The sequence below is a fragment of the Chelonia mydas genome, chromosome 5, assembly GCF_015237465.2.
Source record: "Chelonia mydas isolate rCheMyd1 chromosome 5, rCheMyd1.pri.v2, whole genome shotgun sequence".
NCBI lineage: Eukaryota > Metazoa > Chordata > Testudines > Cheloniidae > Chelonia > Chelonia mydas.
In genome coordinates, this window is record NC_051245.2 from 89,682,131 (window position 1) to 90,135,962 (window position 453,832).

Here is a 453,832-nt window from a genome sequence, read left to right on the forward strand (position 1 = left end):
TGTGCTGTTCTGATTTGCACCTTTCCTGGATGGTAAACATTTTAGCTGAATTTTGGCACTAATAAGTAAATTGCTGAATTACAGCTTATGCACAGTGCTGGGAAAAGCTCTAGAAAACCTCTTTGCTCACAACATCTGCTCAATGTCAGTGGGAATAAAAAACCTAACAGTGTTAGGAACCATTAGGAAAGGGTGGATAATAAAACAATTATTATAAAGGCATGGTACACCTACACCTTGAATACTGCATGCAGTTCTGGTTGTCCTATCTCAAAGATACATTAAAATTGGAAAAGGTATAGAAAGAAGCAACAAAAATGATGAGGGGTATGCAACAGCTTCCATATGAGGAGAGAGTAAAAAGACTGGGACTGTTCCATTTTAGAAGATAGACAACTACGGGGTTTTCTTCCCATACCTTAATCTGAATCTTTGGGAATCTTCAACTTGAATCTTTTACTCAATCTGTGGAAAAGGCATCTCTTCAGGTGCAATTCAGAGGGAGTTAGTGAATATATAACAAATTGCCTATATAACCACCCCACATTGTCAGTTACTCTTAGCCAAGATTTTCACGTGACTAGTGATTCTGGACTTTCGTTCCTTGATTTCAGTGGTCTTAAAAAAAAAAAAAAAAAAATAGGTACGTTCAGAGGACTTGAATGGAGAATCAAGAGCTGTTAAAATATCTCTAGTCTATTGACAGTTAAAATTATTAAAGAGTAAGCGAGAGGAAAGTGAACTCTATTCCAAATTCACTGAAAGAAGTCTAAAGCGTTACGTTCAAATTGTATGAGCTCTCCTTGGAGATAACTTAAAACCTATATATTTATGTGACGGCTCAAATATCAAACTTGGCCTAGCTTTCAAGGTACAGTCCTAGCAGTCTCTTGCTCATGAACAGTGCTGCAACACTTGACCATTTAGTACATGTGTTGGAAGGAACCTGGTTTTGTAAGAAAACATGTCAACTTCAAAGGTGCTAGAGCAGGCACAGTGAATAATGGCAAAAGCCTCAGTCATGGGGGACTTAACCTGTCCCATGCCATTAGTAAACTGAACCTATTGCTTCAAAGTTGCTAGTTCAAATTCAATCCAGGTCAGTAGTATCTTCAAGTTGTTATTGGCTGGCTGCTGACTTTGTATGTAAAGTGATCTGGCGAGCTCAGTCCAGTTTCTGGTGAACAGGTGCCCACACAATAAAACTACCCCCACACTTGGCTTTTTTGGAGAAGCCAAGCACTGAACATCATGGAGACTGGCCTGATTCCTTGCCCCTTGGAGATGCTCCCTGCAAGTCAAGGCTGCTTTATAATGGGGCAGTTGCGAAGCTTGCACTTTCAACTGCTACCTGTTCTGCAGACCAACTCGTTAAGCCCAGATCCACAAAAGTATTTAGCCTCCTTAATTCCCAGGGATGTCAGATCCATATTTTGCTTAATAAAATGTTTACAAAGGAGATACTGTCTCTCATGTAACTCAGTACTTCTACCATTGTACAAACTAATCCTGGCGCAGTCTATTGAGGTGTATGCCTTTCTGTTACAGATGGGGAAACTGAGGTATAAACGTTCAGTCACAGAAAGTTAATGCCAGAGCAGGCATGAGAATCAGTAACTCCAGTTTCTCTCCATTAAGTGGGGCCAGGCTGAATGTCCAAAACTTCTTAATAAAGCTTAAAGGCAGACTGTCAGGTGCTGTAAATACTTCACAGGGAAGTCTGTTTGAATGCAAATATTCTCCTGACTTTAAAAAAAAACAAACTTTTTTGTTGTGATTTAGAATTTTCAATATATACTGCCGTTTTCACCCATACAAAATGACCTTATGTCAAAGCTCCCTGACAATGTTATTAAATGAGCCTAATCTAACTTGCGACAGGAAATCTACACTATAACTAGGCTTGGTAGAATTTTTTAATAATTTTGATGGATAATAGCAAAGTTTATTTTTAACTTTTTAATTTTGATTTAAATTTTAACAGTTGAGACACATAATGGGGTGGGTGTTTCAAGACAATTTAATGAGTAGTCATTGAGATATGAAAAGTTTAAAGCTTTAGAATCAATGTGATAAAATATACAAAGTAAACATCCTTCAATTAAATGCATAAATTCTCAAGCAGCATTTTTCTGTAAATGTCAATGGAAATATTTTTCCTTTGGTTTGCACGCGTGTATAGAATTAAATCAATGTTTATCAGCATTTTTGGATAAAAACCAAATCCTTCCAATCCTACATAATGTGGGTTCATTTTAAAAACAAAATCAACAACTCTGAGTGAAAACAAATCAAGGATTGAATTTGTGCAGCCGAATCACAGAGATAGACCTATATTTAAATATCCTGGCTAATTCAGGCCCTAATCCAACAAGCAAATACATGTGTAGTCCTATAAACTCAATAGAAGTAGTTGTGTAAGTAATGCAAGTGTTCCAGGAGTAGGGCTAAGGTCTGACTTCTAAACTGAGGGAAGTATAAAGAGTAACTAAACGTTAATAGATGAAAGTAAATTCTTACATCTTTCAGTTCTAACAGCGTAAGGTGGTGTCTTATATTGGTAACTTGGTTTCAAATAAAAATCTTTTAATCTGACAGCATTCCTTTAATAGAGGCAAGGGTGCTTTTGTGTAATGTATATATTACTTAGCATGGGTTTTCTCAAATTATACATCCAGGCTGCAGTGATGGGCCTGAGATTCTTACCTTCTTTTAAAATGAAAAATTTCTTGTCAGATTCCCTCATGCATTCCTCTAATCTTGGTGGGATCTCACATATGCTGGAGCGCTGCGGGGACTCCTTATAGCCGCTGTGATCTAGTCTGTAGCAGGGTGCAACTGGGATCTGAGCTCCTTCGCTTGTATAAGGGGGCATGATAGTAAAAAGTTTCAGAAACACTTAGAACATCAACATCATGCTTAGTCCTTAAGGCTGGGTCTGTCTTGGGGAAATCATGTTTTGAAAGGAATGTTTTCTGTTTGTATTATTTATAAACACAGATATGGATGAGTTGCTAATGAAAAAGTCCATTATGTGCTGCTATTCCATAGAGAGTCAAGGCTAGCTGTAGTCACCCATCAAATTTTCCAGACAAGGATAGTTGATGGTGAGTAAGGGGACCGGTCTTTGTGTGGTTCAAAAGAGGTAACCTAGCAGGGAACCCATGAACTAACTGCACCCTTTTTGCTTCTGCAGATATAAACCCCATTCCCTGCTCAGGTAACTGCCTCCATTATTAGCAGGGGCAGTAGCACCTGAAAACTAGCTTCTCTGGCTTCAGATGATAACAGCCTGAAGATGATGGTGGGAGACTCTGTTTTTCCCAGGAATCTTGTAGAGGAAAAAGAGTGGACCCGATCTCCTGAAATAAATGGAAAGCTGGTGGGTAGGAGGAATTTAGGGGGAAAGCACTCAAAGGAAGATGCCTTGGCACTGAGCTCCCTCCCATTCTTCCTTTAGAGTGTGACAGCTTGCTGCGTGTCTCACAATTCCTGCTTGTTGCTGCTCATTGCTATACTGGTGGGAGAGTAGCCTGCTGTCTGCTCTCCAGACCTGTTGCTCACCTTGTCTGTGGCAATGGGACAGACTCCTCCCTGCCCCTCCTGTTATGACAGACAGATGCTGCTGGCTCCCATTCCTGCTGCTGATGCTCCAAACGACCTAAGCATGTTTTTAAAGATCTGACCAAGACTGGTCCTTTACTGCGAACCTCACTTCTCTGAACAGTGAGGCTGGTGGACACAGCAACCCTACTGGTAATGTAGGTAATGTAAATTGTTTGAGGTCTGGGGTACAAACTAGATGTACTGGGAATTGCTGGCCATTGTGGAGGTTGGTATAATTAAGCCACTGAGGTATTTTGTTGTTCTTTAAGTATGTAGCTGGGAATATACATGACCTTCAGCTTGGAACAAATAGGACAAAACGGACCAAAGTACAGAGAGAGCTACAGTAGCAGAATCTGCACTTGTCAGTTACAATGGTTATTGCAGAATTACTTACATAGCTGGGTTTGATGTTTTTCCTCTTGATAGCTGTTTGAACTGGAAACAGAAGTCTTGTTTGCTTTAATCTGAAGTAATGTGACAGATAAATCAGTGTGGGAGGGGTTAGCCTTACTCCCCTCAGGCAAGTGAGAAACCTGTTAGAATCTAGTTTCCATAAATAGGAACTAAACTATAAACAATCAAAGAAAGCTAATTTTAAACGGGGGTGTGTGTTACCCATGCAGTCTAGGGCACCCACCTTTACCCAGTTCCTAGGGCTCAAAGCGTAACCTGGTTGATTTAGGCATCCCCACCCTTTTCCAGTTCCTAGGGCTCTGGGGGAAAGGCACCTACCCGTACCCAGTTCCTAGGGCTCAGGGCATAATCTTCTGCAGGTTTGCTGGGTCTTTTATTAGTGAAAGAGCCTGACGCTGTAAGATCCTTAACCTCTATTTATTAACAGTCACCAAAACAGAATGCACGCGCTAAGCATACAATGCTCACCACTCTTAATAAGGCAGATGAATTTTCCTGATGGCCAGTCAGGATCAGGTCATCGGGGGACTCCAGCTTCTGCAAGGTGTGATTGGCAGGGTGTTGAGGTCTGGCAGCTCTGATCTTGGGGCTGTGTCCTGGAGTTGGTTCCAAGTAACTTCCTTTTGGACCCCAGTTTATATACTGAAACTTGAGTCCTGCTTAGCTTACTAAATGATTTTCTAATATATTGTAAAACAATTCTTTACCCAAACATACCCCACCACCTTAGTTGATTTAAATCTTACAAAATTAGTTATGCAACAGACAGAAACAATCAAAGAACCAGACAGAGACCATTCAGATAAACAACAGAGAGGTAGGGACCATAAAGGCAAAACAATAAAGAAGCAGAGATTTCACACCCTAACTGTTGATCAGTGATTCCTTGCCAGACAGCATGCCATCAAACAAAGTTTTCTTTAACCATTTTAAGAGATTCCCAGCTTATTTTGTGATGGTGGATACTATTAGGAGGCACCCCTTCATAACAGCCCAATATTACGTTGTTTTGATGTAATTTAGATGGAATATGAGGATGTGACTTTCTGCTTCTTGGCTAATGGCTGCTGCTCTCCTAATATAGCTGCAGAAAAAAGGCCTCAGACCTCGGGGGTTGAGCTGGACTGTAATTAAAAAGAACATTTTGTTGGAATAATGACAGCTGTTCAGACTTTCAAATGCGGGTGCCTAAATATAGGGTTAAACAAAAGAGGACTGATTTTCAAAGGTGCTGAGAATCCAAGACTTCAGTAGAATCTGTGGGTGCTCAGCACTTCTGGAAATCAGGCCACTTATATCTAGGTGCCTATGTAGATGCTTAGGAATCTAACTTTAGGTATTCATTTAAAAATCTTAGCCAATATAGTTTTTGGGTGGGAAGGGCTGAGGGTTAATTTTCACTTTTGATCATATACTATGTGATGTGATGTAACTGGTTTCCAAGTAGTATGTCAGATACATGTCCTGAATTGTGTGATTGGGGTGGGTTTTTTGGTTTTGTTTTTTTGGCCCACACTTGATAAAACCCAAGCACAACTTCAACACTGTGCAGTAGTAGGGTAGAGTAAGCCTTCTGCCTGTAGAACTGCACTGGGTACATGTATTGGGAGAACTGTGACTTTATTAAATGTAGATCTGACCTAGTGGAATCACCACAAGAGGGTGCCATTTACCTGAATTTAATGTTGGCATGAACCAGACTCTAGGTCTCAACAATACCTGAGTATGTGTTGGGAATGTTGCATTTGGCCATTTCAATGTGATGCACTGAACCATAATCTTATAATTGGGGCCCACTTCTAATTTGTTTCTCTTATAACAAACAAGAAGGATGTGCAAAAAGTAATCTGAAATGAATTGGCTATTAGTCCAGGACACACTCACACTGAAGCAAACAGTTTGAATACAGATGTTGGATTAAATAGGTTTAAGGGCATTTTATACAAGACAGTAGTACAGAAAGAAATGGATCAGTCTGTTGCAGTCTGATTTTTGGCTGTGTCACTTATAGGGAAAATACCCACCAGATAATTATCAGTTTTTGATTTGTCTGGTAAAGAGGAGTTCTCTCTCACTGCTGTCCCCTAAGCTCATTCATAGCATTGTGCCAAGGAGGCAGTGTTGGTATTTCTTTGGTGTACCGCAAGAGCAAATCTAACTTCTATTAGAAAAAGCTATAAACACATTTTTAACTGGTAACCCAGCTAATGATTGGATTAATTTCCCCAAAGATGTCTTTGAACACCACCATCCTTGCCTGAAAAGGAGTGAGCTAGTCGCGTTAATCAAGGTCCTAAGTTGGGATGAGAGTACTAATGGGGGTAATATATACACAGCAATATATCAGAAAGGTTCTTCACAATATTACTTCTCTTGAAGAGCATCTCTCATAGAAAATGTATCCTATGATGACTTACAAGGTTAAAACAAAGAGGCAGATACCAGGGTGGAAGGCTGGTTTCATGTAGTATGGGAAGTCCAGACCAGTATTCACTGAGCTATGGTTAAAGGGTATTTTAAACATATATATAAATTAAACACACTTGCATATTCTTTAAATTCTGTGCATTATGTAAGTGACTTTTTATGCAAAACTTTCCAAGTATATGTAAATTTTTTTATCTTATTGTTCTAATGAAGGTTTTTGTTGTTGTTTAATAGTTTTGTTTAATAGACTTGCCATGAATATACTGGATTGAGAGTAATGATTGTATGTAGCTGTCCTAGGCCTTTATCCTGCAAACACATATGTATGAGTATATCTTTACACAGGAGGAGTCCATTGTCTCCACTAAGACTACTCAAGGCCGTAGTTGTATAGTCTTAACTTTAATAAGGACTTTAACACCTACAAAGCATTACAAATTGAAGAGAAAGTAAACAAGTTTTTAAGAACAGTTACATCTGAATCTAAGTACTCTAATAGGGAGCGCAGCCTTTGGTGTGTACATTTTTAAATGACTAACAAAGAACCTTAATTCACTGGCTCTGTTGCAGAGGGACACTGAAAATAATATGATTAATTGCTTGTGTGTATCTATGAAATCCAAAGACTGTCTGTGGGGAGCAATGTGCAAGCCATCTACTTGAAGTGGGATTCTCCCTTTTTAGGGGAGTTTCGCCATGGCTCTTCCTCACACCAGCTCTGAATTTTTATTACAGCGAAAGTCAGGCTTTGTGATACAGCTTGAGCATTAGAGGCTAGAGTGAGGCTATTACGGTAGCAGGTGGAGGGTGCCAGAAAAAGTCATGTTGAACAGCTGCCTGCCAGTCAAGCTGAAGGGAGGGAACATCCATCAGTTCTGAACTGATGAACCCAGTGGTACATAAATCTTACCTCACTGGCTGAGTCATTCTCTCTCCTGTTTCATTGTGTGTATATTTGGCATATGAAAGACTAAATCACAGTCAATACAGTGCTACTTAGTTTATTGTTAAAGATTTAGGTAGAATAATACTTTGCAGTTACATAGCCCTTTCTTTCCCACAGTAGTTCATAGTGTTTAAGTCAGAATCAATGAAGTCGCACAATACCCCTGTGAGGCCGGCAATTATTTTCACAGATGAGGACACAGCCAGAGAGGTTGTGACTTGTTCCAGATCAGGCATGGAGCTAATGGTGGAGTCAGGACCTGAACTCTGCTGTCCCAGCTCCTGCCCCTCTGCACTATTAGAGAACTCTGCCTCCTTTTAAAAGGATGTTCACCTTTCAAGTGTCTATTCAACACTTAAATATCAGTAGTGATGACTGTGGCCAATTTCTGTGTTTTGGCAGGAAAAAAATGAAAGCTAAATTTGTTGAGATTTTCATGTTCTGTCTAAATCCCTAGGGTGGGTTTGTCAGAAGCACTCGGTGTTGAGCTGCTCCTGTTTCTATCAAAGTCAATGGGAGTTTCGCCTGTGATTTAAATGAACAAAGAGTTAGGCAAAGACCATTCACTTCTGAAAATTGTATCTCCAGATTTGAACAGGTCTTAATGAAAACATCAGTAATAGTAGCGTTCCAGTCCCTTTAAAGTATGTCAAGCCAATGAAGTTAATACTGCAAACCGTGCTGGTTAACTTGAGAAAGCAAGCAAAATGCTGTTCCACAAATATGACATGGTTAAAAGTATTAATATGCATCTAATTCAGAGACTGGTCTGGAAAAGCATTTCTTTAAGTGAAGAGATTTCTCAATTTCAGACACTATTTCAGAAACAGACTTTTCCAGACTCACAGTGATAAAGTTTTCTGGTGCTGACAGAGGCTCTAGTGTATCAAACTGAGACTGTAGTAGTTCGGGTGCCATAAAGTGTCCTCTCCTCTTCTCCAGGCGGCTGGCGATGAGTTCCATAGATCCATCCAAATGGATAAAAAGGACCTTCCCTGTGGCAGAGTCTCCTTGTTCCTCTAGCTGATCACCCTTAGAATACACAACATCCCGTCCACTTACTAATATGCGTCTGTACATTTTCTTCAGAGCCGAACAGGCCAGAATCACACTTTGTCCAGCTGACTCTTCTCTATCAAGAGAAGAAAATTTCAATAGCAATAACTTAATAATATCATGCCCATATTTGGTGTATTAAACACTGACTGACTGTTCTCAATAGATGGTAAAGTGGGCAACCAAACACGGCCTCACAAAGAAGAGGTGTAAGGATTTTGTCCTCATTTTAACAGGACTCTGAAGTCAAATCTCTAACACAGGTAAGGACGCTTGCTTTTTAAAAATGTGATTTCACCCAGTGTTCCTTTAACATCTCCATCATCTGGAGCCTTCATAATGGCCATCATCTTCCCAAATGTGGAAGCGTAAGAGAGAGCCATCAGCGCTGCTCCTTAATTGCTGAGAAGTATGATTGTTGGACAGCATGAGGCACTCTCCTGCCCCACCTACAAGCTGACTATAAGGGTCTGTCTAGATTACAGTTCTATCCTGAACAATACGTACTTTTCTTAACCAGTTCCATTTTCAGTTTTTGAAGATTTTGAACTAAATTGTTTGGATTAGCCATTCTACTACTATTAACAATAATGGGAACTCTATACATATCCTGGCTCTTTTAATAGTTACTCCGGAGGGTTGGATTTAGTGAAATTAACATAAATAAACTTGCATAATTCTTTCATTTTACTCTGGCAAGGGTCCTTTAAAGCTTCAGGTAATCAGACAACATTGGCGCTTGTTACACTGGAAATCTCAAATCCTGCCTTCTAGTTAGTTTTGGCATTAAACACCATAAATGAACATACAGGTTTGATGACTGAGATGTGCAAAAGAAAAAAATAAACTCATATTCTGCAGTCAAATTTGTGAACACATTATACGTAGTAGTAAACGAATGTTACTGCCCTCTATTATACACAGGCAATTCTGTGACTTAAATTCCAAAGGCAAATAGCCAGTTTGGACCCTGTTATTTGCAGGGTGCAGTAAGAGGCATTGACTCTTGGTTAAGGCAGGGCTAGCCCTTTCAAGGTTATCCCATTATTTCTGAATTCCATGTCTTCCCTGACCCTTCTTAAAAGAAACTATATCCCTCACTTAATCCAGGGAGCTCAGCAGCCTCCTGCCCCTCTGAGAAGCAGCACATGTGTGGAATGTGAAAGCTCCTTTTTCCTGTCTCTATCTCATCGAGATACTTAAATGAATCATCAGGATGGAGAATATACTGAGTATGCAACTGAGAAGCAGAGAAGGGTAATTGCTGTAAAACCCAAATCCAGATTTTGGTTCAGACCCATCTTTACTGATGAGGATCATCAACTTGTTACTGTAATGTATATAATTGTCTGTGGGAGAAGAGGAGGGTGATTGCCATTGTGAATAAATCCATGCAAATTTAAAATGTAGAAATTTAAAGTTCCAGGTTTGATTCTTCTCTCCCCCAAGCCTCATGAAATCACTTGTGCATTATTTGTTCCATTTTTTTTTAACATCTAAATATTTGAGCTAGGATCACTATTTAGGAAGGGTACATCCTGCAAAGTTCAATGGCAAGTGAGTCACCAGGGGTAAGAGACTAAGGATAAAATTTTCTAAAACACGTAAGTAACTTAGGAGCCTAATCATATGTTCAGAAGTGACTTAGGTACTTAAGAGCCTAAATCTCATTGAAAGTCAATGGAACTTATGCTTCAGTCACTTGGGCAAAATTTCTAAAATGCCTTAAGTTTATACAGTGTGCTCTCTAGTGTTAAACTTATTACGGAACTGGATCCTTGAAATGTAAAAATCTTTGTATAGACAATGAGGAAAGAACTCTCATCCCCAAACAGTTCCATCAAGTAGTAGTATTTAGGTGTTTCCTTACTGTTATTGTAAGTATTAAAGTATTTCACAGACTAATGAATACAGAATGGTTTTACTGACTGCAGAATATTTTTACAATACTACATATTTATCCCCACTAATGCAACTGAAAAAAACCTCTTGCTTTAGTCTTTAGCCAATAATCATTACAGATGCAATCACTCTGCAAGTCAGAGGTTCTCTTACCTCATTAATATGTCATGTAATTTGCAAAGCCATGGAATCCTGTCCTAGAAACAAAACAAGTTAGCTGAAAGTATGTATTTAAATTGTCTAACATCTACATAGCAAAAAGAAAAGGAGTACTTGTGGCACCTTAGTGACTAACCAATTTATTTGAGCATAAGCTTTTGTGAGCTACAGCTCTAAGGTGCCACAAGTACTCCTTTTCTTTTTGCGAATACAGACTAACACGGCTGTTACTCTGAAATCTACATAGCAGTTAACTTGCAATACAAAACTGGGTGAATCTTTTTCAATCCTTCTTTGGTGTGGGGAGGCAAATAGACCAACTTTTTTTTTCCCCTGCAGTCACATTAGCAAACTGATCCAGTATCTGTTTCTACATTCAAGGCTAACCTATAAAACTTTTCATTTAAATTTACAAAACAAAAGCATATCTAAATTGTGTAAACCCATTACTTACAAAAATAAAGTACTGGAGCAGAACAGAATAAAACACCAACGCAGCAAATGAATATGAATTATTAACATTTGTTTCCATTAACTGAAAACTGAATAAATTAAAAATTTCAGTCTATACTATTCTGCCATAGATCCATGATTTTATGCCTGTCAGTATGTATATATACTATATTTTACATATAAACAAAAAACCCTATTTGTTTAGGTTGCAAAGTCCAGCAACTGAAAGTTAAGAAACACCAGATAGGTTGCTTGTGCAATCTTAATTCTTACCCTTGTGTCTATGCATTATGATCCCATCTCTAATGATATGATCACATAAGCTTTCTTCTAGAAGACCCCTACTTCCTTCAGTATGTAGTTTATAAATAATGTAACATTGCACCAAGCAAACAGATTTTCAACTTCTCCCCTTTTCCTTTCTAATCCAGAACTGCTACCACTTCATGGAGGATGGAGAGGGGAGATTTTTTATCTACACTGAAAATTTTAAGTGCTTTGAATTTTTATATACAGAATGGAAAAGGAAAATCAGTGGAAGTTGTATGTAGTAGTAATGTATGTTTTAGGTTTGATATGGCATATTGTGAACCTTTTGAAGAACCAAATTAGCTCTTGTTTTATTTGACAATTTAAACAGCAAATCTATTCTCACACAGCTGTTTTCACTTCTAAAATAGCTGGAACTGTGATCCCCCCCATTTCTCCTAACAGCTTAGTACATGTGTGTAATGCTTTGGATCAGATACATGTACTCATAAGGCTCTCAGGAACTATCCCATAGAGTCAAAAACAGACCTAAATTCAGTTATCAGAGATAAGTTAATTACATCATATTTACATCTATGGCAATCACAAACAAACTCATAACCACATTTATGCAACAGCTTTGCTCACTGAAGGAATGCCCTCTGACTACACTTGGCTCAAATGAGCTTGGCAAATACAATAAAAATGACTGATCAGCTTTCTTAATATAATCCAATTTAAACTTTAAGATTCCTGCTGCTTCTATCATAACTGCTCAGTATTAAATGGATGTCCATCCAATTCATGTGGGACAAGTAAGTTTAATAAATGGGAGCATGGGAACAATGAAGGAGCTAGTTCATCCATTGCAAAACACTTTCCTTCCTGTGTGCCTTCAAGCAGGCTTCTCTACAATTTCACATCACTGGTATAGTGCAGGAAAGCTACACGCCACCTGCATGGCATTAGATGTCAATGCAGTATGTTGTAGTTTGATCTGTCTAGTGAATTTATAGGCCCCTGTATAGGCCTTTCATCTGAAAAACTCTAGATACAAACCCCTGTGAATTTTATAGCATTAACTCAAGTTTTTAAAAAAGGGTCTAGAAACATTTTTCAGCCCCCATGCTTCCTTTCAAGAGTATCACAATTCTGCCTTGTGCAAAAATAATCGTAACAATTTCTGGCTGTTCTATGCAAATAACCATGAAGAAGTCTGCCTGCAGCAGTGTCAGAAGGGGTTATGAATCTCCTTCTTAAAGAGCTGAGTTGTAATTTCCTAAATTCCCATCTTTTCTGTTTCATAGGCACTAACTATCATACCTAAGGCCCTACCAAATTCGCGGCCGTGAAAAACGCATCACGGACTGTGAAATCTAGTCTTTTGTATACTTTTACCCTATACTATACAGATTTAACATGGGAGACCAGAGTTTCTCAAACTGGGGGTCCCAACCCAAAAATGGGCTGTAAGGGGGAGACGGGTGTCGGCGGTTTTGCCACCCTTCCTTCTGTACTGCCTTCAGAGCTGGGCAGTTGGAGAGCAGCGGCTGCTGGCCAAGGGCCCAGCTCTGAAGGCAGAAGGAAGGGTGACAATACTGTGACACCCCTACAATAATCTTGCAAACCCCCACCACCACCACTACCCCCTTTTGAGTCAGGACCCCCACAGTTACAACACCATGAAATTTCAGATTTAAATAGCTGAAATCATGAAATTTGCAATTTTTAAAATCCTATGACCGTGAAATTGACCAAAATGGTAGGGCCCTAATCATATCAAAGATCTTTTTCTGTTTCAATTTGATTTTTCCTGCAGCTGAAATGTTTTGTGTTTTGGCTTGTCTTTGTTCCACAGTGCAATAAGACACACCAGAACACTGATTTAAAACACCTCTTGTGTGGAGTGAGGTAAAGCCATTATTATAAGAGTATGTGATGTATATAAATGTACATTCCAGAAAGCTGTTCAGTTCACTTGTTCAGGCTCTTTCTCAAAAGGAGAGAGTTTGTAGTGACAATTAGAATTAGTTCAATTGTTCAAGTGTCAAAGTAGCTTATTTCCAAGATTCTATCATCATGAAAAGACTAATATTGTTATCTGCTTATCCCTAGACCCCTAAGTAATATAAAGTAAATTTGAAAAGAAAAACATTCAGATATTGGTACACTTCAAAAATACAAAGTGAATTATTATGATGTAATACTTGTGATGAAACTGTTAGCAACTTCATTATATGATCACAGTAATACACTAAGGATTTCTGTGTATTACTGTACTTAGCAGATTTGAGTTTTAAAATATGGTAAGGGATTGGTGTGTTCAAAGTATGGTAAGTATTGGGTGCCAATAGTCTCATATGTTGAAACCTCAGTCAAATTAAGCTAGTTAAGCATTGTTATCAAATTAAGCTTGATGATCTATTTGTGGTGTACAGATAGGTCAGAGCAAGGAACCATAGTTTTAAGGAGGAATGTATAGAATAAGAGTTTATAGAGCAATTGTTTTAGCAGGTGGTGGGTAATGGACTTCCAACTGACAAGAGAGACAATGTGGGTGAGGTAATATTTTTTATTGAACCAACTTCTGTCGTTGAGAGAGACAAGCTTTTGAGCCACATGGAGCTCTTTTTCCCACAGAAGAAGCAGCTTGAAAGCTTGTCTCTCTGTCACTAACGGAAGTCAGTCCAACAATATTGCAATCCACAAAGCCTGAATTAGGCATCTAGATTCCCTATACAATGGAAGGGGAGAGATAAGTGCTTTACAGAGGTGCTTCTCAAACTATCTGATGTGGGCGACTGGCAATTTTTTTTTCCAATGTGCGCGCAGACCGGCAGCCGATGGCTCGGTCCGTGGACCACCACTTTGAGTAGCACTGCTTTACAGCATAGTAGGTGAGGAACTACATAAACTAGTCCAGGGGAGATGCCAATCAGAGGGGTGTATGCTAAGCCCTATACCTTCTGAGACTGATGCCTAAGACAAGGCTGCAGGGAGACACTTAGCTCTGCTAAACGATCTGTGAATGGGAACCTGCTGCCTGAAGCAATGTGGCTTAGGCACCTAAGGCATTTTTTGAGGGAATACATTTGGGGCCTGCCTCACTCCACACAAAAAGGGAGACCCCACAAGCAACTTAGGTGGACAAACAGCTATCTCCCGCCGATCTGTGAATCTTTGGGACTTAGGCAGGAGATAGGTGTCTGGATGCCTAGAGTCAAGCCGAGAGTGCACATGCTCAGAGGCAGAAACTTGGCATTTTTTACCTTAAAAATGTAGGCACCAAGTGAGCTTAGGCACCTGCAAGGTTTGGCAGGAGTTTTGTGGATTGAAGTGGAACCAAAACTGGGACTTAGTCACCTAAATCTGGGGTTTAGGCACCTAACTACTTTTGTGGATCCAGGCCTAAGGCCCTAATCCTACAAGCTGATTCATATGGGCAGACTTCCAATGAACTCTGTAAAGCTCTTCACAGGTGCTGGGGTCCATTCAAGTGGCTCAACTTGCAGAATGGGGCTTAAGAGTCCGTGTATGCTTAGGAGTAGGTAACTAACTGTTTGTATGTGTGTGTAGGCAGGTAGAGTGAATTTCTGCTGATCCTGTTTTTCCCTCAGATGCCTCCCATTTGGGTGTGTGTCTTGTTTGCATGGATGAGTGTTTATCTTTCTCTGGGACAAATGCGATAAAATTCCACAGGGGAAAAACCCCCAAAACCAAATAAACTACCACCAACAAGCTTTTTAAACTGGAGCTAAGGTTGTAAATGTTTATCACGTAGGGCAGAGATGGGGGAAAACATTTAGGAACACTAACTTTCTTAGAAAATACAAATGTCATTACACAGCAAAATCAGCTATGTAATCTTAATTCTGCATTAATCACTGCCAACCTTCCACCTGGTACACCTTACACACCGGGTGTGAAAGATGTGGCTGTGTTGATGGACGCAGCTTTGCCATGGAATCTAAGGAGTTCAACAAACTGTGGCTATATCCATCTTAAATCCCCTTTGAGTAGTTGCCCCTGCAGAGGAACCACCAACCCTTTGCTTTGCTAATGATGAATGATGCCAGTCTTGATAACCTTCTTGTCTCCTCTCACATGTTTCCAGGCCTCCTTTCATGCTGCCTTCCCCCAAATTATTATCCAAGCCATGTCTTCTGCCCCGTTCAAATCCCTCCTGCAAGCTGCTCTTGCCATCTCATCTGAGAGGGGAAAGATAATGTAAGGGTGGGACTGAACTAAATGCCTTGATGGGAGAAAAATTTGGCCAATGCTGAGTCCATTTCATAATCCCATCCTGAACCAATAACAGCCATCAAGGCATGTGCGTCCCTTACTGAGTAATTGATCCTATTGTTGCCCTTGTTCTTCCTCTTCCCTTGCTCCTTTTTTTGTCTGTTTAAGACCCTCATTTATCATGTCAAATACCCAGTTATGCACACTCTTATGATCACAGAGTGTCTCTGCCATAGGTGTCTGGCCCCTTTAAATGTACCAGGTCCCAGTGTCAGAACAAGTGCTTCCAGTTTGGCCAGTTAGGAGGGTGGGACAGCATCTGGGACTATAAAGAGTCAGGCTTTCAGTAATGAAAGGGATAAGCAGCAGGAGGAGGGAGGAATTTGTTACCCCACCCCATCTCCAAGGTGAGGCAGTAGAAACCTGTGGGAAGAGGGCCTCCAGGGAGAAAGCCGTGGGTGGTGGTGCCCTGCATAAAAGGCAAGAAAGAATTCTGCAGTAGGCCCTGAAGCAGCAGGGACTGACAGAGGCAAAGGGGGAAAAACCCCTGGGAGTTATAGCCTAGGAAGGGCTGAAGAACTGTTTTTGTTGTGGTTTTTTTTAACTTATGTTTGGGAAATAAAACTGTGCCTAGAAAGAGAATCTGGCTATGACAGAGGTCTTTTGGGGACTGGGGACAGACCACCATCTTATAGGTTTCAGAGGGATAGCCATGTTAGTCTGTATCAGCAAAAAAAACAAGAAGTCCTTGTGGCACCTTAGAGACTAACACATTTATTTGGGCATAAGCTTTCGTGGGCTATGACCCACATCATCAGATGCATGAAGTGAAAAGAAGTAGGCAGGTATAAATATACAGCACATGAAAAGATGGGAGTTGCCTTACCAAATGTGGGGGGGGGGGGGGTCAGTGCTAATGTGGCCAATTCAATTAGGGTGGATGTGGCCCATTCCCAACAGTTGACAAGAAGGTGAGAGTATCAACAGAGGGAAAATTATAGTGTGTCTTCTGGTTTTGTGAGGCACTAGGAATATTTTGGGGATTCTAAAATAGCTTTATATAACTAATAGTTTACAAGTAAAAAAATAATTCCCCTACCTTATCACCAGCCCTGCAAACTCAGCCTGGGTTCAGAGTCAAGGGAAGCAGTAATGCTAATCTATATAAAGCATAACTCACTATAAAATGATATGTCAATGGTTAGAATGGTAAACAAACGTTGACTTCTCTGCCTTTAGGATTATATACAGTATAACTACCTGGTCATTTAGTGGTATTCCTTGTGCCATTTTCTTTGTGTTCTCTGTAGGATGATAGTCATCAGCATCATAGAATTTCCATCCCAGCTAAGAAAAAATTATAACTATGTATAATTTAGCATAAACAAACTAGCTCACAGTAACTCACTTGTTTATCAAGAACACTTTGACAAGTACAGTTGTGGGATACACATAGGACTTCTGCACCACAATATGAATCTCACCAGCTACATAATGACACTTCCCAGAAATACAAGGTATAATCAAGAGGAAGAAAATAGCAAGTCAATATACCACGTTTGTTTATAAGTCAAATTCACACTGCACTATATAATGATATTTATCCATGCCTGACTCAGTCAGGACAGATTCAACTATTCACAAATTGGTAATATTTACATATGACATAAGATTTATAATTTAACTAACAATGACTTGCTAGAAGTGGAAAAAATCCTATGTAAAATTACAGTAAAACCAGTATAGTTAGAAAATACCATACCTTAGCTGCCAGATGTGACCCAACAGTGGATCTGTAAGAGAACACAGGGAGAGCACTATATAAACATTACTTCATAATTTTAACTTCCCCTTAAAATGAAGTGAGGTGTTGTCTTTCCTCCTTGGGATGGAACTGGTCATAGGAATGTAGTAATTGCCATAGTACCTCAAACAAATCGTCCATCTAGTTCCTCATCCGGTCTCTAGCTTTAGCCAGAATCATATGCTTCAGAGTAAAGTATAAGTCCCCTTCTGCCCCAATAATCCTGACGTTCCCAAATCATAAGTGGTCAGAGATGATAACATCAGCACAGGGTGGATGTTCACAAACACTCAATTACCACATCAACATATAGAAAGAATAAGTATAATCTCCTATGAGGATAAATCCTTAAACATATAAAATCAACCCAGAGATCCTATCAGGACTGTAAATTGAAGAGGCAAAAGCTGCCTACATACTTTTTTCCTCCTCTTCCCCAATATGTATGGTTAGCTGTACCTTTAAAAAAAACCTTTGAACTAAAAAAATCCCAATAAAACTTTAGTCACTGTGTCAGGGAGAGAAAGGAAAGGGGAGGAGAGAGTGGGAATTATTCAACAGTAAGTGAGCAAACCAGAAATTCAGTTAGGATTACTTGATAATGTTCTGGTCTGGTAATATTTAAAAGGCTGAGGATATGCAAACATGGCATCTACCAGCAACATCATCTGTAAGTAATCTTTAGTGAATAAATTAGACTGGCCTTAGTTATACCTGAATTTTAGCAAAGATATAGTACATAATAGCATTCAGTTAAGTATTCTGTGGCATGAGACCAAACTGATGAGTGCTTCACTTTAACACACAAGTACAACTATCACCTCTTAACTCACCCCACACCCAATATTATTAAATGAATTTTTTTTAAAGAATTGTAGGTGGTATGATTATTTTATTTATTACCTGTATTACCGTAGCACGTAGGAACTCCAGTCATGGACCAGACCCTATTGTGCTAGGTGCTGAACAAACAGAACAAATGACAGATCGTCCAGAAACAAGCAGTATACACTATATCCATTGCTTGATTTCAGTCATGTGCAGTGGATGCACAGGCCTCCCAGTGTCCCATGGGAGCTGAAAAGTGCTATTGAAGGCATCAGTCATGCCCCCTGCCTAGCACATAATAGAACACTTACGTATCTTGTCTGGCACCTAAGTCTTTGTCTTGACTAGGAAAAATAGTCAAGTTTGGGTAGGGCTTAGCTAACACATGCTAGCTAGGCCTGATCTAAACTTGACCCTTTTCCTAGAGTAGATCCAAGGTAACATCTTTTCGCTCAATTTTAGCTGGTCATGTGGTAGCCTAGGCTAATAATGAATTTTCTTTATATTCAGAATATAACAACGTGACATACTCTAGCTCTTTAGGGCAGGAGTTTAGCCTTTTTGTTTGCAAACCTAGCACCTAGCACATTTTGGGTACTATTGGAAAGAAGAATAATATCTGACACATTAAGTTTAACACAACACAGCTATTATCATTCAAGTTATTAAAAAGTTATTCTAAATTAAGATTTTAGAAAAAGCAGGGCTCCTGGTAAAACTTTGAAAGTTGCAGCCACGCTTGTTTTATTTGAAAAGCAGCCAGTTGTCGTCTTTGGTTACATCAGCTTGGCAGTGACTTCCAGCAGTGTTTTACCCATCACAAGACGCTTTTAACTTTTAGATCAACAGAAGCTGCAGCATGTAAAGACATGATTATTTTTTGACTGTGGTCATACGCTGACAGCCTCATTCTAAATGATTGGGTGATTGTATCTATGCAGAGTTGGATTATTGATGAATTCAATGCCAACCATATTGTGAAACATATGCATCCACATTAAATAGAAGGGAAATAATTCAAGAGTATATAATTAGGAGTACTAAGATGAAACTGAGCATGAAGAAATTTATCCTGGGAATCGGAAACACTTTCATCCTGGAGGAAGAAATCAGACTATGGAATAACCTCCTAAAGGATGTGGTGGAAACCTCATTGATAACTTTATTTGTGTGGAACTAACTAAACTGGATAAAGCACTAGAGGAAATAACTGTGCACTTCAAAGGGGGGTGGACCAAATAAACTCATTACTTGCCCTTGGCTTGGGAAAGTAATTTTGATGTGTGGATGAAATATTAGTCATTTTCTTACTTCATGGTAAAAGATGGAAGGCTCCCTGGGCTGATAAATTTTCATGATAACTTCCAGAGTGAGATAACCCAATCTCTTTAATCTCTATCTTTTTATAATTCTAAGAGATGTTGGATAGAGGCCTGGGAATACCAGATGGTCTAATCCAGTGGTGGGCAACCCATGGCCCATCAGGGTAGTCCACTGAGGGGCTGCGAGACATTGACCGTCCACGGGCACGGCCACCCGCAGCTCTCAGTGGCTGCGGTTTGCCATTGCCGACAAATGGGACCTGTGGGAAGCAGTGGTGGGAAGCAGCGGCCAGCACATCCCTGGCCCCAGCCCCAGCTGCCAGTCTGGGACCCCGGCTGCCAGTCCAGGGCCCCAGCTGCTGGCCCCGTGCCCCGGCTGATGGGCCCAGAACCCTGTCCTGAGGCTCCGCTCCCCACGCCCTGGCTGCCACGCCCATCCCCAGCTGTGGCCCCAGCCTCGGCCCCCTTAACCCTGTCTGTGTGACCCCCCCGGAGCCACAGCCCTGCTCCCAGCCCCAGCTTGGGCAGGGGTGCAGACAGAGTTAAGGGGGTTTCGAGGTAAAAAGTTTGGAGACCACTAATATAGCACTGATTTTTTTTAAAGTAACTTTTTTGGGGATGTGTTAATGATAGCTGTTTCCGTTGCTGCCTTTACTAGTCCATTCCAAGCATTAATTATTCTCAGCTAAAAATATTTTTTCTCCTGTTTCTTACTTGCCCTTTCTCTGCTTTGTTTGATGTTCGTAAATCTGTCATATACTGGTTTGTGATATTCACGTTCTTTGCACCACTTTTAATCATATACCTTAGTTTTCTCCTTTTGATTCCTTTCTGCTCTTTTTAACCTCTACATAGAACTAATGAGAATTTATCATGTAAGTTACACTCTTGTCTCTCTTCCAATTCTTCAAAAGTTCCTAAGATGCTAGCTAAAACAGTAGTTCTCAAACTTTTGTACTGGTGACCCCTTTCACATAGCAAGCCTCTGAGTGTGACCCCCCTCGTAAATTAAAAACCCTTTTTAATAGTTTAACACCATTATCAATGCTGGAGGCAAAGAAGGGTTTGGGGTGGAGGCTGAAAGCTCGCGACTCCCCGTGTAATAATCTCACGACCCCCTGAGGGGTGCCAACCCATAGTTTGAGAACTCCTGAGCTAACATGTTCTAACAACACACCTTTTATCCCAGTCAAGACAAATCCTGCTCAGTTCTGAAAGAAGTCTTCTCCAAGCTCTTTTCAAGCTAACAAGGGTTAGAGTAGTGTGAAATCTTGTGTGAGGAAGTCCATCCTTGAAAATTCTTCTCAGGGCCATTTGAAAAAATAAAAGAAGGTGGACAAGAGCAGGCACAGCCGTGAGTTCCACGTTATTTGGTCCTTTTTACTTAGTTACAAGTCCAGGGAAAAGCTTCCCAATCACTAAATCAGAAGCTTTGCTGCCAATGCTTCATATCTGTTGTCATCCTCCAAACCCTTTAGTGGGGGAAACCACAGCTACACAGGGGTGTCTCTATGCTTTGAGGTACACTGCATAGGATAATACTAATTCAGCATTAGGATAATACTAATTCAGGAACTCCTGCAGTGAGGACAGTGGTCAGGCAGGCCCTGCTCAACCCTCTAAACCTGATTTCCCCCTTTGCCCCTTTTGCTGAGATCCCCTCTACCACAGTTAGGGTGATCAGATAGGAAGGGTGAAAAATCGGGATGGGGTGGGGGGTAATTGGCACCTATATAAGACAAAGCCACAAATACCGGGACTGTCCTTATAAAATTGGGACATCTGGTCACCCTAACCACAGTGTCACTGGTGTCATCTCCAAAGCAAAGTAGATACAAGTCCTGTTAAACAGTCAAAGGTCTATTCTAACCCAACAAGAGCAATTAAATGAAATTGTTAAGGCCGAAGTTATCCCTAATAAGCCCCACAGTGCATAATGGGTAGCTACCAGAACAGTTGCTGATGTGTGCTGAAATATCAGGAAACAAAAGGGAAACTTTTAGCCTTAACTCCTCACTTGTGTCCATTTATAATTCATTTTAAAATTGTTTCTATAGCGATGAAACAGAAGAAACTGAATATTGTTCAAAGTACAGAAATAAAAATAAAGCCATCCTTCCGTCAGTGACAACTCTTTACTAAATTAAACAAAATCCACTAATGGTGTGTGCAAGTGTACCACAGCCTAGCACAGGAACAGTGTGAAAATTACACAAAGCTAGTCTGGTTTGTAGGCTCCTTGGGCTCAAGGAAATGTACCTTCTGACTGTAATGAGGTGCCTGACTCACCCTCCATACTTGTGTGGGTGTAAAACACCAAAGTCTCCTTAGTGCAGGCATGGTTTTGTGTCCCCCCCGAAGAATGAAAACCCACCAACTACTGAAAAGTGCCCTTGCAGGAGATGGACCACAGCGCAGGCAAGTGCTATGGGCCACAGAGCAGCCTTTGGGTTAAGTCTTCCGTTGTCGTCCCAAAGCCCCTGCGACAGCGCAGGTTTCAGAAGACTTTTCCCCTTTACAGACAGGAGGAAATGCCCCTTCCCCCCCCTTTAAAAGACGCGTGGTACTGGGGGGCAAAGGAACCGCTCTCCTGTCCTGGTTACTTCACAGCTAATTTCCTCTCAGCCAGGGCAATGCTGGGAGCCCTGGAGCTGCAGCCTGAAGGGGCCGCGGCTTGGGCTCGGGCTCCGAGTGGTCTATCCGGCAGCCCGTGGCCCAGGAGGGGGCAGGCTGAGACTCCGCACTGGGGCAGCTGCCGCCACCCGCTTTCCTCAGGGCAAGCCCGGGACAGCGCGCCCTCCACGGGGCCGGGGACAGACACGCCGGGGAGCCGAGCCCGCCCACCGCCCGCAGGGAGAGACCCGGAAGGAGCCGTCCGGGCGAGGAGCTTCCCCCGCGGCGGGCTCCGGTGCCTGGGGCGGTCCGCGCACGCCCCCGGGGAGGGGAAAGCACCTACTTCCCCGAGCCGCTCACTCCCATCACCACCAGCAGCACCATGCCGAGCCCAGCCGCAGCAGCCTCTCGCCCTGCCTGCTCCTTCTCTGTGGCCAGCCCCTACCGCCTTCCCGCCTCCTCGGTCTCTCTGCTCTGCCCCTCCCCCTGCCGCGCCTCCGGCTCTGCCCCGGACAGGCACAGCGGCCTTTCTCTGCCGAGGAGGTTTGTGCGGTGCTGCTCCGTGCGAGCGTGGGGCCAGGCTGGCTTGCGGGGTGCACAGGCTTCCCTTCCCTCCCTTTTCCTGCCCGAAGAACATAAGAACAGCCCTACTGCGTCAAGGGTCCCTCTAGCTCCGTATCCTGTCTTGTGACAGTGGCCAGTGCCAGGTGCCCCAGAGGGGATAACAGAACAGGTCAACATCAAGTGATCCATCTTCTGTTGACCATTCCCATCTTCTGGCAAACAGAGGATAGGGACATCATCGCTGCCCATCCTGGCTAATAGCCGTTGATGGATCTTTCCTCCATGAATTTATCTAGTTCTTTTTTTAAACCGTTGTTATGGTCTTGGCCTTCGTAACATCCTCTGGCAAGGAGTTCTACAGGTTGACCATGCATTGTGTGAAAAATACTTCCCTCTTATCTGGTGGCAGCTTACTTTGCGTAAGAGCCTTTGGTGAGGGAACTTGTCAAAGGCTTTCTGAAAATCTAAGTACACTATATCCACTGGATCCCCCTTGTCCATATGCTTGTTGACCCCCTCAAAGAATTCTAGTAGCTTGAGGAGGCACAATTTCCCTTTACTAAAACCATGTTGACTCTTCCTCAACAAATTATGTTGATCTATATGTCTGACAATATTGTTCTTTATTATAATTTCAACCAGTTTGCCTGGTACTGAAGTCAAGTTTACAGGCGTATAATTGCCAGGATCACCTTTGGAGCCCTTTTTAAAAATTGGCGTCACATTAGCTATCCTCCAGTCATATGGTACAGAAGCTGATTTAAATGATATGTTACAGACTACAGTTAGTAGTTCTGCAATTTCACATTTGAGTTCCTTCAGAATTCTTGGGTGAACACCATCTGATCCTGGTGACTTATTGCTGTTTAATTGATCAGTTTGTTCCAAAACCTCCTCTAATGATACCTCAATCTGGGACAGTTCCTCAGCTCTGTCACCTAAAAAGAATGGCTTAGGTTTGGAAATCTGCCACATTCTCAGCTGTGAAGACCAATGCAAAGAATTCATTAGCTCTGGGGAGCTAATATCTGGCTGATTCCCCCAACTTACAGCATGTTTTAGTGACAACCATAGTACACAATTCTCATAACTTCATATGCATTAGTGATACACATATATGGATAGAGAAATGACTTTCAGCAGATTATAACCTTTCTCCTGATACCTTACAAGGCATGTTTTATCTGTAAGATCACGATTATATGAAAATGAGGAATATGGGGGTTACAGCACACTCCCCCAAGGTATAGAATATCACAAACAGCTAAATACAAAGGTGAACAGATAGTTTACCATAAGTATTCTAAGCACATATTCTAAGGCATCATTGAAGGTGAAGGGGCTCATAGGATAAAAACGGGGGTTAGGGGTTACAGATTGTTGTAATAAACCATAAATCTAGTGTCTTTATTAGGACCGTGATTTTTAGTGTCTAGCAAAGTTAGGAATTTAAGCTCCAAGGGTCGTCTTTTGAAAGTGTTATGCAGGTTTCCTTTGAGGATGAGGACTGATAAGTCAGATATGAGGTGACCACTTTGTGAAAAGTGTTCACTCACAGGTGATAGGGTGATTTTGTCTTTTATCATTTTCCTGTGTGAGTTCATTTGAGAGCATAGTGATTGGCTGGTTTCACCCACATAGTTGTTATTGGCACTGGATGAGGCACACCACCGGTTGTGATAGGCAGGGTAGGATTCATGGATCTTGGATCCATGTGTTGTGGAGGGTGCTGATCATTGTAACAGTGAGATATGTCTGCAAGTTTTGCATCTGTTGTTCTGGCTGCTTTGTCTGGTGCCGCTTTGAGTTGATGTGTAGGGGCATATAGACCCAAAAGGAATGTATTGCAAGAGAGAAGCCTGGAAATGAGAAGAGAATCAGGGCTTTCCTGTCTACCTGTGAGGTTTGACTGAAAAGAGCCCCAATTTATACATTTATTGTGGAATTTAACCCAGGGGAGCCCTCTTGTAAGTATGTTTGGGCCTTAAAGGAAAAGGATAATTATTTTGTTTTAGGTTTTTATGACTTTGTGATGGGATGGACTCCCCACACTAGCCCAGCAAGAGCTGGATGAGGCCAGGTGGGACCAATCAGCTAATTAGGCTGCAAGCAGGGCCGCTTTAGGCTGGAGGCAGATAATTAGAAACAGGTTCAGCAGTGCAGGAGCAGGTGGGGCCTGTATAAAGCCAGACTTGTCTGGCTGTAGACATGGGCTGGTGCTAGGAAAGCCTGCAGTTGCTACCTGAGTGGAAGAAGTTAGAGACCCTCCCAAACCCAGAGAGCGTGGGAGCTAGTGATGTATAGAAGAAGCCTAGGGAAACAGCAGCAAGAGGTAAGATTGCACAGGGACCATGGCTGCTTGTTATAGCGTGCCTGGGCCAGAACCTGTTTCCCAGCATAGAGGGAAGGCCTGGGTTCCCCTGCCAGCCACTGGCAAATGGCAAAGGTATTGTCAATGCTAGCCAGTGGGTCTGGAAGGACTTTGAAGTTATTGGAAGGGGAGGACCTTAGTGACCTGGCTGGAGGACTGAGCCACAAAGAAGAGACTGTAGATCTGAGAGTGAATAAGGCTGCAGAGTGAGACAAGATAGGGGAAAACACCACCACAGGGAAAGTACAAGCCTGGTGGAGCTAATTTTGAGGATGGCCAGCAGGAGGTGCCACTATGGGTGAGTGAATTGTATGACAGACTTGTTTGGAGGAATGATTATAACTTTATTTTATAACAAATAAGGGATGGAGCAATTAAGATGTGTATTAGCAAATGTTCCTTATGCTGCCTGACACATCAGCAATAGCCCTGTTTCAGTATTTTAACTACTGTCTACACTGCTTTGAGAAGCAAGAAATAACAAGACTGACTGACAGACACTGATGTATATGTACTGTGAATATTCTTCCAAACTTTTCTCTGCCCACTAGATGATGGGGGGAGGGAGGAATGACAGCAAGCATTTCCCAAATCATTTTTTACCCTTAAAATGGTTTAACTGAGTTTTGTTATTATATGATGATGACCAACAGCGACGACTACTTTAGGGGATTGAGGGTATGAGAAGGGCTGCTGATTAAGGCTGGGATTTTCAAAGGTGACTAAAAGAGTCAAGTGTCCAAATTGGCATTGTATACATCATTTTATATATGTGAGCCTGTTTAGTATTGACTGGGGATTGGATACGTTCACTGAATTGTCAATATCTGATAATCAGACTACTAGGAATGTTATATTTTACCTGCAAAGCTTTAAATGTAAGAATATGTCCAGTAGAGGCTAGGCCAGCTATATAATTTCTTTAGATAGCTGTTTTTGAAGGACCAGTTGTGTTTTTTTTTTTTTTTTTTAAATCCTATTTTTAGCATAAGGATTTTGCCATGTTGAGGCATGCAAATTTAGTTATATGATTCCAATAGGGTTTCCAGTTGTCTATGACTCTACTGAAGAAGGGCATGCTCTCTAAGGGCAGGTGAGATAATCATGTAAAATAGCATGCAGCATGTATTTGTTTAGTGATGCTGTGGCGCTTTCACACACCAAAAAGGATGAACTAGTCAAATTCACTCACCTGAGTTCTTTGGAAGTAATACACATTTTTTAGATGTATAGAAACTGCCTTCTTTCCAGTGGTATCCGTCCTAAGCTCTAGGAATATGAAAGCTACACATCACTATAACTTTGTAGATAATCCTATCAAACTTTAAAGCAGACCTCCTGACCAAAACCTGAAGTGGCCTCCATTTATATTCACCGTCACCAGATCTGTTCCCTCCCCACCACGCACTAGGAAAGGCCTGAAAAAGGGGTGAGTTTTACAGTGTGCCCTGAGCGCCACCAAATTTGGGCTTTGGCAAGCCCAGAAAGGAAGAGAATGTACAGTACCTAGCACTATGAGCTTTGATTCCTGACTGGGTCCTACCACAATATGAATAATAATAAAAAGGACCCCTCACCAATAATACTCTGCCATCTGCTTCCTTCTTACACAAACTAGGGAGCTGATAGTTCAAGCACATTGGATAATCCGATCTGCTTCAGTTTCAAAAGGAGAGAAAGGTCCCAAACCACTTTAAAGGTCAAACCCAATGCCTGGAAATTTATTGACAGCAAATCCAAATTATGGAGCACTACCATGATATGCTCTTTGCAAGATATATTACTTAATATGCTGGCCACTTTATTCTGCACTAGCTGCAATATCCAAGTGTTTTGAAAGTGCAGGCCCACGGAGCGTGTTGCAATTACTCTACAGCCTTTGCTTAGACAGAGAAATCTTCTGTTATAGGAATGTGACGGAAAAGAAATAAGTAGCATGCAGAAGGTAGATGAGCTGAGGCATAGGCACTGACTCCATGGGATCTCTGGGGCTGGAGCACCCACAGGGAAAAAATAGTGGATGCTCAGCAGCCCTGTGGATCAGTGCCTCCCCCTTGCCCTCCAGCACCTCCTGCATGCCAGTGGCCCTGCTAATCAACTTCTCCTGCTCCCTCCCAGCAGTTCCTGTGCATTGCAGTCTGCTGTTCAGTGGCATGCAGGAGGTGCTGGGGGGGAAAGGGGGATGAGCAGGGGTGGGAAGAGGCAACGTGGGAGCTTGGGGGAAGGGGTGGAGTGGGTGTCGAGCATCTATGAGGAAGTCAGCTCCTATGAGCTGAGGCACTAACAAGTTTAACTTGACTTACTAGTTCTCCTCCAAGTGATTGCACATGTCCATTCCATGGTAGGGGGGTGTGTGTGCGGCCAGTGCACATTGTCAAACTTTCTCCCACAGAGTACAGTGTGAGTGCCCTCTGGTGCCTCGCACCACTGCATGCAGCTATAAATGGCTGCACTGCCCTCGTCCCCCCCCTCACTTCCAGTGCAGCTGTCGGAGCTCCGGTCTTTATATCTGCCAGTTTTCCCTCGTTTAGTGTGTATAGTAGCTGTAGAGTTAGTTCTTAGTCTAGTGTAGTGTGTTTAGATATAAGAATAAGTAATTTTCTAGAATTGGGTTTCTGGGTCCTGGTGGGATACTGGGCTCATTACTGGACTAACGCCTCATTCTCCTGGCTTCAAGGCCTGGGACTCATGTAACAAGACTATGCCAGTGAGCAACCCAAACCCCAGCTGCCTTAAGTGTCTGGGAGAGGCAAATGTGAGTGACAAATGTCCTTCGTAGAAGGTTCAAACCCCATTTGAAAAGACAGGGTACCTGCTTATGGAGTCTGCACTTCCCCTGCCATTAGACCCTTTCCACTCAGAACAGGTACCAAGCATGTCCAAATAAGTTAGGAACATTCCCACTGTTCTGACTGGGTCCCGAGGCAGATCCTTGTTGCCAGTCCCTAAAAAGAGACAACATAAGTCTCCCAAGGACTCGGTACTGGGACCTTTGAAGTCTACGGTGAAGGCACTGAGCAAAGGCCAGGACTCAGAAGTGTGCTCAAACAAAAGACACCCTCAGACACAGTCTGTAAGCCAGGAGTGATTCGAAAGCCCAAGAAGGATCTGAGACCAATCACTGAAGGACTGGCACACCTGTTGATACCTCATACTCAGGAGCCCTTTTCAGTGCTGTCTGCACCTGAGGATTTTGAGGCAACCAGAGAGTTGCTTAACCAGTCAGTGCCAGTTTCCTGTGCTGTTCAGGAATCTTGCTTGGTACCAGGATTGGAAGTGTATGCTCCCAGAGTCCTGGCTCCAGCCCTAGAGCACTGTTCTGTACCAGTGGCTTCTATAGTTCCATCAAGAGGGAAGCCAGTGATGATCTCGCTGGTACCCCCAGCTCCAGACTTAATGGAGGGTATTGTTGGGGGTCAGCTCCCCCCTGGTCTGAGGAAGCGGATTCCTCATCAGATTCTGAGGTAGGACCATATGTGTCTCAACCCAGTCCTGCCCAGAAGCCCCAGTGGGATGCCTGCCCACTGTGATAACAGCCACAGCACTCTAAGGACCAATGCTCTTCACGTAGCTGGGTCCTGCCTCCATATCAGTGGGTCTTTTGGACCCCTTGGGGTTTCCCTCCACGTTCTAGAACCTCTCTGCTCCCTTCCCGCTCTTTTGACATTGGCTCAACACCAGGAGCATCCATAGCAAGGTCACAGTCTTCTCTCCTCCAGTACCAGTACTATTACAGTGCAGAGGAAACTGCGTGCTCCGGACTCTCCTGTGGAGGAACTAGAGGAGGGTCCTCCTCTACAATTCATAGTCTCTTCTTCTTCCCCTGATGATGCAGTAGTGACTGAGGGCTTGTCTACACTTAAAATGCTACAGCTTCACTGCTCCCATTGGCACATTAATCCACCTCCCCAATAGGCAGCGCTGTCGACACTGGGGCTTAGGTAGGCTTTACTATGACTCTCAAGGGTTTGGATTTTTCACTCCCCTGAGTGATGTAGTTAAACTAACTTAATTTTCTCATGTAGACCAGGCCTGAGCCTACTTTTTCCCCCTCCTGATGATTTCAGAGCTCAAGACTTGTTGAGGAGGGTGGCTGCAGCTCTGGATATCCAACCCAGAAGAGATGCAGGAAAGGTCACACAGGCTTGAGTACATTCTAGCCCCTGCAGGATCCTCTAGGATAGCTCTCCCTATTAATGAGCTATCCTTGAACCTGTCAAAGTGTTATGGAAAACTTTATCTTCCCTGCCTCTGACTGAATACACCCCTGTATTCATACCCTGAACACTACTGTAATAATCTTGTAAAGTATCATTTGAAAACTCATAATTTGCTTGTCAGTATTGTCTTGATAAAATGAGTGGCAACACTGTATGTGAAGTTACAAGATATTCTTGTAGGATATTTTAACACATGTTCCAAATGCCACAACCTTGCCTAGGCAGAAGACAGGTCTGCCTTGAACGAAGGGGTGTATGTTTCCCTTAATTATCATTTAAGCAGTAAACAGAGTCATCGAGCAAGAACGGAAAACAAACAGATAAAATAACCCAGCAGGGAATATCCTTCCACATATACTGTCTCCTGGTTCTCAGTTGGAAATCTTTTTCAAGAGGGTGACTGAAACTATAAAAAGAGGGGACAAACACCCCCAAGGGATCTCCTCTCTTCTTAGGTGTGATGCTGGAGACAGGCAGACAAAGGAAAAGAGCCATTGGACTTTGGGGGGGGGAGGGAAAGGATGGGGACTACTGACCAAACTCTTCAGGTCAGGAATGTTGCTGGATGCATGTGGTGAGAAATTTTTCTTGAATCTAACATAGTTTGTTAGGCACTAGTATACATTTTATCTTAATTTTTCTTGTAACCATCCCTGACTTTTATTACTCATTACTTGTACCCATTTAAAATCTTGTACTCTCTTAAATTTATCTTTTTGTAGTTATAAACTTGTTTAATCTAATCCAGTGTGCTTAAGTGAATGTCTGGGTTATTACCTTTTAAGGTAATAAAAGGGCATATTCTCTTTAAGGAATAACACTTAATATATTTGTATTGTCAAGGAGAGGGCTGGGTAGTACAGAACATACATTTCCAGGGGAAAATCCAGGACTGGGAATGCATTGGGGTCATTCTGCAGTGTAACCAAGGCTGATGAGACCCAGAGTGTAACTGGCAGGCTTCTATTATACAGAGACACTCAGGGAGTGGCTTGTATGCTGGAAGGGTGTTTATGAGCAGCCCAGGTGGGAGCTACTTCAGCAAGGCATTGAAAGGCACCCAAGGTTGAAAGGCATGAGTGACACAGCCCCTCAGTAGTCTGAATTGTACCTTGATATGTCAGTCTCCACTGCTAAAAGGATGGGGAGAAGACATTCTGTCACTTCACAGGGATTTGAGCACTTCTATAACCACCTTCTTCCAGACTCCCTGGTAGTTGCTGCTGCTAATGAAAAAGAGGGACTTAGACATCAGGCCTTTACCCCAAAAGAAAAGAAGCAAAAAAGCTAGACTTGTTTGGCAGGAAACTTTATTCCACAGGAGGTTTACAGCTGAGGATCATGAAGCAGCAGGCTCTGTGGGTCGATATGAGTTCAGCCTATGGGATAATATCCTGAAGTTCAAAGACAAGCTTCCTGTTGAGGCAAACAAGAATTTGCTGCTATGGTGGAGGAGGGCAAATTAATTGCCAAAACAGCATTGCAAGCATGCCTGGATGCACCAGACTCTGTGGCTCAAGTTAAGACTTCTGCTATCACTATGTGGTGTTCATCTTGGCTGTAGTTATCAGGTCTTCCCCTCGATGTGCAATAAACCATTCAAGACTCCCACTTGAAGGCCACTTGCTCTTTTCCAATAAGCTAGATGAGCAGGTTCATAGTCTTAAGGATAATCCTTAAATCTCTGGGGATTTATACACGAGCAGCAATAAGAAAGCTGTTCTGCCCACAGCAGTCCCAATGGTTTCAGCCTTTTTTGCTATGTTCCCAGAACCTGCCCAAAAAGAGGGGCAGGGGTTACAAGCAATATCTTCCTCCTCCTATCTCTTGTGCAGCTACCAGTTCTTTTAGGCAAACTGGGTCCTCTAAACTATCATTTTGACCAGTTGGTCAAGAGCAGTCTACCACTTACCAGAGTACCATCTTTCCCCCACCCCAATTTTTGCTAACCACCCGTTCCACTTTCTAAGTGCTTGGACCCACATCACCATGGATCAGTGGGTCTTAAGCATGGTGGAACTTGGATACCCCTTCAATTTAATTCTATCCCCAATTTATACCCCCTTCCCTGTCTCTCTTAAGGGACCACTCTCATGACAGCGTGCTACTTCAGGAGGTCAAGTTGCTCCTCCTCGTGGGGGTCATACAGGAAGTTCCCATGTCATTGAGAGGGAAAAGGTTTTATTTCTTTTACTTCCTGATCCTGAAGGCAAAGGGGGAGGTGTTTAAGATCTAAAATAGGCCTGAGACAAGTTATTAAAGAAAAAAAATGCCAGATGGTTACTATATTGTCTCTTCTTTCCTCAGATCCTGGGGACTGGTATGCTGCTCTCAACTTAAACAATGCTTATTCATAGGCACCGACTCCGTGGGTGCTCTGGGGCTGGAGCAACTACAGGGAAAAATTAGTGGCTGCTCTGCACCATGCGGCAGCCAAGCTCCCCCTGCCTCACCTCTGCCTCCTCCCAGCGCACTGTGTCTCCACTCTTCCCTCCCTCCCAGTGCTCGTTGCCACCAAACAGCTGTAGCAAGCTCTGGGAGGTAGTGGGGAGGAGCTGGAATGTGGCGCGCTCAGGGGAGGAGGCGGGGAATAGGCAGGGGTTTGGGGAAGGAGTTTAATAGGGGCAGGGAGGGGGTGGAGTTGGGGTGGGGACTTTAGGGAAGGGGTTGGAATGGGGGAGGAGGGAGCAGGGGTGGAGTCAGGGAGGGGCCAAGCACCCACCAGCGCCAGAAGAAGTCTTATTTTCATGTGGCTGTTCACCAGAACCACAGAAAATTTCTCAGATTCATAGTCAATAGATCCCTTTACCAATTTGCAATACTGCCTTTTGGCCTGTCAGCAGCCCCTTGCGTATTCATGAAATGCATGGTTGTAGTAGTGGCATTCCTGCAAAAGGTCAGGAGTCTGTTCCCTTACCTGCATGACTCTCTAGTGAGAGGCCGATCCAAGTTTCAGGTATTCTCCAGCATAGCCTCTATTCAGTCCACTTTCAACGCACAGGGGCTCTCAATACTGAAAAATTTGTCCTGATGCCTGCCCAAAGATAGAATTCATTGGGGTTAGTCCTGGACTCTATAAAGACCATGGCTTTCCTGCTGGACCTGAGGATTCAAACAAGCGGGTCACTGCTCTAGATCTAAAGGCACACCCTGTCACTATGTTTTGGAATTGCCTCAAACTTCTAGGGCACATAGCGGTGTGCACTTATATGGTGCAGCATGCCAGGCTACACCTCAGAAGTAGTGTGGGCTAGCCTTAGTGTACTCACCAGCCCATTGTCATAAGGACATGGTGGTTCACAGGGCTGGCTCCAGGCACTAGCTAAGGAAGCACGTGCCTGGGGTGGCATTTCGTCCATTCTTGGGGCAGTGTTTCGGCGACACTCTGTCTGCCTTTTTTTTTTGTGTGTGTTTCAGCAGTCCAGACGGCTTTTTTTGTTTGTTTTTGTTTGGGGCAGCAAAAATGCTCGAGCCGGCCCTGGTGGTTCAAGTACCTGCTCAGGTCTCCTCCTCCCTGGACTGGGGGGTAGAACCTACAGATGTGTTTGAGGGCATCCCCTTTGCCCCTCCACAACAGTCACTCAGTTTAGTCACAGATGCATCAGATCTAGGTTGGAGAGCTCACTCAGGTCCCCTTGAGACTCAGGGCCTTTGGTCTTCTCAGGATCTAAGTCTCCATACCAATATCAGGGTGCTTTGGGCCATCCATTTAGCTTGAATGGTGTTCTTTCCACATATCAAAGGGTGGAATTTTTTGGTAATCTGATAACACAGCAGCCATGTTCTAGGTAAGCAAACAAGTGTGTGTGCAGGGGTGGGGGGCACTTATGCCAGGAGTCAATCCTCCTTTAGAATTTCTGCATCCCCAATTCCATCAACCTGAAAACTGCTTACCTTCTAGGACTGCAAAACACTCTGGCAGACCACCTGAGCAGGTCGTTTCCAGGTCACCATGAGTAATCTCTTCAGACGGATGTGTCGAGGTCCATTTTCTAGTAGTGGGGGACTCCCCAAATAGACCTGTTTGCAACAAGACAAAAAATGTCATCCTTTTTTGTTCCCAAGCAGATCACTGCCTAGGTTCACAGACAGATGCTTTCCTCCTAGCCTGATCAAAAGGCTTTCCCTCCAGTTCTGCTCCTTCCCAAAGTCAAGCAAGATTCTACTCACCTTATTCTAATAGCCCCAGCATGGCCCTATCCACACAGGGGTTAGTGGAGTCAAAAACCAATCAGTCAGACCTCTGCTGCTATTCCCAAGAGATGTTGCAGTGATATCCAAGGACCATGGCCACGTCCTTCATCCCAGCTTTCGGGACCTCCACCTGACAGCATGGATGCTTCATGGCAACAACCTGGGAAAATGTTTTGCTTTAAGGGAGTGCAGGAAGTGCTGCTAAGTAGGAAGCCTTCAAGTAGATCTAATTACCTTGCTAAATGGAAGATATTTTCCATTTGATCCATTATAAAGAGGTCTCCCCAGCTCAAACTCCAATTTGCTGTATCTTGAACTATCTTTTGGTTCTGAAACAACAAGCGTTAGCTCTTAGTTCCATCAGAGTCCATTTGGCTGCTTTCCACCATCCTGTGGATAACCAATCAATTTTTTCCAACCCTATGCCCATCAGATTGCTAAAGGGTCTGCTCAGATTATACCCATAGGGTCATAGCCTGCTTCCACAGTGGATTTAAATTTAGTTCTAGCAAAGTTGATGAGTTGCCCCTTTGAGTCACTAGCACCTTGTTCTCTGTCACACCTTCTATGAAAGTGGCTTTCATGGTTGTTGTCACCTTGGCCAGGAGAGTAGGGGATCTGCAAGCTTTAGTATCAGAGCTTCCCTATAAAATTTTTAGGGACCAGGTTTTCCTTTGACTTCACACAAGTCTTGTCTAAAGTGGCTGAATTTCACATTAATCAAGCAGTTTATTTACTGACTTCCTTCTAAAGCCTCATTTGAGTAAAAAGGGAAGAAAAGCTCCATACTCTAATTTTTCCCCATGGGTGCTCCAGTCTAAGAGTCTTCAGGGACTGCTGATCATAGGGATACCCTGCCTACAGTTCTTTCCCTTGGCCATACTAGCACTGGGGTGGGGGTGGGAGAAGCAGGGCAATGTAGGACCCTTTATGGCAGCTCTACCCCAGTGGAGGATTTCCCTATGCAGAGGGAATCCCTCCCCCTGTTGGATCTGCTAGGCTTAGGGCAGCCTTGTGCCAATAGACCAAATTAAAACTGTTTGAATAGATGTGAGATTCAGATTTGATATCTTTGTTTTTACCTTATCCAATTTTTCTTAGTGTAGTATATTCCTCCAGGGCACATTGTATGTGGCAATCCAAATAAAAACTGAAACATGAGCTCTTAGCCACCTGTAGTCCTATGCTATTCTTTTTCAAGCCCACTAGTCACAAAAACAGGAGTGACAACAATAAATGCTGTTTCTTGCTGATGATATAACACATAATCATAGTTTGATCTTGAAGTTTAAGAACTGAAAGTAAGTTATGTAACTGAATCCCGTTAAAGGTGAGGAGCACAAATCAGAGCATACCCCAGATTGATTTAAATCTGGATAACTATGTTAGCATCTATGCAATTACTCTGGATTTACACCAGTGCAATACAGCAGAATCTGACCCATAAAGCTTAGATGTTTTTCAGTGTCCAGGAAAGCTAATATTCTGAATGTATCTACATTCTCTCAATACCTGATCAACTATCTTGCTCAGAATTTAAAAATAAAGTGGCTTTTATATTTAGAATTGAGTCTAATTGTATAGAGCAGTGTAATCTTATGCATATGTTAGTCAAGTTAGTTATAGATCAATGTTACTAATAACAGAATCTGGCCAAAAGTGATTAACATAAGAAATCAAAATTTGTATCGGCTTAGGAAAAGTTCCTCCATGTGAACTGATTAAAGTAAACCCTTTTGTATAAAGAAAGAGTACTTGTGGCACCTTAGAGACGAACAAATTTATTTGAGCATAAGCTCACAAAAGCTTATGCTCAAATAAATTTGTTAGTCTAAGGTGCCACAAGTACTCCTTTTCTTTTTGCGGATACAGACTAACACAGCTGCTACTCTGAAACCTGGCATTTGTATAAGAACCCTCATAAGTAATTTCTACCAGAAGTTGTACAAAATACAAATCTTTATCAGAGCTCCTGGTCATGTAACATAATTTCCTGCTTCTCACTGTGCTGGGATAAAAAGACAACACAATCTCTAACAGAATAAATTGAAACATGAGAACAATAACTGAATAGTGATAAAGGGCATGATTTTGATCTCTGCTGAATCAGCCAATTTAGAAGTGACTCTGAAGTCAGTCTCAGAAACAGCACAAGATCAGAGCTAGTCTGTCAGGCAAAGGGGCTAGTGAGCATCTAGCTCACTCTACTTGGGGATTCCCCTGGTATGGCCTGTGTCCTCTGCAGCTGCCAGTATAAGGGCTGTGGTGGGGGGACAGGGAGACATGCCTAGAATATGCTGCACTCTGGCAACTTGTGGCTGGCCCTTTGCGGGTGCCGCAGCCAGTTGTGTAATTTAGAGCAATGTCTAAGCTACTTTAAAAATATAGCAGGGGCTAAATCAGGTCCTAAGCTCAGGGAGCTGCAAACTAATGTGATGCTTCAGCTGCATCCAGCAGATACTGAGTGCAGCTGAGGATGAGGCCAATGGGGTTTTTTACTGACGTAATCACAATATATGTGAGATCAGCCTCAAAGAGGTTACTTTTTCATTTTTAAAAGTCTCTTTCCTCCAACTGTAATACAGGTTCTGCAACAAAGTTGTTGTTTAATCTTTTCTCTTTTGTTTTCCTCCTAACAGCCATGCCTGAGAACTTATGCAATGATGTATTTCAGCATTACTTAGTATAATAATAGTTTACATTGATATAACACCACCCATTTTGAAGGCTCTGTGGCAGAGCACTGGGAACCAGTAGCTGAGCCAGCACTCTGATAAATTAAACACCAATTAATTCCCCGTTCTTCCCCCATACCTGACTTTTCCCAATTAGTGGATTAGAATGGGCTGGTAAGGACTAAAGAGCCAATTATCCCATTAATGCAGAGGGTAAAACAAGGCATAGGAAAGAAGTGCTAGGGGAGAGGCAGGCTTGTGGAGCCAGAAACAAGAAGAACCTCTGAGTGGAGAGATCTTTCTTCAGCCCTCTATTGAGAGGAGAAACTGGTGCTATAAATGAGATGTATGGTGGAAATGGCAATGTAAATAAACTACATGGTGGTGGTTAACAAATGAAGGTCTTCAAACAGTCTGTGTAGATTGAGTAGAGGACGGGCAGGACTTTTCCCTGTCACAGGCTCCCAAAGCCCTAGTGAAATGTAGCTATCTCTGTGGTAGAGACCAGTAATGGGGAGGGGAGATTTATATTTTAAAATGTTGGACCTGAAAGTAACATCGAAGATTATTACTACTGAAAATTTAGCAAAAATTATGTTTAAAGTCTGCTTGCTTGAGGCATTTGACAGCATTTTGTGTCTGGTCACATCCTATTTTCCCTGCATAGTCAGACCCTGATTCTGCATACGCTTAACTTTGACTCCATTTGGGTTACGCACATGCATAAAAAGTTCAGCAAGAGAGAAATGTGGTGTCTTCTGTTGTCTGCCTGTTGCACACAACAGTTTAGCTTTTCTGAGGACTGAAATACTTTGGTCCAACTAAAGTCAGTGGGCTCATTATAGGGTATCTGGGTGACATGTAATTGCCTGTGAAAACAGGAGGTCAGACTAGATGATGGTGGCCTTCTGGCCTTTAGCTGTATAAAAGACCCTGATAAATAGCAACATGAGTGCAGGAAAAACCCGTATACAATTTTTTAAATTTTTAAAAATTCATCAGAATATACAATTGGCACATACAATTATATATTTATAATGTATTAATTTTAAAAAAATTCAAGCTGATAGTAACTCTTATAAAATTCTCTGGATACAGATCAGACACTGTCAAGGTTTGCAAGTCTAAATGCCTCTTATATATTCTTTAATCTTCTGCCACAAACGTAGCTGTCAGCTACAAATTGTTGGCTGCAAGAGTGTTTAAAAGCTCAGCTTCTGTGTTTGACTATATTGTGATAACACATGCTAGGTGGTAGAATTGTTTGGTTTGTGGATATTGACTTGACATGAGTGGGACTCAAATGACACAGGCTGCTCAAGGGGAAGGTTCCTCTTTCTCCTCTCCTTAAGATCCTGAATCATGTTTTCCTGAATAGGGGTCTTATTAAAGAAATCCATTTTGTTATCAGACTTTGAGCTCTTGTTGCAAGCATGCACCACCAGGCCGTTAACTTTACTCCACCTTCCACTTATGTGACTAGGCAAATATTCTGCCAGTCCCCCCCAAAAAAACTGACAGAGCAGATGCAGTGTAACATGTACCTCCATGCTCACATCCCAGGTGTGTGTGCACACAAAGTTTCTGAGGACAAATTTTGGGCATACATTTTATGCACAACTCCCAGTGATAGGATTTAATTACAGGACTCTAGCTCTCTCTCTTTAAGGATAAGAGTGGGACAGAAATATCGCTGATGTAACTCCCTTGGCTTCAGTGGCATTATACCAAGAATGTATGTGACTCAGTAAATCTGCACATAAATACAAACATGGAAATCATGTTTCACTTTTGTGTTGTGTGTGGCATTATGATACTCTATAGGCTTCTATTTATTCTTCATGGCCTTCTCCTTGAATTCAATGAATCTATAACTTTTTAATAAAGGATAAAAGATTAAAAATCAAACTCCAAAAACTCAAACTTTCATATAGCTGCTCCAGGATATGAATAAAAGCACATTTGAAAACACTCAGTGTTGGCCAAATTCTGTTCTCATTGAAGTCAATAGGAGTTTTACCACTTGAATTAAATTATGTATCTTTGGTCCTGTGAGATTTTTCAGTTACTGCAGTGGTAAGTACTATGAAAGTGCTCACAAATATATATTTTTCATACACAGTATTTGAAATACTGATGGAGCTCTCAGAGAGAGGGAGAACTCTTTCCCATTTCAGGATACATGAAAACAGTTTATTTATCACTATTCCTTATACAGGTAAACATAGACCATCCCTGACAGTTTCTGTAAACTGTTCTTAAAAAAACTCCAATGATAGGGATTTCATAGGCCTGGTCTGCACTAGGGGGATCTATCTGAGTTATGCAACTTCAGCTACATGAATAATGTAGCTGAAGTAGACTTACTTACCATGGTGTCTTCACTGTGGTAAGTTGACTGCTGCTGCTCCCCCGTTGGCTCCACCTGCGCCTCTCGCGGCAGTGGAGTACGTGAGTTGACGGGAGAGCGCGTGCGGGCCGACTTATCACATCTAGTTGAGATGCGGTAAATCGACCCCTGCTGGATCGATCGCTGCCCACCGATCTGGCAAGTAGTGTAGACATACCCATAGCCTCTCTTGTGAGCCTATTCTAGAGCTTACCTACCTTTGTAGAAAGTTTTTCCTAATATCTAACCTAAATCTCCTTGCAGACTAAGCCTATTATTTCTTGTCCTACCTTCAGTGGATAGTGGGGACAATTGATCAGTCCTCCTTCAAACAGCCCTTAACATATCTGAGGACTGTTATTCGGTCCCCTCTCACTCTTGTTTTCTCAAGATCATGGGTGGTGGGTATCGTAGGCTGGAAGAGGCCGTACCTCCCCAAACAGCCAGGCGTAGCCCCACCCATGCTCTGCCCCTAGGCTTGCCCTTCCTGCTAGATGCAGCTCCAGTCTCCCTGTGGGGTGGTCCCAGCTCAGGCCACACCACCCGCCCTTCCGGGGCTGGAGGCACTAGCCAGGGCAGGGGCCAGTGGCTGGGGCGGGGGTGGTGGTGTTCTGGCAGGAAGTCACGGAAGGGGCGGGGCCTCAGGCAGAAAGGGGTTCTGGGGGACTAGCCTTCCCCAGCCAGCGGTTCATGCGCCAACCATGCTCAGGTTGAAAAACAGCCTTTTTTTTTTTTTTTTTCTTAATCTTTTCTTCACAGGTCACATTTTCTAAACCTTTTATCATTTTTGGCACTCCCCTTTGGACTTGCTCCAGTTTGTCCATAACTTTCCAAAAGTGTAGTGCCCGGAATTGGACGCAGTACTCCAACTGAGGCCTCACCAGGGCCGAATAGAACAGAACTATTACCTTCTATATCTTACATACAATTCTGTTGTACACCCCAGAATGTTAGCCTTTTTCACAACTGCATCACAGTATTGACCCATTCAATTTTGAGATCCACTATAACACCTAGATCCTTTTTAACAGCACTATCACCTACTCAGTAATTCCCCATTTTGTAGCTGCGCATTTGACTTTTCCTTCCTAAGAGAAGTACGTTGTACTTATTGAATTTCATCTTGTTGATTTCAGACCAATTCTCCAATTTGTTGAGGTTATTCTGAATTCTAATCCTGTCGTCAAAGGTGCTTGTAACCCCTCCCAGCTTCTTCGTCCGCAAACTTTAGAAGCATACCCTCCATTCAGTTATCTAAGTCATTAATGAAAATATTGAATAGAACCTGACCCAGAACTGACCCCTGGTAGGTCCCCACTAGATACGCCTTGCCAATCTGATGGTGACATATTGATAACTACCCTTTTGAGTATGGTCTTTCAACCAATTGTACTTTAATCTGATCACATTTCCCTAGCTGGTTTATGAGAATGTGTTGTGGGACTGTTAAAAGCCTTGTTGAGGCCTCTATACTAGTGGTTCTTAACCAGGGTACATGTACCCCTGGAGGTACGCAGAGGTCTTCCAGGGAGTACATCAACTCACCTAGATATTTGCCTAGTCTTACAACAGGGTATGTAAAAAGCAGTAGGGAAGTCAATACAAACTAAAATTTTCATACCGACCAATGATTTGTTTATACTGCTCTATATACTGAAATGTAAGTGGAATAGTTATATTGTAATTGATCTATTTTATAATTAGATAGTAAAAATGAGAAAGTAAGCAATTTTTCCGTAATAGTGTGTTGTGATGCTTTCGTATTTTTGTCTGATTTTGTAAGCAAGTAGTTTTTAAGTGAGGAGAAACGTGGGGGTATGCAAGACAAATCAGACTCCTGAAAGGGGTGCAAGAGCCTGGAAAGGTTGAGAACCACTGCTGTCTATACCATACCTGTTCTTAGTGCTTACACTACATGCCAAAGCCTTTGTAGCTAGGGTTGCCACCTTTCTAATTGAACAAAACCAAACACCCCTGCCCCGACCCTCATCTGAGGCTCTGCCCCCGCTTGCTCCATCCTCCCTCCTTATGTCGCTTGCTCTCCCCCACTAGGGTGACCAGATAGCAAGTGTGAAAAATAGGATGGGGGGGGGGGGAATAGCAGCCTATATTAAAAAAAAAAAAAAAAAAAAACCCAAATATCAGGACTCTCCCTATAAAATTGGGACATCTGGTCACCCTATCCCCCACTCTCATTCACTGCCTGCCTTAGCCTTAGGCCCCTGCTGCGCTGCTAACCGCACTTCTAACAGCCCCGTTGGTGCTGCTGACTGGAGCCGCCAGGGTCCCTTTTCGACTGGGCATTCTGGTTGAAAACCGGATCCCTGGCAACCCTGTTTGTAGTTTGGTGGCACATTGAGTTGCACCCTCTTGATGGTGCAGCAGCCAAGATAGTGGCTTCCTGGTGATCTGATGATTTCATTTTCTCTCCTTTCGAATCATAGATAGGTAGGGACCAGCTAATGGGATGAGAAGATATCCCATATAACAGACTAGCTCTCACTGGAGTCACGTGGCTCCAAGACACACATTCTTAAATAGGATATAGTGATAATGGGTTGTAATTACAGCATTCGATACCTTTCCATCTTCTTACTCCATCCGTGTCCACCACCACCTGCTGTTTTTGTTCTGAGCAGGGCCCAACTCCTGGAAACACAAAATTGAGTTACTCAGGTGCAGGGGACGTTCGGGTGAGGCTTTGTACTATAAACTCCTTAGGTCAAGGAACTTGTGTTTATTTGCCAAATGCCATGCTAAAATAAGCAGAGCAGTTGCACCCTTAGCACTTTCATAATTTTCCTTGCAAAGGTGGAAGATGCTGTCTTTTCCAAATCTGCAGCAAGGACCCCCTTCTCCTGGGGGTGCTTTGAGACCAAGCCCTTAGTTTAATCCCACTTGTGCCCCAGCAGACACTGAGTGCATGGGAACGGGGGTGAGAAAATGGGAGGAGGAAGCCAGGCAGGCAGGCAGGGAAGAGAAGAAAGAAATGGAGGGAGGAGAGGAAGAGAATGTGAGAGGGAAGAGGGGAAAGGAGAGCGACAGGCAAGAGGTGGCGACTGGGCGCGAGAGAAAAGAGGTGAGCCAGAGAGAGAGAAGGGGGAGGAGGCGTAGGGAGGGGCAACGGCGGGCTGCGAGGCAGGGAGAGGTGGAGGGATGCTGAGGCTGGGCTGGAGACAGGCGAGCAGAGCCTGACGCAGCAGCAGCAGCAGCGGTCCCAGCCCCTGGCGCAGACCCCGGGCTCCCAGTCTCTTCACACGCCGGCGGGGCTTGTGGTTCCGGCGCGCGGCCCCCCTCCCCGGGGCTGGCTGCGGGGAAGAGCCCGGGCTCGGGCGGCGCAGGCAGAGGCAAGGGCGGCAGGATGGTGTCCGCTCCGCGGCTGGAGCCGCCGCCTCGGGGCTGAGCGGCCGCCGAGCTCTGCTCTAGCTGCACTGTGCGGCCCGGGGTGGGTGGCTTCAGGTGCCCGGGCGGCTGGGCTCGCTCCCCACGGGGGCTTTGGTGCATGTTCGCCCCCTGCGAGTGCATGAGGAGAGGCGGCAGGAGGACCATGAAAATGATCCGGTTCCGGAGCTCGAGCATCAGGTCCCTGAGCCAGGAGATGAAATGCACCATCCGGCTGCTGGACGACTCTGAGATCTCCTGCCATATCCAGGTGCCTGCCGGGGTGCGGGGGTATGGGGTGGGGAGTGCCCTAAGATGGGCGAGTGGGAAGGATTTCCCTGGTCTAAATCACAGGCAGCCCCAGGGATGTAAAACACAATACTCCAACCATCTGGCCCCTCTGCAAGATCAACCACGCCAGGGGGCACTTACAGGTCTGGCCCCCTTAATATATTCTCCCTTCCCTGGTAACATACCCCCGTCCCCTCTTTCCTTTTAGCCCATGTGCTCTTCAGCACATAATCGTGCATTGACATTTACACCAGGCGTGTCATTCCATCCAGTTCTCTTTTCTCTCACACACGCACACTGCCTGGTGTGTTCACTACGGGTGTATGGAGAAGTTATATACATGGGGAGTGAGAGCCTCTAGAGAAGCAGACAGGGAAAGCAAAGGCCAAATAAACAGAGTGGTTACGGGAGAGAGAGTGATTGGGGAAAACTGCCAGAAGAAAAATTTGTTAGAGAATTGCTGTGAAAGGACAGTACTGTACTGCAAATGAACGAACTTCACTGGAATAACAAACAATTTGTATAGTGGGGGTGCTGAGAGCCATTGAACCAAACTGTAAACCCTGTGTCTGATGGAAACCCCTTCAAACCAGGGGGGTGCAGCATCACCCCAGTTCCAGCACCTAGGAACTCACTAACGGAAATGCTGGCTGTAGTAGTTGTTCTGTTGTAACTCTGTTGACTTAGCAGGAGTGATGCCAGGGACAAATCTGGTCCGTGTGTGTGTGTAATGTCTGTGTCTCCATGACATACTGGAAAATATTTATTTCCTTGTAAAACATTCTAATGGAAAAAAGAAACAAAGTATAACACGGTTTACAGTTGGTACTGCAATGCTAAATCTGCCTGAGAGCAATTAGCTATTGATTATGAATGTAAATTGCATTTCTGTTTTCTGATAGTGGTGGATCCTGGAGTTTTTCTTGTGTTCCATCTCCTTCTTCACACTGAAAGATTTGTGTGTTTTTTTGTTTTTGTTTGTTTGGTTTTCGGCAGTAACAAAATCCATTGAGTTGGGGTGTGTGCGCTGTTGTACGTTGCAGGCTTTTGCAGCAGCAGACCTCACCCTGCTGTTGGGAACAGCTGGGCTGCTGCCCTGTTGCACAGGAAATAAGTGCTTCCTAGTGCTTTGATCTGTGTAGGTAATTCGGTCACAGCCAGACCCTCTTTCACCTCCAAAGGGCCTACTTATCGTTAGGCTCTACACCATTTGTTAATGGCAAAGTGGTAGGCAGTTCCTATGGGATGCCCTTTCCACCTGTCCTTTATTTTTGCTGTCTAGGTCTGGAGAGCACCTCCTATGTGAATGAGCAGATGCTGCACCCTCTGGCAGCCTTGTTGCTGCTCCTGCTGTGTACAATGAAGGAAATATATTCAGGGTGTGTTTAACAGGAGAGCAGATATGCTAATTTACATCTGAAATACACTATGGACTGTTGTGCTGCGTTTTTTTTTGTTTTTGTTTTTTTAATTCCACTCTGTCCTGGCAAAGTGACCAATAACCATGTGAGAATTTATTAAACCCCCGCCCCCCCCCCCCCCATTTATTTTGAAGTGCCTGGAATCTGGTTCTGTTCAATATTCTCATGAAGTAATCTTGATTTCCTATTGGGAGTTATATGAGAAGCTTCATGAATTACAAGTGTTATTAATATGTATAAAGCCGGGGGTGGGGGGAGGCAGTATTCCTTGTACCTAAAGTTTCCTAGGATAAAAGAAGCTCCAGTACAACAGCATGCACTAATGAAGTGTTTGACCTGTTCCTCGTTATGATGGTGTGTGATGGATGGACCTCATTACCATTGTCAGCAAAACATTATTTTGAAAGCAGGATCCAAAAGTGTTTGCGCTTAGGCAATACTGGGCATTGAGAAAGTTCATAGCATTCAAAGTGAACTGTATCTGAAGGAATGAAGTGAACTTCTTGGTATTTTCCCATGATTTAAGGTAGAGAATAGTTCCTCACATGAGGATTTTTAATCAAATTTAACACAGCTGAACAGTTAAAATCAGGGTGATTTAATTGTGCTCACCTTTCCTTGCTCTTACCAGCCTGAAAAAAGACAGACCCATTTGAGAGAACCACACAATGTGGAAAAGCCTGTGAAATTTCTAATGGAGCAGAGTTTGTTGTCTGCCTGTGGTAATATTTTTGACAGACCGGTTTGGGTGAAATGGGACTATTCCTAATAAAACCCAGACTTGGATATGGTCCTCTCGTGAGGAATGCAGAGAATTCTGTAAGCTTTGAGGCCAAATTCTTCCCTGTGTAACCGTAGTAACCATACTGACTTCACTAATTTGGCCCTTCATGTCAGAAGAGAGTGCTTCTTTTCCTTTGCTAGGCCATAGGTCACCACAGGCCTGATTTCCAGAGATACTGATCACCCACAACTTGAATTATAGTCATTGGGATTTGTGAGTGCACATCACCTCTGAAAATCAGGACCCATGAATTTTGCAACTTTTTTTTGCTTGAACCAAATTCTGTTCTGGTTTACTTCCTGGGCAGCTACATTGACTGTCACATAATGGGATTGTTCAGGGTGTAAATCAGTGTAGAATTTGATTCTTGATCTTGTAAAATGCCTAGAAGTATCAGGGAATTACTGACATCATATACATGCATTACTAAATTATTTGGTAATTGAACAGTGCAGTTATGAGATCATAGCTTTAATGAGTGCGTGAACCTGGATGTCCTTCAGAATGGCACTTGTGTGAGCTTAATACTGCAAAAAGCTGCACATCTCCGACATCAGTGGAAAAACAGGGTATCTCTATATAACAAAGAACTTAGGTTGAGATTCTCAGCTACTGCAATCAGACTAGTTCAATATACTTACTGAAGCTACAGTTACACCAGCTGAGAATCTGGCCTCTGGCCTGGAAGGCTAAAAGGTGCAGTCCTTTAGGGATTTGGCAGAGTGAGTACCAGGTGATTAGCTTATTATGGTAATGGAACCAGTCAGGTTATTCTGTAAAAATGTTGCATTTGTGGTATTAAAACGATATATGTAGAAAAACAACAACATTTTAAAGTCTTTTTAACTGTCATAGTTATGAAGACAACCCTGAAAACTTAAACTGATTATAAATGATGTCTTCCGGAGTCTGCAAACAGCCCAAAACAATAGATCTAAGAGATGTGAAGATCTTCATTTTCCTATATGGGTTGTGGACTCTGAAACCTAAGGATGACTGTGTAAATGTCAACATTGTTTGTTTCACTGCTGAGCACTTTAGCCAAAAAGTCCAGCCAATGTATGTTTCACAATCCCAAACTGCCTTTCATTCTCTCCCATCCGCCAAAAGTCCAAACTGTTTCCTGCTGAGCTGGCAAAGCCTCCACCTTCCCCCCAGTAACATATACAGTGCAATTATACTTTGTCAATGCAAAAATCTTTAGTGTATCAAAAACTGAATATGCAGAGACAATATAAAATTTGAATTGTTAGAATATAGCTACTGTACTGATCGTATTTTAATATTAAAATTTAAAATATCTCTAGTTAAAATTTTAAACGAATCTGCCACACAATTTCCAGCCTGTCAAAAATCCAGGTACTTCACTGTGGAACATAGAGGGCCTTGCTTAAAACACATTTCCTTTTGTTAGGCCTTTCTTAACTTAACTCCATTATTGAACAAATGAACAAAATCCAAGCTTCAGCTTCTGCATCGTGTGTGGACTTAATTGAATGGACAAAATTCTTCAGGAACCTACATGACACTCTAAGTTCATCTTTGTATGCAAGATGAATAGAAGGTAGATATAGAAATCAAAGTAAGCTGACTTGTCCCAATAGGGCGTTCAGTGGATATGCAGAACAGATGCAACGCCGCTTGCTTTCAGAGGGCAAAAAGATGTGTTTGTAGCAGGAGAATGAAGTGTATTTTGTCCAAAATAGGGCATGTGAAAAGGAAAATCCAACTCAGCCGATTCTTCAGTGGTACACACAAACACGAGCACGCACGCACACACTTTAAAATTTCCATGCACCATAGTAGACATTCTCACACTTTCACAAAACTCCTGCATGCCTTCCCAGAATCACTGAGAAAAATTTGTTTGGACAAAATTTTTTTGCATGTTAGCTATGTTATCCAAATGCTGCATATTCATAAGGGAGAGAGCAGCCCATGTTGTGTGCTGTGGGGTAACAGCAGTAACACTAGAGTTGTGACAGCTGGAAAACACTGGACGGTAATGTTTTGATCATTAACAGAACAGTAGAGCCTAATTCCTCAAATATGGAATCTGAGCACTGGCAGTATGGATGTAATAGGAAATAGAGAGGGGCCCACGTTCTGTTTGTGCTTTTTTGGGGGGTGTGGGTGAGAAATGCAGCTATATGTAGTTTGTAACGCGCCGTCTCAAAACTTCTACACTGCCAAATCCTATTTGAATATATACCCTTGACCATAGCTAGGTTACAGGTGTGGAGATATTTTAGAGCTCACAATAGGCACTTCAACATAAAGCTAAACAAATATACTCATTTGTATACCTGTTCATAGCTTCATTGCAGAATTTGGCCCAACAAAAGGTGCAACCAGAATTTCACATTCTTCAGCCAAACCATAAGGGCACTCGGGGTTAACTGTATTAAAAAAAGTGGCTTAATTTTCTTTGTGTAAATGTAATGGGATTCAAGGAAAAATAAGAACAGCATTTGCGTTTTAGCATTAAGGTTCTTTCCAGTGGCACTTTGGTCACTCAAGAGGCTAATAGTGTCTACTGCTGGAAATAATTTTTTTGTGTGAAATACTATGGAATGGGTTGGGGAGAGACTAATATGAATCATGCATTTGCAGATTCTAGCCAGCTAGGCTGTAGAACTGTTGTCATGTAGGTCATCAAGTAGCTTAGGGCTAGGTATGTAGCTCAAAGGTCAGAATTCAATATATTGCTTTCTTTAGCTTCATGAGTGCAAATTAGATAAAGTGAGGAGTGACACAGGAAATGGTTGGGGACTGAGGCTTAACTAATTCTTGCAATGACATTTGTTTCCCACTTTTTTTAATTTATGGGTTAAGCCATTCTGGGACCTGCACATTTGACAGTCTTACAGCAGTGGTAGGGTAAAGCTGTAGTTGCATAGCTAAAAGGTAGACAGAATGGAAAATAACCTAAAGGTACGGTGGTCACTGTCTTTTTCCATTTGCAAAAGGCAGTTGACCTGCCTGACTGAGCACAATACTAAAGGGATTTCAGTAAAGGTTTAGGAGAGGATAATGGTAGAAATAGGATTTAGAACCTTTTCCTGTAATCAGATTCAGAACAGTAAGAATTTGTTGAGGAACCGTGAAACCCAGAGAAGAATAGTGCAAAGCAAACAGGGATTCTGTTCTTGGTTTTGCCAATATTATGTTAAAATATCAAAGTATCCTGTATTAAAGTATTAAACTTTGTCACCATAACCTAAATACCTTAATGACTCACATGTTCTTAGAGACTATGTATTTTAAGTACTAGTGGGTCTGTTCTTCAATATTTATTATTATGGTTGTTTATATTGCAATAGTGCCCAAAGGCCCCACTGTGCTAGGTTCTGTACAAACATTGACTTCAATGGGACTAACTGACATGCTTAAAATTAAGTATGGGTTTATGTATACACTGTGTTGAATTGGAGCCTTAATTAGTCCAATATACTTTTAATCCTGATATACACGTGCTAATTCCAGTATCTGATCTTTCTTGAGTAGAGAGTGTTATGTTGGACTATCAAATTGTATAGTGGGTTTTTTATGTGAACAAATGTCTGTCATGAACCATTGTGAAACCATTAAATTAATTTTCATAGATGACCAAAGGTAGAATTTTAACCCTCATCTCCAGAAAGGCTAGTAAATGTAACATGTTTCTAATTTAAATTACACTGCAATCTGCTAGCCTTTAACAGCTTCTGGCATTTCAGGTCTTTCAACTCCAGCTGCTCTGACTCTGCTAAGAGACTCTGTAAAGTTGGTGTGAAAGAGCTCCCCACCTCCAAATCATACTTTTATTATTGAGACATTAAAGCTGGTAGTAAATGTATCCGATGAAGTGATCTGTAGCTCACGAATGCTCAAATAAATTTGGTAGTCTCTCAGGTGCCACAAGTCCTCCTTTTCTTTTTACTTTCTTTGTGACTATTTGTAAAAATATTGAATGACCTGGGGCAAGTTACTTGATCTCCTTATGCTTCAGTCAGCTGAGCTGTAAAACTCCAATAACAGGACCTTCTCAACAAAAGATGCTGCAGTTGAGTTGATCTTTCCTGAATAGAAATGTATATATTTGCTTATAGTTTCATTACATTACTATTTTGGTACATAAATGATGATTTAGTTATCGTTAAAACATATGTTGGTGTCAAATTAGGGGGGAAAAAGGGTATGGAAAAAATTGTTTTCAGGTCAAAAAGGAAAACAACAAACTTTCTTCTGCTTTGGTTATGATCTGCTCATAGGTCTTACACCTCTTGGTGCATGACTTAAAAAAAGAATGGGGAAGACCAAATCTGAGAGTGGTCATTACAATCTGTTGTGAATGCTCCATCAATTTTACATTGACCTTTCTATATCAATTTTCTACAGCCCTTTGCAGAAAATATTTCTGAGTTATTTTAGATTGTGAAACTGATAAATTATTTATGAACAGGTTTTTTCTTTTACCTTTTTTCTTGAGCACACATGTTCACTGCTGTAATTTAAGGAATCGATTAACATGTTGGTATTTATTCTTTAATGTGACATTCGCAGTCTCCTGTATCTTTCTATTAATAATTGTGGACCCATCTTCTTGAATAAATTTAATATATTCTCTCATTGCGTCTTACAGAAATATATCAATTTTACAAAATAAACTTTAACCAAAGGGTTCTCTTTAAAATTCTCATCGCTCGGTGAAATGTGAAGAACAATAGAGTAGGCTGAAGCAAGCTTTTGCGATGAAGGACCAGTGTCCATTGGGAGATGACGCCCACTGTGAAGACGTGTGAGATGTTGACAACTTGGAAAGTAAATGGGAAGGAGAGGGGAACAAGGGAAATCAGAGAGCTAAGAAGCCAGGGATGAAGATGACGAAATGAACCTTAGCTGTGGAAAGGGAAAGGTTAAGGGATTATGTAGGCAGCAGGCAGGAGATTTAGTGAATTTATATTTATCCTGTAAGTGATGTCAGAGCCATAACCTGCAAATGCCTTGAGCTGCTTGATAGCGCTGTAACAATTCAGCAATTAGGCAATGGAGATAGAAGATGTAGGTAGGGGATGCAAATTATAATGTGTTTCATGTCACATTTTATTGATACATTTTAAAGGTGTGATACTATGGTCTGTATTCTCAACTACACGTCTGAGTTGGTAGCTGTGCAATTATTAGTAGTGCACTTGACAGGAGCTGGATGTCAAAAGTCCCATTGATCAATTTGAGACTGTGCCTGTATGTATTAAACTAGATTTCTGTTGTCCTTTCATACAACTGCACAGGCTTACAATGATGTACACTTGTAGATGTATTGTGTGCCCTTTTAAGAACTGAATAATCCCATTATAAAAAAAACAAAAACCAGTGACTGTTATTAGCTAGGTATATAAACCAAAAAACATATATTAGCAGTTCCTATTTATAAAAAATCTTGACTCTTACCTTCATAGGGTTTGAAGATATTTATTAATATCACAACGCTATCTTGTTGTTCAATACCAGTGTGTGTGTGTGTGTGTGTCTCTCTCTCTCGTGTGAAATTTAGAAGTAAATGTACGTGCCTGAATAGGAATTGATCTCTGTTTATGCCGTTAGACTCACATAATAACCTTTTGGGTCTTTTTTTTTCCAAATTGCCTGTCACGTTGAAATACACTTATGTACTAAAAATTTTGACTTATCATTGTTATGAATTATGTGAAGAAGGAAAGAGATAAAAATGCACTTCTCACTGCACAAAATTAGCCAGTTAATAATTACTAGTTAGAGGGGAAGTTGGGAGTAGCTGATACTAATTTAAAATAATAATTATACATATGATAATATATTAATGTTTTGATTTCTACCCATCCTCCATTGGTTGTTTGTCTTCCAAGAACATAAGCTTTTAGAGGTGCAGCCTGTGTCATCCTATATGTTTGGACAAAGCCTAGCACTTTATGGGTACTATTGTAATACAAATAAAAAAAACTCTCGAAGCCAGTGGAGAAAAAAAATAGCAACATAAATAAGACACAGTCCAGCACAACTGAAATTTCCTCAAATAATGGATTTGATCCTGTTATGTGCTGAGTGACTCCTCTGAGGTATAGAGCATCTCCCACTCCTAATGACTTAATGGATTCCCCTGTCTTGCAAGAGAACTGCAGGTACTGTGTACCTCACAAGATAGGGACTTCTGGCATTCTGAGATGCTCAGTTCTGTCTAGATATAATCAACCACTTGATGTAACTGGGAGATCATTTAACAGTAATAATGCACTCAAGGTTAGAGCCAGAACAAATCAGCAGTGTGGAAACATCCTATTCAGGATTTTTTGTTGCATTCACTTGAATCCAAACTTTTATATTTCTTTGAAATCATGTTTCCATAATTTGATGGAGGCCAAGTAAGTTATCTTTCACAAAAAAATGGGATTTGAATCCCTCTGAGAAGAGGGAATAAGATCTCTGCGTTTTCTCCCTACAGATTTAGATTGTCACCATCTGACAGTCTGTACATAGCTGACAACGGCTCAATCATTCAGGCCAGATAATGAGCAAAGTTGGTATCTGATATGTTCTTTTATTTATGATTCCTGTTGATGTAGAAATATACTTGCACTTTTGTGGCATTGCTATCTCTTGGGTGTCCTGGTTTATCAAATTAAACATACTGTAGATAAGTTCTGTCTCCTCCCATTGCCTTCTAAGCCCTTTCCTCTCTTCTCTCCTGGTGCAGACAATTATTGCCATCCTTCTTGTTACCAGGGTTCATAACCTCGAGGTCATCTCGGACTCCTTTCTCTCTCTCTCTCTCTTTCCTGTCACATCCAAGCTGTCGCCAAATGAACCCTGCTGTTCCTTTCTCTATCACATAGTGAAAATACATCACTTCCTACTAATCCCAACACTACATGTCTATGCTTTGTTTAGCTGATGTCTTAAATACTACAACCTATTTCTCTCTGGCTTCCTCGTTTTCCATTGCTTCTCTCCAGTTCATCCGGAATTGAGCAGCTAAAATAATTTTCCATGCCTGCATATTAGACCACATTCTGCTCCTGTTCTAATCCCATGCCTATTAAATCAAGTTTAATATTGTGGTCCTTTTCTTCAAATCTTTACATGACCTATCTCTCCTACATCCCCTCCTTTGTTTATGATATCCAGTCTTGTTCCATTCTCTTTGCCCATGCAAATCTTGTTGTTTCCTTTTTTTACTTTATTTTTATTTTGTATAAACATCAGCTGATAACAAAATCTTGGTGTTTGTGTATACTGTTAAACAGCTGTTGCATTCCAACCCCAGAGTTGGCTGCATTTCAGTAGTGAGTGAAATGATCCTTGCAAATATGTATAATTGTTACTGACCTCACAGGATATTGTGAAGCTTACTTAAGAAAGGTTGAGGGATGAAAAACATGAAGTACAAAGTATTACTTTATTGTTATAAGGAAATCCATATTCTGGTAACATTTACTTTAGAGGAAAAGGAAAACTCGCTGTGTCATTGAAAGTGACCCTGGAAACTTGAGATAAAACAGAACACTTAATGGGTCTTTTTATACTCTCTACTTACCTTGGAAACAGTGCAGTATGACCATAAAACAAAAATGAATGATTCCTGTAGAAGAGGTAATGATCATTTGCTTAAAAAACCCCCAAAACCTTCATTTCCCCCTTTGCTTCTCTTTGCGTATATTTCAGTGCTGAAAATCTGTTAGCATTACTCTAAAAGAGACTTAAACTGTTGCAGACAGGATAGTAAAATAAATTAATTCTGGCACTGTGCGGTTTATTCAAAATAATCTTCTTAACCAGTAAGGAATTAATCCTTTTACATAATACTGCTGTTAACGTAATAAAAATACTGTATGTGTATATTCTATTGGAGCCTATTAACCAATCAGAATGTAAAAATAGGAGACACATGGTCTAATGTTTAAAGCACAGCATGAGGAATCTGTATTTTGACTCCTGTTGTCAACTGTGCCACTGACTTGCTATATGACTTGGGGTAAATTGCTTGATCTCACTTCATCTCAGTTTCTCCCTCTGTAAAAAGGGGCAAAAATAATACTCCTGTAAATTTCTTTGAGAGCTTAGAATTGAAAGTGTTACATAAAGTATTTTGTTAATTATTAGCTTTTTATTTCTTTGAGATTTCCTACACTATGCAGGAGTGGGGATTGAGGCATTGAGGCTTGAACATCATTCACAGAACTGTTTAAATTCTGACTTCAGTCTTATTACTAGTGATGTTGAATTACCGGGGCGCTCACTAGTTTGCAGTATTGATAATAAGCAATTCTATCCTTTTTCTTATAAACAAAGTATATTTGATGTGGAAGTCACATAGCAGGAATAAATCTGGAACCCCCAATGTCATTTAGTGTTGTGTATGTAGCGATGTAACTGGCAGAAGGGAATGTTTTCACTTTGATTTTTGTAGCGCACCTTTAAGTACAGAGGCCTATTCTCTGACAGTAGCAACAGCTGTGAAGTGGCTGCTGTTCTGTGTTTCACTGATGATGCAGAATGCTAAAATGACTCCATGTATCTTTCTTTTTGTTGTGGAGACTTTATATTTGTTCCTTGTTTATTGATTTCCTTAGCTTAAACTAAAAGCAGTCTAGTTTGAGAAGTCCATGCATTTCAAAGGTAAAAAGCTGCTCTTATCTGGAAATTACTGGCCTGCTGTAGTAACCATAGGTGATACAATGAGAGACTAGAGGAAGAATAGATTTTTTTCCCCCCCGAGTTTTTCCCCCTAGCTCATTTACTTTGTGCATTTGACAACATTTTGCACCTAGTTTCACTATTTCCTCTAAAAAATCTGTATGCACACTTATCTGTGTAGGTCTTTCATACAGGGGTGTGTGTGTGTGTGTGTGTGTGTGTGATATAAAAAAACAACAGAAAGCAACCAACCAACTAAATGCCCCTGCCCCCACAACAACACAGGAAAATGATAAAACAGAAATGAGCAGCAGAACCTACAGGTGAGGTGTAGTACCTCCAATCTAGCGTGCGGGGGTGTGGGTTTTTTTGTTAAATAATTGAAAGCAGTTTCACATTGATGGTCACTCTTTAGGAAAACTAGTACATATGATTTAGATCGGGTTTGTAGAGTGTATATATGTACAAAGATGCAATTCTAATAGTTGCATAAGAAAGACTCATGTCGTACATGTGAGGCACTCTAAAATGAAGGAAGTATAAAATGGTAAAAGCTTTATGTGCATAACATTACTGTTATCCTTGTCAATGGAAACTTTAAGAGTGTGGGTAATATTGTAAACCATCACTGCTGGTTTGAACTAGTGAAAGTACTGATTTTATTGGGAGTCCTTATATGCACAAGGTATTTATAGAATCCAGGCCTTAATTTACACTGAGACGTTGATTATGCAACCGGTTCTATGTGGATAGACACCTGTGTTTTTGGGGAGCCACACTGACTTCAATGGGATCAGTTTACAGGAACAGGGCTGTAGGGTTTTTCTTTGACACCATGTATTTCGTTTTAACAAAACAAGCGTTAACTATCCTTCACAGGTTACCGTATTTTGCTGTAAAATCCAAATCACAAACAAAACATTTGCAGTGCTTCCCACAAGGTTGGTACTATACCCTACCCACCTGTGATTTGACCGTGCATAGTTTGCCTCAGAGTAAAACTAAAGTGCCTTGTCTCTACTATGTTTTTACAGAGAGATAGCTAACGTGCATTAGATATCTCACTGTAAAAACACATCTCTGTCAGTGAAAACATAACCTTAGATTATATACATCTCTCATCGGGAATCTTATAATTTTCTTCCACAGAGCTAAATACATACTTAGAAAATAATTCTAACTGATGCAGCAGGTGCATGGAAATGTGAGGAGACCCAGGTTCTAGTTGTCTCCTTAGGCTTTTCTGTGTAAAAGCATTGTGTTTCTGTTTAATGAAGTAAATGGCAGCTTCAGATGTTGCTTTTGTACATAGAGAAATGATCAGCACTTCTGCTTCCTCCCATGTTTAGTTACACTGAGATCATGTATTACAAATATGACACATTTCTTACTCTCACTGTAATACTTGTATATTATTTTTGTACTGACAGATGCATCAGAGAATCTTATCCTTCACTGGTTCTTAGAATGTAGAATGAGAGAGTGAATCAGAGCTGTGGATGAGAGCTTAAATTATATAGTACCATTCTGAACATGAGCCACCTCTGGGACTTACGCTGGAAAATGTAGTGAGCCAATATGTGGTACACCATCAAACGTACGGATGCCAGTTTCTCTTGCTCACTCCATCTGTGTGAATTTTCTTTAGCTTCATCCTGGAAAATGAACAGAAATAAGAGAGACTATGACAGATAGTGCTTGATGTGAGTCATTATGCAGACTTGTCCATTAACATAAAGCTAATGAAACAACCAACTATACTTGAATCAGTCACTAGAGAAATCCTGTTTTGTTTTGACTGGAGAATCCACTCACGTTGCTAGGATCCTTGAATTCATTTTCCTACGTTGTCTCACAGTTTGTACCTCAGTAACAGCCATAGGAACTGGGGAGGTTTAAAGGAAGGATGTAATCAAAATCCTGCCAACCGAGCATTAATAATAATGGCACAGCTAAGTGAAATGTGAACAGTAATCTACACAGTCTCAAGACATTCTAGTTCTGTGTTTGGCTGGCTAACCAGAGAAATGTAGAAATCAGAGACTGACGAAAAAATCCTAAGATCTAACACATCCTTTATAGTCCTTAAACTCATTAACCTGAAGATGCAGGTTTGTTCCTACAGCATATTTTTCAGGGCCTTACCTAGTCCAAGTCTAAAATAATCTCTGATGAAATTTAGTATTTTTCTTGGGAGTTTGTGCCATTGTCTAATAGTTCTCACTGTACAAATGTACAGGTAAACTCTTCCCGTGTCTATGATCTAATTTTGAAACAAGATATAACAAGGGAATATACGAGACAAGGGCAGGAGGGAAGATGGGGGAAATAAGGTTGCATGGCTATATAGGTTACCTGTGTGCACAATTCAGTGGCTTCACATAATCTAATTTAAAAATAAATAATATCTACTATCTCAGACTGCTGCTCAGCTTAGCTATCGTTTGCTGGCATTTCCTGTAGGTGTTACTTCAAAAATGTTTTTTTTAAAAAAAGGCCATGTTTATTTTGTTTAGGAAACTTTTATAATTCACAAAAAGAAAAGGTTTCAGAGTAGCAGCTGTGTTAGTCTGTATCCGCAAAAAGAAAAGGAGGACTTGTGGCACCTTAGAGACTAACAGATTTATTTGAACATAAGCTTTCGTGAGCTACCGCTCACTTCATTGGATGCAAGCTCAGAGCTTCACACTTTGAAATAATTGGTTTACACCTTGCATATAAAAGGAGATATGGACATAGCAGGCTTCTGGGGGAGGACTCTGAAGAGGGGGAATAGCCTTATGGTTTAGTTTCCGGTGGGTTTTCTGTGTGTAAGGGCAATGTAAAAAAGCGTGAAGATGATTGTGGGAGAAGCAAACAAAGGGCTTAAGACTGGTAGAGCAGGATGGTGATATCAGTGACTTACTAAGTACTGGGCCAATGGGGCCATGCCAGGGTCCGCAGCCAACTGGGGAGCCCCTGGAAAAATGGGTGCCCAGAACCACTCTGCCCGCCCAGTGCTCCTGCCAGAGCATGGGAAGCCCCTGTGCCGCGACCCCAATCCCTGACAGTAGCACCAGGCAGGTTGGGGCAGGGAAAGCCCCTGCACCGCAATCCTGCTCCCTGGTAGGAGTGCTGGGGGGAGGGGCAGGGGAGACTGCGGATGGAAGGGCAGGGAGGTGCCCCCACTTGCTCTGGCCCAGAGCCCCACAAACCCCGAATCTACCTCTGGGCGATGTGATAAAGAACGTGAGTAGGGAGGGACACAGTTGTAAAGGGTCCTGAAGGTGAGGACAGGAAGGTTAAACTTGATTCTCCCTATTTCCACTGCATCAGTGGATTTCAAGGTGGGAGAGGGAGGGAGTGTGTGCATAGAGCAGCAGACAAGAAGGATGATCTTAGCCAGCTTCATTTTGTATGGGCTGAAGAGGAGCAATGTGGGTATCAAAAGGGAAGAGACGAGGGGGTTACGGTAACTGAGACCAAGCTAAGGGCTTGGGAGAGTATTCTGGCTGGGTGGGCAGAGAAAAATAAATGCTGTGGAGGAGGAAGAGGCAAGATTTGGAGGCAGCCTATGTGAGATTGGGGGAGAGATGGAGGTGTCAACAAAGATTCCAAGGTTACAGGCCATGTGTTCATGCCTTCAAATTTCTATAGCTGGTTTATCTTGTTCTTCGCTTTAGCTACTGTTTTAATTGAAGTATAATTCTTCTAATATTTCCCGGTCCCATCAGCTACTTAGTGACATCTGTTACCGTAACCTGAATTCCTTCCAACTTGATGATCTTTTTTATCTTGTTTTCAAAAAATGAACTCAGTATTTCAGATAGAATCTTGTCAGTGCTGCATATAGAGGGACTCCCACCTCCCTGGACCATGGCATGATGATCCTGCATTGCAGATATGTTTGCTTTGCTTTCCACTATTGCTTTTCAGTCTCTATTAACATTGTTCATTTCCATATATTAGATGACTGTTAACACCAGGCCTAACGCAGATCCTTGCAACATGCCACTGAGACCGTCATATGACTCAATACGCCGCTGTTTCTTGTTACCCTTTGTCTTCTGATGTTCAGCCCGTTGTCCGTCCTTGTGACAATACAATGTGCACAAGCCAATTCTGAAATGTTCAAATATGATGATGGTGAGACACTGTGCAAAGTGCTTTTACAAAAGTCTACAAATATTGCATGTATTTTATTCCCTTGGTCCACTGGTTTTGTATTTATATAAAGAGTGATCAGGTTTGTTTTTTATAAACCTATGCTAATCATGACTTATGCTTCTGCTATTCTCTAGATGTTTGTAGTTTTTTTTTAAAACTTTATCAAGGCAAAGTTACAATAAAACTTTTTAACATGCTACATAATATGTTACTTACTCAGGATCGAGTTAATATTCTAATAACCTGGCTAAAGATTCTGACTGGCTGGCTGGCTGAATATGCTAAGAAGGGTGACCAAATTTCTAAGTGCTTATCTTTTTGGTGCTTCTCTTGTGTATGTACTTGATTTGAAAGCTTTTTCATTATAAGGATAGTCTATATTTTATTATCCAGTACCACTATCCCGTGGGTGAGAAGTCACATTTTTCTGTTAATACGCAATACAAAGTGCTAACAAAAAATAAACGCATTGTTTAAAATGTAGATTATTTACTGGAACATTCAGTAAGCAGGTCAAGGGATCTCTAAGAAGCCAGCATTTTGTCATAAAATGAATCTCTTTAATAATTTCCTCCTAAAACTATTTAATTCCTGGACACAACCACCTTGTGCAAATATGTTCCCCCCTTCCCTGCACATCCTCTAACAGAGGGCCTTCCTAGTAGCAAAAACATGATGGATCTTAACTGGAATCAAATGCCATCTATGCAGTAGTTTATAACAATTTTCCTTATGAGCTATTCAGATTGAATATGCATATTGCTTTTCCCATGGAGGAGCAGCGAGGTTGGGGGGAAGGGGCAAAGCAAGGAGAGGACAGTGAGAGGGAGAGCACGTAAAGGGCCGATGGGTGAACAGCAGAGGCGACATGTAACCAGCCGCTGCTTGGCCCCTGCCCCCGCACACCAGCCACTGCATCACGCAGCCAATGCCAGCTGGAAATGGGATTGATGATGATGGACTGACAGGGGGAATGTCCAGGCCCTGTGTGCTGCAGATATATCTGTGTGCTGCAGCTTCACCCTACAACCAGCCTTGCACACCTACCCCCATCGTCAGCCACTGGACCCCCCCCAACTCATTGCTGGTGGATGGGTGGCTGGGGAGCAGGGATCCAGCCAGCAACAGGTCCTGCCAGTACTGATGGGAGGGGGACAGAGACAGAAAATATGGGACAATTTGCCTGTTTTAAAAAAAAGTCGGGATACCTGCAGAAGGCCTTAAATGCGCGACTCTCCCTTTAAAAACAGGATGTCGGTCACCGTAATTTAGTGTCCTGAACATTCTTTCTAGTGCAGGTTTATGTTAATTGTTTAACATTTGCATCATTACATTAAAATTGAATGATATGTTAAATACTGGGGAAGGGATCAAAGATTACTAGAAAAGTTTCTGTGACCTTCAAAAACTTTACAATTTTTTTTAAGAGACCTAGATGTGTTTTCATTTAATAGTTACATTTTAAAAATGATTTGTGTTCAAGGAAATTTACTGTTAAATCTGTCTAAACACTTTTTAAAAAATTTTTAGACTTGTGTTCTGTGTGCATGTTAGACTTTCCATTCTTTGCTTATATGCTGGGATTTGTCTGGACATGTTACTTTGTTTATAGGAAATTTAGATATGTATTTCATTTTTTGGTTAAGGTGCCCAGGGCCTCTGGACTCTCATACATTAAAATTCCTAACCAGTGTTCAGTTGATAAATTGTGGTATGCAAAAATAAATACAAACTTAATCTTGGATTTGCAGCCCCAATGCCTGTTCTCTGGAGTGTGTTGCTTTTATGCTTTTGCTCTCTGATTAGAATTTTCTTTTTCAAATGGATATCCAAAAGAATAGTCAGGAAATTGGATTTCCTCTTCCTCCTCCTCTCCACCCCACACTCCCCAATTAACCAATATGTTGAGGATTGGAGGGTTTTGTTGCATGTGACATCTTTTCAGCTGATCACTCTGGAAAGCATTTGAGATGTGAAATAATATGTTTGGAAGACTTTCCTGCTTCCCCATAACCATAGAAATAACTGCGGTCTGTTGTGGAGTTATTCCCCTCGACCCCCATCAAATCTAAAATTGGCAATGCAATCGACTCTCTCTTGGTAGGGGTAAATAAAATACCTTGCTTCTGTTCACTGGGTCAGAAGTTTTTTCTTTTTCCTGGTCTGTTTTCGTACTGTGATCATCAGGCATGGCAGGGTGTAAACAATAATTTAAACTACTAATTTGATGACTTGACAGTGCCAACAGACGGTAAGAAGAACCTTGATCATCACAAACCTGCAGAGCAGGTTTGTGCCTTAAATCATGTTTTTGGCCTCTTTCCATGTGAGGTACCGAAGGCATTGCATTTCCTAACTCCTTCTGCTTGTTCTGCTTCTTGAGGATTTATTACTCATGCAGAACACGAAATATTTACAAGGAGAAGGTTCTCAGAATGCTTTATCCCCTCTGGTTGTATGATGGAGAGAGGTTATGAATCCAGGGAAAATAAGAATCTCATGAATTCTCTTTTCATGTTGTTTTCATACAATCAGCCCTTACAAAATACTCTTCCTTCCTTTTGACCGGGATAGCCACACCTCCTCCCTTTCCCCACATATTACCTGTGACGTTGTACTCCGTAATGCTTTATAGAAATATGCTTATAATTGTAAGTATGACAAACTGGAATATGTTTTATGCTAGATATGCCATGTAACATATCTTTGCAAAGGTTATGTTCTACTGAATGTATTCATCCTATTCATGTGCATGTATCATTTTTATATCTGAAGTTATGAGCGTTGGCTCTATGCTTGTATTTAAAGTGTTTGCTGTAGATAGCACCTAAGGCAGATTTGGTCAACATAGTGGAAAGGGGTTATTCAGATAAATGGAAGTACTTGGCTAATAATGGACCTTGATAGACACCAATCCACATCTGAGCTTTCCTGGGAACGTTCGGGCTAACATGTGGGCAGTGGCTCGGCTTGTAGAGAACTGAGTCATGCATGGACATGTGACTTGCCTATGTGACTCCAGAACTCCATCTTGTAGCTGTGATTCTACACAGGGGGAGAGAGGGGTTTCCACCCACAAGAGAGAGGCTATATAAGCCCTTGGAAATCCCACCATTTTATCTTCAGCTGGCACAAAAGAGAGCCTCTCCACCCCAAACTGATGCCTGAAAGAAACCGGAACAAAGGACAGTAACTACAGGGGTGTGAGTGATTGCTGGACCCATACTAGGAGGAAGTATAGTCTGTCAAAGAAGCTTATTGAAACATCTCTGAGGGTGAGATGTACCTGCATTTAGTTGCCTACTGTATTAGGCTTGGACTTGGGTGTTTTATTTTATTTTGCTTGGTAATTCACGTTGTTCTCTCGGTTATTACTTGGAACCACTTAAATTCTACTTTTTATATTTAATAAAATCACTTTTTACTTATTAATTAACCCAGAGCAAGTAATGAATTCCTGGGGGAGCAAAACAGCTGTGCATATCTATCAGTGCTATAGAGGGTGAACAGTTTATGAGTTTATCCTGTATAAGCTTTGTACAGAGTAAAACGGATTTATTTGGGGATTGGATCCCATTGGGAACTGGGTATCTGGGTGTTGGAGACAGGAGCACTTCTTAAGCTGTTTTCAGTTAAGCCTGCAGCTTTTGGAGGATGTGGTTCAGACCTGGGTCTGTGTTTGTAGCAGGCTGGCGTGTCGGGCACAACCAGGCAGGGCACTGAATTCTCAAGCTGCCAAGGAAAACGGGCTCAGAGGTAGTCTCAGCACATCAGGTGGCAGTTCCCAAGAGGGTTTCTGTGACTCAACCTGTCACACTACCATAGGCGCTGACTCCATGGGTGCTTCAGGGCTGGAGCACTCACAGGGAAAAATTGGTGGATGCTCTGCACCCACGAGCAGCTTCTCCCCCTGCCCCAGCTCACCTCTGCCTCCTCTCCTGAGCGCACTGCTGGGTCCTGCTTCTCCTCCCTCCCAGCTGTTTTGCACGGCAAGCCTGGGAAGGAGGAGGGGGAACGCGGCATGCTTGGGGGAGGAGGCGGGGCCGAGGTGGGTATTTGGGGAGGGATCCAATAGGGGCAGGGAGGGGTGGAGTTGGGGCGGGGCCGGGAGGGGTGGAGTTGGGGCGGGGCCGGGGGCGGGAGGGGCGCGAGCACCCACCATCGCTGACAAAAGTTGGCACCTTTGCACACTACCAAAGTCAAACAGCTAAACATTTGCTCAAAAAGGCACTTAAAGTAAAAGATTGTGTGCATTCGGTTACCTGTGTTGATATCTGAGGATTTCTGTGCAAAAATATCTCAGAATAAAAGATGTGGCTTGCCCAAAGTGAAAGGTTTCTGCTTTATGAACCAATGAATTGTACCCTCCTGTTTAAAACAAGTATCACTAGTCTGTGACCTACATCTGCAAGATATTTCATGCACTCTCTGGAAAAAATAACACCCTGCGGGTTGCCTCAGAATCCTACTCAATGGAGTTTGCTGTGCCTGGTTTTACACATCTTTCAGCTAATCAGAGATCAAAAACAAATGCCAGCACTAAGGGCATTTTGGGGATTTGTGACACTCCGGAGAAAAAGTGAGTCCATGAAGCATGATTACTCTTCCATATATGTAGATGCTCTTTAATTGGTGAAGTATCTGCTGTAATACTGATAACTATCTTCATTTAATCATCCAAAAATAATTCAGTATGTTAGTAACGTTAGTTATAGTCTTTATGTAGGAAGAGCACAAATGGATAGAAATTGTTTATAAAAATGTGGGGGAGGGAGATTTCAATATTAATATGTAACATGTTTCTCCGTGAAGAGAAATATATTTTACAATCCAGTTTGTCCATTGGGGTATTCCACAACTAAGGTGGAATCTGGCAAGCCAGATTCTGAAATGCCTTTCCCATGAAGAGGCAAGTCACACAATGTTGCAACATCTACTGATAAGATGCATTATTTTGTTGAGCAGTATGCAGTTCGTGACTGCAGCTGTTCCAAAGAGAATATGAAAAATGGTGGTGGCAAACATCAGGCAGTCTATTTACATTGCATTCTGATCATTGACTAAACAGGTTGGGATCTGCAGTTTTGGCCAAAGATTTTCTATTTGTAACATAATGTCATTTATTGTGGCCAGTTATTTATAAATGGTAAAGAGTGACTAAGAATCATGTCTCGTTTTAGCTAAACATAATTAAATGTGAGACCAAAACATTCCAATAGTGATCCTGTGCTGGACTTACGTATACAGTGACCACCAGATTTTGAAAGAAGTGTAGGGTATAGAAAACCCAGTCACAGTCAGAATCACATACAAAAGAGTGGAGCTGGCTTTTGTGACTTTGAGGTCATAATCTTTCCAGGGAATAAATAGTTCATGCAAACAGAACACTATCTCTGCCCTCATATGTTCCATGACTATTTGCTTGTGCTTAACTGTTGATACTTACAGGTCTATTTCCAGTGTTCTCTACAGGGTTTCCTATATGTGGTAGGGAGGGGGTTAAAGATACATAGTGACAGGGCAGGCACTCAAGGAAGGGGCTGCACTGTCCAGAACTTTGAAGTTCTGCTGGCCTGCAAAAAATTTGGCAATAGATCTGTAAATTCCATCAGGTGGAACTATTTGGTCTGATACTGGAGTGCTCTGTCCCATTCACCTTTGGAGGTCTAGAAGAGAGCTTCTTTTCTGATATATCTTAGGAGATATTTCAGAGGGGTCGCCATGTTAGTCTGTATCAGCAAAAACAACCAGGAGTCCTTGTGGCACCTTAGAGACTAACACATTTATTTGGGCATAAGCTTTCATGGGCTAGAACCCACTTCATCAGATGCAGGGAGTAAAAAAAAAAGTGTGCAGGGTAAATATACAGCACATGAAAAGAAGGGAGTTGGCCTTGTTAGCACTTAGTAAGGCAACTCCCATCTTTCCATGTGCTGTATATTTATACCTGCCTACTTTCTTTTCACTCCATGCATCTGATGAAGTGGGTTATAGACCGTGAAAGCTTATGCTTTCAAATAAATTTTCATCTCTAAGGTGCCACAAGGACTCCGTGTTGTTTTTTAGTGTACAAGATGAGAGTTCCTCCACTGATGACTTTAGGTTGTCCACAGTAGACAGGGCCAGCTCTAGGCACCAGCAAAACAAGCAGGTGCTTGGGGCGGCACATTTCTAGGGGTGGCGTTCCGCCATGCCTCCCCTAGAAATGTGCCTCCAGCTCGCCTCCGCTCCCTCCACTCCGCCTCCGCCCGCTCCCGTGAGCGTGCTGCCGCCGCCGCTCCACTTCTCTCCATCCCTCCCTCCCTCCCTCCCAGGCTTGCCATGTGCGAAACAGGAGCTGAGGCAAGGGCTTATGCCACAGCAGGTCTTTCCCCTCAGCCTCAGGTACTCCTACCAGTGCATAGCAACATATTTGACTCTGCTCCTCACAAGTTAACCATGCGTGCATGTGCATTGAATCCCTCCTGAGCTATGCACTTTTTGTTTTTGTTTTGCACAGCAATCTACGGCAGATATTTAGTGCATGACTTTGTGAACTTGACCAAATTATGAGCTTTAGAGTTTTCTCTGGGTTACTCAAAGCCATTGCCTTTCAATGGCTTTAGCTATGCTAACGTTTCTCTTCACACTGGATTCCTCCCATGTTGTCTAGATCTGCTCAGTGGGACTTTACTATTAAATGTTCTGCAGTGCTATGAGTTTATTTTTGCTTTCCTTTGTCATACTATATTTTTTATTTTACCTGATTTGCTATTTTAAATGATAGACTATATTTCTGAGTTTTGAAGACAAAATTATTTTTTCTTTGGCTGTGCAGTCCGATGTACACAATTTCATTTCTATTTTAAATATCTCGGTTGCTCCAACCATTTAGGTGTATCAAATTAAAATAACCAGCTTAGGGCAAAATGTAAATTGAAACTACACAGAGAACTGAACGTACGGATTCATTTATTTCCATAGATGTCTTGGTACTTTTTAACACATTTTTGTTTACTTTGTGGGAATTGCAACATAAAAGCTATTGTTTTTTAAAATCATATCCTTACTGCACAGGATACAACATATGTTTAAAGGAATATCAGGTCTGATATATTTAAAAATGTTGATTTGATGAGGCAGGAGCTTTAAAAATCCCACCAAGAGAGGGATTGGGTATGCTGTGTACTACTGGAATCCCCCAGGAAGGTGTGGGACCTTGCATACCTTTCTGTTCTGAATTTGGGCAGATGGCCTAATATTCAATCATTGCTGGCTGTGCCTTCCTATGCACCACCTAAGGTGTGGAGATGTGTTAGGAAAGGAGCTGCAGTGCCAAGGTTGTCCTAAAATCCTTTTAGTAGGAGGCTCTGCTACTGCATGCCCATCTCCTAGGGACCACAACAAGGCAAGGCATCTACTGTCAGGGCTGGCTCTCGGATTTTTGCTGCCACGAGCAAAAAATTTTTGGCTGCCCCCGCTTTTTTTCGTGTCTCCCCCGCCCCTTCCCAACGCCTTCCCCAAATCCCCGGCCCCGCCTGCTCCCCCAGGCGTGCCGCATTTCCCCCCCCCATTGCTTCCTGCAGCTCCCCCCCTGCCCCGCAACTCCCCACCATAGCTCACCTCGGCTCTGCCTGCTCCCCTGAACACGCCGCTGCTCCACTTCTCCCCCTCCTTCTCAGGCAAGGGAGAGGCAGCTCGTTCAGGGGAGCAGGCGGAGCGGAGGTGAGCGAGGGTGGGGGGGGGGAGTGCAGAAAGTAAGGGGGGGTAGAGGAACCGCTCCCTGCCCCAGCTCGCCTCTGCTCCACCACCGCCGCCTCCCCCGAGTGTGCTGCCGCTCGGGGTTCTCCCTCCCTCCCTCCCTGGTACGCTCTGGGGGAGACACTGCTGTGGAAGCTACCTACTTAGCAGAGCCTCAAAAGTTCCCTGCTTCCACTGAGCTTAAGTTCCACTGGATAGTCATGTTTTGTTTCTCTCAAAAGTGCTGGCATCTAAAACTTTATATTCTGTAGTCTGGATGTGTACAATATTACACTTCAGGTATGTCTACGCAGTCGGAGGTGTGATTGACAGCACAGGCTGGCATAACAGTGCTAGCTTTAATCTAGCTAGCATAGCTAAAACCAACAGTGAAGCCATGATGACAGGCTTCAGTGAGGGCTAACGTTGTGACTAGGTACATAGGTCTCTTGTTTGTACAGCCCACACCACACTGAAGCCCCTGTTGCCACTGTCTTCCTTGCTATTTTCAGCAGTTCTAGCTAGATTAAAACTAGCACTGTTATGCAAGCCCGTGCTACAGTCATACTTCCGATTGCAGTGTAGACACACTCTTTGGTATGTGGCAAAATTTGTATCTTCTTTGCATTCCCCATTTAAAAAAAACCCCCAAAACACTTTTTTTTTTTTTTAAAACCAGCCTCTGTCTGTGGTTCCTTTTTGAGATCTAAATCTGCCTGAAGTTAGAAATGTTTAAACAAAGCCACTTGTATCTTAGAGGAATCTGATCAAGTTGGATCCTAGCTATAACATTTAATGAAGGACCTGTTTTTAGTTATTTTCAGCTACTAAGTGGACTTATTTGTAATTTTCCAGAAAATAGACAGTAGTCTGTGAGTGAGTAGTGTAACTTAATATGATAGATGGTTTTTCATGCTTAAAGGGATTTTGAAACCTGCTTGAACTGAAAAAATATAATTCTAGCTATACTCTTTAAATAACTCAACATAGGAACACTACTAATGCTTTTGTTGTTAAAGTTCTGATTGAACTGTAGGAAGAGGGAGAGCTGGTATTCACCCACGAAAGCTCATGCTCCAATACATCTGTTAGTCTATAAGGTGCCACAGGACTCTTTGCCGCTTTCTCAGATATCTTGCTTGTAAAGGTCACAATATGATTCTTAATGTTTGGATTGGACAGTGTTCACATTTATGAATGCCTAGGGCAAGAAAACTGAGCATATTTGCTTCTGGGGGAAAAATGAACACATGATGATTGGCTGCTACTTAGCTTGTTGGATTAGTGCAGGGGTGGCCAACCGGAGCCTGAGAAAGAGCCAGAATTTACCAGTGTACGTTGCCAAAGAGCCACAGTAATACGCCAGCAGCCCCCCATCAGCCCCACCCTCCCCCCGGCTCCCAGCGCCTCCCGCCCACCGGCAGCTCCACCCATCAGTACCTGCCCGTCGCTCCCCACACCTCCCGATCATGGTGTGCAGGAGGAGGGGGAGGAGCGAGGGCATGGCAGGCTCAGGGGAGGGGGCGGGAAGGGGTGGAGTGGGGGCAGGGCCTGTGGCAGAGCCAGGGGTTGAGCAGTGAACACCCCCCGGCACATTGGAAAGTTGGCGCCTGTAGCTCCAGCCCCGGAGTCGGTGCCTATACAAGGAGCAGCATGTGGCTCTGGAGCCACACGTTGGTCTCCCCTGGCTTAGCGGTTGATTTGAACTCTCCGGTAGGGAACGTTGCAGAAGGATGTCAATGCTGATGAATGTTACTGTTGAACAGTCTACAGATGTATCTTGAAGAGGGAAAAGAGGAGCGGGGTGTGGGGGTGTGTGTGCGCGCGAGAGTGTGAGGAAAGAATAAGAAAAATCACAATATACGTGGAAAACTTTTTTGTAAAATAAAACTAATTTCCAAAATTAGACCAGGTAACAAATTCCAGGAGTGAGGGAACCAGTGACAGTTTGGGATCTACAAGAGAAACTAATACTTTTGGTGTAATTTGGAAAGAGTCTGTTGTTAGAAACTTAATGAGCTGAAGAGCTTAAATACTTTTTAATGAATTTTTCACAGTTGGTTTTTAAAGGATTGTTTAGTGTGCTTAAGGACTGTGGAAAGGAGGAGAACGTTACTAGACTGAAAGAATTCTGAATTCCTGGAGACCAAAAAATAGAATTGGTTGCATGCTTTATTCTATTATTCATAAATTATTCTGTGATATTATGCAAAGACTGATCATGTCAGAAATGAATATAAGGTGTGTGTATGTAAGTATTCTTTTTAGTGCTATCCTTGAGTACCAGACTTCAGAAAATGTAAATCAACATATCTTCAGTTACATTTCATTTTTAAAATTATTTCAGTATATTTTCATGTGTGTCTGTAGGTCGTATGAGAGGATGTGGTCCGGTCAGAATGCATAATATAAAATAATGCCTAAATAAATATAGTGAGCTTGATTTTCAGATGTGCTAAGGTTTTAAAGTTAGTGAAAACAATCCCTAAAGAATAGTCCCTGATTGGTGTAGAACTGGTGTAATGGCTCCATACTGGTTCTGCTTCCAGTGGGGTAGGTTTGGAGGCATGCTGGGGGATGGCCAAAGTGCACTGCTCTAAAGCTTATCTCTGCTTCCTAGAGGTAATAGGAAGCAGAGCATAAGCTGGATCAGCCTTGGGGGCCAGACAATAAATAATAGGAAAAAGCTGACACAAATGAGTTTCATTTAGATTCAGATGTGTGCAGTGTCAATCTGATAGTGATATGCAGTGTTGTTGTAGCTGTGTCAGTCCCAGGATATTAGAAAGACAAGTTTGGTGGCGGGGAGAGGGGGTGTGTGTGTGTGTGTGTATAATGTCTCTCTCCTCACCTACTTTGTCTCTCTAACTTATTAGTTGATGGCATTTGAGATTTCCTAAAATGAATCTGCAATGCAAAATATTTCAGCAGCAGGAGGGGAACCGGTATCAAGGTGTTAAATGTTTGAGAAGCCCAAGGATACTTTATATTAATTTACAGGTATCATGGAGAAATCACTGCTTTTCTCAGGACCTGATCCAAAGCCCCTCAAAGTCAATGAGATCCTCACAGAAATGCAAATGCAACCTCTTTCTCCGTGACTGCAGAAGTCAATGTGGTTCAGAATATATAAAAGACATGTTGATTATAGGTAATGTTCTCACTTTTTGTCTTAAATTTTACTTGACTTAATCTCAAAATCACATATATATAAGGGGAGAGGCTGTAACAAACAAACAAAACAACAAACCAGTGTTTGCTTGCTTTGTTTTCCATTGCAATATGTCAAAGTTAAAACTTAGGCAATTATCTGTTCTTGTAGAAACTTCTTTATATTTTCTTTTTAAAATATTCTACAAATTGCTTCTAAGGTTTTGCTGTATAGTTAACACACACAACTACATTTTGGAAGCTTGGAATATTCTGTCCAGTCCTGTTACTGTAGACATCCCTGTCTTCATAATGTTCTAGAGCATAGACAAGAATGGTATTTACAGATTTAACAAACACTGCTATCACTGCCTACATAGTTTTCCTAAGAGTTTGAGCATACCTTGCTTCATGATGCAGAAATCCTTTGAGTGTCTCGATCAACTCTGAAATTTAATTTTCTACAAGTATATGTAGATGTCCAGTCAGACTAAATATATTATCTGAGACATGATGTGATGAAGTGGGAAATTTTTATGAATTGTATGTGCCTCAGTTTCCCCCCTACTTTGAATTGCTACCTGGGAAAGGAGGAATTTTGCTGTCAAAGAAGAGTGAGTGTGTGTGTGTGTGTGTGTGTGTGTGTGTGTGTGTGGACTGAACAGGTCACTTAAAAAGACCTGGCTGAGACTGACCCATAACAATGGATAATCCAAGAAGACAATGGGACGCCCCAATTACCAGGACATTAAGAATTAATTGTTGGCTCTGGAAGAACCTTGCAACTCTCACTTTGGACTGATTCAGGGCATGTCTACACTACAAACTTAAGCCAACTTTAAGTTAAGTTGATATACAGCCACTATAATAATTAGTGTGGACATGAAAAACTGCAGTATCTTCCTTTTTCTGTCGGTGGAGCGCATCCTCACCAGGAGCACTTGCATTGACTTAAGAGGGGCAGTTCGGGGGGCTGAGAGCACAGGCTTTCAGCTCCCAGCTCCCTGCTCTCAGCTGGGCAGCTTCCGGGGGCTCCCTGCAGGGAGTCCTGCTGCTGGCTGGGCTCCCAACCCCAGCCTTGGGTGGCCACCTGACTGGGAACAGGGAGCCGGGAGCCTGGGCAGCTGCCTGGCTTGGAGTGGGGAGCCCCCCATCAGGGTGACAGCCCAAGCTCTGAGCTGGGCACAGGATTCACAGCAGGGAACCTACCAACCTTTCTTGTCAATTTCCTGGCTCCAGCAGGGAGCTGGTAAATTGACAAGAATGACAGGCAACAGCCAATGTAAGTAATGCAGTGTCTACATGGACACTCATCCTGACTACACAGATGTAAGCCCTACACTTCTCGCACTTCTTGTGGAGGTGGAGTTATTATGTCAGTGTAGTAGGGCACTTACATTGGCAGGAGCAAGGCTGAAGGGTAGAGACTGACATAATTAAGTTGATGTAAGCTGTCTTATGTCAACCTAACTCTGTAATGTAGACCAGGTCTCAGGTTTGGTCTATACTGTACTCCTGAGGGCATTCTGTGCCAAAAAATTAAAATTCTGTGCACAATATTTTAAAATTCTGCAAATATTTATCAAAGAAATGTGAAGGCTCCAGTATGGCATTGGGTAGCACAGGCCACTGGCTGCACAAAGATGGGAGATCACTGTGCAGCTCCCCCCAGCCCCCGGGACACACTCAGCAGTGAGGCTGCACCTAACCCTGACACTGTGTAAGGACTGGACTTGCCCCAGGAACACCCCACGGCCCTCCATGCCAGATGCATGAAGTGTGGTAGGCAGGCTCATCAAGGCAGGAGCCAAGTGTGGAGGGGCTTAGTGTAGGGGATCCAGGTGTGGGTTGAGAGGGTTGTGTGGGGCAATCTGGGTGCAGGTGGCTCAGTGGGGGATCTGGGTGTGGAGGGGATCTGGATGCACAGGGGCTTGTTGGGGGAGTTCTGGGTGCAATGGGTATCTGCAGGGGGTCCAAGTGAAGGTGGTTGGGACTCAACGGGGGGAGGGGCTCTGGGTGTGAGGGGATAGAGGTCAGCAGGGAGGTCTGAGGGTGCAGGGCTCAGTGTGGTGGGGATCCAGGTGCAACAGGTTGGGCTCAGTGGGGTGAGGATCTGGGTGCGGGTGGCTTGTTGGGGTTGTCCATGGGGAGTGGAGCTCATTGGGGGGGGGGTTTCTGGGTGAGGCGAGGGGGTGAGGCTTGGTGGCAGGGTCTGGGTAAGAGCGGGGGTTGGGCAGATGGGGGAGCAGCACCTTGCACAGGGATCCTTCCTCCTGCAGCTGAGGAGCGATGGGTGCAGGAAGCAGGCAGGAGGGGGAGTTTGCAAAGCTTCCTGCAGCCGGGGGAGAGATTTTGGGGGGTGTCTGACCTGGCCCCAGATGCCATGCAGGGGAAGAGGAAGTCCTGTCGAGCCAGCCCGGATTAGCAGCTAAGCTCGGCGCAGTGTAGGAACCACCAGCCGGGTCCTCCCTAGTCCCGCCTCCTGCCCCACAGTGATTTATCTCCCTGGGCACCCGAAACGTACTGCTGGGGAGGATTGCAGGACGTCTCTTGTGACGTCCCTTTGCTTTTTTTTTTTTTGCCTCTGTCTTCACTAACAAGGTCAGCTCCCAGACTGCTGCGCTGGGCATCACAGCATGGGGAGTAAATGGCCAGCCCTCTGTGGAGAAAGAGGTGGTTAGGGACTATGTAGAAAAGTTGGACGTGCACAAGTCCATGGGGCCGGACAAGTTGCATCCGAGAGTGCTAAAGGAATTGGCGGATGTGATTGCAGAGCCATTGGCCGTTATCTTTGAAAACTCGTGGCGAACGGGGGAAGTCCCGGATGACTGGAAAAAGGCTAATGTAGTGCCAGTCTTTAAAAAAGGGAAGAAGGAGGATCCTGGGAACTACAGGCCAGTCAGCCTCACCTCAGTCCCTGGAAAAATCATGGAGCAGGTCCTCAAAGACTCAATCCTGAAGCACTTACATGAGAAGAAAGTGATCAGGAACAGTCAGCATGGATTCACCAAGGGAAGGTCATGCCTGACTAATCTAATCGCCTTCTATGATGAGATAACTGGTTCTGTGGATGAAGGGAAAGCAGTGGATGTATTGTTTCTTGACTTTAGCAAAGCTTTTAACGCGGTCTCCCACAGTATTCTTGTCGGCAAGGTAAAGAAGTATGGGCTGGATGAATGCACTATAAGGTGGGTAGAAAGTTGGCTAGATTGTCGGGCTCAACGGGTAGTGATCAATGGCTCCATGTCTAGTTGGCAGCCGGTGTCAAGTGGAGTGCCCCAGGGGTCGGTCTTGGGGCCGGTTTTGTTCAATATCTTCATAAATGATCAGGAGGATGGTGTGGATTGCACTCTCAGCAAATTTGCGGATGATACTAAACTGGGAGGAGTGGTAGATACGCTGGAGGGCAGGGATAGGATACGGAGGGACCTAGACAAATTGGAGGATTGGGCCAAAAGAAATCTGATGAGGTTCAATAAGGATAAGTGCAGGGTCCTGCACTTAGGACGGAAGAACCCAATGCACCGCTACAGGCTAGGGACCGAATGGCTAGGCAGCAGTTCTGCGGAAAAGGACCTAGGGGTGACAGTGGACGAGAAGCTGGATATGAGTCAGCAGTGTGCCCTTGTTGCCAAGAAGGCCAATGGCTTTTTGGGGTGTATAAGTAGGGGCATTGCCAGCAGATGGAGGGACGTGATCGTTTCCCTCTATTCGACATTGGTGAGGCCTCATCTGGAGTACTGTGTCCAGTTTTGGGCCCCACACTACAATAAGGATGTGGAGAAATTGGAGAGAGTCCAGCGAAGGGCAACAAAAATGATAGGGGTCTGGAACACATGACTTATTAGGAGTGGCTGAGGGAACTGGGATTGTTTAGTCTGCAGAAGAGAAGAATGAGGGGGGATTTGAGAGCTGCTTTCAACTACCTGAGAGGTGGTTCCAGAGAGGATGGTTCTAGACTGTTCTCAGTGGTAGAAGAGGACAGGACAAGGAGTAATGGTCTCAAGTTGCAGTGGGGGAGGTTTAGGTTGGATATTAGGAAAAACTTTTTCACTAGGAGGGTGGTGAAACACTGGAATGCGTTACCTAGGGAGGTGGTAGAATCTCCTTCCTTAGAAGTTTTTAAGATCAGGCTTGACAAAGCCCTGTCTGGGATGATTTAATTGGGGATTGGTCCTGCTTTGAGCAGGGGGTTGGACTTAGATGACCTCCTGAGGTCCCTTCCAACTCTGATATTCTATGATTCTGTGATTTTTCCCTTCAGAAAGTCAGTTTTCTGCAGGGAATCAAAGAAATCTGTGGGGGACATGAATTCCACACATGCGTAGTGGTGCAGAATTCCCTCGGGAGTAATATTAGGATCTTATGTCGGTATAACTACATCACTTAAGGGGGGTGGAAACTCTACCCTTCTGAGCAATGCACTTATATCAACCTAACCTTTGATGTAGACATCACTATGTTGGCAGGAAGGCTTCTCTCACCACCATAGTTACCGCCTCTTGGGGAGGTGGAGTATCTGTGCCGAAGGGAGAAGCTCTCCCGTTGGCATAAATAGCATCGTCACCGAAGCACTACAGTGATGCAGCTGCACCGGTGCAGCTGTGCTGCTGCAGAACTGTAAGTGTAAGGAGGTCAGAGAGAGACAGAGTCTGACAATGGAGTTCACTACAGCTTGGCTGTTGAATTGCTCTGGCTTGACGAGAATGGACTAAGCTTTAACCTTTATTTCTCTGTGTTAACCTAAGGACTTCTAATGCTGTGTTCCAGTTTACTAATAAATCCTACTTTGTGTTGAGGTCTCAGTGCAAATGCGACGGGTTTGGTCATAGAGACCCCCTTGGGACTGTCACCTGGGACTGCTGAAATTACCTCTGAGCCCATTTCCCTGATGGTTTGGGAGTCCAGAACCCTGCCTTGTTGAGCCAGACATGCTAGCCTGCTGCAACACAGACCCAGGTCTGAACCATGCCCCCAAAGCTGCAGACTTTTTAACCAAAAACTGTTCAGCATGTCACCTATCTCCAGCACCCAGACAACGAGTTCCCATTGGGATCCAAACTCCAAATAAATCCATTTTACTCTGTGTAAAGCTTACACAGGGTAAACTCATGAATTGTCCGGCCTCTATAACGCTGATAGAGAGAGAGATGCACAGCTGTTTGCTCCCACAGGTATTGATCACTTCTCTGGGTCTGTTAATAAACAAAAGTGATTTTATTAAGTATAAAAAGTAGGATTCAAGTGGTTTCAAGTAATAACAGACAGAACAAAGTAAGTTACCAAGCAAAATAAAGCAAAAACATGCAAGTCTAAGCCTAATACATTAAGAAACTGATTACAGATAATGTCTCACCTTCAGAAATGTTCCAATAAGCTTCTTTCACAGACTAGACTCCTTCCTAGTCTGGGCCAAATCCCTTCCCCGGTACAGTCCTTGTTAGTTCCAGCACAGATGGTAACTCGGGGATTTCTCATGACTGGCAGCCCCTTTTGTTCTGTTCCACCCCCTTTTGCATCTTTGGCACAAGGCAGGAATCTTTTGTCTCTCTGGGTCCCCACCCCTTCTTCTAAATGGAAAAGTACCATGTCCTGTGAGCCCCCATCTTCCATTCTACCAGGGCTGGCTCACAGGAAGGCTTGCAAGTAAACAGAGCCATTGAAAAACAATTTTCTAAGTCAATGGGAGCCATCAAGATTCTAAACCACCATCAATGGTCCACACTTTCCATAATTACAATAGTACCTCGGAGCTATACTTAATATTTTTAGCTTCAGATACAAGAATGATACATACATACAAATAGGATGAACACACTTAGTAGATTATAAGCTTTGTAATGATACCTTACAAGAGAACTTTTGCATGAAGCATATTCCAGTTATGTCATATTCACACTCATTAGCATATTTCTATAAAACATATGGAGTGAAACATCACAGCAAATATTTGCTGAGGTTCATTAGTCTCTGAAGAGTGTACAGTTTTCTAACAGGAGTCAATTTCAGTTGGACTTGCTGGCAGAGCTCACAATGTGAAACAGGAGTGCTGAAACCCAGATGCTCCAGTCTAGGAGGCAGTGAGGCTCCAGGGCCTCCCATGAAGGAAGACTGGCATTGCTTTGGGGTTTGCAACATTGAAGGAGTTCCTTCAAGAGACTGTTTAAAAGCTGGAGATTATGTGGCTCTGTGACATGCTGCAGAGTTTATCCAAAGGTAGGATCTTCTTCAAAAGCTCTGTCAGGAAACTTCTTCGTGAGCTACAGCAAAACTGCCTTATACCTGATCCACACAGATAATGATTATAGGAAACTGTAGGTGATGCTTTTTGACTCTGGCTCCAATGTCTGAGTTGTGAAGCAAAAGGGGAGAATAATAAGCTGTACAGGCATCATAGCAAGCTGAGAATCCATATTTTGCACTATTTTCTGGCCACAGTGCGTGCTTGCTTACTTAATCACTCTCATTGTCTCGTTTAGATTACTCTTGTATAACGTTTATTTATGTCTGCAAATAAGTAGGTGTGAGAAAACGAGTATCTCTTAAACTCCTCCACCTTTTAAAAATTATTTTTATACAAACAACCTGAAACAGTGGCTGTCGTTGAGCCGTTGAAATTCAGACCTTACTTTGGCACAGCAGTATCAGTACTACAGGGGGTTGAAAAATGCCTTTGTCTTTTTTATGGAAAACATTTTAAATAAAATTTCCATTAAAAATAAAACAAAGCCTGAAAACTTCTCGATTTTCAAAAAAACATTTGGTGAAAATATTTGGGGTTTTGGTTACATTTTTTGGGTTAAATAAAACCAAGCTCTGACCATTTTTACTGAAAACCAGACCCAGAATGATTTTTATTTTTTACCATTTTTTCAGTGTCCAGTTTTTCATTGAAAAACTAGAATATTTTGACTCCAATTAAAATTTTTGTTGAAAATCCATTTTGTCCAAAAATGTTTTGATGGAAAAAATGTTCCACAGTTCTTAACAGCACCTTAACAGTTATATTGTGGGCAAAATTCTGCCCTCCTGAGAAACTATGCACTTCATGATGGTTGCATGAGGTGTAAGTTGGGGCCAGATTTTTATCCTCTATCTTTGTTAAAGTGAGGGTTTTTGTTTCGCTGGCCTGCAAGGCAAGACTACAGATTATTTTCTGTTCAAGAGCCATTCGAAAGATCTTCTCCCACAAATCTTATTTTTGTTTCATAGAGACAATTAGCTGCTCTGTCTGATAGCTCATTGTGAGAAACAGGACCTCACTCTTACATGTGACTCCATTTTATAAAGCAATGCAATCTAGTGGATTGAACACAAGGCCGGGAGGTGGGAACTCCTAAATTCTTATCCAGCTCTACCATTGACTCACTGCATGGTCTTGGGCAAGTCCTTTTACCCCTCTATGCATCTTTGTCCCTCTTTGTAAAATGGAGCGAATGACCAACTCACAGGTAAATTATGAGGATTTATTAGATTATACAATTTGTACAGCCCTTTGAAAGGAAGAAAAAGTAAAAGGTCCTGAGTATTATTATGATTAATTTCTACTCGAATGGTTTTTAAAATGCAGTTTTTCTTCACTGCACAAAGCTCACAAAAATGTGGCAGTCTCTTTTGTATTCGTTTCTTATGTGTGCTATGTACATGCTTTGGTAATAGTTATCTTTGAAAGTGTTCTGAAAGGCAAAACTGGCATTAGGCAAAGAGATTTCTTTGGGCAACAGGTAGCATTATACAAAAGCAAACCAAAAAACAGAATTGTAGGAGGCTAGAGTCTTGCCCATATTGTAGGCTAGAAGAAAAGTATCAAACCCATTATTGAAATGTGTTCTTATAATTATTTTAAGAGTAGGCACCCGGCTTTATTATTTCTTCAGTCCTGGAGGTTTGATTGACTCCATATAAAACAATTAATTAAAATCTCACTATTCTAGCATGATATCACAGATAGCAATCATAGAATATCAGGGTTGGAAGGGACCTCAGGAGGCCATCTAGTCCAACCCCCTGCTCAAAGCAGGACCAATCCCCAACTAAATCATCACAGACAGGGCTTTGTCAAGCCTGACCTTAAAAACTTCTAAGGAAGGAGATTCCACCATCTCCTTAGGTAACGCATTCCAGTGCTTCACCATCCTCCTAGTGAAAAAGTTTTTCCTAATATCCAACCTAAACCTCCCCCACTGCAACTTGAGACCAATACTCCTTGTTCTGTCATCTGCCAGCACTGAGAACAGTCTAGATCCATCCTCTTTGGAACCCCCTTTCAGGTAGTGGAAAGCAGCTATCAAATCCCCCCTCATTCTTCTCTTCTGTGCAGACTAAACAATCCCAGTTCCCTCAGCCTCTCCTCATAACTCATGTGTTCCAGACTCCTAATCATTTTTGTTGCCCTCTGCTGGACGCTTTCCAATTTTTCCACATCCTTCTTGTAGTGTGGGGCCAAAAACTGGACACAGCACTCCAGATGAGGCCTCACCAATGTCGAATAGAGGGGAACGATCATGTCCCTTGATCTGCTGGTAATACCCCTACTTATACAGCCCAAAGTGCCGTTAGCCTTCTTGGCAACAAGGGCACACTGTTGACTCATATCCAGCATTTCATCCACTGTAACCCCTAGGTCCTTTTCTGCAAAACTGCTGCTCAGTCATTCGGTCCCTAGTCCGTAGCGGTGCATGGGATTCTTCCATCCTAAGTGCAGGACTCTGCACTTGTCTTTGTTGAGCTTCATCAGATTTCTTTTGGCCCAATCCTCTAATTTGTCTAGGTCCCTCTGTATCCTATCCCTACCCTCCAGCGTATCTACAACTCCTCCCAGTTTAGTGTCATCTGCAAACTTGCACAGTTCACTGTGCCTGGCTCTTATCAGCAACAGTGCAAGAGCAAGAAGCAGTTTGATAATTCTCTATTTTGTGGTAAATTTTCTTTATTGAGAATCACCAATGATAAAGGTTGACTTCTTTCCAACTTAAATAAGATACCGCACTCCAGTTTTTCATGGAGAGTAATGTTGTTGTTGCTTTTCATGGCTAGACCTCATCCAGTCCTCTGGAAGTTGTATTTTTAGTGTTGCAGAATGTGTGCTATAGTCATATATATTCCTGCTTCTCTGTGAGTCTGTTAAATGTGCACATCAGGGGAACTCTGAAGTGACTGTGCTTCTCAGAGGTTTTGTTTATGCCTTAGGGCTTATATACATACAGGGTTCATTTTCATGTTCACAAGAAATAAATATTCATTACCTTCATACTTATACAGGGCTCTTTACATTATACTCATTTGGAACACCCTCTGTGAATATAAATGAAAACAAGAAGATGCCTCTTTGATCTAATTACATTTTGAACTTCTGTTTTGATGTATTTTTAATTTTATCAGTTGATCTGGAATTCTAGTTTTGACACTTACGATATATTTCTTCAAAGATATTTCCACAGATGAACCCAGTGAAGTTGGACAGCTTGTTTACAATGGGTTTCTTCCTGTCCTGGGATAGATTCAAACACATCTTATATTAAACACATTATCACCCTGGTATGATGGAGCAATAGAGACATACAGTAACTCCTCGCTTAACATTGTAGTTATGTTCTTGAAAAAATGCAACTTTAAGCGAAACGATGTTCGCTTAAGCGAATCCAATTTCCCCATAAGAATTAATGTAAATAGGAGAGTTAGGTTCCAGGGAATTTTCTTCCACCAGACAAAAGGCATCATATACATATACAGTATAAGTTTTAAACAATTTTAAGCAGTGTAATACTGTACTCGATGATGATTGTGAAGCTTGGTTGAGGTGGTGGAGTCAGAGGGTGAAAGAGGGTGGATCGTCTGGCTGCTCCTCTTGCTGTTCTTTCCAAAGTGCTGGGGATTGCTCAATCCTTGGCTCTGTCCCAGGCCTGCCCTCACTCCACCCCTCTTCCCGCCCACGCTCCCCCTCTCCCCAGAATGTGCCACATCTTTGCTCCTCCCAGCCTCCTGAATACCATTGCTGTGGGTGGGAGGCACAGGGAGGGAGGTGGGAAGCTGCACGCTGCATCGTCACTCTCCCCAGTCTCCCTCGCACCCCCCAGAGCCTCCTGAATGTTGCGAAACAGCTGATTGCTGCGGGTGGGAGGTGCGGGGAGGTAGGGGGGAGTTGCTGATCTGTGGGGCTGCTGGCGAGCGGGAGGTGCTGGTCAGGTGGGGGGAGCTGATGGGGGGCTGCTGGCCCACCCTAGTTTCAAGCCCCCGTGGCGAAACAACGTTATAAGCAAACATTGTGCAACGTTAAATTAGTATGTTCTCCAATAGATCAGCGACATAACAATGTAACAACGAAACAACGTTAACCAGGACGACATTAAGTGAGGAGTTACTGTACAGATCAATTCAGGCAGGCACACACAAACAATTGAGCATAAGGTATTATCTTATAAAACACATTTCTTTCCTCAAAAAATCCAGTAACAGGATTAAATTCTTTGTTTAATAGAGTTGTTTGGAAAACCTTGTAAAGAAGGCTGCTTGTGTGGATTCTGCTACTGGTCAAACATCTGCTGGAAAAACCAGCAATGTAAATCAAACATTAAATTGAGGGCAACAGCTTCTTATAGTATTAGTGGTAGTTGGCTTCAGATTGGTTAACACAGTTGTGCTTATTGCAGAGGATTTCCTGGCAGTGAAGCTGCAGCTGCAGTCTGTGAAGTTTGGAAACCTTTTTAAATTTAATGTAATCAGTTTAATGTGTTAAAAATAGTCTCTCATTTGTTTACGCTCTTTTGTGTCTTTAAAGACTTGTTATGTTATGTTTCTCAGTCAGCTGGTGTTTTGAGTGTCATAGGTTTTATTTACTCTTTTGAAAAGTTTGATAGTGTTGAGATACTTATCATGAATTGTCATATCCAGTTCATTCTATTTTAAGGGTGTGAAAACTTTGCATGGCTAAAAGAGCTTCTCAGGCTGGGCTTGTGTAACAATGCAGCAGATTTGCAGCTGCATTCGTCTTCAGTTCAGAGGTGTATTTCAGGACAGCAGTGGTCCCAGTAAGCAATACTCCATCTTGATCTGAGCAGATAGACTATAGTTTCTTAAAAATACCAAATTAAAATAAATTCCTTCTGTTGATGTTCTGTGTAGAGAGAGCAAGCAGGATAAAAGCACAAATTGACATAAAATTGAACTTTAAAGTTTATTTAATAGATTGAGACTTTTGACATTCAATTGCCTTTAACCTAATTGTACACCTCATTGAAACTCTTGATATTGCTAGTAGGTGACAAATATTCAGCCTTATGACTGAACTGTAACTTCTCCCCGTGTGGATTTTTCTTCTTTTTCAGCTGATAGTCTTGTTGAGGGACAGTGTTTTAATCCTTTGAATCTTAAACTCATTGCTACTATGTGTAGTGTTCATATGACATGCTTAATTATACATTAGCAATTTATCGGCCAAGTGTGGCTCCAATCAGTTTTTCTGCTACTGTTCTATCAGTATCTCTAATGAGATGAAGTCCGTTTCTGTTTTAGGTATTGTGATGGGGCAAGGCCAGATGGCTATAGAAAAGTAGTGGGAGATAGATATATTAGCTCCAGGCTAAACAAATCCCTGGTACTAGGATAAGTGAAATGGCAGCTGCTCCAGGTCAGTTAAGACACCTGGGGCCAATTAAGAACTTTCCAGAAGGCAGGGAGACTGCTACGTTGATTGGGACACCTGAAGCGAATCAGGGACTGGCTGAAACTAGTTAAAAGCCTCCCAGTTAGTCAGGTGGGTGCGGATGTCAGGAGCTGAGGGAGGAAGTTGCGCTGTTGGAGAGACTGAGCAGTACACACCATAACAGGCACAAGGAATGAGGCCCTGAGGTAAGGGTGAAGCAGAGCCTGAGGAAGTGGGGGCTGCTGTGGGGAAGTAGCCCAGGGAATTGTATGTGTCATGTTTCTAAAAGGTCAGCTACCATAGCTGATACTATTAAGGTCCCTGGCTGGAGCCCGGAGTAGAGGGCAGGCCTGGGCTCCCCTTTTTGCCCCTCCCCCCCGATTAATCACTGAGACCGGGAGACAACAGAGACTGTGCAGGGGAGGATAGCTTCTCCTCACCTCCCTCACTGGCTTATGATGAAAATGGCTCAGTAGACTGTGACCCTTTTCTCTAGAGAGAGAAGGGTTACGTGGAGGGTTACAGGGAGCCTCTGAGACTAGCGAAATCCGCCAGGAAATGTGGGACCCACAGAGACAAGGACAGAGCTTTGTCACAGTATGAATCTAAGAATAGGACCTACTAGAGACAGTGCAGGAATGGCCACTGTCCTGATTTGGCACAATTTTTTGATCTAAGATGTATTCTACTACTGGAGAAGAAAAAATGTAGTTCCATGAGTCTTATAGATAGAGTAGACGTATGGATAGATCTTATGATTTATTAAGGAATACTTCTGAAGTTACAAAAAGAATAGGATACATAGGTTGTCTAATTTCAATGTAGCTTCTGTAAAAACCAATCAGTCTATTTCTCAAAGTATGTAATCCTTTCTCCAAAAAGATGGAACAATAAAATCTGCATCCACAACATTTTCTTAAAGTATTTAAATGTAATTGACCCCCTAAAGGGACCGATTACAACTCTTGTTTCATCCAGGATGCATGGGAAAAAGCATGTTGTTAATAAGGGGGTGGTCCAGTATTGAGTTATTACTGATCGATTCTCCCAGCATTAGTGAACAAAGGCCACATACCAATTACATTCAGCCTGAATACTAGGGAGGAAATATGTCTCTTTCCATTAGCAAATATTCCTTGGTGTAGTTTGCAGCATGGACTGCCTGCCTTGGAGAAAAACTGCAACTGATCCCCAATTAATGCATTTCATGGATTCCTACATTTTAAGGGCAGCAGGGACCATTATGATCATTTGGCCTGATGTACTGTATAACGCAGGCCAAAAAACCTCACTGACCAATATCTGCATCAAACCCTTAACATCTGGGTCAGCTAGATCATACTTTTGGAAAAATATTGGCTCTTGATTTAAGAACTTCAATTGATGGAAGAAGCCCTTAGGTAAGTTGTTCCAATGATTGATCACTTTCACTATTAAAAATGTGCACCTTTGTTTCCAGTCTGAATCTGTCTATCTTTAGCTTGCAACCATTGGATCTGATTCAACTCTCTTCTGCTAGATTAAAGAGGTGTCTGTCAGAAATCGCTTTCCCATTTAGGTACTTGAAGGCTGTGATCAAATTATCTCAACCTTTTCTTGCATTAATCTTAAAATAAGATCTTGTTCCCAAGTAACCTTTTTAACACTAGCTCTGATTTAAATACATTTCCATCCTCTCCATGGCTATAGAGATTGTGGAAATGTTCAAAGAGGCAAGGCGTAGCAATCAGAATGCAGGGCTGGGAAATAGGAAGTCTGAGGTATAATTCTGGCTCTGCCACTGACTTCTTGGGTACGTTGTCATGTGTCTCATGTCCTCCCCCATCCCAGTTGGTAAATATGGAGAACGGATGACTTTGTTGCCATCTAAGACTAGAAGTTTTCAAAGGAGTCTAGAAATAGGTGTCAAGCCCTATTGGACACCTAACTCCTTTCAGCTCCTTTGAAGGTGAACATGCAAGTGCTATGTATTATAAGAGAATCATGCTAATCTACAGACACACAAGCAGCTACCTCTCCCTTCTTCTCTGTAATGATTTTAACAGTATAGGCAACAGTTGGGCAAAATCTCTCCATACCAATACCTCATGTGCCTCTTAAACTAAACATGCCACAGAACAGTCACTAGGACATTATGCAGCAAACTGTAAGATCTTCAGGAGAGTGACTGTCGTAATGCAGGTGTATACAGCAACCAGCACAAAACAGGGAGTGTGGCTTAGTGAACAGGGCACTGAATTGGGAATCTGGACACCAAGCTACCCACCTCTGCCACTGCCTACTGTGTGATGCTGTGCAGGTCTCTCTCTTCCTCTCTCTCTGTATCCATCTAGCCTGCAAGCTCCCTAGGGCAATGATTCTCTTCCAGTATGTGTTTGCACAAAGGAGAAAAAAAGAAATGTCCTGCTTGTGCATGTGATGTTCTTCAGTAATGCATTTTTCCACTTGAATAACAAACTCATATGTTTTCTGGTCAATTACAGTTTTTTAAAGGAAGAATGTGTACATACTGTTGCTTGTCAGGGCTGTTGTCCCAAATTCTTGCATTCTGTATTTCTCTGCTGGGGTCCAACTCAACAAAGGCTTTTATTTTGTCAAACTTGCTTTCTGCATTAATGCTGCTCAGCTTGAAGCAGTCAGGTTTCATTTTTAGTCTTTTCTTTGTAATGTAATGTACTGAACTTGTATATTTAATTAATTGAAATGGGTTGCTCTTGGCCCTTTATCTTTCTGAGGTAGAAAAATAGAGTCCTGAGCAGTTTGTATAAGATCACCCAAAAGATCTCAAACTTAATAGCTACACAAAGCAGAGAGGCTCTCAAGGATTCCTATGCACTTTTAGTAAGAACAAGAGTTTACTCTGGAGGCCTAGTGGAAAATTTTCCCTCCTGCCTTCTCTTCCCAGTTGTGTGGGGGCTTGCTGTGTGCCTGCTCTTCAGTGGTAATCTATATATGTAGTTTACAAACAATGTGGAATATTTGGGATTGAAAGGCACAATACATATTATTTTTAATACATGATTTACAAGGCAGGAGGCCTTAATCCTGTCCCTTATTCAGAGTAAAATGTATTAATCTAATGAAGATTTTTACAAACAATGGGCCAAATCCCCAGATTGACTTCAGTGGAGCTATGCTGATTTTTACCAGCTAAGCATCTGGCCCAATGTAAATTTTGTCCCAAATTTGCTCAAGTATTATTTATTAGAAAAAAGCTCTGATTATTAGTGGAGTTGAGAATCTTGAGGAAGGACATATCTGATTAGAAATATTTTCAGTAAACAATTATAGAGTTTCTATTAAGCTTTGTACCATGTTCATTATTTCAACAGTTGCAGTTACTTTACAGTATTTAGTTCCCTCTTCTTTGTTACTCCTAAATGAGTAAAAACACTATATTGTGTTTTTCTCCCTCATTCTCCATAAGGAAAACACAGGAAAATGCTTCCTCTAGTCAAGCCTCTACTGTCGTGTGCTTAGTAGTAATAATTTACCAGACATTTTTAGACTGTACTACTGTCACATTATGCCTCCTACAGAAGTCTGCATGTAGCTGCTGAACAGCCAATGTGTGGGAGGTATAACTCGGTCTTGGGAATAAACAGAAGTGAAACATCTTTTCAGCAAAAAGAACAGGAGGACTTGTGGCACCTTAGAGACGAACAAATTTATTTGAGCATAAGCTTTCGTGAGCTACAGCTCACTTCATCAGATGCATTCAATGGAAAATACAGTGGGGAGATTTATATACATAGAGAACATGAAACAATGGGTGTTACCATACACATGTAACGAGAGTGATCACTTAAGGTGAGCTATTACCAGCAGGAGAGCGGGGTGGGGGAAAAACCTTTTGTAGTAATAATCAAGGTCGGCCATTTCCAGCAGTTGACAAGAACGTCTGAGGAACAGTGAGGGTGGGGGGGGGGGAAATAAACATGGGGAAATAGTTTTACTTTGGAAAAGAAGCCCTTGAGGAATTCCACCATGATTTCAACAATTTCTATCCCACCATCAACCTCAGCCTGGACCAGTCCACACAAGAGATCCACTTCCTGGACACTACGGTGCTAATAAGCGATGGTCACATAAACATCACCCTTACCGGAAACCTACTGACCACTATTCCTACCTACATGCCTCCAGCTTTCATCCAAACCACACCACACGATCCATTGTCTACAGCCAAGCTCTACGATACAACCGCATTTGCTCCAACCCCTCAGACAGAGACAAACACCTGCAAGATCTCTGTCAAGCATTCTTACAACTACAATACCCACCTGCTGAAGTGAAGAAACAGATTGACAGAGCCAGAAGAGTACCCAGAAGTCACCTACTACAGGACAGGCCCAACAAAGAAAATAACAGAACGCCACTAGCCATCACCTTCAGCCCCCAATGAAAACCTCTCCAACGCATCATCAAGGAGCTACAACCTATCCTGGAGGACGACCCATCACTCTCACAGATCTTGGGAGACAGGCCAGTCCTTGCTTACAGACAGCCCCCCAACCTGAAGCAAATACCAGCAACCACACAACAGAACCACTAACCCAGGAACCTATCTTTCCAACAAAGCATGTTGCCAACTGTGTCCACATATCTATTCAGGGGATACCATCATAGGGCCTAATCACATCAGCCACACTATCAGAGGCTCGTTCACCTGCACATCTACCAATGTGATATATGCCATCGTGTGCTAGCAATGCCCCTCTGCCATGTACATTGGTCAAACTGGACAGTCTCTACGTAAAAGAATAAATGGACACAAATCAGACGTCAAGAATTATAACATTCAAAAACCAGTTGGAGAACACTTCAATCTCTTTGGTCACTCAATTACAGACCTAAAAGTTGCAATTCTTCAACAAAAAAACTTCAAAAACAGACTCCAACGAGAGACTGCTGAATTGGAATTAATTTGCAAACTGGATACAGTTAACTTAGGCTTGAATAGAGACTGGGAGTGGATGGGTCATTACACAAAGTAAAACTATTTCCCCATGTTTATTCCCCCACCCCCACCGTTCCTCAGACGTTCTTGTCAACTGCTGGAAATGGCCCACCTTGATTATCACTACAAAAGGTTTTTCCCCCACCCCGCTCTCCTGCTGGTAATAGCTCACCTTACTATTAGAGTTCCTGTCTTGGTGATGTCTTTTTAGAAGTGTGTGTTTTGGGGCAAGTGCTGTTGCTCTGTCTTTCAAGAATTCCTAATATATATTCCGTAAAAATCTTTAAAATCATGTGGGTAATGAGAGAGATTATTTGTACTTTTTTGGGCACAGCTTTGCTACTCATTTACCTTTTGGCCATGCTCCTGTGTAGATACTACTAAAGTTACCAAATTTGGGCCCATTGTGCCACCCTTACTCCTGTAGACTAGTTCTTTACTCTCTGAATAGTCTCATTGAAATCACCAGGATTATTTACTGAGTAAGGTGCTACTCAACATGAAAAACAGTGATAGAATTGGCCCCTTTATGATGTGGATTTGTGTCCAATAGACCATAGTTTGAGATCACCAGATATGTTTTCGCTTGTGACCATGTGAATTTAAACCCAAGTCTCCATGGCATAGATGGAGGGCAAGCAGAGAGATATTCATCGGCATAAATGGCAGTTGGTGCCCTAACTCCCATTAAAAATCAATGGGAGTTATGGACTTAAGTATAATTTTCCCTCTAGAGCATTACTATACTGTCACATTCCCCATGCTTTCTGATTTTTTAATGAAAATTTTAGGGAAAAAATTAATTTCTAATGATTTTTAATAAGCACTTTTATTTATAAAGCAAATTCTCTTTGTGCTGTGGTACTTGGTGCATTAAGTATAACATTAAAATATAGTAATGAAACAACACATGCTTAAAATTAAAAAGCTGAATAGAAAATTTACAGATGCTTTGGGAAGGAATTGTTTGATTTTTTTCATTGAATGGCTTCACTGCACAGCAGAAGCTCCAGGGTTAACTTGTGATTCACACACATTTTGGTATGCAAGTGGGATGTTCAGTAGAATGTGAGGCCCCCACAGATGTTTGGCAGAACTTGTAAAAGTGCGTGGGGACACATTCCGTTCTTACTGCTCTACAAGGTCATTATGCTCATGTTGCATTTCCATAGGTCTTAACCTCTGCCATATTTTCAACAGGGAGTAGACTCTGTTCATGCAAGCTCATGAAGAAGAATGACACACAGATGAATCAAGTGCAGCTGACCCTGCACCAGCCCTGTTATGTAGCTGCCAGATAAGCCAGCTGTGAATCCAGAGAACACATCAACTGGGGAAAATGTTATTCCAGGGTGGGGATTGAGTCCTGTACTAGCCAGATGCAGCCATCACAAGGGATCCCAAAAATGGTAGGAGATTGAGAAAAATTGGTGCAGCATACAGATAGTAAATATAACATCATAGTGCCAAGTGAGAAAAGTCTGCGTATGCATGTACTAGTTTCCTTGCAAGTTGCCTGAAGTCTGTGTAGTTCTGTTGGTCCTCATCTGTGGTGGTAGTGGTGGAGGGTAGGAAGGAATGATTCTGGGTAAAGGGGGGATTCTGACTAACGAAGTAAATCTAAATTCAACATTGGAAAAGTACAAAAAAATTTACATTTTAGCACTGGTTCTTAAAACTGGAGGCCCTGAGATCTAGATGAAAGCCAATGGATTTGGACTTGGGAGATCTGGTTTTTCTTCACATGACTGCCACAGATGTCCTATGTGACCTAGGACCAATCACTTAATGTTCTGCATCTCGGTTTCCCATTTGTAAAATGGGTGTAACATTGCTAATTTACATCAAGGATGCTGCAAGGATAAATCCATTAATTTGTGGAGGGGGTGGTATGATGGGACTGCTTACAATGGCATTTGGCCCATCAGCGACTGCTACTAGAAAAAATCCCCAACGGCCGGAGACGGGACACTAGATGGGGAGCGCTCTAAGTTACTACAGATAATTCTTTCCCAGGTAGCTGCCTGGTGGGCCTTGTCCACATGGTTAGGGTCTAACTGATCACCATATTTGGAGGCAGGAAGGAATTTTCTTCTTGGTCAGACTGGCAGAGACCCTGGGGTTTTTTTTGGCCTTCCTCTGCAGCTTGGGGCCTGGGACGCTTGCAGGTTTAAACTGGTGTAAATGATGAATTCTCTGTAACTTGAAGTCTTTAAACAATGATTTGAGGACTTCAGTAGCTCAGTCAGAGGTTAGGGGTCTATTACAGGGTGGGAGGGTGAGGTTCTCTGGCCTGCAATGTGCAGGAGGTCAGACTAGATAATCATGATGGTCCCTTCTGACTATAAAGTCTATGAAGTGCTGGGTTGGGGTCCTGTATTAGTATCTATACAAACAGACAGAATTTCTGCAAACATTTTGCAGTGATGGTGTATATGGCCAATTGGGTGATGGCGCATGCAGACATCTAGTTAGGCACCTAACTAACAATTTGTGTGTGCAAACCTGGTGACTGTATTTATAAAATTTAGGCATTCAATTACACATGCATTTTTGTGTGTGACCATTGGCTGTCAGTTTTGAAAATCTGGGTCTTGAAGTCAGGAGAAAACAAACACAGAAAGCAGGGACATTAAACCTCGTCTTCTTCCCTTGACTCTCACCAGCATTGTATGTAGGAAATATGGTGATAGTGCACATTAGCTTCAGACACATGCAGTACTAAGGCACATCATGAATTTCTGAAAACTTCCAGTTTGTCTCAACTATAATGTTATACTTCTGTTGGTTTTTTGTTTAACTTCCTTTTTCTTTTATTCCAGAGCTAGGATCTTTGAAGACTTGGGAATTCCTTTTATTTTCCTGTTTCAGAGTAGCAGCTGTGTTAGTGTGTATTTGCAAAAAGAAAATGAGTACTTGTGGCACCTTAGAGACTAACAAATTGTGCCACAAGTACTCCTTTTCTTTTTATTTTCCTGAGTCACTTCCCTCTGCAACTCATTAGGAAGATAACTAGAACTGTCACTGCACAGTGACACAAGGAATTCTGTGCATTGCAAGACTAAATGTGCTTCTTCTGCAGTTCTTCAGCCCGTCAGCAAACATATATCCCACTGTGGCAACGGGTGTAGGCACCACGCCTTGGGTCTGATCCTGAGAAGTACTTAGCAGGTTGTGCATCAGCTCCCAAGTCTGGTGAGTTGAGGGTACTGTGCACTTCCCAGGTGATGCTCTGCGCTTCAGTGTCAGGCCCTTTAGAAGCAAACTTTTCCTGTTGTCTTTGTTGTGGATCTGAGGCTTCTTTAGCCCCATTACAGTTCTTCCTTTGAGATCCTAAACATGTCTATATACAATGGTGAAGATACTAATTTTCCCCGTCTGCAGTCTCTGAGACGCTTCCTTTATAATCGCATCAGGTCTTGCATGTTCCATATCTCTGCACGTTCTGATGGCATCCATGTTGGGTTGGAATACAGTCATTACCATTTACCAACTTTTTAGCTGTTGCCATTCACACACTAGCTAAGGTTATTAGTACAGTCATTTACAACAGCTATATTTCAAATAAGTGTATGGCAAAGTTGCTGCTCCAACATCCCTGGCTGGCTGTGGCTCTGGTTCTCAGCCTTCTTTCAGGCTGCTTCCCAGAGAGAGGGAAATATCGACCTCCTCTCCTCTGGCCTCCCCTCACCAGCTCTTCAGGGAAAAAAGTCCTGCTCTTTCCCAGCTGGACCTTCTCTAATTAGGCCTGGCTCTCCAGGCCAATATTAACCCTTTCCCATTGTGTGTGGGGTAAACAACCATCAGACAGTGACTTAATAAATCTTGTCAATTTACATTCAAAAGAAAACTTACAAGCATCTGCCGAAATGAAGGTCGAAATGGAAGCAACATCTCTGCTTTTAAATCTGCTCTCTAACTACTGTAGAGGTGGTCTTAAAATAGTTGAACACCTCACTTTTTTATAACCATTTTTGAGAGTTATTTTTAATTCAAGGATACATTATTGGGTTTAGAACTGCCATGTCGAACTTTAGAGCATCATAGAAGTGTTTTTAAAAGGGATTAAAAGCTGTAATTGCAAGTGCTTCACTTAGGCCCAGATCCTGCAGTTCGTACTCAGGAAAATCCTTCAGTGGGAGTTTTTCCCTGAATAAAGGCTGTAGTTTGGAGCCTTATATATGGATCAAGTTTTCTCAGGAAGTTCTCATTGTGATCAACTGAAACTGAATACATACTCCATTGCCTTTCCAACAGAAAAGGGATATGGAACCAAATTCATTGTTGGTGAAGCAACCCCTTTCTTTTCAGACTCTTGTAGAATACTTATTTTTAATGTTGTTTGTGAATATAAGTCACTGCACGTTCATAACTACTATCTATAGAAAAAATCCTTATATAGGAAAGCTAAATTCCATTCCCCTTTGCCTTTACTTTGGAGACATGTGGCTGTTCCAGCAATTGGCAGCAATGATTGTTCACTCAGCCAACATTACCTGCTTTCATTCACCTGTACACCCTCCAGCTGTAGAGCAGAACTTCAGGGACCTTGCATACAGTAGTTTGTAGCTAGGAAATCAATTGTTAATTTTACCTTTTATTGCAGAAAATAGTATTAATTCTCATTGTTGGGGATAAAAGTTTAAGGAATTGAATCTTGAGAAGTAAAAGGGGTGGGGAAAAAACATTTTCTAGTACAGAAGCTTTTAAATCTCATTATCTTGAGCAAATCAGCATGGCACTTCATTTGATTTTCCCCCTGTTCATCTTGTTCCCTTAAGCGAGTAGTCACAGAAGGTTTTCCCCTTTCCTTTCATTTGTGTTGCTTCAAGCTTTTGCTCCATTCCCATGACAACTGCAACTTTTTGAGCATTGGCCCAGAGCGTAGTGAGTCACGCCAGCATTTCCTTCATATTCAGTACCACAATATTCCCATTGATACATCCCTGTTATGAGGCTGAAAAAACTGATGTAGAGACTAATTGAGTGGAGAAGAATTATTTCTGTACCCAAGAGACAGCTCTTTAATGAGTAGGCTAAAAAACACAAAATTTGCAGCCTCTCTTCCTCCTGTTGTTGGGTCTAATTTACACGTGATATTGAAAATGTGCCCAAAACATTGCATTTCTATTAAGGAAAGTTTGAATTTTTTTTAGCCCTTAGCCTTTTTCAAACGTTAAAAACAACAACTGTATTTGGTTAAATAATGAGAAACTGCAAGGAAAACCTTAACGTTTGGATCTAAATAAACTCATTACTTGTCAACCTTAGCTGTCCATGAACTTGATAATATTTCCCTTCAAGAGCCTGAGTGGCTGCCGTGCATTTTCTTTTAGCCTTACTAAAATCCCCAAATATTGCATTTTATTCTCTAAACAGACTGAAAATAGACTTAAGAAGTCATCTGTAAAATTGGACTGGCATCACTTGTTGGTCCTTATCTGGAGCCCTAATGGAAGAAGATGATAGTGTTATGAAACCCATACTTTGTAATGGACTGGCTAGCATGCACCCTTTTACCTCTTTTGGATACAATCAGAATGGTTAATTGCCTGTCACTGACCCTGTAACGTTTACACTTAAAGGAGGTTGCCTGTTAGCTCATATGGTAAGGGCCTTGACTTTTGGATCAGGAGGACCTGAGTTATAAATATCCCTGCTATTTCTGTTAAGTTTGAATTAGGGCTGTCAAGCAATTAAAAAGATTAATCGTGATTAATCGTGCTGCTATACAATAATAAAATATTTAAATAAATGGTATTCTTGGATGTTTTCTACATTTTCAAATATATTGATTTCATTTACAACACAGAATGCAAGGGATACAGTGCTCACTTTATATTTATTTTTATTACAACTATTTGCACTATAAAATACAAAATAAATAGTATTTTTCAATTCACCTAATAGTCTCTTTATCATGACAGTTGAACTTAAAAATGTAGAATTATGTACAAAAAATAACTGCATTCAAAAATAAAACAATGTAAAACTTTAGAGCCAACAAGTCCACTCAGTCCTATTTCAGCCAATCGCTCAGATAAACAAGTTTAGTTACAATTTGCAGGAGATAATGCTGCCCGCTTCTTGTTTACAATGTCACCTGAAAGTGAGAACAGGCATTCACTTGGCACTGTTGTAGCCAGCGTCACCAGATATTTACGTGCCAGATGCACTAAAGATTCATATGTCCCTTCATGCTTCAACCACCATTCCAGAGGACATGCATTTATGCTTATGATGGGTTCTGCTCAATAACAATCCAAAGCAGAGCAGACCGATGCATGTTCATTTTCATCATCTGAGTAAGATACCACCAGCAGACGGTTGATTTTCTTTTTTTGTGATTCAGGTTCTGTAGTTTCCACATATGAGTGTTGCTCTTTTAAGACTTCTAAAAGCATGCTCCACACCTCTCAGATTTTGGACGGCACTCCAGATTCTTAAATGTTGGGTCGAGTGCTGTAGCTATTTTTAGAAATCTCACATTGGTACCTTCTTTGCGTTTTGTCAAATCTGCTGTGAAAGTGTTCTTAAAACGAACATGTGCTGGATCATCATCCAAGACTGCTATAACATGAAATATATGGCAGAAGAAGGGTAAAGCTGAGTAGGAGACATACAATTCTCCCCCAAGGAGTACAGTGACAAATTTAATTAACACTTTTTTTTTTTAAACGAGCATCATCAGCATGGAAGCACGTCCTCTGGAATGGTGGCCGAAGGATGAAGAGGCATACAAATCTTTAGCGCATCTGGCATGTAAATACCTTGCAACACTGGCTACAAAAGTGCCATGCGAACAACTGTTCTCACTTTCAGGTGATGTTGTAAATAAGAAGCAGGCAGCAGTATCTCCCGTAAACTTAAAAAAAAATTTGTTACACTATTAAATAATCTTTGAATTCAATTTTAGGAAGCAGGAGGAATAGAATTGTAATATGAAGCCTGCCCCTCCCCAGCTCCCAGTATAAGGCTTCCACATTAATTATCACCGTGATGCACTGGGTGAGAAGGAGAAGAACCCTCATACTTAGGCTGTGGAGCAGCTGCAGAGTTGCTCTATGGAGTTAAATGCCTGGAATAGGCCTAGACTTTATGGTTCCCCGTAGGATGGAAGACTGGAGGATCTGTGCAGCAGCAGATTCCCTTAGTTCTGTTATGCTCTGACACCTCCCTTTGCTGCGCACTGCTGTGCGGGAGGACCCCCTTTCAGAGCAGATCACCACACTGGACAGAGGGTGCCCATCTTCTCCTGCGTCCTTGTTCCGAATTCCTAGCATCTCCCACCTTGGGCAGCAGAACTATCCTAGTTCTGCTGTCTGAGGCACCTCAATTTCTCTTTAAGCATAGTGGATGATTCAGAAAATTAACCATTCTTAATTACTAATAAGGGATTTAATTCAGGTAAGCTTTGTTGAAACAGTTCAGACTGGACAGAGAGAATATTAGGTCTCTTTCTTTTTTAAGTTTAACTGTTTTGGTTCACAAGTTAAGTTAAAGGAAACTACAAAGCAAACTAGGACATTAAATGTAATCTCTTAACTTTTACCAGCAGTTGTGAATGCTAGTACTCCTTTTTGGGCTTGAAAGTCTCTCATCAACTTCAACTGGAGTTGGACTGGGCACTTAAAAAGTACTTTAAATCTACGCTGTGAACTTCCAAACTGTACATAGAGATGGGTTTATGCTACAAAGTTTGGACATGAAGCTGAAGTGCAGACCAGATATGATCCTGCAAAGGATCTACAGGAGCAGATCATTATGCCATGTGGATTCCTCTGCAGCCAGTGGAATTCCATGCTGGCATAAGCGTTTGCTCCCATAGGTTACTTTGGAAGATCAGGGCCCAAGGTATTTCCTATGCCTGGTCACTTGATCCACAGTGAACCAAATGCTGGATTTAATTCCACTTCTTGCTGGATGTGGGTGAATGAGGAGGCGTGAGAGCTTAATAAAATTAAAAATACTCACTGCTTAAAGAAAATTACTCCCAAACTCACCTTTTGAGAGGACAAAGGGAAATACTGAATTAAATAAGATGACCATAATGGGAAAACTAATGCACAGTTTGCAGGAAGCTTTATAGATGCCATCTTTTTTTAATCTCTCAAGAATACATTTCACATTATTTTTGAGACTCTGCTTAACATTATTATTATCTTATGTTAATCCAAAGTAATATTCCTTGGACAGACTTGATTTTAAAAATTCAGACAAGTCAGCCATTATTCATTTTGATCATTTTTGGGCTATAGTCTGCCTTCAGTCTTTGTTCCAGACTTTCACTGATGTCTCCTCCTTCTCCTATTCGCATCAGTGGGACCTGCAAGTACATATCAAGGGAATAATAGACTCAGAATTTATCATACTCCTCATCTTCTGCTTTTACAAGCATCAGGATTGTCAATTCATTAGTCCATGTCTTTACAATAATAAAGCATGAAGATGTGGAAAGTGGCCATGCTATACATCACGTTACGCTTAAAAAAAAAAAAAAAAAAATCAACCAGCAACCTAGAAATCTCAGTGAAAGCAAAACTTGCTTTTCTGTGGTTTGGTGAACCTGTGAGAAGAACTTGTTTAATGTTAGGATATTAGGTGTCTTAGTTGCTTACTTACCTTCATTCAACAAGAAACATAAACTCCTGTTACTTGAGCTAAAGGAATTATTCCCTTAGCTAGTGGCAGTAGTAGGCTGTTATCCTTCTTGTGGGCCAGGTACTAGAGGGGGACACAACACATTTAGACTGAGAGAGTACACCTCCCACTCAGGAAGTAATGAAACATCTGTATATTACCTGTAGGCTTTCTGGTCATCTTAAAATATTTCTTTTCCTTGCCGCAGTAAGTTGGAACTTCTAGAAGCGCCAACTTCTGCTGGTCACTGAGTGAGAAAACTGCCCCTAGAAGAGCAGCAGGAGCTCTAACAACAAGAAACTGGCAGCCTAACAAAGGGCATGCTGTTCCCTTGCTCACCTCCGAAGAGCAGTAACGGACAAGAAGAGATGGCTGGAAGTATTCCATCTGTGGAGGACCGAGGCAGGCAGAATGCATCCTGGAAAGCTTGAGGCAGGGAAGGGTGCTGAGTTGCAATTTTTATTCACCTGCTGGTGAAAGGTGTGGCATGTGCTCCCTCTTGCTCCTGCAGACAGACCCCTGTGGGCCATTGCTGTGGCCTCTTGAGGCTGCTGGCTTTGCTAGCCATCCCCATCCTGCACTAAGGCGATGCGAGGCCTAACATTCTGCTTCAGTCCTTTTGTGGGGAAGACACTCCCTGCAGCCTTCCCTCACCACCAGCTTCTGGCTGATATCATTGAACCCTGACCTACATACTGGGAATGTACCAAAATACATGCTGTAATGCTTATGGCAATGTACATATACTTGTATATATTTCAAATCCTCAAAGGTGTGTATGGTTTACAAATCTGCATTTCATGATGTCAACACACTGAAAATATTGAATGAAATTTTAATTTGAGAGGACAGAAAGTAGATAAGGAGCGTAAGGATGAAATGAAACACAGAGGACAAAGCAGAGGTGAGCTTGGGGGAGAGTTGGTATGTGTCATATACCACAAAGAACTAGCCACGGTACTGAACTCTTTCAGTGTTGAGAACTTGAAGCCCTGAAGTGCGTTGTGCGGATTTAACTACTGTATGAAAGCTTCTGCAAATAAAATGTAGCACAGAAGTCCTTCTGTGATACACAAATAGCTTGCTCACCTGGCAAATTTTTGGCATGCGACTCTGCATTGGAAACGCTGAAAGTCAGGTTCCTCCCTCTGGGAATGGCACACATTTGTATCCAGATGGGGAACCACTCAGTACTTATTCAGAATGCTAATAACTCAGACTGCAAAATTCTGAATGTACTCAAACTCCATAAACCAGTGAAAGATGAGGGTACTTGACTGCTTGGGGATGATTATTGAATTTTTAAAAATATATATTTAAGAGGAGTCTGTGCACACGTGGTTCGTTCTTTTTTTTTTTTTCTTCTAAATTGGATTCTATTCATTAATTTTTATGGATGTTTATTTTTAGTTTTATTCTGTTGACTAGTATCCCAGCAACTTGCGCAAGGAAGCATAGTTGGTGTATAAAAATAAATAATATATTATTTAAAACACACTGCTTATAAGTATGCAGGACCTAAAAAGTTACCCTTTGACATATTTTAATAAAATATTTCATATTTAAAAACACACTCTGATTAAAATGGTTTAATACATTTTGTTGAAACTTTACAAAAGTGACCTGTCGTCTGAGAATGTGTTATAGTCAAAGGAATGTATGTATGTATGGTTGTGGACTGCAGTCAGTGGCAGACAGCATTCATTTACCCCTTCCTTTTAAAGATTGCTAATATCAGTGATGTAGGAACATTATTCTATTCAAGTTCTTATATGTCCCTCACCACCATAATATTCAAATGCCTTTTAGTAGCGCATTAAGCGCTGTGACTAATATAGGATATGTATGGTTGGTTTTTACTCTCATCTTCTCAGTAGGGGGAAAATTGTGTGTGCAGTGTTGTACTTTGTTTTGGTAGGTTCTTTTTATATGCGCATGCTGCGATGTGTTCGCCAAAGAAGGCGAGATGGAAGAAGTGTGCCTTGCACTCGGAGCAGAAAGTGATGAGGTTTGTGATGGGCCTTCATTCCTGTGTGAGAAAGCGCTCTACCTTGCTCAGATTAGCTTTACCCTTGTGGTGGACAGGTTCGTTGTGCCTGAGGAGCATTGTCCTTATTCCAGAGCTTCAGATGATCTTTTTGGGTATGTCTACCTGCAAAAATAACTCCAGAGTCCCAGTCAACTGACTCAGGCTTGTGCTATGGGAATAAAAGCAGCAGCATAGATATTTCTGCTCAAGCTAGAGCCCAGGGTCTGAGACCCGGTGAGAGAGGAGGCCTCGGAGCCAGGGCTTCAGCCCAAGCAGGCATGTCTGTGCTGCTACTTTTAGCCCCATACTGCGCACCCGAATCAATGGACTCAGGCTCTGAGACTCATTGCTGCAGGGTTTTTTTCTTCAGTGTAGAGCTACCCTAAGATATCCTGAGCCCAGGCCATTGAGCTCTTTGAGGATAAGGACTGAATCCGTGAACTTGACCCGATGTTCTATGGCAAGTCAGTGTAGAGAGCAGAGGACAGGTCTGATATGGTCTCCGTAGTCCTGGTTGCTGAGGAGACGCTCTGCATCATTTCGTATTCGTGCACTCAAGCACCTTATTACAGAATGATTTTTAAAGATCTGTAAAAGAAACACTGCTTTGCAGAGAAAAATATGTGACTTTTAATAAATTGGCTAGTCATATTCTATATACAAAATAGTCTGTGACATTACTATGCTGGACCATATTCCTGGGCCTCCACCAGTGCAGTGCAGAAATTAGGTTGTATAAATACATTAGTTACTAACGGTCTAGACGTCCATGATGAGACCACTGTGATGCTATTAATTAAAAAGCCATTTGAATTTACTTGCTGTGTCTTATTGTGGAGGCTGATTCAGTTATTGCGCTTAACTTTGGGGTTAAGACTTCTCTCTTAACTGAAACACTGGCACAAATGTTACTGCACCAAAGGATGGAATGGATTGGATATTCAGTATATTGTCTTCATGAAACCAGAATTTAGACAGTTGCACTCTTTTCACATTGTGAGTGTGTCTCTGTGTTTCCAGTGCAAGAAAAATATAGTAGAAAAGGATTTGGAGATCCATAGTCTCTTGTCCCTTGGTTTATCAGAGCAGGCTGTGAAATATCAGGGAATGCAGAAACAGTTTTGTACATACCCCCCCCTCCCCCCCTCAACAAAAAAAAAAGTTCACAGGGGATTAAAGCAGGAAGCTATAAAATATGCCCATTAAAGCTAGAAAATTCCATACTGAACTCTTGGCTGAACTTAGAGTTCATGAGGTGAAGAAAAAACCAGATGTTATTAAATGTAAAAAATATATATGTACTTGGTATAGTGTCTTAACACAAGTTATTTTACTAGACTTGGTCAGTGCCACTCTAGTTAAAGCACTGTCAATATTTCCATTATTATGTCAGTTTTCAGGTGTTTATAGTGCAGTATTTCAAGCCATTGAGCTAAATCAAATGATGGTTTCTAATTCAAAAAACATTTTTTTTATAATATATATATATTTTCCTTTTTAAAACTTGAAATCTGCAGGTGTTAAGAGTTTTATCTTTTCCACTATATAAGACAGAAAAGCATAGTTTTAGGAAAGCAGAATCTCTTGCAGTTAGTCCTTGATATGGATTAATTATCTTTCAGTTCTAAGGCAGAGATCTGTTTTGTCTAACTTGCAGTCTTAAAGGGACAATGTCGAGACTAACAGGTCTACTGGCTGTGTTTTGGTTTTACTAGTATGCCTGCTGCATGTGATACTAGTGTGCAGGCTGTTCTGCACACCACAAGTGTGCCAATCACAAGAATAAAAAAAATGGAGTCAGCCCCCCAAAATTATGAAATTGTATTAAAATATGAATTTTAAAAATAATTCCTTGTATTTCCCTTCTAATTTTTGAAAATTTAGGTTTCATATTTTCTCTACAACTTACTTTTTTAAATTAAATCTGAGATTCTCACCTAATTGCATGACCCTAGGAGCTGGGGCTTTCAGAAAAACAGCAAATATCACATCATTTTGCAATAGAATCCTAAGAGTTGACAACAGTGTTTACTCTGCCTGTCTGTTGCTTCCTTGAGAGAGGGCAGTGTTCTGGAATGCAGTAGATGTCCCCTGTTATGGAGAGGTGGGGTGGATATTGACTGGTTGCTCAATGAAGAAGCTGAGAAATTGCAACCCTTGTTGCAGCCCTTGTTTCGGAGAGCAGGTGCATTTTCTCAGTATTAGGAGGTTAAAATAAAATTACAATATGAAATTTAAAATGAGTTAAAATGTTGTGCTTCTTATTATTTATGGTGTCCTTTAATAATCTAATTACTAGATAATCAATAGGCATATGCAAAAAATGTTTACCATTGAACAAAAATGTTGATAATTATTTTGAGCATCTTTGAACCCCTGACCCCAAATTTACTTTTACTATAAAAATATACAAAATGAGATTTTTTTCACACCAAAATGTGAATTTCAGATTTAACATACATTTTGATGCAAAAATTGTTCTTGAGCCAGATATTGTGTAATTCAAAATTAATAATTTTAAATATTGAAGGCATTCAAGTTTTCATTTTAAAATGAGAACCATTTCTGAGCAAAAATCCCTTAAAATGTCAAGGTTTTACATGTGGGTGAAATCTGACTTTTTTTTGTAAAACTGTAATTAAATGCATTAACTTCATATTTTGAGGCTTTCCCAATTTTGTTGAAGACAGAGCCCTAGTCACTAGGTAGCATGTGATCGTAGTTGAAATGCATTGGGGATATATTCCAATTAGAGTAAAGCAAAAGAGTCTGAAAAGGCTATATTATAGTAAAGATGCATAAGTGGGTGGAATTTTCATCCTGCCCTAAACAGAATCTACTCTCTGTATTTAGTTCAAAATTTTACCCTTGTCTAGGGTGACCAGAGAGCAAGTGTGAAAAATCGGAACAGGGGGTGGGTGGTAATAGGAGCCTATATAAGAAAAAGACCCCAAAATCAGGACTGTCCCTATAAAATTGGGACATCTGGTCACCCTGTCCTGGAGTTTAACTTTGTTGGCAACTCATCAGATGTAAACTTCAGCCTAAGTTTTCTGTGCACTGTTCCTAAGACTTTCGTGCTTGAAGAGCCACACTCGTTTCATTATGTGTAGGGTGGAGTTAATAACGAATATTGCCACAATAAGTCAGCAGGAAACCGTATCCCCAGTCAGAGTTCGAAGATGTACTGGCAGGGTGGGTCAAGAGAAGACACTTCCTACCTTATTATGGGAATTGTTAGAGTAGCCATCTCTCTGCTAACCTATCATAAACTGTTTTGAAACAACAAAGAAGTTTTCATCTCAGAAATAACAAGAATAAGTATGCACAACATATTTTTACTAAGCCTTTATATCAATTATTCATAACGTCCCTTGAGTGAGATTCAACTGCTCTGACCCAGCAGAACTGCATTTTCCCTATGTCTGGGTGAATGGTTGCAGAGTGGATGCAGGCTGGAGGAGACTGCATGGCTCTGTGGGGCAGTAGACCTGGGCTTTGTGCCAGCTCCATGTAAGGCCAACATGAAGGGAATCATAGAATCATAGAATAACAGAATTGGAAGGGACCTCTGGAGGCCATCTAGTCCAACCCCCTGCCCAGAGCAGGACCAATCCCAACTAAATCATCCCAGCCAGGGCTTTGTCAAGCCTGACCTTAAAAACTTCTAAGGAAGGGGATTCCACCACCTCCCTAGGTAACGCATTCCAGTGTTTCACCACCCTCCTAGTGAAAAAGTTTTTCCTAATAGCCAACCTAAACCTCCCCCACTGCAACTTGAGACCATTACTCCTTGTCCTGTCACCTGCTATCACGGAGAATAGTCTAGATCCATCCTCTTTGGATCCACCTTTCAGGTAGTTAAAAGCAGCTATCAAATCCCTCCTCATTCTTCTCTTCCGTAGATTAAACAATCCCAGTTCCCTCAGCCTCTCCTCATAACTCATGTGTTCCAATCCCCTAATCATTTTTGTTGCCCTTCGCTGGACTCTCTCCAATTTCTCCACATCCTTCTTGTAGTGTGGGGCCCAAAACTGGACACAGTACTCCAGATGAGGCCTCACCAATGTCGAATAGAGGGGAACGATCACGTCCCTCCATCTGCTGGCAATGCCCCAAAATGCCATTGGCCTTCTTGGCAACAAGGGCACACTGTTGACTCATATCCAGCTTCTCGTCCACTGTCACCCCTAGGTCCTTCTCTGCAGAACTGCTGCCTAGCCATTCGGTCCCTAGTCTGTAGCGGTGCATTGGATTCTTCCGTCCTAAGTGCAGGACTCTGCACTTGTCCTTGTTGAACCTCATCAGATTTCTTTTGGCCCAATCCTCCAATTTGTCTAGGTCCCTCTGTATCCTATCCCTGCCCTCCAGCGTATCTACCACTCCTCCCAGTTTAGTGTCATCCGCAAACTTGCTGAGGGTGCAATCCACACCGTCCTCCAGATCATTTATGAAGATATTGAACAAAACCGGCCCCAGGACTGACCCTTGGGGCACTCCGCTAGATACCGGCTGCCTACTAGACATGGAGCCATTGATCAGTACCCGTTGAGCCCGACAATCTAGCCAACTTTCTACCCACCTTGTAGTGCATCCATCCAGCCCATACTTCTTTACCTTGCTGACAAGAATACTGTGGGAGACCGCATCAAAAGCTTTGCTAAAGTCAAGGAATAACACGTCCACTGCTTTCCCTTCATCCACAGAACCAGTTATCTCATCATAGAAGGCAATTAGATTAGTCAGGCATGACTTTCCCTTGGTGAATCCATGCTGACTGTTCCTGATCACTTTCCTCTCATCTAAGTGCTTCAGAATTGATTCCTTGAGGACATGCTCCATGATTTTTCCGGGGACTGAGGTGAGGCTGACCGGCCTTTAGTTCCCAGGATCATCCTCCCCTTTTTTAAAGACTGGCACTACATTAGCCTTTTTCCAATCTTCTGGGACTTCCCCCAATCGCCATGAGTTTTCAAAGATAATGGCCAATGGCTCTGCAATCACATCCGCCAATTCCTTTAGCACTCTCGGATGCAACACATCCGGCCCCATGGACTTGTGCACGTCCAGTTTTTCTAAATAGTCCCGAACCACTTCTTTCTCCATAGAGGGCTGGCCACCTCCTCCCCATGCTGTGCTGCCCAGTGCAGTAGTCTGGGAGCTGACCTTGTTCGTGAAGACAGAGGCAAAAAAAGCATTGAGTACGTTAGCTTTTTCCACATCCTCTGTCACTATGTTGCCTCCCTCATTTAGTAAGGGGCCCACACTTTCCTTGGCTTTCTTCTTATTGCCAACATACCTGAAGAAACCCTTCTTGTTACTCTTAACATCTCTCGCTAGCTGCAACTCCAGGTGTGATTTAGCCTTCCTGATTCCATTCCTACATGCCCGAGCAATATTTATATACTCATCCCTGGACATTTGTCCAATCTTCCACTTCTTGTAAGCCTCTTTTTTGTGTTTAAGATCAGCAAGGATTTCACTGTTAAGCCAAGCTGGTCGCCTGCCATATTTACTATTCTTTCTACACATCAGGATGGTTTGTCCCTGTAACCTCAATAAGGATTCTTTAAAATACAGCCAGCTCTCCTGGACTCCTTTCCCCCTCATGTTATTCTCCCAGGGGATCTTGCCCATCAGTTCCCTGAGGGAGTCAAAGTCTGCTTTTCTGAAGTCCAGGGTCCGTATTCTGCTGCTTTCCTTTCTTCCTCCAATCTTGGGGAGGAGTGCTAGCATGGCAACTGCTCTGTGGCTGAGGATCCAGTGGGCAAAACCCCTTACATATAAGGGGCCAAATTCTCTAATGGAGAAAACAAGCAAAACTGCAAGTCAATGGAGTTGTGTCTGTTTATGCTAGGAGAGAGTTTTGCCTTGTGTGCAAGGGATGCAGCCATTTTGAGAGAAATTGTTAGAAATTACACATCATTTACTAAATGTTACCACAAACTCCCTGTGGAATGTTAATTATTTTTAACATAAAATTAGCAATTGAAATGACTAGTTATTATATGTTTTTTCTTTGGATATGTTCGAACATTTTGTTCAATTTACACTTTTGGGGAGGAATATTTAATCTTCAGAATTATTCACAATTTCATGATTTTCTGTGAAAAACAAAAAATTACATCAACTCTTTAAATTATGATGTTGATGACCAACATGGGAAATGTGAAATTTAGTATGTATGTAGATATAGAGTTTGTTTGGCTTGGGGAAAAAATGATTATTTCATGAAGTGTAGTGCTGGGCTGTTCATAGCTATCTTGGGAACTCTGTAAAAGATGAGGCTATTTTTCAGAATTTTTATATGAATACTTATACTCAAGGTTTCTGTTTTACCAAAATACCTCCCCAAGTGGATATTATTAAATGTGACAGCGTGTATTTAAAAAAAAAAAACTAACAACTTTTGAATGTTGTCAAATAGATTCTTGTCCTTCATTAAACCCATTTGATTGCAGGAGTACGTGCTGGATGGATCAATCTTTAGAAAAAAAAATCTCAGAAGTTTGAATCTTAATCTGATGTTCACTGAATACTGTGCCACCAGTTAGTAAAATAGATTTTTCAGGCTTTTTTTTAAAAAAGCTCTAACCTCATGCAGTAAAACAAACTACCAAGGGAGGGTAGATTCTCCATCTCTTGAAGCCTTCAGATCAAGAATGAATGCCTTTCTGGGGGATACTTTAGTCAAACACAAGTTTATAGGGCTCAATACAGAAGCAACTGCCTGAAATTTTATGGCTTTTGTTATAAACAAGGTCAGACTAGACGATCTAATGGTCCCTTCTGGTCTTTAAATCTATGAATTTATTAATTCTTTCTTTCTGTAACACACACTCACATGTATAGTGAATAGATACATAAAAACAAGCAAAAATGCATAAAGAAGTGATACCAAAAATGCATCCTAATAAGCCAGGCATGCAAATGTATTTTATCAGTTGTAAGTGGAACTTTTAAAAATGGGTATATTGATCAGCCTTATACATATTTTTGATATATGTGCTAGAGGACTTAGAAGCCAAATTATCAAAAATAAAGATCTACCAAACCCCAAAATTCATGTGCAGTTGTGCACCTGTAGTTGTACAGGATATGCACAAATAGGTAACTGTACTGATGCAAGTATCTATTTTCACATGTAATTAATGAAGCCTCCCTTCTCTACCATACCACAGCCAGGTCTATACAAGCAATTTTTGTTGGTATAGTCAGGTTGGTTAGGGGTGCGATTTTTTTTTTTTTGACATTCCTATACCAACAGAAACTCTAGGGTAGATGCAGTTATATTCCAGCATAAAAGTGCTTTTGCTGGTATAGCTTAATTCACTCGGGAAGCCTGAATATGCTATACCAGCAAAAGCACTCTTTTGCGGTATAAGTGACATCTATATGGAGGATTGCCAGTACACCAGTATAACTATATCAGCAACCCTTTTCTAGTGTAGACTAGGCTCAAGGAAACTTGTTTTCTTCCCTTAAGTCCTTCAGAAACTCACTTCTTTCTGGTAGTTTTCTACTACTAACACCCCCTGCTTTCATGCCTTGCCTCATAATTCAGCCTGCATTACAAATACTGCTTTTAAAAAACAACAACTTTTTGGAGCTCACAAGATGTGACTCATTTATCTTGCTTTTGTCTTGCATTCCTTTTCCCTCCATTGTTTCTATTTTGTTCCTTTAGTGTTTTTCAGGGCTTTTTCATAGCTCAGCTACAGTGAGACCTGGGTGTTCCAAGGCTCAGTGCAATAGCCCAGCCATCTAAGGCATTTGACTTCTCAAGCCTACAGGCAGGTGCATGCTTCTGGGGCATTGGGAGTGGGGGGAACTCAGAGGTGGTTTCTATACCTACATCTTGGAGGTGTAGCATGTGACTGTCACTTCCCTATCTGATTTCAGTCTGCAAGCTAGCCTCTCTGGCAGTGCTAAAGCTCTCTGGATCCTCTGCTCTAGGTGCATATGGACCAGGATTGTTTCTGCTTCCTGCACTAAGGATGCAAATGTGAGAGACCCCATTTAGCTTCCTTTGTCAGTTATTGTTCTCTCCTCTGCTGTGACATACAGTGAGGAGCCAAGCAGAGGAAAAAGAGCATGGGAAGAGGAGAAACAGCCTGGGTAGCATGTTACAATATGTGGCGCAGAGGGGAGTATTTGGAGGGAAGAACAACTAGGCTAGGAAGCCTGCTTCTCTCCAAGGAAAGCCCACGTGGCATTAAATCCTGCTTAGTGGCTTTGGTCCCTGTGCAGTGCAACTGTTGCCTGGTCTGCTGTACAAATGCAGCCTCTTGCTGGCTGGGTAGTTTAGCACATGGCTAAAATGAAAACTCTGGCCCTGGTAGAGTAACAAATGTTCAGAAATAAATGGGACAGCAAGTCCAATGAAAATCCAGTCCTTCCCTCCTTTGATGTGCTTTCTTCCCCTTAGTCCAATAGCGTGGAGAGGAAGGAGCTTCAGCTCTGTAGAAGAGCTGAGAAGAGGAAGCAAGTGTCTGGTGCCCCCAGGGGCCATTTTCTCTGCTTGCTGCCAGCGTTCTGCCTTCTCTGGGGTGCCCTTCCATAAGTTGTTTGAAAATATAAACTTTCCTCTCCTGGTTTTCTTTCTCTCTCCATCTGACTCTTTTTCGCTCATCCAACAGCCACCCAAGATCCCTCTCACTGGAGAGATCCACAGCTTGGTTATGCAAGAACAGGAGAGCCCCACAAGTGGTTCCCTCTCCAAACCTGTGCTGGGGGAATGGAGCATATAGATTGCCAGCCCCCTTCCCAGTAACCCTTGACAGCCTCCAGCTGCTATGTTCCCTCTGGTCTTGGGTCTCAGAATCACTCTGTTCTGGGCGGAAAGCAGAAACCAATTACAGCTTGGACCCAGAACCCCCTTGAAAAGGCCAGCATGTCCTGTGACAGTTGCCCTCAGAGGATGGTGTCAGTGTACAGCTATGCTGGGAAAACATTGTCAGTATAACTCCTGAAGGAGTCTTTGTGCCAGGGGACAAAAGGTCTCATTGAGAGGCCTGGAGGCTCTGAGATCCAGAAGGATGGGCCTAGACTTGTTTGTGGATCCTTAGGCTCTGCGCTTCTTGAAAGCCTCCAGGTACCCCCTAGTCTTGTGGCAAACCCATCCTGCCATAAGGACCAAATGCTGAAAGGTTTCTGAAGTACTTTTTCTGGGAAGACAGAATGCAGGCCTTGACCCTGTATTTTTTTATTTTTTTTAATGAGATTTTGCATTCCACTCAGAGAAGTGAATAGCGTTTATATCTTCGTTCTAGAACAAAGAAGTAGCGGTAGTTTTAATGTATTAAAAAAGTGTCACAGTTAAGGGCAACTCCCCTTTTATTCCCTCTTCCCACTCTCCCCCGTGTTCCCTTGAAGTCCTCCACTCTAGGCTCTTGGCTCCTCAGCTGTTATTTCTCTTGGGAAGAGACCAATGTCTCTGTCTCCTTCCTTATGGGGATTTTCCAGGCTGCACAGTTTCCTGCCTAGACTATTATATTCCTAGCAAATCAGGCTGCCTAAACAGGCCAGCATCTGTGCTTTGCTTCCTCTCCAGAGGCTACGAACAGAGTAATTGCTAGCTGTTACGCATTACCACACAGCTTTTTATAAGCAAGAACATTTATTATTAAGGTGAAAGCATTACAGAGAAGACATGTTGAAAACAATTAATGTTCTTATACACATGCTAAAAGCTTACCAGAGGTCATCCATCAGTCTTTTGGGGCCTCAGTGAGCCAAAGTCCTTCCAACCCCTCCCAGGATTGATTGCGGGCCCCCCAGGACTGAAGGTCCTGTCTGTTTGCTGGATCAGAAAGAAGGTCCTGACTCAGTTTAAACTCAGTCTATTTATCCAAAACTTCCTTCTTTGTCTGTTGGTCTCTGGAGAATCCATTGTGAACGAGTGCACGGAGCCTCTCCAGATGGTAGTCCTTCTCTGGGATATTTCAACCTGAGTGAAATTGCCTGATCACCTCCCACTATTCTTGTAGGTGAGAGACAGACACGATTGATTTGGTCAATTTAATGCACCCTCTCTGTGTGCGCGTGTGCGGATGCGCGCGCACGCGCGCACACACACACACAACATCATTTGAAAGCTTATTATGTGTATTTCAACGTGAGGTATGATGTGGTGCTGTCGAGCCATAGAAACAGAGATAAACAATGACACCATCAATACATTAAAATGACCACTTTGAAATATCCACTTTGAAAGTATCCACCAGGCCTATAATTGGGCCTGTTTGCTGTAAAGAAGTATGGAAGCACGGCATGGGGGGGGTGTGTGTGTGTGCGCGCATGCGTGCACGCACACGCATGCAGGTGAAGTTTCCAACCACAGTCTTACTCTGCATGGACATTTAGAAGTAGTATCTGCATAATCTGGAGAAAATGATCCCATAACTTTAATCTAGGAGACTCAGCATACTCCCATGTCTGAAATTCCTCCAGTGGTGGTAACATATGCTGAATTACAGTATCATCAAGCTCTTTGATGATGTTTGAGTCCGAACACACTGAATCCTTACACCTTTTGTGTATCAGCCAACATCTGCCAGACAAATGCTGGAACAACATGAGTATCTCCTCCCTGCTCACACCATTTAACATATGAATAAAATTTCAGAGCACACAGGGCCTCAAATGCTAGAGTCAAGCCCCATATAGCATGACTGAATTGATAAACAGCAAGCCTTTGATCTGCAGTACATGCCGCGTACACATCAGAATCCACTAGAAAGTCAGGCAATCCTGCACCTCCCCAAAATTTCCTAATACATGCAGTAAAATAGCACCCGGTGTGAAAACCACGCAGACAAATCACATCGGTACCAGGATTCATTTGAGAGAGTGTATTTCGGTTGCTGAGCAATAGCATACAGCTGCTGATCCATGGTCTGAATGGCCTGCTGCTGTCCCAGAGCTGCTGATGTTTCCTTACATGTCAACATTGTAGTACAGCCTGTGGCCATGTCAGCTGGTGTGGCATCCACAATAGGTACATATGCAATCGCTGTGCATGTGCTTTTCTTTCTTGCAAGCTAGTGGTTGAAACCCGTCCAGAATGGAGTCACCTGAGTGTGAGCCATATCACTGTCATTTGGTACTGGTAGGACTTCAAGAGTTTGGAATCTCAGACAGCATTCATTTGTAAATGACACGAGTCCAGTACTTTTTTATGTGAATCTGTTCTGAATGTGTTCTAGGTTTTTCAAATGCTGCACACTGTGTAAGAGACTCTGATTGCCCTGGGAGAATAAGTGACTTTTCTTTTCCATAGTTCAGTGATATTTCTTATGATGCTAGATTCTATGCAGACTAGTCCTTTGTACACTCACAGCAACTTTCCATTGGCAGTGAAAATGCCTGAAAGTGCCTTCTGTCTGAAAGCGTAGCATCTGTGCAACTTCAGAGTTTGTTCCATTAGGGATAATGGATGGGTGAAATTCAGTTCTGGTGTAAGTAGATGCAACTCCCGTTGATGTCTTGAGACATGATACGTGATTTATGATATGTGCCCAAGAAGCACTTGATGGCTTACCAGTCCCAAAGTGGCTTTCTGAGGATCACCTTTTCCTCTGATTGCAGTCTTGATACCCATTTTAATTAAACATTTCTTATCTTTGGAGAAGCAACAATTTATCTCTTACGAGAGTTGTAAAGTTTATTACTTTTACAGTCTTTGCTTTGTAACTAAATAACTTATTTGAAAACAGGTTGCAGAATCTTCTTGTAGTTTTCCTGCCGGACATTTGTCTAAAGTCTTTATTTTGTGTTTGCTTCTGTATTTTGAAATAAATACATCTTTGAGTTTATTTAATCTGGATTAAATCTAATTGATTGTTGGAAATACTATTTGATGTCTTTTGAGGACAATGTAATGTTAACACAAAAAGGACTGTCTTCACTTTGTGTTCTGGCCGTAGCTAAAATAAAATGGGGTTTCTACTTGTCAGCAGTGCTGAGGAGGAGTATGTGGAAGAAAAACTATTTGTTAATCTTGCTAATTCATCATGAGGTAGTGGAACTAGCTGGGCTTCTTTACCATTTTCCATTCCATGTAATAATGTACAGATTTCAGTTATACCAACTAATACATGATAGGGAAGGCCTCCCTATTGTCCATCCCTAAGAGTTTATCTGGGTCTTTATTACACTTGTATTTGTTACACTGTTAGCCAAGTTACTTGCAGCTGTTGACCTTGCCATAGCAGAACCTGTCTCCAGTTTATAGCACTCCAAGAGATTTTGTTTCAAACTTGCTATTACCATCACACTGATTACAAGGTTGAGTCTCTGCTGCTGAATCAAACCCACACAACACTCAGTGATGAATCTGACTGTGTGTCATATGAAAATGATAGTGTACTATTTACTGCTGATGGTTGTCTACTCAGCTACACAGAGTAAGTTTCTTAGACATAATTGCTTTTGACTTCAGTGGAGATATAAGGAAAACAACAAGCACATCTGAGTGCACGCTTTTGGAATTATTTGTGAAATGGATGGGAAGAGGAGGTGGATTGTTGAATATTTTATTAGCTGATTGGTTTTTCCTGTGCTGCAGCTAATTAATTAATGCTGTATTCAGACACAAGACTGGCTGCTCATCCATTCTTTTCTCAAGTACTTGCAAGAATCCTATTCCTAAGAGCAAAGGGTGTGTTGAGTGCTGCATATCTGTTCTTCCACTGTTTTTGGAACTTTCACATTTTAAAAAAGTGTACAGTTTATGAACACTGTTTTTGGGAAAAGCAGGGGGATGAGGCACACAATATGAAAATATCAGAATTAGGCTTGGATATTAATTTTTATTTCAAAATAAGAGACTGTAAATACTAGCTTCTCATATGCTCCTCTTCTTTCCAAAAACTATGTGAAATACTGGACCCGGGTAAGCTTGGTAAGCTTTATAAGACTGCTTTCCCCTTTAAAGACAGGATCTACTCTGGGAAGAGCCTTATGTCATCACTCTGTCCAGTCTTGATCCAAAGACACTGCTGCACCCTTAGAGTACTCTATTAACCCAGAGGCTGATTCAGGGACAGCTATTAGGAGAGTGTTGGGCTCTCCCAGTGGAAACGCAAAAATAACAGGCTGAAAATCATAGCATTTTTATATGCAGAAACATTTTTGCTGGTCCCAGATTGAATCTTATTCATCCTGGGCTTTGGGAGGGGTTAATTTGTGAAGGAAATTCTATGCAACGTGGGAGGAGAAAGAAACATTTCTGGTAGGTCAAATGGAAAAATAAAATGCTGGCTCTTTGAAGTTGCTCTTGGAGTTGGAATGTTAGAATAAGTCCTAGGGGAAATGTATTTTTTCTATCCAGGTGCTTGTCTGGTTCTCATCATAACATAGGGTAGAGTGTAGGCAAGATGTTCAACAGTTCATGATAAATGTATTATATGAATCACTTCTGTATGTGTGATGTATATAGATATAAACATTTGATTTTGGACATGTTGGAACATATATGGGTATACTTAATGTTCTATATGTAAAATCTGACAGCTCTGTCTTCCCAGCAGACGTTATAAACAATAGACCAAATTCTGCCCTTGAATATAGTCGTTTTTTACTTCAGTGGAAACTCTGTATGAAGCATTTTAGTTCAAAATCAATAGCTATTCTAAGGTTCCTTTAAAAAAAAAAATAGCTGAATGTAGAAAAATATCAACCCTGAGCAGTAACCTTCTATCAATCCTAACACTGATATTTTTTTTAAAACTTAACTATTCAAAACATGTTGCAAGGTTAAACATTTTTCATTATACTAATAGCAAACAATCACATACATTAAACTTCCTACTTCAGACTGCTGTAGGAAATAAGGGAACAGAAGAAAACCCTGGACATGAGAATAATTCATTACATGGCATTTTAAAAAACAGTCATAACTAACTTTTTTCTCCACAAACTGTTATAGAAAGTTCATAAACTGCAATGTTCAAGAAAGTTCAAACACTGCAATATGTATTTGGAATTGATCTTTTAGATCAAAACACAGACTTCTTATTTCCATTCCTGTTAAAATGGAAATCCTGGTGCAACCTTAACTATGCCCTACTATAATCACTATTACTTCTAGTTATATAGTTGTTTGTTAGTTTGCATTAGAGTGATAGTATCTAACTTTTAAGTTTCAACTGAAGTATCATTTTCTTAATAATTTCTGATAATTTAACTTCATAATTACAGTACAAATATGGCAGAATGCCCTCTTCTTGCATGTAAAATTGGCTGCCCTGATCAATTATGCTGAAATACAAATGTACAGTTTGGCATCTCAGTTTGTGGGTGTCACGGAGTCACCGGGCGATGCTCTGGCACTGCTCCATACAAAGCCAGTCAGGACTCTGACCCCTGAGCAGACTGTCTCCAGGGCAAGAAGCTTACACAACTTCCACCTTCCTGGGTCTGACCTTGGGGTATTCAGCATCCCTTTCTCACACCGTGCGCTTCCCCCAGCAAGTCCGCACAGGCAGGGCTCCTGGGGAAGCCAGAGGGCCCTGCACCCCAGTTCCTCAGTCAGACATGACTCCCAGCCAGCCAGTAAAACAGAAGGTTTATTAGATGACAGGAACATGGACTAAAATAGAGCTTGTAGGTACAGAAAACAGGACCCTTCAGTCAGGTCCATCTTGGGGGCCAGGGAACCCAGAGCCGCAAATGGGCCTCCCTTCATTTCCCCAGCCAGCTCCAAACTGAAACTCTCCTGCCCCTCCTCTGGCCTTTGTCTCTTTCCTGGGCCAGGAAAGACCTGATCATTTTGTTCTCCAACACCTTCAAACACCACCTTTGCAGAGGAGGGCCCCAGGCCATGAGTTGCCAGGAGATAGGGTGTCGGCCATTCTCTGTGCAGACACCATCACACTGGCCCTCTAGGGCTCTGCAACAATCTCACACCCTTATCCCATCACCTAGATACTTAAGAAATGCCATGGGGAAACTGAGGCACCCACACAGTATTCAGAGAGAACATTAAGAACATTCCCACTTTGTCACAGTGAGCAGGTCTGAAGTCTATATCCTTGCCCTCGCATCAGTGTCATACCCAATTAATGTCGACTTCATCTGCTGTGTCAATTCTGGTGTGTTGGTCTACTGTGGTTCTATGTAGTGTCAGTCTTCTGCAAGTTAGATTTAACTCAGAATACATAACAGGAGAGCAGGAAGGGATTATTTCAGATACCTTTGTTGAATGAAGTTGAAAACTGAAGAAAATGTCATGAAGATTTCCTTATGGAAGCATGTTGTTCCTTTTAAGAAAATCAATTGCGCCTTCAGATAGCATTGTGACTACTGCACTAATGGAAACAACTAGCAGAACCAAGCAATTAGTGCTGGAGGGCATTCTGTAAGGCTAGCACTTCAGGGCCATTGAAACCTAAATGGCCAAGTGTTGCCCATACTGAGAGGAACATGACTTGATAGTAATGATAATGAACTCTCCAGCTGAGCATTCAGTGTGCAGTACATTTGGCTGTTCTGTGTGTTGATGGGGGCTTTGAGAGCCTCAGTATGTAAAAGAAATATTTGTAATTTACTCCCAGGTCAGGCTAATTTACTGGCTGGATAGAAGTCAGGTCAATAGCTGATCAATAGAAAGCAAATTATCTGGGGAAGTCTCTTTACCCACTATTTTTATAATCTACTCCTGCTATCCCTTTTTGTTGTACAATCAGCAATATACAACCCCCATCTTCCTGTATAATTATGGATTGATGATGGCTTTGCAAAGATAGTGTGGGTTGGCAAATGGCATATTGTTCACTTTATTTTTATTGTTTAATTGTATCCTTTAGTTTCTCTTCCATAATCTATTATTTGACCAGTATTGCCCTATAATTATTCTTATTTGCTAGAGGATGAAAATACCTCATTAAATTTGGTTATTTGGACAGTATTATCAGCTGTTTGCAAACTCAGAATCTGAAAGTAAAGAAAAATAGGTAACTCCAATTTACCCTTCTCATGCAACATCTGAGGTAATAGATGGCACAGATGAAATTGAACTTTTTAAAAAGCTATCTCTTTCTGAGCTCACTTCAGCATATGCTTTAACAGACTAAATTTTCAGTGGGCTGGGGTTTAGGTGTACAGTTCCATTTAACAGCAATGGGACTTACACAGCTAAATGTACATATGCAACCCTGAAATTTTACGCTCTTTAACATGCATGGAATTTTTTAAAAAGGTTTTTCTCTTGCCTCCCTTTTGTCTTTGGACTATGTCTCCTTTTTCTTAGGCTATGTCTCTACTATGCACCTTTTAGCAACACAGCTGTGCCCCTACAGCCATGCCGCTAAAAGGTGTGCAGTGTAGCTGCTCTTTATTGGTGGGCGAGAGCTTTCCCGCTGACAAAAAAAAAAAAAAAAAAATTCCTCCTACAACAAGAGGTGATAGCTTTGTTGGCAGGAGAGCTCTCCCGCCAACAAAGCGGTGTGCACACCAGTGCTTTTCATTGGTAAAACTTTTGTCGTTTGGGGGGGTTTGTTTTTTTCACACCCCTGAACAACAAAAGTTTTACTGACGAAAATCCAGTGTAGACAAAGCCTTGGTCATTTGTTCCTCACGGTCCAAAGGGAATAGAGGGAAAGGATTTTATTCCACTTCAGTAATTATTAATTAACACTTGGGGCTTGAGTAATAATTAAGGGCTCAGAAACCTGGCCCTGGAGATAGCAATGTCATTCTAAAAATGTTTTCAGATCCCATTTGCAAATCCATGAATCAGGTTTGCAAACAGCATTGTGGTACCCCTGCCCATATGGGAGACATGTTGTTCAATCCCGGCCCTTCTGCAGAAGTAAATCCATCAGCTAATAAATTTTATGTAAGAAAACTACTCTGTGGTGTATTTTTATAGTCTTTCATACAGTTCTTGAATTCGTCTCCTGAGTTATGGCACATTGGAGATTGCAGTGTGTTTTCTCCTTTTAAGCTAATCCTTTCCATTGCCTGTGGGAGAAATAAGACTTGATCACATAATCCTGGGTAAGATGTAGGCATTGACAAAGGCAATTCAGATGCTTTTGCAGTTTGATGATGATGATGTTGTTGTTTTTTTCTCAGGGAAAGGAAAATTATTAAAGATGTTTGGAAATACATATCTTTTTATGTAATGCACTGTGCAGCCATGTATTGTTCATGTACAGAAAGCATAGTCACCAGGTGGCATTGAGAGGGAACCGTGGAATTTGAGGTCTGAGACTCTGTTTTAACAAAACATAGGCTTACATATTCTATAAATAAAGATCAGCTCTGCATGTTCAAGATAGAAGACTCTCTTGTACAGTATAATTATAATACCTACAGTTCTGTATACTCTTGCCTTCTTAAGCCAGAGGTGCTTGTTTTATATAATTCAAAGCTCACACTGGTACTAAATGTGATGTATTTTTGCATGCCAAGTCATCACTAGAGACTGCCACACTCCTAATTAAACGGGCTCATATCCTTGTAGCTCCACTGTGCTTTTGTTTTGTGTAGTCACACATTCCTTTCTCTGAAAGCCTCTACCACTTTAAATTGGTCTAAGATAATGGATCAATAAAGAGAGAAAGCTTTACTTTTGATGATTAACCTCTCAGTTTTGGGTCATTCGTTGACACCACCCTATGACTTATACCATTCTTCACCCCTTCACTAAAACAATGAGAAAAGCCCTTCACTGAGGTTTGTATAATGTTATGAAAGGACGGTGAGTGAATTAAGCATGTAATCTAATTGCATGTCCTTAGGAGCTTTACTGTAAATAAAATTATATCTTCTCTGAGCTTCGTTCTCTGTGTGTGTTTGTGTATGCATTTCGCAAGTAGTTACTTTTTCTAATAAGTGATATTGTTTTGGATTAGATTGTCACTTCCCGACCTTTGACAGTACTTTTCTATATTCATGTAATTGCTTTGTTTGTTTCCCCTCACTTCACTCAATCAATGTGGCCTGTGAATCAAGACCAATCAGTTAGTTGACTTTCAGATTATATATAGTTTCACTTTCTGGTTTACAGGTGTGTGGTGATGATGTGGTTGTGTTTCCAATGTTGCAGAGGAATGTTTTTAAAATAAAATAAATTTTAAAAAATCATTTATTAAAAAATGGATGTTTATTAATTTGTTTGTTAGATATGCCTATATACAGTGGTGGAATTGCTATGGAAGCACAGGTGAATGGGGTTTGGAAAACACCTAGTTTCTACAAAATCTAAATTTAGAGCACAGCATAATGAGTGAGCTTTATTTGTTACAAAATGCATTACTAACCACTAGTAAAAAAAACTTCCAACAACCTGCATGTTTTAATGTTGGAAATGGTTATACAAAACATACTTAGATGTTTGAATATACACAGTAAAGTATACCATGTGCAAGACCTTATTCATGCGAAGATAGTCTAGGGGAGAGGGCTTTTCTAATGGACTGACCAGCTGGTAAATGTGCTTGTTTGCAGTATTTGCTTTTGAGCTGTCCTAGAGGGGTTGATATTGATGATGATTCAGACGTGTAGACGTTTACTGTGTGAACTTTTCCATAGCAAAGACAATTTTTTTGGCATAATTGTTTTGTTCCTGGCATAAAATGTTCCAGTTCCAAGCTGGGCTTTACTCAGCTCCAAATGCCTCTTTTACATTGTTTTTCGTTTTGTTTGTTTAACTTGAAAATAACGTTTGGGTCTTCCTGGTATTCCACAAATTTTGCAACTTAGAAGTGAATAATAATAACTCGTTACTTGCAACGTATTGGAGGGAGCTAGTTGTGAGAGGAAAAGGAGAATGTCATTGATAGGTCACAGCGTTTCTACTGTGCTTTGTATTTTCAAAACACTCTTAATCTAAACATCTAGTTTCACAAAACTCCTATGATGTAGGGTGATTATTACTATCTCCATTATACACAGTGGTGGGGCTAGGCATAAGCAGACTTTAGGGTACATCTTCACTACCCGCCAGATCGATCCCCAAATCGATGCCTGTACTCCACCTCGTCAGGAGGAGTAAGTGGAGTTGACGGGGGAGCCAATGCGATCGACTCGCTCCCGTGAGGACAGCCAGGTAAATCAAACTAGCAAACTTCGTAGCTGAAGTTGCGTATCTTAGTTCGAACCCCGCCCAGTATAACCCAGGCAATTGCTTAGGGCCAGAAGCAATAGCGTAGCAATTGCTTAGGGCCAGAAGCAACTCAAGGGGCCTGTAGCGGGGTGGTTACCCTCTCCGGCCCTGACAGGGCTGAGGCCAGCCTGGGGAGAGGGCTGGGGCGCCGGGGAAAAGCCCAGCCGGATTAAGGGAGCAGCCGCAGCTGTGGCCAGCTCAGTCAGGCCCAGCTGCCCCTAAAAGAGGCTATGAGTCAGGAGTCCAGTCAGTCTGCCTGTAGAGGGAGAAGAGCCTGGCTGCAAGGTGCTGAGCAGGACACCTAGAGTGGAGCAGGGCTGGAGAAGGGCCAGAGGAGCTGGGAGCTCCAGCCTGGAAAGCCTCAGGCTGCAGGCCTGACTACAGGCTGAATAGGTGCAGGGTTGCAGAGGGGCAGCCCACGGGTAGGCAGAGGCAGCAGGTCCAAAACCCCCTTGCCGGTGATGAGTGGCGTATACACTGCAGTCTTCCCCTGAATAAGGGGGTAAGTGGGGACTGGCAGTAGCCCAAACTGAGGTGAGGTGGGGTTAGAGGGTGGGGGTTCCCCTGGGTGGGGAGACCCAGAACCCAAGGGTGTGGGGGTACTGCCAGGGGGGCAGCACCCCAGAGAAAGGGGCACCGGGTCCTGGGAGGGACACAGGGGCCAGCGGTAAGGCGGATCATCGGCCTGCAGAGGGCGCTCTGGGGCTGGACGAGCTAATTCCCAACGACTACCAGCAGGAGGCGCCGCAGGGTCCGAACCTTTACAGAGCCCCTGATTTAGTAGTATTTCCAGAATACCATTCACCTTATTTCACATGGACTTTTTAACATCTTTATTAGTGTGTGTTGTGTTGGTATATTTTTGGATCTGTGTAAATAATGCAATTAGTATTTTTTGAAGGTTAAGCGCCCCTCAATATTCCTGCGCAGGGCACCTAACAGGCTAGCACTGCCTCTTTTTTTTTTTTTTTTTTTAACACATGAGAGAAATAGAGGCAGAGAGGTTGAGGGCCGGTTTATTCACACTGATGAGCAGTTACTCCCATGAGTAATCCCACTGAGCTCACCAAGTCATGAAACACTTGTCCAGAGCCTCTCAGTGAGTGGGTGCAAGGGTGGGGTTGGGATTCAGCTTCAACACATGAGCTTGCTACCCCTTGCTACCACCAGTTATTGCCATCCTGTCACTGGCTGGATCTTGTTTGCTAGTGCAGGACTTGAACTTTCAGAATTTAGTTTTTAAAAAGCTTTTCCTTATTGGAAAATGCAGGCGTGCGCTCTCACTCACTCATGTTCTCTCTCCCCTTTCCTCCCTCCCATCCCCCACAAAAGCAGCAAAAGACGTCTCTACAATGTTGTTTTAAAATCTGTCCAATTCTCACAGCACGTGGCCCTATCTGGCAGTGCTACTCAGTGAGCTTTATTGCTACACCAGTGCAAATGAAAACAAACATAATGTTGACTGTTCCAAAACACAGATGAACAGAGGATTGTTCCCAGATGTCCTTTTTAAAGCTACATTTCTGGGTAAAAGTGCAAGTCCTCTGTCTTTGGCTGCAGACTAAATGTCAATAGCACGGACTTTCTATTCTTGCTAGGATGAAAACACAAGTTCATTATACAAAGATATAGAAAGAAAAGGCTCTTGGTGCTTGAAATGAATGACTGGACATGGTGATATAAGAGCTGGGGAATGAAGGAGGTGATGGTCAGGGAGTATCCCCACAGATTTGTGTAAATAACTGATTTTTCGGTTTGCTGGCTGAACCAAAACGATTACATTTTTTTTGTTAGTTTGAACTAAATGTTTTGTTCGACCCAAAATGAAATATTTAATTTTCTAGTTTATCTTTTTTAAAATAAAATATGAAATGTTTCATTTTTAAAAATGTAAAAATGAGATTTTTGAATTTTTTTTAAAAACTATTTTGGATTTTTGAACAAAATTCGGCAAATTTGACATGAATTCATGAAATGTTTTGATTGACTGAAATCTTCATTTAAAAAAAAAGTTTTGTCCAAAAAATGTGTCCTCTAATCCTAGGTCTCCGGACAATTTTGAATTGTTAACTCTCTTAGGCAGTTGATGGATTATTCTGCAAGTTAGTCTCTTGCAAACACCTTTTGCAAGCACAATTACAGCTGTGAAGACTTCTCACATGTATAAAAACATTTGCAGGATCAGGGCACATGCATATATTGTCTCTGCTTGTGTTGATGCCTTATATCTGTGACAGCGTTCAAATAAATAGGCTCGGATCACTTATTTGATTCTCACATTTCACATTCAAATAAATGCACGTAGACTAGCCACTTAATTTTAATATAAAATTAGGGACTCCAATAAATGCATATAGTAGTCCTGATTCTCCTCTCACATAAATGTAAACTAGGTGCAACTCTGTCAGCGTAAATCTTCTCTACGGGGGAGGAGAATCAGACTCACTGTCTCTCTCTGAATGTGAGAACAATTACAGTTTTTTCTCTCTCTCTCGTAAATAGAGAAACTAGGCAAATTAAATGCCAAGAAGAAGAAAGCTATATTGCTGCATTATTATGGTATGAGATTTTAAATGCACAATAGTCAGCATGATCTTTTTATTGACTAAGTGCCAGCCTTGAAGGATATGGCCTAATAGGTACAGATATGCAGCTGTAAATTTGCCAGGTTGCAGTTATGTAAAACTTCACTATAATGGCATTCAGTGGCTTGTATGTACTAAGTGTCATGTCTGTGCTGTGTTATAGCCAAATCTGAAAACAACAACAATCAGGAAAAAAGGGTCTGATCCTCAGAGTTGCTGAGTGCCTTTTGTGAGAAGTTGGAGGACTTTACAAAATCAGGCCCTGGGTTTGAGAGGTGTCCATTGTTTTTGCTTTTACATTTTTTTTCTTCTTTGTTACTCTTCTCATCTATTTGATGCATACTTGAAGCTTCAGCAGTGAATAGAAAACAAAACTCTGATCCTACTGGTAGAGTGGATTTTAACAGATGTTTGCAACAAAAAGGTTGACCTTGTTATACTTCAGATGGGGGGGCCAGTCCTCACTTCCAGACAACCCCCCAACCTGAAGCAAATACTCGCCAGCAACTACACACCAAACAACAAAAATACCAACCCAGGAACCAACCCCTGCAACAAACCCCAGTGCCAACTCTGTCCACATATCTATTCAGGTGACACCATCATAGGACCTAACCACATCAGTGGCTCGTTCACCTGCACATCTACCAATGTGATATATGCCATCATGTGCAAGCAATGCCCCTCCGCCATGTACATTGGCCAAACCGGACAGTCTCTACGCAAAAGAATAAATGGACACAAATCTGACATCAGAAATCATAACATTCAAAAACCAGTAGGAGAACACTTCAATCTGCCTGGTCACTCAATAACAGACCTAAAAGAAGCAATTCTTAAACAAAAAAAACTTCAAAAACAGACTCCAATTTGAAACTGTAGAACTGGAATTAATTTGCAAACTGGACACCATCAGATTAGGCCTGAATAAAGACTGGGAGTGATAGGGTCATTACAAAACCTAAACCTAATTTACCCAATACTAATTTCCCCCTACTGTTACTCACACCTTCTTGTCAACTGTCTGAAATGGGCCACTCTCATTACTACTTCAAAAGTTATTTTTTCCCCCCTTGGTGTCCTGCTGTTAATTGATTTGTCTCGTTAGACTGACCTCATGCTTGGTAAGGCAACTCACATCTTTTCATGTATTTATACCTGCTCCTGTATTTTCCACTCCATGTATCTGATGAAGTGGGTTCTAGCCCATGAAAGCTTATGCCCAAATAAATTTGTTAGTCTCTATGGTGCCACAAGGACTCCTCGTTGTTTTTAAGTCAGATAATGCTGCCTCTGACTACTCAACTTGTAAGTGCAAATGCCTCTCTTTGTGCACAGCTTGTGCTATTTTGGGATTTGATTTAAGGCCATTTTGAAGATGATCGTCAGAATATGGATGACATTTCCCTTTAGATACTCCACATCAGCTTTGATGTAGGTCACATGTTAGTTTTGAATTACGTGGTACTGCTTTTTTAAAAAAGTTTAAATGGTTTAATTGTTTGGCATTCTTATTCAGTATTTCAAGGACACTTTGTTGATTAACATTCCAGAATATTTCAGCTCTTCCATTTTGTATGCTTTTATGACTTTTGCTGTGTTCCTCTCCAGCTGTCTTGCATCGTATGCTTGAGAAACATTTGATGGTTACCAGGCTAGATCTTAACATTATTCTCTGAGATTTCTAGCTGGCAGGTTTTAGAAATCTGGCTTGAGTGCTGCCCTCATGCTCCTGCAGCTGTTTCAATTTCTGTATTGACCCAGCCTGGCTTTGACACTTTCGTATGTGTGTGGAGTTTCAAGTAATGTACTTTGGTAAAGCCTTTTTGTCATCTTCTTACAAGAATGTTACACTCCAACATATACATTATTTTCATGCATTGACATGCTTCTTAATATGGCATTTTAGGTAAGGATTGTGTTTAATTTGAAACCTGGCTCTATTATTGGGTGCTTGTTGAGTTTCAGGATGGATTTGATATTCATTATTCTAAGATCCAGATTGATTCCCATGCTCTGTTGTGTGTGATTGGCAGTTTTTCACTGAATTTGTCCATATTCCTTTGCAAATAAGAATAGTTTTTGAACTGTATTTAACATATCCATTTTTTTACCATACGTGACAAGTATACCAAACATATAGTTAAGAAAAGACTGATATCACTAAGTTGTCAGAGCTCAAGAGGGTTTTCAGCAATGTTACAATAATCATGAAAGCAGCTGTTTATGGTTTCTGCAGTGCATGGATGGACTAAGCATTACACCACTCTCTGTTTTGTTAAATCATTCATTATGATCTCAGGCTTCAGTGGCATCATGTGCTGCTTCAGGTATTTCTTTCCATATATAAATCCTTTATGACATATAAATTCTTCATACTGAAATATCACTTCTTTGTCTGAAAAACTGTTACCTACTAAAATTTCCTAGTTTCTACCATTGTTACAAGGAACACCTAGCATTAACTATAATTTAAAAAAATGAGAGGAAAAGGAAATTGCCTCTCTTTCCAGTTTATTTAATTTGTGCATTTGAGATCACTTGCATATAATCAGTTCAGTCAGTTTCCCCTGTTGCTTTTGTGGGCCTTCCGCATATTTCACAAGAGAGGGAAAAGCATTGCAAAACCACCAAAATTGACAGGGGGACTCAGAGAAGCAGGTGCTTCTATTTCACACTCACTTTAACTTTGGCTAGATTTCAAACTAATGGTGTCCTATTAATATTGTAATCTATCTCTGCTACAATATTACACAGAATAACCTTGTTTGTTTTCATTCAAATGGTATTTTCTGAACACAAGCAAATTCAATTAAAACCTGTTTTAAAATGGGACTAAAAGTATGCAGCTGTAGGGCCTAATCTCCCGCATATTTAAGCAGTGCATGTAACTGTATTAATATAAGTAGCCCAATAGAAGTCAAAGGGACTACTCACACAAATAAAACTACTCATACTTAGGAGCTGTCCATAAGTTACACAGCACATATTTTGATGATTTTTAAGACCCACCCACTGCCTTGTAACACTGAAGCAAACGGTCTGTCATGAAAGATTAAGGACCAACTCATCCCCTAATGCAGGGATGGACACGCTTTTTGGCCCGAGGGCCACATCGGGGTTGCAAAAATGTACGGAGGGCCGGGTAGGGAAGGCTGTGCCTCCCCAAACAGCCTGGCCCCCGCCCCCTCCCATTTCCCGCCCCCTGACTGCCCCCCTCAGAACCCCAGCCCATCAAACCCCCCCTGCTCCCTGTCCCCTGACTGCCCCAACCGCTATCCACACCCCCCCCCCCCCGAGTTTTTTCCCCTAAAGCTTCTCTTGCTCCCTCCCCCAGAATACATTCCATACCCCTCTCCAGGGGGACCAGCCCCCAGATTTCAGAACCTCTGATTTCATTATAAGCTAATGAGGAAAAAAATCCATAACTGAGACTTTCCTTACTTTTTTCTAGTTTAAAACATTTTAATACTTAAAACAGTGTTTGTGGGAAGGGGCAAAATTTTGCAACTTTGAGAAATGTAACTTTGTGTGTGTTTATTAATGTAGAATTTTTTCTTAAACCTGGTCAGAGTCCAGGTGGAATTTAAAACCCATTAACTTTAGTAGGACTGCTCACTAAGCATGTGTTAAATCTTTGCAGGATCAAATCCTGAGGTTATATGTGAGCTATTGTTGAGTGTATAAGAAATGTTGTATTTACCTACATGGTTATCTTTGCATTCTCCTTTATAAAGAGTTTAAGGATACCTGGAATATGAAAGTCATTATATAAAACAAAATTCCATTCTATTCAATTCGGTTTTTTTGATCCACCAATCTTCCATGCAATAGAGTTAGTGCAGCAGTTGATTTCAGAAAGAGAGCTTTGTTGTTTTGAAAAACAGGATGATTGCTCCAGCCTTTGATGATAACACACTAATGAGCTCAAATACCACGTGTGGTGATTTGGGTGATGCAACAGACTCATTAAAATGAATGGTTTAGAAAGTACAACTATAAAAGTGAGTGCATTCATTGACTGTTCTTCCTGCCTCTGTATAACTTTTGTCAAATGAAAATGTCATTTTAGGTCTGTTTTTTTTTTTAACTGTTAGTTTAAAAATGGAATTCCTTCATGTATTTTGTTAGAAAAATCCACGTCTTGTTGCTTCCTTTTGTGATTCACCAAAATGGTTTTTATTCCTAAAATCTAGTTAGTTTATCTGATTACTGCATGCTTATTTTATAACTAAATACATCTTGAATTTCAACAATTTGTGTTTTAGATTTGTTGATTGCCTGTGTAATAAGGCATCACTGTTCTTGTTTTAGTCTCTTTGCTTTTCTTTCTGTAGCATATTTACAAACATGAAGTGCATATGTAGCAGTGACCCCTAAAATTTGCATCAGAGAGATGTTTCTTTTAGATTTTGCTGTCACAGAGCAAAGTCTGATGAGTACACCACCTCTCTTGGTCAATCAGAGAGACATCCAGTAGACATCTTCCCTTTTCACATTTTGTGTTTTTTGGTACAGACCTCTTCCTTTTGAGCCAACACTTCACTCTGCCTTCATTAGTGTGTCCATAGTGATAAACACATAGAGTTTAACAAGCCACCGTGTAAACTATTCCAGTACCAAGTCATTCTGTAAATGCCTGGAGGCTATACAGAGCTAATTATAGAAGCAGATATTTTGTAGCACTCTTAGTGGGAGAGAGGTGGAGAGAGAGAGAGTCAGGGAGTGAGCATATAGAATCATAGAATATCAGGGTTGTAAGGGACCTCAGGAGGTCATCTAGTTCAATCCCCTGCTCAAAGCAGGACTAATCCCCAAATAAATCATCCCAGCCAGGGCTTTGTCAAGCCTGACCTTAAAAACCTCTAAGGAAGGAGATTCCACCACCTCCCTAGGTAATGCATTCCAGTGTTTCACCACGCTCCTAGTGAAAAAGTTTTTCCTAATATCCGACCTAAACCTCCCCCACTGCAACTTGAGTCCATTACTCCTTGTTCTGTCTTCAGCTACCACTGAGAACAGTCTAGATCCATCCTCTTTGGAACCCCCTTTCAGGTAGTTGAAAGCAGCTATCAAATCCCCCCTCATTCTTCTCTTCCGCAGACTAAACAATCGCAGTTCCCTCAGCCTCTCCTCATAACTCATGTGTTCCAGTCCCCTAATCATTTTTGTTGCCCTCTGCTGGACTCTTTCCAATTTTTCCTCATTCTTCTTGTAGTGTGAGGCCCAAAACTGGACACAGTACTCCAGATGAGGCCTTACCAATGTCGAATAGAGGGGAATGATCACGTCCCTCGATCTGCTGGCAATGCCCCTACTTATACATCCCAAAATGCCATTGGCCTTCTTGGCAACAAGGGTACACTGTTGACTCATATCCAGCTTCTTGTCCACTGTAACCCCTAGGTCCTTTTCTGCAGAACTGCTGCCGAGCCATTCGGTCCCTAGTCTGTAGCGGTGCATGGAATTCTTCTGTCCACAGTGCAGGACTCCATACTTGTCCTTGTTGAACCTCATCAGATTTCTTTTGGCCCAATCCTCCAATTTGTCTAGGGCCCTCTGTATCCTATCCCTACCCTCCAGAGTATCTACCTCTCCTCCCAGTTTACTGTCATCCACAAACTTGCTGAGGGTGCAATCCACACCATCCTCCAGATCATTTATGAAGATATTGAACAAAACCAGCCCGAGGACCGACCCTTGGGGCACTCCACTTGATACCGGCTGCCAACTAGACATGGAGTCATTGATCAGTACCCGTTGAACCCGACAATCTAGCCAACTTTCTATCCACCTTATAGTCCATTCGTCCAGCCCATATTTCTTTAACTTGCTGGCAAGAATACTGTGGGAGACCGTGTCAAAAGCTTTGCTAAAGTCAAGGAACAACACGTCCACCGCTTTCCCCTCATCCACAGAGCCAGTTATCTCGTCATAGAAGGCAATTAGATTAGTCAGGCATGACTTGCCCTTGGTGACTCCATGCTGACTGTGCCTGATCACTTCCCTCTCCTCTGAGTGCTTCAGAATTGATTCCTTGAGGACATGCTCCATGATTTTTCCAGGGACTGAGGTGAGGCTGACTGGCCTGTAGTTCCCAGGATCCTCCTCCTTCCCTTTTTTAAAGGTGGGCACTACATTAGCCTTTTTCCAGTCGTCCGGGACTTCCCCCGATCGCCATGAGTTTTCAAAGATAATGGCCAGTGGCTCTGCAATCACATCCGCCAACTCCTTTAGCACTCTCGGATGCAGCGCATCCAGCCCCATGGACTTGTGCTCGTCCAGCTTTTCTAAATAGTCCCGAACCACTTCTTTCTCCACAGAGGGCTGGTCACCTCCTCCCCATGCTGTGCTGCCCAGTGCAGCAGTCTGGGAGCTGACCTTGTTCGTGAAGACAGAGGCAAAAAAAGCATTGAGTACATTAGCGTTTTCCACATCCTCTGTCACTAGGAGGATGACATACAAGGAGACAAAAGACAAACTGGCTTAACATCATTTGGAAGTGCGGAAAGTTATTAATGACAGGGAAATAAAGGGCAGATCAATGAAGGCAGTAGTATCTCCTGGGCCTGAAGAAGCAGGGTTTTGATTGGAAGAGTAGGGGACATACAGTGAAGACTAAATACATAGGAAATGGGAGGTAGAGAGGAATGAGAGGAAGGGAGAACACAATAGGAGAAGCTTGTGTTGGGGGGAGGGCGGAAATGGCAGATGCTCCCACATACAGCAAAAAAGAAATCTAGAAATGAATTAACAACACAGAGACAAAAGTCTGAATAACTAGAGTATGAGCTAGAGATGGGCTGAGAGGAAGAGAGAAGATTCAGTATATCATTGTAACGCAGAAGGGAGGGAGAGAGCAATCCTGGAAGGGGCTAAGGAGTCACAACTCCATGTAAAAGCTGTTCAGCACCACTCTGGATTGGGACCCTAGAGAGAATCTGAAAAGTTTTTGAACAATGAAGAGGATTCAGGGAAGAGCAACTGTATCCATACCAAAAGTGTATGCATGTACCAAAACTTGCCTGTAAAATGGTAATTATACAAATAACAAAGCTCTGCAATAGTTATTGCTTACATAGTTATCTGTGTAACACTTTGCATAATCATGATGTACAAAATTTTTACCTGTGGAAAGCAGTCAGGTACACTGGACTATTGATGAGTCAGAAGACCTGGCCTCTGCAGTGACTTAGTGTATGACCTTGGGCAAGTCGCTCCATCTCTCTCTGAGCCTCAGCTACCTCTTGTATAAAACGCTGATGATAATACTCACCCTCATTTGTAAAGTGCTATGCGATCTATTTATAGCAAGCATGGCGGGAGAGCTAATTGTTAGTTTTTTGCCTACCCATACAGCTTGTAATTTAACGATCCATTTAAAAATTGAAATATAGGATGTTAGTTTTCAGGGAATGGACTAGGAGAAAAAAATGGAGTGGTTTAAGTACATGCATTGTGGAGAAACAGAAGATGCAAAGGGAACGTGATTTTAAACAAAAGGCAGATTCAAGTGAGGCCTATCAGTGCATAAGTGGTAGCTGGGTTTGAAGGCAGAGACTGTGAGAAAGAGATGGTCAAAAGAGGGAAAATAGAAAAGGACAGAGGCTCAAAAAGTGTGATACCTCTGGGTTCCACAGAAGAAGCGTCTTTATGCAGAGTGGAGAGAGAGAGAGAGAGACATGATAGTCCAGGAAGAGTGGGTGACGATACACAATATTGAAGGCTGCATTGAGGCTAAGGGCAGCAGGAGGAAGGAAGGAAGTTCATAGATTTATAGGTTCCAAGGCCGAGGGAACATTGTGATCATCTAGTCCAGTGGTTCTCAAACTTTTTTTATTGGCAACTCCTTTCATACAGCAAGCCCCTGAGTGTGACACTGCCCCATGAATTAAAAACATGTGTGCGTGTTAATTTAATTTAACAGGGGCTTGGGCTGTCAACCCTGCACCTGGTGGGGATTGGGCTGTCAGCTGGAGCCCCATACCAGGCCTGGGGCTGACACCTCGTGACCCCCTGCATCACAACCCTCAGATCGGGAACCTCTGTTCCAGTGGGTATATCGTTCTCAGTGTTAAAAATTTACACCTTAATTCCAATCTGAATTTGTCTACTTCAACTTCCAGATATTGGATCTTGTTGGTAACTACAGCATGTGTAGTGCAGTTTAATTAAAGTCTCTTAAGGACATTGTTGTCTGAGGGGTGAAAGGGAGCTATTTTTATGTACTTTAATGTCTGTCTAATCCCAGTCTATTTTTTTTATTTGTTTGTTTGTTTATAATTTTGTGTTGCAATAGTGCCTAGGAGCACCAATCAAGAATCAGGGCCCTATTGTGGTGAGGACTGCACAGGCATACAGGAAAAAGACAGTTCCTGCCCCAAAGAGCTCACAGTCTAGGTACCGACAAGATGCAGGGGATGAGACCAACAGATATTTCTGTGCACCCATAGTATCAGGGTGCATAGTACTGAGAATACAATTCTTGGAATAAGTAATCTGAAATCTCAGTATTTGCAATACAAGTGAAATTTTCGTGTATGACTATCATGAGATACAGTGCAACAACAAGCAGCTTGGAACTCCAGTTGTCATAGAAGGATTGAAATGTGTTCCGAAAGTAAACTTCTGCAGTTCAACATACGCTTTGGGGAAAAAAGCATGCTCTGCTTTCTTAATTTGTAAACACCTTTGACCTGTGCATTTTGGAGGTGTGGTGATGCATGTGTTTCACTTGGAAAGTATTGCTTGCTCTGAATCCCATATTCCCTTATAGCTTGATCATCATTAGATTCATGCTGATAACAAGGAAACAAAGGAATAACTTATTCAGTATGATGTGTTCTGTACCAAAGGCCTCTTATGCCTGGCTGGATACCAGCATTGTTGTGCAAGACGTAGGTTTAATTTCAAACAATTGAATGTGCCCTCTGTGTGATGAAAGCTTTTCAGGGTGGCTAAATTTATTGTGAAATTCTTAAAACCTGCTTAATTGTTTTTTTGTTTTTTTTAAAAAAAAACCTGCTGGAGTCAATCAGTGTTAAGGCTTGTATAAATGATCTTACTCCTTTCAGAATGAAAAATTAAAAAGGTTTCCTTAGGTAGTTTATATTCTGGGTTTTTTTTATGCAGCACCTAATTAACCAGTAGAACTTATTGCTAGAAAATACCATTGAAGCCAAAATTTACAGGATTCAGGAAAGGATTAGTTTACATTGGCTAAATTAAAACAAAATGTATGTAGTTGGGTGGGGTTAAATACCCTCATGCTTCAGAGCGTAAGTAATCTTTTAACCTCATGGGTAGTTTCTCCGTGTCTTTCTAGATGGGGTTCCCCAGAGTTTCCTCTGGAATTACTGGTATTGGCAATTATCAGAGGGGATACTGGACTAAATGATCTGTATGGATGTGGCAGTTAAGTTCCCCCCTACAACCTGTGCTGTGAGGATAGAGGCACTGGGAATCCCTTATCCACACAAAGGTCCCAAGAAAGACAGGTGATACTTAGTGCTAGACCTTTAGCATAGGCTCTTATTCCCTGGCTCTCTGACTTTCACGGTTTTCCTTAGTAGGTGGGGAGTTCTTTCCACTGAGGGTCACTGTGCGCAGCAATGAGAAGTACTGCATATCTATCAATTACATTTATTTTTCAAGTAAATTGTTTAATATTCCCTGCCCGCATGTCACTTTTAAAAACTCACAAAACTATCCTAATCCTATGTATCTCAGTAGTGCTAAAAAGTATATTCATATCTTTATCCACAAATGTCCCTTTGGTATTTGTAGCTTTAAACTATTGGTAGGTATGGTATATCATAAATGCTATAAATACTACTTCTGTCTTTAATATCAGGGAATCATCTCCAGAATTGTCTGACTAGAGATGAAAATTCTCAAGTGATTTGTCTGTGGCTAGGTTTTTGTTTTGTTTTGTTTTTTTAAATGAGAAATCCCTGATAAGTCTTTAGGGTGTTGGTGCATAGTAAGGAATTTGATCTTCAGGCCCAAGATACCTGGGCATCTCTATAACTGATTTATCCACATTTGAGTGAGCACTCAAATCCATAAATTGCATGCACATATGAGTGGATGGGTAGAACAAATGAGTGTATCTGGAGTGGTGCACACAGAGTGGGTGTGCCTCTGCAAACAGATCTTAGAAGTGCAAAATCAGGTCCAACACATAAGTTTTATGACTGCAAAAAACATGTGAATGGTTTGAAATTCTGTGGCTAAATAAATGGCCCATAGTGCCATTATGCAAAATGCTTATGTCTGCAGAGAAGGATGGATAAGTTGGACAGACTAACATCCCATAGAAACGTGGTTAACAGTATATATATGAGAAGCAGCGGCTATGCTAAAGGGTTCTAGCTCCAGGCTCTGACAGTGCAGTGGATTCTGTAGTAGTACATTTTATGCAGGGACTGCTTCTCTGAAGTTGCTCATAGAAAGCACATTGAGTTTAACAGCAAAAGGCAGTCCGCTACCCAGTTCACTTTTTACAGAGTGCATGAGCTTGGAGAGCTGTAACTGGATTTTCTAAATGTGCAATTTTAGAAGTAATCAGGAGTATACCCGAGGAAACGCCACCCTTTGTTCTGATGTAGCAATCTGTGAAGAGACAGAGATGAATACAAGAGCATTTTTAGAACACATTTTATTTTTTGTATTGCTTCAAGGGAAGTGGTTATTCATTGCTTTTGTCCTCACCTGATTGCCATAAAAGCTCTTATTCCTGCCTTCTGTAACTCTCTTTATTAGACTTCTAAAAGTTCATAAATAATGGGTTTAGAATGTGCGCTGAGTATATTTAGAGTAATACAATATAAGGTTACTATTTTTTTTTTCTTTTCCAGAAGGAGACCAAAGGTCAGTTTCTCATAGATCATATCTGCAACTATTACAGCTTACTGGAAAAAGACTATTTTGGCATTCGATATGTCGACCCTGAGAAACAGCGGGTATGTAGAGGAACACTCACTACATTTATTTCTAAGTTACATTGTATTGATATGGGTAACAAGCAGGCAAACTCTAATGCAAAGCTACAGTATTACTGTTGAAGTGCTCTCAGACCCTAATCCATAATTCATTCTAAATTCGCTTATTAAATTCATTTCCCTCACTTCATGTGATTCAAATGAACCAATAAACGTAGGTCTATAGACCTGAGCATAATTGGTGTATTTTAAATTGCGCACTGCACCTTGCTATTGTCTTAGTTGCTAGTGAAGGGGGGCAAGATTGAGTCATGACTCATGAGGAGCAGCAGCTATGCTAAAGGGTTCTAGCTCCAGGCTCTGACAGTGCAGTGGATTCTGTAGCAGTACATTTTATGCAGGGGCTGCTTCTCTGAAGTTGCTCGCAGAAAGAACATTGAGTTTAACAGCAAAAGGCAGTCCGCTATCCCAGTTCACTTTTTACAGGGTGCATGAGCTTGGAGAGCTGTAAATATAGAAAACAGCTCGTCAGATGAAATTTTCCAATTAGCATTCACCATTAGCATCTTTGCATTATTTCCAGGTGATATACTTTGCAAAGTGTATTAGTGCCAATGTTGTGTGCAGTCATTTGCACAGCAATGAGCACATTTTCCTCTAGGGGAAGGTGGTCTTGCACTTTGTCCTCTCAGTTTTTTTATGCCTGTGTATCCTTATTTTCTCTCTGTGTGGTTTTGAATGAATATTGTTGGTTGCGAGTGGTAAGCGATAATCAGCATTAGAAACTGAAGCCTTTGGACAGTGAATTGAGAACAGCTTCAGCGCCATATTGTTCTGTTGCACAGATAAGGTTTAGCTGGGGAATTAAATGGCACAGTGGCAAGCACACAAGCCTTTTCCTCTCTGGAGACCTACAATAGGCTGAAATTGGATATGGGTCAAAAATGTAAACGAGTTTGATCATCTCAGTGTAGCTCCCATTGGATACTTGTCAGCACCACAAATAAAATAAATTTGGCAAAAATCAGGATGATTAACACCCTCTTCTTGGACCTATAGAATTGGAATACTGTAGAAGTTGCATTGCTAAGCTATGTTTGGGCCACTTGCACGTCACCTGCCTTATTAGGAGAGTCTCAGTTAGCAATAGCTCAGATCAATGTAGTTAATCCTTCATAAGCAGTAAAACTGAAGATATTTACCCCAAATTAGAATGAGCAGAAACAATTATATATTTTAATTTTTAAACACCGGCATAAACAGAGGGATATCTGTTTCTAATTAGACAACAGTTCTGGCTTTTTTGTGTGATCCTAAACCTCTCATGGGTAAATATGTTAATGCTGTGGAATTATATGGGAAATTAAGGGCCACCCTCCCTTAAGCAGTGCGTAGTCTTAAGCAAGCACATGAAATTATCCCCCAGTACAAATTTGTTCAAGAAGTGAGAAGTCAAAAGGTGCAGTCAATACACCAATGCAGTCACTGACTACTCGTTGTCAGGAATATGTACTTTTATGCTAGTTGTAGATTCTGTTTTGGCCTTTCTTAGGAGTTGCAGGATTGCTGCCTGGACGCTGAATTCATGGAAGCCAGTGGTACATACCTTGATTGTGTTCTTTGAGGGACCATACTGTATACGCTTCAGCTCAGGGATGCTCTCTCGTGTGTACTGCACACAGCAAAGCTGAGCCCCAGTCCAGATGAGGGCCTTTGGACAATACCATAATATAAATATTGGGTACTGCTGCTACCACTGCTGCTTATGGTTTTAAACAAATATTTGAGTCCCTTACTGTCTTGACTTCAGACAATGCATATCGAGCGATGAATATGGATTAAAAATATAATACCTTTGTTCCAAGGAAGCAACGTTGTTTATTCTGTATTTCCCTTACTCATGATCTTGATTGAGTTCACTTATCTGAATTTTACCTGTACCTCAGACACAGGCATAAAAGTGTCACATGTAGCTGGAGCTTGTGAGGAAAATCTGTGCAATTTCACTGTCCATTGTAAATGAGTGAATAGGAGACTCTCTCCGGATCCTGATGCACATTCTTCCCCCTGGGTTCCTACTACTGTGAAATGGTCAGCCACGTATCACGTAACCTGCTGGGGCCCAAACATTGTTAACTTGTCTTGAAAATACTGGATGAAGTTCAGAAATATGCAGCTCAACAAAAAATAGCTGGAACAGTAAATTTGAAGTGATGTCGGAGTCATAGCTTTACACGTACAGTTTTGCATACTTTCATTTGTATGATTCAGCTTCCTGAGGTTAGTCACTTGTGCTAATAAAAAGTGAGGTCCCAGCAGATGAGGTGAATTGTGAGAGATGAAGCTGTAGAGATACAGAAAGGTTGTGGAAAGCATGAAATCACAGTTGGTCCTCAGCACAGAGGTTAGCGCCGGTGGTAGCAGCACAAGTACTGCTCAGAGACTGCCACCGGCGAGCAACTGTACTCTTTGGAAGAGGCTTCCCAAGTGTCACACTGTTCTCACAGCCTCTGCAAGGAAGAAGAAAGTCCCTATTTTTCATAATACCTGCTGACTGATTAATTTGATCTTGCTTATAATAAAACAGGAGTGAATGAATTCAAACAAAGTCCATAAACAGAGTGCATCAGGTCCATTATGTGAAATTAAGGTGGTGTTCTTGCATTATTAAAATAAGATTTTCTTCTTTTTAAAGCTGTGGAGTCTGGTGGTTTGACTAAGAGCTTTTCAGAACTTGATTTATGATAAACCATTGCAGTGTATAAATTATTTAGCATTATGTTTGACAAGATGCTTCAGTGTCCCATATGCCAACAAAGTGGTGAAACTTTAGACAATAAATGAAGACTAACTTGCACAATTGCCATAGCAAAGCCTTACCATTTACATTTGTTCAACCTTAACATAGCATTTTATTCTAGTAGCAAAGCCAAAACAAGCACAGATCCCATATGAAAATAGTGTTGTTGAGGTGGGTAGCAAATAATGCACAGAACATTTTTTGAATCTGAAAAATCTGAATTTGAATCAGAAAAATCTGATACCTAAAAAGTAAAGTTCTTGCTGCTGTAGAATTGTTTCTCTGGAGTTGTGAATTCTGCTGCTAGAGTTTCACATATGCCCAACTGCATAGTTACTTTCTCTGTAAATGTGACAATTGCTTCAGTCTGGATATGATTCAGCATGCCTAAGAATAAACTGTAGACTTAATAAACAGTCTTTCCCAGCCATGGGGCTGTAAATATTTGAGATTAAAGGTTGGTGCTTTTTGCTGTTTGCCTACTTCTGACAGAGTTGATCCCAGTTACTGGTCCAGTACATGTACCAACACTGGGTACTTCAGGTACCAGTATTTTAACAGGTGCTGTAGGATTCCCCTAAAAATCCTTCCAAAGTCCTTTAATGATGAGCCTCTGAGGTGGTCTCGAGAATGCCACTGCTACTTGCTTCCCATTCAGTTGTGCATAGTTTTTCCCACAGTGGATCTTGGGTTGCTGCCATATCCTGTCTTGCAATCCCAAGATTAGTTTGCATTACATATGGGCACAAATGAGTGAGGGACAGCGGAATTCTGCAGGTTCAGCCAGTTAACTGTTAGAGACACTTGGAAGAAGTTGGAATCCACTGTCCTATCACAGTGTAGGCAAGGGAAAAGAATGAGTGAAGGGAGAGTCTGCAGACTCTCAAGTTAGCAGTGATGCAGTGTCTAGAGACTTTCTTCTAAATAGGATTTGGACAAATTCCCAAACTCTCTGTAAGAAGTATGAAACCCAGCAATCCTCCCAGACAGAGGGTGTAGCACTGAGGGTGACTGACATTGAGAATGCATCCATCACTTCCATAGGAGAACACTTCTATATAGATTTTTACACTGCAGTCATTACTGTAGTATCTGACTAATATCTGTCATGTGTTTGTTGTCTCATGCTCTCCATAGGGGGAGAAGTATGTGCGGAGGAGTATCTTGTTTTGGTATTTTTTTGTTTTGTTTCTTTAAATATACCTGTTGCTATGTGTGCATATATTAGAGAAGGCATGGTCAAAGACGTGCCTTGCTCTTAGAGTGGAATGTGATGAGGTTTGTGTTGGTCCTTGAGTCCTGGGGGCGTTCATTGCACAGACACAGACTGGCCCCTCAGAAAGTTTAGAGGGCAGATGATAGATGTGCTCTCATGGTAGTTTGTGTTGCTGAAGAGATGTGCTGCAGTATTCTGTAGCACTGGAGTTTCGTAAGTGCTGAAGGCTTCATGCTCAGGTATATTGCATTGCTGTAAAATGACAAAGGCACGAATAACTGTGGCCAGGTCATTGTTCTCCAAGATGGGATGGAGTCTCGTGGCCAGCTGGGTATGATGGAAGGCATTACTTGTGGCTGTTGCTATTCAAGAACTTAGCACAAGCTAGGAATCAAAGAATGCTCCTGAACTACTGGCTGAATTGACAGTTGTGGGTGTGGACTTTCAACCAAAGAAAGCTGCATTGTGGCTGCAAACTCTTGAAAATGCTTTTTTCTGCCCACCAGCTTTTGGCTTGTCGCGGTTCAGCTTCAGCTAGCTGGTTTTCATGCATCAGCTGATATTACTCAAATACTGCACTGAGCCTATTCTGAGCTAAGGATAATAGAGACTCATTCTGTCAGTTGATACAGCTTAATTGTAGAGTCTTTAAGAAGTGTGCAGAATTATTTGTATTACTGGCAGGTAGGTTTATTTCAGGAGGAAAACCCCCAGGTAGTTTTGTGAAGCCGCACAATGTTTAACACAGAGTATCCAAAACAACATCCTGCATCACTAAGACCTTTTGGCAGCTTCAGCAAGTGCAGGGTGCAGCTGCTGTCTTACGGAGCCATGCTGGCCAAGGAGAACATATTACACTTTCTCTCTAGAATCTGCACTAGGTCCCAGGTGATGGTTATGGTTTAAAATAGAAGGAAGGGAGAGAAATTAGACAATTGCCAGCTGTGGTAGAAGAGTTGTTTACTACACCTACATGTAGCATGTTATAAAGCTCAGCTATATATGAGGGCTAGATTGTGATTTTTAGGCCACAGACTCGTAGAAGGGATTGATGTATAGCGCCAGGAAGAGATTGTGTCTTAGACCTATAGATTAGGGTTAGATGACAGTTTGTGTGTAAGTGTGGTGGGAATCTCTCCAGTACTCCTCTAATAACTAAAATTTTGTAATAAATAATCAAAATCAATAGTGTACCTGTAAACACAATATTCTGCAATAGTATCACCAATTGAAATAATTTGTGAAAATTAATATCTTTTAAATGATGATTTTACAAACCAAACGGATGGCTAAACAATTTAATATGAATGCAAACAAAACTAAAACAAATCAGCCAGTTTCCATCAATAGCACATGTACATCACTGTCTACTGAAAAGTGTGGCCTACTGGCTGTATGCTGATGAATGCAGATTAGGGCCTTAAGTGGTATAAATCACTGTAGCTCTATTGCCTTCAGTAGAATTGTGCTGATTTATTTCAGTAGCGGGTCTGGTTCTCTGAATGTTACTTTAATATTGAAATCAGATTTTGGAAAGGAACTGATAATTGGATTCAGAAGTCCTGTTTAGATGTTATTCTGGAATAGCTGGGTTTCCAGCTAAGAGGGGTAAAGTATAAAGTATGATGAGCAGCAGAGTGAGGGCTATGGCAGTATCAAAATAGCCTGGAGAGAAGCACTCTGGGTATTTTTCTGACCTTATGCAATAGTCCTGGCAGCAGTTGAAGACCGACGTAGGTGGTACTGGGTGGACAGTGCACAGCAGGTCATGCATGTAGGGTCTAATAAGAATTTCTGCTTCAAGCTGGGGGCTCATCAGATGGAAGTGACAGAGGAGGAGAGAGACCTGGGTGCATGGGTCAATCACAGGATGATGACTGAGCCACCAATGTGATATGACTGGGGAAAAGGCAACTGCAACCCTAGGATGTATTAGGCGAGGAATTTCCAGTAGAGATTGAGAAGTATTAATGCCATTGTACAAGGCACTGGTAAGAACTCACTTTAAATACTGTTTACAATTCTGGTCACCCATGTTCAAGAAAGATCAGCTTAAACTGGAACAGGTGCAGGAAAGAGCTACTATGATGATGGAGGGCCTCTTTTATGAGAGGAGACTGGAAGAGATTGACTTGTTTTGTCTAGCAAAAGAAAGCTGAGAGGGGAGATGATTGCTCTCTATAAATACATTAGGGGGGTAAATACCAGGAAGAGTAAAGACTGTTTAAATTTAAAGGATAAAGCTGGCACAAGAACAAATGGCTCTAAACGGCTATGAACAAATTCAGGCTGGAAATTAGAAGAAGGTTTTTAACCACCAGAGGGATGAGGTTCTGGAACAGCCTCCTAGTCAGAGTTCGTGACATATCAGGGAACAATCTAGACTAATGAGCAGCTGTGGCACCCTTGTCCTGCAGCCTTGGGTCTTCTCCTGGACAATACAAATTATATAAAGTCTATTATTTCTTTAATAGAAATAATATGCACAAATTTACCACCCCAAATGGAGTTTCCACTTAGACACTTCAATTGCAACACACTGGATTAGATACAACAATAAAACAAGTTTATTAACCACAAAGAGATTCTAAGTGAGTACAAGTAATGAGGCATAAAAGTCAGCAGTGGTTACACGAAAAATACATTTCCAGCTGGATACCAGGAGATGACAAGTCTATGGGGAAGGATGTCCCCTACTGCTTTTTACTCACCTATTTGAGCTTCCTTTCTTTCCCTTCCTGCTTGATGACTCTGTTTACTGCTTTAATGCAAATTAAGCATAGAACACTTTTCTTTGCTTAAGACAGACCTCCATTAGGAACATGCATTAAAAACACCATATAGTGTTATCTTATAACTTCACATACAATGTTGACACATATTTTATCAGGACAATACTGATCAGCAAATTATGAATTTTAAAATGGTACCTCACAAGGCTTACTTTGTACATTATTATTACAGTGGTGTGTAGGGTGTGAATACAGGGGTACATTCGATCACAGAATTGCGGGGCCAAAGAATTAGTTTTAAGAGAGAGCTGACCAAATTTATGAGCGCAACTGTCTGACTCAGTTGCTTGTGACTGTGGGAAGAAGGGGTCAACTGCCCTGGGGCTCACTTCCTGTTTAGGTCTTGTATTTCTAAGGCTCATGCTTCAGGGTTTCAGCTGGCCACCGGCAGGGATCAGGAAGGCATTGTTTTCCTCCCCCAGTATATTCTGGGCATTTTAAAAATCTCCTTCCTCTGAAGTATCAGGGATGGCCAGGGCTGGAGATGGGTCACTGGACAGGGGAGAGTCAGTGCTTTGAGGGGGCAGTGAACATTCTCAGGCGCTTAACGCTCACCTGCACAGATCTAACTCATCGCCATATGTCGGATTGGGAAGGAATTTTCTCCCAAGTCAGTTTGGCAGTGACCTTGGTTTTTTTTTTTTTTTTTCCCCGTTCCTCTGCAGCATGTGGGTGAGGGTCACTAGTCAGGATTATGTGGGTATATCACATTAAATAATTTCCCTGCCATTGCAGGGGCTTCAGGCACTGGTGTACCTCACTCCCTCCTATTCTCTGCCTGTGGCACATAATAGTCTAGTCTTTGGTGGGACTCATTTATTTTGGTCTCCTTTCCACTGTTGGGCTTAGTGTGCAGGTGCTGGGTGGTGGTGGTGGCCTGTGATACATAGGAGGTCAGACTAGACGATCGAGTGGTCTATTCTGGCCTTAAACTCCGTGACTCTGAGTGTTGCCTTTGAGCTCACTAGCCCAGAGGGTTGGCTGGATGGCCTCATCAGTGTAAATCTGAAATAAATCTTCAGCTGAAAGTGCATCTCAGCCCTTGCCAACTATACATCAACCAGGGAAACGCTGAACCTCTGTCCATTCATGGATGGTGCTGCTACTGGCACTGCCAGACTGTCATTTCTGCTGAGGGTCACTAATATAGCCAAGGTCACAGCTGCTCCTCTCTTACTACGATCTTACATATGGTAATGCGAACAGCACCTCTATAATTATAGTAGCACCCGGGAGTGAAGTCAGGACTCATTATTCCAGATGCTGATCATACTCATTGGAAGAGACAGTCCCTTGGCCAAAGAACTTAGTCTAATTTAAGTCAAGGCAACCACAAGTGGGTTTGTCAAATCATAGGAGGGCCTGGGGGAGGAAGGATGAGGGAAGTCGGAATAAGAACACATGATTCCATAGGTTAACTACGTGCTCTGCTTGATGGCTATGGATCATTCAGCGTTTTTCCTCTTGAAGAAAAATACCAGCAGTCTGCAATCCTAGAAGTGGGAGTGCCAGCAGTATGCAAACTGGATGACATGGAGGAGTAGGAGGGGGGAAGAGAGATTGTGTCACAATGTTGCTTTCCTCGGGAAGTGATTCAGAATATGTGCTGGCATAGGGAAATAGGCAGCAGGGGACTAGGCTTGGGCCACACAAGCGGCTTCTTTTGCTGCACCAAGTGGTGCTCATCATGAATTAAATAGGAGTATGTGGTTTTGGAGAGGATTCAACTGCAGTGACTGTGGGTTTCTCCCATGTCACATTACTGTATGTTCATACAGCTTGTGTGATATTCGTTGTACGAAGCTGAAATATCTGCCAGGCCACACTACTGGTTTTCAGCCCACAACAATGCAGCTGAAGGCCACCAACACTAGTGGTCTTGTTCTCGTAGCTGTTCTTCTAGAACAGATTCATCCCTGTACTGGTGAAGAAACCAGTGCAGGGACTGAGAGGTGTTTGCTTGTGCCGCCCCTATTCTGGGGTCTCCTGGGTGCTGCCCAAATGAGTGTCCCTGTAGGATGCCCTGTGAGCTATTATATCAATGCAGAATAGCCAGGTTGTAACAGCACACTCCTCTCTCCCTACAGCTCGTTCCTACTGTGGAAAGCCCCTGTCATGCTTCCTATATTAGGAGCTCCTGCTGGGGATGCAGAGCTAGTGGCAAGGCTCCAGACCTGCTGGGTAGTCCCCTTACACTGTGGATATTGCTTGTGGGACACTTGGAGCTGGTGTTGACGACTTTGCATCAGCTCTACCAGCATAAAGTGGTCACCCATGAATTCCCCGTCTGTGCCTGGATGTCCTGTATTAGCTATAGCTGCTGTTACTGTTGTTTGTCCTTCTCTGTGTCTGTTCTTGGCAATGACCTGAAGAAAGGAACTGCATTGTGACTAAAAAGGGGTTGTTTCTTGTTTTGTTTTTTCAAAGAAGGGGTGCAGGATGGTATTTATCTTAAAGTTTAGCTTTGGATTGAAGTTTGGATAAAAGACTTTAATTTTGTTCCATCTCCAGTAGTTTTTCAGTAATATTGCAATGTATCTTCTATATGTTCTTGTGCTCTTTGCATCTGGTTGTCCTGTTTAAAATGGACAAACTTGGTTTCTTAGGCACACAACAAGATGATACAACTGTACAGTGAATACTGACCTCTGTTATGTGACAGACCCGAACTTTTGCATTCCTGACTCAAATCATATAACTGGGATCAGGAAATAAAACTCAGAGTCTTACTGTACTTCTCTTTGTCACATCTTTATAACAATCTCTCAGTTTCTGCTTCTATCCCAAAACTCCGTATGAGGCTCTAATTTATAACAGAGGCTTTTGGGTTTTTTTGTTTTTGTTTCACTGTTCCTGCTTCAGATAATTCTTGTTACCTCTTCCATGAACAGAAGCAAACTGCTTCCACTTTGAAAAGTCCAAGAAATTGCTTCCCTATAGCATACAAAATTATAGTAAAATGACTGTTGCGTGAATGGGCATCTTTAGTGCTAAATACAGGTTGGTTGGAATGCACTTATGAAATCTGGCATTCTCCTTGTAATCCCATTCAGCCACATGCACTCCTGAGTATGTGATTGAACACTGTCTTCTGAATATGACCAATATTCATGCTATTTGGCAAACTTCCACCTTCCCACATCTTTGCCAAACAGGGGCCTGATCCAAAGTGCACTGCAGTCAATGGGAGGCTTCCCTATGGTCAGGCCCCAGGTTCCCATTGTTGGTCCATGATTTGTTCATCAATAAATCTTCATGGGTTTAATTTAGCTTTTTAAGATAATAATCCCTGTATTGTGTGGAGTTTCCAGGGAGAGTAGCAGGGGATTGCAACATTGGACTCTACGCTGTTTTCCTATTCTGTGGGCTGCTGTGGAGTGTTGCTGGGCCATGGTCTTGGAGCAGTGTGAGGTGGTGCTGGGAGCTATGGGGCCTGCAAGTATATCTGACCCTTACACTGTCCCTGAGAGGAGGGTTGGGAGGCTCCTTGCACTCTCCTTACCCCACTGTTCTCAATCTCTCAGATATATAAATAAATCCTACGCATAATCTGGCCCTGTATGTCAGTTAATTATGTTAAATGAAATAATCAGTTTGTTAAATATACTTATGTGGAAAAGCTCTGGTGCTTTCTGGGTTAAATATTACGTATTTTTAAATTGTTTTTAGCCCTGTGGTGTCCTTTCTAACTGTAAATTTTTTGCTGTGGAAGCATGCATAACACATCAGCATTGTGGGTCAATAAGAGAACACCTGGCGTCGTAAATAGCTACTCAGTGTCACTTTTCTGCTGATCAGAGGTGAATACTTTTAGGCTTAGTCTATACTAGCAATTTATGTCAGTATAACTGCATCGCTCAGGGCTGTGGAAAATCCACACCCCTGAGTGACAGCGTGCTGAGCTAACTCGCGGTGTAGTCAGCAACAGCGTTATATTGATGGGAGGGCTTCTCCTGTCAACATAGCTACTGTCTCTCAGAAAGGTGGATTACCTACGCAACAGGACAAGCTCTCCCATTGGCGTAGGTAGTGTCTTCACGGAAGCGCTCCAGCTGCGCAGCTGCCTTGGCGCAGCTGCACGTTTGCAGCCTTTTAAGTGTCAACATGCCATTACAAAGTAAAGCCCCATTTAGTTAAAAATGCAGCACATAGTGAGAAGCACTGCAGTTACAGATGCATCCTAGGGGAGGGAAATAGGAGTCAAATTGCTTTAACATTCAGAGATCCTGTTGTTACCAACTTGTTCAGTTATTATACTTGCCTGACAACTAGAGTGAATAAAAGGAGTTGATCTGAATAAGATCAGATCATTCTAATTGTTCTGTGTCACAGGGACCATCAGTGGCCTCTGAATGTCTCCAGTAATGCTGTTTAAAAATTGGAATTTCTATTGTACACGAAATTCTGATATTTTGGCCTTTTGTTTTTGCCCCAAATTGGGACAAAAGGTCAAAATACTGATTTTTTTTTTTTTTTTTTTTTTATGGAAAGTTTAGGAAAAAATTCAATTTATAAATGTCAGAATATCCCATATCAATGTTTTTGCTAGAAACTAGGTATTTCAACACTCCTGAATCAAAATATTTAATGTTGGCTAGGGCTGATATTAAATTCTGTCTTCCTGAGCTGCTGAGCATGAGAGTGGCTGAGTTGCCACACGAGAGTTATAATTCAGTTGCCCCATACTCCTATTCTTTTCTGTGGGCCAGGCTCCCTGGTAGGAGTCCATCTCCTGTATTGCACTATGGCAATGGGTTTCCCATGATTAAGGATCTGATTCTGTCACGGATTCCATGATTTCAGCAGACCCCCCGTGACTTCTTTGTCTTTAGCCAGCCACGATAGTGGGGCTGGAACAGCTGTCAGCCCCCACCCAGGAGCAGTGGTGGGGTTGGAGTAGTGGCCTGGGGCCAGAAGAGTAGCTGGTTGGGCTGGTGGTTAGCCCCCGCTGCAGGAGCAGCAGCTGGGGCTGGAGCAGCGGCCGGTCTGAGTCAACGCTGCAGAAAGAGCGGCGGGACTGGAGCAGTGGCTGGTGGTCAGCTTGTGGCAGGGGTCCAATTGTTAGTCATCCCGTGTCCCGTCCCCGTCCCCCCCCCCAGGTATTTTTAGTAAAAGTCAGGGACAGGTCATGGGCTTCTGTGAATTTTTGTTAAATGCCCATGACCTGTCGGTGACTTTTACTAAAAATACCTGTGACAAAAAATCTTAACCTTACCCATGATGCATCATGGTGGGTCAGCCAGAGGGGAGACCACAGTGTATCAAAGGAGATGCAGTCCAGCCAGGGAGTCCAGTCCATAGAGAAAAATAGGGACATGAGACACCCAAACTGTCTTTCATGAGGGAGTGCAGCAACACAGGTGAGCAGAGTTTAATGTCAAACTGACCTGAAAACATTGTTTAATTTGGCTTAAACCCCCGCCCCCCACACACACATTTTAAATAAAACATTTTGTTTCAGTTTTCCAGGAGAAATTTGAAAAATGTCAATACAATTTGAAAATTTCCCAAAGAAGATTTTGATTTTGCATAAAGACTTTCTGTAGCAAAAACCATTGTGAGAATTCCCAAACAGCTGTAGTCTGCAGGGACCCTTTGCTGAGAAATACATCTCCCCTTCCTCACATGTAGAAGCCTTAATTTGGTCCTAAATATAAACGCTATTTCATAGTCTGAGACTAAATATAACATTAATACTCTGTGAGGTGTAGTCTAGGTTAATATCTATTTCTGCAAAGGTAGAAGAGAGATATTAAGAGAGAATCTTTCAAAACTCTACATAGAACATTCAAAAAATGTACAGTGGTGGAGCCTTTCAAAGGCACAAACAACAGTTAGGTTGTCTGTGCCTTTGACAATCTCCACCAATACACTACAGGAAAAAGCTGATGTAACTGCTCAGATGTCTCAGATACCCAGCTGAATGCTTCCTCGGCATGTGTACTCAAACAAGCTATCCTTAAATTCCCCTGACCCCACTGATGGAAGGTCATCACAGAAATTTGATCTTTTAAGCACTGTTTTGATCCCTCTTTAACCTTGAAGCAAAAAATCTAATCTGATGAATTAGCCTCAGTTTTGCTTGGTAAATAATAGAAGCTGCAACGTTTAACTGAAATTCAACTCTGAGCAAAACAGTTGTTTTCTTTTGGTGTTTGTGACACATGAAATAAATCTGCATCCTAGCATTTTAAGGCACACACAGCTATGTACAGTGTTTTTCAGTCCTGGCATAGTGTATGGGAAACAGCAGAGAGACTTACTTCAGCCTGGCCTTTTAAAAAGAAAATGGCAAACAAAAACAGCTTGCTTCAGTCAGGGATAAAAGGAACATTTCTTAACTCTCAAATTCTCCTGCATACCAAGTCAGCAGGGTCATCACTTTCCAAGTGTCTCCTTCCTACCTGAATCTGGGCCCAGGAGCTTCCTGACCCTGCCTGAGCGGAGATGGGAGAGAGTGCAAGTTCCTTATATCCCTACTCTAATGAGCTCCTTGTTAATCCCTTCCCTACTCACTTAGCATGGGTTATGTAGATCCTACTGCAAACTCTTTAGAATATATATCTGTAGTTTCCTCAATAATCGCCTACTTCGCACCAAGAAATTCTCTAAAATGCATTATTCCAGTGCAAGGTGAACAACATTTTATTGTGTGTAATCCAAGCTGTTTTGTAGATGGAGGGGGAGTATCAAATAAGTGCTAGTACATTTTCCAGTAAGTTCGTGACGGTCATTCTTTTTAAACACCCTAGTTAAAAACTGCTTTTCTGGTTTTTAAATTTATTCCAGTCTTAATTTTTTTCTCCAACTTTCTCCGCCCTAGGATGAAATGTGGTGTGGGATATGTCAGGGAGGAGGAATGGGTTTCTTTTTGAGGCAGTTAGGGATGGGCTTTAAAATCAGCCTAACATAACTAGGGAGCAGTGCTTGCCACCCAGAATACTGCCATTAATACTGATGCTTAACAGCCCTAAATTGTGAGTTGCACACATTCAGAAATGTGTTTTTAGAGGCATTTGTCTTTCATTCTCAATTGTACATGAGCAACCCACTACACCACTAATTACAGCTGAATTTAGCTGTTTCTTCAGGCAGTCACCAGTTTGTTTCTAAATTAAATTACTGTACCACCCCATTAACAAGTACTGTAAATTACCTTGAGCTTGTTCTGCATGTTGGTACCATTACAATAGCTATGACAGGCAATACTACAGACATTGTAGGCACTGAAAAAGCCCCTTTCTCTTGGTATTTTTTTACATTGCTTAGCGCCCCTATACAGCTTTTAAAGGTTGATTTTCAGCTAGCATGTACGAGGCCCCTCAGTGTTGATTATGCTTTGTGAAGTTGAACAGCACACTTGCTGACCAACTGTTGCTGCAGAACAAATCTCATTTTAATGTAGAGATTTTTCACGTACATGAAAAATCTCAGTGGAAAGGCTGCTTCAGAAGTGACAAATGAGTATCAACCCATCCATACATCGGTCAAAACAGCTGCCTCGGTGGCTCAGCTCAATGTTGTTGCAATTGCTAGTTAAGTGCCCTAGTCCATCTACTGCTGAGATCCGAGTCCAAGATATTTGTATAGGTATGAGTCCATATTGCAGGACTGAAAATCTCTCCCAACCTCATACTGTTTGTTGTTCCAAAGAAGACAAAAATTTATTAATGTTAGCTATTATTACCCTGTCCCCCGTGGGCTGTGAAGAGACCAAAACATGTCCATAATCACCCATTGTGCATTGTATGATCCTAATAGCGACACCATTCAATTTAAAATGTATTCTTTGTCCTTTCCCATTTTTGTTTTTGATCAGGTTTCCAGTTCTTGCTGGAAAAGGATAGGAACTTTTATGCTGATATGGGTTGAGAGTGTAAAATTTAGTATATGCAGCAGCTGTAAAGACTATACTATGTATCCAGTTCATTAATGGGATTAGCAAATATAGGTTTTAGATTCTGAATGGTCTCTCTCCTTATTTCACAAACATGAACATCTCCTTTGGAATAGAGGAGGAAAAAATAAGGTCTAAATCACTGCTGGGGACTGATCAGTGGTGCTACTCTGATTGAATGGATCTCTTTGGAATGCTTGTTGTATCATGCCAAATAGAGACAATAAATAGCAATTCTTACTCTATTATTAGAGCATCATTTGTGTATATAATTGTGCCATACTCTCTCTCTATACTATGGTTATACTGTAACACAATGGAGTTGTTTTCTCTACCTTTGAGGTGCCCCCTATAAACTAGCTTTTACTGGAAAATGAAAATATTGTGTGTCAGTTTATCACAGCCTCTTAATTTTAAGTATGTGCTGTACTGTACAACACGTTAACTGCTGACCTCTGCTCTTTCTTTTCAGCACTGGCTTGAGCCCAACAAGTCCATCTCCAAGCAAATGAAATGTAAGTGCTAACAGCCCACTTTGTCTTGGTACCCTGTTTTGAAATGCCCATGAGTTGTGTTGTGTTTCTCTGCAGTCATTTACAGTGTGTTTTGTTTGTTTCCTGGTGTTCTTGCTGAAGCCCTGTGAACTCTATACTCTCCTCACTACTTCTGATATTGTACGGCACTTACCATCAAGACCCTTCATTATGACTACAGACTTTCTGGGTTAAGACTATAACCAGATGCCTGGCAACATCTCTGGAGTGATTCAGTGCATCCTTCCCTCATGAAAAGAACTGAGTGCTCTGGCTCTGTTGTGCACCCAGTCCTTTTCAGACTATAGAAACAAGACACAGTGGCAATCAAACTGGAGTCTTCTGCCTTGTGGCAATGCAGATTGTGAAGGCTGGTTCACCCTGAAAAGTTACGTAAGCATAGAATGTCTCTCGGATATGAAAAATCCACCTCCTCCCCACAAGAGAGTTAAAATTGAACTAACCCCTTGTGTAAACAGCACTAGGTCAGCAAAAGAATTATTCCATCGACCTAGCTACCACCTCTCGGGGAGGTGGATTACCTGCAGTGACGGGAGTACTCCCTCCCATTGCTGTAAGTAAGTGTCTACACTGAAATTCTACAGCGGTGCAGCTGCATTGCTGCATCTGTACTGCTTTAGTGTTTTATGTGTAGACACAGCCCTATACCATCAGTTCAGTCCACTAATCTCAAATGCTAGATAGTTTCAGTGGGCTGCTAAATACCAGGAACAGTCAAGCAGAAAATTACAACACATGACATTTGGCTATCAATTAATTTAAGGGTAGTCTTATTTTAAATTTTTATTTTTTTTATTTTTCCCCCTCCCCTCCCCTGTTCCCCCTTCCTTTCCCACCCCAGAAGGGAGAGAAAAGAGTGAGGTGGGAGAGAAAAGGAGAGTGACATAGAATCGTAGAACTGGAAGGGACCTTGAGAGGTCATCTAGTCCAGTCCCCTGCAATTGTGGCAGGACTAACTATTATCTAGACCATCCCTGACAGGTGTTTGTCTAACCTGTTCTTTAAAATCTCCAATGATGGAAATTCCGCAACCTTCCTAGGCAATTTATTCCAGTGCTTAACCACCCTGACAGGAAGTTCTTCCTAATGTCCAATCTAAACCTCCCTTGCTGCAATTTAAGCCTATTGCTTCTTGTCCTACCCTCAGAAGTTAAGGAGAATAATTTTTCTCCCTCTTCCTCATAACAACCTTTTATGTACTTGAAAACTATTCTGTCCCTTCTCAATCTTCTCTTCTACAATCTAAACAAACCCAATTTTTTCAATCTTCTCTCATAGAGTGTTTTCTAGACTTTTAATCATTTTTGTTGCTCTTCTCTGGACTTTCTCCAATTTGTCCATATCTTCCCTGAAATGTGGCGCCCAGAATTGGACACAGTACTCCAGATGAAGCCTAATCTGTGCAGAGTAGAGCAGAAAAATTACTTCTCATGTCTTGCTTACAACAATCCTGGTGATAATATATCCCAGAATGATGATTGCTTTTTTTTGCAATGGCGTTACACTGCTCACTCATATTTAACTGGACGTTTTGGTTTCTATTCACTAGGAATTAATCAAAGATTTCTAAAAAGTTAGACTAAATCTTTTCACATTTGTCTGAGGTTCCTGTTTTCCAAAACCTTGCCCGCTCTTTAGCGGTCAGATCAGCCAAGTTGCTTTGGAAATGTTATGGCCTGGATTATTTTTTCATAAATGGACCAATAACAAAGTCTTGTTCAGTAAGCAAAACTACTTTGATTGTCAATGATTTCCTTCCAGGAGCTGAGGAGAGTGTTCGCTTCATAGTCTATGGAGACTTGAAATCAGTCATTGGGGTCTGCTGCTTGATTTACTAAAGAGTGTTGTCAACCTGCTTTATTTATGACTGGAGGGAGAATTTTGCCCACATGCCATTGAAGGCATAATCTTTTTGAAAAAAACATGAATGCTTCAGTATAGAGTTTGATTCCACTGGGTGGCAGAGTTCACATTACTTATATATGAGGCTATTTCATTATTTTAAAATGTGGTGAGACTGAAGAGGTGAAATTTAATGTTTGCTTTTATCTACTATGCAAAAAAAAAAGAGGGTAGTTCGTAAACAAATGTATTGCATCCTTCAAGAACCTCCAGCTGCCAGAAGTTGGGGCTGGATGACAGGGAATGGATCACTCAAAATTGCCCTGTTCTCACAGCAGGGACCTGCAAGTTTATTTGTCAAAGGCCATACACACCTAAGTCATCGTACCAATGATAACTAATCAGCACTTTTAAAAAATACCCAAAATGAATGTTCATTTTATCCAGAAAAAAGCATTTTTTCTTGTATAAATCAAAAATATCTAATATATCTCAGAGGTTCAGATTCAAAAGCCGTTTTTATAACTTAAGGGTATTCACTAATAAATAAATATATTAAAAAATAAAAAATGAAATCATGATTCCAGGTGGGCCAAAGGAAAACCTGAGATCAGTAGAGGATGAGGAGTATGAAAACAAGAATGAGGAAGTGATTGGTAAACAGATCAAATAGTACAGCCTTCAGTTAAAAACTTCTGTGTGGGGGTCTGGAGAAGGGGTAGGAGAGGGATGGTAGGGAGTATTTTACATGGAGTGTATTAGATAGGGACTTTATGTAAAAAGTTAGGAATAATAGTAAGCATAATATAGAGAATTCAGAAAACAGTGATACGCTGTCATGGGGGACATCCGTTCCCTTACAGTGCAAAAATAAGCTGTTCTTACTACTAATGATTTAAAATGTTCTAAACGTAATTGACCAGTGAGATTTAGACAGGATTACGAAGCTCTTGGTTAGATAGAGCAAAAGTACAGAAAAGCATGGAAAAAACCCATTTGTGTCTGTAACCAGACTGTTTACTTGATCTCAGCTGGCATATGCGGGGATTTAATTTTCCTCCAGCACAGTACCAAGCTTTCTATATATTGTATTCACAGAGAGTGCAGCATTGACGAGCAGACAGGAATGGATGGGAATAGTTTTCTTATGCATATTTTATCAAGGACTAGATTTCTTGGTGTTGAATAATACATAAAACAATTCAAACATAATCCCTATATTTAGTCATGTTACAAAGCTATCGTATTTCAGCAGCCATACATTCAATAGGTCATAATAATTCTTGTAAGAAAGTTTTAAGGTACACTGGATAAGTTATATTGATCTTTTTATATGATGCTCTGCAATTTCCTCCTCTTTAACTATGGTAAGAGTGTTGTTTATATTTAGTAAGAATACCTGGAAGTGGAGAGGAATCTCTGCTCTATTTTGTCACGTAGTAATACGTTAGCCTGCTTTGGGACAACACAGTATGAGTGCTGCCGCAGCATCCAGTCTTTCTCCTAGCACTTTACTTTTAGTTTTCTACCTTCATTAGTAAGTTGAGTTTATCAGAACATTTGATACACAAGTTCTAAGTATACCCCCTGGCCATTTTTACTGCCCTTAGTTCTGCCTGTGAAAGGAAACATGCTGTATTAGGCTCTCAAGGGTCTCCCATTTGTTGAACTACTGCCAGTTTCATTTTTTACAGGTCAAAAATCTGTCCAGGGCTAGCAATCAATAGATTTGTCCTGCACACTTCAGACTTCTTGTCAGTGCGATCAACTTACACTAATGTATTATTAGAAAATTCACAAAGGTGCCCCTTTTGTAAGTAGGGTAGATGTCTTTGTAGAACTAGGAATTACATTTTTTTTTCTCTTCTGTAGACATCTGTCCTTGGGGTGAATTTGCTATATTAAGAGTCATAAAGACAAAGCAACACTCCTTCCTCTCTCCTCCCAAAATGTTGATCTGTAAAGTTTCCTTCTCCCTCCATCACCCTCAAGTTTCTTGAGGCAAATTCTGCCCTTGGTTATGCCAGAATGGCTCCCTCAACAGCAGTGCTGAGTGTATTCAAGGATGCAATTTGTCCACCCCTTTTTTTTTAAAAAAGTAAATTGTGTGTGTACTACGTACTGTAGCCATTCTGTAAACTTGGCTCATTGGGGAGAAACATTCAGTCCTATGGGGTCTAGTTCCCGACTGGCCTTTATAATTGTTATGGAAGGAAATGATATGGTAGAAGGAATAAAATCGGTGAAGATCAGTTCTGTGGCTTGATTGGTAACACATTGCTCTACAATCCACAAAATCAGAGTTTGTATTAGGCTTCAGCAGCCTGGCTCCTAGGATGAGCTGGGATGATATTCTTGGCACGAGGCCATTGCAATTTGTTAATCTCTCACCACCTCCACTCCTAATGACATTGCTATCTGGGAGTAGTGTAATTTGTTTGCTATGCTAGCCAAAAGGGTTCGGGCAGCAGCGCTCTCAGAACATGCGCACCCGATGCTCCCGAGAAGAGGTGAAGTTAGGTAGTTCAGAATGAAGAGAGATGCAGAAATTAGACCCGTTCAGAACTTCATAACAAAATATTAAATCAAGCAAAGCTCACCTGACTTTCATTGTTGCAGTGAAACCTAAACCAAAGGCCAGGTTTGTCTAAGGCAGTGGTTCCCAAACTTTAACAACCAGTGAACCCCTTTCACTAAAATGTCAAGTCTTGTGAACCCCCTCCTAAAAATGAATATTTCCAGGGATTTTCTCCTTTACCTGAGTATAAATTATAAAAACAGTGATCTTGGAAATATAAAATTTGTTTTTATGCCATGCTTATTACACACTATTATTAATTATTATTTATCATTACAGTATTTTTACTGCATTACGAAAACAGCAACACTCTTCCAAGATCTCACTTTCGTAGCTTGTATCACTTTGAATAATCCTGTTCTAAGACAAGGCTCCTGTGTTTCATCAAGGAGTATCAGATGTGAAACAGCATGAAGGTATTTAAGAAGCCAACTCAAAGAGTTCCTCCTGCACAAGCATTCAAGTCTTGAGCAAACACCACACGTTACAACAAAGCTTAAACTTATTCTTCATAATAATTTTAAAAACAATACTAGCTTCCTATTTAATTTTAAAAACAGCAAAAAATATCTACCTCCCTTTCCATTTCTTATAAGGAGTCTTGAAGTTTAAAGCTCATCAGTGTGATAGATATGCTTGCTTTGATCTGCTTAGCTCTTGGAAGTCCAGGGGCTCCAGGCTCCTGGCACAATGCTGCCCAGGGTCCCTATGGACAATTCTGTCTGCCATTAGGGAATTTTTTCCTGAGAACCCCCTGTAACATTTCATGATCCCTGAGGGGTTCACGAACCCCAGTTTGGGAACCACTGGTCTAAAGGTACATTTACATTGCAATTAAACCCCGCAGCTGGCCTATGCCACCTGAATGGGGCTTGGGCTGTAAGGGGCTGTTTAACTGCAGTGTAGATGTTTGGGCTCAGGCTGGAGCCTGGGCTCTAGGACCCTGCAGGGTTGGGGGTCCGCGAGCTCGGGCTGCAGCCTGAGCCCAAACATGTATGCCACAATTAAACAGCCCCTTAGCCTGAGCCCCATGAACCCAAGTCAGCTGGCATGGGCCAGCTGTCAGTGTCTAAATAAAGTGTAGACATACCCTAAGTGTTCTGAGTTTTAAAAACTGTCTGAAACTTGATTTTAATTGAGTTTGGTTCTGACTTTTCTGCAGCCTATTAGAAACAGACACTGAGAGAAAAATTCAATAGATGTGACTCCATGCAAAGCAAAGTGGGTAGAAAGGGTTTGCATGAATCCCTGTTTAAGTAGTTTTGTTAAATCCTATATTCCTTTCCATATGATCCCTTCCCTTTAACAAAGTCTTGTTAAAATACTTTGAATCATTAGGTTTGTCAACAGGCTGTGTTCTCTTCCTACCTGTGTTGTGCAGTAATTGAGGAAGAACCTGTGATATGGAATTTATGGTGCATTTGGTATCCCTCTCCTCCCCCTCCCCCAAAACAAAAACCAAAAATCCCCACCACATACAGACTAGCATTCTCTCAGGCTCACTTACAGGTGTTCAGCAAGTGGATTGCATAAACATTTGATGTACTTGCCAAGAGGGGAAGCAGAATAATGGCATATCCTCAGGGTTCTCCAGAGATTTTTCTGCAGAGCTGATGAACAATAGAAAATATTTGGATACTAGATTTTTTTTTTTTTTTAAAGCCTGCTAGCTTTTAAGGTTAACACTGCCCAGGCAACATGGAACATCACTGAGGTAGGCAGAAAGTTTTCTGCATACTTGCACTCTCAGAAATACAGAAATAGCTTAAACATCTGCTTTTGAACTTCAGTGACTGCCTCTCTTCCATGTTGTTGGTTGAAAGTAACAGTGTTATTGGGGGTATATATGGAGCCCTGTCGCTCTGTCCTCATGCAAAGGCAGCTTGTTTAAGAAATCTTACCAGTTGGCATGCCTCTCTACTTGCCACCCATCCACCTGAAGTTTCTGGATTATGTTTTACACCTGCTTTTCACGAGTTTTTGTTTCAAGAGGATTTTTCTGATATAAATAGCTGTTCTCCAGAATAGGGTTGCTTTTGATGATGATCACCCTGTGAACAAAGTGATGGAAGAAGTGAGTGTATAGTTTTTCTTAGGCATATCATTCTCCTGAAATTGTCTAGTCAACTCTCTTTGCCTTGTATTTGAAGAGCAGAGCTGTTCAGGTGGGTTTGCTTTGAAACATTTATGAGACAGATACTCGTACACCAGTGTGTGTAGTGAAAGGACACAAGGCCCTCATTATTCTAGAAATCATTGTTGATGCCTAGTTTCAACTAAGAACTTCTTACAATTAAGTGTTGCTTTCTGCAACTGGGTATAAATACAAACATTACAGTTAATTGCCTGGAAACATGCCATGTAATGTGTAAAGTTCCTTCACCTGGAATTTGTGTCTTGATTTACTGCAGCTGACAGTTTCAATGTAGGATATAATTCAAGTGGGTTTTATTCCATTTACTTCCTTCACGTCCCGAGTTCTGTTAGTATATAAACTGCTGAATTAATAACCTAATTGTGAGGAAGTTGCAGCCAATGCAATTCTCTGTCCTACAATCCTTTGAAATAATTATAATTATGAATATATTTAAGCAATATGGCAAAGCCTCACAGGAGGAAATCATGACAAAGCCTTAGGGCATTTTTTCTACAGCAGCTGGTCCTTATCTGACAGATAAAGGACTTCTCTGACAGAAAAGCCTTATAGCTATTATAAACCCAATTATATTCTCCTTGGGGTTTTATTTTTGTTTATTTTTGTATTTATTTTTGTTTTTTGGTGGAGAAATTTTCTTTTGAAAATGAAGTTCTGTTTTATTTGTCACCGTTTCCACTTTTAATGTCTGAGTGATTGGTTGAACGTAATTCTGTTTTAGGAAAGTGACTGGCAAGCTTGATAATCATGTTTCCCCTGAACCAGTAGTGTTTGTTGCTGTTCTTGTGGTCATGCCTGCTGTCATAAAATGTATAGGAATGTGTGAGAGAGATGATTATTTTTTCTTGCTGTTGACTTCAGTGCTGTAATATGCACAAAATGAGGACTTTACTTGCTGTTCACTTACAATGAAAAGATTGTTTACTAGGATTCCATTAGGCTTATGATTATTTTAAAAGTAAAATGGGGGAAAGAACTTGTATGAGTTCGCCCCCCCCCCCGTTGGTTGATCTGCCTCATTTATCAATGGTGGGGGGGGGAAAGGAGAATACTGTACCTAATAACCTTCAATTCAAAGAAGTATAGGATATCTTGTAGTCACTTTCCTGGGATTGGATAGATAGGGTCTGTCAAGGTTCCTTCCCCACTCTGAACTCTAGGGTACAGATGTGGGGACCTGCATGAAAGACCCCCCTAAGCTTATTTTTACAAGCTTAGGTTAAAAATTTTCCCAAGGTACAAACTTTGCCTTGTCCTTGAACTGTATGCTGCCACCACCAAGCATGTTAAATAAAGAACAGGGAAAGAGCCCACTTGGAGACGTCTTCCCCCAAAATATCCTGCCAAGCCCTAAACTCCCTTTCCTGGGGAAGGCTTGATAAAAATCCTCACAAATTTGTACAGGGGAACACAGACCCAAATCCTTGGATCTTAAGAACAATGAAAAATCAATCGGGTTCTTAAAAGAAGAATTTTAATTAAAGAAAAGATAAAAGAATCACCTCTGTAAAATCAGCATGGTAAATACCTTAAAGGGTAATCAGATTCAAAACATAGAGAATCCCTCTAGGCAAAACCTTAAGTTACAAAAAGACACAAAAACAGGAATATACATTCCATCCAGCACAGAGTATTTTACCAGCCATTAAACAAAAGGAAATCTAACGCATTTCTAACTAGATTATTTACTAACTAACAGAAGTTCTGAGACTGCATTCCTGATCTGTTCCCGGCAAAAGCATTCCACAGACAGACAAACCCTTTGTTTTCCCCCCACCCCTCCAGATTTGAAAGTATCTTGTCTCCTCATTGGTCATTTTGGTCATGTGCCAGCGAGGTTATCTTAGCTTCTTAACCCTTTACAGGTGAAAGGGTTTTGCCTCTGGCCAGGAGGGATTTTATAGCACTGTATACAGAAAGGTGGTTACCCTTCCCTTTATTTTTATGACAGGGCCACATTTGTTCTGAACAACACTGTAATTAGGATCATAGGACAGAACTTGTTAGTGATGTTGTCATCTTTCTTTTCAAAATGTCCATGAAATGTCACATGCTAAGGGGAAAAATATTGAAGATTTTGGGCTAGATTCATGATCCATGTCTGCCTATGGGCTACTCTGCAGCCCAAAATAGCCACAGCACAAGGCACTATACCTATGGTTACTCTTCATCCAAGACCCAGTGCTGGCCCAATGCTGTTCTTGCTCCTGGGGAATTCTCCCTGGGGCTGTTATGGCTCCTTTATGTCCGCCGCACATCGCCAGAATGGGGGCCAGAATTTGACCTTTCTTTATCTCTTTAGATGTGTTTTTCCCTGTGTGAAAAACAATGGCTTGAACCAAAGCCCCCACTGAAACCCGTGGGAGTCTTTTCATTGACTTCAGTGGTCTTTGGATCAGGCCCACTATGCGTTAGGGCCCTGCACTAGCCTATAGCATGTACTAGCTCTTTATGTGGTGATTTCATACATGGCTAGCTCTGAATCTGACAGCAGCTCTTTTCATTTGTGGGGGGGGGGGGGGAGGGATTTCACTTGACCTTCCACTTTGCCCCCTCACAGCGCACCTGATGAGTACACAGTAAACCTCCAGAAGTTTACTCCCTTCTCTGTTTTACTGCTGGATTGCAATTGTATTCGGAAGACGTTGGCATTGTGTTTGATAACAAGGAACCAGATCCAAAGTCCACAGAAGGCAAAGCCAATGTGAGTCTTTCTTTAGACCTCAGTTGGCTTTGGGTCAGGCCTATGATCAATTAGCTTCAGTATTCAAACGCTGACCATGGCATAGTCACTGTATTGTACATTGTGGAGTAACAGAAATATACAGAGAAAAGATAGAAAACTCTGTGCCATTGTGAGTTGAACCAAACTCATTGCTCTGTCTCCATTTACTTATGTATTCTCTTCTCCACTAACACCTTCTACTTGTGTCCTTTCCCTTTCTTTATTTTTGTCTTTTATTGCACTCATATTTTTCTTTTTTTGCACTCCTCCCAATGTTTCTTTTGACTATTTATTTATTCATTTATTTTATTTATTTAAAAAAGTGCAATATACATTCTGTAGTGATTAGCCATATATACAAATATGAAATCTTGTAAAATATATTCCTCCTAAAAACAAGTATAACAACCACCACCTTAAAAACCAAAACAAAATACAAACAAACAAAAAACAAATAAACCTAAAAATCCAACCATAACAAAGAAGGAAACAATGTTTGTTTCCTATAACTTCGGTACATGATATGAAAGTGACTTCACAATTCACAAGGCATTATAACTAGCACATGAGTTAATAAGTCTGGGAAGCTGCTATATATGTGTATCCAGATATCGAATAAGTCTAACGGGAGCTTTGTGAGGGACTTCTCCAGGTGAAGGAGAAGCAATTATGTGACCCTTGGGGTAAGTTTGTTGTCTGTTGTGTGTGTTTGTGTTGTGGTGTGCTTGCTGCTGGACTGAAATATACTGTGTGGTCTGTTTGTTTGGGGGACTGTGTGGGTGCTGAGCCTAGCGGCCTGCTAGGCAAGGCTGAGAGCTTCTTAACGAGGCTTTGATCCCTAAGCCCTTTAGTACCCAGCAACCCTTAACCAGAGGGCGGGGCTACTCAGGAAGACCAGGGCTTTAAAAAGCCCGCTGCTAAGCAACCAGAGGAGCTAGGGGACAGGAGCGGCTAACGGGAGTTTTGCGAGGGAGTTTACAATGGGAGTGTGAGGAGGGGCTACATACACTTAACATTCCTTAAACTTCTTTAAACTTAAGCCAAGAAACACCACCTGATAAAAACAGCAACAAAGGAACCAGCTGCAGGAGTAAAAAGAGAATGCAGGCAGACGTCCAGCAACAGAGTGGGGGTGACCCAGTTTATTACACCCAATGCAGCATTTATGATTGGCATATGTGTGCATTCGGTGCAAGGAGCTCCTGGCCCTCAGAGACCAGGTACGGGCTTTGAAGACCAGGGTGTCTGAGCTGGAGGAGCTAAGGGAGACAGAGAAGTACACAGATGAGACTTTCCGGAACACAGTAGAACAATCCCACCCCCGGTCTGATAGCCTCTGTGCTGCTGAGGAGGATGAAAGTCTCAGGGAAGGAGAACATCCATCTGGAGCAGAGGGAATAGATTGGACCCTCCTCCCAGATGATGATGTGGTATCCTCTCGCACTGAGGATATCTCTCTGGGGGAGGGAACTCCATAGGAAGAGACAGGTATTAGTAATGGGTGATTTGATCATTAGAAACATAGATTGCTGGGTTTGTGATGACCGGGAGAACCACACGGTGACTTACCTGCCAGGTGCGAAGGTTGCGGATCTCTCGAGACCTCTAGATAGACTTGCGTGTAGTGCTGGGGAGGAGCCGGTGGTCATGGTACATGCAGGTACCAATGACAGAGGGAAGGATAGGAGAGAGGTCCTGGAGGCCAAATTTAGGCTGCTAGGTAAGAGATTGAAATCCAGGACCTCCATGGTAGCATTCTCTGAGATGCTCCCAGTTCCACGTGCAGGGCCAGTTACACAGGCAGAACTGCAGGGTCTCAATGCATGGATGAGACGATGGTGTACAGAGGAGGGGTTTAGATTTATTAGGAACTGGGGGAACTTTTGAGAAAGGGGGAGCCTCTACAGGAAGGATGGGCTCCACCTAAACTAAAATGGAACCAGATTGCTGGCACTTAACATTAAAAAGGTTGTAGAGCAGTTTTAAAACTAAGAGCTGGGGGAAAGCCAACAGGTGCGGAGGAGTACGTGGTTTGGACAGAGGCATCCCTTAGGGGAGGATCTAGTAATGGAGATTCTCCTAGTAAGGAGGAGAGGATGGAAGATAAAATATTGGTAGGATCTGATGAGAAACAGTCAAATGAAAAATGTCTTATTCAATTACATCATGTAATGGGAGACCGCTAAAAAGTGACAAGTTTTTAAACTGCTTATATACCAATTCTAGACGTCTAAATAATAAGATGGGTGAACTAGAGTGACTTGTATTAAATGAGGTTATTGATCTAATAAGCATCACAGAAACTTGGTGGAATGAGAATAATCAATGGAACACAGTAATACCAGGATACAAAATATATTGTAGGACAGAACAGGTCGTGCTGGTGGGAGAATGGCACTATATGTGAAAGAAAGCATAAATCAAATGAAGTAAAAATCTTAAATGAACCTAACTGTACCATAGAATCTCTATGGACAGTATTTCCATGCTCAAATAATAAGAATATAGCAGTAGGGATATACTACCAACCACCTGACCAGGATAGTGATAGTGACTGTGAAATGCTCAGGGAGATCAGAGAGGCTATTAAACTAAAAAACTCAGTAATAATGGGGAATTTCAACGATCCCCATATTGACTGGGTATATATTACCTCAGCAAGGGATGCAGAGATAGCTTCTTGGAGCAGGTAGTCCTGGAACCAACACGAGAGAGGCAATTCTTGATTTAGTCCTACTTGGAGCACAGGATCAGGTCCAAAAGGTTGAATATAGCTGGACCGCTTGGTAATAGCGATCATAATATAATTAAATTTAACATCCCTGTGGTGGTGGTGAAAACACCCCAGCGGCCCAACACTGTAGCGTTCAATTTCAGAAAGGGGAACGACACAAAAATGAGGTGGTTAGTTAAACAGAAATCAAAAGGTACAGCATCAAAAGTAAAATCCCTGCAAGCTGCATGGCAACTTTTTAAAGACACCATAATAGAGGCTCAACTTAAATGTATACACCAAATTAAAAAACATAGAGAACCAAAAAAGAGCCACCATAGCTAAACAGTAAAAGAAGCAGTGAGAGGCAAAAAAGCATCCTTTAGAAAGTGGAAGTTAAATCCTAGTGAGGAAAATAGAAAGGAGCATAAACTCTGGCAAATGAAGTGTAAAAATATAATTAGGAAGGCCAAAAAAGAACTTGAAGAACAGCTAGCCAAAGACTCCAAAAGTAATAGCAATTTTTTTAAAGTATATCAGAAGCAGGAAGCCTGCTAAACAACCAGTGGGGCCACTGGACGATCGAGATGCTAAAGGAGCACTCAAGGATGATAAGGCCATTGTGGAGAAACTAAATGAATTCTTTGTATTGGTCTTCACGGCTGAGGTTGTGAGGGGGATTTCCAAACCCGAGCCATTCTTTTTTTAGATGACAAATCTGAGGAACTGTCCCAGATTAAGGTGGTGGTAGAGGAGGTTTTGGAACAAATTGATAAATTAAACAGTAATAAGTCACCAGGATCAGATGACAGGTTTCAGAGTAACAGCCGTGTTAGTCTGTATTCGCAAAAAGAAAAGGAGTACTTGTGGCACCTTAGAGATTAACCAATTTATTTGAGCATAAGCTTTCGTGAGCTACAGCTCACTGAGCTTATGCTCAAATAAATTGGTTAGTCTCTAAGGTGCCACAAGTACTCCTTTTCTTTATTCAGGATCAGATGGTATTCGTCCAAGAGTTCTGAAGGAACTCAAATGTGAAATTGCAGGACTACTAACTGTAGTCTGTAACCTATCATTTAAATCCGATTCTGTACCAAATGACTGGAGGATAGCTAATGTGACACCAATTTTTAAAAAGGGCTCCAGAGGTGATCCTGGCAATTACAGGCTGGTAAACCTGACTTCAGTACCGGGCAAACTGGTTGAAACTATAATAAAGAACAAAATTGTCAAATACGTAGATGAAAATAATTTGTTGGGGAATAGTCAACATGATCTTTGTAAAGGGAAATCATGCCTCACCAATCTACTAGAAATCATTGAGGGGATCAACAAGCATGTGGGCCAAGGGGATCCAGTGGATATAGTGTACTTAGATGTTCAGAAAGCCTTTGACAAAGTCCCTCACCAAAGGCTCTTAAGCAAAGTAAGCAGTGATGGGATAAGTGGAAGGTTCTCTCATGGACTGGTAACTGGTTAAAAGATAGGAAACAAAGGGTAGGAATAAATAGTCAGTTTTCAGAACGAGGAGACGTAAATAGTGGTGTCCCCCCAGAGGTCTGTACTGGGCCAGTCCGATTCAACGTATTCATAAATGATCTGGAAAAAAGGGTAAACACTGAGGTGGCAAAATTTGCAGATGATATAAAACTACTCAAGATAGTTAAGTCCCAGCAGACTGTGAAGAGGTACAGAAGGATCTCTCAAAACTGGGTGACTGGGCAACAAAATGGCAGATGAAATTCAGTATTGATAAATGCAAAGTAATGCTCATTGGAAAACATAATCCCAACTATACATGTAAAATGATGGGGTCTAAATTAGCTGTTACCACTCAAGAAAGAGATCTTGGCGTCAATGTAGATAGATCTCTGAAAACATCCACTCAATGTGCAGCGGCAGTCAAAAAAGCGAACAGAATGTAATCTGAATGGTAATCAGAATGGTAATCATTAAGAAAGGAATAGATAATAAGACATAAAGTATCATATTGCGTCTATATAAATCCATGGTGCGCCCACATCTTGAATACTGCGTGCAGATGCGGTCGCCCCATCTCAAAAACGATTTATTGGAATTGGAATACAATTGGAATTGGAGTTGAGAAAAGGGCAACAAACATGATTAGGGGTATGGAACGGCTGTCATATGAGGAGAGAGTAATAAAACTGGGACTTTTTGAGCTTGGAAAAGAGACGACTAAGGAGGGCTATGATAGCGGTCTATAAAATTGTGACTGGTGTGGAGAAAGTAAATAAGCGTTTACTCCTTCTCATAACACAAGAACTAAGGGCCACCAAATGAAATTAATAGGCAGCAAGTTTAAATGGGCGACGGGATGGATCACTTGATGATTACCTGTTCTGTTCATTCCCCCTGGGGCTCCTGGCATTGGCCACTGTCAGAAGACAGGATACTGGGCTAGATGGACCTTTGGTCTGACCCAGTATGGCCATTCTTATGTTCTGATTTATGGGATCATATTCACTGAAGTGTCTATATGTCTTACATCCATTCCAACTTTCTTTTTTTTTTCCTCCTCGGTAATTTCTCTTTGCCTGTTTTGTCTGTTCTCTCTTATTTCTTTTAAAACTCTTCTCTTTCCCAAGCTGATTAGGCATTCAGAAAAAGCAATGCCCCCAGGCATATTAGGGAGGTTAGTGTTGATACGTGCCAGCATGAATATTCATTAAAATTAAAGGCCTCTGGCCTGTGGCAGCTTAGTGGTAGCCATGAAAAAAAAAAAAGGTGTTCATATTGGTAAGTGTACAAAGAATTGAGTTGTTGAGAGGAAAGTGCAGTCTCTGTGCTCATTCCATCACTTGTCTCTCTTCTGGCAAAGCTGTGGTGGTGGTTTATAGAATATTGACATTTGTCCACAAATGTCTGCTTTCCTAATAAACAGTATTTTCTTATAAAATAAGGTTAATTTTTATTTAAATCTAAAAACTGAAAAAAATATATATATTAGGGCTGTCAATTAATTGCAGTTAAGTCACGTGATTAACTCAAATAAATTAATCTCGTTTAAAAAAAATTTATCGCAATTAATCACACTGTTAAACAATAGAATACCAGTTGAAATTTATTAAATATTTTTGGATGCTTTTCTACATTTTCAAATATATCGATTTCAATTACAACACAGAATGCAAATTGTACAGTGCTCACTCTACATTTTGCAAATATTTGCACTGTAAAAATGATAAACAAAAGAAATAGTATTTTTCAATTCACCTCATACAAGTATTGAAGTACAATCTCTTTATCATGAAAGTGCAACTTACAAAAGTAGTTTTTTTTGTTACATAACTGCACTCAAAAATAAAACAATGTAAAACTTTAGAGCCTACAAGTGCACTCAGTCCTACTTCGTGTTCAGCCAATCTCTAAGAGAAACAAATTTGTTTACATTTACAGGAGATAATGCTGCCCACTTCTTAATTCCAGTGTGAACTGAAAGTGAGAACAGGTGTTCGCATGGCAGTGTTCTAGCTGGCATCGCAAGATATTTACATGCCAGATGCGCTAAAGATTTGTATACCTCTTCATGCTTCGGCCATCATTCCAGAGGACATGTTTCCATGCTGATGACACTCGTTTAAAAAAAAATGTGTTAATTAAACTTGTGACTGAACTCCTTGGGGGAGAATTGTCTCTCTCCTGCTCTGTTTTACCTGCATTCTGCCATATATTTCATGTTATAGCAGTCTCGGATGATGACCGAGAACATGTTCGTTTGAAGAACACTTTCACTGCAAATTTAACAAAATGCAAAGAAGATACCAATATGAAATGTCTATAGATAGCTACAGCTCTCAACCCCAGGCTAAAGAATCTGGAGTGCCTTCCAAAATCTGAGAGGAATAAGGTGTGGCACATGCTTTCAGAAGTCTTAAAAGAGCAACACTCTGATGTGGAAACTACAGAACCCAAACCACCAAAAAAGAAAATCAACCTTCTGCTCGTGGCATCTGATTCAGATGATGAAAATGAACATGTGTTGGTCTGCACTGCTTTGGATCGTTATCGAGCCGAACCAGTCATCAGCATGGATGCATGTCCTCTGTAATGGTGGTTGAAGCATCAAGGGACATATGAATCTTTAGCGCATCTGGCATCTAAATATCTTGCGACATGCAAACTCCTGTTCTCGCTTTCAGATGACATTGTAAACGAGAAGCAGGCAGCATTATCTTCTGCAAACGTAAACAAACTTCTTTGTCTGAGCGATTGGCTGAACAAGAAGTAGGACTGAGTGGACTTGTAGGCTCTAAAGTTTTACATTGTTTTATTTTTGAATGCTGGTTTTTTGTACCTAATTCTATATTTGTAAGTTGCACTTTCATGATAAAGAGATTGCACTACAGTACTTGTATTAGGTGAATTGAAAAATACTATTTCTTTTGTATTTTACAATGCAAATATTAAATCAAAAATAGATATAAAGTAAGCACTGTACACTCTGTATTGTGTGTTGTAATTGAAATCAATATATTTGAAAATGTAGGAAACATCCCAAAATATTTAAATGGTATTCTATTATTGTTTAACAGCATGATTAATTTTTTAATTGTTTGACGGCCTATATATATAATATAAATATATATATAAAAGTAATCTGTGGTGATTCCTCCTAACTGAATAGCTCATGATCTCTTACTTTCACATTAGTACTGCTCTGCTCTCATGGTTCTCTCACCCTAGCATGATTACTAGATATTAGGCCTCCCGGGGCTGCAGTTACACTTAAGTGCTCACTGGAAACTACATTATTGGAATAGAACTACAGAATCTCCCTGCTGCCATGTTAAGGCATGAAGTAAGAAAGTGTAATGCTGTGTTCATTAATATATGCACGCTCTCTCTCTCGTGTGCTGTCTCCCTCTCAGAAATGTGTGTGTGTGTGTATAATAGGCAAACACTAGAATGACAACTGAAATATCAGATCAGTGAAATAGATATAGATTGTGTTACTGTAATTTTACTGGAGTAATTAAGCACTGCATATATCCTCTTTGGAAAGGTTAAAACATTAAACTTAATCAAACCCCACTGCTGATACAGTACTTCAGTTTGAGATCTGATTATCTGAAAGTGATGATGAACTCTAATTACAAAACAGTTGGTTCAGATACAGGTAAGTTGTTTGCAGACACAAATGAAATTCAGTGAATGGCTTGTTCCATTTTGTAATCTAGGCATTACCATCACCAGGAAAAACAGTTATAAAGGACGTATTTGCACTTCACTGCAACAAGAGAGGAGATTAAAGCTTCTGATTTACTATGTTAATTGACATGAAAAACAACTACATTTTTTTCCACTGCATGTGTTGAGCAATAAATACTGTGAGAGGCAAAACCATGTAATAATTGATTTGCATAGTTTGGCTGGATCTTGCATATGCTTTGGGCTTTCCTGTAATATGTTCCATAGAATATTTTTATTTTTTGTTTTTGTTTGGTGTGCTGCCTGATGTTGCAGAGCAAATCATCTCACAGGCTATTTGGTAAGACTGTTGAAAGCTTCTCCTGGAGTGTGATTGAGGTGATGTTCTTTGCTGCTGTTCTCATGCTTTTTTTTTTTTTTTTTAATAATGTTTCAGCTCATCCACCATATACCATGTGCTTTAGAGTGAAATTCTACCCACATGAACCCTTGAAGATTAAAGAAGAGCTCACCAGGTATTTTTTCTGTCTGCATTTAATGTAAATCTTTACCAAGTCAAGAAAGCATACATTTAGTTGCAGGATTGGTCTCCCTTGGTTCACAGCAAAATGTAAAGTCACATATGCTGTGCTAAACATTTGAGCTGTTGCTAGCATTTATTTAACATATATTTATCTTTCACTTTTCCAAGCACTCTTTGGGAGCTTAACTGATTAACATAAACGAGCGGTGACAGAGTGTGGGTTCCAACCGAATGCACTATAGATTGAGGCAGCGGTTAGAATAGGGGACTTGGAATTAGGATTTATTCTTGGCTCTGCCGCTGACTAGCAGTATGATTCAGATTCCTCATCTTAAAATTTGCCTCAGATTCCTCATCTTAAAATAAGGAGGATAATACCATTGTGGTAGAAAAGCTTAATTCAGTAATGACCCTGATGCTTCAAATATAAACATGAGTAGTCCCACTGAATTTACTGACATGTGCACTTGTTTGCAGGACTAGGTACATTGTTTTTGTAAAGAACTTGGAGACCTTCCTTAGGAAGGTGCTATAGAATTGCTGCATACTTTTATTATTATTACTCAGCTGATTATACGTTCAGTTGTGAAGCATGCATGCACTCCTGCAGAGCACAGCAGGTATGGAGGTTGAGGGCTGAATTTTTCCCAATAAATTGTTTGAAGATGCCCGTGGCAGCAGAACAGTCATGTTCGATGGATGGGGGATAAGGCTTGCTATCTATCGTTTATTTATTTTATTTATTTATTTAAAGTAGCCCTCATTTGTTTAACACGTGTTCTGTTGCCATGGATATTTTCAAAAAATGTACTGGAAAAAAATTGAGTCTGGTAGTGGCCCTCTTGACCTCTGCACCAGTTTTGTTTTTCAGGAGTGCGTGTATGCCTCACAACTGGGAGTGCAATGAAATAAGTCCTATGTTGTGGAAATTCTCAAAGCACTTCAATAGCATTGTCCCCAATCCTGCAGATTCTTATACAAGTGACTATCTTGATGCGTCGGGATGGTCCCATTACTACTGAATATTGTACTGAAAGATGGAGCTTGCATTCTGCTAAATGCTGTTTTTCTGGATATGTATGTATTTATACAACCGACATAGAATGGTGTTCATATTACATTTATTTTCCTTTGATAAATATTAGAACTAAGTGGTTTACTGGTTAGGGAACAGGCCTGTGAGTTAGGATATTTGGGATAATCATTAGTATCTTTCCTTGGACAAATCTCTGTGTGTGTCTCTGTGTAAACTTGGTGTAACCCTGGGCCATGCAACAAACTTGCTGCAAGGCTTCTTTAATTAATCTTTGTAAAATATTTTGAGGCCATATAATGAAAGTTTTTGTATAAGTGCAAAGTCATTGTGGATAGTTCTCTGAAATCATCCCCTCAATGTGCAGCGGCAGTCAAAAAAGCGAACAGAATGTTGGGAATCATCAAGAAAGGGATCGATAATAAGACAGAAAATATCATATTGCCTTTATATAAATCCATGGTACACCCACACCTTGAATACTGCGTGCCGATGTGGTTGCCCCACCTCAAAAAAGATATATTGGAATTGGAAAAGGTTCAGAAAAGGGCAACAAAATTGATTAGGGGTATAGAACGGCTTCCGTATGAGGAGAGCGTAATAAGACTGGGACTTTTCAGCTTGGAAAAGAGATGACTAAGGGGGGATATGATGGTATCATGAGTGGTATAGAGAAAGTAAATAAGGAAGTGTTATTTACTACTTCTCATAATACAAGAACAAGGCGGCACCAAATGAAAATAATGGGTAGCAGGTTTAAAACAAACTCAGTTTTTTTTCACGCAACATACTGTCAACCTCTGGAACTCCTTGCCAGAGGATGTTGTGAAGGCCAATACTATAACGGAGTTCAAAAGGGAGCTAGATAGATTCATGGAGGATAAGTCCATCAGTGGCTATTAGCCAGAAAGGGCAGGAATGGTGTCCCTAGCCTCTCTTTGCCAGAAGCTGGGATTGGGTGACAGGGCATGGATCACTTGATGAAAACCTGTCTGTTCATTCCCTTTGGGGCACCGGCCTTTGGCCACTGTCAGAGGACAGGATACTGGCTTGAGACCTTTGGTCTGACCCAGTATGGCCATTCTTATGTTATCCGTATAAATTATTACACAGAATGCATTCTTTTAACGTGTATTATAGGTATAAAACAGCTATGGTATATAAGTAATGCTACTCGATTTATTTTGCTATTTATAAAACTTTTGAATTGATCAAAGCCTTCTCTTGTTTTTATGTTGCTTTCTTTTAGGAACTATGCACTGTACAGGGCCTAGAGAGGCAAAATAGCATAGCTGTAGGCTTTTTGGGAGGGATTCTGGATTAATTTTAAAAAAGTTGTCATTTTAAAATCACGTTGCTGTCCAAATTTTTTTTAACTACCATTTTTATAAGTATCAATTAATATAACTATAAATTGAAAGACGCTAAAGGCAACATACTCTAATTTTAGCCAAAAAGCTAAGAAGCAATACTATAGGAAAATTAATTTCTTTTTCATTTTAACTTTTTCATTTGACAGCATTTTATGTACAGTCCGTTTCACTCGTTCCCCTGTATTGTCATTTTGGCAGGTTTTTTTGTTGCTTGTATGGGTCTTTCACGCAGAGACAGGGAATAGGAAACATTTCTAAAAACAGGAAAATGTAATTGTATAATCACACAGGCTCTGAGAGTTTGCTGCAGCAGCTAAAACAGGAGGCAGTGTGTGGGATTACAAATGGGAGGTAAAACCCCCTCTATAAACTAAATTAAGTTAATTCATTTTCTTCTATCAAAGTGACCATGGATTTAAAAAGATATAAAAGGTGTCAGTATTTAGCAGTGTGCAAACAGTTATTTCCTCTTGGCCCTGGCTTCCTTTTTCAGTAGGACACCTCCATACACACATTGTACCTTTCCTCGCTGACGAGTTACATCTCCTGCCATGGATGTTTTCAGATACTTCACTGGGAAAAAAATTAAGGACATTCTGGGACCTTGACCTCTGCACCAGTTGTGCTCCACAGGAGTGTACCTCTCTCCTGAAAAGTGGTGGAGTCAGCATGATAGTATGCTGCACTCCTGATTGCACCTGGAGTCTGCAAAGATCAAAGCACTTCACTGAAGTTATTCTCACGCATATTCAAGCAAGATAAATGTATCTTGCTTAAATATGGAAACGGAGACACAGCAAGGTGAAGTAGCTTGCCCAAGGCCATACATGAAGTCAGTGGAAGACTCAGGAATAAAATCTGGTCTCTTTTCTCCTAATCTCCTGTTCTAATCGCTAGGCCCAAAAGCAAGCCGGTTTATAGGCACAGATTACAGCTATATGACAAGAAAAAAATGGGTGAGGTCCCATAGTGCAGAGGCGGATTAGGGGTTTGTGGGGCCCTGGGCCAGAGCAAGTGGGGGCCCTTTCTCACCCCTTCTGCCTGCAGTCCCCCAGTGCTCCTGCTGCGGAGCGGAGTCTTGCCCTGCCCCGCCTGCCCGGCACTCCTGCTGGGGGGCGGGGTCAGGGTCAGGGTGCAAGGGCTTCCCTGCAGGAGTGCGGCAAACCCCCATGCCCTGACCCCGCTCCCCGGCAGGAGTGCTGGGCGGGTTGGGATGCGGGGGAGCTCCAATTGGCCGGGACCCCTGGGTACAGGCCCCATTGGCCCAGTGGCTAATCCACCACTGCTGTAGTGCACAAATTACGAATCCTAGCTATAGTTCTCTGAGCATTTCTCTTTGACCGTACTTAGCTTTGTACTCCCTATGCTGTATATAAAGTGGTATTTATTGTGTCACATCTCTTGCATTGTTTGATACACAAGGCTAAATCTGACATATGCTGACCCTCTCTAAATATACAATATGAACTACTGTACATTGTAGTCTTTACAGAGCTTTATAGAAATAACTTTTAATAGAATACAATCATCAAAGAGAAATGGATAGATAGATAGATGGAAAGGGGAAGATCTTTCACAAGAGGTGGTCTCATTTCCCTTGCTTTTCAATGCCAGTGTTTAAAAAAATCGTATCAGATTGCTGACTTTTTTTGCTTATTGAAAAAAATGAGAGAAGTGGTAACGGGTGTAGAATTTAAGTAGGAGTTAAAAGGCCTGGTGGGTGCCACCAACAGTGAAGCTAATGGGTCTGTTGTTAGATGTCCGTTTAAACGGTGGCTACGCATGTTGAAATGATAAAGGACCTGTGTGTAAATTTAACTGTGAAGCTGCAGGTGGCTTTAATTGTGTAAAGTGTTTCAAATTGCTAATGCAGTGGCTCTCAACCTTTCCATATTGTACCCCTTTCAGGAGTCTGATTTGTCTTGTATACCCCAAGTTTCACCTCACTTAAAAATTACTTGCTTACAAAATCAGACATAAAAATATAAAACAGCATGCTATTACTGAAGAGTTGCTTACTTCCTCATTTTTACCATATAATTCTAAAATAAATCAAAGGGAATATAAATATTGTACTTACATTTCAGTGTATAGTAGTATATAGAGCAATGTAAACAAGTAGTATGAAATTTTTAGTTTCTACTGACTTTGCGAGTTCTTTTTATGTAGCCTGTTGTAAAACTAGACAAATATCTAGATGAGTTGATATACCCCCCAGAAGACCTCTATGTACCCTCAGGGGTACACGTACCCCTTGTTGAAAACCACAGTGCTCAGGGACCAATAAATTAGCACAGCGGTGGGAAGGGGTAGCTGGGTCGTCACCCAACATATGACAGATTTGCCCTTTTAGAAGTTGACAGATCTGGATGCTAGATTATTTAAGGTCAGCCCCTGCTCCTTAATGGCAATTCCAGTAGACTCCACTAGACTCCTTTAGCTAATCTGTTGTTTTTTTGTACTGTGGGACCAGGTAGCTTCAGGATTCAGCAGCCTAACACACCTTTGGCATTAGGTTTTGAAACAGAGCAAACTAGAAGCAGAAGGATCCAGTTGGAAACTTTTCATGTGGAATTCCACTTCAGCTGTTGACTTGTGAAGGATATCGTGGGATCTTTTTGGTTTTAGCCAAGTAATGCTTGAGTTAGAGCAAATCAATGTAGAAAGTGACCTCAGGGCTAACAGCGGCAGCCAAAACCAAACTAAAACAAACAAAATATTGATTTTTTTCCATTTAATTCTTATTATTAGGTTATTTTATGTTCTCTTAGGATTAGACTAGATAACAGAGAAATCAAATTTTAAACAGAGGCCTGAGAGAACCTGGTGCCTATATAGACTGAAGGATAAACACATTGTAATTAATTGCACGAAAACGTCTTAAGGCAAAGTTAAGATCGTCCAGTGATGCCTGATGCCCTTCCAGAACATTTAGTTCAGCTACACTCAGACCTCTGAAAACCAGGAAAGGTAGCGGTAAGGAAATACGAACTTTAATGTCTGAAAATCCGGAAATGCAACACTACCTTACTACTGCCCGCGGTTCCCGGCCAATGGGAGCTGCGAAGCCAGAGCTCTGGGCGGAGGCAGCCCGCAGAGCTGCCTGGCCACACCTCCACCTAGCAGCTGAGCAAGGGGGATATCGCTGCTTCTGGGGAGCACCCCACGCAAGCGCCGCCCAGAGCCTGTCTCACCCTGTCCTGTGCCCCTGCCCCCTCCCACGCCCAAACTATGCTGCTGGGGGGTGGGGCACGGTGGCCCGAGACTGCCCCAGCAGCAGTTGGTGCGCCTGGTGCAGGGGCTGCCCGAGCTGCCCCTGAGCCAGGTGCACCAGCTGCTGCAGAAGTCATGGAATCCATGACCTCTGTGACAAACTTGCAGCCTTACCCATAATGCACAAACTAGCACTCTACCCTTACAGATTAATTCAGGAGTTCTTAGTTCTTTCAGCTGATCAGGGAGCAATAGAGGGAAGGGGACCTGTGAGCCGTACCCCCTCCCCCACCCCCTCACCTGATGAAGCAGCCATGGGGAGGAACTGTGGGGAAAGGAGCTAGTATTTGTAGAGCAGGCATTATAATTTCACTAGGAGTGTCTGTAGTCTGTGTGATTTTGGCCTCAGATACTATGTCCGTAGTGTGTGTGTGTGTGTCTCTGTATGACATAGCCTGATACAGGAAATACAAGATATCTGGAGGTCTGATGTTGGCAGTAGCCTGTCTCTAATAGAGTAACGAACTCTGCTTGTAAACAGTGTCTGACCTTATTGAACATCCCAGACCACAACAGTAACTACTAATTTTTAACCTACACTAATTAAGTAGTCAAAATCCTGAGGGGGGAAAAAAACATCCTGTGTTTTTCATCTGCTTGTTTGTCCCTGTACAAACACAGTTTAGTTTCTCTTTTCATTGACTCAGACCCCCTTCTTGCAGCCAGATTTCGGGGCAGAGACTCTGCAGGACTGTGATAGAGAGCTTGAAAGCATACATATTTTCAGTGTTCTTCCAAGTTTCTTTTTGAAACCATCTTGCCTTATTTTGTCACATTTCAGCTGACTAATCCTCCACAAACCTGTGTCACAAGCATCACAGACTTGACAGGGTTAGCAGCGTGAGTGTGTATGCGCAGAGAGATACAAGTGTAACAACCCCATCACCACGGTCATCAGCAGGGATAGAATTCAGTATCTTCTGCTCCAAAGCATATTTACCACTGGAGCTAACAGTGCAACTGTTTGTTATTAGTATAAGTAGGCTTTTAATCTCTTGATAGACCAGACACTAGGAAGGGAAACAATGCACTTAGCCAGCATGTTACATAAACATCTAATCTAGTTTGCTTTGGGGAGAGTAACATCCACTTTAATCAGCTGTACTAGTGGTGATTTATTTTATTTATTTAGTTTGAAATTTAGGGATGCTTAAACTGCTGTAACTGTATTGTGTGGAGAGAAAAAGCAAGGGGCTCAGAGCAGCCTGTAGAGAAGCCTTCGAGAGGGTCTCCAAAACCCCGTTTGTCCTAGAGATGGGCTGTGCATCAGCTTGCTCTATGGAAGTATGTAGGATTGTGCATGGGAAGAATGGGTCCGTGACAGGAGCAAGACAAATAGATCTGTAGGTTTCTCAGATCTACTTTGGCACAAACTTTTATTTTTTTTAAAATGTCAGGTCATTTCACTGTTCTTGCTTTGGTTAAAAAAAAAAAAAGTGTTACTTATTTTTGTGCCATTAATTCAAACCCAAGGGCCTCATGCACTCCTAACTCTTAATCCCTACATAGTCCTATTAAAAGACTAGAAGTGTGTCTTGTCTGTAATTGTGTTGTTAAAATTAGAGCATCCGAAGTCCCTTTAAGGTCTAAAAGATAATATTGAATCAGCCGTAATCCATGATTATCTGCAGCTGAAACCAATATCCCTACAGGGGAAATAAAACACACCAATGTTAAAGGTGGATTCTTTCAGCAAACCTTTGTGTTATTTTCTAAATCATGTTTTAGAAACAGATTTTGAATCATTTGGTTGTTGTAAAAAAAAAAGCACTATAAAATATTTCTGTGCAAGCAAAGTAGATAAAATAAAAACATTATTTATGGTCAGATTAGCATTTAATTTTGTAAATATCATATAAGGGCTAACATTTAGTGGTCTGATTTTCAAACATGCGGAGTACTCAGCAGGTCAGTATTTGGTGATTAGTCTTTAGTACTTTTGAAAAATAAGGCCAGTTGATTTGGTACACAAATCTGGATTTAAGAGCCTAATTTTAGGCACTCAGATTGAAACATCTTGGCCAATATAAATAGTAGTTGCTGGATATTCAGCCATTTTCCCTGACCTTCCATATTTTCAATGAAAAATTGAGAGCCAAATCATCTCTGTAGCAGGAAAAGTTTGGGTAAGAGCCAGAAACTCTGTTCCAACTTTTGAGATTTCTGTGGGGGATAAGGGGTGTTTTGCTGCTTGCAGAGTGAGCAGGGGGTATGATCCTCCAAATACTCACACATCTTGATATATGTGTATATGGGAGATCCTGTGGGCCTCAGGACATCTGCAGAGGACTGTAGCATTTTCACTGCTTTTCATGCTCCCCTTTCCACTTCATGGCTGATTTAGAAATGTATACTCCCATGCACTATTCCATGCGCTCTGGACAATAAACCCAAATTGCCCCTGGGAGTTTGACAGCGTGGACGAAGAACCTATATAAAAGAAGGTTGAAGTGGTCAGCTGTATTTTTCCCTGCAATTTTGTGAATGTAGAACCCAGTCCTGTGGTGAACTTCATGTGGGGTCCACCCATGGGGAGCCACTTGTAGGATCAGGTATGATATTTGTGACAAGATTACTTGAAATTTTACAGGGAGATGTGATCTGTAGTCTAAAGAAGCAGATGAATTATTTTGCAGACTAAATTACAAAAATCCATTAAGTGTAAAACAGCACAAGGTTTACTAGAAAATTATTTTTTTTGCTTAGTTGGACATAAAATAGAAGAAAATGGTTGTTGAGATTAAAATCTTCTTTGTGATCTGCAACCACAATGAAGATAGTCTCTTACATATTCTGCGCATGGGCATCTACTGATCTCAGTGGGGGCTCTGTGTGCCAAATAGCTGCAGTATATGCATTAAAGATGTGATCATATAGGTGAGTTTTGCCCTTAATTGAAATGTTCCTATGGTGGTGGTATTATTATCTAACATTTATAATGAGTTAGTTCCCAAAGGCCTCAACTGGTTGAGGGCCCTATTGTACTAGGTCAGAGGTGGGCAAACTACGGCCTGTGGGCTGGATCCGGCCCGCCAGCCATTTTAATCCAGCCCTTGAGCTGCCACTGGGGAGTGGGGACTGGGACTTGCCCTGCTCCAGCACTCCAGCTGGGGAGCAGGGTTGGGGGCCGCCTTGCTACTCACAGAGCTACTCATGATGCTGCTCTCGGCAGCTGAGGGGGCTGTGGGAGAACTCTGAAAGAATCCCAAGATGCGCAGAGATCAGCTCTTCCTTCCCACAACACTGCACAGTGGGATACATACCCACAGAGCATTGCTCACCCTGTCGATGATGGTGTCCCCAATGTGGACATGATTTGTCCACAGAGGGAGCAAGTGTGAACACCCTTTGGCAGTTTTTGTTTTGTCGACTTTCGGGTGTCAACATTAGTTTTGTCAACAAAACTTGGTAGTGTAGACAAGCTCTAAGAAAGATGTAGGGGTTGCAGTGGATAATCATTTGAACATGAGCTCCCAGTGCAACACTGTGACCCAAAAGGGCTTATGCATAAACAAAGGAATCCCAAGTAGGAGTATGAAGATTATTTTACCTCTGTATTTGGCACTGCTGCGACTGCTTCTGGAATCCTGCGTCCAGTTCTGGCATTCACAATTCAAGACGGATGTTGATGAATTGTAGAGGGTTCAGAGAACAGCCACTAGAATGACTGAAAGATTAGAAAACATGTCTTATAGATTGAGCTCTTTGAGCATGTTGCTATGCAGTTTAACAAAGAGAAGGTTAAGGGGTGACTTGATGACCTTCTATAAGTACCTATCTGGGGAACAAATGTTTAATAATAGGCTCTTCAATTTAGCAGGGAAAGGTATAACATGATCCAATGGCTGAAATTGAAGCTAGACAAATTTAGACTGGCAATAAGATGTAATTTTTTAAGAGTGTAATTAGCCACTGGAACAATTTACCAAGTGTGTGGTGGATTCTCCACCAGTGACAATTTTTAAATCAAGATTGGATGTTTTTCTTTAGAAATGCTCGAGGAATTATTTTCGGGGTGTTCTATGGCCTGTGGTGTACAAGAGGTCAGACTAGATGATCACAGTGATCCCTTCTGGCCTTGTAATTCTTGAATCTGTGAACCAATCCTGATTTCAAGAATGGGATCTTGCAGTCAAACAAATCCAGCAAATTTGTGAGGTTGAGTAAAACCTCAGTGAAGACAAAAGAGGGCTTCTAAATTACTAAGAGAGCACTTCAAAAGTTGGAATAAAATAAGAAAATTCCTCTAAGTCTAAGGGGGAGGGGCAACAAATAGAATTGCCTGCTGAGAATTTAAAATGCTGCTGCTGATATAAATAGTTAAAAGTAGAGCTAATCAAATAACACACGAATGGCTAGAGTGCACGGATGTGATCGACTCCGTGTAAGGACTCTGTCGTTCAAAGTCCAACACAAAGAGAATCATAGCTCTCAGGTATGATTCCTGTCCTGCTCCCCCTTGCTCCGAAGGGTAGTAACCCTCCACCCCATAGTAGCTCAGCTATGTTGGCTGGTGCTTTGGGGGGAATGTGGGGGGGTGGGCCAGAGCCAAGGTTCTATCTACACCCACCTCACTTGCTTTGGGGTAGGTGAGGAATAGTGGGCAAACAATGCTTCTGAGCCCCCAAGACCAAGGTCCAAGGATGCCATGAGGGAGCTGGGAGGCAGACGGGGCCCTATTCCCTCAAGCCTCTGTGTAGGCTGGACCCCTTATGAATATTTTTATGAGTAATTGTGGTTACTGAGAGTATTGTGATGACTGCTGGTTTATTTGTGAAAGTTCCTGAAAGTTTAATGAAATTTAGTACAAATGATCATTCATTCCAAAATTGATGATAGAGCATAGTATTTGTTGTTCGCTTCAATTAAAAGAAATGCTTCTCTGCATTAAAAAGCAAACATTTAGATTAATTAGTCTCTCTCTTACAACAGGGGGAGATTTAGAGATCTGCAAAATTATGACGTTCTATAATGAGTTCAGATTATGTATACCCAGGACTGGGGGAGGGAGGAAATTAACTACTTTTAGATTTAAAAAAAAAACAAACCCTGATACTAATGTGGTGTTTTTATTGTTGAAGTTCCAAAAGAAGAAGAAATTGGTCTGGTTTTGTAAGCAGATGAGAAGAAAAGGGAAGATGTGCTATGAAAATAAAACTGGTGGAAATTTTTAGAAATTTTTTGCAAAGATGGTTTTTCAAAATTTCAAAAAATTGGTTTTGCTATTTTTCAACCGTCTTACAAAATGTTGACAATTTTTTTACCAATTCTGTATCAGACAAAATAATGTACTTACTCATCATTCAGATAGAAAGCATAAAGGAGGGGCAATTTACAAACTGGCTCCCAAGATATCAAAACTTCAAATTTTTAAGAGGAATCTAAAAGCTATCTGCTCATGGGAACTGTAACACACTGTACTTTATATGCATAGAGAGAGATGTTTGGAGAGACTGAGATTAGGGGAAATCTGTTAGTAGAGAGAAACAGTCGACTGTGCTACTGACCTTAGATGTTGCTTCTTGTTACCTCAGGATCTGTAATGTATACATCAGGAAAAATACTGCGCAGATCTTGAGATGCAAATGCTAGATTTGATAAATATCAATTGTTGTATGTTCTTGTGATCTTATATTCTGCACACCCCACCCAGTAATTATTTTTGCATCTGAGGCAGTGTACATTCTGTAAAGTGGCTTGACAAAAGCTTTTACTCATTAGGTGCTTCAATAAAAGTTATATTTTAAAGCAGCCCATGTTAGGGCCAACAACTGGCAAGACTTAAATGAAACAGAAGGAAATAGACACACACTAGTTATTAGAGATACTTATTTGGTCTTTATGTACAACTTCTGCCCTTTCAGAAGTTTTCAAATATTTGCTCTGTTTTCTTTTATGATCATTATAAACTAAATTAACAACATTGTCTTACTACAGAAAAAGTAAAAAACCAAACCAAACAAACAAATCAACAAAAAAGCAACAAGCAGACAAAAAGCCCCACACTTCTCCAACATCTTATGTTTATAGGAGTCATGGTAATGACTTAATTTGGAGCCAGAAAAGATTTCAATTAATATTAGTATTTTTTATTGCAACTAGGGGTTATAGTAATAAAATGGGGGTACAGTAGAACCTCGATTTTTATGAACACCAATCTTATGAGCAGCCCGTCATATGAACCATTTTTTCCTAACGTGGAAAAAACCCCCGCGTCATAACAGCGATAAGAACAAGTTGACATCTCTTCGTATTCCAATGCCTTCAATGCATCGCAATTGCAGCGGTTTAAAGCACAAGAAGAAAGCGATGAAGTGCGCCATAGTGCAATTTATGCACCATACCTATTGTAATTTTGAAATGTTCAATTTTATGAACTCCTCAATACCCAATTAATTCATTAAAATAAGGGTTCTGTTTTATTGTATAGTTCATTCATTATTTGTTTTTGGTAATGTTAACAGAAAATCATACATTTGCTGTCACGGATGCTCTGAAGATTGCCCCCCCGAACCTTAAATAGGACTAGAGACCAGAGTTGTTGATTAATGCTGGCTATACAGCTATAATTTTTTAACAGGAAATCTTTGAATACAGAGTTCATTGGAGTTCCTGATCACAGTCTTCCACACTTAAGACCTAAATGAATGACATGATTTTAAAACTGTCTGGATTTTATTTTGGGAAAGTAGAGAGCACAGGCTTGTTTTTGTTTTAATTTGTTGTAGGCAAACAAGTAGAATAAAGACAGTGCTATTCATGAGATTAAAATTGCCCAGACTGTTTACTTAGAAATACTGCACTCGTCCACTCCCTTTCCCTCTATATGTAGATCTACAGGAATGCATATGAAAAATTAGGTTAACTTTCCAGCTGCCCTAGAAATGCTGCTGCTGACCTAAAGTGGCACAGTAATATCTTATCCACTAGGTGCAGAATGTTGTCACTGACGTGGCAAAATAGTTCTCACTCATTTGTAGGTCTATTTTTGGGTGCTAATAAATGTACATGTATGTGTTTGGGGTTGTTTTTCTGGATGAGGGTGCCTAACAACATGGAAGAGCCTAGACAGTCAGTGTTTTGCACCCCATAATGGAGCAGTAAAGGCAGAAAATACTGTGTTTTTCTTTCCTTTACAGTGCAAGCCTTTTCCCTCTTCCCATTTGCATTAAAAGTGATGTAATTAGCAAAAACGTTGCTATTTTAATAACATTTGGTTCCATTAATACAATTCTAAGTCAATACCAAATAATCTGGTGTATATTAACTTCCTTAAACATAACACTTCTACCATTTCTTTGTTATTTGCCTGAGAAATGCTATAGGACGCCATTAGGTGTAAGTGGTTGGCTAAGGAATTTGCAGTTTTGGATGATTTCTGTGGATAGCACATATTATTGACCATCGTGTGCAGTAATGTAATTTAATGGGGTCAACTGCTGTCAGTGTGTCAACTGCAGTTGATACTACAAGAGAAGATGGTTGTTTTAATGATCTCTGTTCCTGTGCTGTATTCTGAAAGTGTGTACGTTTTGTTCTCAATCAGAAGTATGCCTAGTGCAGGCCAGGACTAAATGATTAATTTCCGAGTAACAGCCATGTTAGTCTGTATTCGCAAAAAGAAAAGGAGTACTTGTGGCACCTTAGAGACTAACCAATTTATTTGAGCATAAGCTTTCGTGAGCTACAGCTCACTTCATCGGATGCATACTGTGGAAACTGCAGAAGACATTATATACACAGAGACCATGAAACAATACCTCCTCCCATCCCACTCTCCTGCTGGTAAGAGCTTATCTAAAGTGATCACTCTCCTTACAGTGTGTATGATAATCAAGGTGGGTCATTTCCAGCACAAATCCAGCTTTTCTCACCCCCCCCGCCCCCACACAAACTCACTCTCCTGCTGGTAATAGCTTATCTAAAGTGACCACTCTCCTTACAATGTGTATGATAATCAAGTTGGGCCATTTCCAGGACAAATCCAGGTTTTCTCACCCTCCGTTCGCAAAAAGGAGTACTTGTGGCACCTTAGAGACTAACCAATTTATTTCACAAAAAGAAAAGGAGTACTTGTGGCACCTGAGAAAACCTGGATTTGTGCTGGAAATGGCCCAACTTGATTATCATACACATTGTAAGGAGAGTGGTCACTTTAGATAAGCTATTACCAGCAGGAGAGTGGGATGGGAGGAGGTATTGTTTCATGGTCTCTGTGTATATAAAGTCTTCTGCAGTTTCCACAGTATGCATCCGATGAAGTGAGCTGTAGCTCACGAAAGCTTATGCTCAAATAAATTGGTTAGTCTCTAAGGTGCCACAAGTACTCCTTTTCTTTTTAAATGATTAATGTCGCTTCTCCTCAGTTCTGCTCACCATTTGCTGGTTCCAGTATTATCTCTCACTTTACCCAACCTTCAGACTCGGAAACCATCAACCTGCAGTGTTAGAGCAGACCTGTTTGCCTCAGAATTGGCTAGGAAGTGCTGTGATGAACCCATGAGCTGCCTTTTCATAGGATTTGTTTTGTTACTCACTAGACAGTGAACAAGCTTTCCCAAGTTTGTTCCCAGAGTTTTGGTTTTTCCCAGGGCTGTGCAGACTGATTTAAATACTGGAGAGGATGATTAAAACAAGCTTTGAGACTGCTGGTTTGCCCCGATGCAGTGCTACCGCAACCTCTTTTAGCACATTGTCATTGCAGATTAAGGATTTTTCGTGTCACCAAGGCCTTCAGTTTACTAAGGTGGAGCACATTTTTTCCTCATGGGGACCACCTGTGCTCCAATAATGTCAAGTTTTAAATGGATTAGTGAACTGTGACTGGACAAAGATTACGTTAGTCAGACAGAAAAAAATAAATAGTAGAGAGCAGTGTGAGAGTAAATAAAGCCTCTCAGGGACAAGATTCCTACGGAAACATCCAACACTGTAAGACACTAAAGGGAATTTTTGAAAAGTGACCTTTTTACTTGCTTGAAGAGGGATATAATGTTCTGTTGATTTAATATTTAGCAATAGTCTGTTCTGGGGGAAGGAGGAGGCACACTGGTGGAAGACTTAACGCTTTTGAGTCATGCTGCATTCTGGAGTTCATTACAGATTTACAGGCAAGATTGCTTGGCACAGGATGTGTGGGGTAAATACATAGCCAGATAACCTAGACATGTAAACCGAGACCCCTGCCAGGATGTCTGTTGACAGTGCTGCCTTAGGGGCCCAGAAGGTTCATTTCCATAAGCTGTCCATGCAGGTGAAGATGAGAGTGGACCGAGCATGGTGAATGCAAGTCTTGAAGGTTTCCAGTAGTACACAGACCTTCCAAAAATCCCTCCCGGCTGATTTCCTTCCTGCAGCTGTGCTCAAACGGCTTGTTTTCCCACAAGGGGTTAGGAAGCTGCATGGTGGAGCTGCAAGGAGCCAGCTGGCTCACAAGGGAGCTCAGCGCTGGCACCTGAGCTCCAAGATGATCTGTTGCTGTTGGTGGTACTGTACTTGAGTTCCTAGGCAGCTGTCCCTTAGAGAAATATCCCTAAAGAAATGCCTCTCTTCTTGCTTCTGGTGTTCAATGCTGCTCTGTAGTGTAGCCAGCAGAAGGTGACTGTTTCCTTTTCATCAGTTCTGTTCTAATGTGAGCAGCTCTGGTGGGGTGGGACTCTCCCAGCCAGGTGTCCTGTGCCCCAGTGCCCACTTCTGCCCCAAGGCCTCTCAGCTTTGTTTGGAAGCTTGTCTCAGATTCTATAGAGCTAAAGGAGAGAATTTCAGCAGGAGCCAGTGCGTTCATCGTGGATATTGTTTCTACTATCTGTAGTATTATGAGAGAGAGATTCCATAGTGCAGCCAGTGTTTAAATGAGTGGGTTGGTCCACACAAACTAACAATTTACTATGGCATTTCAGATAACAAGTGAGTATTCTAACCGGTGTATAGTGTAGTGGTGCTGTTAAGGTTGTATCACAACTTCTGTTTAAAAGTCAATGTCAGATTACACCTCATGTTCTTCATAGAAATATGGTTATAATATGAATATGGCCTAAGGTATATTTTATGTAAGATGAGTCTTGTAAGGTATCATTGGAAAGGTTATGATTTACTGAACGAGATTATCCAATTTGTATGCATGTATCATTTCTGTATCTAAAGTTAGGAATATTGACTATGTAACAATTATAACTGGGGGTGTATTTGGGAGACACCCACCAAACAACAGGCCATTGGCTTTGATGGGCCATTAGGAGGAAACAATAAGACTTTAAAGATATTAATCTCTCTCCTTCCTGAGAGGTGTCCTGGGATGTAGCTGTGACACTACTAGGTCAGGTGGTCCTGTCACCTGGTACTAAACACCACCTTGGACTTCTAGTAATTTACCACTGAAAGGAGGGGGAAGTCAAGTCTGAGAAACAAAAGATTCCCACCTTCTGTAAATCTTATTTAAGGCTGGGAAGTTAGGCAATCAGGACTCTTCTCCATTGCCTTCCTGCCCAAGAAGAAAGACTGCTGAAAGTACCTGAAGAGACAAAGGAACTGAGCAGTGAGAAAGGTAAGGGCTGAATTCAGACTGAGACAGAGGAGTCTAGTCTGTAAAGAGAAATAACTGGAACTCTAAGCTACAGAAATTCTGCATCCTGCCCAAAACAACATTGAGTATGAGAAATTACTTGTTGAAGCCAGTCTCTTTAAAATCTTAAGCTTAGTATGCATGTTTTGTTTTATTTGCTTGGTATAATCTGCTTTGTTCTGTTTGCTATCCCTTATAATCACTTAAAATCTGCCTTTTATAGTTAATAAACGTTTTTGTTTATTATTAAACCCAGTTTGTGCAATTACTAACTGGGGGGGGGCAAGAACTTGTGTGTATCTTCCTCCACATTGAGGTACAGGGCAAATTTATGAGCTTACATTGTATAGATTTCTCTACAGCACGAAACAATATTATTTTGGGTGTACTTTCCAGAGGGGAGCTGTACTTGAGTGCTGGGTGATTTCCTAGCTGAGTCTTCTCAGAGAGAACTGTTTTGCAGACTCTGTGATTCCACGGCTGTTGCGTTCCTACCTGTGTGTATGTGTGCTGCCAGAGGCCGGATAGCATAATTCAGCAAAACAGGGAGAGGGAGCCCAGGCTAATGGAGCAGGCAGGCTCAGTGAAATCCCAGTACGTCAGGTGGCATCCCAGAAGGGTAGTCTAACCCGTCACAGTCAACTTTTCCAAGTCCTCTAAAATATAGATGCTTTGTTAGATTCCTTTGAAATTTGGTGTGCCTTAGGAGGCTGGAGGATAAGGTTAGTAAGCCAAACTTGGAGTCGTTTGAGGTAGGGGTTGTGGAGATGTAAGCCCTGGAAAAAAAAATCATTTTTCAAAAAGTTTCTAGGTGGGGATTTTTTGTGCAGAGCTACAGATCAAACTATTGATGTGATATGGGTCAAAATGGTCTCAATCTGTCAAGCGTTATCCAAGATAGTGCTTGGAACTCACTAAATCCCTGGGGGATCAACGCTGAGATCAGTATTTAAGAACATGTTCACTTGGGTAGATGTGTAGTGTGGAAGGATTGTAATTGTGCTTGCACCAATTTAAAAAAAAAGGTTTTTAGGCAGCTGCTTTTTGGTTACCTGGGTAGTTTGAGGGAATGTGCCAACACTGTTTCCCCTTGTGAATAGCCCATCACTGATGTTTCTAGTTGGAACTTTTGTAACCCTGTGAATGAAGATCTAATAATTCATGTTGCTTGCTACAAGTGGTGTCTGTTATAATATATTTATTTTATGGGGAGGTTTACTGTGAACACAGCAGAATAATCAGCAGGTGGTCTAACGAAAATTTTTCTTATATTGGGAGAGGAGCTGGAGACTGATATTGTCAGGTGGTGAGGACAGAGTGGGGGTGGAGACAGGAACAGGGAGAGGAGTTCTGGCTGTGGAGGGGATGGGACATGAGGAGGGGTGGTAGACAAACCTTAGATTGATGGTTTGAGAAAATCTGTATTTTACTAGCCTTGGGAGTGGACCCAAGTGGCTACTTCCTGATCTCGGGGCAGATTAATGTGGTGGTTCCCAAGATGCACAGGTGGATATTTGGAATCGACAGCACACAGTAGCTTGACCACTGATGGAAAATAAATGTGTATGCTGCCGGGGTTGCCAGTGTGTGGATACTGGGTGATTCTTGGACCAGGAGGTTGCAGTAGTTTGCGGGAGAGCAAGGAGTAAACTGACTACATAGGGGTTGCTGACTACAGTCTGATTTGGGGCGGCCTGCATTGGCATCATGTTTTGCCCACTTTGCAGAGTCTAACTGGTGACTTAAAAGGTGGTGACCTACCAGATGTTCTGGTGAACACGGCATGGGCAATCTCCCTCCCCCTGCTTTGCCCTTTAAATAGTGTTAGTTAGAATCCTGTGGGTGAAAGTGAATGGCTTGTAAAAGGAGGTGAAGAGCATGTATATTTCAGTAACTGTGGGGTTGCCAGAATAAAGGTATTTTTTAATAAACTGGGCATATTGGGGCATTGCTGAAAAAGGGCAGAGTTAAGGTTACATGGGCAATTTTTACATTTCATTTCCTGGTTTTCAGTAGTTTGAGTTTGCTCAGATGAACATTCTGAAAGGGGATGACATACCCCCAAACACCCTTTCTCTGAGCTAAAATAGATTTTTGACATTAAATTTACAATAGGGTTCACCTTATGTTGTGCTCTTCGTCATTCTCTCAGTAAAGTACTGTCACTCTTGTTTTCCCAATTATATTTTTCCAGAGGGAAATCAACAGCTCTCTTCTTGTCAGTAGTCTAGTTTTTTTGCAGGTCATACCTTCCTTCCCATTCCCCTTCACTGCCTTTCATGCAGCAAGTGAAAGACCCAGAATAGTTGACCACAGTGATGGTCTTGGTGGTAAAGTAAATACAACATGAAAAGCTCTCACAACAGGGCCTCACTCTTACTCTAAAGTGCTTTTTTTAAACTATATTGCAGATATCTTTTGTATCTACAAATAAAAAGGGACATTTTCCATGGTCGTTTGCTGTGCTCTTTTTCTGATGCTGCCTACCTCGGTGCCTGTATTGTCCAAGGTAAGTACAACCCACAGCACATTGTGAATTATTTCCGCATCTTGAGAGTGGTATTCAATATAAACAGCAAAGGGTTTAGAAGTGTATTTCAGAATAAGGTGAAAAGAAATAGTGAGCCCTTTGTCCTTATGCCATCCTCTCTCTAAACTTGAACATGTGCTTCAAAAATGGAGGGGGTTCAGAAGTGTAAGAAACCAGCAACAAATTAGGACATTGTAAAAAACAAACTAATCCTGTTAGGTTTTTATATGAGAATATACAGTATTTTGTGTATGGTACTCAGCTCTAGCTATAAAAGAAATCGAGGTTCTGTACCTTTATATTTCTGAATATAAACATATTCAATTCCGTATGAACTAAACAAAAGATAAAAGTTAATTGATTCAGAGGCAGTGGTTCAGATTGCATTTTTCCACCTTGAAACAAAGGAGATCTGAATGATAGTTGGACCCCAGGGCAGAGGGAGACAAGTAGATTACCATGGTTATGGGGTCTCAGTCTCTAGGTGATTGGAGTACCATCCTCATTTCCTTTACTGTTTGATGGCCAATCAAAGGCTGTACTAAGTCAGTTTTAGAAAAGCTAATGAGCACTATAAGATGTAGCCTGTTTGTGTCTGTGTTAACTAAGGACTGGGCATGAGGATAACAGAGTATGACAGTGACATTCCGGAAATATTGGAGATGCTGGAGATTCCTGACACCAACTTAAAAATGTGGGAATAGGTTCTCCCTGGCTGTTCTGTACTGGCCTGACTTTTAGGGCCAAATTTTGAGGAAAAACTGGAGGTGCACATGCAAAACTTGGATATGTAACTGGATCCTTATACTGGTGCAGGCAATTCTATGATTGCACACACAGATTGCTAGTTAGATTGCTAGTCTATCTGGAAATTTGTGTGCACAGATACCCAATGTGTAGGCATACATTGTGCTATAGTAATTTGGCAGCAATGATGTGTTGGAAGTACATCACCAAATTCTACCATCAGATTGGGAGACTTTAATAATTACATTTGCCCTAGTGCCTGTTGCATATGCCAAGAAGTGACCAAACCCCTGGAAGGGGATAGGCCTGTATAGAAAGAGGGGTAGTACTGTGATGTAAATGCCAATTTTTTGCCCACATGAATGAGTGGTGAAATAGTGTATGAGGAAAAAGAGCTCAGTTGATTTCTCTTTTGAAATAATCTTTTTAAAATCTTTGTAATATTTTTAGAAGTGACATTTCTTTCTCTTATCCTTTATGTTGTTCCTAGTAAATACCTCAATTTATTTACAGTTTTGTTTATTATTTATCTTAGTGTTTTTAATAATGTCCTTCACAATAATTTCTAAGTGATTAGCATATAGGGTTGCCAACGGTGTAATTTCACAAACCCAAACACACTTGATCCACCCTTTCCCCAAGGCCATGCCCCTGCCCTGCCTCTTCTCCAAGGCTCCGCACCTGCTCACTCCAGTCCCCCTCCCTCTGTCGCTCACTCTCCCCCACCTCACTCACTTTCACTGGGCTGGGACAGGGGGATGCGGTACGGGCTCTGGTCAGGGCAGTGGGGCCGAGAGGTTTGGAGTGTGGGGGAGGGGGCTTCGGGCTGAGCCTGGGGCAGGGGGTTGGGGTGTCACAGAGGGTGTGGGCTGTAGGAGGGAGTTTGGGTGCAGGAGGGGGCATGGAGTTGGGGTGTGGGAGGAGATTCTGGGGGCAGGCTCTGACTGGGCGGGACTTACCTCCGGTGGCTCCTGGAAGTGGTGTAATGTCCAGCAGCGGTTCCTAGGCTCCCAGGTGGCTCTTTGCGCTGCCCCTGCCTGCAAGCACCACCCCCACAGTTCCCATTGGCCACGGTTCCCTGTTCCCGGCCAATGGGAGCTGCAGAGTCAGCGTTCGGGGCGGGGGCAGCGCACAGAGACTCCCTGGCCACGCCTCCTCCTAGGAGCTGCTGCCGGACATGTTGCCACTTCCGGGAGCGGTGCAGAGCCAGGGCAGGTAGGGAGCCCGCCTTAGTCCCACTGTGCCGCCGGACTTTTAGCATCCTAAAATCTCCCAGTTTGGCTTCGGTCGCCTCTAGGAGATAGAGCTCGATACCAGGAGACTCCCGGCCAAACTGGGAGGGTTGGCAACCTTATTAGCATGATCAGCAGGAGTGTATAAAGGTTTGGAAAAAGAGGCTGTATATTCTGCTTCCAGATTCGTACATGCAGCTTTTGCTGCATTAGGGAGCATTGTCCCTCATGTACAATATATCCAAAGCCAGACTGAGGCCCAGAGCTGGATAGCAAAGGCCAACAAGGCTAAAAATATGTGCCTAATACTAGGCTTCTAAATCCATATTTAGGCACTTAAATAAGTGGCCTGATTTTCTAAAGAGCTGAACACCCAACAGCTCCCATCGAAGTCAGTTGACCAAATTCACCGTTGGCATAAACTGGTGCAAATTGACTAATGTTAGTGAGCACAGCTTTTGTGCTTATATACTAGGGTAGGATTAAACTTATTTTCTTCAGTGTTGTTACACTGGAATAGGTGAGAGGAGAACCTAGTTCAGAGTGTTTTGGTCTGTTTTATTAAATTGCTTGTCTACCGAGTGATGAAGGGCAGATGTTTGGTTTAACTATATATATTTTTCAGAGCATGTTATCACCAAATAATGGTTTTCAATTACCTTTATAATCAATTACCTGCAAACTGTACTTTGAAATTCATTTATTGGATGGGGAGGAGTTTGTGCTCCCAAAGTGGTAATGCACATTCCTCAAAGACTAGATATCTCTCCAGATATTTTGTAGCCTTAGTTTAATTATGAATGCAACAAGCGTGCTTTCCTTTGGAAATACAGTTTATTGAACTCTTACTAAAATTGGCAACTTTCTGAATGACACATGGAGGTTGATCTACAGGAGGACACATTCATTCACTATCTCTATTTTCCATCATTAACTTACTCTTTAATTTAACTCATTCTGCTGCTTTGTTTTGTTTTTTAACCTGTCCAGCTGAGCTCGGTGATTATGATCCTGATGAACACCCAGACAATTACATTAGCGACTTCAAGATTTTTCCCAAACAATCACAGAAGCTGGAAAAGAAAATTGCTGAAATACATCAAAATGAATTCAGGTAATTTAAAGGGCTGCTTGTGAAAGAGGCAGTTGTAAATTATTGTGTGTCTGTTTCTATACAATATGCATAAGCCTTTTGGTTTCTGGTTATTTCTTTTTAAATTCTGAGGAATGTGTTGATAGTTATTTCAAAAATGAAAAATGGGTGAAAATAAGTACAGAAAATTAATTTAGCAGTTTTCTAGGTGAATATCAGGTTTAATATTGGGGATGGGAGATCAGAACAAAAACAACAAATAGAGAACGGTAAAAATTTATTGTGTATATCTAATTCCCAGTACAAAAATAAAACTGCATTTAAAACTAAGTCAGTTCACTGTTGGTGACTTGTGCAGTTACACTTGATATAAGGATCTTCAGTGTGTGAATTCTAAAAACCTGAAGGCACAGGCTTGCAACAGTATTTCCAGTGTGTCTCGGTGCTCCTCAGCTCCACCCTCTTCATTGTTCCCATCCTGGGAGCAGGAGGGGATTCTGTGCCCTGGGGTTCCTTGCCAGGCAGTGACAGATCTCTGGACCCAGCTGCTTGCAGTGGCTATGAAGGGGATGGGGAGGAGGGGCATGTCCAGTACTCATGGTGGCAGCACGTGTGGTGGGGAGGATGCTCCTGGAACTCATGGGGGCACCCAGTGAGAGCAAGGGGGTGCCTGATACACTGGCAGTGGGTGGCATAGAAGGGGGTGCTGGACAGGGGTAAGGCCGGGGCCAGAAGGGGGCCAGGACTTACAGGGTACAGCCTTCCTCTCCCTGCAGCCTGTCACTACAGTGTTTGGTGGTCTCAGCGGTGTCCCTGCCTGTTTTGCTCCTTCACTGGAGAGCTGTGGCAGCAGCCACTAACCAGCATTTACCCTCCCTGGCACAGGCATGCTGAGGAGGCCAGTGGGGAATCTAAGAGTGGCCACGGCACCGGGTCCGGGAAGTTCAAGCAGGTACAAAATCTGGGTAGAAATTAGAAAAATCCAAATACTGGGTTTTTCAAAACATGGGAATTTTTAAGGGGTTTTCAGTAAAAACCGAAAATGAAGGGCCCTAAATATACATAAAGATACAGGTTCTCTCCCACACGCATTCTATACATCCATGCTGTCGAAGGTGCATTATTTGACAATGCAATGTCAGCTTAAAAATATTAACAGGAATGCAAAACCCACTATAAATCACAACTGACTGCTGCGTGTGTGCTGCCAACTGTTACCATGGTATGTGGTGAGCGTGAAATGTATGGCTCTCATAAGTGGGCATGGCTTACACTATGAGGGCTGCTGCTGTTTATGTACAGAGTTGTGTCTAGGGTGACCAGACAGCAAATGTGAAAAATCGGGACAGCGGGTGGGGGTAATAGGAGCCTATATAAGAAAAAGACCCAAAAATCGGGACTGTCCCTATAAAATCGGGACATCTGGTCACCCTAGTTGTGTCTTTCACGTGAATCTGATTTTCAAATGAAAACTTGGTAGCCATGCAGAGCTTTTTACAGTGAGATTTATGATACTTGATCACTTGCATTGTGTATTAAATTGCACATATTGTCATCTTGTTTGTATCTTTAGCTGGAACTATTCACTTGCTGTAATGCTATGATTTTGTGTGTGTGTGTGTGTGTGTGTGTTTTGCATTTATGGATATGTGTGCATGCACGCACATACAAAAACAGAGCAATAGCCAGGATGGTGATTTCTGTATAAAGCTTTTTGGAAAGCTGAGGGAGATTAGATTCAGGACCCTTTCCCTCTTCTTCTCTGATCTTTAAATATGGGACCAGAGTAGACAAAAATTAAAATACTTCTTAGTCTAATAGAAGCTAACCATGATCCTGAGATGAAGCACCCTGTTTCTATGGAGAACAATCACTGCTTTGTGCATGTATACTCCCTTCAGGACTGCCTAAGAATAACCAGACACAAGGTGGGTGAGGTAATATATTTTATTGGACCAGCTTCTGTTGGTGACAGAGAGATGTTTTCGAGCTGAAGAAGAACTATGTGTGGCTCAAAAGCATGTCTCTCTGTCACCAACAGAAGTTGGTCCAATGAAAGATATTACCTCATCCACCTAGTCTCCCTAATCTCCTGGGACCAACACAGCTACAGCAACATCGCATATAAGAATAACATGGACAGTAGTAATAAAGGCAACTGTGCTCTTGTCAACCTGCTTAGAGGAAAGGAGCAGTTGTTGGAGAAGTGGAAGATGAATGTGACATGGAAAAAAGTAAAGAAAAATAGATTGATTGCATTACATAATGTTTATAATCCACAGTGCATTGTATATGCTTGAAGTTGTCAGGAACTAATAGGAATTTGTTCACGCTGATGCGACATGACATGACAGTAACAGTGAGGTGTACAGGTGAAATTTCATAACTTTAAAAAACGTTGTTTCTACAAACTGCAGTGAAAGGCAATGTAGTGACCTGAACAGAACGTGATCTGCATGCTATTTCTGTAATTTTCACTGTAACTCTTTGTTTACGCAGAGGAGGGAGAATGATTGATTGATTGTTATTTAAGGATTCAGGAATTAAGACTTCAACTAGCTCTACTTGCTTTTGTATTGTATTTCTTATATTAAATAATGACTGTATTTAGCTGGGTAGATAGATGGTCTCTTTCTATGCAGAAGTATCACTTTTACCATAAAGGGGTGGGGAATGGAAAAAACAAAAACCCTAACAACTTTGAAACTGAAAGTTTTCAGATTTTATATAGTTAAAGCTTTAAATATTGCCTGTGTGATAAACAGCTAAAGTGTATCAAGTGTTTTTTATACACTTGAACACAACCTCCGTGACAGTCACAGCAATAGTTGGCATGTTCAGGACATCTAGTAAAAAACTATTATACCTCAGTGCAAGGAACTGTGCCAGCATTATCCTGTTTCCCTTCCTTTTTTCCCTTTCCAAAGCCTATGTATTTGTTTTAGACATTATATACACAGAGACCATGAAACAATACCTCCTCCCACCCCACTCTCCTGCTGGTAATAGCTTATCTAAAGTGATCATCAAGTTGGGCCATTTCCAGCACAAATCCAGGTTTTCTCACCCTCCACCCCCCCACACACAAACTCACTCTCCTGCTGGTAATAGCCCATCCAAAGTGACCACTCTCTTCACAATGTGTATGATAATCAAGGTGGGCCATTTCCTGCACAAATCCAGGTTCTCTCACCCCCTCACCCCTCTCCAAAAACCACACACACAAACTCACTCTCCTGCTGGTAATAGCCTATCCAAAGTGACCACTCTCCTTACAACGTGCATGAAAATCAAGGTGGGCCATTTCCAGCACGAATCCAGGTTTTCTCACCCCCCCACCCCCATACACACACAAACTCACTCTCCTGGGGGTAATAGCTCATCCAAAGTGACCACTCTCCCTACAATGTGCATGATAATCAAGGTGGGCCAGCAGGAGAGTGGGGTGGGAGGAGGTATTGTTTCATGGTCTCTGTGTATATAATGTCTTCTGCAGTTTCCACAGTATGCATCCGATGAAGTGAGCTGTAGCTCACGAAAGCTCATGCTCAAATAAATTGGTTGGTCTCTAAGGTGCCACAAGTACTCCTTTTCTTTTTGCGAATACAGACTAACACGGCTGTTACTCTGAAACCTGTATTTGTTTTGTATCTCTTTTGCCAGGATCATACCTTAAGTGACATAAAGATAATATCTCATGAGTGAAGTATTCTAGAACCACGTTAAACTTTTAAATTAAAACAATTTCCAAAGAGAAGCCAAAAACACACTCTATTTTTCAATAAATATTATTTTGATTTTAAAACCTCTTCCAAACTATGTCTTCTAGATTCCCAAAGGCACAGGACTTTCATTGATTTCAATGACAAAGTGTGTGTGTTAGAGAAGAGAATTTAGTCAAAACTCTTGTGCAAGAACAGACTACTCCCTTAAACAGATTGCAGAAAAATAATGAGGGAAGGAGGATTTATTTATTCAATACATCTTGTACTCAAACATTCTTCTGTAAACTTGTTTACCAAAATTGTTTTACATTTGTTTTAGGCCCTGACTTCCACTGGGACCTCAGCTTGGCCTCCATTTATACATGTACAATCTTGTGTGCACGCACACAAAATGCATGCATGCATTTTCTCAGCACTAATGCCTGCACACAGAGGTGATAGATTCCATCATGTGTGTGCACAGATTCTTGAAACATGTCACTGGCATGTTTGTCTGTCTGATCTAACCTATTCCATTCAAGTTCCAGTGCTGGAAAAATAAATGCACAGGCGTGCGTATGTGCACAAGTGGAGGCTAAGGTCAAGAAAACAAGTCCTTACTTTTGTTGCGCATAGTGGACATTGAGAATATGTTGAAACTTGATTGTAATTGGGAAAGTGCAGCATTCTATTTGTGATATCACATTCTCATTAATGGTAGAATAAAAACTTGTATACTATGACAAATAATCAGAAAAGGCATTAATCTTACCAGCTTTTATATGTTGTTGATGTATTTTATTAGCATGTCTTTCACTTGATAGGTGCTATAAAATTCAGATTCCTGATTTTTTTCCTCCAATAAGAAAAATAGGCAGATAACCTGTGAATCAGGAGTTTGTCAATCAGCCAGTACGTAAAAAAAAATCTGAGAATAGGTTACCAAGGTTTTGTAACAAAGGCATTTGAGTGATGTATTTGTTGATGTAAAGGGCAGGCGATTGGCCCTGATTCTGTTCTCACTGATTTTAACCTGTGTTGTTCTACTGACTTCAGAGGTTTCAGAGTGGTAGCCATGTTAGTCTGTATCAACAAAAAGAAAAGGAGTACTTGTGGCACCTTAGAGACTAACAAATTTATTTGAGCATAAGCTTTTGTGAGCTACAGCTCACTTCATCAGATGCATTCAGTGGAAAATACAGTAGGAAGATATATATGTACAGAAAACATGAACAAATGGGTGTTGCCATATCAACTCTAAGGAGACTCATAGATTAAGGTGGGCTGTTATCAGCAGGAGAAAAAAAAACAAAAAAACTGAACACTTTTGTAGTGATAATCAGGATGCCTCATTTCAAACAGTTGACAAGAAGGTGTGAGTAACAGTAGGGGAAAAATTAGAATGACCCTTTGATAGTGTGGCTGATGTGATTAGGTCCTATGATCAATGTAATTAATCACATCAGCCACACTATCAGAGGCTCATTCACCTGCACATCTACCAATGTGATATATGCCATCATGTGCCAGCAATGCCCCTCTGCCATGTACATTGGCCAAATCGGACAGTCTCTATGCAAAAGAATAAATGGACACAAATCGGATGTCAAGAATTATAACATTCAAAAACCAGTCGGAGAACCCTTCAACTTCGCCGGACACTCAATTACAGACCTAAAAGTTGCAATTCTTCAACAAAAAAACTTCAAAAACAGACTCCAACGAGAAACTGCAGAACTGGAATTAATTTGCAAACTGGACACCATTAAATTAGGCTTGAATTCTGGGAGTGGATGAGTCATTACACAAACTAAAAACTATTTCCCCATGCTAATTTTTCCCCTCAGTGGGTTGAGCATTGGCCTGCTAAACCCAGGGTTTTGAGTTCAATCCTTGAGGGGGCCGTTCTCTGTGACAGTTGTTTTTGTTTCTCCTTGATGTAAAGCCACCCCCTTTGTTGATTTTAATTCCATGTAAGCCAACCCTGTAAGCCAGGTCATCAGTCACCCCTCCCGCTGTCAGAGGAACAGCAAACAATTGTTCCGCGCCTTTTTTCTGTGCAGATGCCATGCCACGGCAAGCATGGAGCCCCTTCAGATCACTTTGGCAATTAGGAGCACATTAAACACCACGCGCATTATCCAGCAGTATATGCAGCACCAGAACTTGGCAAAGCGAAAGTGGGTGAGTAAGCGATGTCAGCGATGAGGACATGGACACAGACTTCTCTCAAAGCACGGGCCCTGGCAATGTGGGCATCATGGTGCTAATGGGGCAGGTTCATGCGGTGGAACGCCGATTCTGGGCCCAGGAAACAAGCACAGACTGGTGGGACTGCATAGTGTTGCAGGTCTGGGATGATTCCCAGTGGCTGCGAAACTTTCGCATGCGTAAGGGCACTTTCATGGAACTTTGTGACTTGCTTTCCCCTGCCCTGAAGCGCAAGAATACCAAGATGAGAGCAGCCCTCACAGTTGAGAAGCGAGTAGCAATAGCTCTGTGGAAGCTTGCAACGCCAGACAGCTACCGGTCTACTACTGGTACTGCTACTGGAACTTGGGGAGGAGGGCGGTTTGTTACTCAGGGGCTGTAGCGGCGGTCTGTGCTCCTGCTGCCTTTCCTGCAGCTCAACCATATGCTGGAGCATATTAGTTTGATCCTCCAGCAACCTCAGCATTGATTCCTGCCTCCTCTCATCACGCTTCAGCCCACCACCTCTCCTCCTGGTCATTTTGTGCTTTCCTGCATTCTGACATTGTCTGCCTCCATGCATTTGTCTGTGCTCTGTCAGTGTGGGAGGACAGCATGAGTTCAGAGAACATTTCATCGCGAGTGCGTTTTTTTCACCTGCTAATCTTCGCTAGCCTCTGGTAAGGAGAAGATCCTGTGATCCTTGAAACACATGCAGCTGGTGGAGGGAAAAAAAAAGGGACAGTCGTATTTAAAAAAACACATTTTATAGAACAATGAGTACACTCTTTCACGGTAAACCTTGCTGTTAACATTACATACATAGCACATGCGCTTTCGTTACAAGGTCGCATTTTGCCTCCCCCCACCATGTGGCTAGCCCCTCCTCCCTCCCCTTGGCTAACAGTGGGGAACATTTCTGTTCAGCCAGAGGCAAACAGCCCAGCAGGAACGGGCACCTCTGAATGTCCCCTTAAGAAAAGCACCCTATTTCAACCAGGTGACCATGAATGATATCACTCTCCTGAGGATAACACAGAGAGATAAAGAACGGATGTTGTTTGAACGCCAGCAAACATACACTGCAATGCTTTGTTCTACAATGATTCCCGACTACGTGCTAGTGGCCTGGAGTGGTAAAGTGTCCTACCATGGTGGACAGAATAAGGTTGCCCTCCCCAGAAACCTTTTGCAAAGGCTTTGGGAGTACATCCAGGAAAGCTTTATGGAGATGTCCCTGGAGGATTTCCGCTCCATCCCCAGACACGTTAACAGACTTTTCCAGTAGCTGTACTGGCTGCGAATGCCAGGGCAAATTAATCATTAAACGTGCTTGCTTTTAAACCATGTATACTATTTTAAAAGGTACACTCACCAGAGGTCTCTTCTCCACCTGGCGGGTCCAGGAGGCAGCCTTGGGTGGGTTTGGGGGGTACTGGCTCCAGGTCCAGGGTGAGAAACAGTTCCTGACTGTTGGGAAAACCGGTTTCTCCGCTTGCTTGCTCTGAGCTATTTTCCTTGTCCCCAAAACCTGCTTCAGTATTGCCTCCATCTCCACTGAAGGAGTCAAACAACATGGTGGCTGAACCCCCTAAAATGGCATGCAGCTCATCATAGAAGCGGTATGTTTGGGGCTCTGACTTGGAGCGACCGTTTGCCTCTCTGGTTTTCTGGTAGGCTTGCCTCAGCTCCTTAAGTTTCATGCAGTACTGCTTTGGGTCCCTGTTATGGCCTCTGTCCTTCATGCCCTGGGAGATTTTGACAAAAGTTTTGGCATTTCGAAAACTGGAACGGAGTTCTGATAGCAGGGATTTCTCTCCCCATACAGCGATCAGATCCCGTACCTCCTGTTCAGTCCATGCTGGAGCTCTTTTGCAATTCTGGGACTCCATCATGGTCACCTCTGCTGATGAGCTCTGCACTCCACCTGCAGCTTGCCATGCTGACCAAACAGGAAATGAAATTCAAAAGTTCACGAGGCTTTTCCTGTCTACCTGGCCAGTGCATCTGAGTTGAGAGCGCTGTCCAGAGCGGTCACAATGGAGCACTCTGGGATAGCTCCTGGAGGCGAATACCATCTAATTGCGTCCACAGTACCCCAAATTTGACCTGGCAGGGTCGATTTCAGCACTAATCCCCTTGTCGGGGGTGGAGTAAGGAAATCAATTTTAAGAGCCCTTTAAGTCAAAAAAAAGGTCTTCGTTGTGTGGACGGGTGCAGGGTTAAATAGATTTAACGCTGCTAAATTCGACCTCAACTCCTAGTGTAGACTAGGGCTAAATGAGTTAATACAAATCAGGATTTCTCACTTTTGCAGAATGTTGTTCCATCATCCAGGCCCCTGTAGCTTGGAATAATCTGCTTCCTCACTGAATCCTATCTCATTATTCTCATGGCCCATTAACTGGGCACATATTTTCTTCTATCCCAGTGCATGATGGAAGTATTTGTTTCCTGATGTCAACATGAAAACAGTGAAGGAAATGCCTGGAAAGTAGCTGATAGTGCACAGTGACAGCGACAAATGACTTGGTGACTCAATGAGAAGGCTTGTTCTAATTAATTAAACAGATGTACAATATGCTGCTTCTCTCTCTCTTTATGTGGTAGTGAATACATTGTTAGGTTTTTATCAAATTGTGACCTTTCATGTGACCATTCTTTGAACCTGACTGAACAAATTTAATCTGATACAGAGGCTGTGACAGGCAGAGACACATGACAGCTTTATAGAGCTGTGATTAATTGTCTTGTGAATTTTAATTAATGGTTGTCCACCTCAGTAAAGTAGGGGAGGGGTACTGTAACAATCGAATCAAACCTTACCAGGGCTAAATGAAGGCCTGTCCTCATAACAGATATTCTGGTTTTCATGTCATCACAAATAAAGGCTCTTTAGAAATGCAGCTTACCTATGAGAAGAAGCAGTTTTTGTAACTGGATACTAGAAGCAAAGTAGATGTTGGAAGATTTAAGATGCATTAGCAGGACTTTGTGAATGGTTCTTTAAATAAATCAAAGCTGTTTGATCTCCAGCTGTCTGACTTGAATATGGAGTCCTGTCATATTTCTGCGCATGCACCTTACACGGCCGAGGAGAAGCAAACAGGGATAACCCTTAGGAGCCTTGTGACTTAAAGGACTCAGGACTGCCTCTTAGGGTTTGATTCTGTAGGATTCTGAGCACCCATGCAAGGTGTTCAGTATCCTCAACTCCTGCTGAAGTTTATGGGAATTGAGGGTGCTCAGCTTTTTGGAGGGTTGAGCCTGAACTTTAAATTTTGCCCTGACTGGCAGAGTGAGGGGGAGCAGAGATACTGATAAATGTGACTTCTGGTCCTCCTGGACTTGTACCAACTGGGCTTGGTGAGCCTGGGGACATGCTCCAGCGTATAATTTGCTGCTGCTTGAAAATGAATCTGAAGAGGGTGAACATTTTGCATAGAAACGTCTTTCTGTCCCTCTTAAAACTGGAGCTCCTACCATTAATGTCAGGCTAACAGTTGCACATCGTTTTTTAAAAACAAACCTCCCACCCCCCTTGCTTTTTGTTTCAAAGCCTTTGGGATTTCTGGCTTTTCCTTCTCCAGAGCTTGTTTTCGCCTTTACAGTGATACAATGATGATTGTAAGTGAAAACATGAATAATATTTTTATACCAGTAACAAAAAAAAACCCCCAAACCTTGCCCCAGTACATGAGTAAAATTTTGCTGATTGTTCTTCATATATTACAGTAGGGTGTTTTAATCACATTCACAAAAGGGGCAGATATAAGATTGCAGAGAGAAACTCAGCTAAGAAATTGCCCATTTTTGTGCAACTAAAACCTAGCTTTAACATAGCTTTTCGTAATTAAAATGGCTATACCATTAGGGTTTGGAATCACTGCAGTCAAATTTTACCAGAGCTCAGCTACAGCTATTTATTATTTATATAGCACCATAGAGATACACACTCTTGCCAGTAGTAGAAATATACAAATTGACAATTGGAAGATGAGGTCTATGCCCTTAGGAGCAAATTATGACTAATAAACCAATAAAGCAAAAGGACAACTTGTGGGGCTGGCTGCGCTGCACAGCACAGTGAAGGAATATAGCAGGAGGAGCAGGGCCAATAAATGCATATAGACATTTCTGATTCAGGAAAGCACTTAAATGTGCTTAAGTCCACCCCCTGTTCAGTACAATATGTAAGGAAATGCTTAACTCTGAGTACATGTTTAAGTGCTGTCCTGAATAGGGATATCCTCTTGAATCAGGGCCTGAAAGAAGAAATAGTATCATGTTTATAAATCTAACAATATTTTAATGAAACATAATTGCAGTGCTCTATTTTCAACCCGTGATTATTTTTTGTTAAACACAATTGAATAATTTAATGTACCTTTGTAAAGTTCTATTATATATGCTGTTGAAAAGGAATAAAAATAACTATGGAAAGATTATTTTTTAATTAAAATGCTGTACTTGTACAATGTGATAGGATGTAAACTTGGAGATAATTCTAAGGACTTGATTCTGCAAATCCTTACTCAAGCTAGCTGGCATTGCTTCTGCATGAAGCAAGGGCTACTCATGAGGCTTGCAAGATCAAGCCATTTCTCTCAGCTCAGATATGGTCTGTGGATAACAGTTGAAGTTCACAAATTCTGTATTATGACTCATATCAAGGTGTCATTTAATAATTTTTATTACTTTCATTATTTTTATGTACAAATAGCAACATAGTTTATAATTTCAATATTACCTTCAACAAGCAGCCCTGGCATTTAAGACAATACAATATGCCAGATGTTATAAGGGAGAAACAGATGTATTTCCTTGCTGAAACATAAGGCATCCCTGACTTTCGGCTAGTCTACACTGGCAACACTAAAGCGGGCAGTGCTTTAACGTGCCTTGTGTGGTTGTGGCGCACTAAAAAAACCCAGCGCTCTTTTAAAAAAAAACAAACAAAAAAAAACCACACCTCCACGAGGGGCATAGCTACCAGCGCTGGGAGCACTGTCTACACTGGTGCTTTACAGCGCTGAAACTTTCTCGCTCAGGGGTGTGAAAAAACACATCCCCTGAGTACAGCAAGTTGCAATGCTGTAAATTGCCAGTGAAGACAAGCCCTTAGTTTAATATATATCTATATCTCATAGGCAGGCCTTGTAGCACTGTTGCTTGACAATTCCTGTTAGAGCAACTGAAAACAGAATCTTATATCTGTGCCAGACTTTAACCATTTGGGCTCAAATTTTCCGTGCTGAGTGTCTGCCTAAGACTGTATTTATTTTGGAGAACTTCAGCCAAACTGGCCCAGCCACTTGAGAGAATAAGGCTAGGAGGGAAAAGAACATTGGTTCTGCCCAGGTTAAAAAAGTCTAGTAACATTTTAATTAGGGCTGTCAAGCAATTAAAAAAAAATTAATCACGATTAATCACACTATTAACAATAATATCTTTCATTTAAATATTTGGGATGTTTTCTACATTTTCAAATATATTGATTTTAGTTACACAGAATACAAAGTGTATAGCACTCACTTTATATTTATTTTTTATTATAAATATTTGCACTGTAAAAAAGAGATTTTTCAATTCAGCTCATACAAGTACTGTAGTGCAATCTCTATCATGAAAGTGCAACTTACAAATGTAGATTTTGTTACATAACTGCACTCAAAAACAATGTTAAATTTTAGAGCCTGCAAGTCTACTCAGTCCTATTTCTTGTTCAGCCAATTGCTGAACAAGACAAAAGTTTGTTTACATTTGCAGGAGATAATGTTGCCCTCTTCTTGTTTACAGTGTCACCTGAAAGTGAGAACAGGCATTTGCATGGCACTGTTGTAGCTGGTGTCACAAGATAGTTATGTGGCAGATACCGTAAATATGTCCCTTCATGCTTCAACCACCATATGACAGGTTCTGCTCGATAACTATCCAAAGCTGTGCGGACCAACGCATGTTCATTTTCCATCTTCTGAGTCAGATGCCACCAGCAGAAGGTTGATTTTCTTTTTTGGTGGTTCAGGTCCTGTAGTTTCTGCATTGGGGTGTTGCTCTTTTAAAGACTTCTGAAAGCATGCTCCACACCTCATCCCTCTCAGATTTTGGAAGGCACTTCAGATTTTTAAACCTTGGGTTAAGTGCGGTAGCTATCTTTAGAAATCTCACATTGATATCTTTTGTGTTTTGTGAAATCTGCAGTGAAAGTGTTTTAAAAAACGAACAACATGTGCTGGGTCATCATGCAAGACTGATATAACATGAAGTATAGGATGGCAAGAAGTATGACAGAATGTGGGTAAAACAGAGCAGGAGACCTATAATTCTGAGAAGTACCAAGAAGTATCTGAGAAGTACTGAGAATAACAGAGAAGTTCAGTCACAAATTTAATTAATGCATTATTTTTTTAATGAGCATTGGCAGCATAGAAGCATGTCCTCTGGAATGGTGGCTGAAGCATGAAGGGGCATATGAATGTTTAGCATATCCGGCATGCAATGTTCCCTCTAGTATTTTCCATGCATGTGTGGAATAAATTTTATGTGCACCAAGGTAAGTGTGGATGTGCGCCACCAGTAGAAACAAAAGACCTATATATATATTTAAGAAGTTACAATAGGGATAATTACTCCAGCCAGGGCAGGTTAGGCATTTTAGAACTCACTACTCAAAGAATTAAATTCAAGTATACGAGAAATACAAATTATGAAATGCATAGATTGATCAAAACACTAAAATAGCACACTTTGAAAAAATAAAATTAGAGAATGTGCGTGCATTTTAGGAAGTACCAAGAAAGTAACAACAACAATGATGATACAAGTATGTGTTGTGAGGTGACTGTGAAACAGACTGTGTGTGTGACACAGAGACTGTGTATGTGCTGGGAAGTTTGAGACGCTGTGCGTTGTCTCTTTAAGGCACTCACTGAAAGTTCTCCTGCTCTGTCATGAGTCCTGTTGTCTTCTCTCACCTGCTCTGTGGAGATGGGGAGGGGGAGAGAGACGGACAGCGTGAGCTGGCTGCTGGGCAAATCTCAGAAGCTGTGCACTGTCTCTTTAAGAAAGGCACTCAGTACTTTGCAATGCTGACTACAAAAGTGCCATGCAACTGCCTAGTCTCACTGTCAGGTGACATTGTAAATAAGAAGGGGGCAGCATTATCTCCCATAAATGTAAACAAACTTGTTTGTCTTAGCAATTGGCTGAACAAGAAATACGATTGAGTGGACTTGTAGGCTCTAAAGTTTTACATTGTATTTGAGTGCAGTTATGCAACAAAAAATCTACATTTGTAAGTTGCACTTCAGTGATAGAGATTGCACTACAGTACTTGTATGAGCTGAATTAAAATAGTTTTTATTTATCATTTTTACAATGCAAATATTTGTAATAAAAATATAAAGTGAGCACTGTTCACTGTATTCTGTGTTGTAATTAAAATATATTTGAAAATGTAGAAAAACATCCACAGTAATTAGTCTCTATTACTGTAGTTCCTTCACCAGATTGTATGTTTTCTATTACATAACTGACTGTGCTTCCTTGGGCTACTAAGTCCGTAATAATTATTGGTCCAACTAGAGATGCAGCTCTTAGTGTATGACTTTATGCAACTCCTTTTACAGAGGAAAGGAAATAGCCATTTCCAAATGGTTTCCCTATTGCTGATACAATACCTGCATTCACTTTAAAGGACAGAACAATAATGCTGAACATCACAAATGTTTTTACTGGAATCAAAATGATTGCTCTTTGTTCAAAGACACAAATACACTGTATGGTTTACAAGGAATCATATGACTTTCTAATGGAGGATTTACCATTTTGATAACAGTCCAACAGCTGTTGACAGCTGGCTGACAGCCAGGATTCCCTGAGATGAGACGTATGAGAAGAACTAAGACTGCTAGGGTTGTGATACTCAAATTTCCTTTTCAAGACTATAGTGGTCTGGCATATTTTTTGCCAGTTTGACTGGAAAGTACACTAGCATGAATGTCAACAACTGAAAACGAAGGCTCTGTTACACCAAGCGTTGATTAATAATCTGTTTTTATATTTCTCACACTGAAAATAAATATCTTCTTATTATTTATTTATATTACCAGAGCATCTACTCATGGACCATAGTGCTAGGTGCTATATAAACAGAAGAAAATAACCGCTCCTGCCTCCAAAAGCTTGCAGTCAAAGTGTAAGACAAGAGACAACAGATGGATCCAGATGGGGAAGTACAAGGAAACAATGAGACAGTGTTGGTCAGCGTGATAGCAGAAGTATCAGCATGCTAGCAACATAACTTACATTTTTTCTAGGCAATATGGCAGAGGAGAGTTAAGGAGGTTTTGCAGGAGGATAATTCATCTTAACATGACAGCAAACATTTTTGATGCAGCAAGTGGAAAGGTTGGAAATTATCCCTTTCCGTTAGTAAATGGCAGTCTCAAGTAAAGACATTCTTTTCAAATGATACTTTAGTGGAAAAGTCAAAAATACTTTACTAAAGTATCTCCCTGAAAAAAAAAAGACTTAAATAACTGTCTGTGCTGGATATAAATTTTCGCACAAATGTTTTGAGGCTTTTTCTTTAACACTGATCAATAACTGCCTGATGACTCAGAGAACAAATAATTAACATAATTGTGCCATTGTATGTTTTAGAAGTGAGAGAATTTGCAGTGAAATGCTCCAACGTCATCTTAATGGTCTTTGAGAGACTGTTCTGATGGGAACTGAAATTCTTAAGGAAACGTATACCTCTCTAGCGACTCAGTTCAATTTGCTCGTTGAAGAACATTTGCTTTTCTCCAGTTTTCTCTTCAATAACTTAATCTCCCAGCAAAGGTAGAGCTGCATTTGGTAGAGAAGACTGAATGTCCTTAAAAGACATCAAAAGCAAATGCTTGAAAAGGCGGTGAGTCTAATTCAGTTCTCAGCTACTGTAGTAGCTTCTACACCTTACCTTTTAGATTTTGAAGATGTAGATTGAATAGGCCATTTCATTTTATAGAAAAAACAAATAATTGGTTAACCTTTTAGTTTTGGTTTTACTTTCTGGTTATTGTTTAGGGGAAACTAGGTAATTATTATAATAAACTTTCAACTATATTGCACCTCTGTTTACACTGATATATGCATAGTTGTACCTTTAAGATGATGTATTACAGTTAAAAAACTTTTCAATCTGGTTGCAGACAAATAAGAAATCAGTGATCATTGTGGGGTAACTTTCTTTTGAGAAGAAAATGACATCGAAGCGTTAGGACCATCTTAATATGGAAAATATTTAAGTACAGTCAGTTTAAATATATTCATATATCTTTTGTTTTCATAATTTAAATAAAATGTATTCATTACCAAAATTGCTTTCTGCCTGTCTGACTTATTCCTGCAATTTCAACTGGCTGTTACTTTACTACTAAATATCATCGTGTACATTCATCCTGATTTTGCAGGGCAGATACCTCTAACTCCAGGAGTCCCAGACATTTCTATGCTTAATGTTGGCATGTCTTATAAAAACAGCTATTTTGATAGTGGTTTGTTTTGTTGTTTTGTTTTATGTGGGGACACTGAATTAAATCTGAAAGCTGTTGAAACAAGTGGCTCATATTTAGAGATGGCTGCATTTCAGTGGTGAATGAAGTGATCTTTATATTTAGTTTATCATTTTGTTTGTAAAGCATGTTCGTATCATTGGGAATGAAAATAACTACATCAAAGTAAAGATCTTGCCCTTTAACAGTGAAAATTCTTTCTATTGCTGGCATTAGAGGTATCCAAGCTGTATCGCTACTGCCCAGCCTGTGTTGCCATAGTAATACCAGACAGTTATCAGATATGTCTGATAGAGAATGAATTTACATTCTTATGATCATTGTACTCAACATGCCCATTCTAGTATAAACTGCGTTTGGGGGAACAAGCATCAACCACAATTCACTTTGCACTTTTCAGAAGTCAGTAAAACCCCTCAATATCTTCAGCATGTATTTAAATGGCTATTGTAAATCTATGGAATATTTTTAAAAAACAAACATAACCACCGGTTTGGATTAATGGGCTTCCATTTCAGTCTTGACTGACATAGGCAGATTGTTTGCTGTGCTGTGCTGTGGTAGCTGCGTTGGTCTCAGTACGTAGGCAGATGAGTCTATTTGAAGTGAGAGATTTTTCCTGTCAAGAGGTTGTGAGCAGATCCCTTCAGCAGACAAACCTCAGTCTAATGGCTTTGTCTTGTCCAATTTTAAAGAAGGCAGTCATTTGTCCACTAACATTACTTCTTTAGTCTGCCTTCTTTGAACGCCTTCTCTACAGCTAAGGAGCCAATGTGGGTTAACATCAGAGGAGACACATTGTAGGATGGGAATAGAGATTAAGCAGAATAAGGACCCAGTCCAGCACAAAATATCTGCACCCTTTCAAGCTTTGTAAGCCCTGTAACTAGTTGGTCAGAAAGTGTTTCTTTTGTCCATAAAATATTTTGACAAAAATTATATACATTGTCGTATTTTTTTCTACAATATTTTTTACTGACAATCAGAAAATGGAATATTTCAGCAACAAAAGCTGAAACATTTCACTCATTTTGGCAAAAAAGATAGGTTGAAATTTTGCAGATTTTGGTTGCCAAAAATGAAAGAAAAGTTTTGGGTTTGGATTTTTGATGTCAACTCCCCAAAAAATATTCAGAAAAAACCGGAAACTTCCATGGGGGGAAAACAAGCCGTTTTTCATAGGAAAAAACATTTCAAAGAAATTTTAAAAAACAAGTTCAATCTGTAATTGTGGAGGGTGGAGAGAGTGAATCAGACCAGAACTAACATTTACACAGCAAGCCTGGAGAGAGTTTTTGGAGGCATTGAGTTAAGGAGCAATCTCCATATGAAACCAGCTGATGTGTCTCAGAAATGGTGACTAGAGCAGCAGTGGAACGTCTGGAGAAACCCTCTGTGTCTTTAAAAAAAAACAAAACAAAAAAATCCACCCCATACTTTTACTGTGAATAACAAGAAACAAAATTTAGATTGGTTTGCATGATTTTACTAGGAATCTCTTGTGAGTCAGGAGCACACGCTGTTCAGTAGTAGGAATGACTTGCTAAAGTGGAAAAATATGGTCATCTTATGCTGTGCCATTTGTTAGAGCTGCCCAGAGACTGCTGTTTTCCCAGCAAAGTTCTTTTCTAGAAAAGGTAGTTGGAACCATGAATATAGAAGGCATTTGTTGTCTTCTCCATGTTTATCATCCTCTAGCTGATATAGACTTTGGGGATTGGGTTCTGCTGTTCATCACAAAGCTGAAAGAATCCAGGTGCCTTTCTGCATTCCAGTTAAGGGTTTCTTGAGTGCAGGGGTTTTTTTGGGTTATCCAATAAAGGGGAAGTGGCCAGCTTTTTCCTTCCCTTTCTCCTTCACACTGAGAACTGTGTCCTAGGAAGTAGGTTTACTAGGGCTTTCAATTTGGGCAGAGGCCAGTCTCACTGCTGTCCATCTCCTAGGATAAGCTCCTGGAGCACAAAGTTGTTTTCATCACTGCTTTGTTATGATGGAATATCATTATTTTGAGATACAAGTATCTAAAAGGTGGTTTGCTTAAACACAGTTTGAGATAGTGTGACTTCAGAAATCTTAGTTAAGTGCTTTGAAATCTGATAAGGAACTGAAGTTGTGTTATTACTGTTGTGGTATTAAATCAAATACTGTAAATATTTGTTTTAAATGAATGATCTTCAAAATTTTATGATCAGGAATGGGAAATTTACATAAAGAACACAAAGGATTCTGATATCTGGATGGACTTGATGTTTGTGTTTGTTTTTCCTGGCTTTCAAATTTTCCACTAGGATTTCAGCAATTAGGCTGTTAACTAGTTACTAGTGTTTCTTCTTTTTCACATACAGAATAATTTAAAGCTTTTGCTCTGTTGTGATCCCCGTTGCCAGGGGAATTCCAAGAGCAGCAGTGCCATTGCTTAGATAATTTGCAAAGTTTTGTCTTGCTATTTTTAATTTAAAAAGACTCATTGACAAACTACGGAACAGGGTTAGAAAGTAAGTAGTTTAGAAGATTTTTCATTCTGCACTTCTCTATAAAGTTATCTGCATGGTAATTTCATTGTAACTACTGCAAAGCAATGTAGTCAAAAATGGTATACTAACTGAGTTTAGCCCAGAAGTAAAAAAGGCACTGTTAGTCATTTTAATATATTTGTATTTAAATGGTGCCTCATTCTGATAGAGTTTTAGGTGCTTAATCCTCCTAGTCTCCACACCAAAAACTAAAAACCTAATGCCAAGTCCTGAAGTCTTTACTTGGGTTTTAATGTAGCCTGCAATCAGAACTGTTCTTGAGTACATAGGAAGTTTGTCTGAATGAGGGCAAACTAAAAGCTATGTAAGGACGTCAGCATACTAGACCCATGGCTTTGTAGAATTCTCAACTAGCACGGATAAAAAAGATTAAAAAACCAGCCACCCCACACAATCTGGTAGCTGCCCCTGACAAGTAAGAAATGAATCACCCAGAGAATCCTTTATAGGGCACAGGCAAATCTACATAAACTTAAGAAAACTTGAATGTCTTGAGTTCTTCTAAAAGATGCCACACGTGATCTCATATAATGAGGTGGAGAACATTTCAGAGATGGAGGGCCTTCATAGAAAGTCCCTGTGATCTATCTTGCAGTACAGGATGATCAGCATCAACAACCCTGAGTGGAATCTCAAAAGAGACTTTGTTCTATGTTGTTTAAACCTGTATAACCTTAGAGGAGTGGAGGGCTTACAGCTTACATTGGTTTCAGTGGAAAGTGAGGATGCTGAACACTTACGAATATTAGATTACATGCATGCTTTGTAAGTCTTTGAATTGCTTTTAACCTGTCCACAGTTTAGATCTTAAATGTTGAGCAATGACTTCTGGAAGGGACACAGTATAAGTATTCAGCAGCAGGTCGCTCCAAGTGATACAGAAGTGATTACGAAATCATGAACAACAACAACTCTTAAATAATGCTTTGCACTGGTAAGTCTCAAAGCATTTTAGAAATACGTGTCATTACCGCGTTTCACAGATGGGGAAACTGAAGTACAGAGAGCAGAAGTGACTTGCCCAATGTCATTCAGCAGGCCAGTGGCAGGAAATAAATCTGACCAACATTTTTTTGATTCACTATTCCATGGTTCCCTAAAAAAACATACATATCAAGCTATTTAAAGAAACAAGACCAATAATCCTTTAAAGTGCACCCTCAACTCTCTGACTGCAGCAAAGGATGTGCTCTGCTTCTCATCAGGCCCCAAATGATAGGGAATGAAAGAAAAAAGTATTTTAGAAGTGAATTTGTGCAAGGGGGGGGAAAATCAGTACATCGCCCTTAATCCACATCCCTGGAAAGCATTTCCCATTGAGTTACATAACTCCCTGGCCTTCGAAGTGCATCAGAGCCAGAGGTGCATATGGAAGTAAATAGTGAGAGTTTGTACATCCTCTAATGTACACCTCATTAGCTTAAAAGAAAATAGCAGAACACATTGTGAGCTGCTCAGTTCTACAGTTGGAGTATCTCTTCTTCAAAGTTTTAGCTGGAGCTTTGAAATGGATAGATTCCTATGGGATAGTTGCAGAGTGCACACAGGATGAGGCATTAATACATAGCTTATCCCAGTTGTAGAGCTCTGAATTCAAATCAGAAATGCATTTTTTCATTTTGTACTGTAGGCTGCCAGGCTTTTCTGCCCCCCAAAAAACCAGTCCTTTTTCCTGAGTGCATGGTTCTGGGCTTTCTGACCTGGAAACTGATCATGTAAAATTTCTGAAGATGTAATATATTTAGGATTCTCTTTCATGCTGAATTATATATCTGTGCACATGTGAAGCCTACTGGAAATACAATAATTTCAATCAGGAAAGCATACCTAGCTTTCCTGATTGAAGTGAAATATAAGCCACAGAGATAAGGGAACAGTTTCCTTCCTAGTTTGCAGGTTAAGGGCAGTAATTAGAGGATTTCCCCCAGATGAAAGGATTTTGTCTATGTAAGGCCATCTTAAACAGAAAGTTTAAAGGCTCCTGACTCTGATCAAAAGTAGCATCTAATGTTAAGACAGTGATCAATTTGCAGCCCTGATGTTAGGATTTGACATAGGTACATTTATTTAGAAAAAGAAATGATCTCCTCACTATGAAAAGGGCCAATTAGATTATTAAGGTAAGGTTTGGTTCATTCTCATGATGTTGCTTGTACAGCATAGAGGTCAAACATGTTCTGTGCCTCCATGATGATCTGTCCTGAGACAATTTTGCCATGTTATGCAGTAGGATGGCTGTGAGGGACATGTCTGTTGATGCCATCCAGCCATCATGTTTTAGGACTTCTGTGGGGTCTTTTCCATCCTGCTTTCATTGGGTCAATGTCAAAGATACTTCTCACAGTAAAGCTCAGGCAGAATAGATGACTGTACTACCTTAGAGAGTGCTGGACATCCTTTTGAGAGAGCATGATCTGCCTAGTTAGGAAGAAGCTCTCTTCATTCAACTTGAATTCATACTGTTTGATGTTTTGATCATTTGTAGATACTTCATTTGAGTGGTGTCAAACCTCTTTATAGTGATCAGCCACAAGTCACACATTGACCAAAGCAGCGTATATCCTTAGCTTCATCTCTCTGCTTATCAAGGTCTTTGATTTGTGAAAGACGTTCTTGATGAGGTACCCTCTTATTTATAACAATTTTGCAATGTGGGCTTCAAGTGCTTTCTTGTTGCTGACTATGTTATTGACAGAGACAAGGTAGATGAAATCACTGACAATCTTGACTGGATGGTTGCCCACTAAGATTCTAGAGCCCACAGCATGTTCAAAACCACCAACTGGAAGACTTTTGGTTTTTCTCCAATTAATTTTCAGGCTGAGCTTTCCAGGGCTTTCAGTGCCACAACCAGCTCATCCACTAGTTCAACAACTAGCACTATGCCATTGGGAAAATGGATGTTGGTAAGGTTCTTATCAAAGGGTATGCCTAAAATACATTTACTTAGTGTCTGGTCAAGCACTTAGTCTTTGACTGCATTGAAGAGTTCTGGGGATGCAATGCATCCTTGTCGAACACCTGATGTAATTCGGAAGAAGGCAGTTATTTTCCCATTTACAAGAATGCAGCTTGAGGAGCCATCATATAAGAGATGGAACGTTCTACAGAGTTTGTCAAGGAAGCCTGCAAGTTTCAAAATCAGTCAAAGCAATTCCCTGTTAATAGTGAAAAGCGGTCGTGAAATAACAGATGCAGTGTAAATGGGATGCTTGAATTTTCATGCCTTCTCAATAAGCTGGCACACTGAAGATTTGCTCTGTTGTGGAATGGCTGGGAGTGAAGCCAATTTATGGTCTTTTTTCTGAAGATATCTGAGGGTCAGGCCAATAAGACAGAAGCAAAAACTCTCCTCTGGATGGATAGAAGAGTAATGCTGCCTGACCTCAACCTCATCCCCTCTCTAGCCTAACTATTTCGTTGCCACGAAGCTAGGGAAAACAAAACAAAATGCTTCTTGTACTCCCTGGCTTTGCAGTCTAATCCTTTGGTGCCTGTTCCCACTCAGGCAGCAAAGAAAAGAAAAGAAAAAGAACTCCTTGGCTTTCAAGCAACCAAAATGAAAAATGTGTCCTTTTAAAATCCTGAGGTCTGTCCTTTTGGTTTAAAATAATCCCACCGCTCTGACACCATGTCAAGGCTGAATCCCCACTCTGTCACTTTTGAGTACAGAAGGTGGGGGCCAGCAAGGATTTTAAAAAAATAATACTTGCCACTCCAGGCTTGTATTAAATCCCCAAGGTTACAGCTTTTCTCTGACCTTGGCTTGGTAAATGCTGCCACCACCCAAATGCAAAAAAATGCTTGGACCCAGGAAGGAGCACTTGGGAATTCCTCCCTGTGGGGTACCCTCAAGCCCTTTCTCACACACACCCCCACCCCCTCTGGGGAAGACTTGAGAAGGAAAACAAAGAAAGACCTGAGAAAGAAAACCAGCTAATCAAACACCAAAAATCCAATCCTGTTCTTAAAAACGGTAAATTTTATTAAAAACAAAAAGGAAAAAATACATCTGGAACTTAGGCTTTTGCTAGATTTTAAAAGAGCAATTCCAAAAATTAAGAACCCAAAATAGCTTTCTTGGGGATTAGCTTAAAGGTTACAGGCAACCAAAAGCATCTGAGGTTAGCACAGAGGAGTTCACAAGCCTTAAAAAAAACAACCAGAAATAAACCTAATAGTGTCTTCCTAAACATTTCTAATTTACTTACATATTTGGGTTGTTAAAAGTAGTTCTAGATATGATCTGATCATTTTCATACCCAGTTCAAACTTCACACAACATTCCTGCTACCCATTTCTTCAGCCCAGAGAAAGCAACAGACAAAGGGCAAGTTTCTTTCCCAATTTTAAAAGTTCTATCCTTCCCATTGGCTCTTTTGTTCAGGTGCCCACCTTTTTTCCCCTTTATCTGGTGGACTTTTTAACCCTTTACAGGTAAAGCAAGTAAAGAACAGCTACCAAGAGGGATTTTACAGCTAACTGGCTGGCTGTCCATCAAAGAAAGCTCCCCGCACCCACTTCATTTATCACAGTTGTGCATTAGGTTGCTTGCAAATGCAGTTGATTACCAATGGTTGGCTATAATTCCCCTGATAGAGGGCATATCGTTTTTAAAATTTTGATACTGTGCTTGACTTTAAAAACATCTCTGTATTTTGCACTTTTGTTTTCTTATTTTAATACTTTGTGCAATAGCTATTTTGAGTTATGTCTGTAATTAATTAAGACCAAACCTCCCACCCTGCTGTGTTTTGAGTACAGCATGCGATGTGACATGCACAAAGATTATTGAATTTGGAGAGCTCTTCCCATTATGTTGGGCATGAAGGACATTAATTGTGTTTTTTGATATAATTTTTTAAATATAACCTGTCTTTTAGAAATTTAAAAAGCTAGCTTCCAAAATTTCTGCTACTCCATAAAAGTGCATACTTTCCTTCCGGCAAAGGGAGACAGAAAATCCATGGATTTTTTGAGGTCAGCCTCTACTAAAAGGACCAGTTCTGAATGAGCAACCGGAGCCTCTGTAGTTTCCCCCCATTTGTGTGACTTAAACAACTGAAGTTATTTCGGTCAATTTGTGCTCTGTAATCTACAAGTATGAGGCAAAATCTTGTAGAATTTATAATATTCATTTATATTGGTCTGGCTCATTATTTCTACTTGATTTACACTTCAGTAGGGTTGGTCAAAAAGAGGTACGTGGGTTTCCTCTTGTGCAAAAATTTCTGAACAAAATGAACATTTTTAGTTTTAAAATTTTTCATGGAATTTTTTCAGTGTGGCTAAACATGTTCATTTCAGATGGCTTTGTTTTCATACTTTACCCTTTTGTTTCCTACTGGAAAAAGTTGAGGAAAAGCGAAGAAATGCTTTGTTTTTCCCAATCTCTACCCCCCCAAAAAATCCTCACCTTGAAGTGAAATGAAAATTTTGATTTGAAAGAAAATGAAATTTTTTTCAGTTTAATAATAATCAGTTTAGAAGGAAACCAAAATTTGTGAAAACTCATTTCTTTCCAAAAAAACTTTATCATGAAAAAATTCAATGAAAAATTTTTGACTAGCTCTTCTCTTATTCTCTGAGTTAATGTTTTACATTGCTCTGATGTGGATTATAAGGAACAGACATGCCAAAGTAAATAGTGAGTCAGTGAGGCACTGTTCTTCAGGGGATAGAGAGCACTAGACTGGGACTCAGGAGACTTGGGCTTTGTTCCTGGATCTCTCATCTGTGATCTTTTAGTAGAGAACCAACATAACTTAGACTTTCCTGAATAAAAAACTGGCAAAGAGACAGAAGTTAAAGCATAGAAATGAATGTGAGTTTTCTTTATGGCAAGAGAACAACAGCGGGGTGCTGCAAGATTGTGTACTAGATCTGATGTTGATTAATATATTTACTAATTATTTGAAGAGAGGGGTGAGCTGTGACATAGCCAAATTTGTAGATGACAAAGGTGCTTAGGTTAGTCACCCCCAGGGAGACTGAGGAATGCCAGAGAGGACCTAAGCAAGCTAGGATAACACTGCAGGCAGCACAGTGGCAGATGTAGTTCAGTGTTTTGTAAATGCAAAATCATGCACATTGGAAGAAAGCATTTGAACTACTCTGACGCCTTACAGGGTACTAAACTGATTGTATCACCTCAGGACAGGGATCTGGGCAGCTCAGTGAAGTCCTTGCTTCAGTGTGCAGCTGTGGTCAAAGCAAACTAGATATCAGGATACCACAAAGAGTTGTCTCTCAAATCACCAATACCTCTCTTTGGAAAATATTGGCATTCCACAGCATCTTAAAAAATAATCTTGCAATGGTTTATAATGGAAGCTGGCAATGAAGGAGTTAAAACCAGTAAAATTTGCTTCAGGGTTGACTTTGCATTCCAGGTTTTAGGCTTTAGTGAATATTTGTGGTTGATTATGGAGCGCTTCCTAAAAATAAGGCCATATAATAGAAGTGCTGACAGATTTTAAACTACGGTGGTGGTAGTGGGGTTTGCTATAATTAGGCATGTGTCTCAGTAGTCTGTGTAATATGATTGCCTTGTCAATACCCTGAGCTGGAAGGAATGTATCTTAATCTGGACAATCCTTTTAAATTAGTTTGGGAGGTTGTGTGTGGAAAAAACAGATGCTGAGGTTTATTTCATGGTAAGACTCGACTTGTGCGTACACGAGAACATTTCATGGATACTTGATAACCCTGATTAACTGCACAGATCACTGGAGTCCTGGCAGTATGCAAAAAACATCAAAACTTAATCTGAAAAGACTAGGCATTAGGGCAGAGCACCAGCAGAAGTCACATGAAAGATCTCCTAGTTTCCTCTTTGTAAATGTTATATGGTTGAAATTGTGTACGTGTTGGTAGGTCTTTTCTTTCTTTGTCTGGATTTGATGACTGTGGCCTACTGAACTGAACCGAATTATACATTTTTCCTTGTTTGTTAAACTGCTACATTTGCATTGTGTAATTTCAGAGGACAGAGCCCAGCTGTTGCTGAATTTAATTTACTACTGAAAGCACATTCTTTGGAAACCTATGGTGTTGATCCCCATCCTTGTAAGGTAATAGTTCAGGGTTTTTAAACTAAATTATTTTACTGGTTAATAAAACCATCAGATTCAATGAATTAGTCCCATTTTTATCCAGCCGTGTGTACTAAAACATTTCTATAAGAGCCTCCCCAGAAAGTGAGAGATGTTGCAGCTTTGTAAAATGTTGGTTGACAAACACCTATGTGTCAGTCCCAGAAGTACTGCCTTGCATAGGCAGTATTTCATAGTATGACACTCTAGCATGCTGTGTCAGTATGAGGAGATTTTTGGGGGGTCCTGGCAGGTCACAAGTATTGTAATTCCATCCCAACCATGTGAACAACTTGTAGTTCTGTGCTGTCCTCTTACAACAGTTATTGCTCAAACTGTTTCTAGTCAACAGAAAATAGCCTAATTAAACATACTAAGTAGAGTATATTTTGCCAAGTGTACTGTGGAAAAAGTTTTGATAACTGATAATTTCTTTGCCATTCAAAACACTCTTACTGCCATCTTATGGAGGGGTTTACTAAGTTTCAATCTTATACAGCGCATGCAATTCTTGAGAAACAGTATATTAGAGTTAAACAAATACTCTAGAGGGGAAATACTTGACATTTTCCGAGAATTTCAGTAACAGTGTTACTGTTGTCCAGAAGCCACCAACAATTGCTAGGACTTCTAGGCTGACATTTCAAACACAAGTGTTTCAGTTGCAGCAGCCAAATATACAAACCATAACACAAACAGGAAATTGCATATACAAAAGGGTGAATTGGACATGTACTTATGTATTCAACTTCACAGTCCACTACTTTACTATTCTGTGTTTCTTTTACAAAGGTGTCTTTGGTTATAACCACTAGTTGTCTCATGTACAAATGAAGCCACCATACATCTGCATTTTTGAGTGATGGTGCATTGCCTGTATAATTTGCTTTTAAGGTTGCCCGTTATTATGATGCTCTAATTGTTACTTTGCATTGTTATATTTCAACAATACTGCATGGTTTATGGGGCAAACTAAGTGACCTATAGATCCCACGCACACATGTAGCAGTTTACAGTGCTCACCATTAAACAGTCAACCCTTATCCAAAGCAGTATCTGCATTATTGCAGGTATTTCTATTCTAAATTAGATATGGGGCCTGATCCAAAGCCCACTGAAGTCAATGAAAAGACTTCCCTTTACCTCAATGAGCTTTGGATGAGAACCATTCTGCATTATTTTAGATGTCATTGTATGGTTATTATAGACTTTTTAATAGTAATCACAATAGGGTACTTACATTTGAAAGTGTGTCCCTCTGTGTTTTTGCTTTTACCTTCCACAGGAAGCTTAAAAAAACCCTAATATTCTTTGACTGCATAATGATTTGAAATAAAACTTCTAGAATAGTGAAGCAGATTATGCCAAGCAAATGAGTTTGGAAATAGGCATAGGAAAGCTGGTTAGTGTAAAACAAATGGACTTAAACTTTTGCTCAAAAAAATTGAATCCCATCTTTTCTTTGTGGAATTCAAAAAAGTTTGGTGTACTAATTTAAAAGAAAACCACTTATCTTTGCACTTCTGGTTTCCACCAAAATTGGAAATATCTAAATACAGCAAGAAAGACTGTCTTGTGTCAGTATTTCCAGCACAGACGATATTGTGAAGTATTGGAAATCACATGAGAGAGATTATTCCTATGAATTTCAAGGCTGAAAGGACATAAGATGAGAATACCACGTCTGGGCAAAACTGAATCCCTTGCTTGTATTGGTGAGCATTCTGATATGAAATGGGACTATGTGTATGTATTCGTAGAAAAGAATAAGCCTTTAAGTGCTACCATTGTGCCAAAATCTACATGTGAAGAAAAAGCATAAGACCGTTTTATCCAGTCAAATAGTAAGAAACAAACAAGACTTTTTATAGCTGGGGATTGAACTTAGATGTTGAGAAAAAAAAATTAGTTGACCGTTAAGGCTTAGTCCTAAGAAAAACAGATACCATATCTGTGACTGCAATGGACTAAGACTTTACACCATCAACCATGAATGTTATATATTGGGAGGCGGAGAGGGGAGAGCCAAACAAACAAATAGCTTTAATTTGTGTTTTTTCTCTTATTTTAAGGATTCAACCGGGACCACTACCTTTTTAGGATTCACAGCAACGGGCTTTGTAGTTTTCCAGGGAAATAAAAGAATTCATTTGTTAAAATGGTAAGCATATCAACTAATTAGATTATTAAATATTCTTTTATTTGTGTTTTCCCCCCTAATTCCTTTAAGGAAACTAGAGGTGGAATATTGAGGATTCACTTCTTCTCCCTTTCACATTTTATTTTTCCAAGGATTTTTAGATCACATATGAAAAAGAAATTGGTCTCATTCTACTTCTTACTGGAAATTAGTCTACATGAAAAACTTGAATAAGTCAAACTAATTGACAGAGATGCTCAAAAATTGAATAGCTATGACGTTGGAGGTATAATGGCAGGGGTGCCTAGGAAGGTTTCACAATTCCTACTACATTATGCTTGGCTCTTGAATGTGCTGTCAATTTCTCATTCAAATATGAATAAAAATAGGATTTTTTAAAGAAGGACTTAAGGTGGGAGAGGAGATGGGATTTTATATGTTTATAAATGATCATTCCCTTGCAGATTTCTAAATATAAGTAGATTTGGTCCTAATGCTTTTTCTTTCTTAAGGCAACTTGCTTCATATCTCAAGGATTTCACTGTTATAGGGCACATCTGAAGCTATGACAACATTAGTGAAGGCAGATTGAAGCTCTCTTGCCAGCATTTCCAGTCTTTCATAAAATCTCCGGCTTTTCGGAGGTTGATGGAATACCTTAGAAATTATGGTGTACTCCACTTATTTTCATCTTAAATAGCTCTGATGAGCAAAATGGATTATGCAGAAGGTCAATGGTCAAGTTCTAGAATAGGCCACTGCTTTGATTAGAATTATTGGCAGTTATAGTTGTATTTGGTGTGGCATACAGCCAGGTCTTTGGCACAGGCTAATTTCCCTTTACATCACTCCATTGGTGCAAGAGAATTACTGCTGCCCCAGAGGGGGATTCTCTTGTCATAGCCTAATCCCATACCTTCCAACATTCTTGGAGCAAACCCTAGTACTTTCAAGTCTTCATAAATGTGTACAATTTTGAATAATTCTGTAGATACATACCAAGACTAAGAGAAAGAAGGATAGAGGAAAGAAGAAATGCAAAAGTCTTCAGAATTTCATATTCTTTGCCACTTGTTTCCTGGCAAATTGTTTTATTCGTCTCATCCTATTACCAGGATTTAATTCCAGCTCCCCAATCATCTACGTTGCAAAATAACCCCTTCTTCCAAATTAGTTTAATTTTGCTAATTGCTAATAAAAGCAGCCCCATTCAAAATAACCACCTTCATTGCAAGATAAAACCAAATGCCGCTTCAAAAACCAACACTCCATGCCAATTTAATTGCAAAACATCCCCACACACATACTGAAAGTATTGTGGGGAGCACTGGGAGAGTTTTCATTGACGCCTCAACCTTCCAAAGGTTTAAGTGGGAAGTTCAAGTAATCAGAGAAATTGCTGAACAGATGACAGGAGCAACTGCCTCCTTGATGGCTCTTCACACAAAATATTCCCAGAGCATCATCTTAGAAGGGGATGGAACAGAGCTGTCATTGATTGCCATTCCCCAAGAGGTGGGGGAATAGGGAAGAGCAGCCGTACAGGTGGGGATTTCTCTGTAGACTGTTTTTTTTTTCCTGCAGATGTACAGAAACATCTAAAAACCCATAAAGTTGGCCAGTCTGGAATCCCCCGCTTGCCTAAAGTCAGAGTAGCCACCTCTATCTATTTCTCTAAACTGCAGTCAAATGAAAGCATTCTTGGGGGCGGGGCTAGGGGTCAAGTTGAGATGTGGTTGGAGCACATGGTGCTCTGGTGATCTGCAACCTTCAGGCATCTTCCCTTGTGTTCAAACCTTTCATTGTGTACTGGCAAAACATGCTCATCTCAAATAAATGGGTCAGTCAAAAAGTAAAAAGCAGCAAAATATTAGGCTTATCACAGAGGCTCAATTAAAATGTCTGAGTAATCCTCAGTCCTTTCATTGATAGGGTACATTTATGATTAAAATGCAGTACCTGTTAGAAAGTTTTTTCTTTGTAGCACATTCCTCTTTGCATCTAGAATCTCTTCAGTGCCAACCATTTGCTTGCTAAAGTCTTAGAAATGTTTGAGAAACTACAGTAATTTTAATAGTTTTATTCATTTAATAATTTATCATGCAATTAAATGAAAATACATAAACTAGGAGGGGAAGGAGGTTATTGCACTACTGATATGTCCTCTTTTAGTGGTTTAAATCTTGATTAGGACACACAGTAAAATATATGTTTTATCTCATTGTACCCAATATTGGAGATACTAAGCATCATAAAAACCCATGCATTTTGGCATATTATGAGCTGTTTGTAAGTGTTCAGATACAATGATGAGTGACATCAATGCATAAATAAGCAGATATGCAAATAGGGATGGGATATTGCTGGTGAGAAATAAGATGCATTTGCAGCATTCTGTATGGAAACTTCCAGACCTTTCTGTGCAGCATCTGGCTCCTAAAGGTTTTACCTGTTCGTCATTTTAAGTACCAAATGGGTTCCAAGATTTTAAAGATAAGAAAAATTCTAAAGCATAAATATAAGTTCTTATTGGAAAACCCGGGAAGTGGGTGGGCGCAAGCCCACCAGCTGCTAAAGGCCCCTCCCCCAGCCTAGCGGGAGGGACCACTGGACCCAGGGACCAACTGATTACGGGGGACAACTAATGAAAAACAGGGACTGGAGTGGGGGTCAGAGGTTCAAAATGAGGAAACCGGATGAGGACACCGAGCAGAGAACTCCGGACAGCGCCCACTGCTCCTCAAAGCTGTCGAGGGAGCCAGCAGACGCTGCCCAGTGGAACTCTGCCCGGATGCGTGAAACTAGGGAGGAACGGAAATAGGCCCCGCAGCCGCAGAGCACCCCCTCGTCCAACATCTTCCTCCTGGTATTATAGATAGAGACTTTGGCCAGAGCTAGGAGGAGGTTGACGAGGAGGTCTCGCGACTTCGTGGGGCCACCGATAGGGTGTGCAAAGAGGAACAAGTGTGGGGAAAGGTGTAGCCAGAACCTCAACAAGAGGTTCTGGAGGAGCTGAAATAGGGGCTGCAACCTGGCGCATTCAAGATAGGCGTGCGCCAGGTTCTCCCTCATGCTGCAAAAGGGGCAGGCCTCAGGTGTAGGGGTGAACCGCACCAGGTGGACGCCCATGCTAAATAAATATAAGTTTCTCTTTCCTCCCTGGTCCAAAGGAACTCTTTAAAGGCTCACAACAATGTGGAAAGCATAACACCCCAAGTCTATATTCTCTACTCTGAAGAAAATTAGTATATTATTTGCTCTAGCACTATGGATTTTACATTATTTACCAAGAGTGCACTGTTGATGAGATAATAACAGCGTGCTCTACATTTGTGAATCAGTTAAATTTGCATGAAAATGCACATCGCTTTTGTTCACTGCAATTTTTTCCTTTACTTAAAAGTTGTTTTCTTTTTAGGGCTGATGTCTATAAATTGAAATTTGAAGGGAAGACATTTTATGTGCTTGGAGCTCAGAAAGAGGTTGGATATTAGTTTTATACTAAATTTGTATGAGTGATTTAGATTTAGTTTTAAAAAGTCACTAGTGTATTTTAATTTTAAAACAGGTTTTTTTAACAGATGGTTTGACAAATTGTATTTCATATATTGTAGATTACATGTAAAATAAAAATAAACTTGTGGTTGTTTATTGATTGAGAAAAAGGTATCTAACTTGACAAAGGGATTAGATCTGACAACACCTATTAGGTTAATCTAATCCAACCATGCAGTGCAGGGATTTTTCCTTATAATTTGTTCCCTAGTGTTTACCTAGTCTAGTTTTAAGGGTCAAATTATCTAAATGTGGGAATTGCACCAGCATAAAATAGGAGCCCCTGACCCCTATGGTTAAATTTTCAAGTGGGCTATGTCACAGGGTGCAGACTCACCCAGCAGCACCTCCTGCTGGTCATCATCAGGGAATTAGCATCCAGCCTCCAGAGCGCCTCCTTCAGGCCAGTGTCTCGCCGCCCCTGGCCCCCATGTCCCTCCTGGACCCTGGTGCCCTTGTTTTGAGTGCTGCCCCCTGGCAGTACGCCCACAGTTCTGGGTCTCCCCCTCCCATGTGAACCCCCACCCACTATCTCCACCTCACCTCCATCTTAGGCTACTGCCAGTCACCAACTAGCCCCTCTGCTCCCTGGGGCAGACTGCAGTATAAGCCACTCATTAGAGGCGAGCGGGTTTGGACCTGCTGTCTCTACAACCCTCATACCTAATAGGCCTTTCCAGGCTGGAGCTCCCAGCTCCTCTGGCCCTTCTCCAGCCTTGCGCGTCCTGCTCAGCACCTTGTAGCCAGGCCCTTCTCCCTGTGCCTGTAGAGGGAGACTCTCCTGAAACTTCTGGCTCAAAGCCTTTATAGAGCCAGCTGGGCGCTGATTGGGGCATGGCCCTCACCTGCCGCCATTTCCCCCAGTCTGCCAGGGTTTTAATTCCTGCCCCAGCCCTCTGCAAGGCTTTTCCAATCCTTTCAGGGCTGGAGTGGGTGCTCACCTTGCTACAGCTGTTACAGGGTGGACTGGGATTTTTAAGAGGAAACTGGGAGGCCACTTGAGCCTTATTAACGGTCTAACTATGGGGCCTGACAGAGGGCAACTGGTCCCTAGAGAGAGGGGGAACCAGGGAGAGGATGCTGCTGTTGTTACTGTAAAAGAGCTGCAGTGAGCAGAAAGCTCCTGCAGTGACTCTGAGAAACCAGGGGACCAGCAAAGGGGGTTTGCCTGCTGATGTCTACACTAGAATAAAAAACCCGTGGCCCGGCCATGGCTGGCTCAGGGTCCACTGACTGGGGCTTGCTGGGGCTCAGGCTGTGGGCCTAAAGATAGCTGTACAGATGCTCAGTCTTGGGCTGGAACCCAGGCTCTGGGATCCTACCCCCTCGTTGGGTCCCAGAGCCCGGGCTCCAGCCTGGATCCAGGTGTCTACACAGCAATTTTACAGTCTCACAGCTGAAGCCCTGTGAGCCTGAGTCAGCTGACTGGCGCCAGCCGTGGGTGTTTAACTGCTGTATAGATATACCCTCAGAGCCAGAGAGAGTTGGACAAAGCAGACATGGATCAATGGAAGACTTGAGTTAAGAGGAGCCTTGGTGTGATTGCTTGAATTATTTTGGGACTTTTGAGTTTGAATTATTTTGACTTTTATGTTAATAAGCCAGAACCCAAGAAAGGCTGCTGCTGTTTGACTTGTGAAACCTTCCGGGAGTTGAGTCCAGAAAGGCAAACTGAAGCAGGGTGCTATAGAGTCACCCCAGACACAAGAAGCACACAGGAGGCAGCTGACCCTGTTACATGGGCCTTAAATCAGACTTGAATTTTAAAGTCTCTTGATTGTTTGGGAGCCTTCTGATTTGAGGTGCATCCTGCTGGACTCCCAAGCAGCTGAGTGGGAGAACTGCAGACTTGTGGGAAAAGCTCACTATCTAGTGTCTGTATAGTTAGTTTCTTCTAGTATTTGTTCATTCTCCGGTGTTCTGACCACAGAGGCTCTGCCTAGAGCATACCTCTTAAGCTGCCCATGACCTTCAGGATGGTAGAGTAATGCAGGTCAGAGTGATGCTGGGCATCGCTGTCTCTAAGGCTATGGCCATGTTGAGGACCACAGTCTAGACGGGGGAGGGAGGATGGAAGAAAGAAGCTAGACCCAGGGAACCAGAAACTAGAGGGGGGATATAGAATGAGCCATGGTATGGGGGGAGTCAGTCCAGGGAAATAGGGAGATTTAAATGAGAAAGCTGGTTGGGGGTGGGGGGAAGCTTGAAGTAGTGGATAAAGAGTCAAAGATAGGGATGGACATAGTAGTGAGGAAGAGAGCTGGTCAGCAGGGAGAACGGGTAGCCAGAGAGAGGGAAGGAGGACGGGGGGGGCTATGTGGAGAACAAGAACAAGAGAGGAGAACGTAGTGGAAAGTCAAGGGGGAGCCAGGTCAGAGGGTCGGGGGAACCCAAGAAGGAAGTGATGGCTTTGTGGGAGAGAATTTATTCTCTTTATATGCAGAAGAAGCAAAGAATTCAAGGATTTGACAGGGGAGTTGAGGTAATGCATATTCATTAAATATGAAAATTGGGATGTTGCTTCATTTGCATAAAACTCAGCTTTCTCTACCTACAGCTAAAATGGGTATGACCTTGAGTCCATTTCTCTCTTAACAAATCACTCAACCATCTCCTTCTCCCCCACAAAAGTAGCTTGGTTATGTGAAAAATCCATTTTCACAGATAGAGGGGAAAATCAAGTGCAAATGGGTTGCAATGAAGTGTGGATTGATGTCACTTAGGAAAATTTGGTCCTAAATGTTTCTAGTGGACAGAGTTTCTATCAGTTCCACAGTCTTAAAGAATTCAACTTTTATGTTTTTTCTTATTTCTTTTTTCTACACTTAGAAAAAGGCTATGTTGTCATTTCATACCTCTACACCAGCAGCCTGCAAGCATCTTTGGAAGTGTGGGGTGGAGAACCAGGCTTTTTATAAGTAAGTAAATCTACATCAGTTCATCATCGTAAAAGGAAAGCGTGTGAACTAGGGTAGAAGATGGTTCCATGTGAAATTTTCTGTGTGTCTTTAACAGGATGGAAGACAAAAACAGTATTGCTGCATCATTAAATGTAGATGCCAAAAAAGCATATGTGGATAAATATGCAAATTGGTATACTAGGAGGTGAGGTAGTACTTCATTACAAACGAGGATAATAGTTGAGGAGGCATTTGGTGCTTTTTAGGGTGGAGGATCAAGAACTTTCTTCCCAATAGCCTGTATTAGCTAAGATTGTAGCAGCAATGTGTAGCTAAGTGAACAGGATGACAGACCAGGAGTCAGGGAACATGGATATTACTCTTGGTTCAGCTGTTGACCACCTCTGCAAACTTGAGCAAGGCACTTAACTGTTCTGTATCTGTTTCTCCTCTGAGTAACATGGTGAGAATAATTCTACCTACCTCTGTTAAGTGCTTTGAGATCTATGCTAGGAGAGTGCTGAGCCGTAAGTATTATTCTTACGGGCATTTTTGAATAAACATTATTTTCCAGTGAAGCCACAAGGGCTGGTAAGTGGTGACTAGGAATTCCACAGCATGGGTTAATACACTTCAAAAAGGTGGACCTGCTGTTGGATGCATTTGGGAAAGTTGCCACTCATCTAGTTCAAAAAGTAAATGGCTATAAATCAGTTGCAAGAGAAGGAAGAAGTCCAGAAACTATCCCCTCTCTTACACCTCAAAAGATACCGTGCAGATAAATCATCAAAGGTACTCATTCATTTTTTTTCCTTTCCCCAGTTTACTTAATTAGATCTTTCGCCTTGTATACTAACATTTCCCTTTGGGCATGTTCCTTTTATTCCTGCTACTTTGAGTTTCTTTACAGCATCTGGCATACTTTGTTTTGTAAAAATGCTGTGTCTTTGGTGCTTGCAAAGTAGCCAACACTGAGGGGAGGGGAAAGACTTGTGACTGGGGAGATAGAATTTGTGTCTTAACAAGGTTGTTAATTATCTGTTTTATGTTGAAGCAGATTCTTTATTTCAGTTTAACACGGATGCAACAGTGTATTGAATGAAAGGCATAAAATATAGGCCTGTTACAATACAGCCATTAATTTAGTTATATTCAATTTGAAAACTATGTTTGAAGCTGAATCATTACAGAGGTTCTACTTAAGAACATTAGATGTACTTAAGAACATTAGACAGTAGGAGCTGTCAAGGTATGAATGTGCAATGTGGACTGGTATAAAATATCATCTGACATTTTGCTGTCCAAGTAGCAATATTCATAATGTGGGTCTCAGGCATCATTACCCCATCTACTCTTTTCCTTGCCACACTCTCCATGTGGCTTCCATACAACCCTGTGAGGTTGTTTCGTCAAGCTTTTGAAAATATACTCTCCTGTTTCATTTCAGTGTCTGTAGACAGAATGGAAGTATGTTACTAATTGAGTAGAGGTGAGGATTGGAAGTAGCATTCCATGGACAGGAGTACACTGGTAGATTAGATTAGTGGTTGCTATAAATCAACAGTCTACAGAGTTAAAGTGAAATGAAGATAGGTTGCATAGCATTGCAAACCATCTACACTCAAAACCTACTAACGTGCTACAAGAAAGAAGGAAGTATTTCCTTAGCCTGCTGGAGGAAGTTGAGGGATTTTTCTGGCTGTTTCATTAATGGGTAATGTGGGAGAATGTGAAGATTCATGAAGACATTATAAAATTGATAACAAAGCTGAGGAGACCAGAAAAGAGCCAGTAGAGCCAGAAGACCTCAAAGTCAGGGAGATGAGAGGAGCACAAGGGGGCCATAGACAGTAAAGAAAGCTGGCCCAATGGCTCATAGGAAAGAGTCAAAAAGAAGCCTGGAGGGACCAAAGAAAACTGTGAACCAAAGCCTAGGATAATAGTATAGAACCAGCAAAGACAGATCTGGGATTCAGAGAAACCTCCCACCTTTTCACCCAGAATTGGGGAATTTTAAAAAATTGCTGGTGTTTCTGAACATAAAGTTCTTTATGAAATTGGACGTTGCCAATTAAGTAGTGGAACGCCAATTCTGGGCCTGGCAAACAAGCACAGACTGGTGGGACTGCATAGTGTTGCAGGTATGGGATGATTCCCAGTGGCTGCAAAACTTTCACATGTGTAAGGCCACTTTCATGGAACTTTGTGAGTTGCTTCCCCCTGCCCTGAAGCACAGGAATACCAAGATGAGACCTGCCTTGACTGGCAATAGCCCTGTGGAAGCTTGCAACACCTGACTGCTACCGGTCAGTCGGGAATCAATTCGGAGTGGGAAAATCTACAGTGGGGGCTGCTGGATCCAAGTAGCCGGGGCAATCAATAACCTGCTAACAAAGGTAGTGACTCTTGGAAATGTACAGCTCATAGTGGATACCTTTGCTGCAATGGGGTTCCCTAACTGTGGTGGGGCGATAGATAGAACCCATATCCCTATTTTGGCACCGGACCACCTTGCCAAACAGTACATAAACTGCACTGTAAGTGCATAAACTTACCTAGGGAGGTGGTGGAATCTCCTTCCTTAGAGATTTTTAAGGTCAGGCTTGGTCCTGCTTTGAGCAGGGAGTTGGACTAGACGACCTCCTGAGATCCCTTCCAACCCTGATATTCTATGATTCTAAGTGATACAACAGCATAATATTTGTGCAGCCCTGCTGAAAGTCTAACCAAGATAAAATTGGACTCTATGAATAGTTCTACTTTGGAACATTACATACAGTACAAACCCTGTAGGCTGGCTACACAAAATTACTTACAATCAATTTGCTACCCAAAAAATATTTTCATTTAAAAAAAACCAAACAGACTTGCATGCAATTCCTGCTGGTGAGACATTCCCTTGGTTAAATTTGAATCATGGTTTCAAGTTTTCTTTTCAACCATAACAAGTAGAAACTTAACTCTTTTAAGAATGAAGGCTGAGATTCTGTTCCCTTCATGTGACTCTAGGAGCTAGGGATCTAGACATGCCTATCCCTTAATCCTGCCTTGTATTAAAATATTTGTGTGATTATTTGCACACAGTTATAAGTAAGAGTTTCTTCAAGGTTGGGGAAGAAATATGAAATCCACCTGACATTTCAAAACTACAAAATAGCAGAGAGATTGGCATATCTGGAGCCCATATTGTTCCTTGATGTTCATAAGCCAGACCCCCTCCATCCCCCAAGCTCTGATTAACGTAGCCAAAGGCTGTTGCATGCTGATTCAAAGTGACTGGACTAGGTAGACTCTACACGTACATAGACTGTGTGAAGACACAGAAAATATGTTTTCTGGCTGTTTTCTGAGTGAGGAACTCCTGTTCTTCTGTTTCATATTTGTTTCAGTGATACCAGCATGCTCACTGCAGCATCCATGTGGGGAGTCCTTGTGTGGCTTGCTGGAGGAAAAAGGGTTCGTGCCACTTTAAGGGGCCCTCCCCTTACAATGGGTAGTAGAAGGGGAGGGAGGGAAAGTTTACCAACATGGATCAGGAAGGGGGGGAGAGGAGCAAGATGCAGTTGGGACAGGTCTGGGGAGGGCACTGCCTTCCTGCTGACTGAGAGAATGAGGGCTGGGTATTTATATCCCAGGCAGTCCCAAAAAAGCCTTCTCTTACCCAGATCAGGCTGGCATTCGCACCCATGAATTTGTAAAAGGGCCAGGTTTCCTCATTACTCACTATGCTAGTTGCCCTTTTCTTTGGGGGCTGGGAAATAGTTTTTCCCTCACCACCAAAAGGCTGAGGTTGTGCAGGGTACTTGTCTTCCCCATAGCAGGTCTGGGACCTGGTGGGACGGGTGTGTATTCGTGTGTGAGGGGTGATTAGGCTATAATGTCACAATGTAGTACATAAAACTTACGGCAGATGTCCATAATGGAAGGGATACAGTTATCAGATAAAATGGACTGGAAAAGGATTTGAAGGAAAGCATCCCTTAAGGAAGCTGAGGGAGGGGAATTTTGGGGCTATTGTGTCTCACAGCAGGGAGACGATTCCCCCCCTCCTTTTATAGCCCCCGTTCACTTCAAACAGGGGGAGACTGGCAGGATCTCATAAATGGGCTGGCTGGGACCAGGTGAGGATTATATGGAAATGATTAAGCAAATTATGATGATCTGCACTGTACCATTTATTGCCAGGTTCTTCCAGATTTTTAGGTGAATAAAGATGTGGACTAATTAAACCACATCCATTACCTCCTGTCCTTCTGGCATGGCTAGGCAGTGTGGAGGTAACTACATCTCTGTCCTAATCCTCCCATGTACAGGATAGTGTAAGAACCCTTGCTGGGTTCTATGGTGCTTGGTTTACATGGTGTATATATAAACTTCTACAGGCCCTGTAGGCACATGTTTTACTTTCTTGCTCTGTTATCCAGATAATCACTCATTGGTATGCAGTCTTTCCATACTATCTAAATTGTGAGATAACTCTGTTATGTTTCACATGTAATTTTATGTTGAAATTATTACACATACCACTACAAAAGTTTTAAACTGCCAATTATAGAATATTATGGTATAGTTGAAGAATAATACAGTTGGTCATTTGTCTTGCTCATTTCTGTATATTAAGTTGCTTTTTACACTTTTTGAAAATGTGACAACCATGTACTCTTCTTTTTCTGGAAGGTATGCAAAATCAAGTCAGATCAAGACGATGTCCAGCAGCAAAATATTTTTTAAAGGCAGTAGATTTCGATATAGGTATGCACTTTCTTGTCCTTATGTTTTTTTTAAGATTAACCATTCTGAGGGTGGAAGAGAGCTTGGAAAATTATTAATGGGAAATTAATGAAGCCTTTACCTCTAGGGTACCCAATGCAGGTCAGTAGGGATTCAAAGCCTGATTGCTCTTCACTGTCTTTTATGAAATTAGTTGGTGGTTTCATTTAGATCCTAGTGAACAGTGTTTCACATAAGAAAAAAAGCCACAATATCCTTTGTTGCAGTCTCAAGACAAGACAAAACTTGGATAGCATAGAGATTGAACTACTCTCACCAGGTGCTTCTAGAATCAGGGTAGACACACATTGGTCAGACAGTGGGGTGAAACTCATGCTGACACAGCTCTTCTGTTCTTGTTCTGCAGATAAATGATCTCCTGTATTTTCAGAGGGAGCACTACACTGATTTCTGATAAATTAAAAAATAAAAGTACTCTGGTATCCTGTCTTCTAAAAATGTGTTGCTTTTCTTTGTGGCCATTTTAATAGTTCATGTTACAGCTACATATTAATGTTAACATAAATTAAAAAAATCCCTCAAAAGTTGCTTGAATATTCGAATTCATAAAAAGAAAAGGAGTACTTGTGGCACCTTAGAGACTAACCAATTTATTTGAGCATAAGCTTTCGTGAGCTACAGCTCACTTCATCGGATGCATAGTGAGCTGTAGCTCACGAAAGCTTATGCTCAAATAAATTGGTTAGTCTCTAAGGTGCCACAAGTACTCCTTTTCTTTTTGCGAATACAGACTAACACGGCTGTTACTCTGAAACCATTCGAATTCATGTTTCCTTACAGTGGAAAGGTCGCCAAAGAGGTTGTTGAAGCAAGCTCTAAAATCCAGAGAGAGCCTCCTGAAGTGCACAGGTATGTTTTGATACTTTAACTTTAAGGACCAAAGAAGATGAGTCTGCTTTACACAGAAAAAGTCACTTCGGTTACTATGGGACAAAGGGACCATCATTCTGAGCAGCCATTTGAGACAATCAATCCTAATGGAAGATGCTAAGTTAGTATAATACAAGTGTCTCTGTATCACTTTTTCTGTCCTAGGTAAGCGAGTTGAATCAGTATTGACCTGAAATTCCTTTTAATCAATCAGTAAAATAGTTCACTGGCCTCTGTATCACCAAGTAGGAAGTATGATCCTGGGAAAAAAAAATCACCTGCATTTCAGCCCCAGTCATTGACCTGTTTTTAATTTTTTAGGAGGAGGGATTTATGTAGCAACTTATCCACTGACTTAAAACCAGTTTAAAGAGAGAGGAGAATAGTTCTTATCTCATCTGGGAAAAAGTTCTCTGGTTTGTTTTTTCTAAAGCTATACTGTTGGACCTTTGAAAATAGACAGGTGTCTTCCTGAGACATGTCACTCATTGTACAGCCAACAGGAGTTGATCAGACCCTGATCAAAACAAATGGAAATGGAAAACTTGCACAAACTCCATGATTAGAGACTAAGCAGAAGAAAGGAAAGAAATGCCAGGAGGAAAAGAAACACTTTAGAAAGCTTGAAAAACATATTTATTGTGTCAGAGACCAGAGTGATTGCTTAGTTTTTTTAATATTTGCAGCCACAGCCAGTGTAAAGTTAATTTTCCATTACTCTTGTGTGTGAAGTTTGTGTGACCTTTTTTTCGTTGTATCCTGAAATACCAGCTATCCCTTGGTGAAGCGTGGAGCATTGCCCTAAGTTAGGCTCTTAATAATGTCTAAAAGGTAATCTTCATAAAGATTCAGTTGTGTTGCCCTTAACATGGGTATACATGGTTATTGAATAACATTAACCAGGTTACATTTAAATGATGCACCAAACGGAGGATTTAAAAATTAGGTGTCTAAATAAGAGTATACAAAAATAAGTGGGCAGGTCTTCCATTGAGATTGAATGCATTATTTAAGTGTGCAAGTGCACATTAACATAGGAGATCCATATGATTGTCCAAGTTGTCTTGATTTATTCTTTGCTGTCCATTTTCTATCAGTCCTTTCTGAGGGATAAATATGATTTTGATTTTTTTGTTAAAGATTTCTTTTGCATTTGGCTTTTCTGTGTTTTAAAGCATTGCAAAAATAATATAAGTGAGCGGTGACAAAATACATAACTTCTGTTGCCTACGCTGAGGGTTTACTCTACATGGCACAAAATTGCTGCATGAACTTAACTGCCTTTTCTTTTGATAACTATTTTAAGTAGTGTGTCATTTTGTGATGAGAAGAATATTGCTTTAGTAGAATGTGGGCAAGTACCCTTCTCACCCTATACTGAAAAAAGGTCCACACACTATGGAATCGGAAACTTGCCCTCATTCGAGTGTTTGGCTCTTTTAACAAAAACCTTTACAGCATACTACTGGGGCTCCTGCCTACAATCTGTTCTATTAATTTAAATAGAATATATAGCCCAAAGGTGTTAGTATAACCCACTCACTGTCCAGTGTTTAAACAAGGTTCGGGGTTTGGTATACGGAGACCTCAGCCTGCTTAGCACCCTGGCAAACACACCATTAATAAAAATTATTTTACCCTTTTATTAAAGATGAAGAAAAGAAGGAAAAACCGTTGAAGCATTTGAAATGTAAAGTATTAAGTGAGGCCTTCATTTTAACAACATCCCTTTTCACTTTCCATTTCCCTTTAGCTGGAGTGAGTTTTTCAGAAGGAAAAGCCACCTTGTTTGACAGTCTCTTAGATAGTATGGTAGATGAGATGGTAATGACTGTCCTTTGGGGGAAAAGAGAAGCTAGTTGAGACGGCTTGGAGCTGCTACTGTTGCTGTTAAGGTCTGATCCCATAGGCACTGACTCTGTGGGTGCTCCAGGAAAAAAATTAGTGGGTGCTTAGCACCCACTGGCAGCCAGCTCCCCCTCCCCCCCCCAGCGCCTCCTGCCCACTGGCAGCCCTGCCGATCAACTGCTCCCCCTCCCTCCCAGTGCCTCCTGCCCACCGCAATCAGCTGTTTCACAGCATGCAGGAGGCGCTGGGGGGAAGGGGGCAAAGCTGAGATGGGGCATGCTTAGGGGAGGGGGCGGAACTGGGTGGGAAGAGGCAGGGCTGGAAGAGGCGGGCGGGGGACTTGGGAAGTGGGGTGGGGGCATGGCCTGGGGCAGGGCAGGAAGAGGCGGGACAGGGGTGGGGGCATGAGGGAAGGAGTGGGACCTGGGGCGGGGTGGGGGTTGAGCATCCCGTGGGTCCATAGGAAGCCAGTGCCTGTCTGATCCTGTTTCATCCCAGGTGGTGGTTGGGATTCATCTGGAAACATCTGAGGTGGTGATGGGGTGTGTGTGTGTGTGTCTCTCCCTCTCCCTCTCTCTCTCTCTCTCTGGTCAGGACATCTCTCAGGAGTAGGACAAAGAAGGTCCGGGGTCACAGGAGACAGTGGGGATAGCAGCTTGGGTGGTGAAGCCTCCTCCACTAGCCAATTTTGTTCCTGAAAGTCCTTTTGTGTAAGGACCCACAAAGGGAGTGATTGGTGGAATAGCCTATCCCCTCATTATTTTGTCCACCCATAAGACGTAGTTTTTGATACACCAATTTTGGTTCACTGATTTCTGGTTCCACGCTTTTCTTGTTTACCAAGTATGATCTGAACAGAGTCATTGATTTATATCAGTAGGCCTTTTTGTTTGGACTAATTCGGTCTGTCTGACTCCCTTTTGTACTTTTTCCCATCAACATTTGTTGTTCTAAGTTACTGTGACCTCTTACGAACTTTCACTCACTTCTTATAGTTAACTCACAACTACAGTAAATATGTGGGCCCAATTACCACAACCCAAAATATTCTCTTGAAAGAACTACTCCATTCTTCTTTGAGAGATGTCCCTGTGGGTGCCTACTCCAGGTGTTGGTGTGTGCCTTTGCTCAGAGATTTTTACAGCAGTACCTTTGCGGGCTGCCCATGCATGGTGCCTGCCTCACGCGCTGACAGTGCCTCAATATTGTGCGCTCGTGGCCCGGGCTCCTCAGTTCCTTCTCTACTGTCCCCGGCCTGAGACAGAGCTCAGCCGTCTCACTCAAGGATTTTCACTTTTAGACAGTCAGTTGTTTATACAGTTTATCTAGTATTTTAGTCCAATAAGTTTTATTTCCTCTCTCCCCTTTTTCTCTTAACTACCCCCTCCGCCCCCCGTTCCCAGTTTTTTTCTGTCACTCACTTAGACAGTTTATATTATGCCTGGCTTGCCAGGTTTTAAGAGATGTACTACATGCAGAGAGGCCATCCCTATCTCTGATGGCCATTCTCAATGTGTTTGTTGTTTGGGGGATTCCCACGTCCCCCAAAAGTGTGCCCACTGCAGTAAGCTGAAGGCTAGGGCATGAAAGGATGGAGACCTGAGGCTCAAGTTAATTCTAATGGAGAAGTCCCTCAGACCTGTCTCTGATCCAGGTCAGGAGTCCTACTCAAGACAAAGCCCGCCTAAGTCCACGAAGGATTAAAAATGGCCAGCTTCATCACCTCACAGAAACCAGTCGGCCTCCAAGTGGTCTCCGAGCAAGTCTCCGGCTCAGCACATATGACACTCTGGGCACCTCCGGTACCATGCGTACCCCAGCTGCTGCCAGTATGCACTGCTCCAGTGTCTAGGCTACAGGCTTAAAGTTGCCTGCCTCTTCTAATACGCCACTGCTCTGCACTGCAAAGGACTCGGTGCCAACTCAGCTGAGTCTGCCCAGGCCACACAACTACAGTTGCTGTTGTGGCACCCACACCTGAACCACCTATGCAGACGCATACGGTGCCGCACCAATCTGCGCTGGCCGACCCTACGGCACCGCCGCTGCACCCAGCGCAGTATATTCTGGCTCCTTCTACCTCAGCACTGCAGTTTATTCATTCGAGCGATTTGCTAGTCTCACCAACCCCCATTACTTGGTACCGGTCTCTCACTGGAACTGTCTGCATGGCACTGACAACTATCCCCTATTCCCTCTCACTTTTCTAGTGATGAGGACGACAAAGTGGAGGGAGTTTTTTCACCATACCATTCCTCCCCACTTCTGACTCCTGCTAGCATGGGACCAAGGAGATCAAGGTCCTCATATGCCAGGGACTTACCACCCTGGTATGGACACTCATGGATGGCAACCTTCCCCAGACAATGGCATTACTGGAGCCCTTGGGTTTTCTACAGCAGAGACCACAGTAACCAACACAGCCCACGAAGATCTGCTCCTGAACCTGTGCACACTTTCGCAGCGGATGGACAGGAGCAATCTGCAATGGACATTAGACCGCTCGCTCAACCCTGGCACCTGCTCTTGGTTCTCTCATGCTTGATGCACCAACCATTTGAGCCGCTAGCAACATGCTTCCTCCTACATCTATCCATGAGAACTTAGTTTTTAGTTGTGATTACATCCACCAGACGTGTTGGAGCACTCATGGCTGACCCCCGTACACTATATATTTTTTTAAGGACAAAGTCATGCTCCAAATGCATCCCAAATTTATTCCCAAGGTCCACTCGTCCTTCCACATCAACGAACCTATCCACTTACCAACCTTTTCCCCTAAACTGCACACAAATTCTTTTGAATCAACAATGCACACACTCGACGTGCGTAGAGCCTTGTTTTTTGACTTGGATAGGACTAAGCCATTTAGGGCTTCCCCAAAACTTTTTATTTCAATTGCAGAATGATCCAGAGGCAAATACCACCTCTACCCGGAGACTATCCAACTGGATAACAGACTGCATCCGCCTATGCTACCAACTAAAGAAGATGAATCCTCCAACTTCTGTTAGGGCACACTCCACCAGATCTGTGTCAACATCTGTGGCATTCTTACGTAACATTCCCCTCACAGATATTTGCAAAGCTGCCACCTGGGCTTCAGCGCATACCTTTACTAAACATTATGCTCTTACTCAGAAGCCCCTGACCGACATTTGAATGGGCCGAGGTGTGCTGTCTACAGCTTTCTTACCAGATCTGAAGTCCCTACCTCCTTAAGAGAGACTGCTTTTCAGTCACCTGGAGTGGAGCACCCACAGGGACATCTCTTGAAGAGGAGGAGGAGGTTACTCGCCTATGCAGTAACTGACGTTCTTTGAGCACTGTGGGTGCTCCACTACCCACCCTCCTCCCCTCCACTTCGGAGTGTGGAGTGGTCGCCATTGTAGAGAAGGAACTGAGGAGCTTGGGCCGCGCGCGCGATATCAAGGCACTGTCAGCACGTAAGGCAGGCACCGCACATGTGCGGCCCTTGCAGGTACTGCTGTAAAAATCTCCGAGCGAAGGGGCAGGATGCATCAACACTTGGAGTGGAGCACCCACAAGGACGCGCATCTCGAAGAATGTCAGTTACTGCACAGGTGAGTTAACGTCCTTGTCTTCTTAACACGTGACTAAGATAGTGAGCCAAGTGGCTGAGTGAGTCAGTTAGAACCTTCTTTACCTTCCCTAACAAGATCAACACTTGCTAACAGGGAAGGCTGTACCAAAGAGCTAATAATAATAAACAACTAATAAAAACAGATTGAAAGCACGTTGTAGAGACAGTGTCTGGAGTGAGAGCTGTTCCTCATGTAGTGACGAGAGTGGCAGAAACACTCATTGTTTATTCTTAAGTCTACACTTTCAAAACCACAGAAGGTCCTTGAGCCAGTCCCAAAGACAGTGGAGCATGGTTCTTCAGCAAAATGATTAGCATTCTCTCTCTAAGGGGCCGTATTCTCCTCACTGCTGTGCAGCGTAGAGTGGAGCAGTAAAGCTGAAATGCGGTATAAAATGAGAAAATGTGAGGCTAAATGAAGCAGGAAGCCCCCCTACTGCAGAGCCACTACTGGCCCCTCTGCACCACTTCAGATGCAGAGTCACCATTCAGCCAAGGGCGTGACCTAATAGATAGGGGAGGAGTCAAAGCATATTCACTGTAAGTGGCATGTTCTCCTTGGGGGCCCATTATAACTTATTCAAAATTATTTTGAGGCAAGGGTAAAGGCAGTTGTATTTATTTTGTAATGATTTCTTGTGAACAAACTGATGCTGTTTATCTTTGCTTTTAGAACCAGCATTCCTCAGAGTTGTAGCTCTCATTCCTTGAATAAACAACTCATAATCAATATGGAACCACTGCAGCCCCTCCTCCCTTCTCCAAGTGAGGAAGAAGAGGTTCCTTTAGATGAAGGTGAGTCAATTACCTCACTGGTTCATACTCGAAATCATAACTGTTATAAACTGTTATTAAAACATTCCTGTGCACATGGAAAGATTAATTAAAGGTGCAATATCAACTTAGTAAGTGTGGAAATAGCTGTACAGTTACCACTAGGAATTACACCATTAACTCCTCAGTGCACCGTATTGAAAAATTATTACTAATTCTGAGAGCTGTGTGGTATGAAAGCTCCATGCAAGTAGCATGACTTAAGAATAATTGTCTTGGTGAGGAATTAATGGGGATAACAGTTTGGAGATCCTCAGGTGAAAGGCACTCAAAAAACACACACACAGCCTCACAACATACCTGCAAAATAGGTAAGAAGTATGGGGATCATTCCACTAAATAATGACATGCAACGAACTCTATGATGGAATGTGGCAGCTGTTTGAGATTGCACTGCAAAACTACATAGAATTTAAGGACATAGTGAAGAATACCAGCCCAAATTCTCTGCTAATGTAACTCCATTGACTCCTGTGGACATTATTCTGAGGAGACTCTGAACATTTGAGCATATTCTTTATGAAAAGAGGATGTCTACATGTTTGCTTATTCACTGCTTTTTCTCCACATTCTGCACCTAACTCTCAGATGAAGTGTTCATTAAAGATCCCATAGCATGGTTTTTAAAAGTAAGGGTATGAATCTTAACATCTTGGCTTAATTTCAACATACATAAATACATTATTTCTACCTAAAAATTCCCCCTGTAGATTCAATAGAAATATGGAAAGCCAATAGTATTTCACCAGAGAATTAGATTTCATTGGGCTGGAGATCAAATAATTTGTGGTTTCACATTGCTGCCTCAGGAAGTACTGCAGTACTGCAGCAGGAAGTACTAGAAATCTCACAAGTGTGTCTGTTTTTTCATAAGAGTTCTACCTTCCTTTAACAGACCCCAAAAGTGAAATCTTGGCTGTATTGATGTCAATGGGAATTTTGCCTGTTACTTCAGTGGGGTCAGGATTTCATCCAAAGGGGTTGGATGATGATTGGCTAAGCATTTGAATGTTTGGGTACTTAGCTAAACATCTGGTCACTCACCCATTACTGTAGATAACTATGTAATTAGTGTTAATTTACAATAAATTACTTGTTAGCTACAGCTTTGAAAGGTGTGTATTTATGGTGACTTCTTTATCTGGTTCCCAGATAATCACCAAATACTGTGTTACTAGAAGACAGTTATCACAATTACAGAATAATCCACCTTGTTACTTGTAAAAAACAGTCTTTTTTGCAAAATCAGCTAATGTCCCATCTAGGGTTTCCTAGCTGCAGAAGTATATATAGCTGGAGCAGCTGAATTTACTGTTGGTTATGATGAAAAGTGTGCAGTAGTGAAATCCAATTTTGAAAACTGTCAAGGGTAGTGCTCACTGAATAATGTTGATACACTTCAAATAAATAACATGTACAGTTCAGTAGCCACCTTGACTTTCAAATAGATATTGATATAGTTACTTTAGAGGTAAAGTTGTAAGACCTAATGTGAATGTTTGTCTATGGATTGTCTCCTAGGAGGTACCATATGCATAATTAAATTACTATGACTGCTAGTAATAATACTTAGCACTTGTATAGTATTTTCCTCCATAGATCTTAAAGTGACTTTGTTATGGGGTTTGGGGTGCAATCCAGCCCAGAGAGGGGCTGTGTCACCACTTCCTCTGCAACCCTGGATGCCTCTCAACAGCTTTGCTGTTGTAGCTCCCAGCCTGGGATATTCACAACTAGCCTGCAAGCATACAGGTCACACTCTGAAGTTTCTGTGTGCTAGACAGCCCTAGTTCAGTGGCTGTGACCCCAGCAGCCTGTCTACAGCTCCGCTCTGGCTTACACCACCAGCCTTGGTCACATCCAGCAAGGTGATCCCACCACACTCCCAGTCCTGAATTTTCCCAAAACCATATGCTCTGTAATGTCCAGCCCTCTTGTGGACCACTCAGAGAAATAATAAGGTTAGTTTGTTCCTGTAAAGACACACAAGCACATCACAGCTTATTAACTGGGGTAAATACATTCTTCCTGGTAAACCCACACTGAATTAGCTTATAGTTAAAATAAAACAAATTTATGAATAGGACATAAGTTAAGTGATGCCAAGTAAAAGGAATAAAGGTAGAAAGGGTTGCAAGCAAATAAAAGTGAAAACATGCATTTAAAAGTCTAAACCTTAATCTGGCAAGGTACGGACTGTTCAAGATGGTTTCTCTCACGAATCTTCCTTCTTCCCAGCCATGGCTGACTTTCCCTCAGTCAGGACCTTCCAATAAAGTACAAGGTGCTGTCTTTCCTTGTCTTCCTAGGTGAAAGATCTTTGCCTAGACAGGTTTCTCAACCATATTCAGTTTCCAGAGATTTTAGACCCTCACCCCACACCCCAAATTGAAGGACCCATCTGTCTCGGCTTGTACAAACTCCACTCCCTTGTTTCTGTCTCGTGATGGAGGCCAAAGATGGCTTCTGTCTTTTCTTATATCTTCCAACGTTCAGTGACTTCTTTTCAAGAGTCAGGATGACCTCATGCTTTTCTTCTCTTCTTGTGAACTTCCCAGTCCTTTGCTCATTTCTGTGTAAATGGGGCTTCTATTGTTTTGCTTCCACCATGCTTACTTTACACAGGAGACAGGTAAATAGCTGCCTTCTCTCCTGTCTGGCAGGGAACCCATTTCCCCCTGTTTGGCCACATACTTTAATAAATAGTATCATTAAGTATCCATATATCCTCATATAGTGTTAATACAGGCATTTCACAATTATATTAATTAACAGTGTGCTATCAGCTTTCAGAAAAGATCTCATTCAGTACACTTTTTTATAATACAGTAATATTGTATATAAACATTTCATTTAATATTGTATATATTCAGGTAATTCAATTCACTTAAGGTTCAGCCCTACCATCTTTATATGGATTCTTCTGAGAGTTACCCCTCAAAGTAAAGTTCATTTAAGCTGTGAGGAAGGCAACCTCATGAGGAGAGATTAACAAGATAGGGATTTTTCAGCTTGGAAAAGAGATGACTAAAGGGGGATATGACAGAGGTCTATAACAGGAGTTCGCAATCTTCATTGCACTGCAACCCCCTTCTGACAACAAAGTTACTACATGACCCCAGGAGGGAGGTGGAGACTAAGTCCCGCTGCCTCGGGTGGAGGGAGAGGGGGCTGCAGTCTGAGCCCCGCCAGCCCAGGTGTGGGTAGAGTTTGGGCTTCAGCTTCAGCCCTGGGTCCCAGCAAGTCTAATGCTGGCCCTGGAAACCCCATTAAAATGGGGTTGCGACCCACTTTGGGGTCCTGACCCACAGTTTGAGAACCGCAGGTCTATAAAATCGTGACTGGTGTGAAGAAAGTAAATAAGGAAGTATTATTTACTCCTTATAACACAAGAACTAGGGGTCAGCGAATGAAATTACTAGGCAGCAGATTTAAAACAAACAAAAGGAAGTATTTCTTCACACAATGCACAGTTAACGGGTGGAACTCTTTGCCAGAGGATCTTGTGAAAGCCAAGACTATAACAGGGTTCAAAAGAATGGGATAAATTCATGGAGGATAGCCAGGATGAGCAGGGATGGTGTCCCTAGCCTCTGTTTGCCAGAAGCTGGGAATGGGCAATAGGGAATGGATCACTTGATTACCTATTCTGTTCATTCCCCCTGGAGCACCTGGCATTGGCCACTGTCGAAAGACAGGATACTGGGCTAGATGAACTTTTGGTCTGATCCAGGATGGCCATTCCTATGTTCTCCGGTGGAGAAGGAAGCTCTATGCTCTTTCTTCCTCCACTTGTTAGCTTAATAGGTTTGTTTACTTAATATGTAAAAATGGACCTTCATTGTCTTTGTCTGAAGACTGGGGTGGTCAGAGAATCAAATGCACGTTTCTTTTTCTAAGGCAAACCTATTTACCAACTCTCCCTGCATGCCTACTTTAAACACACTTTAATCATAATTTTGAGCATATATTCATAACTCTTAATACCCACTGTGTGCTTACATCATGCAAAAATATTAATTATTAGTGAGTTATTAGTTTTCAGATGATACCTCACAAGGCATATTTTGTACAAAGATTATTACAATAGTGTGTAGGGTGTGACTACAGAGGTGCTTGTGTCAGTCTTATGAACAGGGGTAAGCATTAGTAGTTTCTTTACACAGATGGGGAACAGAGTCCCAGAGCAGTTACATGACTTGTCTGTGTTCACATGGTTAACTGGTAGCAGAGCCAGCAGTAAAAACCAGGTTTCTTGACTCCCAGACCAGTGTTAGCACTGTCAATATTTCACCTGTTAGCCTAGCACCTCTTGCTTGTCCCTGAATTTCAATCAACCTTATACATGGTAGCTGAATGAGTTGCCCAATATGCAGTGACTTGGTGGTTTCTTGTGTTGCCATTTTAATGAGCTCCTTGAAAATATCCCTTTGCTTCCTAAAATTGCCCGAGAGATTAATTCACAAGTTGGTCAAGTCTATGAGAAGTATGAAACTAAATTACTTGACAGAAACTGCCAGGCAATGAGGTAGATTTCATGCCAATTATTTGAAAGTTGCTAGGTAACAAAGACATCAGAGTGAACTCCAGCACAAGAAACCTTGTGTAGGTCTGAAGTTGTTCAAAATATCCTATTTGTTTGTGTGTAGGAGAATTGTTTCAGAAGAGAAAACAAACAGAATGTAGGGACTAAAAATAAATCCCCAGCATTCTAACCTATCTAATGTCATTCCTAAAAATCTAAGCACGTTGTGTAGACTTGCCTGTAAAATGAAATTCTCTTCCATAAATACACAAGTTGTTCAGTAATGCTGTGTGGTATTGCTAGTTTTCTCCGAGGCCAAAGCATGAATAGTACAGAAGGAAGGGTGTTCTGACTGGACAAGAGGTCATGGCAGTCCATTGCAGTGCAAGCAAAAACCAATAGACTTTGATGATGGCATAAAAAATTACTGTTCTGTCAGTTAGAGAAGTTTTAAAAGTGAATAATAAAAAAGCATTTCTGTTTAGAACAAACAAGCAGATCCGAATTTTCAAAGTTTGGTGCCTGGTTTGTCATGTGGGCACTTAAATTTGCAAGTAATCACTCAAATATCAGGTTGAAATGACTTGATGCCAGTTTGAACACCCAGATGCAGAACTGGTTGCTCTATCTTAAGCCCCAAAGTTTCAAAATTATATTCTTCTTCGAGTGCTTGCTCATGTCGATTCCATTGTAGGGGTGCGTGCCCACGTGCGGGGCCATCGTATATCTTTGCCTTAGCGGTATCTGTAGGGTTGGTTGTGGCACCCTCTTGAGTGCCGCGCTCATCCATCGGTATATTAGGCACTGCCAGATCTACGCCCTCTCAGTTCCTTCTTACTGCCCGTGGTGGATAGTCGGAGCGCCTTTCCCTTTCCTTCCAAGGGTTAGCAGTTCTTCTACTTCAGTCTTCAAGCCTTAAGGCCTTGTAAATAGTTTGTTTACAGTAGTTAGTTAGTAGTTAGTTATTTTATGTTTTAATCTAAACTAGTGAGCTTTGACCGGAGTGCTTGCGGAATCTCTCTGCTTGGTTCACTCAAGTGTGCATTGTTTTCTTCACATTGAGGGAGAGGCAGACTGGGTATTAAACCCATATACTGACCAGATTTGACCAGGGCAGGATGGTACTGCTCTGGGGTCCCAGGCTGGGAAGCTGGTAGAGAGCCTGCGTGTAACTGCAGCTGTGTGTGCCTACCTGTATGAATTCTGGTAAAAGTACAGGCTGGAGGGCTTTGAAGCTTTCCACAGCAGTACAGTGTGAGAGGGAACCCAGGCTGGTGGGTCAGGGGGCTCAGTGGTACCGCAGTTGCAGGTGGCACCCCAGGGGGATCTTATCACAAGTGCCTCCACCAGCAACTGTGACCGCCCACTTGACTAGCGATCAGGCTTTGTTGGCAGCCTACCTGGCCCAGGTGTCGATTCAGGATATCTGCAGGGCCACTACCTGGTCATCTGTCCACATGTTTACGTCTCATTATGCACTTACCCAGCAAGCCCAAGACAATGCTTGCTTCAGTAGAGCAGTGTTGCAAGCCGCACAACCGTGAACTCTGAGCCAACCTCCAGGGATACTGCTTGTGAGTCACCTAGAATGGAAACGACAAGAGCAAGCACTCGAAGAAAAAACAGTTACCTACCTTTAGTAACTGTTGTTCTCTGAGATGTGTTGCTCATGTCCATTCCATTACCTGCTCTCCTGCCCTGTCGGAGTTGCCAGTGAGAAGGAACTGAGAGGGCGTAGGGCCAGCGCCCTGATATACTGATGCATGAGCGCGGCACTTAAGAGGGCGCCACAGCTGACCCTACAGATACCGCTAAGGCAAAAATCTCCGGCTGTGCACATGGGCACGAGCACACCTGGAATGGAATGGATATGAGCAACACATCTCGAAGAACAACAGTTATGTAAGGTAGGTAACCATTTTTTCTTGTGGATGGTTTACCAGATCAGTGCTGGAAGAGCTACAAGTATAAGGATAATATTCTTCGTACTTAGTCACACTGACTAGAATGTCTTCAGGGAAAATGATAAAACTCTGCCTATGAGTAACAGAACTGAGATGGAAATGTGTATCTAATACTTTGTTTAATTATTTTATATGTTGGCAAGGACCTCCTTGCCCCTTCCTGTGCCAGGTGTCAGATTTTGCACTCCCATGTGTCTTGAGCATTCAAAAGATCATTCTCAATCAATGCATTGTAACAACAAGTGCGTGAGAACCACTGGACAGAGTGCTGATTCATACAGACACAGGCTAAGTGGTCAACAGCTATAATTAAAAGCAATGGTTCTGCTAAGAGGGAGAGTGGGAAACACCCTTTTCTGAAGCTCTACATCTTTGTCTTCATACCATTAAAACATTTTAACAAAACTACTAGGTCACATTCACAGTTTAGGGAGGACAGCTTTAAAATCTGGCCTAGCCTTCACAGGAGCACTGCCTTGAGAGGCACGTTGTCAGCACCTCTCCCACCCAGCCTGTCCCAATGTGTCCTGGGCAGGCCACACTCTCATTTTAACATTATACCTTAATTATGTCCCTCCCCCCCCACCCCCACCCCTGAAAGTTTTTAAAATGACAGTACTCCTGCATTTTTCAGACTAGTAACAGGTGCCTGTTTATATTGCTGAGCAACCTGAAACTTTGAAAAGTCTGACAAGATGAGAGAGAGGAATGCAAACCCCTAGAGAAACGAGTAGATTTGTTTAAGAAATGTGCTGGGAGATGGCACTAATTATCAGGACAGTTTCCCTGGTGATATGATAGAAATGAAGGTCAATGTCTTTCTATTTACAGTTAATGGAAAATATTTTTCTTTAAAGATACTGTCCTCTCAGGAGTCTCAATGTTGAGTCTCCAACTCCCAGTGCATGATAGGGCAGAACTCCCCTAACTCACAGTTTTTATTCTCTGAGGCCATGGGAGTTAAACGTGAGACAATTAAACCTTTCACACCCTCCCAGTCACACTCCAGCTTCCGCCGTCTTAGTTCCTGGAACCTCCTAGCAGGTTCTTTCTCAACCCTGGTCAGGGAAGGAGCTCTCTGCAGGTGTCCGGCTCGTCCAATGACAGCATCTCAGGTATCTTTGCTTGAATAAATGTTCAGTTTTTACTGGCCTGTCTGTTCTTCTGCACTATTGGCTTGGTGATCACAGAAGTAGAATCCTTTTCAGAATCCATGACCTCCTACTGCCTCTGGGCTGATCTGGTATGCTTCACTGGTATCCTCAGAGCACCTTTTTTAATGCTTTAGCATCGTAGCCTTAACACTTGGAGTCTGTCACAAGTTATGTGGCACTTTGGTGCATTTCTTAGGCTATGGCTACCCTACGAACCGCACAGCTGTAGCGCTACGGCTGTGCTGCACTAACGTGTCCTGTGTAGCCGCTCTTTGCCGGCAGGAGAAAGCTCTCTTGCCGGAATAATGAAACCACCCCCAACAAGCGGCATTAGCTATGTTGGCACGAGAGCCTCTCCTGCCAACATAGCACTGTCCACACCGGTGCTTTTGCCAATGAAACTTGTGTCCTCAGGAGTGGTGTTTTTTTTCCCCCACACCTCTGGCCGACAGAAGTTTTACCAACAAAAGTGGTAGTGTAGACAAAGCCTTAGCGATCAGCGTTCTCAAGACTCCAGTGTGTTAGGAACTCTGGAAAAAAAAATTCAGTGCCAGCTTTGGAGTATTTTTCTGAAGAAAAATAATTAGTACTTGTCATGTTCCAGGCTTTCCAGATCGATTAATCCCCCGATCCATATTGACTCTGCCTAAAGCGCTCTTAGATTTGTACGGTTCTCAACGTGGATCCAGAGTCTTGCTTTCTAGAAAAGAAACATACAGCAATGTTGTTCTTCCTGGCTATGAGGCAGAAGGAGGAAGGGAGCACAGTAATTTCAAAAAGTGTGACTATAAGTACAAGATGTCCCGCGTAGGTGAGCGTGACCTCTCTGTGGAGATGAGCATTACAGGCGTGAGCGTCAGATATGCTTGGAGATGTCATCCAGAGCCATGAAACTCTGAGAGGAGTGCTCAAGGACATTTCTAGAGGCACTCCTCAGAAACACCTGTCCATACAATAAGCTGATTTGGAGTACTTCAAACAATTGATCCTTGAAGCAGAAGCCTAAGTTGAGTCCCTGTATTATGGACCATGAAAAAGATTTTCAGTGTGGGGCAAATGGGCCCATGTGGATCTCTTTAGGTGCCTGTGATGGGGTTTACAGACCGACACTGAGGCTAAGGGAATTGTGGAGCACTATTAGGCCAAGAAGGCCTTTCCCCTCAGCAGCAGCAGAGCACGCTCCAAATGGAGGACCTGCTTAAAAGGGGACTCTGAGACTGTCTGCAGGAAGGCAGCCAGGCTTTAGCTTCTGGAACAGAGGGATCTACCTGGGAAGGATCTGGACTGTGGGTAAGACCCAGCTGGGACGCCAAGGGCCTGGGTCCTCTTGCTCTCTCATCAGGAAGAACAGGGGTAGAAACTGGGCACTGAGCTGGACAACTGACTGTCTGAATTACTGAAACTGGGAGGGAAAATGAGTGCTGGGACATGCCACAAACATGAAGAGAGAACAGGGGAGTTAGGCAGTGGCCCCGCGGAGGCTGGTCTTTTGTACCAGCAAGCGGGGACTGAGACTTTCTTAACCTGTTCCCCATTTGGCCCTGGGTTGGGACTGGTGGAAAGGGAGGGCCCAGTTCCCCCACTCGTCTCTATGCCCCCAGACACTGGAGGATCCCAGGAAATACCAGGGGACGGTGGACACTAACTCAGCCGCCAGCCCCTCAGATTGCCTGGCAGGGCCATCCTAATGTTATGAGACTGTTAAGCCATGTCCTGCTCTCTCGGCCTGCTGGACCCAAGTGAACATCAGCACAGTACCCCCACAAAACCTGCTAGGTTGCTCTCTTTTTCTGTGTCTGTAATAAAGCCTAATTCTCTTTGTGTTTATTCAGCTGTTATTTTGCCTGTCAGGAACTAGCAAAAGTAGACCAGTGTCTCTGGATCCCTTAGTCACCCGGTTAAGCAGGGCTTGACGCATTTGAAAGCCCCCTGAGTCATGGGATATGAATGTGGTTCTGACAAACTGATGAAAGTGCCATTTAAGCCACTTGATACATGTAAGCTCAAGTTTCTTACATGGAAGGTTATTCTGCTGGTAGCAGTGACTTTAGTTCGCCAATTGAGTGAGCAACCTTGAGTCTTTTTAGTGACTTTCTACCTTATGCCAAGTTTTACAACGAAAAAGGATGGTGCTCTAGTCTCACCCGGAATTCCTTCTAAAGTTGGTGATGGATCTGCCACTTCTGAACATTTTCTTGCTCTCATGCCCATCCCCTTGAGGTCCTTTTCCACCAGCTCGACAGCCAAAGGTCTGTCATACTTTATTTGGAGTAGACTAAGACTTTAGGAAGTCCACCCAACTTTTTGTTTTAATTGACACTAATTCAGTCGGCACTGTTTTAAAATCCAGGTCTAAATGACTGAGGGACTATTTTAAGACATTGTATTAATTACTGCTCTGACCTATGGAGGGCTGCAGATCATATGTCAAACAGTCTGAAGCAGAGTAGCTTTAATTGTTAGCTTCAAGTCCTTTTCAATTGAAGATTTATGCATGAATCTCTGCACACTTTTACTATGTCTTAGTATTGAGAGTTGGCTCCAGGAAAGAGCCCTTCTGATTCTTGGCACTGCAGAACTAATTCCCAAAGTCAGCTTCCCAAGCTCTTCCTCCACAGAGAGTTCTGTACTTTTTTACCTTTGTTCTATTTGAGTTGGCCACATTTGGGACATATTTTTTCTGAGAATATATCCTCTGGGACTGACAGGGTCTGTGTATGTGCCTCTTTTTGTGTTTGGAGATATCTTATCCTGCTCTCTGTATGTACCTTTACCTATCTAATTAAAAGATAGATATATAGTGAGTATACAATTGGATATACATTTTTACTTAACAATAGCTTAGAAAGCTTATGCCCAAATACATTTTTTTTAGTCTTTAAGGTGTCACCAGACTCCTCATTATTTTTGTGGATGCAGACTAACACGGCTACCTCTCTTAGTAATGCTTAGTAATGTTGGGCATTGGCCTAGATTTGTGTGTTATTGCTTTACTTTATTTTGACAAATCCCTCAAGCAGCCCAGTCTTTGAGTGAGAAACCTGTACAGATAGTATGCTTTACCTGTAATTCTTTGTTGATATTTCACTTGAAACCTGCACTTGCACACCCATATATGTAACTATACACACACTCAGGTGCTTACAGTTGTTACCCATTTTACATTTGCCAATCCAAGTTTGTATGTCAAAATATGAACTTCATGCATGCAGCAGGTACACGTGGAAATCTTATGCATATATCTTAGGCACACAACTTTAAATATTTGGCCACTTTTGCATAACAATTTTGATGTTTTAAAACAGGTTAATAAAAACACAAAATAACAGTCCGTGGCCTTTAGTATGGGGGTTTAATGCAATCTTTAAAGTTCAGAAAGATCCTTTGTGCAGTAAGGATTCTGTACTACTTCTAACCTAGTCCACTTTTCTTTTTTCTGTGCATGGAACAGAGTTATATCACACAATTTTATTTTTAAAAAATATTTTTATTGCTAAATCATTACTTCAGGTTAGAATTGCACATCACCTATTAAACATATGTACAATTATGCATTTGCATTCTTAAAATCATTCCAGTTGAATATAAAATACAACACAGATTTCTGTATATCAGATGGTGAGAAAAATGTTAAATATCTTGCATCGTAGAAACAAACTGCCTTTGATCTTAAAATTAGCAGAATAGTACTTCTGAGTGCTGATTATACCTGCTGTACAAAACAGGGTCGAGGAGGCAGCAGGGCATCAAGGCTCCGTGGCTTTTTAAAATTAAATAATTCCATTTTGAGATTGCTACAGATTGGAGGCAGGTTTTCTAGTTTTCTTGCAAATTCCTGTAAACATAATAGGCATCTTTTACTCAATTTACCTGTAATTTAATTTCTTGCTAATTGCTCAGTTATTTTTGAATGTTGAGATATTTCTCTCATTTGTGGAGCCAAGTCCATAGTGTGTGACTTGAAGTGTCTGCCTTTACTTATCTTGGTACTGAATCTTAAACATTTCTTTCTGAAGTCCCCTAGTGGATCTACATGTAATAGAATGCATAATTTGTTTTTCATGAGCTTTTCAAATTTACAGTCCTCTAACTTCAAATCAAACAAAACTGGAGGTTTAATCACCCATGACAGAAACATCCAGTTCTGCAAGCATAAATTGTTCTGTCAATGCAAAAATAACAAATGTTCCCCCACATTCCCTCTGAAAAACCTACAAAAATATACTGATTTAATGTCCTTTAGAGGCAATTAGCAGCTGTGCCAGGATTCCCTCAGAACACAATTGTGAATTCTGACCTTTAAGATATTCTCTGCATTTGTTTGAACATCATATTGTTATGTTTCCCGGGATACCCAGGGTTGTGAGGCACCTTGCTACCACCTGCCCTTCGTGTGAGGAAACTTTGTGCCTGCTTTGGGTCAGCTCCCCAGCTGCACTGGTCACGGGCAACACAAGCGCTCCCCTCTAGCCTCGCAGGCCCTGCTGCCACTCTACAGGTAGCAATTGGCACATGCCAACCCGTGAACCTTCTGAGCATCTCCTGGAGTGTCCAGGCCCTGGTCCACTGAACAATAGCAGTATTCACAGATCCTCTGCTTCTAAAGAAACAGTACATCTCAGCTTACCAGTTTCACCTCAGATCACTGTTCCGCTTAACACACAGCACTTACATATGTTTACAGTGAAATCCAGTATAAATTTATTTAACAAAGCACAGAATTCAAGTAATAGCAAGTAGAAGTACTGGAAACAAATGTATACATATAAAATAAAATCATGACATGCATTCTAGAGCCTAGACTTAATTAACAGGATACTCTCATGTCTTGTAGTGTATTGCTCACCCAACATCCTTGAAGCACTTTACAGCCAGGCTGGCCTGGGACTCTCCTTTCATGAGATAAGCATGCTGTCAGTTTGGGATGCTGTCCTGTTTATGAATAAAGACAAAAGGTTTGCTCTGGTGTATTTAGAGTGGAAAGAGACATGTGGCTTCATTGGCACCAGCAAGGACTGCCAGTACAACTGTCAGGATGGCACTATGTATGCTGTTTTATTCCATTTTCCAGTTGGAACTAGTTATGAACTATAAGCACATATGGGTTAAGTCTGTTCAGTGACCCAGCATATCTTTTGCTAACCGGTGAATGCAATGTGCTTTCTAGAGCAACACCTTTCTGATGGATGTGAACATCCTCTGGTTTTGTCCACCATCGAGAACTGGAGCACATCTCTAAAGGGAGATGCACTTTCCCAGTTGCACTTTTCTGTTCTTCTCCCACCTATTCCAGGGCACAGGACAAGTCAGACTTTGACCTTAGCTGAGGAATCTAAGTCCCAAACCTTGAAATGTAGAATACCTTTATAACCTTCCTCCCCATGCAAGAGGAATACTCAGCTTCCTGGTGAGAGCAGCTTTAAGTCCCATGCATCGGCTAGGGATCTAGCCCTAGATAATTACAAATGCACCCACAGATAACATTGGTTGTGCAACTCTGACGGCTGAATTTAATTTTTTTTAAAATAAGGATCATAGTGTCATTTTGTCCAGATACTTTGTGTGTCTTTGTTATGGCCTGTTGTTTCACCTTGCTATGTTGTAATGTTTTACATATTTTTATATTTGTGTGTAATTCAGCTGTTTTATTAGCAACTGCTAAGTGAGAAAGATGGTATTGAAGATATTGCATTATACATTATGAGACAGTTGGAAATATTTAAAAATAACCTCCTCTTCTGTTCCCTAGTGGGATATTTTTATTGGCCATGTTAGAAGCCTGTCATTTGATTCGTTCTGAGCAACTGGCTTTAGTCCTTTAAACACAGTGGAAACTTAGTGAAAGGTCAGAGCCGGTATGGGTGGTAGTTTAACAAGGCTGTGATAGAAAATATAATAGTCAGTATGGTGAAATGTCTGGTAAAAATCCAAACCAGGAAAAGTATTCATTTGCATATGGTTAACCACTGTAGCAAAGATGTGTGTATTCGCTTGCTGAGGCATGGGTCAAGGATCATAGCTAGAAGTGCTGGTAAGTTTCATTCTAATATACTCAGCTGCTTGTTGGACTCTTTTCAGAGAAGTCTGGTGTCCAGATTTTCTTTGTAGTTTGTCATACTAAAAATAGATCATTTTGAGGGAAGCAAAATATATTGTTGTTAACAGAATACTACTTTAATGGGGTAGAGAGAAGGAGGAACTACTGAGAGCTGGAAAAAGGATAAGATCAAAAGATGAATGAGATCCACTGGATAAATTATTTAACATGCTGTATATTTAAGTGTGAATTATTCATTTTTGCTAGCAAGTGGAATTTTACTCCTGCAGCCTTTCAGGAAAGAAAAAAAGATATAAACCTATGGTAAGTTTAGAAACAACAAAACAGCCCTAGAAAGAGTAGTTAGGGACCTTTTGAATGATATCTGAAATACAATAATGACTATTCTTAGCTTATCTCTGATATTTCACTAATTACAACTGACCACGTTGAACTGCCAATCCATGCCATTTTTTTCATGTAATTGAACCCCAGTGTTTTTTTGGATTTCTTTATTTTGCAATAATTGAAGGTTTATTCAATGTATTAATTAATGGGGTGCAGTTGAAAAATAATGGGCTTGATATTGATGTACATCAGGACTAATTCCATGGAAGCAAAAAATTTTAACCGTAAAATAGATGTAGTCAGACTCAAGTCCAGTTTTATATAATATCTCTTTTTGTGATACTGATTGTTTACTTATTGCACTTCAGTCAGCCAGAGCTATGTACATTGACTGGTCAGTTTAACTTTCTTTTCAGTCAGTTTAATTTTTTGGTTTCCATGCACTTAGAACAATGTGTTTTTTGTCTAATTTTCTTTTAAACTACATCCCTATTAATATTAAGATTTTAAACCCCTTCTCTCTTTGACCAAAACCTAAATTTCCAAGAGAATTCACTGCATCACCCCATGCCTTGGTGCTGCTGTAGTGGGTACAAAAGGGTTACAAAGGTATCGTAAGACTCCCCCAGTGCAGCAGGGCTTTTGGGGTGTGCCCCCACCTCCACCTTTCCCAACAGGATGCCCCAGCATTGGGGGCATTCCAGGGCGGATGGCAGGGGGAGAGAATGGCCTGGGGGGTGGTACACTCCAGAAATTCAGCATCCCTGCAGTGGCCCAAACGCAGTCTCTGAGTACATGCAAATCACCTCTCCTGCTGGACCTACAGCCAGTGCAGTGATTAATCTGGACGTTGGGACATAAATTAGTTTCTGATAATGTGGATTGAAAACAATGCTACTTGTATGGCTTTCATCCTTATTGGTAAACTTATACAAAATCCCTATACCAATTAAAATAGAAAAGTGGGAACAGGGGTGGATGTGGCCTCCTGATGCAATGGCTGCATTATATTAAACTGCCAAGGGGGCACTGACCACCTGCAGCAGCACCCTGTGCCCCAGCACTGCAAACCTAATCTTGGCCTGGTGCAGAGTGGAGGTTCGGGGGGGGGGGCTAGCGAATGAGCCAGCCCTGCACAGTGGCTCCGGTCCTGCAGCCCTGTGCCTAGTTCTTCACTTGGGCATTGCAACCTAGTGCACAGGATCACAGCATAACTCATGTTTGGCCGGGCTGCCTTTCTGTCATGACAGGAGGCAGCTGGGCCAAATATAAATGGGTGGTGTTGCAGCCTAATGCATGGGGTCACAACACCACTCAGGTTTGGACTGGCTGGGCCAAAACTGAGTGGTGCTGTGACCCCGTGTACCAGGTTGCAACATCCGGAGTGACGAGCTGGGCCCAGCCCTGCAGGGCAGGAGCTGCTGCTGTGGGACCTCCACTCCACACAAGGCCAGGAGAAATGTATGTTTGCCTGGTTTTGCACCCTTGCTGTCAAGATTTCTGTGGATGCAAGTGAACCCATGTGAAAATGGCCTTGGATAGGGAACCTATTCATATTCAGGCTACAGCATTGCAACCTCACAAACATCTTGAGAGAAATCTCCCAAAATACTTGGATTGACTTAAAAATCATGTTTAAAAAAGACAAACTTGATGCTTTTGGGTGTGTGTTCTGGTTTTTGAACACTTTGGAGGAAAGTGTCTTGTTTTGAGTGAGTGTGTTTCAGGAATTTCATCCTAAAATGTTCAAAAAAGCCACACAGAAATTGGGGACCTTCCTCCCTTTTACTTCTGATAGATGGTGTCCCACATGTCCCTTCCCCAGGCACTGATCTTTGCTGCCACCTCTGTGCCCTGCTCTTTGCAGCCTCCTGTCTTGCTCTTTCTACTTCTGCAGGGCACAGCTCCTGTCCAGCTTTTAATGCTGGAGACAGCCCGCTGCTCCAGTCATCCCAATGCCCTGGATGCTGGCCCTGCCAAGTGCACACTCTATCCTATGCTATGTACCTCCTCCCAGGACACTGCCCCTGGCTTTCCTGAACAGCTCTTTCTTCCCCTCTCCCCGGCCTATGCCCAATTCTGGGACACGGCAGCTAGGCAGGAGCTGAATTCCTAGAGGCTGGAGGGAGGGGAGAAACATACTCCTGGGATCCCTTTTCTATGGCTTGCTCTGCTTTGCTTCCCTCACCCCACTTAATGCTGGACAGACGGGAAGGATGAGTGAGAACGGCCTCTGCTGACCCAAACACAACTCCTGCTTCTTTGGTTCCCTCCTGGGCACAGGCAGCAGCACCCTCAGTGGAGCAAAAGGGTGTCTCTGCAGGACACAGAAAGCAGAGCCCTGGGCCTCTGTCCAAAGCCTGCAGCAACCTCCGGTGGCTGCAGTGAGAACTGCAGCATCAGTTATAGTCAGGCAGAAATCCCTGCCTGCCTGCACTTCTGGTCAGAGGCTAGTTTTATTATTGCTGTGAAAGTTGGCAACTGCAATGGTATTTTAGTTAGCTTTACAGTACAACTAAAACAAATTGGAATTACCAGCAGGAAAGCAGGCAGCTGGCTAATTATGCAAGGTAGATATGAAAGCTTGAGCTCTTCTTCAGAGTGAAATTCATTTCACTTGCATAAAGCCAGAGTGCACATAAACCTCAAGTACAAAATTAATGCAGGCTTGAGATGAAGTCCACTCACTTTCAACCCTGAGACCACAACACAGGGGCAGTGGTGGAGTTCCCATGCGGCTGCTATGCTACTCCAACCAATTGTAAAGGAAGTTTGAGATAAGGGATCCCAGTAATGGCCCAACTCACCCATACTGCCATGCTTCACTATGGTCTAAGCAAGCCAGACAACTCCTCCGCCACACAGGATTGTGAAGGCCCCCACACCATGATAATTGTATTCACTATCTCAACACAGTATTGCTCTGAGGCTTAAGTGCTATGGTGGGCTTGCATAGGTGAATTTCATTCTTACTGAAAACAACATGCAAATGCCCTGTATTTCTATGTTAGTCAATATTTGAGTGGATATTATTACTTGTAGCTGATAACTCCTCTGCACTAATAATGTATGCACAAGGAAGTATCTCCCTTCCTATCTAAAAACTTGAAGGATGAAGAAAGGAGATGGGGAGAAGAACCTGCCTTATCTCAGGTTTAATTGTTTTACTTTGTGTCATTTTGAAATTTCTGCGTGATTTAGTTTTACTTTTGAGCGTATTGTCAGAACTAACAGCCTTCATGTAATTTTTTTTACTACAGACAAAAACCACCCACCCACCCACCAATTTTTCCCCCCCAGTTGGTATGTAAAGCTGTACAATATATCCAGTCACCTAAAGCAGAAGTTTCACTAAGATGCACTACATTTTTCTAGGTCACTATAAAGAATCTATATTAGCTGGAAATATAATGGAGCTGGGGCTCCTCTAGACCCTACTTAATCTTCAGCTGATGGTCTTGGGCCATTAATAATAGCTGGTGAAAGTTATGCCAGGGGACCAGCTTGGTCCTGGTGCACAGTGTACTCCTGCTGTAGTGTTTGCTTGCCTCTTATGCAACTGTTCATGTTTTAATCTGCAGTTGTGGAAATGAGGTTTAGAGCCATCCCAACTTGTTTTGGAGTATAGAGTACATAGCTGAAGGGAGGAACTGGGTCCTGACTGGTTCAGTAAGATTTTATTCTGTGAAACTGGTACAATTGCCCCAAACTGTTGCAAATCTTTGGTATAGAGATACAATATAGAAGATAAAAGAGATGCCATTCTAAAGTGATCTGATGCAAATAATATGTATGAAAGGATCTTTATCTATGGACTGTAAGTGCCTATAAAGTACACAAAGCATGAATGAAAGAAGCAGTGCTTTCAGAATGTAATTTAATATTCAACCCAGAGATTCTTTTTTTAGTCCAAATACTCACAGTAAAAAAAAAAAAAAAACCCACCTTAACTAGTATTGAAAAAACAGTAGACTGTAAACCTCCCAGAAAACTTTATTAAATAATGTATCCTCCCTGACTGAATAGGGTTGAACAGAAAATAGGGTTCAGACACGAGTAAGTGCAAAAAATCCCAGGTGTGACAGACTAAATTAAATAAAATTGTCTCCAAGATTATTTTCGGGTTTTTCATCTCTCTTTCACCAGGATCTCAAAGTCTTAGGGATTTTCTTTTAACATGGGCTCATCATTTTAGTTAACCTTCAATCAAATGCTCTTGAAATATATCCAAACACTAACAAAGGGGCCAACTTCTAAGATGATGTAAACTCTGCTGGAAAATTTGTTGTGGCATAATGTCATAATGTTTGCATTGCTGTATCTTGACAGCGTGTTCTCATATAATTTTATAAAATCTCAACATTTTGAATCATGTTCTGCCATAATGGCATGGCACTTATGATATGATGCCATGTCATGACATGACTCTATCAAACTGTAATGAACCCCAAAATATATACTACTCTACTTTACTAGGACTGGAAATTTAACTTGAAATAAGTGGACAATGCAAGTTTCCAGAATCCTTGATTCCACAAATGTTCTTGTAAGTGCTGAGTGTGAAGAAAAGAAGAGAAGAGATTGTTTTAGTTTTTTATTTTTCAGATCGACCTGGCAGTTAGAAACACTGGCCTGTATTCTTCATTGCCAGACACCACCTGCAGTAATTTACACTTGTCCCAAGCAGGTGTATAACACTACTGTTCTGTTTATTTGAGCATGAGCTTTTGTGAGCTACAGCTCACTTCATCGGATGCATAGCATATCGTGGAAACTGCAGAAGACATTATATACACACAGAGACCATGAAACAAAACTTCCTCCCACCTCACTCCCCCGCTGGCAACAGCTTATCTAAAGTGATCCTCAAGTAGAGCCATTTCCAGCACAAATCCAGGTTTTCTCACCCTTTCCCCCCCCCCCCCCACACACATACAAATTCACTCTCCTGCTGGCAACAGCCCATCCCCCTTTGAAACCCCTCTTTATAATGCGCATGATAATCAAGGTGGGTCACCTCCAGCACTAATCCAGGTTTTCTCACCCCCACACACCCACCCCCCCCTTTTCCAAAAACCACACACACAAACTCATTCTCCTGCTGGCAACAGCTCATCTTACAATGTGCACAGCAATAATCCAAGTTTAACCAGAGCGTCTTGGGGGGGGGGGGGTTTGCAGGAAAAAAAACAAGGGGAGACAGGCTACCTTGCATAATGACATAATGCATGATAGGCTTTTACACCACTATAAAGGACACCATGATATGCAAGGTAGTGGAAAAAATAGCCCACTTTTGACTTGCAAACTAAGGGCACTTGATACAGAGAATGAATGTAGAACACTGACATGTTTACAAGATCACTTTTCTAGCCATAATCCCACATTTACAGGGGATAACTGCTGAAGCTTATATTTATGGTGAGAACTCAACATAGGACATTTACTCATGACATGCAGCATTGGATTATGCTGTAGCTGTTTTATTCAGAATTCCTGTTTGACGTTCAGAAAAATCTTCTGCCCACTGCCAACATGCGAATGCCCTATTTTTCTTTTGCTGAAGTTGAGGATAATATATAATATCTTAAGTACCATATTAGTGAATGACTGTGGATAACGTAAATTGATAGCCCTAATTGGTTTGGCTTTTTCATGAGTGGTCCCCTTGATAGCCTGTCTCCTAAATAATTAGCTCAAATTAAATAATAGCGCTGTGTAATTGGGACCTGCCATTCCATTCTTATGTCTTAACGCTTCACGCTACCTCTCAGAAAATCATGAGCTGAAGGAATTTACTCCGCTGCCTTCTTCCTGCATGTTACCAGCAAGCCAAATGAAGTTTGCTAGATGTCTGAGATGAGAACAATGTTAATCATACTAATATGATCTTCCTTGTATGTGTTCTCTATGCATATTATGCACACTGGAATTCACCATGGGGAGGGGGAGATGGCTCAGAGGCACAAATGAGGGTGACCTTGCTTTGGAGCAGTTGCAGTTGTCCCCTGTGTTATAAGAATTATGTTAAGAAGGTATTAGTGTTATCATACCAGTGTAAGGACATCTGTGCTGAGATGGTCAAAAATCAATTACACGGCTCATGACCTAGGATTGACTGAATCTGGGAACTTTACTACACGAAGCCTGGTGTGAAGCCATCAGCCATGGCCACTCTGGCTGGTGCAACAGTCCTTGATAGACTGTGCATGTTGGGTGGTGTCTTAATGATCATAGACAAATGGAATGATAGTGGTCTTCTTTAGCTAGCTAGTCAACTAGAGAAAACATAATGTATATGGAAACACCAGCAGTCTCCATAACCTGGTTTAGTAATGCTTTACAGTGTAACTACAAGAAAAATGTGTACTGACCTCCCGCCTCCTCAAAAAAAGTGAGAAGGCCCCTGATTTCTGAGTCAAATCATTTTTAATATAATTGGTCATTTGAGCAATAATGCAGCTACATTTTAAAACTGAAGTAGTGAACACCTATTCAGAATGATCTCATCTGCACAACTGGCTGTACTGTGGCTGTCTTTTTAACTAAGATTATTGTTTTTCAGTCCCTGCCCTGTTTTATATGGTTACAAAGCAGTCACACGTCTCTGTGGCAGAACCCAGAGTTTCACATCTTTCCTATACAAGGTTAAGCAAGGGCTCATGTGTATTCATTTTACATTTGGTTTTATATCTGTTGTCCTATGACGGAGCTCTACTTTGATCGCCACTTTTGTTAACACTGAAAGACTTTGCAGGTCTAGTACATGTGGCACTGGAGAAACAGCTTTCATTTTATTTCTCATTATCCAGTAATTAATGGCCATGCATCTTATTATTTTATACCTCACTTTTGTCATGTAGCATCTGGCTGTGATCCTCCATGGCATTACTCTCATTTTATATTAAAACTGTAATGGTGGCTTACGGCCTTTGTTTCTATTGGTACCTAGGCTTTTGCTTTAAGCAAAGTACTGGGAGTCAGCTGATCTGGATTCTAATTACAGCTCTGACATGAGCTTCTGGGGTTACTTTGGGCAAGTCACTTAATCTCTTTGTGTTTGGTTTTGTCCTCCGAAGATGGATGCACCTGTGTACCTTCCAGGGTTGTTGCAAGGCTTTATTAATCATTTGTAAAGCTCTAAGGCCTGGATGCACAAAAGGAGTTAAGTGTCTAAGTCCCTGTTTCAGTTTCAGGACCACTGCAAAGCACAAAACCCCCACTGAACCCTGTAGGTGCCTAAATTCTGGCCTCAGGGCATGTGCACTGTCACCTCACTCTAGGCATCTGGACACGTATTTCCCACCTAAGCCTCAGAGCGATTCACAAACCAGGGAAAGATAGACGTTCAGCTGTCTAAGTTGCATGGGGGAATCAATGTTTCTTTCACCCATTGACAATATAAGTATTTATGAGTAGGATGGAGATGGTGATTTTGAAATGCTCAGGAAGGTTAGAGAGACTACAGAAACAGAAAACCCAGTAATGGGGGGATTTCAGGTACCCCCATATTGATTGGGTACATGACACTTCAGGATGGGATGCAGAAATAAAATTTATAGCCACCATAAATGACTGCTTCTTGGAGCAGCTAGTCCTGGAACCCAAAAAGGGAGAGGTAATTCTTGATCTAGTCCTAAGTGGACCACAGGATATTGTACAACAGGAGAATGTACCTGAACTGCTCGGTATTAGCAACATAATGTAGTTAAATTTAACATCACTGGGGTGTGGGGGAACCAAACAAACCCAAAACAGTAGCATTTAACTTCAAACAGGAACTACACAAAAATTAGGAAGCTAGTTAAACAGAAATTAAAAGGAACACTCATAAGAGTGAAGTGCCTGCAAACTGTTTGGAAACTATTTAAGACGACCATAATACAGGCTCAAACTAAATGTGTACTCAAAATTAAAATTTAAAAAAAAATAGAGGACCACAAAAATAAAAAAGCCACCATGGCTAAACCGAGTAAAAGGGGCAATCAGAGGCCAAAAGACATCCTTTAAAAATTGTAAGTCTGATCCTCGTAAGGAAAATAGAAAGGAGCATAAACTCTGGTAAGCCAAGTGTAAAAGTATAATTAGGCAGGCCAAAAAAGAATACGAATATCAACTAGCAAAAGACACAAAAACTAACAGCAAAAAATGTTTTAAGTACATCTGAAGCAGGAATCCTTGTCAGTGCCAACTAAAGAGAATATAGTATCATACTGGAGGAAACCTAGTGGGTTAGGAGCAGAGAAGAAAGTGAAGGGAGAGACTTCAGGGCATTGGGGAGATGGAAAACTCGAGAACAAAAGGAAGGAAGAAAAAGGCACAGAGTGGTGAGAATAAGGAAGATTTAGTGTGAGGGAGGAGGGCTGGAAAAGAGAGAAGCATCAAGGAGAGGGAAATGAGACCAATAACAAGGAGGGAGTGTAGGCGAGTGAGGGACGACAAAGGAAGGAGACAGACATGGGAGAGAGAGATTCCTATCAGGACCCAGGGTATCCATTCACTTCTATCCATATCTCCTACTGTGTAGTCCCTCTTCTCCTTTCACATGGTCTCCTCTTGACAAGAATTTATAATAACCTGTCTTGATGTCATGATACCTGTGGTTGAATGGTAGGGATTAAATTTCCCAACCTCTAGGTGTTATCCTATCACTTTCCTGTCTCTCTCATTTCAAATGAAGGGTGAAGCTACATTTTCCTAGCTGCATCCTAGTAACACCTGTTTGTATAGTAAAAACAGGAGCTGGATGATTGGAAGTCTGCCTTCTAGTAGAAAAGTATCTCTTTCGCTTGTCATATGCTGCAGTTAACCACAAATATTAATGGCCTTAATTGTATGCTAAGATTAAAAGGTAATCAGGTCTCAAGTTTCAGAGGATTGAGTTCCTGTAAAAGACACTCCTCCTCTTCTGCAGAATAGGTGGAATTTAAAAAGGGAATGTCATGTTTAATCTAAGCCAGCCACAACTATACAGTACTAAAACTTTACCGATTTCAGTAATCAAGTTATAAGCAAGTGATTGTGGAATCCTCCTGCCACCGTGTTCTGAAAGAACATTTCGTTTGTACAATCTCTTATACAAGATCCCACTGAAAGGATGAATTTGTCCGACATCAGAAATTGAGTCCTTTTTATCTCCCTTCTTTAGGTATCCAGCTACCTAAGGAAGATGAAATCTCCATACCTGTGGTATCTAATTCCCCTGCTAAGGATGCTGGGGAGAGTGTAGATCTCACCATTGAAGAGGAAGAGAAGATCAAAGAGGAACCGCTAACCATCTCAGAACTGGTGTACAACCCAAGTGCCAGCTTGCTGCCCACCCCAGTTGATGATGATGAGATTGACATGCTCTTTGACACCCCATCAAGAGCAGAGAATGAGAAAGAAGATACAGATTCATTTGAGGAACTGGAAGCGGATGAAAATGCATTTCTGGTTGCTGAGGAAGAGGAGCTGAAAGAAGCCCGTAGAGCACTTAGGTGCAGTTATGACTTTGTAATGGGCAACATACAGGTAAATGCCTTCGTGAAGAGTTTCTCGAGGCTTCTTTTTGTAGGTCTTGGACTGTTGTTGTTTGTGTTTCCACTCCTCCTTGTCCTCTTGGAGTCGGACCTTGATATCTCCTTTCTTCATGAAATCCGTCAGACGCCAGAGTTTCAGCAATTTCACATTGAATATTACTGTCCTCTTAGGCAGTGGATAGCTTGTAAAATAAACTTCATCCGTGACATGCTGGGAAACTCTTAAATGTTAAAGAAATATGATACAACTAAGGGCTATATTCAAAATTTTAGCTAGCATTAGCTTCTCATAATGCCCATGGGGCCATCAGCAGGTAGCTATCTTCATTTTCAATCCATTACAGACTGTTCAAGATCTAACATTTGCTTTTCATAAACAGTTGCTTTAGTTATAGGCTTATCTGGTGGCCTTTAAATAACCAAGAAGAGGTCTTATTTTTATTTCAGTGTTGACTTCCTGATCATCTGTTGTATCAGACAAGACTGGATAGTACTAGAGTTCATTATCTGTAACATTACAAGCCATGACATTCTGAATCTCAATGATAGTAAAATCGAGAGGGAAATGTTTTTGAATATACTCCTTAGTGGTGTAACAATCTTTTCTAACCAATGCCTATACAAGCAATGTTTATTATTCTGGGTTTTTGTTTCTTGGTTTGTTTTTTGTTTTTGTTTTTTTAAATATTTTTATGTGTTTAAAATATTTTGGTAAATTTTTAGCAAAAGATGACTTCTGAAGTTATTTAAGTGTACAGATTGGTAAAATTAATGCACAAAGGCATGTAGGGGATTTTTTAATGTTTTACCAATGGTTTGTTTTTAAAATATTTTGGATGGACAATGCGTTTATTATAACTCTATAAAAGATGGCCTGCAGTTTGTAGAACATACAGAAAGTTTATTCAAGTGCGGGGGGACTGGTGAGGGGAGATGAAATGACACAAAATCCTCAAGTTTTTAATGGCACAGTTCTAAAGCTAAAGGTGGTGAATATCATTGAGACAATGATAATCCACCTTCATCTGTGTCTTGTCATCTTACACTTCAATCAGTGGTAAATTTTTACAAGACAGTGTAAGTAAGTTTTGCCAGAAGGTGATGGATCTTTGGACTAAATGTAGATTATTGTACATAACATGGAAAGATGAAGAGATAGTAAGTATCAGAAATGTCTAGCTATATTGGTAGATAAGTAACCTACTTTTTTAAATGGCTAGAGAATAAACAGTATATAATACTTTAAAAATCAAGGTGTTAGATTGTACAGTTGACATGCAGATATTCTACTGAATCACAATAAAAGGTCAAAATATTTTTAAGAGAAATATCTTGGTTCTTTATTCCTTTTGTCACTATTCTGTGAAACGCATCCCGGATAATCATCATTTAATGTGTTTTTACTTCCTGTGCATGCTGATTGTTTTACCATGTATGTGTGGCATTGTACTCGTACTATTTCCCTATTGATAGGACTCCAGTCAATGAGGTTCATTGTTACTTTAATGTGCTAAGGATTTGCTCCCAATATTGTGTAGAGAATATACAAAAAACCTCATAAGCATTTAAAAAGATCAGTAGGATACCCCCAGCCCAATCCAAATGCTGCAGAAAAAAGGAAATTGTATTTTGTACACTGGAACATCATCTTAGAGGATTGTTTTTTAAATCAAAATCATTAGGCATGATCCTTCAGCCATAACACTCCCATTAAAGCCAGTAAAAGTTTTGCCTATGTTCTGGCTGCAACTTCACCTCATAATGTCTGTGTACTTTATAAAGAGATTTTTTTCAATAAGAGAGATATTTGAGTCTCTGTCATATTGTACATACATATTGTAACTGTAATTCATATATTTCAGAATCATTTATGCTTGACAATGGGAATTGCAACTCTGTTTCCTCTAAAGCTTTGCAAATGATCAGTATGAAATTTCCAACAGGGGAATTTTTCCTCCTTTTTCTTTTTTGACACCTCTAAAAGGATAAAACAATCATAGCTCTTAGGAATTGTTCTTCTCCTTTGTGACCATTTGGGTTGTTTCCCCATTTCCCTACGAACAAAGACTACATAGAACCATTTAGTCCCCTCTCTTCTAACTCTCTTTCGTCACTAGCTTGGTCCCAATGACAATCACTATTGATTAGTCGTCTTGTGTGTATTTCATCTTGCGTAACATCCAGCTAAACGATCTGTTCCCCTTAAACAAGAATTATCCAGCCTAATAGAACTTTTGAGAGTGAACTAAAGTAGACATTTGCCCTTAACAGGATATTATTCATACAAATGATTTCCTACACAAAGATGTCAGCTGAGGGATTCTAGGTGGTAATAGTTATGAAAGCTGGCAGTCTGCTAGAATACAGGGGCAGGGTTCCATGCTGGATACTATTAATTAAGTCCTTTTATTATAAAAAGTTAGGCGCTGTGTTCTAAAGTGTAGTTTTGTCTATGTAAATTCATAGAGCTCCAGAATCAGGAGCAGTTGTTTTGTTTGATTTAATTCTATCAGAAAATGGTTAAGTTGCATGAGGAAAAGATTACCTCAGAGAACTGATAGTGCAATAAGGAGATATGTAGATTAAATGCAAGAGAGAGACTGTGTGTGTATATTTTACTGTATGCGTATACAGCCCTGGCCTTTAAAGTTCCTCCCACCATGCAGGAGCTTTTCTGGTCTATAAACTGAATTCCACTGAGAAACATAGAGTTCCTGTAACATACCATTTTACGACATAAGACTTGGGACTTTAAAGGGCTGGAACTTTGTATAATATACACACACTGTGTGTAATACACAAACACACAGTATGGCATATACATATCCGCACACGTAGAAACAAGCTTGTATTTAGTGCTGACTATGACAGAGTTGGATTATGAAGAATTTGTAGGTACAGTATTGTGTATTTGTCTGTGCTTGGATATATGGTAAAATGTTATGTACTTGAAATCTATTTTGTGGTTTGTCTAATATTTATAAATGCTACTCTGGGAAGAATTAAAAATGGGTTTATTTCATTGAAATACAAAAGACCTGGGGGGAAAAATGTACCTGTAACTCAAGCCTTATCTTTGTATAGTGCATTTCACATTTCTCTGTCAATATCCTGATTGTTTTGTATGTTGATATGATGGCAGGAATCCCTAATAAAAATACACTGGGAAAAAAAGCACTCTGCAATGATGGCACTTCTTATGATAAAGGAATGTTTCTTAGTGTTGGATATCAACCTAAATTCATATTAATCCTGTACAAACAAAATGTAGTGTTCACAATGTACTTTTTCGGGACTGTGCTGTCCTATGAAATGGTACAGAATGTGGGACTGTTTGAAATTGATGTTTTCTATCTATGTTTTAGTAACTGTTGTATACAGTATGTCTCAGTCTTTAAAAGAAGATATTTTTGATGTAAAACAATTTTCATATTTAGTTTGGACTTTTTTTGTATTTCTGAACATTCGAAGAGTGTTATAAAGTCACGCAGTTTAAGGCAGGAAGGGAACACCACATCATCTAGTTTGAGCTCCTCTAGGTCACAGGCCACATACAACACCCAGCATCCACACACTAAACCCAACCAGGTTCGGTTGACTTATACCATATTTCTACATATGTATGTTTGTATTCTGTATAGAAAGCCACTACATACCCAGTTATGGAGCTGCTAGTTGCAACTCTGCAGCTAAGGTAGTGTTGAGTTATGCACTTAAGCAGGGACTCAACTTTTTTGTAACATATGAAGAATACAGTGTATCCTCCCCAAAATTATTGCTTTTACTCTGAATGCTGAACAAATTTTCTGGAAGTTAACAAATATATTTTATTAGTTCCAGTTAAAAATGAGTTTGCAGAGAGTCTGAAACAATAATTCTAAGTTGTGAATTGCCCCATTCCTGGTAATAGGAGCTAACTCAAATGCCAATGAGAATGAGGATACAGTACTTTAAATTTCAAAATTGTTTACTACTCATCAAAGCATGAAGGGGATAAAGTATTGTATTATGAAGTTCTGCACGACCATTTCCCAAAATAAGTGTGTGTAAAGGACTAACTGGGGGGCGGAAATAGCACAAACTCTGTATAAACTAAGATGTGTAGACCTTTAAAGACACATGGTAGGATTGGTAAAGCGAGTCTCTGCTTTCAAAAGTACGGGAAACTGCAGTAGGATTTGGAGGATTTCATCAGCTTTGTGTGACTCCAGGAACGTCACTGCCTGTCCTGTTTGCACCAGCGTATTTGGACTTTCTCATGTCAGCTTTCAAGAAATGTCTGAGTGATCTCCCTGTGTCTACTTCAGCCATTGCAGCTGTTAATGGCCCTGTTGACAGCAGAGACAATGGTCCACAGTCTTGTGTTTAGCAATTTTTCATTCCTTAGCTCTACAAAGGCCAGTGACTGGTCCAGTCATTCCTCAGCGGGATTTACCCCTCTCCTGCAGATCCTTATAGGAACGCCATCTTAGTCTTTGAAGCAGTCTCCTTTGTGTTTGATTTTTTTCAAGATAGCTTAATGGCAATCACCTTGGCCAGATAAAGTCAGTGGGATTATTCCATTGTACACCACTGTAAGGGGCCACAATCTGTCCTAAATGCTGCACAGCTCCCTCATGGAGAATTAAGCTGCTCTCTGTCCTTTCAAATGATGCATAGAGACGTAGAATGACCTGAATTTAAAACTATGGTGTAATTTTTAACAATAAAAGTCTTTTTTTTGTAACATACAGTCAGCTTGTCATAATCAATCCTGTCAATACTACTGCATCATAATAAAGGAGAACAAGGGATCTCTGCTTTCACTTGAGGGGAGAGGACAGGGAGAAGGGATGAAAACACTGTCCATAATTTATGGGCTAATTAAAATACTCCAAAATAAAACATGAATAAGACACACTGTACATTTGTGGCATTCTGATCTCTCTCACTTTAGCTTTCATTTTCTATGTAGAGAGAGGTCCTTTATCTATTATCCCTATACAGCAGATAATACAATGCAGAAAGGAAGTAAACAGTGACCTAAGAAAACCTGGGCATTGTGTCCCATTGGATAGAGACTGTGTTCTTGAAGTTCAGTCTTATGGTTTTTTATGTTCTGATTGGTTTAATTAGAGCAATGTTTGAGGTGAGATGAGGTGAATTTCTTATTTTGGAAAATAATTAACATTATTGATTGTGTTCCATGAGGGAGTGTATAATTATACATGACTGGAGGTAACTGTCAATAGAAAGAAACTGAAAAGCCTCTCAGTTACATTGCCATGTGCCCTATTTAGAATCTTTAATTAACAAGAAGAATTAGCTTATGAAATGTATGTTGAAAAAGGGACTTTTTTAATCACTTAAATATTTTTCCTGTTGTTTTTAATACAATGCAACTTCAATAGCCTATGTAAAAAACGTGATAAATGGGAAGAGGTTGATTCATTTTTGGCTCTCTTAATGCAATTTAGCAACTGGAAATAAGGAAAAAAAGTGAGCCCCACAAAGCTATGATTCTCTGCAGCTCACCACCACCAAGTATTCTACGCATCACAGTTTGAGAACCCCCAAATTAATTATCAATGGTTGCTGGAGGCCATGAATTATTTCAGAACAGCTTTTACTACTGTCAGTTTATTTTGGACCTGGCAAAGGTCCTTTCAACAATCCTTTTGTAATTATTAAATACTAAACATTTTGTGCACACCAAAAAATTGAATAAATTCAAATTTATCATGCCAAAGTTATTCAACTTGTAGGTGCTGAGGTAATCATGGTCTTTGCATCTTCCTAGACAATCACACAAAAGGAAAAACAAAGCTGTTTTTCCTTGGTTCTGAAAAAAGCATAAAATCCACCCATATTCAATATTGTAGCAGAGTTCAACAGTTATCATTCGCAAGCAATATTTGTGACAAGGTTTTTTAATCAAAAGTTGTAACTAACTTTTGTTCTTTAAGGCTGGCTAGTAACAGGTTTCAGTGGTAGCCATGTTAGTCTGTATCAGCAGAAAAAACGAGGAGTCCTTGTGGCACCTTGGACACTAACACATTTATTTGGGCATAAGCTTTTGTGGGCTAGAACCCAAATCATCAGATGTATGAAGTAAAAGATAAAGGAGCAGGTGTAAATACATGAAAGGATGTGGGTTGCTTTACCAAGTGCAAACTAGATACCATCAGATTAGGCCTGAATAAAGGCTGGGAGTAGTTGGGTCATGACAAAACCTAAACTTAATTTCCCCAATAGTAATTTCTCCCTACTGTTACTCACACCTTCTTGTCAACTGTCTGTAATAGGCCACTCTCTTACCACTTCAAAAGTTATTTATCCTCCCTCGGTATCCTGCTGTTAACTGATTTATCTCTTTAGACTGACCTAAAACTTGGTAAAGCAACCCACATCCTCTTTCATGTATTTATACCTGCTCCTGTATCTTTTACCTCATACATCTGATGAAGTGGGTTCTAGCCCACGAAAGCTTATGCCCAAATAAATTTGTTAGTCTCTAAGGTGCCACAAGGACTTCTCGTTTTTTTTGCTGGCTAGTAAGTTATTCAGTGACCTATTGGAAATTCATAGATTTTAAGGCCATTATGATAATCTTATCTGATTTCCTGCATAACACAGGCCATATAGTTTCACTAGACATTTCTACAGTGGAAAAAATTATTATTCTCTACTATATAAATGAATATTGAGTCCAATAACTTGTTGATGAAATAGTGAATATGTTCTGTGTTTGTACAGCGCCTAGTGCGGGGGTGGGGGTGGGGAGATTAGGGCTAGGGCTCCTAAGCACTAAAGTAGCAATGACCTCTGCCACTTGAAGTAATGCAGTCATTGGTAGCAGTAGTAGGCTGTTATCCTCTATGTAGACCAAAACATCAGAAAAGAATGAGACCCACATTTTCCTAGTGGCTTTCAAACCCCTCTAATCTTATACCCCTCACTCTCTGCTGTCCTCTTCCCCCTGCAATCTCTTCCTCCTGCCCCAGTTCCTCACCCTCTCTGCATTCAAGTCATGAGGATTCCTCCTCCAGGCTGTCTCAGTGCCAGCAGAGGGGTACATTGAGAGCATAGGAGACACAGTCTTCCTGCTCTCAGTTCTGGTGCCCAGGCCCATAGCAATCTGGAACAGCAATAACGGTAAATCCTGCTCAGCACCTGTAGTCTTGGGATGGAGAAGATTCAATGACTGTGCAGAGGACAAAAACTTAGTCCAGTTGGCACATAGGAGCTTCACAGATTGGAGCATTCTCAGTGCAGATGAAAGCTTTGGAGAACTTAGCCACCCACAAATCTTACCTGAGCATGAGCAATTTGATTTTTCATGGCTCATAACTTGGTCAAATGTGAGTGAATTTTCACAGTGACAGCAAAAGGCACATGCCTGACACCAGACTGATCCCTCTGGCAAATTTCAATTCATTGCTCCAAAGCAAAGGTGTGCTACAGCTTTCAGTTAAACAATTTTAAGAATTTTTTAAACACATAATTTTCCCAAATCCCTTTTTCAGAAATGGCAGAACCATTTTATCTTAAACTTCCCAAAAAATATAGCCTGACAGTCACCCAGGATAAAAAATTCCAGCCCAAACTGCTAAAGATAGACAAAATTCTAAGTAACTGAAAACAGCGTCTTATTATGGAAACCTTAACTATAGGTGACACTAACAGCTCTGTCTATAATAAAAGTTTATAACTATTTTTGATGCCGGTTTCTTTTCCTCTCTTCACCAGGATGGTTTTTAATGGTGGTCACTTTCTTTCATGACTGTCAAATTATGCCTTTTTTTGTTATCTAATAAAGTGTTCTTAAACAATTCCCAATCATCATAATTATGAGCTCATAATTATCTTCATCTTTTGAAATGGTCCTTTTAAAGAGCCATGGATACATATTTTTGTTCAGCTGCATTATTGAAGCTCCCTGGCAGAGGCAGGTTAAGTGCTTGATAATTCATACATAGTGAAATATCTTTTTTACCTCTTTTGTCACATTCTGAAAAGCAGCCCTTACATTGAAACAGCCAATTTTGAAAGCATACTGCTTGCACTAAAATTAACTGTACCTCTAAACCCTTTTCTCTGAACTACTGTGACTGAACCAGTAAGTCACCCAGGTTAGTAAAACATGTTCAATCATTTCCTGTGTGTCATTGGTAGGATATAAAATGTTGTTTTCTATAAATCTACTTACATTTATACTCACCATTCCTATGAACACCCTAAAAATGCCCAATTATAGCAAACATGATTTTATAGATTATAATAGGCTCATTTTTGAAGTTTGTACATATGGCTAGATAATTGAGAAGGTTTAACTTACCTTGCCCATCCAGCACCCACCAGGGTTGGCAGAAAGACTAGGAACATCTGCTTCAAAGATTTGTGTCTGCTGATGTGGCTTCTTTCCTGCTTCTCAGTAATGACTGGATTACTTTACGCTGCTGAATTTTTGGTGGTTATGTTGCTCTGCATAGAAATGTGTCATTGCAGAGTCATCAGACCCCCTCTGGCCTCACCATCTGAGTAGAATCATCAACAAAATCAATCATCAGAAACTTCAAAAGACAGTTCTCAAAACATGAGAGCTAATCATGGCTAATGAGATAAAAAAAGGGTATAAAAAGTTTGCAAATTTGAAATTTAATAATAATTATTACTCAGCATTTACATAGCACCTTTCACAGAAATAAATCACATTACAGATGGAAGCCAGGCTGGGAGTGCATGGCTTTTTTGGCTCCGTCAAAATGAAAAGGGAAAATTCTGGGTGTGTTCTTAGCAGCTGCCAGGTGAATTTGTATATTCAGCTCTTTGGCTCATCTGAGGGGTAAAATGGTAAAATTGAGGGGGTTTCCTACTGATGCAGGGTATAATTTATATCTACTAAAGTGGTGCTTTTTTAATTTATTTTTTTATGGTGCATCCGGTTATTTGATTTTGTATTTCTTTGTTGTCTGGTAGGAACTGTGTTAAACATATTTTGTGTGAATGCATGTATGTGGAAAGATAAAGTGAGAGTGAGAACTCTGAGGTCTCACTTTGTTCTGGGGAGAGGTGCCAATCCAGAGTCTTTAACTCCAGCATCCGTTTGGAGCCAGCTGTGATGAGTTGAAGCCAAACTAGTGGAATGGTGACAATGGATCAGAGCTAGCCTAGTGCAGTAGCTCTCAACCTTTCCAGACTACTGTATCCCTTTCAGGACTCTGATTTGTCTTGCATGCCCCCAAGTTTCACCTCACTTAAACTACTTGCTTTCAAAATCAGACATAAGAATACAAAAGTATCAGAGCACACTATTACTGAAAAATGGCTTACTTTTTCCTTTTTACCATATAATTATAAAATTGGAATATAAATATTGTGCTTAAATTTCAGAGTATAGTATATATAGTAGTATAAACAAGTCATTAAATGCAATTTTAGTTTGTATTGACTTTGCTAGTGTTTTTTATGTAGCCTGTTGTAAAACTATGCAATTATCTAAATGAGTTTGGCAGAAAGACATCAGAGCTGTCCACAGCAGTCAAGCTGAGGGGGACTGCCCTTATCTGCATCTACTTGACTACTACCAAGTCAAACAATTTGGGAATGTGGTATGGGCGAATAAAGATGTGAAGTGGGGTGAGGTGGGAGATCTAACAACCAGCCAAGAATAATGACTGAGGCTCTGAGGACTGTCCCATTTATCTATTTTGTGATTTTTGCTTAATTTCATTTTAAAATTTATTAAAATAATTTATTCCAAATAAAATTACCATGGCCAGCTATCTGAAGGGATAGTCTACAGTACACCAGGACCAACTAACATGATTCTAAGGTAGTTAAACTGTGTCTACATTAGATGCAAAATGGTTTTTCATATCCCATTTAGTAACTTGATTTTGAAAGGCAGCATTTTTCCTGTCTAGACTAGGCCAGGGAAGCCATTACAAATGGTTGAAAATAATTGAAAGCATCCACCTCTTCATCAGCTTTCATTGTAAAGTAAGAAGACCTTTTCTTGTTTGTATTTCTGTTCTGTCACACTGGGTTATATTAATTCAAATAACTAAAGCACATACTCAAAAAGTATGTCTGTGAATTTCTTGTTTGTATCCTGCTAGCAAATTTTGCCCTAAATGTCTAAAAGTAATTATTAATTGAGATTGAATAACTCAATTGAACTAAAAAAGAAAAACCTACTCAAGGAAACTGACCTAACAGTTTGAGAAAAAACACTTGGAGGCAGGAGTTACAGCAGTATATAAATAAGTATGTCAGGAAAGAAGAGCTGAATCTGACACAGAATTTGAACTGAAGGACACAGTTTCCAGTTCTCACTTGGACTGGGGTCACAGTTCTAGCAGCTAAAATAATTAGCTCAACAGGTATATAAGCAGAAGCCAAAATGGTAAATACTTTTTATTAAATAGTTACCATTTGAACTCTGATCTTTTCTCTTGGTCAGTCTGAAGAACTTTGTCCTCATCTCTTGCACTAATGCTATGAAAGAAATTACACATAAAATTTATTCATAAAGCAAGCAAACAGTGAAAGACTGCCCTCTAGTGACACTTGACAGTAATCTTTCAGAGGTTGGTCTACTCCTTAACAAGGACCAAGATATTTCAAATCTGCCAGGGTTGGATTTTTTTTTTTTTTTTGGATTAAGACATTTTGAAAATCTTCCTCAAAAGTAACGAAAGACTTGGGAACATGGTTGAATCAGAAATGTATAGGTTTACTCATAATTCTTTGAAATTCCCTGGAATCAAATTAGATTTTGTCTTCTGTGGCTCCAGGTAAACAAGCAAGCCATAAACTGAGGGCAGTCAATAATACTTATGAGTCTTCTCCATGGTAAGAATTCCTGGTGGTTGTTTTTTTGTTGTTTCTTGGGAGAAGGGGCTTAGAATTGCTTTTCTTCTGAGTTCCCCTCGAAACCTGTTACACCTGTATAATATTTGTTCATCGGCCTTTTACTGCTACAGACCCAACACAATGCCACTTTTTAGGGTGAGTATATTTCTGCCCACAAGTCATAAAGCTTAGTTGGTAGATATATCTCATCTTCTAATGATATGTTCCACAGTTTATTAGCAGGGCCATCCGTAAAAGCTAATTTACAACGCCTACAGCAGCTGGCAAAAAGCATTCATCAACAAACTCGGGAAGATTGGCTAGGCTCTTTATTTTCTGGTTGGGGCCTTTCCCCATGGCTAAATGGGTTGTTTAGCCTCTTATTTAAGTTTTTTTTCCCTGTATTAATCATGTTATGTTTACTGTATTATATGTAGTCCTATATAAAAATACTTATTTTACATAGCTTTAAAAATTTTAATTTTATGCATAGCCCGCTAGTAAGCAAATAAAAATAAAAAAACTCAAGCAACAAAAATAAGTATTCTCAAAACAAAAAACTGTTAAAAACCCCAGGGCATAGCCACTAATTAAGTCAAAAAAATAAAAGGCCATAAAAGTAAAAAAAAGTCTCCCTGCTGTAGGCCTAAGAGCTTCTTTTCAACCCCCCTTAATAAAACTCAGGCCTGGCTGGTTTAAGTAAGCTCTTTTGCTCTTAAAACAATGTTGCAGTTGTAAATAATGCCTCATAATATAAAGTTTGCTAACGCCAAGTTAAAAATAAAAAAAAAACAGCTACAAAGCCAGACAAAATGTGCTAGTTGTTTAAGTTGCTAAAAATGTTTTTTAAAAATTGCAAAAAATAAACATTGTTGTAACCCATATAAAAAAAAACAAAGTATTTGTGCAAAGCTTTAATTAACTAATATGTAGTGCAGTAGCATTGAAAAATATAAAAGTGTATATAATAACCTGCTCTGGTGTGCAGGATTTGAGATTTCTCTCCCTGTACCTTTCTTTAAAATTCCAAATAAACTTTTATGCTTCTCCACTCTGTTGTGTTTATTAAGTAACGCACATCGGGCAACAAACCCCTGCTGTTGTTTTGTCTCTGGGCACTGGGTGCCGGCAACGCTATTTTAACTGCTTGGCAGTTCTAAAAACAAGTACAGAAATAAATCAAATTTGAATATTTTGAAGGTTTTATTAACTGATTGTATTTCATCTTTCCTGTTGGAGCAGATCTCCCAGTCTCTTACTGGGAAATTAAATAATACATCTGTGAATGGAAGGATCTCTGTAATGTTATTTTACTCTAAGCCAATGACTTAGATTCTTCCCTGACATGTGGCAACACTGTGATCCTCTGCTGGTGAAAAGCTGTTTTCAAGCTGGCATAGCCAGCCAGTAGATGATTCTCCCTATGTTAGGAAATTCTAACTAGTGTAGAGCCGCCTCCTCCTCGCCCTTGGACTAGTGGCGGGAGTAAAAGTAACTTAAAGGACTTACCGGTACGCCGGAGTCCTGAGTGGGGGTGTGGCCTCAACCGGAAGAGGTGGGGGCTTTAAATCAAGATTTAAAGGCCCCTGGGCTCCGGCTGTGGCTGGGAGCCCCAGGGCCTTTAAATCACCCTGGAGCTACCAGCTGCAGAGGTGGCTGGGAGCTCAGGGCCCTTAAATCACTGCGCAAGTCTTGCCATCGCTACCCCGGGGCTCCGCCAGAGCCCTGTGGCTGCTCAGGTTAGCAGTGGCAGGGCTCCGGTAGTGATTTAAAGGGCCCGGGGCTCCCTGCAGTGCCCGGTGCACCAGGACCTTTAATTCCCCTCCCAAGCCCGGCTGCCGGAGCTCCGGGGCTCCAGCAGCTGGGCTCTGGTGGTGATTTAAAGGACCCAGGGCTCCCCACAGTGGCTGGAGCCCCGGGCCTTTAAATCACTGCTGGGGAAGCCAGTCCGGTCTGGCATGGCGTACCGGACCGGCTTACTTTCACTTCTGGGTAGTGGACAAGGTTGATGAAAAGGAGGTATGACTGGGATTTTCCTACACATTGGTCATTCTTAGCTGTTAGAACATCTCCTGGGGGCTGTGGATAGACGGCACAATTTAGAATAGCCCTGAGGTTGCTTTAAATTGCTTAAACTGAGCACAAAAAGCACACAGACTCAAGGGTCCTGTCCCATTTCTGTAATCCAGGTAGGTTCATCTTAAATCTATACTACATTAATTATGGACTGAGCTGACAGCAAAACCTATAGTACATAATACTTTCCATTTTAAGGCCCGTTCTTAGTTGCTTATAATTATTCCGAACTGTAACAACTAGGGCTGAAATTTTCCACGCTGCTTCCCTGCCACAGCCTGATTTTGCTAAACTTAAAAAATAAAAATAAAAAATGGTTCAGTTGTTTCTGAGAATGGGATTGGGGGGAAATGTAGTTTTCCCAATGTTAAACCAAAACCTTTATTTCTGTGTTTTAGCACCTTCAGACTTTGGAACAGGAACTTGGAAATTTGGCAGGGGAACAGTCTTGGGGCAAGAGAGATGTCTTCTGCTGCCCTGTGAATAATCTACAGAGATTTGGCCAAGTCATCAGACACTGAAAATCACCACTTCTACATATTCACTGGAGTTTGTTAGAGGCTTGCTGCTAAAATCTTTAAACATTCCATCTCCATGGAACAGGCCCTCAGGCTCCAAGGAGCTTCCTGCATGGTAGGTGTGAAGTTATTGACATGAACTGTGACCGTATAGATTGTTGTCGCAACCAAGATCCTATAGGTGCACCAAATCTTATACAAAGCAAGTCAACGTTGTAGAAAGGTTGTAATTTGCTGGTTATGATTATGCGGTCTGTATGAGTATCATTTTTGTATTTGAAGTTATGAATATTGGCTACGTCAGGGGCGGGCAAACTTTTTGGCCTGAGGGCCGCATTGGTTTTCCAAAATTGTATGGAGGGCCAGTTAGGGGAGGCTGTGCCTCCGCAAACAGCCAGGTGTGGCATGGCCCCCGCCCCCATCCGACCCCCCTGCTTCTCACCCCCTCCCTCCCCCGGCCCTTCCCTGGGACTCCTGCCCCATCCAAACCCCCTGTTCCCTGATGGCCCCCCGGGACCCCTGCCCCATCCACACACCCCCCCAGCTCTCTGTCCCCTGACTACCCCTGGACTCTCTGCCCCTAACTGTGCCCCGCCGCCCCATCCAACCCCTCCTCTCATTCCTGACAGCCCCCACCAGGACCCCTACCCCATCCAACCACTCCTTCTCCCTGACCACCTCCGGACCCCCCACCCCTAACTGCCCCCCACCGCCCCATCCAACCCCTCTCCTTCCTGACTGCCCCTCCCCCCCAGGACCCCTGCCCCATGCAACCACCTCTTCTCCCTGTCCCCTGACCACCCCTGACTGCCCCCCGCTGTCCCATCCAACCCCTCCTCTCATTCCTGACTGCCCATCCAGGACCCCTGCCCTCATTCAACCCCCCTGTTTCCCGCCCTCTGACCACCCCGACCGCTATCCACCCCCCGGCCCCTAACCACCACCCCAAACTCCCCTGCCCTCTATCCAACCCCCCCTGCTCCCTGCCCCCTTACCACGCTGTCTGGAGCACTGACGGCTGCACCAGGACAGGCAATCGCGCAGCGCAGCACAGAGCACCAGGTCAGGCCGGGCTCTGCAGCTGCGCTGCCCCAGGAGCTCACAGCCCCACCGCCCAGAGCATTGCACCAGCGGCGCAGTGAGCTGAGGCTGCAGGGGGGTGGGGGAAACAGCAGGGGGGCTGGCCTCCCAGGTCAAGAGCTCAGGGGCCGGGCAGGAGGGTCCTACAGGCCTGATGTGGCCCGCAGGCTGTAGTTTGCCCACCTCTGGGCTATGTACTTGTATCTCAATGTGTTTGATTCTAAGTAGCCTCAGTGAAGCATTTGGCCAGCTTCTTGAGAAAGGACCATTCTCTGTAAGCACCCAATCAAGAAATATTTAACTGACAATGGACTTTGGGAGATGCCAATCTACATCTGAGCTTTCCTGGGAATGTTCAAACTAACATGTAAACAATGGCATCGGCCTGCAAAAAGCTGAATCATTCATGGACATGTGACTTGCCCAGGAGACTACAAATTCCATCTTGTTGCTGAGACTTTGCACAGAAGAACAAAGGGGTTTCCGCCCACAAGAGAGAGAGAATATAAAAGGGCCTGGAAGCCTCTCCATTTTGTCTTCAGCTGGCTCAAGAAGTGGCCTTTCCACCCCAGAGAGATGCCTGAAAGAAACTGAGACAAAGGACTGTAACTATGGGTGTGTGAGTGATTGCTGGACCCAGGCCATAAGCCACAATGTTGGTCTGAAAAGGATTGGTCCCAGACTAGGAAGGAGTCTAGTCTGCGAAAGAAGCTTATAGGAACATCTCAGAGGGTGAGATTTACCTGTATTCAGTTTCCTACTGTATTAGGCTTAGACTTGCGTGTTTTATTTTACTTGGTAACTTACTTTGTTCTGTCTGTTATTACTTGGAACCACTTAAATCCTACTTTTTATACTTAATAATATCACTTTTGTTTATTATTGAACCCAGAGTAAGAAATTAATACTTGGGGGAGCAAAGAGCTGGGCATCTCTCTCTATCAGTGTTATAGAGGGCGCACAATTTGAGTTTACCCTGTATAAGCTTTATACAGAGTAAAATGAATTTATTTGGGGTTTGGATCCCATTGGGAGCTGGGTGTCTGGGTGCTAGAGACAGGAGCACTTCCTAAGCCCTTTTCAGTTAAGTCTGCAGCTTTGGGGGCATGGGTCAGACCCTGGGTCTATGTTGCAGCAGATTAGCATATCTGGCTCAACAAGAAAGGGTTCTGGAGGCGAAAAAGGGCTCAGAGGTAGCCTCAGCACATCAGGTGACAGTCCCAAGGGGGCTCTGTGAACCAACCCGTCACAGTAGGTACAGAGCTAAAGACTTGGTGGGACATAGTAGCAAAATCAGCAGCAGAATATTGTATGACTTAGAGAAAGGTGTGCAGGATTGGGAACCTGGAAATAATCTTCAAGTTGTAGCTTTTCTACTGACTTGTGTTAATAATTCGGTGTACTTCAACCCTCCTACCTTGAGAGACAGGCAAGTATCATTCCCTGCATTGCTGGAGGAGCTGAGAGATTGCACATGGTCATTTCTAATGGAGCTAAGACTAGAACTCAGGTGTCTAAAATAGCAGATACAAAACTCATCTATAGCTGTGGTGCTTTTCAGACACAACATGCCAAATCTGTGTGATTGGGTGTGCTGTCTGTGTTAAGTTTTTCCACAGGTCTGGTCTGATCAAATTGAAATCAGTGTGTGAGCTGTTAATTTCCCTCGAAGAAAAGGATATCAAGGGGGGGATTAAAAGGTTCCAGGTAAGTTGACAGCCTTCTCTTCCCTCCCCCAATAAATCTTCACATGAGGCACCATTCTTTTAGCCCCCCCAAAGCCTCCCCTCAACCCCACCCCCTCAGCAGAAAAGTTTGGGTGTGGGCAGGGGCACGGGCACAGGACAGGGTGAGGTGGGCTCTGGGTGGCGCTTACCTGGGTGGCTCCCCGGAAACGACATCCCCCTTGCTTAGCTGCTAGGCAGAGGCATGGCCGGGCAGCTCCGCATGCTTCCTCCACGCAGGGCACCACCCCTGCAGCTCCCATTGGCTGCATAATAAAATGTGTCCTCCAGAGGCCTGTGGTTCATTGAAGTAAGATGAGAAATCATTTATCCCCCTGATAATTAGTGTGCATATTATCATTGCACTCCAGTACAAGTGGTGATAGTGATTACCATGAATGAGAGTAGAAGCTAAATGGCACTACTATTACATTAAAACTTCAAGTAGTTTGGTGTCACAAGACCACCTCTGTGCTGAGTGTGTGTAGTAGTGTTCACTATTTCCCTGCATTGCAGTTTTAATGTTTGGAGAGAGAGTGAAAATCATCAAAATCTTGTCCCTGTTAGAAACCGCTATAGACAAATCCTTCCTTGGTGAACATATACATCAGACTTCAGGCGCTAGACATGCTTGCCTTACTCTCGTGAACAGATAGGAGAGCAGAACGATCTGTGCAGAATTCTCCTAAAAGTAACCATTAGTATTTTACCTGCTCACAGAACCAGGCTAGGGTAATTGCGATCTGCACCTTCATCTAAGGAGAAAACTAGGATGTTTTTGTTGGCTATTCCCTCTGCCGGGCTTCTCAGTGTATCCTATTGGCTCTGTCGCTCTTGGTTAGCCGCTCCCTCTGTTCGCTCCACCTAGCTACGCCACTGCAGCTTGTATGTTCTTTGGGACATTGTTGTATTTTCCCCGGCTAAGGAGCTCAGGGCCTTCTCATGTTCAGCTCCTAACGGAATAGCACGGTGGTTGGTTTTTGTAGGACAGCCCGAAAACTGAACGGTACCTTAAGGCCCCTTGGGGTCAACCTGGAAGATAAGCAGCCGGGTTTGATCAACTTCATGCCACAGTCCTCATCTACCCCACGGTGGCAGCAGCACGAAGCCCAGCAAAGCCCTGTCGTCAGCCCAGACCGGGGGCCGGGCGCAGGAGGGGCGCGCGTCTGGCCCCTGGCGGCTGAAGCCGTGGCCAGGCCAGGCCCGCTGCTCGCGCTCGCTGCTCTCCGAGCCCGGGGGCCAAGGACGGAGCCTGTGCGCGCGGGGGCGCCCGGCCGGGGGCGCAGAGCGGAACAGGCAGTGGAGGCGGAGGGGGCAGCGCTGCGCAGGCCGGGGCCTGGCGGGCTCGGGGGCAGCGGAGGCGGGAAGGCCGGGAACAGGCCGGCCCCTGGCTTTGGAGCTTGTACGTTGCTACGGGGCGGGGGGAGGGAGGAGCCGGGCAGGCCGGGGCGGGGACCGGCCCCTGCCTCAGCTCCGGGACGCAGGCGGCCGCCTGCTCCTCCCCCTGCCCTGGCGGCGGTTTCCACGGAGACAGTGGGGTGCAAGTGCCTGGAGCCGCGCCGGGCAGCCGCCAGCCCCAGCCTGGCTCGCCTCGGCCCCGCAGGCGGCGGGTGTTAGCCGCCGCCGCCCCAGACCCGCTCCCGGGGCCCTTCCCGGGCTCTCGCCCCGCGCTCTGCTGGGCTGTGGGCAAGGGTGACTCGCCCAGCCCGACCGGACCCTCCGGCTCCGGCATAAATAACCCCCGTGTGGCCCGGCGCAGGGGCCGCGCCGCAGGCAGAACCCGAAGCCCCGGGGAGTCAGCCGGTCGGCGCCGTGGGCACTGCAGGCAAGGTGGGTGGGGAGTCCCGGGCTGGGCTGGGCGCAGGGCTGAACGTTTCACCCCCACACACGAGCGCCTGGCCAGCCTCCCGCCATACAGCCGCCCCTTCCGCCAAACAGTCATGGAACTGCCCCCACTCACCCCAGTCCTGCGCGTTTAACTAGGCAGCCAGCCACTTCTCCAGCTACCCATTCAACTGCCCACGCAATCGCCCATGCGCCTGTCCCACCGTGCAACTGCTGCAGGTTCAACTATGCAGCCAGGCACGTAGCCACCTGGCCATGCACCTGTACAATCACCCAGCCTTCCAGCCAGCGAGCCACGTGTCCAATCATGCAGCTGTCCAGCCTTCCTATCACCTGCCCAGTCAGGCAGTCACTCACCCAGCCTTCCAATTGCCCAGCCACCCATCCACCCACACAGCCACCTGTTCTGCCTTCCAATTACTCAGCCACCCTCCCAGCCATACAGATGCTAGCCACCGAGCCTTCCAACCATCCATCTAGCCGTTCACTCACCCAGCCATATGACCGCCCAACCATCTATCTGCCTGCTCATCCATACAGCTATCTATTAATCCACATACCCACCCACTAGGTCAGCCACTCATTTTCCCACTCAGCCACCCGCCTGCTCACTCAATCATCTACCTCTCCATGCACCCGTTCAAGGAGGCATCCAGCTGCCCATACAACTGCTCACTTCCCCACTTAGAGCCCATGAATGCAGGGGGAGAAACAACCTGATGCTGGGTCCCGGGCTTGTATAGAGTTTCCTTCAAGCCACCTCCTTCCTTCAGGAGGTGCCGGGAACTCGCCAGCTCCTACTCCCTTCCCTGACAATGTCTTTTGTTTGTGAGCTGGGCTCTGCTGGGTCTAGCTACTCCTTGTGAGGCCCAGCAGCACTGCAGTGCCAGTTCTGGGCGGGGGGGGACGACATTCTGACTACTCCAGTGAAAAAACAGCATTGTTTGTTGGTGTGATATAACTTATCTCTAAAGTCCTAAAGATATCTGAGTTACCATGGTAGCTCCCTTGGGTCATTTCTTCTCGATAGCGGATTTCTAAAAAGGGTGAAGTGGGCTGGAGATAGGATAAACTATTAAAAATGAAGTGAGAGGTTGACCTGAGCCGGAGACGTTTGTTTGACCTTCATGTTAAAAAGAGCACTAAAGCAGCAGTATTTGAGATCTACTCCTGTAGAGACCCACCTGCGTACATGAAGATTGAGGAAGCCTGATTTAAGGGCCAGAGACTAATTACTGGAAGGGCCAGGTTATTGAGTATACAGGGATGTACTAAAAGTTGTTGGAGAGCTAAAGTGTTAAAGAATTCTCTTCTGACTTTAGATAGTATTGTGTTCAGTTGAAATGGACTTCTGTGTATCTAGTAAACATTATTTGTCCTTTTATCATTTGGAAATCATTTAGAAATATTATTTGTTTTATGTTGCTTCATTTGTGTTGCTTTCTAGCAAAAGTTGATAAGATCTGGGCTGTATTCCTATCTGTGCGCCTTTGGGCAAGTCAATCACCCTATTCTTCTTTTTCTTCCTCTGAGGCAACTGGGATAATATTTACCTAGTAATGTTTGTAAAATCTTTTGAGGTTCTTTAAGAGAAAGTACTGTAGCAGTGAAAAGTATTATTTTTAATTATTAATCTGGTCTACATTAAAGAAAGTTGTATAGAAGAGAACTCAGGGGAGAGATCAGAGATATGTGTTGGTAAAATCAACAAAAGAAAACTTGGATGTTTAACCCTTCTTCTGCATCCAGAATTGTCATATTGTTGAACCAAAGGAGGGCTGTTATTGTATAATTTTCTTGTGGGGTGAGACAAAATGGGGGTAAAATAGGCTATTTGTGAATGAGAACTCTAGGCCAGGCCAGACAAAGCAGGGTAGGCTTTGCCTACTTTATTACGTTACATTCAATATGATAGTTACACATGTTGTAAATTACCAATGAACATTTCTTTTAGTTTTGCCTAACCATGTTCAAATATCACCCGTCTCTATTGGGAAAGAAGAAAAACCCTTTCTCTGCATTCTCTCTCCTCTCCTCCTTCTGTTGCCAGTCTTACCATCTATCAGCCTCCTCCTAATTTTCAGTCTCCCCTCCCCACCATGTTGTTTACCAAGTTATTTCCCTGCTGAATTGCCCCACTTGACATAGCTTGTATTTGCAGCATTGTCACTGAAATGAACTAATATTCTGTCTCTCACACTGTACTATTAAAACACAAGTATAATTTATTTATACCTCTAGGTGGCAATTGCAGACTGTAATTTGTTTTAGAGAATCATATGATAACACATTGTTTTCTCAAGGGTTTAATCTGGTGGTATCCAGTTTGCTATGGAACAGTGATTACTCCTGTTGGAATTCTGTGCCAAAAAATTAAAAATTCTGCAACAAAAAACTCTGCACACAATATTTTAAAATTCTGCATATTTTATTTGTCAAAATAACAATATAATCACACCAGTTTCAATTATTTTTGGTCATTTATTTCAAAATACCTGTCAGCAAGTATGTCTGTAACAATACAGACAACAAAAAAGATTCAGGAAAGGTTTTTTGACAACTAGCTTCCTTACTAGGCATATTAATACAGAACTCTGAGTAATAATTCATTTAAACTACAATACAGAACCGTGTTTCCCGCACCCCTCAGAAGCAGAGCAAAGGCTTGGGGGAGTCAGGGGTAAGGGAGGAGTTGAGGGAGAGGGAAGTAAATTGCTGGGAAGGAGCCTGGGTGTGAATTTGGAGGACTGTTGGGTATGGGTGGGAAAAGTATGGTATGACATTGCATTCCATGTGCTTTATGAAAATATGCTTATGAATGTGAATATGATATAACTGGAATATGATTTATGCAAAAGGTCTCTTGTAAGGTATCATTACAAAGCTTATAATCTACTGCGTGTGTTCATCCTATTTGTATGTATGTATCATGCTTGTATCTCAAGCTAGAAATATGAAGTATAACTCTGAGGTCCTAATGTAATTATGCAAACTGTGGGCCATTAATAATGGCTTGGAATCTTGATGGCTTCCATTGAATTGGTTGTGAATGGGTTTATTTATCTGTAAGCCTTTCTGTGTACGTGTGGGCAAGCCCATGGGTAATGAAGAATGAGGTCTTACAGTGACATGTCACCTGAGACTGGAATCCATCTTAAATCTGGTACTTTTACATTTAGAAGGAGGGGTTGGGACCCAGAGAGACAAAAGATTCCTGCCTTGTGCCAAAGCTATAAAAGGGGGTGAAACAGTACAAAGGAGGCTGCCAGTCATGAGAAAACTCCTAGTTTCCACCTAAGATGTCTGCTGGAACTAACAAGGACCGTATCGGGGAAAGGATTGGGCCCAGACTAGGAAGGAGTCTAGTCTGTGAAAGAAGCTTATTGGAACATCTCTGAGGGTGAGATTTTACCTGTAATCAGTTTCTTAATGTATTAGGCTTAGACTTGCGTGTTTTTGCTTTATTTTGCTTGGTGACTTACTTTGTTATGTCTGTTATTACTTAAAACCACTTAAATTCTATTTTTATACTTAATAAAATCACTTTTGTTTATTAATTAACCCAGAGTAAGTGATTAATATATAGGGGAGCAAACAGCTGTGCATATCTCTTTATCAATGTTATAGAGGGCAGACAATTTATGAGTTTATCCTGTATAAGCTTTATACTGAGTAAAACGGATTTATTTGGGGTTTGGATCCCATTGGGAGCTGGGTGTCTGGGTGCTGAAGGTAAGTAACCTGCTGAGCTGTTTTCACTTAAAGCCTGCAGCTTTGGGGGTGTGGACCAGACCTGGGTCTGTGTTGCAGCAGGCTAGCTTGCCTGGCTCAACAAGGCAGGGTTCTGGAAGTCCCAAGCTGGCAGGGAAAACGGGCTCAAAGATAATTCCAGTACCTAAGGTGACAGTGTCAAGGGTGTCTCTGTGACTGAACCCGTCACATATGGAACAGTTTTTTTGGGGGGAGGGGCAGGCAGGGAGGGATTGTTAGGGAGCTTCCCCCATGCAGACCCTGGATGACCCCTAGCCTCTCCCATTCAGGTAGGCACATCTGCCCATCCCCATGTGTCTCTGTGCCCTCAGCAGCCAATCCTCTGTCCCTATGTCGCCCTGTACCCCGTCCCCATGTGTCTCTGTGCCCTCACTCAGCCACTCTCTGTCCCCCTCCCCCTGTCCCCATGTGTCTCTGCACCTCCCTCCACCCCTGTCCCTGTGCCTCCACTCCCATTCAGCCCCTGCCCCAGTCTGTCCTGCCCCACTAGCCCTTATGAGCCCTGAGATAATGCTTCTGGTAAATTGAGATAGTGTGCATTTCTTGCAGTTCTTGAGCAGTTTCCAGAGCTGGCCTTAAGAACAAACAAAACAACTGACTGCTTTTAGGTGAAATACTGTCCCCATGAAAGTCAATGGGAGTTTTATTATTCACTTGAGTTGTGCCAGGATTTCACTCCCAGTACTTGGGGACTCCACATAGCTTCAGTAACACTCAACGTGATCACTCTCTAGTAGAAGGATCACTTGTTTTGTTTTGATCTTGGTTAAACCTTCGCTACTGTTTATGTTTTGTGTCATCCAGAAAGTGACTCTACAGAAATAACATTGTGGGATCCATGTTTGTCTTTCAGTTATTTCATATGAAATTTGATCAGTTTTTTTTATCTGTCAAATGCAGAAACCTGGATCTGGATTCTTTCCTTCTTGAGTATAATTACTGTTATCTCAAATGAAACTGGGGTGTATTATAGGTATAATTAAAGTGGAATGATTGTCCATTTCATCACACCTGTACTAGAGATGTCTTACCGGTTAACTGCTTTAACCGTTAACGCCTGAGCTGGCTAGCCAGCCGGCTTCTATGGCCCCATGCCAGCTGGAGTGGGCCCAGCAGTGCCGGCCAGCCGGAGTAGGCCTAGCCACAGCGCCCAGATGGAGCAGCACTGCCCGGATGGAGTGGGCCCAGCCGCAGAGCTCGGCTGGAGCAGTGCCGGCCAGCTGGAGCAGGCCCAGCTGCCACCCAGCCACCCCGGCGGGATGGCCCCCAGCCACTTAAACAGTTAACCATTTAAACAATTACAAATATTTAGTTTAAACAGTTAACTTTCTAAACAGTATTTACATCCTTAACCTGTACACTCCTTTTGGTATCAAAATACGATATATTGTAAGTACATTGGAAGCAGGAAGCCTGCTAAACAACCAGTAGGGTCACTGGCCCAACGAGATGCAAAAGAGCACTCAAGGAAGATAAGGCCATTGTAGAGAAACTAAATGAATTTTTTGCATTGATCTCCATGGCTGAGGATGTGAGGGAGATTCCCAATCCTCTCCAATCCCAAAGCCATTCTCTTTAGATGACAAATCTGAGGAACTGTCCGAGATTGAGGTGTCATAAGAGGAGGTTCTGGAACAAATTGATAAATTTAACAGCAATAAGTCACCAGGACCAGATGGTATTCACCGAAAAGTTCCTCAAATGTGAAATTGCAGAACTACTAATTGTGATATGTAACCTATCATTGAAATCAGCTTCTGTACCAGGTGACTGGAGGATAGCTAATGTGACGCTAATTTTTAAAAAGGACCCCAGAGGCGATCCCGGCAATTACAGCTCGGTAAGCCTAACTTCAGTACCAGGCAAATTGGTTGAAATTATAGGAAAGAAAAGAATTTTCAGACACATAGATGAACACGATTTGTTGGGGAAGAGTCAAAATGATTTTTGTAAAGGGAAATCATACCTCACCAATCTACTTTGAGTATTCTCAAAGTATCCAACAAAGTATCCAAGAAGCATGTGGACAAGGATGATCCAATGGATATAGTGTATTTAGATGTTCAGAAAGCCTTTGACAGGTCCCTCAAAAAAGGCTCTTAAACAAAGTAAGCTTTCCTGGGATAGGAGGGAAGGTCCTCCCATGGATCAGTAGCTGATTAAAATATAGGAAACAAAGGATAGGTATAAATGGTCAGTTTTTAGAATGTAGGAGGTAAATAATGGTGTCCCCTAGGGCTCTGTACTGGAACCAGTGCTGTTCAACATATTCATAAATAATCTGGAAAAAGAGATAAACAAAGGTGGCAAAATTTGCAGGTGATACAAAATTACTCAAGATAGTTAAGTCCAAAGCAGACTGTGAAGAGTTACAAAGGGAAGTCACAAAACTGGGTAACTGGGCAACAAAATGGCAGATGAAATTCAATGTTGATAAATGCAAAGTAATGCACATTGGAAAACATAATGTCAACTATACATACAAAATGATGGAGTCTAAATTAGCTGTTACCTCTCAAGAAAGAGATCTTGGAGGCATTGTGGATGGTTTCTGAAATCATCCACTCAATGTGTAGGGGCTTTCAAAAAAGCGAGCAGAATGTTGGGCATCATGAGGAAAGGGATAAATAATAAGACAGAAAATATCATATTGCCTCTATATAAATCCATGGTACACCCACATCTTGAATACTGCGTGCAGATCTGGTTGCCTCACCTGAAAAAAGCTATATTAGAATTGGAAAAGGTTCAGAAAAGGGCAACAATGATTAGGGGTATAGAACAGCTTCCATATGAGGAGAGGTTAATAAGACTGGGACTTTTCAGCTTGGAAAAGAGATGACTAAAGGGGGATATGATTGAGGCCTGTAAAATCATGGCTGGTGTGGAGAAAATAAATAAGGAAGTGTTATTTACTCTTTCTCATAACACAAGAAATAGGGGTCAGCAAATGAAATTAATAGGCAGCAGGTTTAAAACAAACAAAACCAAGTATTTCACACAATGCACAGTCAATCAGTGGAACTCTGTCAGAGGATGTGGTGAAGGCCAAGATATAACTGGGTTCAAAAAAGAACTAGACAAGTTCATGGAGGATAGATCTATCAGTAGCTACTAGCCACGATGGTTAGGGATGCGAAACCATGCTCTGAAGTGTCCCTAGCTTCTGTTTGCCAGAAGCTGGGAATGGGTGACGGGATGGATCACTTGATGATTTCCTGTTCTGTTCATTCCCTCTAGGGCACCTGGCATTGCCCACTTGTGGAAGACAGGATACTGGGCTAGATGGACCATTGGTCTGACCCAGTATGGCCATTCTTATGTACCATTTACCGTCACATATTCCTTCCCCTAAACCAGGGATGGCCAACCTGAGCCTGAGAAGGAGCCAGAATTTACCAAAGTACATTGCCAAAGAGCCACAGTAATACGTCAGCAGCTCCCCACCATCAGCTCCCCCACCCCGCTCCCAGCACCTCCCACCCACTGGCAGCCCCGCCAATCAGTGCCTCCCCCTCCCTCCCCGTGCCTCCCAATCAGCAGTTTCATGGCATACAGGAGGTTTGAGGGGAAGAGGGGAGGAGGAGCGAGGGCACGGTAGGCTCAGGGGAGAGGGCGGGAAGGGATGGAGTGGGGCCAGGACTTGTGGCAGAGCCAGGGGTTGAGCAGTGCCACCCCCCGGCACATTGGAAAGTTGGTGCCTGTAGCTCCAGCCCCAGAGTTGGTCCTATACAAGGAGCTGCATTTTAGTTTCTGAAGAGCCGCATGTGGCTCCAGAGCCACAGGTTGGCCACCCCTGCCCTAAACTCTAGCAAGAAGCTTTGTAATGTGATGAGTATTTTGATGTTGTTGCTTTAGAAGATAATTGTGTGCTTAAAGCAGCTGTTTGGCCTTAAAGCCAATAAGCTCATGCAGCTTTAAAAAGTCTGAACTGAGGCCCTGATTCAGCAAGATACTTAAGATTGTACCTAATTTTTAAACTCATGAGCCATTCTATTGAAGTTAATGAATCTACTCACATGTTTAAAGTTAGACATGCCTAAGTACTTCGCTGAGCTGGAGCTAGTGGTCCCACAGCTGGAGCTAGTGCTCCTACAGCTGATTCTGGACCCATGTAAATTAATGGGAATTTTTCCATTGACGTCATTCGATGCAGGATCAAGTTTTTAGCCTCAGAATGGATTTTTTTACCTTTTTGCCTATAATTAGTTGTTTCAGTCCTGTAATGCTGCATTGAATATATTCATGGAATGCCTCAGTTTATCTGTAAGAGTTATATTTGTAGTTCTACTCTTGCTGAAAAATGTCATTTTTGTGTACATATATTTTTTTGCAGATGGAGCATTTATCTGAAAAAGGAGCTGAACAGCTCCATGCTGAAATCATTAATGAAACAGATACACCTCGCACCCGCGACCTCAAGCTCTTACGGGCCAAGCGCTTAGCTTACTATGGAAGGAGTGGAAGGACAAAGATTTGCTCTTGTGGTACGGATAATAAACTAAGTTCATCAGCTTCCAGAGGAGCAGTTTTACATTCTGCAGTGAGCACTAAAGAAGAAGAAAATCAGACTTCCACATTAAGTGGCTCTCAGCAACCTAATGATGCAACAAATAGAAGAAAACTTTTAATTCAGAGATCATCTGGAGTAAACCATCAAGGAAAAGAACAAGAAACAATTATCAGAAATCCAGAAACACATAGCAAGTGTATGAGCCAGACCTGTATTTCAGAATTAGATCATAGACTACTTGCGGATCTGACTGTTCCCGAGACACAAAAACTCCAGCATGTTATGAGTTGGGCACAATTGTTCCTTAGTAAATCTCAGCAAGCAGCTCATATGCCGAAATTTTCACAGTTATCTCAAGGACTTACTTTGTCTCAAGACAATGAAAGTGAAATAGCACTAAGTAGGGAAACCAGAAGCTCATATCGTTCTTTGTCACAATCGACAGATGGTTTTAACCTCAATGCACATGCTAATATTTGCAAGAGTTCCAGCTTTTCTTCAATCTCTGAAGTTAACTCAGAGCATACAGAAAGGTGCATTTCTCTTGACCCTTTAAGAGATAAAACATTATCCCCTGAAAACAAATGTTTTTATAACATTCAGGCTAATAATAATAATAAGAGAAAGACAATAATTAGGATCAAGAGAGAAAGAAGGGACCCTGAGATCTCCCCGGGTATTTTGGGCCAACTTGCACTTGCTGATGAAACCTGGAACAGCAAAGAAAAATCAAATTTTCAAAATATAGGTGAGAAAGATATGTGGTCAGAGATACATAGTGTCCAGCCAGAACCTCAAGTTGTGTGTAAAACTGACAATTATTCAAGTAAAATGGCAGAGGCTCCATGTGAGGATCCTAGTACTTATTTTTGGGCTCCCCTAGTTGATAGTTCAGATGAGGAATTCACAGACAGAATTGTGAAGACAAAAAGATCAGATAGGTCTGGTGCTGAGATTAAGGAGCACAAAAAATCTTCACACAGCATATTTTCATTTAAAGAAAAAAATATAAAATATTTGAGTTCTGGTGTGCTGGGAGGTAGTATTGCCTCCATGAAGAAGACGTACAAAAATGGAAAACGGTTCGTGGGAGAAAAGCACATATTAGAGAACAAAGAAAATTATGAACACAAAGATTTCAATTTGGCCTTAAAGGCTCATGGTTGCAGTGAAGGCAAGGTTATTGCAGGTAGAATCAAGGGAGAGGCTGAAAACAGATGTATCCCCTTCGCTAGTGAATCTGAGGTAGAAAATGATGAATTGGAAGATCCGGTGGTAGATTTTACACCTCTGAAGAGAGATACAGATCAGAGAAATGAATCAAGATTCAAGGATATGGTAGACTCAGATTACACTGTTGACGTGAGAAAATGGATTGGAGAAAAGCAAACAGACAGTATCTTCAGTAGCACAAGTTTTGACAAGAGTATGGGTAAAGGAAATAACTACAAGAGAGCTCAAAAAGAAATAGAGCTAAAATGCTCTAAGAAAGATCCAGCCATGCAAAGTAGCAATCCTTTGCTGAATTCATTAGTGAACCTTCCGGAACACACTTTTAAAGTTTGCCCTGACTGTGCATGCCTCAGTTATCCAGATATGACTTGGTGCAGTGGATGTGGTTGTGTTTTATTAGGTATATTAACACAGTCTAGTAAAGACAATATGGAACATAAATCCAGAGTATTCCTAGGAGATGTGACTGAGAAGCAGAAGAATGTTTTCAGTCAAGTCATCAAATCTTCACATGTTTCAGAAAGCAGCTCAGAGGAATTCCCCAAACTCAGAGAAAGAAGTGATGATTGCCAAAAGATATGCTGGGATGATAAGCCACTGTTATATTCAGACTGTGATATTAGTGTTTTGGATCAGTTAAATAAGGCCAGATGTCTTCATCCCAAAGAGAGAAACCAGCCATATTCTTTCCAAGAATACCTTGGATACTCTAAAGAGGAAAAGATCGCCAAACATCTTGAGAGTAAGGTGATTGAGCAAGAGGAGACTGAAGAAACTCACAGTGGTTGTGGAGCTACTGAACTAAGCTCTGTTAATGACATAAATCCTGATGCCATAGAACAAGAGAACAGCCATCTTGAAGAACAGGACACATCTGAAGGAGAATCTGCTTTTATGAAACTTTTGGATAATCTTGAGTTGAACAGTAAAACAGAGCAGAAAAAAAGCCACGTTTCAATAGGTAAAGAATTTTTTCACATTTGCTAAGTTGTTCATTTTTAATTATGGAAAATATATAACCATTTCTAATGATTACTTTAAGGAGAAATGTGGTAATCCTCTGATGAATATATGCATGATCCTGTTGTTTATTCTTCTCTGACTATCATAATTTATTTTGGGTGTTTATAAGTAAATCTAAAATTTTATGACCTTTGATATATAAAAATAATAATAATAATAATAATAATGGCTCAGCACTGATAAAGTAGCATCCATCTCTCCAGTTCCTAATTCATTGTTAACTAAAATTGATTCATGTGCTCTGAGATGCTTAGTTTTTGCATTAAAAAAGAGCTGTCAAGTAATGACACATAACAACTGTTTGTGAAATTCATTGCTTTTATTAGCCCCTTTTTATCACTTGCGTGTAAATAAACAGCTCTGATTAGGCTGTTCTTGGGACTCAATGAGTAAAGATGATATATGTTTTCTAGGAAATGTTTCTTGTGGAATACAGTAGAATGTGGAACTACAGTACTATACTTTATTGTCAGAATTTACTCATAGTGAAGTAAGATCACTCCGTATGATTTTAAAAAAATCATAAATTCATTATATGTAAATGTTTGGTAACATTTAGTGTTGTTACATATTTTTAGATAGGAAACTCTCAAAAACCAAAAGCATTCGGACAAAACTGACTGGTTCTAAGAGGTATTGGGAGAAATCCAGCATTGCATGGTCATCTTACACACATGGAGAACTGAAGCCAAGGTTTGCTTATCATTTTTTTGAATTTTTTGAATTTACAGTCCACTAAAAATTATCTGTAATAAATGCTTCAGTTAGGGCTTTAATACCGACATCAACATCCTTAATCTTATCAACCTTGCCAATTTTTTTCTAGCTCTGCGGTATGTTGTTCTAAAGTTACAATTTAATTTGGAACATTCTAATTTTAACTCAAATTAGCCAAACTACGTTAGTCAGAATTGAGACACTAGACTGGCAAAGAATTAAAGTCAAGATTTTTATTATACAACTCTAATTGCTTCTGAAACAAATCAAGCAGTGGGGATTCTCAAGGCAGCTGAGTGGAAAAGAACAAGTCTACTCCCCACATGGTTAGTATCCCCTGGAGTCACAATAAGGTCTGTGGCAAGACATTTGTTTATAGCACTCCCCTCTTCCTTCAGGTCAGCTATTAGATGGCAAATGGTTAAAGAAAGGGGTTGGAAAATACAAAACTGTTATGGGAAATAATATTTTTATTGTCTCTTAAGCAGAACATTATTTATTATGGTCTGATTATCCCTTATACTTAGGCCCCTTTAAACCAGTTTAGCAGTGTAAAGGGGCTTAAAATCAGTGTAAATGACATTTACACCTGCTTTAAGGTAAGGAGCCTTAGCATAAGTGAGAATCAGACTCTGTGCTGGGGACAGACTACAGAATACTTTTGAATAGAAAAGAATAAGTAGAGGCAGTGGGGAAAAGGGGCACATACAAGATATCTACATAGCAGATAGGGGGAGTCTGGTGGCAGCAGCGTTCAGATGGCATCTGACAGGAACAGAGAATTGAGTGGGGGGAGAGGGCGGGGTTGGCTCTTATTGTGGCACCATCCATATCAAGTGGAATGAGCTTGAGGATCCTCTCTCTGACTGCCCAGCAATTTTAATTTCTAGAAGCCAGGTAGAGAGTGGCAGGAGCAAGGGTCAAGCGCAGGAGGCGATGCTGGTTTGCTGTGGGAGCTGCTTTGATGCAGCTCACTCCAATGACATTGCTTCCTGGATTTGGAGCCCAGTGGAAAAGGGCCAAGTTCATGAGGCTCAATATTTTCCCCATAATTAAGTTGGAGATAATAATATTTCCCTACATCACAGGAGAAAGGAGGATTAATTCATTAGAATTAGCAAAGCGCTTTTAAATTGCTGGTTGAAAGGCACTATAGAAATGCAAAACTGTTTCATTATTGTTATTACGCTAAATTCACCCTGGTGTAAATGCATTGACTTCAGTAGAATAACACAGGACTGGATTTGCACCATTGTCTGTTATAGAGCTAATAACAAAGAAATCAGAGCAGCAACAAAAAGATGATAAATTTACATATTTCCAATCTAGTCAGTCAAATTATTAGTTGTATTGTGTATGTCTAAAAGATGATAATTGTACCAATTTAGGGACCCAAATTTAGGCATCTATGTTTGAAAAGTTGTCCTACCATTTCTGTGAAATTTCCAGTTTTAACAAATTCTGTTTCTTACCCATTACACCATTAACCTGATTTATTGCTTCCTGCAATGGATAGTACCAGTAGTAACTAGATAAATCGTAGCTTGGGAAAGTCTCATTAACATCTCATATTCCCTGACCCTGGACATGGTTTCACATGGGTGAACCTCTGTGTTCATGTGGGGTACCTGAAAGGACTGGGCCCATTTTTGGAGTCCAGCTTATATTAAGCATCATTTATTTTGAAAGTTTATTTTTATTAAGTTATTTTTGTATTTATTTTCTTTTTAGAGAAATAAAATAAGATTTATAAAACATCTAGTTTAATTATCTGAAGAAAGCGTTCACCAAGTACTCACAGCTTATCAGAATTGGTGTGAGCATATTATAAAAAGCATACATCTAAACAGTGGAAAAAGTCAAAGTGTATTTAGAATTGGGGAGAATTCAGGCCAAACACTCAAGAGGGCTAAATTCTTATAATTTCATGGCAGAGAGCTGAAAAAGTTTTTGTGTTAATATTCAGATGCTCTGGGTTGGTTTGTGTAGGACGGCATTTTTTATTTGTAAAAATCCAAGTGTGCTTTTTCCATAATTAATAAACTTCTTAGCACTAGGGACCAATAAAGAAGAGAATTGTTTTAATCTAGATTCAGTTACTATTGGCCTCTTTTCTTGTTTTCAATTGATTTGTTCTTTGGCGGTAAGAATCTGTGCATGTGCTCTTGCCCACGTCCTCTGTCATGTTTTGCCTCATTTCTGTCCTTGTTAAGGCCCTGACCCTGCTTCCTGTGAAGCCATTGGGATGGATTCTGTGGTCTACTAAAGCCACTTTGCACAAAGGAATCTTAAAGTTGCTGGAAATGGACAGTAGAGAACTCCTCTTACACACAGGAACTCTCCACCACCTCCTGTGCCTGCCGCCCCTGTGCCACACAGCTGTAAGGGGAAACAGAAGGTGTATTGGAGAGATTCAGGGAGATTGGTGGGATGGAGATGGGGTATGGTAGAGCGGAGTTCTGCTGTGCCCTATTCTCCATTGGCTTGTGGTCCCTGGTAGACCTTACACCAGTAGTGAAAGGTAGAGGCGCTTACTGTGAAGCTCTAACTTGCGGTGGTGGTGGATGGCTAAGTATCAGGGAGCTGCAACTAATATTCTGCAGTGGCCTCACTCCACTGCATTTGAACAGAGGTGAAGTATGTGCCCCATTGTTTCTTTAGCCATTGATTTCAATGGGAGAAGGACTGGACCCTAACTGACTGTTTAAAACAGGGCCAGTATGATGCGTTCTTCTTCAACCCCCCCCCCCACACACACACTTTTGTCAGTGAATCTTTGTTGGCCAGTGGAGTTCTAAAACGTTTCTTCAAAGTAGCTCATTCATGAGCGTAACAGAGCAGGTGACAGCTGCTATTGCTGGTGCTGTCCCCGGGTGGTTCATGAACAAGCCATTGTGTATGAGAGAGTATTTAAAGAGAGTTCACCCCAAGCTGTGAATCATAGAAAAGTAGGACTGGAAGGGACCTTGATAGGTCATCTAGTTCAGTCCCCTGCACTGAGGCAGCACTAAGTGTTATCTAGACCATCCCTGAAAGGTGTTTGTCTAACATGTTCTTAAAAACCTCCAGCGATGGAGATTCCACAATCTCCCTAGGTAATTTGTTCCAGTGCTTGGAACAGCACTTACTGTTAGAAAGTTTGTCCTAATGTCTATCTTAAATCTCCCTTGCTACAATTTAAGCCCATTACTTCTTGTCCTGTCCTCAATGATTAAGGAAAAAAACTGATCACTCTCCTTGTTGTAACATCCTTTTATGTATTCAGTGATTGTTATCAATCATGTTTCCTCCCCTCCCCCCAAGTCTTCTCTTCCCCGACTAACCAACGCTATTTTTTTCATTTTTTTCTGGTATGTCCTGTTTTCTAGACCTTTAATCATTTTTGTGTCTCTCATCTGGACGTTCTCCAATTTGTCCACATCTTTCCCAAAGTATGGTGCCCAGAAGTGGACACAGTACTCCATCTGAAGTCTTATCAGTGCTGAGTAGAGTGAAAGAATTACGTCTTGTGTCTTGCTTACAACACTCCTTTTAATACAACCCAGAATGATGTTCGCTTTTTTAGCAACACTTTTACATTGTTGATTCATATTTAATCTGTGATCCACAGTAGCCCCCAGATCTTTTTCGGCAGTACTCTGTCCTAAGCAGTCATTTTCCATTTTGCATGTGTGCAATTTAGTATTCCTTCCCAAGTGTAGTACTTTGCATTTGTTCTTATTGAATTTCATCCTATTTACTTCAGACCATTTCTGCAGTTTGTCAAGCTCATATTGAATCTTGTCCTCCAAAGTGCTTGCAACCCCACTAAGCTTGGCGTCATCCACCAACTTTATAAGTGTTCTCTCTATGCCATTATCCAAATCATTTATGAAAATATTGAATATAACCAGACCCAGGATAGATCCCGGCAGGACCCCACTCAATATGCCCTTCCAGCTTGACTGTGAACCATTGAGAACTACTCCCTGAGTGCGGTTTTCCAATCTGTTGTACACCCATCTTAAGTAGGTTTGTCTCTAGGCTATATTTCCCTAGTTTGCTTATGAGAAAGTCATGTCAGACAGTACCAAAATCCTTACTAAAGTTGAGATATATATCATCTACTGATTCCCCATTACCCGCAAGGCTTGTTATCCTGTCAAAGAAGGATATTAGGTTGGTTTGAAATGATTTGGTCTTTACAAATCCATGTTGACTGTTACTTATCACTCTTATCTTCTAGGTGCTTACAAATTGATTGATTATTTGCTGCATTATGCTTCCAGGTAGCGAGGTTAAGTTGACTAGTCTGTAATTTCCTGGGTTGTCTTTATTCTCCTTTTTATAGATAGATGCTATATTTTACCCCTTTCCAGTCCTCTGGGATCTCCCCTGTCCTCCACAAATTCTCAAAATAATCACTAATGGCTCAGGTATCTCTTCAGCCAGTTCCTTAAGTATTCTAGGATATATTTAATCAGGCCCTGCCTAGTAAGACATCTAACTTGTGTGAGTAATTCTTAACTTGTTCGTTCCTGTTTGAGCCTCAAATCCTACCCCATTTATACTGATGTTCACTATGTTAGTTGTCTAATCACTGCAACGCGGCTCCCAACGGTGGTGCATTGTCTACACTGGCGCTTTACAGCGCTGAAACTTGCTGCGCTGAGGGGGGTGTTCTTTCACGCCCCTAAGCGAGAATGTTGCAGCGCTGCAACTTTCGCCAGTGTAGACAAGCCCTCACACTTGCTTCTCATGGGATCTTAGCTACAATTCTCTGATTTTGCTAAAGTCTGTCTTCTTGAAGTCCATTATCTTTATTCTGTTGTTTTCCCTACTACCGTTCCTCAGAATCATGCACTGTGATCATGAAATGATAAAGTTCATAATTCTTTTCACCCAAAGTGCCTACATGTTCCTGTAGAAATTCAAATTCCTTGAATGAAAGAATTTTACTAATTTCAGTTTACTCCCTTTTCTGGATCATTAGAGAGTATTTTAAATACAACAGGACAAAATACTGGATCCCTGTTGTATCCCACTTGATGCCTCCCTCCATTCAGTAATTTGCTGTTTATCTTTACCCTTTGTTTTTGTTCCTTCAGTCAGTTTTCATTCCATGTGACTTTCCTCTAAACCCAAACAAATTTGAATGGACTTTATGTATAATCTGTCATGAGAAAGTATATCAAATGCTTTATTAAAATCTGCATTTTAATATGTATGTGTGTATTTCCTAATTGACTTCTAAATGAACATTAACGTTTTAAAACAACTCTATTTATACACTGTGGCTCTTGTATTTTTCCCAGTTATTTAACAGGGGCAAGCAGCAATAATTTATACTAACACTGAAGGAATAATGAGTCAATAAGCACTTGTAGTATAATTCCATATATATGAGTAATTTGCTCTACAGTAACTTAATGAGGAGAAATTAAATAAAGTCTCCTCTTGAAATAAAGTTAATGTTATCAGAGTTCATGTGCACACACATGAGAGGTGTGAACATCTGACTCAAGCTCACTGCCTTCATTTGCCAGATTAGCCAAAGGAAAGCTGTTGTTATTAGAAGTGATCTGATTAATAATTTGTGATGGAAATGTCTGATAATGAAAGGGATGAATTCACACATGACAAGATTCAGATATTCTCCTAATAATACTTCAGTGGGAGGAATCAGCATACAGTTATTTTTAAGAGCCCCTAAAAAATTTCTAAACCCAGACAAGTTAACTGAAAGAATTTTTTTAGAACCTTCCTTGGATATATGTAATAGGTTCTGCAAACTATTTAATTGGTTCATAGCATTTATCATATTGCTGTCACCATGGTTCCATGTTCTTTGATTCAGCTCTGCATCTTATCAAATGTTTATTCTCTCCACATATGTTTTACATTATATATTTAAATAAATGTCTAGTAAGTTTAATAAAATAGCAATGGTATGATTTCAGTTACATGTTTGTCTTCCATTTACCGGGTGCTGTAGTGCCAAAGCTACGCACTGTGTTTGTCAATCCATAGTATTAAATATATTATTAGCCTCTGATGATGGGCAAGTGGAAATAAATAAATATACTATTCCAACAATTTTTTGTTTGCCTGATCTAGATCACAGTGTGTACAGAGACCAGTCTCAGCTGATGTGGGCAAGAAGATGGTCTATATATCTCAAAATATTCAGCCTTCAGGTATGTGAATCAATAACCAGTAAACATGACCAGATCTATGATATGCCAAAGAAAATTAATATTTTAAATATCATGAAAATATATATCTGGTTTGATACATGTATAGCGTAACTTTTGCTAGTGGAGAGGGAGGGGGAGTTTAGCTAGACTCCAGAATCTGAACTTTCTTCTGAAATAGCACATGTAACTGTATTCTAAGGGATCAAATCTATTTCTAATTTTTAATATTTTAATTAAAAGCACAGATGAAAAAAGGGAGAAATGATCTGCTGCTATGGGGATTTAAAGAGCCCCTCTGCCATATCTTTTATCTTTCCTCTTCTCTTCCTTGTGAGAAAAGTGATGTGTTAAATGGATAATAGTCACTAGGGCTGAAATTTGGGTAGCCACCACACCTCTCACCAAAGCCCAAGTAAACAGGCTTTGCACAGGGAGGACGAATATGGAGACTGAGAAAGATGGAATCTTCCGTTCTCCTAGCCAGGAGGCTGGACTTGGAGCACTTGCTCAGCCAGCCCGTGTCCATTAGTGTATTCTGTGGTCTAATAGCAGACATAGCTTGCTACAGCCTTACTGTGCAGGATTTGTGCACGTTGGATCTGCACAGTTAATGGGTCCATTGACCACTACTACTTACCCAACCACCTACTAAACTTTACCCTCTGCACTTCTATAGGGAGAGCCCCATGAATCTTGACTCCAGGGTGTGCAGAGGCAGCAGCAGACTTTGTGATATTTTTGGTAGTTTTGATATATCCATGACCATATCTAGAGCCTCCTTGCTTATTCTTTCTTTTGGAATCACACACACAGGGCTTTCCATGGCCCCGTATTAGGTATTGTGAGTTTCATCTGAGAAGAATAATTTAGAAGGCAAATAAAAATGTGGATATCTTACTGTAATACCTTGCATGTCATCTATCCAGTGATTCTCTGCCCTCCCCCACATTGTCCATCTTCTTGGAGACACCTTCATTGGTATAGCATTTGCTCTTGCTGAAGGCTCTATCCACATTGAGCTGATTTATTTGTGCTTTTCAGTTTGTAGATTTCACATTAAAAACATGTTGTTGTTATCCCATTTATTAGTGAGATCACTCAACGCAAGGATCCTGTACATCACTGAGATGAGCACAAATGAACAAAGAATACAAAGTAGAGCCTTGTCTACTGCTGCAAGAAGGACAGGAGGCAATGGATATAGTTTAATTAGGCTGCAAGTTTATTCTCTTAAAATATCTGGCAACGAATTTTACAGTGCAGGACATCATCATTCCTTAATCATTTCTACATGATCTGCAACCTGGTCCCAGCCATCCCAGTGCTGATACCCCACTGCTCACCCATTGTCTGAGCTAAAAGGGGGCTCTAAAAGGAGGGAGTTGGCTCCCTGCTGTACCAAATGTAGAAGTCCCTACCTCCTGTTCCTCAGCTTCTTAAGGGATGCTTTCTTTCAAATCCTTTTCCAGTCCATTTTCTCTGATAATCCTTTATACCTTCCTAAGGAGTACCTGCATTGGACATTTGCCATGGGTTTTATGTACTAAGTTACAATGTTAGAACCTAACCCCCGAGTCCCAGACTTACTGTGGGGAAGCCGACTCCCCTGCAATCCCTAAGGAAAAAAGGGAGACTAGCATAAAGCCCAGAGTGGGTCATGAGGAAAACTGGTCCTTTTGCAAATTGTATGGGTGTGTGGTGCCAGCCCAATCTCTGGGGCTGATTGGCGAGTTATAAATATATATAAATATATATAAAAATATATAAATATATAAGTTCTGGTAAGCGAGAAGGGCAGTGTTCCTCTCCCGCTGACCTCATCCAGGTGCTTCTTGCTCTTTCTTAGGTTCATAGATTCCAAGGTCATAAGAGGGACCATTGTGATCATCTAGTCTGACCTGCCATATAACACGAGCCATAGAAGTTCTCCAAAATAATTCCTAGAGCAGATCTTTTAGAAAAATATCAGATCTGTATCTAAAAATGGTCAGTGATGGAGAATCCTCCACAACCTTTGATAAATTGTTCCAATAGTTAATTACTCTGTTTTATAAATTTATGCCTTGTTTCCAGTCGAAATTTGTCGAGCTCCGGTGGGCAGCCAGTTGATTGTGTTACAGCTTTCTCTGCTAGATTGAAGAGCCCGTTATTAAATGTTTGTTCCCTATGTAGGTATTTATAAACTGTAATCAAGTTACCCCCTTAACCATCTCTTTGTTAAGATAAATAGATTGAGCTCCTTGAGTCTGTCACTATAAGGCATGTGTTCTAATCATTTAATCCTTCTTGTGGCTCTTCTCTGAATCCTTTCCTATATATCAAGAGCCTTCTTGAACTGTGGACACCAGAACTAGACATAGTATTCCATCCGTGGTTGCACCAGTGCCAAGTACAGAGGTAAAATAACCTTTTTACTCCATCCTCTTTATGAAACTGCTATTACTGAATCATTGTATGATGAGCTAAGAAAGGCAAGCTGGCAACTGATTGCACTTCTTGAGCATTCATCCCTTCATGACCCTGAAACATTTCCAGTACAAATAATGAGGAGTCCTTGTGGCACCTTAGAGCAGGGGTCGGCAACCTCTGGCACACGTGCCAAAGATGGCACGCGAGCTGATTTTTAATGGCACGCTGCTGCCTGCCGAGTCCCAGCCACCAGCCCCGCTCAGCCCGCTGCTGAACTCAGGCCGGGACCCCGGCAGGCAGCAGTGTGTCATTAAAAATCCTGCCTGCCCCAGCCCACACTTCTCCGCGCCCCCGCCCCTCCCCCGGGGCAGGATGAAGACGCTTGGTCCTGCTGGCTGCTGCTGCGGAGCAAGCAAGCTCTCCCCCTCCCCCGCCTCTTCTCCCAGCATGCTGGCTTCCTGCCTCTCCTCCTTTCCCTTCCCGCCGTCGATCAGCTGATGGCCTTTGCGAGGGAGAGGGAGAAGTGGAGCCGCAGCGTGCTCGCTGCTCCGGGGAGGAGGTGGGGACGGGGCCTAGGGAAGGAGGGTGGAATCAGGGCATATCCCCTCCAGCCCCCACTCTGGGCGGGGGCTGGGAACACCCCCATGACCCTAGCTCACACCCCCAGCCTTCTGCCCTGACCCTTACGCCCCCCCCCCACACCCCAGCCCCCAGCCCTGAGCCCTGCACCCCTCACACACACCCCAGCCCCCTGCCCTGAGCCCTGCACCCCCCTCACACACACCCAGCTCTCTTCCCTGATCCCTGCACCCCCCTCACACTCCCCCAGCCTCCTGCCCTGACCCCTGCACCCCCCCACGACCCCAACCCTGACTCCAGTACCCCCACACATACCCAGCCCACCATACCCTGACTCCTACACCCCCCTCACATGCCCCCTGCCCTGACTGCTGCACCTCCCACACATACCCAGCCCCCTCATACGCCATGCTCCTGCACCCCCTCTCACCCCCCACATTCCCACCTGCACCCCTCGCACCAAATGGGAGCTGCCCAGGTAAGCACTCCACACCCAAACCCCAACCCTGAGCCCCTCCCTCATTCTAGCTCCTGGCCAGACCCTACACCGCAACCTCCAGCCTGCTCCTTCACCCCCAGCCCTGTGCTCAGTGCACTCCCACCCTCTGTCAGTGCAGAGAGAGAGGAAGACGATGGGCTAGAACCAGGGAGAAGGTAGGTACCCACTCTATGTGGGCAGGGCCGGGATCCCAGACCGGCGGCGGGCTGAGCGGGGCTGGCAGCTGGAACCCTGGCTGGCAGGAGCCGGCGGACTGAACCCCAGACCGGCAGCAGGCTGAGTGGCAGCGGGCTGAGACGCTCAGCGCACTGCCAGTCTGCGGTCCCGGCTGCTGGCCCCGCTCAGCTCACTGCCGGTCTGGGGTTCTGGCTGCCAGCCCGCCCCTTGCCAGCCAGGGTCCTGGCCACAGGCCCCGCTCAGCCTGCTGCCAGCCTAGGTGAATGGAACCCCTGGCTGGCAGCGGGCTAAGCAGGCCGGCGGTGTAAGGTCAGCATTTTAATTTAATTTTAAATGAAGCTTCTTAAACATTTTGAAAACCTTGTTTACTTTACGTACGACAATAGTTTAGTTATATAATATATAGACTTATAGAGAGAGACCTTCTAAAAAACGTTAAAATGTATTATTGGCACGCGAAACCTTAAATTAAAGTGAATAAATGAAGACTCGGCACACCACTTCTAAAAGGTTGCCGACCCCTGTTTTAAGTGAATCAGTCTGATCAATGCAGGGACTAATCTAATCTACACTCTCAAATTTTCATAAAATGCTTTCACCGCAGTGAGTGGGTCCAGAAGAAAAAGGGGTTATTGCCCCTTTAAGGGCCCACCCTACAAAGGAGACAGAGGGTAGGAGAGGGGAAGTTTACAGAGATGTAACTGGGAAGAAGTGTTCCATAAATATTTCTGTTCTGTATTTGGGAGGAAAAAATGATGCAGTAATATCATGTGATAACACTTTTTTAATACCACTAGTATTTCAGGAGAATGTTAAACATCAGCTACTAAAGTTAGACATTTTAAAATCAGGAGGTCTGGATAACTTGCACCCAAGAGTTTTAAAAGAGCTGACTGAGGAGTTCACTGGACCATTATTGCTGATATTCATTAAGTCTTACAACATGGGGAAGTTCCAGAAGACTGGAAGAAAGCTAAAGTGCCAATATTTAAAAAGGGCAAATGGGCTGACATGGGCAGTTATAGGCCTGTCAGTCTGACATCAATCCAAGCAAGATAATGGAATGGCTGATACAGGACTGTGATGGGGTGTATCAGCCATGCACTGGTACAGCAGGCGTTAACCCTTCTCTCTTAGTAGAGGAGGCCCCGCCTCTGTAGAGGCAGTGCACTCTGAAAATAAGAGTTTTTGTCATTAAGCAACCTCTTTTTACATTATTTGATTTTTTATTGTAGGTGATCACAAGCCTTCTGTAGAATGATAGTCTTGCATCATTTCTTGTTATCTCAATAGCTCAGTGAAAGACTCACTGAGAAAATAATACCCAGATTTATATGTTGTTAAACTTCTTTCTTGTTGTTCTGCTTGCTTGACTTTTGGTCTGCAGGAAAACTGATTTATGAGACATGATCCTATCAGTAGATATCCGCGTAAAATTTGCTTTGGTACATAAGAGTACATAGCCTCATGATAAGCGCACAAATTAGACTTTGAATTTAGATCTGTTACATAAGCTGGTATGGTGCTAGAAATCCATCCCATATTAACTGGAAATGTTTCAGGGTCATGAGGGGATGAATGCTCAAGAAGTGCAATCAGTTGCCAGCTTGCCTTTCTTAGCTCATCATACAGTGATTCAGTAATAGCAGTTTCATAAAGAAATACAGTAGTATTTCTCCTAGTCCCTCTGTTGTTTTTTGGCTGTAGTATCTGGTTTCATATGGTGCTTCTCTTCATCTATATTTCTTGTGACTGATATTTAAATTTGGCTTCTTCCTTTCCTAGCAAATCATAACCTATGATTAACCTGTTAATCATAACAAGATACTAATACCTATCTGATTTAGTTAAGGGGATAGAGGAGTAAGCTGTCAGGTTTGGTATCAAAAGGTCTATATTCCCTCATTCTTGTTTGCCGTTCTCCCACATCCTATTTTGAGTAGCTATCTAGCTATATATTTCTACTTTGCCTATCAACTAGATATTTTTAATCTGCAGAAGTATCTGGGCAAAGACTAGAGATAGTTACTCCCTAGCCATGCACTCAGATGCTATGAAGATCAGTGCAACTGAGAATCTAGATGGAGAGATAAAGAGTAGCTGATTATTTGTCCTTTTTCCTTCCATTAGTTTGCATCTTTTTGAATGCTTTAGGGAAGACATCTTTGGGCAAAGAAAGCCAGTGAAGCCAAGAAAGCCAGATAGGCCATGCTGAGGCTATTTTATTGGGGGATGGCCTGTGCTTTGCATTGTCATGTAAGGTCCTGAGGCAGCATGGTTCAATTCAGTAGGACTACTTGTTTCCTTAAAATTAGGCATGTGTTCAAGTACTTTGCTTAATCAAGGTCTAATGTATTTGAAGCAAGGACTCATCCCACTCTAGATTCCCAGCTCCTCAGATGTCACTTCTCTTGGGCAGAGACCCACATCTCTCTCCCTTCTAACCAGGGTTTTCCAGGCACAGATCTCTGCCTACACTTTGATATTCTTAGCGAGTCTGACTGCCTAAACAGGCAAGTTCTGCGCTTTGCTTTCTCTTCAAAAGGCTATGAGCAATGTAATTGCCAATAGTTATGACTTACCACACAGCTTGTTATAAGCAAGCACATTTATTCTTCAGGTGAAAGCATTACAGAGAAAATATATTGAAACAATAAAGAATCTACAGTTTACCAGAGATCACAAAGGCTCTGGTAGGAGTCAGTCATTCAAACTCCGTATAGGGGTTTTTTTTGTGGTTACCAGTTCATAACAGCCTTAGCTCAGAACAAGCACCTGCAGGAATAGATCAGTCTCCTTTATACAGCTTGGGCCCTTGATCTTGACCTCATGTGACAGGTAATCAGCAGACAAAAGCCCACTCCTCAGAGCATAGCTTAGAAAGGCTGGTTGTTTGCATAACCTGGGGTGGAGAATTTGCATGCATCACCCCTTAAATATTTTACAGGAAATCGACTTCATCTGTATTGTCCCAAAAAGATCAGTCTTGTCTGTCACATTGTTCAGTATAGTCCTTTGATCCTCTAGGTCCACAATAATACATAACCTTTGCATTTAATATAATGGAAGCCAAAGATACTTAAACTTAATTAAATAAGGTTTTCAAGGATATTGCAGGAAATTGCCGTATCTGTCACAGGGAGTTACACCAGAGAATTTTGCCCTGTAGCATCCCTGTGGCATGTAGAGCACTAGGATTGGGGATTTCATAATCTAATAATTAATTTCTACCTCTTACTTCTATAGTATTATCAAAACTTTCCTCCTTTCTGTAGGTTGTGTCAATTCCAGACAGATGAAGGCATATCCTCTCCCAAAACCTACCACATCTGCAAAAGCTCAGCAGAAACCACCTAATTATCAAACCACATCAGTAGCTTTTGTGAAGACTGCTAATGCTTGTAAGTAAAAATGTATGCACATATTTGTTAAGCATGTTAACAGTTCATAATGCTTTTATTAGGATATGCACAGGAATGATGTGTAAATTGTTTCATGTAATTTTTGTGTTCATGTGTATTCACTATGTTCCTTTAATCACTTTTGACCTTCGTTCCCATTTACCTACCTTCCTTTTGCATTCTCCAGGTGCTTACTCTGTCCAGGGAACTAAAGCTGAGTGATAATCAACAGATGCTGACCTGAAAATTAAAAAGAAACTGTAGCTCGAAGTGTCAATAAACTGTAACAATGCAGATTAGAGAATTTGAAAATAATTTAAATTAGGGATAATTTAAACAGTAGGGAAGAACAGCAAGATAAAAACAAATATTTTAAAAAAATTAACTCCCCAACTGTAATTTGTAAGATCCTTACTTCCTCAGTTTCTTTTGTCTTATATAATATGTGTATGTTCTCTGATCAGATCTAGTGTGAGAACTGATTCTGGAAGGTAACAAACACCTTTTGGAGAGGTACTGAGAGCCCTTGACTCTCATTGCAGTCCGTCTCTTGTGAAAATGCTGAGATCTTTAATAACCAGAAATAGTCAGGACCATGGGTTTGTATCTCATCTGCAAGACATCAGTGCTATCATCACAATGCTTCTTTACAGTGTGTTTGGACATTGGGACAGTCCTGATTTAGAAGGGAAATGGCTTCTTGTAAATTGCCAGTACCACTTCCTGCAGCACCTTTGGCTTTCCTTGGAGACCTCCAGTAAATATCGTCAGGCCTGACTCTGCCATGGAAATTCTAACAACATCACAGCCTGATATAACATGGTTACATTACATCCTAAATGAACAAAATGATTTCGGAAATTCAAGATAGAAATCAATGTCTTCCAGTGGATAAACAGATCACCTTCCTTTAAAAATAAGTGGTCACTCTTCAGAGACCCATTCCATGACAATGGCTTTAATAAACACCCTTTAAAATGTTAAAAATAAACAAGAGAATGAATTTACTGGCTGCATAAAGAGCATTTCTTTGGAGTATTAAAAGGCTTTTCTGAGCCTAACAGCGTGGACCTCAATTAAAGGCAAGTGAAATGTAAATAGGTCAGTCAAGAGATCCATAAAACTGAACAAGGGTGTGTCACATGCAAGCAGAACAGAAATATCCTGGGGATATTTATGGCTCCACAGATTTATAACTGCAAAATTGAGAGTAAGGGAGTTTCCTGTGCTCATCCAAAGTAGCAGAGAAAATTGCATGTTTTGGTGAATGTTCTTTCTACTGTGAACATTATTTAACAAACACAGCACTAATCTGTGCAGATGATTACAGTATAAGGAGTGCGTTTTGTGAAGTATTTTTATTTGATTTTTAGCCAGTTGAGGACATCTGAATAAATCAAATCTGTTTTGTCTACTCATAATGTGCTGGGGGTTGCTTCTTCCAGTTCCTGACCAGCCAAAGAAGAGTCTGCCTTCAAAAAATCTGTCCAAAGTGGTACATTGAATGATGGGACAAGAGTTTGGGAATGTATTCAATGCTATGTGAATGCTCATTTAGTGTAGATATGATCCATAAAGCTTTGTCTTGCAACTCACTGTTGAGCATCAGTGCCTAGTATTAAGGTGCTTCCTAGTAATCAGGATAGGCAGCTATTTATGTGTTGGTTGATTGCATAACTATTTACATAACTTGTGTCTAAAATAGAAATATAGCAGACATTTGCACTCTTAATAGTCTCTTGAAATGAATACTTGCAGCTATGGTCCATTTGAATCTCTATCTGATGATATGGTGTTCCACGTACAAAGACAATCAGTGTGTCAGCAGTGGCATTACAGTTTTGGCATTCAACCATTTTTGCTTTTCTAAAAGATGCTAATAATGTATTTAGAATGGTGTATGACATTGCATAGATTAAAAGGCTTTCTAGTGAATGGCCTTTGTACTGACAAATGTTTGATTATTTTTTTAATGTATAGTAAGTATAAGGCAACTGGTCTGTTAGCAGCTGTAGTGACAGAAAAAATTAATGTAATTCAATTAATAATTGTACCACTCACCAAGACAGAAAAAAAGTTTGATTTGAATATTTGCCAAAAATACGTTATTCCATTGGAATGCCTGATATATTAGAGATGGAAAAGAGCTGTTAAAGCCACGAAATCTATCCTCCTACTAATATGGGAATATCATTATCTAGTTCTGTGTTTAGGTTAGTTTTAGAGATTAAGTACCAGCATTTTCTTCCTGCCTTCATCAGCCTCTTTTTTTTCACCTATAAAATTGTCAGCATAGTTACGTTAAGGTTACATGGATGTCTAACGATCAAATTGCTCCTCAGACGTACGTATGACAATGTTTGTGCCCAAATAATTACACACACACATAATTATGGCACAAAATTATGCCTGAAACTACTTGCCCCCATAATTTGCAGTCATAAAAATGGAGGCCAGCTTTTGAAAATCTGGTGCTACTGGCAAGATACTGATATGTAGAACCACCAAATATATTTTTCTGTATGTGGCTGCTGCGTTTGTTTGTTTGTTTTACATTAAAGGCAGGTGGGAAGAATCCTGCCCTAACAGGAGGTAAACTAAATACCTTACCAGGTCTTTTTCATCTCTAATTTCTGTAATTCTGATTATTTATAGTATGGTCAAATGGAAATATTGCTTCATCTTTTCCTCATATGTTGCTCTCTATTACCAAACAAACAGACTTTCACGTAGCTCTGGGATTCCAGAATAATTTCTCTTTCACCCAGGCACTGACTCCAAGCAACCTTGCAAAAGTACATTTCAAGGTTTTGAGGAAACAGTAAATTGGGTAAGTGTCTGCATCAGCTCCTTAGCTGTATATGAAACATGCTGGTGTTTCAGAATTTTGAAATCTATTTTTTATACTAACCACAAATCCGGTCTTTACAAATAAAGGATCTTGTCTGCCCAAAATATTCTACCTTCTGGATCGGGCCTTAATAACCCAAAGCCAAATTCATCAAAGCAGTAACTTCTTTATGTATTTATTTACCTTTTTTAGAAAAGTTTGTAGTACTTTATTTAATCTGGTCATTTGAATCTGTTTTCTAATGTGAACTAATTTCTATTAGTGATGTATCTGCTGTATGAACAGCAAAATGGTATTTTTATAACTATATTTTGAAAAAGAGAGAACTGGAGAGCTTTTATGAGACTTGTCTTAAAATTGAGTTGTTAGGTTATAAAAAGACACTCTATTCTGCAGACAAAAGTCTTATTGGCATTCAGATGGAGAATTTTGTAGAAGAGATGGGGATTGAAGCCCATCTACGGCTACCTTGAATGACAACTCTGGTGAAGTTTTATAAAATAAAAGTAACACGGTGAAGTTTAGTACATTCCTAAGGGAAAAAATTGTTCTTCAGAAACTCTGTCATCATGGAGGGTGTGGTACCAGAAAGCACTGTTGTTCAGGGGATTTGTGGGCATATGGAGTCAAATCTCTGCACATACAGGTCAATGCTGTGCAAATGTTATAAGATTTTTATACATTGAGTTTTCCTATCTCCTGTACTTTTCCTGTGTAGAGGCCAATCTGGCCCTATGTCTGCAAACCATAGGAAGCACTTAAAAAAATGAGAGGTGGTTGGTCATTTTCTTCATGTGTCCTCAAAGTGGCTTAAGTGTGTTCCAGGCTGTGTTTCCAACTTGGGAGAGCTAAGCAGAACCAACACATTCCAGATCTGGAATTATTGTTATCATTATTCTTATTCAGAGAGTTGTATTGATAAACTGAGCCGGCTAGTAAGGGTGTGGCTGATCAGAATGCTAGATCCCCATTCCTTCTGACCAGCAGGCTAAGCCCCAGATTTTGTGGCCAGCTAACCCAAAATCCAGGTGGGTAAAATTAAAAAATACATGGTTCTGATGCCTCAGATTGGAAATGGAAGAGGAGAAATAGACTGTCACCTTGCATTAAAGTCTCCTCTCACTTTGCTTGCCAGTGAAACAGAAGAAAATGTTCTTCTCTTCGGTACCTGAATCTGATTTGTTTATTTTACTGTTTGGCATGGATGGGAGTTAGCTGTCCGCAAGAAAATGCATTGTATTTGTTCGCCGTTCCTTGTAATAGCATGTTACTTTGATTTGTTTTTAGGATAGTAAACGTGAGAGTGACCTCTCAGTGTGGCTGCTTCTTCCTGATGAACTGTGGCTATGCATCTTCTCATTGTTTTCCCATAAAGAGCTTTCTCAGGTTGCCCAAGTCTGCCACCATTTCCACCAGCTTGCGAGGGATGAGTCCTTTTGTAAGTACTTTAAAATACCTAGCTAGTAATGGTCAGTAAGCAGAAAGAAAGGAAGGTCTCCAAGGTAACTAAGAATGCCAGTATAAAGGAAATCTCTAGTGTAATATCAAAAATATCCTAGGGTCCAGGATATAGGCAATAGCAGCAGGAACAGAGATTTCTGTGTTGAACTACACAGAGGAGTAAATCACTAAAATTGTTTATAAAAATGTCTAAAATAAAATAAAAATTATAATTACCAATCAGTTTGGATGATGTCTGTTTCCTACAAAGTTGAATTGAAAGAATTGCCTTCAGCATTTGAAAATGTTAGCTGATGGTCATCATGCTACCTTGCAAACAGTATACATTTACAAGTGTGAAGAAAACTGTGAAGGCACTGGAAATTATGAAGCTTTGGAATTATAAATTAAGATTTATAATTGAAAAGAAAATAGTTGATTTAACAATGATTAAATCAAATGCTAAATTAAACAAATTGTTTAAAAAACTTGATAATTTAGGATTGAGTCAAATTGCTTTCTAATGGGGCTGCTGTCTCTCAAGCCTACTGTACTTTGAATTACACTGAATCCTTGCTTTGAAGTGTCATCAAAATGGCATCTCTTCCTGAAAGAGAACAGACTAATTCACTGAATATGTATACTGAAATTAGAGATGGATACTGAACCAAAACCCTGAATTGGAACAACCCAAACAAGTTCTGAGCCAGATCTAAACTTTGTGGCCCAAACCCATTGCTAAAGAGAAACAGGTATAAGTGTTCCTAAGAACTGTGGTGCATATACTTTTTTTAAATACGAAAGGAAGTAAGTGTCAAAGTTTAGGTTGCAAACTGTTTCCTTGCTAGCTCAGCATTTTCAAAGGCCATAACTAATTAAAATATTCACCTTAGGGACATACATTTTCCATGTTTTGATCTTTGTACAGAGGTAAATATTTTGGCAAGTTTGAGCAAAAAGACGTTTGACCTTTCAGTTATGAAAAGGAGAAAAGAAAATACGTTTCCACTGTGTGTTTGAAATAACTTGTATGTGACTTGTATGTGTGTGAAATAACTCAAAACAGCTGAATCTTACACATTGAGTTTGGCATGTAACTAGCACTTAATGTGTAGTATCTGTTCTGGTATATTAAAAAAACTAGTACTAAAGTGACAAAATGGTGAACATTTGAATATTCTCCCTCATACAAATACCACAGAAATACCATTAAGTTTTAAGGTACAAAATGTTAATTCCTGGAAGCATTTCACATTCTTGTAGCACGATTTAAAGGGAAGATCCAACTCTCATTGTCTTTCCATAGACTTCAAGGAGAGCTGGATCAGCCCCTATCATGATGAGATGTTTAGTCCAATGAACTGCTCCAAACCAGCCAGGACCTTACTAGTTGGTAGTGAGGTTGGAGGGGAAAAGAGGCAGGTTTAGTTTTCTGGATGGACATATTCAATCTTCTAGATGGAATAAGTTGTGCAGGGTTTGTGCTGAAGGAGCCTGGTGGAGGTAATATATCTATTTTTGCCAAGGCTTTCCCTTTCTCTGCTGCTCAGCAATGGTAAGGAACAGGTGCAGATGGGTTTCAGCTGTTTCCCAAACTAATGTAAATCGGAACTCTGGCCCTTGTTTGTAGAGATGTACTACTTTTCAAGCAATTTTCTTCTCTTTACTGATGTCTGCATGTATGGAGGCCAAAACAAAATTTATCCCATAATGTACATTGGGGAGAGGAGGAGGGAAAAGACCCCTTTTTCCAAGGCAAATGTGGTACCTATCTTTAAAAAAAGAAGGAGAATCTGGGGAACTACAGCCAGGTCAGTCTCACCTCAGTCCCTTGAAAAATCATGGAGCCGGTCCTCAAGGAATCCATTTTGAAGCACTTGGAGGAGAGGAAGGTGATCAGGAACAGTTAACATGGATTCACCAAGGGCAAGTCATGCCTGCCCAACCTGATTGACTTCTATGATGAGATACTGGCTCTGTGGATATGGGGAAAGTGGTGGATATGATATACCTTGACTTTAGCAAAGCTTTTGGTACGGTCTCCCACAGAATTCTTGCCAGCAAGTTAAAGAAGTATGGATTGGATGAATGGACTATAAGGTAGATAGAAAGCTGGCTAGATTGTCGGGCTCAACCGGTAGTGATCAATGGCTTGATATCTAGTTGGCAGTCGGTATCAAGTGGAGTGTCGCAGGGGTCCGTCCTGGGGCCGGTTTTCTTTAACATCTTCATTAATGATCTGGATGATGGGATGGATTGTACCCTTAGCAAGTTTGCGGATGACACTAAGCTGGGGGGAGAGGTAGATACACTGGAGGGTAGGGATAGGGTCCAGAGTGACCTAGATAAATTGGAGGATTGGGCCAAAAGAAATCTTATGAGGTTCAACAAGGACAAGTGTGGAGTCCTGCACTTAGGACGAAAGAATCCCATGCACTGCTACAGGCTGGGGACCGACGGGCTAAGTGCCAGTTCTTCAGAAAAGGACCTGGGGATTACAGTGGATGAGAAGCTGGATATGAGTTAACAGTGTGCCCTTGTTGCCAAGAAGGCCAACAGCATATTGGGCTGTATTAGTAGGAGCATTGCCAGCAGATCGAGGGAAGTGATTATTCCCCTTTATTCGATGCTGGTGAGGCCATATCTGGAGTATTGCGTCCAGTTTTGGGGCCCCCACTACAGAAATGATGTGGACAAATTGGAGAGAGTCCAGCAGAGAGCAGTGGAAATGATTAGGGGGCTGGGGCACATGACTTACGAGGAGAGGCTGAGGGACCTGGGCTTAATTATTCTGCAGAAGAGAAGAGTGAGGGGGGATTTGATAGCAGCCTTCAACTACCTGAAGGGGGGTTCCAAAGAGGATGGAGCTAGGCTGTTCTCAGTGGTCGTAGATGGCAGAACAAGGAGCAATGGTGTCAAGTTGCAGAGGGGGAGATCTAGATTGGATATTAGGAAAAACTATTTCACTAGGAGGGTGGTAAAGCACTGGAATGGGTTACCTAGGGAGATGATAGAATCTCCATCCATAGCGGGTTTTAAGGTCTGGCTTGACAAAACCGTGGCTGGGATGATTTAGTTGGGGTTGGTCCTGCTTTGAGCAGAGGGTTGGACTGAATGACCTCCTGAGGTCTCTTCCAACCCTTATCTTCTATGATTCTATACCCTTACTTGCAATTTGTAGTTAAAGTGTAATGATTTCATTTGTGACGTGTAATTGTGGCCCTACCTGTTTGCACCAGTTATCCCTTTTATTTCAGTAGTTTGTGTGCAGAGTAAACCATATATCACACACAAAAGAGACTTTTGACATGCTCTGCTTTGATTTTGGACATTTAAATTCAGCCTTGGCCTGTCAGATGTTCTTAACCACTGTGAAAAAGACAATATCATTCCATAATTCCATTTGGAATTTCTCCAAGCAGAGGGGTAACTATAATGTTACAAGACAAGCTGCTCAATAAAAAACACTGGGGGAAATTTTTCAGTTTCACAAAATATTGTAGGTCAAGTCAATGATAGCTTGTGATGGAAACTTTGTATGATACTTTTTGTCGCTGTTTTAAAATATATTACTGTTGTATTTTAAAAAACGTTTTTAAAATGTTTTGAAAAGTTATAACAAAAAAGAAAAAAAAGGCAAAGATTTTCCAAAACCATATTATTATGCCTGATGTCAGCATCTTTGTAATTTATTTTAATTCTCTGACTTAAAAATGACATGTTTTTAATTTTGGGATTATAATTGCCTTTTATTTGTGCTTTGTCCATGTCTGGGTTATAAATTACCCTGCTTGGAATTTTTCAATAGGGTAAGTGCTCAAGAAGTGCTTCTGTAAAGGAAAATTCTGTCATGCTTATCTTTGATAACTTAGTTCCTGCAAGGTGCCCTCTCTATTTCTAAGTTCACCTTGATATGCTGTCCATGTACTTGCTCCAGATACCATCATTATTCCTACATTCAGTGATCCAAGCAAATTGTGGTTGAGTTTATGCTCACACAACAGTGTGAACAAAAATTGATGAAATGGCATCTATTGTTTCAAAAGAACAGACAGCCTGAGCAAAATGTCATTAATAACAGATATTTGTATCCAAGTGGCCTCACTGATTCTGATTACCTGATCACACTGAAAACAAGAAGATACTGGTAGTTAAGTACCAATATATTTTGTAAGATTATACTGTCTCTGGGCTAATTGCTACGGCCCTTACTCCATAAATGGTATGGCCGAATGAGTGCAGTACCTTTAAAGCCTGTTGAGCTGCACCCGTTTCCTCAGTGTAGAATTTGACCCTGTACGATTGCAGAGTGAAATGAGCTTTTTGTGACTTTAGGGAAGTTCCTTTGGTTGGGATCTATGAAGGTCCCAGTTTTAACTCCATTGTGAGTCACAAAACTCTCACTGAACCCTGTAGGAGCCTAAATGCACTTGGCACCTAAGTTTTTAGAATTCAGTTTTCCCTAGGAGCCTAAGTTCCTGCCTCTAGGCATTCGCAGTGCTGCCTCCCTCTAGGCAGCTGGATTACTATCTGCTGCCTAAGTGCCACAAACCAGGGAAAGACAGGTAGTTGGCCACCAAAGTCACATGCCCTGGGGGCTTGATCTGGTAGGCTGCCTCTGAGCATGCCTACTGGATTGGGTCTCATTTCAAACTCCAGGAGGAGTAGGAGTATTAGGGCCCTTTCAAAATCGAGAAGGTGATAGTGGTATGCACCTTAAAACGTTTAGCTCTGTGGTTAGTGCACTCACCTGGAATGTGGGAGACCCAGGTTCAATTTTGCTCTCTGCCAGAGGGGGAGAAATGATTTGACTTGGGGTCTCCTATCTCTCAAGAGAGTGCTTTAACTACTGGGCTATGGCATGTTCTGATATGGGGCTCCCTCAGTCTTTCCTGCTGAAGCTGTTGACCTGTGGATAAATAATGAATGAGTGGTTGAAACAGGGGGTCTGGACAGGGTCTTTTACCTCCCAGGTGAGGTATAACCACTGGGCTAAAAGTAATCAGGTGGGTAGCACCACCACCTCCTCCAACCATTTTGTGCGGTGGAGTGCCTAATTCAGTCCCAAAAAAACACCTTAAGCACTTGAGCGGCCTGACTCCAAATGGGTTCCCATTTGTGGATCGTTAAGAAGAGCTAGGTGCCTCCCTGCAGCCCAGACTTAGGGGCCTATCTCTGAAAGAGGGGCAGGGCTTAGTGTGCACACCCATCTCCTCAGCACCTCCCTTTGGGTACAAGCTCCCCGCCTAATGCACTGGCTTTTGTGGATTGCATTCTTAGATGCCTATATCTCCCTATATGTTCATTGTATAGGGAGCCTAGGCACCTAACTTGGCTTTGTGGATCACAGTGTTGTTCTTGTGATTTTTTTGGTTGCCTAAAAGTTAAGCACCATGAAGCTCAGCATTGCAATGCCTAAATCCTTTTGTGGATCCCATCCATCATGTTTCTGTTTTTCCATCTGAGTAAAGGGGATAATATGTAGGTGTCACTTCCAAAGGTGTTTTGTGCATTAATTAGTTAATCTTTGTAAAGAAGTGCTCCACAGAAATATGATTACATTTCATTCACTGCTGACTAGGGCCTAATTTGAACCAGTGACCTGGATAGCCATGGAAAATTCTGTATCCTGTTATCAGTAGTAGTAGTTCATATCTGGATTTTTATATCCTTTAAACAAAGGAATCCCAGTCACACTCAGAATTTCCTTCAGGTAAAATAACTGATCCAGCATATTTTTATCCAAAAGCTAACCATAAAGATAGATACATAGTTAAAACAACAACAACAAAAAGCACTGAATGAACTAAATGCCAGACATTTAACAAAGAAAGAGACTTCTAAAAAAAGAACAAACTCAAGGCTGTGACTGGGGAGGCAAACAAAGCTGTAGGTCACCTGCTGTAGACGCCTGTGTCTCGGCTTATGTCACATTCCCACGGTGAACTCCAAGGCAAATACTTACACCTTGAACAAACAAAGGTGGGCCATTAGACGTAGTTGAGTGTTGCGTTTCAGTGATGCTGAACAAATGTTCTAGGAACTAAGTGTATTGTTCTTTTAAAGAAGCAACAGCTGTCATGAATGGTCTTTGCAACTTGATGGAGAAGCTGTGATGTTTATAACTGTTGTGTAGCCATAGGGGCTTGCATTTCTAGATGAAGCCAGCAGTGCTATCTGTAAAATCTTTGAATTGTATTGTAGGATTTCATGTATGAGATAACTAAACTAACCAACTAGCCATGAATCAGCTTAGTTTCTACTCAGGGTTTTTCTTTGTGTGTTTGTTTTATCTTATCTCTGCTGTGCATATGGTGTATAGTATCAGGAACTAAACTCTAGAAAGGAAAGTTGGAAAACCTATTAGGAAGATTTTTCAACTCCACATGGCAAACACAAGTACAGCTCTCGTCCCCTAATGCCCCTACTCTACTTGCGCTACATTGATGACATCTTCATCATCTGGAGCCATGGAAAAGAAGCCTTTGAGGAATTCCACCATGATTTCAACAATTTGCATCCCACCATCAACCTCAGCCTGGACCAGTCCACACAAGAGATCCACTTCCTGGACACTACGGTGCTAATAAGCGATGGTCACATAAACACCACCCTATACCGGAAACCTACTGTTCTGGGCCAAGGTGTTCGGAGCACCGCAGGCCAGCAGAGGTACTCTGAGAAAACGAGACCCACACGCAGCTAAGCAGCGAGTTACTGGCTTTATTGAAGGTTAGTGACACACCTGCAACGGGGACTTCAAGCGATGCTGTCACGGAGGCGGAGAACCCAGCACACCGGAGCTTTGCCTGGGACGGAGTCCAACGAAGGGGTAAACAGCGAGCCCTAATAAGCAGTACACAGAAGCAGCTCATGAATATATAATTAGGTACTTCCCTAAAGGGGCTTTCCGCTACCTGGCAACGGGCCATGCAAGGCAGACTAAGTCGACCTAAAACCAGTTTAAGTTGGTTCTCCATGTCCTACAGTAACCGGGCGGCCTTGAGAAAGCGGAAGTTCCCTAGCTAGGCCGTAACAAAGTCTTCCGCAGACCCTTACACCTACTGACCGCTATTCCTACCTACATGCCTCCAGCTTTCATCCAGACCACACCACACAATCCATTGTCTACAGCCAAGCTCTACGATACAACTTCATTTGCTCCAACCCCTTAGACAGAGACAAACACCTACAAGATCTCTATCAAGCATTCTTACAACTACAATACCCACCTGGTGAAGTGAAGAAACAGATTGACAGAGCCAGAAGAGTACCCAGAAGTCACCTACTACAGGACAGGACCAACAAAGAAAATAACAGAACGCCACTAGCCATCACCTTCAGCCCCCAATGAAAACCCCTCCAACGCATTATTAAGGATCTACAATCTATCCTGAAGGACGACCCAACACTCTCACAAATCTTGGGAGACAGGCCAGTCCTTGCTTACAGACAGCCCCCCAACCTGAAGCAAATACTCACCAGCAAACACACACCACACAACAGAACCACTAACCCAGGAACCTATCCTTGCAACAAAGCCCATTGCCAACTGTGTCCACATATCTATTCAGGGGACACCATCACAGGGCCTAATAACATCAGCCACACTATCAGAGGCTCGTTCACCTGCACATCCACCAATGTGATATATGCCATCATGTGCCAGCAATGCCCCTCTGCCATGTACATTGGTCAAACTGGACAGTCTCTACGTAAAAGAATAAATGGACACAAATCAGACGTCAAGAATTATAACATTCAAAAACCAGTTGGAGAACACTTCAATCTCTTTGGTCACTCCATTACAGACCTAAAAGTTGCAATTCTTTAACAAAAAAACTTCAGAAACAGACTCCAATGAGAGATTACTGAATTGGAATTAATTTGCAAACTGGATACAATTAACTTAGGCTTGAACAGAGACTGGGAGTGGATGGGTCATTACACAAAGTAAAACTATTTCCCCATGTTTATTCCCCCCCTCCACCCTACACTGTTCCTCAGATGTTCTTGTCAACTGCTGGAAATGGCCCACCTTGATTATCACTACAAAAGGTTTCCCCCCCACCCCCCCGCTCTCCTGCTGGTAATAGCTCACTTTAAGTGATCACTCTCTTGTTACAGTGTGTATGGTAACACCCATTGTTTCTTGTTCTCTATGTATATAAATCTCCCCACTGTATTTTCCACTGAATGCATCCGATGAAGTGAGCTGTAACTCATGAAAGCTTTTGCTCAAATAAATTTGTTAGTCTCTAAGGTGCCACAAGTACTCCTTTTCTTTTTACAAGTGAGAAAGTGTTTTAGAGGATGTACAGTATATTTCCATACGCCCATGTATTTCAGCTATACTCTAGCATATGGTTTTACAAATATTAAAGCAGTGTAGGCCTTTATCAGTCTGTTTTGGGGACTTTAGCAAGAGGAATTAGGTTGTTTTTCCGAGGCAGAAGCATTTTCGAGGCCTAGTCTACACTAGTCTTAACTGTATGGGTTTAGAAAATGATATCATATCATGGTAGAACCCCCTACCGTAGATGCAATTATACCTGCATAAAGATGCTTATTTCCATACATTTACAGAAATAAACTGTATGGCTATAAACACCTTTACACTGGTGTAACTGCATTCACACAAGGGGATTGTACGACTTTATCGGTTTCTAAACCAACACAGTTATAGCAGAACAAAAACTGTACATAGACCAGCCCTAAGAGAATTGTTTGTAAGTGTTCACAGGTGCCAAGTTGATATTGATAGAACAGTTTTACAGTAACATGGGAGGTGGCCTTCTTCAGTACCCCCATCCCAGTCGGGGGTGGGGGGAAGGGCATTCTGTGGATCAGAGGAGTAGTACCCTTATAGCACAGTGCTATGGAGATTCTGAGCTGCTCCACAGCCTATAGGTAAGGCTGCTATACGTTAGTGCGGCCCAAGGGATTGCTTGCTTTTACTAACAAACATCTTGTATTTAAGGACTTATTCAGTACAGAAATAAGAAAAGCCTAATATAAGGAGTTTTTCATCCAATATCCTAAAAAGCATAGTTATACCTTCTAATCAGGCTCATCAGAAATAATGAAGTCATTTAGTGCTAAGCGCGAACAACTCTGTGTAGCTTTCTATGGACTTCACAATTCATGGGCTGACTCAGTCTCCCTTTGGCAGCAAGAGTGGGAAGCATCCCTCCAGCCAATTTTTCTTCCCAACCCTACAGCTTAGGTCCCTGCAAGCTGTAAATTCTGCCCTGCTCTTAGCTTCAGTTCTCAGTGCCATCTTCATATTTTCATCTGTAATAGTCATCTTGGATATCGCTCTGTGGAGTATTTGTTCTGCCTATATGGTGTGTAGTTTGGATTATGTTTGAGTGTACACGGGTCAGTTTTGATGTATTTAAGCAACTTTACTGAGGGATAGGATGCTGCTTGGAGCGCCTGAATTTGATATACTGTTGACTGAATATTAAAATAGCAGATTCATTTAGTGTGCTTGTATCTTTTCCCTTGGATTCTTTTTAGAACTAGTTGAAAAACGACTGGATACAAAGCTTTGAAAACTTTGTTTATTTTTTATAAAGAGCTTCACATGAGCTCTTAGGGTATTTCTACCCTGCAGTTAAAAACCTGCGGCTGGCCCTGCGGCCCTGCGAGTTCGGAGGGTCCAAGAGTTTGGGCTGCAGCTTGAGTCTGAAACTGTACCTCACAATTAAACAGCCTCTTATCCTGAGCCCCACGAGCCAGCTGGCACAGGCTAACCGCAGGTGTCTAATTGCAATGTGCACATACTGAGGCTGGATGGGTCACTACAAAAAGTAATCTTCCCTCTGTTGATACTCACCCCTTCTTGTCAGCTGTTGAGAATAGGCCACTTCCACCTTAATTGAATTGGCCTCATTAGCACTGACCCCCCCACTTGGTAAGGCAATTCCCATCTTTTCATGTGCTGTAATATATATACTGCTTACTGTATTTTTCCATGCGTCTGATGAAGTAGATTTTAGCCCACGAAAGCTTATGCCCAGATAAATTTGTTAGTCTCTAAGGTGCCACAAGGACTCCTCATTGTTTATACTGAGGGTAAAATTTCATGAGGAACAAATCTTTATCTGTGAGTTAGAAATGTCTGAAAATAAAGAGTTAAGTAATAATAATACTTACACATCCTCTGATTACATTAAAACAATTGCATATTTCCTTGACTTAGCAGACTGGTAAGTGAATCTTTCAGTTAGCATTGATGTATCATGATTTGCATTTGCTCAGGATTAATATTATCTTTCACCATGAACATTTCATTTGTATATTATTTGTATCCCCTTTACTTGTGTTGGAGCCCTCAGGGCCAAATGTGCTGAGCTCCACCAGCTTCCAAGGAAAGCAATTGGTGCTGAGAGAGATCAGACCCTATATTCACAAGTATGACTCAGATGGAGAGGCTAGAGAAGCTACCGTATATGTCAAAGGGCATTTATATTAGTGCAGTTTTGAATGAGGTACATCATGTATCGCAAGGCATGAAAGGGAGTAAATCAATCTAACGATCCTATGAAGGCTCTTCTGATACTTAACATAGAATCCCATTTGGACTTTCCTTTCTTGTTTTAACAACCACTGTTTAATTTAAAAAAGGTGAAAGATTTTGGTTCAGTGTTGTGTTGCTGTCATCTCAGTCAGACTCTATAGATTAGGGGAGTTTGATAGTTAAATGATGGCTTTTGGCACACAGAGAAAGATCCTGAGCTATTTCACTGAAAGCAACTTGGCATTCCTAGTCTGAAATGGAAGGTTCTTGACCCTTTGTGAACTAACTCTTGAAGTGTATGTTCTAAATTGTTTATTGGGGTTGTGATTGTTATTTATACAGCACCAGAGATGTGCATCATACTTTATAGACAAGTGGGGGGTAATGGGGAAGACCCTGCTAGGATATCTTTTCAGTCTAATTGGAATCATATATTAAGCAAAGGGTTTTCAGGGAATGAATGTGGACAGCTGAATTTATGCACATCAGTAGTTCAGTTAGAATTATCATAAGTTACTTCAACATTCAAGCATACATTAAAATATATTATGTCAAATCTGGAGGTCTCTGCATTTGATCTGTTTAGGCAATTGAGTTATGTCAGAGTTTGGTTTGAGTACAAACTAAATAAGGACTCCAGGATTTGGCCCTAAATATATTCCTATCAAGCTTAGAAACTTTCTGTATTCTTGCACTGCTGTTGCTGTGGTCACAAAATTGTTTAAATGCATAGTAGAAGCTCTACATTTTGTAAACAGTCTATTCCTCCTACCTGCATCATTAACTAATGACACAGTTGAGGATTTGTGACATCGCAAGTGTTTCTAATGTGATGTCACAAACACTGACACTTATAACTTATACACTAAACACTTATAACTACTAAAAGAAAAAGGCTAACTGTTAAGGACAACTGTTTATATCTCTATTTCTGTGTAATCAATAACGATGGAAAAAGTACAATAGATGCCCATTTTTGGCTCGCTCCCATGAAATACTGAGCACCCTCAGCTCCTGTAGACTTCAGAATCTAATGAGGTTTTGTGAAATTATTAATAAACCTGAGCTGTGGTTATTTAAGTGCACAACAACTAGAAAAAGCACTGGAAACTATATCAATGAATCTTAATGCCAAAGGGTTAAATCAGTAAGACTTTGCTTGGCATATATCAGATGACTGTTTAAAAAAAAAAAAAGTCCAGACTGCCAGCATTTCTGTCATAAAACCCCGCCTACTACTAAAGAAAAGAAAAGGAAGGGGACATACCTGCTGCCCCTAGACAGCTCAAAAGAAATCTCATTAGTAATATAGGTAGGATTTAAGAATACTTTTGCATAAAAATCATAAGGAAAAATAGACCTGTGTTCATGAACCCTAAAGGATTATGTAGGGACAAAGAGATGAAGAAAACACCTGATTCAGTAAAGTAATCCAACTGTTATCCTGTATCCCATTTCTTTGGATTCTGTAGCAGAATGTCATTCAGCTTTGACTAGTGAGCCAGTCTTACCAGCTAAAGCCACTGTCTGCAAAAGATTTAAATAACTATGTTATTTACTTAAAGTTGTATCTTCTCTTATCCCTCATACAAAAAGAAAAAAAAGGCTTTATCCCTTGTGTCCAGTTTCCTCTGGATCCTGTGGTGCACTTTGAGTCAAGTCATATGTAATCAGTCAGACTATAATGTATTGATCATCTCAGCATACAGAACATGTCAAAGGGGTCATGGGTTTGAGTTCTCTTTTATTTTAGAAGTGCTAAACAGTGCTTATATATCTATGGACAGTTGAGGTTAAAGTAGCCAATTAGATTAGGATTTGAAATGTCTGTTTACAGCAGAGAACTTCTCACTGTTGAGGTGACACCCAAAATAACAGTTTTTTAAAGTCGGTGAAAAGGGAAAGGAATTGCAGTGACCTATATTGTTCTCTTGCCACACCCACTGCTGTGTGGCTAGGGCTGTATAAAAGTTTACTCAGCAGCTCAGTTCCATTGTTGCGTTGCTATGGGCGTTGCTATGTAATGGTGTATCAAACACAAATAAGGGCTAAACCTTGAGGCCCATTCTTGGAAATAAGTCTCAGTTATTTAAAGAGTCTTGAACCTCTGTAAGTCTAATTCTTCTGACAGTGGAAGTCAAATTACTTTTCATTGTAATAAAGCAATTTCATTTTAAAACGCCTTACCGGTGGTGGTGGTGATTTTATTTCATGTTTAGAATGCTAAAATCAGCTCAGGTTCTCTAAGGTTTGCTTTCTATTCAGATGTTCCCTTGGCCAAGTCACATGCACAGGTCACAAATCAATCACTCAAATCCTACATATCCTGATGGAACCAGTTTAAGCAGCAACCTGAAACACAAAGAAGAGATCAAGGAAAAAGAAAGGGTCTCAGCTGGAAGGAAAGAAATAAAGTGAAACCATGGGAAACAGGATTTTTTTAAGACAAGTATTAAACGCTTTTTAGCAAGGAAAGGCCCTGCTCAGATAAAATTCTTTGATTCTATCAAGGCCGTGTTCAGGAGAGAAGTTGGAATCTATTTGAACAAGGCTACAGGCATAATCTGAGAAAAAATACATTTAAAATCATGAGTTTATTATTGGGATTTTAATACACTCTTTTGTATTAGTCCAGATAAACTGTGTCTTGTTGAACAGGCTCAAGCAGTGCAGTACTAATTAGCTGACATCAAAGACATTGCTTTGGTAGTGGGTAAAGATGACATGAGCTACCTGAACATTATGATCTAATTCTGGGAACTAAACGGGCATGACTGAGGGTGAACTGTTCTTTACGCAAAGCCTGACATATCCGAGAGGAAATTGCTAATTTACCTTAAGCTTTAGCTGGACTTACTTTTATCATAGTGTTCTTAGAAATTTAACAACAATAACAATAGCAAATATAGCTATGTTTTTATGCATAAAGTTTTATCTACAAAGAAGTTTGTCCTCCTGTCAACCAAAAGGGTCTAATTCTTCTCTTACTTACACTGTTGCAAATCAGGAGTAACTCTACTGAATAAAAGGAGTTATAATGATGTAAAATTTGGGTGAGGTCAGATTAAGCCACAAATTGTTAAATCATTGACATTCCCACTAGTTTTACATTAAATGCTTACATTATGCAAGATACTAAATACTCTCAACACCTATTGATTTCCCTGGCAGCACAATCTCAAAGTGAGTCCCTGGGTGATTATGTGCACCATTTCTGTGAATAAGTACAATTTAGATGTCCCCCCTTCCTACAAAATAGAGATGGTATAATATATATGTACCCAACACAAGAGAAAGAGTCCTGATACTCCGGCAAATTGACAAAAAGCAGCCACGATTCTGTATTTTATATTATATGCAGTGTTGTTGTAGCCATGTTGGTCCCAGGGTATTATAGAGACTAGGTGGGTGATATTAAAAGAAGTTGGTCCAATAAAATATATTACTTCACCCACCTTCTCTCTCTATATCAGAAGTTCTCAAACTGTAGTCCGTGGTCCGCAAGCTCCATTCAGGTGGTCTGCAGATACTTCCCTCTAAGGTGTGTGCCTGGGCAGCCGCACACGAGAGAATGAAGGGCCACCCACCTAATTAGTAGAGCTGTGCAGGCGTGGCTCCACTAATTAAGTGCCTGGACCCTGGAAAAGACGCATGTAAGGTGAGGTGGTGGCCTTGCAGGGGGAATAGGAGGTAGGTGGGAGGGGGCAGTGGGGTGAAAAGAGGGGGTGGGGGGAATTTGGGATGTGCAGGGCTGCGGCGGCCAGAGAAAGAGGTGACTTTCCCCAGCTCCAGGGCTGTGGCTGTCAGGGAGAGACTCCCCCTCCTTCCCACCCGAGTTTGGGGGCTGCCGCAGCAGGGGAGAGACCCCCCACTCCTTCCCAACCCCAGCTCGGGCGCTACCGCAGCGGGGGAGAGAGGGCACATCCATCGAATTAGAAAGATAAAACTACTGATATTAAAATATGAGTTGTGTGTTTTTATTTGTAGAACAAAAAATGTTAATTATTAAGGTTTTTTTATATAGTGCTTTTATCCAAAGCACTTTACAATAGTTAGCTAATAGTTAGCTAACATCTGGAAACATCATTAAGTGGTCCGCTGAGACCCTCAGCAATTTTCAGGTGGTTGGCGAAAAAAAAGTTTGAGAACCACTGCTCTATACTGTGTTATATGCAGTGTAGTTGTAGCCATGTCAGCCCAAGGATATTAGAGAGACAGGGTGGGTGAGGTAATATCTTTTATTGTACCAACTTCTGTTAGTGAGAGAGACATGCTTTTGAGTCACACAGAGCTCTTTGGGTCTGGGAAAGATATTCCAAAAAAATCTCAGCTCAATACAATATGGAACAGATTGTTTAGCATAAGTAGCTAGCACATATTTTTAAAATCTGGTCGGCATGTTGGAAAGTTTTGCCCATTCTCCACCCCCATCTACCTGGACAAGGGAGCGGGCAGGAAGTATTGAAAGCACAATCCCTGTTCTCCCTATTAGTCTGCAGCAGGGGAGCAATGAAAGGTTTCTTAATCCTTCTTACACTGCAGTGTAGCAACACAGGATAGCTCACCACTGTGTCATCCACAAATGTTATCCGCAGTTATTCTATATTTATTTCCAGATCATTGATGAAAGTGTTGAATAGCATCAGGCCTATTACTGACCCCTTCAGAACGCACTAGAAACCTCCCCATTGGATGATGAGTCCCCACTGACAACTAGTTTTTGAGATCTGTCACTTAGCCAATTCTTTATCCAGTGAATGCATGCTCTATTGATACTGTATAGTACTGTTTTTTAAATCAGAATGCCATGTGGTACTAACTCAAAAGTCTTACAAAAGTCTACTACATCTATGCACTTACCTTTATCAATCAAACTTATACTCTCATCGAGAAGGAAGTCAAGACCTGTTTTCCATATTGACTGGTATTAATTATATTTCTTTCCCTTAATTCTTTCATTATTCTGCATGGGATTGATGTCATCGTAACCAGCCTTACTCGCTTGGGCATCCCACTTGCCCTTTTTGAAAATTAGCACTTTTCTAGTCTTCTGGACTTTCCCTGGTATTCCAAGATGTTTTTTAAAATTTAAATCAGTGGGCCAGAGATCTCCTTAGCCAGCTGTTATAGGACTGTTGGATACAAGTTATTCAGTCCTGCTGATTTAAAAATGTTTATTTCCAGTAGCTATTGTCTAACATACTTCTCCATTACAAATGGTCTGGAAAGTATTTTGTAATCCTCATATGATATTGGTAAATTAACCTTTTATTTTTCCAAATACAAAACAGAAATATTTATTGAACACATCTCTTTTCTGCATCATCATAATAGTTTTACCATCTCCATCTAGAAATGGGCCTATCCCATTGCTAGAATTTCTCATGACACAGGGGCTCATTCATAGTTCACTACACTATGTCAGCAACTCCTATCTCCTGTCTGACCTGTCAAACTCACTACACCTAACATGTTGCTGTCATAGTATTTTTTTTATGAAGAGTTTCTTGTGAAGTATCAAATGGAAGCTGGGAAAACTTGGGTCATTAATATCATTGTGAAACCTATATATTAACACTACCTGAAGAATTATGGATACTTATTGGTGTTATGTTTTAAAATCTGTAGCCAAACAAAGAGAGAAATAGGTTTTCAAGACAGGAAGGAAGGTAGTTATCTCCCTGTCTCTCATGTAAATTAAGTATTGGGAAACCAACACAAAGGAAGATGCATTGGCATGCAAGTCAACAGGAAATCCAGGTTGACTGAAGAATGTGAAATCAGCATGGAAAGACAGAGATTAAAGATACAGGGGTTTGGCTTGTCTGTGGGGGGACAAAACAATGAGTTTTGGGGAAATATAAGGTGAAGCAAAAAGACGTTTTGTTATCCATCACTGAGGGAACAAAGAGGTCAGTGCCTTTTGTATCCATGAATGGTGGATCTCCAGCCACATGGGTTGGTAATGTTGAGAGGTGGCTTTAGGTGAGAAAATGCCTTAGGCAAGGATTGCAGCCTGTTAAGTTTTAGTCACTAGAAAGCATATTATACTTCTGTTTTATTTGTAACTATTTTCTGTTTCTGTTGTCTTTACTTAGTATCACTTAAATCTGTTCACTTGTAATAAACTTATTCTTGGTTCTACTATAAGTTCATCTCATTGCTGTTATATTACAATGGGACTCCTTGCCTGTGCTAACAGGCTAGTGTGTATACTCTGGAGATAGTGGACTTGGTAATTTCTGTGAGTGTCCAGTGACACTGGATACTGCAGAACACTCTTCCGGGTGGTTTGGGAACTGGTTTGCACCAAGAAAAGCAGAGTAAGGGCTGGCAGAGTCTAAGGAGTTTGTTTGGCTGACTAATAAACTGGCGTGGCAGGGAGTTGTCACTCAGTTTGGCAGCAGCAAATCTCGCTTTTGCTAAGGCAGAGGGTAACAAGGTGACTTGCAGTTCTCGATGCACCCAAGTTAAACTTCTTAATGTCCTTAGTGCTGCTAGCCATAGATTTTTCTCTGTTGTCTTTGGCTTCTCTTGGCAACTTTCTGCACCTCATAACTTCCAATGTATATCAGTTGCTATTTATATCTTCCTTTTTCCTTTTGTTATATATTACTTTTTTATTTCTAATTGCTGCCTTTGCCACTGAATCAGGATGGGCTTTTAGTCAAAGTGGCCTCTTTTTTGACTGAGGGATTGTGGCTTTCTGGCCATCTGATAAACTCTTCTTAAATAACTCTAAATTTTTATTCACATTGTTCTGTCTGTCTAAATCTTTCCTCCCAATCAATTTTGCTCATACTTTTTCTCAGTTTTGGGAAATTAGTCCTTTTGAAGCATAAAGTATATATGAATGACTGGTTGGGCATGTCTTCTGTTTGCACAGGTCATGATTACTTTCCCAAGGCAACAACCAATGTCTAGTCCAGTCATTAATTCATGTTTATCTGTCATAATGAGGTCCAAGATAGTTACCTCATGTCAAGTGCACTCCTTCTGCGTTAGAAAATTAGCTATAAATTTTAGAACATTTAATGAGGATTTACTGGTAGCTGCATGAGTCCTCCATCATACATCTCCCAAATTGAAGTCTCCGATAACAACACAATTTTTTCCCACACATTTACAGATAAGTTCTTAAAGGGTAACTCATCCTTTGGCTTGATGTGATGGTCTGTAACATGACAGTTTTCCCTCTTAGGCTATGAGGCCTATTGAAAAGCCTGCTGTGTCCACACTGTGGTGTGTAGCTATATGGCAGTGGCGAGAAAGCACGGAAAAGCTTCAGAGGCTGCTTGCTGCTGGAGCTTTTCCCTGGCTTGAGGAAAGGCTCGGGTGGAGGGCCGGGGGTGGTGTGGAGGGGAAAAGCTCCAGTAGTTGGGAGCTGGTGGAGCTTGTCCTGGCTGCCTCCCCAGTTGCCAGAACCTCTCCCTGCAGTAGGGTAGGGGTCCATCAGTGAGCAGCTGGCAGAGCCTTTCTCTGCTGCCTCCCACCAACTGGACCATTCCCTTGCTGGGGAAGTCTTTTCCTGCAGAGGATACTACACTGCTAAGCACTGTAGACTGGAGGCATAGTTTGAGTGAGTGTCGAGAGCGAAGGGTATATTCTCGCATACATACCCACACCCTGCAGGGCATGATTCACTGGCAACCCAGCTATTTATATCTGTGCTGTGGGTGCCACTGGGATATGTACTCTGCACGCGACCATTAGTCGATTATATCAGATCCTCTAAGAGAGGATGATGAGAATTCTTTATATCTAGCACAGATTTTAAGAAGTTCTGGTTAAGTTTTGCAGTATCTGCTGCTGTCACTAGCACTGGGTGCTTAGAAATCATTAGATTTTAACTAGAGTTGGGGAGAAAAAGCCTGGAAAACTGGAATAGATTAAAGCAATATAGGTATGTTAATTCAAATAAGAAAATGGATAGCCCTGGCAGAGTAACTGAAAGTTACAGCTCATGCAGTTTTGGTCTAATAATCACATAGCTCATAGCTAGTGAGCTGCACTAATTACTGGATATATCTTGCAAGGTGCTGAGTGCCCTTAGCACCCCAGACAAGATGCTCAGTACCTTGCAGAATCAGCCCTTCTATACCAAATCCAGGAAGATTTAGGGTGGAAACCTGGTATGACCAGGATTTCGTATTTAGGAGCAGATTCTCAGTTGCTGTAGAACCTGCCCTACGTCTATTGAGTATAATGAAGCAAGTGACATCAACAAAACTATGCCAGTTTACATCAGCTGAGAATCTGTGCCTCAGTCTTTACTCAGGCAAAACTATCAGTGACTTCAGGATTTGAGCCTATTTCTCTGCATTTTAAAAGCCAATTATGCCATTTTAAAAATGAGATTTTTTAATTTTAAAATTTTAAAAACGAAAGGCTCCAGGCTAGCAATGATTATTCTTTGACTTCATAGCTACCTGAAAGTGTGGGCTATGTCAATATCACGGTTATGACTAGTATTTACTAATGCTCCCACATCTCATGCTGACAAAATAAATCTCTGAAAGTTATAGTAACATTTAAATGCTTTTATAGAAAATACACACAAGGGAAAAACATGTTGACACCTCCACAGTAAGCTTTTCTAGGAATATTTCAAAACAATCCATGTTAAATGTCAGTGCAATGTTTTCAGATTTTTTTTCTTCACTAGAAAATATTCAGGAATCATATATGATGGAATCTCCTTTATTTGGAAGAGCACTGGCTTTGTAATCACTTGATATAAAAATACATTTTGCATTTTCAGTTCATATCATGGCTTTTTGAAAGCTGCACTTTCACGATGGATACATTAGTGAAAACATTATGCAAACATACCCTGAAATTGAATTATCCAAATGAGATCAATCAATAATTTATATTCTACCATGTTAATCAAAACAATAGACAATGAATATGGGCTTGTATTTTGTGTTTGATCATTTTGGTAATCTGGCTCTCTTTTTCCAGGGAGGGAGATTCAGATTGTAGACTGCCATTGCTTGAACAATGAGTGGCTGATCCAGCTGGGACTACACCATCCCCAGTGTTTCACTCTTTACCATTGCCATGATGAAACACAGAGCATTACTCATAAGGGGTTAATGAAGTTCTTTCAGCACTGCAGAGACTCTCTTAAGGTAATGTCATCCTATGTTTAGAATACAGCTTTACTTTCTGAGACATTTAGTATGAAGCAATACTAATATATTTCAGATTTCTAAACGTGTCCACAGATTTCTAAACATGTGCTCTGTCATATGCACAAAAACTATAAAAGTAGCATCCCAGTAAAGAAGTATTTCATTCAACTGTCTGCTTTTCTTACCAACTTTTCACAGTATTTTTAAAATGTCATGCTTATCATGATGACCAGTAGCGTGTCCTTGATTCCCTGTGCTTCCCCCATCTGTCTGTTGTACCATTCATTTCTCATCTTATTCTTCATTTGTAAGGTCTCTCACCAAAGGCTCTTCAGCAAAGAAAGCAGACATGGGATAAGAGGGAAGGTCCTCTCATGGATAAGTAACTGGTTAAAAGTCAGGAAACAAAGGGTAGGAATAAAAGGTCAGTTTTCACAGTGGACAAGGATCTGTACCGGAACCAGTTCTGTTCAACATATTCATTAATGCTCTGGAAAAAGGGATAAACAGTGAGGTGGCTAAATTTGCAGCTGACACAAAATTATTCAGGTTTGTAACTCTTTGCAGTCAATTTTGGACTTAATTAAGGGATCTCACAAAACTGGGAGACTGGGTTACAAAATGGCAGATGAAAGTAGTGCACATTGGAAACCATAATCCCAACTATACATACAAAATGATCGGATCTAAATTAGATGTTACTACTCAAGAAAGAGATTGGAGTCATCATGGACAGTTCTCTGAAAACATCCACTTGGTGTGCTGCAGCAGTTAAATAAGCTAACAATGTTAAAAATCATTAGTAAAGTGTTAGATAATAAGTATGGATACAGTTTTGTCATGGTAAAATTAGGCAAAATTTATGGAATAGTCAGGTAAAAATGTACAAAATGGTCACGACAACAAAAATATGTAACAATTTAATAATAAAATATTACAGTGTAACATTTACACAAAAACAAACAACATTAATGCAATATTTTTCATTTCCTTGTCAAAGTAACTGTTTCAAAATTATATATGCATATTGTGCAATAATTTTTCAAACAAAAATAATGAAAAACTACAAAAGTAACTGATTCTTTTTAGTAAAGTCCCTTTTGCTAAAATGGTAGAGTGACTAGAGTGAAATCCCTGCAAGCTGCATGGACACTTTTAAAAGACACCATAATAGAGGCCCAACTTAAATTAAATTAAAAAACACAGTAAAAGAACTAAAAAAGAGCCACTGTGGCTTAACAACCATGTAAAAAAGCAGTGAGAGATAAAAACGCATCTTTTAAAAAGTGGAAGTCAGATCCTAGCGAGGTAAATAGAAAGGAGCATAAACACTGCCAAATTAAGTATAAAACTGTAATAAGAAAAGCCAAAAAGGAGTTTGAAGAACAGCTAGCCAAAAACTCAAAAGGTAATAACAAAATGTTTTTTAAGTACATAAGAAGCCTGAATCCTGCTAAACAACCAGGGGGGCCCCTGGACGATCGAGATACAAAAGGAGCACTTAAAGACGATAAAGTCATTGCGGAGAAACTAAATGAATTCTTTGCTTCAGTCTTCACGGCTGAGGATGTTAGGGAGATTCCCAAACCTGAGCCATCTTTTGTAGATGACAAATCTGAGGAATTGTCACAGATTGAAGCAAAGAATTCTAGAGGAGGTTTTGGAATTAATTGAGAAACTTAACAGTAACAAGTCACCGGGACCAGATGGCATTCACCCAAGAGTTCTGAAAGAACTCAAATGTGAAATTGCGGAACTATTAACTGTGGTTTGTAACCTGTCCACATAAATCAGCTTCTGTACCCAATGACTGGATGATAGCTAATGTCACGCCAATATTTAAGAAGGGCTCTAGTGGTGATCCCGGCAATTACAGACCGGTAAGTCTAACGTCAGTACCGGCCAAATTAGTTGAAACAATAGTAAAGAATAAAATTGTCAGACACATAGAAGAACATAAATTGTTGGGCAAAAGTCAGCATGGTTTCTATAAAGGGAAATCATGTCTTACTAATGTATTAGAGTTCTTTGGAGGGGTCAACAAACATGTGGACAAGGGGAATCCAGTGGACACAGTGTACTTAGATTTCCAGAAAGCCTTTGACAAGGTCCCTCACCAAAGGCTCTTATGTAAATTAAGTTGTCATGGGATAAGAGGGAAGATCCTTTCATGATTGAGAACTGGTTAAAAGACAGGGAACAAAGGATAGGAATAAATGTCAAATTTTCAGAATGGAGAGGGGTAACTATTGGTGTGCCGCAAGGATCAGTCCTAGGATCAATCCTATTCAACTTATTCATGATCTGGAGAAAGGGGTAAACAGTGAGGTGGCAAAGTTTGCAGATTATACTAAACTGCTCAAGATAGTTAAGACCAAAGCAGACTGTGAAGAACTTCAAAAAGATCTCACAAAACTGAGTGATTGGGCAACAAAATGGCAAATGAAATGTAATGTGGATAAATGTAAAGTAATGCACATTGGAAAAAATAACCCCAATTATACATACAATACGATGGGGGGCTAATTTAGCTACAACTAATCAGGAAAGAGATCTTGGAGTCATCATGGATAGTTCTCTGAAGTCGTTCATGCAGTGTGCAGCGGCAGTCAAAAAAGCAAACAGGATGTTAGGAATCATTAAAAAAGGGATAGAGAATAAGATGGAGAATATCTTATTGCCCTTATATAAATCCATGGTACGCCCACATCTTGATTACTGCGTACAGATGTGGTCTCCTTATCTCTAAAAAGATACACTGGCATTAGAAAAGGTTCAGAGAAGGGCAACTAAAATGATTAGGGGTTTGGAACGGGTCCCATATGTGGAGAGATTAAAGAGGCTAGGACTTTTCAGCTTGGAAAAGAGGAGACTAAGGGGGGATATGTTCACGATTCAGGGTGCAAACTCTTTTAGAGCCTGGAGTTCAATAGCTGCTTCATATTGGCAAAGATCAACAATCTCTTGAACACTTGAACTACTGCTATGACCATTCTCTTTTGTAAAAAATGAAACGTAATCCTCAGAGTGTTCAGTGTGATAAAGAGCTGCATTGAACTAGGTGTTCCATCTGGTTATTATGGGGACTGTTGTTGGGATCGAAGGACTGTTCCCTCTTTCTGTTAGAAACATACAGGGCAGGCAGCGAAAGCACGTTTTACAGCCACAACGAATTCATTTACTTTCAAAAGTGTCTTCCTCTACAGACTGCCCACAAAGTTAAGCAAATGTGCCATGCATGTAAGGTGTGCAGCTTTTAAAAACAAAGTTTTCAAACCTCGATCCCAAGCTTTCCTCATGTACATGGCATTATTGGTCACAAATGCAGTGGTACGGTCAAATGGTAGGGCAGATTTTTCAACTGTTTCCCATATAGCTTTGTGGACAGTTTTAAAATTGACAGCTTCCAAAACTTCACAGTATAACAAAAAAAAACCCAGCTTGTGTTTCACTTGCATCAGAAGTGCCTGCATTGTCACTGCTTGTTGGGATGGGGCGGCGGTGGCAAGAATGTTAAGCACATACCTTGTCTTCAGCATCGGTAGTTTCATCTGCCTCAATGCTAATTCCTTCACAGGACTGCAACTTTTCCTTTAATTCTTCAATATAACAGTCAAACGCTTTGGAAGGTAACATTTTCTAAGTGATCTGCACTTGGTATAACACCTATCTTGGTCTCTAAAAACCATCTCAGTTTTGGATTGTCAAGGGTATGCAGGGGTATATTTACAGCAGAGAGTGTTAATTTGAACACTTTATTTCTCCTGTAAATCTGCTCCTCTGTGTTGGTATTAAACCGCTCTGTAACTGTTTTCCGCTTTTTAATATTTCTATCTGCATTCATTTTTAATGCCTTTCATTTGTTCTTATGAGTTGCACTTTCAAGATGCTTATCACAGCTAGTGTTACTTATAAAATCAACATGTACATTGCATGATGTAGAAAACAACTTTTCTTCACTTTCATAGAATGTTTTAGGATACTGCTCTGCTTGCTGCCTAGCACTTAATTTTGTCATTTCGCTCAATTTTTTTGTTTGCTGTTTTTCTCTGTCTTCTTTCAAATTAATTCCTGTAATCCCTTCTTTTACAAGATGTGTGACGCTTAGGTATGAAATTTGACAAAGGCCACATGATGTAACATCCTTAGTTACTGTTGCTAGGTGAGTGACTGTAAACAAAGTAAGAAGTGGTGAATGGAAACAAACATTAGCAAGTTTATTTCATTTCTTCTTTGTTTACTGTGACAAAGTTCCTCCGCTACCTTGGTGGGTCCTGTGCTTATTGGCGGATTTTATTTGCCTCAGAGATTCACAGTAGCCCTCAGTTTCGCCACTTTCGTGGCTCAAATCTGCCGTTCACTCAGATAACCTCATCACTGGCCAGCATGGAGAAAAGGAAGGAGAACAATCCCCACAGTCTCTGTTGGTCCACCTAGTGGGTAGGGGGACAGGCCAGGGACCTTCCCCTCTGGTGGGACCCACAGTCCAAGTCAACTCCTCCGGTATCCAATAGGGAGTTGGGGGAATGGGGGGAACCTGGACCCGCCCTCTACTCTGGGTTCCAGCCCAGGGCCCTGTGGATCACAGCTGTCTATAGTATTCTGTGTAACACCTGTGTGACAGCTACAACTCCCTGGGCTACTTCCCCATGGCCTCCTCCCAACACCTTCTGTATCCTCACCACAGGACCTTCCTCATGATGCCAGATAGCATTTGTACTCCTCAGTCGTCCAGCAGCATGCCCTCTCACTCTCAGCTCCTTGCACGCACCTCACTAATTGGAGTTTCAGAGTAGCAGCCATGTTAGTCTGTATTCGTAAAAAGAAAAGGAGTACTTGAGGCACCTTAGAGACTAACAAATTTATTTGAGCATAAGCTTTCGTGAGCTATAGCTCACTTCATCGGATGCATTCAGTGGAAAATACAGTGGGAGATTTATATACATATTTATATACATGAAAAAATGGGTGTTACCATACACACTGCAACAAGAGAGTGATCACTTAAGGTGAGCTATTACCATCAGGAGAGTGTGTGTGTGTGTGTGGGGGGGGGGAACCTTTTGTAGTGATAATCAAGGTGGGCCATTTCCAGCAGTTGACAAGAACGTCTGAGGAACAGTGTTGGGTGGAGGGGGGGAATAAACATGGGGAAATAATTTTACTTTGTGTAATGACCCATCCACTTCCAGTCTCTGTTCAAGCCTAAATTAATTGTATCCAGTTTGCAAATTAATTCCAATTCAGCAGTCTCTCATTGGAATCTGTTTTTTAAGTTTTTTGGTTGAAGAATTGCAACTTTTAGGTCTGTAATGGAGTGACCAAAGAGATTGAAGTGTTCTCCGACTGGTTTTTGAATGTTATAATTCTTGACGTCTGATTTGTGTCCATTTATTCTTTTACGTAGAGACTGTCCAGTTTGACCAATGTACATGGCAGAGGGGCATTGCTGGTACATGATGGCATATATCACATTGGTAGATGTGCAGGTGAACGAGCCTCTGATAGTGTGGCTGATGTGATTAGGCGCTATGATGGTGTCCCCTGAATAGATATGTGGACACAGTTGGCAATGGGCTTTGTTGCAAGGATAGGTTCCTGGGTTAGTGGTTCTGTTGTGTGGTGTGTGTTTGCTGGTGAGTATTTGCTTCAGGTTGGGGGGCTGTCTGTAAGCAAGGACTGGCCTGTCTCCCAAGATCTGTGAGAGTGATGGGTTGTCCTTCAGGATAGGTTGTAGATCCTTGATGATGCGTTGGAGAGGTTTTCATTGGGGGCTGAAGGTGACGGCTAGTGGCGTTCTGTTATTTTCTTTGTTGGGCCTGTCCTGTAGTAGGTGACTGCTGGGTACTCTTCTGGCTCTGTCAATCTGTTTCTTCACTTCATCAGGTGGGTATTGTAGTTGTAAGAATGCTTGATAGAGATCTTGTAGGTGTTTGTCTCTGTCTGAGGGTTGGAGCAAATGCGGTTGTATCGTAGAGCTTGGCTGTAGACAGTGGATCGTGTGGTGTGGTCTGGATGAAAGCTGGAGGCATGTAGGTAGGAATAGCGGTAAGTAGGTTTCCGGTATAGGGTGGTATGTGATCATCGCTTATTAGCACCGTAGTGTCCAGGAAGTGGATCTCTTGTGTGGACTGGTCCAGGCTGAGGTTGATGGTGGGATGGAAATTGTTGAAATCATGGTGGAATTCCTCAAGGGCTTCTTTTCCATGGGTCCAGATGATGAAGATGTCATCAATGTAGTGCAAGTAGAGTAGGGGCATTAGGGGATGAGAGCTGAGGAAGCGTTGTTCTAGGTCAGCCATAAAAATGGCCTGTATTTTCCACTCCATGCATCTGATGAAGTGGGTTCTAGCCCACGAAAGCTTATGCCCAAATAAATTTGTTAGTCTCTACGGTGCCACAAGGACTGCTCGTTGTTTTCTCTCATTCTAGCTATCTTTAGTGATCTAATTGTTCAGTGTGTATTGGTATACAGATTCAGTTAAATAGTGGACTTCAAATTTTGTCAGAAATGTATTTGAGAACTTTCATTTTAAAAATAGAATACTAGGCCTGTGGAAATAAAAAAAAAATAAAACAAATGTTATCATCAAGGTATTAAAAAGCCCCAGGTGCAGTGCTTTCACATCCTGTTGATCCTTATTGTAGTTCATAAATATCTGTACTGTTCTCCTAAGCATAATGAATCAAATTCTGCTTTCAGTTACACCAGTCTAAATCCCTAGGCGCTCTACTGATGGCTTTGCACCAGTGTAACTGAGTAGAATTTGACCCAATATTTTGAACTTTCCCTCTTTCCTCTCCCAGCACCTGTAAGAGCAACTTGTAATAGTCATCGAGGTCACAGGATTCAGGAAATAAGTAGATTAGTTGGATATCTTTTGAATGCTTCAGATTATTTGACTGCCTTTTGTTTGCAAAACTCACTTTGTGATATCCTTCTATCATGGCATGTAATTGCTCAGTTCCGTATCACATGCCTAGCTATTCAAACTGAATAAAAGCCTTTCAATTCAAAACATTTTAACTACGCATTTAAAATACTCTGAATAGAAAGTCTACCACTTGTCCGTAGCAACTTATTTAACAAACAAGTTGCAGGTTTCATTGTTTAGTCCATTAACTTTCTCAAGAGCTGCAGTGGTGAATCATGCCCTAAAGTGCAACTTCCCTTAACTATATTGGAATCATCTTACCTTTTAGGGCACTAATATTGTGGCTCCTTATGTAACTCTGAGCTCACTCTCAACTTCGAGCATCTTCAAGGATTAGACCATATGTGACATTACCATTTAAATAACCCCTAGATGTTACGGGTTTTTGGCTGGAAAACAGAATATTTGTCTGGTACATGACAGAGGGGGAAGTGTAGTACACTGGGGGTGAGGGGGAAACAGCTTTTATTCATGTGACCAATATCAAATCCAGAATAACCAAAGCATTACATTGATTTTTTCCCACTTATGTAAACACTATCTATCAGTGCCTTCAGTACAAATGAATTTTCCTAGGCCAAATAATCTCTTCCCATAGCAGTATTCACTGGACAGGGGGAGGAAATCTCTGCAAAGAGGCATTCTTGGTGATCCAGTTCTGTGCAGTGTGGATGGGAAGCGTTGTGCCCCCCGTGGAATAAGCTGCATGGATAAACTTATGTATTCCCAGGAATATCTGTGGAATAGGGAGTAAATACAGTGCATATCCCTACAGATTACCTGGTAATTGTATTTAATTGCCATTTAATGTGTGCCCTTGTTTAAGGATGAACTCTGTAGGAAAGTTCTTGGGTTTTTTCCTGGTTGTTTTTTATATTAGAAATATCATGTGCTGGAGTCACTTGTTTTGCTGAAGGACCTTCTGGAAGACTAGGGAATTAAGTGGGATAGTGATATCACCAGATGTGTTGAAACTTTCCCAACCCTCAGTTTAGGGGAGATTGGGGTTCTCACAAAGACAGCTTGTATCCCAGCTGTTTAATGTTAGGAGCTAGAGTTAAAGAAGTTTTAATTAAAACAAAACTTTAAGAGAAGTCTGACTCAATGTCCCCTCCTTCCCTCATCTAAGTCATGGGAAAGCTGCAGCTCAGGTTTCAACCTAATGTGATGTCACTGTTCTTTTCCAGTTCTTCAGGAACAAAGGGTCCTTCAGAAAAACAGGAAAATCAAGGTCTGATGTTTCTGTTTATACAAACAAGCTGTAACAAATCCCTGAACAAAATCCTTTTGTTTGGAAAAACACTCATGACAAGTTGAGATGTGAATATACCCTCACTAGCCTGAGGAGGACTAACTCTCCATATGGATCCCTCTGACATGCATTAACGCTCTTTGATCTAGTTGAAAGCTCTTTGATCTAGTCCTCTTTGAAACAGGCTAGATCACTGCACATTAACGAATTGTTAATGCATATCGGCATGATTTACATGACAGCTAGTCTGCAGCAGGCTAGTGTGGGGTGGATTTACACTCTTGCTTGCAGCAGACTAAATGTGTGTGTAGACAAGCCCTGAGACTTGAATTTTCAAAGGAGTTTAAGGGTATGTGGTGCTGAAATCCCACTAGAATTCAATGGCAGTTTGGCAGCTAACTTTCTTAGGTTCCTTTGAAAATTCCAGCCTAAGGTTGACATTATGCATTATAAAGGAGAAAAAAAGGAGAAGTAGAGAGTACAAACTTTTTGTTTGTTTGTTTGTTTTATTTTGTAGTTCACCTTTGAACCACAAAATAAGATGTATTTACAATGTAATTAACAGTACTTAACCTGTAAACATCAAGTAAGTATGTATCCAACCTGTAAACAAGAATGTGACTCAAATGGTCAACAGCTGCCATACTGATAGTTTTACATTACTTTTGTGCCCTGTACATTAAACCATAATTGCATAGTCTAGAACATACTGGTTCCGATATTCATCAATGACAATAAGATCAGTGTTAGTAACAAAATGTTTATTAGATTTTGATTTGCCAATAAATAGTTAAATTCTAATTCATAATGGTTTATGGCAAAGATTACAGCAGCTTTATGTAAGGGGACTGTTGTCCCCTTACTAAAACTCAGTGAGGGGGGTTTGGTTGCTAGCTCCCAGTACCAAAAGAAAGGGGAAGGGTCGATGGGAAATCAGGAACCTCAGACTGACTGTCCCCAGGAACAATGGGGAGAGGCCAATGCTCCAGGTCAGCCTGATTGACAGGGCGGGCAGGCGAATCAGAAGGCTAGCATGGGTCCTGTCCTCCGTGTGAGCTGGAATTGCCTGAGTCAGATAGAGTGGGGCTGAGCTAAGGAGAAAGAAGGGGCCCAAGCTGAGCTGAGGAGCAGATCCTGTGCTGGGAGCAGAGCTGCAGCCACAGAGCCAGAGACATAGCCCAGGGAGAGCAGATCCTGTGCTGAGAGGAGGGCTGGAGCCGCAGAACCAGAGGGGTCAAAGAAGCAGCCCAGGGGGCTGGAGGCAGAGCAGCAGCATCACTGGTGAGGCAGAGTGGAGCCGAAGCTAGAACAGTGGAGCTGGAGCTGGAGCTGGAGCAGTCTGGAGCCGGGTGCGGTGAGCAACTGGGGCCAGCCAATGGGAGACCTTGGGCAAAGGGCCCAGCGCAGAAAGACACCCCCAGCCAAGGGTCCTTGTAGGCCAGACTGGGAGGGGGTTCTTAATCTGGCGGGGGTCTGATGCTGGGAAGAAGGGTCCCACCACCCAAAGCCTGCAAGTGTCCAACCCACAGCATTCCTGCAGCACAGCCAGGGCCTGAGAAGGAGGCCTGGGACCTACAAGGAACAAACTGTGAACTGCCCTGATGTTCCAGAGACACTGTTTGTGATGTTCCCTGCCACAGAGGGGGGTGATGTGTTTTCCTTTAACCTTTCCCATTTTTCCTTATTCTTTTTTAAATTAGTTGCTGATTAAATAAATTGTATTTGCTTTAAATTGTACGAAATGATCAGTGGGTCAGGGAAGTGTCCAGTGCAGAGAGAGTACCCCAGAGTGGGGACACTCTAGCCCCTGTCCTAGGTGACCACAGCAAGCTTGGGGGTTGAGCCTCCCATGAATCCTGGGCCCAGCCTTGTTGGCGTTACGAGGACTCTGCCAGACAGGAGAGTGGAAGGGGAGTCCTCGAGGGCAGGCAGGCCTCTGGGTAAAGAAGTGGGAGCGAGGACTCAGATCCTTCTGCTAGCCCATTTCACCAGGGTAGTGCAGAAGCCAGGAAAGTTCCCACAATAGCAGGACCATTCCCTCGCTTACATTTACCACAGCCATGTGTGGTAGTACAAAAGGAGCCACATAGGCTTTTAAAAGGGGACGACTACTTCAAATACTAGGAAGCTGTAATAGGCTTATAGTATTTGTATTCATTCTGTAAAGTAAGAATCTGAAATCTGCTTTCCTCAGGTTGGAATGTTTGACGTCCTAGTTGGTTAGATTTCTGTTCTGTTGGTTTAGTAATACTCCATCTTTACCACATTGGAATAATGATCGTTTTTAGTATTTGTATAGTGCTTTACATTGTAAAAGCAGTCTACAAACATCAATTAATCTACACAATGTCCTTGTAAAGTATTATCTCAGTTTTATAGTGGACACATAGAGGTAAAATGACTTGTATGAGGCCAAACAGTGGTCCTGATTCTTCTCACAATTGTAATTCTACTGACTTTAGTGTGGAGTGTAATTCTACCAACTTCAGTGGAGTTACTCCTAATTTACACCACTGTAAGTGATAGGAGAATCAAGCTCAAAGAATGAGTGGCAGAGCCAGGATTAGGCTCTCCCCATTGTTCCTGGGGACAATCAGTCTCAGGTTCCTGATTTCCCATCAATCCTTCCCCTTTCTTTTGGTACTGGGAGCTAGCAACCAAACCCCCCTCACTGAGTTCACTGGTTCACTTGGCTCCTAGTCTGAAGACCCATCCAAGTCCCAAATGCTTGGAAGTGGGACTAATAAAAATGGGTATCTACAGGAATTAATGTCTAAATGCCATAATTTGCACTGAAGATTAATAAAACTTTGGGGCCAAAGTTTAAAAACCCATCTCCAGTGTTGCAAGTACAATCAGTTGATAATGCAAATAATTGAGAGTGCAAATTATGGCTTTTAGGCATCTAATTGCATGATTTGCTGGTGCAGTCAGATAACTTCACATTTGAATGCCATAATTAGTACTTGTAATTGATTACTCTCACAAAATTAGTGTCAGGATTGAAGCCCCTTTTAAACTTTGGTCCATCAATTGACAAATTATTCAATATGTTGGTATTGAGGTACTGCCTCGGTCACTTTGCAGTTGTCCTCAAAGAATACAAAATACATACCTCTATTGAAGTTTCCGTACAGTGATATGTTTAACAATGCAATTCGAAAAAAACCCACATCCTGGAACTATGCTTGGCAAGGTGTCACCATGCCTCTGTGGGTCAAAACTGAGAATACCAAATTCATGACAAACTGCTGAGAAATAGGGCAGACACACCCAAAACTGATGGTTATTCTTTCATGAGATAAACCAAACCAGCAACAGAAGTAAACTTCTGTCTCATCACACTGGCTAACAAGAAGTCAGACATGCAGCCTCCTTCGAGATTCCAGTCCTGGATTCAGTACCCAGACACTAGACTTAATGATGAGTGGTTATTTAAAACCAATTTCATCAAACAAAAGGTTCTTCTGATCCTAAAGGACCAGCTACATACCGGGGTCAATATATAACTCATATCTTACCCAATAATCATGCTGTTGCCAGTCCTTTAATATCTAATATCTAAAGGTTTAGTTCTAAAAAGAAAGAAAGAAAGGTGAGAGTTAAAATTGGTTAAAGGAATCAAATACATACAACAATTGCAAAGTTCTTGGTTCAGGCTTGTAGCAGTGATGGAATAAACTGCTGGTTTATGTCAAGTCTCTGGTTGCTTCCAAATCATTGGAAGGTCCTCAGTCCCTTGGTTAGAATGCTCTCATTAGTATAAGTCCATAGTCCAGGAAAGAGGCAAAATGGAGGGCCTTTCAGAGCCTTTTATAGCTTCTGCCAATCTTTCCTCATAGGTCATGTTTTCTAGACCTTTAATCATTTTTGTTGCTCTTCTCTGGACTTTTTCCAGTTTGTCCACATCTTTCCTGAAATGTGGCACGTAGAGCTGGCCACAATACTCCAGTTGAGGCCTAATCAGCACGGAGTAGAGTGGAAGAACTACTTCTTGTGTCTTGCTTACAATGCTCCTGCTTGTGATCCACTATGACCCCCAGATCCCTTTCTGCAGTACTTCTTCCTATGCAGTGCAACTGATTGTTCCTTCTTAAGTGGAGTACTTTGCATTTGTCCTTATTGAATTTCATCCTGTTTACTTTAGACCATTACTTTAGACCAGTTTGTCCAGATCATTTTGAATTTTACTCCTATCTTCCAAAGCACTTGCAACCCCTTCCAGCTTGGTATCATCTGCAAATGTTATAAGTGTACTCTCTATGCCATTATATCATTGATGAAGATATTGAACAGAACCAGACCCAGACCTGATCCCTGTGGGACCCCACTCGTTATGCCTTTCTAGCTTGACAGTGAACCACTGATAACTTCTCTCCAGAATGGTTTTCCAACCAGTTATGTACCCACCTATAGTAGCTCCATCTAGGTTGTATTTCCCTAGTTTGTTTATGAGAAGGTTATGCGAGACAGTATAAAAAGCTAATGTCAAGATATATCACATCTACCGCTTCCCCCCTATCCACAAGGCTTGTTACCCTGTCAAAGAAGGCTATTAGGTTTGTTTGGCATGATTTGTTCTTGACAAATCCATGCTGACTGTTCCTTATCACCTTATTATCTTCTAGGTGTTTGCAAATTGATTGCTTAGTTATTTGCTCCATTATCTTTCTGGGTCCTGAAGTTAAGCTGACTGATCTATAATTCCCCAGGTTGTCCTTATTTTCCTTTTGTGTAGATGGACACTATACTTGCCATTTTCTAGTTCTCTGGAATCTCTCCCGTCTTCCATGACTTTTAAAAATAATCGCTAATGGCTCAGATATCTCCTCAGTCACTCCTTGAGTATTCTGGGATGCATTTCATCAGGCCCTGGTGACTTGAAGCCATCTAACATGACTAAGTAATTTTAACTTGTTCTTTCCCTATTTAAGCTTCTGCTCCTACCTCATTTTCACTGGCATTTACTATGTTAGGTGTCCAATCACTACTAACCTTTTTGGTGAAAACTGAAACAAAAAAGTCATTTAGCACTTGTGTCATTTCCACATTTTCTGTTATTGTTTCCCCACCACCACCGCCATTACTGAGTAATGAGCCTGCCCTGTCTTTGGTCTTCCTGTTGCTTCTAATGTGTTTGTAGAGCGTTTTTTTGTTACCCTTTATGTCTCTGGCTAGTTTAATCTCATTTTGTGGCTTGGTCTTTCTAATTTTGTCCCTACATACTTGTGTTATTTGTTCATAGTCATCCTTTGTAATTTGACCAATTTCTACTTTTTGTAGGACTTTTTTTTTGAGTTTCAGATCATTGAAGATCTCTTGCTTAAGCCAGGATGGTCTCTTGCCATGTTTCTTATCTTTCCTATGCAGTGGGATAGTTTGCTCTTGTGGCCTTAATAATATCTCTTTGAAAAACTGCCAACTCTCTTGAACTGTTTTTGCCCCTTAGACTTGTTTCCCATGGGATCTGGCCTATCAACTCACTGAGTTTGCTAAAGACTGCCTTCTTGAAATCCATTATCTTTATTTTCCTCTTTTACCTCCTATCATTCCTTAGAATTATGAACTCTACTATTTCATAATCACTTTCACCCAAGCTGCCTTCCACTTTCAAATTCTCAACTAGTTCCTCCCTATTTGTCAAAATCAAATCTAGAACAGGCTTTTCCCTAGTAGCTTTCTCCACCTTCTGAAGTGAAAAAAATGGTCTCCAGTACCATCCAATAACTTGTTGGATAATCTGTGCCCTGCTGTGTTATTTTCCCAAGAGATGTCTGGATAGTTGTCCCCCATCACCACTAAGTCCTGTACTTTGGATGATTGTTAGTTGTTTAAAAAAAAAAAGCCTCATCCACCTCTTCTCCCTGGTTAGGTGGTCTGTAGTAGACCCCTATTATGACATTACCCTTGTTTTTTACCTCTTTTATCCTTAACTCGAGACTTTCAACAAGTCTGTCTCCTATTTCCATCTCAATCTCAATGGTCTCTGCATTGTCTCTCTATTGACTTGGCTTGTTCCTGTACTTCGAACACCCAGCTTCAACCTCTGGTTTGCATGTGGACTCTGGCTATGATACTGATTCTGGTTTGACGATGGACTCTGATCTCAGTTTTGACCTGGCCTGTCTCTGAATCTCAATTCCAATGTCATCGTTGGCCTAGTCCTGACCCTACACCCAGCTTCAACAGCCACGCCAACCACTAGGCCTGATTACTGGGAGGCAGCGCCTGACATCACTTCTCACCTCATAGGGATGTTGTGAAAATAAATAAATTAATGTTTGTGAAGCACTCATATTATAGTGATGAGAACCATAGAGAAGTTCATAAGGAAGTGAATTCTGTCTTCAGAACAGGGTTTGGATAGTGTGCAGTGAATAAGGATTCGGAGTCACATATTGAACAAGGACAAAACAAAATATTGACTATGCATCTTGTGCATTGAATGAGGCAGGAAAAATAGTATCAAACAACTTTTTTTGGAGCTGCCTTATACTTACAGATTTAATGTACCCTATTGACTTTAGTTTAAATGAGTCAAGTTTTTCTAACATGTCTGATTATATATAAAAATCATATAGTACAACTTTATATAGATGGCCTGTTTTTGCACCTGGTTAATTATTAATGCTCTGATGATGATTTTTTAAAAATAAAAGATAAAGGAAAAATAGATCTGAATAATATATTTTATAATAAAAAACACTATCTTGCTAGGATTTGATTCTATAATTGTCTTTACCAAGGGAGTCCACTTATTCCTAAAGGATGCTCAGTATTTTTGTGAGGGAAAACGAAAAATGCAAGTGAAAAATAACCACCAGAGGGAGCCCATATTACCCCATAAATATGACATAATATTTTTTATACAAGCATAGCAGAGGATATTCCATCTTTATTTCAAGATGCAAATCTATGTGGTTCTTCTTGAAAATTATTCCTAATAATTCCATGTATTTTAATTTTCTTCAGAGATAGTGAAAACTTTTAATCAGATGCAGTATATTTTTGAATGCTCATAGCAAAGAGAAGACACTTATTGAATAAAAATGCAACCCTAGTAGGTTTGGGAGAGTGTAAAATCCTATCTCCAATGAAGTCTGTGGAAATTTTGCCATCAGCTTCAGAGGAACCAGGATTTTACTCTCAGTGTCTTAAATGCAAGGAAATCGTTTTATCCACCAGGCTACAAAATGTATAGTTTTTGCCTTGAATATTTTTTAAGAGTTTTCAGGAGTTAACAAAGAAGGTGACGATGTGAACTTTTTGTGGTTTTCAGGAATCTGCAAGGGTCACACAAAGAGTGGAGACCTATATGGTACCTACAAGAAAAAGGTGTAACAACTAGTATTTCGAGAAGGAAAGGTGCAGGCTAGAGATGAGGGGCAAGCTGCTTCTTTGAGGGAGTTGTTAGATTCGAACTTTCTATCATATGGTGATGTGGAAGCAGATAGTTAAATGAGTTTAAGTCAAAGATAAATATATTTTTGGAAACCAAAAATCTAGTTAGGTCTGCTGTCTGAGTAGCAAGATGTTGCATAAGGTAGAGAATGGAGTAATATATAAGTTTCTTTTAAATATCTCATGGGATTACTCTTGCTTTACACAAATGTAAATGGGAGGATAATCAGGGCCAATGTGTCTAATGCCAATACTTTGGCCATCCTAAATTACTGATAAAACTGATGGTTTAGACAATCATCATCCTTAGGGCTCTTATAGAATGACAATTTCCAGTTAAAGTCTCAGGGTAGTCATGGTAACCAGAGGAAAAAATGGAAGTGTGGATTAAAAAAATGAGGACTTGATTCTCATTCATTACTTCGCAGTGTAAAGGGGACCAGAGCAATGTAAAGGGGCCTTAGTGTGGATGAGAATCACACCTAAGTGTCATGGAAGTGGTTTGCATTATGTATGCAAGTGTTGTATGTTCTTGTTGTGCTTTTTAACATAGAGGCTATGTTTGATAACAGAGAAACATTTTGAATATAATAGTTACCATGCCACTGTCATGGGGTTCACTCACCAATGCGGCACCTCCTGCTGGCCATCACAGGGCTTCGCTCTGCTAGTTGGTGTGCCTTCCAGGTAAGGTTGGCAAGTTGGGTTGGATGTATTTCTGAAGGTTTCATCACATGACATAGTCTTTAATTAAAGATTCATCTTTAATTCGTGGAGACTCCAGGACAATCCTGAAGGGTTGGCAACCCTACCTCCTGGTGGTGCCTAACCTGTCATCGTCGCCTGCAAACCTGACTCAGTCTCAGTATTGCAGCATCTTCGCCTTCACTCAGCCCTCTGGCCATGTCACTGTCCATATTTTCCTCCTTCCAGGGGTAGGGAGGGATGGTGGGAAGATCTCAGTTCTAGAGTCTAGCCACTTCCCCAAAGGTGAGTGGGGCGGGGGAGCAGGCCCACCCATTACTCCGGGTCCTGGCCCAGGGATCCTGAAGCTAGCAGCATCCCGCTGCCTCTCCCTAACTTCTCACTTAAGTTGCTTCAAATTCCCTGGGCCACAAGAAGATCTCAAAACCCATGACTCTGTGTGACCAGCATGGTTAAAAGGTAGAATTTGTCACACCCTATGATCGTCAAAGCTATGTGCTACACTACACCAATGCTGCCATTGACACAACTGAAAGATTTCAGTGCTCATCTCCACATAGGAAACCTATCCATTTTTTGAAGAATATACCGGTATCCTAGCTGCTACGGATTCATCAGACTAGTAAGAAAGGAGACTGACTGCCATGTAGTCTTTGCTGTTCTGTTGAACTTAATGAACGGTGAGCTTGAAGTTAAGCGTGTGCCTAACTGTTGAACAGGGGCCTTAATTTTTGTGGTGATCTGTTTTAATATGGCACAAAAAGTTCATTCCTAAAAAAAAAAAAAAAAAAGGGCAGGGGGGAACAGAGAACCATGTTTTGGGACACCTAACGCATTACTGGGCAGTGTTTTGCACAGGTTGTGTCTTATTTTTGTAGTAACAATGTATTCACATCCACATAGCAATCCATATAATTATTTTAATACATTCACCAATGTGTGATCTGGTAGATATTAGGCACGTTGGTTCTGATGCATCAAAAGTCTTAATATGGGGATGGTTGTCCCCCCGCCACGCATTGTGATGTACTGTGGCTCATAGTTGTTAATACATCATGATTTATTTTAGTGTTTATACGTGTGATGTGTTGAGGACTATGTTGGAATTGAAGCTATTGCTTTAAGAGCAGGTGGGAAGGGAAATGTTCCCTGGACCTGTTTGCAGACTAGAGGGTTCTAGAGCAAAGCGTACAAGCAGAGGAAGTTTGCAGACAGCCAGCTTAAAGCTGGGTGGCATGAGCTGCACCTCTCTGCCTTAGGGTGCAGCCTGTTTTTCTCTGTTTTTGGGTTTGTGTGTTATTGTTCTGAATTCTCAGAAGTAAAGTAGTGTTATGTTGTAACCTTCCAGCAAGAGAATTTGTTTTTTATTTTACTACTCTGTTTGTATGCCATGAAACATAACAATATGTAAATATTTTGTACCATAAACAGCAATTTTTTGTGGAGGGAGACCTGAGGAAAGTCCTTCACTTGGTTATAAATGGTCTGTTCTATGGTTCTAAAGAAACAAAAAACATTCTAACCATGGTATTGTATTGGTCCCTTACAAGATGGAAATGGTAAAATTGTCAGTAATAATAGGGAAGAGGGAGAAGTGTTCAATAAACAATGCTATTCTGTATTTGGGAAGAAGACAGAAAATATATTCATATCATAAGATGATAATGAAACATTCCTTTCCAACAGTAACTCAGGAAGATGTTAAACAGCATCTACTAAAGTTAGACATTTTTAAATCAGCAGGTCTGAATAATTTGCATCTGAGAGTTTTAAAAGCACTGGCTGAGGAGCTATCTGGACTGTTAATGTTGATTTTTCAATAAGTCTTGGAACTTGACACACATTAGATTAAAAAGATTGGATTAAAAACTGGCTAACTGACAGGTCTCAAAATGTAATTCTAAATGGAGAATCATCAAATGGTGTGATTTTAATGGGGTCCTTAGGGATTGATTCTTGGCCCTACTCTAGTTAACATATTTGTCAATGACCTGGAAGAAACCCTGAAATTGTTACTGATAATTTTACAGATAAGCTTACAAAGAGAAGGTTAAAGGATTACTTGATCACAGTCTATGTGGATATCTGCACAACATTTTGAAGCCCATGGGAGCGAACCTTCCAGCCCAGGTTGACAAACTCGGGTTAGTGGGGCTCACACTGGTGCTCTAAAAATAGCTGTGTAGACAGCACTTTGAAGTTGTGGCTTGGGCTGGAGTCGGGCTCTGAAGTCCACCCCACTCCTTTGGCTTTAGAGCCTGAGCTCTAGCCTGAGCCACAACTTTCAAGTGCTGTCTGTACAGCTATTTTTAGAGTGCTAGTGCGAGCCCTCCGAGCTCAAATCTGTTGATCCAGGCTGGGAGGCTCACTCCCGTTGGCTCCAAAATGCTGAGTAGACATATCCTATAAGGGCCTACCTGGGGAATAAAACTTTGGTAATGGGCTCTTCAATTTAGCAGACACAGATATAACAAGATCCAATGACTGAAAGGTGAAGCTAGATGAATTCAGACTGGAAATAAGATGCATATTTTTAACAGTGAGGGTCTTAGCCCCTGGAACAATTTACCCAGGATGGTGGTGGATTCTCCATCACTGGACATTTTCAAATAAGACTGGATGCTTTTCTAAAAGAGACTACTCCGTCAAAAAGAAGTTGATTCAGAGAAGTCCTATGGCCTCTGTTATGCAGGAAGTCAGACTAGATGATCACAATTGTCCCTTCTGGCATTTTCTATGGATCTGTGAATGAATAACTGTCACTTGCCTGTGCACAGAATATATTTTTGCTTTTTGTATGGATTGCTGTCTCACATGCCAGACTTTCTAATATAAGCTCTGATTTAACCTGCAAAAGTGTACACTTTCCTTGTACCATATTTTTTTGTACACATAGGGCATTTGCACTTGGAAAGGGGGTGAAATCCTGGCCCTGATGCCAATGGGAATACAGAATATCTACATGGGCAAGTGTTTATATACTCACATGAAAAACTTGAATATATGTTTGTGTCAAGCTTCTGAGTTTTGAAATTTTGGCCCTTAAGGATATGGTTTCAGAGTGATCTATACAACTTATTCTTTCCACTTCAGTTTATCGATAATACTATATATTCTGAAGGAACACATTTCCTCAATCATTTCAATTATATATATATATATATATATATATATATATATATATATATATATATATATATATAAAAAATCAGGAAAATTTGGATCCATAAAATAGATACACTGTACCATGCATCATCTCAATAATATAAATAAATCCTTCAGAAACAAACATATAAACAAATAAAACTATTCTCCCAAAATAGCGACTAGTAAATAAAATGTCAGCTGATATGAAATAAATAGTCTTCTTCAGAGACAGAACTGTTGCCGGACTGCTGCCATGTATTCCATAATGAAAACATTGTGTTCTGATATTTTATGCCATTTGATGAGACTGCTGGAAATAATTCAGTTAATTTCTGTAGTAATTCACCTTTTGTGTAATAGTTATTTAATTACATACCCTTTCCCATGAGTTTAAGATTAATTAACAGAACCAAGTCTACTCTTCTAAAGCAAGTCACTGAACATATTTATTTGCATTCAGAAGGTTTTGATTTATTTTAAAGTACAAGAAAATGGCAATAATAAGTAATATTGCCATTTTGTTGAGAAATCTAAATTTTGTGAAATTAGGCTATGATTTTTTTTTAGTTTTCTGAAACTTCTGCTTATTGTCAATTTAATGTAATTGCATTTAGGACCCAATCCAGCTCCTACAGAAGTGAATGGAAAGGCTCCTATTGACTTCAGGGGGAGATGGATTGTCCCTTAGGCCTGGACACTACAGATAGGTGAACATAGGTTGCCTTGCATCGACCTACTTGTGTGTTTGTCTATGCTCAAATTTATCACTGGCTAACATAATGGCTTTGTTACAGCAAAGTAGTAAAACCACCTCCTGGAATGGCGTGAAGCCATGGCTGATCTCCTGAGGTCAATAAGGTGCAAGTGTAGACACTGCATGACCTATGTTGACTCTAACGGTCCTTCAGCAGTTGTCCCACAATGCCCCATTCCCTGCAACAGTGACTGCTTGGGTCACAGTTGGAAACTAAACTGCCCTGGGGTCATGGAGACTGGAAGTCTCTCCCCATGTTAAAACTTCCTGGTGTATTTTTGAAATTCCTTTTACTGATTGCCCACTTGCACATCTAGCAATTCTCCCTTGCTATGTGCAACTGCCCAACCAACCATGCCAGCTCCATGCACTAGACATGCTCCGGCCTGGAGTAGACATGAATTATGGGCTCTCCAGGGACTGTGAGGAGAAGAGGTTGTGCAAGCACAGCTACAGACTAGCCGGAGAAACATGGACATCTATAAAAACATTGAATGGGAAATGCAGGCAAAGGGGTATGATAAAGATCAGCAGCAGACATGCCAAACCTGTGAAAAAAATGCAGAAATTGGGCTTGTTTTTGGCTTAATTGGCTTGTGAGTTGCTCATTGGCTAGTTTTTGGCGTGTAGCTTGTTGCTTGTTTGGCTTGTTGCTTTTTGTAGCTTGTTGCTGCTTTTTTTTGATTGGCTCCCGGCAAATGAGGGCAAGCAGGGGCAACGGGGGGGAAAGAGTCAGGGGTGCACAGTGGCCCACCACAGTCCCAGACAGCACGCCGGGGGGATCTAGTTACATACAGTGATGGGGTTCTAAGGGATTGGCTTGTTTTGGCCTTGTTTTGAAATGAGATTAGCTTGATTTTTGGCATATTGTGAAAGTCTGGGTGCCTATTTACCGCATGAAAGTTGGCAACTGTGATCAGTAGTAGTGCCACTCAAACTAAGGATGTGCTAGGCGTAAGACGAGGTCAGGAAGGCCGAAAAACTATCTGGTGTTGAGCCGCAGACCTGCCGCTTTTACTACTGCTTGCCATACTTGATGGAGACCCCCACCAACACCCTGCAGATCACCGTGGATACCTTGGAGGAGCTCGAGACAGAGACTCCTGCAGTGAGCAGGGAGAAGATTGGGAGGGTGGGGGGCACTAGCCATGTCAGAAGCCAGGACCTGTTTGAGACTCCACCACAGTGCAGCCAGTTCCAGCAAGCATGGACCAGCTCAATGACAGGAAAGGAAACTCGGGTAAGTGTGTGCATGCAATTTTTCCTTACAATGTTCAAATTTAAAGATGCCTCCAGCCCATCCCCAAGTTAACAAGACACAGGTATTAACTTGTCATTATTTTACTCATGTGAGAAGAGGTAGTAGTACAAAAACAGAGGTCGCATGTGCATTTCGTTCACCTGTTGGGTGTAGGTGGGCAGGTTGTTTATGTACATAGGGATATCCCTTGTATCCTCCTAAGGGATCTCAATAAAACGTTTGTGAAGATACTCTGCAGTTTTCTTCCAACGGTTTCTAGGGTTGGCTGCCTTATGTCTTCCTCCATGTAGGACACTTTCCTATGCCACTCCATGAGTTCAGCAGTTACCATTGCAGTAAACAGGCTAGCAGCATATGGGCCTGGGCGGCTTCAGGATGTCAGTAGCAGCTCTCTGTGCTTTTGTTACCCTGAGGAGTGAGTTATCTGCCAAAAGCACCACTGCCTGTGGAAAACAGTGCCAATATTCATTGCCCTCTACTGGTATTTGTGGACCAGGGACCAAAATTGTATTGCTTCATGAAACTGAAATTCCTTCCACCCCTTGCCCGTGGTGGGCCATATTCACTATGGCTGGGCTGGAGGGCAGTGCTGTGCTGAGGTGTTGCAAAGATGAAATGCCAATAAACATGTGTTATTAAACATTTTTATGGGACAAAGGCAAGGGAGTTTTGAAACTTGTCTTTCCCTTTCCTCTGTGACTGGAACGATAAAATGATACATCTATCTGTTTTTATCAGCTGCTGCTGTTGTGGCCTTAAGGGGTGCTCCTTCCATGACCTCTCTACTCCTACCATTTCATGTTTGTCTATGTGTGAAAAATACTAACTGGGGTGAAAACACAAAAACTGAGAGAGATAGCCAAAATGCAAAAAAGCTAAGCAGCTGTCTGTGAGCACGGTGTATGATCCTGGAAAACACTAGAGAGAGAGTGTGTATTTGGGGTCTGGGGTTGACTAAAGAGAGTTGGAGCTATAAGCTAAAATAATATTCTTTTGTTTCTGGTTCCTCCTGTGTTCAGAGAAGCAAAGATTGGCATATTCCTTGTAAATAAACAAAATTGCATCAAAGAAAATACCAGATTTGATCATCAGTTTCTACCCCCTACCGGAAGACAAAGCTCCCAAAATTTGACAAGCCACTTGGGTCGAAAAAGGGGCAACTAAATGACAATCAGGGGTCCCATGACAAGAAGTGGATTTTTCTTTTCACTTCAGAAGGTTCTACAGGAATTACTTGTGGCACTCAGTCAATGGATCCACTGTCATGAAGCTCTTGGCATTTACAATTATTTTTCAATTATTACTGTGACTGTACTTCAAAGTTGACTGCCTAAAAATAAATTACGAAGGGAACAGAATGTGAAGGGGAGAACAACTGCAATGGGAAATCTAAATAATATTTGTTAGTTGATGGAAAAAATTTATGTTGTATAAAACAGAGGCAAAACCGTGCTATTTTCCAGGACAACTACACATATTACAGCTCAAAAGAGAATTGTAGGAACATTAGTAACTTCATGTAGTTCATATCTCTTGGTAAGGATTACAGAGATGTAATGGCAGTAAAGAAAGATTTAACACCTGATTTTGCACTCCCATTGAAGTCAATGGGAGATCAATGCATGTAAGCCTTGCAGAATCCAGGCCCCAGTGCAGCAGAGCACTTAAGCACATACTTAATTTTAAGCATGTGTTGAAATTATTTGTTTAATCTGGAGCAGTACTTTATCTCAGAAAAAGAAATGTTAGGTTAGAATATGTTACAATTGTTACAATCCTAATAGAGCTCTCCCTTGTGGATGCTCACCACTATTCCATTATATTAGACCCAAACCTTGGATTTTGCCTGAGTTTAGGCTGGCTAGTTTGGGACAGAGTCCAGTCACTGTCATAAACTCTGTAGTTCTAGACACATTTGTGGGATGCAGATCCTCTGTCTAGCACTCCTTCCTCACATATGGGACTCTGCAGGCCAACAGCACAGGTCCTAAAATTAATATTGCCCTCCCAAGCCTTCTCATTAGCAATTACACGCTTCTCAGAGTTCCACTGAAACCATGGACTCTCTGGATTACTGTTTCATCCTTCAGAGAGTATGTGACAGTTAAACTAAGGGAGAGACAGCTATCACAAAACAATTCCTAAAACACTTTACTCATAGACAAAGCACAAGAGATATACAGATCTATGGAAAAATAACAAACACCTGCATGGAAATTCCTGCTTCCAGTGTCTTCACAACTCCAGGACCCTTTGTGTCTTGATCCTTTTTTTCAGGGTCCCAGGATCCTCCTCTCTTCCTTCTCTTACCCAGTATTGTCTTCTTGTTTGAGACAGTGAGAGAGTGCCCCTGCTAAAACCAAAACCTGTCCTTCTATAAAATTCTATGCCCCTCTGTGAGGTGACCTTCCAGAGCAGCTTCAAGTCTCTTTTCAGTTGATATGTTGCTTCTTGACAGCCCACCTGAAGTCCAGATTGGAAAAACTTGTCTAAGGTGCTTCCCTTTGAATGGAAGATCATCCAGATTAATAAATCTTGATGCTCGCCGTCGTTAACCTACAGCTAGTGGCACACAGAGACTCTGCTAAAAACTCCTGGTTATCCCAGTCCATTATGGAGATTAAGAGGCAAAAGTGAAGGCACAGTGCAATATACAATCAAAATGGAGTTGCCAACCAATATAGGCATGTGCAGACATACAATAATCTGTCACTACAATGTTGCCAATTTTTGTAATTTTCATTTCCAATCTTGCATTTTTTGGTGTTTTTCTTAAAACCCCCTCTTGGGGTCCATTGATTATGTGAGATGTCAGCTCTCATGTTAAAAAGAAAGTAAGTTTATCACCCTCTTCGTTGCTGAGAAAATCTTGAAAAGGGGAACACTAAAGGCTCAGAAACCAGAAAGCAAATATAAAGAATCCCAACTTTATTATTTTTAAAATTTCATTATTTTAAAGCCAGTCATGTTATTTTGGGACCTGATTCTTGATTTTTGAATACTTGAGGTTGACAGTATTCAAGGTATGTAGCAAAATCCATAAACCTATGCCTTGTGAGGCTGCAACATTATCGTTTTTCTTAAATAACGGTGACTTAAACAAAAAATTGATCTTTTCTGCATGTAATTTAAAAGGAATAGTTTTTCTTTAAGACACTGTTTAAAAAAAATCAGGCCAATCAAAAATGAGTGGTATGGACCTTGGCCACTAAGAGACCAACCCTGCAAGGTGCTGAGTATCTGCTGTAACATGCTGAATGTCTTCAACTCACAATGAAGTTAGTAAACTGAAAGCAAGCCACTGTCAGTTAAAATTTTGGGTGCTCCACACCTTATGGAGTTGAACCCTGAGTAGCCAAGGTGGACCCTAAAGACTTACCAACAGTAAGTTGGGGGCATCCATTCCCACCTGCAAAAGTCCACGGTTGTGTTTGCAAATGCATGCACCTTGTATATTGCAGGGGCTCTGTTAGAGGCCCATTAAAAACCTGGCCCTCAATATAATAAAGTCTGTGTGTGTGTGTATGTGTAAAAATATATGAAAATGAGAAGGTATATGGAAAAATAACAATGAAAGAAGACAGAGACTGTACCCAGTTTGTCGTTTGGAAGGCAAACTTCTACAAGCTGTAGTCATTATTTAAAGTTGTTCTGCACTGCAGTTATTTTATTCTTTGTTCACCCAGGAATTGAGCATAACAAGCTGCAGTGGTCCTAGATTGCGAGGGGACACAATTCTTCTCCATGCAAGCACCTTTTGCAGCCAGCTGATATCCGTGGATATAAGCTGGACAGGGGCTACTGATTTAGGGGTCATTGCTCTAGCAGAAGCTTCTTTAAGGTAAAACACTTAACACCTCCCCACTTTTCCACCTGCTTGCTTTACAGCAATAGGTATACATTCCTCCTGTGGATCTGCTTATCTGTGCAAAGTAATGAAAAAGATCAATTGTATTAATTGGGCATGATTCACTTCTGTGCCAAAGCTCTGCTCAGTGTGGAGGAATTGAAGGGGGCCAGGAGTGGGTTCCAGCTCTGGTTCCCAGGTCAAGCCACAACCTTGGTAGAGTTAGAGATTCTTCCTAGCAGCTCTAACGTGTGCCACTGATGCAGGCACTATAGGTGTAACAGAACAGAGCTCTGCCATGGACCCCTCCCTGCCTGGCTCCAAAAAGTCCCTGACTGCTCCCTGCATTGGGGGCGAGGGAGGAGACAGTAGGCACAGGGGCTGGAGCCAGCACACTTGTATAACTTGGGAGTTCCTCTGAGATGGAATTTTTCTGCTGGACAGATGCAGTCAGTTTCCAGCCCCTTTATGTCTCCTAAGCGTCAGAAGGGCAACAGGACAAATACAAGTGTGGTGTAACTTCTTTGAAGCTGATGGATTTAAACTAGGGATGATTTTTTTAAATATAGAGAAATAACTGTCATTTTACATTTCAGCCTCCAGGGCCTTTCTGCTAATGGATGCCAGCTGACAGATGATGCTATAAATGCCTTGGTTGAAAAGCACGGGAAAAGGTAATTTATATTCACACAATGATCCTGCACTGAGATATTAGCATTTTGTGGTAGTTATGCTATTATTCTTTGGTTTGTTAATGGCTAACAGTTGTTTCTCTTCTGGCAACATAGTTTTAATAAAGATGCAACACACAGGAGTGCTAGTAAAGAGACTGGTCCTAGTCACCTGACATGGGTCAGAGTTAAGAATGGTTATTTCCTTTGTATCCATTCACTACAGTGGCTCACCTACCCTCCTTGCACTTCCTGCTATGCTCATCCTGAAAAATCAAAATGCAACCTTAACTCTGACCATATTTATATGGTATATGTTCAAATCACCTGAACACAATGCACCAACACAATACCAGTTACAACATATGTAAAAATACCTGAACATATAACCAATAATCATACTCTTAGATTTAAGACATAGGTCTGTTTGGGGTTTTTGTTCAGGATGAGGGTGGAAATTTGTGGACTGTAAGGAATGTAAGGGAGGTAATTAGGGTTGAGAAGGGGAGCTGATGAATGGAGCAGGGAAGAGAGACTGAATGACGGAATTGCTTCTTTGTGTGCTTTACAGAATTTGTGTTGGTTTATACACAGTCTAACAACCTTAACTCAAAGCTAACAAAGTTTTGTTGTGTGAGAATATGTATTGGGCATCATGCTCAAGCCCTTTGATGGCAGTAGATTGAAAGGAGATAAGAGGAGATTTCATAGTAAGCTTTAAGTAAGCATCGGAGTGAACATGAAGTATGTAGGAGGTAGCACATCATTTTGTGAAGGAGTGAGAGGTAATGGGATAATTCTGTAAATAACTTTCTGAATACAGACTCTTTGCTAAAAATTTGTAATTAAAAATAAAGGTTAGGAATAGATAATAAATCTGTTGGGAACCCATTGCAGCTAATGAAAAATCATTTTTTTACATTACCTATTTCAGCAATAAGGTATAATAAGACATGTGCCACGAGCAATAAAAGCAAATCTTGGCTGTGCAAGCAATAAATAAAAAAGATCCGGGGCATGAATTGTGATAGTTTTTTCCCTATTCAGACAAAGAGGTACTTTGAGACGGTCTTGCTCGCTTGTTATTGGACGTCCTTCTAATACATGGAATCATAAAACATGATAATCTAGTTTTATTGTGTTTCTGACATTCCATTTGTTATTGCTAACAAGCATGACTCAGAGGATGAATAAACCCAGCCAGCTGATACCTATGGTTTTGTTTGCAATCTGTGGGTAGTTCTAATTCCTCAGATGTTTTGCTCAGGGAAGAAATGAAAACAACATGGTGAATGAAGTCAACCGAGATGTTTTTGTAGGTTTCTGCTGAATTGTGTTGGAACTGATTTTTAGGCAGAAACTTGGTTTGACTAATCAGGAGGCAGACAACATAATAACCCAGGCAGCCACTCAGATTTTTTTGGGTGAAGTCTAAGGGCTCAGTCTTGAACTGTGAAAAGTGAGTTTACAGTATGTGCAGTTTGATGAAGGAAAGAGTGGAAAGGTAGCCCCATGGTCACTTTCTTCTCCCCGATCCTGGGCACTCAAATGGCCCTGGCATACTTAGAGCAGTCTCAGTGCTGCCTTATGCTATGCCACCTGCCTATGCTATGCCACCTGTAACCAGCAACTGCAGTGGCTGAAAATCTGATGGATTGATTTTTTGCAAAGCCGCTGGATCCGGGGCCTGAGACTGAGTCCTAGCTCTTTAGAGTATGAATTTGCATAAAGAAATTAAATGGCAAGTCAAGTGGATATTGTTTTCCACCTAAGAGCTATGCTGAACCTCAGTCCTAAATTTGGGGCATTGTATAGCAGCACCGTGTCCAGGAGAAATGCCATGAAGAAATCAAGTATCAGAGGGGTAGCCGTGTTAGTCTGGATCTGTAAAAGCGGCAAAGAGTCCTGTGGCACCTTATAGACTAACAGACGTATTGCATCCGATGAAGTGGGTATTCGCCCATGAAAGCTTATGCTCCAATACGTCTGTTAGTCTATAAGGTGCCACAGGACTCTTTGCCGCTTTCATGAAGAAATTGTGATTCAGTGGCTCCCTAGACTCCTCTCTTGCACCTGCAGGCAGGGAGTAATTTACTTCACTCCTTTCTGAGGTGCAACATACTCGCTCCCTCGTGCAACAATGACTAGAATTTGGGCACAGAGTCATGGCTCCTCTGTGAATTTGGGTTCACAGCCTCTACTACCCCCTCACACTTGAAAGGGAAACCTGGGAGAGTACTATGCAGGGATGCAGGGTGAAGGAGGAGCCTTACTCCACTGTTTAGCTGCATAGGAAAAAGGTACAATCAAGCTTTTCTCAGTTATAGAATTGAAGCATGTCGGACCAGCAGGAGAGAAGCTGTGGAAATAAAGGCCAAACTTTTCAAATGTAGCTGCCTAAATCTGGGCATGTTGAGGCACCGGAATTTATTGTCCTGAGTTCCAGAAATATTGAGTGCACAGTCTCATTAAAATTAGTGGGAATTGTGGGTACTCAGTGCCCCTGAAAGTCAGGTCACTTACAGTATTTAGGACTCTAAATGTGAGTTTAGAAGTCGAGTTCTAAGCACCTATGTTTTAATTTTTGACCCAAAGAATTCAGATGGAGTTGAAAATCTTTAGGGAGAGGGTTTGTCATGGACATCTCCCAGAGACATACCCTGTTTACCAGAGAGGAAATAGTCAATGAGCTCTGGAAGTGGCAATGTGTCCTTTGGGACCTGGGGAGAAGATCAGCCTTATTGCAGTGTAATAAGTCAAAACTGATCCTTCCTCCAAGTATCCCATAATATCCCATCTTTTCTGTGTTTGTCTTTCAGATAGTCCGTTCTTATTGACAAGGACTGTTTTCATTTTGTGTGCTGAGCACACTTCTAGCAGTATTATTAATATGGAACAGTATAAGGGGGGTAACTATAAGCTGTCCTATACGTCAAGCCTTTGGCATGTTCATTCGTCAAAAGAAATCAGAATACATGAAGGTTTCAGAGTAGCAGCCGTGTTAGTCTGTATTCTCAAAAAGAGAAGGAGTACCTGTGGCACCTTAGAGACTAACAAATTTATTTGTCTGTTATTTTAGTCTGTCTGACTGCATTCATACTTAGAATGACATATAAAATGCCTTTAAACAATACATTGTTAAGCCTTCATGTACCCTTTCTTTCTTGGTATCTCACAGTCCTGTCAATTAGACTAAAACAGCACATATTAAAACACAGGACATAAGTGCAGTCAGTCGGAGTTGTGCATAATGGACCATATCCTTAGCTTGTGTGGACTGAAGTCAGTGGAACTATCCTGATTTACATTGGTGAGGCTCTGGCTCTACAGACTATTTCTGAGGGAAGAACTGAGCTCATGGTATATAGAATTTTGGGGTTTTTAAAGAAATAGGTGTAATCTAGCTGCTAAGAGACATTTGTTTGATGTAGTTTCAAAAGCCTGTAGCCCAACTGTTGGTGGAGATGCTAATGGCAAATATTTGTAATAAGAGTTAACATACAATCCCAATAATAATCTCTTTCAGACTTGCAGAGTGACAGCAGTATCTTTAATAATAGTTTTAAGAGGATCCTTGGCCAAAATATTTGAATTTGGGTGCCTAAAGTTTTGCACCTAAAATCCACATTGAAAACCAAATCCCTTTTTGTAAGTGCCTAGAGTTCTGCAGGTCCCATTGATTTCACAGAACAAACTAGTTTTCACAGTCATAGCAGGAGTTGTCTCACTGAGTATTTGTCTACAGCATTCTAGGTGCAGTGCCTGTACATCTAAGGCTGGATGTCTTAGACACTGCGAACAGGTGGTTGCCTAGGGCAACAAAATGTTTAGTTATAAGCCAGCCAGGATCTATATCCTGTAATTAAAGTTTCTTTGCAATCCCTCCTACTCACACCCTCTGCTGCTTCACCACTTTCCAAAGAACACTCAATAAACCCTCCTCTCAGTGTTAACCCCATCTCATCCAAACCACACACATTTGTATTTTAATACTGATCGGAGACATGTCAGTCTCTTTGGACATTTAGAACTGATGGAACATGTTGTATAACATACAGAGAGAGGGGGGGAATTTTGATGAACCTATTTTGATGAACCCTATGGATGAACCTATAGGGTCAGGATCAGAGGCAGAGAAAGAATAAGAAACTGCTCCCCTCCCCCCCCCCCCCAAAATATCATGACAAGAAAAAACAAAAATGAGGATTAATGTAGTACAAAAGGAAGCTCAAAAATACATTTCAAAAGTACCAGAGAGAAGGGAAGATGCTGAATGAAAATGAAAGTAGGAACAAAAAATAAAGTGAAAAAAAGAATACTACAGGAAAAAGAATAGGGCCTGATCAAGTGAGGAGCTAAATTCCCAAATGACTTGAGCAGCTGAACATTTTACAGTATCCCAGACCCATACTGAGAGAATCCAGCTATTACTTTATTGTGTGAATGTACCTATACAGTATGAAATGCCTGATCCAGTCTACATGGCCCCTGTGGATTTTATGAAGAATGACTGCATGCTGCAGTTTCTTTAGGAATGAAATAGGCACCATGCTGTGGCCAAAAATCTCATCAGCAGGTTTCAAACAGTCATATTTTTGGAGCCTGCTTTTTAGGGAGGCTGTGCACCCACAGCCCCCATTAATTAAGACCACATGTAATTGTTTCCATAAGACCCAAGCCCCATTCAGTACACAGAGACTGAAGCAGGTTGTCTAGTGAATGAGGTGGTTTTCTGTAGGATCTCTGTGCAGTTGCAGAAGTTGAAAGATGTGCACCTACTGTGGTTGCGGGGAGATGGCAGGCCTAGGCCTGCCTAAAGCTAAAGGCCCACCCATTCAAATGAGGGAGAGAAGCCTAGGTCACAAGTAAATACTAAAGAAAATAAATGAAAAAGCCGGGGTGTGAGTTGATGGTTAAAGGTTAAAAATCAGGAATCCAGAGTGGGATACTGAGCAGAGTCCCCCCCCCGCCCCACAACAGCACCCACGACTCAAAGGTGTACAAGCAGTCAGTGGACAACACCCAGAGGAACTCTGTCCAGAGACGTGAGTGGACAAGAGGCCGGAAATAGGCCTCACAGTTGCAGAGCACCTCCACTGTGCAGGTCCTCCTTCTGGTGTGATGGATGGCCATGTTGGCCAGCACCAGGAGGAGGTTAAGCAGGCGCTGTGCCAACTCTGTGGGGCAGTGGATAGGATGTGCTAGGATAAACAAGTGAGGGGGCAAGTTCAGGTGGAATTTCAGGATGAGGTTCTGGAAGAGTCGAAGAAGGGCTGCAACCTGATGCACTCTGCACAGATGTGTGGCAGGGTCTCCTCATACCACAAAAAGAAGAGGTGTCAGAGGAATTCGTGAACCACACCAAGTACACGCCCATGCTTACAGATCCATGGAGGAGCCACCAGCTAACATTCCTGGTGAGCTGTGGAACCAGAGTGGAATACAGACTGGCCCACAAGGGTTCGTCACCCTCCTCATAGAATAATAGAAATATAGGACTGGAAGGGACCTCAGTAGGTCATCGAGTCCAGTCCCTTGCACTCAGACAGGGCTAAGTGTTATCTAGACAATCCCTGGCAGGTGTTTGTCTAACCTGTTCTTAAAAACTTCCAGTGATGGAGATTCCACAACCTCCTTAGGTGATTTATTCCAGTGCTTAACTCCCTTTACAGTTAGGAAGGTTTTCCTAATGTCTAACCTTAATCTCCCTTGCTGCAATTTAAGCCCATTACTACTTTCTTTTTTAAAAATCTAGGGAATACATTTCAGCTTGTCAAGGTGAAAGAAATTTGGAGTAGAGTGAAAGGTATTTTTTTCCACCTTTGGAGTAATAAAACCTCTCTGCATAATGTCTGTTTTCTCCAGTTGTTCGGAATGATCTCATACCACGTATATTTGTGTTCTTAGCAAGTCAACTCATCTCTATTCTGTTAAGAGGAACATTGATTATCCGTTGCATTGTAGCTACCATAGACAAAGCATTTTGTTGAAAGTGGTTCTTCTGTTGTTTATTTCTTTTTATTAGGTAGGACTGAATGTTCAGTGCACTTCATTTTAGGGGCTTCACATATGAATGAAGCTAGTACTCTGGGAATTGCTGTAGCACCCCTTGTCTAATTTGTATTTCATATGTATCACAGAATCATAGAATCTCAGGGTTGGAAGGGACCTCAGGAGGTCATCTAGTCCAACCCCCTGCTCAAAGCAGGGCCAATCCCCAATTTTTGCCCCAGATCCCTAAATGGCCCCTTCAGGGATTGAACTCACAACCCCGGGTTGATTAACTCAGTGCTGTCATCCAAATGGGACTTCAGCATTTTGCTTCATAGCACTTGAATAATGTGTGCTGGGGTGGAAAAATAGTTTTTTTCTTTAAATGAAAGGCCCTTCCTAATGCAGTTTTCAATGTACTAATTTCTTATATTTAATACTTAAAAAAGAAGACTTTGTTTCCTTAAGATAATTAAAGTGGTTCCTCCTCGTCCTTTTTTAAAAAATGTATGCCTTGAATGTTGATACTTATCTTTCATGATACAGTGTTTATTGCAGTTAATGGATGAAAAATAACCCTAGTTTATTCAGTTAACTTCAGTTGAGTTGTACCCTTGATCCAAATTTGCAGTGGATTCAAGAAGTCTAATTCTGATCTCACCTACACTGACATACTGGAGTAACTCTGTAAACCTTCAGAGGTGTTTACTTCTGATGTATACTGATTTAAGTGAGAGCAGAACAGACCCCAGTCTTCTTTCCCTTTTCATGGATATGAATCTGTCAGTAGCATTTGTTACATAGATACTTTTCTTCAGGTGCCTAATCAATCTGTAATTAGGTGTTGTTCAGAAGGTTTTTGTAATAATTATAATTTCTTGATAACATTTTTCTCATTTGTACATTTTCAGAGTACAGGTGAGCACCATGTCCCTCTGGTGCTTCTGTTTACACATGGTATGATTTGTAGGCTACTTATTCCCTTTTATAACCTTTAACCATATGTAATAAAATATCATAAAAGAGTAAATTTAAATACCAGCATACAGAATAATGATGATTGCAAAATAACCTGCAAAATAATCTGTTTATAATACATAAACATACAGTAACATTTATAAATCTGGTAGGAACAATATGTAATATTGATAATAGCAAAACCAGAATGTGAACCTTCTGAAATTTACTACAGCAGAAAATAAATTATTTTTCCACTACTTTCAAAGAGCGAAATGCGTCTCAAGCAATTTGGTCTTTTCCAGTAATTAGCCTCTTCTAAGACATTCCCTCTTGAATTTCTCATTTTATGCTTTGGCTCTGCAGGATTTTTGTGTTCTTAAATCTTCACTCCTCCTCTTATCTAGTGCCCTCACTGAGCTGCAGATCTCAGCTGTTCCCTGCCTCTACTCTGACAGTTTCTGCCTAGTTCTTAGTGGAGAATCAAATACAAAATGGAGGGAGATTGAGGAAATGATGTTCTGGATTAGATTTAGGCTAGGATTTTCAGTTGAAATTTGCATCCACCAAAATCTTGCAATCTTTATTTCTGAGATTATGACTGAGAATGATGAAAATCTCATGAGATAGTTGTTCTCATGACATTTTCATCACTGGGGGCTGAACAAAAGAGAAGTAGGTTCAGATCAAGGGATTCACATTCAATTCCTTATCTAGGTTTAGATTTGAGGTTCCTGTTTTGCTTGTCTCTACCCAAACCATACCAGAACTGTATTATGGGGAGTCAACAGTCCCTCTATGTCATTGGTTGAAATGTCTGAAGACTGGAGTTTCCTGGTTTCTAGGGCATGTCATCGTCAACAATAAGAAAGTGAAAGGCTCTTGTGTTTAATGGTGCTTGACAAAGTAGGGATCTCTCTTAATTAGCTTTTGCTAATTAGCAGGCTCCTATCCTAGCTGGGATCAGCCACAAGAGGGAGACATGATCACCTGTGTTATTCCTGTGTATTACACTACTTTGTTGAATGGGTGCTATGTGCTCAGCTGGAGTTAGAAAAGTCAGAGTGAATGCTATAGGTTTAAGTGTTGAAAGTGGGTTACTTTTAGGGTAATATACGATTATCTGAATGATTTTCAATCTGTTGCTCAATTTTGTAGGGAAGATGAACATTGTTATTGGGTTTTTTTTAAGCATTTTATCAGTGATTTTATTTATCAATTTATGTGATAGCCATTCCTAGTTGCTTCTTAAAGTTTTCAAATATAACAGGACTTGATTCAGATCTCACTTTTACACAGGTCTAATTTCAATTACTTCAATAGAGTTATCCAATATTTACACAGGAATGAGATCAGAATCAGGCCCACTATGTTTAGGAGAAGGAAAACGGAAACATCTTATAAGCAAGTTTATGCAAAGCTGTGGTTTTTGTATGTGTTGCACTGTTGATATTGGACTAACTTTTTCATTAATCTCATCTGTCTTCCCCCAGTCTCAGTAAACTAGAAATATTTGGCTGCCATGCTCTTACTACCAAGTGCCTGAGTTCCATGGCTAGAGAGTGTCCAAATCTGCAGACACTGAACATTGGCAGAGTCCCCAAGGTTACTGATGTCTGCTTGGCAAAGATAGTGAATTGTCTGAAAAAGCTAACTATACTCAATATATCTGGGCTCAATGTGGTAAGAACACTTTGATTTCTCACTGTTTTCTCATTGGTTTTAAATCGACTAGAAGCAGATTAATTGATGTCTATGGTATTTGTATCAATAAATGCACACTGGTATGTGTGAAATTCTCTGCTCTTTTCTAGACAAAGTGAAGTAATTGAAGGAAAACAGCATTTTTATATACATGTTATGGTCATTTCACCTAGTTGTGAGACATGCAAATAGCCAATTATTTTGGTTAAAAAATCATAGAATCATAGAATATCAGAGTTGGAAGGGACCTCAGGAGGTCATCTAGTCCAACCCCCTGCTCAAAGCAGGACCAGTCCCCAATGTTTGCACCAGATCCCTAAATGGCCCCCTCAAGGATTGAACTCACAACCCTGGGTTTAGCAGGCCAATGCTCAAACCACTGAACTATCCCTCCCCCCGTTATCAAATATAATACAAATTCAAAATTAGTTAAACAGTGAGAGAGACAGTAGCTTCTCACACTTGTCCCCTGTACAAAGCCTGAATAGCTGGGCTTTGCACAGGTTACTTAGCTGGAGTTTAGAAGGGACAGATCCTCCCTCTAGTAGTGTCCCAGAGGTCTCCCTACGTCCTGGCCTGGAATAAAAAATCATAGAAGGGAACACTGCACTTGCTAAAACTCATGTCTGTTTTCAAAATACCCACAGCAACTACTATAGCCTTTAGGCTACAGCAGTGTCTGCACTTACAATGACCCTCCTTTCCCATGTTTAGGCTCTGTGTAACTGATGGGTAGCTGACATTGTTCTGTGTAGCTGATGTTGTTCACTGTCCCCAATTTCCTCTCTGTGGCACACGGTGGGTGCCTGCTGCTGTTTGGCTTTACATGACTACACAAAATTGAGCAGAATTTGACTCAGTTTTTTTCTTAATAACAGAGCTAACCTTAAAAGTATTGGGAAAGTGTCCAACATCTCCTACATTCCTATGCTAAGAATGATAACACTTAATTTGTCACAAGGCATGTCAGCAGGATCACATTGGTGTTGAGGAGAGGCACTAAAATGGGCAACTCTTATTGAGAGTCCACAGAACCATTCCAGATCAATACATATAGAGATTTTTAAACAATGACCAGGATGGTGAGAAGATGGAGGAAGGACAGAGTTCAGTGAGCAGCTGTTAAATTCAAGTGCAGTAAACTGAAGAAAACCAAAATTAGAAAAATCATAAAGTAAATAAAGCAAGCTGAAATTAGAGTTGGAAAAACTTTCATTAAGAAATATGGTGTCTGGCCATCCAGAACACCCATTTCTTTTATTTGCTACTTGGATCCCCAAATAAATAAAGTATTTAACAACATCCTGCATAAGTGGGCCAAAGCTGTTGTAGTGTTGAGATCCAAGACTTTCTGTATCTTCTCATTCAGCATTGGAGGATTTAGGTCATTCACATTGATAGAGCCCTTCAATCCCACTTGGAACCTTTCGGCTTGGAAAGAAATGCTCTTTGAGCAGGGACTGTAATTTGCTCTATGTATATACAGTGCCTAGCTGCCCTAAGGGAAGCTGGTCAGACTGAGGCCATTAGGTGCTACCACAACACAAATGACAAATAAATTACTACTACTACTAAATGAACCTCCCCCAATCTTGTAAAGTTATCATACCACGGGTTTCATAGATGTACGTGGTTAAATGGGTCCAGCTGTGTGATGGAGAACCCATGAATCTGTACAAATTTTCATTATTATTATTATTTCTGTTGTTTTACTATTAATTTCCTTTGTTCTATCAGGGCCATGCCCCACAGGAGTTTCCAGTCTCCTTCCTCCACATGGGTGAGAGAGAGCACTAAGAGCCAGCCCAGATTCCAGGGACAGGAGTTGGCTATTGGGGCCTCTAGGCCTAGTATCCCACTCACCCTTGAAACTTAGACTAAAGTGGGCATCTTCTGATTGGCTGTTGTTTATTTGTTTCTCTCGCTTGGCCATGTCTCTGTTCTAGGATGGGTTTGGTGGAAGGAGGGCAGCTTACTGTATTTAGTAAGGGCAGTGGAGGAGCAAGGGAGAGAGTGGGCCAGGTTAGGGTACAAAGATAAATGGGAAGAGTGAAGGAAGCAGTTGAGGGTTATGTCAATATATAGAACCACCAGACAGCTATAACAGACAAAGGTTGTGAGAAGAAGATACATTATACAGGCACATCATCTCTATAAACTCAAACTATGTATATAATGGAACTAACAAGACATGTGCTTAATGTCAGACTCAAACACTGTGCCTGTATTATTGTATCCTCTTTGCAAGTTCTCCAAGGAGCAGAGACTATATCTTCCTAAGTGTCTGCAGTGCCTAGCACATTCTGGAGAATAATGTAAATAATATCACCAATTCTGTTAGCTTACAGCTAATGTTTGATAACATGACTGAAAGAATGAATTTTATTTCTTTAGCTACCACTGAATATCTCTGTGGGCTTTTGACAGATAGTTGCTCATATCTGAAAGAAATTTTTGCATTTCTTTTCCCTTTGTGTGATGCGTTCTAGGTAAGAGACCGTGTTGTCCACTTTATTGTGACCCAGTGTCCTAAACTGGAGTGTCTGGTTCTCAGCTCCTGCTCACAAGTGACTGATATAAGCCTAGTGGAAATTAGCACCTACCTACAAACAATCAGGTACAAGTCTGAAAACTAAAAGGAAACTTTTTGCAAATGAATTAGCATTTGAAAGTTAAAGCATTTCTGTCATTCAAAAAGGATGATTTTGGGTTCATTGATATTCCAGCTAACAGAAGCTTTGTTTGGTTTGCTCACAGAAAGTATTGCAATGGTGCTGTGTGAGCCACACTGTAAGTGCCCTGGATCCACAGTGCAGCTCCCATTAGATGTTACAGGTGTGGATCAAAGCAAATATGTGGCCTTCTGAGGGTAGATTGCTTAATAAAAACCTATTACTTCTACATACACGTTACATGATTTTGATTTACAGAAGGATGTTGTCACTTGCTTTTCAAATGTATAAAACTCATGAGTCAGAATAAGAGTAACCTCTTATACTAAAAAGAGAGTACACTTTTCTGCGGTAACCAATCATAGTGCTGTAGTACCCCTATGGCAAGATATGCAGCATTTGAACCAATACTGTAGAATTCTGGAATACTTTACAATAAGAGGAAAAAATGTATGTGAATGTGGAATTGCTAGCAAGTTATTCAGTTAATTTGAAATTTATCTTAATTATATATTGTATATCTCCGAATACTCATCTTGTTCTCCAAAAAAAGAACAGGAGTACTTGTGGCACCTTAGAGACTAACATTTATTTGAGCATAAGCTTTTGTGGGCTAAAACCCACTTCATCAGATGCATGCAGTGGAAAATACAGTAGGAAGATATATATATACACAGAGAACATGAAACAATGGGTGTTATCATACACACTATAATGAGAGTGATCAGTTAAGGTGAGCTATTACCAGCAGGAGAGGGGGAGAAAAACAAAAAACCTTTTGTAGTGATAATCAAGATGGGCCATTTCCAGCAGTTGACAAGAACGTGTGAGGAACAGTAGGGGGAAAAATAAACATGGGGAAATAGTTTTACTTTGTGTAATGACACATCCACTCCCAGTCTTTATTCAAGCCTAATTTAATGGTGTCCAGTTTGCAAATTAATTCCAATTCAGCAGTTTCTCGTTGGAGCCTGTTTTTGAAGTTTTTTTGTTGTAATATTGCGACTTTTAGGTTTGTAATCGAGTGACCAGGGAGATTGAAGTGTTCTCCGACTGGTTTTTGAGTGTTGTAATTCTTGACGTCTGATTTGTGTCCATTTATTCTTGTTCTAACACTTCAGAAAAGAACTTAAATAAATGAATACAAGTGCAAACCTCGAAAAGGATTTTATAGAATTTATTTAAGGCCTGATTGAGTGAATGTAATACCAGAAAATGAATTATTGTGGATTGCAGAATTAGACCTTCCATCCCTGGCATGAAATCCTCACTTCAGTCAGGCCAGGATTTCACCTCTGGTCTCTTTAATCTTCTGAGTGGCTCAGGCATAGGCCAGGTCCATGAAAGAGATGAAACAATGGAAGTGGCTTCTATCCATCTATCTTGGGTATCTCTATTCTGCTCACTGATGAAGTAACTAAGCACTGCTTCTGCAGACCTATTGACCGTGCTGTTCAATGGGTTGGCTGAACACACAAATCACTGATAAATGTGGACATCAAAGATGAAAGGAAACGTTACTTTTATATTAATCTCTTATAACACTAACATATTCCAGGCTGTTGGCCAAATGAAATCGTAGGACATGTAGATATTACATATGTCTGTAGTCTCCAAATGGTTAATGACAGTTGATTGAACTACAAGGAGAATATATTCCTACAATCATTTTACAAACAACAAGATTTCATGGTACTATTTGATATAGTGATTTGGTATTAAATTAATTCTGACATAGCATATATATTCTAATACAAGACATGCCTTGGCAATTAGTCCACAGTTTTACCTCCTAATTGGTCAATTAGTAGCCTAAAATCCCATTCAGCTGAGACATAGTTGAAAGCTCCCCCAGTTTTATTATGTATCCTTGGTGAGATTTCATAAATGAATACGCACCATCAGGTTTTGGTCTTACGGTATAAGATTGACATTCATGGGCCATCTAGGCGTGAAGCTCACAAGCAAGCTGAGTGGTTCTTGCACTTAGAATGCAAATGAGGCAACACGCTTATAGCTTGTTAGATATAACTCTCAGTGACACCTAAGTCATTTCATATTCTAGAAATCATTACATTTGTGTTTCTAAAAGTGTTTATATATTAAAAAAAGGTTGAGGGTAGGGAGAGGGGATTACATTAATACGTGATACTTTTTTGAATCCAGAGGAAAACTGCCATGGTGGAATAAAGAAAACCTTTTAGGTAACAACACTTTTCTTTTAATTTGAGCTTCCTGGGAGTAAAAGGAATGAAATATTAGTGAATTTAGAAAGGGCAGTTTTTTGAATAATCAAGCTGGTTTTTTGTTATGCTTTCTGGTGTTACCTGTATATTTATTAAAAATAGTATAAATGGGTAAAGCTCTATAAATCATCCCTGAAAATGAAACTTGTTCACCACTTTACACTACTGTGCCAATGTTAGATATTCCTTGGTAGTAATCTGTTCTGAAACCTACAGGTATCTTGATGTCAGTGGCTGTAAAAGGGTGACTGACATAGGAATTCAAGCTTTGGCAGGGAGCTGCCGCCAACTTTATTACCTCGATCTGAGCTCTACAGGAACAAGCAAGAGAGGGTAAGATATAACTTCAGCAGATATCACTTAATACTTGGTATTCTCTCTCTTTTTTCCCCCCTGTCTTCTGTGTAACAACCTCGTTTTGCTTCTTTTGTAGGATTTGCAATATTCAGTATGATCATTCATTAATCATCAAAACAAACATGCTAGTTACCTGTATAGTCCCTTCTGTATAAAGAATATATAACTGGGCATCACTAAAATAGTGACATATGCTAATCACACTTTGCAATTATCACAGTATTTGTTATATTCTTCACTGTAATTGCAGGGAATACCACAAATCCACATGTGAGATAAATACTATATCATGGTGCTGCAAACATTAAGATTGTAATGGCATTTGCTGTGCAGAGATGTATAGGCATTCAACTATTTTATGCCCATCATTACTTATGTTGGTAACAAAGTATTAAGTACTACAGATGCATAGGGAACATTTTAAAATTTATTGTTTAAAGTGATTGCCTTGATTAAATTGATAGCCACATTTTTTGTTTCAAAATTGGAATTAAAACCCCAGCTGCTTCATAACATCTTGCTGAAATTCTTCATGTATCAAATGGTTTTAAGATTAATCAAAATATTTTTATATTCATTTACATGTATATATTTATATATGTTTTATATTCTTTTTATAGGGCAGATAAAGATCTGTATATACAAATTGCCCACATACAAACCCACACTGGAGATTCCTTTCTAGACACATAAATTTGGCAGTCACTCTTAGAAATATGTTTTCTCTGTTTGTACATATGTGTCAGATATACAGGAGGAAGGGTGACATGCTTGTGTGTATGTTTGCATGTGCTGGTATGTTGTTCCAGTATCTTCTATTTACAAAGACTTCCGTCAACGTGAGATATTTCCTCATTGAGTGTGTGGCAGTCTGTGAAAGGGTGAAAATATGCCACTCCAGGAGAGAGGAAAGGGTTAATAAGTTTCCTTGAGAAGGAAAAATACCTGCCACACTTCAGACAAACTGTTACTTTTGGCAAGAGTGGCTGGCAGTGATGTCTTTTTAAGGATCTAGGCTGTTTAAAAGAAAAAGTTTGGGCCTTGGCAGGAGCACTTGCTCCTGGGAAAGAACACACTGTGCCTGGACCCTGTCCTGTAGGACTCGCGTGAAGGGCAAGAGACTCTGAACATAGGGATGGTAGATTTGGTTTTGGTATAAATTCTGCAGCAGACTTTTCACACAGTGCAGTGACACCACTGTAAAAGTCTTGTGGTAGTCAGACACATTGAAGTATAGCCTCTTGAAATACAGATGGCATAAGTCCCATATTTATTTTCTTATTGCTGGGATCTATCTGGATACTGATAGCAGAATAAACCCCTTAGTGCAGGGGTTCTCAAACGGGGTCAGGACTGCTCCGGGGGTCACGAGGTTATTACATGGGGGTGTCGCGAGCTGTCAGCCTCCACACCAAACCCCGCTTTGCCTCCAGCATTTATAATAGTGTTAAATATATTTAAAAGTGTTTTTAATTTTATAAGGGGGGTTACTCAGAGGATTGCTATGTGAAAGGGGTCACCAGTACAAAAGTTTGAGAACCACTGCCTTAATGTTTACCAGCAGCATTATTATGTTTCTGGAAAACTATTAATAACATTGTCTCAACCATCTATCTTTTTTATTTTTAAAAAAATGTGTATTGTATGGTTAACTCTGAATCTGTTCTTGGATGAGGTTTTAAAGCACATCCTCACAGCACAGAGACGCTGTGACAACTTAAAGCTTTTGCATATGGGAAGTGTTGGAATTATTAAGTCTCCCTACAACTCTTTTCATTAACAAAATGCCAAATTTTAGTGACTTATTGAAAAACAGAGGGGCAAACCATGAATTCCACAAGAGCAATATGTTTTCATCCTTCAGTTGTTGCCTTGCAGTATATAGGCATGTGCATGTGTTGGCTTTGCAGTACACAGATGGGACTCAGGAGATCAGGGGTCTGTGGTTTCTATAAATTGGGGGGTGGGGGACTAAAAAGAAATGAGTGTGGTTTGAAAAGTGGTATATTTGTGTATAATATATTTTTCTCTGTTGTCTAAGTACTATTATAATAAGTACAATGTAAATATGTATAGATTAGATAGAAGTATGACGAATGGCACATAATTACCATATATGTGAGTATGTATTAGTATCCTGTTGAGGAGAGAAAATCAGAACAGAGCTAAATGATACTGCATTATACAGTTGTCTGAGGGTGACCAGATGTCCCAGTTTTATGGGGACAGTCCCTATTTTGGGTCTTTCTTACATAGGCTCCTATTACCCCCCACCCCTTGTCCCGATTTTTCACATTTGCTGTCTGGTCACCCTAAGTTGCCTTGCGCATAGAACCCTGACTTAGGCATAACCAACAGTTAATTATAGATGGCTAGAACAAGCTAGATATTAATTGTAACCTGTGACCCACTTAGATTTGTATTTGTTTCTTCTAATTGAAATTTAACCTCTTCTTTGCTGCCTTATCTATCTAGTACATCAGTCAAAAAAAAGTCTCCAGTATTACTGCTTGTGTTGCATATATCATCTTTTGAAGTACTGATATTCCAGTGGAACAAGAGCACTTCAACATAAGTCTGCTCCAGTTTTGCTGCTGTTGATTAAACACCTAAGCAAAACGAGACATTTGATAATTATTGCAGCCATTCATTACAAGTACCCTCCCATTTTAATTTCCTGTGAAGGTTTGAAATTCTTTGCTGCTCCCTTCTCTGGTTTTCAATGTCATCACTTTAGGGACAGTTAAATATTGTTTCAGGGAGTAGTGTGTGAGGAGAACGAGAGATGCGATTACATACAGAGAACATTTTTTTTTATAAAGGAGCAAAAAAAAATACATGCAAACATGTTCTTGCTTCAACCCAGTGGTATGTGCAACTGCACTCTTTAAACATTTGTCCCAGAGTGTCAAGGATTTCATTATTGTGTTAGAGTAGGCGATTTCATTTTCCTAAGCTGTCAATAGCTGAAGAATTTCTCTCTACTATAAATTGCTAATGTTAATCTATTTTGATGTTGTTAAAAGACAGAGTGTGGAACACATTTTAATAGAGAGTGTGCCATTCCCAACTGTGCAGAATCCTCTTCCCTCCTCATCACAATCACAACTTCCTTGTGGCAATTACAGCAACTGCTTACATGGAAAGCATTAGGATATTGATTATGTATGTTTAGTTTCTTTTAATGTAATGTTCCAGCCAGAAACAAGGAGGGAAGAAAGAATCATATGACCAAACCCTTCTTCACAGACTAGTCTGTAGTGGGGTGGCCACCCCACTCCGGCCCTGAGGGGGTTAAAAGCAGCCCTGAAGAGGGCTGTGGCTGGGAACAGCTAAGCTGCTTGGGGGAAGCAGCCACAGCTGGGGCCATGCCCCAATCAGGCCACGGCTGGCCCTTATAAGAGGGCTGTGGGCCAGAAGCTGGAGGAGTCTTACTCTAGCCCTAGAGGGAGAAGGGCCGGCTGCCTGGGAGCTGAAGGTGCCTGAGCAGAGCAGGGCAAGGGCAAGGGCAAGGGCAAGGGCAAGGGCAAGGGCAAGGGCAAGGGCAAGGGGAGCTCCCGCCTGGTAAAACCCCAGGCTGCAGGCCTTGGTGAAGGCCTACACAGGTACTGGGGTTGCAGAGGGGCAGCCCAGAGATAGGCAAAGGCAGCAGGTCCTAACCCCTTGCCTGTGATGAGTGGCCATTACAGACTGCAGTCTGCCCCAGTGAGCAGTGGCTGGATGATGACTGGCAGTAGCCACTGAGGCAAGGTGGGTTTAGAGGGTTGGGGGTTCCCTTGGGACGGGAGACCCAGAGTGTGAGGACACTGCCAGGGGACAGCACCCCAGGGTGAGGAGGCACCAGGGTCTGGGAGGGACACGGGGCCAGTGGCTGGTGAGACACTGGCCTGCAGAGGGCGCTCCGGAGGCTGTAAAGAGCTAATTCCTGAGACGACCAGCAGGAGGCGCCGCACCGGTGAGTCATCGCCTCGCTACATAGTCTGTGAGCCATTGTTTGGGAATCCCCGGGTTAGAGGACCTGGATGCCATAGGGAAGTGGCAATGGGAAACAGAGCCTTCCAACTCTAGGCTCTTTGGGCTCTTCATGAAATGAATTTGGCCATTGGCTGTGTGGCTATCTTACTTCATGTAACTTACAGTCTAAGAAATTTCCTGATTTGAATCCACCACCTTTGGGTTTTTTCTTTCTTTTGTTCTTTCTTCTAAACTACATTGTTTTAAATTCAGTGAGAAGTTCAGTATATGGGGAAATGTGCAAAAACTGAATAACTTATGACCTCTAAGATCCATTTAAAAAAGAGAATGTTAAAAATTCAAGTTATACTTTAAGCCCAAATGGCTTAATCTTTATTCTTTGTGCGATTTAATTCAGCTATCTCTGAGGGTACCTCTAAACTTTGAGCTGGAGGTGTAAATTCCAGCTCAAGGAGACATACCCATGCAAGCTCTGACCGTGTTAGCGGTAAAAATAGAGTGTAGCCATGGCCACATGAGGGGCTAACGGCCCCAGGTATGTGCCTTGCATCTCTGATGGATACGTACTTGGGACGTCTAGCTCCTCCTGTTGCTTAGACCTTGGGGGCTATGAGAGCTAGTGTAGGTGTGTCCTCTCAAATTGGAAATTACACCTCCAATTCGAAGTCTAGGCATAACCTGAGAAAAGAGGGGCATAGAAAAAAGTCACTGAAAAAGTATGAAGCCCCCTAATTCTGGTAGAAAGGAGATGCCCCCAACAGGATGAACAAGTATGTTAAAAATATTTATATACATAGTCTTTAGGTTTGTCTGGAATTGGATCTCTGAGCCATTCCCTCATACACAGTTGCAGAGGGAATTTTTTCTAATGCTTATTAAATCTACTGCACAGTCATACACAGGATTTTGAAAATGCCAGAGAATTGGGTGTTGTAGGATATGGACCTTTCAGGTCCCCTCTTCAACTTTCTCTGTCTTTGTACTGCCTAAAACAAAAGGGCTTTTTTGGTTTTTGTTATTAATGGGTTCTGCTATTGTCAAGGCTGATTCCCCACTCTGGCACTTTGAGTGCGGAAGATGGCGGCCTGCAAGGATTCTAAAAAAATTAATACTGGCCTGGCACTCCAGGCTGGTATTAAACTCCCAAGGTCACAGCTTCTCTCTGACCTTGGATGGGTAGATGCTGCCACCACCCAAGTGCAAAAAAACCACCACCCTTTTGAGAACCCAGGAAGGAACACTTGGGAATTCCTTCCTGTGGAGTACCTTCAAGCCCTTTCACCCCACTTCCTAGGAAGAGCTGAGGGGGAAAAAAAAAAGGAAATCAGCTGTTGCCACCAACTAATTAAACATATGCACAAACCTCTTAAGGACACAAAATCCAATCCTGTTCTTAAAAACGGTAAATGAATCCTTCTAGGTATGGACGATGAATTTTCATACCTGGTCCAAACTTTACGCGGCATTCCAGCTGCCCCCATCTCTTCAGCCCGGAGAGAACAACAGAGACAAAGGGAAAGCTTTTCTCCCATTTTAAAAAGTTCTAGCCTTCCCACTGGCTCTTTTGGTCAGGTGCCCACTCCCTTTTCTTTACTTGGGGGACTTTTTAACCCTTTACAGGTAAAGCAAGCAGCCACCAAGAGGGACTTTATAGCTAACTGGCTGGCTTCATTTATCACAGCTTTATACAAACCCTTTCGGCTAACTAGTTGACCCTGGCAAGGCAGCCCATGTTGTAAGATTTTCCATAGTTTGTGTTATGGGGTGGGAAGTCATGGCACATTGATTCCCTTGATTCTAGACCTGAGGGTGCAAATCATCAAATCTATCTTAAATAATAAGGGAGGAGATTGGGCCCCAGACCCATTGACAGAATTTCCCCTCCCAGAGCATAACTGGGTTAGCAGAGACCAAGGGCAGAGACCAGGTTGTTGGGAGCCGTCAAACCACAAAAGCACACAGCCTCAACAGGGGTGACCCACAGGGTTAACTGTGTGGGTCATATGTCTCCTTACACCAGGAGGAAGAGGAGGAATAAACCCAGCTTCCCTGATAGTATGATATGGGGGAATCTTCGTGAGGGGATTCCTGTGGATTTTTCCTTCCCTCAGCCCATTCCCGTATGCTTTACCATAGGAAAAAGATCTGGTCCAATCATACATAAGCGTACATAACAGTACAATTTACTTACATAGCACATTTTAAACAAGGCATCTTTTTGTTATTACATTTATTTTCTCCAGCTGGCTTTCCATGTTTCCATTACACATCTTTGTGTTATTCTGTGGCTAGAAAACCCAGGAAAAATAATTTAAATGAAGTGTCTCTGTGTGATGGGGCGGGGGGGGGGGGGAGTTACATTTTGTAACAACTGAGAATATGTAACTCATACATGAATACTAGGTTTGTATGATTCAGTTATAAAAATTTCTGTTTTTGTTTATACATTTATAGTGAAACAAGGAGCGGCATCTGACTCATTATGGTCATATTTCCTGTATTATAGACACAGACTTTCATATGATTGTAACAAATCAGGTCTATTTTTTAATTAGAAAATTATCTACATTTAAAAAGAAGATGGCCTCACTGATGGAGTTGATGTGCGTCAGAGGCTACAAAGCTCCATGATAACAGATATGTTGCCAGCAGGTGTAATGTGGGTGCTCTCTTTTCATCACATCTCCATGTTTTCAGAGGTTAAAAGCCTGCTAATTAAAACAGAGAGGAGAATAGGCTAAAGAACTGAAAAGTATTTTAAGTACATTTTCAATTTCCAGTCCTGAATCATAGATTCAATGCATTAAGATTCTGCATTGTGTTTTCTAGCAATGTCTCCATTTTGTTGGCTTTTATGTTTCTTTAATATAGTTCAGTTCTACAGGAATATCTAGTTTGTTTTTGTCCATTTATATACGACTCTGATATTTTAAATAAAATGTCCAGTTGATTCAGATTTTTAGTATTCTTTCTTCTGTGATCCAAGAGGATTACAGTGCCTTTGTCCTTGTTGCTGGCCTTTTAGTAATTATATGTAGCTTGCTACTGTGGTATAAATTATAGCAGTAATTTTGATGCAACTTCATAGCACTGGGTTCCCTCCACTGTCTGTCGTCCTCCTACTATCCATTGACTCTGAGGAAGAGCTCAACACCTAGTAGCGTCAGACCCAAAGAGTACATGTCAGTTAGCTATGCCTCATCAATCAATTATATGGACGGAACATTTCCAACCCTTTAATTACTAACAGAGTTTGTTTTATCATATTAGTCTGTGCTATTTTAATATTGAATGAGGATGAAAGAAAACATTAGTTATTTATAAATAGGTTTAAGTTGCCGTTCCAATATTTTATCCTACAGTGAAACCTGTTTTAAGTAACCATTTGAGACTTACAAAAAAACCACATTTGCTTGATAGTAGTCTCCTAATATAGGTGACATGGAATTGTACTGTCTGTGGACTAGCTTTTGACATAACAATCTGCCCTGACTGAGTTAGAGGGGGCATGTAGCTGCACTGTCTAGCAGTAGACCAGTGACAATCTTCCCAAGACTTTCGAAGTCACAGTTCGTTCCCTGGTTTCCACCTTGTTCCAGAGGGAAGTATTCCATGCTGTCTGTTTACAGGCATTGTCCTCCAAACGAGCTCAGCTGTACTTGCTGGTGCATAAGGGAAGAGACTGAGTCACCACTCCACTTTTTCCCTGTTTGTGCCAGCCCACTCATGTAGTGCGAATAGTGGGCCTGCAGAGGTTGATCTCTTCCTTTGCTGTGACCAGCCCCTTTACTCTTCTGCACAAATGCAAAGGACAGATGATGATCTTGCCTTCGTTTAGTGATATTTAGAGTGATCTCTTATGACAAGAAGTTACCTATGAAGAGTGAGATCTTGCATAGAACAAATTGTCATCACAAGTCAAAATATACAAAGTAAATATCCTTAAATCAAACTCTAAGTTTAATAAAGCAGCATTTTTTTTACATTGTCTCTTTTGATAATTTTGGTTATTGATGGAAATATTTTTCATTGGTTTGTTAGTATAAGGTGAAATCTTACCAACATTTACCGATTTAAAAAAAACAAACAAAAAAACCCCAACCTATTCCTTTCAAACCTAAATGTATAGTATGCAAGATTTTAATCTTCTCATGCTTACATTTGGAAAATAATGAACAAGTAGATGTCATAAATTAACAAGTTGCTCAAAACTGCAGCAGAAATGCCTCTTTTTAGATCAATTAGTGGAATCTAATGGACAATTTTTTGTCTCCTAAGAGGAAAATATCCTTTTACTCAAGATTGTGAAGTTTAGTCTCTGGGGGTGGAATCCTGGCTCCATTGAATTCAATGGCAAAACTGCCATTGATTTCTGTGGGCTAGGATTTTATCCCTTGCTTCCACTAATCATACACACTGGCACAATCTCAGTTACTAAATGCTACTGAGCGTAGAGATGCTAAGAGCACCCAAAACTTTTATTCTTCTGAGGTTTCAATCTATTTTAGTGGGAGTTTTGGAAGGAAGAGTGAGTTCTTGATCTTCACCCAGGGATCAGTATATTTATACATCTCTAGAATGCATAACAGCTCTTCACCAGGAATGTGCCATTTAACAATCCTTTTTCAGCATTGTGTGCATATATAGATCAAATGGCACCCATCTGTATCAGAAAGGATACCTGCAACCCAGTGTGGAGGAGGGCAGTGTTTGTGCAGCCAGCCTTCTCCAAGGGCTCGTCCAACGGAGGGCAGCATTAATTTGCAATTGGAATCTGATGGTGGATGCTGCTAAGGGATTTATTATTTTTATAGCTGTAGCGCCTAGAGGCCACAGTTAGGACTTGGGGACCAGATGTACTATGCAGTGTATAAACACATGCAATGAAAAATGGTATGTGCCCTGAAGATCTTGCAGTGTAAGACCCCATCCTGCACTGAAAACCATGTGGGTGCAGGGAGGTTTTGGGCCCAAATATTAGAGGAGACACAGCATGCATATAGAGCAAACTGACTGGGGGAGCACAAGGTAAAAGTGAGACAATTATGACTAGTGTAATACAGAGCAGGCTCCATCTGTGTGTATCCCAAGTACCCTAGGACATCCCCCGCCCTTCCTTGGTTACTGCAGCCCACTTCTCAGGTTACAGTGGCTATCTGCAGGTCCCCTGGCAGAGCAGGGTTCAGGGCATCTTTCAGAAAATGAATGAATCATGAGTAAAATTTTAAACTCATAAATGACTGCACTTTACAATTTGAAATGTTCATGTTGGTGGATGGTCTCAGAAGTCTCTCTATGCTTTTTTTTTTTTTTTTAAAGACCCACAACTAAGTTGTTTAAACTGGGAGTATGGAGTAGTATCCTTTGCTAATACTGAGAGCTATAATCAGAAGTTTGGCTTCAAGGAGGTTAGAACTCTGTCAACTTCCCTGACAGAGCTTTTAAGCTCCACCAGCTTTATAGGTATGGATGTTTCTGCCTTTTATTTTTCTAAACCAGGGAAAATAAAATATAAATCTGAATGTATGTTTTTATATTTCTTTATGCAATATATACTTATATTTTTCTAGCAGTGAGACCACATTTTTCTGAGATTTATTTATAGGTCTCTGTGTGGAGAACAAAGAGGTGTTTTTCAAGAGCCTGCACAGAACTTGAAATTAATCTTTTTTTTTATTCTTGGGTTTAAGGGTCTGCTTGTTGGCCAGCTTCTGCCATATCAGCTTGGAATGTGTGAAGCTCAGTTTCTGCAAGGATGTTACTCTGGAGGCAGTTAAAAAACTCTGCAAAAACTGTAAAAGGTAAGAGCTTCGGCTTTACACAGCTGAGGGGTTATTTATTTATTTATTTATCCTGTCAGTGCTTGGCTGAAATACTAAGCTATTCTATCAGACAGACTTTGATCCTGATAAATTAATGGGGAATCTACAGCCAACAGTAAGTTTTTTTTATATATGTTTTCCATTCATAATAGGTGCTGTTAAGATATCTGTATTCAAATGTTTTACATGCCCTTTTAAATAGCTTTTAAAAACTGCAGAGGCTGATGCAACTCTCAGTGACTTTTCATACAGTACTTCAGGCGTCTACTTCCATTTACCATGTTTTTAACACTAATAAGAGAAATGTAATCTGCAGAACATAAGCTTGTATTGTATTTTTTTAAATCAACATTGTTACATCTGAAAACACTCAGGCCTTGTCTACATTACGAAATTACTCCAATTTTACAGAAGTTGATTTTTGGGAACAGATTGTACAAAGTCGAGTGCATGCGTCCACACTAAGCACGTTAATTTGGCGGTGTGCGTCCACAGTACCGTGGCAAGCGTCGACATTCTGAGTGGTACACTGTGGGTAGCTATCCCGCAGTCCCCGCTGCCCATTGGAATTCTGGGCTGAGCTCCCAATGCCTGATGGCGCCAAAAATTTGTCGTGGGTGGTTATGGGCAAATGTCATCAGTCAACCCTCCCTCCGTGAAAGCAACGGCAGACAATCATTTTGCACCCTTTTCCCTGGATTGCCCAAGCAGATGCCATAGCACGGCAAGCATGGAGCCTGTTCAGCTCACCGCAGCAGTTATGACCATTGTAAACACCTCACGCATTATTGTGCAGTTTATGCAGAACCAGAACCTGAAAAACCAGGCGAGGAGGCGACAGCAGCGCTGTGATCAGAGTGATGAGGACATGGATACAGATTTCTCTAAAACAGTGGTCCCTGGCAATTTGGAGATCATGGTGTTAATGGGGCAGGCTCATGCCGTGGAATGCCGATTCTGGGCCCGGGAAACAAGCACAGACTGGTGGGACCGCATAGTGTTGCAGGTTTGGGATGACTCCCAGTGGCTCCAAAACTTTCGCTTGCGTAAGGGCACTTTCATGGAACTTTGTGACTTGCTTTCTCCTGCCCTGAAGCGCAAGAATACCAAGATGAGAGCAGCGACTGGCAATAGCCATGGAAGCTTGCAATGCCAGACCACTACCGGTCAGCCAGGAATCAATTTGGAGTGGGCAAATCTACTCTGGGGGTTGCTGTGATGCAAGTAGCCAACGCAATCATTGAGCTGCTGCTATCAAAGGTAGTGATGCTGGGAAATGTGCAGGTCATAGTAGATGGCTTTGCTGCAGTGGGATTCCCTAACTGTGGTGGGGCTATAGACAGAACGTATATCCCTATCTTGGGACCGGACCACCAGGGCAGCCAGTACATAAACCGCAAGGGGTATTTTTCAGTGGTGCTACAAGCACTGGTGGATCACAAGGGACGTTTCACCAACATCAACGTGGGATGGCTGGGAAAGGTTCATGACGCTTGTGCCTTCAGGAACTCTGGTCTGTTTAAACGGCTGCAGGAGGGGATTTACTTCCCAGATCAGAAAATAACTGCTGGGGATGTTGAAATGCCTATAGTTATCCTTGGGGACCCAGCCTACCCCTTAATGCCCTGGCTCATGAAGCTGTACACAGGCACCCTGGACAGTAGTAAGGAGCTGTTCAACTATAGGCTGAGCAAGTGCAGAATGGTGGTAGATTGTGCATTTGGACATTTAAAGCATCGCTGGCGCAGTTTACTGACTCGCTCAGACCTCAGCGAAACCAATATTCCCATTATTATTGCTACTTGCGGTGTGCTCCACAGTCTCTGTGAGAGTAAGGGGAGGTGTTTATGGCGGGGTGGGAGGTTGAGGCAAATCGCCTGGCCACTGAATACGCGCAGCCAGACACCAGGGCAATTAGAAGAGCACAGCAGGAAGCGCTGCGCATCAGAGAAGCTTTGAAAACCAGTTTCATGACTGGCCAGGGTACTGTGTGACACTTCTGTTTGTTTCTCCTTGATGAAAACCAACCCCCTTGGTTGACTCTAATTCCCTGTAAACCACCCGCCCTCCCCTCTTCGATCACAGCTTGCTTGCAAAGGAAATAAAGTCACTATCGTTTAAAAACCATGTATTCTTTATTAATTGATTATAAAAATAGGGAGATAACTCACAAGGTAGCTTGGGTGGGGGTATGGGAGGAGGTAGGAGGGAAGGAAAAGGCCACTTCAAAACTTGTTGAATGACAGGCTTCTGTTGCTTAGGCTGTCCACTGGGGTGGAGTGGTTGGATTCCCGGAGCCTCCCCCCACTGCGTTCTTGGGCGTCTGGGTGAGGAGGCGGCAGTCTGTAATCCTGCTGCTGTTCCTGAACTTCCACCAGACACCGGAGCATGTCCGTTTGATCCCTCAGTAGCCCTAACATTGCATCCTGCCTCCTCTGATCTTCCTGCCGCCACCTCTCATCTTGATCGTCCCTCCTGTCCTCATGTTCATTGGCCGCTTTCCTGTACTGTGCTACTGTGTCCCTCCACACGTTCTACTGAGCTCTGTCTGTGCTGGACGACTGCATGAGCTCAGAGAACATTTCACCACGCATGCGGGTTTTTTTTTTGCTGCCTTATCTGAGATAGCCTTTGGGACGGAGGAGGGAGGCTTGAAACATTTGCAGCTGCAGGAGGAGAAAAAAGTGAGTGAAGTATTTAAAAAGATACATTTTACAGAACAATGGCAATACTCTTTCACGGTGAACAACACTATTCACATTACATAGCACATGTGATTTCGGTACAAGGTCGCATTTTGCATCTTATATTGAGTGCCTGCAGCTTTGGTGTTAGAGATCACACACGCAGTGCCGGGCAACAGAATTCAGCTTGCAGGCGGCCATGGTAAGCCGTAGTCTTTCGGCTTCTGCGACCTTCATAACAGCAGCGCCCTCCTTTCCCATGCCAACCAAAGCCCGTTGAGTTGGCCATTTAGTGCTGCGGTTTTCGTGTTAACGTGCAGCAGCAGAAACCAAATTAACCCCCCCCCCCATCCGATTCTCTGGGATGATCGCTTTACCCCTCCCCCCACCACGTGGCTAGTATCAGGGAAGATCACTGCTAGCCAAACATGAACAGCTCAGCACCAGTTCCCCCCCCCCCACTGCTTGGTTAACTGTGGGGAGGATTTATTTTCAGCCACAGGCAAACAGCCCAATAGGAACGGCCACCTCTGAATGTCCCCTTAATTAAATTCCCGTATTTCAACCAGGTTACCATGAACGATATCACTCTCCTGAGGATAACACAGAGAGATAAAGAACGGATGTTGCTTGAATGCCAGAAAATACCAAGACCATACACTGCCAGGCTTTGTCATGCAGTGATACCAGATTACTTGCTACTAGCATGGCGCGGTAAAGTGTCCTACCATGGAGGACGGAATAAGGCTGCTCTCCCCAGAAACCTTCTACAAAGGCTTTTAGAGTACCTCCAGGAGAGCTTCATGGAGATGTCCCTGGAGGATTTCCACTCCATCCCCCAGACACGTTAACAGACTTTTCCAGTAGCTGTACTGGCCACGAATGCATCCCAAATCCTCAGGGCAAATTAATCATTAAAAAAGGCTTGCTTTTAAAACATGTATTATATTTTAAAAGATACACTCACCAAAGGTCCCTTCTCCGGCTTGGTTGGGTTGGGAGGGTATTCCAGTCAGGGTGATAAAAAGATCCTGGCTGTCGGAAAGAACGGTGTGCTGTGTGTTCTCCTCAAGCTCGTCCTCCTCCTCATCTTCCCCATCCGCAAAATCCTCAGGCATGGCAGAGAGTACCCCATCATCGGAGTCCACGGACAGGGGTGGGGTAGTGGTGGCGGCCCCCCTCCCCAGAATTGTATGCAGCTCAGCATAGAAGCAGCATGTCTGGGGCTCTGTCCCGGAGCGTCCGTTTGATTCTTTGGTTTTCTGGTACGCTTGTCTGAGCTCCTTACGTTTCACGTGGCACTGTGTTGCATCCCTGCTGTAGCCTCTGTCCATCATGGCCTTGGAGATTTTTTGAAATGTTTTGGCATATCGTCTTTTGGAATGTAGTTCTGATAGCACGGATTCGTCTCCCCATACAGCGATCAGATCCAGTACCTCCCGTTCGGTCCATGCTGGAGCTCTTTTTCGATTCTGGGACTGCATGGTCACCTGTGCTGATGAGCTCGCCTGGCCAAACAGGAAATGAGATTCAAAAGTTCCCGGGGCTTTTCCTGTACACCTGGCCAGTGCATCCAAGTTCAGAGTGCTGTCCAGAGCGGTCACAATGGTGCACTTTTATCTTTTAAATAGCTGCCGGAGGCCAATACTGTCGAATTGCATCCACACTAACCCTAATTCGAAACGGTGATGTCGATTTCAGCGCTAATCCCCTCGTCGGGGAGGAGTACAGAAATTGGTTTTAAGAGCCCTTTATGTTGGAAAAAATGGCTTTGTGTGGACGGGTGCAGGGTTAATTTGATTTAACGCTGCTAAATTCAATATAAACTCATAGTGTAGACCAGGCCTCAGAATAGGTGCAAGTGACCCAGCTTTCTCACTATAGATATGAGCTGATATAATTAACCATAGAAATACAGAACAAAGTGATACTAATCTTTACATCGCTGGTGAAAGAAAGCAAGCAAGCTCTGATGTTGTGTTTATGGTGTATAATGAAAGTATCACACCTGGAGAGGTGAAACTGAGGTGATAGTCACTTCAGGATTTTAGTATATCTTTAAAGTGGGGCTGCAGTTGTAAGTGACTTCTGTCTTAAAAACCTGTACCTTTCCTGAGTTACTAACCATGATCAAAACATGATCCTGATCCTGCAGTGAGTTATACGCAGGGAGGCACTTGTGCCTGCAAGGATCTCAGGCTCCACATGGCCCCTGAACTGTGCCAAATCCTGGGAGTGAGGAATGCTGGCCAAACAGCTCTCCCAGCTGGCCAATGGGTGCCAGAAAGTCCCAGGGAGAGGAGTTACCTATTGTCCCTTGGCAAATGCCTCCCTTCCTTGCTATTAGGACTGTCCCCTTTTCAGCGCCTGCCTCATCAATGTTCCCCACCTGTTGATGTGGGTGGGTGGCACTTTGATTGCAAAATATTTGATGTAAGAGGTAGGAGAAGGGACAGGTTAATTTTTAGATGCTGTGGTGAGTTTTCAGAGCTGGCATTTACAAAACCTGGACTTGAAAACTCCATTGCTTTGCTGTGGAAGCCATAGAGAACAGAATAAATGTGTCTCCAAGTCTCATTTACCGTCACTTTTCTTATTATAGCCAAAGTTTAAAAGAAAAGGTTTATTAAAAACAAAAACCAAACTCAGCTCTGTGATTGGTTCACAGTGTATTGTTTAATTAACAAATGTAGCTGCTTTTGTTTTTGGATTGTCTGCAAAGAACTTTCATTGTTCTTAAATTTATTATTATTCAGAATTATTTGCTACGTTGTCACTGCAAATAATCATTGGTTTGTAGTGTGTATATAAACGAGACCATTGTGAGTTTTTGAAATTTGAGCTGTCTTAGTTTTGATTGGACATACAAGGTCACCTGTTATGATTCAGTTCTGTGACTGAGTAATTATGATGGCCAGTCTATCCTACAGAAATAACTGACAAGCAGAGCTGGCTATAACTTGTTAAATATCATGTAGTTAGAATACAACAGAGGTTACAATATGGACATGTCCAAAAGCCTTAGCACAGTTTCACAACCCCGTTAAAACACTGGGTTAGGCTCTGCTCCTGTCTGTGTTAAAATTCTAACTGTATAGTAACCAAGTCAGTGGAGAACTGTTATATTTGGGTCTTGAAACTCAGTTGTTTTTGTAGAATAGGATCATATTTCCATTCCAACTACTCCTGTGTACAGAGTCTAAATTTGCTTTCTGTGTAAATTCTCCAGTATTCACTTAAAATTCACTGTTTAAGCAAACACGAGTATCAGTATCATCTTTGCCAGAATATTTGTGGTAACAGGTTGTGTGCAAAGTCTAAGCAAATATATGTAAATATTTGAACAAATATTAGTTGAAAATCGTTAAGTGTTCTCCAGTTCTAGAACATTATGCTCAACATCTATATCTGCCAGGTTAATGTACAAACTTTAGAGGGAATATTTACTTCATTCATGGAATGGCGGGGGGTCACAAGAACACCAGCTTTATTTCATAGTGATTATTGGAGGGGAGTACAGGAAGAACCTAGTAGTAAGAAATTCACTGCATTTTGAGATAAAACCTGTCTGTTAAAAAGAAATGGCACCCCCAACAGAGTTCACATTTTTATTTTTTCTATCCAATCCTTTATCAATGACATGCATTCTTTATTTTACCATTTATAAAACATTTATAGTGTAAAAATATAAAAGGCCTTTATGGGCCTTGATGGGAAAGGAGGATCTCTTAAAATGCTTAGAAATACTGAAAGATTTTTCCAGCTCATTTGTTAAAGAACCTATGTGAGCATCTCACGCCTTAATTTACATGCCATGAGTATGTGGTTCTATATTACATTCCAGAAGAATTAGTGTAGTTTTACAGCTTTGTAAATCTTATTTGGTTTGTCTTACTTTGCTGTTCTGAGTCATGTAACCTTTAATCTTCTTTGGTGTAAAAGAACAGATGAACCTCTTTTAACACTTCCTCATTGAGAAGATTCTTGAGAGATACCATAATCACATTCCTGTTCTTTCCTTTTCTGCCCATATTGTACCAACACTTTTTCCTTGTAAACACAAGGAAATAATTATTTGCTGTTTTGAAGGGAACTTTTTCTGTCCTGAATTGGGAGTGCCAAAGAATTGTTTAGGCCTAGAGTACTCAAGTTGCTTGTATTCTCCATTTTGCAGCATTTAGATGTAACCAGGCATATGGACACAGTAGAAATTGTTAGGGTACATTTTAATATAGAACAAAAGTACGGCCCTGTTGAGAAGGAACTGTCCTTTTTTCAGTATAGTATATGTTCAGTGTAAAAATCTCAGCAAGAATTTTACCTAGATCCTCATTCTGCTCTTATTTTAAGGTACAGTGAGTTTCAAATGCTGTATACAGAAGCAGTTTCAAATGCAGTTCTTAATCATTCTGATTAAATTACATAGGTATGTTAGTCCAATACAACACAGTACAGCTGGTTTTCGTTCCAGTGTGGTTTTGAGGTCATGAGGAAGAAGTGTTTGCTGGTAACAGAGAAGGAAGTGCACTAAAGGACAAACTTAAATTATTTTCCCTGGTATTTTATGCAGTCATTCTGTTTGTAGTTCTTTTGCTGAGTTTGGTAGCAGTTTGGTTTGGTAGCAGAAAGAATGTGTGGACAACATGGAGGAGATTCATGCTTCAGATTGGAGAGGAGAATTTTGGTTTAATTTAGATTTCATTTTTGCCGGTGGAGGAGGAAATAGTAGGTGATAAGTCAATAGGCAATGTCCTCCTATTTTCAGTTTTCTCTCCACAGATCAGAACTCTCTTGAGAGGCAATCCAATGACATCCACAGTATGGTCCATAAGAGGTCTTGGCAGATTGAATCCTAGATGTGTGTTTTCCAGAAGCCAGCCAGGCCAGATGACAGTGGAAAGACAAAGGATCTCTTCGCAAAAGCATATATTTCCTGCAGATCTTTCTGAATTCTGCAAGTTTGAGGGTGAAAGCTACAGATATACCCAAATAAAAAAAACAACAGAGTAAGAGGGCCAAAAAAGTGCCAGCATGGCTAAACAACAAGTTAAAAAGTAGTTAAAGGCATAAACTTTAAAAAGCTGAAGTTAAATCGTATTGAGAAAAATAGAAAGGAGCGTAAACTCTGGCAAGTGAAGTCTAAAAATATATTTAGAAAGGCCAGAAAAGAATTTGACGAACTGCTAACCAAAGACTCAAAAATTAACAGCATTTTTTTTAAGTACATCAGAAGCAGGAAGCCTGCTAAACAACCAGTGGGGCCACTGGATGATCAAGATGCTAAGGGAGCACTCAAGGAAGATAAGGCCATTGCGGAGAAACTAAATGAATTATTTGAATCGGTCTTCATGGCTGAGGATGTGAGGGGGATTCTCAAACCTGAGCCATTCTTTTTAGGTGACAAATCTGAGGATCTGTCCCAGATTGAGGTGTCATTAGAGGACGTTTTGGAACAAAATGATAAATTAAACAGCAATAAGTCACCAGGACCAGATGGTATTCACCCAAGAGTTCTGCAATTTCAGATTTGAATTCCTTCAGAACTTCTAACTCTGGAATGTAACCTATCATTTAAATCAGCTTCTGTACCAGATGATGACTGGGGGATAGCTAAGGTGACGCCAATTTTTAAAAAAGCTCCAGAGGTGATCCCAGCAATTACAGGCCAGTAAGCCTGACTTCAGTACCGGGCATATTGGTTTAAACTAAAGAACAGAATTATCAGATCTATAGATGAATACGATTTGTTGTGGAAGAGTCAATGGTTTTTGTAAAAGGAAATCATGCCTTACCAATCTACTAGAATTCCTTGAGGGGTTCAACAAGCATATGGACAAGGGTGATCCAGTGGATATAGCGTACTTAGATTTTCAGAAAGGCTTTGACGAGGTCCCTCACAAAAGGCTCTTAAGCAAAGTGAGCTATTATGGGATAATAGGGAAGGTCCTCTCATGGATCGATAACTGGTTAAAAGATAGGAAACAAAGTAGGAAAAAATATTCAGTTTTCAGAATGGAGAGAGGTAAACAGTGGTGTTGCCCAGGGGTCTGAACTGGGACCAGTGCTGTTCAATGTATTCATAAATGATCTGGAAAAAGAGGTAAAGAGTGAGGTGGCAAAATTTGCAGATGATACAAAATTACTCAAGATAGTTAAGTCCAAAAGCAGACTGTGAAGAGTTACAAAGGGATCTCACTAAACTGGGTGACTGGTTAACAAAATGGCAGATTAAATTAAATGTTGATAAATACAAAGTAATGCACATGGGAAAACATAATCCCAACTATACATATAAAATGATGGGGGTCTAAATTAGCTGTTACAACTCAAGAAAGACATCTTGGAGTCATTATCCATGTCAATATGCAGCGGCAGTCAAAAAAGCTAACAATGTTGGGAATCAATAGGAAAGGGAATGATGATAAGACAGAAAATATCATATTGCCTCTATATAAATCTATGGTACACCCACATATTGAATACTGCTTGCAGGTCTGGTTACCTCATCTCAAAAAGATATATTGGCATTGGAAAAGGTACAGAAAAGGGGCAACAAAAATGATTAAGGGCATGGACCAGCTTCCATATAAGGAGAGATTAATAAGACTGAGACTTTTCAGCTTGGAAAAGAGACGACTAAGGTGGGATATGCTAGCAGTCTATAAAATCATGACTGGTATGGAGAAAGTAAATAAGGAAGTGTTATTTACTCCTCATAATACAAGAACTAGGGGTCACCAAATGAAATTAATAGGCTGCAGGTTTAAACAAAAGGAAGTATTTATTTTAATTACATTCACACAATGCACAGTCAGCCCGTGGAACTCTTTGCCAGAGGATGTTGTGAAGACCAAGACTATAACAGGGTTCAAAAAGAGCTAGATAAGTTCATGGAGGATAGGTCCATCAATAGCTATTAGCCAGGATAAGCAGGAATGCAAAACCATTCTCTGAAGTGTCCCTAGCCTCTGTTTGGCAGAAGCTGGGAGGGGTGACAGGGGATGGATCACTTGATGATTACCTCTTCTGTTCATTCCTTCTGAAGCATCCGGCATTGGCCACTGTCGGAAGACAGGATACTGAGCTAGATGGACCATTTGTCTGACCCAGTATGGCCATTCTTATGTTCTTCAATGGGGTAAAAGGGCACACACTCATTACTGATGGAAGAATTCAAAGGAAATGCCCCATGTGGAAGCTTGGAATTTCCAATCCCCGTCACAGGGTATTCCTTTTAATTGAGAATTGTTGTCATTCTGGGACAAGTTCTTCTCTCAGACCATTGTAAATTCAGAAAAGTGAGAATATAATTTGTATCCTTTATATCTAAAAAGCATTTAATAAAATATCTCTCAGTACTTTCCTGTTCTTTTTTTTTTTAATTCTCTCTAAATTTTGGAGCCAAGTATCAGAGGGGTAGCCGTATTAGTCTGTATCCACAAAAACAACAAGGAATCCAGTGGCACCTTAAAGGGTATGTCTTCACTACCCACCGGATCAGCGGGCAGCAATCAGTCCAGCGGGGATCGATTTATCGCGTCTAGTCTTGACCATGGAAGTCTTTAAGCCATGATTTGAGGACTTCAATAGCTCAGACATAGGTGAGAGGTTTATTGCAGGAGTGGGTGGCCTGTATTGTGCAGGAGGTCAGACTAGATGATCATAATGGTCCCTTCTGACCTTAATATTTATGAATCTATGAACATTTTACTCTTGTTTAAAGGAGCACTGATATATATGGTATCCACTATTGAATGTTAATACACAAAACATTTGCTTTTTTCATATTCATAATTATAAAGACGGACGGGATTGCTGTGATCATCTAGTCAGACCTCCTGTATAATACAGGCCATAGGACATCCTGGAATTAATTCCTGTGGGAACTAGAGCATGTCTTTTAGAAAACATCCAATCTTGACTTTTGCCACTAACTCCTTACATTATTAAAAATGAAAATAATTAAATCTAATTTACTTTTATCATTATAGGTCCCACTCTGCCCTCAGTTACCTAGGGAGATGCACTTGTGTAACTGAGGGCAGAACTGGGGCCTTGATGTTTACTTTCTGTATTTTATATAGCTTGACTGGTAATTTTATAAACCCAGACTGGTCAATTTCATTTTCTGATTCTCGTACACTACAAATTGTGTTTGTTTAGGTTTCTAATAGTGCACGGGAGAGGGAGAATTATTCTTTTTAAAACATTGTTTAAAATATAAAAATGTTATGTTAAAATAAAATTCTGAAAATTTTATTGGGAGCCTTTTAATATCAGGGCTTGCAACCCTGCCCTCCCACTCAGTTTTTACATTAACAAAACGTAATGTAAATGTTGGGAATAAACTACTTGAGAGCATCTCCTTAATATATCCTTCTCCTGGCATTGGAATATTTTTGGTTGAGTGGCGTGAGGAAGACTAGAAGGGCTCCCTAGTTAGGACCATGAACTTTTATTGGTCATTCCAGAGGCTCACAAACTCCTGATTGATCAGATAGTCGAGGGGCTTTAAAAGGGATCAGTACGATGTCAGGAACCCATTCTGCTTTTGCTGCCAAGTATTCTTTTTCCATCTGTGTTTAATTCTGTTCCTAATGGTCTGCTTTCTCTCTTTCAGGTTGAAGTTGCTTCATCTCTATGGCTGCCGCTTCACTCCTGATCTGGAGTCCATTAAAAAAATCAATAAAACAGTGCAAGTGTATCACAACCTCTGTCCCCCACCTGCTAACATTTAGTTGAATGAGGAACTCTGCCTATTGCTATGGACACCTTGGCTTGTAAATATGACAGTGCTTCAGCAAAGAGATGCTATGTCAGTTAATCTTGTACATATTTTTACCTGTAATCTCAACACAGGACTAGGAACCATGAACTCCTGAACTGTAAACCTGACACTGACTCAGTTTCTAGTTTTGCACAAGTCACTTACCTTCCTCACAGGGGTATTGTGAAGATAATGCATGTGATACATTTTTAAGATGAGAAATACAATCCACATGCTAAATATTACTAAATGTATTATCCTTGCTATTTGATTGGAAAGAATAAAAACGTGGGTCAAAATCAACAATGAAAAAAGGAGTACAGGGTATGTACTGCTGCTCAACTTTTAACTTCTTTGTTTTTGTGGAGTTGTGATGGCTATGTTATGTGTGCACAAACATTTAATTGTTTCACAAGATTTTTTGTGTATGTGTTACTGTTTCCTGTTGTACCTGCAGTCTGCTTGGTGCTTTGCAAACAAATGGCACAACTCTGGCCTAAAGAGCTTAAACTGTCAAAAGACAAAACAAATAGGGAACAACAAACAGGTAATGTGGCCATGTAGTAACTGGTCACATGCTGATCATACAAAGTTTTAATGGCAGAATATATATATATTACACACAAAACTACACTAAAAGAACATTATTAAGATTGCAAAGCTAAGTACTCAAAAGTTAGGAAATGCCAGAATTAAGGTTGCCTGTGCAATTAATAATTATCACCGTTCCTGGCTGCTCTGGGCTATGCTGAGTCCAGTACCGGGCAAGATCAGGGAGATTCTCTCTCCTGTGCTGTAAATGACCCTGCTGCTGTGGCCTGGCAGTGGGGAGGAGAAAGCTGCCTGATTCGAAGGTAGAGTAGAGATCACAAAAGTTGGATCAATGGTGGGGGAGAGGAACAAGGGGCCGGGAACAGAGGCTGGCAGTGGGGTGGAAAGGGAAACTGGGACAGGATGCTGGAGTAGTAGGGGAGGCTAAGACTTGGATCTGGGAGACTGGCTAGGTAAAGAGACTGGGTCTGGAAGCTGGGGGAAGACTGGGACTGGTAACCTTAATTAGGATGCCCTTGTGCATGCCACTGAGAAGAGAATTTAGCCCCAGGAACTCTGTTTAAATACATCTCTTCTCCTGTTTCCCATTTCTGTTAGACAATGTAATTTGACACCTGATATCATCATAACTGTAGCCAAAATTAGTAGGATCCTTGTTTCTCCCCATAATATAACTGATTAACTTATTTGATATGTAGTGGCAAAATGCACAATTTCACATTTCAGAGTGATATTGTTTTATACTGAGTTTAGACTGTGGCCAACATAGCACCAGTGAAACTGATTTTATGTCATATGTACACTTCAAGTTCTGTTCAAACAGAATATTTTAGGTTGTGATATTATGTTAGGTATTCTGTATTCACACACAGGCTCATGATTTCATACCATGCTAGTGTCTTATTCAACCATACATTTTCTGGTGCTGAAACTGGTTTTGAAGTGTGGTTGGAGTTATATTTTGTAGTCAGGGGTGAAAGTAAGCCAGTAGGGGCTGGTACAGCATACCAGTAAAAAGTGGCCGCTGGTACTGGCCCGCATGCAGCCGACGTTAAAATCCTGCTGTGGTAACGCTTTAAGCAGGGTCTTCTGCTGCAGCAGCGCTTTAATGTCGCTGCCCCTTTTGCCCCACCATGGGCCGCCGACCTGGGGCTGGCGATTTAAAAGGGCCTGGGGCTCCAGCTGCTGTGACTGCAGCAGTGGCTGGAGCTCTGAGCCCTTTAAATCGCTGCTGGAGCCCCAGGCGGTGCAGGCCAGGCAGCGCAGATGGGCTGGCTGGGGGATACTATCCCCAGCCCCGCTGCTTCTGCCTGCGGCCCCGCCGCTTCTGAGGGGCAGAGCTGGGCCCCGTACCAGCAAGTGTTGAATGCTATTTTCACCCCTGTTTATAGTGAGACAAAAAGGGACCGAAAATTATCTCTCTGGTATTTCTAAGATGGTTGTAACCTTGGTATCTACCTATTGAATTCATATGACTGCTTCTTTCTGTCTCCAGGATAAAAGCTACACTTACAGGGCTGTAGAAGTGATATTTTGTTTTTGAATATTAAATTAGGCTAGCGCTGTACTCAAGCAGCACATCTGTCTAACAATAGGTGCATAATTTCAGAACAAAGCCTTGTTTTGCCATTTCCTGCTGGGAATCCTGCCCTCAATACCCACTGTTAGGACTCATAAAATGATTCATCTTTTGTTTTGTTGTATCTGTGTCAGTTTGTTTGAATGGCATGTTTGAACTCTCTGATTAGAAACATGGGTGCCAAGCAGGATAGGTTGAAATTGGCTGATTGTATAATACTGTAGGTACCATCTGTTTTGAAGGATTTACCTCTTCCATGACAGTGCTAAATGACTGCATACTTCGTCTTGTTGCTTGAGTTTAATCTGCCAAATTAAAACTTCTGTAGCAGTGGAAGAAAGAAAGGCACAAAATACCATATTCTGCACTCAGTTATAACCACTGACTACAGAAGGGGTTGCAGTCAAATAACTAAAGGCAGAATTTGGAGAAAATGTAACAGTTACATATGGCTCTTGCAAATATTGCTTTTATAGGGCCTGCTCCAAAGCCTCCTGAAGTCAGTAGAAAGACTTCCATTGACTTCACAGGGCTTTGGATCAGAAACATTGTGGAGTGAGGTGGGAATGTCTTGTATTGCTATTTATTACTTATATCATCTTAGATGTTCAGGGTGCTTTACAAAACAAAGAAAGTAGGAAGCCCTAGTCTAAAAAGTTTAAAACCTAAGGAAGATGAGAATAGGAAAAGGCAACACATGGAAGGATTGAGAACAAGGTGTAAAATCAGGACTAATAAAGGACCAAAGTAATGTCCAGCTATACTCTATGTGATAGCATATCCATGGTAGACCATGCCTCTGGAGACATGTAATCATGAAAGAGTGAATCTGACTATGCCCAAGATACAAGATTACCAAGAAGTATAATCTAGTGAACAGCATATGGCAACAAAGACAAACAAGACAGGGTGTACATGTTGATTATGAGTTTGAGATATCACGGTCTGGTGAGGCAAACTCAACCCACAAATAAAAGTACTTCAGCTCAACAGGTTGTCAACGTCAAAAGCCAGTGCCTAGAAATTCCTGTTATCAAAGGGCTGGCAGGCATAAGCAAGATAAGTTTGTTTCATTTTGATGAGGGAACAACTGCAGTCTGCTTTAAAGCTCTCCTATGTTAGTCAGCATGGGTGTTTTTTATTTATATGGTCTGTATACTCATTAGGTCAATACTTAGTGGGCCACCTTTCATATAAGAGCATGGAGGAAGCAGGATTTCTTTTGTTCTAGTTAGGAAGATTTTGCTGGAGTACAAAAGGTTAATTCTTAGGCTATGTCTACATTATGTGGACTACAGCAGCATAGCTATGCTGGCTTGACCCTGTGTAGAGACAGAGAAAAAAAAACAACACACAACTTGTTCCTCTAACCTACTTCTGAGGTCATGTCAGCTTCTTCTGAAGAGACTGAAATTGGTACCGTGAATCCTTTTACAGAGCATAATACTACAATAAATCAGTCAACCTATATTAGTGTTTTGGATCACTCTAGAGTGGCTTCCCAAATGAGATTTATGGTAAAGCACAAATTCTGACAGACCCCATAGTTACAGATCACTCTAAGAACATAGCACTTCCTGTGCTGCAGAGTTAAAGTGTTAGTTCTGAACTGTAGTAACACCACCTCCCCAAGGGATGGCAGCTAGGTTAACAGAAGCATTCATCTGTTGACCTAACTGCATCTACACTAGGGGTTAGGATTTTTCACACCACCGAGCACTATGTCCATCTATGTTTTAAGGGTAACTTACCCTCAGTGAAGTTAATAGAGTTTACACTTCGGTGAGATTGGCCATTTCTGGTGTACATTAAACAAGATGATTGGGGGGGAAAATATGGTTCCTGGATCTGTTAGTCTCTTCAGAAGTCAGGCTGTGGAACAACAATATCTTATATTACAACAGGGTCCCCATAAACTTTCACTGATGTCATTTTCTGTTTATTTGACATTTTAATAGGATCCTCTTACATTGGTATCATTGTATCTGGATCACAATACACTGGACTATGACATTCTTAATTAACATATTCTAAAGACAACTATTTATTAATACAGGAAGCACTTTTAATAAGAAACATACTTCCACGGACTTCAATGGACTTTGGACCAGTTCCTTAATGCCCCTTTTCCTTCTTCAAATACTGAGCCTTAAAAATGAATGGGGAAATTTCAGTTACCTGGAAAGTTTCTGCTGCAGCAGAGAAGAGGACTGTGGTATGGGGACTAAGCAGAGAATGAATAAACAACTTCTACGGTGTCAGCTTACTAACAGCCTAAAGAGAATCCCACATTCAATTGGACCACTGGACATAAAATAAGGTGTGTAGGCAGGGTTCCCGTGGCCTGAACACTTGGCAAGGAAACATTTCTAACAGACCGTTTAACGTTTTTTTCCAAAGAAAATATAATGCAAACATATGCAAAAAGGGTCCACTCTTAAAAGCTTCCTGGATAGCTTCCATAACTGAGTGAGTAACTTTACCCCACTATTTGCATTACTTCCTGCGGGGATTTCCTCCAGCAAATAGAAGGGAGCGGCGCAGGTAAGCGCATCACTTGTCTAAGGTGAACCCGGCAAGTCTGTCAGAGTGGCTTGCACCCACGGGCGCGCCGAACGCCGCCGCAGCAGCAGCACGTTCCTGCGCCCCGCCCGCCGGGCCCCCGGGCTCCCGCCTCGCTCGGGCTCCTCCGCCCAGTGAGCGGCTGGGGCGGCGGGGCGCGTCTCGGGGCGGAGGGAGGGGCGGCGCCGCCGGCGGCGGCAGGGAAAGCTGTGCGGCCGGCCGGTTCGCTGCGCTGGCGGCAGGCGGAACGGGAGCGGAGCCCGCGCCCCGGCCCGGAGCGGCCGGCAGTAGGGCGCTTTCCGGGCCGCTGGCGATGGAGCTCGAGGAGGGGGACGAGCTGGCCCGGCTCCGCTCCCTCTTCGTGGCCTGCGACGTGAGGGGCTCCGGGCGCATCGAGCGGGCGGAGTTCGGCTCGCTGTGCGCCGAGCTGCGGGTGCGGCCGGCCGAGGCCGAGGCGATCTTCCGGCGGCTCGACACGGACCGCGACGGGGCCATCACCTTCCAGGAGTTCGCCCGGGGCTTCCGCGGGGCCAGCCAGCGGCCGCTGGGGCAGGACGAGGAGGAGGCGTGGGGCGCGGCGGGGCCGACCCAGCCCTGGCGGGATTTCGAGCTGCGGCTCGGGGGCGAGGCCAGATACATCCCCAGGTAAGAGCTGCGCCCCCGCCCGGCCGCCGCTGGCACCTGCGGGGAGAGCGGGCCGGGTGTGTGGCCGCAGCAGTTAACCCGCCCCGTCTCCGCGCCTGCCCGCCCCGCACGGGAGCCGCACGGGGTTGCTGCCTGCTCTAGGGGGGCCCTCCGTGCGCACAAGGCAGCCTTGGCGCTGTTTGCATCGCTGTCGGGTCAGCTGTGCCAGGCGCTGCGCCAAGTGATGGCCCAAGGACCGCACGACGAGAGGCAGGGACCAGAAGAGGGGGGTGTCACAAGGGAACAGTAGGGCTCAGGATGAAAAGCCACAGTCACAACACGCCTGGGAAGCACAGCAGTGCGTGCTGGAGAGCGTGGTCCCAGCTGCAAAATCAGGATAATAATCGTTTGTGTGAAATAGGGGAAGGTCACTTTTCCTTTCCTTCTCAATCTGTCCCCCTGCCCCCTTTTCATAGAATATCAGGGTTGGAAGGGACCTCAGGAGGTCATCTAGTCCAACCCCCTGCTCAAAGCAGGACCGATCCCCAGTTAAATCATCCCTGCCAGGGCTTTGTCAAGCCTGACCTTAAAAACTTCTAAGGAAGGAGATTCCACCACCTCCCTAGGTAACACATTCCAGTGTTTCACCACCTTCCTAGTGAAAAAGTTTTTCCTAATATCCAACCTAAACCTCCCCCACTGCAACTTGAGACCATTACTCCTCGTTCTGTCATCTGCTACTGCTGAGAACAGTCTAGATCCATCCTCTTTGGAACCCCCTTTCAGGTAGTGGAAAGCAGCTATCAAATCCCCCCTCATTCTTCCCTTCCGCAGACTAAACAATCCCAGTTCCCTCAGCCTCTCCTCATAAGTCATGTGTTCCAGTCCCCTAATCATTTTTGTTGCCCTCCGCTGGACGTTTTTCCAATTTTTCCACATCCTTCTTGTAGTGTGGGGCCCAAAACTGGACACAGTACTCCAGATGAGGCCTCACCAGTGTCGAATAGAGGGGAACGATCATGTCCCTTGATCTGCTGGCAATGCCCCTACGTATACATCCCAAAATGCCATTGGCCTTCTTGGCAACAAGGGCACACTGTTGACTTTTATGCTGGTCTTATATGAGAATTAGTTTTTTGGGTTTTCCATGCTGGTGAAACCATCCCAAGGTGCATCCTGGTTAGCCAGAGTAGGCACCTGTGCATGTTGTGAGCTCAAGAGACACCACCTGATTAATTCTCAGGGACCCATCAATGGAAGCACAGCTTAGAGTTTCAGTGCTTGCTGGAAAGGGTGAGGAGTTCTGCATTGTTTCGGTGGGGCAGGACATGATCTTGCACCCACTCTTCTGTACGTAAGGTAAAATGTACCTGTGGAGTGGAGTACTGCAAGGACTTCTAACCACTTAGGCTATCCAGTGGGCACAGCACCTGCTTGGACTCAGAGGGAGATGAGCCTCCCGTGGGCCACACAGAGGGTGGGATCCCAGTTTGCTAGGAAGAGGCTGTGCATAGTGTGTTCTGGACAGGGGCCAGTAACGTAGGTGCGTTGACTCAAAACCTATGTGTATGGGAGAGGCTTGGAATGCCAGCACCCCCTTTTCCAACCTATGGGCCTGCTCCAAAGCTCATTGAAATCAATGGCAGCTTTAGATCAGGCCCTATATTCTGGAGTTGCAGATGCTTATGGACTGTATTTCATCTCTCCAGTCCTGCATCGTTCCCCTTACAAAGACAGTTGTGAATATCCTGTCCCTCAGCTGCTGAGTACCCACACTTCATTTGAACAAGAGACAAATGATTCAGTACCAAACAAAGCAACAGATGTAAAAGAAAATCACATTAATGGGACACTGCCAACTTGAAATCTTGACACTTATGAGTTAAAAGTAGGTTTAGGTGCTACTTTGCCCCTGAGTCTCCCTGCTGGTTTTTGTGGTCCTTACAATCACATTTTTTGAGTTTTTAAAATGCTTTCCCTCTCCTCCGCGACTGCAAAAGACCCAAACAGGGAAATGACTGACTGTGCAAGTGAAACAGACTATATGCAAAGTATTGTCAAATGCACAATTTAACAAATGAGGGGGGAAAGTCCCCTCTAATCTCTTTCAGGTATAGTAATCTGTTGTTACCTGTCATTAGAGTAGAAGATAAAAATCTCTCTTCTGTCTGAAAGTGTAAGTTGACTGAATCCCCTTAAATAAGCCAGGAGGCTGTAATTAACTCATTCTGGACAATACTTCCTGTGCTGTGATCTCAACTGAGACTTCACTACATTGCAAAAAATTCTCCCACTTCTCTCTTCGTGCTCTGAGCCTTCTATGTGGGCCCCAATCCTGCTCCCACTGAAGTCAATGAGAATATATTCAGTCCCATAATGGGGAAAGTTGACTGGCAGCAGCCTGCTTCACAATGAAAACTGTTAAAAAAAAATACTTTTATAATTGTAAAGTTGTTTCCATTTTGAAGGGTTCAAAATGGATCCATTGTCTATTTTTTTAATGACTTTTTATCATTTTTAGCAGAAAATTTCATTAAAACTGATACATTCTATAAAATCAGAAAATTTTGACGTTGACAGTTTTTTTGTGAAGAGTTTTTAAAAGACCATTTTTTGGTGAAATACTTTTTATGCAAAAAATTTTGCCCAGCCATCCTCAGAGTAAAGCTTCATGTTAGACAGCAAAGGTAACAACCTGGCTTGCTTGTTAAGGTCCCAGTCCTGCAAACACACATGCACAGGCTTAACTTTACTCACAAGCAATCTAATTAAAACAGACAACTTTTATGTAAACAGCGAAGCACTGCATAAGCATTCCTAGGCCAAAGCTGTAGTTGGAAACGTTGAGAAAGAAACAAGGAAGAGATTTTGCAGAAGAACAAATAGGCAAAACCTCTGGTGCAAGTGAACCTGTTAAAGATAGTAGAAAATGTCAGTATGTTTCCAGACCATCAAGTTTTTCATTTTGTTAAACGTTTAGTCCAGATCATACTTTGATCTATTTTATTGAAACAATTGTAAATGGCTCAGGACTTAATATTAAAGAAATGAAAAAAAAAATCAAGTCAGACATGATGAATCTCAACTCATTGGGTTATAATTTTAAATCAAGATGGCCAACTATTTAACTTGATTTAAAGGTCTGTATATTAATAAAATAGAATAATCTGTAGTGTTTTAATAAACATCTAAATGTTATACCTTAGTTAAAGTTTAACAACTTCTATTTAAGGCCCTGATTCTGCAAAAACCTGTGCACGTGCTTTGAAATATTTGAAATATGTGAATCGTTCCATGTAATTCAGTGGGATTACTTGTGTATAAAATTAAATATGTATGTAAGTCTTTGTAGGAATGAGGCCAGAAAGTTACTTTAAATCCTTTTTTTAAATTTACATAATATCCCCCCAAAAAGCATTCAAGAGATGTAGTCTTAATATTTTGGATTATTAAGAATAAAAGCTGTTTTTTACCTGCCAAAACCTTTGTTCAGAGTCTTTGTCTTGTAGCCACACTTTCAGAAGTGTACATTTAGGCTTTAGTGTTGCATGTTAGCTTGCCTAGATTGACCCTTGTGCTCATGCAGAGACCCTGACTTCAGTAGGGCTCTGTGTGTTCACAAGGGTCCATCCATGTAGCTTATCTTCTAGGCTTGGAGACTAATTTTGTGTGAGAGAGTTTTGGGCACCCTGCTTAAGAAAACTTGTGCATATTGTGGACAAAGAGGATGACAACATCACTGCTAGCTCAGAGGAATTTTTCATAGAAGCAATGGACAACATTGCAGCAGAAGATGAATGGGCTGACTGCCAGAAAGCAAATCGGTAATTTATTAATTTTCATTTGGACACTGGTGCACAAGCCAGTGAGTTGCCAGAAACAGTGTCGTTAGCACTAAAAGAAAAGCCGTGGGTGGTGAAGGTAAATGGTAAAACCCAGGGCTTACAGTAGTGAGTTTATCCCACTAAAGGAGAATATTAACTAGATATATGGGTAAATAACAAATTGGAAAGATAAAGTTTGTAATAGTGCCAGGGAAAAGAACACCTGCCATTGGGTTAAAAGTGTAAAACTCTTGGTCTCATCATGAGGTATGCTCTTTGATGGGGCAGAGAACCAGAACAAATGATTCTCTGCTCCTTGAAGTCTTTAAACCATGATTTGAGGACTTCAATAGCTCAGACATAGGTGAGAGGTTTTTCGCAGGGGTGGGTGGGTGAGATTCTGTGGCCTGCATTGTGCAAGAGGTCGGACTAGATGATCATAATGGTCCCTTCTGACCTTAGTATCTATGAATCTATGATGAGAGTTTGAGGACATCTTCCAGGGGATAGGGAGGCTCTCAAAGGAGTACAGAGTATAGCTGAAAGAGCCTAATTGCCCCACTGTTCACACACCTAGGAAAGTTCCTTTGGCCTAAAGCAGAGAGGCACAGGCTTATTGCTTTCAGAGTAACAGCCGTGTTAGTCTGTATTCGTAAAAAGAAAAGGAGTACTTGTGGCACCTTAGAGACTAACCAGTTTATTTGAGCATGAGCTTTCGTGAGCTACAGCTCACTTCATCGGATGCATAGCATATCGTGGAAACTGCAGTGGTTATCAGAATTACAAGATAAACCAAAAGAGTGAGTACACTTGTTGATTACTGAAGGGGAAAAAAAGACGGACTCCTTCACTTATGTATAGACCTAAAACAATATATATAAATACATAAATAGAGAATATTTTCCACTACTTGCCAGGGGAGAAATTTTGAGGGATATGGCTGATGCCAGATATTTTTCCATGCTGGATGTGTCATAGTCTGGTACCTATCTCTAGAAAACATTGTACATATTTGCAGTGGTGAGCTGGAGCTGGTTCGCACCGGTTCGCTAGAACCGGTTGTTAAATTTAGAAGCCCTTTTAGAACCGATTGTTCCGGGAGGGACAACCGATTCTGAAAGGGCTTCTAAATTTAACCGGCCAAAAGTGCCTTAGGCGCCGACTCTGCGGGTGCTCCAGCCCTGGAGCACCCAAGGGGAAAATTTGGTGGGTGCAGAGTACCCACCAGCAGCTCCCCGGCCCCAGCTCACCTCACCTCCACTCCGCCTCCTCCCCTGAACACACCGCCCCGCTCTGCTTCTCCACCCCCTCCCCCTCCAGGCTTCCCACGAATCAGCTGTTTGCGCGGGAAGCTGGGGCAGGCTGAGAAGCAAGTGGCGGCTTCCGGCTCAGGCCCAGGGCGGCAGAGGTGAGCTGGGGCGGGGGGAGGGCCGCCCGTGCCGTAGCAGGTAACCCGGGGGGGCGCAGGGGAACCGCTCCCCGCCCCAGCTCACCTCCGCCACCCTCAGCCTGAGCAGGAAGCCGCCGCCCTCCCCGGCTTCCCACTGAACAGCTGATTTGCGGGAAACCGGGGGGGAGGGGGGGACGACGGAGAAGCAGAGCGGGGCGGCGCGTTCAGGGGAGGAGGCGGAGTGGAGGTGAGCTGGGGCCGGGCACGGGGTGGGGAGCTGCTGGTGATTTGGTAGTTGCAGACACGCTTTCTAGAATATTTGTCTGGGGGAGCAAATTCCAGAGCTAGATTTTTGTGCAGGTCAGTTTGGTAAAATAACCTTTTGGTCTTAGACAAAATATGGACTGTGATTGCCAGAGCAACAGATCAGGATGAGAAGCTGCAGAAAGTGAATAAGGCTATTTCCATAGGGTAGTCAGAACAGCATGTTCCCAGCTTGTGTGACCAATTAAGAGGGGAGCTCTGAGTTCTAGGTGGCATTTTGTTTGAAGATATCAGAATGAAGATCCCTAAATTGTAATAGAAAAATATGTTAAAAGGGATAAATAATGCTCATGTGGGGACTGAAAAATCTAAGAGGAGAGCTAGAGACATTTTATATTGGCATCAAAAGAACAGCGACATTAAGGAAGCTGCCAAGGCTTGTTTCATATGCCAGAAGTACTAGCTAAGTCAAGCAAAAGAGCCCACGTTGGTGGCACAGGAAAGACTTTCTGCTTGGAGCAGCGTAGGCATAGATTTGTTTATGATGACGGGGGGTGGGGGGAACTATGCATTTGTTAAAAACTGTTATTCTCACATCCCTGAGATAGCTTTACTAGAAGATACTACAACTAAACCGGTGATTGTGCTTATCAAATCTGTTTTTGCTAGCCATGGTATACCTGATGTGAGTATTTCTAATGTGGTTACATCTGACACTGGGCCGCAGTTCAGTGGATATGAGTTTAAGAAGTTTGCAGTGAAGTTCGGATTTAGGAATGTAACCTTTAGTCCCCATTACCCCAATTCAATGGGTTGGTGGAAAATGATGTTAAAATAAGAAGGTGCCTATTGAAAAATGCTACGGCATCATTGGTGGTGATCTGTAATTTAACAATACCTTAGTACAGACCTTTACCTTTACATTACAGAATGGCACCAATGAAACATGGTTTGTTACCTGTAGGCAGTTTATTTAATAGAAAACTGAGAACTAGAATGCCTGTCATGAAAATGCTGATGTCAGAGGAACTGGAGATTTGCAGAAATTTAAAGAAGCAGATAAAGCTATATAAAAAAACTCGATATGTTTTGGGGTTCTGGGAACTATCACTACTTTATGAATATGGCACAGTGAATGTCTCTGATGGATATCAACGGTTGCAAACAGCAATGTTGTCTTAGGAGGGTGTCACTCCAAATGGACATATACTGAGGAGGAAACAATGACACTTTCTCCAGCTTTGAGAAAGGAAAGGGGTAAGGGGCACTGAGTTTGCTGTCTTGCCTGAGAAGGTCTCAGTTTGGTAATAGCCACAACAGATCCAGACAACCAGCCCGAGGATATACTACTTCCAGAAAAAATAGAGTCACTGCCTCCTGACAACAGCATTACTCATGTTCAAGGGAAACCTGCAAGTCCAAGTGACAGTTGAAGGCTCCTCAGAGATTGATAGAACACTGTTAGTAAATTTAATCAGGTTGGCTATAAGTGTTTGGAATTGTGTGTTATCTAAACATTTAAGGGATGTTATTTTTAAGTTTTGGCTGGCAGAGGAAGGAAGACTGGTATTGGTATTGTACCTTTAAGTGGTTTCGCTTCCCAGACAGGAAGTCTGAGGAGAGGGAACTGCAGAAGCCCACCTTATGTAATGTAGAGGCAGCTGGGAACTGGCATCACTCAATAAAAAGGATCTCTTTCATGCACTTTGGGCCTACCATGATTACTGATGTGGGAGTCATTTGGTAGGAGATCAAAAAATATTACTTGTGCGCCATGGTGCTTTGTGAAAGCATCCATCTCCTTTCACTAACAAATGTATCCCAGTGTCTTGGTTACTGTGTTTGCAGCAGCAATTTGAATGCTGTCCCATTGCTTGTCTAAGAGGGTAGTAGGAGGGAATGGGGATAGCTTTGTTTGGTATAAAATGATGTGGTCTGATTATATTGAGTTGCAATTCTCATACATGAAATTACCAACTGAAAGACATTCAAAATGAAATGGTGGTGATTGAAGTGCATGTGTACTCATATCAAATGAATAATTCTGTACTGTTTCTTCATGCAAACCAGTCCTCTTCCTTTTTAGGTTTCTAGGAATCTCTCTAATGTATAATTCTTCGCTTCATTTGTTAGGCATGTATCAATTCAAGTTCAGGGCATCCTTTGTTTTCTTTCATTTTTCCTTTCTGTTTACAGTTTTCAAGCACTGGAGGCCGAGATATGCTATAGTTCAATTTCTCCATGCTGGTCCCAGATCTGGCAAATGTTTTAGCATGTGCTTATCTTTGCTCCTCTGGGTAGTCCTATTGAAATCAATAGGATTACTTATATGAGCAAAGTTATGCAGCTACTTAAGTGTTTGAAGGATTTGGGCCTTGGACAAAAAAAATGCAAAGTTTGAGATGACTTTATAATATTACATTGTTTTACATTTAACTTTTTTATAAATCCACATTTTCTAAACTTTTCTTAAAGGAAAAGTTAAGCAGGACTGCTGAAATACTTCTGAAATCAAAACTGGAAAAAAAATCTTAAAATGGCAAACTTCTCATCATAATAATTACAGAACTGTTTTTAAGGTATGCCGTTTACTAGCACCTGAAATTTTACATAATAGTTTGTAACTGTTGTTCTCAATGGCATTTTGTGTCCCCGCACATGCATTGTTCTTTATTTCTCTGATACAGTATTTTCTGGTATATATTTGCACTGAGAACCACAAGAAAAATAATTTAAAACAAGCAAACAAACAAACCCTGGCCATCTCAGATGTGTAATTAGTTAAAATATGAACCATCAATAGAGACGCTAATTTGACTCTGCCTGGATTCTGACCTCAGTTATACAGGTAAACTGGAATAATTCAGCATTCGGACCTGGAAGGTGTTGAGTACTTGGTAATTGGCCCCAATCCAGCATAGCATTTGAGCATGTGCTTATTAAGTGCCTTGCTGGATTGCTCATAAAAATGCATAGCAGCTTGGAGGAGTGAGCCCTAGAAGATCAGAGTAACAAGACAGAAATGGGACCTGTTTCCCTGTAAGATAGAAAGGACAACTTTTCTCTACTTCCTTGTATTGCCATTGGGATTTGCACTTGCATCAAAGGGAACAATTTGCCTTTTATTCTACAAACAAGAAATGATAGAAAATTTCACCATATGATACAAATAGAATGAAACCGTTAAAAAATCTGAATCTTGGATTAGAAATTTCTCTTGTGTTTTAATAATGATGAATGCCTGGGTCTTATGTAGTGCTTTTCATCCACAGATCTCAAAGTATTTTTGTATCTCAAAGAAGATCAATATCATTATGCCCATTTTACAGATGAGGAAACTTAGGCACAGAAAGGGACATGACTTGCCCAAGAACACCCAGCAATGTAATGGCAGAGCCAGGGATTGAGCCCAGTTCTCCTGTCCCAGTCCAGCATCCTATCCACTAGGCCATGCTGCTTAGCTATTAACATTTAAATTATATAAGGTTTGTAATGCATCGGTGTGGCTAAGGCCCTTCATTTTAGTTTTTATTTTGTTTAAAATATTCCAGGAATTTATCACAACAAGGAGTCTGGTGGCACCCTAAAGACTAACGTTTATTTGGGCATATTCACTTTTTTTAATCAAAAGATTAAAGTGTTTTTAACAGAGTTCCAGTCATGTTGTCTTTATGTAGGGTTAATGCAAAAGATGCTAAAATCAGTTACTCTTTTAGAAAGCTATAATGCAGGAGCAAAAGTATTATTATATAGGTTTTAAAAATAATTTTCTAGAGTTAAATGCTGACTTTAGTAGAGACAATACACAATTCCTGTGGTATCAGAAATTCCAGCTAGTTAACATTTTTCTGTGTACTTACTTTTGACTTTCTAAAATTGCCTTATGGGTTTTGTCTTGATTAAAATAAAAGGTGTGTTGCTAGAAGGTTAGCTAGCGTACTCTTACTAGCACATTCTAACACTCTAGCATAGACAAGCCCATGTAGACTATTAACACATGCCAGCTGGCCAAGATGAAGCCTACTTACAACATCTGTCTAATGATACACCTTTAAATCTTAGTCATGACAAATCCTATCACACCAGCTAAAGGAGAAATCCTTGCTGAACAGCTGTGGTCTCCACCAGCTTAAAATAAGTTATATTGTTTACTGCTGCCTTATCAAACTGTTGATAAGGTGTAAGGAAAGTTTTTGATATCTTATATAATATATTATAGGAGTTCAGCAGGGCTGATCACATGTAAAGTTACATGTGTAGGTAATTGCAGGATTGGGGTTTAAGACATGCCTCCTGCTTCAAACAGTTTAAGGTTAATTATCAGGTGGTATTAATATTTTCTAGACTGTATCATAATTTGCTGTGTTCTCAGGGTGATTATGGCTCATATTCAGTGCCCAAAAATCAGAGATTTCAATAAGCAAGGCTCAGGAATTATTTCAGTAAACGTAACCCTAAAAGGCACAAAATAAGCCTTAATTGTTTTCGCTGTTAATGATCCATCTCCCAATCAAATCTGCATTCAGTATAGTGGTAGATGTTAGATATACAGTATCTGTGAGCAGTACTCTGTTTCTATGTGCTGTATAATGCATATTTTGAAACTGGCTTAATTTTTTAGACAAATGTTATGGGATGTGTCTTGCCTGTCTGCAGTTTGATTTATTGATTGTCCAATTCATTTAATTTAGCTTGCTGCCAGGGTGCCTTCAAAGCGTGTGTTATAGCTGCCTCTGTTATCTTTTGAAATTAGATGGGAGAACTAAATTTATCTTTTTTTTCCTCCAAAGAAAGATTTTCTTCCCACAAATTTCCAGGGATTAGTTTAGTCAGGTTCTTATGTGAGGCATTCACTGTGAGCCGAAGTGTTGTTTGCCAGTTAGTCTTTATACTCAGTGAGCAATTGTGCCAGTAGCACAAAAAGTGGAAAGTGTTTCCAGACTAGTAACCTAGTATAATGCAAGACATCTGATTTTAACTGAATCTTTTTTTTTGCTTTCTTTTCATTCAAGACATAACCATTCTTCCTTTTTTATATTAAATCAAATGCAATGGGTAATTACGCACAAAAAGACAGTAATTTCATTTTATATGCAGTGAACTACCTATTGGAGCATAGTTGCATGAGCCTTAGGAGTTCTCCTTTATTGAGAACTGAGGCACACATCGGATTATACAACTAAAATCTATTTGACTTTATCTGAGTATACAGTTACCCTCACACCTATTGAAATTTCAATTGCCAACATTAAAAGAAAACAGCAGAGTATTTTTTAAGTCTATATAAAAAGGACAGCAGCTTTTTCCTCCCTGAAATTAGAATAAGGTATGATCCAACGCCCACTGACACCTCGAGAAAACTAGTGCTTGCAAATCATGGAACCATCAGTTGTGCCAGCAGTTCTTGATGTCTGCAAATGGTGGACACCAAACCTGAACTGTGGATAGTGGCTTCTTTTGGATTTTGTCTCCCCCAGACAGGGATTTCATGCCCCTAACAAGAAGTTGGTGGGGTGGGGGAAGGAGGGGATAGAGGTAGGGAAGAGAGAGCTTTTCAGGGCCAGCTCCTGAATCCCACTACCTGGAGAAATTTGATTTCTTTCCCCACCCATCTTACAGGACTCTGAGGTTCAGTCTGAAATATACCCAAGTAAATACAAACTAAAAATGATGTGAGTAAGTGGGTGCTACGTAAGTAGAAATGTCATTAAATGTCAGGTTATAAATACTCTCTCTCTGAAAATCCCACCATTTTTTCCTTGCTTTTCACCACAAAGCTCCACTTCTGTTATCTGTTCCTTTCTTTGTGCCCTACTTCATTCTGCTTCCTGTGTTTACCTGATTGTAGGCTACCATCTCTTCAGGACAAGAGTTTAATTTTATTTCATCTCTAGAAAGTTGGAGCTAATAATTTTGTTCATAATAATTCTTATATAGAACTATACAAGTAACTCATTTTCCATAAAATATCAGTAGATCTTTAAAATGTAATAAACTCAGCATAACATTGGAGTGCACAAAGCTACCAAACCAGCAAAATCTACAAAATAATCAAGACTGAAAAATGTGTATCAGTGTCTACTGCATAAAAAGCTGCATTTCAGGCTAACACTCAAGAAAGGAGTGATAGCTAAAAGAGGGCAAAACCTTCCACAGTGCACTCATTCAAAGCACTTGAGACAGATAAACAGGTACTGTCTCGACCTTCCAATTTGTTCCCAGACCTTCAATCACTAGCACTATTATGAGACAACTGTGTGTCTGAAAAACATTCTGGGCCTGATTCTGATTGCACTAATACCAATGTAAATCAGGAGTAACTCCACAGTTACACAGATGTAAAACTGAAAGATAAAGTTAGAAGGAAGCCTGAGATCAGAATCAGGCCTGTCGCATATTAATATGAAAATGAGTACTCCAAGCATCCTAAATGGCTTCAGAATTCCCATGTCCATAAGGATTAAAAATTTCTAGGCCCTATTTATACAGGTTTTACAAATGAACTTGACAATTGTGCATAAACACAGTTTAAACTTGTTTGTGGCTGAACTGGGTTCCAAGGTGCCTTGATTTGTCAGTGTGCATGGAGTCACACCGCAGAGTCATTTTAAAAAAACAAAAACAAGAGCTCTACCGTAGGTCATCTCTACCTGGCCTCGCTCTAATGCGCTTTAGCTCCATCGATGGTGGCTAGCCAAACTATGGTAGAGCATGCTTTTCCTACAACTGCATAAAATGGAGATGGGTTTGAGCTGATACAAATCTGAAATTTGGAGTGTTTGGATTTGGGGTTTTGATTTAGGCCAATCTCTATCTTAAACACTGTTGTAAATACCTGTCCAGGCATGACCTTAAGATGAAGCAAGGTGTATTCAGGGCAGGTATACATCAATACCCAGAATGCTTTTCTATTCTACATTTATTGCAAAGCTCTACTTTGGGAACATACCTTTTGGGAACAACAGCTGGCAGATTGCACAACAGGGATTCAGTCCCTAGTGACAATGAATAGCAATAATTTCTTTCACATTATTTTTAAAACATCCATCCCATGCATTAATATTTATGTGCATCTCTGGGTGTACACATTTTTAAGAGTTAAAAACTTTGCACTTGGAAGTGAAGGAGGCCAAAAAAACCATTGAACAGTCTTAAAGAATTCAAACTGGGCTAATTTTTAAATTGAAAGTTCTGAATTTTCTGAAATTTCTGACATTGAAATACAAACTTGTTAGTCTCCCTCTGTGTCCCATCAAAACTATCTGAGTTTCAAATATTAGATATTCACAATGCACTGCTCAGGAATAAGCTGCAGACCACAACTTATTTTCAAAGTTTATTCAGCAAATAATTTTGAATAATTAGCACATTTTTGAAAAGTGATCTCTTCATAGAGAGTTGGAAAAAATAGACCGCATTAATCAGTTAGATTATTCAGTACTGTACAATGACTCTGTCTTGCTATAATTATGCCAGTTAAGTGTTCCAAACTATGTGAAAGCAGAACAGTGGTTGAAAAATATGCAAATAGGCAGTTCAGAAAAATTATTTTCATAACAGTCAAACACTCACTCCACAAGGCCACATCCTTCTAAAATTCTGTGAATTTATAAAGTATTACAGTGAGCTTGCAATTTACAAAATATAGTTTTCAGATACTTGAGGTGATTAAGTCAATGGCACTACTGATAATTTATGAAAATGTTTTACATCTTGCTCAAGATGCCAGTGGTCAAGTGGAATTACAGCAAATTTGTTACAAATTTTTAATATCTTCTGTGTTTTTCTGTTGCTTTTGTGGGATATGTTTTTAATTAAGATTTTATGCTAAGCTGTCTCTGACATGCTCAGATAAGTTCCATCAACATCCCCAACTGTCAGTTTCAGTTTTTAAAAAGAAAAGGAGTACTTGTGGCACCTTAGAGACTAACCAGTTTATTTGAGCATGAGCTTTCGTGAGCTACAGCTCACTTCATCGGATGCATAGCATATCGTGGAAACTGCAGAAGACATTATATACACACATATAATGTCTTCTGCAGTTTCCACGATATGCTATGCATCCGATGAAGTGAGCTGTAGCTCACGAAAGCTCATGCTCAGATAAACTGGTTAGTCTCTAAGGTGCCACAAGTACTCCTTTTCTTTTTACGAATACAGACTAACACGGCTGTTACTCTGCAACCAGTTTTTAAAAAAACCTCCCAGTGGCTATTGCAGCTTCTGTTGGGTGTTGCACTACTGTGGTTGTGTGGATTTTGTTTTACCTCTTAGACTTAACTGGCTCTGCATAAAAGTATGTCACTAGGATGTTCTGAATCTAGCTCTGACTGCTGTAATTGAGCCAATGAGGAACAATGAGCATAGAGAGGTTTTTGGATCACATAGCTAGCGTAAAGTACCATAACAGCTACCTTATGTTTCTGACATCAACCTCTTAATACAAAGCTTACCCACATCAGTGCGCAGACAGACACAGTGGTAGTGAAGCATTGCTTTTAACCTTCATTCTTTGTGTTTGTTCATTTGTTTAATCTTTGATGTCAAAATAGAAAACTGAGAGAGGAGTGGCGGTGACATTCTTGGAACAGGAACAAAAATGCAAAATTGTAAAAATACAGAACAGAGCTCCACCACAGGCTCCTGAAGCTATTGGCGCAAGGAGCTTGTTGTAGGGAGAGACCAATGTACTTGGTTAATTTTCAGTTTGTCAGCATGAGGCATTGTAGCTGCATATGCTGTACCGTAAGGAAGAACCTACTGGACAGTGAACTAGAGATGCTTTAGTAGTAATATTTTTTTAGAGTTTTATTGTCAGGAATGTTCATGGAAGCAGCAAATTTAGAACAGATATAAAATATTTGCAAAATGCAAACTTTGAACTCAGATGTATGTGCACACCAAAAACCTGATTCTAAAGAGTTGTGCTCGTCCATCTCAGGAGGCAGAAACATGCCATGTGACCTGTGTATCCTGTCAAAACTAACCAATGCAATTAGAGTTTTGAATATCAAATGCTCTCAATAAACTGATCACAAACCATCTATGGACCAAGAATTTTTCATTTTGTGGGGGTGAATAATACCTACTAATGAATAAGAATGACCCTACTGGGTCAGACCAAACGTCCATCTAGCCCAGTATCCTGTCTTCCGATAAAAAGAAAAGCAGTACTTGTGGCACCTTAGAGACTAACCAATTTATTTGAGCATAAGTCTTCCGATAGTGGCCAATGCCAGGTGCCCCAGAGGGAATGAACAGAACAGGTAATTATCAAGTAATCCATCCCCTGTCGCCCATTCCCATGTGTCTTATTGATATGTCTTATTGACAATTAACAAAAAGAAAAACGAAAAACTCATTGAATAATGTAGTCACTACAAATTGTTTGCTCAGCTTTAGATTTTACATTCACATCCCAAAGACCCAAAAGTGCTGATCCATACCATGTTGAATGTATCTACCTTAGAGGGATGAAGGATTCATTTGACTGTGATGGATTTTGATATACCAAGAACACATTTTCTTTTATTTAGGGCCCAATCCTGACTTAAATAAGTAGTCCTTACTCATCTGAGTAGCATTGTTGTGTTAAAAGTGACAGCTAATAATAATACTACATTAATTAATTGATACCTACTTGTGTAAACGTTGGCAGGATCCGGCCCTCAATTTGTTTTTGCAGGGCAAAATCTAAACCATTCCAAACTCTCCTTGTTTTGCCTAAGGAATACTATACGATATAAACCATATCATCTCAACTTTGCCTAGCCCTTGTAATACCGAGACAGAATAAAGTAATAAGAGGATGGAATTTCAGCCTTTGAATTTCCCTCATTTAAAAATTAATTAAGCATGGTGATAGTTTGTATTTAATGTCAGTGGTTTTAACTTATTGTTAAATGAAAATGCCCTTATCTGTATTTTAAATGTGGGTTATTGACCGAATGGTGTTATGGGAGTTTTTTAATTACTGGTTATTCATGCATAGTCATGAGTGGATGAACCTGGTTAGTACCATGATTGCCTATGCATCATGATATTACTTTAAAACTGTGTTCTGAAACATGCCACTGTGCATATATGGGAGAGAATCTTCAAAGACTAATATAAGTGTTAAAAGAAAAGGAGTACTTGTGGCACCTTAGAGACTAACAAATTTATTTGAGCATAAGCTTTCGATGAAGTGAGCTGTAGCTCACAAAAGCTTATGCTCAAATAAATTTGTTAGTCTCTAAGGTGCCACAAGTACTCCTTTTCTTTTTGCGAATAGAGACTAACACGGCTGCTACTCTGAAATCTAATATAAGTGTTGAAATTTTGACTTATAGAAATACCTAATATACCTAAAGTACTAGCCTGTATAAAAGACATGATTTCTGAGAAAGATACTTTTGGTGCACAAAAATGCCATGAGCATCAGTAAACCTGTATTTCTTTGTGCCCTTGGTACATTGCCATATATTCAACTTGTACATCGGCGTTTCAGCCTATAGATTTTTATAGTCTCCTGGAAGTTCTGCAGTTGTTTAAAATGGTATGTGAGCTATAGCAACAGTTATGGTACAGCTGTAATAGAATAATGCATACTGCTGGTGGGAAATCATATGGAGACCGTGAGAAGGTATGTTGATAACCTACACAATGGATATACAGTATGAGGTGCTTAAAGTAGATGAAGTATTAGGTACAGAGAACATGAATCCTCATTCTATAAACAAGTGTCCAAGGAGATGCCAAACCTTTTAAGTTATATTTTAAATAATGTTGTATTTGTAGAAGATTCTTCATGACTGGAGAACTGCAAGTATAATTTCATTATTGGGAAAGGGTCAAGTATATAATCTTGGGGAAAATCTTAGAAACTTTTCATATAAAAAACTTCAAACTTTTCTGTAAGAAGGAAAAGAGAAAATGTATACATGGTATATTAGATATGGCACTGGTGTAGGACTCGGAAGACTTTGGTTTCATGCTATTTTCTGCCGCTGATCCACTGGATGACCTTGGGCAAAACACATCACCTTCCCATGCCTCAGTTTCCCTTTCCATTTTCTCTGTCTGTTTAGGTTGTAACTCTTCAGGGCAGTTTACACACACCCATCTTTGTGTGTACAGTGCCTCACATAATCTGGCTCTGATCTTAGTTGGGGCCTCTAGATCCTACCATAATAGTATTTCCGGTAATCAGATTTATAATCCAAGTAACAGAAGGATCTAGCATGAAACAAAATACATTACACAACTATACTTCCTGATAAGGTCAGAGAATTCAATGAAGAATTCTTCAGTAGTAACCTCTGTAATATTGTCCTCCTTCCTTAAGATGTTGCATGTTTTGTTGCTGTTTTTGTGTTTGCTCTTTTCAAAATTGTTTGATTAGGCAGTCAGGAATTTTTGTATTCTAGTTTATTAAGGTAGTCTGCATTTAAAAAAAAATCAGTATGTTGTTTTTCTGCACTATACCAGAGTTTTTATAAGTGTTTTTTTTTCTTGTAAAAGTTTTCAGCCACTGTGCGTGCGCGCACACACGCGTGCGCACACGATTGTTTGCTTTCCTTAAGCATCCACTGTTTTTCACATGAGAATGGTATGTAGGAATGGCATCTTAGAAAGATTCTTTTTATTTTTTGTCAAATAGAGCAGACAAAGTTCCAAGAGTAAAATTATTGTTTTATGCCAGTGATTTTTTACACAGTGTTCCTTGACAATTTACTTCCTGGTTAAATAAGAAAATCTATAAAGCTGTAAATGGTCTGGGCCCCAGATATCTCAGAATTCACCTTATGTATCTCTATGACAAATGAAATTACTGATTCTGGTTTACTAATGTGTTATTCATTGAGTCATCTCTGTCCTCTTTCTCCAAGAAAATATACCCAACTCCTTAACCTTTCATTATAACTTACGTGCTTGAGCCCCCCAACCTGCAGCAAATACTCACCAGCAACCACACACCACACAATGGAACCACTAACCCAGGAATCTATCCTTGCAACAAAGCCCGTTGCCAACTGTGCCCACATATCTATTCAGGGGACACCATCATAGGGCCTAATCACATCAGCCACACTATCAGAGGCTCGTTCACCTGCACATCTACCAATGTGATATATGCCATCGTGTGCCAGCAGTGCCCCTCTGCCATGTACGTTGGTCAAACTGGACAGTCTGTACGTAAAGAATAAATGGACACAAATCAGATGTCAAGAATTATAATATTCATAAACCAGTCGGAGAACACTTCAATCTCGCTGGTCACTCGATTTCTGAAATCAAAGTGTCTATCCTTCAACAAAAAAACTTCAAAAACAGACTCCAACGAGAGACTGTTGAATTGGAATTAATTTGCAAATTGGATACAATTAACTTAGGCTTGAATAGAGACTGGGAGTGGTTGAGTCATTGTACTAAGTAAAACTATTTCCCCTTGTTTATTCCTCCCCCCGCCCCCACTATTCCTCAGAAGTTCTTGTTAACTCCTGGAAATGGCCCACCTTGATTATCACTTCAAAAGGTTTTCTCTCCCCCCACCCCACTCTCCTGCTGGTAACAGCTCATCTTAAGTGATCACTCTCCTTACAATGTGTATTTTTTCATCGTCTGTGTGTATATAAATCTCCTCACTGTATTTTCCACTTTATGCATCCGATGAAGTGAGCTGTAGCTCATGAAAGCTTATGCTCAAATAAATCGGTTAGTTTCTAAGGTGCCACAGGTACTCCTTTTCTTTGTGCTTGAGGTGGTGTCTTCTTTTACTCTATGCAGCAGCCTCCAACAGTGATCATCTCCTTATATAGTATGATTAGCAGTAGAGCACTCAGTGCGCCCGATTTACCGTTGTGATACTCCAGTTTTACCCTGCACTTTACACAACTAACATAAGTAATATGAAATGATTCAAGTTATACTTCTAAAAGGTTTTTTCTGGGAGACGAATAGTGCAGTAAAGAGACCGGAAGGATTTATGCACTTGAGAAAAGGGCAGATGCTGTGCTGCATGTTTCAAATATATATTTGCCTTGTTAAATTTTAAAATCTGAGACACAGGTTGTTTACATTTTGAATAAATTTTGGAAGCCAAATGTAGTGTTTTTGTGTAAGGAAATATGCTTCATTGTGTTTTTGGTTTTGTTTTTTTCCAGACAAGAGCAGGCCAGTGTTCTGTATGCGAACATCAGCTTAGTGGAACCAAGATTAATTCAGCCTTATGAACATGTTATTAAGAACTTCATCCAAGAGATCAAACTTCAAAGCACAGAGATGGAAAGCTTGGCCATAGCTGTAAAAAGGTACAGTGGATAGTTCTGAATGTCACACGTGTGCAGCTATGAACTTCACCACTTACGCCTGTAGTACAGCGTGTTGGTTAAAGTTACCTGCTACTATTGGCAAAACATGCTGAACAGAATATTTTCATTTTTAGATATTAAACTGACAAGTTGAAAGAATCCAAGCATTTTTTTTTATACCAGACAATTTGCAAATGACTCTGTATGTAATTACTTACACTTTGGATAAATTCTGGGGCCAGTCTTGGATCCAAAGGCAGGCTAAGATCCCAGATTTTAACGGTCTTTCTTTTTTTGGTTGTAACTATGACTTTGAATACACATGACTGTCATTTGCTTTTACAAATATTATTTTTGTATCTCCAGGTTCAAAGAGAGTATTTAGGTAGCATATTTGGGTTTTGTACAGGCAGTCTTCTACTTTACGACGTTCGACTTATGATGAACGACACTTACAGTTTAGTACATGAGCCTCTACTGCATGAGCTAAAAGCCACATGACTGTTAGAGATTAATGAATTTGCTACAGCCTTAGCTAAGTGGTCTCGGTGCCCCACTACATGGGATAGAACACCACACCCAGGAGGTGTGTATTACATTTATCCACGCTGACAGGAATTTTTTCCTAATGTCCAACTTAAACCACCCTTGCTGCAATTTAAGCCCCTTGCTTCTTGTCCTAGCTTCAGAGGTTAAGGAGAACAATTTTTCTCCCTCCTCAATGTAACAACCTTTTATGTACTTGAAAACTGTGATCGTGTCCCTTCTCAGTCTTCTCTTCTCCAGATGAAACAAACCCAATTTTTTCAATCTTCCCTCGTAGGTTATGTTTTCTAGATCTTTAATAATTTTTGTTGCTCTTCTCTGGACTTTCTCCAGTAAAGGCTCCAATAAACGTGTTACAAGTCAAGTCTACATATCAGTCCAAATATATGTATGAATGGTCATCTTCAAATGACTTCTTTGGCTATGTAATCTCAGGCCTTGTCTATACTAAAGGGAAAAGTCGATCTAAGCTACGCAATTTGAGTTACGTGAATAGCGTAACTCAAATCAATGTAGCTTAGATCTACTTACTGCAGGGTCCACAACTATGTGACATCGATGGGAGACGCTCTCCCATCGATTCCCCTTACTCTTCTCCATCCGGTGGAGTACAGGAGTTGACGGGAGAGCTATCGGCGGTTGATCGCTGCAGCATTGATCCTCCGGCAAGTGTAGACAAGCCCTCAGATTGTCAATGGGATGGCACAGCAGTAAATGAAGGCAGAATTTTGTCCCACCACTGAACCTTAAACTTTAAATTAAATTAACATATTGATGTGTGAGAAGGAATTGAATAAGCCTTATCAGTACTGACGTGATAATATTAGTTAAGTAAGTCAATGTGACTAAATGTATATAGGGCTTAGATCTGTTGAGAAGATGGTGTATTTCTTACATATCATTTTTCAGAGGAGAATTTCACTTTAAAGATTTATTTTAAAGGGAAAAATATGAAACCAACTTTCTTCTAAACAAAGCATAAACATCATAGCCTTCTGTCAGTACTGCCGTATCTGTCTTTCAGCCACTAATGAAACTGTCACATAATTGCTTCTCATGTTTGGCCCAGGTTTCAACATTTGCATGTGTATGTTTGAACTGGATAGGTCATGTATTTTTTCTCAAATTTTCTTTGAAGTCAATGGAGGACTCATTAGAGTGTATTAATGTTTAAATCTTAGAGCTCAGGATAAAGCAGCAATACAGCTCAGTGAAATGGAGGACGAGATGGATCAGCGGATACAGGCTGCAGAACACAAGGTCAAGAAGGAAGTGAGTACTAGATATTACCAGCCTTTCATAATTATCAGGTTACTCCTGCCCCTATTGAAGTCAATATTGAAGTCAATATTGAAGGTGCAGGCTTCAAGCCCCAAGTACAGAATGTTTCTCACCTTGATTTACAAATGTCTAAAAGTTTATGGTATCACATTTTCCAAATCATCTTATAGGGAAGTATTATTGTTTGGTTTTGATGGGTGGGTCAAGGTCTACAGGCTGTAACTGAGCAATATTTCCATTGAAGGCATTTGCTTGAGTGTGGGCTGTAGAATTTAGGACTGACTTAAGGTTACCAAATGCCTGAATATCATAGAAATGTAGTACTGCCAGGGACCCCAAAAGGTCATCTAGTCCAGCCCCCTGTACTGAATTAAATTATCCTTCCTTATCCTTTTCTTTTAAAAGCATACATTTGATGCTAATGAGGAATATAATTCTTAAGGAATGATTTGCACCAGGAATGTTCTAAAAGCCATCCATTTCCCCCTATAGAAGTAGGGGCTTTGCATCTCCATTTACATTTGCTGGGCCTAACAAAAATACTTGGATAAAACTCCCATTGAGTTTAAGGAAGGATTGAGGGCTAAATGATTCTCTGGACTTGCATAGGCCTGATGCAAAGCACACTGAAGTCAATGGAAAGACTCCCATTGACTTTAGTGGGCTTTGAATTGGGCCCAGGAAGAGGATAAAACTTCCCAAAGGACATTCTTTCATTTTCCTCACAAAGCAGATGGGCTGCTTTATGTGGAAGTAGCAAATTGCAAGCTACTGTGCTCCTATGTTGTTGGGCGGGGAGTGGAAGGGATTGGCCACTGAAGGTGACACAGAATGGAAGAATGACATCCCCCGCGGAAAGGGTCTAATCAGTAGTACCAGTGCCCTAAATTTTTCTATCTTTACAGAGTTATGTACTGATTATTATTTGGGCTGTTTAATCTGCTTAGACTTTCCTTCCCCTGTTCATGCATACTGGTCCCACAATTAATTTTTAGAGATTTCCAGAAGAGGGAGAGAAATCCTGTCCTTATTGTAGTTAATGGGAATTTTGCCATTGTCTTCAGAGATGTCAGGTTTCACCCATTATCTTAATCCAGTTGCAGCCTTGATTGACTGTTGGAACAATCCTTTTCTCTTCATTATTTATGTGAATATATATTAAATCCTAAATGAACTATGTAATAAAAGGTAGAAAATACAATAAACTACATACTCATCTTTGTCTATATAACATAATGTTATGTTAAATCACTATTACATTCAAATGCAAACCTATTTCAGTGTATAATATAATATAAGAACAAAAATAAAGTTAAGATGGTCTAACACATGCACAATAAATACATCAAATAGTTTTTATTTATTTATTTATTTTAATTAATTAATTAATTTGTGTAGCCTACACAATATACTAGGACCAGTCTGCATACTGGAAGACACGGCCCCTTTCACCTAAGAGCACATTATTATAATAAACTGCCAAACACGCATTACCACTTACACCATTAATGGTTATTTGATTGGTTAGTAGGTGAGACGGTAAATGGTATTCAGGTAAATATGCGTATGTCATTGTCCTGTAATATGTTTACAGTAAATACTCATTTTGTAATATAATAATCAGTGATTTATGTATCAGTTTCCTAGAGTAGATAGAACACACATGATGACATAAAGGTCTCAGGTGTCAATTCAGTAAAATGGTGTGTCATAATATGTTCGGCAAATGACAGTGTAAATCACAGGAAAATAAGTGGAGGATGGGCACAACTATATTTCCTGCTGGGAAATTATGGAATATTTATACGTAGGAAACAAATACATTACTTCTGGAAGAATTTCCTCTTTGCACACAGCAATAAATCGAAGTAATAAAATGTAACACTCAACAACCATTATGTGATCAACAGATGAACAGGAAACATGTATCTGTGTTATCAAAGGCCAGGCACAACAAGCCATTGCGGTTGTGCACTTGTTCTGTCTGCTACATATTTCCAAATGTAGATTGCAATCTTTATCCTAATACAAATCAGTCTGTAACACAGGCTAAAGAGTTCTAACAAATATGAATAGATGGACTAAAAATCGGATAAATGACAGTCTTTTGGGACCACTAGGGTGAAATCCTGGCAACATCAAACTTAATGGCAAAGCTCCCATTGAGGTCAATGGGAATGTCTACACTGCAATTAAAACTTGCGGCTGCCCTGTGTCAGCTGGCTTTGGCTCAAGGTAAGGGGCTGTTTAACAGTGGTGCAGACATTTGTGCTCAGGGATCCTGCAAGGGGGGAGGGTCCAAGAGCTTGGGCTCCTGCCTGAGCCCAAATGTCCACACTGCAATTAAAGAACCCCCTAACTTGAGTCCCACAAACCTGAGTCAGGTGACACAGGCCAGTTGCGGGTGTTTAATTGAAGTGTAGGCATACACAATGGAGCCAGAATTTTACCCTTGATACCTATGTACCAATATCAAGGATGGGCTGTAACTTATTTCTCCTATCATTCTTTAAATTAAGTTTCTTTTACATGTTTCTTTCAGTTCATAGGTCCACATATTTTCAAAAAGTAAAACGCCCTGAGAGCAAATGTAACCTGCCGAGATATTTATTTTATGGGATTGTTCTAAGCCATAAAATCTTAATGGCTGCAGTGAGCACATTATTGTTTCAGACAGTGTGCTGACTCACACCAGTGTGACACCTTCCTCCATGTGATATCTGTATTTTTAGTGTTCCCTGCCTTCATGTTTCCACCAGGCAAGCAAGCAATTTACTGTACAAGTCATACTTTAGGAATCTGTACAGGTGTCAACAGTAGGAAAATCCTGAACTAGCTGGACAGGTGATTACCTATGTTGCTATAATTAAAACACACGTATACCAAAGGCTCTTTTATGAAAAGAATTGCACTTGAGTAAAGTTTCAGTCTTTGTTTCTTTCCACAAATCTGGCAGCTCTCTCAAAATCTTCATTTGCTAATGCTGATTTTTGTGACACCTTCTGGTTTGTAGTGCTCAAGTCAGAGAGGAGGCCTGCAGTGAGTTGAACACTCTCATCTACAGCTCTGGGAGCCTGTGTAAACCTTATTGATTTAAACAAACAACCCCCCCCCCCCCCCCCGTAATCCACTTGGACCAATGTTCAATACCTTCCTGAGTCCCCTACAAATTAAGATACTGTCATCATCCTTTCTTATACTCATACCTCTACTTTCCTCCCCTCCAAAATGGGATAATAATAGTATTGTTTTACTTGTATCTAGAGATACTTGGGATAGATGCATTTTTATAACTATATAAATATATATTTATATCCAGGTATTATACAACAATGCTATACTACTACATTATGTACTGAAGTGTGCATTTGTAGTAGAAGGCTGATTTGAAAAGCATAATCTCTTCCCAGAATATGTGATATTAAAAAAAAAAAAAACAAAAAAAAAAACAGGTGAGCTCTCCTTTTCAGTTTCATTGTGGACACTGGCAACATTGAAACAAGGAAGTATGACGTGTGATGTTTTCTGAGGGGAGAAGGGGGGGAGAAAGATTATTTACTCTGGGACCGTGTGTGTCTTCTGTGCAAATCACACACTTGTCTGAAATCTAGCTGAGTCCACACAATTGGGTTATGTTTGAATTAAGTAACATTGGTGAACTGACCTGAAGTTTTACTCCAATCTGCTAAACCTTTCTCTTCTACAAATACTTCATAAATGGGGCTGTAATGGCTTCAATGCCCATTTTAGTCAATTGAAAGGCACCTATTGACTTTGAGTGTTGGGTAAAACCTTTAATGGAGAGCTAAAGATACGTACTTCAAGTTTAAAGGAAATTGTTTGGCTTTACAATAATGAAATGTTTAATACCTTGGTGACCGAGGTTTTAAAGAAAATGTTTAAATCTGTGTTTTGACTGTTGTTAAAATTCCAAATGTTATAGGAGAAGCGGAAAGCTGAAGAGGCACTAAATGATCTCAAGTGTCAGTATGAGAATGAAGTTGGTGAACTTCAGGTGACCATAAAAAAACTTAAAAAGGTGGGTAGTTTGGACTTGTTCCCAGAATTCTGTGGATGATATAAGAGGGCCTGACCTGGGGAGATGCTGAGTGCTTCTTCCGAGGTAGCTAATGGGAGGTAAGGGTGCTCTGGCTTTTGCTGTGAAAATTTTCCAGATAATGTGCATCACTAAATGGCAACTTAAAAATAGTTTTTAAAATTGTGTTGACTAAAATACCCATTGTCGTTGTCCTTGAATCCATTTAGTATAGTTTACCGAAATACTTTGCCAAGGGACCTAACTGCTAGCCAAATAATATTACCAAATGATTGCTTATGATTATCAAGAAACTGGCATTTTGATTACCCAGTAGCAGTCTGGAATTTTATACATTGGAAAGAATCCAATTTATCATTTATAAGTATTTGTAATTAACAGAATCATAGGAAGGTGAAAAGGACCTAGTATCATAAGTTGTCATATCTGTCCTCTTGGCACTGCAGGAACTGTTCTCTGCAGTATTCGGTTTATCTCTACTATTAATGTTCCTATCTCTACGATTAACATTCCTAATACTGCAGAGAACCCCAAATCTGAACTCCCCGTGCATGGACCAGAATCTGAATTTTGCAGTTGTTAAGTATTTCTGTGATGGGGTAAACCAGAACCCCAGAACTGAATGCTCACTTTGAGTGTTTGAAATTCAGATTTAGGCTTTTGTTGCTGGCCTTTTCTATAGCTGTTAGTAACATTATATGTGTCTTTCAGCAATATGAATCCTGGCTGTGAATTGCACTCCATTTTCCTCTTTATTATCATTAAATCACAGTTACAATTCCACTGATATTAATGGAAGTTTCTCATGAAAAATAAGAGAACTACTGCATTTTTACTCTATAGAGAATTGGGGCTAGATGAGCTGGGTAGATATGCACAGCTCCACTGAAATCAGGGGCGCTACCACTCTTGTTACCAGCAGAGGATCTGACCCTTGGTTGGTTTCTTGTGTTGCAAAATGACTGTTAACATTTCTAGCAATACGAAATTCTGTAGAACACACTTCGAGAAACTTTCAAAATATTTTTTCTAAAAATGAAATGAAATAAACGGGATAATTTGGAAGAGGTGGTTTCTTATGCTTACACCCGGAGAACTAATATATAGTTAGATCTTTCGTAGTTGGAAAATGCACATAGGTATCTTTCAGTATAGCCCTTGATCCAAATGACTTTCATTGACTTAAGTGGGCTTTGGATCAGTCAAGAACGTGTTTTTAAAATTTGCACATTTTATTTGCTCTTTCAGCTGGAAGAACAATCAAAGAACATAAATCACAGAGAAGATTTGGCTGCATTAAAAAAAAGGATACATGAATTGTCGTTGGTAAGAGTTGATTATAATTTATATATAGAAGATATAGATTCAACCTGCACTTTGTACTTTCTTCAATAGCGATTTGTTTTCCCACTTCAGAACTGGTATTAGAATTATGAGGCTAAGAGATGGTGGGTTTTGTTTTGTTTTTGTAAAAATATTTAAGGTGGTGCGATTGCTTATTCTTGTATAAAGAAGAAATAATTCTGTTTAGATATGAATTCTAGATCTACCATTTATTAATCATTTGATATAGAACAGTGTCATTTTTGTGTATGACAAACTGAAAAATCTGAAATTAAATTGAGTTTTTGAGTGTTAGAACTATGACTCCAATATGGCTCATGGTATGGAGACCATCTGCACTCAGATATCTATGGAATGTGCTAAACTTTAAGCATGTGAGCAGTCCCATTGGGTTAGCTAATCAACATTTCTAAAGTTAAGTGCTTTTGCCTACATCAGAGATTTTGAGTGTCAGTCTTAAAGGTTTACCTTTATAAATTAGCTTTTCATAACCGGCACTTTTAATAGTTATATTCTTAACTCTAATGAGATTTTATATTGTTACTGTTTTTGATTTGATTTTGATGTTCTTTTATATTTTAGTACTACAGCACTTCATTATTTTGTGAAGGCAACTCTGTTGCATAAACTTCATTTTCTGTTTTTCTTTAGGAAAATCAGAAACTTAAAAAAGATCTTTTAGAAGCACAGACAAGTATAGCTTTTCTTCAGAGTGAATTAGATACTTTGAAAAGTGATTATGCAGATCAAAGTTTGAGCTCAGAAAGGTAAGATACTTCACATTATAAAATTTTTATTTGGGGGGAAAATAGGTTGTTTTGTATATATTGTATAACTAGTCAGTAACAATTATTTGTAATAGATCATAATTGGCAAGTACATAGGTTAAAACTGATATATTGCCACATATCTAGTATTTACTTAGTTGGCTAGAATGGCTCTGATAGAGCGAATTTTGTGCCTGATTTGGAATCCCTTATTCATGCAAGTAGGTTCACTGACTTCACTGGGACCTCAGTAGTGAGTAAGAACTACAGGGTTGGGCCCTTTCTTTATAACTCTATTTCAGTGAAATACCCTTGTCTGTCATGGTAAATAAGGCCATGGAAGTCTTCCAAATCAAGGGTGAACCTGTGAAAACAAAAGCTAGTCTGGCTATTTTGAGACCTTTCACAAGAAATAAAAGTTAGGGCTATTATGCCTCTCATGAGGCTGAGCAACACTGGAGATGGAAGGAGTCATATTGCTCCAGTGATGGTGCTAGAGGCGTTATGCATTTGAAAGGCACAATGGCTAGTGGGTGATGAGCATGTCTTGCTACACCTATCCAGCAGGGTTAGCCAGTACGGAAGAGGAAGATCCATAAATCCATCTGCATGTCACTCAGAGATGTACCCATTGGACTATCAGCACCACTTCCTGTTTTCCTAAGCACCTGCAGCTAAATTATGGCTGGCTGCTGGTGGGAGAATAGGGACTCCCTTCTGTCCCTCACCAGACACAGCATGTTTAAAATAGAGGAGTAGCAATTTAAGCCCCAGTCCTTCAAATGGCTCTGCCGTGGCACACTCTTATGTATGGTCAAAGCCCCATCAAAGGCAGTGGGGCTCTTCCTGGGAGCAGGAATATACCCATATGCTATCAATTGTAGGATTGGTCCTTTAACCTTTACAGAACATCGGAGTCAAATTGGCATTAATTTCTTGTGCTAAATCCCCCTGTAAAATACTTGTTGAATTCAAAGTATTTTGTACACACAGCAGGGATATAGACTATTTTTAATCTTTGGGGAAGCTAGAGTTACAAAATTATAAAATAATAGCTGTTGGCTATTGCTTAAATGCGTAGTTTGGTGTCATGACTAAATTTGTCCACTTTTAATAAAGTGAGATAAATGAGCTTCTGTTCCAAACGCAGTGTTTCCATTATTAATGAAATCCCTGGGTTGTGAAGAGGATCAGGAGGGAACTGGCAAAAGCCACCCAAGTCCCCGGTTGTCTATGTCCATGCACACTAGCCAGTTTTGAAACTTCCGTACCTTTTGGAATTTCCTTGTGGGTGGAACCCTGGCTGTTCACAAGGTGCTGGCTTCTTGTTTCCAGCTGCTGAATTACATTTAGAACAAGTTAATGATGCATTACAATCTTTAGTAATACTGTTTTTTTTTCATATCCGTAATTATCACAGCTGTCAAAGTTGACCACGATTGGGAGAGGAAGTGGTCCATGTGATTGTGAATTGGATGGGAAGCATTTGCAAAACAATCTCTTTTGAGACATGATGAATGTTTGAGAACTCCTGGTCTGTTATCAACCTGCTAAAATATTTTAGCACAAATTTCTTTTTTAGTATAAACAAACAAAACAATCAAAACCTGGTGTAACTTAAACACTCAAACCAATTGCTTCCCCCCCCCCCCCTATAAATTTGCACCCCTCTAAAAATATTTCTTAGGTTTCTAATTAACTTATTCAAAATCTGTTACAGTTGAATTTTGTTTTCTGCAAGAGTTAATACTCTAGACAATGGAGCAGGGTATGTAGAGAAGTATAACTTTATATTTTGCAGAGACCTGGAAATGGTCCGAGAATACGCTGAAGACAGAGAGAGCCTGGAAAGACAAATTGAAATACTTCAGTAAGTTTTTAATAGTTCACTGTTCTATATTTACAAACTTTATTCTGAAGTGTGCACAGCTAAACACATTTCTCTAGTTGTAGGGATATCTTGATGGAATTGGAGAAGAAAATATTATCAAGGGAAAATGTTTTTCTAAACTGCAATTTAAACTGTTTCTGTTGTAGTAGACTTCACTCTACTACCTGGACTGTTTAAGTATAGTTTTAGTATCACATGCAGCAACCTGGGAACACAGTGTAAAAATACTATCTGAATTTTGTATTCCTCCATGTGATCCCTATATAATCTTGTCCTTTCACAAAAGATGAAAGCATATTCTGTCTCAACTCCTCAAAAATTAAGTTGTAATGGCTCAGATATGTTTGGACTGGTACTGGTTGACTACGTCATTTTTATTTTACCACAGAATAACTGCAAACATTATTACCTTTATATATGGTACTAGAATGGTTTCTGAGAGCCTATCCCTGATGTCTCTATTTATGCATCCTACAGTTCTGTCTGCATTTTTTTCTGTAATGCTGTTGAGCAGAGGGATACTGGACCATATCATGCCACTGATTTATAAGCAGAGCTCCCTATTTACTTAAAGGGGCCAAAAATATTAAAGATTTAACCACCACAACTGCCAGCTTCTTCAGTTCAATATTTGGTAGTGTGTGAAACTGCTGAGTCTCTAATACTTTGTGGGATTTTTGTTCTTAGCCTCACTGTCTTTCATTTCTCTATAATAAGCTGAATAAGATCCTTGTCTATCCATGTTATTCTAAATATTATCACTTGGCTTCTTTTTTATTGACTTTGCCTCTGCAGTAACTCCCTCTTTTATCATTATCTTTAAAGCACCAACAATGAGTCCAGTGCTGTATGATGTACAAACACCGCTGCCTTCAAGAATCACCCAATGTAAATAAAAAGAAAAGGAGTACTTGTTGCACCTTAGAGACTAACAAATTCATTTGAGCATAAGCTTTCGTGAGCTACAGCTCACTTCATCGGATGCTGTAGCTCACGAAAGCTTATGCTCAAATAAATGAGTTAGTCTCTAAGGTGCCACAAGTACTCCTTTTCTTTTTGCAGCTACAGACTAACACTGCTACTCTGAAACCAATCTGCTGCTACTCTGAAACCCATCTAAATAGTTTTATATCCTCAGCAAGTTTCCTCATCATACTCATGATTTTTCTTCCAAGTAATTGAACCAAATCTCTCCTTAAAGTTATCCCAGTGGCACTCAGAGGCACTCATTTTTTAAAAAAGTATAGCATTTTGTGAATTCAAAATAACGTTCTTTATATGTAACTTTCTAACTTTGCAGGTATGCCCCTATTTAATGGTCTTGACTTTACATCCTTAGGCCCTGATCTTGGAAACATACATGTGGTCAACTTTACTACCACGAGTAGTTATTTTATTTCAGTGTAGGTTTTTTTAGAATGTAATATATACAATATATAATATTTTAATGATTTCACAGTGGACCAAGTTATTGGGCTTTTCCTCCTGAATTCCTCCCACCATAAAACTTTGTACATCAAAGGCTAGCTATATGTTTGCATATAAAGATAAACAAAATAGTCAAAAGAGAAGAAATACAATGAAGTGTGCCATAAAGATTGCTAAGCAGTCAAATTCCCAGCAGGAGGATTAAAATAACCTATTCTGTTTTTTACATTGTCCAGCCACGTTTGAAGAAAGTCGCGAGGCAATGGATATGGTTTAATTCGGCCACACATTTATTCATCTAAAATAACTGGGAGTTTCTAACATTAAATTCACAGTTCAGGTCATAATTCTTCCCTTAATCATTTCCACTTAATCCCCCAACCTAGTCCCAGCCATCCTTTTGCTGAGACCCTGCCACGCTACCCTTGTATGAGGGCTAAGGGGGTTAGGAAAAGGAGACCGTTGGTTCCCCTCTGTACCAGATATAGGAGCCCCAAGCCTTCCTTTCACAGCTCCTTTAAGGGATGCTTCCTTCTAAATCCCCTTAAATCACCCTGCAACAGTTCATTTGATGTGATAACTGTATCCCTTTCATAATGAGTACCTACAGTGGACATCTGCCACATGGAGGTGCCAGCAATTAGCTTGGCTGCCTCTCTCTACCACCTCTGGGTTCTCAGATATTTACCAATTCCTTCCTTAATATTGGACAAAAATATATCCACTCCCCAGTTGGATGGGTGAACCCCTAACTCCCTTCCCTCTAAAGAAAGAGAGGCACCTACACTAAAAAAATCTGTACTGCTTTGTTTGGGCAAATTCCGTTCTTGTCACACTCTTGTAGAAGTATGACTCTCCTTGCTGTTTCTTAATTGGTTTGTTGACACATTAGTCAGGGTGTCAGGTCCTTCCTTCCCCCCCCATTGCAGATCAGTTGGAAGGGCAGTGCCCCTCTTGACCTGGTCCAGTGACCACCTGCTCTTTCACGCTCTGTCCAGGTAAACTTTCCCTTCTTCAGCAGAGGGAGCCTTTAAAGCAGTAATAACTCCTTGTCTTCTGGCCAGTCAACTAAGGACCCCTTGTCTACAGTTGCAGTGATGAGCCCAATCTTAGCTCACAGTTTCCTTGAGAGTAAACATCCGCAGTTGACAGTTGTTCATCAGAAAATGCTCACATTACACTTTGAGTACAATAATGGCTCTGGACCCACACTTTTCAGTAGAGTGCAAGAAAACTTTAATTTTGTTACCTGTTTCATCTTAGATCAGCTAACAGAAAACTACATGACAGCAATGATGGTTTAAGGAGTGCACTAGAAAACAGTTTAAGCAAATGCAACAGATCACTGGTATGTAATATAAAATTATAAGTTATACTAATATGTTTTATATAATGGGCCATATTCTGCTCTCTCTTACACCAGGGTAAGCGGAGGAAACTCCATTGACTTCAGTAGGGTCATTCTGGGTTTACATTCATGTAACTGAGAGCAGATTTTGGTGCAGTGTTACTACATTTTGAAGTTGTCTACTGTCTCTGTGTGTGTAGGTAATTCCTATTAAATATTGGGGTTATACACACATATATCATATACCACTGCCCCACCTCTATGAGGCCACTCATAGTTCCTGTACTCTGGATTCTCCCTGTTTGCTGTAATTTGAAGGAAGGTATGTCTACACTTTGAGCTGCAAGGTGTAAATTCCAGCTTAAGGAGAAATAGTCGTGTGAGCTCTGATTGAACCAGTGTGTTAGAAATAGAGTGTAGCTGTAGCAGTGTGAGGAGTTAGCTGCCTCAAGTATGTACCTGTCCAAGATGCTTCGGATGTGCTTGAGGCGGCTAGCCTCTCACGCTGCTTGTGCCACTGCAGCTACTCGAATTTTAACATGCTAGCTCTGATCAAGCTACTGTGGGCATGTCTCCTCAAGCTGGGAATTGCACCTCCAGCTCAAAGTGTAAACAACCCCTGAGAGAAGTCTGGTTTGATGAGGACAGGGAAACAGCAAGACACAGTATGGTTAAATGTAGTGGACACAATGTTATTCGTTTAAAACTCTTACCTAGCTGGAGTAGCTCCCTCAAACTACCCTGGAGGGTTTTTCTTATGGGAATGTCAACTGGCCCCAATAGTCCCAATGGACTATAAATTTGAGGATGGTTGTGAAGGCCAGGCCCCCTCTATACCGTCTGGCCTGCCGAGGGATCTTGATTGGAAGCTAGAGTCCCAAACAGCTCCCCTCCTCAACATTGGAGGTAGGTGAGATAAGATGAGAGGAGCTACATGCTGAGATATAGAGGCAACACCCTCATTGTGTGCTGAGGAGATATGCGCCTAAGCAGTCCACTGAGCTACAGGGACCTGCACTGGACTCCTTCTAACTCACCAACTGCACTGGTACCATCCAACATTGCAATAGTTGTAACATAACCCTCCGCCTCCCCTCAATCAAACATTCTGATTCTGGGTGAAAAAAACACCCAGCAGTTTGCCAGTTTTGCCATATAGGAAAAGACCCTAAAACTTCCAGACCCTAAAACTGGTTGTCAGCCAAGCCCCTGGCTTCACCAGAGATCCAGCAACTAGATGGGTTAGGAAGGGTGAGGCTGAAACAGGAAGCCCACAATGGTTACCCTGCCTAGATAGCAAACTGTATTAATCCTCCTCCCTTCTCCCCTACCAAATGGGAGCCAATCACCTGGATCCAGCATCATTCCCACCACCCGTGACAGCAGTGGTGGGTGGGCCAGGCCCCCTGAGTCCAGGCTCAAAAGTACCATGTGACTTCCTCCCTCTCCCCCATACACCCTGCAACACAAGGAAGAGAAAAGCAGCCCTTACATGCTGAAAGCAAAGGGGGAAGGGTAAGAGAGGAAAGGAGAGGAGGTATGTGAAATACTGTCTCAGCTGCTTCCAGCCGGGAACTCCATTCTCTCCCTCCAGCCCACTGCTTCTAGCCCCATCACAGCTGGACCCTGGCTGGAAAGGTGAGCATGTTTTGGTAAAATAGATATTGAGCCTTTAAAATTTGGTATGATGTCTTCCAGCAGCCTGAATGTCTATGACCTGAGGGTATTTGAATCACACTGGAGATTTCACTCTCTCCATCTTGACCACCTACATACTCTAACTGGTGGTTCTTCCAAAATGAGAGAGAAATCGTAGATCATTCCCCAGAATACTGCTTTTCTAGAAGACTGTATTATAGTTCATGGAATGAGGTCACTTGCTCAAATGACACTGTTATACATATCAGCCACTTCGCTCTCTCAGAAATCCCATTGCTGCTTGATAGTTGAGTAGGCGGCAATAACTCCACTCCAGAAGTAGGATGACATTATGGACCCCAAACATTATATATTTGAATGTAACATGTTGGACATATATACATGTTGACATCCAGTCCTGTTTTAAAGGATAAGGAAAAGAAAAGGTTGGATTTACATCATAACATACAGCAGGGTTAGTTGTGATGGCTGTAGTCCCACATGTACAACAAGATATTTATAGACCTTTCTACTCATCTATTACAGCGTCTAACAAACATCTCCCCGGGGAATACAATTACTAGAAGCAGCCCCAAATGTAGTGGTGGCCAGTCTCCTCAAAATCCACGATATGACAGGTAGGCCTGGTACATTTTTATTTAAATTATAGCATAAGGATGGATAATTATACATGTCTTCAGACAGCCAAATACTTAATACAAAATGACAGAGTTAAACAGCCTGTTCTGTCTTTTCTCAATTCTAACTCAAGAAACTCAGCAAGACCAAGCCTTACAAAACATGATTCTAATATGGACCATTCTTAAATGGTCCCTTTAGTACTTAAAAGAGACAGCACTGTTTTTTCCAAATCTTTAACCTGTATAGGTGGTGTCCCCTGTGTAATATCTTCTATCAGTGTATGAGGGCCTAGTTCTTCAAGGGGTTAAAGATCCTCATCTCTCAATGAAATCCCAGTTAAGTGAGTGTGCTCAGCACTTTTGCTCAGCACTTTGCAGAATGGGATGTCTAGAGAGGATAAGACCATTTAATTAATTTTCAGCTTCAAAAATTCTTGGGCTAACCTATTAAATGGTCAAAGCAACTAACTGTCTACTTTGTTTTATTGGCTGTAAGTTCTAGATCCAAAACCCACTGAAATCAATGGAAAGACTCCCATTGACCTCACTGGGCTTTGGATCAGGCTGTAGGTCATACCATTTTACTGGCTTGACGCATTCTCTTTGGAGTTAGCCAGAACTGCAGTGAAAAATGTGTTTTCTTTCTTAAATGACAGATTTTTTCCTTTTCTCCCCCCCCCACCCCCCTTTGGTATTAAAACTGCATATAGATCTATATTAGAGCCTTTATATGGTTAACATATATATTTTGGCAGTGAGTTGACAATCCTTTGTAAACATTAAATTGGCTTTCACTTTACACTAATGATATCCAAATATATCACTAATTCAATACTGTTATTGAATCTGCTGTCTTCATGTTGGAGACTTGTTTGCAGGCTATAAAATTCTGATTGCAACAAACTATCCTTCTGCTGAACGCAGAAAAAATAGGTTCCCTCTTGTTGGATCCTCTGTATATTTGAAAGGAGATGTCCCTTACTAAGTTGCACATTAAATGGAGTAATTTTCTGAGGTGAAGAAAGGAAGGAAGAAGTCTATTTAGCAGGCCTTAGAGATGTCCTTCTCTGAGAGCATTTAAAAAAAACAAACCTGCTATTCTGTGCAATCTAGTGTATTCCAATCTAAAGTGGAAAAATTGACTTCTTCAGAAGTACATGTGCCAGGGGTAAAACTCATTCCTGGCAGGTATGGTTTAGCAGTATTTAGAGAGAGATGAACTTCTGTTCCCAAAATGCTTGTCCATTTTCAACACTTCGTATCATACAAGAACCATCAGATCAGTGTTAAGAAATCTGGGTGCTTGTTTGGATTCTAACGTTGCTTTTAAGAGATTTGCAATAGTAAATATATTTTTCTTTTCTCTGGTCATATAACGTCTCTCAAATTAAGTTGCCTTAAGCATGTATGGAATTCCCAACACTGAATACGTGATTTACTGATTTTGAAAATTTGACTAATGTAGTCCTCTGCCTGAGGTTATGCTTAATGCTCTTAACTTTGCTACAGTTTGCACCCTTTGTTCATACAGGTATATCAGTGATTTTCTGTAGGCTATGTGCATAAATACAAATAGTATTACTGTACTACTGTGGTATTCCAAAACCAAGATCATGAGTATTTGAATGAAAACTCATTACCCTGGGAGCATGGAAATAGACAGTTCTGAAGTTGTTGCAACAGAAAATAGTCCCTGTAATGGTCCTTGCTGGCCAGTAGTGGATAGGAATTATATGGAAGTCGGCAACCCTGTGAATCCCAATGAATAGAAACTCCAGCCCCACAGAAGGCTGCATCTCCATGCTGCACACTAGTGCTCAGATCACCTGGCAACAAAACTCTACAAGGAACAATGCTGCCATTGGCTATATTAGCTGCAACTGTGATGTCCTGCATCTCCACTCCTATAAGATAGAGCACTACTTTCAGGCATTTTCCACCCCACTTTACTTTTATTTGCTCCTGTCCCTGCTTGATGGAGATAGGGGCTGGAGACGTAATACCTTTTTTGAAGGTTGTCCTCCTCCCTCCCTCCATTTCTCTCTCTAGTTTCCTTTCCCTTTTTTGTACAAATTAACTTAAAAAGCAAAGACAGTGAGTCACTTTTACTTCAAGCACTACTGCGATTTGAGTATCCTATTGTCTGTCTTGGCACCGAAAGCAAAACAAAGATAGCCTTGGAAAAGGAAAGAGAATCAAAGGGGAACATTGGCTTGGAAAGGAGGGGAGAGTCAAGCCCATACTTACGAGAAACCAGTTGTTTCTGCTGTTATGCTAAAGATTATGTGTAGGACAACCAAAACTGGAACTGAACACATTTCTGCACTGCTTCTTCTACTGTTGCTGAGCTTCTGATTTCTGCTGCCTCCTTTTTCATATTCACAGATATTTGCAGGCCAAAAAATTATGAGCTAAAACCTGGATACATCCATTTACATTCAGGTTCAGTATATCGAGACCATCTTCCAGGTCCTGGGATGGACTAACATCTCTACTGCCCTGTTTTTAATATGTTCCTGGTACAATGTTCAATTTTTTTAACAACCATTTCCTTTTGGATTTAAGAATAACTCATTATGCCAGGCATTGAATAACTACAACATCCTCACCATGGCATGTTATATGAACTGTTTGGATGCTCACTTCTAAGGGCCTAAATTAAGGAACTCATTTATTGGAGATTAAAAAAATAGAGATCCTTCTTTCAGTAAAGGGCAATAAAATGTGTAGCTGAAACATCTTCTTTTGTTGGGTCCTGTAAAAAGCATATTTCCCCTCACTTTTGTCACCAGATCCTCTCGTTCTTCCTATGTGGATGAAGATGAGTGTTTAGCCCTTTGTGACCCTCTGCAAAGGATAAACTGTGATGCTGATAGCTTGTCTGAAAGCTGCTTTGACAGTGGTTTGTCTACCTTGAGAGACTCAAATGAATATGATTCAGAAATGGAATGGCGACATCAAAGAAGTTTTCAAAGGCCACACTGTATGCAGGACAGTTCTGTTGGTGATGCTTCTGATACAGATGTAAGCTCCAGTCTTACTGCATTTCTAAGAGAGACCTTTGTTTGGAGGCAAAATTAGCCCCCTGTTCGTAAAGTGAAATTGATCTTTTCACATAAGTCAGGGAACCTAAATTGTCTTTACCTGGGTTATAAGCATTAAAACAGAATTAATAGGATATTTTTGTGGGATGCTTAAGGGAACACTCTGTGGTTTAAAAACAGTCCTATTTTAACTGATTGTATAGGCTCATTAATGACCCTATATCTTTTTGTAAGTTTGTAAAAGTGAATTTAATATTTGTGAAAGTTGATAAATTGTTAGCCCTGAAGATTAAAGTCCTCCTCTTATCAACAAAACAGATACAATACAGGGAATACATCCTGCCAATGTGCCTTGGCAGTGATGTGGAAAGAGGAGAATAATAATAATAGTATTTATTAACGCTTACAACATTTTACATGCAGAGATCTCAAAAAACTTTACAACGTAGGAAAGAATTGTTGTCTTAATTTAACTAAAGAGGAAACTGAAATGGAGATAGATGTCGTGACTTACTGTGAGGCAGTGACAGAGCTGGGTATAGAATACCGGCCTCCTGACTCCCAAGTAGCTCAGTCTCCCTGACTCTTCAGTCCCTGGTCTTTGTGTTGAGAATGCTACTAAGGGTACCAATTAATGTCAACTGCTGTGACTTTGTTTAATTAAGGAGTTGGTGGCTCAAACTAGTTGAAGTATTTCATAACTTTTGAAGTAATTTTTTTGCACTGTTTCTTGTAATCCCTTTGAATCTGAACATTTCCTTACTGAAATCTTTTACTCCTATTACATATGGAAACCAGATTGATGTTGTAGGGTTGTTTATGAGTACTGGGCATTTGGCAATGATTGTTCTTGAGAACACTAGAGTAGAGAAAGATATTTGTTTTGTGGAAAAAAATCCAAGATACCTAACACTTCAAAGCACTATTCTTTTTCTGAATTGAGATATTACAAAAATAGTAACATAACATTTGCTGGTACTTGCAGGTTCCAGAGATCAGGGATGAAGAGGCTCATAGTCCTGACAACAGCAGTACAGCAGAAGATTGGAAACCCTCACGACCAGTCAGTCGAAGCAGCTCTAGTGCTTCAACAAGGAGGTGTCTCCCTGCCCTCTCTCCACAGGTAACCAGTCCGGAGCAATTTTATATTTTAGTTTGATATACATAACGATACTGCAATTTGTTTTCATTTTTAATATGGATTTGGTGGGCTCTTTTTGCTTTTAGACAGACACAATAGACTGTAACCTGAAATACCCTAATTCAGAGAAGGCTTACAAGATAGTTCTTGCTGGGGATGCAGCAGTAGGGAAATCCAGTTTCCTTATGAGACTTTGCAAGAATGAATTTCGAGGAAACACCAGTGCAACTCTGGGTAAGGATTTGAGATCTAAAGCATATGGGTGCCTAAATATGTATTAGGTTGGGGGAAACAGGACCATTTAGTTATCTTTATAAAACATGTCCTGAACACACTCTGCACAAAGACCTCCCCTGTTAAAATCGGTGTGGAGGCGCTGCAGTATCAGGATCCTGGAACCGACTTTACAAAAAAATCCTCTTTCAATTTTCCATTATCTTTTCTCTTTCCTGCTATGATTGCTACCCCCCATGTGGCCCCTCACGGCCGTGCAGTTGCAGTGCACTCAGGGCCCCTGGGATTCTTTCAGTCAATTAGGTTGGTTCAAAACCACGTACCCTCTTCCTGGGGTCTGATTTTTATTAAGACTTTTTCTACAAAGTTTAACTCCCTTTGTTAGTTGCTCCAGTTCATGCCCACTCTGAATCTATATAAGAGTCTCTTGCTCCTCTTCAGGAGGTCTCCCAGCCCCCTTTCTGGAACTGGACTTTAAATTGTCACTTTCTGTCCCTCCTCAAATCAGGAGTCTTCAGCTTCCCACCTTAGAGCAGGGTTATAATTTAGGCAATTACAGGTCTCTCTGCTTAAGAGTGGAATCCCCAGCTCTCCTCCTGGAGCGGGGTGTACTTCAAGAAGTCACTCTGTGTCTCCTTAAAGTAGGATCCCCAGCCTTCTCCCTAGAGCTGGATAATTCAGAAGTTATTGATTATCTCCTTAAGCCAGGAGTCCCTCATCTGGAGTACATCCTCATTTAGGTCACCAGTGGAGCCTCAGCCGGATTCTCCTCCAACTGACTCTCTTCCCCTAATTAGTCCTTTGATCCTCATGTTAGGGGGGTTCAGCAGGCAAACTTTCTCCTTCTGGTGTCATCCTTCAGGGGAGGCAACACATATGCTAGTCCCCTTCTCCCAGCTCATCTCCAATTAGTCAGGTGAGAGGGGAGCCTTGCCACACCCACTCTTACTTACTTTCTCCAAACAGTAACTTATTTTCTCCAAACAATACTTATACTCGGAACTGCTTCCTCTCTACCAATACCTCTTATTATCTAGGTCTTTGCATATATCAAACCCTCCCAGAATCCAAAACAGCCTTGCGAGTAGACAGGCAGAAGGGGGACACTTAAGGATCCCAACCCTTGTGTCTATCCTTTTTCATATCATTTTGTCTTCATCCCTTCGTCTTCAAAGTGTTCTTGAAGCCTGGAATAGCTCTAATTCAAATGCAGTTGGAGGGATTTTAACAAGCTTGGAGGTCTCAACAGTCCAATCTATATCATCACATCCATGAACTACTGTAGTTCTATTAAGTTCAAAGCTTGACTTTTTTGTCTGCCTATCAAATCACTTGTATGTTTGTGTGTTCTGATTTTTTGTTTTGTTTTTGTTTGCTCCTTGTCTGGAATAAGGTCTACTATACAAAATATTTTCTGTCCTTCTGTAAAAGGCTTTTATAGTGTAACATATGTGGAGCTTTTTGTTTATGATGTGAAATTTGCATCAATACTCCTGAGTAAATTCATGAGAGGGTATTTTAATTCTCCCCCGCCGCCCCTCCCCTCCCCCCCGGCCAAAAGAACCAATTGATTATGCACCGTAATATATGGGGGGGGGGAGGAGTTACAGCATTTTTGGGGGGTGCCTGAACTTTTTGAGCTCTCTTACAATGTACTAAATGGCATCTAATTTGAAACAGCTGTTACAGCCTATTATTTGAAATATTTTACACTACTATTCATTTGTAATTATGTTGGTAATAGTATGAATGTAGTTCTTAAATCAAAGCCAATATTATGTCCACTGACTAGTTTTGTACACTTTTTTTTTTTTTTAAGGAGTTGATTTTCAAATGAAAAGGCTTGTTGTTGATGGAGAACCTACAGTGCTCCAGCTATGGGACACAGCAGGACAGGAGAGGTTAGTAATGCTCAACAGATTATTAGGATGTCGATGTGAATTGACTTGTTTCTTAGTGAAGAATTTGTATTAGCATCTGGCTTTTTTCCTAGTTGTAAGAAAAATTGTAACAGTTTCTTGTCCACATTATTTCTCCTATTTTTACTTTCAGTCCCTTCCTTACTTTTGCTATTTGTAAGGGCTCAGTCTTATGAGGTGTTCAATGACCTAAATTCCTATTAGGGTCCTTGACCTTGATTCCCATTGAGCACAGTCAGTTGTCTCTTCTGTAGTATCCAAAGTCTTTTTAAGAGAAGCATGATAAACTTGCACAAATTGCTGAACTCGCATAAATGAATTTTTAAACTATCTGTGTAGTTTTATAAACCCTATAAAATCTCATGAGATCTTGGACTGCAAAGAGCCAGTACATTTTAGCTGACACAGTTGTGCGTATATTAAGGTGCCTGGTCTAATTCCACTGAAGTCAGTTATAATCTTTCCATTCACTTCAGTAGAATTTGTATTGAGCATGCTATCTGTTTCTGCATTAAGTAAAATTAGTGTATTTTGTGGAATAGGAAGTTAAAAGATATATTTGGCCCACTCATTCTTCATCATTATGTGAAGAATCTCAAATGTGCAATGTAAAGCCTTGTCAGTAATCTTAGTTTTGGAGCAGGCCACTGTACGTTTACAGAAAAGAGGGAGGAGGGAGTCTATAATTGAGGGAGTCATCCCTGTTGTAAATCCATTGGTTTTATATTCCACACCCATTTTATTGACTTCAGAGATGTTATACGAGAAATGAATTTGGCCCACTGTGTTTATGAACTTTGCCTCTCGTGCAGGAACATAAACATGCTACCATATCATTGAAACTCCAGTGTAAAGAAGATGTCCTTCATGTACATAGCTGTTTACTGTGAAGTGTTGTCTGAGTGCAGTATAGGATATTGCAAGTTTTAATGGAGTGTTTATAGAAGTGCATAAATAATTTGGAGAAACCTTTATATGAATTCAGTAATGCTTGCAAGTTTGTCACATTTTTCTTAAGAAGGCTGTGAGGGAGACATGTAATTATCAGACTAAGCTAATACAATAATGATTCATTATTATAGTAATACTAAAACTGTGTTTAAAATGTTTCAAACATCATTTTTTCTAAAAGATTTCGAAGTATTGCCAAGTCATACTTCAGAAGAGCAGATGGCGTGTTACTGTTGTATGATGTGACATGTGAAAAGAGTTTTCTTAATGTACGAGAATGGGTGGATATGATTGAGGTAAGAACTGTATGAAATTTGCAAAGTACACTTACTGTGTAGTCATTTTTAATACTTTTTTAATTAGGAAATGGGCATTTCCATTGGGAGAACTCTGGTATGGGTCAGAACCATGGAATCCTTTTAGGGATACTTGTTTTATTTGTTTTTAAATCTACATTAAGGTGGTTGTGTTGCAGAATTGGCCAACATGCAGTTTGCACTAGTAATGCAAGTTAAATGCACAGCTGTCAGGACACGAGAGTAAACTAAATCCTGACACAAGCTTCTGGGCTCCCATTAAATGTGATGAAATGTGGTGTTTGGTATCACAAAATACCATGTAATCAACCATTTCATATTGTTCCCCTCATCTTATCCCCCCCATCTTGTCTGACTATCTCAATTCCCTTTGATCTGAAAATGCAATACTCACCCATTTCAAATACTTTACAGGAGCAAGCTCAATTTTCCTTGTGGTCTCTGCCACAGTACAGTGTGTTTCTTCCTGTACAACCATCATCTTTCCTATAATCCACAGCAGTGTTTTCCCCTCTAGCTTTCATCTTACTATTACCCTTTTGTGTTACCTGAATAGTAATTTGCATTTAATAAAAAGGGCTTCCCCCCTTCGCCCAAAGGTGTTTAATAGAAAGGAAGGTGATTAGAATTAAATTTCATTTCCCTCTTAGAAAGAATGCTTTTTTTAATCATGGAAATTGAATTAGCCCCTGTTTCTGGGGGTAATTGTGTCATATAAAATAACATAAGAATGGTCATACTGGTTCAGACCAGTTGCCTATCTAGCCCAGTGTCCTGTCTTCTGACAATTGCCAGTGCCTGATGCTTCAGAGGTAATGAACAGAACAGGGCAATTTCTAGTGATCCGTCCCGTTGTGCAGTCCCAGCTTCTGGAAGTTGGAGATTTAGGGACCCTTGGAGCCTGGGGTTACAGTCCTGACCATCTTGGCTAACAGCCATTGATGGACCTGTCCTCTATGTACTTATCTATTTTTTCAACCCAGTTAAACTTTTGGCCTTCACAACATCCCATAGCAATGAGTTCCACAGGTAGACTCTGTGCTATGTGAAGAAATATTTCCTTATGTTTGTTTTAAGTTCACTGCCAATTAACTTTATCAGTTGACTCCTAGTTCTGATGTTATGCAAAAGGGTAAATAACACTTCCTTATTTATTTTTTCCACACCATTCATGATTTTATAGACCTCTATCATATCCCCCACTTATCTTCTCTTTTCTAAACTGAACAGTCCCAGTCTTTTTAATATCTCCTCCGATCGAAGCAGTTCTATATTCCTAATCATTTTTGTTGCCCTTATCTATACCTTTTTCAATTCTAATGTGTCTTTTTTGAGCCATAATGGGCATAGTATTAATTTCCATAAGAGTTATCTAGCAAATACAATTCTTGTTGGAAATGCATTCACTCCTTGGTAGACTCACTATTAAGATGGCTGTTTTAAGACATAGTGTAGGTTGTTTTATCTGCAAAGTGTTCAGCATGACTGGTGTTCAGCATATTTTAACTATCTACCATTTCTTGTGTTAGCATTACATTATTTTTAGATGTTTTGGTGGTGAAGTAATTAATATGATGTGTACTCCAATAACCTGCTGATATATTTGACCTTTTTTCTTTGTATTCAGAATTTTTCAAAGGTAAATAAACTATATATTTATTACAGGATGCAACTCACGAGAATATTCCAATCATGATGGTGGGTAACAAGGCAGATCTTCGCCAAACAGTTTCAGAACAAGGACAAAAATGTGTACCAATCAACTATGGAGAAAAATTGGCCATGGTAAGACCTATATCTAATTGTTTCAAATTTAACTGCCCTTAAAAACTTTAAGATGAGGTCTGGATAATTCACAAAAATAATTGTGAGGCAAAGAGTCTTTCATTTTATGGTCACCAAGATGGAATTTGGCCTTGAATGGTTAGTGCATACTTGCTGAGGTTGAAAAATGTCACCAGATAATGGCTATTTGCTAGTCTTTGTGAAATGAGTTAGCTGTCTCAGTCCAGTGTCGTCATCACAAACTGGCACATGGTTGACATTCTGAGAAAATTGGTCAAGAAATTCATGAGTCTGAGTAGGGTGACCAGATAACAAGTATGAAAAATCAGGACGGGGTGGGGGGCAATAGGTACCTACATAAAACAAAGTCCCGAATATCGGGACTGTCCCTGTAAAATCAAGACATCTGGTTACCCTAAGTATGAGACTGATCTTGCCCACTCAGCATGAGTTCATCTTTGTACTCTACTACAAGTGTGAGGCACATTAGTGAGAGGATGTGAGGAAACTAGCTTCTGCTTCTCTTGTACATAGATGTTCTGAAGTTGAAGTATTTTGGTTTCCAAAGCCCAGATTATCTAAGGTTTTAGCTGCCTACCTCCCTTTGAAATCAGTAGAATGTGGACATCTAAATACCTTCGAGGATCTGGGCCTAAGAGTAATTCTGCACCACTCTCTAGCCATGACTGCAGCAGTTTTGGCATTATTTGTTGCATAGGAAAACAAAAGAAAGATTCTGGGAACTTGTACAGGGGATCTGCACATGCTGGTTGCTGTGGAGCTGTGCTTTATGGGATTCCCCACACCACCGCGGGCAGGGTTTTTTGGCTAGCCAGCAGTGGAGCAAGAGTTTGCTCAGTTGTTACATCTGTGACAGTGCAGAATCCTTGACCATTCTCTGTGCAAAGGTGTGCTGGGCCTAGAGCTGTGGATGATGATGTAGCTAGTACTAGTTAAATACCAAGGTGTTAGGGGTTCTGGAAATATGATAGGTAGAATGTAAGCTCCAGTAACAGCTTCGAAGCTTCTGTTGCTGGTTTGTAGCCTCGCAGACAAGATTATTCAGGCTGGACCTTGGGACCAGGATTTGTTCCTGAATCAGTTACATATCTTAAAAGTTCTTAAGTTTAAAAAGCTATACAACCAAAAATAAATGTTGTTTCTGTAGTATTAAAACTAACATCTACAAAGTATAAAAAGGACCAAAAAATCCTGTTCACTTTAATTTGTTAAATCTGCTCTTCAGTAGTTCTTAAATTTTCTGAGGAAATAATTTGCAGTAAACATTTAGACCTAATTGTACAATGTATCTGATCCTTTTATTTTCTTCTGGCAGACTTACAATGCACTATTTTGTGAAACAAGTGCTAAAGATGGATCTAATATTGTAGAAGCGGTTCTTCATCTTGCTCGGTATGTAGTCACGTTTCTAATATCAAATATTAGCTTTGTTGGTTAATATATATTATAGTAACTTTATAAATAAATGTAAAACAAGATTCATTCTTAAGGTTTTACGTGGCATGTATTTTATTTTATTTATAGAGTCCATTTTGATCTTAGTTGATTCCAGTACAACAATTTTCAGTGTTAAATATCTATATTCTAAACACTTAAATTATGTGTGTATCTGTATATAAATATATCTCTATAGAATATAGATATTTGACATTGAAAATTGTTGTACTGGAATCAACTAAGATCAAAATGAGACTTTAAATAAAATGTGTGCCTTGTAAAACCTTTAAAAATAAATGTAAAACAGGATTCATACTTGAATAAGTTTCAGAGTAGCAGCCGTGTTAGTCTATATCTGCAAAAAAAACCAGGAGTACTTGTGGCACCTTAGAGTCTAACAAATTTATTAGAGCATAAGCTTTCGTGGGCTACAGCCCACTTCATCGGATGCATTGAATGGAACATATAGTAAGAAAATATATAAATATACACACGTACAGAGAAGGTGGAATTTGCTGTACAGACTGTAAGAGGCTAATTAATTAAGATGAGCTATTATCAGCAGGAGGAAAAAAAAACTTTTGTAGTGATTATCAAGATGGCCCATTTAGACAGTTGACAAGAAGATGTGAGGATACTTAACATGGGGAAATAGATTCAATATGTGTAATGACTCAGCTACTCCCAGTCTCTGTTCAAACCCAGGTTAATGGTATCTCGTTTGCATATTAATTCAAGCTCAGCAGTTTCTCATTGGAGTCTGTTTTTGAAGCTTTCTGTTGCAGAATTGCCACTCTTAAGTCTTCTACTGAGTGGCCAGAAAGACTTTAAAGAATCTGCACCACAAACACTAAAACAATATTAACATATTTACAGACAAAATTATGTTAAAGTGGAGCTCAAATATGGATCCCATTCTTTTAAAAATGTCTCTGGTTGATAAATTATACTTTCTAATGAGATACATGCATTTATTCTTTTAATCTTTTCATATACTGAAGACACGTTTGGTTTTGTATCATTATACATGATTTTGCTACAGACAATTTTAATCACATACATTTTTCTTGATGTCTACTGAATGTAAATTTTTTCCGAAGCTATTTAAAATGCAGACATCTGGATTAAATAAAACAATCCCATCTAGCAAAGCTTGCACATACTTGATAAATTCTGACTAAAACATTGCAATTTTCCTACAGTTTCCAAACTAGTATTAATTATGATTATATATAATTTTTAAAGGATCAGCAATATGTATTACATTTAATACATGGAGCTCCAAACTGGAGTCAATTGCTCACCATATTTATTTGTTTTTATTCTGTAGCTTGATAGGAGAATCAAATCTTTTGACTTGAAAGGTCAATATTTGTCTATTTCATGCTACAGTATTTTTAATGGTAATAGCTTGAATAAAAAATTGGATTGTTGGAAAGAAGTAATGCTGTCTGTTCAGTCAGAAAATGGAAAAATACCTATACGTCCAGTGAGAACAGGTGTAGCAGAGGTATAGTCATTCATTTATATTCAAATGTCAATACAAAGTTAATTGTTAACTTGTATGACTCGTTTCCAGGACCCTGGCTATGAATGCAACAGTGCATTGTGCTGTTAGAAATTTCTAGTGAAGCCATACAGCACAGTTACATAATGTTAAATCACAGGTGAAAAAACACGTTTCAGGCAACATTTGATTACAATAGTTCAATTTTGTGAGGGGACAAACTGCTCTTCCCATCTTGCCTATCTGCTTTCCAGTACCTTGAATATATGATTTTAACCAGTCTGTTCATTGGCTTAGTGAAAGTTCATTTCTGAGGGATCTGTTAATATTTGCTGTATTTGAAAGCAATGGCAGATGCACCAGATGCTGTCTAACAGTTTGGTCTGAGAAGGATGGTTCTACTCAGGGATTAATATTTCTCATTTTCTGGAAGTAATCATCTCTAACTTAACATTTCAATAGGAAAGTTAGACTTCCAGACCCATGTTACCTGTACTTAGGGTTTGATTCTGCCACAGTTACTCATTTTAAGTAGTACCATATTGATGTCAGTAACTGATTTCAGTGGAACTACTTGGTCTGAGTAGTGAGTGGCAGAATTGGGGCTTTACAAGACACAATAATACTGGTACAAAATTGAAAATCATATGTACGATAAACCAGTTACAAGCATCTTTGTAATAAAGTGGCTAACGATATGCTGTATTTCTCAGAATAGATTTATATTTGTATAATAGTTTCTTTCTTTTAATATATGAATATCTAGGGCCTAATGCTTTCCTCTGCTGTGAAATGAGGAGGGGAACAAATAAAAGAAAAAATGGGCTAAAAAGGAATGGAAAACATAACTAATTGTTTAGACCTCAAATTGGAGTTATATAGTTAATAGTTTTCACATAATTATACTTATTTCCTTGTGCTAATTTTGCACTTTGTATGGAATTATTGCTGCCATTCCAAAGCAGAAACTGTAGAGAATTTCACTCAGTCCCAATACTTTCACTGATTTCATAAACTAAAAACAATTATCCTATTAGACAGTTTGTGAATTTACGTTACAAAGCAGTGGCTGACAGTGGGCAGTGCATTCCTTTTTAGTGCTCTGTGTAACATATTTTGAGTAGAAATACATTCCCCAAGCTGTATCTTGGTAATTTATTTCATTGCTGTCTTACAGTGAAGTGCGAAAAAGAAGTGACAATGAAGACACGGGGTCCGTAACCAACCTGGCTGAGCCAACTGTCAAAAAATCGATGCTAATGAAGAACTGCTGTAATATATAAATAGCAAACTCCCTTTCTGCCCTAAATAATTTTACTTTTGTATTTTTATGACTTTTTAAAATGAAAAATGAAGGATTTACATAATGTGTTCTCCTTAATATGGATCTATATGTATATAGTAGTTGCAAAACTTGAGAAATTCAGTTCCTACTTTCTGCTGCTCTGCACTGGTGCACTTGCCTAGCCTCACAGGCTGTGATTTGATCTCACTTATATCAGTGTATGTCAGTAAAATCAAAGAAGTTACATTGGTTTAAAGATGGTCTGAGATCAGAATCAAGGCTTTTACTTTTGCCAGGAATTGATGATAGTCAGTACATACAGTACTGTATTTTCATTTCATTCATCTAGATATTTCCTTATAAAGTGAAAGAGGTTTCACAAACGGAAGACACTGTAATAATTTTATGTTAAACCCAGGATATTCAGAGCCCAGGGGGAAATTCCATCATTACTTCATCTAATTTTGCCTAGGACAGGAAATGCAGGTCCAATTATGTCTGTATGAAATATTCACAACAAACCACCCTGCCACTTGAAACTTACCTAGTTTCATTACAAACCTGCGAGGTTTGTCAAAAAGGCTTGTCAAATTTTTGAACTTTTTCAAGTGAACTAGTTGAGTTTTGAGCAAACCTCGGCAAATATATGGTGGTGCATCTGAAAAACAAAACTCAAGTCTGATCCCACATGGAGGAAATACTTGCATGAATCTTGCAAAGCAAAAAGACAAATTATATACTGCTCCAACCTCAAGAGAGGTCACAGTATCTGCAGGATTTAGGAACACTGGGATGAATTAACGATGCAATTCCTGCCCGTTTATAAACGAGACTGTTACTGTTACTTTAATATAGGGGAATGTGAATTGTCCCTTCCCTCTTGTTCTTCAAATGTTTGCCATTGATACATATGACAGTTCAGACAGCTAAAGTGATGGACTCTAATAGTACAGAAGAGTCTGTCGTCGTTTGTTTTCTTAGTGAATCTTTAGGCCTTAAGCCACTTGTTTGCTGCTCTACATGCACAGGACTCCATATTAAATTTTTATTAAAGGAATCAGTTGGCATGACCATGAGCCACTTTCCAAAAATCAGGCAATACTGTTCTCATTAAGATAAGGCTGAGGACTCCTAACTCCCCTTGAAGTCAGTGGGTGCTGCGGATGCTCAATCTCTCTCTGAAATTCAAGACATTGGTTTTATTGAGTTTTCTAAAAATCTCATAGTTTAGTACATATTTTAAACGCAAAGCCTAAAATCATTAATGTAAAAATGACATTATTATAGTATAATTATTAAAATAGGAGTACAAAAAAAGCATCACACCCTAGTGACTTTGTTTAGTCTTTTGTTTCCTTACTTAAGGCCAGTCCTGCAAATATTTAGGCATGTGAGTGACACTTTTCCTGCAGGTAGTCCCATTAAAACCAGTTCATGTTTATAGATATTTGCAGGATCAGAACCTTGGGGCCCAGTCCTCCTCCTGTTAAAGTAAATGGCACAGCTCCCACTGACTTCAATGGGAGTACTATTAGGACCCTTAGTGGCTGAGCAAACTATTTCAGCCTTTTTTTTGTGTATATTAAAAAAGGTTTCAAGCTGCAACCAGTCTGCCTAGTGTCAGACTTAAGTGAAGTTTTATGGTCTTACCTCAAACCCGTGAAAAAGTGGATACTAGCTGTAGCAACATTAGATATTTTCTGAGCCACTACATTTCAACAGAGTATAGCCAGTGACTGATATTAATTTTATAAAATATGGACTTCCCTAGAGTAGGGTAGTTTATCACCTGGGTTTTTTAAAAAAATGCCTTTTCAGGTAAAAAGATCTGTGTTTTTAGGTATTCTTTTAAAGCTATGTTTTCTCAGAGATTTTGTCCTCAAGCGACTAATCCTGAGCATTTTCCAGCAAGGCAAAGAGACTATAATGCCAAATAAAATGGGCACATCCATTATTTCCATATATTTTGGCCTCATAAAAGAAAATGTACTTGGGACCGGATCATGCCCCACAGTATCCATGAGCTGAGGGGAACCTTTGGACACCGATCTACCTTATCACACATGGAAGAGGTAAGGAGTAACCTACTTCCGCAGCACCACCGTACCCCACCTGGCAGAAATCTCTCTGTGGGTCTTGAGTCTGTTGTGGGGGAGGTGACAGAGGCTGGGAGAAGAGTGGGCGAGCTAGGCATATGGCCATGGAATATAAGCAGAAAAGATAATGCAGCCATTTTTCTACAGAGGCAGTCATGGCCAGGGGGAGCTTGGCTTTGCTGTCAAGGGGAAGAGCTCCATGCGGATCATTGGGAATCCAGGGTTTCTTCAATGAGTGGGAAGGGAGGGAGAGCTTAATTCTGCCTCCCCCCTCCAAAGGAGTGAGTTGAGTGGAGCTCTGCAAGGGTATCATGGAGATTTCCTCCTCCAAAGCCCGCTCCTTTGATCAAGAGGGAACATAATCCAGCTTTTGGCTTCTAAAAGCCTATGCTGACAATATATAGGCTTTCAAATCATTAATCTGTTTGAAATTGACCTTCCCAGTAAGAAAGCTAGAAACATATTAACTCTTTATTTCAATTCAAGTTATTGCTCATTCAGTGTTGATAACTTCTGCTCACTCTTACTGCCACTCCAGAATTTTTCCCAATAATAGCTGTCTTTCCTGTTTAAAAAATAGGCGAGAGAAAAGTCAGAACAATCACAGGTTACCTTTGATTTCATTGACAATGAAGGAGAAATAGAAGCTATCCTTGAAAATTCTGCAGGAACTTTTTAAAGTAATGAAACTGTGTCATGTTAGTATTCAAAAGAGAAATCCCATCAGCGGTGAAGCTATCTTGAAGACAGTGTCTTCATCTATATTAAATAGTTATAATTTAATATTAAGGGCCCAGTCCTGTAGAGCCTTTTCCACACATCTTCTGTGGGAAATAATATGGATCCACAGGACTGTAACTCAACCTGAGCTGAGGCTCCTTTTGTATGTTGGGCCTGATTTTGGAAGATGCTGAGCTTGAAAGCTGAAGGTGTTCAGCACAACCCTGGATGGGACACTTTGTGTGCACCCAAGAATGCTATTGACCTCAGTGAGAGATTTAGGTGTACAGAAATATAAGACAGGGCCCCAGAGCTAGGAATCTAAGGCTGGCATATGGCTAATATTTTCTCCCCAAAGATAGGAAAGGACCAAGTCACATCGAACTTTTGAATTTATTAGCTTTTCTTATTAGTATGACTCACCATCTTAATATTATTTAAATGTAGTTTGTATATTTTATTGATTCTTTATTGAGACATCTAAAATTCCAGTGTGTTACTGATTTAATAACCTGGGGTTGTACAAATAAGTACTAAATGTACAGTATTTTGGCAGTTTTAAAATAGGACATTACGTACTCCATAGAAATTTTCTTCTTGGCATTGTAGATCTGGGTCCTGTAAACAGGCATTTGTGGGGTGTACTCTTTTAAAAAAGTAGGTTCGAAATCCATATGGAAAGTAGTTTGTGTGCATGTGCAGTAAATGCTTTTCCAAATGTATTTAATGTGATATGCCCGAATCCTGGAAAGAAAACCATGCGAATGGAGTCCTGTGCCTGTACAGAGTACAGCTGAAGTCAGTAATGTCAGTTGCCTGATCACCCAGTTCTCTCTGTGGGACTGGTGTCTTGGGCAGTTCTTGTTGATTTTAATGACCAGACGTGTGTGTCTAGGTATTTTTCCAAAATTTATAAATTGAATCTATTTTTTTTAACAATGTGACTTTTTTATTTTGCATTTGTGTGAGCTATAGCTAAGCAAACACACCTTGAAACAATTGTTTTAAAAATTAAAAAAAAAATGATGGTCAAAATAGTGTCAGCCAGGTTTCATCCTGGAATGTGTTTTATGGTCAACTTTTATAAATTCTTAGAAAAAGGGCTTTGAAATGAAAATCTGGTGTCACTGAGCCAAATTCTGTACTCGTTCTAGGCAATGGAGTTGCAGAGAGTGCAGCTCTGGACAGAATTTTGCTCACTGGCCATAGTAGTGTGAAGAGCTCTTGTCATAGTTACATTTTATAAGACCCTTTTGCAATTAGATTCACTAGAGCAGTTTTTTAAAGTCTTGATGGGATCATTCTGACTCAGTGGTTGTCCACACAGGCATAAGGGTCTGTGCTACTGTAACCAATTGTAGGATTTGGGCCTAAATATTAGAGAGAGAGAGTGTGTATGCATTCACAATTTATTAGAAACACATGGGTTCAGGCCCTGCTCCTGCAATATGATGCATATTCAGAGACTGCTTCTATACAGAGCTCCATTGACTTCAGTGGGGGCCGTGCACAGGCATAAAAGTCTGCTCCCATGAATCACTTTGCAGGATCAAGGCCTTATTTAGAAATCCTGCAATGATGGCCCCTGTTAAGTCTGACAATTGGCATAATATGAGATGGCATTCATGGTAAAATAAGAGGGCTTGGAATGAAATTATTAATTTTAGAAGCTAAAATATCTGCCTTTAAAAAAAAAAAATCAAAGCTAGTGTTTATATAAGGTCCTTCTTTTGTTTTGCTTTGAAAAGTTGTCTTGCCTACTGCCTAAAACATATGGCAGCAAACAGCAGATTTATGTTCTGGCATGTCTGCACTATTGTGTTTGTTTGTGTTCCTCTATGATTTTATTCAGTACTTAAAGCTGTTCATTTATTGCACAAAGTCGTTTTGTTAGTCAGTGGCTATGTTATCTTAATACCTATATTTATTTTTAAAGGAACGTCTTTTCACGTTTTTTTCCAACAGAATCTGTAAATAAGATTTTTTTATGCACTTGACACACAAGTATTATTTTCATCCTTCATTGTCTTTCCCTTTTTTAATGGTCACATGTTAAACATATTTTGAGGCAGCAGTTTTTGTGGGATGCTGTTAAATATCAAGGTGAACAAATTATTTTTTTCTAGGGATCTCTCATGTATTTAGCACTATTTAGTTGCTTGCTTATTAAAATTTGCTGTATTATTTCCCTTACTCAAGAGTGTAGTTATGATCTAACTGCTTGAAACCATATTTAAAACATATCTTCTCTCATATTCATTGAACAATTCCCTCTTATTTTAGCAAATACTGTTGTGATCATAGAGCACACTTTATCCAAAAAGATCCCAAAGCACATTACAAAACTAATTTGGCAATCCTGCAAGGAGCATCATGTGGACAGACCCCTGCACACATGTGGAGAACTCCATCAGTGGGCTTCTGTGCCAGCATAGAGGTCTGTTCACAAGAAGATCCTTGTACAAAGCTTTTTGACAGGCTGGGGCTATGCAGCCTATATATTCTGAAGTGTAGCTACCTCTGGGGTTAAACATGGTTCCTGTTTAACACTCACAGCAATACTAAACATTGTAGTACAGGAAGTGAAGAATATCAACTCTGACAGATAGTGGATGGATGTTGAGGTAGGTACAATGTATTTATCCACATTGGAATTTGATGAGGACAACAGGGTTAATATCTCTTATTCTGCCCCGCAAAAAACATGATATTTGTGATCATCACTGGTGATTAAGACCTCATTTTACATTTCTCCTGCAATTTCAGTGTCCCCTACCACCATGTCCCAAGGTGTTGAGACAGTAGGTGATAGTTTCCTCTAACTACCAATCTATCAACATCACTTCCTGCAGCACTCGGTATTTGAATAAAGATGTCCCATCCATGCACGGACAGGCATAATGCTGCTTAGCTTAGATCTGACATCATAGCCTGAAGGTTTTTGTTTAACTATTACCTGGCATTTCATTTTTTTTAAACCCAAACCACTTGTATTTTAGGTTCAATTTGTGCCACAGAAGGTAGTAAAGAGTGCGTTGTCACTTACCTTTTCAGCCCTTAGAGATACAGATTATAATTAACTTCCCACTAGCTGCATATATGTGAAGTTAGTAGTTAAATGATTGGCTAACAAATAACATTTGCATAAACCAGGCTGTGCAGACTTCTAAGTGAATATAAAGTAAAGTATTTAAAATAGAGATTTATTTTCATACTTGTATAGCGAGCAGATTCAGTGAACTTCAGTTTTATGTGCCAAGTTTAATTACGGACTATATGTTAAAGTGTGCAATAAAATAAACAGGCCCTATAGTGTGAAACAATTGTTTTGAAACTTTGATTTATTCTGTTTACAAATATGACTGTGGTATTTGTGCTTGTTGTTTCTCCTCAAAACTACAGATCATTCCAACCACTGTGTAATTTTCTACATATGTTTAAAAAGAACCACGTGTTGTCTATTACATATTGCTGTACAATAAAGTATGCATTAGTGGCTATTCAATAGGGTTTATTTTTTTCCAGTTTGCCACTAAGCTGCACCCATAAATATGTTGTTTTAAGGGAACACAATACAAGTGAGTAACTTTATTTCCCCAAAGCTAACTGAATGGCAGACTCTGGACAGCAGTGCACTAACAGTTAGTATACCAACTAGAGTGGGTGACATTTTTCAGATTAATATTTTCACTTAAAAATGCAATTTGGTTGACCCAAAACTATTCCTGAATTTGTGTTGAATTTGCTGAATACTTTCAGCCACAACATTTCTTCCAGGCTAGATCCACAAGGGGACTTAAGCACCATTCACAAAATAGAAGAGCTCCTGTCACCTCCCTTATGTCCAGTAGCATTTAAGGCACTTACCTAGGATGTGGGAGAAACAGATTTAAATCCCTGCTCTTTAGGAGAAACTTGAACTTGGATCTTCCACAACCAAGGAGAGTGCCCTAACCACCAGGCCATTGGGTACTCTGAGGTGGGCTCTCAATCTCTCCTGTTGAAGCTGTTCCACTTTTTATGACCTACTTAAATATTCACTGGGCCAGAAAGTGAGACTGTTGGGGTTAGGGCATGGACCCAGGTTCTAGATCCTGCTCAAATAAATATTTTATACAGAGTGGAACAGCTTCAACAGGAGAGACAGAGGGACTAGTGCACCAGCATTTTGAATAGCCCAGTAGATAGGGTACATACCGAAACTCTAGAAGACAGCAGTTCAACTCCCTGCTCTGAATCAGGGAGAGTTCCTTCTCTACCACAGACTTCCTGTGTCACCTTGGGCTGACCAGTCTCTCTCCTTCAGTTCCCATCTGTGACATGGGCTTAACAATGCTTCCCTCCTAATGGGGTGATGTGATAATGGGGGGCGGGGCATGTAAGTACATCACAGGGATAGAATAGTCTGCTAATTTTGCCTTTAGAAGTTGTCGTCACTGGAGCTTGTAGGAAATTTTCATAACAATGATCTTCTGATGGAAAATTCATTTTCTACAAAATCAGTTTTCTGTGGAAAAATTTCAGTTGCCCATCAGGAAACTGCCCACAGCTCTTTGGCATTCCTGTTCCTTGGCAGACTGCCTGGCAGGCCTCTGGGGGATATATTTACACTGCAAGTAAACACTCCCCACCTGGCCCATGCAGTTGACCTGGGCTGGTGGGGCACAAGCTAAGGGGCTGTTGAACTGCACTGTAGGCTTTCGTTATTAGCTCTAGCTCCCTGTGAGGTGAGAGGGTCCCAGCGCTTGGTCTGCAGCCTGAACCCGGACAGTTACACCACAATTAAACAGCCCCTTAGCCCAAGCTCCATAAGCCTAAATTAGCTGCATGGGCCAGTCATGGGAGTCTAATTGCAGTGTAGACATATCTTAGGAGCCCAAACTTCCAGGCTTTGTGGCTTCTTAGCAGCCTGGAAGCTCTGGGAGCCCCAGCTCCCAGGCTGTCCAAGCTGGTTGGCTCACGGCCTCGTGGTCTTCCAGGTTTCTGGGTCACTCTGGGACCTTAAAACCTTAAAAAAAGGTTTAAATGAAATATTTGAAATTCCAATTCAGTTGCGAATGTTTAAATTTTAAATTTTGTTGCAGAACACTTTTAAAAAAAATGTCGGACTTTCCCACAAAATGGGAATGCCAGTTTCTGTCCTGCTCGAGTGGGCACAAAAGATCTTTACTGGTTGGCTTCCTGCTATAGTGTTAAAGAAAAAAATACACATCCTCATGGTGTGACTCTTCCACTTGCCTCAGATAACTTGACCTCAGTATTTGTAGTAATGTAGGTATTGCACATCGTAAACCTAGGTAATTATTATTTATAGCTCCATACATGCACACTTTTCAGAACAAAGACTGATAGAGTACTACCTAGGCTAGTGGACAGTCTAAAGCCTTGATGGTAGGACGACAAATGGGAATGAGGATATGAAGGTAGATATTACCACATCCGAGGTAGAAGCCAAACTCGAACAGCTTAATGGGACTAAAACGGGGGGCCCAAATATTCTTCATCCAGGAATATTAAAGGAACTGGCACATGAAATTGCAAGTCCATTAGCAAGAATTTTTAATGAATTTGTAAACTCAGGGGTTGTACCAGATGACTGGAGAATTGCTGTTGTACCAATAAAATAAAAACCAGCAGGATCTTATTAAAGGGAAAAAGGCAAAATACCACATTTATTGTGAATACAGAAAGAATCATAGTAAGCAGTTAGTTACAGCTGTAACATTCCATTCAATCTCATCTTTATTCACACATTCATTCATACACACACACACACACAGATTCTGCAAGGTTGTTATCATAGTAAGCAGTTAGTTATAGCTATAACATTCCATTCAATCTCATATTTATTCACACATTCATTCGCGCACACACACACACACACACACACACAGGTTCTGCAAAGTTGTTATCATAGTTACCAGCCTTAGAGTTGCTCATGCCAAGCCACTGGCCAGGTGGCCTGGACATGAGGAGGGAGCAGGGCCTTGTCAGATGCTCATCTGATGCTCCTGGAAGTTGGTTTGCAGAATCAGACCCCAAAGTTCTCACTTTTTAGAGTCTATTTTTATAGGAATTTCTTCCTATGCCAGTCTATGGGAATTGCTGCATCATGCTGTTGCTGAATCAATCAGCAGATGGCACATTCCTGACGGCTCCAAGATGTTATCTTGTTCTTTGGTTCTCCCATTCTTGAGGCTGTTGGGTGGATTCCAGTCTGCCCTCCGGGGGTCCTCTGGTTATTTCCACTTGACGCCTTCTTCAGCCGATGGACACTGGATTCTTAGGCTGGCACCTCCCTGATCATTCAGTTATTATCCACACCAAGCATCCATCCACATACATCCTCTATCTCTATTTCAATCACAATTGTTAATACAACAAAAGGGCGGGGAGTTTCTGGGTGCTGTTTCTGTTGTTAGAGTATTGCTTTGAGTCTCTCTCTCTGTGAATTGCTTTGAGAACAGACTCTGTCTTAGAATGTACTAACACAATTAGCAGCTTGCAAGTTTCACACACAGAGGGAGAGAAACAGTACCAAAAACCAAGAGACCTCTTAATTAGTAATACCCTGGAATTTAAACTATGGGGAATCAAACTCATTTGTGATTTTAATACAGAACTTCTTTAATATGATCCAACATTGCTAACATAGTTCCTATATTTAAGAAAGGGAAAAAATGTGATCCGGGTAACTATAGGCCTGTTAGTTTGACATCTGTAGTATGCAAGGTCTTGGAAAAATTTTTGAAGGAGAAAGTAGTTAAGGACATTGGGGTCAATGGTAATTGGGACAAAATACAAAATGGTTTTACAAAAGGTAGATCATGCCAAACCAACCTGATCTCCTTTGAGAAGGTAACAGATTTTTTTAGACAAAGGAAACGCAGTGGATCTAATTTACCTCGACTTCAGTAAGGCACTTGATACGGTAATTATTAGCTAAATTGGAAAAGATGGGGATCAATATGAAAATTGAAAGGTGGATAAGGAGCTGGTTAAAGGGGAGACTACAATGGGTCACACTGAAAGGTGAACTGTCAGGCTGGAAGGAGGTTACTAGTGGAATTCCTCAGGGATCGGTTTGGGGACCAATCTTATTTAATTTTTTTATTACTGACCTGGGCACAAAAAGTGGGAATGTACTAATAAAGTTTGCGGATTACACAAAGCTGGGAGGTATTGCCAATTTAGAGAAGGACCGGGATATCATACAGGAAGATCTGGATGATCTTGTAAACTGGAGTAATAGTAATAGGATGAAATTTAATAGTGAAAAGTGCAAGGTCATGCTTTTAGGGATTAATAACAAGAATTTTTGTTATAAACTGGGGACACATTATTTGGAACTAACAGACGAGGAGAAGGACCTCGGAATATTGGTTGATCACAGGATGACTATGAGCCGCCAATGTGATATGGCGGTGAAAAAAGCTAATGAGGTCTTGGGATGCATCAAGCGAGGTATTTCTAGTAGAGATAAAGAGGTGTTAGTACTGTTATACAAGGCACTGGTGAGACCTCATCTGGTATACTGTGTGCAGTTTTGGTCTCCCATGTTTAAGAAGGATGAATTCAAACTGGAACAGGTACAGAGAAGGGCTACTAGGATGATCCGAGGAATGGAAAACCTGTCTTATGAAAGGAGCCTCAAGGACTTGGCTTGTTTAGCCTAACCAAAAGAAGGTTGAGGGGAGATATGATTGCTCTCTATCAATATATCAGAAGGATAAATACCAGGGAGGGAGAGGAATTATTTAAGCTCAGTATCAATGTGGACACAAGAACAAATGGATATAAACTGGCCATGGGGAAGTTTAGACTTGAAATTAGACGAAGGTTTCTAACCATCAGAGGAGTGAAGTTCTGGAACAGCTTTCCAAGGGAAGCAGTTGGGGCAAAAGACATATCTGGCTTGAAGACTAAGCTTGATAAGTTTATGGAGGGGATGTTATGATGGGATAGCCTAATTTTGGCAATCAATTGATCTTCAACGATTAGCGGTAGATATGCCCAATGGCCTGTGATGGGATGTTAGATTGGGTGGGATCTGAGTTACTACAGAGAATTATTTCCTGGGTGTCTGGCTGGTGAGTCTTGCCCACATGCTCAGGGTTTAGCTGATCGCCATATTTGGGGAAGGAATTTTCCTCCAGGGCAGATTGGCAGAGGCCCTGGGGTTTTTTTGCCTTCCTCTTCAGCGTGGGGCATGGGTTACTTGCTGGAGGATTCTCTGCACCTTGAAATCTTTAAACCACAATTTGAGGACTTCAATAGCTCAGACACCAGTTAGGGGTTTGTTACAGAATGGGTGGGTGAGATTCTGTGGCCTGCATTCTGCAGGAGGTCAGACTAGACGATCATAATGGTCCCTTCTGACCTCAAAGTCTATGATTCTATCCTGCAGATGTGTGTCAGGAGCATTACACCTGTGTTTAGTCCTGCTGAGTTCAATGCAGTGCACACGTACCTAAAGTAAAGTTACTCACATGCTTAAATGTTTGCAAGATTGGGGTCTAAATTAAGAGAACTATAAGATGAGGCAATGCCATAGGGAGGTGGCAGGAAATAGCGTAAGAGGAGGACAATGATTGTGTGTGACCAGGTACTATTGGAAAAACTTTAAGGTGAAATTGGCAACTTTTTAATGTTGTTCGTTGTATAACAACCTGGAATATTAACACAGACTGATTATTCACTCGGTGCTAAGTGTTGAACTTTCGGGACATATTCTATGGCAGCCTACTGCAACCTTATGGCAGCCTGCTGCAAATCTTTTAGGTTTTTAAATTTGCACCCACTTTCACTTGGTGAACTACCATCAGCTTGCTCTGAATTGTGTTTATATGCCTGAGAACAGCCACAGCTATGCTGAGCACTACCTACGCCTACACCCTTGTAGGCGGGTGTTACAAACGGTCTTAAGCTTTGCTCTGCTATTCCCTGAGTCAGTTGGGATAGGCTAGAGAGTGGAGTAACATTGACTGGCAATACAGTAGACTTTTTTTCCAAGGCTTAGAGCCAAATTCTGCCCCAGAATACAATGTACAATGCAATGACTGGGAATTTAAGCAAGAGATGCTTAAATTGGTTCTCTCACTTACACTAACATTCAGCCACATTCTGTTCCCATGTAAACAATGGGAACAATATGCTTAGGGTTAGAACTAGAGGAGGCAATTGGGTGACAGGGAGCAGGGGCAGAGGAATAACTATTTTAGTCAAGGAATAAATTAATCTTATTCTCCCTACTTCCAGGACCCAAGGTGAAAAGTTAAAACAGGAGATTTAATATTTCCTTTAACATCCATCTTTACTTTTAGACCGCTTTCTCCCCCGTTCCTACAATCCATTCTGCCTGTGGCTTTAAAACTGTAAGAACTATAGAATGAAAAATTGTTTTGTCCCCCTTTGCAACATAAATGTTTAGTTTCTGTTCCTCTTAGGATAATTTAAATGGTCTTAAACACCATTTTGGGGATGATACTTTTTAACCACAGTTAATATTTAATAACCAATACATTCATCATGCAGTAGGAGCAAGTGTTATTGTCCTAAATAAGGGACAATATCATGTTATTGATTTTATGGGGTATGCTGGTTCATAATCTATTAGTTATATGAAAAACAAACCCTGAGAGAGTACAGGATGTAATTATACTTATCCCACAAAGTGCTAAATTGTGCTGAAAGCATGAGATGCAAGGCTCAAAAACAAACAACAAAAACCCCAAAATGAAATAGCGCTACAGTCTATAGACCCTTTGAACATTTGCATAAATACAGACCCCAGCTCCATTCACCTCAAAGGCTCTCAATGTAGCATTTTTGTGTATTTTATATTGGTCTAATGGCCCCTTATGATAATCCTACAGGTCTCCTGAAGGGTCCCTTTTAGCTGGCTTGCATTTTAAACAAAGGTAGAAGTCACTATTGTAAAGAAAAAAGAAGCAAGCAGATCTATTCCTGACACCATCACTGGATGAACTTGGGCAAATCAATAAACCTTTGAGCCTCACTTTTCCATTCTGTAAAATAGAGATAGCAATAGCTATTGCCTTTAGGAAAATGCTTGGAGATCCTTCTATAGGCAGAAAGTTTTACTTTTACTATATATTTGCCTATCGCCCTTTAGAAACAATGGCAGACCCAACTGGGCATGTGCAGCAGGAAATGTTAACTTGCCCTTTAAAAATAGGTCTCTCTCCTTTTACACTTGGCTGCCTCTGGGTGCAGTTCCTGTTAGGGGGCTTATTCCTTCACCCACTTACTTCCCTGGTCCTTCTCACATGAACAGAGAGCAACAATACCTGAAGTCCAAAGGTGCAAACAATTAGATGTTTATTGGGGTGAACTTCCAGCAAGCATGATTCCAGTTTCCTTCCTTAGTATCTTCCTTCCCAGCTCTGACACTACAGAGCCTTACACCTGCGTCCCTGTTCCCATTTCCCCCTTTAGCCAAACAGGATTCCAGTTTCCCCACTCCCATTCCCTGTTCCCATCTCCCCCTTTAGCAAAACATGATTCCAATTTCCTTACCCCCATTCCCATCTCCCCCACACATACCCACCCACGCCCACTCACTTCCTCATTGACTACAGATTATATAGTAAAACTTGAGTTCTGCTTAGCTATACCTTAACCAATCATTTTCCTGAAATTTAACTAACCAATCCTAACAGATTGTAACATGATTATGTAACCAATTATATCCCACCACCTTAAATAGTTTACACCCAGCAAAATTAATTATACAGCAGACAGGAACAATCACAGAACCAGACAGAGATTATACAGACAAACAATAGCAAAGTGGGAACTATAATGACAAGACAATACAGAAGTGAGGATTTCACATCCCAGTATTGATAAGTGAGTTCTTGCCAGACAGGATGCTGTTTCCTTTTACATTTTCTAGGCACTTCCCTTTCTCTGGAGGTGATAGGCATTATCAGGACAGGATTGTATTCCTAACAGCCCAATAGCACCTTCTTTCAATGTGACTAGTTTGGAATGTGAGGATGTGACCGGTCACTTCCTAGCTTATGGCTGCCTCTGCTGCTTAGCCAAAGGCCTTAGCCTAAGCACAGGGCCTCAGACTGTCACAGTAAGAGAAGGCCCTTACCCCAGCAGACAGTGATTTTGATTCTCTCTTTTATACCTCTAGAACTAGCCAAGTGATAAGAATACACCTAAATTCTTAAAGTACAGGCCTTTGCAGACAGGCCTGAATATCTATATCCTAACAGTTCCCACCAGCTTTGCTATTTTTTTCCCTAAAAAGATAATCGCTTCCTTGTAAATGAGGGTCTCTCTCTTAAAAATAATAATAAAAACCAAAAATATTATTTTGGTGAAGGGGAGCAAGGTGGACTGTTTGCTCCTCCCTGAGCTCCTCCCCCCCATAACATATTCTGGTAAGGAAGAGCAGCAGGAATATTTCAGTTAAAAGAAAATCAAAGCTGCTAAATTGTATGGTTGTAACAATGCCTATGACATCTCCTCTGCTGCTAGCAGCCCCGCTCCCAGTTGACTTCCCAACAGACCAACATCCACTACTTTTTGGTAAGTAGATTCTATTTCCTTGTGTAGCCTTTGTGGGACTATTTGATTCTGTCACACAGGTGTATCTCCTTAGGGATCCTTATTGGAATTGCCAGATAGACAGTTAAGACCTGTTTTGGAGGAACTGGTGGGAAGAGGCCATCTAATCTAAAACTCTTTAAATTGAGTAGCTGGTAGAGGCTGGGTTTGACTTTTATTTTAATTAAAGAAGTTCACTCAGTTTCAATATACTGTCCAGCCCAATCTAAAACAAAGTACAATATATTGAAAATGAAACAAATTAAAATGCCAGATTTTGAACATGGTCCCCATCAATATCGGATTTCAAAAAATGTATTTGTTAATTTTTCTTTCTTAAAAATAGAATTACAATATGCAGTACAATATAAAAATGTGTACTTAGCCTTCTACCCACCACTATCTAGATTTCTGATACCACTCACATACATGTATGTTCTTTACCAAACAGACTCTGTCCATATTATAGAGCTGTAGCTCACAATTTTATCATTATTTTTGTGATCAAGATGTTCTTGCAAGGCACTATCATCCATCTCCACAAATCAATTTTTTATGAATCTCAGAGACTTCCCTCTTCTCAGAATTAGGCTTTTGGTCTAAGCAAGGGCAATAGCGATCCCATGTTTTAAAACATACCTGTGTGGCTTTCACATTCTGTGATGGTGTATTAACATGACATACAAATGCCTCCGATTTTTACAAGAAATGTTTTATCACTGTTTATAAATTAACAAACATCTACAGTATCCAGTCTCATAGCTGGGTGGGAGACATACTTTCATGAAGAATCTCTGGACTCGTGATGCCAAGGCTGCGTACAGCAGATCAGGCCTGCCATGGAAAGGATGGTTACAAATCACTTTGTACTATATGGTGCCTTCTCAAAGCCAAATCTCTCAGAGCAGAGGGTGCCACGTTTACAACTGCTTGCATAGGGGATGCATAATAAATAAATCAAATAATGGAGAACTTGAAACATTTGTAGTTGAAGTAGTAGGTGTTTTTCCTCCCTTGGTATTCTACTGATAAGTAAATTGTCTCATTAGACTGACCCCCCACCTGGTAAGGTAACTCCCATCTTTTCATGTACTATGTATAAATATACCTGCTACTATATTTTCCACTCCATGCATTTGATGAAGTGGGTTTTAGCCCATGAAAGCTTATGCCCAAATAAATTTTTAGTCTCTAAGGTGCCACAAGGACTCCTTGTTTTTTTTTTTCAGAAATGTTACCGCTCGTGCTTATTTTCAATTTTAGCCAAAAAACAATGCCTGTGTTCTGACCTTAATAAGAGCATTAATGGTAAAGTCATCCCTAGTCAGAGTCCTATCCTGGAGAGAGCCTAAATTTAAATTAACTGAAGCCTAAATGTGATCTCTGACAGAAGTGTAACCCTTTTCACCCTAATCCATTGTGGAACCAAAAAGAGTACGGAGAAATCTGTGCAAGACCGCTCTTGTTAAGCAACCTCTAGTTCTGAGAGGTGGCCGCAAATATACTCAGTAGGCTGTTGCTCCTCTCTGTTAAGCAACCGTTGTCAAGTCTCTTGAGTGCTTGTTTAAGAGATGTCAGTTTAATGGAGGGGAGTGTGTTCCTCCCAGCACCAGGAAACCATTCAGAGACATCCTGAGACCAAAGGACTAGATCGGGGGCGGGGGGGGGGGGGAATAATAAACTCTAGTTGATTTCTTTTAAAAAAAAATGCAGGGAGATAGTAACTTTTCCCCAGCAGTTTTCAAAAAGAGTAGGAGTATTCTTGTCAACTTTTTCTCTCAGTAATAACCAGTTCTGAGTCCAAAGCTGTAGGAAAGATCTTGCTGAACAATAATGGCTACCACATTTGCCCACAGAGCATTAGTAGTATTTTACTGTAAAATTCTTTGGGCTACCTTGAATATAAAAGCTGCTATAAAAAAATTCACATTCTATTCCATAATTACTTGGGAATGTGAGTCACCATTTGAGTACAGAAATGCCTCGAGATGATCCTCTTCAGAGGTTGGCATGGCTGATTTAAGCTGCAAGGTGGTCCTAAGGAATAAATAGTGTCTTCCTAAAGATTTCATGGATCATTTGAGCACTACAGTTCTTTCAGAATAAATGTGCTCCTTAAAGAGGTACATGAATAATTTGAACAGTGAAGTGCTTTGATGGGCATGAAATCTGTTCCCATTGAAAGGGGAATGCACGTGGATCATCTGGTGTGTGTGTGTAACTGTGAGTGTGACATTTTTCTGCCTCTTAAAAATGATACAAGTCTTTCTTTAGTGTATTTACAAGTGACTATTGGGGTGGACTATTGGGGTTTCTGCAGCATGTCTATACAGGCTCCCCAGAGAGCATGATGGCAAATAAAGCTTTGAAATAGTTCTGTATGGAGTATTACATTTTCAGTGTATGGAACGAATAGATGGTGTTGAGTGTAAAATATTTTTGGAGATTCGCTTTGGAGAGTATTTTGCTGAAAGTAATGTGGTTCAATTCTTTTATTTTTCCAAACCATAGATCTTAAGGTGGAGATGCTCTAAGATCCCAATCCAGCAAAGCTGTTAAGCATGTGTGTAATTCTAAGACTGTATTTCCACTGAATTCAGTGGAACTATTCATATGCACAGTTATACGTGGGTTTAAGCACTTTGCTATCCTGGGGCCTTTTCTTAAAGGACAACTTCAGTAATTATTCTGCTAAGGTATAACAATTTCATTAAATAAGAAACTGCTCTTTCTTAGTATTAAAAAAAACAATAAAACCCCAAAAGTGAGGTCCTCCAAAATGCCAGGATTGTCTTACAAATTAATACATATATATTATTTTAAATTTGCCTTCTGTTGGCTTTTTTTTTTTTGAGCCTGTCCTTACAGCCTGTTTCCAAACAGTGAGAATTTCAGGATCAAAATTCAGTCTAAAATTCACATGCAAAAACGCAGGCCTCACTGCTGGCTGCGTAAAGGGGAACTTCCCTTACCTAATCTTAACCTCCCCTTCCCCTGTTACCATGTAATTGAGGGGGATGCTACCCCAGAATTTGATCAAGCTAATTGCAGCCATATTGTGTGCAGTCAGCCACCATGAATTAATAAAATAGAACACCACGTAGTTAAGGGTTAATTTGGACAAGCAGGGCTTTTGGAAGCAAAGTCAAATACTTGCTGCAGGCTTGCAGTTTCTGCTAATCAGAATGAGAGGAGGGGAGAAAAGTGTCAACAAATTATGAGACTGAGAGAAAATAAGTGGACGGAGACCTTGAGTTTGGGCACCTTTGAGATAGAAGCCTATTATGGCCAAGATTGTTAGGATTGTTTTGTTGATAAGTAGTTGATTGAAGCTGGAAGTGATGACCTAGTAGGGGTCACCATGAGCTATGTGTTTTGTAAAAACGAGTTATAAAAAGACTAGCTAATAGAGTGTACTTTTGGAGCGGTTCTCTGAAGCTATCCTGAGAGATTTTTTCCTGATCCCCAGCGGCGAAGCAACCGGCCATCACTGACCTGCTGCTAATTACTCAATACTATCTCAGATTTTAGGTAATTATTTGGGATGTTCTAAACCTATTCCTTATGTTCGTGTGTGCTTAAATGTAATTAATAGTAGTTTTAGATAAGAGCATGCTTCCTTAAATCACTCTTTCATCAGCTGGACATGCTGTGTTCCCATTGATTTATTTCTGACACAGCCTGCAGTGATTGTTGTTAGCCTGTCTCCTCTACTGCCCATCTCTCTCCCAGTCCAACCTCTCTCCTTCTTCACTCGCATTTTCCCATAGTCTCCTATCCCCAGCCCACCTGCCTTTACATTGTTCCTGTTTTCCCCTTCACAGTAATGTTCCCTTTGCTGTCACCTATTCCCTTGCACCTCTCAATTTTCTCTCATTCCTCTTCTCATTTCTCTCATTCCTCCCTGCACCTCCCTCAGCCATATCTCTTTCTCTTCTTCAAGGGGAAACCACTTCCCACATACTTCTGTCTCCTCATGGTTTTTTGTCCAGCCCATTAAACATAGCATCTAGGAGGTGGCCATTTTGCCTGCCTGAGTTGGCAGTTTGGCTTCAGTCTAATTGAAAATAGTGGGAGGTGGTAGCCATTATTACTACTCTTTCCCTTTAGATAGGAGTGAGCAGAAAAAGAGAAATACAGGAAGTGATAGGGGTGTGTGTGTGTGTGTGAGTGTGCTTCAGGGCTGAAGCATGTTGATAGTATTTGAGTGATTCCAGTAGAGCCTAGTGTCCCTGATCAAGGCTCCATTATGCCAAATGCAGCACAGACATGAAAAGTCACTAAAGGCTGAGGAAGAAAGAAGCTCTTTACCTTCACTTGTGAAAGCATTGACACAAAGTGTCCTTGCACATCCCTGGCTCTTTGATTTTAGCTACGCCCCTGGCTGCACCATACTGCTGCACCTGGGTCTACCTATTGCTGGAGACACAAGATATGAAAGGTTGCTTATGGGAAGAAGATTGTTTTTCCTTTGGACAGGTCTCGGCACTGAGCTCATGTATAAAAAGCGTACAGTGTTTGTTTTTTTTAGAGAGAGAGAGTGGTTGTACCTGAAAAGCTTATCCCATCAGAGAACACTACGGAAACTTGGTACTTTGCTTAAATAATAATTATTTGGAGACATCTCCAGTTCAGTGAAATAAAGATTGAAGAATTAGCAGTAATTTAAAGGGGAAAACCTTCTAACCCTTAAAAGAAGATTTGTTAAACACCTTAGGAAAACTAGAAAGCTAGTATCTGTCTACATTAGCAACGCTTGTACTACTGTAGTCATGGTATTGCAAATCCCTAATATAGATGCCCCATACTGGTGTAAAGCAGGGCTCACGCTGCTGTGGTTTCCTACGGTAATTAACCAGCGTAAATTACAATCTAAATGAGATTTGAGCAGCAACGTGTCTGAATCAGGGTTTTTCATCAAAGTAAGTACATTAATGTAGTAAATTTGTAAACCTTGCCCACTATTGACAGATCCTAAGTAAAAGGTTAAATTTAAGTAAATAAATGAAACCTAAAAACACCCCTCCCCCACCTGCCCTTTTCCCTCAGAAACAGAGGAAAGTATGGAAATGCAGCGGTAAGATCACTCAAACAGCTTTTCTATTGCAAAATATAGACTCTGGAAATTTTTTTAATATGTGTGTATATATATATATTTAAAGAAACCCGGCGGCTGGATCATGGTTTTTCATTACAAATTCTGCATATTTTTTTTAAAAAATCTTCTAGTCTCGGTATCAGATACATCATTAGGTATCAAATGTCACTACATGTTCAGCACTTATTTATCTTTTATCATACAAAATATCAGGCCCAATTGGACTCCCATTGAAACCAGTGGGAATGCTGCACATGGAGAATCTTCAGATTTAAGGCAATAGTCTTGCATTTAACAAATATATATAAACCTTTTATTAACATATCTGATACTGAGGGCCTTACCAATGCCTCCCCTGCTGCAAACACACACACATAACTGGATTTGCATGATCAGAGTTTAATCATTATTTCCTCTTCTTGGTAAATTATGGCCATTAATTGTACTATCATTTCCATTAATACAAATACAGTAGTTACCAATTTATCCTGTCATTTTTTGCCCTTTGTAAAATTCTAGAAATTACACATTTTCATGAGATTTGATTTTTTTTCTCACTTGAGTTTCACAAATCTGTACATATCTAACCAGTACTACAGCAGTTGTGAATTTTTTTTTTTCATTTTTACAATAAAATCAAACCTCAGACCATATGGAGTTGTTCAGCCTGTTGTAGCAATCAATTCCAAATGATTTTCTATCTCTGCAATTCAGGCTGCAAATCAAATCTAACCTTGCAGCCTTTGTAATGGAAATAACTCTGCAGAGAGAATGATAGTTAGCTATCTCTGAGGAGCTGCTAGTATTTTTTTGTTGTTGTTGTTGTTGTTTTTTTTTTTAATCTATAGACTATATTACAGGTTTGCTGAAATAGTGGTTTGAGCATTGGCCTGCTAAACCTAGGGTTGTGAGTTCAATCCTTGAGGGGGCCATTTAGGGATCTGGAGGCAAAAATTGGGGATTGGTCCTGCTTTGAGCAGGGAGTTGGACTAGATGACCTCCTGAGGTCCCTTCCAACCCTGATAATCTATGATTCTATAATCATACAACAGAAAGTAGTGATAATTTCTGTTAAGTTTGCATACTGAAGCATTCCTCCTTTGTTTACTCAAACCCCTCATTTAAGAAACTTCATTCAGATATTAGGCTTAGCAATTTTTGCAGTACACAATTGGTCACTGCAACCTGGGTGAAAAACCTTTAAGAGCAAATACAGTACATAATTACTAGTTCTTTGTAGCCACTAGAGGACAGCAACGTCCTAGATAACAAATGTTTTCTAACTATTTTAGTACCTCAGGTTAGATTGGCATGCAGAAAAAATCATCATTAAAAATATATGCAATCAAAAAAAGTAGGTTATTATAGCGGCACGTTCAGGCTGCGCTAGTTAAAAGTCTGTCAGCATTTCCCCTGTAAGCCCCCTTTTTTGAAGGGTTTATCACTCAGCTGTGAAAATTTGCTCTAGGCAAAACCTGACATACCAACGTCTCAACCCTGGAGCAGATTTCTTTTTGCCGTATTTTATTTCAGTTGGCTTGGCTCCTTTTAAGTTACAGTATGGGAAGTAGTAGATATTTTTTGTGGTTGCAGAGGCTTAGCTGTTGTCCTAAAATGCAAAAAATGTCTGGGTTGGGGTTTTTATGATTGTGAAAATGAATTACTACAGGTCAGTTGCCCCTAATGAGAAGAAAGTTCAATGTGGTATTTGGAGGAAAGGTTAGAAAAATGGACTCTAACTCTTCTTTGTCTGAATTACACTATCCAAATATATTGTATAGCATTGGGATTGGACACCACATTTTTGTATTTTGGAGTGTCTTATGGGTCGGAGAGATTACTCTGTTAAAGGGTCCTTTTTCATGCAGATACTGATAGGCTGAATTTGTTAAGGTTGAGTGAATACAAAAAGTCTGGAAGAAACAAAATGTCCTTAAACAATACTGGGTCTTGTCTAAATTAGTTTTTGGTTGTGTTATGACTTGTGTTCTTTGACTGACAGTTAATTTAAGCGAATTAACACGATTGTAAATGCCAGTCTGATCACTCCCCAGATGTTTGTTGGTACTTTTGCCCATTTGATCAATGCTGCAAATGTTTGTTCTTTATCCCA

At 41.1% G+C, this 453,832-nt stretch overlaps 4 protein-coding genes and 3 long non-coding RNA genes across 19 annotated transcripts; 3 read left to right on the forward strand and 4 right to left on the reverse strand.

Annotated features, from left to right (window-relative positions):
* Positions 1–5,517: 5,517 nt before the first annotated feature.
* On the reverse strand, positions 5,518–22,602 carry IDNK (IDNK gluconokinase). 2 transcript variants are annotated; one of them, XM_027827909.3, is made up of 6 exons: positions 22,368–22,576; positions 20,589–20,711; positions 17,220–17,250; positions 16,718–16,804; positions 10,508–10,551; positions 5,518–8,528 (listed from the first exon to the last, which is right to left on the reverse strand). In XM_027827909.3, the coding sequence occupies exons 1-6, from the start codon at positions 22,406–22,408 to the stop codon at positions 8,138–8,140; spliced, it is 717 nt and encodes a 238-aa protein (XP_027683710.2). In that variant the 5' UTR covers positions 22,409–22,576; the 3' UTR covers positions 5,518–8,137. The 2 variants fall into 2 exon arrangements, with proteins under 2 accessions (XP_027683710.2, XP_007065596.2); XM_007065534.4 differs by lacking the exon at positions 20,589–20,711 and having other exon boundaries at positions 22,368–22,602.
* A 2,143-nt stretch (positions 22,603–24,745) lies between these two features.
* Positions 24,746–253,203, forward strand: FRMD3 (FERM domain containing 3). Of its 7 annotated transcripts, none has more exons than XM_043546493.1 (15): positions 24,794–24,920; positions 25,087–25,257; positions 127,810–127,914; positions 143,071–143,113; positions 160,774–160,852; positions 179,512–179,609; positions 182,600–182,723; positions 207,676–207,763; positions 209,857–209,945; positions 213,343–213,406; positions 216,309–216,397; positions 221,057–221,131; positions 221,951–222,019; positions 228,166–228,287; positions 251,503–253,203. In XM_043546493.1, the coding sequence occupies exons 4-15, from the start codon at positions 143,107–143,109 to the stop codon at positions 252,099–252,101; spliced, it is 1,503 nt and encodes a 500-aa protein (XP_043402428.1). In that variant the 5' UTR covers positions 24,794–24,920; positions 25,087–25,257; positions 127,810–127,914; positions 143,071–143,106; the 3' UTR covers positions 252,102–253,203. The 7 variants fall into 7 exon arrangements, with proteins under 7 accessions (XP_027683712.1, XP_043402428.1, XP_007065597.2 ...); XM_043546492.1 differs by lacking the exons at positions 24,794–24,920; positions 25,087–25,257 and adding exons at positions 41,960–42,089; positions 48,939–49,094; XM_027827911.3 differs by lacking the exon at positions 25,087–25,257 and having other exon boundaries at positions 24,746–24,920.
* LOC122465796 lies at positions 30,507–34,159 on the reverse strand. 2 transcript variants are annotated; one of them, XR_006290852.1, is made up of 5 exons: positions 33,608–34,159; positions 33,350–33,533; positions 33,074–33,199; positions 32,097–32,213; positions 30,507–30,953 (listed from the first exon to the last, which is right to left on the reverse strand). It is a non-coding gene; the product is annotated as an uncharacterized LOC122465796 (long non-coding RNA). The 2 variants fall into 2 exon arrangements; XR_006290853.1 differs by lacking the exons at positions 30,507–30,953; positions 32,097–32,213 and adding an exon at positions 32,622–32,963.
* LOC122465797 lies at positions 73,611–77,603 on the reverse strand. The gene is made up of 3 exons (XR_006290854.1): positions 77,393–77,603; positions 77,227–77,275; positions 73,611–74,328 (listed from the first exon to the last, which is right to left on the reverse strand). It is a non-coding gene; the product is annotated as an uncharacterized LOC122465797 (long non-coding RNA).
* LOC114020785 lies at positions 239,446–269,480 on the reverse strand. 3 transcript variants are annotated; one of them, XR_005225739.2, is made up of 6 exons: positions 269,120–269,478; positions 268,262–268,404; positions 262,289–262,354; positions 260,193–260,391; positions 240,816–240,901; positions 239,469–239,804 (listed from the first exon to the last, which is right to left on the reverse strand). It is a non-coding gene; the product is annotated as an uncharacterized LOC114020785 (long non-coding RNA). The 3 variants fall into 3 exon arrangements; XR_005225738.2 differs by having other exon boundaries at positions 239,446–240,901; positions 269,120–269,475; XR_006290851.1 differs by having other exon boundaries at positions 239,469–240,901; positions 268,820–269,480.
* A 126-nt stretch (positions 269,481–269,606) lies between these two features.
* On the forward strand, positions 269,607–381,762 carry LOC119566677. Of its 3 annotated transcripts, none has more exons than XM_043546488.1 (15): positions 269,607–269,939; positions 278,062–280,432; positions 281,073–281,187; positions 287,308–287,387; positions 294,327–294,452; positions 297,221–297,282; positions 298,591–298,741; positions 318,233–318,402; positions 343,547–343,701; positions 344,304–344,381; positions 352,820–353,009; positions 355,520–355,647; positions 358,165–358,281; positions 367,971–368,081; positions 379,407–381,762. In XM_043546488.1, exons 2-15 carry the CDS (start codon positions 278,062–278,064, stop codon positions 379,522–379,524), a joined length of 3,972 nt encoding a protein of 1,323 aa, XP_043402423.1. In that variant the 5' UTR covers positions 269,607–269,939; the 3' UTR covers positions 379,525–381,762. The 3 variants fall into 3 exon arrangements, with proteins under 3 accessions (XP_043402423.1, XP_043402421.1, XP_043402424.1); XM_043546486.1 differs by lacking the exon at positions 269,607–269,939 and adding an exon at positions 272,808–273,354; XM_043546489.1 differs by lacking the exons at positions 269,607–269,939; positions 297,221–297,282; positions 298,591–298,741 and adding an exon at positions 272,808–273,354.
* A 2,655-nt stretch (positions 381,763–384,417) lies between these two features.
* On the forward strand, positions 384,418–436,050 carry RASEF (RAS and EF-hand domain containing). The gene is made up of 17 exons (XM_037901796.2): positions 384,418–384,891; positions 403,494–403,640; positions 405,368–405,458; positions 409,411–409,506; positions 410,773–410,850; positions 411,520–411,635; positions 413,437–413,505; positions 416,218–416,302; positions 418,487–418,578; positions 421,374–421,605; positions 422,611–422,748; positions 422,853–423,000; positions 424,820–424,901; positions 426,052–426,166; positions 427,853–427,972; positions 429,309–429,385; positions 432,115–436,050. Exons 1-17 carry the CDS (start codon positions 384,560–384,562, stop codon positions 432,218–432,220), a joined length of 2,124 nt encoding a protein of 707 aa, XP_037757724.1. The 5' UTR covers positions 384,418–384,559; the 3' UTR covers positions 432,221–436,050.
* The last annotated feature ends 17,782 nt before the right edge of the window (positions 436,051–453,832 follow it).

What these genes read in the sequence shown, in the direction of transcription:
- FRMD3 (XM_007065535.4), top strand. Translation starts at nt 41,940, where the DNA reads ATGTTCGCCCCCTGCGAGTGCATGAGGAGAGGCGGCAGGAGGACCATG. An exon ending in GGCAGTAGATTTCGATATAG is followed by an intron (nt 221,132 to 221,950) that starts GTATGCACTTTC and finishes GTTTCCTTACAG; the next exon opens with TGGAAAGGTCGCCAAAGAGG. An exon ending in AGAGGTTCCTTTAGATGAAG is followed by an intron (nt 228,288 to 251,502) that starts GTGAGTCAATTA and finishes TCCCTTCTTTAG; the next exon opens with GTATCCAGCTACCTAAGGAA.
- IDNK (XM_027827909.3), bottom strand. Translation starts at nt 22,408, where the DNA reads ATGGTGCTGCTGGTGGTGATGGGAGTGAGCGGCTCGGGGAA. An exon ending in GGAGTGAGCGGCTCGGGGAA is followed by an intron (nt 20,712 to 22,367) that starts GTAGGTGCTTTC and finishes GGCCCTGAGAAG; the next exon opens with AATTTTCAAGGATGGACTTC. An exon ending in GAATACCACTAAATGACCAG is followed by an intron (nt 10,552 to 16,717) that starts GTAGTTATACTG and finishes TTTTGTTTCTAG; the next exon opens with GACAGGATTCCATGGCTTTG.
- RASEF (XM_037901796.2), top strand. Translation starts at nt 384,560, where the DNA reads ATGGAGCTCGAGGAGGGGGACGAGCTGGCCCGGCTCCGCTCCCTCTTC. An exon ending in GAGGCCAGATACATCCCCAG is followed by an intron (nt 384,892 to 403,493) that starts GTAAGAGCTGCG and finishes GTTTTTTTCCAG; the next exon opens with ACAAGAGCAGGCCAGTGTTC. An exon ending in CAAAATCCACGATATGACAG is followed by an intron (nt 418,579 to 421,373) that starts GTAGGCCTGGTA and finishes TTTTGTCACCAG; the next exon opens with ATCCTCTCGTTCTTCCTATG.
- LOC119566677 (XM_043546488.1), top strand. Translation starts at nt 278,062, where the DNA reads ATGGAGCATTTATCTGAAAAAGGAGCTGAACAGCTCCATGCTGAAATC. An exon ending in TGTGAAGACTGCTAATGCTT is followed by an intron (nt 294,453 to 297,220) that starts GTAAGTAAAAAT and finishes TCTTTCACCCAG; the next exon opens with GCACTGACTCCAAGCAACCT. An exon ending in ACAGGAACAAGCAAGAGAGG is followed by an intron (nt 358,282 to 367,970) that starts GTAAGATATAAC and finishes CTTGGGTTTAAG; the next exon opens with GGTCTGCTTGTTGGCCAGCT.